General features: G+C 43.2%; 1 protein-coding gene and 2 non-coding genes across 3 annotated transcripts; 2 read left to right on the forward strand and 1 right to left on the reverse strand.

Annotated features, from left to right (window-relative positions):
* Positions 1–202,549: 202,549 nt before the first annotated feature.
* LOC126195494 (uncharacterized) lies at positions 202,550–479,230 on the forward strand. The gene is made up of 6 exons (XM_049934122.1): positions 202,550–202,828; positions 404,896–404,994; positions 453,094–453,196; positions 454,878–455,023; positions 478,688–479,060; positions 479,171–479,230. The coding sequence occupies exons 2-6, from the start codon at positions 404,906–404,908 to the stop codon at positions 479,228–479,230; spliced, it is 771 nt and encodes a 256-aa protein (XP_049790079.1). The 5' UTR covers positions 202,550–202,828; positions 404,896–404,905.
* On the reverse strand, positions 333,460–333,533 carry Trnas-cga (transfer RNA serine (anticodon CGA)). The gene has a single exon. It is a non-coding gene; the product is annotated as a tRNA-Ser (tRNA).
* Trnas-cga (transfer RNA serine (anticodon CGA)) lies at positions 333,850–333,923 on the forward strand. Its single transcript has one exon. It is a non-coding gene; the product is annotated as a tRNA-Ser (tRNA).
* Positions 479,231–575,884: the final 96,654 nt, after the last annotated feature.

Consider the following 575,884-nt stretch of genomic DNA (forward strand, 5'->3'; position numbering starts at 1 on the left):
GATCTTGACGTACTATGTTACTTGCTTTATTTAACATCTCTTGGATACTTTTTAGGAAAGCAACTTTCAAATATTTCCATAAATTTGCCATGGAATACACTGAATTTGGTATTAGCATTTCTTTCTACATATATATCATCCCATATCACCCCCCCACTGCTTTGAACACATAAATTGCTTCACCCTGAGTACTGTCTATAAAAATGTTATCAGTTGGTGTCCAACAATTTTGCTGCAGACGAGCTGGAAAATTGACCAGTGAAACTAGATTGAAACACCAAAATAATAATTTTAATTCATTTTTTCTGTCCGTGTGTTTTAAGAATTCTACATTGAAATTTCCACGAACAATTGTTTCTTCTCGTCTGTATTTGCTAAACTGCATGCAATGGAAATAGACTGAAAGGTACTGGCTCTGACACGTGAGTTGCGGATGTGATACTTGTCCAAATTATTAGTAATAACAGGAATAAAGGGTTCATCTCTATACACTGAATTGAGAGACAGGTTGCTAAGAGCATAATTTACTACAAAACATTCCTGAGTGGAAACAGCGCATGATTAACAAATGTAATAGTTAACTCCGTCATACTTGGAGATGAGTGGAAGCTGGAACATAAAATTTGTATTATAAATATAATCTACAAAAATTGAGCAGCCAAGTCTGTGGGGAACGAAAGAAAATAACCTGGTAATTTAAGTGAATGAAGTAGACAGTTTAGCACTGGTCATGATGACTGTCTCGATCTAGTTGGTTGTAGGAAGGTATATGCAGAAAACCCAATTAGCTGAGTCTTGAGTAAGTCATCACCTGTAAAAGTGTAAGTGAAAGCATTGGCCCCATTTAGTTTAAAATGAAAAAACTCATTTACTCTTGCGTCATCATGGAAGTCTCGCCCCCTGGTGCTGCCGGCTCTTGCCAACGATGAGTAGTGAGAAAATGGGCCGCAGAAGATGCCTGCAGTAGAAGTGATCTGCCTAAGGACCGGTGTGGAAGTAGTACCTTCTGCGCAGCTGTCCCTGACCAGAAGACGAGAGAAATTCTGTTCCATTCAAACTAAAACGTGAAACTCCTTGGCCTCCGTCTAGATGAAGAGTAATATTCTGTTATGCATCGGTCTCCACCCAGACGCAGACTAAAATTAAAAACGATGTCCCTCTGAATCTTCTGTGGAGAAACCGACAAAAACTGCTGGTTGTCTAATCCAGGGGAAAGTTAGAAGTACCGCCAATGAGAGATCTTGTAGGAAACATTTCCCCCTGTCACTCCCGAAAAATTTACTCTCTCTCTCCCGGAAAGTTTATTCCAACTCTAGCCAATCTCTTAATTTTTCTCTTCAAACAAATTTGCAACGATTTTGTTAAGATACCCTACACTGTAAAAAGTTAGTGACCCGGAACTTTGTGAGAGAACTCCTGCTCCTTCCCATTCAAAAGGAGACGCTTGTTCTCCCACTCTGGCTATGTTTAAGACACTGTCCAATCAAACGTGTGCCCTGTTTCCCGCACCAAACTTCGGCTTAAAAAATCCAAGTCTCGCCGACTGTGTGGCATGGAGGCTAAATCCCAAAGTGGGCCGAATTTGTGCACGACTGCGCTCCCACATCCTCTGGGCCTCCTCGCACAACAAGACAGGCTCAGTGAAGATATCTTTACGACAGCTTACAAGGGAACCTCACCACCGCACACCCCTCAGATTTAGTTATAAGTTGGCACAGTGGATAGGCCTCGAAAAACTGAACACAAATCAATCGAGAAAACAGGAAGAAGTTGTGTGGAACGATGAAAAAAATAAGCAAAATATACAGACTGAGTAGTCCATGCGCAAGATATGCAATATCAAGTAGACTACCCGCGCAGGAGCGCCGTGGTCCCGTGGTTAGCGTGAGCAGCTGTCGAACGAGAGTTCCTAGGTTCAATTCCTCCCCCGAGCGAAAAGTTTACTTTCTTCATTTTCGCAAAGTTATGATCTGTCCGTTCGGTGATTGACGTCTCTGTTCACTGTAATAAGTTTAGTGTCTGTGTTTTGGGACCGCACCGCAAAACCGTGCGATTTTTATTGAAGTCGCGAGCTATATTTGCTGTATTCATATTGCCCACGGAATACATCTCACGTATTTAATGCACTCTCGTCCAAAGCAGCGAACAGTCAGCTGCCAGCCAGGGAGCCTCGTTAGCAGGAATACTCTCTCTTCCGTGCGCTGTAGTCGACTGACGTCGTGCGTTTCGATGTTTGTTTAGGTGTAGCGTCCCCACACTATGACGCACTTACCTCGCATCTGACGGACAGATAATAATTGTCTGAAAATAAAAAATTAAACTTTTCACTCGAGGGACGACTTGAACCAAGGACCTCTCGTTCCGCAGCTACTCACGCTAATCACGGGACCACGGCGCTCCTGAGCTCACATTGCCCTTGATGTTGCATATCTTGCGCTTGGACTACTCAGTTTGTATATTTTGCTCATTTTTTCGTAGTTGCACACAACTTCTTCCTGTTTTATCGATTGAAAAAATGGTTCAAATGGCTCTGAGCACTATGGGACTCAACTGCTGAGGTCATTAGTCCCCTAGAACTTAGAACTAGTTAAACCTAACTAACCTAAGGACATCACAAACATCCATGCCCGAGGCAGGATTCGAACCTGCGACCGTAGCGGTCTTGCGGTTCCAGACTGCAGCGCCTTTAACCGCACGGCCACGTCGGCCGGCTTTTATCGATTGATCTGTGTTCAGTTTTTCAAGGCCTATCCTCTGTGTCAACTTATAACTAAATCTGAGGGGGGTGCGATGGGGAGGTTCCCTTGTTAGCAAACACACCAGCCAGATACCACATGCAAACGCAGTACACGAATTAATAGAAAATATTTTATTCTATTTGTTACCAGTGCAGTGATCAAGCACGTTTCATTTGAATATCAAATCCCACATTATACGAACACTAAAAAGCAAAAAGTCCCTCACTTGGCTGAGTAACTAGTACAGCTAACAAAAACTAAACCAATGGGCTGGCTCCAATCTGACACATTTCAACTGTTTGCGAAATGTCCTGCAAGCAGAGCCAGCAGGAAGGAAGCAATAAGACGCCTTGCCTGATGCTGAAATTTTGCTACATGAACATCGACAATGTAGTGAGCAATAAACTTTTTTTTCGTTTCGCCAGTTTGTTGGGGATGTCAGCAAAAAAAAAAAAAAAACGTTTCAAACAGCTTTGAAATTATGTGTAAATTTTGTAGGAAGCTATGTCTGCACTGGGGCCTTGGTAACAAATAACGAAAAAGGTCAGCATTAACTCGTTTCTACCTAACCAGCAGAGGACGAGTGTAAGCCGTTAAATTTGTATGTGACTCCCCTCAACGAGAGGGGTTCGGTCACACACTGTTGCACCAAGCTTAACAGAAGCGTCGATCGAACACGATACACATTAATTCAGTGTTGACATATCTCTGAAACAAACAAATTAATAAATGGATTGAGGACATCAAGGGACAATGATGTGGGCTACAATCAAATGATTAGTTGTGATCATTCCTTTATTCAAATCACACACAAAGTCAATCCGAATGGTGCCCTAATACAGGTTGCTACTGAACACAATATAGATATAAGAAATCCAAAATCAATAGTTTTGCAGTGCAAACAATGTGTTCGTATGCAGTGTCGAATGTAAACTAAAAGCACTGGGCCATGCATCAAGTCACTTAAACTGCAACAAAATGCTAAAGTTCAAATCAGTGTGTACAAGTTCACTGTGGCTGAAATGTTCAAACAGAGTTACCCTGTGAGTCTATGCCTGTTAGCATTCACACGAAGTATTACTAAGTCCTGAAGTGGTTCACATCGGAATTCCCGAATAAAATCCAAGGCCAAGCTGATCTCTGTGTGCACAAACTTTATCAGAACCAACCTTCAACCAAGAAACAAACACCAAAGAAGACCACCAATTCCGCTCTGTCAATCAGCTTAAAAACTTCGTCATCCAACCCACTACTTGACTCAGTGTAACAACCTACAACTTGTGATTCTTGAGTTTCTCCCGGCGTATTTGATAATCAAAATATCCACGGGTGTACTGCCGGTCTATAGTGTCCAACGGGCACAATATTTCGGCGATCTTATATGTCGCCATCATCAGGTGAACTGACGGACTGAGCTCCTGTGAACGTGCCGGCACGGAGATCCGTACACTTTCCAACTTTCATACACTTCAAACATGTACATGTGACACATGCTCTTGTATTGTCCAGTTTTAAACACAGTTAAATAAATGCCTTTATGCAAAACTTTATAGACCACAAGTTGAAATATTTATTCATTTTTTCACTGCACCTTATGGAATTCAAATGATAATATTACAAGCAATAAGTTACTAAAATTCTCATGAAATAAACGTAAGGATGATGAGATAACGGCACAAACCTCTGATGCTGCTTATGTTTTTGCTTCACACATCAAGTTTACAGTAAATTATTTATGACAATTTGTGAATTTGTTTAACAATAATAGAAATACGGTCATTCCCTCGCTAACATCAAGATATTCTCTACTATGTACCATAAACATATATAGTGTGTCTGTATAACTTGTTATTGATTTTTAAATAGTTTTTAGTATAAATGTTAATAAGTTTGTTAATAATGACTTTATACGGAATTATGGTAATAATTTTGTGAGGTGGTCTCATTATCGCTGTTCGACATGGTTAGGTTTTTCGCAGCTTATCTGGAAGCAGTTTTAGTGTTTTCAGTGAATGTTCGAAGTTTCAGTTTCAGCATAGTCAGTTCCTGGCTATTTCACTCACTTCCTTCAGCACGTAGTGGAATATTCTCCCCCACTCAGCCAAACGCTCCATTGTTTCAGTGCAACTGCTTAGTGGACTCTCCACCGTTCTTTATGTCACAAAGTCACCCAGTGCTGTCATTCTCAAATACTGCATGAATAAAGCATTGGTAACCTGTGCAACATGAGTTATTATGCATCAGTATATGTACACAGTTCTTAACTATATAATATTGCAGTTATTGTGTTAAAACTTTAATGTAAGATTACACCTCTTATGAGCAGAGTATGACAGAAATTTAATTTTTTTTAAATTCCGCATTAATTACCTGAAATACCGAAAGTAAAATTTTTGTTGCCCCTGCAATTGTTAGGTAGGCACTTGCAGGATTTCAAATTAATAAAAGAAATGATGTGGTGTGGTGGCCCTCAACTACGTACCCTCCGACTAAACGTTGAAATACAGTATTGAAAGTTTTGGCTGGTTTCGTTGTCTAGGGGCTGGGATACGTAGTTGCCGCATTACAGGCCATATACTGCTGAGTCTACTGTACACGGTAAGAATACACAAATGAATCGAATGGTTGAAGGTTTCTATCACTCAGCTATTTCGAATTATGAAAGTAACATATAAATTTATAAATGAAAGATTGAAATTAAATAAAATCTGCAGGTACTATCTTAACGACTTTAAATGATGAGTACTATAGTAGAAGTACTTTTGAGAATGCTGTATATTTCTGCAAAACACGTATTGGTGTCGATGGTCCAGCAATTAAATATATAAATTGAATAACAGGGAAACGATAGTTATTAGTAATTAGTTATGAACAACAACATAGCTCACAAGATATTCACTTCTGAACGCATACTACGTCTTGACTGCAGAAGCCACGGAAATCACACAAGAGCACGGGTTGGCACTCCGAAATATTTCTATCCTCCACGACCACGCGTAAACTGCTCCACAGTCAAGTCTTTCCGCTGACTCCGAGTCCGTCACACCGTCGCGTGCATCACTTCCAGTGTCCTGTGCCGTTCTTCCAGAACTGCTTCGTGTCCTCTCCAGAATCGATGCTCCTTCCCAGCCTCCACACTTCTTCTCTCTAAGTAACGAGTGCTGTGATTGGCTAGAGCGCTCCCTCCATGTCTCCAAGCCAATATGCACTCACGAACATATTGAAACACATACCAAATAGTAGATTTACATTTAAATAACTTGAAATTAAATAAATATTCCTACGGCTGGACCATAAACACGCTATAACACACATTATTAACTACCTATGCAAATTAAAGAAACATATATCAAAGGAAGAGCAACAAAACGTAGGCCAGTAGCCTAATGTCTCTGTGCTTTCTAAAACACAGTAAATATATAACCAATTTCTTCATGAACAGTATATATCGGATATAAACAAAGACGTAGATGAATAAATATACTTATAAGCATGCTGCTACCATTTTTTCGTGTAACTGTGGAGTACTTGTGGCCTGACGCAATCGATAGTAATTGGCCACTTTGACCTCCAATAACTCATGTACTATTCAACTTACATGCCTCTAATTTATACCAATTTAGGTTTACACTAATAGCTTTCTAAAGACACGTCGATCGACAAAATATGAAGAAGCGTTTACATTTTGGAAATTCGTTGCTGGGTGTTACTTGTATAATTTACCGTTAGATACTAAACTTTAAACTAATAAAGATACTAAAAATCTGATTACACCATCAGAATCGTCCTGCAAATAATATTAATGTACATGTTTCTTTTTGAGGTAACATGATTCATCTGGCTACTATTAATTTCTATACGAACTGTGACATGTCTGCCATTAAGGTTTCACAAAGTCCGCCATCTCTGGCCCTCCCAGCGCACAGCATCACCATGGAATTCAAAGCCACGTGCTCGATGGGCCACGTGGTCCGGCCATTGTGCATCATCACACGCTTGGTTGAAAGTCGCGAGCACTATCTTCTTATCTCGTCGTGTTTTCTACTGAAAATCTCGTGCTTGTACCCTTGTTAACTTTACTATTACAGAGATTGCCTAAACTTTACTTTTTTTATTCGTCCTGTGCACAACAGATAACTTACTTGGTCTTTCTGCTGCCACTACTTGATCTGCTGCATTCCATTATTTAACAAAACCATAAAAATACCTATTATTCATGCTGAGTGCAGTGCATGTTCTGTATGGCGGCTCCTGCTGTTGCTGCGGCTGCTGCTGCTTTCTACAACTACATATAATTCAAGAGAAAGGGGTTTGGTCAAGTCTAAACTCGATAAATGATAAGCCAAACAAGTAATTCCTTTCTTCAAAAACTATATTCTGAAAGCGATTCCTTCTCATTCAATTAACAAAGCGCTAGAAGCTCTTTGAACAATCACTTCCTATGTAAATCTGCTTCCAGTGGCATTAGAGCAATATTACAAATTAATCAAACTCTTGAGACAGACTGAAATACTTCTCAATTAAATACATAGTGAAACAATTCCCTGACAATTACAAAAGAAATCAGTGACAAAAATCAATACTTAATCTATTCGCCTAACAATGGTTTCTCTTAAGAATTCAACTCCTATCATTACCAAAATTACCGTCTGCTCCTACGCATATACACAAACCCTTTACTTTAAATTAATAAGAGCGCTGGAAATTATAAAAAATATCAACTTAATACCAAATCCTGTGTCGCTGCTGGCGGACACGGCAGTACGGCAGCTCGGCGACGACCCCTCGCCCAACACACGTGCGCACCACAGCAGGTGGGCTCCCACACTGGCTTCAAAACTGCCACTAATTAATCCGTGCGCTGCGAAGCGCGATAACAATATCTTAGATTCCAGAGCTTGTGTATGCTCGCTGTAACCAACCTTTAAATCCTAAGAGAGTATTGCCAACTCTCATGCTAAAGAGCTGCGCTTTGCTGACCAGCCCGAGCGGTGGCCGCCAACTCTGAACTTATATTTTCAGGGTGCCACGACTCGCCCGTTACCTCACACACCTCCACTTATTAACATTCTGGCTTCCCAGAATGTTCAGAAGTAGCACCCTTTAGTTCATACAAGTACATATAAAACAAATTTCAAAGAACAGAATTAAATGACTAAACGCCAGGCCAATAGTGTTTACAAGATCTTTGTAGTGGTGTGGGAGCAGCGCGAATTTCGAAATAACTTAAACTAATACAAATTATGAACGAAACGGCATATTAATTAAATGCCTGCATTACAGTTATGAAAAACAAATATCAATTTCGAAATAAACTAACACAAATTATGAACGAAATGGCATATTAAACAAATGCTTGCATTTAAGTTATGCATAATCTATTTTATGGACAAGAAATAAAATTTTTAAGTGCATTTACACTTATGTGCGATTTTGTAATCACTTCGTGTGCCACTCACTCAGAGCTAAAGTTCCTTCATGCACAGATTTTTTCCGTTTCACTACACTTGCTCAAATGGATTTTAGCACGAAGTATTGATCAACTCACATCAGTCTTTTGACCAGGTGCCTCGCAGAAATCATGTCTGCCTCTGAATTCAGAATTCCACCGTTTATTAACGATAGTGATCGGATTGCAGTAATCGCTCCTACATGGTTCGACTATGCCCCAATCCAACATTTGTTTTAATCGAACTCTAACGGCATCCCGTATTACATACGGTTTGCACTTTATTGGTTCGTGAGGTTTAATTTTTATACAGTACTCGAAATCGGTAACTTTACCAGGTCGATCCGAGAATACGTCCTCGTAGCGGTACAACAACCCACACAACTCTTTCTTTTCCCCCTTCTGATATACCTTTAAATGCATCAATCACTTCTTAATTCTGTTATGCATATCGATTTCCTCACTCCAACCCCCAGTAACTATGGCATGAGCAATCTGATTTTCACCTGTTAAAAGTCTTTTAAATTTTACTTATCTTTCTGAAATTCAGATTCTAGGCATTTCCCTATACAATTGAGCGAAGTACTGTATTTGCACAGGAAGTCAGTACCTAAAATTACCGCCGGCCGGAGTGGCCGAGCTGTTCTAGGCTCTTCAGTCTGGAACCGCGCGACCGCTACGGTCGCAGGTTCGAATCCTGCCTCGGGCATGGATGTGTGTGATATCCTTAGATTAATTAGGTTTAAGTAGTTCTAAGTTCTAGGGGACTGATGACCTCAGCTGTCAAGTCACATAGTGCTCTGAGCCAGCCAGCCTAAAATTACCACCTTCACTAGACCACTCACTGCAAAACATTCTATCTCGAATTTATTTCCTCGACATTTAAATTCTAAAAGTATTTGTTTTCTTATTGGCTTACTGATACCACAAACTGTTGTTTTAATCTGAACGCCAGTGACTGGGAAGATTACTAGTTTCCAATTTTTAATCATGTTCATAAAACTTTCTGACACCGCTGACACATTACTACCTGACCTAGAAGTGCATCTACCATTTATTTGACAACATTAATTTCAATAATTGGTTGTACATTTACCATTTCCTTTCATTCTAAATATTTCTCCCTTAATAAATCATTTTCTACTTCTCGTCCCTTCTCTTCCAATTCTAGCGTACACACATCTTTTTCTATCCATCCCTCAATCTCAGGTTCATCCCAAAATAATACATTAAATATTTCCTTCCCCCAAAATTCATTCCTTCCCCTTTCTAAACTTCCAGCAATTTTAAACTTCTCTCGTTTCCACATATGCGGCATTAACTACCGTAACGATCTACCGTACCTACGCCAATCAGTCACACTAAAATCACACTCCTTCTTCGTATACCAATTTATACGAACATCATTACACAAACTATCCCCATACCCGCTATTTACTTCAGACCTCTCTAAATTTTCTGTTAGTTCTTCCACACGTTTCGCCGATTCACTACCCACAGCATGCACAACTTTACTGTTTTTCCGCTCAAAAATATCGACATTTCCAACTTCAACAAAATTACACATCAATTCACTGTTAAACACCTTATCTCCCTGAAGTAATTCATCGATGCCTAAGCCAACATCACCATAAACATTCATCTCAGCAACCTTATCTGCTGATACACCATTTAAATCAATAAGTAAATTCACATCAGAAACCTTATTTTCCTCCATCGACAAATTACCTTTACGTGAATCGTACACTATCATCCGCCGCACCATTACACAAATTGCTGCTACCTTGTCGTACAATTCTGGGACATCTAGCCTTGCTACACTCCGCTGTGACCGGACAAAACTCAGCACACACTGCCATTTCCACGCACCTTTTATCCAGATTAACCCCCGATCCTATTTCACATACATTCTCACATTCACACTCTGACAAACGTTTTAGGTCCACACATTCATCAATAAGTTTCGTTTCGCCTTCATTCGTGACTAGAAACGCCTAAATTCCTTCCTCCGAAGTATCAATACCAGTAGGTTTTACATCATTACATAAATTACCATTACTCTGTTCCTTTAAACAGAAATCATCTACCTCCGCAGTTACATTTTTAGCTTCAACTGCTGATGAGACCAACGCATTGACACTTTCCGCCGGAACACAATCACCCTCACTTGCAGCTGGCGAGACGAAAGCTACGCCGCTTTCACTAACATGGACGCTTTTCGCCGACTCACAAATACTCGTTACTACAACAAATTCCTTACTGCAATTGCTACTATTTGCTAATACTTCTTCAGAACTCTCCACACGATTTGCTTCCACAAAATTCATCTCTTCTTTAACTTCTTTTTGAACCACTTAATCTTTCTATTTATCACCTTTCACTCACTCATTCATTGCACATTCATAACTTGCATCATTCCCCACAAGTTTATTCCCATTACTTTTACTTAAATCTCTCACAATCCTATGCTTCCGCCGTTCGCAGCTGCTTTTATTGAAAGAGCCACCTATATAGTCTTCGTCTTTAACGTACTCCATATTACATATTCGTTGCTTTTCTCCAAACCTATCAACATTTTTACCGTTACCATTATCTCCAGTCCTTTTCATCGACTGTTCAGATAGCCATCCCCGGACCTGAGATGTGGCGAACACCAGTTTCCCGACCATTTGTTACGTGACTGCACTTCGCGTGAACTTTTCCCATCAAATCTGCGTTCTTTACTCTGATCCCGTTCATCTACATCTACGTCTACATGACTACTCTGCAATTCACATTTAAGTGCTTGGCAGAGGCTTCGTCGAACCACAATCATACTATCTCTCTCTACCATTCCACTCCCGAACAGCGCGCGGGAAAAACGAACACCTAAACCTTTCTGTTCGAGCTCTGATTTCTCTTATTTTATTTTGATGATCATTCCTACCTATGTAGGTTGGGCTCAACAAAATATTTTCGCATTCGGAAGAGAAAGTTGGTGACTGAAATTTCGTAAATAGATCTCGCCGCGGCGAAAAACGTCTTTGCTGTAATGACTTCCATCCCAATTCGCGTATCATATCTGCCACACTCTCTCCCCTACTACGTGATAATAAAAAACGAGCTGCCCTTTTTCACTCCTGTTCGTTCTCCAACCATTCTGCTCATTCCACCTATCACCCTGAGAATTCCTTTGACTTCTCTCAGGATTATTATTTTGGTGGTGAGTATTTGGTATCCCAATTTTATCACTTCCAACCAGATTTGCTCTGAGGTTTGAACTTCAAAGCCCTCTCTAATTCTTCTACAAATTATAGAAATTCGTTGACGGAATCACGTGGACTATGGACAAGATCCCACTGCATATCTTCGGGTGATGGCCTTTTTAATGTGGTAATTTCTGTTAAAATCCTCAACGGATTTTTCACATACATAAGTTTGCCAAGTTCGCGCTTGCAAAAATCTCTCATCGTCTCATTACCGTACCTGTAACTCGGCACGTTTAAAAATTCACTTAGGGTCCGCGTCTGTTTTGCCTCGCTCCCAAAATTTATTCAAAAAACACTTTTCGAACTCTTCGTATGATTCGCACCAACTACATCTAACATTTGCCCAAGACTGTGAGTCTCCCTCTAAATGCCGTTTAACGTATTTTATTTTCGCTTCGTCCGACATTCAGTGAACAAAAGCATCCCTACACGCACCCAAGAAATTTACTGGGTGATATCTTCCTTCATCTGTGTAACATTTCACAGCTCTGGTATTTTCTCAATGGATATTTATAACCGCTGTGGCCTGTTGGGAGGCTAACGAATTTGAATCACGTTTTATCTATTGTATTTGTTTTTAAATTCATTGTCACTAGTGATACAAGACTCTGTCTTCTCTTTAATTTTGCCCACTCCTTTCTCCCCCTCAACTACATGATTGGCAATGTTACTAATTGGTAAATTTATATCGTATTATGAGCATCTTGCGCTGTTATATAGTCGCTTACTTTGCCCCCAAGTTCCGTCTGTATCTTATCCATTTTTCCCCAAAATCTTTTTCCACTGATTCGGTTTTAGTTTTTACTATTATAACTTCGTCTGTGATTTTCCCCATATCCACTCGTACACATTTTATCATAAATTGCTTTTTCAAGGTTACCCATAATTTTATCAGCTTCCTCTTTCACAGCGGAACCTATTCGGAACCTATTTCAGTTCGCATTGTACCCATATCAGTCCGAATTGTATCCATAACTGTTTGAATTGAACTGACATTATTTGCCACTGTGTTCATTTTATTTCCCAGTCCCTGGATCATTTGTATTAGCTGAGACATCGTATCTGCCCCACATTCATTCCCCTTGCCTGAATTTCTACTAGTTACACTTTCGCGCTCTGATTTCGGACTAACCGGCTCACTTCCGTTTTCAGAATTACGCATACTAGGTGACTGTTTTATATTCGTAAGATTTATAAGTGGAGCTTGAACTTCAGAGTTAAACACTATTTCACCATTTTTGTGCAGGCACTTATCTGATCTGAGAAGGTTCCCTCTGCCATGGTGATGCCATCGGTTGTAGTGGAAGACGACATTGAAGACTGCCCTGGAGTACTCGAAGATGCTGCCGTCGTACTGCTGTTGATCTCCATCTGCCACTGGAGAAATCACCTGATGTAGTTGTAGCTGTTGTCGGTTACCGCCTGATCCAACCGTATCTGATACAGCTGTCCGTTAAACACGTTAACCGCTACCATTCCCTGCACTCAACTTATTTAGACTCTGAGCCCCCACGCAAATTGCCTTTATCGTGATGTATTGGACCTCTATCGATATCATGTGTTAATTGTGAAAATTACTGCGTAATTTCACTATCTACAGAAACCTACTTGCGAAAAAGAAATCGATCTCACACTGTACTTTGTGAGAGGTTCACTCTACAGAAATCTTTACTGGTTTTGCAAAGGTTTTTACACTTCGCATAGTACTCTGAATAACAGAGAGCAAAGGAATTACTACTTTGCAGGACACAAATCCCAGAAGATCCCCCAATTGCGGGCTTCCAAATTAATAAATGAAATGATGTGGTGTGGTGGCCCTCAACTACGTACCCTCCGACGCAACGTTGAAGCACTAAAAGGGGACTGATGACCATAGATGTTAAGTCACATAGTGCTCAGAGCCATTTTGAAACACTAAAAGTTTTGGCTGGTTTCGTTGTCTAGGGGCTGGGATACGTAGTTGCCGCATTGCAGGCCAAATACTGATGAGTCTACAGTATACGGTAAGAATACACAAATGAATCGAATTGTCTAAGGTTATTTCGAATTTTGAAAGTAACATATAAATTTATAAATGAAAGATTCCAATTAAATAAAATCTGCAGGTACTATCTTAACGACTTTAAATGAAGAGACCGAGCGAGGTGGCGCAGTGGTTAGCACACTGGACTCGCATTCGGAAGGACGACGGTTCAATCCCGTCTCCAGCCATCCCGATTTAGGTTTTCCGTGATTTCCCTAAATCGTTTCAGGCAAATGCCGGGATGGTTCCTTTGAAAGGGCACGGCCGATTTCCTTCCCCATCCTTCCCTAACCCGAGCTTGCGCTCCGTCTCTAATGACCTCGTTGTCGACGGGACGTTAAACACTAACCTCCTTAAATGAAGAGCTTATTTCAATAGTGGTACAAGTCCATTTTTGTTCATATTCAGATACAGAGTCCTAAAGTTAAATGAGCGCTGAAAGATCTGCAGTTGAGATACCAGAAATATTGAAGCACGAACCTTTCTTTTCTATTTGTTTGGCTCATTACTTTCAGAAGCAGTATAGACAGAAAAGTGGAGGTAATGGACTTGTACCACTATTGAAATAAGCCCTTCAAATGATGTATACTATAGTAGAAGTACTTTTGAGAATGCAGTATATTTCTTCAAAACACTTACTGGTGTCGATGGTCCAGCAACTAAATAAAATATAAATTGAATAACAGGTAACAATAGATTCCTACTTCACGTAATTAGTTATGAACAATAACATAGCTCGCGAGATATTCACTTCTGAACGCATACTATGATTTCATTGCAGAAGCCACGGAAATCACCCAAGAGCACAGGTAGGCACTCTGAAATATTTCTATCCTCCGTGGCCACGCACAAACTGCTCCATTGTCAAAGTCTTTCTGCCGACTCCGCGTCCATCGCGCCGTCGCATCCAGCACTTCCCATGTCCTGTGCCATACTGTCCAGAACTGCCTCATGTCCTCTCCGGAAACGATGCTCCTCCCCAACCTCCATACGTCTCTCTTAGTAACGAGTGCTGTGATTGGCTAGAGCGCTCCCTCCATGTCTCCAAGCCAACGTGCACTCACAAACATATTGAAACACTTACCAAATATACTGGATTTACATTTAACCCATTGAGTATTGTAGACGTGATATGTTGCGGTCCTCCACCTTGACACAGGGCCTGCTGACGTTTTTTGCCGCTGAAGTGGGCTTTTCCGTGGGCGCTGCTGACGGCATTCGCCGCGCAGCCTGGCCGGTACTTGAGTCCTAATGACGGCTTACATCGCAGCCAGTTCCACTGCCTGTGGGCCTGCGGACGTCAATACCCGCTCAGGGCTGCATGCACACCCTGGGATGGATGTACCGTATTTATTGTTCTGTGCCGCTGTCCCTGCAATCTGGGAAAGACTCTGCTACCGATTTCGCAGTTGCTGTTCGATATTCGTGCTAGCTGGTTCATGTGATCTTCTGCATTCTTCTTCTGTGGTGTCGTTTAGCTATCTCACGTTTCATCAGGATTTTTAGTGTGCTGTCACTTTTGAGTTCCACAAACAAATGGCACATCGGCGTCGTTGCACTGACGAAAAGATACTGGAGATACTGACAAGGAGTGCTAGTGACAGTGAGTGTGGCATCTTCAATGAATGTAGTGACGATGAAGGTTCATCAGAAGAATCTCTTAGAAATACACCGCCACGTACTTCACCTAGTAGAGCTCGCCAGGATAGTTCTCCTTCACATTCTGAAAGTGAAGACGAATCGATCCATAAAAGGCCACGCCATACTGAGAATGCGAAATTTCATTGGCAAAAACGTGATTCCAGTCCAGCACTTCATACATTTGATGACTCATCTTCAGGACATAATTGCCAACTAGCGCCTGACTCAAGCGCTCTATCCTTTTTCATGCTATTTCTATCAGAAGATCTGTTGAAATTTATAGCACTTGAAACGAACCGATTTTTCACTTTCGGAATCAGTTCGTTCTCAAGTATCCACCTGGAAAGATACAGGTTTTGAGGAAATGTATAGCTTCATTGGTATTTGACTCCTCATGGCTCGAGTTAAAAAGTTGAGAATAAAGGAATATTGGTCCACAGATGTACTTCTGAGTATGTCCCGTGACCGTTTTATGTTACTTTTGAGAATGTTTCATTTTAGTGACAACTCGGCCAATCCTGGAGATGACAGTTTGTGTAAAATTACGAAAATAATTGATACAGCTCGTGTGGCGTTCCGCAGTGCATTTAATCCATACAGCAAACTCTGTTGATGAAAGCCTGTTATTGTTCAAAGGTCGCTTCTCTTTTAAACAATACATTCCTTCGAAATGAAGTAGATTTGGAATCAAAAGATTTCTGTTTTATAACTGGAAAACTGGATACGTCTTGGATTTCATTGTATACACAAGCACAACAACAGATATTGAAGTCCATAATTTTGGGAAATCTGGTGACATTATGGCAACACTAATGAAGCCATACCTTGAACGTGGACATACCTTGTATGTCGACAATTGGTATACAAGTCCAGGATTGTTGCTCTGGCTTCACAACCAGAGAACAGCAGCACGCGGTACTGTACGTAGGAACAGGCGGAACTTTCCGAAGCTACACAAGAAACTGAAACGAGAAGAAGCTGAGTTTGTTTCGACTGACGTAATGCTTGCCACCAAGTAGTGTGACAAGAGAGAAGTGTTCATGCTGACTACCTGCAACACCACAGAAATGCGTGACACAGGAAGAACAAAGAGGACGACTGGTGGAAAAAGTAATGAAGCCACAATGTGTTTTTGATTACAGTGCAAATATGGGAGCAGTAGACAACTCCGATATGCTATTAAGCTCTGTTGCATCTGTGCGTAAATCTGTTAAATGGTACAAAAAGTTTTTTTTTTTTTTCATCTTGTGGACCTTTGTGTTTTGAATGCTCACACTCTTCACAGATAGGTGACAGGGAGCAAACTATCATTAGCAGATTTTCATTTATGCCTGCTACGAGAACTTGTGGAAAAATTTGCTACAGAACGGAGAAGAGATAGGAAAGGAAGACGCTCTGATGACGAGAATCCTCTTCACTTTACTGGGAGGCACTTTCCAGTCCAAGAAACGCCGACTATGGCGTAGATGTGCAGTCTGCTCGAAACAGAATGTGCGTCGAGAAACGAAATATGACTGCAAAACAGGCAATGTACCTTTGTGCGCTGACCCATGTTTTGAAACATACTACACAAAGAAGAACTTTTAGCCAAGTTGTTACAGCTGGAAGATGAAATCAAGCCCTTACTTCTGAAAAAAATTCCTTAAAAATAAAATAAAAAAATTACAGAAATTAAAAAAAGTATTTTTAACTTCGCCATTGCCGGTCCAAAGCCCGGATGAGAAAGAAGTATGGGAAATATAACTGTGAAAAAACACTGAATTATATGAGCTTGAAGAGCCTCTCCAGATGAATTACTTTGCTGACAAACAACTTATGCACGAATATGTGAAACATCTAGTCTGTGCTGACAAACACAGACTGGATGTTTCAAATGTTCGTACAGAAGGTGCAGAAATAAAAGATTTATGGATTCTTCCATAACTTCTTGGTAGAAGTTAGACCTTAAACTTAGTGAAAATAGCATTTATTAAACAAATTGTAGCCTGGGCTGCGGTAAAAGATATTTTTTAAGCGGCGACTAGTTTTGGGCGAGGCCCATTTTCAAACCACCATGTAAAACAAAGACTGTGACAACGACATTATAGCTGTTAATAAAACCATAGAAGACGGATAGCTATCGATATTCTACGGTTTTATTAACAGCTATAATGTGGCTGTCACATTCCTTTTTGACATGGTTGTTTGAAAATGGGCTTCGCCTGAAACTAGTCGCCGCTTACATAAATATCTTTTACTGCAACCCAGGCTACAATTTTCTAATAATATTCAGTAATGGATTGCTGCCCTATTTTCCCAGGACACTGGATTTATGAAAAAAATTCTAGGCCTACACTTGGAAAGGGCTTCTCGGCACATGTTGGTCAGTTACACACACTCGCCCATTTCTAAAGCACAAAAGGTCATTAGGAATTAAAGGTGACGTTCAATTAGGTAGTTTAGAAACTTGAGTATTTCCTTATCTAATTCTTAAACAAAAGTTATAAATTTCTGTTTATTTCTACTGTACAATAACAATTACGTTCCATATAAATTAGCCGAGCGGTCTAAGGCGCTGGAGTCATGGACTGTGCGGCTGGACCCTGCGGAGGTTCGAGTCCAACCTCGGGCATGGGTGTGTGTGTTTGTCCTTAGGATAATTTAGGTTAAGTAGTGTGTAAGTTTAGGGACTGATGACCTCAGAAGTTAAGTGCCATAAGATTCCACACACATTTGAACATTTTTGTTCCATATAAAAACAATTCAGAAACGTTGAATTTTTGATTCTGAAGTTTCCTTGGGGATAATTTATTCGATTAATGCTCTCAAAATATAGTGATTAGCTTCAAAAGTGTGTCTCGACATCCACACACTTCCCTCGAAGGTTGTTTGCGGGCGAATTATTGCGCTAGTACAGAAGAACGTCAACATTCGGTCGTTACGGATTCTACAGCGTTTACATCGTAAGCTGCGTACAAAAATCTGATAATTAAATATCAGTATGCCAAATAAAACACAGATGTATACTGAGACCTTATGACGATTCTCAAGAACTAGTTGCAAATGAAAGAAAGCCTTTGATGAGGAGTTACATGTTAGCAACATAAGCAGTTTCAGTGTACATTGGGTCTGTCGAGCAATTCATCTCCAGATTCAAAGCTATGGAACAAGTATCCAGAAATACTGCGTTTTATTTGTAACATCGGCGAACACACTAACTGCGAGACCGTCACGACGGCCGTGGTTGCAGAAATACTCAGGCCAGGGCGAGGACGGCCGAGCGGAGAGTCCAGGCGCACAGGGTAGTCCGCAGAAGTGGCTGCCAGCACAGGTACACGGATTAAGGCCGCCCCAAAGGCAGGATTGATACGGCCAGCCGCACGCAGCGGTGCAGCGCTCAAAGGCTTAAATAACTTGAAATTAAATAAATATTCCTACGGCTGGACCGTAAACACGCTCTGTCACACATTATTAAATAGCTAAATAAATTAAATAAACATACACATACACTACTGTCCATTAAAATTGCTACACCACGAAGATGACGTGCTACAGACGCGAAATTTAACCGACAGGAAGAAGATGCACTGATATACAAATGATTAGCTTTTCAGAGCATTCACACAAGGCGACACCTACAACGTGCTGACATGAGGAAAGTTTCCAACCGATTTCTCATACACAAACAGCAGTTCACCGGCGTTGACTGGTGAAACGTTGTTGTGATGCCTCGTGTAAGGAGGAGAAATGCGTACCATCACGTTTCAGACTTTGATAAAGGTCGAATTGTAGCCTATCACGATTGCGGTTTATCGTATCGCGACATTGCTGCTCGCGTTGGTCGAGATCCAATGACTGTCAGCAGAATATGGAATCGGTGGGTGCAGGAGGGTAATACGGAACGCCGTGCAGGATCCCAACGGACTCGTATCATTAGCAGTCGAAATGACAGGCACCTTATCAGCTTGGCTGTAACGGATCGTGCAGCCACGTCTCGAACCCTGAGTCAACAGATGGGGACGTTTGCAAGACAACAACCATCTGCACGAACAGTTCGACGACGTTTGCAGCAGCACGGACTATCAGCTCGGAGACCATGGCTGTGGTTGCCCTTGACGCTGCATCACAGACAGGAGCGCCTGCGATGGTGTATTCGACGACGAACCTGGGTGTACGAATGGCAAAACGTCATTCTTTCGGATGAATCTAGGCTCTGTTTACAGCATCATCATGGTCGCATCCGTGTTTGGCGACATCGCGGTGAACACACATTGGAAGCGTGTATTGGTCATAGCCAAACTGGCGTATCACCCGGCGTGATGGTATGGGGTACCAACGGTTACACGTCTCGGTCACCTCTTGTTCGCATTGACGGCACTTTGAACAGTGGACGTTACATGTCAGATGTGTTACGACCCGTGGTTCTACCCTTCATTCGATCCCTGCGAAACCCTACATATCAGCAGGATAATGCACGACCGCATGTTGCAGGTCCTTTCTGGATACAGAAAATGTTCGACTGCTGCCCTGGCCAGCACATTCTCCAGATCTCTCACCAATTGAACTCGTCTGGTCAATGGTGGCTGAGCAACTGGCTCGTCACAATACGCCAGTCACTACTCTTGATGAACTGTGGTATCGTGTTGAAGGTGCATGGGCAGCTGTCCCCGTACACGTCTTTCAAGCTCTGTTTGACTCAATGCCCAGGTGTATCAAGGCCGTTATTACGGCCAGAGGTGGTTGTTCTGGGTACAGATTTCTCAGGATCTATGCACCCAATTTGTGTGAAATGTAATCACATGTCAGTTCTAGTATAATATATTTGTCCTATTAATACCCGTTTATCATCTGCATTTCTTCTTAGTGTAGCAATTTTAATGGCCAGTAGTGTATAACAAAGGAATAGCAAGAAAAGGTAGGCCAGTAGCCTATTGTCTCTGTGCTTCCTAAGACACAGTATTTATTTAACAGATTTTTCATGAATAGTATATATCGGATATAAACAAAGACATGGATGATTAAATATATTTATAAGCAAGCTGCTACCGTTTTTTCGTGTAACTGTGGAGTACTTGTGGCCTGACGCGATCGATAGTAATGGGCCACTTTGACCTCCAATAACTCATGTTCTAATCAAGTTACATGCCTGTAATTTATACCAATTTCATTTTACACTAATAGCTTTCTAAAGACACGTCGTTCGACGAAATCGAAACAATAGTTTGGATTTTGGAAATTCGTAGCTGGGTGCTATTTGTATAATTTACTGTCACATACTAAACTTTAAACTAATATAGATATTTAAAATCTGATCACACCATCAGAATCGTCGTGCAAATAATAGTAATGTACATGTTTATGAGGTATCATGTTTCATCTGGCTACTATTAATTTCTATACGAACTGTGAAATGTCTGTCATTAAGGTTTCACAAAGTCCGCCATCTTTGGCCCTCCTGGAGCACAGCGTCACCAAGGAATTTCCAGCCACGTTCTCGATGGGCCACGTGGTCCAGCCATTGTGCGGCATCACGCGCTTGCTAACGAGCCACGTCTTGCCGAGCGGCCCGAGCGGTGGCCGCCAACTCTGAACTCTGTATACCAGAAGACCACGTCACGGGTTTAGTGATATATGTAGGTGCTCCTGCAATGCCTCCAGCCAAAGCAATGCTTGCAGCAGCCAGACAAAATAAATGGTATCAAACTCAAAAAGCGATATGTAATCACACCTACGTAAATCGTTAATGAATATGTAGGAGCGATTTTCTGTACGATCAGCCATTTGACAGCACCTGCTGCACAAACGCCTCTCTTATACTTTAACATGCATCATGGTATTCAACTCTGGGCGTACAAGGTGCAAGCTCCTGCTCCATGTTATCTAATGCCATGCACTTGCTCCACTAGATCGTCGTCCCAGGCTCGTCTTTTTTGTTGAAATTTGGGAGAGAACCGGCTCTCAGGTCACTTGATTGGTGTGCTGCGCCTTTGACTTCATTGTCATTGCGATCACAACTATGTCTTCCACATCAGTCTGTTACATGATACATCTGTTTGTTTCCCTGTCTATTCCAGTAAGTCTCAAGTTGTGGTATTCAGTCCTGAGACTGGTTTGATGCAGCTCTCCGCATATCTCCATTTCCCGTCAGCAGCCTTCAAGTTTTTATGGTTTTTCGCTTAAACGTTGATGTCTAGCAACCTCGATTAAGAAATGGTTGAAGTGCTTTTCTTGTTGGTTTGGCGTTTTATGTACCTGCTGGCTCTCTGATGATGACGTCGTGTGTTTTCCCCAGCTGGCAAGTGTCCCCTTCCCACACCATACCTCTGAGAAATCACTCCCCTCCCCTCCCCTCTCCACCCTCGCAACACCCAACCGCAATACACCCAACACCACACCGCATCCAGAAAAAATGGCGGCAAATTAAAAACTGGTGGGAAATAAAAATTTTAATGGGAAATTCAAAAAATGGAGAGAGGTACAAAATTTCGTGGTAAATTCGAATTTTCGCGGTAAATTCGAATGCTAATTGCATTGTATAGCAGATAACACAACAATAATATATTCTTTAATTGTGGAAATTCAATTTGCATATAATCTTTGGAATATTGAAACAGTTTAATTATGATACCACAATCCAAGATGACCGACCTCGTACAATGGTGCAATCTAACTGCCCTCCTCCTATCGACAACAAATATCAATCAAATCGATTGCAGTGAATGGAATATTGTTCAAACAATTACTGGCATGAAACTTCCTGGCAGATTAAAACTGTGTGCCCGACCGAGACTCGAACTCGGGACCTTTGGCTTTCGCGGGCAAGTGCTCTACCAACTGAGCTACCCAAGCACGACTCACGCCCCCTCCTCACAGCTTTACTTCTGCCAGTATCTCGTCTCCTACCTTCCAAACTCAACAGAAGCTCTCCTGCGAACCTTGCAGAACTAGCACTCCTGAAAGAAAGGATATTCCGGAGACACGGCTTAACCACAGCCTGGGGGATGTTTCCAGAATGAGATTTTCACTCTGCAGCTGAGTGTGCGCTGATATGAAACTTCCTGGTAGATTAAAACTGGTATATTGCTTATCTATTTATTTATTTAAACCATTTGCAGAAGACAAGGAGGTGTGGAATATTGTTTATTTAAACAATTTGAATTGGGGAGGGGTAGCTGCCATTGTCCAAGAGCTAGACAGTAGCTTAATCCAGGCTCGGCAATAACTGGTGGATGCAGAGAGCACATTTTCGCTTTAGTCTAGCGCTAGAGAAATGCTCCAGACAATCTAGCTAATAGCCCTATGTGGGAAGCATGGGTAACAAAAATACGACAGAAAACTGTCACTGAAATGCACGGGAACAGTCTCCTGCCAATTTACAAGTGAATAGCTACTGAGGAGAACCTTAGGCTGGGCAAGAACATTGGACAACGACCCACTGTCCCAGTGGGGCTATGACTCCATGCCCCTATATATACACTCCTGGAAATTGAAATAAGAACACCGTGAATTCATTGTCCCAGGAAGGGGAAACTTTATTGACACATTCCTGGGGTCAGATACATCACATGATCACACTGACAGAACCACAGGCACATAGACACAGGCAACAGAGCATGCACAATGTCGGCACTAGTACAGCGTATATCCACCTTTCGCAGCAATGCAGGCTGCTATTCTCCCATGGAGACGATCGTAGAGATGCTGGATGTAGTCCTGTGGAACGACTTGCCATGCCATTTCCACCTGGCGCCTCAGTTGGACCAGCGTTCGTGCTGGACGTGCAGACCGCGTGAGACGACGCTTCATCCAGTCCCAAACATGCTCAATGGGGGACAGATCCGGAGATCTTGCTGGCCAGGGTAGTTGACTTACACCTTCTAGAGCACGTTGGGTGGCACGGGATACATGCGGACGTGCATTGTCCTGTTGGAACAGCAAGTTCCCTTGCCGGTCTAGGAATGGTAGAACGATGGGTTCGATGACGGTTTGGATGTACCGTGCACCAGTGTCCCCTCGACGATCACCAGTGGTGTACGGCCAGTGTAGGAGATCGCTCCCCACACCGTGATGCCGGGTGTTGGCCCTGTGTGCCTCGGTCGTATGCAGTGCTGATTGTGGTGCTCACCTGCACGGCGCCAAACACGCATACGACCATCATTGGCACCAAGGCAGAAGCGACTCTCATCGCTGAAGACGACACGTCTCCATTCGTCCCTCCATTCACGCCTGTCGCGACACCACTGGAGGCGGGCTGCACGATGTTGGGGCGTGAGCGGAAGACGGCCTAACGGTGTGCGGGACCGTAGCCCAGCTTCATGGAGACGGTTGCGAATGGTCCTCGCCGATACCCCAGGAGCAACAGTGTCCCTAATTTGCTGGGAAGTGGCGGTGCGGTCCCCTACGGCACTGCGTAGGATCCTACGGTCTTGGCGTGCATCCGTGCGTCGCTGCGGTCCGGTCCCAGGTCGACGGGCACGTGCACCTTCCGCCGACCACTGGCGACAACATCGATGTACTGTGGAGACCTCACGCCCCACGTGTTGAGCAATTCGGCGGTACGTCCACCCGGCCTCCCGCATGCCCACTATACGCCCTCGCTCAAAGTCCGTCAACTGCACATACGGTTCACGTCCACGCTGTCGCGGCATGCTACCAGTGTTAAAGACTGCGATGGAGCTCCGTAAGCCACGGCAAACTGGCTGACACTGACGGCGGCGGTGCACAAATGCTGCGCAGCTAGCGCCATTCGACGGCCAACACCGCGGTTCCTGGTGTGTCCGCTGTGCCGTGCGTGTGATCATTGCTTGTACAGCCCTCTCGCAGTGTCCGGAGCAAGTATGGTGAGTCTGACACACCGGTGTCAATGTGTTCTTTTTTTCCATTTCCAGGAGTGTAGAACTTCTGTAGCAATATCGTTGGGGAATGAAACATACTTATACCTATTTGAGTCTCAAATCGCATTCTATCCAGCAAAAACATGTGAAGTACATCGTACGATATTTTTTACAAGTGTATTGCTCTTTATCTTACTTGAATATGGCAACTCAAGACGAAAAAGTGATCATTCATCTCAGTCTAGTCCAGCGGCATCGACTGAGTGTATTGTATAGATGAAGAGCCGGCCAACTGGAAATTTTCTTTGTACCCACCACTCGTGACAGCTAGAGGCGACTTTCAGTTGTTGACCCCTCATAACTACTCCTGCCGCTGGTCATGAAAGAATACGAGACAGGCAAGTGAGACTTGCAATAACTGCAGTTCCGCCCCTGATACAGACTCGTCAGTTTAAAAAATCTACTTTACACAATCCGAAACAGGGATGTTGCTTCGTCAGAACACCTCGAATTTCTCACACGAAATGTAGATACCACCATTTTATGAGAGTTATTTTCGAAGACAGTAGAAATCAGGCCATGTAACAATTCCATCGATTAGAAGTAATTTTAGATTATGTAACTGTGTATCTGTAATTATAGAGTGTGCATTCTTTGTTATTTAAAGTCATTGATTTGTGACATGAAATTTAGAGTTTTGTAAAGTATATATGAAAAAATTAAAATGATTTGTTAAGAGAATGAAATTTCATAAAATGTATATGTTTATAAGAAAGGCAATGTTTATTGGAAGCTGGTTCATGGCTAGGGCACTCGTGTTTGTGAAACGTAAAAGACGTAGGGTAGTCCCTCCGCGACTGAAGTGTCACGGAATGATGTGAAAGATGGATTTGGCGATCGAACTGGGCGGCTCCTTGATGTGAACGGTAACCATTAGGTGGCTAGCTGTAGCACGGTACACTTCGACGGTGCCAAGTGAGGCAATTGAAAGCTGCTTTGCAGGGATTTTTGCCTCGGAAGTTCATCTGGCTATAGTTTGGTATCCTCGGCAAAAAGGAATGGCTCTAATATGTCGAAAATTCGACGCCAAGAAGAGATTTTATAGAGCATTCGAACCTCAAGAGCGGTGAGTACAGTTACCAACCATGTCGCCTGCCACCAAATCTTCGCCACTGCTTTACTAGCTTCAAATATCAAGACATGTACAAGGGCACAGCCCAGTTAATTTGTGTGAGTGATTTTAATAATAATCCAAATGCTATAAATCTGTGTTCGGTACCATGTCTTCTATCATCATCACGAACTCATGCAGCGTCGTCTCCTAAGTGCTACTAAAAGCAAGTATCCTGTTTTAAATGAACTATTATTGCTTTAAAGTGTTCTAAAGTGGTTTCTTTTTGTTTGTAAAATGTTAAAGGCGTAGCAAAAGTAAAGGAGTAGCCAAAGTAAAAGTTAAAACCACAAAAGTGAAGACAGATAGGATTTTGCTAAAGCACTCTTAGTTTATTGCAAAGTACAGTTTTACAGGAATACAGTATCAGATTATGTAAATGTTACTATCTGAAATACCTGCTTCCCAGGTGGTAAAAAAAGGAGACAAATAAGCTAAGTTCGTTTTTAAATTAGTGATGTCTTGCTTCCTATCATGAATGGTTCCCTTTTTTAAGTTATGGAGCTCAGTGTTGAATATTATGCCTTGCAAAGTAAGGCATAAACTACTGCAAGTGAAGGTAAGGATTAGTTATGTTTGAATTGGTAAGTAATTTTAATAACCAATGTTCAATTATCTTAAACATATATTTCCAAATTAATGTGCCTAATTGGGCTGGCAACCCTTCATATTGTCATTCACATATTAATTTTACCACTTTCATTAACTGCCAAGGCTTAACTCCGTTTAGTTTTTCTGTTAATTTCACTATATTCAATATTATAGTCCGATACCTTTGTCCATTAGATACATGTGTGGTCATAATTTGAAATCCTCTAAGAGGGTAACGTCAGCTTGTTTTGCAACATATGTTGCAATTTAGCGTTATATGTGGCTACCATGACAGGACATTTGTAAGTTTTACTCACTAAAATACAGTTTATAACGGAAATATTGGTCATAAAACAATTGTAAGACATGTACTAACTGTCCAGCGGTGTGAACGTGCAATAGATCAGGCAAAATAATTAACAGAAAATTCTACAGGTCTTTAAAATATAAAGTGTTAAAAAAACTCTCTCTGGGTGAGAGAGACAAAAAAAGTACCTAGTGTACCAGGTGGCAGTAGTTCACTAGACGAAAGCACAGATGACGCCACAGGACGGCAACAGGCTTATGTGGTGTACCATACACATGTGAACAATAAAATTTAGATGATGAGCAGGTCGCAGGAAAAACAAGGTTGGAAAGACGACATGACTGAAGACAGTGGTTATGTTATTGACTCGATGGATATCTTAAATTCATCGAAAGTCGAAAGTGAATCGAGCGAACCACAAGAAGTAGAATCTGAATATGAGGACACCTTAGAACAAGAAGGCAAAAAACCACTGAATATGACCGATTTGTTAAGAATGTTGTCTGCTAAAATTGCAGTACAAGGTGGTAATATTAACAAACAAGTTGCAGGACAATGTCATCAAACTGAAATGCAAGGTGTTAAAGTCAGTAAGCAAATAGAAAAAGTAGACTTAAAAGTACATGTTGTGAGTAATGGAATTAACGATTTAAAAACTGAGATAGATACTATCAAAAACAATGTCACCACAATGCAGGGACAGATTAATGACATCGATAGGTTCGATACCGAAATAATGAAAATTCAAGACACTGTACAACCTTTAGTTGTAACAAAAGTTGATGAAAAAGTTTTCGGCCTAGAAACCGAGTTAGTAAACAAATGTAAAACCGAAATTTCTCAATTGAGACAAACGGTGAATTATTGCGAAAAGGAACTGAGTAAACAAGTGGCAACATGTGAAAAGAAATGTTAACAGAACACTTCACAGATTCAAGGTAAAGTGAGTGACCTTGAACAGAAAATGAGAGAAAAACCAAATTATGCCACTGACAGATTAATTTGTAGAAAACTGCTGGAGGCAGAAGAACGATTTGATCTGGTAAACAGGCATAGTGGATGGCACCCATTAGATTTTTTGAAAAACTATAAAAGGAATTTTCCTGATTACGTATTGGACCAGGAAAAGATCAATGTGGTTATTAATGCCTTGCCAGGCGATGCGAAAAGATGGGGCCTAAATTTGGAAACAGAATAAATGTCATTTGGCAAAGTTAAACAAACATTTGTAGAGGAATACTGGTTGTAACAAAAAAAGGACTGCCTAGGGTGTGAGTTTATCATGGCTAGGTTGTATGACAACAGAGGCAGAAACGCAATGAAAGGGTATTGCAAAATCTGGTATCAAAAATTGATACATTTGAGAAATAGATGAACGGAATCTGAAATAGTGTGGGAACTATGGAAAAAGCTCCCAGAGGATTCAAATCTTTATGTGGGAAGCAAAGGCTTCTCGACGTTTTTGGAAAGAGTTGAAGACGAGTACCACTGGACAAGGAACTGTGTAAGTAGGCTGTTTAGGTTTTTTTATTAGTAACGCCACCTCTGTATGAAAATCACCGGCTGTGCCGTGTGCAGTCTGTGGCTGCTTTGCATTGTTGTAATACTCAACCATTGTAGTGTTAGGCAGCTGGCTGTGAACAGCGCGTAGCGCTGGGCAGTTGGAGGTGTGCCGCCAGCAGTGGTGGATGTGGGGAGAGAGATGGCGCAGTTTTGTAATTTGTCATGATATCAAGGTAAATACATTGTTTGTTCTCTATTAATATCTTTCATTTGCTAACTATCCCTATCAGTAGTTAGTGCCTTCCATAGTTTGAATCTTTTATTTAGCTGGGAGTAGTGGCGCTCGCTGTATTGCAGTAGCTTGAGCAGCGAAGATTTTTGGTGAGGTAAGTGATTTGTGAGACGTATAGTTTAATGTTAGTCAGGGCCATTCTCTTGTAGAGAATTTTGAAAGTCAGATTGCGTTGCGCTAACAAAGTATTGTGTGTTGAAAGTCAGATTGCGTTGCGCTATAAATATTTTGTGTCAGTTTAAGCACAGTTGTAAAATTGTTAAAAGGGGACGTTTCATATGTCGACCCTTAGCCGAGGATACCTCACTGGAATCTTCTGATTTTTTCTTGTAGTTTGTGAAATTAGTGTAGATTTTGTTTATTGCTAGCGCGTAATTGTAGAGAATTTCCATTGTAGTTGTAGTTTTTTCATTGTTGTACAGTAAAACAGTTGTGGCATGCATGTAGATTTGCACCAAGTATTTCGCAGCTGCAATTAACTAGATATTATTTTCAGTGTTATGTTAATGTGTTCTCTTATTTTTGCTCTTGAAATTGTGTTTTTCTGTGTTGTCGTGTGAAACACTGTGACAATAATGGCGTGTGAAAAACGTAACACTAGGCTCCAAAGTAAATTGAGAAATGACAGCGAAGACGAAAGCAGTATGTTAGCGCCGCAGAATAATGAATTAACTAATGTTAATAGTAGTAATTTGGTAATTGCGCATAGGGAAATGGAGCGGGTTTCAAACAATGGCGTGGACAGTGAAACAATTAGTGAAGAGGGAAGCATTATCGATCGATCGGTCGGCAATAGCTCGTCACAGGAAGCCGAAATGACACGACACGATTTCGCAAATACTATAGATTCAGGTTTCGGGTCATCACCATTTTCTCAAATAAGTCAAAACACATTTTCTGCTTGTCAAAATGTGAATGTTTCCGGTGCAAATGCACTGCCGAAAAGCGTAGAGAAACAGATCCCAGACACTAATACATTATTATTGCAATTAATGCAACAAATGGAACAAAATCAGAAACAATTTGAACAAAATCAGAGACAAACACTGCAAAAGCTTCAAAAATTAGACACAATGGAACAAAATGAGAGACAAATACAGCAACAGTTAGACAGAATGGTACAAAATCTTCAAAAGTTAGACACAATGGAAGAAAATCTTCAAAAGTTAGACTCAGTGGAACATAAGCTTGAACAAACACGTGAGGATTTAACTAATGAGTTACATCACATTGAATCGAAATGTCAAAAAGTCTGTAACGACGTAAAAACACAAATTTGTGAGCATTTCCAACCTATTTTTTCGCGTCATGAAAATGCACTACAGAATCACGAAGCAGCCATAAAAGAACTGCAAACCATTGTTCATGAAAATCATGAGACCTTGTCGGCTAAAATTGACTCAGTTGCATCTACCGATTCGATTACGCAACTTGCAAAATCTCAGGAAAACTTAAAGGACACAGTAGATACTCTGAAACTTGGTTCAGAAAAACACACTGAGGAAATAAGTACACTATCGGATAAAGTAGCCGAACTTTCAGATCAGTTCACTAACTTATCTACGAAGGTAGATGATGATCTGAATGACACTACACCTGTAGCCTTCACTGACACAGAAGAGTATGAACAAATTAGAAAATTCAAACAAAATCAAAATCAAATTAATACGCAACACAAAAGAGAAATCCGCGAAGTACAAGATCAGCTGACACAGGTAATACAAGAATTACGTATTTCAGAAGACACTCGCGCTCCAACACGGGAAGAGGGACTTAGAAATACAGAAAAGACGCAAAATAATAACACAGGGGATTTCGGAAGTTATGAAAGAAACTGGCAAGGTGCACCGAATTTTGAGATGAAACCGCCGACACGACCTAACAATGACCGATATGCTACTCGCCGACACAATGATTTTTACTATAAGCTGTTAAAAAGAAAAAAAAAAAAAAAGAAAAAAAGAAAGGGGGCAGAATAACTTCAGACGCAACAGTTCGGCGCGCAGTTACGATTCCGGGAGAAATTCTCCACCACATGACCGACAAACAAGAAACTACGGAACCTACCGACATGAAGACAGACGATGTGATCATAACGACAGACCTGAATTGCATCAGAACTGGCGGGATTCTAACAGAGCTGGGCCCTCTCGGCAAGGCGAATTTGTAGAAGTTCGGTCTCCTAATCCGAATAACGACGCGCGCCAGCAAAGAAACAGACAATGACTCGCACAGCAGGCAGACACCTGCGCCGGCTGGCTCCGAGAAAAATAACATTGACGCTAACCTTGAGAAAAATTCCAGTATTCTTTAACGACGTATACCGCATGTTAATTGCATTGTTCAAACTCTGAGTACTATGAAGAGCAAAGGTTTACACCACATTTCACACGTAAAACCGTTTATTGAAAGATAATCTGCTTTTTTTTAATGCAACATTTTGGTTTACTTGCAAATACATTATGGATTCAAGGTGGTTTCTGAGAGATACCAGATGATACAGGGGTTAGTTTATGTGACAGCTACACGATGTTATCACGACGCTACTAATGAGTGACAGTTTACAATGTTGCTTTTGAGGTGTTTCTGTTTTATATCTGCACAGTTTTTCTGACTTCTTCTGGAAAGTAAAACATGTTTTAGTAGTAACTTTTGTGGTATAGCAATAATGAGACTGCCTTTTCCGTAGCACAACAATACGTTACAGCACAGTACTTTCCTCATCACGGCAATAAGCGTAATAACTAAGATATCTATACGCAAAGCATTTCACTTTTGTGTATCATGAGGTAAGTACAGTGACTTTTGTGGAACTCAGCTTTCGGAGGATGATATCTATGACACTTACACAGAGATTATCTTACAACAAGACGCACAGTTTAGCGCTACAGGACACGTATTTGAGTGATTAATTTTGTACTTAAAACATTTATTTTTAAAGATTTTTGAATTACAAAGAAAGTTTTCCGAGATACATATCATTCCATTGCTGTAATTTGTAACACCTGAGGGTATAATTACATTTATCCTCAGGGGGGTACACGCTTACTTTGTGTATCATGTGTTTAGCACGCACAAGGAGCCCTAGCTAATATGGTATTTGCTTATACAACTTTACACATCGGTACCATATTTCTCTAACACAGAATTACACAGCTATCTGATTATTTACCTGAGAGAGACAAACATTTATTTTACAACATTAGTGACAGATGTTTACGTAATTACACCGTTGGATAACTTCACACTTACGAAATTGTATTTTGTCTGTACTTTGTCAACTGTTCATACTTTTTCAGAACCATTGTGATACTATGAGAGCGTTGAATGATGTATTTGGTATGAGATCATGATTTTTAAGGTACGTTTGAGGTAGATGACACTTTTGACATGAGCAGAGAATTTTTTTAGGTTTTGAAACTGTTGGAGGAAGCTACGACGATTTTGAGAGTTGACTGAGGTATTATGATGTTATTTTTACGACGACGATGTGTATTATGTTGTTGAGGTATGTTTATGATTAATAAGCTAATGTTATATGAAGAATTTGATTATGCTATGTATCTAATGATGAAGTATTGAAGAAGCGTCGACGAATTTATATATGTGTAATAAGGTAAGGAATAATGAATAGTGATTAGGGCACTCTGATTTGTGGAAAAGGTTGTTGGAAACCAAGATCGTACTTTAAGAGTTATGAAATGTGTGTAAATGCGTGAATGTATCACAATGCCGACGAAAATTTTTTTGGACACTGTTATATCAATAAGATTTTGTTTCTACAGATTGGTAACGCAAATTCTCACCCTGTGAATTTTTGTAATATAAGACTGCCATTGTAGTGAAAACTACTGTCGTAAATATTTCCGTACGAAAGTTAAGTGACCACCTGCACGTAATACGTCGTGGGCACACAGCTGTGTCAGACACCTGGGCGACAGCCGCCCGAACAAAAAAAAAAACCATTAGCCTTCCAGCGGCACAGGTAGAAGAAAAAAGAGGCCATTATAATCGCTATTGACGTTCCTTTGTAGAAAGCATCGCAACATTTCACGGCTATTGTCGTGCTAATTGAGAGAAATGCCATATGGCTAGTGAATGACGTTTCACGCCTTGCTTTGCCCATTTTGTTTAATATCTAGTTTCTAGCTGCACTGCAGCACTGGTTAAAATAAAATTTTATAGATGTACTAATATAAATATTTTCTGTCTGCAGATCTATTAAATAATAATTTTGTAATCCACATTCTTCGAAAAAGGAGCTCTTGGAATGGAAAGAACAATAAGAAGGGACTAATACCAGGAACTGCATACATAATTTTCTTTTCAACTACTGAGTAATTTTTTGTAGAATTAGTTTTTGTGGTGCACCACTTTAATTACTTAGACATTAAGATGTGATTATACATTTCCCTTATCTGCATTGTTATCTTTAGTGTACTATTTTTTCTGCTTGAGCTATGTCATATTTAGGTATAAGTTGCTGCTGTTTGCCAGGCATAGTGTTATTGAATTTGATTTTGTATTATTCTGTTAAGCCAGTTTTACTAATGATTTATTTTTATATTTTTATTGTTTGCTGCACATTGCCTTAGATTAGTTGTAATATTACAATTGCTTTGCTAATTTCTTAATACTGCTTGCTTCGCAAATCTGCGTTTTTTTTTCATTGCTGTTTATATTAATTGTTTTATGTGATGCTGCATTGCCTCGTCCCTTGGTATATATATCTGAGCTCAGTAGATTTAAGTTAGCTTAAGAGGGGGTAGACTATATAAGAAACTAACTGTTGTGTCGATTCCCTAAGGTCTCGACACAATGAGTGGCTAGGTGCACGCGAAACTAACGCAGACGGGCGTAAATTCTGAAACAGGAGACTGGATGAAAAACTATAAAGAAAAGGAGAGAGATTTTAATATACTTAACTTTAATGTAGTCTTGTTCTTGTTGAAATACATCTCTTGCATAGTAGTAAGCAATTAGCAATGATTCACATGGCGCCTTGCTAGGTAGTAGCGATGGACTAGCTGAAGGCTATTTAATCTGTCTCTCGGCAAAGGAGAGGAAGACGTGATACGTCTTGTCGCAAGCTATGTCGTCCGTACAACTCGGGCGAGGTCAAGTCCGTGTCTTGTGACCTGCCATGTGGTGGCGCTACGTTTGCGAATACACAGTGGCGACACGCGGGTCCGACATGTACTACAGGACCGCGGCCGATTTAAGTTACCACCTAGCAAGTGTGGTGTCTAGCGGTGACACCACATTCCTCCCCCGCAAATCGGCGAACGGTCGTGAGATAAGGCTTCCGCCCGCCGTGGGGAGGACCCCATGTTGACGTATGCGAGGAGGTGGGGAGCCTAACAACAGGCGAGGCTGTGCCACCCGCACCCGGCCATTCGGTCCGAGGGGAGCTAGGAAACGCCTGCAAACCTAGTCCAGGGTGCACGTCAACATGAGGTGTTTGCGCACGGAATGATATAAGAGGAGCCGCGGGGTCGACCTCCATGTGGTCGGAGCACCCGACGGGCGAAGACGACATCTGGTCCGGAGCGGGCAAGAGGTCCATGGCGGAGGACGGCTGGTCACGGGAAGCAAGCGGCGGCGCGTGACCCAGGGAGGCGCGAGGCGGCTGCAGCGAAGCGTCCGCTGCTGGCGGCGCCGGCGGCGGCTGCGGCGGCGCGACGCCATGAGGCAAAAGGGAAGGCATCGTCGGTAACACCTGGGGATGAGGCGAGCCAGTAGATGGGTCCCCAGGGCGCTGACCTGACGGCTCCGTCGCTGAAAGCAGACGGGGAGCGGCAGAACCCAGGCGACGACAGAGGCGCAGCTGATTGAGATGCCGACGCACCTCACCAGAGGCCCCCAAAACCAAATACATCGCGCGGCCGAGGCAGCGAAGAATGCGCCCTGCGAGCCAACGCTGTGAACCGCGATAGTTGCGATAATAGACAACGTCGCCAGGAGCAAAAGCAGGAGACTGCCGCAGCACAGGAACCTGATGTGGCGGATGCAGCAAAGACATCAAAGTTCGATGAGAACGACCATGAAGCAACTCAGCCGGCGAGCGACCATCGCGAGGCTGAGAGCGATATGAAGACAAAAAGAGCAACAAAGCGTCCTCCCGAGAATGCGACTCTTTCAACTTCAACATCTGTGACTTGAAAGTCCGGACCAATCGTTCAGCGGCACCGTTTGACTGAGGCGAAAACGGCGCGGATGTCAGATGTTGAATACCATTGGCCTGGCAGAATGACTGAAATTCTGCGGACATGAATTGTGGGCCATTGTCGGAAACAATAGTCTGCGGAAGACCTTCAATGCAAAAGATAGCAGACAAGGCTTGGATTGTGGCAGAAGACGTCGTGGAAGACATCCGGACAACAAAAGGAAAATTACTGAAAGCATCGACCACAACCAACCATCGAGCATTCCAGAATGGACCAGCAAAATCGATGTGCAAGCGTTGCCAAGGGGAAGTGGCTTTCGGCCATGCAAAGAATTTCCGCGGCGGTGCGGATTGTTGTTCGGCACACGCCACGCAAGAGGAGCACATATTCGTAATCGCAGCATCGATTCCGAACCAAGTACAGTGCTGTCGAGCAAGTTGTTTCGTTCGCACTATACCCCAATGTCCTTGGTGAAGAAGCCGTAAGACAGAGGACTGTAGCGAACGTGGGACCACGACTCGGGATTGATCATTATCGGAACGCAACAACAAAACACCACGTCGTACAAAAAGTCTCTCCTTGTGAGCAAAAAATCTGCGAACCAAAGGATCCTCGATCCGTGACTTTGACAAGGGCCATTGCGTAGCAACAAAACGCAAAACAGTAGCAAGGACAGGGTCAGCAGCTGTGGCTGTAGCTACACGACGAAAATCAATCGGAAACGATGCGACCACGTCATCGGCTTCCGAATCAATGAACATGCAAGCAAGTTCGGAAGAATCGAATGCTTTATCCTCAGCAACAGGCAAACGGGACAACGCATCAGCGTTGCCGTGCTTAGCAGTGGACCGATACAAGATATCGTAGCGGTACTGCGAGAGAAAAAGTGACCAGCGAATGAATTTCTGCGCTGTACGTGGAGGTACAGTCTTGTTCGGATGAAAAAGTGATGTCAAAGGCTTGTGGTCCGTGATGATGGTAAAGTGACGACCATACAAGAAATCGTGAAACTTTGTTACACCAAACACAAGAGCCAAAGCTTCCTTCTCTATTTGTGAATAATTTCTTTGCGCAGATGAGAGCAATTTGGACGCAAAGGCAATAGGGCGATCATGCGAGCCATCCTTGTGCGCAAGCACAGCACCGATCCCGAAATCCGATGCATCGACCATCAACAAAAGGGGTTTTCGGGGATCGAATGGCGTAAGGCAAGTATTTGATAGTAACGCCGATTTCAACTGGCGAAAGGCGCGTTCGCATTCCGTCGTCCAGACGAACGGAACACCTTTACGGCGTAAGCGATGAAGCGGAGCTGAAATGGAAGAAGCATTGCGCACAAATCGGTGATAATAATTTACCTTACCCAGCACACTCTGTAGCTGTTTTAAGTTCTGCGGTGACGGCAAGTCCTGAATGGCACGAAGGTGCTCTGGACTCGGATGTATACCTTGGGCATTTATGACATGCCCCAGGTACGGTAAGTCACGAGCAAAAAACACACATTTGTCCTGCCTCAAGCGAAGCCCATTCTGACGCAATACCTGAAATAATGTTCGGAGATGTTGCAAATGTTCGGCTTCTGTCTGTCCTGAGATCACAATATCGTCCAGATAGTTCGCAGCCGTAGGGACCGACGCACAAATAGTTTGTAAATATTGCTGAAATAAAGCAGGGGCGGATGCACACCCGAATGGCAGTCTTTTGAAGCGATACAAGCCAAGATGCGTGTTTACCACCAAGACGCGCTGGGAGTCTTCGTCCACAGGTATTTGCAAGTACGCATCTGCTAGGTCCAATTTTGAAAAATATTTTCCCGGGCACAGTTTGTCAAAAAGATCTTCCGGGCGGGGCAAAGGAAAAGTAGCAGTCACTAGTTGTGGATTCACAGTTGCCTTGAAGTCCACGCAAAGTCTCAGTTTTCCGGAAGGTTTTGGCAAAATGACTAAGGGTGAGGCCCAGAGAGAAGCCTGCACACGTTCAATTACACCTTGAGATTCTAATTCGGCTAATGTTTTTGCGACCTCATCACGCAATGCGTGGGGAACATTGCGCGCTCTGAAAAATTTTGGTTGCGCGTTGTCTTTCAGTTCCAAATGCGCTTCATAGTTCTTAGCGCAACCAAGGCCCGGTGCAAAAATGTCTGCAAATTCTTCACAAAGACTAGAAACACTGGCGGAAGGCACAGTTTGATTCACTGATAGGACCTGATTTACTATAGACAAATTAAACAATTGAAACAAATCTAAACCAAACAAGTTCACTGCACTAGAGGAACGAAGAACATAAAATGACACAAGTTTTGTCTGTCCCTTGTATGTTGCAATAAGGCTGCACTGTCCTAACACAGGTATACGCTGTCCTGAGTAACTAGTTAACGTAACATTTGCGGCACGCAATGGCGGGGCGCCCAGTTGTTTGTACGTGTCGTGATTGAGCAATGAAACTGCAGCTCCGGTATCGAGCTGGAATGGTATCACGTTTCCTGCAAAGTCTAAGTCCACAAAAAGTTTATTGTCTTGTTGACGACAAGAGCGACTGTCTCGTGCAATTTGAACTGATACAGGTCCAGAAGCACTTGCAACTTTACGGGATTTCCGGCGACGTCGACGCACACTTTGGGTGGGACGAACACAGTCACTGTTAGCTAAAGTGTCACTGGACGGGTGGGAATGTACTACATGGATGTCCATGGGTGAAGGTCCACGAGCCTGATTGTCCTGGGTTCGATTCCGGCGCGAAGCAAAAGGCCTGGAATTATTGCGAGTGTCTGATCTAAGCTTTTTCCGGCAAACACTTTGTACATGTCCTTTCTTTTGACAGTAAAAGCAAATAGCTAGGCGTGACGGGCAATTTTCACGCGAATGTCTAGTTGCACACCGCGGGCAAGATTTCACTGCATTTGCTTGCTTACGCGGCGCACGTGGTTGCAAGCTAGGCGGCCGCAGCGAAGTCGGGCGCGAGGGCCGCTTAGCGTCCCGTGCAGCGGGCCGGGCGGGCCGATTAATGTGACACACGGCTGGCGAAGTTTCAAATGATGCCTGAGCAAAGTCAAGTGTGTCTTGCCTGTCCAATATGTCTATCACTTGTTGCAGGGAGGGATTAACTAGCTTCAAAATCTGTTCCCTTATGCGAACATCAGAAACGTTCTGTGCAATTGCATCACGCACCATAGTATCTGAATATGGGAGGCCACATTCACAGGCAAACGCACAGTCTCTAGTAAGTCCTTGCAAAGTTGCTACCCACTCCCTATTAGTCTGACCGGCCGTACGTTTTGTACGAAAAAACGTATACCGTTTTGCAACTACATTTACTGTTTCTTTGAAATAGGCATCTAAAGCCGACAAAATTTCTTCGTAGGACAGAGTTGCTACGTCGCGTCGGGGAAACAATTTCACTATCACCCGGTAGGTAGACACACCGACACAAGAAAGCAAAAACGGCTGCCGCTCTTTACCTTGAATTCCATAAGCAGTGAGGTGGAAGTTGAACTGATCGGCCCACTCAGTCCAGCTTTCGGTTGTGGCCTCGAAGGGCCTAAATGGCGGTGCGACAGCGTTGTGTGGCTGCGGTAGCGAAGAAGCGGCTGCCGCCGCATCGGTTTGCAGCGCACGTTGACCCTGGACGAGCTGTCCAAGGGCTTCCAATAACGCCTGCGTCTGCTGATTCTGCAAGCGAAAAAATTCGGACAGTACATCTGGAGAATGCGGCGAAGCCATGACACAAGCAAATTAGAGCAAATAGAACACAAAGACTGCAACGTGGGCGCGGCACCACTCCTCGGCGCCAAAATATTGTTGTGTCGATTCCCTAAGGTCTCGACACAATGAGTGGCTAGGTGCACGCGAAACTAACGCAGACGGGCGTAAATTCTGAAACAGGAGACTGGATGAAAAACTATAAAGAAAAGGAGAGAGATTTTAATATACTTAACTTTAATGTAGTCTTGTTCTTGTTGAAATACATCTCTTGCATAGTAGTAAGCAATTAGCAATGATTCACATGGCGCCTTGCTAGGTAGTAGCGATGGACTAGCTGAAGGCTATTTAATCTGTCTCTCGGCAAAGGAGAGGAAGACGTGATACGTCTTGTCGCAAGCTATGTCGTCCGTACAACTCGGGCGAGGTCAAGTCCGTGTCTTGTGACCTGCCATGTGGTGGCGCTACGTTTGCGAATACACAGTGGCGACACGCGGGTCCGACATGTACTACAGGACCGCGGCCGATTTAAGTTACCACCTAGCAAGTGTGGTGTCTAGCGGTGACACCACACTAACTATGATTAATTGGAAGAAATACATTGAAAATCTATAAGAAAATGGTTTGGCCAAAACAGTATTTTGAAATAGGATATGAACAAAAAAAAGTAGGGTTTAGGGACAACAGGTTTAGGTAGGATTTTCTTGGAAATAAATGATGAAGTAAGATAATGGAAAATAAATAATGAGGTAAGAAATATGTGAACATATATATATACAGAAAGCATGCTTGAATAGGATTTTTTTGGTGGAAACAAATGTGGAAATAAGACGAAAGATCTATGGAATGAAGTTTTGGGTTGGACTGCAGTACCAAAAGTTACACTGAAAACGAACCCTGTCCTTTCCATTGTGTTATCCCACTATGTGTTTGTGTACCCTTGTGTATTTGTTTTCTTCCTGTCTTTGTGTAGTTTCATAGAATTTTTTCTTCTTCTAATACTAAGCTACATTCACTATGATGAGGAATACTGTGATCCTCAAATATAATTTGCATTGATAATATGTTATTTACTTTGTAAAGATGATTAGACATTTATCTGTTCTGTGTTAATGCTTAGGTGTGAAGTTGATGTTTCAAAAGTTATTCTGATCTTTTATGTATGAAATTATGTCATAATTCCTGTAACACTGATGTATATGTTTATTTCTATTCTTTTGTAAAGCCCCTATTACCGCAACTGTTATTTGTATTGTTATGTTCTTGAATGATGTGTTTTGTACCTTTGTTATTGTATTCTCATGCTATAAAATTGTAATTGACACCAGTTCATCAAATTAAGCAACTTGTAAGTTACATTTCACTGCACACGTTTCTATTGGTCATAGTATATGGACAATATGTGAGAAGTAGGGACTGTTAGTGTTTGCACGTGTGTTAATAATTCAGCAAGGGACTGGATAACAGCATTGCTGGTTCTGAGGACAATTCCAAAAACTTTGTGAGTGCACAAGTGGTGGTTATGGACTTGCTACATTATCCGCAAGACTCTTCGATGGTGATTGTGCACCTGCACAGTCGCAACAGATGGCTGCTGGCCGTCTCTACAAGGACTACAGTGGGTCTGCGTCTTTGCTGACTCACCAGTACCATTATCTCTACAAGGACTGCAGTGGGTCTGCACCTTTGATGACTCACCAATACCATTATTTCTACAAGGACTGCAGTGGGTCTGCACCTCTGGTGGCCCACCAATACCGTAATCTCTACCAGGACTACAGTGGGTCTGCTCTGTGATGACCTACCCACCAATACTCTTCAAAACTTCGACTGACTCTGTTGTGGGTTTGCTCTGTTGTGGCCCATTACCTGTCTGCATGTCAAGAGTCAACACTGTCTTTCTGTTGGAAGGACAACGATACTTCTTCAAGACTGCATGGAAATCCACTACTTCCGTGTGCATTTTCTTTTACTGCTCAGACTTTGAGAAAAACACTGCAATGTGATGAATGATCAGGACTGTCTTTATGGACTGTGAGAAAATTTTAGCTTTTGACCAACATTGTATCAATAAGTGTGTGCATTTGATTTCTTTGTTATTGTAATTGTGAAAAAAAATTTTAACAAATATGTATTGGCCAGTGCCCAACAAAATTTGTAAAATTTTTTGTGGGGAGCATGGGGGCTATGTAAGTAGGCTGTTTAGGTTTTTTTATTAGTAACGCCACCTCTGTATGAAAATCACCGGCTGTGCCGTGTGCAGTCTGTGGCTGCTTTGCATTGTTGTAATACTCAACCATTGTAGTGTTAGGCAGCTGGCTGTGAACAGCGCGTAGCGCTGGGCAGTTGGAGGTGTGCCGCCAGCAGTGGTGGATGTGGGGAGAGAGATGGCGCAGTTTTGTAATTTGTCATGATATCAAGGTAAATACATTGTTTGTTCTCTATTAATATCTTTCATTTGCTAACTATCCCTATCAGTAGTTAGTGCCTTCCATAGTTTGAATCTTTTATTTAGCTGGGAGCAGTGGCGCTCGCTGTATTGCAGTAGCTTGAGCAGCGAAGATTTTTGGTGAGGTAAGTGATTTGTGAGATGTATAGTTTAATGTTAGTCAGGGCCATTCTCTTGTAGAGAATTTTGAAAGTCAGATTGCGTTGCGCTAACAAAATATTGTGTGTTGAAAGTCAGATTGCGTTGCGCTATAAATATTTTGTGTCAGTTTAAGCACAGTTGTAAAATTGTTAAAAGGGGACGTTTCAACTGTGGTTATCATCAAAATAATAACATCTGGAGTAGGGATAATCACGACAATAATGAACAAAATGAGAACGTATGTTACTGTGTAAATCTGATGCAAAGAGGTAGACGCAGAGGTCACAGTAACATGTCATTTTGCGGTAGAAGGTTTGTACTGTGAAACTATCAAAACCGGAATGACACGGAAAACTAAGGCCCGCATGTTTTACAGGTCAGATTCGTGTGGTAAAATATTATGGGCCCAAATTAAAGGCACCATACTGGCTAAAGAAAAGTGAATTTAAGACACAACCAACTGGCAGAGCTGCGTCACAAGGCGGCGTGCACAGAACAACAGGTGTGGGCATGAATGAGTCAGGTGTGCAAGACTATGCTGCAGGCAACAGCATGCGACAAAAACCACAGCGTACATTGACCTTGAAGGAGCGCTCAGCAGTCTTTTGTGCAGCTGCAGTAATACCAGTAAGAAAAAGATGATGTCGCAAGGGAATTCAGTGGACCTGTTCCGGTGGGGAACATCACTGAAATGAAAAAGGAGCCTGACATGTTATTCAGTAAGAGCGGAAAGACAGACAATTTGTGTGGAAAGGAGTCTTCAGGGATTGCAGAGTGGTGTGATGATGTGATTTACGGTTTAAAGCAGTATGAGTTGGAAAACTTTGAAAAGAATTATATAGCCATAGAATTAATGAAAGGGGAAAACGAAAGTGTAAACGTCGAAAAGAGGGTGTTATCCGAAAATGAAAAGGAGATGAAAGTAGTTAGCATCGTGCAAGGTATGCACGCAATGATTTCAGATGAAGTGATTGGTAAGGGCGAGAAAGATGCTGCGCAAAGCATGTGAGCTGATGATTGGTGCTAGGAACAGAAAAATGTTCGGTATAAATAGGAATCTGGAGGAGGATGAAATCCTCGATAGTGTGGATGACGCAAACCTGAATGATGTAGAACTCGTTCAGTTAGATGTTGTTGATGGTCATGAAAATATATATTCAGACGAATATATGCAAAGCACTGAAATCCAAGACGATTATACTAAAATTGAAGTTAAAGTTGACGTCATCAAAAGTGATAATGAGGGAACGCCTGTGACTGAAAATGATACAGAAATCTTAAGAAAGGATCGGAATTTTGAAAATAAGAAACCTAATGAAAGGTGAAAAGAAGAGCTGGCTCGATGTCTAAGAGTAGCATTCATGCTTTAATCAGACAGTGAATGTGAAATAAGTGGTAGTTTAGACGAAGAAAACGTAGAAAAAGAGGAAAGTGAACCAGGCATAACGGAAAATGTACAGGGTGTCCGAAAAGTCTTTCCCTGATTACATAAATTGATAACTCAGGCTAGAAGTAGGATACAAATATGAAACTGGTGTCTAATTGTTTACAAACTATCAAAGTTTTTTTTCACACATCAGTAAACGTCCACATGAGCACCCTTGGTAACACGTAGCACATCTAGGGTATTTTCAATTTCCTTTCACACATTAGCCAACATCAATGGAGGGATCGATTCAACAACTGTGGTTATCCGTTGCCGCAGGGTTTCAAGATCTGGTACACGTGTTCGGTAGACCTCGTTCTTGACATAACCCCATAAAAAGAAGTCTAATGGGGTTATGTCAGGAGAGCGTGGAGGCCAAACCGTTGGCCAATCACGACCAATCCATCGCCCATGAAAGGTCATATCGAGATAGGCACGAACGTCCAAACCCCAATGAAGTGGTGCACTGTCTTGCTGAAACAAGACATCGGGGTGATACTGAAGCAGCTGAGGAACAGCATACCGTTGCAACATGTCCAGATACACTGCACATGTGACGGTAGCCTCAGCGAAGAAAAATGGCCCGATAATGCGATCGTGCAATAGCACGCACAAAACATTCACCTTTGGACTGCCTCTGGTGCACTCCATGACCTCGCAAGGGAGTTGTGAACCCCAGATGCGCACATTATGGCGATTCACTACTCCACTGACAAAAAAGGTCGCTTCGTCGGAAAAGGCAATTTGTCTGAGATAACCATCATCGTCCTCAATACGTGATAGCATTTCGACCGCAAAGTCATATCGACGTGTACTGTCATTGGGCAACAAGGCCTGAACCATTTGCACTTTGTATGCACGAAACAATAAACGTTTGTGTAAAATGTCATGGAGAAAGCTTTTTGGCATCTGTAATTCACGTGAGGCCCTGCGCACCGATTTCTTCGGACTTCGCAGAAAAGACTGCCTTACAGCTTCCACCCTGTCTGCTGAGGTTCTTGGTCGACCAGACCTCGGAAGGTCAGCAACCGATCCTGTGTTCGTGAACTTCTCATACCAGGCTTTAATGCTCTTGACATCAGGTGGATTCCTTCCAAATGTTGTCTGGAAGTGTCTCTGCACTGTGGTTGGTGATCGTGTCTCATGGTACCACAGGACACACTGTGCCTTCTCCTGATTGGTTAACATGGCTTTTTGGGCACTGCACCTCATCCACTACTTACGTGCTGCGAACCTAAAACAGAAAAAAAACTTTGATAGTTGTAAACAATTCCACACAAGTTTCATATTTGTATCTTACTTCTAGCCTGAGTTATCAATTTATGTAATCAGGGAAAGTCTTTTCGGACACCCTGTATATGAAAGGGAAAATGAAGTCTTTTCCAAACGAACTGAAAAAAAGAGCCATCTGACGATACAATACGGGGCCAACATTTGATTAGAGCTGTGAAAGAATTCGAAATAAAAAAAAAAAACGAAGAATCCCCCAGACATAGGTAATTGGTTAGTAAATGATGTATCTGGGAGCGCTATATGCGTAAACTATGTAGATTGTGTCACACCTACTGCCACCATAATCATAAGGCATGGGGCTGGTTTATTGCAGATTTTGAAATTGTAATGAATACCCTTCACCATGAAACTACAGTATTTACACCTGAGGAAATTCTACTTAATCATAAGAGCGAAAGTATGATTGAAGAAGTATTACAATTTCCACCCTACGAAAAACTTGAGCTGAGGCAGAAAAAAGACATAGTAAAAAGAAGAATAAAAGGAAAAGCTGAAGCCAGATCTAAAAGGCACGACAACGGCCTTAAAGTGACCAAATTAAAATTTGGGATATTGTTCTCGTAAAAACTTACGAAAAATCTAGTGAAATAAACCAAGAAATTTCTGTTCAAATATATTTGTAATAGTCCTTTTAAAGTGCAAGGAACTCCTCACACTAACGCCTATTACGTTGTTTATCCTAATTCAAAGAAGCCATTAGGTGTTCGCAACATTGTAGATTTAAAACCTTATGTTCACAGGAATTAGTAATAAAGGGCAAAAATGAAAAAGTGTATATGTCTTTAATCAAATAGTATTTTATTCTATATGGTGGTGTACATGATGTTGCATTGTCAATTATTGTTATGTTGAAAGAAAACGTTTTTGTTGTGAGACTACTGATTCGCATCTATAAGTTTCCGATTCGGTATAACATAATTGTATATACAAAAAGTACATGTGAAGGGCTTATTTCAATAGTGGTACAAGTCCATTTTTGTTCATTCTGAGTTACAGAGTCCTAAAATTAAATGAGCGCTGAAAAATCTGCAGCTGAGATACCAGAAATATTCAAGTATATGTTCAAGTGTATATAAGTTACAAGAAATGTTCAAGTATATATACTTGAATATTTCTGGTATCTGAACTGCAGATTTTTCAGCGCTCATTTAACTTTAGGACTCTGTATCTCAGAATGAGAAAAATTGGACTTGTACCACTATTGAAATAAGCCCTACATGTAAACTCCAGGCTATAACTTACATAAGGATTGGTTTGATTGAATATTGCAGCATGATCCGGAGGACTGCCAAATGTGTCAATGGGCAGACAAAGGATCAAAAGATTATATAGTGTATGGAGTAATGTGTTTTCTCAATGAACTGCATGTATATTTACAGCAGACAAAACTTAGTTTCGTATTGATCATACAGTGACAAATAGGTTTAGATTAATCATGTGTAATGAAAACTGGGTATGTAAGCAATATGTAAATCACTGTATATATTTTTTGTACAAGGACTCATGTATAGAATAGTATATATTCTCTGAATGCAACAGAATTTTTTTTTCGTTGTAATACTTGATGAAACTGTGTTTTATATGAGCAGTTACGTGAAGTGTTTCTGTGTAATGTATTTGCAGAAAAAATTCATTTGTATCTCCCAGCACTGTTTTGAAGTGTTACTGATGTTTCATTGATGTGTCCCTGTCAGGAAACCTCAATGAAACATGGTGCAAGTGTAACACTTACATCGATTTGATGTAGGTTTATGTTATGTAACTGTGTATCTGTAATATAGAGTGTGTATTCTTTGTTATTTAAAGTCATTGATTTGTGGCAGGAAATTTAGAGTTTTGTAAAGTATACGTGAAAAAACCAAAATGATTTGTTAAGATAATGAAATTTTATAATATGTATATGTTTACAAGAAAGACAATGTTTAGTGGAAGCTGGTTCATGTTTAGGGCACTTGTGTCTGTGAAATGTAAAAGACGTAGGATAGTTCCTTCGCGACGGAAGTGGAATGGCGCGATGTAAAAGGTGGTTTTGGCGATCGAAACGGGCGGCTCCTTGATGTGAACTGTAACCAGTAAGTGGTTAGCTGTAGCTCAGTCACAAACCTGATAACACAATACTCTTTACCTAACAAGGATGTAAAAGTTTATCGTAGTCACATGTCTACATCTACATCTACATCCATACTCCGCAAGCCACCTGACGGTGTGTGGCGGAGGGTACCTTGAGTACCTCTATCGGTTCTCCCTTCTATTCCAGTCTCGTATTGTTCGTGGAAAGAAGGATTGTCGGTATGCTTCTGTGTGGGCTCTAATCTCTCCGATTTTATCCTCATAGTCTATTCGCGAGATATACGTAGGAGGGAGCAATATACTGCTTGACTCTTCGGTGAAGGTATGTTCTCGAAACTTTAACAAAAGCCCGTACCGAGCTACTGAGCGTCTCTCCTGCAGGGTCTTCCACTGGAGTTTATCTATCATCTCCGTAACGCTTTCGCGATTACTAAGTGATCCTGTAACGAAGCGCGCTGCTCTCCGTTGGATCTTCTCTATCTCTTCTATCAACCCTATCTGGTACGGATCCCACACTGCTGAGCAGTATTCAAGCAGTGGGCGAACAAGTGTACTGTAACCTACTTCCTTTGTTTTCGTTCCCGGGTTCGATTCCCGGCGGGGTCAGGGATTTTCTCTGCCTCGTGATGACTGGGTGTTGTGTGCTGTCCTTAGGTTAGTTAGGTTTAAGTAGTTCTAAGTTCTAGGGGACTGATGACCATAGATGTTAAGTCCCATAGTGCTCAGAGCCATTTTTTTTTTTGTTTTCGGATTGCATTTCCATAGGATTCTTCAAATGAATCTCAGTCTGGCATCTGCTTTACCGACGATCAACTTTACATGATCATTCCATTTTAAATCACTCCTAATGCGTACTCCCAGATAATTTATGGAATTAACTGCTTCCAGTTGCTGACCTGCTATTTTGTACATAAATGATAAGGGATCTATCTTTCTATGTATTCGCAGCGCATTACACTTGTCTACAATGAGATTCAATTGCCATTCCCTGCACCATGCGTGAATTCGCTGCAGATCCTCCTGCATTTCAGTACAATTTTCCATTGTTATAACCTCTCAATATACCACAGCATCATCTGCAAAAAGCCTCAGTGAACTTCCGATGTCATCCACAAGGTCATTTATGTATATTGTAAATAGCAACGGTCCTATAACACTCCCCTGCGGCACACCTGAAATCACTCTTACTTCGGAAGACTTCTCTCCATTGAGAATGTCATGCTACGTTCTGTTATCTAGGAACTCTTCAATCCTATCACACAATTGGTCTGATAGTCCATGTGCTTTTACTTTGTTCATTAAACGACTGTGGGGAACTGTATCAAACGCCTTGCGGAAGTCAAGAAACACGGTATCTACCTGGGAACCCGTGTCTATGGCCCTCTGAGTCTCGTGGACGAATAGCGCGAGCTTGGTTTCGCACGACCGTCTTTTTCGAAACCCATGCTGATTCCTACAGAGTAGATTTCTAGTCTCCAGAAAAGTCATTATACTCGAACATAATACGTGTTCCAAAATTCTACAACTAATCGACGTTGGAGATATAGGTCTATAGTTCTGCACATCTGTTCGACGTCCCTTCTTGAAAACGGGGATGACCTGTGCCCTTTTACATTCCTTTGGAACGCTACGCTCTTCTAGAGACCTACGGAACACCGCTGCAAGAAGGGGGGCAAGTTCCTTCGCGTACTCTGCGTAAAATCGAACTGGTATCCCATCAGGTCCAGCGGCCTTTCCTCTTTTGAGCGATTTTAATTGTTTCTGTATCCCTCTGTCGTCTATTTCGATATCTACCATTTTGTCACCTGTGCGAAAATCTAGAGAACGAACTACAGTGCAGTCTTCCTCTGTGAAACAGCTTTGGATAAAGACATTTAGTATTTCGGCCTTTAGTCTGCCATCCTCTGTTTCAGTACCATTTTGGTCACAGAGTGTCTGGACATTTTGTTTTGATCCACCTACCGCTTTGACATAAGACCAAAATTTCTTAGGAGTTTCTGCCAAGTCAGTACATAGGACTTTACTTTCGAATTCATTGAACGCCTCTCGCATAGCCCCCCTCACACTACATTTCGCTTCGCGTAATTTTTGTTTGTCTGCAAGTCTTTGGCTATGTTTATGTTTGCTGTGAAGTTCCCTTTGCTTCCGCAGCAGTTTTATAATTCGGTTGTTGTACCACGGTGGCTCTTTTCCATCTCTTACGATCTTGCTTGGCACATACTCATCTAACGCATATTGTACGATGGTTTTGAACTTTGTCCACTGATCCTCAACACTATCTGTACTTGAGACAAAACTTTTGTGTTGAGCCGTCAGGTACTCTGTAATCTGCTTTTTGTCACTTTTGCTAAACAGAAAAATCTTCCTACCTTTTTTAATATTTCTATTTACGGCTGAAATCATCGATGCAGTAACCGCTTTATGATCGCTGATTCCCTGTTCTGCGTTAACTGTTTCAAATAGTTCGGGTCAGTTTGTCACCAGAAGGTCTAATATGTTATCGCCACGAGTCGCTTCTCTGTTTAACTTTTCAAGGTAGTTTTCAGATAAAGCACTTTAAAAAATTTCACTGGATTCTTTGTCCCTGCCACCCGTTATGAACGTTTGAGTCTCCCAGTCTATATTCGGCAAATTAAAATCTCCACCCAGAACTATAACATGGTGGGGAAATCTACTCGAAATACTTTCCAAATTATCCTTCAGGTGCTCAGCCACAACATCTGCTGAGCCAGGAGCCTATAGAGACATCCAATTACCATGTCTGAGCCTGCTTTAACCGTGACCTTCACCCAAATTATTTCACATTTCGGATCTCCGTCAATTTCCTTCGATACTATTGTACTTCTTATCGCTATAAACACGCCTCCCCCTTCACTGTCCAGCCTGTCTCTGCGGTATACATTCCAATCTGAGTTTAGGAGTTAATTACTGTTTACGTCTGGTTTCAGCCAACTTTGTGTTCCTAGTACTATATGGGCATTGTGACCGTTCATTAATGAGAGCAGTTCTGGGACCTTTCTATAGACGCTCCTGCAGTTTACAATTAGCACTTTAATATTGTTATTCCCTGTTGCATTTTGCCTACTCCTACCTTGCCGCGTCTCAGGTGGCGTCCTGTCGGGCCTAGGGAGGGAATTCTCTAACCTAAAAGACCCACATGTGCACTCCACGCGCACTCCGCTACTTTTGTAGCCGCTTCCGGCTTGTAGGCACTTTATAAAAATCTGTAAGGCGGGTAGTTAAAATTCTTTGTAATCGCACCTGGGTTTGTGATCTGACATACATAAATTTATTGCTCTACATTTCTAGGTCATCCACATTAAACAGTCCGTTCCATCCACCTTATTGTTGACCATCATCACGTTACTGTTTCCCTGGGTCCCAGAGTTTCCATTTGGATTTTTTCTTGTAATTCTCTTAATCCCAGACATTGATTCGTCACACTATCAACTGTAGTGCTTATTACAGTACACTGTCCCATGTCAACAGTGTCTTTTCCATCCCATCTGCTCACTGGTACTCTGTTGATTATCACAAAATGACTGACTGACACCAGTTGTTTGATATGGAGAGAATCTTGGTGGGAGCAACATCTTCCGGGGACGGCCAGCAACGAAACAGTGCTCATGTACGTGGCTGCAATATGAGAAATCAGTACTCTTGGTCTTCTCAAAATGAAACAGCAAGGCATCTGCTACCCCATAACTTCGAAAGTTAGATTAAATGTAGATCCCTTCACCTCTGGGCAGCTGTTTGGAAGTGCTCCACAATGCTGCGAAGTCTTCCAATTTCCGTATGATTCAATGTCTTCCACATTTTTATCAATAAGAAACACTGCCTATGTCTTTTACTCCAACCATCCTATATGTTGTGGCAGCAGCATACTTTACCCTATGCGATGTGCAGCTCTCTGTGGGAGTCAGTGGATTGAAATGAGTTAATGTCAGTGTAGCACCTGACACAGACCTCAAAGTCGTGGTAGAGAAACAAAATGTATGGCTGTGTACACAGCTGTTGTCATACACCGCTTCGATGTGTTACAGCAAATAAACAATGTATCGAACTGCTTATGAAACGGCTACACATGAACCCTCTACTCGTGACTGATAGTCGATACGGTCATCCTCCAGTACCAGCCCAAAACTTTACACTGGTACATGGAAGCAACATCGATTACAGGTCGCATGCTCCAGTGGGCCAATACATGTATATTCAATGGGATCACCACATGTGATCGGTGTCAACACTCAGACGGTATTTGTTTCCTGATATACCAGAAGAGAGAGATGCAGTAAAATCTTGCTGAGTTTTCTACTGGGTGACTTTAGCGAAGTTTTTATAGTTCGCAGTTTTACTCAGTTTGATGTTACAAAAATAACGAGGAGAAGGAGTGAGAGAGAGAGAGAGAAGTAGAGACCCTGTGTTGACAATGAAGAGTCAGACACCATTAAACTGTCGTATTTCAAGAGTGGTAATCATAGGAATACCATGTATAAGACTCGGTCATGCACAGGAGGAGATTTAAAGACAGTAATTCAATATCGATGAATTGTAGGTGTTATGCTTCTGAATCTCTTTTTGCATACCGTGTATATTCTGCAGGGTTGTGAATTTCCTACTGTACATTACAGTGCTATTTTTCTCGTTGCAATAGCTCTCTACCTAATCAGTAAAGAGTAGAGGACTAGACGGTCTTCTAACTAATGGAGCAGTGCCGTCGGAATGTGATGGGAATTCGAGATAATTAGCAGGTGTCTGTATTTTGTCGGGGGATATCTCTTAGAAATCGAAATCGTGTGGAATCAAATGCTCATATATTGAAGACCAGAGGGTTCGTGCGAGTGCGGCAGGTGAAAGATAGTCTAATGAAAGAGAAGTTGAGAGGTGATCTCTATACCATTTATTCTAAGTATTGTGGGTAAACACTTTAATACCTATCATATACGTCTCGCAAAGTGAATGCAATGAGAAAATTAGGAGCTAACACGAAGGTTTCCACAGTGAGACAATCAGCAGCGGAGTTCCCTAGCCGCGCGGGATTAGCCGAGCGGTCTCAGGCACTGCAGTCTTGGGCTGTGCGGCTGGTCCCGGCGGAGGTTCGAGTCCTCTCTCGGGCTTTGGTGTGTGTGTTTGTCCTTAGGATAATTTAGGTTAAGTAGTGTGTAAGCTTAGGGACTGATGACCATAGCTGTTAAGTCCCATAAGATTTCACACACATTTTAAAAAATCAGAAGTTCCTTCTTTTGTTTTCTCGATAAATAAGACACATTCTTCATTGAGTTTTGTGTACCTATAAATAAATGGAGTGACATCTAAATAGGTAGATTATATTCACATCTACATCTATATGCAGACCTTGCAAGTCATCGTAAGTGCGTGGCAGAGGGTGCCCTGTAGGACTACTAGTCACTACCTTCCCTGTTCCACTCTCAAATAGAGCGAGGGAGAAAAAGGCTGTCTGTATGTCTCTATATGAGAGCTAATGGTTCTGTCTTATCTTGTGGTCCACTCTTCAAATGTATGTTGATGACACTAGAATCCCTTTGCAGTCGGCTTTAAATGTCGGTTGTCAATAGTATTCCTTGAAATCCCGTTTGAGTTCTAGAAGCAACACCCCTCGAATTTGGCGGGAGCCAATAGGAGCGCTTCTATAAGGCTGTGTTGGGAGGTAAACGTAGGTATGCAGACCCTTACACGATTGGGATGTAGTGGTCAATAGGTAGGTATTTTGTTATTGCTCACTGCATCAGCCTTTCCAGGATATTTCGAAAACACATCTCAGAACGTCTTGGTTAGCAGCAGGGAGAAGCATATCGTTCAACATCCTGTCACTTACCCCAGTGACATTTAAGTACCCAGTCATTTTGAGAAAGATAGGATAACATTTGCAAGTCTGGAATCGTTAACAGCTCTCTGACATGGCGAGCAGTGGATTTTTGCCTTGGAGTGCTACAGCCCTGACTTGTGGGTGGGGGTTAATGACCCGGTGGAGGTGGTGACAGCTGCTCACATGCGACCCGGTGGCAGATGTGTTGAGTGGATGGAGAAGTGAGTGAAACGTCCTGCTGCACCCACAGACTGACAGGTCTCAGCAGGCTTAGGTGAGAGTACTTTAGATTTCTATGTGACTTAGTTCCACCAGCATGTTAAGCAAGCGAGAGGCAGAACGCAATTACCGTTGAAGTCTCCGGTCACTTGACGACGGTTTCAACCCATTTTCGTATCAGAGGAGGTGACCACCTAGCTTGTGGGAAACCTCCAGAGATGACACAGAAACGTTTGTAGCAGTTACCTGCCGAGTGTAACTTGACCGCCGGAAAAAGTTACTCACCTTGCAAAGTGGCTCTCATTATCAATTTAAATAATTAACCTATCAGTTTGATATCAATAACATGTCAGGTGGGTGGAAGCGAGGGCGAGAGTACCATAGATATGATTCAAGAACTGGAGTGGTAACTAGGCGTTTTTTCGCTGCGCCGAGAACTTTAACGAAATCCCAGTCCCCCATGAGATGACTATCGTAATAAAATCCGCTGTAATAACGAATTTATAAAGTGATACGTAGTACAAAACTGATATTTACAACTTCTCTGTGCTGTTATATTCAAAGACTTTGTATGTGGTGAGGAATTTGCTTACTCTAAGAGAGTTTGAAAGTGAGGAGGCATCCTGTCACAGAGGTAGACCATGCTCTTAGCACTCGTCATGAGCCAAATATGAGTTTAATACTCTAGTCCAGTGATACTGGGCATAGTAGATATTAAGCTGATAAGAAAAGATATTTCTTTACTTGATGAGAAAATACTTACAGGAAATATTTAGTAGGCCATAGTGTCGTACATTTTTTTCCCGAGAAGTAACGATACTTCAACGATGTGGAAACACCTTTGTGGTTCGATTTCTTATGTCTCCAAAAATTACTCGTATAAACTGGAGGAATCTACATTTCATGTGAGAAATTCCAGCTGTATTGACAGAACAACAGCCAAGTTTCGGATTGGGTAAAGGAGATTTTTTTATACTGTGGAGTCTGTCAGGGGTATAACTGCAGAGGCTCGAGGTGACTGGTCAGTTTTATCGTCCTGAGATGACATGCTCAAAAAAGATAAAAAGCATTGCAGTCATAAAAATACATCGTACAATGTATTTCCTATGCTTTTGTTGGCTAGGATGCGATTTGCGTCTCATATGTAGGTGTAAGTATGTTTCATTCCTTAATGATATTGCTACAGGAGTCCTGTGTATAGGGTCAGAGTTTTATAGCCACACTGGGACAGTTGGTAAATGTTCCTCCCAGCAGCTACTCACTTGTAGATAGGCAGGAGGCTGCTCTCCTGTATTTCAGTAACAGCTTGCTATCCTATCAAATTTACCCATCCTTTCCATATACGGCTACTGCCTAGACTGGCTGGAGTATCTCTCTAGCGCTAGACTCACAGCGAAAATATGTTCTCTGCATCCTGTAGTTATTGACGAAACTGGATGGAGTTACTATCTTGTGCTTGGTCAGTGGCAACTACCCATGCCCCACTCAAATTGCTACAATAGACAACATTCCACACTGCCTTGACTTCTGTTAATTGTTTAGCCGGCCGAAGTGGCCGCGCGGTTCTGGCGCTGCAGTCTGGAACCGCGAGACCGCTACGGTCGCAGGTTCGAATCCTGCCTCGGGCATGGATGTGTGTGGTGTCCTTAGGTTAGTTAGGTTTAACTAGTTCTAAGTTCTAGGGGACTAATAACCTCAGCAGTTGAGTCCCATAGTGCTCAGAGCCATTTGAACCATTTTTCTGTTAATTGTTTAAATTAGTAAACAAATAAACAATATCACACTGCAATCCATTTGATCAGGTATTTTCCGCCAATAGGAAGAGGGCAGTTAGACTGCACCAGTAACTTGATTCGGCCATCTTGAATTGTTATGTCATAATTAGACTGTGTTAGTATTCCAAAGATGATGTGCAAATTGAATCTCTATATATAAAGAATATATCATTATTATATGCTCTGCAATACAATGTAATAAGCATTTGAGTTTACCACAAAAATTCGAGTTCACCACAAAATTTTTAATGTCCTGCCAGTTTGTGAATTTCCCTCCAAAATTTGAATCTCCCAACATTTTTTAATTTCCCATCACTTTTTTAATTTCCCACCATTTTTTATAGAAGTGGAGTGGGGTACACATGGAGGGGAGGAGAGGGGAGTGATGGAGGAAGGGGTGAATTGAGTGCAGGGGAGGGAAGGAGAGGGGAGAGGACTGGATTTCCCATAGGGGTGGTGGGGGAAGGGATTATCCCAGAAGGCTGGTGAGGGAAGGGGACATGTGAAACTTGAGGAAAATTTATGGTGTCATAAGCAGATGGGGATGATTTACTGATCAATGACATAATTAAGTAATTAATTTGACATCAGAAGTATGCCTGTACCTTAGAGGGGAAGGGACAGGGGTGGGGGTTTCTCAGAAGGGCGGAATATCCCCAGGGGGTCATTATTCAACCCTCAGGGAGGCATAAACCACTTAGTAGAACAACAGAATAAGGTCATTAATCAATCAGGTATCACAATTTAATTAATTTGCATATCAATTTGATATCAAAAGTATACCACAATCGGGTTTGCCCTACTACTGTCATTATTAGATAATAGAGAATGTTGCACCTTTACTGACAGTCTGCAGAATTATTGTCCATGTAGACCAGTTATTCCTAAGGTATAGAATGTTTCACAGGTGTGCTAGTGTTATGTCGAATTTTCAGTATACGATTTGACATGCCTGTTTATATGAACAGTACTATAAGGGATGTGAATAATTTTCAGGTGGATTTACTAAAGGTCTTCTTTATTTTAGGTCATGAGAATTTTGGAGGCAGAACAGCCAACTTAATACACTCTGACAAGTATCAACTAGCATTTCAGAATCCTCAGAACTCGTCTTCTCCTGAAACTTTCTGGCAGATTAAAACTGTGTGCCGGAAGGTAGGAGACGAGATACTGGCACAAGTAAAGCTGTGAGGAGGGGACGTGAGTCGTGCTTGGGTAGCTCAGTTGGTAGAGCACTTGCCCGCGAAAGGCAAAGTTCCCGAGTTCGAGTCTCGGTCCGGCACACAGTCCTACTCTGCTAGGAAATTTCATATCAGCGCACACTCCGCTGCAGAGTGAAAATCTCGTTCTGGAAACATCCCCCAGGCTGTGGCTAAGCCATGTCTCCGCAATATCCTTTCTTTCAGGAGTGCTAGTTCTGCAAGGTTCGCAGGAGAGCTTCTGTTGAGTTTGGAAGGTAGGAGACGAGATACTGGCAGAAGTAAAGCTGTGAGGAGGGGGCGTGAGTCGTGCTTGGGTAGCTCAGTTGGTAGAAATGGTTCAAATGGCTCTGAGCACTATGGGACTCAACTGCTGTGGTCATAAGTCCCCTAGAACTTAGAACTACTTAAACCTAACTAACCTAAGGACAGCACACAACACCCAGCCATCACGAGGCAGAGAAAATCCCTGACCCCGCCGGGAATCGAACCCGGGAACCCGGGCGCGGGAAGCGAGAACGCTACCGCACGACCACGAGATGCGGGCTCAGTTGGTAGAGCACTTGCCCGCGAAAGCCAAAGGTCCCGAGTTCGAGTCTCGGTCCGGCAGACAGTTTTAATCTGCCAGGAAGTTTCATACCAGCGCACACTCTGCTGCAGAGTGAAAAATAACATTCACGTCTTGTTTTGTTCGCCACCCATGTAGTGTAATACTTAATTCAAGAATCATTGCTATTTCTGTTTCTTCTGTCTTATACAAAGCGTTTCTTTGTGCTGTCGACAGCATGGTTGTGAAAAAATTAACAAAAAAGTTTTTTGTTTAGTAGGTATGTATTGGATAAATTACTTTCATTCTATATAACTCTGTGCAGAAAAAATAGGGAAGCGTTGGTTGGTTGGCTTGGGGAAGGAGACCAGACTGCGTGGTCATCGGTCTCATCGGATTAGGGAAGGATGGGGAAGGAAGTCGGCCGTGCCCTTTCAGAGGAACCATCCCGGCATTTGCCTGGACTGATTTAGGGAAATCACGGAAAACCTAAATCAGGATGGCCGGACGCGGGATTGAACCGTCGTCCTCCCGAATGCGAGTCCAGTGTCTAACCACTGCGCCACCTCGCTCGGTCTAGGGAAGCGTGCCTAATTAATTAGCACCTTCTGGGGAAAAGAATTCAGTACTGATGCATTACAGGATTTGTTTGAAATGTACTTGTGTCGACATACAAAGAGACCGTTACTAACGTTTAACAAACCCCAAAGCTATGAAGATGGCGCTGAGACAATAAATTAATTTGAGACACATGGGACCGCAAGTGTCGGGAATACTTCAAATGTGGATGAAAAATGTTGAATATGTGGCATACATCCCAGCGTGTGTAGTGGTTGGGCTTGTTGACCCTTCTCCCACTGGGACGTGGTAGTTCTACACATCACTTTTCTATGCTACTCTATTTTCGTAAATGTAAATCGATTCATTGTAGTCTTGTATTACCATTACCATGAGCACTACCGTATCACATCGAAAAATACAATAATGAATACAATAATGAAAACAGAGTGCCAGCCATGGTGGCCAAGCGGTTAAAGGTGCTACGGTCTGGAACCGCGCGACCGCTACGGTCGCAGGTTCGAATCCTGCCTCGGGCATGGATGTGTGTGATGTCCTTAGGTTAGTTAGGTTTAAGTAGTTCTAAGTTCTAGGGGACTGATGACCTTAGAAGTTAAGTACCATAGTGCTCAGAGCCATTTGAACCATTTTGAAAACAGAGTGCCCTTGTGGAGCGACGTGCAGCCCCGCCCCCTAGCGGCGATGGTAGGTTCGACAAGCCTAACCGCTGCGCTTACTATGTGGTGGCGTCACGAGATCAACAATTTTCATCCTCATTTGGGGCATTTCTAGACACTTGCGGTCTCATGTGTCATATATCAATTTCCTTGTCTCAGCGTCATCTACAAGGCTCCGGAGGTTTTCAAACCTTGGTAAGAATCACCCTGTGTATTTGAGAAGCTGAAATAGTTCCTTTTGCTGTGAATATAAAAAAAGGTGCAGTGCTGAAATGAGAATACGTATGTTACGGGAAATTAATCTTTAGTCTGCAAACAGACTAAAGCTATAGTTGAACAACAGGCAACACACTGTATTCAGTGTTGCACAAGACTTCATCTCTCCTTTAACACTAATGCAAGAGCATTATTTGGGTAAATAAATAGAAACTGCAAGAATTTTTAGTCTGACGTAATGTGTGAGGAGAGGATCCAAGTTTAAGTAATTACTTTCAATGGGGCGGAGCGGAGGTGTCATTAGACTCTAACACTAGGTGTCAGTAAGTGCATATTTTTGTGAGCACTGTTTCACCGTATGTGGCTATTGCAGTTCTGAACATGACGGAACAGTGCGTTAACTTCAACTTCTGTTCAACGTCAGGAAATTTCTCAGTGGAAGCCGGAAAGCCGGCCAGTGTGGCCGAGCGGTTCTAGGCGCTACAGTCTGGAACCGCGCGACCGCTACGGTCGAAGGTTCGAATCCTGCCTCGGGCATGGATGTGTGTGATGTCTTTAGGTTGGTTAGGTTTAAGTAGTTCTAAGTTCTAGGGGACTGATGACCTTAGAAGTTAAGTGCCATAGTGCTCAGAGCCATTTGAACTTGAACCTTTTTTTTTTTTTTCATTGTATCCAATGCTTACTTCCATTACTATCTTGATGTGCTAAAACGATTGGGGTCCATAAATAAGTTGATGAACGTGGACGTGTTGCCAAGAGCATCTGCTAACACTAATGCGAAGTTGACACCACATATCCACCGCGTTGGGCAATATCCTGGGACGTGATTCAACAGTACGACATTATAAATCAGTATGCACCAAATAATAGCAGTAGGAAGAAAATTAAAATTCCAGCGCTCTCCACACCGCAGTGAAAGCACGCTTTTCAGTTACCGTCTGCTGTCTAAGAGGCGTTGCCGCGGTAAGTGTCCAGCGCATTAGCAAGGAAACTGAACTGCACCAGCGAAACCGCAACCCCAAGCCACAAACTTTCTCGCGCCGCAGACACGCGTTCGTTGCGACGTCATTCCTAATATGGCCACGTCGTTTTTTTGCAGCATGCAGATCACGTTTTTAGCAAATGGCCACGGAAGTGTGCACTGCCTGCTGGTGGCAACAAGGTAATAGCTGCCGTGTCTGTCGGTTTATCGTGTTCAGGCGCGTTCGCTAACAAGTGTAGTAGAGAGTGGCGATCGTTTTCATCAGAATAAAAAACAGTTTAATACGCAACAGATGTAAGCACATGTTTTATGGATAATAGTCCGTAGAGTGCCTGTTTTTGACAGTTTCAGGTTTTTATTTGTAATTGGTATTTCGTAGCTAAAACTCCGTCGTTGGATTCTAAAGACTTACCCGAGCATTTTCGTCAGAGCCTGGTGAAGCAATCGCAGGAAATTTGTGCTGTTATGTAAATGGAGAAACTTATGAGCGCAAGTAAACATCGAACTACAGTGCCATGAAATATCTGCGTACTACGAGAATCTATTTCAGCGGTGATTTATCGTGAATTACCTCGAACTTTTTCAGTTTTCATTGCACTTACATCGTCAATAAACTAATAAACTGAGCACAGAAAATAAAAATCACATATGACGAACGGCATTCGCTTGAAGTAATACCACACACAACCTCACAGATATTCTTCAGGGAACAAACTGCTGTCAAAGACTACAGTTCACTTATTACCACAAGTAACTATCCGAATAATAATTAAATGAGGAATACAGTGTTTTTACAACCATTTTAATCAGGATTTGATTTTTAAAGAAACAGAAAAGATGCAGTATGTTCGGAATATGGGTGGCGTACTTTAAGTCAAAGTTTCTTGAAAATATAAAGAACTCCGGTGTATTCACTGTCTCTCATGTAATTAAGTGTATAACGTAGTTGCTTAATTTCGTGCATGAAAGTACCTCAATGTTCTAAGCAGTCTTATTTTCGGTTTTCGTTTTGTATGTGTAGGATGTTTAGATAGTTGCCAGTATAGTCAGCAATTTTTCAGTTTCAATGAAATAGGCAGCTAGCACTGTGAACTTAGTTGTTGAAGGCGAAAACTTGAAGGACAGTTATTGATCCTAACTCTAGAATAGTTGCCACTTTGACCCGTGTAGAAATGTTTTTAGTTTTAACAGTGAATCTCACACCCTTTATAATGTACCCATTTATCTCCCTCGCTTGGTTTGTTTGTTATCTAGTGAGACAGTTTATTTTTTGTACAAAAACTAATATTTATATTAAATTGTTCGAAAATTTTATCTAGTTTATACAAATTATGTACTGAAAATAAAACACAAAAGAAGGGAAACAGGACTACGCACAGTCGACGAACTTTTGTTCTTAAGACATATATGCTTGACTGTTCCTGTGCGCTGAGCCATATGAAATCAGTAGGCAATTGTTAAAACAAAAAGAAGGGATACTATTATTCCCCCGCTTCCATCATTTCATTTTAGACACTCTCGATAACGCAGCACACTTTCTCCAGCTTCGCCGCCACAGCATCGCCGTGGTTTGGGTGCAGACATACAGTATTTCGTTCTACTTTCATTTCACCGTTGAGGAGCTCTTCTAGTAACTGTTTCTGCAAATGTGAATCAGGGAATTGGATAACGTAATTGGCGCCAGGGTTTGTAATTAGCCTATCTCACCTAGCCGCTGAATAATACATGCAATCAGGCAAGAGCGATGCATCCGTTCAAAAGCCGGTCGTTATCAGATAATCGCGCTGGAGTAATTGGTCTTTCCCTGTGCTCCGATACGTTTAAGGGAGGGAGGGAGGCAGGTCGTATTAAGCTGTGCTAAGTCCAGAACCTTGCAGTCCCCTTCTGATCCAGTTGTCTTGCTAGATGACAGTACGAACATAGTCGATAGCCGCCACTGCTCGGTGCAGCAGTGAGGATAAGACGTAAGGCGTCGAAGATGGAAGGCGCTTGCGACGGTGACGGAGGGTGCTATTATCATGGTCTACTGTTTTATCCACATAATTCTCGCAGCAGCGGCAATTACGTAGACGGGGGGGGGGGGGGGGGGTAATTTATAGTTGCCACTCAAAGTAGCATTTCCCACGCGGTGGCTCACCTCGTGTCCAACACACGTGATGTGATCACACTGCGTCCCGGTTGTTTAAAATGAGACATTCGGTCCTACACTTCTCCCCTAGATCTGACTCACAAAAATCAATGAATGCATGGAACGGAAGCGCTAAGAGACAGTCCCATTACAGGGAGAGGAATTTCATTTACTGCGATTTTCTCTTGATAAATCACTGACATCGGGTGGGTGATCTGTGGTGGAGAAGGATGTGGGAAAAAATAACGAGATAACTAATTTGTATTCCATTGCTTGGTCATTTATGTGTGCGAGAATTCGGTGCAATAGCCTCGTCATACACAGCGGATTTTGCTTTGGTTGGTGGTAGTAGAGCGGAGCTGCACACAACCAAAGGAACCGGCGCAGACAGAAACTAAGAAAACTAGCAATGCCAACATCTACTGCATCATATTTCAGTAAAGCCAAAAATAAACTATTCGATGCGGGGAAAATTACCATTCCTTAAACTGGCAACCCGGGGCTCAGTTTGACTACACTAACAACAGGCGTAATGGTAGCGACACGTTACCATGAGTTGGTCGATCCCCCATTAGCACACGTATGGGCTGATTCGGCACAATTTCCAAAACTAAATCGGAAAGTGTTCTTCGCAATGCTAAGTACAGTTGACAGTCTGACGGCAAGAAAAGCACAAGAGCCATCACAGAATTCATGATACGACCGCGTGGGTCTTTCGTAACTAACATAAGTGCCATGTGCTCGGTCTAAAACTTCACACGAAATGGTGAAGCTGCTATGTCGATAGTCAAATCGAATATAGTAGATCAGTAAATCACTCCTTACTCCTGGTGGGGCTGATGCCATCAGGTTTCAACGCAGCCTATACTAGTAAATTTCAACCCAAATTAACTCTTAGCTCCACAGTCTGGCAGAAATGTGTGTACTCCCTGGTAGCACGAACCTCAGTGTCTTTTCGCCAAAAGCTCACCAACCATATTACAATGCGGAGTTCAGAACAGCCGGCCGCGGTGGTCTCGCGGTTCTAGGCGCGCAGTCCGGAACCGTGCGACTGCTACGGTCGCAGGTTCGAATTCTGCCTCGGGCATGGATGTGTGTGATGTCCTTAGGTTAGTTAGGTTTAAGTAGTTCTAAGTTCTAGGGGACTGATGACCACAGCAGTTGAGTCCCATAGTGCTCAGAGCCATTTGAACCAGCCAGTTCAGAACAAAAATCTTATGGTGGGGCGGTCTTGGACTATCCCCCCATTACCACTATAAAACGTTATTCGATAACGTGCAGTCACTGTGATTAGAAAACCGTGGGTGGCCGACGCCCTCAGTACTTTTAGGCCTAAGGGGGAAGTTCTGATACATTCTCGTAACTTCCTCACTTGATTTCTCAAGCACCACTCAACAAAACTGGTTTTAAAAACGGCGGAAAAGTGAATTGTCACCTTTATCGGTGGTAAGTAGGTACGTTGAGCGCAGTAGGCATGTTTTTAATGCGCAGCCTTTTTTACCACTTGATTAAATCAATTATATTGTGTTTGATTATTTTATATTTATAAAGATTTGCATACCTAAAATCGTAATTTGTATAAAAGGTTGTGCATTAAAAACATGCCTTGTGCCCTCAACGTAACTATTTAGTACCATATATAAAAAACCAGCGCACTAGAATGGAATAAAATTTAGATGTAGATAGTGGCCATTTCAAGCACACTAGAATTAATTTAGAAAAATAGAGAAGTTTCTTCATTCATAATTAAAATCTGTATGTGTGATATAAAATTTTAGTTGAAAATTACGAGCATTTTGATTTCATTATAATTAGAAGAGGGTTGAAAGGTCAGCGAACCAGTTACAAAACAAAGGTTTAGTAGCCCTTCACCTAGGTTTCGATATTTCTAAAAATATCTTCTTCAGAAGGGGTCCGCCTTAAAAATGTACATAATGAGGTACAGAAATTATTTTTAACAAACATTACAAAATATTAATAGCAAGATATCTGTGAGGTAAGCGCACTCACTTGTTACATCACATGATGGTGTATTAGATTAGCTGAAGCCGGTGGCTCTTGTCATATGTAATATTGACAGAAACAGGAATTATAGCAAGCCATCGCTTTAGATAGGAGCCAGACTACATTTAGCGTACTTCAGAATGGATGCTCACTGGTAAATGCCCACTGGCAGAGGCTCTTGCCAACATAAAATTATAACAGGAGTCACAGGATAGATTATTTGCGTAAGGTATAAGATTGCATCATGCCAGAGACAAGCTCAAGCGACCAGGAAAAATTAGGTTGCAGAGGGCGCTGAATGCATGCGCATACGAGCTGTGTTAAATAACAGCAGTTTACATTAAAGTAAGTATGAAATTTGTTCTACAAGGTTTCTAAAATGTAATAGATGTAGTGGTGTAGATCACTTATATAATTACTAATACATTTGCTGACAGAGCAGAAGGTAGAGTTCTATTTAGAAAAGATCACTGTTACAATGCATGCGGAAAGAAGAGCAAATATAAATTAAAACAACGTCACTCGAACGTTACTTTAGTCGTGGCCTTTCTATAAGAAAGCGCTATCGTCGTTCGAGGTGATCTGTTTACACTGCAATACCACTACCCGCGCGAGTAAACAACGGCCCGCTTGAGGAGCGCCGCACAGGGCCCCGCGCGCGTTCGCTTCACAACACGGCTGAGAGCCGACAGACCGAGGGCACAGAGGACAGTGCGACTGCAGGATCCCTTGCACGCTTCCTGTAAGACCCACATTCCCGACTTAATGTCTACGCACTACATTCGTAGTGCCCCCGCCCATTACACTCATTACTCGCGGCAGACAATCTTACCGAGTCCCGTAAGAGTTCGGGCAATATGTGTGCATCCGCACAGAAGAAGGTCAGTGACCGGTTAGCCTTAACTATATATGAAGGTGGTATCTTTTCTATCGGACATGTCCGAAAGAACAGATACCATCTGCATGTACCACCAAGCATATTCACTGCATATAGCACTTCATTTTTCTTACTTTTTACCTATCCATTATTAAGAATATGTCCTTCTAAAGTTATTATATCATTAAGAGTTGAAGTCAAATACCGATACAACAAAACTGATGATGAAATAAAAGGATGCTTTATTCTAAACAAAACATTATTTGCTTTCTTTATGGTTATCAAGTCAAATAGCTTTGCACATAATTATCAATTAATTTTTTACTAGGTTTTCCATTCTAAGTTGGATACTCTGTACCATCGGTTCCAATAATATTTAAACAAGTCAACAACTGAGCTTGGTTACGATGAAGCCCTCCATCTCCTATATTTATGTTAATTTCTATGACCTTGTTAAGAATATTTAGATTATTTTTTGATTTCTCGTTCACAGAGAATAAGTAGAACTGATAGCCCTTTATTTTGTTGATTATTTACTGAAGGTAAAATTTATTAAATCATTTCTAAATAATTGAATTCAATCAAATTTTCAGATTCATCAGTTACAGTTATTTATAATTCCTGGATAGTATCAAAAATTGGAATATGTACAATATGATGTGTTTCATGAATTACTGGTCCTCCAAATTCAGCAATAGATTCGAATAAAGCAATAATATTAATTTCTTGAAGAAAATGATCAGTATGTTTTACAAACATTCCAGCAGCTAGATTAAAATTTATGTTGATTAACTGAAATGAAATAAATTTAGGAATGTCAGCAGCAACTGCTTTTTCATTAGCTTCCATAGTTTGACAACTAAATCGAAGCACACTTCCCATTCTACTTTTAATATCTGTGCATAATTTACCATCACTCTCAATAATAATCCTATTCAAAATTTCATCTGCCTTAATGTGTATAATAGGCTGTTTGAATAACTTTCCCCAAGCTTTTCAAACTGTGTAGAGCAACAGGAATTTCTATCATTTCTCCTTCACTATATTATTTATTATTTTCTGCAATATTTGCAATTAGAAAAGTATAAAAATCATCTAGTGCAACATTGCTATAACTTTCTCATAAATGTACAGTCAACCTCTTTATGAGAACAGATGACTTACCATTCAACTGATATAAGTGACTCATTTAATTTTAATAAAAACTTATTGAATTGAATGGAGACTGATAGGGAACAAAAAATAAAAATTTCAAGGAGAATTCAAAAAATAAATTTGGTAAGCTTTTAATAAATTCTATTCGATGTATGATAATACGACCAAGTGAATGTGGAAGAAGAACATTAATGATTGACAGTTATGTTCTGGCTCCAGGATGGTTAGATTGGAATAAGGTAAATCATAAGGTAAATCACTTGAATGTTTGTTCAAAAAGTTTACACCAACCAAAATATAAAGAATTTATGAGAAAATGTAAAACAGTTGAAGATAAAAATAATGAGGAGATTATTACATTTAATGAAAATAACGATGGAATTATATCACTAAATCAAGGCCAAGATTATTCACGTAGATTATTTGATGACTTCACATTTGAAATTAAAATGTAGATAGAAAATATTTTACTAGAGGAAGATATAAAGGAAGAGATTGTTTTTATTTAGCTGAGACATATTCAAAAACACCAAAACAATTAGTAATGAATAAACTAAATATTTTAAACATTTTTAGGCAAGATGACACAAATTTAAACAACATTTATTATGAGTTTGTTGGTGGTGATTTAAAATTTGATGATTTTATAGAAATGTGTTGTAAATGTTGGAATGATCAGTTTGACTTTTTTACAGTAGACATTACTTGAAAACTTAATTGCATGAAATATGGATATCATGTATAATATTTCCTTATGAACTGGGTTCTTTAAAATATGATCATATTTTACATGAACGTATAGATGAATTTAAAGAAGATGTTGACTGTACAATAGAATATCAAAAGTAAGACAAAACAGTTCAGCATTATCCTAATTGTTCATTGGTCACTAAAGAAGCTAAGTGTAGGTCAGATGCACGTAGTACAAAAGCAGAATGCTTTATTTACAGATGTCTTAATCGTTTCCAATGATGGCTACTGAATTTACTGCAATTTGTGTGTTAACCAAACCTAAACAACAAGTTACAAACAAATTAGTATAATCACATAACAACGGAAGTAATGTTATCCAGGTACTTTACCTAACTCTTTACTTGAAACTCTTGCCAACAGTTCAAACTTTTTACATCAACGTCTTTTTGACAAATACACTGTATGAAGATGACTACTATGCTTTTTCTGCACTATAGTTCTACTCACTCATACCTTTCTGAATGAAATGCTTACGATCAGTATACTAGTTTACTAATGGGTTGTAACCAGCTATTGGTACTAGTTTATTACTGCCACAGAGATGTACTTCATCATTTGTATTTTACACAGACATTTGTAAGTGTACTTTTGTAGCTTATCGATTTCTTTCCCTACATGTATTCATGCACCAAAATATAATCCTGTTGACTAACCAGTAGTGAATAAAGCTGTTTAATTAAGCAGCTGAAGGTGTTAGTCACAATATCATTCCTGTGGGATTTGTTTTTAATTACAAAGGAAAACATAATTTATTAAATGTCTTTTTAAATTAGTGAGACGACATCTGTGGCTATAATGGATCAGAGGGTATCACAGAATGAAACGTGTCATCCGAAACCACACTTCTCGAACCTCGTCTTGGCTAGAACTAACCGTGTTCAACTACTTGGACTGACAATTGCCCTATCCGTCCCCCCTAAATTTACCACGCCCGGAAATTGTTGATAGCTAGAACCAGGAGACCTCTACTTTTCTTCAATTTGGTTGAACATTACGTTCACACATGCAAGTAATCGCCCCAGCACTTTAGCAATACGAATGATCACCAATTAGCCCAAATCAAATAGATTACTGATAATCACGTAAATAATGACGAGGTACTGAACAGAATTGGGGGAAGGAGAATTTATGGCACAGCTTGACTAAAAGAAGGGATCGGTTGGTAGGACCTGTTTTGAGATATCAAGGAATCACCAAGGGAGTAGTGGAAGGCAGCGTGGAGGGTAAAAATCGTAGAGGGAGACCAAGAGATGAATACACTAAGCAGATTCAGAAGGATGTAGGGTGCAGTAGTTACTTGGAGACGAATAAGCTTGCACAGGATAGAGTAGCATGGAGAGGTGCATCAAACCAGTCACTGGACTGAAGATCACAACAATAACTACTACTACTACTACTAATACTGATAAAATATTCTCCTAAACAAACTGAACACCTCGTGACGATGGCGGATAATACATAGCACGTAAAATCCATCAGCAGATCACAGTAATTCGCATGAGATCAGATGCGAAACAATGAAACATGCACATGCAGATAAACACATACAAAACATATAAACTAAGAAGCTTTGGCAATTAAAAGCAAATGAAACGAAAAAAAACTGTTTAAGTAACTAAACAAACACTGTTTTTTGGCCTTGTTTCACAATTTTATTATTAATATTGTTGCACAACTTAAGTTTCGGGTTATAAGCCCATTTTCCAGTACATTACTTGAAAATGGGCTTATGGCCCGAAACCAAGGTTGTGTAGTAACATTAATAATAAAATTGTGAAACAAGGCCAAAGAACAGTGTTTGTTTAGTTAATTTACAATGTTTCACCAAGAACCCACAGTTGATTCAATTAAAAACTGTTTAAATTTTACGTCATTAGTATTCAAAAAATGTGTGTGAAATCTTATGCGACTTAACTGCTAAGGTCATCAGTCCCTAGGCTTACACACTACTTAACCTAAATTATCCTAAGGACAAACACCCATGCCCGAGGGAGGACTCGAACCTCTGCCGGGACCAGCCGCACAGTCCATAATTGCAGCGCCCAAGACCGCTCGGCTAAACCCGCGCGGCCCGTCGTTAGTACTGATAGCAGTTGTTTGCAGTAATATGTCGAAGTCAATGAGTCTGCAAAATTATTGTGATTACAGAAAGAAAAAAGTTAATTGACGAAACTACGTTTTAACTGTTATTCTGAAAATAATTACTGAAAAAAATCAAAACAGCATTGGAATATGACAATTTATGATTACATAATCATCATGAAAAGTTACTATTGTTTTGATATCGCCAATTAGAACAATATTTTACGCGGTGTCTCTTAGCCAATGTTACTTCAAAACAGTTTTCAGTTAGCTGATACTGTCGGCGAGTAATCGGCGCTCGCCTCGTCAGTCGGCGATCCTTGAGAGTGCAGTCCGCCGACGTCTTTGCTGTGCTCCCTGATCGGGGGCGCCTGTTACGGGTCCCACAGGAATGCCTCATATTTGCAGAATTAATTCCAGTCTGCGTATCTGCATGCAACAGTGAACATAAAACACTTTTGTTCATAATATTTGTTGCACACATCAGCCACAGTTTTCAGATTTATAGTTTACGATCAAGGTGCAGCACTTTCAACAGTATATCCGTCTACACAACGAAAGTAAATCGAGTCAACTCTAATGCAATTTGAAGATGGTATCCTTCGTATCCGAAGGAACAGGTACCAATGGTGATCTTGCAGCTCTCAAAGAATGACATTACAATGAAATCCAGCCCTTTAGTGTGTTGTTTAAACAGAACAATATGTACATTGAGCAATTGTCCACGCAGCCACTTTAATCATGCGGTAATCAGCACATCATACATTCGCAGTTCAAGTTCTTCGTATCTATATACAGGGTGAAAAGTATTTAAACCGACAAACTCTGTGCGGTTGTAGGGGACATCAAAACAAATATTTTTCCCTAATGTCTTTGTTTCCTATGAGGAGTATTTAAACCGGTGGAGGCCGTATTACGCTTTTCAGTTGTTAGAGGCCGTATTACGATCTTCAGTTGTTAGAGGGCGTATTACTCTCTTCAGTTGTAGGCAACTGCTGTCCACCAGTGTAGTAGTGCATTGCCTCTGTTTACTAATGGAGCGATACACCTGGAGTGAGTACACTGACATGCTTGGTGCGTACTACGTAGCGCACCACAACGGACGAGCTGCACAGCGGGTTTATCAACAACAATAGCCTAATACCGTATCCCGCATCATACGACCTTTGCTGCTATGTACCAACGTCTGCGTGAGACCGGGTCATTTAGCAGATTACCTGGACAAGGGTGCCATCGCGCGGTAAGAACGTTGCAATTTGAGGAAGCTGTCTGGCAACATGTGAAGCGGGATCCTTCAATCAGCACTCGTGCAATTGCACGTAACATGGGGACGTATCATATGAATGTAAGAACAGTCCTTGGAGAGAAATTGTTACGTCCATTTCATTTACAGCGTGTCCATAACCTGGAACCAGTTGATTATCCACCCAGAGCACAGTTTTCGCAGTGGTACCTGGAACGGTGTGAAATGCATCCTACATTTCCATCCTCTGTGGTCTTTACCGATGAAGCAACGTTCAGGCGTGACGGAGTCTTCAAGATGCACAATTCGTATGTTTGGAGTGAGGATAACCCACATGCCACAGTTACTAGCATTCATCAAGTGCGGTTCTTCGTTAATGTGTTGGTCGTGTTGTTGGGGACTGTTTAATTGGGCCGTATTTGCTATCTAGGCCATTAAATGGCAGCCAGTATTACAATTTTCTCGCCAGAGCATTGCCAGAATTGCTGGAAAATGTCCCGCTCCCTACAAGACAACGCATGTGTTTCCAACATGACGGGGTGCCGGCATATTTCAGTCGTCGCGTGCGTCGATTCCTGGACCGACGGTTCCCAGAAACGTGGATTGGCAGAGGTGGTGCTGTACCATGGCCTGCTCGATCTCCAGATATGTCCCCTCTGGACTTTTTTGTTGGTTTAATTAATTTGTCGCCAGAGAAATCTTCCTCTACCAGTTTAAATACTCATGACGTTAGGGAAAAATATTTGTTTTGATGTCCCCTACAACCTCCCAGAGTTTGTCGTTTTAAATACTTTTCACCCTGTATGATATGAAAATGTGTATCCACATTTTCTGTATCACTCCAGTTTGTGGTATGCACTAAAGACTTTGTACTGGCTACAATCGGAAGCAGTATCTTTACCGGTCTGCATATCAAAGTTTTAAGTTCAACGAGTCAAAGCACAGTTCCGGCAAATGAGCAACGCGACGCGGAAAGTCACCAGTTTTTTAATCACAGTACACGCCGAGATCTAAACTATAGCACTGTCCACACACTCATATTTTTCAAAGGTAACAAACACAATATGAAGCTGTACGTAAGCGACACGACAACCACCTCCACACTTTTCTCCTCGCTCCCAACTATTTGTTGATGCATTCTGTGTCGACCTATCGATATGATTCAACATCGCTCACAAAACTCGCTTCACATAACACTTTCGAAGATACTGATTACATCGATTTACAGCTTTTTTACAAAATTAAAATTTCACATTAATCTGTCCATAGAAAATGAATCCAAATAACTTGCTAGCAGATGAGAAAGTGTACAACATTGGAATAACTGAAAATGGCAATCTCCTTACGTAAACAGAAAGATAATTATACGAAGACTTAAATTTACAGAAACTCATTCCGAAATGACCTTCTCAATGTATGATGAAAATGAAGTGGGAAAGAAGTAAGATACAGTAAAAAGGAAAAAAAACTGTATATCAGCCTATAGTGTTATCAACACACATCCTATACATATAGACACTGAAGAGCCAAAGAAACTGGTACACCTGCTTAATATCGTGTAGTGCCCACGCGAGTACGCAGAAGTGCCGCAGCATGACGTGGCATGGACTCGACTGATGTCTGAAGTAGTGCTGGAGGGAAATGAAACCATGAATCGTGCATGGCTGTCCATAAATCCATAAGAGTACCGGGGACTGGAGGTCTCTTCTGAACAGCATGCTGCAAAGGCATCCCAGATGCGCTCAGTAATGTTCATGTCTGGTGAGTTTGGTGGTCAGCGGAAGTGTTTAAGCTCAGAAGATGTTACTGCAGCCACTCTATAGAAATTCTGGAGGTGAGTGGTGTCGCATTGTCCTGCTGGAATTGCCCAAGTCCGTCGGAATGCACAATGGACGTGAATGGACGCCGGTGATCAGACAGGATGCTTACGTACGTGTCACCTGTCAAAGGCAAATCTAGGAGTATCAGGGGTCCCACATCATTCCAACTGTACACGCCCCACACCATTACAGAGGCTCCACGAGCTTGAAGAGTCTCCTGCTGACATGCAGGGTCCATGGATTCATGAGGTTGTCTGCATACCCGTACACGTCCATCCGCTCGATACAATTTGAAACGAGACTCGTCCGACCAGGCAGTCGTCAACAGTCCAATGTCGGTGCTGACGGGCCCAGGCGAGGCGTAAAGCTTTCTATCGTACAGTCATCAAGGGTATACGAGTGGGCCTTCGGCTCCCAAAGCCCATATCGATGATGTTTCATTGAATGGCTCGCACGCTGACACTTGTTGATGACTCATGATTGAAATCGGCAGAAGTTTGCGGAACGGTTGCACTTCTGTCACCTTGAACGATTCTCTTCAATCGTCGTTGGTCCCGTTCTTACTGGATCTTTTTCCAGCCGCAACGATGTCGGAGATTTGATGTTTTACCACATTCCTAATATTCACGGTACACTTATGAAATGGTCTTGGGGGAAAAGCCCCACTTCATCGCTACCTCGGAGATGCTGTGTCCCATGGCACATCACGCTCAAACCCACTTAAATCTTGATAATCTGCCTATGTACCAGTAGTAGGCGATCTAACAACTACGCCAGACACTTGTTGTCTTACACAGGTGTTGCCCACCACAGCGCCGTATTCTGACTGTTTATATATCTCTGGATTTGAATACACATACCTACTTCCTTTGGAGATTCAAAATATGTATACACACAACAAAAAAGTTTGCATCATCTCGGTTCCCAGAACTCCTGAAGGGAGACGTTCACTGTGGATATTGCATCAGAGACACAGTCCCTTTGAGTGTTCAGAGATGTCACTAAACCCATCGAAAGATGTAAACAACCATGCATGAGCAGCACCTATTAGAAGGAGGGGGTCCGACAGCCGATCAGTTCCAGTCATTCCAGCAGGAAGGAGGTACAAGGCTCCTGTTGTCTGTAGTTCAACCACGCCTAGACGGTCAATACCGCGGTTCGATCGCGTCCGCACTGTTACTTTGTGCCAGGAAGGGCTCTCAACAAGGGAAGTGTCCAGGCGTCTCGGAGCGAACCGAAGCGCGGTTGTTCGGACATGGAGAGAGAGAGAGAGAGAGGAACTGTCGATGACATGCCTCGCTCAGGCAGCCGAATTGCTACTACTGCAGTGGATGACTCTACCTACTGATTATGGCTCGGAGGAACAGCAACGCCACCATGTTGAATAATGGTTTCCGTGCAACCACAGGACGTCATGTTACGACTCACTCTGTGTGCAAGAGGCTGCATGATGCGCAACTTCACTCGTAACGCCCATGGAGAGGTCCATCTTTGCAACCACGAAACCATGCAGAGTGGTACAGATATGCCCAACAACATTACGTTCTCTTCACCAATGAGTGTCGCATATGCCTTCAACCAGACAATTGTCAGAGACGTGGTTGGAGACACACCGGTCAGGCTGAATGCCTTAGACACATTGTCCAGCTAGTGCAGCAAGGTGGGGGTTCTCAGCTGTTTTGGGGTGGCATAATGTGGGGCCAATGTACGCCGCTGGTGGTCATGAAAGGAGCCGTAATGGCTGTAGGATAAGTGAATGGCAACCTCCGACCGATAGTTCAACTATATCGACTGCATATTGGCGAGGCATTCGTCTTCTTGGACGACAATTCACGCTCCCATCGTACACATCTTGTGAATGACTTCCTTCAGGATAATGACATCGCTCGACTAGAGTGGCCAGCATGTCTCCAAACATGAACCCTATGGAAAGTGCCAGGGATAGATTGAAAAGGTGTTTATGGACAATGTGGCCCACCAACCACTCTGAGGGATCCACGCCAAATCGCTGTTGAAGAGTTGGGCAGTCTCGACCAACAGTGCCTTGACGAACTTGTGGATAGTACGCCATGAGGAATGCAGGCATGCATCAATGCAAGAGGACGTGCTACGGATGCATCAATGCAAGAGGACGTGCTACTGGGTATTAGAGGTACCGGTGTGTACAGAAATCTGGACCACCACCTTCGAAGGTCTCGCTGTATGGTGGTACAACATGGCTCAAATGGCTCTGAGCACTATGGGACTTAACATCCAAGGTCATCAGTCCCCCAGACCTTAGAACTACTTAAACTTAACTAACCTAAGGACATCACACACATCCATGCCCGAAGCAGGATTCGAACCTGCGGCCGTAGCAGTCGCGCGGTTCCAGACTTAAGCGCCTAGAACCGCTCGGCCACTCCAGCCAGCGGTACAACATGGAATGTGTGGTTTTCATGAACAATGGAAAGGGCATGTATATATATGTATATATATAAACGTCAACCTATGCCCTTACAACCCATCGGCTACGCAACTGAGCACCTGTTGTTCTTGAAGTAGTATGCAGCTGGACAATCCTGAACTACTTGGTGTTTATCAGATACATGTCGACAAGTGACTAAAGTCGAGTGCAGTTAACACCGCCGCAGTTTTCGATAACAAGTGTTTCGTTATCACGTATTACGAGTATAAGTAAATGTGGGAAATCAGTGCAGAAGCCCGAGTTTTTTTAGCATACTGGTTGTGACGTGTTGCAACCGCAGTCTCTGTGCGTAAGGAGGGGCCAACGGCAGCGTCCGGGGAATGAGGCCAGGACAGAGCAAAGGCGGTCCGCCGCTGCCCTCCTCTCCTCTCCTCTCCTCTCCTCTCCTCTCCTCTCCCCTCCCCTCCCCACGAGCGGCGGCCGCCTCGTTATCGTCCAGCAGAGCGCGGGTGGCGCCTCCTCCGGTTTCCCGGAGATTTACGCAGACCCCGGCCGCAAGACGTGCTCGCCGACGCCGAGCCGTCGGCTTTCTCCGTCTGCAGTCGCCGCTGCTTTTTATTCCTTCCTTTCGCCTCCCTGCGGCTCACGTGACCGCAGCCTAGGCGTTTCACACAACTTACGCTGTCACCTGCTAAATCCTTCTCCTCAGAGCGAGACTGGCAAGGCCCCTGCCGGATGTTCTTCGTCCGTGATACGTGTCGTCCTGAAACACGAATACCGCCCGCGATGAACTGTGTGTCTTTGCGTTACAGAAAGACGCCTATGAGAGATGAAACTTGAGGTTTTGACGTGATAGGGTCTAAATAAAAATCTGCAGTGCTTTTGCGGTAGAAACAGTGACCAACGAATGACAATTTCTGTCCTAGTAATCTTCAATAAATTGGTGTCATTCGAGGGTGTGCTGAAAAATAAAGCCTCTGAATCTTTAATATCATCATCATCATCATCATCAGTGTTTTGCCAAAAGGCAGGTTTTCACATAGTATTTGTGCCGGCCGCTGTGACCGAGCGGTTCTTGGCGCTTCAGTCCGGAACCGCGCTGCTGCTATGGCCGCTCTTGCGAATCCTGCCTCGGGCATGGATGTGTGTGATGTCCTTAGGTTAGTTAGCTTTAAGGGGGGGGGGGGGGGGGGGGTAGGACGTCAAACGGGCCGTCTTGGAGCAGGAGAGACAGCACAGGACATTTTAATTTCCACTGTCTATACTTTTACGAATAAATTCATAAAACTTTGTCAGCGTGACCAGGAAGGATTCACGATTCACAATCATAGCAGTGGAAGTTAAAAAAAAAATAATAATAATTTTTTTTACATGTGAAAGTTCATCATTTTTTCACTTACCATTGGCTGCATTTGTTGCTAAAGGTACACGTTTCTTCATAAGTAAGAGAGATTCTTCGGTGAATTTTTCTCAGCATGCAAACCATACTTACATGTGTATGAAACTCTAGAAATTATTTAATTTATGAAAAAATGAATGTGCTGTTACGTTTTAGACTTTATATTTAGAAAAAACTCAAATATTATAGTTAATTATCTCAAGTTTTACCACAGTTTCTAATATATTTGGAAAATTCTAGAGTTTCATAGACCTGTAAGTACGGTTTCTATGCTGTGCAAAATTAATCGAAAAATCTCCCTTACTTATGAAGAAAAGTGTACCTATAGCAACGAATGCAGCCAATGGTAAGTGAAAATAAGGTGAAATACAAATGTAAAAAAATAAATTATTTTCTTATATTTTTGAACTTCCACCACTATAAATCCTGAATCCTTTCTGGTCATTCTGACAAAGTTTTATGAATTTATTTTTAAAAATATAGACAGTGGAAGTTAAAAATTCCTGTGGTGTCTCTCCCGCTCCAAGTCGTCTGTTTGACGTCCTACCCCCCTTAAGTAATTCTACGTCTGGGAGACTGATGACCTCAGATGTTAAGTCCCATAGTGCATAGAGCCATTTGAACCATTTTTTCACATGGTAGTTCTCAAGGCTGTCCGGTCTTCTGCCATCCTCTTCAGGTCTGCATAATTTCCTCTTCCCTTTATGTCGTCTATCATCCTATCATCTTGTATCTCCTTCTTCCTCTAAGTCTTCTCCCACATACCAATCCTTCCAAAGCATTAAATAGCAAGCACTCCCTTCTCGATGAATGTCCCAGCCAGTCCTTTTTCCTTTCTCTTACAACCTTCAGCAGACATCTTCTCCCACCAACCCTTTCCATTACTCTTTCATTACTCACTCTTTCCACCCTCCGTCAACAAAGTCAAACATTACACAGTGAAGGTGTCAACAAACTGGTCTTTCGTTCGGGGAGGAGCCAGACAAAGTGCCCCCCACAACGGCCTATCGCTCCCCCTTTCCTATCCCAAACTTGTCCTCACCATGTCCTTTTCCTATCACTTCCTGTTATATCTATAAGACCTCAACGGCAGTGACAGCAGAGAAAGAGTCTTTCGGAACGGTGAAGCTGGCGGAAGAGCCACCTTTTCTCTTTGGGTGCAAGTAGTGACTGTACCCCAGAGGGGCGGCTACAGACAGCGTCTGACTCATACTGAGCGGCTGATCTTAGGCTGGGCAACCTACTGCCTACGTGGAAGGTAACGGGAAACTACCAGACGTTAATATGAAAACTATTAAAGATTTTTGAGTAAAGCAGACTTTATAAATATTCTTTATCTTTATCCTTCATGTCTACGTATTTATTTCTCGACATAGTCATCCTGGAGATGAACACACCTCCCCGAACGAAAGGCCAGTTTCTTGACACCTTCACTGTGGAATGTTTAACTTTGTTGAAGGAGCCACAACCTCACCTCTGCTTCCACCGCTTCCTCAGTATCAAAGTGCAGTCCTCGAAGGTATTCTTTAAGTTTTGAAAATAGATGGCAGTCGGATGGAGACAAGTCGGCATTGTGTGTAGGATAATCGACGACAGTGATCCCATGGCGTCGGAATGTTGCAGTTGCTGGAGGGCTCCTGTGTGGCCTGTTGTTCTCGTGCTGTGGTCCAGGTGTGGACGAACGTTTCCTCCGATCAGACTATGGGTTACAGGACGCTGCTTCCCACGCAACGACACAGTTACACTACACGCCATCAAGTTATACGCTACAGTTTGGAACCCTCTAGCGACACAAGTTTGTAACTTGGGCCATCGAAGCGGAAAAGTATACTGAATAATATGCATGACACGTAATACCTTAACCGATATTGAGAACAGAATAAAAAATTCGGAGGCATTACTTTACAGCACAGCTTCCTATAATATTAATCACCGTTTTAAGAGAAATTCTGGGTGTGCCGTTCCGATATTAGTGGCTCCATGTAACAACTGTGTGAGGAACCACCATAAGTATCTCAGTCCACGATTTCAGATAGACTTGTATGAGCCTCCTATCCAAGTCACTAACAAACTAAAGTACACTATTGGCCATTAAAATTGCTACACCACGAAGATGACGTGCTACAGACGCGAAATTTAACCGACAGGAAGAAGATGCTGTGATATGTAAATGATTGGCTTTTCAGAGCATTCACACAAGGTTGGCGCCGGTGGCGACACCTACAACGTGCTGACATGAGAAAAGTTTCCAACAGATTTCTCATACACAAACAGCAATTGACCGGCGTTGACTGGTGAAACGTTGTTGTGATGCCTCGTGTAAGGTGGAAAAATGCGTACCATCACGTTTCCGACTATGATAAGAGTCGGATAGTAGCCTATCGCGATTGCGGTTTATCGTATCGCTAGATTGCTGCTCGCGTTGGTCGAGATCCAATGACTGTTAGCAGAATATGAAATCGGTGGGTTCAGGAGAGTAATATGGAACGCCGTGCTGGATCCCAACTGCCTCGTACCACTAGCAGGTAGATGACAGGCATCTTATCCGCATGGCTGTAACGGATCGTGCAGCCACGTCTCGATCCCTGAGTCAACAGATGGGGCTGTTTGCAAGCAACAACCATCTGCACGAACAGTTCGACGACGTTTGCAGCAGCATGGACTATCAGCTCGGAGACAATGGCTGCCGTTACCGGCTCAAAATGGCTCTGAGCGCTATGGGACTCAACTTCTGAGGTCATTAGTCCCCTAGAACTTAGAACTAGTTAAACCTAACTAACCTACGGACATCACAAACATCCATGCCCGAGGCAAGATTCGAACCTGCGACCGTAGCGGTCTTGCGGTTCCAGACTGCAGCGCCTTTAACCGCACGGCCACTTCGGCCGGCGGCTGCCGTTACCCTTGACGCTGCATCACAGACAGGATTGCCTGTGATGATGTACTCAACGACGAACCTGGGTGCACGAATGGCAAAACGCCATTTTTTTGGATGAATCCAGGTTCTGTTTACAGCAGCATGATGGTCGCATCCGTGTTTGGCGACATCGCGGTAAACGCACATTGGAAGAGTGTATTCGTCATCGCCATACTGGCGTATCACCTGGCGTGATGGTATGGGGTGCCATTGGTTACACGTCTCGGTCACCTCTTGTTCCCATTGACGGAACTTTGAACAGTGGACGTTACATTTCAGATGTGTTACGACCCGTTGCTCTACCCTTCATTCGATCCCTGCAAAACCCTACATTTCAGCTGGATAATGCACGCGCGCATGTTGCAGGTCCTGTACGCTCCTTTCTGGATACAGAAAATGTTCGACTGCTGCCCTGGCCAGCACATTCTCCAGATCTCTCACCAATTTAAAACGTTTCGTCAATGGTGGCCGAGCAACTGGCTCGTCACAATACGCCAGTCACTACTCTTGATGAACTGTGCTATCGTGTTGAAGCAGCATGGGCAGCTGTACCTGTACACGCCATCCAAGCTCTGTTTGACTCAAAGCCCAGGCGTATCAAGGCCGTTTTTAGGTCCAGATGTGGTTGTTCTGGGTACTGATTTCTCAGGATGTATGCACCCAAATGGCGTGAAAATGTAATCACATGTATCTTCTAGTATAATATATTTGTCCAATGAACACCCGTTTATCATCTGCATTTCTTCATGGTGTAGCAATTTTAATGGCCAGTAGTGCAGTAATAATATTCTGTATTTTATTTTTTCTTTCATATCCAATGATGACGTGACGCACATTGCAGGAGTGGTTTTATGCGTGAGGCTTGTTATCCTGCGCATTGCGTTTCAGTAACGTTGGTATTTTACGAGTTCACTGCCCTACTCCCTGGTTTCTACTGTATGACTCTCCCACCTGTTCCATAACTCCATATTTATTCACTGAAGAACTATGTTCTCGAAACGCACCTCTTTCGTTTTTATTGTATTTAAATATGTGGCGAAGCACATGAATTAAACAATGCTCCCAATTGTATAACGTAAGATCTTCGGCTGTATACGTAAGTGTAAATTGCTGTGGAACTTTGAAACTGGTGCCGGTGGAGACTGAGTAATCGAAATAACGTTTGCAACCACACAAGCTCGGGTTTTTTTCTTTCAGATTATTAGGTAGAGTAGGACACAGATGGTTAAATTATTTGCCTTGTATACAGTTTCCTTACAGAGACAGTCCGTAAACGCATCGCTTCTAAAGTGAGGACTCTAATTTTAGTTCTGTCTAGGTTAGCTCTGGTTAAACCTCCTTTCTTCCGTTATGTTTGACGAAAGTTGTCCCATTGTCAAATTGCGTTTGTTTACATGTGGGCCAGATTTAATACAATATAAAGATGCAATATCTTATTCTTCCTACATCCATAGTTGTAATGGAGGACAGTGGGACGTCAGCTGGTATAAATTTATATTAAAAATGAAAAAATTTCTCCAGCTTTATTTAAGGTGTCGATTTTATTTTGGCAACTTGTTTCAACGTTGTAACAACGTCATCTTCAGGCCCATATCCTTGTTGACGTCAACTGCGTGCGGCTGATACTGCAAGTCAGTGGTGAGATACGACGCCTTAAATACAGCTGGAGGAATTTCTTCATTTTTAATATCAAATTAATATTTTAGGATTTCAATCGGGGGCGCCGGCCTGAGTGACAGTGCGGTTCTGGGCGCTACAGTCTGGAACCGAAAGACCGCTACGGTCGCAGGTTCGAATCCTGCCTCGGGCATGGATGTGTGTGATGTCCTTAGGTTAGTAAGGTTTAATTAGTTGTAAGTTCTAGGCGACTGATGACCTCAGAAGTTAAGTCGCATAGTGCTCAGAGCCATTTGAACCATTTGAACCAATCGGGGGCGACATTTCATATCAGCTCCCAGGTTATAGTTAAATAAAGGACGGCAGACTTGAACGTCTTCCTTACTTCGCCCATCCTGTAAAATCATGCCTCCTACATAGAATAATTCTTTCACTTCATCCACTGCCGTGCCTTTCCCAATTTTTGTGTTAGCCAAGTCATTATTATTTCTCTAGCACTTTTCATCACCACCACCGTCGATCTTCGTTCTTCTGTGCTACGTTTGTTCTACAGTCTCGCTGGACTTCCTCATACCCAGCCACATTGGCCAGCTCGTCTGCCGGACTTGCAGTGGTGCACACGTGTCCCACTCACGCCTCTGTTCTCCTACATACGGTGTCTTTCAGTTCTGTCGTTACCTCTTCGACGTACGAGTTGAACGGCACTGATGGGAAGCTGCAGCCAACACCATTCTGATTTGTCTTTCTTGACCTTCTCTCACTTGCAGCTGTATAACATCTGCATAGCCCAGCTTATGGTCATTATCCTTGTTTCAGGAGGTCCGCACACGACGGACGCCCGCCCATCTCGGATTTAAGATTCTCATGTCTTTGTATCCAAATAACCTTCCCGTCACTAAATGGTCATTTCGTACCGAGGCTGTGTGTGAATTTTGTGTACAATGGGTGACTGAGAATCGCATAAACTAAGTTAAAGCACTCTACCAGGCGTGGTGGTGCGGTGATTAACCTACAGCATACGCATCGGAGCACCCAGATTTTTGCTTTCTGTAGGTTTTCTGAACAAAAAAGTGGTTCAAATGGCTACAAGCACTATGGAACTTAACATCTGAAGTCATCAGTCCCCTAGACTTAGAACTACTTAAACTTATCTAACCTAAGTACATCACACACGTCCATGCCCGTGGCAGGATTCGAACCTGCGACTGCAGCAGCAGCACGGTTCCGGATTGAAGCACCTAGAACCGCTCGACCACAGCGGCCGGCTTCTCTGATCACTTCAGGTGAATGTCGAGAGTGTTTCTTCGAAAAGGCTACCTCATGCGAGCGTTTCCTAGTTAGTTATGTGTTCCACGGATCATTCGAACGATTTTTTATTGAAATAATGTGGAACTAATCATTTTACAGGATATGTACACTCCTGGAAATGGAAAAAAGAACACATTGACACCGGTGTGTCAGACCCACCATACTTGCTCCGGACACTGCGAGAGGGCTGTACAAGCAATGATCACACGCACGGCACAGCGGACACACCAGGAACCGCGGTGTTGGCCGTCGAATGGCGCTAGCTGCGCAGCATTTGTGCACCGCCGCCGTCAGTGTCAGCCAGTTTGCCGTGGCATACGGAGCTCCATCGCAGTCTTTAACACTGGTAGCATGCCGCGACAGCGTGGACGTGAACCGTATGTGCAGTTGACGGACTTTGAGCGAGGGCGTATAGTGGGCATGCGGGAGGCCGGGTGGACGTACCGCCGAATTGCTCAACACGTGGGGCGTGAGGTCTCCACAGTACATCGATGTTGTCGCCAGTGGTCGGCGGAAGGTGCACGTGCCTTTCGACCTGGGACCGGACCGCAGCGACGCACGGATGCACGCCAAGACCGTAGGATCCTACGCACTGCCGTAGGGGACCGCACCGCCACTTCCCAGCAAATTAGGGACACTGTTGCTCCTGGGGTATCGGCGAGGACCATTCGCAACCGTCTCCATGAAGCTGGGCTACGGTCCCGCACACCGTTAGGCCGTCTTCCGCTCACGCCCCAACATCGTGCAGCCCGCCTCCAGTGGTGTCGCGACAGGCGTGAATGGAGGGACGAATGGAGACGTGTCGTCTTCAGCGATGAGAGTCGCTTCTGCCTTGGTGCCAATGATGGTCGTATGCGTGATTGGCGCCGTGCAAGTGAGCGCCACAATCAGGACTGCATACGACCGAGGCACACAGGGCCAACACCCGGCATCATGGTGTGGTGAGCGATCTCCTACACTGGCCGTACACCACTGGTGATCGTCGAGGGGACACTGAATAGTGCACGGTACATCCAAACCGTCATCGAACCCGTCGTTCTACCATTCCTAGACCGGCAAGGGAACTTGCTGTTCCAACAGGACAATGCACGTCCGCATGTATCCCGTGCCACCCAACGTGCTCTAGAAGGTGTAAGTCAACTACCCCGGCCAGCAAGATCTCCGGATCTGTCCCCCATTGAGCATGTTTGGGACTGGATGAAGCGTCGTCTCACGCGGTCTGCACGTCCAGCACGAACGCTGGTCCAACTGAGGCGCCAGGTGGAAATGGCATGGCAAGCCGTTCCACAGGACTACATCCAGCATCTCTACGATCGTCTCCATGGGAGAATAGCAGCCTGCATTGCTGCGAAAGGTGGATATACACTGTACTAGTGCCGACATTGTGCATGCTCTGTTGCCTGTGTCTATGTGCCTGTGGTTCTGTCAGTGTGATCATGTGATGTATCTGACCCCAGGAATGTGTCAATAAAGTTTCCCCTTCCTGGGACAATGAATTCACGGTGTTCTTATTTCAATTTCCAGGAGTGTATATACGATAAGTTTTAAAACTAAAGGAAACATTATTATTGACTCCTGTTCTTAAAAATACATTTCAGAACGAGATCTTTTTAAAAAAATTATGGGTTAGTAGTTCTTAAATAAAAATTCAGTTGTGGAATAGAAGGAGTTGTGCACAAGAATTAAGATTAGTTTTAACACTTGCTTTGATATCTGTCAGACATTTTATGTTACTAGGCTGCGGGCTTTCAAATAAATAATGAAATGATGTGGTGTGGTGGCCCTCAACTTCGTACCAACTGACTTAAATTTGAAATATTAAAGATTTTGGCTGGTTTCGTTGTCTAGGGGCTGGGATACGTAGTTGCCGCATTACAAGCCAAATACTGCTGAGTCTACAGTACATAATATGAATATACACATGAATCGAATGGTCGAAGGTTCCTATCACTCGGCAATTGCGAATTATGAGTGTTATATGGAAGTTTATAAATGAAAGATTGCAATCAAATTAACTCTGCAGGTACTATTTTAACTACTTTAAATGATGAGTACGATAACAGAAATACCTTTAAGAATGCCATTTATTACTGTAAAACACTTATTGTGTCGATGGTCCAGCAATTAAATAAAATATAAGTTGAATAACAGGGAAACAATAGATTTCTACTTCACGTAATTAGTTATGAACAACAACATAGCTCGTGAGACATTCACTTCCAAACGAGTACTACATCTTCACAGCAGAAGGCACGGAATTCTCACAAGTGCACAAGTCGGCACTACGAAATATTTCTATCTCCCGCAAAGTGCTCCACTCTCAAAGTCTTTCCCGCGACCATGCATCCGTCGCGCCGTACTATCCAGGACTCTCTCGTGTCCTCTCTCGTACTGTCCCTCGCACGGCACTGTTCAGAACTGCCCCCTCCCCCCACTTCCATACAGTCTCTCCACGTGTCCTTTTTGGAAACGATCGCTGTGATTGGCTAGAGTGCTCCCGCCCTGTCTCCAGGCTAACGTACACTCACAAACATAATGAAACACATTCTAAATACTGGATTTACATTTAAATAACTTAAATTAAATAAATATTCCAACAGCTGGACCATAAACACGCTCTAACACACATTATTAAATACATAAACAAATTAAATAAACATACATCAAAGGAATAGAACAGAAGTAAGCCAGTAGCCCAATGTCTCTTTGCTTTCTAAAACAGAGTAAATAATTGATCAGTTTCTTCATTAACAGTATATACAGGATATATATGAAGATGTAGATGGATAAATATATTTATAAGCATGCTTCTACCGTTCTTTCGTGTAACTGTGGAGTGCTTATGACCTGACGCCATCGATAGTAATCGGCCACTTTGACCTCCAATAACTCATCTACTATTCACGTTACATCCCTATAATTTATACCAATTTAGGTTTACACTAATAGCTTTCTAAAGACACGTTGATCGACAAAATCGGATGAACCATTTAGATTTTGGAAATTCGTTGCTGGGTTTCCTTGTAGAATTTATCATCAGATACTAAAGTTTAAACTAATAAAGATACTGAAAATCTGATTATACCATCAGAATCTTCATGCAAATAATGGTGATGTACATGTATCTTTTTGAGGTATCATGATTCATCTGGCTACTATTAATGTCTATACGAACTGTGAAATGTCTGCCATTAAGGTTTCACAAAGTCCGCCATCTTTGGCACTCCCGGCATATCTCCTTCATCGACACAGCATCACCAAGGAATTCCCAGCCGTGCGTCAGCTGGAACATGCGCTGGGGCTGCCCCTCATGCTCAGCTAACGTTCGGCAACAAAGTGGTTGCTGCCGGGCCCCGGCTTGCCAAACGGCCCATGCGGCCACGCCAACTCCAAACTTAGAATATTTTCAGGGCGCCACAACTCGCCCATTACCTCACAAGGCAAATCATGGAACATTTTTCTTGATCCACATTGAACTTCTTTCTGAGCCAATCACAGGTGTAATAATGTGTAACAAGTCATTTTGTCTTCAAAAATGTTCAAATGTTTGTGAAATCTTATGGGACTCAACTGCCAAGCTCATCTGTCCCTAAGCTTACACACCCCTTAACCTAAATTATCCTAAGTACAAACACACACACCCATGCCCGAGGGAGGACTTGAACCTCCGCCGGGACCAGCCGCATAGTCCATGACTGCAGTGCCTTAGACCGCTTTTTTCTTCTGGTACAGAACTGAATATTCTGTGATTCCTCAATATTACGTTAGAGACCACTTTGAGAGAACCACGTAATAATTCTTTGAAAAGCGTCACCAACGATTTTTCGTGTTGATTTTTCTGCAGTGTGAATCATTATAATACTAGCACAGTCTGCAGAAATTAGTAATTCTGATTGGTAGAGTTACACGTTTTGCTGAATGGGGGAAACCTGCAGGAAACGAAAGGTGGAAGGGTAACGGGGCAGAAAGGCAGCACACGGGAAATGCGTTACGAGAGGAAGGTACGCCCAGCTGCATGTGGAGGGGAGACGTCTGCCTCTGACAGTGACCCCTCTGGTAGCTCCAGACTGCCAGCCCACCAACATGGCGTAAGGCACAAGACCGGCCGGAATATTCTCCATGATAGAATGCACGTATGGGAACATTAGTACAGACAGAACTTTTCCACTTGCTTGGTGTGTTCTCATACGTCCATTCTATCATTGGAAACTACACCGTCAAAGAACTGTCTCCACCATGAGTGCCCCCCCCCCCCCTTTTGGAACACACTTCCGGCCACATCTTCACTTGAAGTTTTTTGCTCCTTTCCCTATCAGGGTTGTTTCCAACAGTTTATTCCCATGCAGCAAAATCAGTCTGTTTAAGGAATAGAAGAGTCTGTTTATGGAATAGAAGTGGACCAAAAAGTAATCCCTGTGGGACTGCCTTCGTGATTTCTTCCCAGTCATTAAACTTTTCGCAGACTCAGCCAATCTGAGCTTGTGCTTTGTCCCTAATGGACTCACAGTAGACGGAGAATATCCTGCGGTCTCCGTGCTTTGCTTGTTTCTCCGTGTTTCCACAGTTGGTGCATTTCATTCCTGAAGAACAACTGGAGAACTGTCGCTATATTTGCCCAGGTACCAGCTCCGCGTCCTGCTGTTACGTGGCCTTCTTTGTCAAAACTGCAGCATACCACACTTTCTGGAGCGGGCAGTTCTGCACCGACCGGTCGCCGTGTCATCCTCTCCGTCATTCGGCTGCAGTATGGAAGAGTGCGGGTCCGGCACACCGCTCTGCCGGTATCCCAGATTGTAGACCTGCTACTTCTCACTCAGGCAGCTGCACAGCGGGAACTTAATGGACACGAGACTCTCACGTAGCACCTCGACACTCTGGCCATACAGCTTCGGAGGTGGGCGTTTGCCCAGGTGGACTTCACGAAAAAGCTGAATGCCCCTCTCTGGCCGTCGTATCGTTGATCCGGCACGTTATCCTACGTAATCAGACAGGAGTCGCTGAACAGGATATCATAAAAAGAGAGTTCACTAACAAAATTCCAAGGAACATACGTAAAACCACTTGATTACTTTAATGAAGTTCACGTGCAGGCAATGACACTAGACTGTCATATTTGTCTCTCTTGTAGGCGAAAAATTAATACTCTCTGTCTCTTGCAATAATCATAATCAAAACTTCAATGTCGACTACTGTATAAAGTGCTGTAGTCATTCTTTAGTTTAGTAATACACGAATAGTCTGGACAATGTATTCCCTAATAGCTGCAACAAAATATTATTTGAAATATTTTGCGTGGGTTGAATATGTGCTTCGATGGAACATTCGCCAAGTTCACATTTTGACCGCTATATAGCACTACGCATTTAACTAACGAATGATAGTCTACGGTCGCAGTCAGTGTACAAAGTAACATCATGCAGATCTTGATGTCAGAGTGTTCCTTTACGGAAGGTTGATGGAGACGTATTTCTCTTTACGAAAAAACTGTAACCTCAACTTCGCGATCCAGTCTTTAGGAAAAATGTGTGCTGCGAATCACGTGGAATTTGCATGTTGGCCTACTTATGAAAGAAACGCGTAAGGTCTTTGGGAAACGCGAACACTAGGATTTTGTTGTCTGTACTGCATGATCTCTGTCAATAAACACCTGAAGTCTCAGAGAAACATGTTATACATTACTGGACAGAAACAGTGTTAATAGTGCTGGGGCCACCCCTCTTCCTTATTTATATAAATGATATGCCCTCTAGCATTACAGGTGATTCTAAAATATTTCTGTTTGCTGATGACATTAGCCTTGTAGTAAAGGATGTTGTTTGCAACATTGGCACAGTTTCAAATAGTGCAGTTCCTGGCTAGTACGTTCATGGCTTGTAGAAAATAAACTAACGCTACATCACAGTAAGACCCAATTTTTAGTTTCTAACACACAATATAACAAAACCAGACGTTTTAATTTCACAGAATGAGCATATGATTAGTGACACTGAACAGTTTAAATTTCTGGGTGTTTAGATAGATAGTAAACTGTCGTAGAAAACCCGCATTCAGGATCGTGTTCAAAGACTTAATGCTGTCATTTTTACTATTCGAACGGTATCTGAAGTAAGTGATAGTTTGACACGAAAAGTAGTCAACTTTACCTATTTTCATTCGCTTATGACCTATGGTATTATATTTTGGGATAATTATTTCCATTATCAAAGGATACTTTTCGCTCAGTAAAGGCCCGGTTTGGGCAATAAGTGGTGTAAGTTCGCGAACCTCTTGTCGACCTCTATTCTCTAGTCTGGCTATTCTGACATTGGCCTCTCAATACATGTATCCTTTACCATAGTTTCTTGTTAACAATATCAGCTTAATCCCAAGAATTAGCAGCTTTCACTCAGTTAATACTAGGCAGAAATACAATCTGCACTTGAACCGCACTGGTTCTAGGCGCTACCATCTGGAACCGCGCGACCGCTACGGTCGCAGCTTCGAATCCTGCCTCGGGCATGGATGTGTGTGATGTCCTTAGGTTAGTTAGGTTTAAGTAGTTCTAAGTTTTAGGGGATTGATGGCCTCAGAAGTTAAGTCCCATAGTGCTCAGAGCCATTTGAACCATTTTTTGAACCGCACTTCCTTGGCTCTTATGTAGAAAGGCGTGCGCTATACCGCTGCATCCATTTTCAATAAGCTATCACAAGAATTCAAAAATATTAGCAGTAATCCACTCGCTTTCCAATCTAAACTAAAGAGTTTCGTCATGGGTCACTCCTTTTATTCTGTCAAGGAATTCCGTCAAAGATTAAGCTGATTCCTGTGTTATACTGTTGATTGCGTTTACATAAACTTATGGTTTGCCTTTTTTTGGGTTCATAAACATTTTATGTTATCTGTTGTTAGTTTTATGTTCTAATTTGACGTAACGTTCCATGTCCTCGGAGATTTGCTCCTACGGAACTAGACGTGTAAAATAAAAATAAAAAAGTCCAGCCGCAAGGTGAGGCGTGTAATAGGACAAATGAGACGGAGCTGCTTGTGGCCGGGTGACGGGGCACGCACAGTCCAGCAGTTTGTCTCGTGTTTGTGGGGCGCGCCAAGAAGTCGCCCTGCGGAACGTGAGGACGTGAGGACGTGCGGGCGTTCCTGAAAGCTGGCGATCGCTATCGCAGCTGGCTCGAAATTTCAGAAGGCGGCTCGGAAATGTGACCTGCTACGCAACGCGTCGTGGTGCCATTAATATTGCAGGCGGTCATCTGCAGGGCGAAGACTGCCTGCCTAAGAGGCTGCAGTTTAGCGGCGTTGCGCCAGCAGGCAGGGTGCGGTGCATTTTAGATGTCGCTCCGGGGAACTGTGATTCGTATCTGACTCACGTTTCCTACAGCTGTCTCTTCTCCGTAACCCACGAGCGACTGCCAAAATTATCACACTCTATACAGTTCAGTATTAGGTCTTTTCAGAGGACAGATACGCTCTCACATAAGTACTGACGTGTTGACATCTTCATTTGTATGTTCTAAGCACAGCTTCCAAGTGTAGCAAAAAGTATTATGTAGTGTAGAAACCACGTTCGACCTCCTTCGTGATACGTTTACGGATAGCATTTGGGATCAACGATTTTCTGTTTCTTCCGCATTTAAGCTAGTGTCTGTATTTCATCGTTGTAGGACGTATGTGATGCTAATAAAACATTCGTTGGTCATTTTTAGGCAGCAGGTAACTGTTGTTGTTGTTGTGGTCTTCAGTCCTGAGACTGGTTTGATGCAGCTCTCCATGTTACTCTATCCTGTGCAAGCTTCTTCATCTCCCAGTACCTACTGCAACCTACATCCTTCTGAATCTGCTTAGTGTATTCATCTCTTGGTCTCCCTCTACGATTTTTACCCTCCACGCTGCCCTCCAATACTAAATTGGTGATCCCTCGATGTCTCAAAACATGTCCTACCAACCGATCCCTTCTTCTAGTCAAGTTGTGCCACGAACTTCTCTTCTCCCCAATCCTATTCAATACCTCCTCATTAGTTACGTGATCTACCCACCTTATCTTCAGCATTCTTCTGTAGCACCACATTTCGAAAGCTTCTATTCTATTCTTGTCCAAACTAGTTATCGTCCATGTTTCACTTCTATACATGGCTACACTCCATACAAATACTTTCAGAAACTACTTCCTGACACTTAAATCTATACTCGATGTTAACAAATTTCTCTTCTTCAGAAACGATTTCCTTGCCATTGCCAGTCTACATTTCATATCCTCTCTACTTCGACCATCATCAGTTATTTTATTCCCTAAATAGCAAAACTCCTTTACTACTTTAAGTGTCTCATTTCCTAATCTAATTCACTCAGCATCACCCGATTTAATTTGACTACATTCCATTATCCTCGTTTCGCTTTTGTTGATGTTCATCTTATATCCTCCTTCCAAGACACTGTCCATTCCGTTCAACTGCTCTTCCAAGTCCTTTGCTGTCTCTGACAGAATTACAATGTCATCGGCGAACCTCAAAGTTTTTATTTCTTCTCCAAGAATTTTAATACCTACTCCGAATTTTTCTTTTGTTTCCTTTACTGCTTGCTCAATATACAGATTGAATAACATCGGGGAGAGGCTACAACCCTGTCTCACTCCTTTCCCAACCACTGCTTCCCTTACATGCCCCTCGACTCTTATAACTGCCATCTGGTTTCTGTACAAATTGTAAATAGCCTTTCGCTCCCTGTATTTTACCCCTGCCACCTTCAGAATTTGAAAGAGAGTATTCCAGTTAACATTGTCAAAAGCTTTCTCTAAGTCTACAAATGCTAGAAACGTAGGTTTGCCTTTTCTTAATCTTTCTTCTAAGATAAGTCGTAAGGTTACTATTGCCTCACGTGTTCCAACATTTCTACGGAATCCAAACTGATCTTCCCCGAGGTCCGCTTCTACCAGTTTTTCCATTCGTCTGTAAAGAATTCGCGTTATTATTTTGCAGCTGTGACTTATTAAACTGATAGTTCGGTAATTTTCACATCTGTCAACACCTGCGTTCTTTGGGACTGGAATTATTATATTCTTCTTTAAGTCTGTGGGTATTTCGCCTGTCTAATACATCTTGCTCACCAGATGGTAGAGTTTTGTCATGACTGGCTCTCCCAAGGCCATCAGTAGTTCTAATGGAATGTTCTCTACTCCCGGGGCCTTTTTTCGACTCAGGTCTTTCAGTGCCCTGTCAAACTCTTCACGCAGTATCTTATCTCCCATTTCATATTCATCTACATCTTCTTCCATTTCCATAATATTGTCCTCAGGTACATCGATCTTGTATAAACCCTCTATATACTCCTTCCACCTTTCTGCCTTCCCTTCTTTGCTTAGAACTGGGTTGCCATCTGAGCTCTTGATATTCATACAAGTGGTTCTCTTCTCTCCAAAGGTCTCTTTAATTTTCCTGTAGGCAGTATCTATCTTATCCCTAGTGAGACAAGCCTCTGCATCCTTACATTTGTCCTCTAGCCATCCCTGCTTAGCCATTTTGCGCTTCCTGTCGATCTCATTTTTGTGACGTTTGTATTCCTTTTTGCCTGCTTCATTTACTGCATTTTTATATTTTCTCCTTTCATCAATTAAATTCAATATTTCTTCTGTTACCCAAGGATTTCTATTAGCCCTCGTCTTTTTACCTACTTGATCGTCTGCTGCCTTCACTACTTCATCCCTCAGAGCTACCCATTCTTCTTCTACTGTATTTCTTTCCCCCATTCCTGTCAATTGTTCCCTTACGCTCTCCCTGAAACTCTCTACAACCTCTGGTTCTTTCAGTTTATCCGGGTCCCATCTCATTAAATTCCCACCTTTGTTCAGTTTCTTCAGTTTCAATCTGCAGTTCATAACCAATAGATTGTGGTCAGAATCCACATCTGCCCCTGGAAATGTCTTACAATTTAAAACCTGGTTCCTAAATATCTGTCTTACCATTATATACTCTATCTGATACCTTTTAGTATCTCCAGGATTCTTCCAGGTATACAACCTTCTTTTATGATTCTTGAACCAAGTGTTAGCTATGATTAAGTTATGCTCTGTGAAAAATTCTACAAGGCGGCTTCCTCTTTCATTTCTTCCCCCCAATCCATATACACCTACTACGTTTCCTTCTCTCCCTTTTCCTACTGACGAATTCCAGTCACCCATGACTATTAAATTTTCGTCTCCCTTCACTACCTGAATAATTTCTTTTATCTCATCATACATTTCATCAATTTCTTCATCATCTCAGAGCTAGTTGGCATATATACTTGTACTACTGTAGTAGGCATGGGCTTTGTGTCTATCTTGGCCACAATAATGCGTTCACTATGCTGTTTGTAGTAGCTAACACGCACTCCTATTTTTTTATTCATTATTAAACCTACCCCTGCATAACCTCTATTTGATTTTGTATTTATAACCCTGTAATCACTTGACCAAAAGTCTTATTCCTCCTGCCACCGAACTTCACTAATTCCCACTATATCTAACTTTAACCTATCCATTTCCCTTTTTGAATTTTCTAACCTACCTGCCCGATTAAGGGATCTGACATTCCACGCTCCAATCCGTAGAACGCCAGTTTTCTTTCTCCTGATAACGACGTCCTCTAGAGTAGTCCCCGCCCGGAGATCCGAATGGGGGATTATTTTACCTCCGGAATATTTTACCCGAGAGGACGCCATCATCATTTAATCATACAGTAAAGCTGCATGTCCTCGGGAAAAATTACGGCTGTAGTTTCCCCTTGCTTTCAGCCGTTCGCAGTACCAGCACAGCAAGGCCGTTTTGGTTAATGTTACAAGGCCAGATCAGTCAATCATCCAGACTGTTGCCCCTGCAACTACTGAAAAGGCTGCTGCCCCTCTTCAGGAACCACATGTTTGTCTGGCCTCTCAACAGATACCCCTCCGTTGTGGTTGCACCTACGGTACGGCCATATGTATCGCTGAGGCACGCAAGCCTCCCCACCAACGGCAAGGTCCATGGTTCATGGGGGGTAACTAGCCTTTCAATATTGTGCAGTCTCTCCTTTCTCGCTCTGTCGAAAGAAGAGTATGGTCAAGTATTTAATCGCACGACAGTTTTACTAATCTTGTTTATAACACGAGGTAAGGGCTTCAGATAGACGGAAAATGGATAAGACGACAGCTTAATAAGTTAATTCTCTCTTACATTTATTAAGATTTTGACAGTTTTCCAGTGAATTCTACCCTGCTCCTTGCTTCCTCATCTACGAGATTTCACTTGTTCGTTGCACATTGTAACTATAACGGCGCTTTATCCGATATTTTGCGTTGCAAATGAGTCTGTGATCGATTTTGTGCTTAATCCTTTCTGCACACTTAGTTTCATTTGTTGGTACTGGAGGTCAGTTCCAAACATAAGCACCAACTGTTTGTTTTTATTGTGGCTTCCCACCAGTTCAGAAAGCATACTGGTTTCTTTTCAGATTTATCTCTTGAGGTATACATGCGGGTTCACAGAGACAGAGTTGAATTATATAATTTAATAATTAATTAATAAATAATAACAATGTTAATAATTTATGATTAAATTATATAATTGTCACGAAATTCAAAAGTTATAGTATCTATAAGACAGAAAAACTTCGATGTGCAATCAGGATATTTATTATTCACACCCAGTACTTTAAACAAGGAAACACAAGATCTAATATGTTACGCCCTAGCAGACGAAATTTTTGGAATCATGTTAGGGGCGTCTAAATCTGTTCTTTTATCCATTCCAGTTTAACTTTAGTACTTAGGTCTGACATTTTATTGCAAAGTCAGGTTGTCGTTGTTGTCTTCAGTCCTGAGACTGGTTTGATGCAGCTCTCCATACTACTCTATCCTGTGCAAGCTTCTTCATCTCCCAGTACTTACTGCTACCTACATCCTTCTGAATCTAAAGTCAGGTTACTTTCATTATTTGCCTCGTTCTGGAAATAAGTGTCATTTCTCTCGTGGGATCAAATTGGAATTATTTCAAATTAATATGTTATCTATCATGATGTAGATTTTTCCAGTGTCCAGAGGTTCACCAGCATATCTGCATCATTTGGTTTACACACCCACACTATTCCTGTTAAAACGTCCCCTTTGAACAATTATACAAGACTGTGCTTAAACTGACACACAATATTTTTTTTTTAGTGCAACGAATCTGACTTTCAGAAATCCCTACAAAAGAATGGCCCTGACTAACATTAACCTATACCTTTCACAAATCACTTACCTCACAAAAACCTTCGTTACTCAAGCTACTGCAATGCAGCGAGCGCCACTACTGCCAGCTAAATAAAAGATTCAAACTACTGAAGGCACTAACTACTGATAGGCATAGTTAGCAAATGAAAGACTTTAATAGAGAACAAACAAAAATATTTACCTTAATAGTGTTCAAAAGTCATTATATATATATATATATATATATATATATATATATATATATATATATATATATATATAATCAGTTCATGACATCCAGTCTTACAAATTTCAAAACTCCGCCATTTCTCTCCCCACATCCACCACTGCTGGCGGCTCACCTCCAACTGCGCAACAATACGCGCTGTTAACAGCCAACTGCCCAACGCTACAATGGCAGAAAACAATGCAAACTAGCCACAGACTGCACACAGCACAGCCATTGATATTCATACAGAGCGCTACGTGGCGTTACCAATAAAAAAACCTAAACAGCCTACTTACATAGCCCCAATGCTTCCCACAAAAAATTTTACAAATTGTTTTGGGCATTGGCCAATACGGATTTGAAAAAAATTTTTCATAATTACAATAACAAAGACATCAAATGCAGACACTTATTGATACAATGTTGGTCAAAGTCCATAAAGACAGTCCTGATCGTTCATCACAGTAAAATTGCAGTGTTTTTCTCAGCAGTAAAAGAAAATGCACATGGAAGTAGTAGACTTCTATGCAGGCTTGAAGAAGTAGCGGTGTCCTTCCAACGGAAAGACAGTGCTGACTCTCGAGATGCAGATAGGTAATAGGCCAAAACAGAGCAAACCCACAGCAGAGTCAGTCGAACTTTTGAAGAATATTGGTAGGTAGGTCATCACAGAGAAGACCACTGTAGTCTTGTTAGAGATTACGGTATTGGTGGGCCACCAGAGGTACAGACCCACTGCAGTCCTTGTAGAAATAATGGTGTTGGTGAGTCATCAAAGGTGTAGACCCACTGTAGTTCTTGTAGAGACGGCCAGCAACCATCTGTTGCGACTGTGCAGGTGCACAATCACCATCGAAGAGTCTTGCGGACAATATAGCAAGTCCATAAACTACCACTTGTGCACTCACAATAAATTTTTTTGAAATGTCTTTAGAACCAGCAATGCTGTTATCCAGTCCCTTGCTGAATTATCAACACACGTGCAAGCACTAACAGTCCCAACTTCTCACATACTGTGCATATACTATGACCAACAGAAACGTGTACAGTGAAATGATACTTAATTTGAAGAACTGGTAACAATTACAATTTGATAACATAAAAATACAATAACAAAGGTACAAAATACATCATTAAAGAACTTAACAATACAGATAACATTTGTAGTAACACAGGCTTTACAAAAGAATAGAAATAAACATATACATCAGTGTTACAAAAATAATGACATAAGTACATACATAAAGATCAGAATAACTTTTGAAACATCACCTTCACATATGAGCAACAAAACAGAATAAATAATGTCTAAACGTCTTTACAAAGTAAATAACATAGTATTAGAAAAATTCCACGACATAGCTCTCATGAACTAAATACATAAAGACAGGACAAACACACATACACAAGGGTACACAAACACATAGAGGGATGACACAAAAGGAAAGGACAGGGTTTGTTTTACTGCACTATTTTGCGTGGAGATCTCCCTTCGTTCATCATTATTCCCAAAAGTCCTATCTAAGCCTGCTTTCTGTATTCTGTTCACATCCTCTTTCAAAAATAGTTTTTCTCCACTGTACACTACTTTTTTTGGCCAAACCATTTTTTTACAGCTTCTCAATGCATTTCTTCCAATTCATCATAGTTTCTTATATAGTCTACCCCCTCTTAAGCTAACTTAAATCTACTGAGCTCAGATATATATGCCAAGGGACGAGGCAATGCAGCAGCACATAACAAATTAACACAAACAGCAATGACAAAAATTCAAATTGGCAAAGCAAGCAGCAGTAAAATAAATTTGCAGAGCAATTGCAATATTACAACTAATATAAGGCAATGTGCAGCAAACAATAAAAATAAATCAGTAGTAAAACTGGCTTAACAGAGTAATACAAAGTCAAATTCAGTAACACTATGCCTGGTAAGCAGCAGCAGCAAATGCAATAACTTATACCTAAACATGACAAAGCTCAAGCAGAAAAAATAGTACACTAAAGACAACAACACAGATAAGGGAAATGTCTGTTCACATCTTAATATCTATGTCATTAAAGTGGTGCACCACAAAAACTAATTCTACAAAAAATTACCAAGTACTTGAAAAGAAAATTATATATGCAGTTACTGTTATTAGTCCCTTCTTATTGTTCTTTCCATTCCAAGAGCTCCTTTTTCGAAGAATGTGGATCATAAAGTAATTATTTAATAGATCTGTTGACAGAAAGTGTTCACATTAACAAATGCATTTAATTTTATTTTATAAAACCAATGCTGCAACACAGCTGGAAATCAGATATTAAACAAAATGAGCAATCTCTCAACTAGAAAGACAATAGATGTAAAATGTTTCTTATCATTTCATTAGGCATTTTAGTAAATATCATAAATTAAGAGCTCCACAGTGTAATCATATGTTTTCAAGTTTGAGCATGTCGTATTTGCGATGCTTTCTACAAAGAAATGTCAATAGCGAGGATAATGGCCTCTCCTTTTTTTTCTCCACCTTTGCCTCTGAAAGGCACACACTAATGGCTTTTTTCCATGCGATTGTTGTGCAGCTGGGTGCCCACGACGCATTACGTGAAGGTGGTAACTTAACTCTCTTACTGAAATATTTACGACACCAGTATGCACTACAGTGACAGTCTCATATAAAAATTTCACAGGTCAAGAATTTGCGTTTCAAAACTGTAGAAACAAAATCCTGTAAATATAACAGTGTCCAAAAAATTTTCGCCAGCGTAGTGATACATTCACACATATACACATATTTCATAACTCTTAAAGTACGATTCTCGGTTTCCAACATCCTTTTTCACAAACCAGAGTCCCTAACTTCTATTCATTATTCATATACATATAAACACGTAATCACATTCCTCATATAGCATCAGCTTATTGATCATAAACATACCTCAACAGCATAATACACATTGTCATTGTAATAATAATATCATAAAAACTCCATTAAATCTTAAAATCCTTGTAGCTTTCTGCAATAATTTCAAACCATAAAAATATTCTCTGCTCATTTCAATAGTGTCATCTACCTTAAATGTACTTTAAAAATCATGATCTCATACCAAATACATCATTCAAAGCCCTCATAGTATCACAATGGTTCTGAAAAAATATGAAGAGTTCACAAAGTACAGACAAAATACAGTTTCATAAGTGTGAAGTTATCCAACTGTGTAATTGCGTAAACAAGTCACTGATGTAGTAAAAAAATGTTTGTTTCTCTGTTAAATAATCAGGTAGCTGTGTATTTTGTGTTGGAGAAATATGGTACCGATGTGTAAAGTTGTATAAGCAGATACCATATTAGCTAGGGCTCCTTGTACTTGCCACACACATGGTACACAAAGTAAGTGTGTACCCCCCCTGAGGATTAATGTAATTATACCCTCAGGTGTTACAGATTATTGCAATGGAATGAAATGTATCACGGAAAATCTTTGTATCATTGTACTTCAAATATCTATAAAAATAAATGTTTTAAGTACAAAATTAATCACTCAAATACGTGTACTGTAGCGCTAAACTGTGCGTCATGTTGTAAGATAATCTCTGTGGAAGTGTCGTAGTTATCGTCCTCCGAAAGCTAAGTTCTGCAGAAGTCAATGTAGTTACCTCATCATAAACGAAAGTGAAATTCTTTGCGTATAGATATCTTAGTTATTACGCCTATTGGTGTAATGAAGAAAGTACTGTACAGTAACGTATTGTTGTGCCATGAAAAAGGCTGTCTCATTGTTGCTATACCACAAAAGTTACTACTAAAACATGTTTTACTTTCCAGAATAATGCAGAAAAACTGTGCAGATATAAAACAGAAACACTGAAAAAGCAACATTGTAAATTGTCACTCATTAGTTGCGTCGTGATAAAATCGTGTAGCTGTCACATAAACTAACCACTGTGTCATCTGGTATCTCACAGAAAGTACTTTAAATCCGGAGTGTATTTTCAAGTAAACCAAAATGTTGCATTAAAATCTCATTAGCAGTACTGGTAAATGTTCTAAGTATGTGAGCCTTATAGTCGTTACGTAATCGTGCAACTAACAAGCAAGAATGTACACACACAATAACACTGTGTCGTCTGTTCACAATAACAATGCATTCGTAATTTCTGTTTAAATAAGTTCTCTTGGTTCTTGACTGGATATTTAACTTCAAACCTTGTTGCATATTAACAGATTCTAAGTCTGACAAAGCATACAAGTAATGTAAAGTGAAAAGTTATGTGGCAAAGACAAAGTTAAAAAGCAGATTAACTTTCAATAAACGGTTTTACATGCGAAATGTGGTGTAAACCTTTACTCTTCCTAGTACGCAGAGTTTCAACTTCAACGCAATTATCATGTGGTGTACGTCGGATTCTGTAAGGTCCATTGTAAACTAGAAAGAATTTGTGACTCAAGTGTTTCTTCTTATGTGACAATGAATGAGCTTTAATGGGAACTTTCTGACCGATACATAATTTCTTTGCATTTGCTTTACCGTGTAGTTTTCTCCTTTTGTCTGCTGCAGATTTTATATTTATAATAGCCAAATCAATTAAGTTTTTGTGTCGAAGTTTACGTGTATTCGGGAAAGGTACAAGCTCTCTGATTCTGTTCGGTGGTTCTTCATTCTTCAGTACAAGAGTAGGTGGTAAAGCAGTGGAGTCATGTGGCATTTCATTCAGCACGTTTTGAAATAAGTGTAAATATCTGTCCCAATGCTGATGCTTTCTGTGACAATAAAGTCTGCAAAGCTTATTGTTTTCTTTCATAATCCGTTCGGAGGGGTTACAATGTGGTGAGTACAATGAAATAAAAACAGGTTTGATTTATGATTCCGAAGCATGCGTGACCAAACAGCAGATCTGAATTGCGGTCCGTTATCTGAAATGACTTTACTAACGTGTCCAACTTCACGTAAAAATTTTTTAACAAAGGCGTTGGATACAGACCGTCCAGTGGCTTTACGTAACGGTGTGAAAGAAACAAATTTTGAAGTAAGTTCAATAGCGACTAGAACGTACGAAAATCCATTCGATGTTCTGACAAGGGGTCCCAAGAGATAATTTAGAAGGAATGATAGGAAACAGCGGAGCACGAAGGGAGATAGTAGATGGTTTCGCCTTTTGACAAAGTTTACAAATAGACAAGTCTCTTCGAATTTTCTTTTCCATATTGTTAAAATAACAACTCGTTCGAAGAATATGATAACATTTTCGTGGGCCAAAATGTGCATAGCTGAAATGAATGTACCAAATGAGCTTATTAACAAAATCGTCAGGAATGCAAAGTACCCATAGCTTGTCATCAACAGTGCAGCGTTTGAACAGTATGTTGTTTATAACCAGATAATAATGCCGAATCTGTGTGTGTGTCTTTTCATGCCATTTGCTTTTGATGTCTTTCCAAATCGGATCTTTATCTTGTTCATGAGCAATGTCCTTTAAAGATGTGGTGATGAAGTTTTCAAAGGCGACTTTCTGAATGTAAAGAATACTGAAATTTTTTTCGAGGTTGCCTTCTGTGTTACTTTTCTCAAGCCCAGCCGGTGCGCGTGACGGTTCGTCCACATCAATGTTCTCCTTGCCGGGAATGTAGACTATTGTGAAGTAGAATTCTTACAGAAACAATGCCCAACGTTTTAACCTGTCATGATTTAATTTTGAAGACATAAGAAATTGTAATGCACGATGATCACTGTATACTTTTACGTGCTTACCAGAAAGAAAGAAACGGAATTTGTTAAATACCCAAACGATAGCTAAAGCTTCTAATTCAGTAACGGAATAATTTTTTTCAGATTTTGTTAGCACTCGGCTAGCAAAATCAATGGTTTTCTGAACGGTAGTGTCATTTTCTATGGCTTCTTGAAATAAATGGGCACCAAGACCGACTTTAGAAGAATCCGTGCAAAGGCAGAAATCTTGTGACAGATCTGGATGAGCTAGTATTGGCGCGTTAAGTAGCGATTCTTTCAAAGAATTGAATTCCAACTGTGCTTGTTCGTCCCAGTTCCAAATAGTATTTTTTCCAGTGAGAGAACAAAGTTTTGGTGTAACAAGAATTTGCATATTCAGAAAACGACGGTACAAATTTACGAGACCTAGAAAACCGCGGACTTGTTTTTTTGTGGATGGAACTGGCTCTGATTGCTTCTAACTTTTCAGCATCCGGCTGAATGCCTTCAGAAGAAATAATATGTCCCAAAAACCTCACCTTTGACCTACCGAATTCAGACTTTTCCAAGTTAACTGTAATTCCAGATTCTGCAAAAATACGTAACAAACTGTTGAGGATGCGATTATGTTGTTCCCATGAAGCTTCTGCTATTAGAATATCGTCCACATATAAGGTGATGTGACGTTTTAAGAACTCAGGTAATATGGAATTTAGCCCGCGAATGAACGCTGCCGAAGAAATGTTCAAACCAAAAGGAAGTTTCCGAAATTGATAACAAACGCCGAAACAAAGAAAAGCTGTGTATTTTCTACATTCTGGATGAAGTTCGATCTGATAAAAGCTGGATCAGAGATCAATAGAAGACAACACTTTTACACCATTAAAATTTTGAAGAAGTTCTTCCAATGTTTGCGGCCTGTATGTTTCAGCAATAATGATAGTATTGATTTGTCTCGAATCTAAGACAAGCCTGATCGATCCATTTTTCTTCTCAACAACATGTAATGGATTGTTGTATGAGCTTACTGCAGGCTCAATAATGCCCTCGTCAAGCATAGATTGTATTTCTAACACGGTCCCTATAATGTGCTGGAATTACGTATGGTCTAACACAAAATTTAGTATGCTCACGAACACGAAATTGGTATTGAAATCCCTTGATTGTTCCTGTTTTGTGAGTAAAAACTGTGGAATGTGCTTGTAAAATCTCAAAAAGATCCTGCCTATAAGTGTCATTACAATTCTCAATTGTTTGAATTTTATTCTGAATTAACTCATTAGTATCAAATATGCCGTCGATATCATCCCTGTCAGTACTTGCAGAGTGATTGTTAGTGTCTAGTTCCGTAGAAAATTCCGAACTGTTGTCTAACAGAAGGTAAAGCCGATTAATTTCCTCGTCATGGTTTGAGAGGCAATCTTCAAATTTCAAAGCTCTCTAAACTTATTTCAGCATCGTGAAAGTTTAAGATTGCTTTGTATTCATTCAAAAAGTCTACTCCCAGTATAATTTCCGTCGACAATAATGGAACAATAAGAAAGTTCATAGAGAAGCTGTGGCTTTGACAAAAGAATTCTAAGTTGGTTTGTTGGCGTACATCTACACTTTTTCCAAAGATTGCACCTTGTAATTTAATCTTACGTAACGGAAGTGTGGGGCAATCGTTCGATTTGTTACATTTGCTAAAGGCTGTTTCACTAATTACTGAAATGGGACTGCCAGAGTCAAGTACTGCCGTAAATTTTACGTCATTTACTATAATGTGAATTACAGGATATGCAATGTTGTTATGTTTTACGTCGTGTTCCTGGAGTAAGATGTCCTTAATGTCTTCCATTTTTACGTAATTACTAGCTACGGCAGCTGCGTCGTCAGTTTCATACGTACGTTTTGTGGCTGCCACCGGTATGAGTCATTGCCTATTGTCTCTTTGTTGGCGCGCGTCGTTATTGGGGTATGGAGACCTAGCTTCTACAAATTCACCTTGTCGAGAGGGCCCTGCTCTGTTTGAATCCCGCCAGTTCTGATGAAATTCAGGTCTGCCGTTATGATTGTATCGTCTGTCGTCATGTCGGCAGATTCCATAGTTTCTTTCTTGTCGGTCACGTGGTGGAGAATTTCTCCCTGAATCGTAACTGCGTGGTGGACCGTTGCGTCTGAAGTTATTCTGTCTCCCTTGATAATAATTATTTTCGTTCCCATATTGTCTGTTTCTATGGTTATCTCTGTCATTTTCATTACTACGGAAATGCGATCTTTCTCTGTAACTATTACTCTGCCAGTGGTTGTCATATGGGTGGTGTCTGTTTTGGTCACGATTTGTGTTGTGAGAACAGCCTTGTCGTGTCCAGTTATTATTTCTTTCATCGCGGAATTGCGACGGATGTGACCTGTAATTGTTGTGTTCCCGTTTTCGCGTTCTGCGATTATCAGTGTCAATTTCTAATTCTTGTAAGAGTCCCTGAAAAGCTTCAATGTCGTCTTTGCAACGTCCTGCCAAAATAATATGTCGTAAATGTTCAGGTAATTTGATTAAGCAAATGTGGATGAGTTCTGAGGGGCTGTATGGGTTTGAAAGGTACTGATTCTTGTGCAACATGTCTTCAAAATATTTCACAAGACTGGAAAATTCAGATTGTTCGAAATGTTTCATCATTATGATGCTATGTTTTACTCGGTCTTGTGTAGCTTGAGACCAATATGCTGAGAGGAAGGCATGGTAAAATTCTCCTTCACTGTGACAATCGTGAATGAGCGATCGCATTCTTACAGCTGGTTCATTCTCTAAATAGCCACACATAAATTCTAATCTGTGCTCTAATGACCAGTTGGGAGGAAAACAATGAGAGAATTGATGGAGCCACGCTTGTAGATGAATGTCGTTGCCAGAATTCTTAAATGTTTTAAATTTACGTGTAGTAATGAACAGCTTATAGTCAAAATCATCGTGTCGGCGAGTCGCACATCGCTCATTGTTACTTCGTTTCGGCGGTTCCATCTCAAAATTCAATGCGCCTTGCCAATTTCTTTCATAATTTCCGAAGTGTCCTGTGTTATTATATTGTGGTTGCTCCGTATTTCTATGTCCCTCTTCCTGTACTGGAGCGCGAGTGTCCTCTCAAATATGTAATTCTTGTATTACTTGTGCCAACTGATCTTGTACTTCCCGGATTTCTCTTTTGTACTGTGTATTGATTTGATTTTGATTTTGTTTGAATTTTCTAATTTGTTCATACTCTTCAGTGTCCGTGAAGGCTACAGGTCTTGTGTCATTCAGATCATCATCGACCTTTGTAGATAAGTTAGTGAACTGATCTGAAAGTTCGGCTACTTTATCCGATAGTGAAATTATTTCCTTTGTGTATTTTTCTGAACCAAGTTTCAGAGTGTCCATTTGTGTTGAAATTGTATCTACTGTGTTCTTTAAGTTTTCCTGAGTTTTTGCAAGTTGCGTAACCGAATCGGTAGATGCAACTGAGTCAATTTTAGCTTGCAAGGTGTCATGATTTTCATGAACAATAGTTTGCAGTTCTTTTGTTGCTGCTTCGTGATTCTGTAATGCATTTTCATGACGCGAAAAAATAAGTTGGAAATGCTAACAAATTTGGGTTTTTACGTCATTACAGACTTTTTGACATTTCGATTCAATGTTATGTAACTCAGTAGTTAAATCTTCACGTGTTTGTTCAAGTGTGGTGTCTAACTTTTGATGCTTTTGCTGTGTTTGTCTCTGATTTTGTTCCATTGTGTCTAACTGTTGCTGTGATTGTCTCTGATTTTGTTCCACTGTGTCTAACTTTTGTGGTTGCTCCGTATTTCTATGTCCCTCTTCCTGTACTGGAGCGCGAGTGTCCTCTCAAATATGTAATTCTTGTATTACTTGTGCCAACTGATCTTGTACTTCCCGGATTTCTCTTTTGTACTGTGTATTGATTTGATTTTGATTTTGTTTGAATTTTCTAATTTGTTCATACTCTTCAGTGTCCGTGAAGGCTACAGGTCTTGTGTCATTCAGATTTCTGATTTTGTTCAAGCGTTGTGTCTAACTTTTGTAGCCTTTGTTCCATTTGTTGCATTAACTGTAATAACGATGTACTGGTGTCTGAAACATGTTCCTCAGTGCTTTTCGGCAGTGAATTTGCACCGGCGGCATTCACATTTTGACAAGCAGAAAATGTGTCTTGACTTATTTGAGAAAACGGTGAGGACCCAAACCTGAATCTGCAGTATTTGCAAGTTTGTGTCCTGTCATTCCCGATTCCTGAGGCGGGCTGTTGCCGACCGATCGATCGATAATGCTTCCCTGTTCACTAATTGTTTCATTGTCTACACCATTGTTTGCAGCCCGCACAATTACCCCTATGCACAATTACCAAATTACTACTTTTAAGATTAGTTAATTCATTACTCGGCGGCGCTAACACACTGCTTTCGTCTTCACTGTCATTTCTAAGTTTACTTTGAAGCCTAGTATTACGTTTTTCACACGCCATTATTGTCACAATATTTCACACGACAACACGGAAAAGCACAATTTGAAGAGCAAAATAACAAAAAACATTAACATAGCATTGAAAATAATATCTTGTTAATTGCAAGCGCAGCTGCGAAATACTTGGTGCAAATCTACGTGCATGCCACAACTGTGTACGACAATGAAAAACTACAACTACAAAGGAAATTCTCTCTATAATTACGCGCTAGCAATAAACAAAGGCTACACTAATTACACAAACTACAAGAAAAAGTCAGAAGATTCCAGTGAGGTATCCTCGGCTAAGGGTCGACATATGAAACGTCCCCTTTGAACAATTATACAAGACTGTGCTTAAACTGACACACAATATTTTTTTTTAGCGCAACGCATTCTGACTTTCAGAAATCCCTACAAAAGAATGGCCCTGACTAACATTAACCTATACCTTTCACAAATCACTTACCTCACAAAAACCTTCGTTACTCAAGCTACTGCAATACAGCGAGCGCCACTACTGCCAGCTAAATAAAAGATTCAAACTACTGAAGGCACTAACTACTGATAGGCATAGTTAGCAAATGAAAGATTTTGATGGAGAACAAACAATGTATTTACCTCAATAGTGATCAAAAGTCATAATATATATATCAGTTCATGACATCCAGTCTTACAAATTTCAAAGCTCCGCCATTTCTCTCCCCACATCCACCACTGCTGGCGGCTCACCTCCAACTGTGCAACGCTACACGCTGTTAACAGCCAACTGCCCAACGCTACAATGGCAGACAACAATGCAAACTAGCCACAGACTGCACACAGCACAGCCAGTGATTTTCATACAGAGCGCTACGTGGCGTTACCAATAAAAAAACCTAAACAGCCTACTTACACTGTGGCTTACTGGGCTTACTGATATTACCAGTCTCACAAAGTCAGGGTCTCCTTTTTTTCCCTTGGAATCCAGGGATGAACTCCCTTGATCCCTCTAACATTCACTCACCTAGGTACATGTGCTGTCAGTTACACTTCATTTTCATTATAGTCACAGAAACGTCCTAAGCTCCAAACTGTTCCCTAATTCATTTATTATCTGTCGTCCCTAGCAAATCCTAAGGCTCATTGTTTCATCGTTCATTGGGTAACCGACAATTTGGGAACAGTGTGTGCATTAAAGGCCATGTAGAATTGTCGCAAGCTAAGACTAGCGATGCACTCAGATCGTAAATTTTCCATTTCAGGCACATCAGAAGTCTACTTTTGAATATCCTTTTTAGTTTGCTAATGGTATTCAGGGTCAAATTTTTTAAAGTTTTTTTTCTTTTTGCTGCCCATACAGTTTTTGTTTTCCAGACTTCAAAAATTCAACAGCTTCTATGATCTCATACCTACTCTGTACTGTTTTTCTTGGTGTATATTATGCCTCATTTTAGGCTTGATTTTGAGACACACTACAAAACATGATTTATTGAGTTTTTCCGTCCACTATTGTAGTATATTTATGTTAGAACCAAACTGTATAATGTCTGTCTAAAGGTGTAAGTGTCTGAGATATGATCAGTTAACACGTATTGCACCTCTATTCGCCATACTTTGTTGACCTGAACATTTGCGCTAGAACTGCTGACACATTTGTCAGATGCCTATCATATATGATAGCTTTTCTAAACTGTTCATTGGGTTTGTGCTGGTGTATGCTGTCGGCAGCATATCCGTCGGCAAAGATGTAGCAAGAGGATCGACAGTAGACGCCGGATCAAGAGCGCCTATCGCGCCTGTCGCCAGCATATCGGTCGGCAAAGATATAGCAAGAGGATCGACAGTAGACGCCGGATCAAGAGCGCCTATCAGGAGAGAGGCCAAAGATAGACTCGCAAGCAATACGCCGCCAACGCCCTCTCTAACACAAGTGTTTAGATAGCTGACGTGGGTCGGAGGGCTCAGTCTCAGTCGGTCTGTCTCACTCAGTCTCAGTCACTAGCCCAGTCACTGGCGCACCAACTCGCATCCTAGTTTGGCGTCTGTCATTCATCTCTTAGTGGGACTTGTACTTCACCAGCAGTGAGGGTAACGTGGACTATTACGGAAGACCTTGTACCACAACATGGACTCTCTTAAGATAAAAAGCCTCTTGTTTAGGTGAATAAAGAACCCTGTTAATACATGTGAGCAGTTCTGTTGTAGAAGAGGATACTACAAGACTCAACAGGGGCGACGAGGACACTAGAGTGGTGGTGAGAGTACAAAAGGGTTTGTCGCTTTCTAAATATTTGTCATTTTAACCATCCTCTTGGAAATGAGTGTATCATGGTTGTCCTTAGGTCTGCATGTTCGTTAAATGATAATCTGGTTCCACATTCCCTTGGTTCAAATGGTTCAAATGGCTCTGAGCACTGTGGGACTTAACATCGAAGGTCATCAGTCCCGTAGAACTTAGAACTACTTAAACGTAACTAACCTAAGGACATCACACACATCCATGCCCGAGGCAGGATTCGAACCTGCGACCGTAGTGGTCGCGCGGTTCCAGACTGAATTGCCTAGAACCGCTCGGCCACACCGGCTGGCTCCACATTCCCTGTTTCCTTCCTGATCCAACTCACTGAAAATACGACCTGACAACAGACTACAAAGAGGAAGATTAATAAAAGGAACACGTGAAGATGCTGCTGCGTGTCTCGCTACTTGCGCTTTGACAACATCCGTCTGCTATAATTAAGAGTCAGTTAAGATCGGTTTCCATCAGTAATTGCAGTGTGAACAGAGCAGGAACAGTTGCACACACCCCCGTAATTAGCTCCTTTTAATAGAATGTAGAGAGACAATGTGATACTCAACGTAACAGGTCAAGGAGCAAGCAGGCCAGATGTTTTTGAAGTAACAGTTTTTCCTACACGAGGTAATGCTCAGATGGCTGAGTTTTCACTCACGACTCATATGCCTCCCAGGGCAGGGTAGGACAGGGCATGGCGACCCTCTCCGTGTGTCTCTGAGTACCACACAGCAGCGTAGCGTCACGTGACGCGCCAGCGGTAGTCGCTCTGCACACCCTGCCCGGCAGGGCTCGGTCTAGGACGCATGTCCACACGCCAAGGCGGACACTTCGCTCAGTAACGGCGGAGGCAGCCCACCCGGCTAGACGCTCGGTCTAACGCGCTACTTCCCGAGCGGGAAGGCGCCTGGGGGAGTAGCCTGTGAATGGTTTTTAAGGCGGTTTTGCATCTGACTCGGCGAAGCGGGCTTGTTCCCCTTATTTCGCCTCAGTAACAGTGTGGGGTGCGTACTGTAAGACCTTCGGTACACACACTGTAACTTCCCCACAAAAATATTGGAATGACAATACTTAATAGAAATGGAGCCAAATGTAACCTTCCCGCAAAAATATTAATGACAAAGACAATTAAATAAAATTTAGCTATCTGACCCAAGTATAAGCTCCCATAAAATAAAAGTCAATTCAGTGATAATAAAATTTCAGTGACAATGAAAATGGAAATAGACCGAAATGTCAGTCTTTGGCCCTGTGCAAAAATCAGAATTAATCTCTTACCTCAGTATGTCTGCATGAGAAATATCTGCTCTTATTCTGCGCCACAGCTTGGACGAAATGCATCGCAATAATTATTTTTTTTTTAAAGATATCTGAAAATTTTCTTTAAGGAAATGCAAGGGAATCAAATGATTTTTTTTGTTAAAAAATTGTTTTGAAATCAAAATTATTATTGGGGCGATTCTTTAAAGTCAATTACAATGAATATACACTAGATTATCTGATGAGCGCAAAGCTGCATGAATACTTATTCAATAAAAATATACCTCATCCTGAATCTCGACCATTGCGGTGCCGACGCCCGCCGACTGCTCTGGGCTACCACTACTGAACTCTCTCGCAACTAGACCGCAACTCTACTCGGCTACAACTGTCGACAGACTACTGCTCGCTACTACTGCAACAGCACTACTGCGCCTCGAGCGCAACAGCTCTGGTCAGAGATTCTGTGCCTCACCATCGCTGCCTATAAAACGTACGCGTTTCATAACCCTCCACTGGGGGGGCAAAAATTTGGCAGCGATGGTGAGTCATTTGGACTTGCCATCGTAACAAATTTTTCTTTTAATTAATTAACATTTACAAAATATTTGGATGTAATACATTAATTAAATGTTGTGCGCATGCACCGATTAGAAAACATTACAGACAAGACAAAATATAAGTACAATGAGTAAAGAGCGTATCAGAAAATCAGAAAAATGTATATACAAATTATTTGACAAATAACAAAGTGCACACGCACTGTAAGATTCTGTAGCATTTTCAGAACAAAATCATGTTGACAAAGGACATGAGTGCACATGCACTGCAGTGGAGAATATATCAGCAAAAGACGAAATGTATATACAATGAATAACAAATGACATAAAACATATCACGAAATCATAAAAGGTATACAGAATAAGCACAAATCATATTGAAAAATGAGAAAAGTGCACAGGCACTGAAATTCAGTAGAAAACACATAAGTGCACATGCACTGAAAACTTTGGAACATTTTTATAACAAATAAACGCAAGGGTAGAAAAATCATCAAATCACAAAAAGTATATACAATATAGATGACAAGAGTGCACACATACTGCACTTCAGAACAAATCGAAAAATGTCTTTAGTATTTTCACAACAAATAAACAATGGCAGAAAATCATGTCGACAAGTGACACAAGTGTACTCGCACTGGAGTTTAACAAATCGAAAAAAATGTAAAGGCCATGAACATAAATGATGTTAGCTAAAATGATTTTCACTATTAGGATAGGAAAGGAAAGGATTGCATCATGGTTGTAGCACTTTAGTTTGCACACAGCTGCACTGAAAGTCCATATCTTTCCACAGAATCACAACACTAAGTGATACAATCTGCAGTTCCGTTCCCAGAAGTATTTATCAGCGTATCAAGACACTGAAACGTCGTAGTAATATTCCATGCTATCATTTGGCAGTACATCAGGTACACCAAACAGTGGGACCATAATAACGTCTTCTTCGCTTACGGTGGTGGACAGCATGTCGTGTCAACACCACGCTCTTAAGAGGCACACCAACGTAGAATTAGTGCAAAACCAAATATAGTGCTCAATGATTAGGAGGATGTATAGGACAAATGGATATTACAGTAATTCAGGGTAGTTAGCTCAGAAGTTGAAGGACATTAACTAACAGACAAGCCTTAATAGGTGATTACATAAGTAGTATGCGGCATACATAGCTCAGTTATTGAACATTTCTGTACCATGAATGTAATATTACAGAAAAATGTTCATTAATTAATTTACAGACAAGAGTGGCAATCAATGGCCATCAAGTATTGAGTATTACAAAACATTTTTCCTCATTCAAATGACATATTTACAAATAATTATTGGCACTCAGTGGCTAGCAATTATTGATTAGTACAAAACATTTATCATCATTCAGTATTATTGTGAGAAGTCATCATTGAAAAATAGGAACTCATTAATGGCATAATTACTAACAAAACATTTAGTTACATTAATTATTGGCACTCAGTGGCCTAGCAACTTTTATCATCATTCAGTATTAATAGGAGAAGTCATCATTGAAAACAGTAGTTAATTAATGGCATAATTACTAACAAAACATTTAGTTACATTAATTATTGGCACTCAGTGGCCTATTATTAAAAACATGAAGTCAGAATTGAATACAGTAGCTAATTAATGACAATTAATACATAATTCATTAAGTGACACTAATTATTGGCACTCAGTGGCCATCAATTATCGAATTAACAAGTCATTATTAAAAATCAGTTAATTACAATCATAGCATTAAGAATCATGGGCATAATAAGTAGTCTCATTACAATAAGAAGTCATTATTCAAGTGACATACTATTCAGAGCTAATTAGTATTATGCAGAATTATCATAAACTAGTGACATTATATGGGACTGGTAATACATTTTGTTTTTTGTGCTAGCAATGCATTGCTTGCGTAATTATAAGGGAAAACAAAAAAAAAAGAGAAAAAATTGCTTCTAGGTTGTTCCTATAAATGAAAAATGTGTAACGTCATTCGTCATGAGTCAGCTGTAGCAAGGTTGTGACACAAGGTATTATATGTGATCACGTTTGTAAATTATATACAAATGGGTAAAAAAAATAAATTGCAAGTACTAGAACAGGTATAATAAGTAACAAGTTTAGTAAGTATCATGAAAAGCTTCTCCTGGAAAAAATACAAAATGGATTATTGAGCTGAAAGAAGAAACGCAGACTATGCTGAAAAGTAGTGAACTTCGAATTAACAGGTAGTGAAATGTGTATAAAAAATATGTGTTCCATAGCTGTCCTTTCCAAAACCTTCAGTCATCCTACTACGCAATATAACACCTGCTGTCAAAGTAAACTGCAACAAATACTTAAATAACTACATAGCATAAATACATAACTTCAACATTATCCTCATCTGTAAAGAAAAAACTTCATTATTCATATCATCATAACTTCATCATTATCATCACCTGTAAACAAAAACTTCATTATTCATAGTACCATATTCTTCATCATTATTCATTATCAGCATTCATTATCATCTGCAAAAATCATTTCATTATTCATCACACAACTATTCCTAATCCCTAGCATATTTCATCATTTAAAACTAAAATGTGTAGTTCTGTCTGACAGCTTGCATCAATCGCCTTGTATTCTGAAAGAAAAAATTAGTTAAGACTGCTATTCTGCGATGTGTATAATATATTCTGGTTAATGCTTGTTAATTCTGATCCATTTACTCGTCCTCATTAGCTTATTGCATCTTCTTTCGTTTATTCCGTAGGTGAAATTCCCACTTCTGTTTAATTCATTTCCTTTACGCATCATTTATTTCTGAAATTGATGAACAAAGATTAATGTCTTGCATTTAAATCATATACCCATTAAATAATGACTGGTTAATGGTGACACAATTAAGCATACAGCATAACATGACAGAAAAACGTAATATGTCAAAAGCATAGACAGTGTTCAAAGGCAAAAAATGTACAGAGAATATCACAATGCAGCAGCAAAAAAAAAAAAAAAAATGTAAAACAGTCACGATGTTGAGATATCATAGGGCAAAAAGTCAAAGTCAAATGGTGTGTGTTATACCTTAACTAGTTCACAGTGCATACAAACAAAACATGAAAACAATCGTACATACATAAGAAAGACAAAATATATTCGTTGTGCTCAGCTTGTTAATTAAAGACTTCAATGGAGAGAGAATTTGATAAAATTAATGCGTCATTACAGAGGATTACATAATTATTCATAAAATGCGTAAGTTCATCTGAAAAAATGCACGGTCTAGTGTGTAACGACAAGAAGAGCGACCTGCTAACCTTACCTTGCCGGGCACTTGCCAAGAAAAAATACGATAATCATCAATAATTGTTCACATAAATATCTGAAAATGTATTACAGTGTGATAAATCATAAAGTATGTTCATTCATTAAACGGTTTAACATTGGAGATATGGTGATTGCCTTTCGATTTTCTGGTTCTCAAAGTTTCGACGTGTACAACATTAGGGTGAGGAATGCTGCGAATCCGATATGGACCTGCGTATAGAAGTTCAAATTTACTGCACTTACCTTTTAATTTACTGGATAAATAGTGTGTACGTACTAGTATCTTCTGTCCAATGTGAAAGTCTCGACGTCTACAAACCTGTTTTTGCTGTCTTCTCCGGCGCTCTGCGGCACGTTTGATGTTGTTCAGCGCAATGTCAATTATTTCGTGGTGTCGTAATCGACGAGATGTAGGAAAATTTACTAACTCTTTGATTTTGTTTGGTGGTTCAACGTTTTTCAGTATAACAGACGGAGATAGCATAGTGGATTCATTTGGAATGGAATTAATTACATCTTGGAATGAGTGTATGTGTGTGTCCCAATTAACATGTCTTTTGTGGCAGTATATTCTACACAGTTTACCAATTTCTTTCATTAATCGTTCACAAGGGTTCGAAGAAGCGTGGTACTTGGATATATAAATCGGAGAAATGTTTCTAGCTCGTAACATGCGTGTCCATATAGCAGAACGAAATTGTGATCCATTGTCAGAAATTACTTTCATCACATGCCCTACATGAAATAGAAAATGCTTTACAAATGCTTTCGAAACAGTTTTAGCAGTAGCTTTGCGTAACGGAGTGAGGGTAACAAATTTTGAAGTGAGTTCAACAGCGACAAAGATGTAGCAAAAACCTCTATTAGTTCTCGGAATTGGACCAAAAATGTCTACTGCGGCCATATGTCTTAATTTAACAGGTATAATGGGATATAATGGAGGAATGTGTGAAGTGGTGTCTGATTTAGCTTTCTGGCAAATTTTACATGACGCTAAAACTCGTCGTATACGTTTTTCCATGTTTGAAAAATAACAGTTCTGTCTCAATATAAGAAAACATTTTCTTGCTCCGTAATGTGCGTAGCTTAAATGCGTGTACCATATTAATTTGTTACCAGTTCGTCAGGAATGCATAATAACCAATTGTTGCTGTCAGGATGAGAGCGGCGAAACAGAATGTCATTGCGTACAGTGTAGTGGTTCCTAATCGTAACATTATTCTTATCTTGCCAAAGGTGTTTAATTTCTTTCCACACATTGTCTTTACTTTGCTCTTTTGCTATATCCTGTAATGACGATGAAATAAAATTTTCAAATGCAACTTGCTGAATGTACATGACACTGAAATTTGCTTTGCAGAAGTTGGTTGCTATGTCTTGCTGATTGTTGCTGAGAGAACGGGATAATGCGTCTGCTATTACATTTTGTGTGCCGGGAATGTGAATTATTGTAAAATTAAATTCCTGTAAATAAAGCTTCCATCTGCTTAATCTGTCATGAGTAAATTTGGCCGAAAGTAAAAATTGTATCGCTCTGTGGTCTGTGTATACGGTGGTGTGTCTTCCATAAAGAAAATGCCGAAATCTCGTAAAAGCCCATACAACACATAATGTTTCTAGTTCAGTAACGGAATAATTTCGTTCAGCAGGTGACAAAATGCGGCTTGCAAATGCGATGTTTTTAATTACAGTAGAACCATCTTCTTCAATTTCCTGAAAAATATGTACGCCTAAAGCTGTGTTGGAACTGTCGGTGGCAATGGAAAAATTTCTGGTAAGATCTGGGTGCGATAAAAGTGGAGCATTCAACAAAGCATGTTTCAGGTTCACGAATTCAGAGTGTGCTTGCTTATCCCATGACCAAATAGTGTTTTTACCTGTTAATTGGCATAATCTAGGCGTGTCTAAAGCAGAGTGATGAATAAATTTACGAAAAAAGTTAATTAAGCCCAAAAAACTGCGTAATTGTTTCTTCGTCGTAGGAACAGTAATGTCACGTAGAGCTTGAAGTTTTTCCGGATCAGGCGCAATGCCTTCTGCTGAAATTACGTGTCCAAGAAATTTTATAGAAGTTTTACCAAAATGCGATTTACTGAGGTTAACTGTGAGTCCTTGTGCATGGAAAGTTTGCAATAGTCGTTCTAAAATCAGATTATGTTCAGACCAGTTAGCTTCTGCAATAAGAATGTCGTCTACGTACGTCGTAATTCTGTCTTTAAGTTCTGTCGGAAGTATTGTGTTCAAACCGCGAATAAAAGCTGCAGAGGAAATAGTTAAGCCGAACGGTAATTTGCAAAATTGATAACAGTCGCCAAAACAGAGAAAAGCTGTATATTTTCTGCAATTTGGATGAAGTTGAATTTGCCAAAATCCCGATTTTAAATCTAGTGTAGAATAAATAGCTGTACCGTGAAATTTCTGTAGAAGTTCCTCTAATGTCTGTGGTCGATCTGTTTCATTAATAATAATGTCATTAATGTGACGTGAATCAAGTACAAGGCGAAGTGAGCCATCTTTTTTCTTAACAATATGTAGCGGGTTTATGTACGGACTAACTGCCGGTTCTATAATTCCTTGGTCGAGCATATCCTGCAATTCTTTTTTAACTTGTTCTCTGTGGATATATGGAATGGGATAATGCTTTGCTTTAAATGTGTCGTGTTGTTTGACTTGAAATTCATACATAAAGCCGGACATAGTACCAGGAATGTTATCGAAAACTGGAGCTTGCTGTAAAAGAATTTTGTGTAATTGCGTTCGTTCGTCGTCTGTATTTGCACTGCTCTGTTTAACTTTGTCAGTAATCATCTGCATTACGTCGTAGTCAGTTTCGTCTGGAGTATTATAGTTGTGTACGTACGTATCCGTGAACAATGTGGGATTACAGTCTATGTTACGCAATACTGAAATGACCTCTGTACAATTAATTGTTTCCTCTTCTGATGATAATGAGTGCTGAAATTCTAAAGCCAATTGCACATTTTCGTCCTTCAACATTAAATAAGAATTTTGAAAGTCAACCACTGCGTCGTGTTGTACGAGAAAATTAGTACCTAAAATTACGTCTGTTGTCAACAAGGGAACAATCCAAAAATTTGAGTGAAAAGTATGACCTCCAATACAAAATGATAAATGCGTCTGTAATTTCACATCCACTCCTTTACTCGATACTGCTCCTTTCACTTTCGTTTTGCCTAAAGGAAATGTAGGATAAATGTTCTCTTTGTTACACTCGTTAAAAGTTTCTTCATTTATTACTGACATAGGTGATCCGGAATCGATTACTGCCGAAAATTTCGATGAACCAATTTTAATTTCGATGACAGGATGTGAAATGGTTTTCTGAATAACTGGTCTTTCCTGTAAAAGAGTGTCTCGGATGTCGTCGAAAGTAATAACATTTTCGTGAACAACATTCTGCGTGTCAAAAGTAGTGCTTGTATTGTTGGAAGATGCGTCCTGTACGGTATCTAGTCAAATTCTATCTGACGTGTTACTATTATCAGGAGGATTCCGTGGCATTTCTACTATTTGAACTGTTCTATTACTTCTTCCAGACGTACCACGCTCTGGATGATACCTACTGTCGGGTTCATTCACGAGAATATGTTGTTGCTGATCATTTTGCTGCTGGTAGGACCGACTGTTATTATATGTACGCTGATAATTGTGCTCATCGTTTTTACGTCTGTCGTGATAGTCGTTCCTATACGGTGCATTGCGATAGGAATTGAAATACTGTCTTCTCTGTACGTAGTTATTTCCTTGCTGCCGTGTGTTACTATTTGTTGGATCTGGGACTATACGTCCACGCGGCGAAGCATTAAAGCCTGGTTGACCTTGTGCATTCCATTGTTGGTTAGGTATGCTAACCGGCTGGTTTTGTCGCTGTTGTGAAAAACCTCTGTTGTTACTAAAATATGGCTCCTGTTGCTGAAAATTCTGACGATATTGATAATTAGAATCTTGTCTGTTATTAAAATTTTGATGGTTGTCGGTCCTAAAGCGCCTGTTACCTCTCCTATTGAAATTACGTGTCTGATCATAATTGCTGTACGTTTGTTGGCCTTGGTTGTTATACGAAAAGTTTTTGTTTACAAAAGAATAATCAGATTGCTGTACTTCCAAGAGTTGTAGCAAATCTCTGAATGCCGAAATATTTTCTTTTTGCTGACCTGTTAAAAGCGACACTCTTAATGATCGTGGTAATTTAGAGATACATAATTGAATGAGTGCGGATTCACTATAGGGTTCACTTAAATACTGGTTTTGTTGCACCATGTGCTCAAAGAATTGCGTCACACTGGGAAAATTTGTGTTCTCATAATTCGGTAAACTAATTAACTGATCTTTAATTCCGCGCTGTGTCGTCTTTGACCAATACGCAGATAGAAACGCATTCTGAAACTCTTCTACTGAATAACATTGTCTCGCGATCGGTCTCATACGAGTTGCCGGTTCGCCTTCCAAAAAGCTACAAATAAATTCCAGTTTGTGCGTTACAGGCCAAGTCGGTGGAAAAGCAAAGCTAAATTGTTGAATCCAATCTAGCGGGTGAATCTGTGTTCTGTCGTTTTTAAACGCTTTAAATTTTCTTACTGACAGAAAATGTTTGTAATCGAAATTATCATCTCTGTATGATGCAACAGGATCAGGATTGTAAGAGAATCTGTTGAACTGTGGTTGTTCGGAATCCAAGTCCCGTACTCTCTGTAGATTACCCAAATGATACGCGTTGCGCGAGTCTGACAAATGTTCGCAAGGTGGCGTCTGCTGTGATGTGTTATTAACTGAAATATTTTTCATCTCTGTTACCTCCTGCTGTAAACTTGACAATTTTCTACGCAACGTGTTATTAGATGAATCAATCTCATTAATTGTCTGTTGTAAATTTTGAAATTCAGGTGTTTGGTTAAATGAAACCGGTGAAGTATCGTCTGATTTGCTGTCACTATTACTTTCGATAGCATCAATACGACTGGCCAATTCATCATATTTTTCAGTCAGTATTTTTGCCTGATCATCGGTTTTAGTGTCAGTGGCATTAATCTGGTTTTGCAATTTACGTGTTGTTTCGTTCAGTTTTTTAACATCAGCTTTGACAACATCGGAATCCTGTGTTATTTCTAATTCTTCAAATCTGTCTGTCACTGTCTGAATATCTGCTGTATGTGTATCTGTTTTTGATTTAAGATCAGAAATTTCATCGCGTAATTCCGCGTTCAACTGTTCGATGGTATTAATTTTGTCGGACATTGTAGCAATATTGTTGTCTACGTATGTTTTTGCTTTCGCAAACATCTTACGTTTGTCTTCTTGTCTCTGTGCAGTGATTGTTTCCATGACTTGACGTTTTACTTTGTTTTGATCATCAATAAATTTGCGGAAACGCGTATCACTGTTTTCTATATGAAGACTAAGACGTTCGTTAATTTGAGTGTTCTGTTGTTCGAATTTCGCGTCAATCTTTTCATCCATTGTGCGCGAAAGTTCTGTTGTCATTGCTTTAAATTCGTCGCGTAATTGTGTAGCCTTTTCCGAGCATTGTTTAGCGACTGTACTGATTTCCGCTCTAAGTGTTTCTGTTGTGACTGTTTGCATTTCTCTTAATTCATGAGCAACAGACCTAATTTCTTCGCTACTTTTTCTTGAACAAGCCTCAATTTCCTCGCGTAACTGTTCCTTAGTGTCATGACACTGCGCGGCAACGGCTCTAATTTGTTCGCTTAACTGTCTGGAATTGTTGTCTAATTTTTCATTTAAGTGTTGTTTAAGGTTTTCGTTATCTTGTTTGTTCTGTTCTCTAAGTTGTTTGAGATTTACATCATTGTTGTCTAATTTTTCATTAAACTGTTTGGAAGTGTTGTCTTGTTTTTCAAGAACTTGTAGCAATAATGCCATCAATTGATCCGAGGTAACATTACCTACTTTATTCACTGTGCTGTTTAATGGTGGATCTAAAATTGTCTCGCTTTCTGTAACCATTTGGTAATTCTGAGATTCACAAAAGGGTTTGTCAGTCGGATGTACACTGTCAGACATTATTTCGGAACTAAATAAATCCGTCGTACCTTCAGTATCCTGTCCATTTTCATTAGACAAATTTGTCTGTGCGTTACTTGAACTTTCCAAACCGGGTGTGTTAAGCTGGGCAGCGCTCATTACAATAGGGCGTCCCGCGTCATCGATTGTCGTCAAATCAACAGAAGACGCAATCGAGTTCGTTTGTTCATCATTAAGGCCTACATCATTATTAATGGTTAGAACGCACTGATTAGCAGTGAACGCAGGATTCTCATCATTATACTGCGTGTCACAAGTACTATCGGTGAAGTTGTTGAAGTCCGTTGTTTCACTCATAATACCTCGCGATATACTATTCACAGTTTTTCGCGGCATTTTTACAATAGCCAAATTATTCACAAAACAAATAAGCACAATGCAAAAGCAACAAACAAAATACAACAGAGCAACGAATTGCCGATGATCTGAGGAAAGAAAGTCACAAGATTAGTAAAAGCGTTGCGCCAAATTATAATTATATTTAAGCAAATAAGAGCAGATATCTGACTGTTTTACAAAAGATTCTCACGAAATACGATCCTGGACCGGGTGTCGCCAAGTGTAACTTCCCCACAAAAATATTGGAATGACAATACTTAATAGAAATGGAGCCAAATGTAACCTTCCCGCAAAAATATTAATGACAAAGACAATTAAATAAAATTTAGCTATCTGACCCAAGTATAAGCTCCCATAAAATAAAAGTCAATTCAGTGATAATAAAATTTCAGTGACAATGAAAATGGAAATAGACCGAAATGTCAGTCTTTGGCCCTGTGCAAAAATCAGAATTAATCTCTTACCTCAGTATGTCTGCATGAGAAATATCTGCTCTTATTCTGCGCCACAGCTTGGACGAAATGCATCGCAATAATTATTTTTTTTTTAAAGATATCTGAAAATTTTCTTTAAGGAAATGCAAGGGAATCAAATGATTTTTTTTGTTAAAAAATTGTTTTGAAATCAAAATTATTATTGGGGCGATTCTTTAAAGTCAATTACAATGAATATACACTAGATTATCTGATGAGCGCAAAGCTGCATGAATACTTATTCAATAAAAATATACCTCATCCTGAATCTCGACCATTGCGGTGCCGACGCCCGCCGACTGCTCTGGGCTACCACTACTGAACTCTCTCGCAACTAGACCGCAACTCTACTCGGCTACAACTGTCGACAGACTACTGCTCGCTACTACTGCAACAGCACTACTGCGCCTCGAGCGCAACAGCTCTGGTCAGAGATTCTGTGCCTCACCATCGCTGCCTATAAAACGTACGCGTTTCAACACCATCAGATTATTTGACTTGTCGCTCTAACGAAGTAGGCGAGTGTCAGCAATATGTCTAATGGTCTTATCGTGGCGTGTTTATCTTCTGCCGTTAGGTCAGACGATAGAAATGCCACTTGCACGCTTAGAGCAGCAGATTGTCAGTGACCAACTTTAAACAGAACTTGATTAATTTTCACAGACATTTAATAAAAGCCCGCATCTCGTGGTCGTGCGGTAGCGTTCTCGCTTCCCACGCCCGGGTTCCCGGGTTCGATTCCCGGCGGGGTCAGGGATTTTCTCTGCCTCGTGATGGCTGGGTGTTGTGTGCTGTCCTTAGGTTAGTTAGGTTTAAGTAGTTCTAAGTTCTAGGGGACTTATGACCACAGCAGTTGAGTCCCATAGTGCTCAGAGCCATTTGAACCATTTAATAAAATAATAACAAGCACATAAACAACTTAACTTGGTTCTGGATGCTATTTACAATTGACAATGTGAAGTTCCCTTGGTCTTGGTACGTTACTCTTATTCTCACATATCTCTGATACTTGACAAAGTGTCTATACATTTCTCTTCATTGTTATGTACAGGAATATGGTAATCTTATTAGGCGCAGACTGAAACTTGACTACAGACAAATGCAGACTAATGCAAACTGACAAATCGAACGTCTGTACACTCGTTATAATAGCTCGAGCGTTCAGGTATCACTGCGCGAGTGTGATCCGCGAGGAGAAAAGGTTCTACGTTAGCAGCAATCTCATTGGCTGCGTTACATATTAATACGCGGATCGGCAGAAGCAGAATTTGGTCCGTCTCTAAGACAGCGCCATCTCGTAGTGCGGAGACGGACAAGCGCTGCGCCTGCGCTGTTATGCTTAGCAGGGCGCGCTCTAGTGGGAAAGTTGTGTACACGCTAACTACGCGGAACTATGTACACAGCAAACAGTATGTCGGCGATTGCTGCGCAAACACTGTCTCCATGTACGCGTACGCTATAATTACTCTACCATGCAAACATTGGGGTTACACTCGTCTGGTACGAGACGTTCCTGGGGGGTCCATTGGGAGCAGTGAGCTGGATGGACTGCTGTGGCCTGTTGTGGGTTTGTGGACCACTGAGAGCTACGGCGGGACGAAGCCTCTCCGTCGTTTCTATGTCTCTGGTTCAATATACAATACAATATACAGGGTGGTCCAATGATAGTGACAGAGCCAAATATCTCACGAAATAAGCATCAAACGAAAAAACTACAAAGAACGAAACTCGTCTAGTTTGAAGGAGGAAACCAGATGGCGCTATGGTTGGCACGCTAGATGGCGCTGCCATAGGTCAAATGGATATCAACTCCGTTTTAGTTGGATCACTTTTTTCAAAAAAATGGTTCAAATGGCTCTGAGCACTATGGGACTCAACATCTTAGGTCATAAGTCCCCTAGAACTTAGAACTACTTAAACCTAACTAACCTAAGGACATCACACACACCCATGCCCGAGGCAGGATTCGAACCTGCGACCGTAGCAGTCCCGCGGTTCCGGACTGCAGCGCCAGAACCGCTAGACCACCGCGGCCGGCTCACTTTTTTCGCTTTGTGATAGATGTCGCTGTAATAGTCACAAACGTATAAGTACGTGGTATCACGTAACATTCCGCCACTGCATATGGTATTTGCTTCGTGATACATTACCCGGTTAAAATGGACCGTTTACCAATTCCGGAAAAGGTCGATATCTTGTTGATGTATGGCTATTGTGATCAAAATGCCCAACGAGCGTGTGCTATGTATGCTGCTCGGTATCCTGGACGACATCATCCAAGTTTCCGGACCGTTCGCCGGATAGTTACGTTATTTAAGGAAACAGGAAGTGTTCAGCCACATGTGAAACGTCAGCCACGACCTGCAACAAATTATGATGCCCAAGCAGGTGTTTTAGCTGCTGTCACGGCTAATCCGCACATCAGTAGCAGACAAATTGCGCGAGAAGCGGGAATCTCAAAAACGTCGGTGTTGAGAATGCTACATCAACATCGATTGCACCCGTACCATATTTCTATGCATGAGGAATTGCATGGCGACGACTTTGAACGTCGTGTACAGTTCTGCTACTGGCTACAAGAGACAGACGATGACAGATTTCTTCCACGCGTTCTATTTAGAGACGAAGCGTCATTCACCAACAGCGGTAATGTAAACCGGCATGATATGCACTTATGGGGCAACGGAAAATCCACGGGCAATCTAAATGGCGCAATGTATGCTGATTTCCTACATAATGTTCTACCGATGTTACTACAAGATGTTTTAGTGCACGACAGAATGGCGATGTACTTCCAACATGATGGATGTCCGGCACATAGCTCGCATACGGTTGAATCAGTATTGAATAGCATATTTCATGACAGGTGGATTGGTCGTCGAAGCACCATACCATGGCCTGCACGTTCACCCGATCTAACGTCCCTGGATTTCTTTCTGTGGGGAAAGCTGAAGGATATTTGCTATCGTGATCCACCGACAACGCCTGACAACATGCGTCAGCGCATTGTCGATGCATGTGCGAACATTACGGAAGGCGAACTACTCGCTGTTGAGAGGAATGTCGTTACACGTATTGCCAAATGCATTGAGGTTGACGGATATCATTTTGAGTATTTATTGCATTAATGTGGTATTTACAGGTAATCACGCTGTAAAAGCATGCGTTCTCAGAAATGATAAGTTCACAAAGGTATATGTATCACATTGGAACAACCGAAATAAAATGTTCAAAAGTACCTACGTTCTGTATTTTAATTTAAAAAACCTACCTGTTACCAAGTGTTCGTCTAAAACTGTGAGCCATATGTTTGTGACTATTACAGCGCCATCTATCACACAGGGAAAAAAGTGGTCCAACTAAAACTCATATTTCCTTACGTACTACACGAATATGTAATAAAAAATGGGGGTTCCTATTTTAAAAATCGCAGTTGATATCCGTTTGACCTATGGCAGCGCCATCCAGCGGGCCAACCATAGTGCCGTCTGGTTTCCCCCGTCAATCATACAATGACGGCTTTCACGACCGGATGGTACTGTTGTTGATAATTCTTCCGGGTTATATGGCCGTGGTCCATGGAATTCTTCTATTCCTAACGTTTCGTCCAATACTACGTTGGACATCTTCAGAGGTATGGCTGGTCCTGCTGAGTCCTGCCGACTGACGAGTCGGGAGTCGGAGAGCGGCCTAAATACCGAGGAAAGTGGGCGTGGTCTAGCTTGCACATAGTAGCAGAGAGAAAACTAGTCAAAGATAAAATGTAACTATCGATAATAATTCGTCATAGATAAAAATCACTTATCGATTCTGTAACGCCACTGTCCATATCTCGCTTAATTTCAAGGCCTCTTCTTTTCTATTAAAATTATTCTGTTACTCCTACGAATGTACCAGTGGAAGAGATTATTGCGAATGTGGAAGCAGGGATTCGAACCCTCCCTAAGGCAACTGCTAATGCAATTCGTATTGAAATCACAAAGGTCTTATGCCATAATAAGCCATTGTAGAGTAACTTAACTAAGGGGGAGAGAAAGGCCCTCAGGGATTTAAATGCGGACGAAGGGATAGTTGTTCTTCCATCTGATAAAGGCAATGCCACTGTCGTGATGAACAAAGAGGACTACAGAAGTAAGATTATGGATCTATTACTGGCGGGACATTACAATAAACTTAGAAGAGACCCGACGGCTGTTATTTTGAGGAAAACTAATACGTTGATAAAGTCTTCTATTTCCATTCCACAGAAGGATAAAAAAGTTTTGCTAAGGAGTGAAGCTAAGTGTCCCAGACTTTATGGTTTACCTAAAGTTCACAAAATAAATCTCCCTCTGAGACCCATTGTTAGTGCGATTGATTCCCCTACTTATCAAATATCTAGGTATCTAGCTACTCTTCTACAACCATACATTGGTAAGACTGATTTTTATGTGAGGGATTCACGTCATTCTGGTCAGTTTTGATATTGTATCTCTGTTTTCTATGATTCCGGTCAATGAAGTTATGGTTTACATAACGGAAGTTTTCCCTGAAGATTTGACCGCTGTGTTTAGACACTGTCTCACATCTAGCCACTTTCAGTGGAATGAGAAGTTTTATGAGCAATTGGATGGTGTTGCCACGGGTAACCCGTTGAGCCCTGCGATTGCCAATTTTTACATGGAGAAATTTGAACAATTGGCGTTGAATAAAGCAAATAAGAAACCATGTTGTTGGTATCGTTATGTAGACGACACATTCTTGGTTTGGACACACGGTAAAAAAGCCTTAGACGAATTTTTTTATCTTAATAGCATAAACCCTAAAATTCAGTTTACCATTAAAGTGGAAAAAGACCAGGCTATTTCGTTTCTCGATGTGTTAGTCATGAGACAGACCGATGGCAGTCTAAAACATAAAGTGTTTCGGAAGAGCACACATACTGATATATACTTACATAAGAACTCCAATCATCACCCACAACAACAAAAAAAAGAGGTGTAATCAAAAGTTTAGTGGACAGGGCAAAACGGATTTGTTCGCCGGAACATCGGGATACGGAACTGAATCATCTGAAACAGGCCTTCGAAAAGGATGGGTACTCTAACAAAGAAATTAATAGAGTCTTAAGACCTAATTACAGCAGTCCAAAGGACAAGGATGGTACACAGCAATGGAAGAATACAGTGTCAAATGGTTCAAATGGCTCTGAGCACTATGGGACTTAACATCTATGGTCATCAGTCCCCTAGAACTTAGAACTACTTAAACCTAACTAACCTAAGGACATCACACAACGCCCAGTCATCACGAGGCAGAGAAAATCCCTGACCCCGCCGGGAATCAAACCCGGGAACCCGGGCGAGGGAAGCGAGAACGCTACCGCACGACCACGAGCTGCGGACAACACAGTGTCTTTACCTTTCATTAGTACGGTTACAGATAGAATCGGCAAAATTTTGCTGAAACATAAAGTGAAACTGGTATTCAAACCCACCAGAAAAATAGGACAAGTACTTCGTTATGTTAAAGATAGAAGGCCACCATTATCATCTAGCGGTGTGTATAAAATTCCGTGTACCTGAGGCAAGGTCTATATTGGTACTACGAAAGGAAGTGTGAATACGAGGGTAAAGGAGCATAAAAGTCTTTGCCGACTGGGAAAAATAGATAAATCGGCCGTTGCGGAACATGCACTTCAGTCCGGTGACCATGTAGTTAAGTTTTCTGAAACTACAGTTTTAACTGCTACCACGAACTATTATCCACGAATGTATAGGGAGGCTATTGAAATTTATGAACATGAAGATAATTTTAATAGAAAAGAAGAGGCCTTGAAATTAAGCGAGATATGGACAGTGGCATTACAGAATCAATTAGTGATTTTTATCTATGACGAACTATTATCGATAGTTACATTTTATCTTTGACTAATTTTCTCTCTGCTACTATGTGCAAGCTAGACCACGCCCACTTTCCTCGGTATTTAGGCCGCTCTCCGACGCCCGACTAGTCAGTCGGCAGGACTCAGCAGGACCAGCCATACCTCTGAAGATGTCCAACGTAGTATTGGACGAAACGTTAGGAATAGAAGAATTTCATGGACCACGGCCATATTCCCACGTCAAGTTAGACAAGTTTCGTTCTTAGTAGTTTTTTCGTTTGACGCTTATTTCGTGAGATATTTGGCCCGGTCACGATCAGTGGACCACCCTGTATATACACTCCTGGAAATTGAAATAAGAACACCGTGAATTCATTGTCCCAGGAAGGGGAAACTTTATTGACACATTCCTGGGGTCAGATACATCACATGATCACACTGACAGAACCACAGGCACATAGACACAGGCAACAGAGCATGCACAATGTCGGCACTAGTACAGTGTATATCCACCTTTCGCAGCAATGCAGGCTGCTATTCTCCCATGGAGACGATCGTAGAGATGCTGGATGTAGTCCTGTGGAACGGCTTGCCATGCCATTTCCACCTGGCGCCTCAGTTGGACCAGCGTTCGTGCTGGACGTGCAGACCGCATGAGACGACGCTTCATCCAGTCCCAAACATGCTCAATGGGGGACAGATCCGGAGATCTTGCTGGCCAGGGTAGTTGACTTACACCTTCTAGAGCACGTTGGGTGGCACGGGATACATGCGGACGTGCATTGTCCTGTTGGAACAGCAAGTTCCCTTGCCGGTCTAGGAATGGTAGAACGATGGGTTCGATGACGGTTTGGATGTACCGTGCACTATTCAGTGTCCCCTCGACGATCACCAGTGGTGTACGGCCAGTGTAGGAGATCGCTCCCCACACCATGATGCCGGGTGTTGGCCCTGTGTGCCTCGGTCGTATGCAGTCCTGATTGTGGCGCTCACCTGCACGGCGCCAAACACGCATACGACCATCATTGGCACCAAGGCAGAAGCGACTCTCATCGCTGAAGACGACACGTCTCCATTCGTCCCTCCATTCACGCCTGTCGCGACACCACTGGAGGCGGGCTGCACGATGTTGGGGCGTGAGCGGAAGACGGCCTAACGGTGTGCGGGACCGTAGCCCAGCTTCATGGAGACGGTTGCGAATGGTCCTCGCCGATACCCCAGGAGCAACAGTGTCCCTAATTTGCTGGGAAGTGGCGGTGCGGTCCCCTACGGCACTGCATAGGATCCTACGGCATAGGATCCTACGGTCTTGGCGTGCATCCGTGCGTCGCTGCGGTCCGGTCCCAGGTCGACGGGCACGTGCACCTTCCGCCGACCACTGGCGACAACATCGATGTACTGTGGAGACCTCACGCCCCACGTGTTGAGCAATTCGGCGGTACGTCCACCCGGCCTCCCGCATGCCCACTATACGCCCTCGCTCAAAGTCCGTCAACTGCACATACGGTTCACGTCCACGCTGTCGCGGCATGCTACCAGTGTTAAAGACTGCGATGGAGCTCCGTATGCCACGGCAAACTGGCTGACACTGACGGCGGCGGTGCACAAATGCTGCGCAGCTAGCGCCATTCGACGGCCAACACCGCGGTTCCTGGTGTGCCCGCTGTGCCGTGCGTGTGATCATTGCTTGTACAGCCCTCTCGCAGTGTCCGGAGCAAGTATGGTGGGTCTGACACACCGGTGTCAATGTGTTCTTTTTTCCATTTCCAGGAGTGAATACAACGGCGGAGGCACGCCTCTCGCAGACGCGGCGGCTTCAGACTGTTAGTAGGCTGTTTAGGTTTTTATGTTGGTAACGCCACGTAGCGCTCTATATGAAAATCACTGACTGTGCTGTGTGAAGTCTGTGGCTGGTTTTCATTGTTGGAATATTCGCTATTGTAGTGTTGGGCAGTTGGATGTGAACAGCGCGTAGCGTTGCGCAGTTGGAGGTGAGCCTCCAGCAGTGATGGATGCGGGGAGAGAGCTGGCGAAATTTTGAGAGCGGACGATCTGGACGTGTGTCCATCAGAAAGAGTAAATTTGTAATATTGGATATCATGAACTGATATATACATGATGACTTTTTAAAACATTATTAAGGTAAATACATTGTTTGTTCTCTATCAAAATCGTTCATTTGCTAACTATGCCTATCAGTAGTTAGTGCCTTCAGTAGTTACAATCTTTTATTTAGCTGGTAGTTTTGGCGCTCGCTGTATTGCAGTAGTTCGAGTAACGAAGATTTTTGAGAGGTATGTGCTTCATGAAAGGTATAGGTTATTGTTAGTCAGGGCCATTCTTTTGTAGGGATTATTGAAAGTCAGATTGCTTTGCGCTAAAAATATTGTGTGTCAGTTTAGTGTTGATCAGAATAAGTAATGAGAGAAATGTCTGAGTACGTTCAGTTCTGCTCAGTTGTTTGAAAATCAAATAACGTAAGAGGTTTATCAGCACAGTAATTCATAAATTTTTCTAAGGGGATGTTTCAAGACCAGAAACGACAGCTCGGAGACTAACGCCTGTTTACGCCTCGAAAAATGGTTCAAATGGCTCTGAGCACTATGGGACTTAACATCTGTGGTCATCAGTCCCCTAGAACTTAGAACTACTTAAACCTAACTAACCTAAGGACATCACAAACATCCATGCCCGAGGCAGGATTCGAACCTGCGACCGTAGCAGTCGCGCGGTTCCGGACTGAGCGCCTAGAACCGCTAGACCACCGCGGCCGGCTTTACGCCTCGAGGCGAGCATACTGGCGCCTGGGGAAGGTAGACAGCCGGCTGAGTAGATACTAAGTTACGACCTCGGTTCGGGAAGAGTTGAGACACTTCCGAAAAATAAGCAGGATGGTAGCGGGGGAGGAGGGAGGTCGAGGGGAACGAGCATTTGCATTTGCTCTCACTGGCCTCTTATATGTGGAGGGGTAAGACGAGAGGAGGGGACTCCCTTTTCCGATAGGTGAGGCAAATAAGCCCGAACCCTGATTGGATGACGTGGACTTTGGCAGAATTATTTTTATTGAGACGCTAGAGTTTGCGAAAAGAAAGAGTGCACAGAAATTTCGGTTTTCGGAGACTTTCGCAGAGAACATTCTGTTCGAGAGGGTGGTAGAGAGAAGGTTCTGATTCGGAGAGCGGCAGAGAACAGCATTTTCCTGTTTCTGAGACCTGTGGGGAGCGGTTGGCCTTTGTTCCATATCTGAGGTGGCAGCCAAATGGTGTTTTCGCTGAAATTGAGATTAGAATCGTGTCAAGTTTAGGGACCATGCGATCAAGTTAGAGTGGTTTCATAGCGGTAGTCATGTTTATATATTTTTCATTTCAATTCATTCTCGACTTGGCGTTTGTTGCAGTGAATCGTGAAGTACCACTGACTTGCTCGTTAATTCCCCTGGTGCACGTATCAATTCTGGTGTCTGCATCATCTCTTCATAACATAAAGGGTAACACAGTTTTGTCTGCCACATCATTCAAAGTCGAGTCGGTCGCGATCTCTGAAAGTAATGCCTCTTTTACATTATGTTTCTCAGTACCTTCCAGACCCACCTTACTTGTTACAGTATTTCTTGTTACTTTTGAACGAAGACATTCACCATGTTTTATTTTATCCATGTGGCTAATTCTTCTTAAAATAAATGAGCAGTGATCGAATTCCTCTAGATGTCATTTCGGTAATTGATTAACCCCCGCGTGAGTTGAATATACAGGGTGCGTCAAAAAAATGTATACACACTTTGAAGCGTCATAGAAAATTTGTTTCCCGTTCTACAATGTTAAATTTCTGGAAACAGAAAGCTTAAAGTCCAACTGGAAAAATAAATGTACTTTGCAAATGTGATTAATGTCCAAACTGGTGGCCTTCAGCATCAATACGTTTCTGAGTACGAGTCACCACTCGATTCCGTACGTCGTACCAAAGTGTCCAATGAGATTTTTGCGCACACCGCCTGAATCTCATTCCAAAGTGTGTCCAGGTTACGTGGTTTACGTTTGTACACCTCATCTTTCACTGTGCCTCATAACAAGAAATCCAGCGGCGTGAGGTCTGGAGAACGTGCAGAAAACTCGATTGGTTCCCTGGGTCCTATCCACTGGCTTGGCACATTGTGATCCATGCTCGTATGTCCCTATGATAGTGCGGCGGGGCGCCATCTTGTTGGAAATAAAACTCATCATTACCGTATAATGCACGAATGGCAGGGAATATGGAGTCAGCAAGCATTGTTAGGTACGTTTCTCCAGTAACAGTACCTTCAAAGCGGAAAGGCCCAATGAGTCCCCTTGCAGACAAACCACACCACACATTTACACCAGGCAAATTCACAGCCTTTTCAGCTGTAATGTGAGGATTATCTTCAGCCCAGTACACACAACTGTGACTATTGGCAGTTCCATTGAGCCTGAATTGGGCTTCATCCCACCAAATTATGCTACCCATAAATCCCGGTTCATGTCTCACCATCTCCTGAACCCATTCACAAAATTCTAACCTTCGATCTGGATCGTCGCCACTTAGCTGTTGCACCAGCCTTGGAATGTACACAAACAACTTGCCTTTCTTCAGAATGCGTAGCACACTACTAGCACTAACATTACTCTCACATGCCGCTTGCCTTGAAGATTTTTGAGGCGAACGCTGAAACAGTTCCAAGACCGCAGTTGTGGAATCATCACTTGTAGCTGTACAAAGTCGCCCTGATCGACCTTTATGCACATCACACACTGTTCCATTAATTTCGAATTTGTCTCATAGACGTGTAATTGTTAACCTTGAAGGTGGTTCTGTACCATACTCACTTCTTCATTGTCTTCGAACCGCAGCTACATTCTCAAACTTCCAGAACCACTTAATTATCTGCTTCCGCGCTTTAAAGCTCAAACGCACGTCCGCCAGGTTGCAGTTACTTCCTTGCCACTGCTGCCACCTGTTGAAGAAACAAAACATTACTTTCTCACAGATATTTAACCTTGTAGAACGGGAAATAAATTCTCTATGACAATTCAAATTGTGTATACATTTTTTTGACGCACCCTATAGATTAACCGAGGCCATCAGTCATACCAATAAGTGAGGGGCAGTGTTTCTCATGACAATTCCTTGGTGCAATCCTCTTTTATATCGCATAGCTTCCGAGCTGCCTAGAGTCCATAGTATACATTAGATTATTTTTTTGTATTTACCACATATGCTCAGGCACCTGGTGACCCTTGTATTAAATTATTAGTAGAATCAAAAGCAAGACCTTACTTCCATTTAGTTACTCCCCACAGAATAATAGGAATCCCTCATTTCTTTTGGTGGTATGGAGTCTCTTTGGTTGACTCTGCAAGACTACACTGCTCTTGCGGTTTGATTTGGAAGATTATAGGTGACTGCAATTTTACGGTCTGACAGTAATAACTTTAACCTGTAGGCCTTCCACTTGTCTATCAGGACACGCGTCTGCTAAATTGATTCTGCCCTGTGGCATTGCTTGTGATCGCTAGCCTGCATTGCAAGTTATAACTTTTATCAAAATCTTAAATAAAACTTGAATGCTGACGAAAATTAATGAAATGCTGGCCCTGTCATTATTGTAGTCAATTAGTGATGAGTGGTTAATATATCAACACGGGATTAATCTTTTATAGAAAAAAATGGCTCGAGTTTATTGACCATAAAAGGGGACAAATTACACAAGTTAAGTGAGATGACAAACAAATCATGAATTTACTGTTGGCAACACAAATAGAAGCAACAAATAATCAGTGTTCCACTGGGTGGCATTTGGTTGGCAAAGACTAAGGTTTACTTCTTTAATGTGTTTTCCTGGTTTAAAACATGGATAACGCATCAGCAGTTGTCTAACGCTGAATAGACTTATATGGATTTGTTCTACATAGAAGTTACACTGCATCGGTGCAGCTGAGAACAAGTGGCGAGGCTGTGACTCTGTTCGCCCTGACAAGCCGGAGCAGCGATTACGCACTACTTTCTCGATGCGTAGCGCTGCCTCAGGCGACGGTCGTCGTGCAAGCGTCTGCAGCGTAGCGATGCGCGGCGCCGTAATTCGTTATCGCGGGCACGAAGTATGCAGAGTCGCGGGCAGGCGATCTGTCAGACGGATCGCAATTACTCTCTGATGGAGCTGAGAAATCTAGGCAGATTTCAGTGTGTGACTCTCCCATTGGCCAGTCATATCATGGGCCATTTTGATCACTTAGACGGCAGTACGCACAACAAATTTCAGATGGTAGGACTGACACGAGTAAGAATGTCCTCGGCACAGCTAGTTGTCCGAGATGATTGAGGTCCACACGATCGGTACAGCTAAGACTTAACCGCAGGCTCACCAGTCAAGGCCACTGCCACTCAAGACGAATGGCACAACTGCAACCCACTCATTACAAAAGTCAAGACCAGAATCTCCTCTCTAGAATGGAGTCAGAATCAGATGCTCCATTTCTTCCCTCGTCCCTTTCCATCAAAACTCAGTCCAAAAGTGCACCAACAGAACCGATCCCACATGGATTTTGTGCCGATCACCAAACTCCACGAGCGGCATGTCTCCCATCTACACTCCTGGAAATTGAAATAAGAACACCGTGAATTCATTGTCCCAGGAAGGGGAAACTTTATTGACACATTCCTGGGGTCAGATACATCACGTGATCACACTGACAGAACCACAGGCACATAGACACAGGCAACAGAGCATGCACAATGTCGGCACTAGTACAGTGTATATCCACCTTTCGCAGCAATGCAGGCTGCTATTCTCCCATGGAGACGATCGTAGAGATGCTGGATGTAGTCCTGTGGAACGACTTGCCATGCCATTTCCACCTGGCGCCTCAGTTGGACCAGCGTTCGTGCTGGACGTGCAGACCGCGTGAGACGACGCTTCATCCAGTCCCAAACATGCTCAATGGGGGACAGATCCGGAGATCTTGCTGGCCAGGGTAGTTGACTTACACCTTCTAGAGCACGTTGGGTGGCACGGGATACATGCGGACGTGCATTGTCCTGTTGGAACAGCAAGTTCCCTTGCCGGCCTAGGAATGGTAGAACGATGGGTTCGATGACGGTTTGGATGTACCGTGCACTATTCAGTGTCCCCTCGACGATCACCAGTGGTGTACGGCCAGTGTAGGAGATCGCTCCCCACACCATGATGCCGGGTGTTGGCCCTGTGTGCCTCGGTCGTATGCAGTCCTGATTGTGGCGCTCACCTGCACGGCGCCAAACACGCATACGACCATCATTGGCACCAAGGCAGAAGCGACTCTCATCGCTGAAGACGACACGTCTCCATTCGTCCCTCCATTCACGCCTGTCGCGACACCACTGGAGGCGGGCTGCACGATGTTGGGGCGTGAGCGGAAGACGGCCTAACGGTGTGCGGGACCGTAGCCCAGCTTCATGGAGACGGTTGCGAATGGTCCTCGCCGATACCCCAGGAGCAACAGTGTCCCTAATTTGCTGGGAAGTGGCGGTGCGGTCCCCTACGGCACTGCGTAGGATCCTACGGTCTTGGCGTGCATCCGTACGTCGCTGCGGTCCGGTCCCAGGTCGACGGGCACGTGCACCTTCCGCCGACCACTGGCGACAACATCGATGTACTGTGGAGACCTCACGCCTCACGTGTTGAGCAATTCGGCGGTACGTCCACCCGGCCTCCCGCATGCCCACTATACTCCCTCGCTCAAAGTCCGTCAACTGCACATACGGTTCACGTCCACGCTGTCGCGGCATGCTACCAGTGTTAAAGACTGCGATGGAGCTCCGTATGCCACGGCAAACTGGCTGACACTGACGGCGGCGGTGCACAAATGCTGCGCAGCTAGCGCCATTCGACGGCCAACACCGCGGATCCTGGTGTGTCCGCTGTGAGGTGCGTGTGATCATTGCTTGTACAGCCCTCTCGCAGTGTCCGGAGCAAGTATGGTGGGTCTGACACACCGGTGTCAATGTGTTCTTTTTTCCATTTCCAGGAGTGTAGTTGATTTGCTCTACCTCTCCGGCCAATATCAACCAACGTTAATAATATTCTTTTCCACGCTGAAGAAAGAGCCAATCGCTGACTCGTAAATTTCCGAGCAGGGAGGAGAAGGTGTTATGCTCCCAAATTGTGTTTCCGACAGCCACTTTAGGCAGCTTGTTTTGAGAAATGAACAACACATTTATCCCAGAAATCATTATCTATACGGGCCGAACGTTACAACATGTTCAGTCAGAGGCCTCGGCTAAAGTAAGAGAACTGCTTTTGTGTTCCAACACTGACCATTTCAGAGCCGCCATAAAGGTTGGGTTTCATCCTTAAATTCTTCCAAAGGCCAGAGGCTTCCCGAGAAACCCAGCAGGCAGAGGAACGACACCACTTGATGGCTCCGTCTACGTCTGGTCCGAGGTGAATATGGAAACTAGCGGTTTTTTATGGGCGCCAACTCTGGACACAGTGGGCTTACGACACTGTCGAAATGCCATGCCCGGGCAACCTACTTTCTCTTCTGCATCCCTGTCCCTTCCATGGCCAGAAACGCTTAATAGATAGATCTAGGTAGGAGTTTTCCGCCTCTTTGGCCGAAAGCATTGTCTGCAGACCGGTGCGAGAAATTCTTGGGACCAGCATTCTGTCCCTGGTAAGTGCTTTGAGAAGTTCCTCTCTGTAACAACTGCACGTGGCTTCCAAGCTCCCAATGTCAACTGCAAGATTTACTGCTAAATAAGCAAATTGCATGCTTATTCTCAACTCCAGAAAATATTATTGGAAGGAGAGCTACCTTAAGGATCCCGCGTGCAGTAGCAGAGTACATGCTCCCATCAGCGCCTGCTCATGTTGGTAATTTCCTGTCGTTCACAGAAAATTGTGTCCGGGGTGTGTTAACAACATTAAAGAATAGCCCTGAATATGAAAAGAAGTGAGAGAATGACTTGTCCTCTCACAACTCTCTCTTTCATTTATTTTTTCTCAAAAAAATGGGTCAAATGCTCTTAGCACTATGGGACTTAACTTCTGAGGTCATCAGTCTCCTAGAACTTAGAACTACTTAAACCTAACTAACCTAAAGACGTCACACACATCCATGCCCGAGGCAGGATTCGAACCTACGACCGTAGCGGTCGCGCGGTTCTAGACTGTAGCGCCTAGAACCACTGGGCCTCACCGGCCGGCTCTTTTTTCTCAGTATGCTGATGTAGTGTAATGGATGTATAGCACTGACGTAGGAGTTCTTCAGTATACTAACATAGGTTGGATCAGGAGCCTCTTTCCCAAGGACTCACAGTACACAGTACCAAGGAAAATATTTCATACTTCAAAACCAACTTATTTCTATTTGATTTTCTTTTGTGTACCAATATTTTAAGGAAATGTTGTCAGAAGTAGAGATAGCGACATTGAAATGTAGAAACTGAAAGATACTTGCGTACATGTGAAGTTTACACTGTCTTTCCTTGTTGCCCACAACGTTTATTTTATCTACTACTTAATATAATAAAATACAAAGTGTACAGTTGCTTACTATATGAACAATTTAGAATTTTCGTATTCAGTACAGCGGTAATAGGCTTACTTCTCGCAGAAAACATGGTAAAACATAATTATTTTCGATACTCTTCTGACCCATTAGAGTTTTTAGTTTGTTGGCACTGGTAGGTTCATTTTAACTAGAAGGTTTCACGTCTGTGTATTTTGGCGTAGAACATACTCAGACAAAGCAAAATAACATGGTTCATAACGCTGTCAGCTTCTGTTCATATCGCCGTCATCTCCTAGACGGTCCCTCTCACTCAGAAACTGTAGAGATCTGCTTGGTAACATGCCTGTACCGACCTTCTTCGCGTAATTCATGTCGCATGTCATCTCACAACATTCTTCTCGTTGTTCCACGATTTTGTTGATATGTTAGGCTAAGCTGAAGCAAATGCCAATCACTTTTCCTGCTGTAGTATTCACCAATGCTGTTCCTGATACAGCAGAGAAACAAAATGCGGAAATCTGATCAGTATAAATTACTCCTAATCGTTGCCCAGTTGCCTGATACAGAATTACACTTAATTTCTATAGCACATATTGTGAGACGTTAGCCAAAAGGAAATTTCCATAGTTCATTACAGAGTGTGTCAGGCCGTTATAAAGGAGATAAAGTTCGACTTACCAACGTATGTGGCGTATAGCGAGTAAGTCATTAAGATCGGTGGCCCGTTTTTACCACTGAAGATGAGTGAACTTTGTGTTGTCATAGATTTTATTTTATTTTCACTCAGACTGCCATCACCAAAACGAACGCAATAGCTTTTATATGCACTCGTCATAGTCATCAACACTGGAGAATTATAACTTCACCACTTACTTCGCAAAGAATGGTCATCAGTGAAGTGTGACTAAAGAAAAACTTTCCGGTTTGGTGGCAGAAGGCTCGTTGGACTTCCACACACACAAGGAACCCCTAGACTGCGAGTACACAAGATCAATCTTTAGCGAGACTCATTTGAAACATGTGTGACAGAAAAAAATATTAGCTGTTAATGACCCGCCATGTGCATCAAAAGGGTGACGGGAAATGATCGCCCGGAAGACGCAAAGATAAACCTTCTATGAGATATATGTATTACACTTCACAAAATGGACATCATCGACATCCAAAAAACGTTCAAAACAAATTTGCGCCATAGACACCGAATAAAAAACTGCGCCCCACAGTGATCACAAAGTTTCACCATCAAGATAGAAGGCGAATTCCTTGGGGGTTACAAACCGTGCAGGACATTCTGCTACGTATCCAAAGACTGGATCATATGTATAATCATATTGGTGTAACGTCGTGATGAGATCTGATGGAATGTGACGGCATGCAGCAGAATGCGAAACACTCTGTCGTAGAGCTTATCGTGAAACTGGCTATCTTTTAAGGCGTAGCTGCAGATAGAGCTATAATATGTTTCATAGGCACGGAAAAAGACAAACATCCAGAGCTTGAATTAGTGCAATGGTTTCCGGGGGTATGAACTGCAATGTAACACACTTTTCAGGAAAGATAGTTTGCTCTAAACGAGTACGATTTTTGTACGTAGACCATGAATGAAGCAAGATCTAATTATTTTTACCGGCTACTGGCCAAAAGCAGTACTCATACCACAGTTGTGATCTCTTACGTCCATTTTCCCAGTCTGATGTAAATATTCTCTACTGCCCTTGCGAGATGACTCACACGATAAAGAATCGTAGGGAGCAGGGCACCTTCAACTTCTCGCAGCGCAGTAAATAATTTCCTAGCCAATTTACCACCCAGATTAGCAATCGTCATAAATGTATACGAATGCGTTAAGGCGTTAATGTTAATTGATCTTGATACAACTATCTTAGTACCTCTAATTTCCAGGGATCCTTTCTTATACATTCCCTCGTCAAATCTCGATTGGTCGGGTTGAAAACAGATTTGTTACTAAACTATGGGATAAGTTTGTTTATCTCACCTACAATTTTTCGGGCCTATTCCGCAGCTTGCTGTGCTTCGTCGAGTTGTCTGTTTGAAATTTCGTTGGCTTATGCCTTCCAATTCAGTAACATTGAAGTTATGCAACTATCCACTGCTTCCCTTGAAATCACTGTAATCTATGTCGTGAACAGTTTGATTTACATAATGTAGTACATCAATATGATGCGTATCCTGTAAGTCGTATCGAGCATTCTTGAACCCGGAAACACCAGTTTTATAACAAGTGGGCCTTGTCCTCCCTTGCATCTCCATAGCTTTTCTTATGCACTAGACGGTCAAATTGCTGCGGACTTAATCGAAATCTGTTCGTAACTGTTTTTTTACTATGCCGCGTACGATCTTCCATGCGCATAATTATGTTTAGTACCCGCTTCTTGGACAACGGTTGTCGTTTACTACGTTTTACTGGAGACGGAATTTGTGGATTCCTGTCCAACGAAAATGATGAACTACATGGCTCGGCTATAGCACCTTCACTTGTTAAGCAAGTACCGTCATCACTGTGCTCCTAATGTACATTGTCCGCAGGATCTAGCATATACGACACCACACATTCCACTGACTCATCCTACAAAAAATGGTTCAAATGGCTCTGAGCACTATGGGACTTAACATCTGAGGTCATCAGTCCCCTAGAACTTAGAACTACTTAAACCTAACTAAGCTAAGGACATCACACACATCCATGCCCGAGGGCCGGCCGGAGTGGCCGAGCGGTTCAAGGCGTTACAGTCTGGAACCGCGCGACCGCTACGGTCGCAGGTTCGAATCCTGCCTCGGGCACGGATGTGTGTGATGTCCTTAGGTTAGTTAGGTTTAAGTAGTTCTAAGTTCTAGGGGACTGATGACCTCAGAAGTTAAGTCCCATAGTGCTCAGAACCATTTGAACCATTTGAATCATGCCTGAGGCAGGATCCTAACCTACGTCCGTAGCGGTTGCGTGGTTCCAGACTGAAGCACCTAGAGCCACTCGGCCACTTTCGCCGGCCTCATCTTACAGAAACGCTAATATTTCACTTTCCACTTCTTTCCTTGGGTCCTTTCATCCACATCTACAGCTACGTGGCTACTCTGCGAATCGCGCTTAAGTGCCTGATGGTGGGTTCATTGAACCACCTTCACAATAACTCTCTGTTATTCCAATCTCGAACAGCGCAAGGAAGAAACAAACACCTATGCCTTTCCGGGCGAGCTCTGATTTCCCTCATTTTATTATGATGATCGTTTCTCCCTATGTAGGTCGACGTCAATAATTTCTGACGAAGTGTCAGTTTCGACAACTGTCGTTGATTATATTTGGCAACGTTTGCTTTGTTTATCACTGCCACTGCTCTGCTTTGTAGCAAGACCACTGTAGCACTTTTGTGAGTTACTCATCGACCAAGCAGCAGAACTACTGTCCGTAGCCCCGTGCTTTGCTCACCATTGGATACCCCTAGCCCCGCTCCCTATTGCCATTAGTAGCCAATATTGCAATTGCATGGCAGCCAGTATGTGGAGCGTCGAATATCGTAAACATCATTGGCCTTTTGCGACCTCGTGCTCGAGGGATTCCTTGTGAGTAATCACCAGTGACAGCCACAAATTCCGCCTCCACACACCAAGAAAGCTGCTAATACGTGTCAGCTTCTTCCAGACCTGCACGTTTTCGCGTTCATTTATATGAAAACAGCTGATTAATCTTCTTAACCATTGTAGATACACCATCCAGCTTTCTCGATAGAAAATAACGACTACACAAAATTTATTTATTCCATATTCTTTGCCGCAAGGAGGTAGTCTATTTGGAGATAAATTTCCTATTATGTCAGTTTACGTTATGAGAATGAATATAAGAAAATGATTGCAGGCATTCTTAACATCTACATCTACATCTACATCTACATTTATACACCGCAGCCACCCAACGGTGTGTGGCGGAGGGCTCTTTGTGTGCCACTGTCATTACCTCCCTTTCCTGTTCCAGTCGCGAATGGATCGCGGGAAGAACGACTGCCGGAAAGCCTCCGTGCGCGCTCGAATCTCTCTAATTTTACATTCGTGATCTCCGGGGGAGGTATAAGTAGAGGGAACCAATATATTCGATACCTCATCCAGAAACGCACCCTCTCGAAACCTGGACAGCAAGCTACACCGCGATGCAGAGCGTCTCTCTTGCAGTCTGCCACTTGAGTTTGCTAAACATGTCCGTAACGCTATCACGCTTACCAAATAACCCTGTGACGAAACGCGCCGCTCTTCTTTGGATCTTCCCTATCTCCTGTGTCAATCCGACCTGGTACGGATCCCACACTGATGAGCAATACTCAAGTATAGGTCGAACGAGTGTTTTGTAAGCCACCTCCTTTGTTGATGGACTGCATTTTGTAAGGACTCTCCCAATGAATCTCAACCTGGCATCCGCATTCCATTTCAAATCGTTCCGTAAGCATACTGCATGGGGGCTTAATTATAAATAAAAGAATGCAATTTTTTGATTTAGTAGCTGTCTGTCCGATTACGAAGTCTCGTAAACGGTTGGCCCTGACTAGTATTATTACGCAATCTGACTGCATAGAACAACAACAAAGAATGAAATGAAAATTTTCGTTAACACAATTAATTAATTAAGTCCCCAGCAACTATAAAACCTACGAGACCAAAGCACAAGTGTCACTGTTCTGTGTGTGGAAGTGTAACTCAACGTACGCATCTGGCACGGTTCTTCTTCAATAACACAAGAAATTTTAAATATCATTTATACTGAATTAATTAAAGAAAATGAAAATACCATAATTACTCAAGAGAACCAGAATTACACTCTAATCCAAGAACACAAGCCAGATGCTTTGTTGACTGAACCTGTAATGACGCATTATTTAAGACACTGAAATAATGAAAAAAAACACAGAATATTTTACCTTCATATATATTGACGAAAAGCACTCTGATCATTACAGTATTTCCATTTGAACCATCTGCTGTCTATCCCATCAAACAACTGCATAAAACATGGAACAAGCACTCCTTATTACAACATCTCGACAAGCACTGCCCTCTAGCACATCTCAACACACTCTGACTACTACGAGTCCTCGACAAGCACTGCCCACTACGACATCTCAATAATCACTGCCAGTGGAGGCGGCGGAACAATACTCTCTAGCGCGATCTCTGGCGCTGTGGCTCAGTGTAGCCACCTTTCATATGCCCTTCCTCCACGGGCTAGAATGTGATGGTATTTTTGCCAGCATTGGTGGTGAAAATACCACCAAATTCGTCAAAAAAATACAGACAAAAATAAAAGATAATATTAATGCGTAAATATCATATAACTAGATAAAATTTTGGCTTTGCACTGACCTTTCAATAACCTAATATATAGAATACAGTAAGCAATACAAATTCTTTCATACATGTGACTTTACATAATAGTTTACACAAGTATTATGTGGTTAAACAATTCAATCAATAGCGTCAGCAATGACGAATATGTGCAGGTAAGAGCCTCATAACTTTTCACAAACAGTAATACACAAAAAATCAGTTTATATAAATAATCACATAAACGCTTTCCATAGCTCAAGAATAAGCAGTTGACAGTTCCAGCAGTAGCACCCAGCAATGGTCAACAGGTGCAAATACCAACAAGTAACATTATTTCAATAGAAGCAGTCCGTCAGTGGCACCCAGTAATGTTGAATAGGTGCAGACACCAACAAGTAACACCATTTCAGTATAAGCAGTTCCATTAGTGGCACCAGCAATGTTGAGCAGGTGCACACAGCAACAGGTGACATCTTTTCAGTAGAAGCAGTCCATCAGTGGCGCCCAGCAATGTTGAGCAGGTGCCGACACCAACAAGTGACATCATTTCGGTAGAAGCAGTCCATCAGTGGCACCCAGCAATGTTGAATAGGTGCAGACACCAACAAGTAACACCATTTCAGTATAAGCAGTTCCATTAGTGGCACCAGCAATGTTGAACAGGTGCAGACACCCACAAGTAACATCTTTTCAGTAGAAGCAGTCCATCAGTGGCACCCAGCAATGTTGAGCAGGTGCCGACACCAACAAGTGACATCATTTCGGTAGAAGCAGTCCATCAGTGGCACCCAGCAATGTTGAGCAGGTGCAGACACCAACAAGTAACACCATTTCAGTATAAGCAGTTCCATTAGTGGCACCAGCAATGTTGAGCAGGTGCTGACCGCAGTCCATAATATTCACTTTCACTAATCACACTGCTCATCAGCAGAAATTAAACATGTTCTAGTGGCACCAATCATGTAGAAAAAGTGCAAATAACAGTCCATAATATTCACTATCACTAATTAGACAGTTCATCAGAGTTCATTAGCAGAAATTAAACATTTTCAAGTGGCACCAATCATGTAGAAAAAGTGCAAGTAACAGTCCATAATATTCACTATCACTAATTAGACAGTTCATCAGAGTTCATTAGCAGAAATTAAACATTTTCAAGTGGCACCAATCATGTAGAAAAAGTGCAAATAACAGTCCATAATATTCACTATCACTAATCACACAGTTCATCAGCAGAAATTAAACATGTCCAGGTGGCATCCACCATGTTGAATAAGTGCAGGTAACAGTCCATAATATTCACTATCACTAATTAGACAGTTCATCATACAAATAATAATAAACACACAAATGATATCAGATAATTGTCATATTAACTATTACAATACCCAAATAGCAGTAAACCTATAATATTTATGGGTGTCAGTGCAAGCCACAACAAACAAGTAAAATAATATTTAGGAGATAGGTTGGGATCACTTCTCTGGGATTATAAAAGGAAAACACACAAAACACACTCACTCATCTTTCATCCACATTAGTGCTACTGTGTAATTGAATAGTGTTAACTGTGTAAATGCAATTCTGTCAAAATTTTATGTTCATCATGTGTATCAAGTAGTAGTGGCAGCAATGTATAACAGTCAATAATAGTTAGTCAACGTCATAGTCATCATGTCAAGACCAATGTTTGCCAAGCCAGATCAAAATGTACGGTTGCTGAACAACTGTCAGTGAGCCAAGATATGCAATTACTTCCTCTCTTCAAAAAAAAGTTTATACTGCTTAGTGATTTAACAAAGTGTGTGTGTAGACAATCTTCCTTCTACTTGAGTGTTCTAGTCTGCCATCTTCATCCTCCTTGTTCCATATAGACCAACAAAAAAAAAAAAATGCTCCTCACTTACTTTACCTCTTATCCACCAAAACTCCAATAATCATCAGCATCACATAATCTCAATACTTCAATAATACCTCTTACGTCGATACATATAAACCTTATCACGAATATCATCAATAATACCTCTTCAATACTTCGATACATATAAACCTTATCATCAATATCATTTACCTTACCTCTTGTCCACGAAAACTCCAATAATCATCAACTTCACATAATCTCAATACCTCAATAATACCTCTTCAATACGTCGATACATATAAACCTCAGCACCAATATAATTTCACTTTCATAAGAACTCTTTCCTCTAGTCAGTCTCCTCGAACAAGTACAGACAAAATCCTAGTGCAAACCTCAATTCATCATCTCATGCAATCCGAAGACACAGTGTCCACACACAACCTCTGTGTAATCCATCTGATCCAAATATTCTACTCATTATGAATCATAAAATACATTTTGGTTTCCTTGTTCATCATTAAATAAAAGAATTGCATACATGACCTCTAACAGACTTTAGTTCGAATAACTCTCAGTAATTAAGTACGATTACGGAGTGTGAATGATCACAATATTTCACAGTGTGTACACCACTTCAAGAATCATGGCAGAAGCAAACATGTGGAGTATTTTTTGTGTCAAGTGTCACTTCCTATTTCAATTGCTCACGAAGAATGCAGTGTAATAACTGTTAATGGTCTAACCTAGTGTTGGTATGTCATGTCGTTAGCTTCCTTCCTATTAGCATAAATTTATACAGCTTCCATAAAACCTCCAGCTCATGTGACTTCTACGCAGTTTCTTGTACCAATGTCGTTCGTAGAATTATAGCAGTTCATTTTCTTATCTTAAAAATATAAGGCACTGAGCATAAGCAAAACAAGCAATAGCGAGTAAATATACCAGTAGAGAACAGAATGTCAACAAGTGGATGCAGCGCAATCCCTACAACGAGGCTCTGCCAAGCGAACAATCTATAATTAATACCTTAGTGTGACCTAAACTCTACGTTCGTACACAGTATGCAATCCATACGCACAGCAGCAAACATATATCTTACGTAATAAACAAGTCATTAGCATCATATCAGCATAAGCAAATAAATGTTCATATGTAATCTTAATAAGTAAACATGAAGGCGCATGCAGATAAATCACAAAGTATAACTTACATACATAACCACAGTCAGCACAATTAATCAGTTGACAATTACAATTTAAATAAATAAGCACAGCAGGCACATAATAAAAAAATATGACATCAGTGAAAAAGCATAGCAGCCAAGCGATGCATAATATACGCAAGTAATAACACTGTTCATTAATAAAACATTGTCAAAATCAGTAAATGTACACAAGCACGTCGCTTCACAAGTAAATTCATAGAACATAAAATTTAGCACAAAGTATAAATCACGTAATCGGGAGCAGCAAATTACATCTAAAATACGTACCTAAGTGGAATTATGTTACCTGAAAAATAAACTCAATTAACAGTTACCCTTTTTAATTTATTACCTTTTTTTTCGAAATTACATTCTTCCTGAAATTTTCTCCATAGCAAGTCGTCTTAACGTCGGACACGCACAGAATTTACCTGAAGGTCTTAAATATTTTACACAACCGTATCCTGAAAAATACTGAACGTTAATAACATAATTTATAAAGTCACCATAGCTTTATACAGAATTTAGTCGGAGAAATTAGACTGTGTATTTGTTTACGGCTGTCAGTGCATTCGCACTGAGCGCTCGATCAGCTGTAGGCGCGTGACGTGGGAAGTGATTGTTTGTGGTCAACGACTGCCTTGTGCGCCGCGCAGACTTGACTGTTGCTTTGAGTATGTGCCGCCGCCGGAACACGGCGCGGTATCCTTGTATTCTCCGCATGTTTACATGTAGCTGTTAGTTTCTCTAAAGTATGTCATTCCACAAAAATTTTTACGTTCGATATATGATGTATTCCCTTAGAGCGTCGAGATTTAAGAGTTTCTACTTCAACAGTGTTATCATGAATGATTTTGCGAACCCTATATGGACCGTTATAAAGCAGGAAAAATTTGCGACACAATCCCTTTCCTTTGTGAGACAAACGGTGGGACTTAATTAACACCTTTTGACCAACTGAAAAAGTTTTTAAACGACCAGGACGCTTAGCTGATTTCTCTCTTCTAGCAGCCGCAGATGCAATATTTCGTAGAGCCAGGTTGACAACTTCAGAATGCCGCAGTTTCCGTGAAGGCGGAAAAGGAACGATTTCAGAAATGCGATTTGACGGTGCTTTGTTTTTTAATATCAATAGAGGCGGTAAAGAAGTTGAATCATTAGGAAGTTCATTCAGAATGTTTTGAAAAATATGAAGATACTGATCCCAAGTTCTGTGATTCTGATGACAATAAAGACGGCACAATTTATTGATTTCCTTCATCCATCTCTCTGAAGCATTAGATTGAGGGTGAAAAAGTGAAATGAAAATTGGTTTAATCTTACGACGCCGTAGAGTACGAAGCCAAATTTTAGAGTGAAACTGTGATCCATTATCTGATATAACCTTATCAACATGACCAACTTCTTTAAGAAAATGTTTGATGAAAGCATTAGATACCGAACGAGCTGTTGCTTTGCGTAAAGGTGTAAAACACATATTTTGATGTCAATTCCACTGCTACGAAAATGTACGCAAAACCATTAGTAGAACGAACCACTGGACCGAACAAATCGACTGCAGCTATCTCCTTTAATTTCGCTGGAATGATAGGAAACAACGGTGCTCTGTGAGAAATCGTTGGAGGCTTAGCCTTTTGACATAATTTGCATTTGGCAAGAACAGATCGAATGCGTTTTTCCATATTACTGAAGTAACAATTTTCTCGTAATTTATGAAAGCATTTTCTGGGACCAAAGTGCGCATAACTGAAATGTGTAAACGAGGTGTGGCCAAATCATCCAATCTAACAAAGCGTCTAAGAAAATTACAGACACCAAGGAAACTACGAACATCACGTTTTGTGGTAGGAACAGCATAATTAAGAATAGCGTCTAATTTCTCTGGATCAGGAAGAATACCTTCTGTAGAAATAATGTGACCGAGAAATTTCACCTGAGATCGACCAAATTCAGATTTCTCCAAGTCCACAGTAATGCCAACTCTTGCAAAAATACGTAATAAGTAATCCAAAATTTTGTTGTGCTCACTCCAAGAACGTTTAGCAATACGAATATCGTCAACATATGAAGTAATATTGTCACGAAGATAATCAGGTAAAATTTCGTTTAAATTACGAATGAATGCTGCAGAAAATATAGTAAGTCCAAACGGTAATTTCCAAAGTCACTTTTGGGTAAAACAGTCAAATCCGGTTATTCTTTACCTACTGTCTAGATAGATGGATAGTAGAAGAGTTATTTTTATAGATGCAAAGAATAGTGAAAGAGTAGGCAGCGGTGCAGAAAAAATGGTTCAAATGGCTCTGAGCACTATGGGACTCAACATCTTAGGTCATAAGTCCCCTAGAACTTAGAACTACTTAAACCTAACTAACCTAAGGACATCACACACACCCATGCCCGAGGCAGGATTCGAACCTGCGACTGTAGCAGTCCCGCGGTTCCGGACTGCAGCGCCAGAACCGCTAGACCACCGCGGCCGGCGGTGCAGAAAACTAAAAGGGAAATAGCACCACTACAGCTCGGGGCCCTATGCTCGCTACGGCACATATTCACTTAGTGTAGTGAATCCCCTGAGGACTTTAATAGCTGCACATAAATTTCAGTTTGTGACTTAGTGGCAAATTTAGCGGAAGTGCGTACACAAATTGATCTAACCATGCACATGGATGTATGTCATTCTTAGAATTGCGGAAGATCTTAAATTTCCGAACAGTTAAGAAGTGTTTATAGTCAAAGTTTTCGCCTCGTGGCGACAAAGACCTACCGCGTCTGTCCCAGTCACAATGACGATTATTGTTAAATTCACGCGCCTGGCGCTCTCTTGTTGCATCCCGTAAATGAAACGAATTATTTTCTTCAAACCCCTCTGCTATCTGTGATTCCAAATTTCTTTTGCTGTCTTTTCCTGCAATTTCCCCTTCAATTTGTTTGACTTGCTTTCGTAATGCCTCAACTTCCCTTTTAACACGTTCATTAAATTTCCCCTGATTTTCAACATGCTTATTTATGTTCTGGTACTCTTCGGTTTCTGCAAATGGTAATGGAGCTGTATCATCCGACTCTCTGTCCCCATGTAAACTAAGATTTGTCAGTTTATCGGAAATCTCCTCAACTCTTTCCGATAAGTCACCTATTTTTTCTTTCTGTTTATTTACGTCTTCCGTAAGTGTCGCGACTCGGGTTTCAGTATTGATACATTTGGTAGTTAACTGTTCATATTGTTGTGTTAGATTATTTATTCTGTCATTTGGTACGGATTCCTCGATTCTCTCAATTATTTCTTCCTTATCGTGTGAACGTTGTAAATTTAATTCTGAAAATTTTTGTACTATCACGCGATCTTTTTCTTCCTGTTCTCTATCTTGTTCCCTTTGTCTAATCTCTACTGCAACAAATCTATTATTGTGAGCATTCAAAATCGGTTGTACTTCTTCTCTGATTTCTTTCTTTAATTCATCTTTCATATTTTTGAAACATGTCCCTATTCGTGAATCTAACCGTGTTTCCAAAGTTCCCATCTCTGTTTTTAATTCAGATCAAAACCGTGTTTCCATTGTTCCCATCCGTGTTTCCATTTGTGAGTCTAACCGTGTTGCCAAAGTTCCCATCTCTGTTTTAAATTCAGATCGTAACTGTGATCCCAAATTTAATATTGCACTCATCAATTGCTCCATATCAGCCGGTTCGAAATTCTTTTCGCCCCTAACATTTCCCACAAAACTAACTTCCTTCTGCATAGCCATAAAGCTATCTGTGTTCGATACTATTTCAGAATCTTCTATCGTTAATCTCGTATTCTGTGAATGTTCTGCTTGAGAAAAATTTTGAAATGGTTCCGGACTATTTTCCCGACTTATTACATTGTTTTCCACTTCATTATTCATCACACTGTTTTCCTCTGTTGGCGAGTTCGCCATGTTAACAATCTCGTCATTCTCACTATCCATCATTTTTGCCTTTTTCATTGATCGCGTGATCATTTACAAAATATACAAAACTCGTCACTATAAAAAATTACACACAATGACACTATATCTCCAACAATATCATTCACACGAAATGCTTCCCTCAATCACGATCATCGAACAATTGAAATAATTGCACTAAATTGTCAAACCCATAGACAAGACAACAGAAATGAAATTTTGCAAAAAAAATACCATTAGAAGAATGACAATTACCAAATCTACCCATGCAATATAGACTACAATTACTAAACTACAAATTACTACAACAATCCTACTGTCTACTATTTCTACAATCAGAAGAATTCCAAGGGACGATCCGAAGCAGCGGTCGCCACGTGCATGGGGGCTTAATTATAAATAAAAGAATGCAAATAATTTTAATTTTTTGATTTAGTAGCTGTCTGTCCGATTACGAAGTCTCGTAAACGGTTGGCCCTGACTAGTATTATTACGCAATCTGACTGCATAGAACAACAACAAAGAATGAAATGAAAATTTTCGTTAACACAATTAATTAATTAAGTCCCCGGCAACTATAAAACCTACGAGACCAAAGCACAAGTGTCACTGTTCTGTGTGTGGAAGTGTAACTCAACGTACGCATCTGGCACGGTTCTTCTTCAATAACACAAGAAATTTTAAATATCATTTATACTGAATTAATTAAAGAAAATGAAAATACCATAATTACTCAAGAGAACCAGAATTACACTCTAATCCAAGAACACAAGCCAGATGCTTTGTTGACTGAACCTGTAATGACGCATTATTTAAGACACTGAAATAATGAAAAAAAAACACAGAATATTTTACCTTCATATATATTGACGAAAAGCACTCTGATCATTACAGTATTTCCATTTGAACCATCTGCTGTCTATCCCATCAAACAACTGCATAAAACATGGAACAAGCACTCCTTATTACAACATCTCGACAAGCACTGCCCTCTAGCACATCTCAACACACTCTGACTACTACGAGTCCTCGACAAGCACTGCCCACTACGACATCTCAATAATCACTGCCAGTGGAGGCGGCAGAACAATACTCTCTAGCGCGATCTCTGGCGCTGTGGCTTAGTGTAGCCACCTTTCAATACTCCCAGATATTTTACAGAAGTAACTGCTACCAGTGTTTGTTCCGCTATCATATAATCATACAATAAAGGATCCTTCTTTCTATGTATTCGCAATACATTACATTTGTCTATATTAAGGGTCAGTTGCCACTCCCTCCACCAAGTGCCTATCCGTTGCAGATCGTCCTAGATTTCGCTGCAGTTTTCTAATGCTGCAACTTTTCTGTGTACTACAGCATCATCCGCGAAAAGCCGCATGGAACTTCCGACACTATCTACTAGCTCATTTATATATATTGTGAAAAGCAATGGTCCCATAACACTACCCTGTGGCACGCCAGAGGTTACTTTAACGTCTGTAGACGTCTCTCCATTGAGAACAACGTGCTTTGTTCTGTTTGCTAAAAACTCTTCAACCCAGCCACACAGCTGGTCTGATATTCCGTAGGCTCTTACTTGTTTATCAGGCGACAGTGCGGAACTGTATCGAACGCCTTCCGGAAGTCAAGGAAAATGGCATCTACCTGGGAGCTAGCATCTAATATTTTCTGGATCTCATGAACAAATAAAGCGAGTTGGATCTCACACGATCGCTGTTTCCGGAATCCGTGTTGATTCCTACAGAGTAGATTCTGGATATCCAGAAATGACATGATACGCGAGCCAAAAACATGTTCTAAAATACTACAACAGACACATCGCCCTCAGATCGCCAAGTTCTTTCTTTCTAACGCAGACGGAGCAGGCAACATGGAAGATCATTTTAAAGGAGTCTTCATTCATTACGGGTGGGACACGTGACTAGAAGCTGCGGGTCACGAAACGCTGAGGCGGGCTCGAGTTATAAAGACGGCGGTGTCTGCTCTTCTGCCGGGTCACATTCGGCTTGCTGCCGCTTGCGTGGAACGGTGAGAGTCCGCCGCATTAAGCGAAAGATGCCGACAGCGGCGTTTTGAGAGAGGACGGCTGCTGCGCCTTGCCTCAGTCGCTCCTGCTGGCCGCCGTGGCGGTGGAAAGGGATGAGAGAGACGCCTGAACGAGCGGTGGCGACCACCCTGATGCGGCGACGGTCGTTCACGCGTCACGCTGTAAAGGTGACTGTAGGAGGATACAAGATGACTTGGGCAGGATTTGTGATTGTGTAAAGAATAGCAGCTAACTCTAAATATAGATAAATGTAAATCAATGCAGATGAATAGGAAAATGAAACCCGCAATGTTTGAATACTCAATTAGTAGCGTAGCGCTTGACACAGTCACGTCGATTAAATATTTGGGCGTAACATTTCAGAGCGATATGAAGTGGGACAAGCATTTAATGGCAGTTGTGGGGAAGGCGGATAGTCGTCTTCGGTTCATTGGTAGAATTTTGGGAAGATGTGGTTCATCTGTAAAGGAGACCGCTTATAAAACACTAATACGACCTATTTTGAGTACTACTCGAGCGTTTGGGATCCCTATCAGGTCGGATTGAGGGAGGACATAGAAGCAATTCAGAGGCGGGCTGCTAGATTTGTTACTGGTAGGTTTGATCATCACGCGAGTGTTGCGGAAATGCTCCAGGAACTCGAGTGGGAGTCTCTGGAGGAAAGGAGGCGTTCTTTTCGTGAATCGCTACTGAGGAAATTTAGAGAACTAGCATTTGAGGTTGACTGCAGTACAGTTTTACTGCCGCCAACTTATATTTCTCGGAAAGACCACATAGATAAGATAAGAGAGATTAGGGCTCGTACAGAGGCATATAGGCAGTCATTTTTCCCTCGTTCTGTTTGGGAGTGGAACAGGGAGAGAAGATGCTAGTTGTGGTACGAGGTACCCTCCGCCACGCACCGTATGGTGGATTGCGGAGTATGTATGTATGTAGATGTAGGTTTAGACTGGAGGGAGCAACTGCGAATTCTCTTCACCTGCTATTGCCCCAGCGTCTCCAGCGCCTCCGGAAATGTACGCGCTCTTCACGAGGAGAAGGCCACTTCTCTGGTCTAGTTGTTGTGACAATGTTGTTCAACAACTTGGACAGATACCGATGCTTGAAAAAACATTTAAAGCTTTCATTACCAACTTCATAACGTACGTTTTGATGCTCAAAAACGTAAACAGTGAATCATCCTCACTTAAATTATTCAAAGATTGTAAATGTCGTCATAAAGGTGAAAAAAAAGTTAGCTGTTCGTAGTTTCCTTCATTCGTGCTTGTTGCAAATTTTAATTTTAAATTAACTGTCTCGTTATATTTTGTTTATGTACACTACTGGCCATTAAAATTCCTACACCACGAAGATGTGCTACAGACGCGAAATTTAACCGACAGGAAGAAGATGCTGTGATATGCAAATGATTAGCTTTTCAGAGCATTCACACAACGTTGGCGACGGTGGCGACACCTACAACGTGCTGACATGAGGAAAGTTTACAACCAATTTCTCATACACAAACTGCACATGACCGGCGTTGCCTGGTCAAACGTTGTTGTGATGCCTCGTGTAACGAAGAGAAATGCGTACCATCACGTTTCCGACTTTGATAAAGGTCGGATTGTAGCCTATCGTGATTGCTGTTTATCATATCGCGACATTGCTGCTCGCGTCGGTAGAGATCCAATAACTGTTAGCAGAATATGGAATCGGTGGGTTCAGGAGTGTAATACGGTACGCGGTGTTGGATCCCAACGGCCTCGTATCACTAACAGTCGGGATGACAGGCATCTTATCCGCATGGCTGTAACGGATCGTGCAGCCACGTCTCAATCCCTGAGTCAACAGATGGGGACGTTTGCAAGACAACAACCATCTGCACGAACAGTTCGACGACGTTTGCAGCAGCGTGGACTATCAGCTCGGAGACCATGGCTGCGGTTACCTTGACGCTGCATCACAGACAGGAGCGGTTGGTTGGTTTGTGGGATTAAAGGGACCAGACTACAAGAGCGCCTGCGATGGTGTACTCAACGACGAACATGGGTGCACGAATGGCAAAACGTTATTTTTTGGGATGAATCCAGGTTCTGTTTACAGCATCACGATAGTCGCATCCGTGTTTGGCGACATAGCGGTGAACACACATTAGAATCGTGTATTCATCATCGCCATACTGGCAAATCACCCGGCGTCATGGTATGGGGTGCATGTGGTTACATATCTCGGTCATTGATGGCACTTTGAATAGTGCACGTTACTTTTCAGATGTGTTATGACCCGTGGCTCTACCCTTCATTCGATCCCTTCGAAACACTACATTTCAGCAGGATAATGCACGACCGCATGTTGCAGGTCCTCTACGGGCCCTTCTGGATACAGAAAATGTTCGACTGCTGCCCTGGCCAGCAAATTCTCCAGATCTCTCACCAATTGAAAACGTTCGGTGAATGGTGGCCGAGCAACTGGCTCATCACAATACGCCAGTCACTACTCTTGATGAACTGTTGTATCGTGTTGAAGCTACAGGGGCAGCTGTACCTGTACACGCCATCCAAACTCTGTTTGACTCAATGAGCAGGCGTATCAAGGCCGTTATTACGGCCAGAGGTGGTTGTTCTGGGTACTGATTTCTCAGTATCTATGCACCCAAACTGCGTGAAATTGTAATCACATGTCAGTTCTAGTATAATATACTTGTCCAATGAATACCCGGTTAACATCTGCATTTCTTCTTCGTGTAGCAATTTTAATGGCCAGCAGTGTATAACTGCCTAGTTTGCTTTATTTGAGGCTTAAAAGAGTGACAGTGCATCAAAGACTTGTGAAATATGTAACCACTAGCTGACGACGCAGTGTATCCCGCTTTGTACTTATTCTGTTAGCCCATCTCCTCTTTTACCTTCCCTCTGTTCATCTCCTCCATCCTCCACCCTGTCCACCTGCTGGCAAGATGACCGCCGTGTCGGTAGTGGGTTACGTATTTGTTGTAGAAAACAGAATCCACTAACGTTTGCTTTCGGTAGCGAGTGCATGAAATGGCATCAGTTTCACTGTCAGTGATTCTAATCCGTCCAGAGGTTACTGTGACGATAACAGGCTTACGAATCCTCTTCGTCCGCGGCCCGGGCCGCGTCGCACTGCGAAGCGTCAGCGTTCAGGCCGAGTGCAGCACACGCGGCCCACACCGCCACCTACTGTCGCACCGGCGACGTCTGACGTCGGCGACTGCGGACACAGCAGAGGCGGCAGCAACAACGGCGTCTGTGCGTACACATGAGTGCCAGCACAGCAGGCCTAGGCTTTTCATCAGCACGTTATGGAACAAGGATTCTGCAAAGAGCTACACAGAGAGTGCTGCAGAGCCCTCCGCAAAAACTTTCGAGTACTCAGAAACCAGTAATGTACAGTCGGACGAACTTGAGTACACAATACAAGACACTGATGAGGAATTCCTCGTAACCACAAAGGTTACTGACGCAAAAGCTCTAGTGTCGAATTATAAACTCACTCACTGGGCAATATCACATGAAAAACTGAGTGGGCGTATGGAACAACTAGAAAAAGAAAATGCCGGGCTTACGGAAGTAAACAAAAACAAGATGGTCCGCTCGTTCGTAGTGTGGCAGCCATTGCTCTTCTCGCCCGCATGGTCGCCACAAAATCAAAGGTTGTGACCAACCGAGCCAAGCAAGTTAGCACACTGTTCATCCAGTCCAAGGACAAGAAAAATGCAAAGGAAATACAGACGCGTTTGACAGAGCTAACTGCTACGAAGAAAGAAAAGTTAAGAATCAAGAAAATGACGACAGGAAAGAACGTAGCCACAATTCAAACAGAAACGGTAGAGGAAATCATGAAGCTGGAACACAATTCGGAACTAAATAAAGAAATGATATGCTAGCCACCTAGGAAACGTAGGCCGAAAGTAGTGTGTGACGTCACAATTACCATATCAAAAAGTGAATTAACTGAGCCACTATACGAACAGAACTTGGAGGGAACGACAGATAGGAAGCAATTCTAAGAAGAAACAAAAGTCAGGTTTAAAACAAGCCAGCGGGAGAGGCTGGTAGTAAATTATCTACTAGAGGTAATGCGGAAGTCGCAGCACAATTGGTTGCACAGAAGAGAATAAACGATGGATTTCGATCAACGACTGCGAAGGACTACGTTGCAGTCACCAAATGCTATAACTGCTGCGACTATGGGCACATTGCAAAGTACTGTAAAGAAAACAAGCCGACATGCTCCCACTGTGGAGAGTGCGACCATTGAAAAGAGAACTGTAAAAATACCAAGCGAGCTCCAGTGTGCATTCCACGTGCAAAAATCAAGAAATCAAGCAGCCAACGAGGTAAAGACTCTGCGACGTACCAAATGTTCTTGGAGGGGGAAATTCAAAGAACCGAGTATGGATTCTGAAGCATTCTGTTATCTTTACAGTAAACCACAGAGTGAATACAAATGCAGCAAATATCAGGTGAACAGTCGAAGAAGACGATGAAACACTGTCCAGGAAGAAAACTGTTAAACTCGAGCCCACTGAACAAAAGGATTTTAAGATCTTTGTAACAAACGGAAACCTACATCAAAAAGAAAGCGAGATGCACAAAGAGCCTAAACACTCTGGTCATTGTGAAACACAAAACGAGAAGAGACATAGCGACACAAACCGAAAACGTGACTGTCCATAAAGACAAGGGTGATAACGCCATGTACAGTAAAAAGGCCTATAATAAGAGTAATGGAGAGAAGAAGCGGAGTTTCTGGAAGTGTCTATGAAGAAAGGAAAACAAGGAACGGCCAGCACGCCTATCTATAGACAAGTAACAATTAAAGGACATATTCTGAAATTCAGTAAAGTTGAAAGGGTAACAGCATGCAACACGTTGTAGTAGCAGAGTGTGATAGCATGCAACATCTAATAACGGAATATTTTGAATATCCACGGATCATAGAACCTACAGTTAGTAGCGAGAATGACCAAAAGAGTTCAACAGTGATAGACATGACATGAAAAATGGAAGAAATTTATAACCAGCCTCATGGCCTGTTTAGGAAGAGTGTGAAGAAGCAATGAGACTCGCTAGATTAGAGAATATGCACGTATCATCCATAACAATAAGACGCCCAGTTAGGCACAGTCATCCAAAAGGCTGTACGTAAATTTTCCTTCATGGGGGAAGTCGATCATATTCAGCTCAAAGGCTGTACCTAAATTTTCCTTCAATGGAACAGAGACAAATGATTAAAACTGGCCAGACAGATACGATGCGCAGTGCCATCGTGAATGAGTCGATTAACCACAAAACGCATTTAAAATCGCAGAAAAATATTCAGCTCAGTGTCAACAAGTAGCCTATAAATACGACGGAATTCCAGATTACTTGATGTCGTCCTTAAGAGGAGACAGAAGAAGCTTGATACTGAGCATCAGTATACGCAATTAGTGTGGCACATGACCGAATTGAATATGATTGTAGGTTATATTGGCCACATAGCTATATGCTCACTAGGGATTCCCATAGCATCCACTTACAATCAGATCGCACCCCAACATCAATGGAACAGAGACAAATGATTAAAATTGACCAGACAGATACGATGCGCAGTGCCATCGTGAATGTGTTGATTAACCACACAAATCATTTAAAATCGCAGAAAAATCTTCCATTTTAGTGAATTGGTACCTGTTAAACGGCCTCTCAGTTGTATGGAATTATAAGAGTACACTTAAGTATTACAAAAAGACTCCACGAAGTTTCGAAATGGTATTTAGCATGTTGATACAGTTTTTTGCAAACTCATCTGAAATAACGATATCGGTAACAGAAAGTTTTGTGTGCTGCGAAGTATTAAACACATACAAATTTTTTTCTTTCGTTTTGTTTGGTCGTAGCGGACGTCACATGACATCCTCTGAAGTTCATTGTTGATCCCTTCACTCAGTTTCCTTATTACAGAGAGCAAGCAGCTCTCTGACCGAACACGCTTTTATACAGTTTGTTCCTTATTGTTCGTTGTGTTTGGTCGTTTGAAGTTCGTTGTTGATCCCTTCATTCAGTTTTTTTTTTTTATTATTATTATTATTACAGAGACCAGCCTGCTCTCTGGCCGAACACGCTGAGCTACCGTGCCGGCTGCATGAAGGCTCCATAACGTATTTCGATCGCAACGGAACATGACGTTCGCCAGTTGAGAAATTTTATATAGTGTACATAATCGTCTTCGTGGAAAGCAACTAATCTAATATTTAGTTGTTTATCAGCTACACTGATAACAAATATCTCAATATAAATTGTTTGTAGGAACGCAGAATCAAGAGTGGAATAGTATTTCGTTATTTTGTGAGGTGGTCATGCCATTTTGGTTTTTGTTTAACGTATTTCGATCGCAACGGAACATGACGTTCGCCAGTTGAGAAATTTTATATAGTGTACATAATCGTCTTCGTGGAAAGCAACTAATCTAATATTTAGTTGTTTATCAGCTACACTGATAACAAATATCTCAATATAAATTGTTTGTAGGAACGCAGAATCAAGAGTGGAATAGTATTTCGTTATTTTGTGAGGTGGTCATGCCATTTTGGTTTTTGTATGTTACCGATGTGCACGTCGGAGAGAGAGCAACTCGTATTAACTGATCAAGCTGTTTGATTTGTGTAGAAATTCTCTGTTAAGATTGCGCTCTGTTTACATCGTTGTTCACTTTGTTAAACATAGTATTGTTCAGACTTGCTTTACGTGTGAAGATCACGCTAAGTTCCACTCTGTCTTTTTCAACACATACTTCATTCTGAAATCGTTGCCTTGGAATATCATTTCATAGGGACAGTTACTCTCCCCATCGTACTGTTTATCGCTACGCATTACCGCATGTGGTATCCAACAGTTGGAATTTTTATTTATAAATAGAAATCTGGCTTAGCCGCCACCTGTTTACTGTTGTGCTTTCGAAAAATCTGCAAAAATGTTGTCAAGACGCGAGGTAAGTGGAAATTTTGATTAGGGCCAGATAATTGATTTACTTCAGTTGCTTTTTTTTTTTTTCCTTTATTGTAATTTTTATCACCTTACATAAGGCGGGCTGGCAGCAGCTGAGTACGCCGCTCTTCAGCCTTGAGATTTACAATAAGTAAGAAATAGAGGGGACACAGAGAATACAATCAAAAATGGCGGGCAAAACAATGTAGACATCAAAAAACAAAAAACACGGAGCCGTTCACGCCTGATGAGAAAACATCACTGACACTAGTGGACACGGCGCACAAAGCAGGGACGATGGCGATGGTACACGTGAACAGTGGCGGCGTTCCGGCGAACAAACACTAAACACAAACGAAGACACACACACGAGACACTAATGGCGATGACCTCCGGCGCGCGAATGTTCACTATGCGTGTGCGAGTCCGGGGACCTGCCAAGAGAGGAGGAGGAGGAAGGGGAAGGGGAGTGGGAGAGCGAGAGGGGAGAGCAGAGATGCCACGGGCAGGGGAGAAAGGGGGGAGGGAGGAAGGGGGAGGGGAAGCCCGGGGGAAGAGCGGTGGAGGGAGGTGACGGGGAAAAAGGAAAGAGAAGGGAAGGGAAGGGAAGGGAAGGGAAGAGAAGAGAAGGGAGGGAGGGTGCCTAAAGGAAAGGACACCGGAAGTGGGGGGGGCAGGGTCAAAGTTGATAGGAGGGGTAGATGGAGGGGAGGAGGACATCATAAGGGAGGGGGAGCTGGCGGAAGCCACCTTGGGAGAGGGTAAGGAGGGTGGAGAGATGGAGACCAGGTGGGACGTGGGCATACAGGCGCGGCAGCGGGCGGGGGTGGGAGAGGATCGGGGAGACGAGCGGGTGAGGAGGGTCGAGTTTACGGGAGGTGTACAGGATCCGTATCCTTTCAAGGAAAAGCAGGAGGTGGGGGAAGGGGATGAGATCATACAGGATCCGCGTGGGGGAGGGGAGACGGATGCGATAGGCGAGGCGGAGAGCATGGCGTTCCAGGATTTGGAGGGATTTATAAAAGGGAGGGGGGGCGGAGATCCAAGCCAGATGGGCATAACAAAGGATAGGGCGGATGAGGGATTTATAGGTGTGGAGGATGGTGGAGGGGTCCAGACCCCACGTACGGCCAGAGAGGAGCTTTAGGAGATTGAGTCGGGAGCGTGCCTTGGCTTGGATTGTCCGGAGGTGGGGAGTCCAGGAGAGGCGACGGTCGAGGGTGACGCCAAGGTACTTAAGGGTGGGAGTGAGGGCGATAGGACGGCCATAGATGGTGATGTAGAAATCAAGGAGGCGGAAGGAAGGGGTGGTTTTGCCTACAATGATCGCCTGGGTTTTGGAGGGATTGACCTTGAGCAACCACTGGTTGCACCAAGCGGTGAACCGGTCAAGATGGGATTGGAGAAGGTGTTGGGAGCGCTGTAGGGTGGGGGCAAGGGCAAGGAAGGCGGTGTCATCGGCAAACTGGAGAAGGTGGACAGGGGCTGACGGCGGCGGCATATCCGCCGTGTACAAGAGGTACAGAAGGGGGGAGAGAACGGAGCCTTGGGGCACACCGGCAGAGGGGAAAAAGGTGTAGGAATCTGTGTTATGGACGGTGACATAGGAAGGACGGCGGGAGAGAAAGGATCCTATCAGACGGACGTAGTTAATGGGAAGGGCGAAGGTTTGGAGCTTGAAGAGGAGACCGGAATGCCATACGCGGTCATAGGCACGTTCGAGGTCCAGGGAGAGGAAGATTGCGGAGCGACGGGAATTAAGTTGTTCGGTAAGGAGATGAGTGAGGTGAAGGAGAAGGTCGTCGGAAGAGAAGGACGGCCGAAAGCCACACTGGGTAACGGGAAGGAGGCGGTGCTGGCGGAGATGCTGGTGCATGCGGCGGGTGAGGATAGATTCCAGGACCTTGCTGAAGACCGAGGTAAGGCAGATGGGGCGGTAGGAGGAGACGGCTGACGGCGGTTTGCCAGGTTTAAGGAACATGAGGATACGGGAGGTTTTCCACAGGTTACTTCAGTTGCGCATTTCATATAAGGACAAGCTGCATTCAGATCAGTTACAGTTCAGCTCAAATTAGGTTCTGTTTATTCCAAGGTTAGCACACGAGTTAAAGTCGGATAACAGTTTAAGGGTATATAGTTTTGGTAGTACGTAGACTTTTATAGAGCGAGAGCTAAAGCTGGTCTAATTTCATACAGAAAGAAACTACAGTGGGAAGGTTACAATATATTGCAGGAAATTATTAAGTGTACATGTTTGCTTCCGCCAATTTTTGGTAGATGGCAGTAGAGGCAAGTGGTTATGCAGGTAGTAAGTCATAAGTGCCATACAATAAGCTTGTTGTTGTTGTGCTCTTCAGTCCTGAGACTGGTTTCATGCAGCTCTCCATGCTACTCTATCCTCTGCAAGCTTCTTCATCTCCTAGTACCTACTGCAACCTACATCCTTCTGTATCTGTTTGGTGTATTCATCTCTTCGTCTCCCTCTACGATTTTTACCCTCCACGCTGCCCTCCAATACCAAGTTGGTGATCCCTTGATACCTCAGAACATGTCCTACCAACCGATCCCTTCTTCTAGTCACGTTGTGCCACAAACTACTCTTCTCCCCAATCCTATTCAGTACTTTCTCATTATTATGTGATCTACCCATCTAATCTTCAGCATTCTTCTGTAGCACCACATTTCAAAAGCTTCTATTCTCTTCTTGTCCAAACTATTTATCGTCCATGTTTCACTTCCATACATGGCTACACTCCGTACAAATATTTTCAGAAACGACTTCCTGACACTTAAATCTATACTCGATGTTAACAAATTTCTCTTCTTCAGAAATGCTTTCCTTGCCATTGCCAGTCTACATTTTATATCCTCTCTACTTCGACCATCATCAGTTATTTTGCTCCCCAAATTGCAAAACTCCTTTACTACTTTAAGTGTCTCATTTCCTAATCTAATTCCTTCAACATCACTCGACTTAATTCGACTACATTCGATTATCCTCGTTTTGCTTTTCTTGATTTTCATCTTATACCCTCCTTTCAAGACACTGTCCATTCCGTTCAGCTGCTCTTGCAAGTCCTTTGCTGTCTCTGACAAAATTACAATGTCATCGGCGAACCTCAAAGTTTTTATTTCTTCTCCATGGATTTTAGTACCTACTCCGAATTTTTCTTTTGATTCCTTCACTGCTTGCTAAATATAGAGATTGAATAACATCGTGGAGAGGCTACAACCCTGTCTCACTCCCTTCCCAACCGCTGCTTCCCTTTGATGTCCCTCGACTCTTATAACTGCCATCTGGTTTCTGTACAAATTGTAAATAGCTTTTCGCTCCCTGTATTTTACCCCTGCCACCTTCAGAATTTGAAAGAGAGTATTCCAGTCAACATTGTCAAAAGCTTTCTCTAAGTCTACAAATGCTAGAAACGTAGGTTTGCCTTTCCTTAATCTAGCTTCTAAGATAAGTCGTAGGGTCAGTATTGCCTCACGTGTTCCGATATTTCTACGGAATCGAAACTGATCTTCCCCGAGGTCGGCTTCTTCCAGTTTTTCCATTCGTCTGTAAAGAATTCGCGTTAGTATTTTGCAGCCGTGACTTATTAAACTGATAGTTCGGTAATTTTCACATCTCTCAACACCTGCTTTCTTTGGAATTGGAATTATTATATTCTTCTTGAAGTCTGAGGGTATTTCGCCTGTCTCATACATCTTGCTCACCAGATGGTAGATTTTTGTCAGGACTGGCTCTCCCAAGGCTGTCAGTAGTTCTAATGGAATGTTGTCTACTCCCGGGGCCTTGTTTAGACTTTTAGTGCTCTGTCAAACTCTTCACGCAGTATCATATGTCCCATTATATAAGCTTAAACGTTTCTAAACGTAACGTCATCAAAATATTAATCTATTTTGTATTGCATCATTAAATTATTCTCTGCTAAATATTCGATTTACGACCCCAGTTCTCGTCATTTGTGGTAAGTTTCAATTTCCTGCTTTAACATAAATAGATCTGCGGCTGAGACTCATAAAATGCTGACAAGGGAACCTCCCCATCGCACCCCCCTCAGATTTCGTTATAAGTTGGCACAGTGGACAGGCCTTGAAAAACTGAACACAGATCAATCGAGAAAACAGGAAGAAGTTGCGTGGAACTATGGAAAAAATAAGGAAAATATACATACTGTGTAGTCCATCTGCAAGATAAGCAACATCAAGCATATTGTCTGTTCAGGAGCGCCGTGGTCCCGTGGTTAGCGTGAACAACTGCGGAAAGAGAGATCCTTGGTTCAAGTCGACCCTCGGGTGAAAATTTTACTTTATTTATTTTCGCAAAGTTATGATCTGTCAGTTCGTTCATTGACGTCTGTGTTCACTGTAATAAGTTTAGTGTCTGTGTTTTGCGACCGCACCGCAAAACCGTGCGATTAGTAGACGAAAGTACGTTCCTCTCCAATGGGAACCGAAAACATTTGATCGCCAGGTCATAGGTCAACCGATGCCTCCACAGGAAAACACGTCTGATATATTCTGTACGACACTGGTGACGGCATGTGCGTCACATGACAGGAATATGTTGTCGACCCACCTAAATTGTACACTTGGCGAATGGGTAAAAAGATTCTTCTACCTTGCCCGATTTAGGTTTTCTTTTGGATGTGATAATAACTCCCAAAAAAGTGATGAAAACATAAGTGTTTGTCACATAAACTGCAACAAATGAATGCAACAGTTTCACAGTCACACAGATTTCCCTGTGCTCTGTCAAAACATATGTTTTTAACGTTTTCCAATTTCTTCCGTGTGTAGACCGTCAAATCCTGCATATGTCCAAGCAAATCTGAACATGTCCTGTAATTTTCGAGAGCGAAGTTGATTGTGTGAGTGCCTGAACTTTGATAATTGACACACGTCAATTGCTAGAAAATAAAAAAGTTAAATTTTTACTCGAGGGAAGACTTGAACCAAGGTCCTCTCGTCCCGCAGTTGATTACGCTAACCACGAGACCACGGCGCTCCTCAGATCATATCGTCCTTGATGTGGCTTATGTTACACATCGACTACTCAATTTGTATATTTTGCTTATTTTTTTCATAGTTCGACAAAACTTCTTCCTGTTTTCTCGATTGATCTGTGTTCAGTTTTTCAAGGCCTATCCACTGTGCCAACTTATAACTAAATCTGAGGGGGGTGCGATGGGGAGGTTCCCTTGTGAGTAAGACGCGTGGTGAGGCTACTGCTAGTGAAAGAACATGTAGAGAAACGTTTCAACCCTTTGACAATGATGATTTTGACACTGAAGACCGGAATGGCAGTGGAAGAGGATAGGTTTTCGAAGCAGCTGAAACCGACAAAAACAATCACAGGAGATCGCTATCGACAGCAGTTGATGCGTTTGAGAAAGACGAAGGGCTGCAGTAGAGCGGTAGACAGTCAGCACGATAGTGCTCGACTCGACGTCGCAAAACCCTTCCAGACATACTCGGAAACGTTGAAACTGGAAGTTCTTATCCACCCGCCGTAGTCTACAGACATTGCTCCCTTTGGCTACCACTTATCTGAATCAATGGCACACAGCCTGGCTGAGCAGCACTTCTGGTTCGAATGGCTCTGAGCACTATGGGACTTAACTTCTGAGGTCATCAGTCCCCTAGAACTTAGAACTACTTAAACCTAACTAATTTAAGGACATCACACACATCCACGCCCGAGGCAGGATTCGAACCTGCGCCCGTAGCGGTCGCGCGGTTCCAGACTGTAGCGCCTAGAACCGCTCGGCCACCCCGACCGGCTCCGGTCTCATGAACAAGTGCATAATTGAATGCATTCACGGATGTCCTCAAAAGATGCCCAGTTCATCCATCGCTCTATTCGTGCGCTGCCCGAAACATGGGCGAAAGTAGTGGCCAGCGATGGCCAGTAGTTTGAACTGAAATTTTTTTTTAGGTTTTTCACAATAAAGCCCCGAACGTCGAGAAAAACAGTGGAAATTGTAATCCTAATAATAACTGCGTCCACGAAAACTTTTGCATTACAGGAAATCATGAAGGACAGTAACCATATTACGTAATACTGTTAGTTATAAAAGCATACTTATGCCCTTTTACCACTAGTGGTAATGTTGTCTTCATTGTGGGTAGTATATAACAAATTGTAAGATATGTTCAAAACCTACATTTGTGACAAATTTATTAACTGTAGAGAATTGTCAGCTAATTCAAAGAGATTCACCAATGTTACACATTAATTTGTAAAAGAGTTTGATAACTTTTAACGACTTTCACACTGGATGCATTCTGTCAGGGAAACCGTCCGGTGCCGTTTCCACTGTCAGAAGTGTAACGTTTCTTTTGTGTTTGCGCTGGCGTCATAAGAGATCGTCTGTGGTCGTGTGAACGGAGCGGCGGGCACCGAGCCACTTCCTGCCGTTTCCTTTGTTTTTGTTCACCTTGCAGCCAGTTTTTAGTCGCGGCGACTCGTCTTGAGTCCGACCGAACCGCCGTCAGTTTTTATGGCTGGGAGTCCGACTGTTCAGAGCCGACGCATGACGTCACCACGGAAACACGTGCGTCTGCCTGTCATTTCACCGCCGCGCGCAGGCAGCCGGGACAATGTGGGGCACGAATGTCTGATGTCGTACGTGGGAATGCATTGAATGTGTGCACGCCTCGAGGAAAACTGAATCTTCGTTTATGAGACTGCCGCCCGAATCTATTCCTTATGCTAACGAACAATCACCTACACATGATGTTGCTTGCTTTCCTTTACTTGCTGCAGTGGCGTTTCGTAATGGCTCATCAAATCTATTTCACTGCTGCACCTATCTACAGTTAATCCATAAAGTATCATTTAGCTGTATCCTCCCCCTTCTTAATCTGCTGACTAGTTTTCAATACAATTGAACGCGATCATATGTGCCTAATGAAGTTTTACAGCGAGTAAGGCTATCGATACCGAAGGAAAATAATACCGGTTAGTAGGAGGAAAGTGTACAACAGACCCTTCTGAAGGGTAAATCTATTCTAAACCTAACCTAAATACTGATGATAATTTTGAAATTGGTGGAATTTAGTTCAGTCGTTCAGGAACTACATAGGAGGAATAAGGGTACCACTAAATATTTAATACAAAAAATACTCATAATTAAACGGTCACCCCGCACTAGGGCGATGAATATCCAGAATTCTAGGAAAGATAATGACAAGGAAAACCAAGTGAATAATCACTGGCGTGGCAACAGGAGGTTGTCACGCTTTTCCACAACAAAACAGCTCACGAGAAAATAAATGAATCAGAAAGCACCGACTTTGCAGTTACTTAATCTGAAATACTAAATTTTGAAGCGAAGGTAAGTGAAGCTGCTGATTTAATAAATGACTTTCTGTAATTGAAGCTTTGTTACATAAAAGGATGAGTTTTAGTAACCGCAGCGTAGCTTACGTCAAAATTTGGAGAAAGGCTAGCAGTTTACTTTCAATTATTGAAAGATTACTTTTAATTTACTCCAAGCAAATGTGCAAGTGATTTTACTTTCAACATAAGAACAATAAAATATGCACCACGTCAGCAGAGGTCACTCGCTAAGTTAAATACAGACTAAATGAAATGGTGCACACTAAATTTGTACTGTATTTTTAGTCATTAGTTTTCTCAGAGAAATTTTAAGTTACTTTAATTGAGCGAAATTAATACTCAAAATTGCCTCTTTTATGAAATTCAAGAATGAACAGTTAGTGAGGCAGCGAAATTTAGACTGAAACTGGTCATTAGCAAACAAAGAAAACTGGTGTAAAGTATGTATGTAGAGGTGTAAACGGATCCTAGCCAATGCTCGACATACGTTACGTACCAAGAATAATGGAGATGTAACCCTTGCGCGCAATTTCTGGTTAAGCCAGAGAGAGAGATATCGATACACTATGATAAATGCTATTTAGGGAGTAAAATAACTGATGATGGTCGAAGTAGAGAGGATGTAAAATGTAGACTGGCAATGGCAAGGAAATCGTTTCTGAAGAAGAGAAATTTGTTAACATCGAGTATAGATTTAAGTGTCAGGAAGTAGTTTCTGAAAGTATTTGTATGGAGTGTAGCCATGTATGGAAGTGAAACATGGACGATAACCAGTTTGGACAAGAAGAGAATAGAAGCTTTCGAAATGTGGTGCTACAGAAGAATGCTGTAGATAAGGTGGGTAGATCACGTAACTAATGAGGAGGTATTGAATAGGATTGGGGAGAAGAGAAGTTTGTGGCACAACTTGACTAGAAGAAGGGATCGGTTGGTAGGACGTGTTTTGAGGCATCAAGGGATCACAAATTTAGCATTGGAGGGCAGCGTGGAGGGTAAAAATCGTAGAGGGAGACCAAGAGATGAATACACCAAGCAGATTCAGAAGGATGTAGGTTGCAGTAGGTACTGGGAGATGAAGAAGCTTGCACAGGATAGAGTAGCATGGAGAGCTGCATCAAACCAGTCTCAGGACTGAAGACCACAACAACAATGATAAATAGGGCCTTTTCGAGATATCTATTGGCGAACATGAACGTTACGATACATCGATATATGTCCAGATATCGATCCATTTCGAATCTACTGAGATCGCGATGTTACCAGTATTCGAGATATCCTACATTTCGAGATGTCGTACTTTTGAAGACTCATACTTTTCCACGATACAACATATTTCCATACATCGATAACTTTCGGTTTGTCGAATAATATGGATACATAGACACCTTCCGAGATATCGATGTTTTATGAGAGCTGGTTATTTTGTGAGATATAGATATTTTCTGAGAGAGAGATAATTTTCCAAGAGAGAGATAATTGTTCGTGAGATAGCTATTTTTCGATATATCGATATTTTCGGGTGGCACATGTTTTATGAGGAAAACTCCTTATATCTATATCATATGGAGTGTCAATAAACATCGATATAACGATTCTCACTCTATATCGATAAATTTCGGCAACAAATATAAACATTATTCGAATATCTATACATTTCGATACATCGACATATTTCCGTGTAACGACACCTCTCAATATTTTTGAGATATCGATGTTTTAAGAGAAATCTGTCTTCGAGATATCGAAACAATTCGATGCATCGAAACTTGTCAAAGGACCTATAGCTATTTGAGGACGTTACTTTGCGGGAGTTTGATATTTTTCGAGATATCGATGCTTTCCAAGGTATCAACAGTTTACCATATGTCGTTACTTTCCGATACATCGATAACTCTCGAGAGAGATATATATTCCGAGATATCGATGTTTTATGAGAGATAGATAATTTACGAGAGATAGATAACTTTACGAGAGATAAATAATTTTACAAGAGATAGATAATTTTTCTAATGAGGTAGATCATTTCTCGAGAGTTAGAAATTTCTCGAGGGATAGATAATTTTTCGAGAATTAGATATCTGACAAACTGCCTATTGGCTTCTGTCTCGGGTTCTTCGGCCGACGTTCATCTAATGATTTTTCTGACGTTTCGCCAGCACGAGTGGCTGGCATTGTCAAAGCTTCACCCTCCATTGCCGGAGGTGAACTGGAGCCGCGCTCGCGGGCGTAGACTATACGTACCTGGCGCGCCAACGTCCGAGGGCTTCTCCGCCGTCAGTTCCGGTGCGGTTCTCCTCTTGCTACCTGCGACGGTCGTTCGCTGCAGTACGGGAAGCCAGGATCCGTTTACCTTAAGGCTTTCCTCTTTCTTGTTCAAACTGTTCGCGTGTTTTTTGTATTTCTACAGCTTCTCTGAACAAGCGCGTGTGATACTGCTTCTCTACAGCCAGAACTTCCGTGTCGGCGAATTTTATTACGTGGTCGGTCTCATTCAGTGCGTGCTCTGCCACGACCGATTTCTCCACCTGCCCCAATCTCCAATGTCGCTTATGCTCTTTGATCCTGGTGTTTATGGATCGCCTAGTCATTCCGACATAAACTTTTCCGCATGTGCATGGTATACGGTATATTCCCGACATTGCAAGTGGGTCTCTTTTCTCCTTCGCCGATCTAAGACACTCTTTGATCTTCCTTGTCGGTATGAAAATCGTCTTTACGCCATGTTTGCGCAATATACGGCCGATTCTCTCCGCCACTCTGGGAATGTATGGCAGAAAGGCAGTACCCGACGTTTCTTTTTCTGGTTCCTTACGCCGCCGAGTGTTTGGCTCTGTTACACTTCTAATATAATTTGTGGAGTACCCATTGCCCCTCAGGACAGTTTCCAGGTGTTGCATTTCTTGTTTGAGGTGTTGCGGCTCACATATTCGTCCTGTTCTCGTTACGAGCGTACTAATCATGCCTCTTTTCTGGCTCAGATGGTGGTTTGACAGTTTGTGCAGGTATCGGTTCGTGTGTGTCGGTTTTCGATACACGCTGTGTCCCAGGTTTTCGCCGTCCCTTGTGACCAGCACATCTAGAAATGGCAGTTTGTTGTCCTTTTCTACTTCCATGGTAAATGTCATGTTGGCATGGAGGCTGTTCAAGTGTCTTAGGAAGTCACCGAGCTGTTCTTCACCATGGCTCCACACAACGAAAGTATCATCGACGTACCTGTACCACACCTTAGGTTTGCAAGTCGCCGAGTCCAGTGCGTGTGCTTCGAATTGTTCCATGAAGAAGTTGGCCAACACCGGACTGAGAGGACTACCCATGGCGACGCCTTCCAGCTGTTCGTAGAACTCGCCATTCCACGTGAAGTAGCTCGTGGTGAGACATGCATGGAAGAGCTTTCTGATGTATTGCGGGAAAATGGAACCGATGTGCTCCAGAGCGTCACTTTTCGTGTTATCCATACTTTTCGAATTATCGACAGATTGAGACACCGATATTTTTAGTGAGACCGATGTTTTCCGAGGGATAGATATTTTCCGAGGGATAGATATTTTCCGAGGGACAGATATTTTACGAGAGATAGATATTTTCTGAGAGAGATATTTTTCGAGAGACAGGAAAGTTACGATAGTCGTTATTTTCGTTAAATCGATTTTTTTCGGGAGAATGTTAATTTTTGAGTGATAGATATTTTTCGAGATACATATATTTTCGATAGATAGATATTTTCGAGCGATAGATATTTTCGAGAGATAGATAATTTTCGAGAGAGATATTTTTCAAGAGACTGATTTTTTCGTATAATTCATGTTTCTCGATATATCGATATTTTTCGAGAGTTACGTTTCTTGGAGAGATTCATATTTCGCGAAAGATAGATAATTTTTGATAGAGATATTTTTCGAGAGATTGATATTTTTCGAGAGGGGTAGATAGTACCGAGAGATTTTTAGAGAGATACATATTATTCGAGAGATATATATTCTTCGAGATATAGATATTCTACAAGATACCGAAGTTGTTTGAATATCGATATTTTATTACGATATAAATATGTTTTTCTTGTTAGGGGTATTTCGAGATTCACTAACTTTTCGAAATATCGATATTTTCTAGGTATCGGTCTTATTCCAGATATGGATAGCAGTCTGGAAATCGAAATTTTTCATGAAATTGACATTTCTTGTTAGCAAAGTACTTTCCGCGAGATCGATACTTATTGAGAGAATTATTGTTATTGTGACGTCGATAATTACGAGAAATCTATCTTCTTTGAGAGATAGATGCTTTTCGAAAGATCGTTTCCCTTAGAAATAAACGTACATTTCGAAAAGCGGATATTTTAAAGGATATCGATACGCCGAGTGGATTAATACTTTTCGAGTTATCCATACTTTTCGAATTATCGACAGATTGAGACATCGATATTTTTCGAGAGACCGATGTTTTCCGAGGGATAGATCTTTTCCGAGAGATAGATATTTTATGACAGATACATATTTTTCGAGAGACAGGAAAGTATCGGTACTCGTGATTTTCGATAAATCGATATTTTTGGAGAGAATGTTAATTTTTGAGTGGTAGATATTTTTCGAGATATAAATATTATGAGAGATAGATATTTTCGAGAGATAGATATTTTTCGAGAGATAGATATTTTTCGAGAGATATATATTCTTTGAGAGGTACATATTCTTCGAGAGATTCTTGTTCTTCGTGACATCGATATTTTTCGGGATATCAAATTTTACGACGTATCAATACTTTATGAGACACCGATATTTTATGAGAGACAGATTTTTCGATAGATACTCGATATAATGATAACACTCTATATATCGGTACCTCTGCAGTAGTTGATATTTTGAGGAATCGATACCTTCAGAGGTATCGATAATTTTCAAGGTATCTTTATTTTCGAGATATCTATACAATTCGAAACATTGATGCTTTTATTAATATTGATAATATTTGAGATCAATGTACGTTTCGAAACATCGATACATTCTGATATATCTATATATTTCAAGATAATAATACTTTTCTGTGTATCGATACTTTTCAATACATAGATACCATCTGCGATATCGGTACTTTTCGGGGTATCGATGTTTTGCTGTTTTGCGATAGACTTTTTGTGATATAAATATAGTTTCCTATGAATCGATTATTACCTTAAACGGACTATTTCAGTAAATGTTTTATCGGTAATTCGATTTTTTGGGAACGTATCGATTATTTCGAAGAACACGATCTCGATATATATGTTGTTTGGATATATTGTTACTTTTAGGTGTATATTGCGATTTATCAGTGCTTTTCGTGATATCGATACTTTGTGTCAGTTAGATACTTTGTGAGAGATGTACTTTGCAATAGATCTATACTTTTCGTGTGGTTTGTACTATAAAGAATTCGTTACTTTCTGATATATACATACCTTATGACACATCGAGACTTTTAGATGGAACTATACTTTTCAAAAAATAGATACTTCTCGACAAATGTGTATTTCTTATTATATCGTATTCTTCGATATGTCCAATACACTCGGTATATCGGTAACTCTCGAGAGGTACATAATTTTCGATTGATGGACTGTATTTGAGAGTTATCGATATTTTACGAGAAAAAGAATGGTTCAATGGCTCTGAGCACTATGGGACTTAACTTCTAAGGTCATCAGTCCCCTAGAACTTAGAACTACTTAAACCTAACTAACCTAAGGGCAGGATTCGAACCTGCGTCTGTAGCAGTTGCGTGGTTCCGGACTGAAGCGCCTAGAGCCGACGATATTTTACGAGACATATATATTTTACAAGATAGCTTTTTAACGAGATACTTGATATATCGATTCTCTATACATCGGTTGCATTTGAGGGACGGTTTACTCGATCTTTCGATATTTCTCGAGATATCTATTTGTTCGTCCTATCGATAGATGCCTATGTATCAATGTATAGAGATGAACATACCTTAAGAGACATCAATACATTTCGAAATATACATATATCTCGATTCATCTACTTTTTTCGATGCTCGACTATTACTGTATATCAATTATACGATGTATCGGTTTTTCATGTATATCGAATAATCAGTTGCATCGACCACCTTAGATGTACTGCTACTTTTCGATGTATTGATACTTTTCGATATACTTTTGAGATGTCCACACCCTACCAGAAATCGATATGCTTTCGGAGATCGATACTTTGTGAGAGTTCAGAACTTTGTGAGATATTTGCACATTTCGAGACATCGAAACTTCTCGAGTGTTCGTAGCTTTCAGAGTTCGATACTATTCCATACATCTTACCTTTCGATATGTTGATCCTTTTCCATTCTCATAAGTGTACGTTATATCGATCTTTCTCGATAAATCGACAATTTCCATGTAACTCTATATTCGACATATCGATTAAATTGAAGGATATAATTTTGTAGGTATGATATTTTTCGAGATACATATATCATTCGAGCTATAGATTTTTTCGAGATGTCGATATTTTTGAGAGATAGATAATTTTCAAAGAGATAGATAATTTACGAAGAGAGATAATTTCCGAGTGTTTGATAAGTTTCCGATACATCTATATTTTCCGAGATATTTAGATTTTCCATTTATATATATTTTTAGATGTATCTATATTTGTTGTTGTGTTGATATTTTTCGATGTACAGTATCGATATTTTTCCATTAATTAGTACCTCTCTTTATCTATGTATTTTACGGTATATCGTTAATTTTCGATATATCGATGCCTTTGAAATATCGTTTAATCGATGTGCCTTCTTCGTCGTTATATAGATTCTTTGTGATATATCGCAACCTTGCCTTTTTTCGATACTTTTCGATTGATGAGAGTTGCTATACTTGAATGAATCTCATTAGAAAACGGCACCTATTTATACTTGGCTGTGCACCCCTGTTTTGCTATTGTGCTCCTCCAAGTCACGCACTCACCACACACCGTTTGGGCCACTGGGCCCCTTGTGCCTATAGCTTGCACCATGCAAACCACTGCGTTTACACTTTTCAGTGGTTTGACGGCCCTGTACCTGTATTTACTTCACAACTGCTGGTATGCGTAACTTACTGCAATCCGGCTTGCACCAGTTTGTAACTTGTGCTCAGAATATTGCACAAAACTAACTTTCTCTATCCCAAACAGTGGTGCCACTACAACATGTAGAGCATTGTCTGATATACTTTCATGATGTTTGTGCTCGAGAATTAACATTGAATGGACATACTGCTCAGTCATCTATCTACATTTGCAGTGATACTCGTAAAGTGCAGAAGGGGGCTTGAGCTATGATACTGAAACCAGGAAACATGATGTCACATCATTGGTTGGTGTTGAAATTAGTGTAAAATTGCTAAAATTGTTTGCACTATCAACTGTGATGTTTATTATTAGACTACATCAATGTTGTCTTTTCCATCCCATCCATCCACTGGTACGCTATTGGTTACCACATGATCAGTGACTGACATCGCTTGTCTGGGTTGGAGAGAGATTGGCGGCTGGGCTATATCTTCTGGGGTGGATAGCACCGAAACAGTGATTGCGTACATGACTGCAATATGGGTTATCAGTTGAAATGGAACGTAGAGTTATCAACTGTTCCATTAGTGTGAGAGATGAGTCTAAATGTAGAGTTTGTGAATCACCCTCAGACTGTAGATTGGAGACTCTACACAATGCAAGCGAAGTCTTCCAGTTTCCTTATGATGTAACTGTCTTTTATTTAAAATCAACCAATGTGTGGTATATTATGGTATCCGCCATAAGAACATGATTTACACTGTGCAATGTCTAGTTTCCTGCGAAAGGCCGTGGATCATAACTTCTTAATGTCAGTTTAGAACCTGGCACAGACCTCAAAGTCGTTGGAGAGAAACGAAATGTTTGACATTCTACAAAAGCGTGATAGAAAACAGTGTTTGAAACAACTAAACAGGAGTGTGAGATACTATCATGAGGCTGGAGTATAGGTGATCAAATTTTAAAGTGGCCTCTGCAGTGCTTGTATATTTAATAGGATTGTGCCATACAGGTAGCAGCAGTTTGAGGCGATTAATTCGGTGAGGGATAGGGTATACCGTTAGGAATGCTTGGAGGGCTGCACACTGCACTATTCTGGAAAGCATTGCGAAATATCCCTTGCTGCGCTGGATCTCCACCGCAGCTTTGTGTCATCACACGAGGAATGGTGTGTCGGTTAGTTCTATATCGGATGAAGTTAGTGGAGCTTCTATAGTTCTTAATTTTTCTCTGTTTGGGAGTAGAGAATAACGATGATAGCATGTTGGGCTGATCGATTTGAATGGACGTGGATCTATAGTACTTGTGTGTAGTTTGGGGACGCGCAGCAATGCGTGCATTACCACCGAATGGTCAAAACATGCTCCTGTCTCACTAACTGAAGTCGCTCTGTTTCTACACGGGTTGCAGAAAGTGGTGGATGTGGTTTTCTCCGACTTCTGCTCAGTTACGGCTTAAAATGGAACGATCACATACTCAAATCTCTAAAAACGGGAGCAGTTGCAAGATGCGCAGGGACTGACTAAAACCAGGTTGTAATTTTACTGTAGCAAACAGGTTCGATGAAGGTGACTCATTGCGAGACATGAGAGTGTCAGAAATATGATTCACTTATGGCTATGATCCAGCGCAGGTATGTGGTGGAATGGGAGTACTTGATTCCAAATCGCAGACTGCATTTCTAGTGGATAGTGTTACACTGGAGATCTGAAAAGCTAGTGTACATTTCTTACAACCTCAATAAGATGTGATTTACTAATGTTTGTGAACCTTCTTAGTCATTGCCTCTCACTCAGTGGATATATAGGAGAACGTCTGACATGGTATCGAGACAGAATGCGTTACACATACTGGATAAATATCTAGCGGTGTGAGGGCGTCGCAAATACCTGTTTCATATGACGTACCTTAGCTGAATAACTTTCAAAATTCAGCGATTTTATCATGAGGTGGCGTCGTGGGCTTCATGGAAGCGCCCCTCTGCTACACTACAGCGATCACTGTCTCAGTATTTGTCTGGATAGACAAACCACCTCATTCAGAGGTAATTTCGTACCTCAATTTATAAAACCAGTATAGCTTTTAACATGGATACATGTGTGCACCTGTAGAACCATCATCGAAGTATTATACTTAGTAGTAGGGGGTGCGTGATAGGTTCACGTTGAGCATCAGGCTTATAAAGTATGTGTCTGTGCAAAGGAAATGACTATGTCCAGTCGTATGGAAGGTATGGATTTGATGTGGAGTACTGTGATAGCATGGGAAGAGTATGTCAAGTCATAAGAGTGGTACTGATATTTCCATTTCCAGAGCCACAGTCGTGAACAGAGAGTATTTCCGATACTTCGCTCATTGTCGAATGTCATTCAACTGAGACTGCGATTGTAACACTTGGTTGTAAGTACAGGGGTAAAATATATTTGTGACCGATTTCATAGGATTAACATTCTACCTCTGCGTGTTTGGCCTGCAGGGCTGGTGACCTGTGTGGGGGTGATTCATGTTTCCCATTAACGGTAGGAGCTGTCAGACTGGAGATGCCTGTTGGAGTGTAAGATTATAGATGAATTAACAGTGTTGTCCTCTAGACAGCCGAATAGCGAACTAATACTTAGTACATGTTGGATAGATTTTGTGATTACGTGGAATTTGAGAAGATTGAATATGGAGGTGCTTTGTGCTGTATCATTATTCCCTCCCATGTAATTTGTTCATTTGACTGCTTCTGCACATTTCACGCCTTTATTTAGTTGAGAGAAGATCATTGTGTTGTGTGCATCTAGCATGTGGAAGACACGTTTGCCGGTTCTCTAGACAAGAGATCACTTTAGTTGACCTTGTAAATTATAGGGATGATTTGGAATCTACTACATGACCGAAATCGGCATACGAGAGTGGAAATATCAGTTTCTTTTATTTGTTTCGAGTTGCCGAGTAAATGCCCCACTTAGCTAAAGTTTTGGGTTTGTAGAGAAATAATTTCCAGTCTATATCTTGGGAATTACGTTACACTAACGATCGTTAGGATGTTGCCTAGTGCTTGATATCGAAAAGTACCGCGAAAATGGTATAATCTTATGGTGAACCATGCGAACATACGTGTGTTCTCGCTATCCCCGAGTCTGGAGATGTGTGTAGAAAAGCGAGAAAGTTAGGAATCAGGTTCGGACCAGAAACAGTAATGTGTTTGTGTCGAGAGGAAACGAGCCCGAATTTATAGAGCAGTTCAGAGAGCGACTTCTGTCCGCTGAGGGTGCTCTGGTCGCGGGGTGCGGGGTGGATGACTTGTGATCATCAGTTGCAGGAAAATATCGAGTGCTGTGAGGAGTATACAGGGTGGTCCGTTGATCATGACCGGCCCAAATATGGTTCAAATGGCTCTGAGCACTATGGGACTTAACATCTATGGTCATCACTCCCCTAGAACTTAGAACTACTTAAACCTAACCAACCTAAGAACATCACACTACACCCAGTCATAACGAGGCAGAGAAAATCCCTGACCCCGCCGGAAATCGAACCCGAGAACCCGCGCCGGCCCAAATATCTCACGAAATGAGCGTGAAACGAAAAAACTACAAAGAACGAAACTTGTCTAGCTTGAAGGGGGAAACCAGTTTGCGATTATTACAGCGCCATCTATCACAAAGCAAAGAAAGTGGTCCAACTAAAACATTCATATTTATTTACATACTATACTGATATGTAATAAATAATGGTGGGTTTCTATTTTAAACAACATAGTTGATATCCATTTGACCTATAGCAAGGCCATCTAGCGGGCCAACCATAGCGCAATCTGGTTTCCCTCTTCAAGCTAGCCGAGTTTCGTTCTTTGTAATTTCTTCGTTTGATGCTTATTTCGTGAGATATTTGACGTGGTCACTATCAGTGGACCACCCTGTATGCATGTATGAATGATGTGATAGGAATGATTTTGTTTGGTGCAGTATATGAATTGTATGTTTACTACATTGACATCGTACACAGTGATATATTGCTGGGTTGGAGATCGGTTTCACACACTAATATTCAAGCTCCTGTTCTCAGAGCTCATGTCCTCGGTGGGAGAGCAGTGTGAACAACTTAGTCTTTCGGTATTTGGCTATATGTATGGTAGTTTGTAAGATTAAATTGCCAGTGCAATACGTCGAGGTGAGTAAAATAACTGCTGAAAGTCTCGTCTGCAGAAGGAAAAAAGGCCGATGGTGCTTCGATACCGGTGGCATCAGTAATTCGGCGGGTAAATTTGATAAGAGCCAAGCATAATGCTCGATTCATTCACATCCTTTGTGCTGGGGTATAGGAGCCTCTATATAGTGGGGGGCACATTTGTGGTTGTTGAAAGCACGAAGGGTAACATGTGATGGATGGAGTAGCACTTAGGTCCGTGAGGAAGACTGCATTCGACGCTATTCTACGATATTTTCATAAAGTGGTTCTATAAGGGCAAGAACTTCTGTGCATACAACCTGCGACATCAAGAAAGCGGCTGTTAACTATTTCCGGGACACTATTCAACTCCCGTGAGGATGACTTGGTACTTTTTTTACATAGTCATGTGAAATCAGTGTAAAACTGAGAACATTGCTAGATGTGCTTGTGATGGTATGTAGCTACGCGTGGTGTACTGTTTGTCCTGGTTGCACTTGACTTTAAAAAAATGTAAACTAAATATTATGATAAATTTTATAAATAGTCGACAAGTACGCCAAAGAAGAGATAGAACTACGATGGACATGTTATTCCATGGACTCTTGCACTTCTATGCATGAACTATCTTTCCTTTGCCATTCACTTATCTTATCTGCTTGGATTCAGATCTAAGAGGACGTTCTTGGGTAAAGCTCATCTTGCTGTACCGGCTTATAATGTAAGTTGTACTTAAAATCCGAAAAATATAATGGTTATTTTGTCAAAACAATTTGTGTATATGGTCAATCGACTGTGAATCTGATATCTCTATTGCCTTAAGTAGATATGGGCCTTAACAAAGAATTTTCATTGTTAGACGCCATCTTAGAAAAATCTTTAACATGTTTCTTTTAACTCATCTACGAGACATGCCGTCGGTTAGGACAATTAACTGTACTTCAGATCCCACAAGGCCGGAGGCAGCTGAAACACCCCCATTTCAAATTCCTTTACTGGGTTTTGTGTAATTTATCGAAGCCGCCAAACAGTTAATTATTATGATTATATGACCATGTGCTTAATGGATGAAGGCTATCGGTTTTCCTGCTGTGGTTTCGGAGGTATTTCAACCGAGTACGGCTGTTCTGAGACTCAATAGTGGAATGGTTGGAAGTTTATCTATTATTAAGGACCACAAAGGTTGCGATGTACAAACTGTATATTTTCTACTAACACACAAATTCTGAGGCAGTTGCTACCTTCGCCTTACACATCTAATTACGGTTATATATCTTATTGGTTGCTGATTTTAGGTATTTCGTCACACGCAATGATGATGGTTAACATTCACAACAATCCTCACTGCATTCCATGGTTGTTGCTGGCCAACACGGTTGACGTGAAACACGAAAATCGGCACTTGTCACTTTTGGTGTCATATCACTCGCGAATCGGTATCGATAAGAGTCCACCCCACGACGATTAGAGGGATGCGCTCATCTATCACATTTCAGTGAATTTACTTGATCACCATTCTTGCCCGTCTCTCCAGTACCACTGCTCACTCGACACTCTCCAGTACTACCCAGCACTAGACACTCGTCTCACTGCCTCCTGCAGCACTCCTTAATCGACTCCTGTCTACTATCAACCTGGGCGTCGGATACTAGCATCTATGTTTGTGGGCTCATGGATCCCTTACATCCCCTCCCTAAACACCTTCTTTGTAGCCACAGGCGAAAAACAATAATAGGAAAAAGTTATCACATAGTATATAAATGAAAATGAGGAATAAAAGTTTTGGTTCACATACTGAAAAGTCACATAATATCACAAATAATACCCTATTGGCTCCAGTAGCAAATTGCCCCTACAGAAACGTTATACAACATCACTCTATCTTATTAAATATGGCATGGTAAATATTTTTACAAACTTATCTTACATCAATTACCAAAAATCTTCACTTTTAAAGGTTTGTATTGGCTGTTAAATACATATTTATTACTGGTTAATCTTTTATAAGTTGCTACAGCAAAGACAAGAAAACAAGCTAGTTGAATGCCAGATACCCCTTTGGTATGCCGCCTTTCAGCGGGGTTCCTGCCATCCATACTACTATTGCTCTAACTTATAACTCACTTGGCCAACACACATCAAACTTAAGGAAGAAATTCACAACTTATTCATTTGAGTCTTGAACACAAGCGAAATTGAATATCAAAACAAAATATAGCATTTACACCTTGACTTATGCAATTATTTTACAATCCCTCATACCTCTACAAATTGATTCAATATTATTAAATGCTCCATTATTACAGTAAGTATGTCTTACATGACTATTTGTATCACTATAACTAATGTGGTCACCAAATGAAAATTTTAAATTACTGATCATTTCATTTTGCCCAACATTTATACTGCCATATGAGTTGTTATTACTCGTGCTCAGATGGGAGGTACAATATTTCGTGTTATTTTGACACTAATTCAAACCTGTTGTATGGATGTTTATTATTCATACACAGTGCCAGAATTCTGCTTCTAAAGCTTGACCTAAGTATAGCCACAATTGACTCTGATAGCTAATTGGATACATGAATTACTCATTACTCATAAGTTACACCTTCTGTTTTATCAGCATACCTCAGATCAACATGTATACTACAAATAACTGGCGAACAGATGTTGCTCATGTGCTAAATGACATACTTTAATACTTCAAACATCTCATACTCAATACATTTCATTACCCATAACTCCCTCAACTTAATAGCAACTTCAACTGCAAATAAATATATATCTTCAACCTACATCAATCCTCCATATTCACTGCAATAACTACATAAAAATACTACTCTAGGCTCCTTGGGCTCTCCGTTCATCATATTTCACATCATTTATTCGAACAACTATCTTCTCATGTATTTGTTTCTTTGTATGTTCACCTACTTACAAACTGATACATTACTTCAATTCTCTTGCAATTGCTTGACCTTTTCTTGCCTCATAAAACAACTCTGTAAGATTACACAAACTCTTGTTTGTCCAATTAGCTTCCCATCACATTTTATAAATGTTAGCTTTCTGATCTGGTTCTCATTTTATTACTTCTGGCACTATTAATTTTGCAATGTAGTGATACTAAGCTGATTTTTAATTTATTGATTCTTTGACATCTCATACTCTACATCAGCAGTAACTACTTATCCTCATTTTAAGTCAACTATAAATCTGCTACATGGGTCCTGACTGAATTACTTGGATGACCACTACCAACCCTAACTACTACACACTAACTTTATTAACCTAAGGATAGAGAAAGATGGAAGAGGAGTGAAACTTGAAATAAGAAATAAAGTCATAAGAAATAAAGTCTCACCCAGCTGGGAGTGTACCAGTTGCCACTTGGTATACCAGCAAAAGAGTTGCTGGCTCCCTACACCTAACTTTCTTCAATTCGTACCTCATGATCCCTTTGTATAAATTCTCCCCTCTCATAATTCCTGTCATTATCATCTCTCCTATGATTGTAATAAAACTGTCGACCACTGCCACGGTTCCTATATCCATTACCCCCACCTCTACCACTGTAATTTGGTGGGCCATTAAACTGACTTTGATGGTAATTATTTCCATCTTGGTTCTGATCACGCATCTGATTGTTTCCCTGTGCACGAATAGTCTCTAATCGCTCCAATACTTCTATTAAAGTATCTTCATCTTTAATCAGGCTTCCAGATAAGTTTTCTTGCATCCTGCGACTTAACCTCCTTTTAATTGCTGATATCATTATGTCGTTATTCAATGGCTGCTCCAGTGTTTCATTCAACTCCCATAGATGCTCAGCAAATTCTCTCAAGGTACCTCTCCAGGTATTAAGGGTTTTGCAATGCAGGAAATCTTTAAGTGTTGCACACTGGTGACTTTTGGACCAGTATTTCTTTAAAAACTCTTCCTCAAATCGACTGTAGCTGATAACTTCTTCTTTCTTCCTAACTCCCAGGTGAAAGCTTCACCTTCCATTCTGTCTGTTGCGATCTGAATTTTATCTGCATCTCGCAAGTGTGCTGGGAACACTCCTCGTAACCACTTAGTTAATATCATTGAATGCAATGCCCCTTTGGGTTTATATTTTTGCCCCATGTGGGCCTGGGTATACCTATTATCAGCGTTCACTACTGTAACGACATTGCCCTCCCTTACTGTTAAGGTGGCACTATTTATCTTCCTATCAATCTCTTCGGTTTTAGTTTCTAACTGTTGGACTCCCTCCTGCAGCTGTTTGATCTCATTTGTGACTATATGTTCCACAGCCTCCTCCAATTTCACTTGCCTATTTCCAGATTTACCTATATTGACTTGGCACTGCTGCTGTATTTGTACCACGTCTATAATCTGCAGGTGTTGTTGTGTTTCAATTTTCTGCATTTTCTCTTCCAATTCAGTTTTGAGGTCCATGACATCTCCCTCAGCTTTTCCGATTATCTCTACTTTCATATCGATCATCTCTTCCTGGAGTCGATCTACCTTCACCTGTAGCTTGTCATCTCTCTCCTGAAGAGTTATTCTCATCTGTTCCTGTAATGCCTGCAGTCCTTTCCTTAAGTTTTCTTGGTTTTCTTGGGACATCTCTGCTATACTTTTCTTGATTTCTTTGTTTTCTTTCTTGATTTCGTCATTTCCCCTTTCTATTCGCTTGTTGATTTCTTGGAACATCTGAAGAATTACTGACTGCGATTCTACATCCTCAAGACTCAGTTCCTTTCTAATTGGTTTTACCGGTGTCTCAGGATAACCGGTTGAATGACCCAATGGGCTGTCCATTGACATATTCTCTTTCAATTCAGGATCCAGTCTAACTATTCACTATGCACAGACAAAAAAAAAAAAAAAAAGAAATAAAATAAAATAACCTCCTAGTAACCCAAACACTCACTAATTAGCTAATAACGAAATAATCCTTCACTGTATTCGGTTAACCCAGACTGGCAAAATAGACCTCTCCATTGAACACCATAAATAACAGAAGCCTATCCACATCAAACATCAATGACTGCATTTATACATAAAATCTCAAATTAACATAAACACAACTTAACAGACCTATAAACATGTAGTTTACAATAAATAATGCAAATGAGACACTATTCTGTGCTGCACAGCATGAAAATAACCGCATATTAGCGTACCGTGCTTCAGAGCAAATTCGCAAAGAAATGTTACAAAATATTGTTTTTATAATTTCTGGAATTGTCAAATTTAATTTGAAGTTCCTTCCACGCTTTGAAAATAGTGCAATATTAATTAGTCTCGCGCCAGCAAATCGCCCTCACTCACCCCTCGACGCTCGTCGAAAACGCAATGTTTTGACGTTTGAAGTCACGCTACTAGTCGTGTTGGCGCTGGCTCCTCCTGCCCGGCAGCTGTCAGGTGAAGTGTCGTTGTAGCTGGTGTGGTGCCGTGTGCAGTGTTTACGTCCACGACAAATTGCGCTGACGAAGTCTCGTAGTTTGGTAGTTGGCGACGGGATGGAGCTGCTGTCACGTATTTCGTTGATCGGCGGGTAGGTGGCGCAGACGTCGTATACTTCGGGGCTACGCCACTAGATGTCGAACTCCGCGTCGTCGTTGTTTCTACTTCAACCACTTGGCTCCGCTGTAGTCACCGGTCGGTGTGGTACATCTCCACTATCCAATTCCTTGCTGTCGCGGCGTGTGGAACTACTTCACTGCTTCAGATGCTTTAGTCAGGCGCTCACGGAGTCTGGGTGACGTCACCAACAATTACGCCAGTCAACTCAACACTCGCACATGCGGTAACAGTTTATGGGTCCACATCAAATTGAGCGATTTACACCGTTCAGAAGACAATTTTGGATACAAAGTCACTTGAAAACATGTTCCTGATACTTTCGTAACGGAATTTTGGCAAGTTCACTCGCGATTATGCACAAACGCGCCTTTTCTTAGAATATGAATTTTACAGCAATTGACGCAGGTTCTCGTGTCCATACCTCAATATATTGTTTATTAATACTGGTTTTGTCACTTTAACTTATAAAAACAAATTGTTTACTGTTTCTCAGTCACTTTTACACTGTATTGTCTAAATAATGTGCTTCGTTCCCGCGACTTCTAATTTCACCATAAATCCGTTACATTACAATGTTTCTAGTTGAAATACTCTGATTTTAGTCATGGTAACGACAATACCAAATTATTTTTGCACTAAAATCGTCCGATAAATGTCAATGTCTTTCCACTGAAACCAAAAATAGTGCTTAATAAATCATTGTTCGGATCCGAAGATTGCACTGTCCTTTTCACGGGAATCAAGATGAAACACCCCCGTTTAAAATTCCTTTACTGGGTTTTGTGTAATTTATCGAAGCCGCCAAACAGTTAATTATTATGATTATATGACCGTGTGCGTAATGGATGAAGGCTATCGGTTTTCCTGCTGTGGTTAAGGGGGTATTTCAACCGAGTGCGGCTGTTCTGAGAATCAATAGTGGAATGATTGAAAGTTTGTCTATTATTAAGGACCACAAAGGTTGCTATGTACAAACTGTATATTTTCTACTAACACACAAATTCTGAGGCAGTTGCTACCTTCGCCTTACACATCTAATTACGGTTATATCGCTTATTGGTTGCTGATTTTAGGTATTTCGTCACACGCAATGATGATGGTTAACATCCACAACAATCCTCACTGCATTCCATGGTTGTTGCTGGCCAACGCGGTTGACGCGAAACACGAAATTCGGCCACTGCTCACTCGACACTCTCCAGTACTACCCCGCACTCGACACTCGTCTCACTGCCTCCTGCAGCACTCCACAATCGACTCCTTTCTACTATCGATCTGACGTGCGTCTCGCAGGCCCCGAGGAATCGCTTCATGACGTCATCAACAAGGCTGAAAGCTTGACAGCGCTGCCTGGTGACTAGACCTGTAAACAACTCTGTTGACGTAAGTGACGTCACACGTTGGCTACAGTATTTATACAGACTTGCCTTCAGCTGTTGTTTTGGAATGTCAGATCAATCCAGATTGTTTGAATGAAGCTTCCGTTAACAGAATAAAATGTAGAAAGAAGGTTTAAATGCGAATAATCTGTATTATGGTGACATGATAAATCCGCAGCGTAGTCAAAGTTACATATTAGAGCCATACGTGATTGATTGAAACCAACTCATTACAAATTATTGGTTGAAAGGCAGAGTGATTTATAGCATAACACATATTACGCATTGCAGACAATGTGTCTAAATGTTTTTAACGCATTAACTGCTGCTTACTAATGTAGGCTAACTACCACTGAGATGTTTGCAGCACGAATTTGTCCTTGAACCCATACCAGCAGTAGCAAATGCGGAAAAACGAATAAAATATGGTAAAGGATGCGTAGTGGAACGCCCAATGCATTTTTCCAGTTTGTGTACGATATCTGTACGTAATATGCATCAAAACACGTCGGATGCTTGTTCATTTTCTAATATATGTTTTTTGGGGATGACCTAGTAGTTTTATTTTTTTTTATTATGAGAAATGCGTTAAATGTGGGAAAGTGCATTTAAATATGCCACAAACAAATATTAGGCAAAGATACACGTCCGTCTGTTACCACAACCTTTATTTCTCATTCGCTGTGTTCCACAACTGTCAACGAAATTATCGCTTTTCAACCTAATGTAGACCTCAGACTATGCTACAAATAAAGTTATTACTCCAGTCAAGGTTTCTAGGGAATGGGGGCCAAATCCAGTATAGTGCCCTTGCCCAGATATGTGCTCTTGCCCTGTGTGCGTTACCGATATGCTTAAATTTTGATCGTTGTTTTTCTGTAAACAAACAGCTATATGCCAATCACATCTTCCTGTATGTAGTCTCTCAAAAATCCAGTTTATGTGATCTTAAAATAAAAAGAGCTCAATGAGGGAATATTAATAGATCGGAGCAATACTGACATCTCCAAATTGTAAGACTGCTATAGATGGAAGTCACTGATTGTCGGAGTGTGTCAATGGGACAAAACATTTGAAGTAAATCACGAAGCTTTAGGTTAGTTCAACTATTACTTCTTAATGTAGTAGGCAGTCACAATTTTCTTCCGTATTTTTATGTATATACATACTACACAAGCAACCAAATGGTACCGTTCCACTCGCAAATAGAGAGAGGGAAGAAAGGCTGTCTATCATCCGAGCCCTGATTTCTGATGCCTTCTAAATTTTGTCAATAGTGTTATACAAAATAATACTCGCACATAGTTTGAAACTACTGGTAACCTATCTAGCATCCAGCCTCTGAGTTGCTTCAATGTGTTGCTTAAATCTGACATGGATCTCAAACTTTGGAGCAGTATTCATGAATATGTCACATAAGTGTTCGATACGGGTGGTCTAAGTGATCTTCCCCTCATTTCCAGTCACAAAACATATTCATCTTCCCAGAGGAAGGAAGTAATGACCCTGAAAGCTAGAAATGGTTTTTTTATTCAAGTGCTGTTTCTCTCATACTTTGTACAAAGCATTTCAGAATTTTACAATGAGTACTGGCAGCCCTACATATAATGGTAACATTAAAACCCTGTTAATTTGAACCTTAGTGTTAACTATCATATGCATCCTTGAGTAAGAACATTACATTTAATTATAATTATAGAAGGAGAGGCTAATAAAATAATTTTTTTACTTTGTATTTTATTAATATCTTAAGATTTTCAGTTTTCTGCCTGATGTCTTGCAGCAACCTCTTAAAGACTTTCAATCAGAATGTGAAATTCCATTTCCTTCCAGTATTTTGCAAGTTCATTTCACTGAACAGAGTAAAATTACCCCTATTATGGACAACAAATACTATTAGGGAGTAAATATGTTGACATGTAAGTGAAAGACTCCGAAGGCCCTGAAGAGACTTGCACTATCGATTTTACACGATAATTTTACTCACATGGATCAAAAGTTCTGTTAACTTGCCATATCAGATTTGAATAATATCGCAAGCTTTTCATAACAGCCTCCATCACCGTCACCGGTAATGGTACTGGTATGTAATGGTATGGTGTACTGTAGCAGCACATTAAAAGTGTTTCAATTGAATTGATTCTGCATTATCTCTCTTCCCCATGTCCTTGACATTAATGCTACCAAGTTATGTTCTTGTACGGTAATTAGTTTCCATGTTATTTTATTTATTAATGTGTCAGAAGCAAATTAAAAAAAAATATTAGATACATTACTACATACATACATACATTATGGTTTATAAATTAAACTAGTCAAGAATGAAATAAATGATTAGACACAGATTGTGTTGTCAAACATAAGGTAATTTTAATCTATACAGTGGATGCCCAAAAATTTGCAACGTTCAGTGCACTTTGTGTAGCGTTTACGAGGTCCTCCATGGTGCACACAGTTGGAGGTAATGTGCATTGTAGTAGATGTGTTGATGTCTGCATCGCAGCTCCGCAGTCACACTGGAAGCCCCACCCCTCCAGATTACTCTTGGATCTTGTGACAGAAGAACACAGGCTGTTGAGTGATTTCCAAGTGGACCATTTCTCTGTGTGGCCTGGGGGAAATACTTCTTGCGGGATCAGCCACTCCTCCAGATGCTGGAATCTGACCTGCCATCTCTTCTCCCGGTGTTGATGTGGAGTGTCAGCGAGTGGTTCTGTACTGTGAAGGAAGCTCTTTCTAGACACAAGTCTTTGCTGTGCCAGTTGATGGCCATGTAGTGGGTGGGCTCGGATGTTAATGCCTTCTTCATTTCACTCCATGCTGCTGTATCTCTTCGGATGTCCGTGGGGGCTATGCCGGATAAGCAGTACAGTTTTTCCACAGGTGTGGCTCTTAGACAACCCGTAGTGATACGACATGTCTCATTCAGAGCAACATCAACTTTCTTCGTATGTGTAGATCTGCACCATACTGGGCAAGCGTACTCAGCTGCAGAGTAGCAGAGGGCTAATGCGGATGTGCGCACTGTGTCTGGCTGTGCTCCCTATGTTGTTCCAGTCAGCTTCCTAACCACATTGTTCCTGGCAGCCACTTTTTGCTTTGTTTTTAAGCAGTATTCCTTATATGTAAGAGCACGGTCCAGAGTGACTCCGAGGTATTTTGGAGTCTTGCAGTGTTCTAAAGAGGTTCCTTCCCAATCTATCTGCAAGGTTCTACTAGCCTGTCTGTTTCGGAGGTGGAAAGCACAGGTCTGGGTCTTAGAAGGATTTGGTTTCAATTGATTGTCCCTGTAATAGGCAGTTAATTCTTTCAGAGCATCAGTTAGCTTCCGCTCCACCCTCTCAAAGCTGTGATCTTGTGCTGTGATTGCTCGGTCATCTGCATATATGAAGCTTTGTGTTCCTTCTGGTAACGGCTGGTCATTAGTGTATATATTGAAGAGGGTGGGTGCCAGTACACTGCCCTGTGGCAACCCATGTTTCTGCTGCCTCCATCTGCTTCTTTGTCCTTGATATTCCACAAAATATCTTCGGTTCTGCAGAAGATTTCTAATTAGACAGGTTAGTTTATAGTCCTTGGTGAGGTTGTACAGCTTCAACAACAAGAGTCTGTGGTTGACAGTGTCGTAGGCGGCTGAAAGATCTATAAACACCGCTCCTGTTATCTGCCACCTTTGGAAGCCGTCCTCTATCTGCTGTGTCAAATTCAACACCTGTGCTGTACAGCTCTTCCCTTGTTTGAATCCTGCCTGTTGAGGGATCAGTAATGGTTCTATCATATCTGTAATTCTTTGGAGGGTCAACCTTTCCAATACCTTATACAGGTGGCATAGGAGGGAGATTGACCTATAGCTTTTGGGGTCATCCCGGTCTTTTCCTGGTTTATGTATAGCTATAATTTTTACTTTCCGCCAATATTTTGGTATCTTGCCGCTCTTGACACAATTATTCATTAGCTCGAGTAGCCAGCACTTTGCGCTTGGACCAAAGTTATTGATATGTTCACTTCTTATGTCATCTACCCCTGCTGCTTTTCCGACTTTGCACTTATTTAGAGCTGAGTCGACCTCATTCAAACTGAATGGTCGAGACAGAGTGTTTCCCTCTTGTTCGGGCTCCCTTTCCAGGGTTCGTCTCCCGATTTTACTGGTATGATCAGGTTTACCATTTTTCAAAAGCTGGTATGCGATCTGGTCTGCCTTCACATTTGTATGCGTATTGGGTTGGGAGGGATCATTGTTAAGGTGTCGTAACAATCTCCAGGCCTTTTGACTACTTCTACTCGTCTCACATTCTGTCATCAGTTTAATCCACTGTTCTCTCTTCACCTCAGAGATTGAGGAGAGAGTATTTTGCGCAGCCAGATAAGTCTCCTCGCTATAAGGGTTTTCTTCATATAGTCGATAGTATCCGTACAGCAGAGAAGCTGTTTCAGGTGTCACACACTGCAGATACGTTGTCCTACACCCTCTTGGAATTGATGCCCGGGAGCAATGTTTGACAGTTTGAACAAAGCTGTCATACTCTTCAGGAATAGGTCGCACAGACTTAATCTCCTTGTCCAGCATCTTAGCAAATTTTTTCCAATCAGCTCTCTTGAAATTGTATCTCCGTTTGAAATTCACCTCCTGTGGCCTTATTGCTGGAAGAACTTGACACAGTAGTGGCCTGTGTTGCGTCTTTGGTATGGGCGAGCACACTGATTTGGAGCAAAGCTGTGTGATGTCTTCACTCACAAAGAGGAGGTCAGGGTTAAATCCACGTTGCCACCTGCCACTGTTGAAGGAAGGGGGTAGCTTGCTGTCATGTATAAGAGACAACTGGCAGGATTCAGCCCAGGAGAGGACTGCCTCCCCATTTTCGTCATCTTCAGAGTATCCCCACAAATGACTATGGCTGTTAAAGTCACCGATTACTACAGACGTCTTGCTGTTATGGAAGTTCCTGGGTGGTGTGAAGGAAAATGCAGCCGAAGGGGGCTTATACATAGAGGTAGCCACGCAGTTACTCAGCTCCACTGAAATGACTTCGATGTTATTTTCTACGGTGCAGTGAGCACTGATTATCTGAAGCCCTGGTCTTAACAAATATAGCACTTCCATACTGAGAGTGCGGTGTTTCTGCAGCTAGTTTCATGCCCGGTATTTTTGGTCGTCTCTGTCGCTCATCTCTATGCGTCTCTTGTATACACAGGACGTTGCACTTTTTGTCACGGCATAGGTTGGATAACAGATGTTCTTTGGCTGATGATATGCCTTCAATATTTATAGATATGATAGTTAAAGTTGGCTCTGATAAGGACAGTTTATTTCCATGTTATAACATGTTAAATATAGAAAGTTTAACTGTAACCAAGCAGTAGTTTTCTTTGGTGACAATATCAGTTCCAGTGCACAACTGAATTTAAAAATCTGTCTTGTGGGGTGAAAATCCGTTACTGCTGCTATCTTGTGCTGACAATGAGATGACTTTCATAGAAATACTGAGTTATTTCATTTGTAATACAGTTTCATAGTTTTTGTAGTTGCTCACGATCTTTACACTTGCATGCAATGGGTGTAGCATCAGCATACAGAACTATCCTTTAATTTGAGGAGCAGTATTTTGTCATTTACACAAATAAACAAAAGAAAGTATCCAGTACAAAGTCCTGGGTACCCTGTATTACCTATCAGTAATGTTAGATCTGTGTGTGCCACTCGCCATCCTTATGAATGAAAACTGATTTGTGTTAGATAAGGTTTTATTAAACTGTGAACAATTATCAGCATAATTACCAGCCGTTTTCCCTTAGTATTTACTATCTCTCTCTACAAGCAACTGATAGAGATTAGCTAAAACAAATCTGTAATTTCAGATGGAGGTCTGTCTATATCTAAAATTATGTTTCCTTTCCCATCTATAGCTTATGGCAGAAAGTTGAGTAACACCTTCAACACGTAGTAATTACATCTTTGAGCACCAATTATTGCCACTTTTTGCAACATCACCATAAGGTTTGATATTCCTACTGAAAGATGAGCAGAAATTATTTGTTAATGGGTGCATAATAAGATTCTTTTTTGGTATACCAATGCTCAGTAATAACTGAAACATCTGGTTTATTAAAACATGCTACTATGTCCAAATCATTGTGCTTATTTCCTAGGCTCGTAAAGTTTTGGAGGATGATCTTGGTTTGCGGGTTGCATTGTATCCACATATTTATTTATTTATTTTTTGTAACCATAAATATCCCCATTAAGCAAATCAGATGTGCTTGTCAAACTGGGAAGCGGAAAAAGACCACACATGTACAAAATAATAATAAAAGGAAAGATTCCAAAAGAGTTCCTGACAGCAAAATGTAAAACTTAATTGTTTTTGGATATATTACTTCTTATATCCTTCATTCAAAAACTTAAGAAGACTGTTAGTTTAGCGTCTTCAAGGCATAATGCTGTTTCATTGAGCATCGCAACAATCAAGTCTGAGATAGTAGTGTACTATGATACTACCTATGAAGAAATTGATGCACTGGATGTGAAGTGCACAGTTTAGTCTACCCAGCAGAAGATGGCCCTGCACTGTTCTATACCATCATGAACGTACCTATACATTAGTGATATATTCATCACTGACAGAAAATTGAATAATCACATTTTTGCTTCAAGTTTCTGAAATGGCAGTTGATGAGATCATATCTGAAGAGACAGCTATCAACCCACACTTTCAGCATGAGGTAGGGCTAGCAATTACCAGAATTCTGAAATGTGGATCTTGTAAACCTAGAGTTGCTCTAGGAAAACAAGCAAGATGTGACACGTGTTCCAGATCAAAGATGAGAAAATAAAAGGTTGCTGTATTAGTTATAGCACACAAATATGCAGTGAATAAGAAGTGTGAAATGACTGTGTTCGCCGGCCGCGGTGGCCGAGCGGTTCTAGGCGCTACAGTCTGGAACCGCGCGACCACTACGGTCGCAGGTTCGAATCCCGCCTTGGGCATGGATGTGTGTGATGTCCTTAAGTTAGTTAGGTTTACGTAGTTCTAAGTTCTAGGGCACTGATGACCTCAGAAGTTAAATCCCATAGTGCTCAGAGCCATTTGAACCAACCATTTTTTGGCTGTGTTCAAAGCTATGTAGACTTGTTTAATTCCTGGTTTAAGTAATTCACATTATTTCATTGCTGTTTCCTGCTGTCATCCATTAATATCTCAATGTCAACAACTACTTTGTTACTTTAAAACCTTCAACATGTTCACTGTGGCTGACAAGGTCAATAAGAGCTACTAACACCGTGCTTTTAAGTGTCATCCACAGTGAATGTGCAAAACAAGAACATTTTTGCAATTTAATTGAAAGTCCTAATTCAGCTTCCTTTTTCAGGCATGTTTATTTTTAAATATTAAAACTGATGAGAGTTTCATTACTAGACCACTAATTTTGAAATCTGGATGAGATCATCCCAGCACTGTAACAAAATGTGCACCATACACAACAGGTTAAATGCAATCTCTCCTCTCCACAAATTTGCACCTCAGATGTGTTGTATGTCATATAATACTACAGTTAATTTTCCATATATCTGAGCCAAACCAGTTCTTGCGTGTCCAACTTTATCTCATCTAGGCATTGCACCTTTCCCTTAACTTTAGTGTGCTTTACAATAAAATTTGTATGAAAAGTTTTCTGTGTAAACTACCTATTCTACACCTACAGCTAATGCTTGTATAACCCAGTGTGCCATTCAGGTGGTTTACTTGTGTGTCAATATAATTGTCAGGTTTGGTATGAAAGGGTTTCTTGAAATATATTCACACATAAATTTTTTAGTATCTATTCTCAGTTGCAAAATATATTACGCACTGTCAGTGCCATTTCAATGCAAAAATTTTAAATCATGCTGGGGAATATACCAATAACACAGTTCCAGCACACCTCAGAAATTTGATTTTAGCTGCTTCAACCAATGAGAATTACGGACCAAGTCTTGCACTGCCCTGTTTTGTGTATTAACCCGTTGGCTGGCATGAATGTGCCGGTGGTCACACCAGACTGCTCTGCTGGGGCCAGCAGTGATATGGTAACAACCAGGTATCAGCAATTTTACACTTTTATCTTACTGAGGAAAAATATTACTTATATTTGATATTCTTTGCCATTTCCAGACTATTTTTGGGTGTGCAGTATTTTTATTTAAATGTCTTACAAAACCAAACGATTAAATGACTACAAAGTTATTCATGAATTCATTTTTAGATACATATTTAACTGTGTAAAGGATAATTCCTGAAACAGTAATTAGCATTCTAGCTGTTCTTTTTAGCCACAACTGTACAGATGCATATACTTCACATTCAAAGTTCCTAAATGCCTGCTTAACACATTGACTACCATGCTGCTCACAACAGAGCAGGACACTTAATGCTGTATGCCTAACCTGGTGGTGAAACACCCATTACCAGTCATGTCAGGGTCAATAAATGCAGAAGATAATCTCTCAGGGAGTACTATAATCTAAAAACGTAAAATTATAACTAAAAATGTCATTTCCAATTATGTCTACCAAGCAAATTATGCTTTCAGTCAGTGATTTCTTTTGCCATAAATGACTAGTGAACGCACGTGCCAGAGAATGGTAAATATTCATACTTTGCCTCTGACAAGCAGCAAAACCATTAGAAACAGCTATGCACATAGTCCAATTTATGTTGAAATTATCACCTGGGTATTTTAATTAAATTTGGTCTACTATAAGCAACATGATAAAGGAATCAAAAGAAACACACACACACTGAATTAATTTCTTTATTAACAACGCTCGGATTTCCACATCACCATAGAGGTACCAAGCTTGATGCTTTACTCGTTTTTTTACATGGCGAGTTTCCCCAGTAGGCCTATAAACCATGAAACAGACAAAAAGCTACTTCTCGCTGTCTTCTCTTCTTTGGATTTTCATTTCAGAAACTGAAACATCCATTACAAAAACAGATTACATCACTCACAAATCTGGATTCAGTCATTGCAATTCATACCTATTTTACTGTAAAAAAATACTGACTATGATGAATGACGTAATTTTGAACATTCGAAAGTTTTCAAATGTGCAGGTTACTGACGTTAGAATACAGTTACTACCCACTTTTTGATCAGGAAAAAGTTACGATGATTGCAACTTAAATACCGAAGCCATTTTTTATGAAAATACGCCATTGCCACAAATAATCCACATTGATGCGTTGAAAGAAACTTTACTGGGTAACATAATGCATCAGAATACTATAGGCACAAAGAATGAAATTTCTGTAGATTTACCATACACTTTACTTTTCTTGAGCATTATAAGATTACTAACGGAAGTTACTTACCGTCCATTATCTGGAATATAAACTATCCTTTCTCCTCTGCAAACATCTGCTTTTGCAGCAAGTATTATCAATTTTTTTCCGTGATTGAAAAGCTTTAACGCACACACATCACAAAACCCGCCATTATAGACACACACCCACAATGCATTAGCATGTCATGTTCAAAGAATATCCGCGTTTCTAAAACTACCAGCGATATTGGCTAGCGTGAGAGACGACGTCATGTCATGATGTGACGTCATGATTCCTCGGGGCCCGCGAGACGCTTCTATCGACCTGGGCGTCGGATACTAGCATCTATGTTCGTGGGCTCATGGATCCCTTACACAGCTACTAATAATTTAACAATTTTATTTACAGATTTTCTTTATATAATGAGATAACATCCCAGGCAGAAAAGGTCTGGTCACAAGATTCCAGTTCCGTTATAGGATTTCATTTGTAGATGCTACTCTTGTTATCTTATGTTGGGGAATCAAGACGAAACCACGATAAGTTATGTATTACAGCAGTGTTCATCAAACAGACTTGGCAAGTATTCTCTGATGCAATTAGCACACGACTGCTCACGAACCTGGAATAATATCCATAGTGTTGGGAAATAAGAAAAGGACAATTAATTAACGACAGTTACGTAACTACTCTGAGAACTGAGCTAGTTACTGAGTGCTTATAAACGTCGGGCTAAATTAAACAACATTTTACACTGTTAATAATATTCCTACATAAGTTATTTTTCTTTTATGCTGAGCCATTGCATTAATGTGTGTTTCTTTTTTATATAAGTCACGGCTTATATTTTATTACATTACACTAATACTCACAAAATAATAAAAATTTTTATTTTATTACATTACAGTGGCATTGAGTAAGTCTCGCTGGGCAGTTAAGTACAGTTAGATGCGTCTCTCATGTCGCGCTAGGAACAATGCACCCTGTGATACTATGTCATCAGTGGTAAAGACACGTGCAGCCCGGAGGTGTCTCGTGTATGGGAGCTGCATGAGCGCACCTTGGAGTTATGTGATGTCAGTATAACACAGACTATAGACCCGAAAATACAGGCAACTTTCACCTGCGTCCAGCGACGGCTCGCAGCTATGACAGCGTGCGCGCCCCTGGAGCGTCTGCACTCCCCTCTGGTCAGATCAGCAACTGTGTCTAGGTGAACACGTATTTCGAGAGGAATTTCTCGGTTGTCAAGTATGAAAGGGATGGCGCTGCCTCATGTGTGCGGGCACCTGTGCGTCGTTTGACAGCTGACGACCGCGTCACTTTGTGGGGACTGCCGCTAACCTCCTGTGAGGTCCAGTGGACAGGGGGTGGCAGACGGTGCTTGAGCGCGCTGATTGCGTGTCTGTATTTTGTGAGCGGGCCTGCAGGCTGTCCAATGCGCTATTTGAACAGTTTACGAGTTGATTTCGTGTCTGCGCATCAGTGCACTGCATCATTTACTAGCAGTTTGTATGTCTGTACTGAAATTACGAGGCCTGTTCAGAAAGTAAGCTCCGATTGATTGCCAAATTGAAACCACAGTGAACATCAGAAATGTTTTACTTGTAACAATTAGCTACACCTTTCAGCTACTTCTCTACGTAGTCGCCGTTCTGACTTAGACTTTTGTCATAGCGTTGTAGCAACTTTTCAATAGCCCCATCATAGAAGGCAGCCGCCAGTGCTTTCCGCCAATTCTCCACGCTGGCCTACACCTCGTTGTCTGTGTCAAAATGTTGTCTTCAAAGACAGCGGTTCATGTGACCAGAGATGAAACTCAGGGGGAGACAATTGCGGACTGTATTGTGGGTAATCTGCCTCTCTGAACACCGTGTGACCACTGGTATAGGAACTAGCCCTAAGCACAATGAGAAACTCAGACAGGAGAGTACTGCAAATGTTAGAATAAGGAAAGGTTCTCATAAAAGTATAATTAAAAATAATGTAAGTATATTTCATCAAAATATTGGGAGTTTAAAGAATAAAGTAGATGAGCTTCTGGTTTGTTTAGAAGATTTAGAAGCTGAGAATGAAATAGATATACTATGCCTGTCTGAGCATCACATTGTTACTGATATGGATAAGGTAAATGTAAGTGGATATAAGCTCTCTGCACATGTAAAGAGAGAAAATATGGAGAAAGGAGGAGTTGCCATATATGTCAAAAGTTATCATTGTGCAAAAAGTATAGAAACAAAAAAGTTTTGTGTAGAGAAACATATAGAAGCATGTGCCTGTGAGCTTAAATTAAATAAAGGCACGTTTATAATTGTAACTGTATATAGGTCCCCATCAGGAAATTTTCATCTATTTCTGAAAAATTTGGACTCCTTGTTGTGCTATCTGTCAGACAGGGGGAAGCAAATTATTATTTGTGGGGACTTCAATGTAGATTCTCTGAAAGAGGGTAATAGGAAAAATGACCTTGAAGTATTACTCGGTTCTTTCAATTTGACACCCGTTATTGATTTTCCTACTCGGGTGGTAAAGGATAGCAGCTCACTGATAGATAACTTCTTTATAGACCAAGATAAGTTTAACCAGATAAATGCTCAGCCTGTTGAGAATGGTCTTTCTGATCATGGTGCACAGCTAGTTACAATATATGACATAGCTCCATTCAGCAATACTAAACAGTCCTCCAAAGTAGTACGTCCAGTCAACGATTTAACAATTGCAAATTTCAGGGAAAGCCTACAGCAGTTAGACTGGGATGAGGTGTACCGTGAACCTGATGCCAATTTAAAATATAATTTATTTCATGACATTTTTGTAAATGCATTTGAAAACTGCTTCCCCAAGAAAATAGTTAAATATACTCGTAAGAAACCTTGTAACAAACCATGGCTTACTAAGGGTATAAAAATATCTTGTAACCGGAAAAGGGAAATGTATCTGACAGCAAGAAAGAGTAGTGACCCAGAAACTATCAAAAATTATAAAAACTACTGTGTTATATTAAGAAAAGTTATTAAAAAATCCAGGAGTATGTGTATCATGTCTGAAATCAGCAACTCTGATAATAAAATTAAAGCAATTTGGAATATTATTAAAAGAGAAACAGGTCAACCAAGAGCAGAGGAAGACAGTATTACCATCAAATTGAATGAAAACTTTACGAACAAAAAGTCAGAAGTTGAAAATATTTTTAATAATCATTTTCTAAATGTTGTGGGTATAGTAGGATCCAGGTGTTCATTAGAAGATGCTAGGCTGTTAATGGAAGAGGCCATACCTATGCAATTTGATACAATTGAAATCTCACCCACTTCTCCCTCTGAAATTAGGAAAATAATAAACTTGCTTAAAAGCAAAAACTCACATGGAATTGATGGCATTTCCAGCAAAATACTAAAAGCTTGTTCTCAACAGATAAGTAAGATTCTCAGCCACCTGTGTAATAGCTCCCTGGAACAGGGCATTTTCCCTGATAGACTGAAATATGCTATTGTTATACCTTTGCATAAAAAGGGGGATAGATCTGATGTCAACAATTACCGTCCAATCTCCCTTCTAACAGCTTTATCCAAAATTTTTGAGAAAGTAATGTATTCAAGAGTAGCTTCACATATCTGTAAAAATGAAGTACTAACAAAATGTCAGTTTGGTTTCCAGAAAGGTTTTTCAACAGAAAATGCCATATATGCTTTCACCAGTCAAATTTTGAATGATCTGAATAACCGAACACCACCCATTGGGATTTTTTGTGATCTCTCAAAGGCTTTTGATTGTGTAAATCATGAAATTCTGCTAGACAAGCTCAAGTATTGTGGCATGAGTGGGACAGTGCACAAATGGTTTAATTCGTACCTAACTGGAAGAGTGCAGAAAGTTGAAATAAGTAGTTCTCATACCATGCAAAGATCAGCACATTCCTCAAACTGGGGAACTATCAAGAATGGGGTTCCACAAGGGTCAGTCTTGGGTCCTTTGTTGTTCTTATTATATATTAATGACTTGCCATTCTATATTCATGAAGAGGCAAAGTTAGTTCTCTTTGCTGATGATACAAGTATAGTAATCACACCTGACAAACAAGAATTAACTGATGAAATTGTCAATACTGTCTTTCAGAAAATTACTAAGTGGTTCCTTGTAAACGGACTCTCACTGAATTTTGATAAGACACAGTACATACAGTTCCGTACCGTGAATGGTATGACGCCATTAATAAATATAGACCTTAATCAGAAGCATATAGCTAAGGTAGAATATTGCAAATTTTTAGGTGTGTCCATTGATGAGAGATTAAATTGGAAGAAACACATTGATGATCTGCTGAAACGTTTGAGTTCAGCTACTTATGCAATAAGGGTCATTGCAAATTTTGGTGATAAACATCTTAGTAAATTAGCTTACTACGCCTATTTTCACTCATTGCTTTCATATGGCATCATATTTTGGGGTAATTCATCACTGAGGAATAAAGTATTTATTGCACAAAAGCGTGTAATCAGAATAATAGCTGGAGTCCACCCAAGATCATCCTGCAGACATTTATTTAAGGATCTAGGGATATTCACAGTAGCTTCTCAGTATATATACTCTCTTATGAAATTTGTTATTAACAACCAAACCCAATTCAAAAGTAATAGCAGTGTGCATAACTACAATACTAGGAGAAAGGATGATCTTCACTATTCAAGATTAAATCTAACTTTGGCACAGAAAGGGGTGAATTATACTGGCACTAAAGTCTTTGGTCACTTACCAAATAGTATCAAAAGTCTGACAGATAACCAACAAGTATTTAAGAAGAAATTAAAAGAATTTCTGAATGACAACTCCTTCTACTCCATAGAGAAATTTTTAGATATAAATTAAGAAAAAAAACAAAAAAAATATTAAAAAAAATTTTTAAAAAAAATAAAAAAATAAAAATAAATAAAAAATAAAGAAAAACAAAAAAACACAATAAAATAAAGATGTTATATTAACTTAAGTATGTTGTTAAATTAACCTAATTATGTCATGTACTGGAAAATTCGACTCGTTCCACATCATTACGAAATATCGTATTCATGATCCATGGAACTAGTATTAATCTAATCTAATCTAATCTAATCTTTCCATTTGAAAACGATGCAGGAGCATCTTCATTGCCCCTGCAGAATGCGGCTGAGAATTGTCTTGAAGAAGAAACAGCACGACAGTTATGTAATGTTAGCTGCATAGCTTCAGGCGAAATTTCTCACCAGGCCCTCGTACTTGGCGGCAGACACTATTTTCTAGACATCGTTACGCACTCACTGCGAGCTCAGAAATGAGAAGAGCGACGTGATGCTAACTGCGGTTATACTAGAGACACTACCCAACACATCTGTGCAAAGCTTTATCGGATTTTCATAGTCGTTTCCATTTCGCGACCGATCGGAGCTTACTTTCTGAACGCCCCTCGTATTTCGGCAATTTAGGAGGAGTTTGCATGTCTGCAGACCGATATTTAGGAGTAGTTTAAAGGTCTGTGAGATGTGTGGCGTGACCCCAAGTATGTGTTTTGTATCACTGTGATAAAGATACTCCACCCCGGCCGGCCGATGTGGCCGAGCGGTTCTAGGCGCTTCAGTCTCGAACCGAGCCACCGCTACGGTCACAGGTTCGAATCCCGCCTCGGGCATATATATGTGTGATGTCCTTAGGTTAGTTAGGTTTAAGTAGTTCTAAGTTCTAGGGGACTGATGACCTCAGCTGTTAAGTCCCATAGTGCTCAGACCCAGATAACCCTAGACCAATTCCTGGGCAGCTGCAGGCACGCAACCCTTTCGACATCTCAGGTGCCAGATGTCTACATTTACATCTACATCCATACTCCGCAATCCACCATACGGTGCGTGGCGGAGGGTACCTCGTACCACAACTAGCATCTTCTCTCTCTGTTCCACTCCTAAACAGAACGAAGGAAAAATGACTGCCTATATGCCTCTGTACGATCCCTAATCTCTCTTGTCTTATCTTTGTGGTCTTTCCGTGAAATATAAGTTGGCGGCAGTAAAATTGTACTATAGTCAGCCTCAAATGCTGGTTCTCTAAATTTCCTCAGTAGCGATTCACGAAAAGAACGCCTACTTTCCTCGAGAGACTGCCACCCGAGTTCCTGAAGCATTTCCGTAACATTCGCGTGATGATCAAACCTACCAGTAACAAATCTAACAGCCCGCCTCTGAATTGCTTCTATGTCCTCCCTCAATCCGACCTGATAGGGAGTACTCAAGAATAGGTCGTATTAGTGTTTTATAAGCGGTCTCCTTTACAGATGAACCACATCTTCCCAAAATTCTACCAATGGACCGAAGACGACTATCCGCCTTCCCCACAACTGTCATTACATGCTTGTCCCACTTCATATCGCTCTGCAATGTTACGCCCAAATATTTAATCGACGTGACTGGTCAAGCGCTGCACTACTAATGGAGTATTCAAACATTACGCGATTCTTTTTCCTATTCATCTGCATTAATTTACATTTATCTATATTTAGAGTTAGCTGCCATTCTTTACATCAATCACAAATCCTGTCCAAGTCATCTTGTATCCTCCTACAGTCACTCAATGACGACACCTTCCCGTACACCACAGCATCATCAGCAAACAGCCGCACATTGCTATCCACCCAATCAAAAAGATCATTTACATGTACATCTACAACTACATGACTACTCTGCAATTCACATTTAAGTGCTTGGCAGAGGGTTCATCGAACCACAATCGTACTATCTCTGTACCATTCCACTCCCGAACAGCGCGCGGGAAAAACGAACACCTAAACCTTTCTGTTCGAGCTCTGATTTCTCTTATTTTATTTTGATGATCATTCCTACCTATGTAGGTTGGACTCAACAAAATATTTTCGCATTCGGAAGAGAAAGTTGCTGACTGAAATTTCGTAAATATATCTCGCCGCGACGAAAAACGTCTTTGCTTTAATGACTTCCATCCCAACTCGCGTGTCATATCGGCCACACTCTCTCCCCTATTACGTGATAATACAAAACGAGCTGCCCTTTTTTGCACCCTTTCGATGTCCTCCGTCAATCCCACCTGGTAAGGATCCCACACCGCGCAGAAATATTCTAACAGAGGACGAACGAGTGTAGTGTAAGCTGTCTCTTTAGTGGACTTGTTGCATCTTCTAAGTGTCCTGTCAATGAAACGCAACCTTTGGCTCGCCTTCCCCACAATATTATTTATGTGGTCTTTCCAACTGAAAAAAATGGTTCAAATGGCTCTGAGCACTATGGGACTCAACTGCTGTGGTCATAAGTCCCCTAGAACTTAGAACTACTTAAACCTAACTAACCTAAGGACAGCACACAACACCCAGCCATCACGAGGCAGAGAAAATCCCTGACCCCGCCGGGAATCGAACCCGGAAACCCGGGCGTGGGAAGCGAGAACGCTACCGCACGACCACGAGATGCGGGCTTTCCAACTGAAAGATTTATGTAGATAGAAAACAACAGCGGACCTACCACACTTTCTCTGGGGCACTCCAGATGATACCCTCACCTCCGATGAACGTTCACCATCGAGAAAAACGTACTGGGTCCTATCAGATGCCAACAAAAGAGGCTGTAGAGCAGCAGTGTAGCGCCACATAGCTGTAGGCTGGCCAACATAGTCACTGGAAGAGCCTGTAGAAGTTAGGTGTCAACTTATCGACGAGGCACTGCCGGTGTTGTCCACCCAGGGTGGAAAACATTTACTACAGCCTACCATATGTCCCTGTCCTAGTCTGTACCAGCTTCCCTCTCACTATCAGCCTCGGTTCCTTTTTCTCACTTTGACAGTGTTATAGTGCCAAGTCACACGAAAGAACATTATTGCGCTTCATTTCGAAAGTTGGCATGTGTGCATAGGGGCACGCGATTTGTTCGTTATCTACAGGAACGTAGAACAGGGAAGATGAAACAACCACGGATCTGTGAATCTGATACGAACAGAGGTAAAGGACACAGAAAATAGTGTATGCAAAGATCAAAATGTGAAAAAGTACAGTCTCAATTCTACCATCTTAGTAGGAGATTTTCAGTAGTGAATCGTAAATTTAATCCACGTTGTTTCTTAAGACGTAACTTTTTTAAGCTTTATCATGTGTGGTTCATGGGCAGCAATTTGCAAAGTGCTTTATTTTTTTTTATTTTTATTTTTTTATACAACGGCTTGTATATGTTACTTTTCACGTTCCGTAACTTTGGTCGTAGATATATCGCATCTACGAAATTACTGGTGCTCAGACTATTTTTCCTCCATAAAATATTAACATAAACATTTGATTGTCATTTCAGTTACATTATTGAATTCCTCGAGTCTTTGCAGCAAAGCGATGCAGAACCCTGTACCGAGAGGCATATCGGTGAGAAATGGAGTATACCGGGTGATCAAAAAGTCAGTATAAATTTTAAAACTTAATAAACCACGAAATAATGTAGATAGAGAGGTAAAAATTGACACACATGCTTGGAATGACATGGGGTTTTATTAGAACTAAAAAAAAAAAAAAAACAAAGTTCACAAAATGTCCGACAGATGGCGCTGGGCAGCAAAACGTCAGTGACTGCGCATGACAATCGTGTATTAAAAGGAGCTGTAATGAGAGAGAGAATCCCCCCTCCGACATAAACACTCCCATCACAGCACAAGACATTAAACGTATCCTCCAGTCCAAACGCAACACGGTCCCTGGTCACGACTATGTCACCTACCATCACCTTCGAGAAAGCCCCTATTCCTTCCTGACTGTCCTCGCCCATCTCTATAATGTCATCCTCTCTACTGGCTTCTACCCTGACCTGTGGAAGACCTCTTGCATCCTCTTATTCCTCAAACCCAACAAACCCCCTTCTTCCACCTCTTCCTATCGTCCCATCTGCCTCACCTCCGTCTTCAGTAAGGTCTTTGAATCCATCCTCTCCCACCGTATCCATCAGCACCTTGCTCAACGCCACCTCCTCCCCCTTACCCAGTGTGGCTTCCGACCCTCCTTCTCTGCTGAAGACCAACTCCTCAACCTCGTTCACCTTCTGTCCCTCCAGCTCAACTCCCGTCACTCTGCCATTTTTGTTTCCCTTGACCTCCAAAATGCCTACGACCGTGTATGGCATCCCGGTCTCCTCTTTAAACCCCAAACCTACGCCCTGCCTATCAATTTTGTCCGTCTGGTCGCTTCCTTCCTCTCGCACCGTCCTTCCTATGTCATCCTCCACAACACCAACTCCCATATCTTTTATCCCACGGCTGGCGTCCCCCAGGGTTCTGTCTTCTCCCCTCTCCTTTATCTCTTCTATATGGCTGATATGCCCAAGCCACCCCCACCAGTCCACCTTCTCCAGTATGCTGATGACACTGCCTTCCTGTCTCTCTATCCTACCCTTCAACGGTCCCAACGTACCCTCCAATCCCACATTAACCAGTTCACCACTTGGTGCAACCAGTGGTTCCTCCATCTCAACCCCTCCAAAACCCAGGCAATCATCATAGGCCGCACCACTCGCTCCTTTCGCCTCCATGATTTCTACCTCACCCTTTATGATCGTCCCATCCAGCTCACCCCCACCCTGAAATACCTTGGCCTCACCCTTGACCGACATCTCACCTGGACCCCTCATCTCCAGACCGTCCAGCAGAAAGCCCATTCCCGCCTCCGCCTTCTGAAACTCCTGTCTGGCCGGACATGGGGATTGCATCCTTCTACCATCCTCCACACCTACAAATCCCTCATCCGTCCCATCCTCTGTTATGCCAGCGTTGCCTGGATCTCCGCCCCCACCCACTTTTACAAGGCCCTCCAAATCCTTGAACACCATGCGCTCCACCTTGCCTTCCATATCTGCCTTCCTTCCCCCATACGGCTCCTGTATGAACTGATCCCCTTCCCCACCTCCTCCTGTTCCTCCAACATCTCCACATCCTTTACATTGTCCACAGGCTTGATCCCCCCCACCCTCTGGTTTCCTTCTTCCTCTCCACCCCCCGCCCATTGCTGCGCCTCTATCGCTGTATCCCTCCCTCTCTCCACCTCCACACCCTCCATCTCCTTCATCAGGGCAATTTCCAACGCCTCCTCCTCCTGGATGACGAACTTCGCCATGACATCCTCCCTTCCTTCCAACTATAACCTGGCCTTGTTCCCCCCCTCCCCAGGGCCCCCTTTTTCCTCTCCCCTCCTTCTCCCAGAGCGGATTTTCCTCCTCCCCCCCCCCCTGAGACCCTGCATCCCATACTTGCCTCTTTCTTCCCACATCCCTCCCTACCTGGCCCTCTTCAGTGCGCCCCCCGCTCATCTCCCCCCTCTCTTTCCCTCCCTCCCTCCCACCCTTCTTCCGGTCTCCCTTGTCTCCTTGCGCCTGGCAGATCCTCTGGTTTGATCATCGTCAGTGCGCCACATCAGTATTGTGTTTAGTGCTGTTTCTCCTGTGCATCAAGAGGTGTGATTTTAATTGTGTACTGCCTTGAGGTTCGCCGTCAGTGTTTGTTATGTGCTACGCCATCCGTCGATACCTTTTATGCTGCAGTCATACTGTGTCTTGTGTACATTTAATTGTCGCAGTGTGTGACTTTTTGTGTGTGCTACTTTTAAACAGTTTTTTATCTCCATTTTACAGTCACCTCGTTTTTTTTTTTTTGTCTATTGCCTTCCATGATCTTCCCCCTTTTTTATATCTATGTTCACAATATTCTCTCCTTTGTTATTTTTAAATGTCTTCTATTGTTTGTTCTATGTCTTTCGGCTGAAGAGCAGCGCATATGCTGCTGCCAGCCCGCCCCGATGGGGAATTGAAATACAATAAAGAAACAAAGAGAGAGAGAGAGAGAGAGAATCAGATGCGCCAGCAGTCGCAGCATGTTGACGTTACCTGAAAAGGCGCTTTTAGTGAAGCTGTATTATCAGAATGGGGAATGTGCTAGTTCAGCGTTACGATCCTATCGCCGTAGGAAGGGGATTCGAACAGGTAAAGGTCCCTTGACAAATGCAGCTGTGGCGAGAATGATTTCAAAGTTCGAAGCCACGGGTTGTTTAGACGATAGACCCCGTAGTGGCAGTTCAGGAATAAATGGAGACTGTAGCGCGTTTGTCTATGCACGTGCAGTCCCACGTCGCACCGGCATTCCATACACTACTGTTTGGTTAGCACTTAGGCGTACCCTCCTATGCTATCCGTACAAAATCCATCGGCATCATGAACTGTTACCTGGCGATTTAGTGAAGCGGAGGGCATTTGCGGTGTAGGCGTTCCAAAAGATGGCGGAAGATGACGATTGTTTGAGTAACGTGTTGTGGACCGACGAAGCTCATTTCACGCTCCGAGGATCTGTCAACGCCGACAACTGCAGAATTTGGGCTACCGAAAATCGTAGAACTGTCGTGGAAACTCCAATGCACTACGAGAAAGTCACAGTATGGGTTGGATTTACCACATCTACCGTTATCGTGCCTTTTTTCTTCTTTGGGGTTACCTGAAGTCGCAAGTGTATCGTGATCGACCGACATCTCTAGGGATGCTGAAAGACAACATCCGACGCCAGTGCCTCACCATAACTCCGGACATGCTTTACAGTGCTGTTCACAACATTATTCCTCTACTACAGCTATTGTTGAGGAAGGATGGTGAACATATTGAGCATTTCCTGTAAAGAATATCGTCTTTGCTTTGTTTTACTTTGTTATGCTAATTATTGCTATTCTGAACAGATGAAGCGCCATCTGTCGGACATTTTTTGAGCTTTTGTATTTTTTGGTCTAATAAAACGTCATGTCATTCCAAGCTTGTGTGTCAATTTGCACCTCTCTATCTACATTATTCCGTGATTTATTCAGTTTTCAAATTTATACTGACTTTTGATTACCCGTTACATTAAAGTTCTGAATGAATAACCAGTAGCCCAAAAGTGATGGATGATGACCAATCTGGATGTAATTGGTACACAGAATCTCAGAATGGTACTGGTCTTACCTACTGTCGGACGAATGATTTTTTAAACCATGTATTCGAAATTGTGTTTCGGCGTTCTGCTTAAAGTATGTATTCGGTATGAATTCACTACTTACAATTTCAAAATCAGTTGGATAACTTAGAAAAGGTCTCATCCACAAAGTTCAGTTTCTCTTTTTCTTGCTAACATTTTGCCTTGTGGAATGGAACGCAAAGGGGCCACACTCACTTGCAGTATTTCGCTCAGTGATCGCAGGGTGGCCCGGAAATGTATTGTCACAAATATTGGCTCCCCACAGGGGCGGCAAGGTCGCCGTACATGTGGTAGTGGCTGCAATGTTGCCGGGTATTGTTGTCGTTCTATAGACCGTCGCAGTTCTTAAGGCCCGTGTAGACAACATAGTGAACGCATTATTGTGGCCAAGATAGACACAAAGCCCATGCCTACTACAGTAGTACAAGTTTATATGACAATTATTTCTGCAGATGATGAAGAAAATGATGAAATGTATGAGGAGATAAAAGAAATTATTCAGGTAGTGAAGGGAGACGAAAATTTAATAGTCATGGCTGACTGGAATTCCAGAGTAGGAGAAGGGAGAGAAGGAAACATAGTAGGTGAATATGGATTGGGGGTGACAAATGAAAGAGGAAGCCGTCTGGTAATTTAACCATAGCTAACACTTGGTTCAAGAATCATAAAAGAAGGTTGTATACATGGAAGAATCCTGGAGATACTAGAAGGTATCAGATAGATTATAAAATGGTAAGACAGAGATTTAGGAACCAGGTTTTAAATTGTAAGACATTTCCAGGGGCATATGTGGACTCTGACCACAATCTATGGTTATGAACTGTAGATTAAAACTGAAGAAACTGCAAAAAGGTGGTAATTTAAGGAGATGGGACCTGGATAAACTGAAAGAACCAGAGGTTGTACAGAGTTTCAGGGAGAGCCTAAGGGAACAATTGTCAGGAATGGGGGAAAGAAATACAGTAGAAGAAGAATGCGTAGCTCTGAGGGATGAAGTAGTGAAGGCAGCAGAGGATCAAGTAGGTAAAAAGACGAGGGCTAGTAGAACTCCTTGGGTAACAGAAGAAATATTGAATTTAATTGATGAAAGGAGAAAATATAAAACTGCAATAAATAAAGCAGGCAAAAAGGAATACAAACGTCTCAAAAATGAGATCGACAGGAAGTGCAAGATGGCTAAGTAGGGATGGCTAGGGGACAAATGTAAGGATGTAGAGGCTTATCTCACTAGGGGTTAGATACTGCCTACATGACAATTAAAGAGACCTTTGGAGAAAAGAGGGCCACTTGTATGAATATCAAAAGCTCAGATGGAAACCCAGTTCTAAGAAAAGAAGCGAAAGCAGAAAGTTGGAAGGAGTATATAGAGGGTCTATACAAGGGCGATGTACTTGAGGACAATATCATGGAAATGGAAGAGGATGTAGATGAAGATGAAATGAGAGATATGATACTGCGTGAAGAGTTTGACAGAGCACTGAAAGACCTGAGTCGAATCAAGGCCCCGGGAGTAGACAACATTCCATTAGAACTACTAACGGCCTTGGGAGAGCCAATCCTGACAAAACTCTACAAACTGGTGAAAAAGATGTATGAGACAGGTGAAATACCCTCAGACTTCAAGAAGAATATAATAATTCCAATTCCAAACAAAGCAGGTGTTGAGAGATGTGAAAATTACCGAACTACCAATTTAATGAGCCACGGCTGCAAAATAATAACGCGAATTCTTTACAGACGAATGGAAAAACTGAAAGAGGCCGACCTCGGGGAAGATCAGTTTGGATTCCGTAGAAATGCTGGAACACATGATGCAATACTGACCTTACGACTTATTTTCGAAGAAAGATTAAGGAAAGGCTAACCTACGTTTGTAGCATTTGTAGACTTAGAGAAAGCTTTTGACAATGTTGACTGGAATACTCTCTTTCAAATTCTAAAGGTGGCAGGGGTAAAATACAGAGAGCGAAAGGCTATTTACAATTTGTACAGACACCAGATGGCAGTTATAAGAGTCGAGGGGCCTGAAAGGGAAGTAGTGGTCGGGAAGCGGGTGAGAAAGGGTTTTAGCCTCTCCCCGATGTTATTCAATCTGTGTATTGAGCAAGCAGTGAAGGAAACAGAAGAAAAATTCGGAGTAGGTATTAAAATCCATGTCTAAGAAAGAAAAACTTTGAGTTTCGCCGATGACACTGTAATTCTGTCAGAGACAGCAAAGGACTTCGAAGAGCAGTTGAACGGAATGGACAGTGCCTTGATAGGAGGATAAAAGATGAACATCAAGAAAAGCAAAACGAGGATAATGGAATATAGTAGAATTAAGTCGGGTGATGCTGAGGGAATTAGATTAGGAAATGACATACTTTAAGTAGTAAATGAGTTTTGCTATTTGAGGAGCAAAATAACTGATGTTGGTCGAAGTAGAGAGGATATAAAATGTAGACTGGCAATGGCAAGGAAAGCGTTTCTGAAGAAGAGAAATTTGTTAACATCGAGTATAGATTTAAGTGTCAGAAGTCGTTTCTGAAAGTTTTTGTATGGAGTGTATCCATGTATGGAAGTGAAACATGGACGATAAATAGCGTCGACAAGAAGAGAATAGAAGCTTTCGAAATGTGGTGCTACAGAAGAATGCTGAAGATTAGATGGGCAGATCACGTAACTAATGATGAGTTATTGAATAGAATTGGGGAGAAGAGGAATTTGTGGCACAACTTGACAAGAAGAAGGGACCGGTTGGTAGGACATGTTCTGAGGCATCAAGGGGTCACAAATTTAGCATTGGGGGGCAGCTTGGAGGATAAAAATCGTAGAGGGAGACCAAGAGATGAATACACTAAGCAGATTCAGAAGGATGTAGGTTGCAGTAGGTACTGGGAGACGAAGAAGCTTGCACAGGACAGAGTAGCATGGAGAGCTGCATCAAACCAGTCTCAGGACTGAAGACCACAACAAAAAGCAGCTTGCACAGGATAGAGTAGCATGAAGAGCTGCATCAAACCAATCTCAGGACTGAAGACAACAACAACAAAGTCCCGTGTAGACGTGCTTCAGCGTCGCAACGTCTTCTCGGTACAGACGTGTTTTTGGAAGGTTCGCCGACAGGTCGCCGCCGCGGCGCCTCGACGCCTGCCCCCACCCCGGCGGCTGCACGTCATGCCGTGTGCCCGACCTGCCCCAAGCAGGCGGGCGCCGGCTTGCAGTGCTGCGCGCGCCGCCCCAGCAGCCGCACGCCACACGGAGGCGGCAGCGGCTTGGCTCCCTCTCTGCGGCAGGAGCTGCCGAGCCGCAACCTGCGCGTGCGCTGCCGAGTACAGTGTCTGCGCGTCGCTACCCCACGGACATCTCTGCGTTCTCTGTCAAGTGACTGAAGTGATCTGTGAGGCAACCAGCGAGTAGCACTACCTGTTGCAAAAGGCACACGTCAGCAGAAGAGACCTTCGTGTAATTACGACTGACTCGGTAGTGAAAGAGGCGGCGCAGCTGACAGTTCCAAAGGCGGGTCAGCAGTGATTACGTCGATCGGTGTACGCTGAAGGTCGTCACAACAGGTCGCTCGAGTTCGCACTGCGATCAGAATGTGCTCGCGACAGTCAGCGTGAGGAGCGGACGGCGAGCTTTCTCCTCGCACACGCGACTTCTAACGCGTGCAGTCGAGTGCGTGACGCAGCTGCTGGGCCACCACGTCCCCGTAAGTACCGCACTCTATGCGAGTGCCTTTATCCAGAAGTATCCCCTACGTGAGCAGCTCCATCGTACTTGCCCCCCTTCTAAAAGCCGTGTACCGCAAGTCTCTAGAGGAACGGAAGGTTCCAAATGATTGGAAAAGAGCACAGGTAGTCCCAGTCTTCAAGAAGGGTCGACGAGCAGGTGCACAAAACTATAGACCTATATCTCTGACATCGATCTGTTGTAGACATCTGTGTTGTAGAATTTTAGAACATGTTTATTGCTCGCGTATCATGTCATTTCTGGAAACCCAGAATCTACTGTGTAGGAATCAACACGGATTCCGGAAACAGCGATCGTGTGAGACCCAACTCGCTTTATTTGTTCATGAGACCCAGAAAACATTAGATACAGGCTCCCAGGTAGATGCCATTTTCCTTGGCTTCCGGAAGGCGTTCGATACAGTTCCGCACTGTCGCCTGATAAACAAAGTAAGAGCCTACGGAATATCAGACCAGCTGTGTGGCTGGATTGAAGAGTTTTTAGCAAACAGAACACAGCATGTTGTTATCAATGGAGAGACGTCTACAGACGTTAAAGTAACCTCTGGCTTACCACAGGGGAGTGTTATGGGACCATTGCTTTTCACAATATACATAAATGACCTAGTAGATAATGTCGGAGATTTCATGCGGCTTTTCGCGGATGATGCTGTAGTATACAGAGAAGTTGCAGCATTAGAAAATTACAGCGAAATGCAAGAAGATCTGCAGCGGATAGGCACTTGGTGCAGGAAGTGGCAACTGACCCTCAACATAGACAAATGTAATGTATTGCGAATACATAGAAAGAAGGATCCTTCATTGTATGATTACGTGACAGCGGAACAAACACTGGTAGCAGTTACTTCTGTAAAATATCTGGGAGTATGCGTACGGAACGATTTGAAGTGGAATGATAATATAAAATTAATTGTTGGTAAGGCGGGAGCCAGGTTGAGATTCATTGGGAGAGTCCTTAGAAAATGTAGTCCATCAACAAAGGAGGTGGCTTACAACACACTCGTTCGACCTATACTTGAGTATTGCTCATCAGTGTGGGATCTGTACCAGGTCGGGTTGACAGAGGAGATAGAGAAGATCCAAAGAAGAGCGGCGCGTTTCGTCACAGGGTTATTTTGTAAGCGTGATAGCGTTACGGAGATGTTTAGCAAACTCAAGTGGCAGACTCTGCAGGAGAGGCACTCTGCATCGCGGCGTAGCTTGCTGTTCAGGTTTCGAGAGGGTGCGTTTCTGGATGAGGTATCGAATATATTGCTTCCCCCTACTTATACCTCCCGAGGAGATCACGAATGTAAAATTAGAGAGATTCGAGCGCGCACGGAGGCTTTCCGGCAGTCGTTCTTTCCGCGAACCATACGCGACTGGAACAGGAAAGGGAGGTAATAACAGTGGCACGTAGAGTGCCCTCCGCCACTCACCGTTGGGTGGCTTGCGGAGTATAAATGTAGATGGAGATCTGAATACTCCGCACGGACCGCCGGAGTTTCAGCTTGTCGCTACTCGCTGCCAGTAACATATCGTCTCGTTCAGGTAGTCTTTCAAACATCACTATATCCTTTCACATTTCCAAGTTCTGTGGCTTTATACTCACGATCATTATGAAATCTGTGTTTTAGAGCGTCATTCTGAAGTCACCAGTATTGTAAGGCATTCCTTGTCGTCTTAAGGCTAGTCCTGTCACCCTGCCATTTCTTCTAGTTAGTCTTTCCCCATGTTTCTTCGCTCACAGATTCTCTAGACAACCACCATCTTTCTCATCAATCCACTTAATTTCCCCCGTCATTCTATACAGATGTCAACTGACTTTCAAATCGTTCACGATTCACTTCCCTACAGTGCTTCGCTCCGCACACCAATTACCAGGAATTTTCCTTACTCTAAGGCTTACGTTTAATACTATAGGACTGTTTTTTGGCGATGAACGTCCCCATTACCTCTTCTCTTCTGCTTTTTATATTCTCAGTGCTTCCTCAATGAAGCGTTATTTTGCTTTCAATGTAGCAGACGTCCTTCAGTTGGCCCCGCTGTCCATACTAAATTTACCGCTACTTTCATTTCTGCCACGCACTTTCCACTTTCTTTTTGGTCTTCTCTCAGTCTGTATTCTGCGTTTCTCTGTTAATTCCTTTCAGCAGATCTGTAATTCTTCCTCATTTTCACTCACTATAACAACGTCGTCTACGAATGTAATCACTGACTTTCTTCCACCCCGAGTTTCACGCGCACTTCTCAACCCTTCTTTCATTTTCTTCATTGTTCCTTCCATAAGTAGATCGAAAAGCAGAGTAGAAACAAGGCAACCTTTTCTGATCCGAGCACTTTGTCTTCTATTCCTATTATGTACAGGCTGTAAACAATAACGTTTCCAATGTACCACAGTGGTGTTGATGAAGTCGGGACGAACATATCGATAATCGAGACTTGTGGTGTGGCAAGCTGGGAAAGAACTTCAGACTCAGACTGGACTATTATACCACCAAACTGCAGCACATGAACACTGCGCGAGCTTCGGTTGAAACTGAATATTAAAAACCCCTTATTCTTGCACTTACAAAACTTAAAATTCAATTTTTGTGTAAATTCGTCATCAAAATGTGAATTTTAACAGAATAACATTACCAATTAAATCGTTTTATTTGTCTGGCCTTCTTACTACGAAACTACTGTGCTTGAAACGCTTAATTTTAGATATAGCTGTAAACGTAATTAATTTCTGTATAACGTTTACAAATTTTTTTGTCATTACACCACGGAAAAATTAATTAAGTAATGTTAAGGAAACAGAATATCAAGCGTAAGAAAGCGAGCCGATACTGAAAATACCGAACAGCACGCGCCGCCTGCAGCTCAGGCGTCTTCTGACGACTGCGAGGTCGACTGCTGCCCTGCCTGAGTTATGGACCACGAGGCAGGCACGTGCCCCACGTATCAAACCATCCGCCCCGACTCCCCCTGCACCACTGTTGTACGCTTTAAACATTTATCGCTTAGCACCTTGTATAACCTTACTGCATATTACGCGTCTTTCAGTATGTTGTTGGTGTTGTTGTTATTGTTGTGGTCTTCAGTCCAGAGAATGGTTTGATGCAGCACTCCATGCTACTCTATCCTGTGCAAGCTTTTTCATCTCCCGGTACCTACTGCAACCTACATCCTTCTGAATCTGTTTAGTGTATTCCTCTCTTGGTCTCCCTCTACGATTTTTACCCTCCACGCTGCCCTCCAATACTAAATTGGTGATCCCCTTGATGCCTCAGAATATGTCCTACCAACCGATCCCTTCTTCTAGTCACGTTGTGCCACAAATTTCTCTTCTCTCCAATTCTATTCAGCACCTCCTCAATAGTTACGTGAGATACCCACCTCATCTTCAGCGTTCTTCTGTAGCACCACATTTTGAAAGCTTTCTTGTCTAAACTAATTATCGTCCAAGTTTTACTCCCATGCATGGCTACACTCCATACAAATACTTTCAGAAACTACTTCCTGACACTTAAATCTATATTCGATGTTAACAAATTTCTCTTCTTAAGAAACACTTTCCTTGCCAGCGCCAGTCTACATTTTATATCCTCTCTACTTCGACCATCATCAGTTATTTTGCTCCCCAAATAGCAAAACTCATTTACTACTTCAAGCGTCTCATTTCCGAATCTCATTCCCGCAGCATCACCCGATTTAATTCGACTACATTCCATTATCTTCGTTTTGCTTTTGTTTATGTTCATCTTATATCCTCCTTTCAAGACACTGTCTATTCCGTTCAGCTGCTCTTCCAGGTCCTTTGCTGTCTCTGACAGAATTACAATGTCATCATCAAACCTCTAAGTTTTTATTTCTTCTCCATGTATTTTAATTCCTATTCCGAATTTTTCTTTTCTTTCCTTTACTGCTTGCTCAATATATACAGATTCAATGACATCGGGGATAGGTTACAACCCTGTCTCACTCCCTTCCCAACCACTACTTCCCTTTCATGCCCCTCGACTCTCATAACTGCCATCTGGTTTCTGTATTAATTTTAAATAGCCTTTCGCTCCCTGTTTTTTACCCCTCCCACCTTCCGAATTTGAAAGAGAGTATTCCAGTCAACATTGTCAAAATCTTTCTCTAAGTCTACAAATGCTAGAAACGTAGGTTTATCTTTCCTTAATCTATTTTCTAAGATAAGTCGTAGGGTCAGTATTGCCTCACGTGTTCCAACATTTCTACGGAATCCAGCCTGATCTTCCCCGAGGTCGGCTTCTTCCAGTTTTTCCATTCGTCTGTAAAGAATTCGTGTTATTATTTTAGAGCCGTGGCTTATTAGACTGATAATTCGGTAATTTTCACATCTGTCAACACCTGCTTTCTTTGGGATTGGAATTATTATATTCTTCTTGAAGTCTGAGGGCATTTCGCCTGTCTCATACATCTTGCTCACCAGATGGTAGAGTTTTGTCAGGACTGGCTCTCCCAAGGCCGTCAGTAGTTCCAATGGAATGTTGTCTACTCCTGGGCCTTGTTTCGACTCAGGTCTTTCAGTGCTCTGTCAATTTCTTCACGCAGAATCGTATTTCCCATTTCATCTTCATCTATATCCTCTTCCATTTCCATAATATTGTCCTCAAGTACATCGCCCTTGTATAGACCCTCTATATACTCCTTCCACCTTTCTGCTTTCACTTCTTTGCTTAGAACTGGGTTTCCATCTGAGCTCTTGATGTTCATACAAGGTGCTCTCTTTTCTCCAAAGGTCTCTTTAATTTTCCTGTAGGCAGTATCTGTCTTACCACTCGTGAGATAAGCCTCTACACCCTTACATTTGTTCTCTAGCCATCCCTGCTTAGCCATTTTGCACTTCCTGTCTATCTCATTTTTGAGACGTTTGTATTCCTTTTTGCCTGCTTCATGTACTGCATTTTTTACTGTTTTTACTGCATTTGTCTCCTTTCATCAATTAAATTCAGTATCTCAATATCAATAATCAATATTTCAATATCAATATCTCAATATCAATAAAACAATATCTCTTCTGGTACCCAAGGATTTCTATAATTCTCTTCTTGTAACTACTTGTTCCTCTGCTACCGTCACTATTTCATCTCTCATAGATACCCATTCTTCTTCTACTGTATTTCTTTCCCCCATTCTTGTCAATCGGTCCCTAATGCTCTCCCTTAAAATCTCTACAAACTCTGGTTCTTTCAGTTTATCCAGGTCCCATCTCCTTAAATTCCCACCTTTTTGCAGTTCCTTCAGTTTTAATATACAGTTCATAACCAATAGATAGATTGTGGTCAAAGTCCACACCTGCCCCTGGAAGTATCTTACAATTTAAAACTTGGTTTCTGAATCTGTGTCTTACCACTATATAATCTGAGACCTTCCAGTATCTCCAGGCATCTTCCAAATATACAACCTTCTTTCATGATTCTTGAACCCCGTGTTAGCTATGATTAAGTTATGTTCTGTGCAAAATTCTACCAGGCGGCTTCCTCTTTCATTCCTTACTCCGATTCCATATTCACCTACTACGTTTCGTTCTCTTCCTTTTCCTACTATCGAGTTCCAATCAGCCATGACGATTAAATTTTCGTCTCCCTTCACTATAATAATAAAGTTCTTTTATCTCATCATACATTTAATCAATCTCTTCGTTATCTGCGGAGCTAGTTGGCATATAAACTTGTACTACTATGGTAGTTACGGGCTTCGTATGTGTCTTGGCCACAATAATACGTTCACTGTGCTGTTTGTAGTAGCTTACCCGCTTTCCTATTTTCCTATTCATTATTAAACCTACTCCTGCATTACCCCTATTTGATTTTGTATTTATGACCCTGTATTCACCTGACCAGAAGCCTGTTCCTCCTGCCAACGAACTTCACTAATTCCCACTATATCTAACATTTCCCTTTTTAAATTTTCTAACCTACCTGCCCGATTAAGGGATCTGACATTCCACGCTCCGATCCGTAGAACGCCAGTTTTCTTTCTCCTGATAACGACGTCCTCTTGAGTAGTCCCCGCTTGGAGATCCGAATGGGGGACTATTTTACCTCCGGAATATTTTACCCAATAGGACGCCATCATCATTTAACCATACAGTAAAGCTGCATGCCCTCGGGAAAAATTACGGCTTTCTGGGAATTACTAACATTTTAAAAAATTTTACGTTGTGGAACACTGTAGGTTGACATATTCTTTGAAGGTCTCTATATTTCTCTTAAGTCTCGCATTTAGTATCAGACGCAACGTCAGAACAACTCCTCTGCTGCCTTAACCTCTCCTAAAGTGATGCTCCGTTTCCATTTTTTATACTTGTTTACACTGTTCTTGTCAGTAACTTGGATGCATGTGCTGCCAAGCTGACCGTGCGATACTTTATCACATATGTCTGCCTTTGATATCTCTGGGAGTTTATGGGCGATGTTCTTCCGAATGTCAGATGCTGTGTCTTCAGAATTATAGGCTCTACACACCGATCCGACTAATCGTTAGATAGCATTTCCTTCAAAGATTTTAAAAGTTTTGAAATACGGGATGTCCCATTTATGTTGATCAACTCACATTAATTTGTTTCTAGAAACAAATTAAAAAATATGCCACTCCAGAGTTGTTTGGCTAGTAAGGGAACATTAAACAACAAGCTTTCCTTTCTTTTAAATTCGCCCCTTAGAAAGTTACGAGCAGCAGGACGTCTTTTTTAAATAGCACCCTCTGCTTTTCCTTCGGTAGTGCACTTGCTCTCCTTGAAAGCTGCCCAAACACCTGTCACATTGTAGTCTACCATTCACGTAAACACGACGTCTTGAAAAACGTGGCACAAAACTGACTCTCCCGTACTGTGCAGACACACATTGGGCAGCTGCCCAGTGTCACGTAACTCGTGCACTCTCTGGAGCTGGTAGTACACAAATGAGAACACGAGGAAAATGCACACCAGCTATTCAGTCAAGCGTCTTTATGCTCGCACAGACCTTCAGCTGAAGTTGGTCATAGAGAATCAATGTCAGTTTTATGATACGTTTTTAATAACGTCATGTGTACTGTGAACAAGGTTTCAGGCATGGAATTAGATTACAGAGAAAAAAATTGAGGGTGGTATTTAATAAAGGCCTACTGCTGTCGATATATTCATAATGAACCAAATTACAAGAAAGACAGTCCGCCCCCGGTAGCTGAGTGGTCAGCGCGACAGTATGTCAATCCTAAGGACCCGGATTCGATTCCCGGCTGGGTCGTAAATATTTTCCGTTCATGGACTGGGTGTTGTGTTGTCATAATCACCATCATTTCATCCCCATGGACGCGCAAGTCGCCGAAGTGGTGTCAAATCGAAAGACTTGCACCCGGCGAACGGTCTACCCGACGGGAGGCCGTAGTCACACGACAAGAAAGGCAGTCATGCTGGTTAACATTCTCCTGGTAGGTAAACTACATATCCTTGATGCCTTTTGTTTTATTTTGCTTCTGGGCAAAAAGTTAGTTAAAGTGGTCCAGAGAAATGGTGCGCCCTGTACATCTATTTCGGTGGTTTCTTGCTTGTCTCTAAGAGCTCTGTCTAACATTGGCTCTAATAATAGATCATCTATTGCTTCCAAACCGACACCCATATACATAGTCAACACCAGCGCGTATCCCATGCTTTCCTATTAGATTTGTGCAAGCTAAGCGGGGAAAAATGATTGCGAAACCTCTCAGAGTGAGACCGCACCGTGATAAAACGCAAAGTCTATCTCGGAGGAATTTAGTTATGTTTGCAACCAACTGTCAAACTTCGCTGATTATCTGCTTCTGCATTCCGTGACAGGTATCTAACGATTTCACCTCCCGGTACCGAATTGCGTCGTTTGTGTTCAGCGTCATAGGGTTACTTTGTATCCGCTAGATCGCTCGCGTATGTAATTAACAACGCTTCTGCTACCCTCGTTTATACTGGCATTGGTTTCCTTAATTGGTCTGGGGGAAACATCTGAATGGTCCATTAAGGAGGACCCATTACCACGTCAGCTTTGTGCTGCTCATTAATCTGACTCCAGATTTCTAATTGGACGATAGATAAGCCTCGAATTCTCTTTTGTCCTCGAACATCTTCCTTATTCTATGGTGTAGAGTGAGAGACGAGCCATCCATCACTAATTAGAAAGTGTTTTCGCAGCCAGTGGCGCTACCACGTTGGTAACATCGGTTCCCGCCTGAGCACGAAATTAAGCAACGTCGGTCCCGGTTAGTACTTGGATGGGCGATCACCGTCCTAGGAGTACCGGATGCAGCTAGTTGAGGCACACGCAAGCCGCTTAAGTGGCGTCCAGCTTAAAGAGCCGCACCAGGCAATGTTATTATTTTACGTGTTTTCGCAGACGTTCGTTTTGTTTTACACTGTTAGACCGACCAGAAAGTCTTCAGCAAAACGCGTCTGTAACACCTGTTTTCTCACGGTGTACGAGAAAGAGCTGTGATTCTACTCCTTTTATACTATATGCGGCAGTTTAGAATTACACTAGTGGACATTAAAATTGCTACACCACGAAGATGACGTGCTACAGACGCGAAATTTAACCGACAGGAAGAAGATGCTGTGACATGCAAATGATTAGTTTATGAAAGCATTCAAAAAAGGTTGGCGCCGGTGGCGACACCTACAACGTGCTAACATAAGGAAAGTTTCCAACCGATTTCTGATACACAAACAGCAGTTGACCGGCGTTGCCTGGTGAAACGTTGTTGTGACGCCTCGTGTAAGGAGGAATGCGTACCATCACGTTTCCGACTTTGATAAAGGTCGGATTGTAGCCTATCGCGATTGCGGTTTATCGTATCGCGACATTGCTGCTCGCGTTGGTCGAGATCGAATGACTGTTAGCAGAATATGGAATCGGTGGGTTCAGGAGAGTAATACAGATCGCTGTGCTGGATCCCAACGGCCTCGTATCACTAGCAGTCGAGATGTCAGGCATCTTATCCGCCTGGCTGCAACGGATCGTGCAGCCACGTCTCGATCCCTGAGTCAACAGATGGCGACGTTTGCAAGACAACAACCATCTACACGAACAGTTCGACGACGTTTGCAGCAGCATGGACTATCAGCTCGGAGACCATGGCTGCGGTTACCCTTGACGCTGCATCACAGACAGGAGAGCTTGCCATGGTGTACTCAACGACAAACCTGGGTGCACGAATGCGAAACGTCATTTTTTCGGATGAATCCAGGTTCTGTTTACAGCATCATGATGGTCGCATCCGTGTTTGGCGACATCGCGGCGAACGCACATTGGAAGCGTGTATTCGTCATCGCCATATTGGAGTATCACCCGGCGTGATGGTATGGGGTGCCATTGGTTACACGTCTCGGTCACCTCTTGTTCCCATTGACGGCACTTTGAACAGTGGACGTTACATTTGAGATGTGTTACGACCCGTGGCTCTACCCTTCGTTGGATCCCTGCGAAACCCTACATTTCAACAGGATAATGCACGACCGCATGTTGCACGTCCTGTACGGGCCTTCTGGATACAGAAAATGTTCGACTGCTGCCCTAGCCAGCACATTCTCCAGATCTCTCACCAATTGAACACGTTTGCTGAATGGTGGTCGAGCAACTGGCTTGTCACAATACGTGAGTCACTATTCTTGATGAACCGTGGTATAGTTTGAAACTGCATGGGCAGGTGTACCTCTACACACCATCCGAGCTCTGTTTGACTCAATGCCCAGGCGTATCAAGGCCTTTATTACGGCCTGAGGTGGTTGTTCTGGGAACTTATTTCTCAGGATTTATGCACCCAAACTGCGTGAAAATGTACTAACACGTCAGTTCTAGTATAATACATTTATCCAATGAACACCCGTTTATCATCTGCATTTCTTCTTGGTGTAGCAATTTTAATGGGCAGTAGTGTAAAATGTAGTTTTGTCACTCTGTTTTGATGCAAAATACTTCGATTTACTTAAATAAAGCCAAAAAAGATTCGGAAAATTGTAGCCAGAGTCAGATATTCCTAATTTCTGAAAACATGAAAAAAGCAGAAATAAGGAAGATAGAGTTTTACTGTCCTCGTCGCTGTCATTGATGTTAGTGTTGTGAGATTACCTTGACAAAAAAAGAATGTTTCCGGAAATCAACTGATTCAGGCATGTGATTTTAGCGAAACGATCAAAAACGTAAATTTCGATACGTGGGCGAAGATTTAAAGCCCACTTCTCGTGAATGGGAGTCTGGTGCTTCAGCCGCTTAGTTTGTTGGTTCAAATGGCTCTGAGCACTATGGGACTTAACAGATGTGGTCATTAGTCCCCTAGAACTTAGAACTACTTAAACCTAACTAACCTAAGGACATCACACACTTCCACGCCCGAGGCAGGATTCGATCCTGCGACCGTAGCAGTCGCGCGGTTCCGGACTGAGCGCATACAACCGCGAGACCACCGCGGCCGGCCTTGGTTTGTTGGAGCACGCAGAAGACAAGTCTGTTTCACAACGTTTTTCGTTGTTATTTTCTAAAATATGTTCGTATCTTTTGTTTTTTCACATACAACACGTTTGGTTTTTAGCAAACTGCCACACGATCTTCCGATAGCAAGACATGCCATGAGATATACGAAAGCGTATTGTGTACATGTATTTAGCTGGACCCAAACACAGGGTAAGTACAAGTGAAAACTAAATAAAATAACATGTCAGGTATTTTGCTTGTCGTTTGGAGACCAGTCTGCATAGCCACGAAATGCAAGAAACCTAATTCCCGTGATAACTGTTGGCGTTTGCTTACAGTGCGAATACGGACTGTTCTTTTCATGTGTATTATAACTGAACTACCCCCTCTCCCTTGTTCCCCGTTCTGCTTCGTCTACTGGAAGAGCACCATAAACAATTCAGAAGGTACAGCACATGGGACAGGAACAGCACTGCTAGCTAGTTTCCGAACTTTCATATCTTACTTGTTTTACTGCTAGTAGTTCACAACTATTTTTCAGCGCATGAAAAGAACAAGAAATACGTACTTTAACAACAGAAAGTTATATTTGTACATATAGTTGTAATCATTTAGATGACAACTGTCGACTAATAAAGGAAACACCTTATTTAACACACAATATTTGATATATGGGTGTCACTGAGTAATCGCTACTGGATATTGCGTTGTAGACTGTGTCATTATGTTTATAAGTGAATCACTCTGGATTAGTGGAAAGTTTAAAATGCGAAAACAAATGAAGAAACCAGCACACTGCTGCAGTCTACGAAAGATGCTTGATAGTGGAGTGGACAGAACGCTGCTTTCAAAAATCAGTTAGTCAGATTCAGCTTCTAATAGCCCTAACCCAACTCCCCAGCAGCCGGTAGTCAAATCTAACTACCCAACTTCAGTATTAATCGTGTCAATCAAAGCGAGGAGTGACAGACCTTCTCTCTCCCTCTACCTTAACTGCCGTTCAGAACTATTTCTAACAACCTCACGCGCTTCGTCGTTTTCAGCATGACACTGAACGTATTTTTGTTTAAATCTGTCACTTGATTACAACATTGTACTTGATTAAAATAATTAAACACTCCTCAATTTAGATAAACAGTCGCCTTTACAAAGTAGTTTTGAATAAACCACTTTGTTTAATGAAAGTAAAGTAATACAATTAATTACTTGGGGTAAGAAAAGAATAAATCCTACAGAGCTGTTTTTTGTACTCAGTAGCTATCCAGATAACTTCTGAAATGGTTACGGTGTGCCTAGACCGTGCCTAGCTAACAAACAGGCAATCAGTATCCTAAGGCATAGCGTCAGACTGCGCATTGGCTGTTAATAAACTCTATCACTTCCTACCTGCTTCCCCTCCTCCTTCTTTAGAACAGTATGTGGCACTGAAGTGCACGCAGCCAGTACTTACCAACAAACCATCCACCTGAACGTTTAATGATGGTAAAAAAATACTGTGGAAGCCCTTAACTCGAAAAAATGTGACTGTGCCAAAGTCTGATTGTAGTAGTTAATATTAATTTTAAGAAGTAGCAGGAACTTTGTTTAAATAAGCGTAGGGTCTGACTGCCTTGCAAGGCTGTTATGGTGCCTTAAAATTAAATCTAGTACTGTGTAAATTAAAATACTGCGTAAGTTTTAAAGTTATATTTCTGCATCAATTTAACCAACTAGTAACGCAATGTATTTACTTGCAAAGCTAAGAATGTGTGACTACAAAACCGTTTCTACTTCGTAGAATAACATAGAATTACTACTACTTGTCTTGTATAAGCAAAAGCAACAGCAGTACAGTAATTTTAAGATATTTATGTTCACTAACGATATTACGATGCCAAACGATATTGTGTACACTTTCAGACATTAAAACCAACAGTATTTGTATTCTTAGTTCGCTAATAATGTGTGGCCCTGTTATTACTTTCATGAGCTTCAGTAAGCACTGAAATAACTTTTTCTGTTACCGTAGTGAAGAAATGCAATAGAAAAGTTTCTTTCACATAATCTCAACAAAGTATAAATTACTGCACTTCCTGGGTCAGTATGTATTAATTATAAGAAAACAGTTACTTCTCGCTGTAATTACTGCAAACGAAGGCACTCTCATACTGCCTGGGTATTTGAACCAGTATGTTCAAAACATGCGAAAGTAATCACTTTGAAAATGCACACTCTCTCCATTTATATTGATCACTTTGTTAGTTAGGCATATACTTTGTAGTTCTTTCTGAAATTAGGAAGATAATAAACTCTCTCAAGAATAAAAGCTCACATGGAATTGATGGCATTTCCAGCAGGATAATAAAAGCTTGCTCCCAAGAAATAAGTGGATTTCTGAGCCACATATGTAATAGCTCTCTGAAGCAGGGTATTTTCCCTGCTAGACTGAAGTGTGCCATTGTTAAACCACTGCATACAAAAGGGGATACGTCTGATGTCAACAACTACCGCCCAATCTCTCTTCTGACTGCCTTATCCAAAATTCTTGAAAAAGTAATGTATTGTAGAGTATCTTCACACCTTTGTAAAAATAAAGTTTTAACAAAATGTCAGTTTGGTTTCCAGAAGGGTTTTTCAACGGAAAATGCTATATATACTTTCACTAATGAAATATTAAATGCTCTGAGTAACCGGAAGTCACCCGTTGGGATTTTTTGTGATCTATCAAAGGCTTTTGACTGTGTAAATCATGGAATACTTCTAGATAAGCTCAAGTACTATGGTATGAATGGGACAGTGCTCAAATGGTTTAAATCATACCTAACTGGAAGAGTGCAGAATGTTGAAATAAACAGTTCACATAATATGCAAAAAACTGGTGATTTCTCAAACTGGGGAACAATCAAGAATGGGGTGCCGCAAGGTTCGGTCTTGGGTCCTCTGCTGTTCTTAATATATATTAATGACTTGCCATTCTATATTCACGAAGATGCAAAGCTGGTACTTTTTGCCGATGATATAAGCATAGCTATCACACCTGACAAACAAGAATTAACTGGTGAAATTGTAAACGATGTTTCTCAGAAAATCATTAAGTGGTTCTATGCAAATGGGCTCTCATTAAACTTTGACAAAACACAGTATATACAGTTCCGCACAGTAAATGGAATGACCCCAGTAACAAATATAGACTTCGATCAGAAATCAGTAGCTAAGGTAGAATATTCAAAATTTCTAGGTGTATGCATTGATGAGGGGTTGAATTGGAAAAAACACACTGAGGATCTGCTGAAACGTTTGAGTTCAGCTACTTATGCTATTAGGGTCATTGCAAATTTTGGCGATATACATCTGAGTAAATTAGCTTACCACGCCTATTTTCATTCTCTGCTTTCGTATCTCATCATATTCTGGGGTAACTCATCATTGAGTAAAAGAGTGTTCATTGAACAAAAGCGTGTAATCAGAATAATTGCTGGAGCTCATCCAAGATCATCCTGCAGACACTTATTTAAAGAACTAGAAATCTTCACTGTAGCCTCACAATATATATATATATATTCACTTATGAAATTTGTTATTAACAATCCGAACTAATTCAAAAGTAATAGCAGTGTACGTGGCTACAACACTAGGAGAAAGGATGATCTTCACTACTCAAGGTTAAATCTAACTTTGGCTCAGAAGCGGGTAAATTATGCTGCCACAAAAGTCTTTGGTCACTTACCTAATAGCATCAAAAGTCTGACAGATAGCCGTATAGCATATCAAAGGAAATTAAAAGAATTTCTTAATGGCAACTCCTTCTACTCATTAGATGAATTTTTGGATATAGTAAGTGGGTAATTTCCCAACCCCCACACAAAAAAAAAAAATTAAAATATTGAGTGTCATGTAATATTTTGTGTAATGTAATATCTTGTATAGACACCCTTTATTAACCTGACACGTTCCACATCATTACGAAGTGTCGTATTCATGATCATGGAACAAGTACTAATATAAACTAATCTCTAATCTTTCTAGGCACGCACAAAGTTAAATAAGACGAAACGACTGACAGGGTAATTTTTAGTCATTAACGAACACTTTCTTTATGATTTACATTGTCCAAAAGTAGCAAAAATCATTAAGCTGCACCCGCCTATAAAAATATATACAGCTTTTCAGTCTTGCCTTTTAGCGGTCGTGGGCGATTAATTATGTGCTCAGTTTGTAGCCGCTCAAAGATATGGCTCCATATAATACATATCACATACGTGTATGCGTGTTATCTATCCTCTTGAAGCGCCTTTAAGTTTATTTAGACTTCACTTGCTGAGCGTGAAGTAGATAATTTATTAGAGGCCAGTACTTAGAGCAAAAAACCTCCGCAAGACATCCGCTCTAATTCTCTCCTTGCGTGACGCTGTATGCTAGCCACACTCTTTACCAGAGCACGTGCACATCCAACTGTCATTTATGACGTGCTGATTTACACACAAAATAGCTGTCACGTAGCATCGCTCGGTCTTGTACTCAGTAAATCTGTGCCAGATTTGCTGCAGTCAGATTGCTACACTCAAGGCTCTAACTCTGCTCAGCGAGCACGCTCACAAGGTCTGATTCCGCTGACTGCCTTCTTCAGTCTGCATCTTTGTCTGCCCGAAAGTTCTGGAAGGCGCACAAACTTTCCACGCCCTCCACGTCACCTGTACTGTCCCAATTAGATATACGTATCATTCTCTTTGACTTATTTCTGCACAATTCTATGGCTACAAATACGGTACAATAGTATAAAATTGCAAGCCTGTACATAACTTGAATATTACATGAAGCACTGTAATAAAAAAAAATTTACACACCAAAGAAAAGTTTGAATATACAGGGTGGCGCACGAAATGTTAGCAATTGTTTCCTTCACAATTTACGACGCACATTAAATATCCCGCTGGGATCTCTACAGCAGTACCAGCGGAGCTTGGAAAAACAAATGAGTTACGAAATGACGTGTAATTCACGATACTGCCGCTAGAAGACTAGTAAGCAGCAATGGCTGAGAATGGAAGACTGACGACACAGCAACGATCGGCAATTGTGTTACATTTTCATGAAACGAAAAGCCTTGTTGTGACTCAGAGGCGTTTTCGACAACAGTTTAACACACGATGGGTCCCTTGCAAGAAGACCATCCACAGGTTGTACGATAAATTTGTACAGGAAGGAACAGAATTGGAAGCGAAGCGACCTCGGCCTAAGCCGGTTTGTTCTCCGGAGAATATTGAAGCGATACGAGTTGCTGTACAGAGAAGTCCCGGGAAATTGTGTAGAAAGGCAGCAGTGCAACTGGGAATATCCAGACGCTCCGTTCAACGCATTCTTAAAAGTGACTTCCATATGTACCCATACAAGATGACCTGTGCACAGAAGCTCACTGAAGAACACAAGCAGCAGAGACTACTGTTTGCTCAGTGGGCAGAGGATAGGGAAGGAACTCTCAACAACGTTTGGTTTTCAGACGAAGCGCATTTTCATTTAGACTGTGTGGTTAACAAACATAATGTACGCTTTTGGGCCACTGAAAACCCACAAGTGCTTCATGAACGACAACATTATGCTCCGAGGATTACAGCGTGGGCAGCAATTTCCAGTCACGTACTTATTGGACCCTTTTTCTTTGAAGAAACTGTGAACAGCGAGCGTTATTTGAGCATGCTTCGCAATAGCTTCATTCCACAGCTTCTTGCTACTGCCTTGCCCTTCAACACGCAGTGGTTCATGGAAGATGGAGCAAGGCCACATACTGCAAACACTGTGTTGGAGTTTTTACACGAGCATTTCGACATGTGGATCATTTCACTCAGGTTTCCAGGTCGCTTCAATGACGGACAAAATTGGCCCCCGAATAGTCCAGACCTCAATACATGTGACTTTTTTCTTTGGGGGTACCTAAAGGAAAAAATTTTCCCGTAACATCCACTTGATTTATGGAGCTCATAAGACTTATTCTTCAAGCTTTCAGTGAAATTACGGAAGACATGTGCTGTAGAGTAATCACTAACTTGAATGTTCGTTTGAAGGAAGTTAGGAAACGAAATGGTGGACAAATTGAGCATGTGCTGAGTTAGAACAAATCTCCATGGACGGCTCTACATTGTAGTATATGTTTCTTTCAGATTGTATTGACAATAAAGTTTATATACAAAAACAAAATGGTAACACATTTCGTGTTCCTTCCTGCATTTTGTTATTGTGTTAATGGCTGATTACTGTAGATTCGCTACAAATCCCTATGTCACACACAGCGACCCAAAAGTTTTGGGAACTGCACGTTAGACAGCAGCTTTCTCCCGTTGACAGCGTCAAGGTACACGTGGCAGTCTTCGTTCATTCACGAACAACATCTTCAGAAACTCTATCCAGATTCCTTCAATTTTATTTCTATGTACGCCCGAGTAGTGGTACGCTGTATTCGATTTAATTCTATGTACGTGTGATAGGAGTTAATTTCCTCTGAGGCATTCAGCCCTGAAGCCTGTGAGGATATTGGGGAAGTCTTTCTTGGGATTCACACGACAGACCTGGAGGTAGGAACGAGCATCATCCTGTACCAGTGCCATATTGTCACAACTGCTGTTACATTAACTTGCACCGGATGAATCGTACCCTAAAATTATCGTGGATGGGAGCCATTTTATTTGTGAACAGCAATAGAATGTCTGATGAAATATCACAACACTGAAATGTTCATATAAAACACATTACAACTGAAATTTTAGTTTTAAATTGATCTCAACAAGAAGATCATTCGTCCACTCTTAAATTCCGCTACATTATCAACTGAAAATTAAATATACTCTGGTAGACGGTTCAATTCCAGTCTGTACGTCATTACTACATTCGGAGCTCTTAAAGTCTCCTGTCGGAATCACTGCGAAAGAAATACATCGGCATTCCGTACCTATCTGCAAAGGTAATGTAACGAAAGTGCTGTCAGTCAGTTTAAATGACCTGCGACCTTTTTTATTAGTGTACCAACACCATAAAGAAATGGAACTGTGGGAGTACAAAAACCCACTGGCAACAGTCATAATTTGACCATATATAGTTTCTCTTATTTTTTTCTGGGATGAACACCGTGATTTGTTCACAAGGGCCGGCCAGGGTGGCCGAGCGGTTCTAGACGCTACAGTCTGGAACCGCGCGACCGCTACGGTCGCAGGTTCGAATTCTGCCTCTGGCATGGATGTGTGTGATGTCCTTAGGTTAGTTAGGTTTAAGTAGTTCTAAGTTCTAGGGGACTGATGACCTCAGAAGTTAAGTCCCATAGTGCTCAGAGCCACTTTTTGTTGACAAGGAGCGTGCTAAATGGGATAATCGGTTTACCTGAAAGGGATTCTGTACCGTACCACAGAGTCAACAGATAATCAGACATGGTTGGATGAAGTATCCTCACAGAGATCCAGTGAGCTGGAAGCATTTTGCAATACTTTATAAATGACTTCTACCAGACAGCAGAAGTAACATCGTGTGTTCCCCGATAAAGTGTAGGACCTAATAAACACATAAATAAATGATTTTGGTATACAGGGACAGCAGCACTATTGTTGTCAGATGGCGATGTTGTGAACTACGGAAAACATCATCGCTAGATGATAACAAGGCGGTTTAGCCTTTGTAACTGGTATACCAAATAAAAGCTGTCTGTAAATACGGAGAAACGCAAGATAATGCCCATAACAAAGAACACGATACTATCTGAGCAGTAACACGCGCATGCCATTCACTCTGCCCACGATTATCTAAAGAATCGAGATGTCGTGTATGAAACAGCTTCAAATGTTTGATTATTTTACATATACTCGTAGTTTAATGAGTTAAATATCAGACTTAAGCACGTAAAACGTACACGACTGAAGACACGAAACCTCAGTTGTGTTTTATTAGATTAGGATTATTTAACCATAGGCTACATGCTGTAATTGACTGGATGAGTATGGTCTACGTAATTTTGGCAACGTTTTAAGAAAAGCTAGTTTTTCAAGCATAATCTCCAGAATTATGAGTCATAAAATATAAATTTCGAGGTTGATTCAGAAGTATGTGTGAATACTGCCTGCACATTGTGTTGCGGATAGACCTAGTGGTAAAGAAGCAACACATTAAAACGACATGCATGATGCTGATGTTCTACTGCATGGCCAGTGATAATTTAGTATGTGATCATTTTTATTCGCTGTATTGTTTTGTGTTTTTGTATGCGGTTGTGTGTGTGTGTGTGTGTGTGTGTGTGTGTGTGTGTGTGTGTTGGGGGGAGGGGCAGCAATAAACAGTTTCGAAAAGTTTTAAAGTTATGTTTAAAATTTGTTGGAAGTCGCCAAATGCTCTCATTCCCAAATACTGGATGAATACACTCTGGGTAATGGGCGTGCCTTGTGGTACGCTGTGTCAAGACGTCTTGTTTTACTGCCTGAGTTACTGTGTTAAGCCTTTAACGTAAGATTATACTTCTGAAAGAGTCGATTATTTCAGCATTTTACATCGTTAAATTTGGTCAGTACTTGTATAAAATACTGAGCTTTTATCCTGGAAGACGTGAGACAGGGAGCTTGCAATTGGGATTATGTGTGATCGTCTTAATGATACAAACTACAAGACTAGCGGCGCACGCCTCGACCTAGTCACATTGCTCAATTTTTTGTGGGTTATGTTATAAAGTGAGAAGCACGTCAGGCTGGTGTGGCTTTCAGGAGTTGTTCAGAGATTGCAGAAACATGCAATGACGTCGACTTCTTGCCGAGATATATCGACTGACAACCGTCCGACCATCTTCAGGTGAGTGTTTTGCTTCCAAATTGCTAGTTCACATCGGTAACTAAAGTGAAAAATTTGGAGCAGTAGTATGCGCAAAGGAAGCCACCACAAGGGCGACCTCTGCCGAGTTTCGAGCCTTCTTCGAACGTTGCTCCATCTGTGGCGCGCAGGCAATGTGAACTTGCAGTCTGCAGCGCAAAGCACTCACTTGAAGACGGCTGAACGGTTGTCAGCCGAAACATCGTGGCAAGAAGTCGTCGTCATCCGGTCGTAATCCCGGAACTTCGTGGAACACATTGGGTATGGTTAGAAACAGTATACAATGCAGACAGCAATATACAGGGTGGCGCACGAAATGTGTTACCAATTGTTTCTTTCACAATTTACGACGCACATTAAATATCCCGCTGGGATCTCTACAGCAGTACCAGCAGAGCTTGGAAACAGAAATGAGTTACGAAATGACGTGTAATACACGATACTGCCGCTAAAAGACTAGTAAGCAGCAATGGCTGAGAATGGAAGACTGACGACACAGCAACGATCGGCAATTGTGTTACTTTTTCATGAAACGAAAAGCCTTGTTGTGACTCAGAGGCGTTTTCGACAACAGTTTAACACACGATGGGTCCCTTGAAAGAAGACCATCCACAGATTGTACGATAAATTTGCACAGGAAGCAACAGTATTGGAAGCGTAGCGACCTCGGCCTAAGCCTGTTTGTTCGCCGGAGAATATTGATGCGGTAGGAGTTGCAGTACAGATAAGTCGCAGGAAATTGTGTAGAAAGGCAGCAGTGCAACTGGGAATATCCAGACGCTCCGTTCAACGCATTCCTAAAAGTGACTTCCATATGTACCCATACAAGATGACCTGTGCACAGAAGCTCACTGAAGAACACAAGCAGCAGAGACTACTGTTTGCTCAGTGGGCGGAGGATAGGGAAGAAACTCTTAACAACGTTTGGTTTTCAGACGAGGCGCATTTTCATTTAGACTGTGTGGTTAACAAACAAAATGTACGCTTTTCGGCTACTGAAAACCCACAAGTGCTTCATGAACGACAACAGTATGCTCTGAGGATTACAGCGTGGGCAGCAATTTCCAGTCACGGACATATTGGACCCTTATACTTTGAAGAAACTGTGAACAACGAGCGTTATTTGAGCATGCTTCGCAATAGCTTCATTCCACAGCTTCTTGCTACTGCATGGCCCTTCAACACGCAGTGTTTCATGCAAGATGAAGCAAGGCCACATACTGCAAACACTGTGTTGGAGTTTTTACACGAGCATTTCGACATGTGGATCATTTCACTCAGGTTTCCAGGTCGCTTCAATGACGTACAAAATTGGCCCCCCAATAGTCCAGCCCTCAATCCATGTGACTTTTCTTTGGGGATATCTAAAGGAAAAAATTTTCCCGAACCGTCCACGTGATTTAATGGAGCTCATAAGACTTATTCTTCAAGTTTGCAGTGAAATTACGGAAGACATGTGCCGTAGGGTAATCACTAACTTCAGTGTTCGTTTGAAGGAAGTTAGGAAACGAAATGGTGGACATATTGAGCATGTGGCGAGTTAGAACAAATCTCCATGGACGGCCCTTCATAGTAGTATATGTTCCTTTCAGATTGTATTGACAATAAAGCCACGCTGTATCTATGCTTTCCATCGTTTTGGAAGCATGAAGTAAGATCGGAACGTTTTCTAAAGCATACAGACTATCATTTTACCCTCGCTGCCTACACAAGTGGATCTGGCCAGATGGTCACAAACATTTATACGGATCATCAGGTGCTCAGCACTGTAAATTCAGTTGCTGATTATACATATTTAGATGTAGATTCATTAAGAATGGTGATGAACCTCCATACTGAAAAAGGTAGAATCAATATTATTCTTATAGTCACCTACCTGTAAGGTTACTAACAAGGGAACCTCCCCATCGCACCCCCCTCAGATTTAGTTATAAGTTGGCACAGTGGATAGGCCTTGATAAACTGAACACAGATCAATTGAGAAAACAGGAAGAAGTTGCGTGGAACTGTGAAAAAATAAGCAAAATATACAAACTGAGTAGTCCATGGGCCACATAGGCAACATCATGGACAATGTGAGCTCAGGAGCGCCGTGGTCTCGTGGTAGCGTGAGCAGCTGCAGAACGAAAGGTCCTTGGTTCAAGTCTTCCCTCCAGTGAGAATTTTACTTTCTTTATTTTTACATCGTTATTATCTGTCCGTTCGTTCATTGACGTCTCTGTTCACTGTAATTAGTGTCTGTGTCTTGCGACCGCATCGCAAAACCGTGCGATTAGTAGACGAAAGGACGTGCCTCTCCAATGGGAACCGAAAACATTTGATCGCAAGGTCATAGGTCAACCGATTCCTCCACAGGAAAACACATCTGATATATTCTATACGACACTGGTAACGGCATGTGCGTCACATGACAGGAATATGTTGTCGACCCACCTAACTTGTACACTTGGCGAATGGGCAAAAAGATTCTTCTACCATGCCCGATTTAGGTTTTCTTGTGGATGTGATAATCACTCCCAAAAAAGTGATGAAAACACAATAGTTTGTCACACACTGAAAATAAAAAAATTAAACTTTTCACTCGATGGAGGATTTGAACCAATGACCTCTCGTTCCGCAGCTGCTCACGTTACCACGAGACCACGGCGCTCCTGTGTTCTTAGAGTCCCTGATGTCGCCTATCTTCCCATGAACTACTCAGTTTGTATATTTTGCTTATTTTTTCACAGTTCCACACAACTTCTTCCTGTTTTCTCAATTGATCTGTGTTCAGTTTTTCACGGCCTATCCACTGTGCCAACTTATAACTAAATCTGAGGGGGGTGCGATGGGGAGGTTCCCTTGTGAGAACCGCCGCAAAATCCTCACAGCTTTCCTCGTGGACCTGAAGGTTTGCTCGACGAATCCGTCTGGAAAAACTTCGAGAGAGGAGGATGTCCGTGACATGTTCGCCAAGAACTCTCTCCCTCAGTAGAAAGGATCACAATTTCCTCACATTTCTCCTATTAACGGATTTTCGTTGTATACTTTTGCCTTATTTGCATATAAATTCCATTTCGTCCTGCTCCGTCCCGATAACCGGCTGTCATCAGGTAGATTGCTGGCTCCATATTTAGCGTTGTTGGAATTTCTTCATGGCTATTGATTACGCGTTGTCCATAAGAGAAAATTTGCTCGTTTCCCATTAACATGTCAGGTTTTATTAACGCAACCTCAGCGGACAACACAGTCACATCGCGCGTTACTACTAAAATACCATGGTAAATTGTTACGCAGATATGCTTTTGGCGATTCGTGGCGCATTTTTGTGTGTCCTCTATATTGCCCAACACGGTGTGGCAACCATTGTCAGAGTAAGTTTCACTGACTAAAATCTGTGCTGAAAGAGAAACCAGGGGACCGGAAGATCAGCATCACACCCGCAGTGATCACAGGTTATTTCTATGTCCACACTCCTCGAATTGCCGGCTGGTGTGGCCAAGCGGTTCTAGGCGCTTAAGTCTGGAGCCGCGCGATCGCTATGGTCGTAGGTTCGAATCCTGCCTCGGGCATGAATGTGTGTGATGTCCTTAGGTTAGTTAGGTTTAAGTAGTTCTAAGTACTAGCAGACTGATGACGTCAGATGTTAAGTCCCATAGTGCTCAGAGCCATTTGAACCATTTTGAACTCCTCGAATCGTTATGAAATTCTTAGCTGCGTCAAATTTCTTCGTGTTCTATTCAGGAATGGAACTTTGGGAAAGTCGCTCTACGTACAAACTAAACTGTATTGCAGTGTTATCCATCTTGTAGTAAGTGTAGTATAAAACAACATTTACAATTCTGTAATGACAGTCAAGGTGGTTCATATTGTTTTCATCAGTACCCCGATGGTTCAGTGGATTCATAAGTTTTACTTTGATTTGCTGAAAAGAGTTTCGGGGAAAGGTCGTTTCCTGTTGTACTCACTCCCCACCCCCGTCTCCTATCCGAGGAAGAAAGTTAGTTATTAGTATTTTATTAATGATCTCATTCATAAGCAGCCATATCACAGTCATCACAGTCGCTCAAGAAAGTTATAATTAAGCTTTACTTGTTTAATCAGAATCGGACGATGACTCTCCTTGTCCGCAGTCTCGATGATTCGAAGCGATCTGCAATCTTGTGTAAATAAAATGTCTTGGTTTTCTTGCGTTGCGTAGTCAGTCGGGAAACCTCAGATAAAGCGCAAAGTTTGCTTTGATAGTTTAACTATCCGATGAAATAATAGAGCTCTTAGATCTAATAATTGCAGGTTCGTTTCCAATTCATCGGTAGTTCCCTTCTGATTACCAACGAAACGACACCTCCGTGCAAATTTCCAATTAGAGAATACATATATAACGAAATTCCTTACACACCTATGATGTAAATGCTCAGTATATATTTTATTGAGTAGCATACAATATATTTTCAATCCCTTTCCTCCAGTAATCTCGATAGAAAAATTACAATTATTCAATGCGGCTATCTGGCACGGAGAAGATCCTAGAAGTTCCCTCAACACACCAGAGAGAATATTACAAAGAGTAATTATGCGCTCATAGAATAGTAATAGTACTGTACTACTTTGCGCATCGATTATGTGCAAGTAGGAAACGTAATTCACTCATAGAATTGTGTAGGGATAATTAGTAGAACATAAAGAGATATTACATTCAGTCTGCAATGACCTTGGATTGCTGAATCCTAGCTTTGTTGTCCCGGCCAGAAGAAATGTCGGAAAACACGAAAAAGCGAGTCACGAGGGGAATGCGATCCCCGTGGCTGCGGTTCTGGGTCGTGTATGACGGGACATCATCCTGGACCAGCTGCTGGCAGTCCTCCACTGTGCGCCGTGACGCTGTAGCTGCTCCGGCTTACAGCACGTGGAGATGAGTCTGACTGTCCTTACTGCTCGATAATAGACCTCACAACCGTCTGAGTTCGCAATCGCGATAGAACTCTACCTGTTATAACGCTTTCATCTGTGGAGCCAAATCTCGGCAAGCTGAGAGTGCTACAGGAATGGCTCACCGTTTGGATTATTGCAATTATAACTGAGGCGCTGCGTCATTTTCAGGTGATACATTTGCTTTTCTACGTAGTACATGGAAGTATGAAGTGTGTGGGTTTCCTTTTATCCATTCGTCATTGTGACGAGTAAATTCGATGACTTCCTTGGCATGCACTGAAGTCTAGCAGCCTGCCAGCAGCTTTCGAAGTTTTTCTCGTACCAATGAAGACAGGGCAGGCTGTTGCAGAACTTACTTCTATACAGTTAAATGCCAGCAAAATGAAAGCGGAGTAAAAGTGTTAATGTCGGAAGCGATTTCCAGCTTCAAAAGTCGCCTGATAATCAAGCGATTGCGCCTAATTTAATTTGTTATAAAATGATGTCTCCCAGTCAAAAAATTAAGTGTGTGTGTGTGTGTGTGTGTGTGTGTGTGTGTGTGTGTGTGTGTGTGTGTGTGTGTGTGTGTGTATGTAGGTGAGTGAGTGGCTGGAGAGGAGGTGTGTGCTGCAGTATGAGGTGAGGGGCAGGGGGATGCACAAGGTCGTACGAAGGAGTTGAGCACATGATACTGATTTTGTGGACGGGAATAGGTGGAAAAAGTGAAGCACAATTTCTTATAAACGAAACTTTAATCATCGAACATAGCAATACTGTCACCTTATAACTGGTTCGTATTACCCACCTTGTACTTAAGTCAGAGTGTATATGTGAGATGTTTGAAATCCTGAGGGAAATATTGTTGTGGCTCTGCCCTCCTGTGATGTTTTGTACTTACCGGCTGGATGAGGGTAAGGTGGTATGACAGGTGGGTGGTCGGTTTCCTTTCACTACAACACGAAATGCATGAGTGGTTAAAATACACTTTATTGCAGGAACCGACTGAGTACTTAATTTCAAAGATGTCAAATCTGAAGTTCTGCGGTTAACAGCAATCAATAACAAGTATTAATTCTTAAATCTTGTTCGTGTCCATATGACAGCTGTATACAATGACTAACGTTCCCTCACAGGTAGCTAAGGTACGAGGTGATGACTATCATCGTGGAATACTGGAGCACAAGTATTGAGGTGCAATGCGAACTGCGTCCCGATGCGACGTACTGAGGTAATGAGATGGGAGATTGAGGCAGCTAGGTCGGCGGTGGCGGTGGCCTATACGCACGCTGACCAAGGGGTGTTACCGGCGCGTGGCCCGAGGGCGGGTCTTGGTCTCCTCTTGTCATATATGCGCCTAGTTCAGCGCCTGCTATACGACGGTTCCTACTGCCGACCGGTGTGATGGCGGAGGCTTACGCCAACACAAATGTGTATACAGTATAGCGGGAAATAGGCAAAAACAATGTGTACTAGACGCAGTTCGAATAGGCAAAAAGCACAAGACCCAGAGAAAATCCTTGGCTAATGCGCCAGACACTAAACACACGAAGATGGAAAATATAAAAGTGCAGCAAATGAAGGAGGGAAAAGAAAATGCAGACGTCTAAAAAAGTCGTACTTACAAACTGTTGCACAGTTCCAGTCTGCAAGAAGGGTCGTCGAGCAGATGCGCAAAACTATAGGCCTATATCTCTGTCATCGATATGTTGTAGATTTTTAGAATATGTTTTATGCTCGCATATCACGTCATTTCTGGAAACCCAGAATCTACTCGGTAGGAATCAACATGGATTCCGGAAACAGCGATCTTGTGAGACCCAGAAAATATTAGATACAGGCTCCCAGGTAGACACAATTTTCCTCGATTTCCGGAAGGCGTTCGATACAGTTCCGCACTGTCGCCTAATAAAGTAAGAGCCTACGGAGTATAAGACCAGCTGTGTGGCTGGATTGAAGAGTTTTTAGCAAACGGAACACACCACGATGTTCTCAATGGAGAGACGTCTACAGACGTTAACGTAACCTCTGGCGTGCCACAGGGGAGTGTTATGGGACCATTGCTTTTCGCAATATATGGGCATTGAGTCAAACAGAGCTTGGATGGCGTGTACAGGTACAGCTGCCCATGCAGCTTCAACACGATACCAGAGTTCATCAGGAGCAGTGACTGGCGTATTGTGACGAGCCAGTTGCTCGGCCACCATTGACCAGACGTATTCAATCGGTGAGAGATCTGGAGAATGTGCTGGCCAGGGCAGCAGTCGAACATTTTCTGTATCCAGAAAGGCCCGTACAGGACCTGCAACATGCGGTCGTGCATTATCCTGCTGAAATGTAAAGTTTCGCAGGGACAGAATGAAGGGTAGAGCCACGGGTCGTAACACATCTGAAATGTAACGTCCACTGTTCAACGTCCCGTCAATGTGAACAAGAGGTGACCGAGACGTGTAACCAATGGCACCCCATACCATCACGTCGGCTGATACGCCAGTATGGCGATGACGAATACACGCTTCCAATGTGCGTTAACCGTGATGTCGCCAAACACGGATGCGAGCATCATGATGCCGTAAACAGAACCTGGATTCATCCGAAAAAATTACGTTTTACCATTCGTGCACCCAGGTTCGTCGTTGAGTACACCATCGCAGGCGCTCCTGTCTATGATGCAGCGTGAAGGGTAACTGCAGCCATGGGTCCATGCTGCTGCAAACGTCGTCGAACTGTTCGTGCAGATGGTTGTTCTCTTGTAAACGTCCCCATCTGTTGACTCAGGGATCGAGATGTGGCTGCACGATCCGTTACATCCATGCGGATAAGATGAGTGTCATCTCGACTGCTAGTGATACGAGGTCGTTGGGATCCAGCACGGCGTTCCGTATTACCCTCCTGAACCCACCGATTCCATATTCTGCTAATAGTCATTGGATCTCGACCAACGGGAGCAGCAATGTCGCGATACGATAAACCGCAATCGCGATAGGCTACAATCCGACCTTTATCAAAGTCGGAAACGTGATGGTACGCATTTCTCCTCCTTACACGAGGCATCACAACAACGTTTCACCAGGCAACGCCGGTCAACTGCTGTTTGTGTATGAGCAATCGGTTGGAAACTTTCCTCATGTCAGCACGTTGTAGGAGTCGCCACCGGTGCCAACCTCGTGTGGATGCTCTGAAAAGCTGATCATTTGCATATCACAGCAACTTCTTCCTGTCGGTTAAATTTCGCAGCTGTAGCATGTCATCTTCGTGGTGTAGCAACTTTAATGGCCAGTAGTGTACGTACTGTGAGGTACCACACCAAAATTTTTTAGCTAAGGTAAGAGCATATTTTACAGGATATATAAACGTTTTTTTTAAATGCTTACTTAATGGCCACTTTTCCCTACCTAACGCGGTAAAGCGACCAGACCTCTTCTACCGTTCCCAAACAGTTTTTATTTTGCCGTTGATTATTATTAGCAGAACAGTAATACAAATGAGAAAGAACGTGTTGCAGTACATTGTTGTTAATTCAACAATTCCTAATGATATAAATAGAGAAATAAACGATTAATTATGGCCTACTATTTCAGTCTAATTCATTCACAATTTATCCACTCGAAACAATATTAAGTCATTTACAAAATTCGCACTTGAAATTGTCATCGTCCTCATCACATCCAGCGCACAGTTCATGAGCCCACCGTTAATAGCTCCGACATCTTATCCACCCACTCTTTGCCTGCCATTTAAGACTCTTTGTTCAAACGATGTGGTACTTTGTTATGCTCTGCCAACTGAAATGCCGATCGCCACAGGTGATTCACAGTAATGCCGTAAAACTTTTTTTTCTATTTCGAAAATGTAATTGAGGATTTTTTGCTCTTGTTCTGCACTGAACACTGCCCATTACATTTTAACTTCCAAATGCACCTCTATTTTTCCTAGAACTCTTCGTTTTAGTGTATTATCTGAAATATTGAATTGTTTTACTGTCGCTGAAAAAGATACGTTATCATTCTTTACAGCTTCAATTACCTTTTGCATCGTAACAGATTCCCACGTTTGTTTCTTTGTTTCCCGGGTGTATTTTCTTGGCATCTTGAAGCTCTCGTAAACCGTTGCTGAAGAGCAGTATAACGGATATTAGTTTTGTGTTTAAACGATTTTTAATGTTTTAATTTCAGCTTTTGTACTATGCCTAAAATATGGAATTAGATTATTCTCATTGGGAGAAACACGTTGAAAATTGTCGGGAATAGTGACCACCTTGACCATTTTTCCCTATGCGTAGCGAAGCCAGGTTTCCTGATCGAACGCCATGTCTGTATCATTGGCTCAAACGCGAAACAGTACAACCGAAGAAAACGACAGTGACTTACGTTTGTAAGCCAAAAGGCGTTGCGTGAATCATGATACACCTAAAACCTTTTGCTCTGCATAAAAGTGAAGCAACTAAAGTAGTGTGAGTGAGTTACCTTACATCAAACGATCGAAAAAATCTGTAGGTTCGACAGAAAAGTAAGGGAGAAGGCTTCATTTGTCAGTGTCACTGACAACACAAATGGTGTCGATTACAGCTAGTTTGGCCACTTCTCGGTAGGAAGCAGCACTATTAAAGACATGAAATAAGCAGTGGCCACTTTTCCCAACCTGACCGCTTTAGCCTTCTTGCCGGCCGCGGTGGTCTCGCGGTTCTAGGCGCGCAGTCCGGAATCGTGCTGCTGCTACGGTCGCAGGTTCGAATCCTGCCTCGGGCATGGATGTGTGTGATGTCCTTAGGTTAGTTAGGTTTAAGTAGTTCTAAGTTCTATGGGACTGATGACCTCAGCAGTTAAGTCCCATAGTGCTCAGAGCCATTTCAACCATTTGAAGATCCCTTGTCGACAATTTTGAGTCACATAGATGGTCACGACATTACTGACGAAGTCTTCCTGTTGAAGACGTTCACAAGCAGTCACAGTTGCCTCTCTCATGTCATCCAGAGTATTTGGCTTTGTAGCGGAGACGGTGTACTTTAAAGTTCCCCAGAGAAGGAAATCTAACAGCGCAAGATGGAGAGATCTGGGTGGAAGTTCGACACTTCCTCGTTCGTCTATCACCCTCTCAACGTTTCTTTCATCCAGGAATTGCCACGCCTACTGTGACGGTCCACCGTCTTGTTGACAAAAAAAAATCTTCATTTCGGTACAGCTGGTGAACGGCCGGTACAATTCGTTCCTGCGACATGGTAAGATACTTTACACCTGCCACCGTTCCTCCAAAAGGGAATGGCCCTACAAGTCCTCTGACGGACGTACCACACCACACTGATACCCCAGGAAGATTAATACCTCGTTCTTCCTTCACACGGGAATTGTCTCTTGCCCAGTACAAGAGGCTATGGCAATTGGTGGCTCCACTCAGTTTAAACTATGGCTCGTTAGACCACACAACGACGTCAGTCATCCGTCCATTGTCGCAAATCCATTCATAAAATACGAATCGCCTACCGAGACCGCTCTCATTCGTCGCGTGAAGCAACCTGGGAGTGTAAAGTTTCTACTTCGCTCGCGTTGAAATGCGGTGAACACGTGATTTGCTTATACCTAACTCACGCACAACTTACCCTATGGACTTCTTTGGGGATCTCGTAAAAACCCGTACCGCCGCGTCCGTCCGTCTTTCGTCTGCTACCGATTTCTTCAGACCACGCACACTTGCTTCCCCCTCAAAAAATTGTCGAGTAATTTCACTGTTATTACTCGTGACGGTGGTGCAGCATCAAACTCTGTCCGCCGCTTCTTTCACGCTTTCATATTTCAAGTAACACTTTAAAATCCACTTTCCATACTCGAAGTCAAATTTCCAACCATATTGTTACTCACGTGTAGCTACCGGCAACTGAAAATCTACTAAAGAAAACCAAATTAATGGCTACACACTAGTAATGAGAAAGTCATACAATCACAATGCGGTCAGGTTATCGCTTCAACACCTCCTCAGTTATTAAAGTTTGTAAGATGGCAAGAACTATGCCCCTTACATGAAGTCATTAAAGATCACCTAACTCACGTTGAGCGAACAGTAGGGCTGAACAAGGCACAATGTATCTTGTAGAGGGTATAGTATGGACATATTAGAATAATTAATGTCCGGTGATGGTTTTAAAGTAATTCACATGACATGAAAACTTTGTGGAAACACGTCAAGTTTACTGGAGGCTAGTTTATCCCAGGGAAGTATTCGAGTTGACCACTGTGGCCTGCGGGGGAGCGGCGAAGGGAAGCGGCAATAGGCAGCTCTGAGAAAGCGGTAACGGGGCGCGGCCTCCAGCTGCCTTAAGATGAGTGACAGTGAGTGGGTGGTTGACCCCATGCTGGTGTACCGGGAAGCATACGGAGAACTTATACGCCTGATGATAAATGTCCGTCGTCCCGTTTTCAGTGAAACATGCGAGAAAGCCACGCAAAGCTACGGTGGAGTGGTCAACAGAGGCCAAAATATGCGTGTTTGTGACTATGGCAACTTCATGCTGAATTCACGGTCCGCAGAGTCTGAAGCAAATCAGGTGAAGAGCAACAGAATGAAATACACCAGCCTCCAATAGGAACATAGGACCAAGGAATTTGAAGTGCTCTCCTGGGAGTCAGAATTCCGGAAAAATTGGTGTTTGTGCAGACGCTAACCTTGATGGGTGGCCTGGGAGGAGCTAAATAGCATAAGTTGAGAGGAAGGGAAATTTTGTGGGAATTTGTTCACTTCCCAGAGCAGGCATTGGCCGGCGCTGGGAAGCGACACATAATTTATGCGACTTGCGCTGCAATTGGCGTAAGTGATTTTGCTGGAGGGGAAACTGAGGCGAAGAGCAGACTGGGAGAAGTCTCTGTAGAAGTCTTCCATTCCCAACTTGCCTAGAGTGCGGACGTGGCGTTCTTTACTCAGCTTGCCTGAGGAAGAGTGAGCATCTCTGCAGTTTATGACTTAGCAAATGTAACGATTGAGCTTGGAGATGGGAAGTTTTGGTTCAGCTATGTACTGAGCAAGATAGCTAGGAGTGAACAGACGAGCGCAGCCTTTCAGCACCACGAGGTCGTCCGACGTCCACACGATGACGCTCCACCACGCTGTATTCTGTGATATTGCGCCCGCTCCGGCCACTGATTAATTTGTTGGATCACGTCGGCAAAGTTTTCACGAGGGTTTTATGGGCCTTGTATTGTAGAATTCTTCTCGCACTTCGCATTACGGTTGGGTCAGTCAATAGGAATTACTTTTGATTTATCGTGCTTTACGCCACGCAAACGCAATTTATTACCACTGCCTGATAGGAGAGTCTTGTAATGTGCTAATCCACTGCATCTGTTTTCAATCAAGTAGATGAAATCCGAAGTCACTTTCTTAATTAATTTTATGTTCAACATTTGCATCTGGTGTTCAATAGCTAAATATCACATCAATGTGCACCTCTTTTTAATTAAAAATGATCAATTGTGAATCAATCAATGTCAACACTGCCACCACAGTTCAATCAGGAGTGACAGGGCCTTATTACTTTTTTTGCGTTATCCGAAATTGCGGCAGTTTTGCACTCTCTGTTGATCTGTTAGTCAATAGCTGGGGTGAAAACACGCCAAAACCAGATAAGTGACGGGTGGGGTGTTACAAGTTCAAACAGTGTGAACCCCTTTGTAGGATATCCGGTATTATTTTGGGGGAAGTTGTCGAAAATGGCAAACGTTTAGCTTGTTAGTTTTATGTAACATACTAGAAGTATGTGAGCAATAAATGCAAATACTAATGGATGTGTCACGTTTTGTAAATAAGTCATCTGATAAGTAACGTTGTCAATCTCGACGTTCCCGCTCGCGTAATGTACGTCAATTAGCTCTGATCGAGTAAATACTGGCGTAATTTGTGCCGTGTACACGCTATCTGCTTGACTTTTAATGTATGTAAAGTGGTGGAGCGGGACACGGGCGTAAATAGCTACGATTTAGAGCGGCCAAACGCACTCAGATAAGCTGCCCAGCGGCCGTGTCCGGGGGAAACCCATGCTGCCTGCCGCCGCCTACTCGCTCACACAGCGTCTCCGCTCACCTACTTCACTGCCGCGGGACTGAAATCGAGCTTCACGCCCTTCAAGCATTTGCTACTGCTCATCACTTGAACAATTAAACTGATAAATATGTTGGAGCTATTCAAAAATTTTCGCTGAGGCTATACAGTGTGGTCCTTTGATAGTGACCGGGCCAAAAATCTCACGAAATAAGCATCAAACTGGAAGAGTGCAGAAAGTTGAAATAAGCAGTTCTCATAGTATGCAAAGATCAGCACATTCCTCAAACTGGGGAACTATCAAGAATGGGGTTCCACAAGGGTCGGTCTTGGGTCCTTTGTCGTTCTTAATATATATTAATGATTTGCCGTTCTATATTCATGAAGAGGCAAAGTTAGTTCTCTTTGCTTATGATACAAGTATAGTAATCACACCTGATGAACAAGAATTAACTGATGAAATTGTCAATAATGTCTTTCAGAAAATTACTAAGTGGTTCCTTGTAAACGGACCCTCAATGAATTTTGATAAGACACAGTACATACAGTTCTGTACAGTGAATGGTATGACGCCATTAATAAATGTAGATCTTAATCAGAAGCATATAGCTAAGGTAGAATATTCAAAATGTTTTGATGAGAGAGTAAATTGGAAGAAACACATTGATGATCTGCTGAAACGTTTGAGTTCTGCTACTTATGCAATAAGGGTCATTGCAAATTTTGGCGATAAACATCTTAGTAAATTAGCTTACTACTCCTATTTTCACTCATTGCTTGCATATGGCATCATATTTTGGGGTAATTCATCACTGAGGAATAAAGTATTTATTGCACAAAAGCGTGTAATCAGAATAATAGCTGGAGTCCACCCAAGATCACCCTGCAGACATTTATTTAAGGATCTAGGGACATTCACAGTAGCTTCTCAGTATATATACTCTCTTATGAAATTTGTTATTAACAACCAAACCCAATTCAAAAGTAATAGCAGTGTGCATAACTACAATACTAGGAGAAAGGATGATCTTCACTATTCAAGATTAAATCTAACTTTGGCACAGAAAGGGGTGAATTATACTGCCACTAAATTCTTTGGTCACTTACCAAATAGTATCAAAAGTCTGACAGATAACCAACAAGTATTTAAGAAGAAATTAAAAGAATTTCTCAATGACAACTCCTACTCCATAGAGGAATTTTTAGATATAAATTAAGACAAAAAGAAAAAAACAAACAAAAAAATTATTAAAAAAATAAAAAAGTTGTTATATTAACTTAATTATGTTGTTAAATTAACTTAATTATGTCATGTATTGGAAAATTTGACTCGTTCCACATCATTACGAAATATCGTATTCATGATCCATGGAACTAGTATTAATCTAATCTGATCTAATCTAAAGAACGAAACTCATCTAGATTGAAGGGGGAAACAAGATGGCGCTATGGTTGGCCCGCTAGATGGCGCTGCCATTGGTCAAATGGATATCAACTGTTCTTTTTTTTTAAATAGGAACCCCCATTTTTATTACATATTCGTGTAGTACGTAAAGAAATATGAATGTTTTAGTTGCACCACTTTTTTCGCTTTGTGGTAGATAACGCTGTAATAGTCACAAACGTATAAGTACGTGGTATCACGTAACATTCCGCCAGTGCGGATGGTATTTGCTTCGTGATACATTAACCGTGTTAAGATGGACCGTTTGCCAAAAACGTCGTTATCGTGTTGATGTATGGCTATTGTGACCAGGATGCCCAACGTGCACGCGTTCTAATTAACGACGAAGTGTCATTCACCAACAGCGGTAACGTAAAGCGGCATAATATGCACTATTGGACAACGGAAATTCCACGATGGCTGCGACGAATGGAACATCAGCGACCTTGGCTGATTAATGTATGGTGCGGCATTATGGGAGGAAGGATAATTGCCCCAATTTTATCGATGTCAATCTAAATGGTGCAATGTATGCTGATTTCCTACGTAATGTTCTACCGAAGGTACTACCAGGTGTTTCACTGCGTGATAGAATGGCGATGTACTTCCAACATGATGGATGTCCGGCACATAGCTCGCGTGCGGTTGAAGCGGTATTGATTAGCATATTTCATGACAGGTGGATTGGTCGTCGAAGCACCATACCACGTTCACCGGATCTGACGTCCCCGGCTTTCTTTCTGAGGAGAAAGTTAAAGGATATTTGCTATCGTGATCCACCGACAACACCTGACAACATGCTTCAGCGCATTGTCAATGCATGTGCGAACATTACGGAAGGCGAACTACTCGCTGTTGAGAGGAATGTCGTTACACGTATTGCCAAATGCATTGAGGTTGACGGACATCATTTTGAGCATTTGTTGCATTAATGTGGTATTTACAGGTAATCGAGCAGTAACAGCATGCGTTCTCAGAAATGATAAGTTCACAAACGTACATTTATCACATTGGAACAACCGAAATAAAATGTTCAAACGTACTCATGTTCTGTATTTTAATTTTAAATACCTACCTGTTACCAACTGTTCGTCTAAAATTGTGAGCCATATGTTTGTGAGTATTACAGCACCATCTATCACAAAACGAAAAAATTGGTCCAACTAAAACATTCATATTTCATTAAGTACTACATGAATATGTAATAGAAAATGGGGGTTCCTATTTTAAAAAACGCTGTTGATATCCGTTTGACCTATTGCAGCGCCATCTAGCGGGCCAACCATAGCGCCATCTGGTTTCCCCTTTCAAGCTAGACAAGTTTTTTTCTTTGTAGTTTTTTCGTTTGACGCTTATTTCGTGAGATATTTGTCCCTGACACGATCAATGGACCACCCTGTATACGCTGTTGCCGACACAAACAAAATAGCAAGCGATACAGTCAGTTTCAAACGACATTTGCATTTGTTTGCACCGAGCAACCAGCGATCACAATAAACCTGTACTTCTCGCTCCTCTGCATAACAGTACTCGGTGGTTGGGAAGCGGCACTACTAAGACCCGCACGTTAACCAGCTACAAAGCTAATAACATAGTTTAGATATTGTGTCCATGTTCCGTGGTTCATATTTGCGTAAAAAGTAAGTACTGCTCGTTGGCAAGTGCATCGTTTGAGAACTGCTGGATAGATCTGGCTAATTTAAAAAAAATGTTCGTAATAGTACAAATAAGTTTTTTATGGAAATAAAAACTGTACAAGTTGTCCGCAAAATTGGAAAAATCGGGAAACTCTGAAAGTACTTTTTGTGTCAATTCAAGACCATGACTCAGGATTCGAACTGTGAATATACGTAACTTTTTTTCTTTGTTGGTTATGATACAGAAAAAGTTTCCAGGATAAAAAATTCGTGATTGTTACAAAGTAAAGTCGAAAAATTCGGACAAACTGCAAAAACAATATTTTTTTGTATGCATTCTCGATCATTACTGACAATTCTTTCTTTCTTTCACATGCGCCTTTGTCCCGCAATGTGGCACGGTCGGCATGGTTACAACTGATTTGGCAAGGTCAATTTAGAGGGGTGGCCTTCCTGCCGCCACCCCATATCCCCCAGGATGGAATCAGTGTACCCCAGCTGTCTGCATCTAGTGTAAACCATGAAATAGTGCGGAAGTGTTATAAATGTCTGTATGTCGTGTAACTGAGGCGAGATGTGTGGACCAGCCCGATATTCACCTAGTGGGATGTGGAAAACCGCCTAAAACCCACATCCAGGCTGGATGACACACCGGCCCACGTCGTTAATCCGCCGGGCAGGTTCGATCCGGGACCGGCGCGCCTACCGGAGTCCAGGAAGCAGCGCATTAGCGCTCTCGGCTAACCTGGCGGTTCTCGATCATAACTGACAACAGCAACGACATATTTGGTTGATTCTTTTTTATTTACTTCGTTATGGTTCCGGGATGGAAATTATTGAGTTAAATGTTTTCAACTGAAAATTTTTGTGTTGTTTTGCTATCTATTCAACAAATGCTTTTGTTGTATTTCTATTCTCTTTCCAATTTATTTCGCTACTACGTTTACAAATGTCACTTGACAGCTGATTTTCAAATTGTGAATCAAGCCAGTCGGTTACGTAGTGGCGTAAAATTGATTCAGTTTTTTATTTTTAGTTGAAATGTGATTGCATTATTTAGCGCATAGTTCTAACTACGAAAGTTATTCAAACCCAACAAACTTCCGAGCAATCTCATATGCGCCGGAACTTGGATTCAGACCGTCACAGGACATTTAAGAGCTGGACAGACGGTAGGACAGTCACAGGCCCGTCGCATCTCAGACGCTCAGCGACGCGAGTCTCTTGTAGCTCCTGAGACTCAAAAATACAGCGACGACGTTATTTAAATACTGTGCGACAAACAGCGAGACGTAGTTGGCTTGTTTTGAGGGAGGAGTCCAGACAGCGAGGTCGTCGGTCTCATCAAATTAGGGAAGGACGGGGAAGGAAGTCAGCCGTGCCCTTAAAAAAGAAACCATCCCGGCATCTGCCTGGAGCGATTTAGGGAAATCACGGAAAACCTACATCAGGATAGCCGGACGCGGGATTGAACCGTCGTCCTCCCGAATGCGAGTCCAGTGCGCTAACCACTGCGCCACCTCGCTCGGTGGAGACACCTGTAGAACTGGGGCTGCGTTTCACTATAATACATCGATTGATTATGCTATTTGTTGATTAGTCATCTTAGGGAGAATTCATTAGGTACCAATAGAAGCACTATATACATTTATACATATACTCATACATATCTACACCACTTTACAAATATTTATGAATTACTTAGCTTGTTTGTTCATCATAACTCATCATAACACAGCTACTGGTTTACGAGCGAAAATCTGTGTAGCGCAAACACATGCAGATATTATCTATAGAGTTTTCTTTTAAAGTCTCATCCGCCAGTACCTTTCATTCGCAATTCAAATATTTCTATGGCCACCCACTTTGTTCCTTTCTGTGGTATGGTAACGTTAAGTTATATGTAGTGGAGTCTTTGTTCCCAGTAGTATATTTATAATGCTTTTGTTACTGTCAAAAAGTTTCTTCACAACAAACTTAATACGAGCATAATTGTATTACGCAGCTGTCGCTTGTATGTCCAGTTTTTTAAATAATTGCGTCCAAATACTATCCTTACAGAACGTTTCGTTCAATGGTTTCTTTACGTTACTGTGGAATTGGCCCAGAAATTTACTCTATATGACATTAACCAATGGAAGTCCGCAAAGTCGGCCAACTTTCTGATGCCTTGATCTCCTGAATCAGTAAATAGACGTAGAGACTGATAAAATCAAGCGTTTCACAAGATCAGTGATACGTGATTTCCAACTCATGTTCTGTACAATAAGCACACCCAGGAATTTGTAGACAATCACATTTATGCATTTCGTCCCTTGTGCTCCACAGTTTTACAGAAATGAGGGAACTGTGGTTTTCTAAATTAATTGACCTGGTAACTACTAAAAACCAACCAATATTCTGAATATTTCATATAGAGCTCTTTCTGTCGTTGCACTTACGTGTACATGATAATGCTTACATCATTATCATGCCTTTATTCCTCAAGATGTGCCTCTTCACATCATCATTTCTAACGTGGGCACCTGAGTCTTGTTGCAACCCTTGTTCACAATATGAGCAGCCCTTAGCGGCTCGCCATCTCACTTACAACTAGTCATGACGTCGCCTTTCCGGCTTAGATCTGTTTTAATATGTGACTTGTAAATACTGCATCTTTTTCCAGTCAGAACAAACTTTAATTTTATTAATGTATTATATACCTAATATGTTTTAGAACAGTTAGTCTAATTCTGAAGACGACGCTCATAGTAGCGTCGAAACCTGGTCAATTTTGACTTAATATTTGTGACCGAGGGCATATTTGTTCTAATATCATCCTTATTTGCTCAATAAACATTTTTTTCTCGTCGATGCCCTTCGGTAGCACTTCACCAATCATCTGACCTGCCCAACTAATCTTCAGCATTAGTGTTTAGCATCACATTTCAAACAATTATCTACTTATTTTGTCTGTGCCGCTTATCATCCTAGTTTCATTTCCCAATAAGTTCACACTCCAGACAAATACTCTCAGAAAGGCTTTGCAGCACTAAAGTTTATATTCGATGTCAACACATCTGTTAATATATAATTGATAAAGAGGTCACATGAGGTCGTTCTAGCCGAGCGATACCTTTTCAATTAATTAATTAATTTATTTTTTGATGACGTTGTGAGGAAACGGAAACAACGTATTGTGAAATTTAATATAGAGGACAGCTTCAAAGGAAGAAATATTGTCGAAACTTGAACGTTTAGTAACGATCAGACTAATTGTAAATAACGTAGATAACTTTACAGAGATCACTATATGAACTGGCAAAGTAACATAATTTAAGCATAGCGACAGATAAAACCGAGTCCGTGCCATTCCAAGGCACATAATAGTTTTGTCTTCTAATATGAGTTTACCTCTTAAGGAGCTCATATTAGAAGACAAAACTATTGAACAAGTTAACAACTTCAGTTACTTCGGTTGTGTCGTATCATATCTTGGGGAAGCGTATGTTGAAAAAAGACTGAGCGATTCAAATCCTCAAGATTGGCGAAGTTTCACACAAGCTAAAAATTTAGCGCTACCTTCAATGCGAGATGCTTTTAATAGTTTCCACAACGAAACTATGTCTCGAAATCTTGCCAAGACCCTCAAGAGGTTCCGGTCGTATGCAAAGTATCACAGCGGCAAGAGGCAATCAATACCTACATTGTCTAATGACATACAGTGATGTGACTGATGACGGAGTTACTAAACACGGTTTCCCGAAACCCCTTCGGCAAAGAAGACGAAGTAAATATTCCACAGTTCGTATCTAGAACAAGTGCCAAAATGAGTAACTTAGGAGTAGATACATTTTTAGGAAGCATTGTTGCCTGGGGCACAGCGGTCGATTAAAATGTTAAAAATCAATTACACAGTCTCGATCGCATTTTCAGACTTTTTTGTTTGTTGAAAACCGGTTTCGGCCCTTTCCTCGGACCATCTTCAGGCCTACACCGCTGTAATACAGTAATAATACGTATTCAGTATAGGTGTATGAAAATAAGGATAACAACGTCTAAAACATAAGCTACGAAGTAAGATGTTATACCCATTATGGCTGTTGGTGGTGGCAGACGGAGCGAGATCCGTAGAGAAGTAGATATTCTCAGTGTAGCGAAGCAGCCTAAATCACTAATTAAGGGCAAGGCCTGCGGTCCAGGTTGTATACCAGTCAGGTTCCTCTCATAGTAGGCTGATACAATCAATAGCTCCATACTCAGCAATCATGTACACCCGCTCGCTCTTCGAAAGATCCATACCTAATGATTGGAAAGCTGCAAGACCCACACCAACACCCAACAAAAGAACCAGGAGTAATCCGCTGAATTACAGCTCCATATCAGTAACGTAAATTTACTGTAGAATTCTGGAACATATACTGTATTCAAACATTACGAATTACCTCTAAGAAAACGATTTATTGTCAAATAGTCAGGTAGGATACAGAAAATATGGTTCTTGTGAAACACAAAGAGCTCTTTATTCTCACGAAGTAATGAGTGGTGTCGACAGGGGATGTGAAATTGTTTCCATGTTGTTAGATTTTCAGAAGGTTTTCGATAGAAATCACCTCAGTTTTGAGACTGGACTCGTGATTTCGTGTCAGAAAGGTCACAGTTCGTAGTAATTGACGGAAAGTCGTCGAATGAAGCGGCAGTAATATCTGCAGTCACATAGAAAGTGTTTTGGGTCCTCTGCTGTTCGTGGTGTACGTAAACGAGATAGAAGACAATCTGAGCAGCTCTCTTAGATTGTTTGCAGATGATGGTGTCATTAACCGTCTTGTAAAGTCATCAAATGATCAAAGCGAACTGCGAATGGATTTAGTAAGATGTGTATGATGTGAAAGACAGCAGCTGACTCTAAATAATGAAAAGTGTGAAGTCATCCACGCGAGTACTAAAAGAAAGGCGCTAAGTTTTGGTTACACGAAGTTAACGTCCACATGCAACCATGTCTTCTCGGTGTTTCACTTCTTTTGCCAAGCAGTGTGTTATTAGCTGTAATTTCAATAAAAAGGGAATCTTAAGAACTGCACATATCAGCACATGTACGCTTCTTGTGAAATTCAGCTGATTTTTAGAGGTAAATTATGAAGCGGTAGACTACCAGTGTGTAATGTAGTGACTGAAAGCGATTACTGTGTGTTTGCACACTTTAAAGTACTCTGTTGGGGTGCATCCTCAGAAACGTTCCTGTACCACGTGCCACCTTTGCGCCCCTGGGTGCTCAGCGCACGTCGCTGTCATAAAGACGGCCTGAGTCCGACCAACAGCATTTCCAGGGATTTTTACCTTTGAAGGGTGAACTGGAGCACGGTGAACTCGGTCGGAGACAAGAGCTCAGAGAAAAAGAAACTGCGAAGCTGACAACTGCTGGGGAAGTGCCATTTTCACCTCATACTCCACCACACCTTATCCGAATGATGGCATATGGAAGAGGATGGCATGCTAGCTTGACAGCAGTGATGGCTCGTCAGGTGTGGAACACGGATGTGCCATTTCTGGGTGGGTTTCTAAAAATCAGTTTGAGCGAATCTGCAGAAGTCTGTCTGTTAAGAGTACCGTGTTGTCGGTAATAGAGGAAAACCGTGTAATAGTGGGAAATACGAGAAAACTTTATTTTCAAAGAAAAAACTGCTATCAAGTCTGCTTTCATTACGCAAGAAACTTTCATGCCGGTACGTTCATACCGTAACTCCTGCAAATTGTTTTTCGCTGATCGGCAAGAGAATAAAGTGTAAAATCTGTGTAGTGTTACGTGAAATTAAACAATTTTTTTTGTGAACGAGAGAAAAATCGCAATCGCGCTACATACCTACTACCTTTGACGTCAAATGTCTGACCGTCGGTGTGGATTGAGAACTGTGTCATCTGGCTGATGCCACTCAGTTGACAATATCTCTCCTCCTCAGGCAGCCCAGCTGACCAAAAGTCACTAGATGTCACGAGAGACGAAATTGTCTGTATAAAAGCAGGTGGGGAGTACCCTGTCGTCAGAAGAGAAGCAACGACAAAAGGGCGGATCTGTCAAGAGATCTCTGAGACTTCGAACTTGGACTAGTCGCTGGATGTTACCTGAGTAACAAATCCACCAGGGACATTTGAACTCTTCTAAAAGTGACCGGGTGGACTATTGGTGGTGCGATTACCAAGTGAACACGTGAAGGAAGAATCGCAGCTAAATCAAGACCAGGCAGAGCCAACGCCAGCTAATCGACAAGGCCTTACAACTCATCTATGACGTCATGCAATCCCGGCGAGGCACTCAGCGTGAACCCTGCCTTTCGCCAAATCGTTGCTCTAACACCGTTTTAGAAACGGATCAATATAAGAACGTAAAAGACGTTAAGATGATAGAGTTTGAATAAAAATGAAATTACTGCAAGTTGATTTGTTATCTCGGGGAAAAAAGCGGAAGCGTTTTCAGCTGTGTCAGATATAGAATCATAAAAAATTTTTTGTGCTTAGCACAACTTTGGATGCTAAAAAATTCCAGGCACTAAAAGCTGTCGAGCAGTAAGAAATGGCCGGCTGTTGTGGCTGAGCGGTTCTAGGTGTAGTGGACTGTTAAGGCAGCCAGTCCACAGTGAAGTAGCCGAAAGGGCACGCGTACACACACGCCGTCTGGCGTTAAGTCTGGAACAGGATTCGTAATGAATGTGATAAAGAAAAGAACGTAGCTACGAGAACACTTAACTTTTATATTGTCCTTTGGTATACAGCATTCTGGATGATACAAGTGAGACTATCTTGAGGTACATGCAACGTTACAAATGGTTAATGGCGCCTTGCTAGGTCGTAGCCATGGACTTAGCTGAAGGCTATTCTAACTGTCTCTCGGCAAATGAGAGAAAGGCTTCGTCAGTGTAGTCGCTAGCAACGTCGTCGTACAACTGGGGCGAGTGCTAGTACGTCTCTCGAGACCTGCCTTGTGGTGGCGCTCGGTCTGCGATCCTGACAGTGGCGACACGCGGGTCCGATATGTACTAATGGACCGCGGCCGATTTAAGCTACCACCTACCAAGTGTGGTGTCTGGCGGTGACACCACACTAGGCGCTTCAGTCCGGAACCGCGCTGCTGCTACGGTCGCAGCTTCGAACCCTGGCATGGATGTGTGTGATGTCCTTAGGTTGGTTAGGTTTAAGTAGTTTCTAAGTCTAGGGGACTGATGACCTAAGGTGTTAAGTCCCATAGTGCTTAGAACCATTTGAACCATTTGATTTGTAAGAAATGACATTACTGAGACTTAAAGCACTTAATTTTTTCTAAAGGTCTGTCAGGTGTAAAATAACATACCACACTGAAGCAGACGGCGGAAGAAAGTGCTAATTAACAACAGCATATTTTGAGTTATTCTATGTTACATGTTTCGTTAATTTAAAGACAACGTCATAAACAGAGTAGGCAGTGCATTCTGACGGTACACACGAAACTACTACCTCCAAAAACATGTATTGGAAAACAACAAAGTTATCAGTTTCATCCTTAATTGGTGGCTAGCACTTTCTTCCAGCGACCCCTTCAATTGTACCAAAGTTTTTATTTACGCTGACACAGTTTTGCTCTCATAACATTGACACAAACAAAATTGTAGAATATACAGCTTACACATCTAAATGATGTTCAACAAACTATAATATGCATCCATAACATATTTCAAATATATGGTTTGAAGTACATCGTAAACAATAAAAGTGGAAAAAAGATTACTTGTAGTGGACTGTTAAGGCAGCCAGTCCACAGTGAAGTAGCCGAAAGGGCACGCGTCAACTCACACGCCGACTGGCGCGAAGTCTGGAACAGGATACGTGCTGAATGTGATAAAGAAAAGAACGTAGCTACTAGAACACTTAACTTTTATATCGTCCTTTGGTATACAGCATTCTTGATGATACAAGTGAGACTATCTTGAGATACATGCAATGGTACAAATGGCGCCTTGCTAGGTCGTAGCCATGGACTTAGCTGAAGGCTATTCTAACTGTCTCTCGGCAAATGAGAGAAAGGCTTCGATCAGTGTAGTCGCTAGCAACGTCGTCGTAAAACTGGGGCGAGTGCTAGTCCGTCTCTCGAGACCTGCCGTGTCGTGGCGCTCGGTCTGCGATCCTGACAGTGGCGACACGCGGGTCCGACATGTACTAATGGACCGCGGCCGATTTAAGCTACCACCTAGCAAGTGTGGTGTCTGGCGGTGACACCACATTACTGATAACTCTCACTAAATCTGTGAGCACAACCAAAGCATACAGATGTATCTATCAATTGCATGAAACAGCCCAGCATTACTCTAACAATGAAAGCATTCATTCTACAGTACGCTTATGGAATCATTGCAGTCCTCATGAATGTAACCTTGTTTTCATTTGCTATGTTCACTTCACAGACATAATGACTGATGCCACAGTCTCTTAATAGTTCATGTAAGGACAGATGGTAAATTACTCAAACTGTATCACATTTGCATTTCTAGATAGCAAAGTTTCCTCTACAAAACATCTTAAATATTAATAGTTTGGTTCTCAATTATTGTGCTAATGTTCACAGCACACTATGTAGGGAAAATAACGGATTTAAGTTTTCAAATGGGAGAGCACATCCCACTAACAGATTTCTACACAAAAATAACTTTCACACAAAAAGAGGAAGAAAAACAAGACAATCCAAATTCATGACACGTAAAGGAAATACAAATGTGACATTACTGTCCAACCAAAATCAACTTTCAAAGCAGGATAAATATAGCACATGGTCAAAGACATGCAAATACTACTCACCAACCTCTACAAAATGGCAGCGTGGCAAAGAATGCTGTGCAGATAATAAGCAACATGAATGAGAGCCATCTTAAAGACAGTAAAGTTACTAACATAGCATCTTGAATGTGGAACAAGAGTGTGCTGCTCTCAGTGGAAAACTAAAAACAGATTGTTGGAGGGATGAAACAGCTGTACTTTTTAATTAGTAAGGTATGCTATATGAGACACCCTGCTAAACCCACAGTACAGGACAGGTAGCTTAAATTGCGGAAAGGGGCCAAAATAAGCAGCTGTTAGTTACACTCGAACATACAATCTTATTTATTTGACCAAACATTACAAGAGCTAAGAAAATTTTTGAAGAAACACAGAATTAATTTACTGGCTGAGTGCCTTAAGGGCAAGACCACTTTAATTTAAAATCGGCTGAAAGCCAATAACTTAAGGCTCAGACCACAATCAGAAATTTAAAAGGCAGAAGGCCTTATTTTAAATCAGTTCTTTCAATTAGGCTGAAGGCCGAAATAATCTCACACCTTAAGAGCAAAACAACCGTAATTTTAAAAAATTGGCTGAAGGACCATCTCTTAAGACTCAAACCAAAATTAAATTTTTACAAAGCAAAAGGCCATATCTTAAAACAGTTCTTCAATTAGGCTGAAGGCCCAAACAATCTGGCACCTTAAGAGCAAAAAAAGTTTAATTTAAAAGTCGGCTAAAGGCCCACCATTTAAGACTCAAACCACAATAATTTTTTTATTACCTTAAAACAGTTCTTTAAATTAGGCTGAAGGCCCAAACAATCTTACGCCTTAAGGGCAAAACAGCCTTAATTTAAAAATCGACTAGAAGCCATACAAATACAAAACAACAAGAACAAATAAGAAAAGGCAGTACTCCCAAGGCGCTCAGAAGTTTCCGAGGGTCGGCCGTTCAAACACTAACGCTCCCTTAGGTGAGACAGGCAGTCGGCCCAATCATTCTCGATCCGATGTCAACCCAACCGACAGACAGTCAACAGACCCACCGACAAAATAACTTCCGCTCCACACGACCAGCACACAACAGGGAGTTCAATGGAACAACGTAGAAGGTTTGGCGCCCACAACCAATTATACATTGAGCTGTCAAACTACATACCGTGCTGGACAGCGGCAACACGATCAGGAAAATACACTGCCTTAATTTACGTCAACGGCCAGGGCAGGTAACCAGAACATTAACGGCCACAAGGCAGAAGATTCCACTGGTGCACTTCAATTCAAAATAACCAAGTACAGTTAAACTCCACCGGAGGGTGGCTAAAATTTGCCAACTTTAAAACATGCGTTGTTGCTCACGGGAATGTCCCAACAGCCGACAACGAAATCCAAACGACACAATGTGAACAGTCGTGACTTGCTGGTAGATTAAGTCAAAATTCAACTTTCGTGTCCAGGATCGGTGAGCCACGGACCTCGTAGCACCACACACTCCGACCGCGCGTGGACGCCGCCAGCGGCCTCGGCCAAACTACGCGCCGCGGAGGTTTCCGCGCTGCTCCACGCCAACCGACCAACTGATCGCACACCGCACAGCCGGAACTATAAGCGCCAGGCCAAAGATAGTACAAGGTGAAAATATCGATACACCGCTGCTGCCACTCGCGGAGAGAGAAGATAACAGCATAACCGCAGTAACCGCGAGAGACTAAACACAGAATAGCAACCAAGGTTTAACGCAACGCATAACATGGGCCAGCCACGGCTCACTATATAGCAGAAAAAGACCTATCTAAATATTAGGGTGAGTACACACAGTACGTAACATATTCGGAAAACACAAAATGCAACGCAAAAAAGGCACCAGAACTAAGAAAAAGTACATGTTAAAACATTAGGAATCAACGAATTTACTAGTTCAAATATCAAAATGAAAAGTAGTACACATGACGAGCACAATATTTCACAGAAAAGTAGACATCATCTCAGGTTACAAGTGTGGAACACCTCATTTCACATTTGCGTGGTAAAATACACCTAAAAATCTTAAGCATGTAGCCATATGTACAAATTAATTTGCAATTTGAATTTAAAATGTCTCATTCCAAATCATTATGGTTTACCATGCAAAATGATCCATGGAACATGAAACTAACTAACTAAAACTGTAACACTTCACATCAGGGACAAGAGTCGAAGGTATGGTAATAACAAGTGTCAGCAAAAGCTCACACCTCATCCATCCAGAACGCAAAACTCAAATAAAAATAACAGAAAATAGACATCTCGTAAATAACCTGGTGGATATCAGAAATCAAATATCCCACAGTCACAACAATAGGAGGAGCAAGACAAGCAGTTATGACTAGATGTACTTATCTGCCATTCCCCTTACCACCTAACTCACTCACACCATCCCACACCCACACTATCTGTCATTTGCATATTATCTGGAACCACATCACCTCACATCATGGAGAAGAATCAAAGGAATTGGATAAAAAGTGTCAGCAATAGCACACACCGCATTCTTAAGGAAAGCAGCACTCAAAAAACAATAAATTTAGAAAACTCTTAAATGAAACTAAATATTTTAAAGCAAGGAACTAGGGAAGCAATTATGACTAACGACAGTTATCTGCCCCTTCTCTTACCACCTAACTGCTCCCTCACGCAATCCTGCACCCACACTAAGTATGACATTTGCATGGTATCTAAAATCATATGATTCACAGGTATGGGAATAACATGTGCCAGCAATATTTTTAAAACACATTGAGAATAAGTAATAGGTAGAACATGACTGTTATGACTTATACACTTAAGTCCTTCCTTTCAACACCTAACTGCTTACTCACCATCCTACACTCCACTAAGTAATACCCATTACATTAACATAGTAGACACAAAGTATATTCTCTCTATATTGAAAATGGTGGAAGTTTTGTAACATCAGAGCTGAAGATATATATATGTGTAGAAAGAGCTTACATGTACTGTAGTTAGTACCAAAAACATTCTTAGTGAAGTTAACAAATGTGGACAACTACTAATAAAAATTTTGTACGTTTCTGAGACCCGAGTTTCTCCTGGCGTATACAATTTTCAAACAACTAATGGGTATTCAGCCAGTTAATGTTTTCAGCGACCGCCGATATTTCGGCGAGAGTAAACACTGCCATTTTCAAGGCAAACTGCAACGGACAGGCGATGCACAGGCAGATTTAAAACCTCGGTTCGTAGGCTGATAACACACTCTGAACACTAGTGCCACCAAAGACGACCAAAGTCAGAGATCGAAAGTGAGACTACGAACTAGCAGGTGAGGTAACATTGACTCTGTCCCTCTGTTTTTTGTGCAGGGAGAGAGCAGGATTCCAAAAACAGTTCATCCCTGTTTACAAGGTTACTCGCTAATTTAATCCCAACTGCCTCATTAATAACACTGTCCCAATAGTTGGACGTGCATGCCAATATCTCGGTTTTGTTATATACCTTCAACGTAAGACGAAAGCGGTCGTAATAAACATGTTACTGCGATCTCGATTGTTGGTTTTAACCTAAGTTTCCGTCTGAGGGCATTGCTGCAGCCTACATGCAAAGTAGCGTGACTCCGATGCGGGTATACAGGGTGGTCCATTGATCGTGACCGGGCCAAATATCTCACGAAATAAGCATCAAGCGAAAAAACTGCAAAGAACTAAACATGTCTAGCTTGTAAGGGGTAACCAGATGGCGCTATGGTTGGCCCTCTAGATGGGCGTAACGACATTTCTCTCAACAGCGAGTAGTTCGCCTTCCGTAATGTTCGCACATGCATTGACAATGCGCTGACGCATGTTGTCAGGCGTTGTCGGTGGATCACGACGGCAAATATCCTTCAAACTTCCCCACAGAAAGAAATCCGGGGACGTCAGATCCGGTGAACGTGCGAGCCATGGTATGGTGCTTCGACGACCAATCTATGTCATGGAATATGCTATTCAATACCGCTTCAACCGCACGCGAGCTATGTGCCGGACATCCATCATGTTGGAAGTACATCGCCATTCTGTCATGCAGTGAAACATCTTGTAATAACATGGGTAGAACATTACGTAGGAAATCAGCATACATTGCACCATTTAGATTGCCATCGATAAAATGGGAGCCAGTTATCCTTCCTCCCGTAATGCCGCACCATACATTAAACCGCCAAGATCGCTGATGTTCCACTTGTCGCAGCCATCGTTGATTTTCCGTTGCCCAATAGTGCATATTATGCCAGTTTACGTTACCGCTGTTGGTGAATGACGCTTCGTCGCTAAACAGAACGCGTGCAAAAAATCTGTCATCGTCCCGTAATTTCTCTTGTGCCCAGTGGCAGAACTGTACACGATGTTCAGAGTCGTCGCCATGCAATTCCTGGTGCATAGAAATATGGTACGGGTGCAATCGATGTTGATGTAGCATTCTCAACACCGACGTTTTTGAGATTCCCGATTCTCGCGCAATTTGTCTGCTATTGATGTGCGGATTAGCCGCGACAGCAGCTAAAACACCTACTCGGGCATCATCATTTTTGCAGGTCGTGGTTGACGTTTCACATATGACTGAACACTTCATGTTTCCTTGAATAACGTAACTATCCGGCGAACGGTCCGGACACTTGGATGATGTCGTCCAGGATACCGAGCAGCATACATAGCACACGCTCGTTGGGCATTTTGATCACAATAGCCATACATCAACAAGATGTCGACCTTTTCCGCAATTGGTAAACGGTCCATTTTAACACGGGTAATGTAGCACGAAGCAAATACCGTCCGCACTAGCGGAATGTTACGTGATACCACGTACTTATACGTTTGTGTCTATTACAACGGCATCTACCACAAGGCGAAAAAAGTGGTCCAACTAAAACATTCATATTTCTTTGCAAACTACAAGAATATGTAATAAAAAATGGGGGTTGATATTTAAAAAAACGCAGTTGATATCCGTTTGACTTTTGGCAGCGCGATCTAGCGGGCCAACCATAGCGCCATCTGGTTTCCCCCTTCAACTTAGACAAGATTCGTTCATTGTAGTTTTTTTTCGTTTGACGCTTATTTAGTGAGATTTTTGGCCCGGTCCCGATCAATGGACCACCCTGTGTAGCAATACGTGGTACATTTAGTTCCATCATCCACATGATCTGTAACAGTACTCAAAGAAAAATAACCAATAAATCCGCAAGGTGTCAAAAGGTAGGGTGTCCACGCGCACCTGTGCTCTTACATAGCAGCCGTCACTGTATGCTGGATATATAAGTAGAAATCGTGACTGCCAGTAGCTGAACTTTGACCGCTAAAAAGGAAGCTGTTGTTTGTACAGCCGTGAACCTTTAATAGCCAAGTATGTGCACGAGATAATCGTTTTTACATGACAGCGCTGGGAGAGTTGTGGCAGTGTGCGGCTGCCTCCACCTGCCCACCGACGGACGCGCTTAATCACCACCGACTCAAAGAAAGGCCTCGGCGCTTGTTGTGGACGTCACGTCAGCTAGGCACGGCGAACGCCAGGTCTATTGCAGGCAGAAACGCCTGGGGGTGCTTATCACTATAAATCTCTTATTTTTGGACAAAATGTTTGGTATTGTTTTGGATTCTGCAGTTTTATTTAGATGAAAGATTTTCTTACTGTCGTAAAGCTACAAATAAAGATCATAGTTCTGTATTACTGAATCCTGTCGAAACAAACGTAGATCAATATGAGAAGATGCTTTGCCCCATTGCAAGCTTCGGAAATTTTACATTCAAGTAACTATATTTACTTGTTCCATTTTGCTATCGAAACTTACCCCAACCCCCTTACAATGAACTCGCTTCTTTTATTTATTTATTTATTTATTTTCGTTTGACATCGTCGCTGGAAATGTGAACTAATTTACATGTGTAAATGTCCAACTGTTGCCAGTCATTAGATTACAGTCGTTTTCAACAAAAGGAAGCTATTTTAGCTTCATACATCGAAAATACTGCTGAGCTTAAACTTTTTTAAACATGCACATTAGAAAAGATAAATATTCCCCTCGTGCTATTGAAAGGAGAAACTTTATAAGATAAAAAAAATTTCTTTGATAAAACACGTATGTCTCTTCTTCTGTCCCCCACCCCCTCCCCCAACGGAGCGAGGTGGCGCAGTGGTAGCACACTGGACTCGCATTCGGGAGGACGACGGTTCAATCCCGTCTCCAGCCATCCTGATTTAGGTTTTCCGTGATTTCCCTAACTCGTTTCAGGCAAATGCCGGGATGGTTCCTTTGAAAGGGCACGGCCGATTTCCTTCTCAATCCTTCCCTAACCCGAGCTTGCGCTCCGTCTCTAATGACCTCGTAGTCGACGGGACGTTAAACACTAACCACCACCACCACCACCTCCCCCAACGTGTACAATCGCAAGACATTTCATTAACATTCAGTGCTCCTCACCCCATAGTCAACCAAGATACCTAAAGAAGAGCACCAATATGTTCACAGTTTCTTGTAAAAGCAACCCAGTGCAAACGTAAATTCCTCAGATTTACAAATAAGGTAAAGAAGCACGAATTCTGTTGCTGGTGGACCATGAAGTTGTTTTTGTACGTCAGTTCTTAAACAGGTGGAAATTTAAGTTCAGGAGTACACTATTTGTTAACAAGTGTAATGAATTGCACAATTAATTGATTGCAGAAATCTCTCAGAAGAATGTCTGTTGGTCAACAACCGCCAATAGTTTCACATTTTCCTGTGTCAGAGAGCGAGACACCACCATTATGAGTATGCCTGAAACAGACCTGGCGTTCGCCGTGCCTAGCTGACGTGACGTCACGACAAGCGCCGAGGCCTTCCTTTGAGTCGGTGTTGGCTCAGTGCGGCAGGCAAACCACCGCAGCCAAGACCTGCCCGGCCAGCTCATTCGTCAACTCGACCGGCCCCGCCACGCTACCGCCTCCGGCCTCGGCCCGCTGCGAAGTGGCTGCCCGCCAAGAAGCCAGAGCCGCGTGTCTTCTGGGGCACTGGGAACACTGTGGTGGGTACATCAAGGCAGGTGCAAACGGAAACTCTCTTCCTTACACAAGAATAACAAAAAAAAAGAACAAAGCAGTAGCACTGGCCCCTCCAAAGTGATCGATACTTCAGTTCCATATACACTACTGGGACACCGTCGTTCTGGAATTCTCCGCCTATATACACTACTGGTCATTAAAATTGCTACATCAAGAAGAAATGCAGATGAGAAACGGGTATTCATTGGACAAATATATTACACTAGAACTGACATGTGATTACATTTTCACGCAATTTGGGTGCATAGATCCTGAGAAATCACTATCCAGAACAACCACCTCTGGCCGTAATAAAGGCCTTGATACGCCTGGGCATTGAGTCAAACAGAGCTTGGATGGCGTGTACAGGTACAGCTGCCCATGCAGTTTCCACACGATGCCACAGTTCATCGAGAGTAGTGACTGGCGTATTGTGACTAGCCAGCTGCTCGGCCACCATTGACCAGACGTTTACAATTGGTAGAGATCTGGAGAATGTGCTGACCAGGGCAGCAGTCGAACTTTTTCTGTATCCAGGAAGGCCCGTAACATGCGTTCGTGCATTATCCTGCCGAAATGTAGGGTTTCGCAGGGATCGAATGAAGGGTAGGGCCACGGATCGTAACACATCTGAAATGTAACGGCCACTGTTCAAAGCGCCGTCAATGGGAACAAGAAGTGACCGAGACGTGTAACCAGTGGCACCCCATACCATCACGCCAGGTGATACGCCAGTATGGCGATGACGAATACACTCTTCCAATGTGCGTTTACCGCGATGTCGCCAAACACGGATGCGACCATCATGCTACTGTAAACAGAACCTGGATTCATCCGAGAAAATGGCGTTTTGCCATTCGTGCACCCAGGTTCGTCGTTGAGTACATCATCACAGGCAATCCTGTCTGTGATGCAGCGTCAAGGGTAACGGCAGCCATTGTCTCCGAGCTGACAGTTCATGCTGCTGCAAAACGTCGTCGAACTGTTCGTGCAGATGGTTGTTGTCTTGCAAACGTCCCGATCTGTTGACTCAGGGACCGAGACGTGGCTGCACGATCCGTTACAGCAATGCGGTTAAGATGCCTGTCATCTCGACTGCTAGTGATACGAGGCTGTTAGGATCCAGCGTTCCGTATTACCCTCCTGAACCCACCGATTCCATATTCTGCTAACAGTCATTGGATCTCGACCAACGCGGCCAGCAATGTCGTGATACAACAAACCGCAATCGCGATAGGCTACAATTCGACCTTTATCAAAGTCGGAAACGTGATGGTACGCATTTCTCCTCCTTACACGAGGCATCACAACAACGTTTTACCAGGCAACGCCGGTCAACTGCTGTTTGTGTATGAGAAATCGGTTGGAAACTTTCCTCATGTCAGCACTTTGTAGGTGTCGCCACCGGCGCCAACCTTGTTTGAATGCTCTGAAAAGCTAATCATTTGCATATCGCAGCATCTTCTTCCTGCCGGTTAAATTTCGCGTCAGTAGCAAGTCATCTTCGTGGTGTAGAAATTTTAATGGCAAGCCAGTATTTTTTTTTTTTGTCGCTGCAGGATTACGTATCCTACCAAAAAACACTAACATCAACCGTGGCTACAAAGCACAGAGCGTGAGAGATTCCAGTAACATTTTAGAACGTTCTATGTTAAGTTTGTAGGGCCAAGATAATTGTACTGGAGGAGAAACTATATACGTGACTGACTTTAGACGTCGCATCGTAGCGACAGTGAATATTACACCACATGGTTTTACGGATACCGTTTTAGTGAGAATGCTAGTAGGAATATTATGCCTACCTTGATTTAAGGTAATTTATTATTCGAGTTAGGGCAGAGGCATCGTTTCTGTAGACCGTAATCCATTCAGAGCTGACTCTTCGTTGTACACCCAGGTTCCCAGAACTCCTGAAGATAGACGTCGACTGTGGTTACTGTATCACAGACGCAGTCCCTTTGACTCTTGAGAGATGACGCTAAACCCTCCCAAAGATGTGAACAACCATACATGAGCAGCGCCTATTAGACAGAGGTGATCCGGCAGCCGATCAGTTCCACTCATTCCACCAGGAAGGAGGTACACGGCTCGAGTTGTCTTAAGTTCACCCATGCCTCGACGGCCAATACCGCTGCTCGATAGCGTGCGGTAGCGTTCTCGCTTCCCGCGCCCGGCTTCCCGGGTTCGAGATGACTGGGTGTTGTGTGATGTTCTTTAGGTTAGTTAGGTTTAAGTAGTTCTAAGTTCAAGGGGGCTGATGACCATAGATGTTAAGTCCCATAGTGCTCAGAGCCATTTGAACCAATTTGTTACTTAGTACCAGAAGGGGCTGTCAACAAGGGAAGTGTCCAGGCGTATCTGAGTGAACTAAAGCGATATTCAGACATGGAGGAGATACAAAGAGAAAATGTCGATGACATGCCTCGCTCAGGCTGCCCAAGGGCTACTACTGCAGTGGATGACGGCTACCTATGGATTATGACTCGGAGGAACCCTGGCAGCAACGCCACCATGTTGAATAATGCTTTTTGTGCAGCCACAGGACGTCGTGTAACGAGTCAGAGTGTGCGCAATAGGCTGCACGAAGTGCAACTTCACTCCCTACGTCCATGGCGAGGTCCTTTGCAACCACGACACCATGCAGTGCGATACAGATGGGCTCAACAACATGCCGAATGGACCGCTCAGGATTGGCATCACCTTCTTTTCCCCAATGAGTGTCGCGTATGCCTTCTACCAGACAATCGTCGGAGACGTGTTTGGAGGCAGCCTGTTCAGGCTGAACACCTTAGACGCACTGTCTAGCGAGTGCAGCAAGGTAGAGGTTCCCTGATGCTTTGGGATGGCATTATGTGGGGCCGACGTCCGTCGCTGGTGGTCATGGAAAGCGCCTTAACGGCTGTACGGTACGTGAATGCCATCCTCCGACCGATAGTACAACCATATTGGCAGCATATTGGCGAGGCATTCGTCTTCATGGACGACAATTCGCTCCTCTATCGTGTACATCTTGTGAATGGCTTCCTTCAGGATAACGACATCGCTCGACTAGAGTGGCCAGCATGTTCTCCAGACATGAACCCTATCGAACATGCCTGGGATAGATTAAAAAGGGCTGTTTACGGACGACGTGACCCAGCAACCACTCTGAGAGATCTATGCCTAATCGCCGTTGAGAAGTGGGACAATCTGGACCAACAGTGCGTTGATGAACTTGTGGATAGTATGCCACGACAAATTCAGGCATGCATTAATGCAAGAGGACGTGCTACTCGGTATTAGAGATATCGGTGTGTACAGCAGTCTGGACCACCACCTCTGAAGGTCTCGTTGTATCGTGGTACAACATGCAAAGTGTGGTTTTCTTGAGCAATAAAAAGGGCGGAAATAATGTTTATGTTGATCTCTATTCCAATTTTCTGTACAGATTCCGGAACTCTCGGAACCAAGGTGATGCAAAACTTTTTTTGATGTGTGTACTTAACAAATATTGTCTTTGTTCACTTTGTTGAAAATAGGTATGATCTCGATGATGAATCACCACACTGGACAAAAACCTATTTGCCACACGAGACATGTTGCTAATAATGTGTAGCACAGTCTGTAGTCTTGATTCTGTGCGAAGAGGGACCACAAGTTTCTTCCAATACGGCGCATCCAGTTGAAATCGCTGATTCATGACTAGATCCAGCAGAGCGTCCAGAATGTGTGCTGGTTGTCTGATACATCTCACTCGCTCTTCCTAACGGTCCAGACTCTGTATGGTATTCAAAACATGTTATTAAGCAGGCGAGTCTGGTGCATACCTGAGTGTTCCTCAAACTAGGAAAGAGTTCGTGCAGCGCCGTAGATACTTCTGATGGCGTCGGGAACCGCGCTGCTACTACGGTCGTAGGTTCGAATCCTGCCTCGGGCATGGATGTGTGTGATGTCCTTAGGTTAGTTAGGTTTAAATAGTTCTAATTCTAGGGGACTGAGGACCTCAGGTGTTAAGTGCCACAGTGCTTAGAGCCACTACCGTTGGCATCTTAGAAGCCGAAAGTGTCCACAGATTACCCATGAAGATGAAGAAAGAGAAAAACACGTACATACCGAATATCGAATAAACATCCTGTTCTCGATAACTTGAATAAGTGGACTCAAGTTGTGGTTCGAAAAACACCATAGATCTGAACGACACATCGTTATCTGTGGAACCACACTAAATTCCTTCAGCTAATGTCCGATTTGATTTATTTGGCCGATTAAACAGATGCAGCTTTTTGCGTGAGCTGTGAAGAATAGGCTTTTCCGAGGAAGCAGACTTCAGGCGTTCCCTGCAAACTGTCCGCTTTGACAGTCTGCAGGTTGAGCTGGACCTGCATTCACTGCCAGCAGTCGCGTCTGAAACCGACTGTCGCTAACGAAGCGTGCCGCTCGTCTGAACAGGAGATGGTGCGTAGCAACTCTAAATTTTTCAAGTAAAACGACTGTTTTTCACTGCTTTCACACGAGTTACATTTTCTATCAGCGGCGTTAAAGCAGGCACACATAGTTAAATCTTGCCTGGAAGTCTATACACAAGGGCTTCTGACAGATTTCTGTTTGACAGAACAGCTGCCTTAACAGAAATCTTGGACTCTACGTCTCTGGAAACCACAATACTTTCAAAAGTCGATATAGAGTTCAGCAACCACGACTTCAACGAATTAAGTATTAAGGGACACTAAATATGAGTTGTCAATACTCTTTTCTCCCATCTTCATTCTCCCGTCTCTCTTCTTCTCTTGCCGGCCGGTGTAGCCGAGCGGTTCTAGGCGCTTCAGTCTGGAACCGCGCGACCGCTACGGTCACATGTTAAAATCCTGCCTCGGGCATGGATGTGTGTGATGTCCTTAGGTTAGTTAGGTTTAATTAGTTCTAAGTTCTAGAGGACTGATGACCTCAGATGTTAAGTCCCATAGTGCTCAGAGCTATTTGAACCATCTTCTTCCCTTGCCCCACCTCTCCCTCTCCCTCTCTACCTCCTCCCCCACCCACTCAATTCCGCATTTTCTTTAGAGCGACCATATCAACTGGCCTCCAAAGTCTGATGTGGAAAACCGGGAATCTACATTATCTTGTTCACCTATGACCACTGATTGTGGTCTTAGAGCCGGACTACCTTCGTTTACAGAACGATCAATTTATATGACCGTAACTGCCGTTTCTTAGAGAACATAAAAAGAAATTAATAACTTCAGTTGCCTCTGCGTCTTTCTATTTTAGTTTGATCTTTGTTGCGATACACTGAATATGTGTGAAAAAAAATATTTAAAAGAACGAATGCAGTTTGCCACGTCTTATCACCAGACCAGCATTTGAATTCAGGATTAACGACGCAGTTATAGGTGCAATCGGCGCAATGGTAGTGAGACAGATAGGTTGGGGCGTATATGCTGATACAACAAAAGGTTGACGACTGATGTTGCTTCTTTACTGAAATCAAGAATTTCGAGGATATCATTACGGCAAATATCGCGTCTTCGCAACAAAATTTTCCGCTAGTATACATCCAACGTTTGGTCCAGAGTCTTAAGGACAGGCCAGATACTGCGACTTATGTATTTGACGAGCTTGACTCTATCTGCCGGCCGGAGTGGCCGTGCGGTTCTGGGCGCTACAGTCTGGAACCGAGTGACCGCTACGGTCGCAGGTTCGAATCCTGCCTCGGGCATGGATGTGTGTGATGTCCTTAGGTTAGTTAGGTTTAATTAGTTCTAAGTTCTAGGCGACTGATGACCTCAGAAGTTAAGTCGCATAGTGCTCAGAGCCATTTGAACCATTTTTTTTTTACTCTATCTGTGAGGCATCTATAGCTCCCGTGAAAAGTACGTCGCAAAATCCGCTTCAGGTCTGGTTGAATCCTCAGAACATTCGAAAATAATGATAATGTCTCTGGAGGAATAACAGCTCACTCTTTGTCAAGAGCCGAAAATGGAGGAGGTAGTGACGTTGGGCTGTGGTGTCTGGAGTGAAGTCGACGGTATGACCCCAGAGTTGTTCCATTGGATTCGTGTCGCAGCTTTGGTTACGGCAGTCCATTTCAGGAGTGTTGCTGTCGAATAAGCATTGCCTCACTGACTCTGGCTTCTGACAGGTGCACTGTCACGCTGATAGAAATACAATAATCATCTCCAAACCGTTCCTTTACTGTAAGCAGTAAACAACGTTGTAAAATGTTATGTCCTGCCACATTTAGCAGTTCCTTAAGCGCCATAAGAGGACCACGCCCTAATCACAGAGAAGACGGCCTCTACCACAGCACCAGCCTCTGCATACTTCACTGCTGGCACTATCATGTAACATTCTCCAGGCATTCGCCAAGCCCTAACCCTTCCACCGGTTGCCACACGGTACAGCGTGGATCATCGTCCTAAGTCGCTCATCTCCAGTCGCTCTTTTCACCACCTCAAGCGCCGCCTAGCGCTGACTACGGAAGCGTGTGGCTCATGAAGAGCTACTCGACCCCATCACACCTCTCCTCTTTCATTCGCCAGGCACAGTAAGTGCGCCATCTGGACCGCCAGCAGCACACATGACGATATCTGTGCACGGGCTCTGCCAACACCACCTAAATCACAAGGCCTTACAACTCTCTGCCAACAGGCGAGTGACGTCATCAACCTCACGCATACAGCCAGTGCCACCTACCGGTAGCAGTGCGACCTAGATGTCTTTGGGAATGCTATGTGGAGCCATGTAAACAGCGTTTCGGAGCTGTAGTGTGTGAAATCTTATGGGACTTAACTGCTAAGGTCATCAGTCCCGAAGCTTACACACTACTTAACCTAAATTATCCTAAGGACAAACACACACACCCATGCCCGAGGGAGGACTCGAACCTCCGCCGGGTCGGAGCTGTAGTGTTAGTGAGTTGAATTCCCTTGTGAAATAGTTTGCTTTTCTGCTCTTTGAAGTGTATACTGCCTGTAGCAGTTCGGAAGTGATCATCGCCATGGTGAATAAGTGTTGTGTTCCTGGTTGTGACGCTAATTACACCTTTTCGCCTTACGTAGGAAGCACTTTCAACAAGATCAGTCGTATTTTCACCAAGATCAGTCGTATTTTCCGACCTCTATCTAAAATTAAAGTGCTTTTGGGTTCTGTTAAGGATGATCTTGGTTTGAGTAAGACGGGTGTATATCGCATTCCTAGTATCTGTGGCATGGCATATATTGGTCAAACTATCAGGACTGGGAGGACCAATGTACTGAGCATAAACGGCACACACCATTACAGCAGCCAAGTAGATCTGCTATTGCCGGACATTTCTTGGATACTGGTCACCTCATGCTATATAACAAAACCAGACATAGGGGGCCAAAAATTGTGAAGATGCCTTCAACATAAGACGAAACCGGTCGTAATAAACAAATGTTACTGCGATCTCGACTGTTGATTGTAACCTAAATACACTCCTGGATATGGAAAAAAGAACACATTGACACCGGTGTGTCAGACCCACCATACTTGCTCCGAACACTGCGAGAGGGCAGTACAAGCAATGATCACACGCACGGCACAGCGGACACACCAGGAACCGCGGTGTTGGCCGTCGAATGGCGCTAGCTGCGCAGCATTTGTGCACCGCCGCCGTCAGTGTCAGCCAGTTTGCCGTGGCATACGGAGCTCCATCTCAGTGTTTAACACTGGTAGCATGCCGCGACAGCGTGGACGTGAACCGTATGTGCAGTTGACGGACTTTGAGCGAGGGCGTATAGTGGGCATGCGGGAGGCCGGGTGGACGTACCGCCGAATTGCTCAACACGTGGGGCGTGAAGTCTCCACAGTACATCGATGTTGTCGCCAGTGGTCGGCGGAAGGTGCACGTGCCCGTCGACCTGGGACCGGACCGCAGCGACGCACGGATGCACGCCAAGACCGTAGGATCCTACGCAGTGCCGTAGGGGACCGCACCGCCACTTCCCAGCAAATTAGGGACACTGTTGCTCCTGGGGTATCGGCGAGGACCATTCGCAACCGTCTCCATGAAGCTGGGCTACGGTCCCGCACACCGTTAGGCCGTCTTCCGCTCACGCCCCAACATCGTGCAGCCCGCCTCCAGTGGTGTCGCGACAGGCGTGAATGGAGGGACGAATGGAGACGTGTCGTCTTCAGCGATGAGAGTCGCTTCTGCCTTGGTGCCAATGATGGTCGTATGCGTGTTTGACGCCGTGCAGGTGAGCGCCACAATCAGGACTGCATACGACCGAGGCACACAGGGCCAACACCCGGCATCATGGTGTGGGGAGCGATCTCCTACACTGGCCGTACACCACTGGTGATCGTCGAGGGGACACTGAATAGTGCACGGTACATCCAAACCGTCATCGAACCCATCGTTCTACCATTCCTAGACCGGCAAGGGAACTTGCTGTTCCAACAGGACAATGCACGTCCGCATGTATCCCGTGCCACCCAACGTGCTCTAGAAGGTGTAAGTCAACTACCCTGGCCAGCAAGATCTCCGGATCTGTCCCCCATTGAGCATGTTTGGGACTGGATGAAGCGTCGTCTCACGCGGTCTGCACGTCCAGCACGAACGCTGGTCCAACTGAGGCGCCAGGTGGAAATGGCATGGCAAGCCGTTCCACAGGACTACATCCAGCATCTCTACGATCGTCTCCATGGGAGAATAGCAGCCTGCATTGCTGCGAAAGGTGGATATACACTGTACTAGTGCCGACATTGTGCATGCTCTGTTGCCTGTGTCTATGTGCCTGTGGTTCTGTCAGTGTGATCATGTGATGTATCTGACCCCAGGAATGTGTCAATAAAGTTTCCCCTTCCTGGGACAATGAATTCACGGTGTTCTTATTTCAATTTCCAGGAGTGTATATCATTAGGTCGCTGTACTCCGTAGACAGTGCTGTCTAAATATATGCTCAAACGGGAACTTTTTGATCGCCCCTTACATAGGGTGAACAATAATGAAACCGACAAACAGCAGCAACCGATTCATGACCGGAAATTGAGGAGGAAAGGTCCTATGAACATGTGTCCGGAATGTTGTGGTGTCTGTGCGCGCCCAAGCAGATGGAAATGGTCGAGAGGCAGCACGGCTATACCAAAACAAGTACCCTCACAGACACCAACCACATCACAGAACGTTCGTCAGTCTCAAAGTATTCATAATCACACAATCTCCCAAAAACACCTTGAAATGTTGTGTGATGTGGTTGGTGTGGCTGTGAGGGTACTTGTTTTGGTACAGCCATGCTGCCTCTCGACCGTTTCCATCCGCTTGGTCGTACACAAACACCATCTCGGCAACAAGCCGAGAGAAATACCGGACCGTTCTGCTGCTTATAGTGAGCGGCGTCAATCACACATCCTGTACACACCAGAAACACACGGCACATGGTCAGAGCCGTCCACCGTGCAAACGATTTATTTCTGGACACGTGTTCATAGGGCCTTCCTTTATTTTCAGTCAGGAATTCATCCCTGCAGTTTATCGGTTTTATTGATGTTCACCTTGTATTTAAGTAGCATCCCATACCTTAGCACTGTATTATACACTACTGGCCATTAAAATTGCTACACCAAGAAGAATAGCAGATGATAAACGGGTATTTATTGGACAAATATATTATACTAGAACTGACATATGATTACATTTTCACGCAATTTGGGTGCGTAGATCCTGAGAAATCAGTACCAAGAACAACCACCTCTGGCAGTAATAACGTCCTTGATACGCCTGGGCATTGAGTCAAGCAGAGCTTGGATGGCGTGTACAGGTACAGCTGCCCATGCAGCTTTAGCACGATACCACAGTTCATCAAGAGTAGTGACTGGCGTATTGTGACGAGCCAGTTGCTCGCCCTCCATTGACCAGAGGTTTTCAGTTGGTGAGAGATCTGGAGAATGTGCTGGCCAGGGCAGCAGTCGAACATTTTCTGTATCCAGAAAGTCCAGTACAGGACCTGCAACATGCGGTCGTGCATTATCCTGCTGAAATGTAGAGTTTCGCAGGGATCGAATGAAGGGTAGAGCCACGGGTCGTAACATCTGAAACGTAACGTCCACTGCTCAAAGTGCCGTCAGCCCGAGACGTGTAACCAATGGCACCCCATACCATCACGCCGGGTGATGCACCAGTATGGCGATGACGAATACACGTTTCCAACGTGCGTTCACCGCGATGTAGCCAAACACGGATGCGACCATCATGATGCTGTAAACAGAACCTGGATTCATCCGAAAAAATGACGCTTTGCCATTCGTGCACCCAGGTTCGTCGTTGAGTACACTATCGCAGGCACTGCTGTCTATGATGCAGCGTCAAGGGTAACCGCAGCCATGATCTCAGAGCTGATAGTCGCTGCTGCTGTTCGTGCAGATGGTTGTTGTCTTGGAAACGTCCCCATCTGTTGACTCAGGGATCGAGACGAGGCTGCACGATCCGTTATAGCCATGCGGATAAGACGCCTGTCTTTTCTACTGCTAGTGATACGAGGCCGTTGGGATCCAGCACGGCGTTCCGTATTACCCTCCTGAACCCACCGATTCCATATTCTGCTAAAAGTCATTGGATCTCGACCAACGCGAGCAGCAATGTCGCGATACGATAAACCGCAATCGCGATAGGCTACAATTCGACCTTTATCAAAGTCGGAAACGTGATGGTACGCATTTCTCCTTCTTACACGAGGCATCACAACAACATTTCACCCGGCAACGCCGGTCAACTACTGTTTGTGTATGATAAATCGGTTGGAAACTTTCCTCATGTCAGCACGTTGTAGGTGTCCTCACCGGCGCCAACCTTGTGTGAATGCTCTGAAAAGCTAATCATTTGCATATCACAGCATCTTCTTCCTGTCGGTTAAATTTCGCGTCTGTAGCACGTCATCTTCGTGGTGTAGCAATTTTAATGGCCAGTAGTTTAAATTATTATAAACATTTTCAAAATATATAAGATGAAAAGAGGTTAAGGGTATCAGTTTTGTATGTTATAGAGCTAGTGAATATGTTAATCCTGAAAAGTAAGCGAGTCGCTTTTGGAAATTTTAGTTTATTCCCACAAAGTTAGACACTGGACTCGCATTAGGGAGGACGCCGGTTCAATCCCGCGTCCGGCCATCCTGATTTAGGTTTTCCGTGATTTCCCTAAATCGTTCCAAGCAAATGCCGGGATGGTTCCTTTGAAAGGGCACGGCCGACTTCCTTTCCTATCCTTCCCTAATCCGATGAGACCGATGACCTCGCTGTCTGGTCTCCTTCCCCAAATAACCCAACTCAATTCCCACAAATTAGTTTTCGAGCCTTCTCATCTTTATTTCCTTACATCTTTTCTTCTTTATCGTGATGCTGGTTACTGGATCTGCTACAAGAAGACAAACAAGAGAAACTTTAATGTGATATCATGAGCGATAGTTATATGGCGAGGTGTGTCCAGAAACAAATTCATTTACTTGGTATGGCAGCCGGCCGCGGTGGCCGTGTAGTTCTAGACGCTTCAGTCCGGAACCCCACGGTTGCTACGGTCGCAGGTTCGAATCCTGCCTCGGGAATGGGTGTGTGTGAGGTCCTTAGTTTAGTTAGGTTTAAGTAGTTCTAAGTTCTAGGGGACTGATGACCTCAGATGTTAAGTCCCACAGTGCTCAGAGCCATTTGAACCATTTTGAACTGGGTATGACAGCATTGGCGACGTTTCAGTTAGTGTCCACCTGCAGCTTCCGTTTTAATTGCCTACTAACCAATCACAGATTGAGGGGGTATGTTATGTAATTTCAATGATTACAAAATCGAGACGCATGGCTCTGCTGTATGAGTCCAGTTCTCAGAGTGGCGTTGCGCCCCCTCTGGTATGCAGTGATGATGTTGTGGAGGGTATCACAAAGCCGTTGTGTTCTCTCCTGAGGCAAACTGGCTCACAGCTGTTTTGACTAGTTCCTGATATCTCGGATACCCCCACTGATACTGACGTAACTTGCGAGTTACTCCCATGCGTGTTCTATCGGATACATACACCGGGATCTCGCTGGCCACTGGAGTAGTCAACATCACGCAGACAGATGTTAGAGAAACGTGCATCGTGTGCAGACCACCATTGTTGTTTCCAGAATGAGATTTTCACTCTGCAGCGGAGTGTGCGCTGATATGAATCTTCCTGGCAGATTAAAACTGTGTGACCGACCGAGACTCGAACTCGGGACCTTTGCCTTTCGCGGGCAAGCGCTCTACCATCTGAGCTACCGAAGCACGACTCACGCCCGGTCTCACAGCTTTACTTCTGCCAGTATCTCGTCTCCTACCTTCCAAACTTTACAGAAGCTCTCCTGCGAACCTTGCAGGACTAGCACTCCTGAAAGAAAGGATATTGCGGAGATATGGCTTAGCCACAGCCCGGGGGATGTTTCCAGACTGAGATTTTCACTCTGCAGCGGAGTGTGCGCTGATATGAATCTTCCTGGCAGATTAAAACTGTGTGCCCGACCAAGACTCGAACTCGTGACCTTTGCCTTTCGCGGGCAAGCGCTCTGCCATCTGAGCTACCGAAGCACGACTCACGCCCGGTCCCACAACTTTACTTCTGCTAGTATCTCGTCTCCTACCTTGCCTCGGTCGGGCACACAGTTTTAATCTGCCAGGAAGTTTCATATCAGCGCACACTCCGCTGCAGAGTGAAAATCTCATTCTGGAAACATCCCACAGGCTGTGGCTAAGCCATGTCTCCGCAATATCCTTTCTTTCAGGAGTGCTAGTCCTGCAAGGTTCGCAGTAGGGCTTCTGTAAAGTTTGGAAGGTAGGAGACGAGATACTGGCAGAAGTAAAGCTGTGAGACCGGGCGTGAGTCGTGCTTCGGTAGCTCAGATGGTAGAGCGCTTGCCCGCGAAAGGCAAAGGTCCCGAGTTCGAGTCTGGGTCGGGCACACAGTTTTAATCTACCAGGAAGTTTCAACCGTTGTTGTGTTGGGAAATGGCCAGCACGATACTGTCGCGTCAGAGGCGACATCCGTGACGTACTGCTGCTCCGTTACAGTTCCCCCCCCCCCCCCCCCCCAGTCAGTACCAGCGTTGACCTCAGGTCGCACCCGACGGCTCCGCACACCACGACGCAGCCGCGTCTCTCCAAAAAACATTGCTGGACTGGGCCCTCACCCCAGACTGCCACCATTCTCACCGCCGATGCTCATCCGAGGTCGTGCGGAACCGAGATTCGTCCCGGAACACGATGCGACGCCTTCTGTCAGTTGTCCGTGTTTCCTGGTGACGGCATCAGTCCAAACGTTGCCGTTAGTGCTGTGCTGTTGAAACACGTATGTTGTGTGGCGGCGATGGCGAGGCATTGCAGAGTCTCTGACCAGAGAGCTATTTGTCGTTCCTAGTCTGCGCTTGACCGCGCGAGAGTTCAGTTGGAGAGCTGTAGCGCGAGAGAGCAGTCGCGGACGAGTTGCGCGAGAGTGCAGTTGCGATCAAGTTGTAAGAGAGTTCAGTTGCATGCAGGGAGTCGGCAGTTGTGTGTGAGGAGTAGGCGGGCGTCGACATGGCACTCTGGTGAAGATTCACGACAAGGTATATTTTTTAATAAGGTAATGAAGCAGCACTGTGCACATCTGATAATCTAATGTAAATTAACTGTAACTAATTTGTTCAAGAATCGCCCCAATAATAATTTTTGTTTTCAAACCAAGCACTTTAACAAAACAAACATTTTATTGAAAGAATATTTGCCTTCCATTTCCTTTAAAGAAAAATTTACTTAAGTTCAAACAATGTTTGCGATGCATTTCCTCCAAGCTATGGCGAAAAATAAGAGCAGATGCAGTTTTACTGAGGTAAGAATTTGAGTTTAATTATTGAACAGGGCCTAAGATCGACATTTCGGTCTATTTGCGTTTTCATTATCATTGAATTGACTTTCATTTTTGTGAGGAACTTATACTTGGGTCATATTGCTAATTTTCATTTAATTGTCATTGTTCTTCAATTTAATTGCTGGGAGGCTACACTTAGCTCTATGTCTATTCTCATTTAAAATATTATCTTAAATTTTTGTGGGGAGGTTACACTTCTGTCTTTTTAAATTTCTGTGGGGAGGTTACACTGTTAACATCAGCAGATGCGTGGAACGATAATGCCCCACAGTGCGGCTGCTGCTAGACTGCGACGAATGGTGCAGGATGACGACACAAAGTTGTGGGCAGTCCGTTGCTCGTTCGTGGAAGGCGGGCGCAGTTGTGGAGGGGTTGCGAAGCGTCTGGTGCACCACACGGCGGTCCTCCCTTGTGGCCATCAGACGTGATCGACCGCAGTCTTCACGGCGAGTCTGCCCGCCCTCATGTTCCCTTGCAGTCCCACAAATCTCGATACTCCGTGATTCGACCAAATGGCGATCAGCAGTGAGGCCCCCATCAGACTGTGCCATGTGCTGATAACTCTGTCTCACTCGAATACACGGCGTGTCCGTGTTCTTTAGAGTGCTCACTCGACATTCGTGTGGCAAACACAACTAAAATGGAAGCTGCCAGGTGGACGTTAGCCAGATTTCCTTCCGTACTGTGTAACCTCCCCCTCACTTATCGACCTTAATGACAGTGAAAAATTAAACCGCGTGTACCTAATGGAAATTTGGGAAAAGCAATGGTCACCGAGGTTAATCTGTCGGTAAAGAGGGAGGAAAGGGTTACATCTAAATGAAAGGAAAAATGCCAATGAAACTGGTGGAAATTAATTTTGAAAAGGGGTAAAGTTAATAAAGAAAGTAAATGTGCGGCCGTTACGTTAACAATTAACTAGCGGTAATTAGATATTTGAGATTTGGGGGAAATTACGGTCGCCAGTCCTAAGGACAATTACTATAGTAACTGAAAAAGAAAGGTTATTACACATATAATTAGCACTAGAAGCGTGGCAGCTGAAGGTTGACACGTTTAGTGTGAAAACTGAAAGTTTGTCAGAAGTAATAAATTTGGCTACACACTGACTTAATTTAGCAAAAGAATTAATAAAACCGGAAAATCGAAAGTTAATTTAGTGACTGAAGTTAATAGTGAGCTTTCTTTCTGAAGCACATCGAAATTCAGTAAAATACGGTTAGTCTTGGACTACCTCAACAATCATTTCAAAAGATACTTGAATCTACGCAATTTAGAAATAAGAGATTTAACTTTGAACTTGAATTAAATGACTCTGAACAATTAACAATAGTAAAATTTAGTACGTACCAAGCTGAGCTGCAGTCACAGGTAAGCTAAAATATGCAAACAAAACTCGCACTCTTAATTTGTGCTTGTATAATCTAAATATTGTAGCCAGCTATGAATACCTTAACTGAACTTTGAAATTAAAGCAGTGAAATCGAATGATGCTGGCGTTTGAATTTCAACGACACTCGGGTTCATTCCGGAAAAGGAAGGGACCCTGCTTGGTAATGCAATTGGGACAATGAGCAACAAAGGTTCATGCTATGTTGCTGTAATTTTGTGATTTGAACAGTTTGAAAAGCTGAGGTCTGCCATACAGTTCTAAAACTTTACGTGCTTCCAGTCTTCCTTGTTAGTTGATTGAAGGTTTGAAGCAGTCGATCGAGGAGGTGGCGACAGTCACTCATTGTCGGCCGTCGCTGTTGCAGAAGCTGGATGTTGGCGCGCCTCCTTCTCGACACGGTGACCAGGCGAAATGGACTCTTGATGTGCGCCAGCTAATGCTTACCGTCCGCGACACCGTGTTAGAAACTATCATAGCAAGTCGAGCGCAATTAAATGCTGCCCAACCCCGAAAGCGCGGCAACTCGCGGAAGCGTCACACAACACACCTGCTCCATTGCACTACTCCAGCCAGACTCTCTCCGCTCAGCCCGCGCTCCACGCGGCAGAGTTAACACTACCAAAGATCCTAAACACTTTCGTTCTCCACATGACCTATCGATGTATTCGTTCGATAGTATAGTTTTCCCTAGGCCAGACCCAGCGTATAAATACAAATAATATTCACAAAACAAACCAATTATACATCGACATAAACGCATATATATATACAAATAGTAAAACAATTACAATATTCAAAGACACAGAAATGTTATATTTTCAGGTAACAAATAAGGAAAAAAATTTGCAGTGCAATAGATGGAAGTAGGAGGGTATGCATTTCCGGCGTTACAACTGTCGCAGTAAGAAAATGAATTCGCTTTTCGATCAAATTCGCCATGTAAATACACCTCATGGCGCTACATTTAAGTTTTATCTGTCTTCCTCTCACATAACGCCACGGAAATAAGGATGCAAGGAAATAAAAATGAAGAGAATGAAAAGTAAGTTCATGAGAATAAACAAATACTTCAGACTTTTTGGGAGGTGATTACCAACAGCCGTCAAGTAATCCATAAAATGCATGTTTGACCATCAGATGGTTTAATTTTCAAACCAAATAGCAACCGGTTTCAGTCATGGACCATCTTCACGGATAAGGGAAAAATAGTTTAAGCCACCACATTACATTTGCCATCACTTAAATAATGTGTAGAGCATGTCATGAATATTTATTTCATAAAATTGCAGCCAAATAGCCATATACAGTTACTTTGCTTAACATTTTACATTTACATTTTACATTCTTGCATATTCATTTATCGATTTCACTTTTTTACTGCACAGTTCTATGTGATATCGTTCACAGGCTTCGTTACACAGTTCACATACACATGTTGTCGTTGGGTCGTGATAAGTTTTGTTTTTGCAGATTAGATGATGAAAGCTGTGAATAGAAAGTCTAGTTACGACATGTCGCTGTTCGCAGTTTGGTGCTGTCCATGAGCGGTTCGTCATTGCTTCGGTGCCATAAAACTCCGGTCATATTTTTTCTCGTTTGTCCTCCATGATCTTCAGTTGCTTTCTGGGAGCCCTGGCGTGTGGCATCATATATCGAAGTCTCATGTCTTCAATTAGGAATGTCTCTCTCGCTAGCAGGTACACTAGATTTTGTTGTCTTTGAGAGACCTGGTGCTCTTTTTAGATAGGTCGATATTACCTTTTCTAGTGTTTCTAGATTTTTTCTGGCAGGTCGTCCCATATAACCTCCATCCCATAGGCCAGGATTGGCAAGATTTTTGTGTTGAATAATTTCAGGGCTGTTTCTAGACTGAGTAGGCGGATGTTTTTGATGTCGTGTATTGCTATTATTGTTTGGGCTGCACGTTCTGTTGTATGTTTTGTGAAGCATTTGGCTGTTGGTTGCAATGTCACTCCTAGGTATTTAAAGTCTGATGAGATTTTATTTTTTGTCCTCTGATGCTGATTTCCGCATTCTTGGGTGTTTTGCCTCCTTTTCTGAATACACGACACAGAACTTTTAGCAGCAAACATACTGATACCAAGTGTACACGGAGCACTACTGAAGAGAAGAGTTCTGATCTTCTCTTCAATACTGCTCTTTGTGCACTTAGTATTAACACGCTTGGTTCTAAAAGTCTTGTGTCGTATATTAATATTCATGACATTCTCTACACATCATATAGGTAATGACAAATGTAAGGTGGTGGCTTAAACCAAATTAACCCTTATCCGTGAAGATGGTCCATGACTGAAACCGGTCGATGTTTGCGTTTATAATACAACCACCTGACGGTCAGACAAACATTTTATAAATATTTCAAAAAGTGATAACAGATTCTATATTTATTCGAAAATGCTTTCTCTGCATCTAACAAATTGCAGCAGCAACTAATCCATTTTCAGCTGCTAGAATGTATTAAATAACATTTCAGGAATGTACCACGTTCTGTTTGAAACAGAACGACACTTCCACACACGCTGTTCGCCCTAACAATACTTGGCTGCTTCGCCTTTGGAAGTCACACATTTTTTTCCCAGTACGTTGTTTATAATCCTGCTGCTCCAACAGTATTACTCACGCCGTGTTATTCCAAACGTGCCTTTTGCTGGCAATTCGACGGAATGCTAGGCTGCTGCGGTCATAACTCTGTGTCTAAGTGTCTAACTGAGGAACGCCGATGCAGCCGGGACCGAAACGTCCGCTGTGTCCAGTGACGTGGCACCGTACAGAGAAAACTTGGGTGTTAAGTCGACAGATGATTATCTGATAATCTTCCCCCACCAGATCCAACACCATACTGAAGGTTTACAGAGCGCACAAACTTGGTCAACTCTGTTGCCTGAAAGATCTAAGCTCGTACTCTTCTCGCAAACTTCCATTTAGGATGACACTTGTTTCGAATCATTTTATGTGAATTTCTTCCGTTTTCCGAGTACTAAATCCGGCTACGCCATACATTACGTACATGTACGCAACTGCCAGTAACGTGTAGTGCTCACTTTTTGGTTAGGTTAGGTTAGTGTTGTTTAACGTCCCGTCGACAACGAGGTCATTAGAGACGGAGCGCAAGCTCGGGTTAGGGAAGGATGGGGAAGGAAATCGGCCGTGCCCTTTCAAAGGAACCATCCCGGCATTCGCCTGAAACGATTTAGGGAAATCACGGAAAACCTAAATCAGGATGGCTGGAGACGGGACTCACTTTTTGACGTCCGTCCATGAACAGTAGTAAATTCTACCGTAGTTCAGCACACACAGTTGCGTATAGTTTTTCGTAATATTGCCACCAACGCCGATGCGGAAGGCAGTCGCTTATTATGAAATTTCAGCGATTCAGCACACACATTTGCCTATAGTTTTTCGTAATATCGCCACCAACGCCGATTCGGAAGGCAGTCGCTTATTATGAAACTTCAGCGATTCACCAAAATATGTCTCACATACGTAGTGCATTGAAAACCACATACCAAATGAAATTTTTGTTTTCAACAATTAATTTCGTATCTCAAATTACGATTGTCTAATATCTGTATCCAGTACTAAGCAAAGCAGGGAAATCTGAAAGGTAGAAGAAGCATGTAAGAGCTATACAAAGAGCATATAAGACTGGGCAAACCCTCCAATCACACCTAACCCAACCAACTACCAAGAGGGATAAATTCAAGGGATGTGTCAAAGTTGTGATGCAGTATACATACAGACATGCAGGAATTTTAAAATTCGGTAATAAGAACATACCAGGTGTTTGAAGTACGAAACAAACCATTCCACATTTTCAGAACATTTAAAACACCAAAACCACCATCCTACAAACATGGAACAAGAAATGAAAATAATGAGAGTAAATTACTATTACAGATACCTTATCGAAAGCCAAGAAAACCTCCACATTCAGAAAGCCATCGCTGAAAACAACAATGTGATAAATGTGCAAACACACATCAGTACAGGCTCCCTACTAGACGTAACAAGTAGAAAATCCTCCCGAAACCGGTAAGCAGAATTTAAAATATTACTACATCATAGCAAAAAACCAACCAGCAAAACAGTTTATAACCTACAGGTACATTGCGCCAAAATGTAAACTAAATAGTAAAATATATACATATTCCAGGCCACTGAAGATGCCTTCCACAGAATAAAAACGAAACGCTTATGGGAAGAAAATTGTTTCATTCAGCTGTAATCAGACGGTCCCAAACGTAAAAATTATCAATATGCCGCAACAGAAAGAAATGAACTTCAAAGTAACATTGTAGAAAGGAAAGAGGAAGTAGGTAAAAATAAGATGTGAAATTTGGTATGTGAGAAGAATTTGACAGATCAGTAAAAGACCTAACTCAAAAGAAGGCCCCTTGACTAGATGACATTTATTCAGAACTAATGACATGCTTGGGCGAGGCGGACGCAAGAAAACTATTCCACCTCTACGCAAGACGTTGAGATAGGCGAAATACCCTCCTCCTTTAAGAAGAATGTAACAATTCCAGCACCAGAGAAGGCAGGTGCTGACCGTTGTGTATATTAACGAAATTTAACAATTCGTTAGCGAAAAATAGTGACTCGAATTATTTTCAGCAGAATGGGAAAACAGATTGAAGCTGACCTCAGGGAAGGTCCGTTTGGACTCCGGAAAATATATTGGAACAAATTAAAAGATAGGTTAAAGTAAGATAAACCTGCATTTATGGCATTTGTGACTTTGGGAAAGCTTTTTACAATGCTGACTGGAATGCACTTTTTGAAATTCTGAAGGTATCGTGACTAAAATACAGGGAGCGATAGCTAATTTACAGTTTCTACAGAAACCAGACAGTATTTATAAGAGTGTAAGAGAATTAAATGGCAGCAGAGGTGAAGAAGGGAATGAAGGCTGATATGTACCCTATTCTCAATGTTATTCAGCTTGTATATAGAGAAAGGAATAAAGGAAACTAAAGATAAATTTGGAGAAGGAATTCCAGTTCAGGGAGAATAAATAAAAACTTCCAGGTTTGCCTATGGCATTGTAACACTCTCAGAGACAGGACTTGAAAGAGCAGTTGAACGGAATTAGCGGTGTGTTGAAAGGACGTTATTAGGTTAACATCAACAAAAGCAACACAAGGTTAATGGAATGCAGTCGAATTAAAGCAGACGATGTCGAGGAAAATTGGAAATGAGACGTTGTAGATGATAGTTTTGTTATTTGGGCTGTAAAATAACTGATGATGGCCGAAATAGGGAGGGATACAATGTGTCAATGGTCAAAAAAGCGTTTCCAAAGAGCAGGATTTGCTAAAACCGAATATAAATTGAAGAAGTGTTGTCTGGATGTGTTTGTCTGGAGTGTAGCTTCACATGGAGGTGAAATGTGGTTGATGAGGAGTTCAGAAAAGACGAGAATAGAAGCTTTTGAAATGTGGTTCTACAGAAGGACGCTGTAATGAGAGGAGGAGCTAATGAGGAGGTACTAAACAGAATTGGGAGGAAAGAGAATTGAGGCACAACTTGACTAGAAGAAGCAGTCGGTTGACAGGATACAACCTGAGACATTATTGAATCACGAAGTTAATACTGGAGGAGAGTGACAGATGTAGGCAGCAGTATTTATTTGGAGACTAAGCACATTGCACAGTGCAGAGTAGCTGGGAGAGTGGCACATCGCCGGCCATTGGACTGGAAACCACAATTGTGGGACAAGCTAAGTTGTGGCGCATTTTGTTACTTCAGGTTGCCTATATCAGGAGCAGGTATGCTCTCAGGGGCAAATCTATTGTACTCCTTTTATTGACAGGTCATTAAGCTATTGTTCTCCTTTGATTGATACATCCTTAACCTATTGTTCTGCTAAAACGATCCTTCCTTTTGATTGACAGGTCCTAAACCTGTTTCCCCCCTCTCTGGAACCCCCAACCCCACCTCAACCCCTTCACCCTCGCTGCTACAGGTACACTTTCAGGTGTGAGTTATTCGAATATCTCTCTCTTCTCAATTTGATTAACTACTTAATTAAAGTCATCTACTAATTAATTAACCCCAACGCCCCAAGTAACCCCCCTCCTGGAAATTGGCAGGAGAAAGACTCAGTTGATCGATTATTTGGAGGGAATTAGATTGTAGAAAATGGAATTTTGTTTAAACATTTTAGACAGTGTAGAGAATATTGATTAATTATTTATATCAGTTTATGGAATATAATTTATTTATTTAGCTAAATAATTTGTCCAGAAATCGATTGCAGTGTTTGGAATATTGCTTAAACAATTTAGAAAATGAGTGGAATATTTTTACTTAAACAATTTATGGAGTTCGAGGCAGTATATGGAATATATGAAAATTGGTGGCTGTTTGGTGGAGAGGAAGGATCTCATCAAACGAAATTCAAGGGTATATTGTTTATTTATAAAAAATTTAGTATGTGGGGGTTGGATATCTCTTGCTCAACATTCTATGCTGTTTGGAAAGATGTAGGTCTTGTAAGAAGTAATTACATGGGGCAAACATGTTGCTTAACCTAAGGTTCAGCACTGTGTTCTGGGTGTCTTAATCTAATGTTTGATGCTGTGTCAGCACTTAACCTATTGTTCTTTTAAGTGGTTTTCCATGTCACCCCCATTTCCTTAAACTATTGTACCGCCTTTGATACCAAATTAAGTAATTAGTTAAGTCCTCCCACCATTTTCTGGTACACTTTTAGAATTTCACTTGCTTTTTAATGCCATTTCTGGTGCACTCCTCTTTGTCACACACACCCACCCCTCTTAAACTATTGTACTGCGTTTTACATAAAAATTATGCAAATTAATCTAGTGTTCTACACTTAACCTGCTTTTCTGTTCCAAGTCACCCACACTCCCACAACCTCCCTCAACTATTGTACCACTAATACCACACTGATATAAAAATGTATGCAAATTAAAAAAATCAATATCCTTCACATGTATGGGGTATTTTTTTCAATTCACAGCATGACATTGGTCAGTGAAATCGATGAAATATAGTTTAAACAAAAGATCACTAATAAAAAACACATTCTGACGCCGGACGCCCGACTCCCGACGCCGGCGCCACTGACTTCGCACACGCCCCCAAGAGTCAGGATGCACCGGCAGTCACTGTGAAATGAGGACAAGTTCATCAGCTGCTGAACCATGCGTAGATGTCAGTTAGGGATCGGCAAGGATGAGGTGGCGGCATCTCTTGCATACATGTCACATGTGAAATACCTGTTGAAACAAATGTTCACCTAGGCACAATTTCTGGCACATGAAATTTGACATTTTCTGTTTTCTACTCCATAATGTACTTTGGACTTTCCTGGAGATTTTTGTATACAATACTTTAAAATCAGACAATTGTGAGACTTTCAAATAATATTTTGAATGTAACGTGTGACAGTCAAATTTTGCAGCTACACATATACTGCCACAGTTTAGAAGTCATATCTAGGAAACTACACAGTCTAGGAGGCTGTGAATGGCTTTGTTTTGTGCCTACTGCTACGACTCAGAAGTTGGCATTACGAATAAACAAATCAGTCCTTTGTTTCTGATACTAGTTTTCGCTGAAATTAGTGTGATTTATCGGCTATTTTTATAATAAGCTAACTTCTATTGATTTTTATACATATGGGAAGGCCAACAGAGATAGCTGTGACAATTTAAGAAGATGAAAAGTGCTGTGTGGTGCACTTTATTTAATCGAATATCAACCGATGAAAAGCATGTCATGCCATGTGTCCACCTCCACCAAACACTTGGTGTAAATATAGGCAAGCTGAATTTCCTGGCACCCTAAATGAATTTACACATAAACATTCTCTTCCTTTGGCATTAATGGAGGCAATCAAACCTATTTACACAGATTTGGCAAATCCGAAGCTACTAAAGAAGTGTTTACATGGGAAGAACCAGAATGTGAATGAGTCCTTCAATTATTTTGTGTTGTACCACGTGCCTAAAAATGCATTTGTTGGCTTTATGACTCTGAAGTTAAAAATGTCTGATGCTGTAATAACCTTTAATGGTGGGAACTATGGAAGACTTAAGGTTCTGGAGAAGTTAGGGGTAAGATTTGGACAGAGCACAGCTAAAGGACTACGGGAACTGGATGAGCTTCATGTACATGAAGCAGAGTTAGCTGCTCAGCAAATGCCAAAACAAGCAAGAAAGAAAAGGAGGAGGCAAGCACTGGGCTCTTGTGACTCTGAAAAAGACACAGACTAAGGGCCAGAGCAATTCTAGTACTTGAAAATGCAGAAATGTAAGTCTGTACAAGAATTTTTAATAAAAAGTTTTAAACCACAATATCCCGGAACTACAATTTTGGAAACAAATACCCCATTTTCTAAAAAAGTACTAATGGCAGAGATATGAAATTTTCACAGCGTGCCAAGTGTGAGATTCAACACTTATGGAACTAGAATAATTAAAATCTCCTGAGTTGTTTTGTTTTTATGTTCATTCATTTACAAAATTCTGTCAAAATAGAGTGTTTGAAAAAAAAAGATAATCTGCCCCACAATACAATTTTAGTTATAATTATAGTTCAGTGTATCTAGATAGGTCCATTCAATAATTACGGAAAATTGTAAGATAGTGTCCTAAAAAGTTTCCAAGACAATGGGTCACAAAAATCGATAACTTAACATTGGCGGCATAGGACATACAATGTCCACGCAAGTTCTGCTTTCAGCAAACATATCTGAAACGCAAATGTTCTCACCGCTATGTAGAGGTTCCTATATCCTGGCACAAAGGATGTCTTATGAATGAATGGAGCAATATGATTGGCTCTTACTGAATTTACACGCCAAATTACTGATGCTGCCGGTGGCGCGGAAGCACTGTCCAACTTTCTTTTTTCTTTCTGCAGACGAGACTTTCAGCGGCAAAACCATTTTGTACAGATCGCCATATTGCACTGCCTGTTAAACCCTGCAAAGAAACCGATCTCCAACACAGCAATATGTATCACTGCGTACTGCATTGATCGTACATTTACCGTGAAAGACAGCACATGCACATTGCACCCTAGATGTACTCCCCGCAGCACTAGATATTTCCCGCGAGGTCGGGCGGCCATCCACCGCAGCTAATGGTCACAAGTCATCTGCTCCCGATGTACGACTAGAGCGCCCTCAGTGGACCAAAGTCACTCTCCAAATTGTTGTACAAAGTCAGGCTCATCTCCTCTCTGCTCAAAGGCATTACTGTCTCTGGCCCCGACCTGTTTGCTTGCTTTCTAAACCATCTCCAGACCCTGGGATTACAAAAACACATGTATTTTCACATGGTTTGCTAGAATAGTATACCATGTACGTGATACTTCTCGATATCAAGCAAACAGCAATATTGCTTGCATAGCAGTATTGCTCACACAGTATAGTTCTGAAATAACAGACTCGAAATTATGTCTCTAGAACTCGAAACTTTAGGGAGGTGGAGCATGCTGTAAACCACTGAGTAACTAGAAGCTTATCCCGTCTGTGAGGACCTTTACGTCAAAATAGAGGGAACAGATATTTCCACTCGCGAATATTGATGTCTGTGATGTAACACATTCTAAATCATTCTTATAATTTAAAAAGTCAACTAAGATGTTTCTGTATTTTAAACATAGCTGCACAACAGCAACGGTTCCACGTAATAAAATTATAAACAGCCGACCAGTTGCAATGGATAAAGAATTCTTTACCTAGGTTTCAACAAATTTAAATTTGTCTTCTTCAGAAGGTGGCCTAAGGACAATGAACATCATAGCTTACATTAGAAAGGTATGAAACTTAAGTCAAGAATAGATTTTAACACAAATTAGAGAGCTCTTGCATTACAAAAATATGAGAACGACGACTGGTACTTACAATTTTACATTAGTATGGACTGATGTATCATCACCGTTTTTACAAATGTCGGCATAAATCCATTTGTCAAAATTAAAATATAGCCCTAGAAGGGCGTAGACTAGATCTGTGGGAAGAGTTACAAATTTTTAAACATCTAGAGCTCAAAGACGGTAATATACTGAACGACCAGTTGAACCTTGCTTGTAGACAATTTTTCGAAGGCTTTAAACCTGTACTGTTTATGGTATAACATTAATGCTGGTAACCTCAGTGGTCTATTTTCTCAGGAAGCTATGACGCGCTTTCAAATCTTTAAGCTCACTACCCTTTATGTAATGTGGTTTTCTCACGATGTATGGCTGCCACCCCATCGGCCCTTATGTGATTTTGTCTGGCTCTAAAACGTTGGTTCCCTGGGAATGTGTATTAACTGGATTGTGGACCAGGGTTCGTAATTCTGTCTTAAGAGCCATTATTGTCAATTTTAAAGTTCTGACATATATACCGTGTGTGGGCTTCACTAATATAGTAATGTAATTTTTATATTCTGGCTGTATATGCCACTGTGCGTAACTCTCTCGGCGTAAGCGCCACCTGCCTTTTTGATGTATAACTACATTAATTGTACCAAGGCTCCCATACTGTTATAACGGGAGTGTTAAACGCTTTCCTTCTTTTTATTGTTACTTTATCTAAGGACGTTATTAATACGGATAATTTACACGTTGCTTTTGTACGCCAATCGGCACATGGTTCGCGCCATGAGCGCCACCTGCCCTGGCCGCAGAGTAACTACGCTGGCCGATTACACTCAGTCGGTTGTGAGCTCTGCTACATCCATGTACTAATTTATATTTACGTGACAAACCCTATTTCTAGGGCTATATTTTAATTTTGACAAATGGATTTATGCCGACATTTGTAAAAACGGCGATGATACATCAGTCCATACTAATGTAAAATTGTAAGTACCAGTCGTCGTTCTCATATTTTTGTAATGCAAGAGCTCTCTAATTTGTGTTAAAATCTATTCTTGACTTAAGTTTCATACCTTTCTAATGTAAACTATGATGTTCATTGTCCTTAGGCCACCTTCTGAAGAAGACAAATTTAAATTTGTTGAAATCTAGGTAAAGAATTCTTTATCCATTGCAACTGGTCGGCTGTTTATAATTTTATTAAGATGTTTCTCATGTCTAGGGAACCAGCAAAAGTGTCTTCCACCTGTCTTTAACCTGCTAGATGCACACACCACAATCGATGCTCCCTCAACTAAATGAAGGCGCGAAATATGTAGAAGCAGTCAACCGGACAATTTACATGGGAGGGAATAATGGTCCATCACAAACACAAATCCATACTGAATCCTCTCAAAATTCCAAGCGGTCACGAAAGCTATTCAACAAATACTAAGTATTAGTTTGCTATTCGGCCGTCTAGCGACGACACGGCTATGTCAGCTACATTCCTACATCTCAACAGGACTCTCCATTCCGACAACTCCTACCATTAGCCAGAAACGTGCATTATTCCCGCCGCAGGCCATCGACACAGACAGAAGCATCCCAGGAAACCGGCCACATACATATCTGATTGCTATACTTACAATTAAAAGTTACGGTTGCGGTCTCAATTAGACGACATTCGACAATGAGTGCAGTATCAGAAACACACCATGTGGCTCTGGAAATAGAAATATCTGTATCATTCTTATGACTTGACATACTCTTCCCTTTGCTGTCACAGTATTCCACGTCATATCCTGGACATAGTCATTTCCTTTGCACATGTCGGAATACACATACTTTATAGGTCTGATGCACAAGGCGAACCTATCATGCATCAACTACTACTAAGTATAATACTCTGACAATAATTGATTGCCAAGCGGGTTTAGCCGAGCGGTCTCAGGTGCTGCAGTCATGGACTGTGCGGCTGGTTCCAGCGGAGGTTCGAGTCCTCCCTCGGGCATGGGTGTGTGTGTTTGTCCTTAGGATAATTTAGGTTAAGTAGTGTGTGAGCTTGTGGACTGACGACCGTAGCAGTTAAGTCCCATAAGATTTAACACACATTTGAACATTTTTTGAATAACTGATTGCTGGCGATACGAAACAATACTGACCGAAAATCAACGACGGGTGGACATGTCTCATGAGTTTTTCTTGCGAAACAGAGACGTAAGCATCTTACAAATCGCCACATGTTAGAAAGCACGATCGTACCAACTACTGTATGTTACTCTCACAAGCGGTCCTGGTTCTGCAGGTGCATACAGGTATCCGTATTAAAAGCTATACTGGCTATAGAAATCGAGGTATGGCATTACCTTCCAATGAAGTGTTCTTTTTTTTTTTCGAGACAAATACCATTACACTGAATACAGACGGTGTATATTATCAGACCAACAGTGGGGTTACACGTCGCCAATGGTGCATCATCGTAATAAAATTACTTAATTTAGAAAATAATTCGTCTAAGGAATGAGGTATGAAACTGGTATTTGCAACTGACTCAAGCCGCTGCTAGATTTTTGTGCTAGATTTTTTTTGTAACGCATTCTGTCTCAGTGCCATGTTAGAGGTTCGCTGATATATCCACTGGGTTATAGGTGATCGTTGACTGAGAAGAATTAAACAGTAGATGGTGTGCTGATTGAGGTCATAAGAAATGTGCACTAGCTTTTCAGATCTCAATTACTACACTTTCCGGTAGAAATGAAGTCTGGGATTTGAAATCAAGTCTTGTCATTCAACAACATACCAGCGCTGTATCCGATGTAGAAGTCCTTTAAAGCTTACAGCCACTAATGAATTATATTTATGGCACTCTCATATCTCGAAATGAGTCATTGTTTTCGAACCTAAATGCTGCAGTAAAATTTTAGATAGCCCCTATGGCTCTTGCAACTGCAGCCATTTCTGCACCTTTGTGGATGTGATCGTTCCAATTTAAGTTGGAACTGAGTAGAGGCGGAGAAAGCTATACTTAACACCTTCTCCAACCCGTGTAGGGACAAGCTAAGCTGAGTTAGTGTGACAGGACCGTGATTTGACCAATTGATGGAAATGGGAACATGTTGTCATAGCCCCATCAACTATGCACGATGTGTAAGGTCAGTGCCAAACGATTCCCGCTTCTGCAATACAAGGTAGTGTGAAAGACAGTATGGGAACTGGGAGAATGACGAGGAGCTTGCTATTGTGTTGTGGTGCTTCTCCAAACTACATACAGATACTGCAGTCCGAAGTAGATTCGTGTCCCTCAGGGCCTATTCACGTCTATCACCCCAACATTCTGTCATCATTATTCTGTACCATCCAACAGAGAAAATTACGAATTATGAAAGTTCCACTAACATCATCCAATAGAAAACTCGATAAAATTCTTACTTCTACTCCCTCCTCCCATATATCGAAAACAAATACCATATGAGTGCTGGCACTGTCCACATGTGGCGATTCTATGAAATATACAGGTATTGATCCACAGCACAGACCAGTTTAAAGTTTCATCACCTGTACTGTACGATGATGACCATATCCCACAGACTGTACTGTAGGTCACAAGAGATACTCCCTGTGACCCTGTGTCGTTGTTTGAATCATTGCTTTTTTTTCTACTGTAACACGCTTTGGACACTACCACTCATTTTGTTTTCTACCATGACTTCAAGGTCTGTGTCAGGTTCACTGTTTCGGTACTAGCCATCTCCAGAAGGTGTTGCCCCTCCACTAAAACTCTTTCTCCATTTCAAACATACGATGTCAGTCAATCATTACTGAGCGACGTGGCGCAGTGGCCAGCACACTGAACTCGCATTCGGGAGGATGACGGTTCAATCCCGCGTCCAGCCATCTTGATTTAGGTTTTCCGTGATTTCCCTACATCACTCCTTGCAAATGCTGGGATGGTTCCTTTGTAACGGTACGTCCGACTTCCTTTCCTAATCCGATGAGACCGATGACCTCACTGTCTGGTTTCCTTCCCCAAACAACCCAAACCCCTCAGTCAATCATTATGTGGTAACCAACAGCATCCCAGTGGAAGGAGGGGATACGAAAGACACTGTCGATGTACTGTAATAATAACCATCACAGCTGATGTTGTTGTTGTGGTCTTCAGTCCTGAGACTGGTTTGATGCAGCTCTCCATGCTACTCTATCCTGTGCAAGCTTCTTCATCTCCCAGTACCTACTGCAACCTACATCCTTCTGAATCTGCTTAGTGTATTCATCTCTTGGTCTCCCCCTACGATTTTTACCCTCCACGCTGCCCTCCAATGCTAAATTGGTGATCCCTTGATGCCTCAGAACATGTCCTACCAACCGATCCCTTCTTCTGGTCAAGTTGTGCCACAAACTCCTCTTCTCCCCAATCCTATTCAGTACCTCCTCATTAGTTATGTGCTCTACCCATCTAATCTTGAGCATTCTTCTGTAGCACCACATTTCGAAAGCTTCTATTCTCTTCTTGTCCAAACTATTTACCGTCGATGTTTCACTTCCATACATGGCTACACTCCATACAAATACTTTCAGAAATGACTTCCTGACACTTAAATCTATACTCGATGTTAACAAATTTCTCTTCTTCAGAAACGCTTTCCTTGCCATTGCCAGTCTACATTTTATATCCTCTCTACTTCGACCATCATCAGTTATTTTGCTCCCCAAATAGCAAAACTCCTTTACTACTTTAAGTGTCTCATTTCCTAATCTAATACCCTCAACATCACCCGACTTAATTCGACTACATTCCATTATCCTCGTTTTGCTTTTGTTGATGTTCATCTTATATCCTCCCTTCAAGACACCATCCATTCCGTTCAACTGCTCTTCCAAGTCCTTTGCTGTCTCTGACAGAATTACAATGTCATCGGCGAACCTCAAAGTTTTTATTTCTTCTCCATGGTATTTAATACCTACTCCAAATTTTTCTTTTGTTTCCTTTACTGCTTGCTCAATATACAGATTGAATAACATCGGGGAGAGGCTACAACCCTGTCTTACTCCCTTCCCAACCGCTGCTTCCCTTTCATGTCCCTCAACTCTTATAACTGCCATCTGGTTTCTGTACAAATTGTAAATAGCGTTTCGCTCCCTGTATTTTACCCCTGCCACCTTTAGAATTTGAAAGAGAGTATTCCAGTCAACATTGTCAAAAGCTTTCTCTAAGTCTACAAATGCTAGAAACGTAGGTTTGCCTTTCCTTAATCTTTCTTCTAAGATAAGTCGTAAGGTCAGTATTGCCTCACGTGTTCCAGTATTTCTACGGAATCCAAACTGATCTTCCCCGAGGCCGGCTTCTACTAGTTTTTCCATTCGTCTGTAAATAATTCGTGTTAGTATTTTGCAGCTGTGGCTTATTAAACTGATTGTCCGGTAATTTTCACATCTGTCAACACCTGCTTTCTTTGGGATTGGAATTATTATATTCTTCTTGAAGTCTGAGGGTATTTCACCTGTTTCATACATCTTGCTCACCAGATGGTAGAGTTTTGTCAGGACTGGCTCTCCCAAGGCCGTCAGTAGTTCCAATGGAATGTTGTCTACTCCGGGGGCCTTGTTTCGACTCAGGTCTTTCAGTGCTCTGTCGAACTCTTCACGCAGTATCGTATCTCCCATTTCATCTTCATCTACATCCTCTTCCATTTCCATAATATTGTCCTCAAGTACATCGCCCTTGTATAGACCCTCTATATACTCCTTCCACCTTTCTGCCTTCCCTTCTTTGCTTAGAACTGGGTTGCCATCTGAGCTCTTGATATTCATACAAGTGGTTCTCTTCTCTCCAAAGGTCTCTTTAATTTTCCTGTAGGCAGTATCTATCTTACCCCTAGTGAGACAAGCCTCTACATCCTTACATTTGTCCTCTAGCCATCCCTGCTTAGCCATTTTGCACTTCCTGTCGATCTCATTTTTGAGACGTTTGTATTCCTTTTTGCCTGCTTCATTTACTGCATTTTTATATTTTCTCCTTTCATCAATTAAATTCAATATTTCTTCTGTTACCCAAGGATTTCTACTAGCCCTCGTCTTTTTACCTATTTGATCCTCTGCTGCTTTCACTACTTCATCCCTCAAAGCTACCCATTCCTCTTCTACTGTATATCTTTCCCCCATTCCTGTCAATTGTTCCCTTATGCTCTCCCTGAAACTCTCTACAACCTCTGGTTCTTTCAGTTTATCCAGGTCCCATCTCCTTAAATTCCCACCTTTTTGCAGTTTCTTCAGTTTTAATCTACAGGTCATAACCAATAGATTGTGGTCAGAGTCCACATCTGCCCCTGGAAATGTCTTACAATTTAAAACCTGGTTCCTAAATCTCTGTCTTACCATTATATAATCTATCTGATACCTTTTAGTATCTCCAGGGTTCTTCCATGTATACAACCTTCTATCATGATTCTTAAACCAAGTGTTAGCTATGGTTAAGTTGTGCTCTGTGCAAAATTCTACCAGGCGGCTTCCTCTTTCATTTCTTAGCCCCAATCCATATTCACCTACTACGTTTCCTTCTCTCCCTTTTCCTACACTCGAATTCCAGTCACCCATGACTATTAAATTTTCGTCTCCCTTCACTATCTGAATAATTTCTTTTATTTCATCATACATTTCTTCAATTTCTTCGTCATCTGCAGAGCTAGTTGGCATATAAACTTGTACTACTGTAGTAGGTGTGGGCTTCGTATCTATCTTGGCCACAATAATGCGTTCACTATGCTGTTTGTAGTAGCTTACCCGCATTCCTATTTTCCTATTCATTATTAAACCTACTCCTGCATTACCCCTATTTGACTTTGTGTTGATAACCCTGTAGTCACCTGACCAGAAGTCTTGTTCCTCCTGCCACCGAACTTCACTAATTCCCACTATATCTAACTTTAACCTATCCATTTCCCTTTTTAAATTTTCTAACCTACCTGCCCGATTAAGGGATCTGACATTCCACGCTCCGATCCGTAGAACGCCAGTTTTCTTTCTCCTGATAACGACATCCTCTTGAGTAGTCCCCGCCCGGAGATCCGAATGGGGGACTATTTTACCTCCGGAATATTTTACCCAAGAGGACGCCATCATCATTTAATCATACAGTAAAGCTGCATGCCCTCGGGAAAAATTACGGCCGTAGTTTCCCCTTGCTTTCAGCCGTTCGCAGTACCAGCACAGCAAGGCCGTTTTGGTTATTGTTACAAGGCCAGATCAGTCAATCATCCAGACTGTTGCCCTTGCAACTACTGAAAAGGCTGCTGCCCCTCTTCAGGAACCACACGTTTGTCTGGCCTCTCAACAGATACCCCTCCGTTGTGGTTGTACCTACGGTACGGCTATCTGTATCGCTGAGGCACGCAAGCCTCCCCACCAACGGCAAGGTCCATGGTTCATGGGGGGAGCACAGCTGATAGTGCGAGCAATTTTAGCAATTTTACAATAATTTCAACACCGATCAATAATGCGACAGCATGTTTTCCAATTTCAGTATCGTCGCTAAACCGCCCATTCTCAACCTTGCAAGTATCATTGCAAATGTAGATAGATGACTGTGTAGTAAGTCCAGTCATTGTTAGTTCTCGAACATATACAGTGCACTACATATTTCTAGCACCTCGAGCATAGTGCATAATTTATGATCTATTTCTAAGCAGATGGGAGTCGCAGAGCATTCTCACAGTCTTAGGATAAAATTAGAGACTGAAAGACCCTTCGCATTGTCTCTGACCAACCCGCCCTGCAGCACAGTTACCGATTTTATCTACAGTTGACCAGAAGTAGACTGCTACATTCTGAATCTCGTGAATGGAAAGACCTTGCGAGGCCTCACCCATCCAAATGCACAAGATTTCTCCAGATGCGGCCATGTCGAGGAGGTTAGCACGACATATCGGTGTATAGTATCAGATATGAAAGTGTTGCAATAGCAGACGATTAAGAAGAACAAGAAAGGGTGGTTTTTATGCATGGTGGAGCTACAGACGGATGGAGTTCGAAGCATTTTACGTAAATCAACTACGCTATTAATTTTAAAGTATTGTTCTAGTGTCTGGGTCCCGTATCTGGAGGGTACTGGCAAGAGAGAACATAAACACACGCACTCCTAAGGCAACAACGTTCCACACTTAACAGGCTATAAAGTTAGATCGCTTCAGTTTCCGACCTATCAGTTGTGTGGAATGCAGCGCTGTTAATATCCCACTGTAAAAGTATATTTCCAGCGCATGACATACATCCTTCTTGCTGATTTCTCTATTATAAACTATGGTAACAAACTGTAAAATAAAAAAGCTACTTCCTTAAAGCAGCGGCCTTGTGTGATTCATGCGCAATGTAAGTTTCCAGGGATGTATAGCGTCCACTGTTCACATCCGATCACAGCTCAGAAATTATACTATGCCCACATCAGTCTTATATGAAATCATCGTCATCAACGGAGAGTACCTCTTACAAGCTAACAGATAACGCATAGGAGCGGTGTCCGACATGTGAAACTACACTCATGCCGCCACTAACTCTGTAAACAGTACACCTGTCAAGCAAATGTATACAATGGGATTGCAGTGTCTTACAAACACCTATCGCTAACTTAGAATCATCTTAGTAATGAAACAGAAGTCTCGATTTTGCAGGGTAGATCGGTCAAAGACAGTGCGAGGGGGTCTTTCAGTGTCTAATTTTATCCTAAGACTGCGTGACTGCTCTGCGACTCCCATCCGCATAGAGGTAGATTGTAAATTATGCACTACGCTTGAGGTGCTATAAATATGTAGAGCGCTGGGGGGGGGGGGGGGGGGAGGAGATTAGTGTTTAACGTCCCGTCGACAACGAGGTCATTAGAGACGGAGCGCAGGCTCGGGTGAGGGAAGGATGGGGAAGGAAATCGGCCGTGCCCTTTCAAAGGAACCATCCCGGCATTTGCCTGAAGCGATTTAGGGAAATCACGGAAAGCCTAAATCAGGATGGCCGGAGACGGGATTGAACCGTCGTCCTCCCGAATGCGAGTCCAGTGTGCTAACCACTGCGCCACCTCGCTCGGTGTGTAGAGCGCTGTGTGGTATATATATATATATATATATATATATATATATATATATATATATATATATATATATATATATATATATATATATATATATTCGAGAATTAACAGTGAATTGACTTACTGCACAGTCATCTATCTACATTCGCAATGATACACGCAAAGCAGAGGATGGTCAGTTTAGCGATTATACTAAAATTGAGAAACATGCTATTGCATCAATGATCAGTGTTGAAATTACTGTAAAATTGCTAAAATTGTTCACACTGTCAACTGTGATGCTTATTATTACAGTACATCGACAGTGTCTTTTTCCATCCCATCCATCCACTGGTATGCTGTTGGTTACCAGATAATGACTGACTGACATCGCCTGTTTGAGATGGAGAAAGAGTTTTGGTGGAGAGGCAGCACGTTCTGCGGATGGCTAGAACCGAAACACTGATCGCGTACATGACTGCAATATGTGGAATCAGTCGAAATGGAATGCAGAGCCATCAGCTATTCTTTCACCGTGACAGATGAGTTTAAATCACCTTTGGACTGCAGTTTGGAAACGCTCCACAACGCCGCCAAACTCTTCCAGTTTCCTTATGTCGTAACTGCCCTTTCTTTAAAATCATCCAGTATGTATGGTATGTTATGGTAGCAGCAGTAACAATAGGATTTACAAGATGCGACGTTTAGTTTCTTGTGCGAGACAATGGATCAGAACGCGTTAATGTCAGTTTAGAACTTGAGACAGACCTCGAAGTCGTGACAGAAAAACAAAATGAATGGAAGTGTACAAACTGTGTCACAATAGAAAAGAAAGCAATGTTTCAAACAACGACACAGGGTCACAGGGAGTATCTCCTGTGACCTACAGTACAGTCTGTGGGATATGGTCATCATCCTACAGTACAGGTGATGACACTTTAAACTGGTCTGCGCTGTGGATCAATACCTGTACATTTTATAGAATCGCCACATGTGGACAGTGCCAGCACTCATATGGTATTTGTTTTCGATATATGGGAAGAGAGAGTTGCAGTAAGAATCTTATCGAGTTCTCTATTGGATGAAGTTAGTAGAGCTTTCATAGTTCGTAATTTTCTCTGTTGGATGGTACTGAATAACGATGATAGAATAATGGGGTGATAGACATGAAAAGGCCCTGAGGGATGTGAATCTGCTTTGGACTGCAGTATCTGTATGTAGTTTGGAGAAGCACCACAACACAATAGCAAGCTCCTCGTCATTCTCCCAGTTCCCATACTGTCTTTTACACTACCTCGTATTGCAGAAGCGGGCTTCGTTTGGCACTGACCTTACACATCGTGCATAGTTGGCGGAGCTATGACAACATGTTCTCGTTTCCATCGAATGATCAAAACACACTCCTGTCACCCTAACTCAACTTAACTTGTCCCTACACGGGCTGGAGAAGGTGGTAAGTATAGTTTTCTTCGACTTCTACTCAGTTCCAACTAAAATTGGAACGATCACATCCACAAAGGTGCAGAAATGGCTGCAGTTGCAAGAGCCATAGGGACTATCTAAAATTTTACTGTAGCTTTTAGGATCGAAAACATGACTCATTTCGAGATATGAGAGTGCCAGAAATATAATTCACTAGTGGCTGTAAACCTTAAAGGACTTCTACATTGTATACAACGCTGGTATGTTGTTGAATCAAAAGACTTGATTCCAAATCCAAACCTTCATTTCTACCGGAAAGTGTAGCACTAGAGATATCAAAAGCTAGTGCACATTTCTTATGACCTCAATCAGCACACCATTTACTGTTTAATCCATCTCAGTCAACGATCACCTATAACCCAGTCGATATATCACCGAACCTCTGATATGGCACTGAGACAGAATGCATTACAAAAAGTCTAGCACAAAAATCTAGTAGTGGTATGAGTGAGTTGCAAATACCAGTTTCATACCTCATTCCTTAGACGAATTATACTCTAAATTCAGTAATTTTATTACGAGGATGCACCATCGGCGACGTGTAACCCCACTGTTGGTCTGATAATATAAACCATCTGTATTCAGTGTAATGGTATTTGTCTCAAAAAAACACTTCATTGGAAGGTAATGCCACAGCTTTTAACATGGATACTTGTATGCACCTGTAGAACCAGGACCGCTTGTGAGAGTAACATACAGTAGTTGTTGCGATCGTGCTTTCTAACATGTGGTGGTTTGTAAGATAGTTACGTCTCTGTTTCACAAGAAAAACTTATGAGACATGTCCACCCGTCGTTGATTTTCGGTCAGTATTGTTTCGTATCGCCAGCAATCAGTTATTGTCAGACCATTATACTTAGTAGTAGGGGATGCATGATAGGTTCGTCTTGAACATCAGGCTTATAAAGTATGTGTGTGTGATCCGACATGTGCAAAGGAAATGACCATGTCCAGTAATAAGGAAGGTATGGAGTTGACATGGAATACTGTGATAGTAAAGGGAAGAGTATGTCACAAGAATGGTACAGATATTTCTATTTCCAGATCCACAGCCATCAGCAGGGTGTATTTCTGATACTTCGCTCATTGTTGAATGTTTTTCCAATTGAGACAGCAATCGTAATATTTAATTGTTGGTACAGCTATCAAATGTGTATGTGGCCAGTTTCCTAGGAAGATTCTGTCTGTGACGGGAATGACTCACATTTCCAGCTAACGTTAGGAGCTGTCCAAATAGAGAGTTCCTACGGAATGCAGGAATGTTGCTGACAATAACCATGTAGTCCTCTAGATGGCCTAAGACCGAACTAATACTTAGTATTTGTTGCACAGCTTTGATGATCGCTTGGAAATTGGAGAAGATTCAATATGGACGTGTGTTTGCACTGGATCATTATTCCCTCCCAAGTAAATTGTCTGGTTGACTGCTTCTACACATTTCGCACCTTTATTTAGTTGAAGGGACATCGATTGTGGTGTGTGCATCTAGCAGGCGAAAGACAGGTGGAAGATACATTTGCTGGTTCTCTAGGCATGAGAAACACCTTAGCTGACTTTGCAAATTATAAGAATGATTTAGAATGTGCTACATCACTGACATCAATATTCGCGAGTGGAAATATCTGTTTCCTCTATTTTTTTCGAGTTTTGACGTAAAGGTCCTCACAGACGGGATAAGCTTCTAGTTACTCAGTGGTTTACAGCATACTCCACCTCGCTAAAGTTTCGAGTTCTAGAGAAATAACTTCGAGTCTATTATTTCAGAATTATACTGTGCGAGCAATACTGCTATGCAAGCAATATTTCTGTGTGCTTGATATCGAGAAGTATCGTATACATGGTATGCTATTCTGGGAAATCATGTGAAAATACATGTGTTTTTGTAATGCCAAAGTCTGGAGATGGTTTAGAAAGCAAGCAAGCAAGCAGGTCGGGGCCAGAGGCAGTAATGCCTTTGAGCCGAGAGGAGGTGAGCCTGACTTTGTACAACAATTTGGAGAGTGACTTTGGTCCACTGAGGGCGCTCTAGTCCAGGGCTTCACAACATAAGTGCTCGCGGAGCAAGCTGTGAGCAGCACAGAGCAGCGCGAGCACGCTACCCCCACTACCGGACCAGAGCGGAGAGTGGGGAAAGTCACGTGGGGTACACAACAGCTGCTGCCAGTCAATGTAAATCCGCGGCCACCTGCAGGGATATCACTCACGAATTACTACTGTGACAAATGAAACAAATAAAGGAGAATGTACACGTGCCACATAATTTTATTAGCTTAGTGTATGCCTCCACATTCGCATTAATTTGTGAACTGTTACACAATAAAAGGTGTCACTGAAGTATGGGATTCTCGGTTATCTTGTACTTTTCGCCCTTTACAATTGCGTCTATGTTCGGAGTAATTGTTCTTGTGCATTTTAGGCGCAGCGTGCAGTTTAAATTTCGATCAGACAATGCGTTTCTCAGGCGTGTCTTGTTACATTTCATTGCAGAGAACAGTTATTCACAAACATACGTGAAACCGAACATTGATATTATTGTAGCCGCCAGTTTGTGCAAACGAGGAAATCTATCCTGAGGGAAGTGTCTGTAGAATTCCAAAATGTTTCTCTTGTTCTGAAATTTGTCTCTGTATTCTTTGTCACACTGCAGGTCAATAATATCTTGCTGCAGCTCAGGATGAATCTCTTAAATATTCACTGAATATGGAGAGAACAGACCAAAATCACTGTCTAGTGCTGTCAGATCTTGAAAGTGCTGATCAACTAAACTATGTGAATAACGTTCACAGTCTTTGTGAACATCTTGCACGGATGATAATTTAGGAAAATGAGCTAGGTTTCCTGTTTCCAGCTGACTCACCCAAAGTGTCAATTTCATTTTAAAAGCTCGTATTCGATCTATGAAATGAGTAATTAGCAGATCTTTATCTTGTAGTAAAATGTTCAAAGCATTCAGATGGCTAGTTAAATCTGCTAAGAACGCGAGATCACATTCAAACATGCGCGCGCATTTCCCCTCCCTCCCCTCCCTCCCTACTCCGCGACCTTGCACCTGCTCGCGAGCACGTGCCTGAGCAGACGCGAGTACTCGCGCTCAAAACCAGCCAGTTGTTAAGCCCTGCTCTAGTCGTACATCGGGAGCAGATGACTTGTGACCATTAGCTGCGGTGGGTGACCGCCCGACCTCGCGGGAAATATCTAGTGCTGCGGGGAGTACATCTAGGGTGCAATGTGCATGTGCTGTCTGTCTTTTCAGTAAATGTAAGAGTGTCTGGCGGTCAATATCAATATGCATGATGTGAAATGGGCGATTTTGTATGGCACAGGATACGAATTGTATGTTTACCACATCGATGCAGTACGCAGTGATATATATTGCTGTGTTGGAAATTGGTTTCTTTGCAGGGTTTAACAGTCAGTGCGATATGGTATTTTGTACAAAATATTTTTGCGTGAAAGTCTCGTCTGCAGAAAGAAAAAAAAAGGTGGACAGTGCTTCCATGCCGCCGGCAGCATCAGTAATTTGGCGTGTAAATTCAGTAAGATCCAATCATAATGCTCCATTCATTCGTAAGACATCCTTTGTCCTGGGTTGTAGGATGCTCTACATAGCAGTGACAACGTTTGCGTTTTGGAGATGTTTGTTGAAAGCAAGACTGAACGATTTCCAGTAAGGGTAACACGTGATGGACGGGGTGCCACGTCAGGACCATCAAGAGTAATGCATTCGGTGTTATTCTGGGATATTTTCTTAAACAGGTACTGTTAGGACAAAAATTTTCGTGCAGACAAGCTGAGACGTCACGAAAGCTCCTACAAAAGCGACCATTAACTATTCCTGCGATACTTTACGATTTCTGAGCGGTAGACTTGGCTCTTATTTACATAGTCATGTTACTTAAGAATAACATTGAAACCTTATAGATGCACCTGCAGTGGTGAGTCACTACACAAACATTTCACAGTGATGCGTCTGGCACGCTGGACAAGTAAATGCGTGCACAGCTACACAAAGCTCGCATGTCCCCTTAGAATTTCTAGGAACAATGCGCCCCCAGCTATTCTGAGGGGCATTGGAGCAGATTTCTGTAGCGTGACCTGTGATGTCAGTATAACATTGAGAACCTTTAGGCTGCATCTGAGCGGGTGAGCCGGTATGCAAACATCTCTCTCAGTGCTGGACCCACACTGCAGCTATGTGTCATTGCGCCTGGACTGGTGCCTATGTGAACATGTGTTTCGACAGGTATTTCTCAGATTTTGTGTATTAAAGAGATACCATCGCCTCATCCTTGTGGGACCTGAACTGACACCTATGTGTGGTTCAGCAGATGATTGTCACATCGACAATTTTGTGGGGCTGCTGGTGCATCCCAAGTCTTGTAGGTATGTGCGTAGGCTGTGGCATCGGAATGAGGTATCGGGATGTGGAATGAGTTTTTTACTAGCAATCTTTTGTTTAAACTATATTCCATCACCTACCAATAGGATGCTGGGAATTAAAAAAAATACTCCATACATGCTGTAGGATATAGATAATTTTCATAATTAACTTGAATAAATTTTTTATACTAACGTGGTGTTAGCGATACAATAGTTAAGGAGGGTGCTGTGGGTGTGTTTGTGACATGGAGTATAACAGCAGGTTAAGTGCAGAACACTAGGTTAATTTGCATAATATTTGTGTAAAACGCAGTGCAATAGCTTAAGGGGGCGAGGGTGGATGACAAAGAAGGGTGTGCCAGAAATGGCATTCAAATGCAAATGAAATTCGAAAAGTGTACCAGAAAATGGTGGGAGTACATAAGTAATTACTTAATTTGGTATCAAAGAAGGTACAATAGTTTAAGAAAATGGGGGTGACATGGAAAACCACTTAACAGAATAATAGGTTAAGTGCCGACAAAGGGCAGAACATTAGGTTAAGACACCCAGAGTATAGTGGCAAACGTTAGGTTGGGCGACACTTTAGCCCCATGTAATTACTTCTTACAAGACCTACATCCTTCGAAACACCATAGAGTGATGAACAGGAAAAATCGAACTCCCCACAAACTGACCTTTTTTTATAAATAAACAATATACCCTTGAATTTCCTGTTCTGAGATCCTTACTCTCCACCAAATGACCACCAATTTTCATATATTCCATACACTGCCTTGAACCCCATAAATTGCTTAAATACAATATTCCATGCATTTTCTAAATTGTTTAAATAGTATTCCATAGACTGCAACGATTTCTGGACAAATTCTTTAACTAAATACGAGACTGCGTATATTCCATACACTGCTATAAATAATTAAACAATATTCTATACACTGTCGAAATTGTTTAAACAATATTCCATATGCTGCCATCGAATTCCCTCCAAATGACTAGTCCACTGAGTCTATTTTCCGCCAATTTTCGGGAGGGGAGGGGTTAATTAATTGATGACTTTAATTAAATAGTTAATCAAATTGATAAGAGGGGGCTATTCGAATAACTCAGACCTGAAAGTGTACCTATAGCAGAGACGTCGAGGTGGTGTGTTTGGGGTTGCCTGACGGGAGTGGGAGAACAATAGGTTAAGGACCTGTCGATCAAAAGAAATGATTGTTTTAGCAGAACAATAGGTTAAGAACCTCTCAATCAAAGGAGAACAATACGTTAATGACCTGTCTATCAAAGGAGAACAATAGGTTTCTCTCTGAGTGCATACCTGCCCCTGATGTCGGCAATCTTCATTACCAAAATGCGCCACTACATAGCTTGTCCCACTACTCACCACAACAACCAACATCTCTGTATACTTGTCGTTTTGAACTTGTATATCATCGGCCAAACAGTTTCTGAAGAAGTAAACTGCACGATAATAATTTAAATGACTTCTCGTGTTCGTTACTGATTATGACAGACATCCTACAACATTTTCTTGGTAGGAGATTACTCATTATCGTCTGTCGTTACCTTTCTTTGACCTTTGGATGAATATTGCATATCGAAAAGACGTTGTTCAGCGTTTGCGGAAATTAAGTCAGAACGTCAGACGTAGCTGCAGAGTCGATGATTAGAGACTCTACAGTGTGTCGTCTAGCTCCCATTTGCTGGTTACACGATCGTGGGGAAAATTTGTTCCGCCACTGGGCTATATCCTGGTCGAGGGACCTCGGTAACGGATTATTGCGTGTCGTGTGGGATCACTCTCACAGCCGTCCCCATACTGCAGGCAATGATTCCTTTTATGGCATCCTTCTTGTGATACAGACAAGAAAGCAGGGAAATCATCGAATGAACCAGAAATACAGAAAGCTAGCAGCTAAGGTGTCGACAGAGCGGCGGAAGGACAGTAACGAGATCAAACGAGAGTTGGAAGCTGCCGCCGCCTCTGTACTCACGAGGTCGCATACTTTCGTAATGTACACGTGTTCACTGGTACGATGTAAAGGCGGCCTCCAAAGAGGCGGCGCTCTTTTACGGCCGGGAAAAGAGCGGCCGGCTTTTGTCTCGCACACGCAACACTCGGCCGGCATGACACACAACTCTGACGTCATCAGCGCCACCTGTAAGGCCGGCGTGCCCCGGCGACTATTCGGTCCAAGCGGCTCACGACAACACGCGCTCTCTTCCCCCGATTCCGGTGTGTCCTGAAAAATTTGGTGATCATTTGTATAAGCGACGACTAGAGTGTATGCAGCGTGTAGGAAATGTGTGCGGCCAAACTTTCAGGAAACTTTCCTCAGCCGTAAAGGGAGAAAAAAAAATGTTGTATGGATATGGCTCCGGAAATGGTTTATTTCCGCGTTAGGGCTCATTTCATTTTCTACTTATCTTTATAATCACATTAATCGTGGGAAACACAGAGAAACAGAACGTAACAGCATTACAGGAAACTTGTTCTTACATGAAAGGCACAGTGCCCTCTTGCTTGCTTTTGCTTAGCATGTGCAGCGAGTTGTAGTTCCTTAAGTTCACAGCCAATTGTTGTCGTTGCTATTAAATGACGCTATTGTTGACATGTGACTCACTTCATTGTTTGTGTTCACGCTTGACTCACTGTATTACTTGTGTCGACATACGACTAACTTAACTGCTCTACCAGCAACGAGCATGTAGCATCAACTGTTAAGCGTTATTCACGTACCTCGTTTTCTGTACGTGCAATGAACGTGTACTCAAATGTTGAGTTGGTACATGCCCATTTGCTGCTTGGATCAAGAGATGGCGGTTGCCATGGCGCTGGAAATTTACACTACTGGCCATTCAAATTGCTACACCACGAAGATGACGTGCTACAGACGCGAAATTTAACCGACAGGAAGAAGATGCTGTGATATGCAAATGATCAGCTTCTCAGCGCATTCACACACGGTTGCCGCCGGTGGCGACACCTACAACGTGCTGACATGAGGAAAGTTTCCAACCGATTTCTCATACACAGCAGCTTACCGGCGTTGCCTGGTGAAACGTTGTTGTGATGCCTCGTGTAAGGAGGAGAAATGCGTACCATCACGTTTCCGACTTTGATAAAGGTCGGATTGTAGCCTATCGCGATTGCGGTTTATCGTATCGCGACATTGCTACTCGCGTTGGTCGAGATCCAATGACTGTTAGCATAATATGGAATCGGTAGGTTCAGGAGGCTAATAGGGAACGCCGTGCTGGATCCCAACGGCCTCGTATCACTAGCAGTCGAGATGACAGGCTTCTTACCCACATGACTGTAACGGATCGTGCAGCCACGTCTCAATCCCTGAGTCAACAGATGGGGACGTCTGCAAGACAACAACCATCTGCAACGAACAGTTCGACGACGCTTGCAGCAGCACGGACTATCAGCTCGGAGACCATGGCTGCGGTTACCCTTGACGCTGCATCACAGACAGGAGCGCCTGCGACGGTATACTCAACGACGAACCTGAGTGCACCAATGGTAAAACGTCATTTTTTCGGATGAATCCAGGTTCTATTTACAGCATCATGATGGTCGCATCAGTGTTTGGCGTCATCGCGGTGAACGCACATTGGAAGTGTGTATTCGTCATCGCCTTACTGGCGTATCACCCGGCGTGATGGTATGGGGTGCCATTGGTTACACGTCGTAGTCACCTCTTGCTCGCACTGATGGCTCTTTGAGCAGTGGACGTTACATTTCAATTGTGTTACGACCCGTGGCTCTACTCTTCATTCGATCCCTGCGAAACCCTACATTTCAGCAGGATAATGCACGACCGCATGTTGCAGGTCCTGTACGGGCCTTTCTGAATACAGAAAATGTTCGACTGCTGCCCTGCCCCGCACATTCTCCAGATCTCTCACCAGTATAAAACGTCTGGTCAATGGTGGCCGAGCAACTGGCTCGTCACAATACGCCAGTCACTACTCTTGATGAACTGTGGTATCGTGCTGAAGCTGTATTGGCAGCTGTACCTGTACACGCCATCCAAGCTCTGTTTGACTCAATGCCCAGGCGTATCAAGGACGTTATTACTGCCAGCGGTGGTTGTTCTTGGTACTGATTTCTCAGGATCTACGCACCCAAATTGCGTGAAAATGTAATCACATGTCAGTTCTAGTATAATATATTTGTCCAATGAAAACCCGTTTATCATCTGCATTTCTTCTTGGTGTAGTAATTTTAATGGCCAGTAGTGTATATCGGCGGAGAATTCCAGAACGATGGTGTCCCGGTAGGAGGACGCCTGAAGCAACTGATCGTCGCCTTAGGGAGCATGGGAAGTTTACACCTGATACTTGTGACTGGGGAAGGCCTAGAAGGACGAGGACACCTCAGCTGGACGAGGAATTTTTTCGTGCAGTTGGCGACAGCCGCGCTAAGAAAATTAGCTACACCTCGTAGTGTTGTCACACGATTGTGCGGAGAGCGCTACGTGAGGACCTGCTGTCTCCATAGCGTGCTCAGGCACTTATCAGCAGCTGATTTTCCTGCATGGGTACAGTTCTGTTTCATTCAACGGTATGTCAACCCTCACTTTAGTGCAAGTGTGGTGCTCACGGATCGGACTTGGTTTCAACGGAGATTGCAAATTTTCGCAATCAGCACGTATGAGCTGTTGAGGATCTTCACGAGATTGTTCAGTCACTTCATCAACAAAGATTTTGTGTCAACTGTTGAGTTGGCATTGTTCATGACTTTGTGCTACGGCTCCATGTTCTTCCAACTAAGCTCAACTGGGAAACTTACCGTGCTTTCTTAGGGAATACTCGTTTTCCTAGAAAGAGTGATTTTACGAGTGTGACAAAACATGTCCTCCCAGCACGATGCAGCTCTCCCTGATTCGCTTGTTAATGTTGCTACATTTCTAAATAACAAATTCCGTGACAGATGGACTGCTAGAGGTCGAATAATTTGTACACCTCCACGCTCTCCGGACCTAATCCCACCAGACTTTTATTTGTGGCAGCACTTGAAACGTCTTACATACGGAACTGCGCCACAAGAGGCATAGTGTCTTCGTGCATGCGTTCTTGTAGCCGCGGACACTTAGGGAAATCAAACAGTGGAAAATCCAGGATGGAATGTAACAATATTATGAAAAAGATAGTTGCTACTCACCATATAGCGGAGATGCTGAGTCTCAGATAGGCGCAAGAAACAGACTGTGACAGCTGCTAGAGATAGACATGTTTGTCACCTGCGTGTGTGTGTGTCTGTGTGTGTGTGTGTGTGTGTGTGTGTGTGTTTCTGTCTCTGTCCTCTATTTCTGACAAAGCCCTTGTTGGCCGAAAGCTTATTTTGCAACAGTCATTTTATTGTGCCTATCTGCGACTAGCATCTCCGCTATATGCTGAGTAGCAACTACCCTTTTCATTATATTGCGACTTAGGGAAGTGTTTCATACTGTTCTCACACGTTCTTTTCCTGTGCGTTTCCCATGATTAATATGGTGAAGTAGAAATGGATATGTAACATGAAAATAAAGCGCTTCTGTACTCTACATCTACATCTAAACAAAAAGTCTGGCAGAGGTTTCATCGAACCACCTTAAGCGTCTCTGCCTTTCCACTCTCTAATAGCTCACGGGAAAAACGAACACCTAAATGATTCCGCGCGAGCTCTGATTTCTGTTATTTTATTTGATGATCATTTCTCCCTATGTAGATCGGCGCCAACGAAATGTTTCGCACTCTTAGGAGAAAGTTGGTGATTGAAATTGCATGAGAAAGTCCTGCAGCAGCGAAAAACAAATGCAAAACGAGCTGCCCTTCTTTAAATTTTTTCAGTGTCCCCTGCCAATCCTATGTCATTTGGATCCCACACCGCACAACAGTATTAAAATACTCCATAAAATTATCAGTATTATCTAACTCAATTTGTGTATGGAGCACATTCTCAGCTCAAAGGTAGTCACGTACCTCGAATAAAATGGCCACCTCCATACCAAACAACGCGTATTTCAAAAGCGTCGACCATGTGATATAACCATTCATCGATTTCTTCTGCCACGCATTTCTCACTAGCTGGCGGAGCATAAATGGAGATGTGTACTGATTTATTTGTTGACAAATCGTGACCTGGTTTAGCGTCGCGAAAGACCATCATGAAGTGTCCTGTTCCTGGATAACAAGCTAAAATCGACTGTGAACTTCAAAGGGAATTCAGAGGGGGGGGGGGGGGGGAGTAGGACGCTGGGAGAGAGAGGGCTCGAGGAGGTGGACTAAGGGAAGACTGGAGAAAATAGGTATGCAGCCTTTTTTTTATAAATAACTACTTAAGTGTGGGTGTAGTTATAAATAGAAAAATTACCGGAGACGACACACGGGTTTAGAAGTAGAACGCCCCACGGCACACTCAGGTAGGCAACGTTACTTTGTTTTCAATCGGCATTTCTCTTCTCTCTGTGGCAGGAAGCGCATCTCCTAGCTTGAAAGCACTCTGCCTGTGGTACAGGGAGACCCACGACCGTGAGTTCCGTGCGACCTGCGGTCTGCTGCAACCAGCGTCGGCTACGCGAGTCATACCAGCCACCGGGAGCTTTCACAACCTCGCACACCTGACACTAGCGTTAAGTCACAGCCCCCTTATAACGTCTCCTTGTTCGCCGGGGCATTTTGTTCTTGTCAAATGCAATTAGAAGCTTGTTTCGTAGTGTGTTCGACAGCAGCAGAATTGTAGAAATCGTGATATTTTATGTGGCGACTGGACCCTGTACAGCGTTCTGAAATTCTACTGACTGCTCAGTATAACTGCTACTAGATTCACAAGCACTTTCATAAATTCCAAGAACACCCAGACAAAGACTGTCTTTCATTGGCGCAACATCTCTCTCATTTTCTTGGGTTATGGAAAAATGGATTCCGCCTATTTGTTGTAGCTCCGAAGGAAATTTAAAAAATGCTGCCTCCGGTGCTGCCTCCATCTCAATGTTGCCGCAGTTTATGAAATTCCATGTGAATGCGGTAGCAGCTACATTCGTCAGTCTGTACGAACGATTTCGGAACGTTAAGCACAGCGCCGATGCCACATTAAATCTCATAATTTCGAGCAATCTGCTGTAGGCGAACTCAGCCCGATGAACAAAAATACATTACGTGTAAAGCAGCACGAATATTATCCCGCGCACCTAGCTACTGGGATACAGACATCAAAGACGCGGTTGTTATTAGAATGTGCGGCAACAACATTTATTGGGACAGCGGTTGTAACCTTTATCGTGCTTGGAAACGTGCGCTTCATGTTGAAAGCTAAAGCTACGGAAAAGTTAGCGGAGTCACCCATCATGTAACGAAATCATCATCGCAGCAAACGGTCTTCCATCGCAGACATCGACATAATCTCTGGTAGTATATGGAAGTACCAAGACGTCTATGCTGCATAATTTGATCTGCTACATAAAGTAGCACACGTTCTACAGATAACTTCTGACGATTATGACGAAGAAAGTCGTCGAAAGGTTGACATAATGTACAAGTGTGACGAGGCAAGAGCTCCACGCAGCATTTATTCAAGTTTAAATATTCTCGAGATAAAGTCATTCGAACGAGTTTTGATCAATGATTATCAGAAGCATCACCATCGAGTGAAAAGGTTTCTCTTGACCAAAATCTCGATTAAAATGCGTGAGTAACAATTTTTAGCATCGCTCTTCTGACTGGCCAGATGCGACCAATCCAGAAACCACAGTTATAACCCTCTGCAAGTTCAAGTGGCCGAGCGGTTCTAGGTGGGGAATCCTGCCTCGGGCATGGATGTGTGTGATGTCTTTAGGTTAGTTAGGTTTAAGTAGTTGTAAGTTCTAGGGGACTGATGACCTCAGATGTTAAGTCTCATAGTGCTCAGAGCCATTTGAACCATTTTTTTCATGTTCAAATGGTTGAAATGGCTCTGAGGACGATGGGACTTGACTTCTTAGGTCATCAGTCCCCTAGAACTTAGCACTACTTAAACCTAACTAACCTAAAGGCATCACACACGTCCATGCTCGAGGCAGGATTCGAACCTGCGACCGTAGCAGTCGCGCGGTTCCCGACTGAAGCGCCTAGAACAGCTCGGTCACCGCGGCCGGCTCCCTTCTGAAAGTCGCATGGAAGTTATTTCGTGATGTCTTAACACACGTCCTATCGTCCTCCTGTCAAAAGTTTCAGTACATTCCTTTCCTCTCTGATTCTGCGGAGAACCTCCTCATTCCTTACTTCATATGTCCACCTAGTTTTCAACATCCCCCGTGTGAAACGCTTCGATTCTCTTTTTCTTCGGTTTTCCTACTGTTCATGATGCACTTTCATACAATGCTGTGCTACAAACGTACATTCTCAGAAATTTATTCACCAAATTAAGACATAAGTTTGACGTTAGTAGACTTCTTTTGATCAGGAGATCTGTATTTTCCTGTGATAGTCTTTTTATCTCCTCCATAGTTTGTCCGTCATGTCTTATTCTGCTTCCAACGTAGCAATCTCCATTGACTGCACCTGCCCAACTATGATGTTAATTGCTAACCTCATTTCTGTAACTCCCCATTACTTTCTTCTATCACCTGTTTACTCTCAATCAATAATTTGTGCTTATTAGTCTGAATATTCCATTCAATAAGTCCAGCAATTCACTGAGGATAGCAGTGTCATCAGCGGGTCTTATTGTTGACATCATCAATTGCCCATCGTCGAGTAACGCATTACGAACTGTAACCATTATCTAATTGACTATACAGGTTTCTCGGCGTCCAGACACTTCAGCATCTGTAATGTAAGCACGGCTGCGTCTAAATCAGGAGCTCAGACCTTAAAACGAAAAAATTAAGAAGTATACGTTAATTTCGAATCGCTTTATCATATTTGCTACAGTTTAACGTTCTAACAAGGGAACCTCCCCATCGCACCCCCCTCAGATTTAGTTATAAGTTGGCACAGTGGATAGGCCTTGAAAAACTGAACACAGATCAATCGAGAAAACAGGAAGAAGTTGTGTAGAACTATGAAAAAAAAAGCAAAATATAAAAACTGAGTTGTCCATGTGCGAGATAGGCAACATAACAAGGTGCTGTAAGCTCACGAGCGCCGTGGTCCCGTGGTTAGCGTGAGCAACTGCAGTACGAGAGGTCCTTGGTTCAAAACTTCCCTCGCTTGAAAATTTTTTATTTTCAGACAATTATCAAAGTTCAGGCACTCACACATAATCAACTTCGCTCTCCAAAATTCCAGGACATGTTCAGATTTGCTTGGACAAATGCAGGATTTGACGGTGTACGCACGGAAAAATTTGAAAACGTTAAAAACACATGTTTTGACAGAACACAGGGAAAACTGTGCGACTGTGAAACTGTTGCATTCATTTGTTGCAGTTTATGTGACAAACTCTTATGTTTTCATCACTTTTTTGGGAGTGATTATCACATCCACAAGAAAACCTAAATCGGGCATGGTAGAAGAATCTTTTCACCCATACGCCATGTGTACAAGTTAGGTGGATCGACAACATATCCCTGTCATGTGACGCACATGCCGTCACCAGTGTCGTATAGAATATATCAGACGTGTTTTCCCGTGGAGGAATCGGTTGACCTATGACCTTGCGATCAAATGTTTTCGGTTCCCATTGGAGAGGCACGTCCTTTTGTCTACTAATCGCACGGTTTTGCGATGCGGTCGCAAAACACAGACACTAAACTTATTACAGTGAACAGAGACGTCAATGAACGAACGGACAGATCATAACTTTGCGAAAATAAAGAAAGAAAAATTATTCATTCGAGGGTAGACTTGAACCAAAGCCTTTTCATTCCGCAGTTGCTCACGCTATCCACGGGACCACCGTGCTTCTGAGCTCTCAAACTCCTGTGATGTTGCCTATGTTGCGCATGGACTACTCAGTTTGTATATTTTACTTATTTTTTGCATAGTTCCACACAACTTCTTCCTGTTTTGTCGATTGATCTGTGTTCAGTTTTTCAAGGCCTATCCACTGTGCCAACTTACAACTAAATCTGAGGGGGGTGCGATGGGGAGGTTCCCTTGTAAGATCTATGGGTAATTACCCTGTGAGGTGTGGTGGTGGTGGTGGTTAGTGTTTAACGTCCCGTCGACAACGAGGTCATTAGAGACGGAGCGCAAGCTCGGTTTAGGGAAGGATTGGGAAGGAAATCGGCCGTGCCCTTTCACAGGAACCATCCAGGCATTTGCCTGAAACGATTTAGGGAAATCACGGAAAACCTAAATCAGGATGGCCGGAGACGGGATTGAACCGTCGTCCTCCCGAATGCAAGTCCAGTGTGCTAACCACTGCGCCACCTCTCTCGGTCCTGTGAGGTGTAAAATACACTTTACTGTCGGGTAAAAACAAATGGGCGCACTAAATTACTTTTACATGATGGTTGGTAGGGAAACAGCCTTGCCGCAGTGGATACATAGGTTCCCGTGAGATCACCGAAGTTAAGCGCTGTCGGGAGTGGTCGGCACTTGGATGCGTGACCATCCAGGCCGCCATGCGCTGTTGCCATTTTTCGGGGTGCACTCAGCCTCGTGATGCCAATTGAGGAGCTACTCGACCGAATAGTAGCGGCTTCGGTCAAGAATACCATCATAACGACCGGGAGAGTGGTGTGCTGACCCCACGCCCCTCCTATCCGCATCCTCCACTGAGGGTGACACGGCGGTCGGATGGTCCCGGTAGGCCACTCGTGGCCTGAAGACGGAGTGCTTATGATGGTTACTATTGTCAGTGTATGGCAAGTTTGTAAGACTGCCTGACAAATTGAGGCCATCAGGCTAACGCCGAGCTCCCGCCAGGCCGGCAATCCACGCTGCACTCTACACGTCAACATCTCACACTGTATATTGTATAGTGGAGTAGTGGGCATTAATTTGTAATTCTTGGTTGAGACGATGCCAGTGTACCGGAAATCGGGTGCAGTGTCTTGTTCAACGTTCTGGAATTCAGTTTTTTGCAACTTTGCAAGCCACATTGTACCAACAGAATGGAGCCACGCGTCAACCCAGGCTGAAGCCACCGGCAGGGAGTCAGCGTGACAAGTGACTTACCAGTCGCCATGTTTCAAATGCAGGCATTAAGGTGAGGCAGTACGTGGTAGAGACTGTAGCTTCCTCACATAGCCCACTAAACATGTATTTTGTACTTTCCACCATGCATTTATGACAAAAAAAATCGAGACGTGTACACGACATGCTTAAATATTCATGAACGTGTCTTCTCCTTGCTGTAGGTAATTCCTGTAATACACCAGAAAATCCTTTATTATTAAGTTTCCTGCAATAAAATAATGAACTAATTGACAGCACAACACAATAGTAGTTACTTAATGGCTACTATACCGTTGTGAGACATACCCTGCATCATTTTTTTTTTTTTTTATTTGCTAACTGACCAGTTAGGATCACGCTACAATTTCATTTCTCCTTTGTCTGAAGTTTCCTCTTTGTCCAGTACTCCTTCATATGGATGCTGTGCTGTTGCTTCTGTTCATCCGTCCAGACTAAAAAGTTCTTTCGACCTGAAATCCTTCCACATTTTGAATCGTTGTCCGAAATTTATCCCTATCTAACATCTGAACTTCCTGAATGTTGAACCTTTCCAGATCGTTACGAGCTTCCTTAATCCGTGTCGTTGTCTTCTTTTTCCACAGGCAGTCGAATATCATTTTGTTTAGTTTGCTTTTGTTCATTCTGTACGGGTGTCCTAGAAATGATAACCTCCTCATTTTTATTGTCTCCGGGATTTTCTCCGCCTTTTTGTAGATTTCATTGCTGCTCCGCAATTTTCAGCCAGTTTCAATATGTGTTGGACCCATGATTTTCCGTAATCTTCTTCTTTCTAGAATCTCCAACTTTTCCAACTTGTGATTCACTGAGATGCATTTGCTGGCATAAAGGCACTCAGTTTTTACCACAGCGTTGTAGTGCATTACTTTGGCATTCCAAGAGATGCACTTTTTGTTGTAAATGTTTTTAGTTAATCCGTAACCTCTCTCCATTTTTGAGATCCGGCCCTCTGCATTATTATTATTATTGTTATTAGTGGTAGTAGCCACACAGAAAGTACTGGCAGCCTTAAGTCTTTCCTGCCACTTCAGAAGTAACGAGTGCAGCAATCAAATGACTTGCAAACATTAGGGCTAAGTATACAGCACACAATTTACTTTCGTTGATTTAAAATGGCGGATGCAGGGTGTGGGTGAAAAAAGCGCCGCTGGGGAGAACAGTGGGGCAGAGGAAGCATGCGTCTCTCCCCAATGTGGATGGTCAGCTTCCTTTTCTGAGAAGGATTTGAAGTGAGCATTGCCGGTGCACTGATAATTCCTTCATCATTATACAAAAAAGGCACTGCAAATAAGCAGCACTAGTTGTCTCACTAACTCATTAGTTCGTGTTTTAATGAAACACCTACAAACAGTAAATATCTTTATCATCTGTCATTTTAAAAATAAATGTTTAATAAAAGAAAACATTGCCAGTTCCAAGCTGTATTGTTTTATTAAAATCGTCCTATTACCTAATTTCGGCCGTGAGCCATTATGAAGCACCTGAAGTAAACCAACGTGGAACAGCGTCACAGGCAGACATATGACTCTCTTCCACGTAGATTTATTTCAGGTGCTTGACAATGGCTCATGCCCGAAATTAGCCAGTAGGACGATTTTAATAAAGGACAGTACAGCCTACAACGGGCAATATCTTCTTTTCATGAACACTTAGAGGTTGTGGATTCCTACAGAAGCAAAATCTTAAAAATAACTGTTCAAAGAAAATTCTTTTTCCTTCAAAAGTTTAGTCAGGCGTGCGCTAAGGTGTAAATAGGCTGTTTAGGTTTTTATGTCGGTAACGCCACGTAGTGCTCTGAATGAAAATCGCTGACTGCGCTGTGTGCAGTTTGTGGCTGGTTGGACTCATTGTTGGAATATTCACTTGTGTAGTGTTGGGCAGTTGGATGTGAACAGCGTGTAGCGTTGAGCATTTGGAGGTGTGCCGCCATCAGTAGTGGATGTGGGGAGAGAGATGCCAGAGTTTTGAGCGGACGATCTAGACGTGTGTCCGTCAGAAAAAGCAAATTTGTTTCATTGGATGTCACAAAATTATATTATAATGACTTTTGAACGCTATTAAGGTAAATACATTATTTCTTCTCTATCAAAATCTTTCATTTCCTATGAAGTGTTGGCAGAAGAGCCAACACCGTGTTGCTAGAGGAGGCCGAAATGCACGCGTTTAATTACACGCTGACTGGCGTGAGGTCTGGAACAATTAAAGGAGTTGAGTCTAATAAGAAAAGAACGTAGTTCTTGGAATACCTAACTTTAATCCATAATTGTAGAACATCGCTCTTGATGATACATGCTTCACAATATGAATTGAATACGGCGCCTTGCTAGGTCGTAGCAATTGACTTAGCTGAAGGCTATGCTAACTATCGTCTCGGCAAATGAGAGCGTAATTTGTCAGTGAACCACTGTTATGAACGTCGTCTGTACAACTGGGGCGAGTGCTAGTAAGTCTCTCTAGACCTGCCGTGTGGCGGCGCTCGGTCTGCGATCACTGACAGTGGCGACACGCGGGTCCGACGTATACTAATGGACCGCGGCCGATTTAAAGGCTACCACCTAGCAAGTGTGGTGTCTGGCGGTGACACCACATTCCTCCCCCGCAAATCGGCGTACGGTTGTGTTATAAGGCTTCCGCCCGCCGTGGGGAGGACCCCATGTTGACGTATGCGACGAGGTGGGGAGCCTAACAACAGGCGAGGCCGTGCCACCCGCACCCTGCCAGTCGGTCCGAGGGGAGCTAGGAAACGCCTGAAAACCTAGTCCAGGGTGCACGCCAACATGCGGTGTATGCGCCCGTAGAGAGATAGGAAGGGCCGAAGAGTCGACCTCCATCGGGGCGGCGCACCCGACGGGCGAAGACGACATCTGGTCCGGAGCGGGCAAGAGTTCCATATCGGAGGACAGCTGGTCACGGGAAGCGATCGGCGGCGCGTGACCCAGGGAGGCGCCCGGCGGTTGCAGCGACGCGTCCACTGCGGGCGTCGCCGGCGGGAGAACAGGCGGCGGCGGCGGCGCGTCGCCATGGGGCAAAATGGAAGGCAGCGTCGGTAACACCTGGGGATGAGGCGAGCCAGTAGATGGGTCCCCAGGGCGCTGACCTGACGGCACCGTCGCTGAAAGCAGACGGGGAGCGGCAGAACCCGTGCGACGACAGAGGCGCAGCTGATTGAGATGCCGACGCACCTCACCAGAGGCCCCCAAAACCAGATACATAGCGCGGCCGAGGCAGCGAAGAATGCGCCCTGCGAGCGAACGCCGTGAACCTCGATAGTTGCGATAGTAGACAACGTCGCCTGGGGCAAAAGCAGGTGGCTGCCGCTGCACAGGAACCTGATGCGGCGGATGCAGCAAAGACATCAAGGTTTGATGAGGACGACCATGGAGCAACTCAGCCAGTGAGCGACCAACTCGGGGCTGAGAGCGACATGAGGACAAGAAGAGCAATAACGCGTCCTCCCGAGAATGCGACTCTTTCAACTTCAACATCTGTGATTTGAAAGTCCGGACCAGTCGTTCAGCGGCACCGTTTGAGTGAGGCGAAAACGGCGCGGATGTCAGATGTTGAATACCATTGGCCTTGCAGAATGACTGAAATTCTGCGGACATGAATTGTGGGCCATTGTCGGAAACAATAGTCTGCGGAAGACCTTCAATGCAAAAGATAGCGGATAACACTTGGATGGTGGCAGACGAAGTCGTGCAAGAAGAGCACGTATTCGTAATCGCAGCATCGATTCCGAACCAAGTACAGTGCTGACGAGCAAGTTGTTTCGTGCGCACTATACCCCAATGTCCTTGGTGGAGAAGCCGTAAGACAGAGGACTGTAACGAAGGTGGGACCACGACCCTGGACTGATCATTATCAGAACGCAACAGCAAAACACCACGTCGTACAAAAAGTCTCTCCTTGTGAGCAAAAAATCGGCGAACCAACGGATCCTCGATCCGTGACGTTGACAAGGGCCATTGCGTAGCAACAAAACGCAAAACGGTAGCAAGGACAGGGTCAGCAGCTGTGGCTGTAGCTACACGACGAAAATCAGTCGGAAACGATTCGACCACGTCATCGGTTTCCGAATCAATGAACATGCAAGCAAGTTCGGAAGAATCGAATGCTCTATCCTCAGCAACAGGCAAACGGGACAACGCATCAGCGTTTCCGTGCTTAGCAGTGGACCGATACAAAATATCGTAGCGGTACTGCGAGAGGAAAATAGACCAGCGAATGAATTTCTGCGCTGTACGTGGAGGTACAGGCTTGTTCGGATGAAAAAGCGATGTCAAAGGTTTGTGGTCTGTGATGATGGTAAAGTGACGACCATACAAGAAATCATGAAACTTAGTAACACCAAAGACGAGAGCCAAAGCTTCTTTCTCTATCTGTGAATAATTTCTTTGCGCAGACGAGAGCAATTTGGACGCAAAGGCAATAGGGCGATCATGCGATCCATCTTTGTGCACAAGCACAGCACCGATCCCGAAATCCGATGCATCTACCATCAACAAAAGGGGTTTCTGGGGATCGAATGGCGTAAGGCAAGTATTGGAAAGCAACGCCGATTTCAACTGGCGAAAGGCGCGTTCGCATTCCGTCGTCCAGACGAACGGAATACCTTTACGGCGTAAGCGATGAAGCGGAGCTGAACTGGAAGAGGCGTTGCGCACATATTTCTTATAGTAATTCATTTTTCCCAGCACGCTCTGTAGCTGCTTCAAATTCTGCGGCGAAGGCAAGTCTTGTATGGCACGGAGGTGTTCTGGACTGGGATGTACGCCGTGGGCATTGATTACACGTCCCAGATTGGGTAAGTCACGAGCAAAAAACACACATTTGTCCTTCCGCAAGCGAAGACCATTTTGTCGCAAGACCTGAAATAATGTTCTGAGATTGGCTAAATGTTCTTCTTTCCGGAGATCACAATATCTTCCAGATAGTTTGCTGCACTAGGGACTGATGCACAAACAGTTTGTAGATATCGCTGAAACAAGGCAGGGGCGGATGCACACCCGAATGGCAGTCTTTTGAATCTATACAAACCAAGATGCGTGTTAACCACCAAAACGCGCTGGGATTCTTCGTCCACCGGTATTTGCAAGTACGCATCTGCGAGGTCCAACTTCGAAAAATATTTACCCAGGCACAGTTTGTCAAGAAGATCTTCCGGGCGGGGTAAAGGATAAGTTGCAATCACTAGTTGTGGATTCACCATTGCCTTGAAATCCACACAAAGTCTCAATTTTCCGGAAGGTTTTGGCAAAATTACTAAGGGTGATGCCCAGAGAGAAGCCTGCACACGTTCAATTACACCTTGTGATTCCAAATCGTTTAATGTTCTTGCGACCTCATCACGCAATGCGTGGGGAACATTGCGCGCATTGAAAAATTTCGGTTGCGCGTTTACTTTCAGTTCCAAATGTGCTTCATAGTTCTTAGCGCAACCAAGGCCCGGTGCAAAAATGTCTGCAAATTCTTCACATAGACAAGAAACACTGGCTGAAGGCACAGTCTGGTTCACTGATAGGACCTGATTGACTATAGACAAGTTAAACAACTGAAATAAATCTAAACCAAACAAGTTCACTGCAGAAGAAGAACGAAGGACGTAAAATGACACAAGTTTTGTTTGTCCCTTGTATGTTGCAAGAAGGCTGCACTGTCCTAACACAGGGATAGCTTGTCCTGAATATGTAGTTAGCTTAACATTTGCGTCACGCAACGGAGGTTTGCCCAGCTGTTTGTACGTGTCGTTATTGATCAATGAAACTGCAGCTCCGGTATCGAGCTGGAATGGTATTACGTGGCCATGAATGTCCAAGTCTACAAAAAGTTTATTGTCCTGCCGACGACAAGAGCGACTGTCTCGTGCAACGTGAACAGACACTGGTACAGAATCACTTGCTAATTGACGTGATTTCCGGCGACGTCGACGCACACTTTTCGTGGGACGAACACAGTCACTGTTAGAGAGAGTGGCACTGGGCGGAGTGGAATTAACTACATGAATTTCCATGGGCGAAGGTTCACGAGCCTGAGTATTCTTGGTTCGATTCTGGCGCGAAGTAAAGGGCCTGGAATGGTTGGTAGCGTCCGATCTTAGCTTTTTCTGGCAAACACTTTGAACATGTCCTTTTTTATTACAGAAAAAGCAAATAGCTTGGCGTGACGGGCAATTCTCACGCGAATGTCTAGTAGCACACCGCGGGCATGATTTTAGCACTGCATCTGCGTGCTTGCGCAGCAAACGTAGCGGAGAGCTTGGCGGCAGCTGCGCGGACGAGCGCGAGGGCTGTTTACTGTTCCGTGCAGCTCGCCCGGCGGGCCGGTTAATGTGACACACAGCTGGCGAAGTTTCAAATGATTCCTGAGCAAAGTCAAGTGTGTCTTGCCTATCCAATACGTCTATCACTTGTTGAAGGGAGGGATTGACTAGTTTCAAAATCTGTTCCCTTATACGAACATCAGAAACGTTCTGTGCAATTGCATCACGCACCATAGTATCTGAATAAGGGAGTCCAAATTCACACTCAAAAGCACAATCCCTAGTAAGGCCTTGCAAAGTTGCAACCCACTCCTGATTAGTTTGACCGGCCGTACGTTTTGTACGAAAGAATGTATACCTTCTTGCAACTACATTGACAGATTCTTTGAAATATGCATCTAATGCCGACAAAATTTCGTCGTAGGACAGAGTTGCTACATCGCGTCGGGGAAACAATTTCACTATCACACGGTACGTCTGGACGCCTACACAGGACAATAAGAAAGGCTGCCGCTCGTTACCTTGAATTCTGTAGGCGGCGAGATGGAATCCAAATTGGCGTGACCACTCCGTCCAGCTTTCCAGTGCCGCATCAAAAGGACGAAAAGGTGGTGCAACCGCATGTTGTGGCTGCGGTAGCGGTGGAGCGGCGGCGGCCGCATCGTTTTGCATTGCACGTTGACCCTGGACGAGCTGTCCAAGGGCATCCAATAACGCCTGCGTCTGCTGATTCTGCAAGCGATAAAATTCGGACAGTACATCTGGAGATTGTGGCGAAGCCATGACACAAGTAAATTAAGGCAAGATCAATTGGTACAAACGCGATTTAGCTCGTCGCCAACTGTAGTGGCGTAGCAAGACAGCCACGCCACTCGGAGGTAGCCGAAAGGCACGCGTTAAGCTCACGCAGATTGCCGTGAGGTCTGGAACAATTAAAGGAGTTGAGTCTAATAAGAAAAGAACGTAGTTCTTGGAATACCTAACTTTAATTCATAGTTGTAGAACATCGCTCTTGATGATACATGCTTCACAATATAAATTGAATACGGCGCCTTGCTAGGTCGTAGCAATTGACGTAGCTGAAGGCTATGCTAACTATCGTCTCGGAAAATGAGAGCGTAATTTGTCAGTGAACCACTGCTATGAACGTCGGCTGTACAACTGGGGCGAGTGCTAGTAAGTCTCTCTAGACCTGCCGTGTGGCGGCGCTCGGTCTGCGATCACTGACAGTGGCGACACGCGGGTCCGACGTATACTAATGGACCGCGGCCGATTTAAAGGCTACCACCTAGCAAGTGTGGTGTCTGGCGGTGACACCACATGCTAACTATGCCTATCAGTAGTTAGTGCCTTCAGATGTTAGAATCTTTTATGTAGCTGCGAGTATTGGCGCTCGCTGTATTGCAGTAGTTCGAGTAACGAAGATTTTTGTGAGGTAAGTGTTTCATGAAAGGTATAGGTTATTGTTAGTCAGGGCCATTCTTTTGTGGGGATTATTTAAGGTCAGACTTCATTGCGCTAAAAATATTGTGTGTCAGTTTAGTGATGATCAGAATAAGTAAAGAGAAAACTATCTGAGTTTTACCCAGCTGTTTCTGTATCAAATAACGTAAGAGTTTTTCCAGCACTGACATTCAGAATTTTTCAACGGGGACGTTACAATGGTTCCTAATGGTTCGGGTGTGTGTCTGTGGGGGGTGGGGGGGGGGGGGGTAATTAACATCTGACTGCACTCAGGCGTAGTGGTCTCAGAAAGGTTGTGAAGCACTGTTCGGAAACGATGTAGTATGCCACATCTCCTAATTCCCTTTTATGTGTCTTTCACTATTGTCTTAACCCCTGATTGCTAACAGGAGTGGAACAAACAGGCAAATTAATCCATCTTGAATTTTACAGCCTTCCGTCTGCAAAGTCGTGATTTCCGAACTTCGTAGATATCAGGCTACATTCGTGCTACTTCTTTGTTGGTGCGATAACCTTAAGAACGACATTTATACACGCCTCCTAATTACACACACACACAGGAAAAAGATAGCATTCCCACAGTCATTCACAGCAGGCAATGTCTTTATACAGAGGAAAAGTATGGGGTGCGCTTGCTCTCAGCTCCCGAGGTTCCGACTGCTTCTCACGTGAGGTGGGATGAGTGGGCAGGATCAGTTATCTACTTTCAGGTATCTCTCAACACTCCAGCTGGTTTCGCAACGACTTACCTCGCCCTTAATGAGACCGCACAGACGAGGCGGCATGTGGAGGCCGAAAGAGCAGGCGCGCTTCTGAGGATGGATCCCTGCCTTCTCCCAGGTGGAAGGCACACGGCGGGACGTCGCGCATTTGCTGAGTCCCCTGGACCACTTGTCCTCAGGACACGGTTGTGACACACACCAGGACCCAGTACTTGGCAGCTTAATGGAATCTTCATTAAAAGGGCGAATGCTGGACAGAAAAAAGTATAAGGACTCCTTCACATCGAGATCGTTATGAACATAGTAACACTCTAGCTGGATAAGCATGGGAATGGAAGCGACGACAGACAGGTGACAGGAAATATCACGAACTGCAGAAACAGGGAGACACACAAACCATCAGTGAAAGTGTCAACAAATGGGAGGGGAAGCAACCTCCGGCGCCACTACCAGCGGCGACGACTGCTGATCCGCTTCCGGCCGACGAAGTCGACGCCACGTCGCTCGTCGTCCGCGCGACGGCCTTCCTCCTGGGGGCGTCGTACGATCTCGGAACGAGACGACTCACTTCCCTCTGAGGCTGCAGAGGCCATCCGGTCCGGCGATGCCTCGGAACCCGCACGACGACAAGAATGAAGACAACGCGATGCCGGGTCCGGCTGCGCCAGTACCCACTCCGCCGGCTCTCCCAGGTGCACCTGAACAGATGGACTCCACCGTTACGACTGCCACCGAGACGTCCTCCACTGCTACGGACGAGGTGGGACATATGAACGTCATAACGACAGCGCCTTAAATGGCGTGTAGTAACCACGTTGACCATCACTCTAACCACTCGCTGGAATGGAGTTATCCCAGACGGAGGCCTGCTTACGCCGACGCCGACGCCGACGCCTTCAGGTGGCGCACTGCGCGGCTTGCCGCTGCCCCACCCCTCTCCACCCTCCACTGATGGAGTTCCCTTCCGTAGCAGGGCTCGACTCCCAAATGACCAAATAGCAACGATCAACACTAACAACAGTGAAATGATAATTAATTCGAGACCCTAAGCTGACGACAGGCGTTGATATACATTTGAAAATGTGTGCCCCTGCCCATTACACTCATTACTCGCGGCAGACAATCTTACCGAGCCCTGTAAGAGTTCGGGCAATGCGTGTGCATCCAGCACAGAAGAAGAAGGTCATTGCCCGGTCTTGATTTAATTATCATTTCATTCTAAGAGAGTTGCATTGTCACCGATGGTATCTGTTCTTTCGGACATGTCCGAAAGAACAGATACCATCTTCATATAGTTAAAACTAACCGGCAATTGACCTTCTTCTTCTGCACTGGATGCACAAGCATTGCCTGAACTCTTATGGGACTTGGCAAGATTGTCTGCCGCGAGTAATGAGTGTAATAGGCAGGGGCACTACGAATGTAGTGTGTGGACATTAAGTTGGGAATGTGCGTCTCACGGGGAGCGTGCAAGGGATAAATCCCTGCAGTCGCACTATCCTCTGTGCCCTCGGTGGCTCAGATGGATAGAGCGTCTGCCATGTAAGCAGGAGATCCCGGGTTTGAGTCCCGGTCGGGGCACACATTTTAAACTGTCCCCTTTGATATACAGGGTGTTACAAAAAGGTACGGCCAAACTATCGGGAAACATTCCTCACACACACAGAAAGAAAATATGTTATGTGGACATGTGTCCGGAAACGCTTACTTTCCATGTTAGACCTCATTTTATTACTTCTCTTCAAATCACATTAATCATGGAATGGAAACACACAGCAACAGAACGTACCAGCGTGACTTCAAACACTTTGTTACAGGAATTGTTCAAAATGTCCTCCGTTAGCGAGGATACGTGCATCCACCCTCCGTCGCATGGAATCCCTGGTGCGCTGATGCAGCCCTGGAGAATGGCGTATTGTATCACAACCGTCCACAATACGAGCACGAAGAGTCTCTACATTTGATACCGCGGTTGCGTAGACAAGAGCTTTCAAATGCCCCCATAAATGAAAGTCAAGAGGGTTGAGGTCAGGAGAGCGTGGAGGCCATGGAATTGGTCCGCCTCTACCAATCCATCGGTCACCGAATCTGTTGTTGAGAAACGTACGAACACTTCGACTGAAATGTGCAGGAGCTCCATCGTGCATGAACCACATGTTGTGTCGTACTTGTAAAGGCACATGTTCTAGCAGAACAGGTAGAGTATCCCGTATGAAATCATGATAACGTGCTCCATTGAGCGTAGGTGGAAGAACATAGGGCCCAATCAAGACATGACCAACAATGCCTGCCCAAACGTTCACAGAAAATCTGTGTTAATGACGTGATTGCACAATTGCGTGCGGATTTTCGTCAGCCCACATATGTTCATTGTGAAAATTTACAATTTGATCACGTTGGAATGAAGCCTCATCCGTAAAGAGAACATTTGCACTGAAATGAGGATTGACACATTGTTGGATGAACCATTCGCAGAAGTGTACCCGTGGAGGCCAATCAGCTGCTGATAGTGCCTGCACACGCTGTACATGGTACGGAAACAACTGGTTCTCCCGTAGCACTCTCCATACAGTGACGTGGTCAACGTTACCTTGTACAGCAGCAACTTCTCTTACGCTAACATTAGGGTTATCGTCAACTGCACGAAGAATTGCCTCGTCCATTGCAGGTGTCCTCGTGTCCCCAGTCGCGAGTCATAGGCTGGAATGTTCCGTGCTCCCTAAGACGCCGATCAGTTGCTTCGAACGTCTTCCTGTCGGGACACCTTCGTTCTGGAAATCAGTCTCGATACAAATGTACCACGCCACGGCTATTGCCCCATGCTAGTCCATACATCAAATGGTCATCTGCCAACTCCGCATTTGTAAACATTGCACTGACTGCAAAACCACGTTCGTGATGAACACTAACCTGTTGATGTTACCTAGTGATGTGCTTGATGCTAGTACTGTAGAGCAATGAGTCGCATGTCAACATAAGCACCGAAGTCAACATTACCTTCCTTCAATTGGGCCAACTGGCGGTGAATCGAGGATGTACAGTACATACTGACGAAACTAAAATGAGCTCTAACATGGAAATTAAGTGTTTCCGGACATATGTCCACATAACATCTTTTCTTTATTTGTGTGTGAGGAATGTTTCCTGAAAGTTTGGCCGCACCTTTTTGTAACACCCTGTATATCAAAGCCTGTCGACAGCTTAGGGTCTTGACTAAATTACCATTTCATTCTAAGAGAGCTGCATGGTCACCGATGTCCGAAAGAACAGATACCATCTTCATATACTAACAACAGTAGCTGCCGAGTGAAAATTCAACTGCTGTGAGAGATAAGGGCATTGGACGTCTACATCACACAGTGCACTTGGCCACACATTCGGACCTCGCGGGCTGTAAGAATTATCCCTGCCCTGGTGACCATGTGGGACGGGATGCCCTCGCGAGCACGTCCGCCAGAGGCATGGCGATCACCGTCATAAGTGCGTATTGTCAAATTGTAAGCTCTGTCAGACTCCATCCGATGACACAACAGAGCGCGTTTCTACTCAGAAGAAATCGCCCCTTTATTTCTTGGGCGCTGTGACCATTACTTGCTTCTGAGTGATTTTGTGTCCTGCACCCTAAGGATCAAATGCCTCCCTGCAGCACCTGCCAAGAACTTCGCCTTGTCGTCCGTGCTATGCTGCTGCGCGGCACTTTGGAAGTTGGCGAGGCACCTGTCCGTACTTGGGTCACTCTGCGAGCTGTCTTGATAGGAGTTAGTCTCCCGGGAACTGACCCCTGCACTCCAACGTGCAGAACTTTGCCCCTTGGCCTTTTCAGACCACTGTGCCTACATCTGTACTATTCTCTTCCTCCAACAAGTGGTCTGGCGCAGTCGTGAACCGTGGAAGTTAAACACCTCCACGATCCTAAATGTGCTCAACGCATTACCGAGACATGGGCCACCTGTGAACGTCGCTTGACTCGGTAGCTGAAATGTGCCAGCCCTGCTGTTCCATGTACCTTGATTCAGTACGGCAAGGAAGTAGGTGCGTGCCGCTGGCACAGTACCCAATATTTCTACGCTGTTCCTCGCGACCTCCAAGCCCAGCCGCCCAGTCCTGCAACCGAGAGGGAACAGAGCAGGATTAAGGCACAGATCATGACGTTGACACGCCGTAACCTGCATGGGGCGGTGGTGGGGACTAGACCCCACCCCACCACGCTTCGTATCGCCTCCGATGGGAGACAACGGGGACGACGACTCGTCACCTAGATCTACACCCGTCGCGCCCAGCACGGAACTTATCAGACCGAAGTAGTCAGTGCCTTTGTAGACTGGTACCGCACGCTGTACCACCATACCAACGCCCGTGTTGAGGATGCTGTGTTAACACAAGTCTCACGCGAGGCGGAGCTGGTTACGTGCGACGAGGCCCATGATGCAGTTAACAAACGTGCTTTGAATGTGTGAGTCGCCTGGCGTCGACGGATTGCCGACAGAATTTCATCTCGCCTTTCTTGGACTAATGGCGTCGCCGTGGGCGACAGTATAGCACGAACTGTTGATGACGGAAAACGCCATACCGCTAGCATTGTTGTACTTATTGACAAAGTGACATCGGAGCGATGCCAGCATATTAGCGCCCCCTAACTCTGCTTGACGGAGATTACAAAATTTTTGCGAGACTCCTAGAGAGGCGTTGCCGCAAGATACTCCCTTTCACTCTACCCCCGGAAGAGTCAACTCTATATGATTCACTTAATATACAAACGGGCACGATTTACCTCTTCACCATGTTTACTTATTTATTCTTACGAATACGTGACATAACCTATTTTTCCTCATACAAGTACATGAACTATGTAAGAGAAAGCAGTAGGACTACCACACTGACAGATCATCATAGTGCAAATAAATACAGAGGAACAACGTTCAGGACTATTTACTAATTTCCAGGGTTCTGGATGACATGACGGCAGGAACTGTGTGGTATATCAGATTATGCAACAAAATGAAGACAACCGTCTAAGTTGCAGTATTAATTCTCGTTATTACTTGATGACTAGTTTCGAGCCTATGTTCACTATCAAATGATCTACTAAGCTAGGTGAATGACGTTTTACAAGAAGTGGAATGAATATTCATGTGGCCAACGTAATGGATGTTACTGCATAACTTGAGTGGATGATTTGATAATTAGCTTAGGCTCGAAAGTAGTCGTCAAGTAATAAAGAAAATTAATATTGCGACTTCGGTGGTTCTCTGCAATTTATTGAATATGGTAAACGTTTACGACGCGAAACGTTAGTGGATTGTCAGATGTACGAGTAACGAATTCTCTTTTACAAAAAACGATACATATTGTAGTAACGCATATTCCTTCCATCATGGACAAATAGGATTTCTTGGCGAATTTTATTGATGAGATTTACTCGTGTTATCAGGCGAGTCGTGGCGTTCTGCTCGTCATCTTATGGTAAAGCGTCGACTTGGCGTCCAGTTCGTTCCTTTATACCCGATGGGGCGCTCTCTCCCTTTGCCGGAGCCAAACTTGTGAGCCACTCGCGTGTCTCCCGAAGAGACGTAGCGGCCGGTGGTGGCATGGGAAGACTGGGGGCCGAGTGGGGTGTGACCGAGAGGGAGTCCGGCCAAGTCTCGGTGGCGCCCGTCTAACGCAGCCGGCCGGGGTGGCCGAGCGGTTGTAGGCGCTACAGTCTGGAACCGCGCGACCGCTACGGTCTCAGGTTCGAATCCTGCCTCGGGCATGGATGTGTGTGATGTCCTTAGGTTAGTTAGGTTTAAGTAGCTCTAAGTTCTAGGGGACTGATTACCTTAGAAGTCAAGTCCCATAGTGCTCCGAGCCATTTGTTTTACCCGCTACTTGCGCCGCGCCGCTTTGACATCAGAGCATTCCTGATGTATGTTTGCTGAAGCCACGTCCCAGGCAGAAACCGCTGTCCTGGTTGACAACATCGTCGTGTACTAGCGTTCTCACTGCCACTTTGATGACAGAATCACAGAACCGCCCAGCGCAACGTAAATTCTGCTCGCCACCGTGGCACATTTAGCGCGACCGATATTCGGCAGGGAAAGTTTATTTGCCGAGTTACAACATCTGTGCGAAAACATCCCGCAAGAACGGCTACTCGGACACACGGATAAGATGCGCTCTCTAACCGAGTACAAAGAAGAAGGAAAACAATCCAAAAGAAAGAAAACGCCTGACGCTCCTAACGTGCGCAGGACATCTCACGGCCGAGACTGCCAGAATAACGGAGAATCACAGAATAAAGGCCATCTTCTGGTCGACAGTGAAAACTGCGCCTGTGCCTGGTGGGTTAGCCGGTGGCCAGTCGGGGCTGCGTCAGCTGCCAGTGCGGCCTCTATTCAGTGACTACAGCGTAGCGGTCAGGCGCGGCGGCGCGTCTCGGAGCGCTGTCCAGAGAACGCAGGTGGCGGTTCGGTTCGCCTCGCCTCGACCGAACCGACGACTCTGCCTTGGCAGAACGCTGCGGCGACAGACAGACGCGTTTCTTGTCGAACCGGTGGAGGTGCCGTGCCGCACCAACGATGTCTGGGATTGCATCATCAAGAGTATTCATTTCTGTGAGACTGTCATAATATTTGACTTGCTAGTAACCTTTTTGGCGCGAATGCGCACAGGGCAGTCAAAAAATGGTTCAAATGGCTCTGAGCACTATGGGACTTAACTTCTAAGGTCATCAGTCCCCTAGAACTTAGAACAACTTAAACCTAACTAACCTAAGGACATCACACACATCCATGCCCGTGGCAGGATTCGAACCTGCGACCGTAGCGGCCGCGCGGTTCCAGACTGTAGCGCCTTTAACCGCTTGGCCACCACGGCCGGCAGGGCAGTCTTTGTTTCACTTTGCAGAAGTTGTTATTTCGCTTTGTAAAAGAACAGTCAAGTCTTGTGTTTGGTTAAAGTGTAAATTAAATATATGAAGATTGATACAAAACTGTTTTGTTGATGATGTGACAATTAAGAAGAAGTATATGTGAATTTATAAGAAGTTTAATAAAAATGTGGATCGTGAACACCAAATCAAAAATACCATAGTTCTGATCTGGGATTGTTCAATCATCAAGAATTTCCTGAAAAACTCATTTGTTAGGTCTTCAAATATTGCTAAAATACAGATCTGGACCTTCTAGCAGTCAAAGTGGAATCACCCTCGAATCAACAAGATGAGTCATAACAACTTCGACGAAATCTACGTGGGAATCCATTCAAGATAAGTGCCAAAATTAATGACTTTTTTACAGTGACTTCATTATTTCATTTCTGACGATACCATCCACAGTCAATAATTTTGTTGTTGCCCAATAAAGCGAACATATGCTGCGTGAGCAACATTATTAATCTGATTTCTAACCTACTTTGCAAGTGGTGGTATTGTTAGAGCAGGCAGCACCGGGACTCGACGTACGGACCCCTCACCCCCTCCTCACTCGTCTACCTCCGGCGCGACGTCTCTTCCGGAAGCACCTTCTGGCCTGCAGTCCAGAGGCTTTAAAGAAACTAACTCGATATGGACGTAGCATAGCCTGGAGATGACGAGTAAGAACCCCTTCGAAACGTAGTGACAACACGTTGCGCCTCGGCTGATAACTCTAGAAGATTTTATTTTATCAGTATATTGTATACCTGTTTGTGCGTGGCGTAATAGGGGCGTCCACACACGCGTTCGCAATGTATCACGACCCAATCAGTGTTTTAGTTGTAACAAGGAATAGTGAAGATCCAATTCTAGACTGGTTATTTTGTGCGTATTTTCTTCGTGTTTTGAGTAATTCTGATCGTACGTTATTACAAGTATGTCAGGTATTTATAAATACAGCCTGAATCCGAACTGCACATGGAACACGGCAGGAGTCGTGGGAGTCGTTCAGGGATCTCGGTATAAGGGATCCATTGTCTGCAGTGGCTCGGGGCAGAGTGATTACATTTCAATTTCCTCCGCCTATTTATCTCTCTCTCTAGTGCACTGAAAATGTCTGCACAATAGTGCGAATGTCGTCGGTATGCACTGGGGGTCTTGTTTGGAAACAATGTTTTCCCACTGCTCGTATTTACTGTTGACAACAGGAACGGCTGCTATACCGTACTCGTGGCAGTGGAGCTAGGTGCTGCATGTTGGCAGTAGTACGGACTGACATAATGAGCGAAGAATCGCCCGATGTGCACGTACTGTACACGTGTGTAGATTCACTGAACGACGCAGTGCTGACTGTTCAAATGGCTCTGAGCACTATGGGACTCAACATCTGAGGTCATCAGTCCCCTAGAACTTAGAACTACTTAAACCTAACTAACCGAAGGACATCACACACATCCATGCCTGAGGCAGGATTCGAACCTGCGACCGTAGCAGTCACGCGGTTCCGGACTGAAGTGCCTAGAACCGCACGGCCACCGCGGCCGGCCACGCAGTGCTGAGCTGTTCTGCAGTGACGGTAAACAACATCATCTGTACTTTGCTTTTGCGTTGTACAGGACGTACGCGGACGAAGAACCGCGTCCTTCCGTGTTGTGCTAACTGTATACTATAGGCCTCCTCGCTCTTCAGAAGATATTTTTAACAGGAATACAGGTAAATTGTATTACAAACAGGACAAATCATATTAAATCTAAAATATCTAACGAGTCATTGAAGAACAGTAGTCTGTGGTACCAAAACACTCAGACGCGTCCCTGAACAACCTCTGAAATTTTGTCATTGCTGTTCTAGTTTACCCTGTACAAATAACTGACACTGGATCTTTGACTGGCTGCAGTCGCATAACCAAAAGGCGAGCAACAAAAAATAAAAAAAGATGTGAAAACTGTTGGTGATGACTTTTAATGTGTGTTACCAGAATGAAAAATGGTCATATCGTTTAGCACAAAAAAGGCGAATATGTCCCGGGAAGAGTAAGAGAAGGGTATTACGTTTTCGACTTACCTGGCAGCTTCATAGACACTTAAATCAAAACATCATGACATGTTCATGCTTTTAGTTGTTAGTACTATCCATGTCATATGATATAATGCATGGCCTCAAGTAGAGTAACATGATACAAGATGTCATGTTGTGTGACATGTCACATGCCATCAGGTCTTCCAGCGGGGCAGTTTTCATATCGTGCATTGTGACACGGCGTGTCGCAAAGCTTAGGCTGCATCCATCCCCACTCTGGGATACTTCCTGTTACACATGCACCCTCCACCCCTCGACTCGCCCGTACTTCCTATTGTAGACGCATCCCACTCAGCATAAGCACATAAATTTGTGTCCATTTGTTCTTACACTCCTCACCATACATATAACAGGGGGTGCGTCTAGAAGAGCTCACTGCGCTGGAGAAGTAGGGTTAACTCGTAAAAAAGGGCTAATATGCCAAAGCGTTTTGATTTAAGTGTCCTTCAAGCTGCCAGATAAGTGGAAAAGTGAGTTCCCTTCGTTTACATCCCAGAGTATGCCAACGACATATTCGCCTTTTTTGTACTAAGATATTTTCATTCTAATGTAGGTTAATTCTTACAAAGAAGAAGACAGCAACCACCCACTATTAACACTGCTATTTATTTAGGTAAATAGCGCCGTTACCGGCTTAGAACTGGCAAGTTCATCATCAGACGGCTGTTCACATGATTTTCAAGACACACTTTACATTATCGTCCGTTTCTGATTTTTATTATTCCACTGTGGCGAAGTATTTTTGGTGTGTTGTTGCCGTCGAAAATTCCGCGCGATTTTGTTGCGAAGTTGCAGGATTGTATTTTTCGCATATTCCTAAATATATCTAGCAGTTACGTAACTTGTATATCACCATATTGTGCAAAGCACCACACACACACACACACACACACACACACACCATATTGTGTGTGTGTGGTATATCACATGTGATATGTGATATACAAGTTACGTAAGAGCTGGATATATTTAGGAATATGCGAAAAATACAATCCTGCAACTTCGCAACAAAATCGCGCGGAATTTTCGACGGCAACAACACACCAAAAATACTTCACCGCAGTGGAATAATAAAAATCGGAAACGGACGATAATGTAAAGTGTTGTCTTGAAAATCAGGTGAACAGCCGTCTGATGATGAACTTGCCAGTTCGAAACCGGTAACGGCGCTATTTACCTAAATAAATAGCAGTATTAATAGTGGCTGGTTGCTGGTTTCTTCTTTGTAAGAATTAACCTACATTAATTGACACAGCCACGGTCTCACCATGTCAGTTTTAGACAAAATAGTATTTTCATTCTGGTTCCCAACTTTTACTCTACCATAATTTTGACATTAGACCGCTATAGCGCGACAAACGATGTAAATTTTTGTTGACTTGGACGACGACTGATCCCGTACAGGTTTATTTATTGTTTCGAAACTTTTTGCTTATGTAGTAGCAACTGATAAAGCTTTCACAGAACAACAGAGCGACCATTAATTACATGTATTTGTCTACCTTCGTACAAAATTTGAATCGATTCGCACAAGTCTGAAACATAGGAGCGGCTCGCGTAAAAATCTCACAAAAAGCGTGTTTTGCACGTATAATCCTTATGAAGCTAGACATTTGAAAAAGAGTTTTGAATTTTATCGTAAGAACACATTTTTTATTTATTTGATTCACTTTAAATAGTTTCCGTCCACTCAGTTCACGTAAGAATGAATTCTACGCAGCACATTTAGCTCGAGTTTGAATCATCGTACCTCGACAACGTATAACGTTTCGTTTTGACTTTATACATTTGTCTGTCTTGGTGCAAACTTTGAACTGGTTCGTACAAGTTGAAGTACATCTACATCTAAATCAAATTCCGCACAATGGTGTGTGACGGAGGGTACTTTTGTATCAGTAACTGAGTCCTCCAACGCTGCTCCATTCATGAATAGCGCGTGGGAAGAATGACTGTCGGTAAGCCTCTGTATTGGTTCTAGTTTCTTTAATGTTCTCCTCTTGATCATTACGCAAGACCTATGTGGGGGGAAGTAATATGTTGTCCGACTCTGCCCGAAAAGTACTCTCCCGGAATTTCGATAAATCTCTGCTTCATTTACGACGCCTCTCTTGTAACGTCTGCCAATAGAATTTGTTTAGCATCTCCGTAACGCCCGCATCTCGTGGTCGTGCGGTAGCGTTCTCGCTTCCCACGCCCGGGTTCCCGGGTTCGATTCCCGGCGGGGTCAGGGATTTTCTCTGCCTCGTGATGGCTGGGTGTTGTGTGCTGTCCTTAGGTTAGTTAGGTTTAAGTAATTCTAAGTTCTAGGGGACTTATGACCACAGCAGTTGAGTCCCATAGTGCTCAGAGCCATCTCCGTAACGCTCTCGCGTTAGCTACACGATCCTGTGACGAAACGTGCCGCTCTTCGTTGCATCTTCTCTACATCCTACATCAGTCCCACCCGGTAGGGATCCCGAACAGATCAACAATATTCAAGAATCGTCCGAACAAGCGCCATATAAGCCACTTCCTTCGTGGGTGAATTACATTTTCTTAAGACTATTCCCATGAATCTGAGTCTTGAATCTGATTTTCCCACTATCTGTTTTGTGTGTCATTTCACTTAACGTCACTCTGGGTAGTTACTCTTAGATATCTTACTGTAGATACTGATTCCAGCGGTTTGTCATTCATAGTTTAGCTGTACACTAGTGTATAGACGTGGCGCGCTTCAAAAACCTCCCAGAAAAAACGTGACATTTGCATTTAAAGTCAAAACGAAGCAAAATTTTTCAAACGCCTAAAACTTATCGTAGACCAAGGTTCGATACACGGGGGGACTACATTTGAATTATCAGTCTCGCCAGAGTCCAAAATTATTTAAGGGTGACAGATTTTGCTCATAAAACCCAAACGAGCGGGACTGTTTTTGCGCACAAAATCGGAATGGCGCACATGCAAATGGTGCTTTCATCTAAGCTCTAATTTCAATCCAACTAAAAGCTTTCGAAAAAGAAATTAGCTGATTTGCAGAATTTGCATGGGCGCCAGCTCAGGTTCGTCGTTCAGACTTTGCTCAACATACCGTAACAGAGCTACAGTAAGACAGACGCTCGAGTGACTGTACAAATGACAGCTGGTCCAGGCTAAACCAAAAACTTGCCACCCCACGTTCCCTGCTAAAATGGGAACCGAGTACCGGGGCCACCCCAAACTGCGATTCTACGCACGGCTTTTTGGAAGAAATTTGCTACAGCACTTACGCACTGTAGCGACAACGGCTTGTGTGCCGTTGTTGGCATTGGTATCTTGTTAGAGATGAATCTGAGTAATGAGGATATTCTTAGAAGCCACAAGAACTGGTTTTGTAAGCGAATATTTGCCGTTTATTTATATACACTACTGGCCATTAAAATTGCTACACCACGAAGATGACGTGCTACAGACGCGAAATTTAACCGACTAGAAGAAGATGCTGTGATATGCAAATGATTAGCTTTTAAGACCATTCACATAAGGTTGGCGGCGGTGGTAACATCTACAACGTGCTGACATGAGGAAAGTTTCCAACCGATTCCTCATACACAAACAGCAGTTGACCGGCATTGCCTAGTGAAACGTTGTCGTGATGCCTCGTGTAAGGAGGAGAAATGCGTACCCTCACGTTTCCGACTTTGATAAAGGTCGGATTGTAGCCTATCGCGATTGCGGTTTATCGTATCGCGACATTGCTGCTCGCATTGGTCGAGATCCAATGACTGTTACCACAATATGGAATCGATGGGTTCAGGAGGGTAATACGGAACGCCGCGCTGCATCCCAACGGCGTCATATCACTAGCAGTCGAGATGACAGGCCTTATCCGCATGGCTGTAACGAATCGTGCAGCCACGTCTCAATCCCTGAGTCAACAGATGGGGATGTTTGCAGGACAACAAACATCTGCACGAACAATTCGACGACGTCTGCAGCAGCATGGACATACTGCTCGGAGACCACGGCTGAGGTTATCCTTGACGCTGCATCACAGACAGGAGCGCCAGAGATGGTGTACTCAACGACGAACCTGGGTGCACGAATGGCAAAACGTCATTTTTTAGGATGAATCCAGGTTCTGTTTACAGCAGCATGATGGTCGCATCCGTGTTTGGCGACATCGCGGTGAACGCACATTGGGATCGTGTATTCGTCATCGCCATACTGGCATATCACCTGGCGTGATGGTATGGGGTGCCATTGGTTACACGCCTCGGTCACCTCTTGTTCGCATTGACGGGACGTTGAACAGTGGACGTTACATTTCAGATGTGTTACGACCCGTGGCTCTACCCTTCATTCGATCCCTGCAAAACCCTACATTTCAGCAGGATAATGCGCGACCACATGTTGCAGATCCTGTAAGGGCCTTTCTGGATACAGAAAATGTTCGACTGCTGCCCTGGCCAGCACATTCTCCAGATCTCTCACCAATTGAAAACGTCTGGTCAATGGTGGCCGAACAACTGGCTCGTCACAATATGCACTTCTCTTGATGAACTGTGGTATCGTGTTGAAGCTGCATGGGCATCTGTACCTGTACACGCCATCCGAGCTCTGTTTGACTCAATGCCCAGGCGTATCAAGGCCGTTATTACGGCCAGAGGTGGTTGTTCTGGGTACTGATTTCTCAGGATCTAAATACCCAAATTGCGTGAAAATGTAGTCACATGTCAGTTCTAGTATAATATGTTTGTCCAACGAATACCCGTTTATCATCTGCATTTCTTCTTGGTGTAGCAATTTTAATTGCCAGTAGTGTACATGGAGAGAGCTTCGGTTATACCCCAGCTGCAGTGAGGGCGCGGAGTCTGCTCGGTAGGGACTCTGGAGGTCGGCTTTGGAGGTGAGTGGTCGGGAAGGTGAGGCGGCCGGCCTGTGGCGGCGCCCGTGCAGAGCCAGGGGGCGGCCCACCCGCTGCCTCCCGCCCACTCACCTGGCGACCGCGGCGCCGCCGCCTCCGCAGCCCCCAATTACCGACCGCAGCTGCCAGAGGAGGGCAGCAGCTGGAGCCGCCCCTGCTAATTACTGCGTTCAAAACAGCTAGCTTCGCACCGCTCTTCTGAGCTAGTTGTGTCTTCAGGTTAGCGTCCGCATACCTGGCCACTTGTCTTTTGAGAAATTTTCAACCAGGGATTGCGATACTCCTCCAGACCAGGCTCGGAATGTTATTTCATTTTCTTCTCCTTATCGTTTCATTTCTAACCTCAAGTCGGGACCTGCCTGGGATTACTTTTTTGAGTCGCCTACACTTCGAAGACACTTTCTCTACAATATAAAAGAACGTGTCGAGGAGAAAGAACTTTAGACTGCATTTGAAAACACTTCTTCTCTTGGTGTATTGTCTGCAGTGGTAGATTGTTAAACTGTACTTTGCTCGTGTCTTTGGTTAAACTTTATCACGTGCCCTCCTCGCGCTCTCTTTATAGATCAGATGTTGCTATGGCTTCCCTGTGTCAAGCTGAAACCAGCCAATGAGGTGACAGTATATGGTACCCAACCTACAGCTGTTAATCAGATACGTCTTCTTTTAGTATTATTGCTGTAAATATCTCTATAGTTCTCAAACTCAAATGTATTGATGACCACAAATATAATTATCGAATAAATCAATACTCTGGTTAATATTCCCTATAGGCTAAGCAGGGTCTAAATTATTGTTGCTTATTTCCAATAACGAATCTGGTCTTTCGATGGATAGCGAGCGCAACTGGTAGACCAGCGATAATCCGCGAACGGTGCACACTTTCTTAGCAGAACACCAAGGTAATAATAAAGAATCAATCACATCAATCCTAGTTGGTGTATGCGTACACATGCACTGCTCAGATAAACATAGGAGGTACTTCCCGGTCTGAAGTTGTTGATTATGTTACAAAACGTGGCATCGATGTCGTTGAGCAACAGGATTAGAGGGTGGGTAGAAACGGAAACTGCCATTGCGCGTGATAGTGTTGAAAATAAATAGTGAAAACACTCATCTTGAGGTTGAAGCTCTTCTGTCCGTGTTTGCTTTACCAACAGACTTGTTTCTAGAGAGGGTCTGCCTCGAGTAAAACACAATTTTGTCTTTTATTTTACATACATGATTCGCTGAAGTTACAGCGTCATCAATGTGCGTCCGTTTTCTTACTATAAAAATGCTTGCACATCTATCATTTTGAGTTCATATTACAGTATTTACAAATTTTAATACGAAGTTTTGTATATATACGAGGGCTATTCCGAAAGTAAGGTCCGATAGGTCGCGAAATGGAAACCACGGTAAAAATCAAAAATGTTTTATTTGCAACAGTTAGATACACCTTGCAGCTACTTATCTCCATAGTCGCCGACCCGACTTAGACGTGTATCGTAGCGTTGTACCAACTTTCCCATACCCTCGCTATAGAAGGCAGCCGCCAGTGCTCTCCGCCAATTCTCTACGCTGGCCTACGGCTCGTTGTCTTGTGCCGAAATGTTGTCTTCATAACCAGCGGTTCATGTGACCAGAGCTGAAACTCAGAGGGAGACAATTACGGGCTGTATTGTGGGTACTCTCACATTTCCATTTTAAAACGATGCAGGAGCATCTTCATTGCCCCTGCAGAATGCGGCTGAGAATTGTCTTGAAGACGAAACAGCACGACAGTTATGTAATGTTAGCTGCATAGCTTCAGGGGAAATTTCTCACCAGGCCCCCGTACTTGGCGGCAGACACTATTTTCTAGACATCTTTACGCACTCACTGCGAGCTCAGAAATGAGAAGAGCGACGTGATGCTAACTGGGGTTATACTAGAGACACTACCCAACACATCTGTGCAAAGCTTTATCGGATTTTCATAGTCGTTTCCATTTCGTGACCGATCGGACCTTACTTTCGGAATAGCCCTCGTATCTTCTTATCAGATGCTGTGCTTTTCCTGGGCTTTTATTTCTTAATAGCGCTCGTTTTCTTTCAGAGTCTGTCATCCGCAATAGAAACTAATTTCGAAAAGTAATTTATTTCGAAATTTTACGAGTGGGAATCTTATGGTTAGGCCTGACATTAATTAATTCTCTGTGGTAGATTTTGTGTATGTGTGTTTACAATATGTTTCACTTATGCTTTCTGGTCGCTTCATTTTCTTCACTGTGGAGACCTGCACAACTGAACTTCCGCTATCACTGTTTCACTGTTTACACACTGCGGAAACAAGATGGCGAACATTTTAATACCTTATGGGTGGGACTTTTGAATCTTTGTGAGTCACGCGCACAGTGTGTGTGTGTGTGTGTGTGTGTGTGTGTGTGTGTGTGACACACATGAGCGCAGAGAGAGAGAGAGGCAAATGGCTCTGAGCACTATGGGACTTAACATCTGAGGCCATCAGTCCCTTAACTAACCTAAGGACATCACACACATCCATGCCCGAAGCAGGATTCGAACCTGCGACCGTAGCGGTCTCGCGGTTCCAGACCGTAGCGCCTAGAACTGCCGGGTTGTTGTTATCTGATAGTTCTTTGAGGGCAGGGACCAGAGATCGGTTGCAGAGAACTGTATTCATTTATCGTTTCTTTTCATTCAACTATAGCTTTTTGTATTTGATAGTTTTCTTCAGTTATTAGTTTTTGTGGTGGGCTGTTTCTGCATTTTAGAATTTTGAAGTCAGTAGTGATGTCTGTTGGAATGTGTTTCATGTCCATAAGGTGTTCAGAAAATGCAGAATGCGGCTGTTACTTTTTAATGGTCTTATGTGTTCTGTGTATCTGGTATTAAAGTTTCTGATTGTCCTACATAAACTGATTTGCAGTCTTGGCATGTCAGTTGGTAAATAGCAGATGTGTCGTGTTTGTCTGTGCTTGTATTGTTTGCCCTTATTTTTCTCTGTATTGAGTTGTCCGTCCTGCAGGCTATTTTTATTGTTATTTCAATATGTGGCCGATTCTGTGGGCTGCTTTGTTGTTGTAGGTGTCTGTGTACCATTTGCTTGTTTGTATGGCTGTTTCTTTTCTTGCGTGTTTGTGTTCTGCGTATCTGTGTTTGTAAGCTGGTGACAGGCTGTTTGCTTTTGTGTGCTAGGTGTCCCTTTAGTTTTGTTTTAATTTTGTGATTCAGTCTCTCTATAACGTTTGTATCATATCTGTTCTCTGTAGCTATTTGTTTGATTATCTGCTAATTCATTTCTGTATTTGTCTTCAGTGACTGGAGTTTTGTTCAGTCCGTGCAGCATACGTGTATTGGAAACCAGCTTGTCTGCGCGCAATCGGATGATCGGAGTATTTGTGTATGGCTGTGTCAGTCAGACAACTTGTTCAAAACATGTTTATCACTATATGCCAGGTGTAGGCCATGTGCATGACCTATCTTGACACTGGCACAGACTATTTTATTTTTTTGTTGAGATTGATCTAGATAACGAGATGTTTTGGGCTCCGCTGTATTGACTTCGTATAGAATAGTTTAAATTACTCCAAATTTCGGCACTCAAGAACTAAAAAATAAAAAATAAAAAGCTAATAGGAATTCTTAAGAGAAAGTCACAGTTGTGAATACGGTGTGAGTGTCTCTACAAAGATTACAACTTTATTAAGAATGTCTAAACATAATCAGATAACTACTCACTAGACATGCTTATCAGTAGTCACGTCTCGAAAAGATTATCTAGCACAAACAGACAGACAGCAACTTACACTGTAGGAAATACTGCAACCAGCCACAAGCTGGATGCAGTATTTCCTATGTGTAATGTGCGAAATCAGCTACGATGTTCTCCGACCAAAATAGATAAAATAAAAACAGCAACTTAGTTGACTAATGACTAAATCAGTATTGGAACCTGTGTCTAATCCTCCAGAGTTCGATTTTCATTAAGCTCGTAGAGCCATGTGCTGCTCGCGTTGGTGCCGTTGGTATGTTGGCATCGTGTAATAGGGATAGTGGCATCTCGTTTTCTTCTTCTGTTCAGAAGCGCTACTAAATTTGCTAGCGTTGTCTGTCCGCGAGTGGCAGCAGCAGCGTTTAACGATATCTAAGACCCGTACTATCTTTGGAAGGACGTTAAGTGTTTTCCGGGTCGGGTGTGTCGGTAGTTTGGTTGGGACGGAGCAGCAGAGAGGTCCGTCAGCACGAGGACATGCCTGGACCGCTGGCAGCACACAGGCACTGCCAGATCGAGGGGCTGTAGTTGTGAGAGCCACAACCTCGTTGTCCACAGGACCCAGCACGTTGAGTTGAGTGAACATTAATCCAGTAGTGAAACCTCCACTATTTGGTGACACACCCTTTGTTCATGTGTTGCTGCTCGAGGGTTGCCATGAGACGAACAGCAGAAATTGGAGCGTGTCGAATTGGCGGAATCTATTAGCCACCTTCTACTGCGTGTTATTAGTTATTGAATTTTGTGTTATTATTTGGTGAAGTGCGACCAGCGGTATTTTACTGCCTAGTGGCCACCAACGCCCCAGTTACCTTCCCTGGAGGTTAGCGTATTTTTGCGGCAGTGTACTTTTCCTCGTCTTGCCGATGCTCTCCGGCATGACGTGTAGTTCGACAGCCTCCTTGATTGCGGTGTGGATTGTGGTTTCTTTTGTCTATCTTAGTTGTAGTGATTCCTTCTGCCTTTCGATATTTTAAACATTGGGTTCTGAAGACGCAGTGCTGTCTGTCACTTCGCCCTCGCTCCAATTATTCCATCGTGTTAGGTGGAGATGGTAAGAGGATTGATCGGCGTTTAAACTGTCCCTAGTTTGAGTTGCTATCCTATTAGGTGAGCATAACTCTTGGCTGCTTGTCTCACCGCTTACGCAGCTGTAGGGACTGTTTCTCAGGTCGATCCTTGGAGCACTGTCTGTGGATCATTCCCTTTTTTTATTTGGTCTGATTGTGTCAATTGTTTAAAAATAATATTTCTTTAAATTATTCCTATCGCTTGTGGCCTTCGGCCAACAAATAATTTGAATTTCTCTTAATAAGGCCTTCAGCTGTCAGTGTTACCAGTCAATTTTTTTAAAATGATTGTTTTAAAAATTATTTTGCTATTGTTAACACGTAATTGTCTTCCTCATGTAAAATTCAGGCCTTCAGCCGTTAATTGTTCTGAAGTATTGCTCATGGCCTTCAGCCGACAAATAATTTGAATTCTTTCATAATAAGGCCTTCAGCCGTCAGTGTAGCTTGTTACAGTCAATTTTTTATGATTGTTTTAAAAATTATTAGGGTATTTTTAACGTGTAATTGTCTTCTTCATTTGTAATTCAGGCCTTCAGCTGTTAATTGTTCTGAAGTATTGCACGTGGACTTCTGCCGAAAACTAATTTGAATTCTTTCTTACTAAGGCCTTCAGCCGTCAGTGTAGCTTGTGTTACAGTCATTTTTTTAATGATAGTTTTTAAAAAAATTATTTCCTTGAATAAAGTGTATTTGCTTACTGCGCAACCAACAGTAACTGCTTAGGCCCCGTCCACACCTTTTCCTGCTTTCCCTAAGTCCCACGTTTCACTCGCTCCTTGTTTGAATCCAAGACAAAAATTTGAATTAATAAGTTACGTTTTTTTCCTACTTCGTATTCTAAAATAACCTTGAAATAAGGTACACACATAAAAAATCTTTTGCATCACCTCGGTTCCGAGAGTTTCGGAACCTGTACAGAAAACTGTAGTAGAGATCAACGTAAACATCATTTCCACCCTTTTAATTGCTCATGAAAACCACACATTGCATGAAACTTCCTGGCAGATTAAAACTGTGTGCGCCGACTGAGACTCGAACTCGGGACCTTTGCCTTTCGCGGGCAAGTGCTCTACCAACTGAGCTACCGAAGCACGACTCACACCCAGCCCTCACAGCTTTACTTCTGCCAGTATCTCGTCTCCTACCTTCCAAACTTTACAGAAGCTCTCCTGCGAACCATGCAGAACTAGCACTCCTGAAAGAAAGGATATTGCGGAGACATGGCTTAGCCACAGCCTGGGGGATGTTTCCAGAATGAGATTTTCACTCTGCAGCGGAGTGTGCGCTGATATGAAACTTCCTGGCAGATTAAAACTGTGTGCGCCGACCGAGACTCGAACTCGGGACCTTTGCCTTTCGCGGGCAAGTGCTCTACCAACTGAGCTACCGAAGCACGACTCACGCCCGGTCCTCACAGCTTTACTTCTGCCAGTATCTCGTCTCCTACCTTCCAAACTTTACAGAAGCTCTCCTGCAAACCACACAGTTTTAATCTGCCAGGAAGTTTCATATCAGCGCACACTCCGCTGCAGAGTGAAAATCTCATTCTGGAAACATCCCCCAGGCTGTGGCTAAGCTATGTCTCCGCAATATCCTTTCTTTCAGGAGTGCTAGTTCTGCATGGTTCGCAGGAGAGCTTCTGTAAAGTTTGGAAGGTAGGAGACGAGATACTGGCAGAAGTAAAGCTGTGAGGGCTGGGCGTGAGTCGTGCTTCGGTAGCTCAGTTGGTAGAGCACTTGCCCGCGAAAGGCAAAGGTCCCGAGTTCGAGTCTCGGTCGGCGCACACAGTTTTAATCTGCCAGGAAGTTTCATATCAGCGCACACTCCGCTGCAGAGTGAAGAATCTCATTCTCACACATTGCATGTTGTACCACCATACAGCGAGACCTACACAGGTGGTGGTCCAGAGTGCTGTACACACCGGTACCTCTAATACCCAGTAGCACGTCGTCGTGCATTGATGCATGCCGGTATACGTAGTGGCACACTATCCACAAGTTCATGAAGGCACTGTTGGTCCAGATTGTCCCACTCCTCAACGGCGATTCGGCGCAGATCCGTCAGAGTGTTTACCGAGCGAGGTGGCGCAGTGGTTAGCACACTGGACTCGCATTTCGGGAGGACGACGGTTCAATCCCGTTTCCGGTCATCCTGATTTAGGTTTTCCGTGATTTCCCTAAATCGCTTCAGGCAAATGCCGGGATGGTTCCTTTGCAAGGGCACGGCCGATTTCCTTCCCCATCCTTCCCTCACCGAGCTTGCGCTCCGTCTCTAATGACCTCGTTGTCGACGGGACGTTAAACACTAATCTCCTCCTCTTCCTCCTCAGAGTGTTTCGTGGGTCATGTCTTCCATAAACAGTCCTTTTCGATCTATCCCAGGCATGTTCGATATGGTTCAAGTCTGGAGAAGATCCTGGCCACTCTATTCGAGCGATGTCGTTATCCTGAAGGAACTAATTCACAAGATGTGCACTTTGGGGAGGGGGGGGGGGGCGAATTGTCGTCCATGAAGACGAGTGCCTCACCAATATGCTGCGGGTATGGTTGCACTATCGGTCAGAGGATGGCATCCACGTATCGTATAGCCGTTACGGCGCCTTCCATGACCATTAGCGGTCTACGTCGGCCCCACACAATGTCACCCCAAAACAGCAGGGAACCTCCATCTTGATGCACGTCGGCCGTTGTGGCCGAGAGGTTCTAGGGGCTTCCGTCCTGAACCGCGCAGCTGCTACGGTCGCAGTTTCGAATCCTGCCTCGGGCATGGATGTGTGTGAAGTCCTTGGGTTAGTTAAGTTTAAGTAGTTCTAAGTTCTAGGGAACTGATGACCTCAGATGTTAAGTCCCATCGTGCTAAGAGCCATTTGAAGCATTTGAACCTTGCTGCACTCGCTGGACAGTGTGTCTAAGGCGTTCAGCCTGACCGGGTTGCCTCCAAACACGTCTCCGATTATTGTCTGGTTGAAGGCATATGCGGCACTCATCCGTGAAGAGAACGTGATGGCAATCCTGAGGAGTCCATACGGCATGTTGTTGGGCCTATCAGTACCGCGCTGCATTGTGTCGTGGTTGCAAAGATGGACCTTGCCATAGACGTCGGGATTGAAGTTGCGCATCATGCAGTCTATTGCGCACAGTTCGAGTCTTTACACGACGTCCTGTGGCTGCACGGAAAGCATTATTCAACATGGTGGCTTTGTTAGGGTTCCTCCGAGCCATAATCCGTAGGTAGCGGTCATCCACTGCAGTAGTAGCGCTTCGGCTGCCTGAGCGAGGCATGTCTTCGACAGTTTCTGCCACTCTGTATCTCCTCCATGTCCGAACGGCATCGCTTTGGTTCACTCCGAGACGCCTGGACGCTTCCCTTGTTGAGAGCCCTTCCTGGCCCAAAGTAACAATGCGTGCGCGATTGAAACGCTGTATTCGAACGTGTAGGCATGGCTGAACTATAGACAACACGAACCGTGTACCGCCTCCCAGGTGGAATGAGTGGAACTGATGGGCTGTCGGACCCCCTTCCTCTAATAGGAGCTGCTCATGTATGGTTGTTTACATCTGTATCTGTGATAGAATATCCGCAGTCAACGTCTATCTTCAGGAGTTCTGGGAACCGGGCTGATGCAAATGATTTTTGATGTGTGTATAACACACTTTATTTCCGAGACTTTCGGCCATGTAAATCCAGTTACGTGCAATGGCTTACAGCTGAATCGGAACGTCTCTGATGAGCTATAAGCTCACTGTTGAAGTAACTAGAGTCTATTCACGTAATAGCGTTAAGATAGAAAGTCACTATTTTCTTTCATGTAAGTTTCAAGTTTACCTTTGTGCGTTTCTGAAGAGTGAATCGCGTTGGTACATCAAGTGACTGCCTTTTGTTATAGAGAGCTTCTGACAACACTAGAGAAAACTATATGGCAACAGCTGTTTCACAGATATATCTAAATTTTGCTTATCTATCATCGCAGTCTGTCACTGCGTACTGAGGTGGCATAATTGCATTAATACTAACAAGGTATAGTCTCTCTTTTAAAAATCAAGTTATTAAGCAAACTATGAATTATCAGTGTAGTGTAATACTTTAAATGTTAGGACTTTATAATCTTTAAGTAGCTCTTCTCTTTCTTTTAGAACTTATAAAGGAATGGTATAACTCGACATTCAATTCTCGTTCGCCTGAAAGCAATATCAATATGATTGAGATAGCTTAGTTCTGTATCAACTCGATGACAGAACTTGACTCTTTGCTAACTGAATTCTGAATCGATCTTTCTTGAAATTCTGCTTTTAGGACTATAATTAGCACTACTAACACAATCTTTTATTAGGACCCTATTCAGCATGAAATCGGAAATTCACTTTTAATATAGAAATAAATGATAATCAGAACTTAGATTTTTTTTGGCTTCCTCTTTTCCCTCCTTTTCCTCTTTTTCTCTTTTTGGATTTTTATTGATTTTGTTTCTTTAGTTGCAGCTTACAGAAACAGTAACTTTAAGAGGGCATCGGAACTCGAATTATTCCCAAACATAGTCATCAACCTCGCCTATTCAAAAATAAAAATCTGGCGCAACCGCCATTTTTCCCCTAAGGTCAGTTACAACTGCAAAAACTATTTTGCCCCTTTAGGAGTTCGCTACAAGCCTTTCTAAAATCTTGTTACTGTACCTACTGAAAAAAGGACACTCCTCATAAAGTTGAATAAAGGTCCATAAAATGAAGCTTTGCTTCCATTCCCATCGTAATACCTGACGTCACATGACTCGTAGAAAACGGCTTAAAACTCACCAGAACCACTACTCAAAATTCCGTAAAACACGGAAAGGGTACTGCACGGAATGTCACCACCGCTACTGAGACCTCAGCTCGTAATCAGTGGGCCTGTTCACAGGATCAGTCAGCCAGTCCGTATAACAGGCGTACCTCGTATAATTTGGACTTTGTCAACAGTTTGCCTCAGCCTGAATATCCAAGTCCCGTGTAGTAGGAATGCGTTTAATATGACAGTTGAAACGTCCCCTTAGAAAAATGTATGAATCTTACATTATCTGCTTTTCAAACAGCTGAGCAAAACTGAACGTACTCAGACATTACTCTCTTTACTTATTCTGATCAACACTAAACTGACACACAATATTTTTAGCGCAACGCAATCTGACTTTCAAAAATCCCTACAAAAGAATGGCCCTGACTAACAATAACCTATACCTTTCACAAATCACTTACCTCACAAAAATCTTCCTTACTCGAACTACTGCAATACAGTGAGCGCCACTACTGCCAGCTAAATAAAAGATTCAAATTACTGAAGGCACTAACTACTGATAGGCATAGTTAGCAAATGAAAGATTTTGATAGAGAACAAACTATGTATTTATCTTAATAGTGTTCAAAGGTCATTATATATATATATATATATATATATATATATATATATATATATATATATATGAAATTAGTTCATTATCAGAGAGAGTAGTCGAACTTTTGGATCAGCTAAATAATTTATCTACGAAGGCAGATGATAATCTGAGTGACACAAGAGCGGTAGTCTTTAATGATACAGAAGAGTACGAACAATTTAGGAAATTCAAACAAAATCAGAATCAAATTAATACGCAACACCAAAGAGAAATTCGGGAAGTACAAGATCAGTTGACACAGGTAATACAAAAATTACATATTTCAGAGGACACTCGCGCTCCAATACGGGGAGAGGGACATAGAAATACGGAACAGCCACAAAATAATAACACAGGGCACTTCGGAAATTATGAAAGAAATTGGCAAGGTACACCGAATTTTGAGATGGAACCGCCGAAACGCAATAACAATGACCGATATGCGACTCGCCGACATGATGGTTTTGACTATAAGCTGTTTATTACCACACGTAAATTCGAAACATTTAAGAATTCCGGCAACGACATTCATCCACAAGCGTGGCTTCATCAATTCTCTTATTGTTTTCCTCCCAACTGGTCATTAGAGCACAGATTAGAATTTATGTATGGCTGTTTAGAGAATGAACCAGCTTTAAGAATGCGATCGGTCATTCACGATTGTCACAGTGAAGGAGAATTTTATCATGTTTATCATGCCTTCCTCTCAGCATATTGGTCTCAAGCTACACAAGACCGAGTAAAACATAGCATCAAACATTTCGAACAATCTGAATTTTCCAGTCTTGTGAAATATTTTGAAGACATGTTGCACAAGAATCAGTACCTGTCAAACCCATACAGCCCCTCAGAACTCATCCGCATTTGCTTAATCAAATTGCCTTAACATTGACGACATACTATTTTGGCAGGACGTTGCAAAGACAATTTGTAAATTTTTTTGTGGGGAGCATGGGGGCTATGTAAGTAGGCTGTTTAGGTTTTTTTTATTGGTAACGCCACGTAGCGCTCTGTATGAAAATCACTGGCTGACCTGTAACTGCGCTGGGACACACTACTCAGAGTGCAGGGGACACACCAGTAGTACTTCTAGAATTTGGCGACGTTTCGTGATGCGGCAGTATCCAGCTGCGACGCCCAGACGAAGCGCAGTCTCGGTACGGAGGAGACACGGTGGCGACGTCCTTACGGGTCGGGTTTCTTATAAATTACCGTTGCTAGCGCGACCTCTGCTCTCGAGTGTCCGGGGCCCGGCGTGTGGTCGCCCGTCGCTAATTAACGTGGCGGCAGCCGGTCCAGTCGAGCGCCCATTACTCGGCCGACGCCGGCGCCCGCCCCACGCGGCCCCCGCTGTCGCTCGCGGCTCCTGGCCACTCGTTTTTAATTACGTCGCTCAGGACGGGTCTTTAGTCGGCGCCAGTGTGTGCCGGTATTAATTTGGCCGGGATGAGGGTCGGTTAGCCGGGGGCGGAGGCGGCGTCCCGCGGCCGAGGCGCAGCGGCGGGTCCGGCGAATCCGCGGCGCCGGTACAGCAGCAGCTGGGGAAACCGACGCCTCACTGTCCGACGCCGACTCGGCAGAGCGCAGCGTCTAGACTTCCACCGCAACGACGATATTCGAGAAATAGAAATTTAGCGTACACCAAAAACGTTCGCCACTTGGCAAGGGTAAGATGTGCGTGATGTACCGCTGTGCCGTCGCTGTTCCCTCAGTCACCGACCGTGACCTGGGAAGTACCCGACGGCTCCCCACGCCTCGGCACCAAGAGCAGCAGCTCCGCTGTACCTCCCCAGCACTTGGGAACGAGGGGGTCTCTCCTCAGATCCCCTCCGCACTCGCCAAAGACGGATATTGGAGACAGTACAGGACTGCGATTCGTTGGTGAACACGACGCGGTGAGATTCATCATTACTCCGTGCTTCCCGGTCACGCCATCACTTCAGACGCAGCCACCTGTGCTATGCCGTGGTTCAAAATGGTTCAAATGGCTCTGAGCACTATGGGACTTAACATCTGAGGTCATCAGTCCCCTAGACTTAGAACTACTTAAACCTAACTAACCTAAGGACATCACACACATCTATGCCCGAGGCAGGATTCGAACCTGCGACCGTAGCAGCAGCGCGGTTCCGGACTGTAGCGGCTAGAACCGCTCGGCCACAACGGCCAGCTCTAACCTTCAGCATTCTTCTGTAACACCACATTTCGAAAGCTTCTATTCTCTTCTTGTCTAGACTATTTATCGTCCATGTTTCACTTCCATACATGGCTACACTCCATAGAAATACTTTCAGAAAAGACTTCCTGACACTTAAATCTATACTCGATGTTAACAAACTTCTCATCTTCAGAAACGCTTTTCTTGCCATTGGCATTCTACATTCTATATTCTCTCTACTTCGACCATCATCGGTTATTTTGCTTTCCAAATAGCAAAACTCTTCTACTACTTTAAGTGTCCCATTTCCTAATACAATTCCCTCAGCTTCACCTGATTTAATTCGATTACATTCCATTACCCTCGTTTAGCTTTTGTTGATATTCATTTTACATCCTCCTTTCAAGACTCTGCCCATTTCGTTCAACTGCTCTTCCAGGTCCTTCGCTGTCTCTGACACAATTACAATGTCGTCGGCAAACCTCAAAGCTTTTATTTCTGCTCCGTGGATTTTAAGTCCTACTCCAAATTTTTCTTTTGTTTCCTTTACTGCTTGCTCAATATAAAGATTGAATAACATCGCGAATAGACTACAACCCTGTCTCACTCCCTTCCCAACCACTGCTTCCCTTTCATGCCCCTCGACTCTTACAACCGCCATCTGCTTTCTGTACAAATTGTAAACAGCCTTTCGCTCCCTGTGTTTGACCTCTGACACTATAAGACGTAAAAAAGTCGAAGCACACGGAGGAATTATCGGAATGGGACGAGAATTGACAGATATGATGTACATGTGCAGATAAACAAAAGATTACACTTTCAGAAAAATTGGATGGTTTATTAAAGGGAAAAAGCTTTAAAAATCAGCAAGTCAATAACAGGTATGCTATGCAAGCAGTTATTCGGTTTGTCATTGATTGGCAGAGTTGTTGGATGACGCGTCTCGAGACGCTCCAGGCAGCAGTGGATGCCAACCTGACGGCCGTCCTCCTCAGGGCCCGACAACGGTCTGTGAAGGTCTGGGGTGCCATTTCTTTTCATAGTAGCATCCCTTTCGCTCTCATCCGCGGCACCCTTAACAGCACAGCTGTACTTCGATGCCCTGTTGTGTTGCCCTTCGTGTCAAGCCATACTGGGCTTACATTTCAGCAACATAACACTCGCCCGCACATGGCGACAGTTTCAACTGCTTGTCTTCGTGCTTGGCAAATTCTACCTTCCGTCTAGAGCATTATCGTGAGACCACTCCAACCAGTTCGCGGTTTTAACGATCTGACGCACCAATTGGACATCCGGCAGCTCTGTCAATCAAATGCTAAGCCGAATAACTGCTTGCAAAAGAGCCAGGCAGGATCAACGCGTTATTTAATTCGTCAATTTGTCCAGCTCTTTCTCCAATTTTTTGTGAAATTGTAAACATTTTTTGTCTATAAATGTACATCATATCTACTGATTTGCGTCCCATTCGGATAATTCCTTCACGGTGCGCACGTTTTTTTTTTTTGTGTTAGTGTGTATATTAAAGCTGTTTGAAGGCCATTATTAATTCTTCAATTACAGAATATTTTGTGCACCACCTTGTAGCTTGAAATGTAAGGTCTTCTTCCAAGGAAAACTCAGTATCCTTAATGCCTTAACAATTTTCCTTCTTTCTAAATTGGAAATTTGTGTTACATACCAATAGCTTCTGTTTCAAAATGTTTTTAACTTGTCTCCAGTTATTGGTAATTCTTCTTCTTAATTTTATTTTTCTCACAGATTATTGGTATGTATAGGACTGACAAGTTTTTCTCGATTGCAACACTTTTAAATTGAAATGTAATGTTTGTTCCTAGGTGCTTGACCATGTTGTACGCTGGAACAGTTTTCCAAATTTCAGAAAACTTTAGTTTTCCCAAACAGCTTCTGCAATTTAAAGAAAAAAAACTACAGCACACATCAAGTGAATGCTATCATTTCGAAATAGAATAAGAAAATAAATTACAGCGCTGGCTACAACCAAATCTCTTTAACGGTCCGAAGTGCAACACTCTCCCTACTACAGTGCACAAAGGGGAAAAAATAAACACAGTTCATATTCTGTCTTCAGTAGAACAGTAGAGATACTTTACTAGAAATTATCTCTACTGCCTTGTTTCTTGACTGCCGGAGAGGACTAGTTTTTAAATGCAGCTGATGAGTAGAACTAAAAAATAATGTCTTCATTAATAAATACGCAGCCCGTATGCTCATAACTGCTGGATATATATATATATATATATATATATATATATATATATATATATATATATATATATATACAGGGTGTTTCAAAAATGACCGGTATATTTGAAACAGCAATAAAAACTAAACGAGCAGCGATAGAAATACACCGTTTGTTGCAATATGCTTGGGACAACAGTACATTTTCAGGCAGACAAACTTTCGAAATTACAGTAGTTACAATTTTCAACAACAGATGGCGCTGCAAGTGATGTGAAAGATATAGAAGACAACGCAGTCTGTGGGTGCGCCATTCTGTACGTCGTCTTTCTGCTGTAAGCGTGTGCTGTTCACAACGTGCAAGTGTGCTGTAGACAACATGGTTTATTCCTTAGAACAGAGGATTTTTCTGGTGTTGGAATTCCACCGCCTAGAACACAGTGTTGTTGCAACAAGACGAAGTTTTCAACGGAGGTTTAATGTAACCAAAGGACCGAAAAGCGATACAATAAAGGATCTGTTTGAAAAATTTCAACGGACTGGGAACGTGACGGATGAACGTGCTGGAAAGGTAGGGCGACCGCGTACGGCAACCACAGAGGGCAACGTGCAGCTAGTGCAGCAGGTGATCCAACAGCGGCCTCGGGTTTCCGTTCGCCGTGTTGCAGCTGCGGTCCAAATGACGCCAACGTCCACGTATCGTCTCATGCGCCAGAGTTTACACCTCCATCCATACAAAATTCAAACGCGGCAACCCCTCAGCGCCGCTACCATTGCTGCACGAGAGACATTCGCTAACGATATAGTGCACAGGATTGACGACGGCGATATGCGTGTGGGCAGCATTTGTTTTACTGACGAAGCTTATTTTTACCTGGACGGCTTCGTCAATAAACAGAACTGGCGCGTATGGGGAACCGAAAAGCCCCATTTTGCAGTCCCATCGTCCCTGCATCCTCAAAAAGTACTGGTCTGGGCCGCCATTTCTTCCAAAGGAATCATTGGCCCATTTTTCAGATCCGAAACGATTACTGCATCACGCTATCTGGACATTCTTCGTGAATTTGTGGCGGTGCACACTGCCTTAGACGACACTGCGAACACCTCGTGGTTTATGCAAGATGGTGCCCGGCCACATCGCACGGCCGACGTCTTTAATTTCCTGAATGAATATTTCGATGATCGTGTGATTGCTTTGGGCTATCCGAAACATAAAGGAGGCGGCGTGGATTGGCCTCTCTATTCGCCAGACATGAACCCCTGTGACTTCTTTCTGTGGGGACACTTGAAAGACCAGGTGTACCGCCAGAATCCAGAAACAATTGAACAGCTGAAGCAGTACATCTCATCTGCATGTGAAGCCATTCCGCCAGACACGTTGTCAAAGGTTTCGGGTAATTTCATTCAGAGACTACGCCATATTATTGTTACGCATGGTGGATATGTGGAAAATATCGTACTATAGAGTTTCCCAGACCGCAGCGCCATCTGTTGTTGAAAATTGTAACTACTGTAATTTCGAAAGTTTGTCTGCCTGAAAATGTACTGTTGTCCCAAGCATATTGCAACAAACGGTGTATTTCTATCGCTGCTCGTTTAGTTTTTATTGCCGTTTCAAATATACCGGTCATTTTTGAAACACCCTATATATATATATATATATATATATATATATATATATATATATATATATATATGTGTGTGTGTGTGTGTGTGTGTGTGTGTGCGCAGCAGTTATGAGCATACGGACTGTGTGACTGGCTTGTGGAGTTTCCAGCGAACAGAACATTCCGTGTCATTCTTGAAGGAGACAAATATTCAGACGTGAAAGTAACATTCGGCGTACTGCAAGGAAGTTTTATTGGAGCAACGCTTTTCACAATATGTATAGATGGCGTACAGGATAACGTCGGAAGTTCCGTCAGGCGTTTCCCAGATGACGCCGTTGTATACAGAAAAGCCGTAACGTTAGAAAACTGCAGACAGATGCGGCAATATCAGCAGAGAGACAACGCTCATTGCGGGGAGTGGCTGGAAGCCGGCTCTCGGCGTAAACAAAAGTGACGTAGTGCGCATAAACAGGCAGCAAGGCCGTTACTGTGTAATTACGTGCTCGCATAACAGTGACAGGAAGCAGTCACATCCATTAAATATCTAGATGTAAGCGTACTTAGCGACTTATACTGGAACGACCACATAAAAGTAATCGCAGGTAAGGCAAATGTCAGACTGACATTCGTTGGAAGACTCCTTAGGAAACGCAGTCCATCCATAAAGCAGGTAGCTTACAAAACCGTCGTTCGAACAGTACTTGAATGTTGCTGGTCAGTATGGGGTCCGTACCAGACGGGACTGATAGAGGAAACAGAGAAGGTCCAAAGAAGAGCGACACGTTTCGTTACAGGTTCATTTAATAAGCGCGATAACATTACGAGGATGCTAAGCCAAATCCAGTGGCAGACGCTGCAAGAGAGGCTTCATCGCGTTATGGTCTACTGATCAAGTTCCGCGAGCGTACGTTCCTAAAGAAGTCAACTAATGTAATGCTTCCTTCTACCTATATCTCGCGAAAAGATCATAGAAATACGTTACGAAACTTGTTACGGACACAGAGGCAAGAGGAAGTCTTCGTGCACTTAGCGATAGGATTTTCGGTCCATCTTAGGAGCTCATCTAGAGTAACACCCTAATCGTTCCCTGTTATTTTGATGAAAAATTTAGAATAACGCCAAGAAAAATTGAAAGTATCTGTTTGTGGAATTCAGAAGTCGCTACTCTCGGATGGGCTACTAAAATTACTAGGGACTTTTTCCCATTTAGTCTAAGTCCCAGGTTTTGCGCCCATCTTACCACTAAAGAGAGACGATCGCAGTATTTATGTCTTCAGGTCAGGTTGGTGTTCGTCGGCGTAGAAATGACATTTGCTGAACAGAACAACTGACATTTCATTGACATACAAGGAAAACAACAGTGAGCCCAGAACAGACACCTGGAACACTTCTGAAAGAATATGCTTCCAAGATGACTTTTCATTCGCAGAGAGAATACGTTTCGCTATGTTTCGCCGGTAGCTTTCGAGCCACCTGCACCTACAATCTGATAATTTCAGCTGCTGCATTTTGCTGACAATTTTGTCGTAGTTTACCGTACCAGATGCTTTGCGGAAATCTTGTACTCTCAGTATTGTGGTCTCAGTGTCGCCCATCGCATTTGTAAGGCCATCAGAAACCTTAATAAATTATGCAAAAGCCTTGCATTCCTTGCTGCAACCCCGCAAAACAATCTTTATAAGACAAATCGCGAGGCCAAAACTAAGAGCTCCCCTCTCGCCGTGCGGTTAAATCAAGTCACCCTTCTTCGAAGGGACCTCGGCTGCAGGCTCTCGGAGAGCTGGAAGCAGACTGCCGACCTCACACTAATACTTCTCCCACATGACCCCGTGGCCAGGAAAACCAAGAGATGAGGCTTCCGCCACCAACCCAACACCGGTAAATTTCACACTAAGGGAACAAACCTCTTTGCCTACCTGAAAACTACAAGGGTTGGTCATTCTGTAAGACTACCGCTGATTCTCTGCAGCAGGCTAAACCATCGTACCGCAAAATGAAACACACATTCATTCACTCATGCATGCCAGAGAGTTATGGAATAGGAGAACAAGGTATAAACATATTATGGAATCAGAGTCGTGAGTTGGGTCACATACAAAAACATGGAAGACTTATAATGGCGTTATAGACACATTTGCAAGTCTGAAAAGAACCAACATAACAGCCATATGATGCTTGTAAATCGTAGAAAGAAATAGGCTACAGCGAGACTGAATCATAGCTCAGTCTTCTATGGTACGAAATTTAGCAACTAAAACACCGGAATTGTTCTGTTGTAAGGTGGCTGTAATTTCGCACCTTACAATCACTCATCTACATACTTTGCCGTTATTCACAACCGCAATTAGGTATCATTTGATAGCTTGGATATCGTATATATGAATATTTAAAGAAGACTGACATTGTCACGTACCCCCTGTAAATAGTTGTTAAAGCTTATTGCATGAAAGGTGATGGAGTATCTTTATTATCAAAACGACGTAATGAATGATTGCCTATACTAGTAGATGTTGGAACGCCAGTGGAAATGAAATGGTAGGCGAAACTCAAGCCCTAGGTGGAAAAGTACGCACAGGTGTGTTGGTCGTGCTTCACACAGGAAGTCCCAAGACAGAAGATCTGGGCACCCGATCGCGGAAGCACAATACAGCGGCGGCCGGCCGGTTTGTAGCGGGGCCGGAAGGATAACCGGATAATACACTCCTGGAAATGGAAAAAAGAACACATTGACACCGGTGTGTCAGACCCACCATACTTGCTCCGGACACTGCGAGAGGGCTGTACAAGCAATGATCACACGCACGGCACAGCGGACACACCAGGAACCGCGGTGTTGGCCGTCGAATGGCGCTAGCTGCGCAGCATTTGTACACCGCCGCCGTCAGTGTCAGCCAGTTTGCCGTGGCATACGGAGCTCCATCGCAGTCTTTAACACTGGTAGCATGCCGCGACAGCGTGGACGTGAACCGTATGTGCAGTTGACGGACTTTGAGCGAGGGCGTATAGTGGGCATGCGGGAGGCCGGGTGGACGTACCGCCGAATTGCTCAACACGTGGGGCGTGAGGTCTCCACAGTACATCGATGTTGTCGCCAGTGGTCGGCGGAAGGTGCACGTGCCCGTCGACCTGGGACCGGACCGCAGCGACGCACGGATGCACGCCAAGACCGTAGGATCCTACGCAGTGCCGTAGGGGACCGCACCGCCACTTCCCAGCAAATTAGGGACACTGTTGCTCCTGGGGTATCGGCGAGGACCATTCGCAACCGTCTCCATGAAGCTGGGCTACGGTCCCGCACACCGTTAGGCCGTCTTCCGCTCACGCCCCAACATCGTGCAGCCCGCCTCCAGTGGTGTCGCGACAGGCGTGAATGGAGGGACGAATGGAGACGTGTCGTCTTCAGCGATAAGAGTCGCTTCTGCCTTGGTGCCAATGATGGTCGTATGCGTGTTTGGCGCCGTGCAGGTGAGCGCCACAATCAGGACTGCATACGACCGAGGCACACAGGGCCAACACCCGGCATCATGGTGTGGGGAGCGATCTCCTACACTGGCCGTACACCACTGGTGATCGTCGAGGGGACACTGAATAGTGCACGGTACATCCAAACCGTCATCGAACCCATCGTTCTACCATTCCTAGACCGGCAAGGGAACTTGCTGTTCCAACAGGACAATGCACGTCCGCATGTATCCCGTGCCACCCAACGTGCTCTAGAAGGTGTAAGTCAACTACCCTGGCCAGCAAGATCTCCGGATCTGTCCCCCATTGAGCATGTTTGGGAGTGGATGAAGCGTCGTCTCACGCGGTCTGCACGTCCAGCACGAACGCTGGTCCAACTGAGGCGCCAGGTGGAAATGGCATGGCAAGCCGTTCCACAGGACTACATCCGGCATCTCTACGATCGTCTCCATGGGAGAATAGCAGCCTGCATTGCTGCGAAAGGTGGATATACACTGTACTAGTGCCGACATTGTGCATGCTCTGTTGCCTGTGTCTATGTGCCTGTGGTTCTGTCAGTGTGATCATGTGATGTATCTGACCCCAGGAATGTGTCAATAAAGTTTCCCCTTCCTGGGACAATGAATTCACGGTGTTCTTATTTCAATTTCCAGGAGTGTACTTAGGAAACTCTGAAAATCTTGGACGCAGCAGAGAGGAAAGAGGAAGCGGTACCTCGTAAATCGCAGGCTGGTTATTTCCGAAGATTTTTTACTCATAGAAGCGTACCATTTGTATGAGTATAGGTGTTTCCTCGCAAACTTTTCGCACTCGGCAACAAAAGACTAAAAGATGGTTGGTCGGCGTTCGGAATAATCTATAGACAGGGAGAATATTCTGTGGTTTCGAGAATGTGATTCGCCTTCTGCAGTTACGAGGGAGGGGAACCGAGCGTTGCTGGGAAGCCAGTACTGGAGAAAAGAGGTCTCCCGTTTTGAGCGCCCATGTTGGAATGTTGCTCAGTATCAGCTTTTGTTGTTATATACGGACTTGCTGTCTTTGATCTCAGGAGATTTTATAGTTAGAACAGTTACGCACTGCACTGTTGCGAACTTGTACGATTCTGGATTTCACCTCCGGGTTGGGGGTCGTCGTTGAGCAAGCAGAGTTCAGTGATTAAGAACACTTCTGCTTATACTCACGTTGAGACGTCATCTGAACTCCGTCCTTGTGCCTTGGAGTTCGCGTTTCTCGTCTGTAGAACACAGAGAGGAGAAGACAGTATTAGATTATACTAGTCAGAGGAATGTCTAGTGCCGTCTTAGTGTCTGAATGAGCTTTTTTTTATATATTTTGTGGCTGGAGTTCTTCTGTCATCGCAGACGTGTACGAGAACCATCACTCCGACGCTGCAGGTTCAGTACTTACGGTGATATTGCTAATTGCTTCGGCTTATTACACCTATAAAGCTAAACAGCTGTTATCACGTTAATTTTATTTCCACTGAGGTTGCACACCACTGTAGATAATCTTTGAAAGTAGTGTGTTCTAGTGTTTGGTACGTAGATGATACCAGTCGTCTCACGTTATTATATTAGATCGCGTGGCTATGAAAGGGGCAGATTTCGGCAACTGATCAATCGCATTAGTTAGGAAATTCATTTGCATCCCTTTATGTCCATTGGACATAGATATATAAACATTTGTAATATAAAGCGGTTTAATCTACAATAAATGTATAAGCGGAAACGGCATTTATCATTTGGTAGTTACTAGTTCCCTTAATCATTCATTTATGTTTATGTAGTAATTTATATGTTAAAGCGCAAGAAGGAGGAGAATTTCACCATTAAGAGATCCTAAGATCTGATTCAGGGGTAGTCAAATAGGGCCAAATCTTCATTTTGGCGTTCAGTATTACCGTTGCGCACATTCATTTTGCCGGCTGCAGTGGCCATGCGGTTCCAGGCGTTACAATCTGGAACCGCACGACCGCTACGGTCTCAGGTTCAAATCCTGCCTCGGGCATGGATGTGTGTGATGTCCTTAGGTTAGTTAGGTTTAAGTAGTATTAAGTTCTAGGGGACTGATGACCTAAGATGTTCAGTCCCATAGTGCTCAGAGCCATTTTTGGGCCCATCAACGCCGGCATTGGACTGTTAATGACTGGAAACATGTTGCCTGATTGGACGAGTCCCGTTTCAAATTGTATCGAGAGGATGAACGTGTATGGGTATGGAGATAAACTCATAAGTCTATGGACCCTGAATGTCAGCAGGGGAGTGTTCAAGCTGGTGGAGGCTCTGTAATGGTGTGGGGCGTGTGCAGTTGGAGTGTTGTGGGATCCATGATACAAAAATGGTTCAAATGGTTCTGAGAACTATAGGACTTAACATCTATGGTCATCGGTCCCCTAGATCTTAGAACTACTTAAACCTAACTAACCTAAGGACATCACACAACACGCAGTCATCACGAGGCAGAGAAAATCCCTGACCCCGCCGGGAATCGAACCCGGGCGTGGGAAGCTAGAACGCTACCGCACGACCACGAGCTGCGGACAATCGATGATACATGTAGATACGACTCCGACAGGTGATATGTGCGTAAACATGTTGTCTGATTACCTGCATCCATTCGTGTCCATTGTGCATTCCTAAGGACTTGGGCAATTCCAGCAGGACAATGCGGCATCCCACACCTCCAGAATTGCTACAGAGTGGCTCCAGGAACACCCTTATGAGTTTGAACACTTCCGCTGGCCTCCAAACTCCCCAGACATGAACGTTGTTGAGCATATCTGGGATGCCTTACAACGTGCTGTTCAGAAGAGATCTCCACCCGTCGTACTCTTACGGATTTATGGACAGCCCTGCAGGATTGATGGTGTCTGTACTCTCCAGCACCACTTCAGACTAGTCGAGTCCAAGCCACTTCGTGTTGCGGCACTTCTGCATCCTAGCGGGAGTTCAACACGATATTAAGCAGGTGTACCAGTTTCTTTGGTCCTTCAGTGTAAGACATTGGAACTCTCTAGTGATTCCATCCATTAGTTTCATGCAGCCACGCTGTGGTTGTTTCTTAGTATTTCCACTTAACAATCGTATCACTAACAGTCGACCTGAGGGATGAAATGTCCCTGACGGATTTGTTACTCGGGTGACACCAAGTGACTGGCCCAAACTTGAAGTCAGTGAGCTGTGCTGACCGTCCCATTCTGCCACTACTGCTCCTCTCGTGTGCTCCTCGCCTTCTCCTAGACCGGCGTGGTCGCCTATCGTCGCGTCTAGTGATCAGTTCCGCGGTACTCAGGGGCGTCCGGACACTTTTCATCAGACAGAGTATGCAGACGCAGTGCCCTCGTTAACTGTTAGTGCTCGGTGTTTCGAGGCCGCTGAGTGCCTTACATTACAGCTGGCGGCGCTTGTGGGGCGTGTCTGCACGGGCTGGGCCTCGCACGGGCGTGAATGGGGCTGGTGAGGTGCGTGCGCCCGCGGCCACCATTGTGTGCTAATGGTCGGCCCCCGCACTGCCGGAAGCCGTGCTGCGGCACGTGCACGCGCCGTACACGTCGCTATTTGCCGACGCCTCCTGACGCAGTTAAGGTACCGCTCTTAGAGTCGCAGTTTAACGGCGCTTTAGAAGACTTGCAATCAAGTAAAACAGAAGGGACACACAGCATAGCTCCGGAATTTCTAAAATCACTGGAGTAACTGCCAGTCGAACGACTGTTCACACTTCATCTACATCTACATACATACTCCGCAATCCACCATACGGTGCGTGGCGGAGGGTACCTCTTACCACAACTAGCATCTTCCATCCCTGTTCCACTCCCAAACAGAACGAGGGAAAAATGACTGCCTATATGCCTCTATACGAGCCCTAATCTCTCTTGTCTTATCTTTGTGATCTTTCCGCGAAATGTAAGTTGGTGGCAGTAAAATTGTACTGCAGTCAGCCTCAAATGCTGGTTCTCTAAATATCCTCAGTAGTGATTCACGAAAAGAACGCCTCCTTTCCTCTAGAGACCCCCACCCGAGTTCCTGAAGCATTTCTGCAACACTCGTGTGATGATCAAACCTACCAGTAACAAATCTAGCAGCCCGACTCTGAATTGCTTCTACGTCCTCCCTCAATCCGACCTGATAGGGATCCCAAACGCTCGAGCAGTACTCAAGAATAGGTCGTATTAGTGTTTTATAAGCGGTCTCCTTTACAGATGAACCACATCTTCCCAAATTTCTACTAATGAACCGAAGACGACTATCCGCCTTCCCCACAACTGCCATTACATGCTTGTCCCACTTCATATCGCTCTGCAATGTTACGCCCAAATATTTAATCGACGTGACTGTGTCAAGCGCTACACTACTAATTGAGTATTCAAACATTGCGGGATTCTTTTTCCTATTCATCTGCATTAATTTACATTTATCTATATTTAGAGTTAGCTGCCATTCTTTACACCAATCACAAATCCTGTCCAAGTCATCTTGTATCCTCCTACAGTCACTCAACAACGACATCTTCCAGTACACCACAGCATCATCAGCATACAGCCGCACATTGCTACCCACCCTATCCAAAAGATCATTTATGTAGATAGAAAACAACAGCGGACCTACCACACTTCCCTGGGGCACTCCAGATGATACCTTCACCTCCGGTGAACACTCTCTATCGAGGACATCGTACTGGGTTCTATTACTTAAGAAATCTTCGAGCCACTCACATACTTGGGAGCCAATCCCATATGCTCGTACCTTAGTTAGGAGTCTGCAGTGGGGCACCAATACCTTCACCTCCGATGAACACTCACCATCGAGGACATCGTACTGGGTTCTATTACTTAAGAAATCTTCGAGCCACTCACATACTTGGGAACCAATCCCATATGCTTGTACCTTAGTTAGGAGTCTGCAGTGGGGCACCGAGTCAAACGCTTTCCGGAAGTCAAGGAATATGGCATCCGTCTGATACCCTTATCATACACTTGTGTGTAGAATCTGTTAGACTTGAGATATACCATCAGACTTTCCGAAACGTACCAACCACACTATCCCAAAGATAACAAGGGGAGATGCTACAGTCAGCGTATCAACTCACGCCTTCAGGTTGCTGGCTATAATAATACACAGAAGAATCGCAAAGGTAATTGAGGATGTGTTAGATAACGGTCAGTTTGGCTTTAGGAGAGGTAAAGGCACTGTGGAGACATTTCCCACATGTGTAACGATAATAGAAACAAGACTTAACAAAAAAAATGACGTACATCGTATGATTCATCGACCTGGAAAAAACGTTCGACATTATAAAAAGGTACACAGATTTTCGAAATTCTGACAGAGTAACGAGTATGCTGTAGATAAAGACTACCAATATAGAATAATAGTCTGAAGAAACAACAAAGAACGGTAACAGCGAGAGACCAGGAACTTAGCACTCGGATTCAAATTCAAATGTGTGTGAAATCTTATCGACTTAACTGCCAAAGTCATCAGTCCCTAAGCTTACACACTACTTAACCTAAATTATCCTAAGGACAAACACACACACACACACACACACACACACACACACATGCCCCTAGGGAGGACTCGAACCTCCGCCGGGACCAGCCGCACAGTCCATGACTGCAGCGCCTTAGAAGTGCCCGGATTAAAAAGGATTTAAAACCTGCGTTGTACTCTTTCGCCCCTACTGTTCAAACTATACATCGAAGGACAAATGACGGAAATAACAGAAATGTTCAAGAGTGGCGTTAAAATTCAGGGTGAAGGATATCAATGATAAGATTTGCCGATGACATTGTCATTGGCCGGCCGGAGTGGCCGAGCGATTCTAGGCACTACAATCCGGAACCGCGCGACCGCTATGGTCGCAGGTTCGAATCCTGCCTCGGGCATGGATGTGTGTGATGTCCTTAGGTTAGTTAGGTTTAAGTAGTTCTAAGTTCTAGGGGACTGATGACCTCAGATGTTAAGTCCCATAGTGCTCAGAGCCATTTTGACATTGTCATCCTCAGCGAATGCGAAGAATTAGAGGATCTGTTGATGGAAAGTAAACCGAAGAAAGATGTAAGTAATGAGTTAAGGAATTCTACTGTCTTGGAAGCAATATAATACACGATAGACGAACAAACTAGTAAAAGAGGGCATACCTGGCTTAAAAATACTATTGTCTATAATCGGCCTGAATTTGACAAAGAATTTTCTCTCAATGTGTGTTGCACTATGGGAAAACGGAAAGTGAACCGAAGCGTTTGGAAACGTTCTGATGTAGAACGACGTTGAAAATTTGGTGCACTGGTAAGATAGGAAATGAGTGAGTTCTCCACAGGATCGGTGAAGTGCGGAACACGTGGAAAGTACTGACAGGCAGAAGGGGTAGGATGTACGACATGTTTTGAGACACCAGGAAATAATTTCCACAGTACTAGAGGAACAGTGAAGGGTAGATACTGGAGGAAGGACAGGGCGCACAGTTTGTAATAGATCCACTAAATAATTGAGGAAGTACGGCACTGAGATGAAGAGCTTGGCGCGACGGACGAATTCGTAGCAGTCAAACGTGTGGTTCCTGAAGAGGGGCAGCAGCCTTTTCAGTAGTTGCAGAGACAACAGTCTGGGTAATTGACTGATCTGGTCTTGTAAGTTCAACAAAACCGACCTTACGGTACTGATACTGCGAACGGCTGTAGGCAAGGGGAAAATAGAGCCGTAATTTTTCCCGAACGCATGCAGCTCTTCTGTGTGGTTAAATGATGATGCCGTCCTCTTGGATAAAATATCGCCGAAGTAAAATAATCCTTCATTCGGATCTCCAGGCGGGGACTACTCGGCAGAATGTCGTCATCAGAAGAAACAAACTGGCGTTCTGCGGATCGGAGGGTGAAATGCTAGACCCCTTAATCCGTCAGGTAGGTTAGAAAATTTAATAAAGGAAATGGATCGGTTGAAGTTAGATACAGTGGGAATCAGTGAAGTTCGGTGGCAAGAGGATTAGGACTTCCGGTCACGTTAATATAGGTTATAAATACAAAGTCAAATAGTGGTAATGCAGGAGTGGCTTTAATAATGAATAAGAAAATAAGAAGTACAAACAACGTAGTGAACGCATTATTGTAGCCAAGGTAAACACAAATCTCACATATACCACAGTGGTACAAGTTCATATGCCAAACAGCCTCGCAGACGTTGAAGATTCGATAGTACTAAAAGGCTGAGAAAGAAAAATAGTAGGTGAATATGGACTGGGGGTAAGGAATGAGAAGTCGCCTTGTAGAATTTTGCACAGAGCGTAATTTCGTTTAAGAATCGTGAAAGAAGATTGCATACTTGGAAGAGACCTGGAGACACGGAAAGATTTCAGATTGATTATATAATGACAAGACAGAGATTTAGGAACCAGGTTTTAAATTGCAAAACATTTCCAGGGGCATATGTGGACTCTGACCACAATTTTTTGGTTATGAACTGTGGATTAAAACTGGAGAAATTGCGAAAAGATAGAAAATTAAGGAGATGGGACCTGGATAAGTTGAAAGAACCACTGGTTGCTGAGAGTTTCAGAGGGAGCAATAGGAAATGGTTGACTAGAACATAGGAAAGGAATACAGTAGAAGACAAATGGGTAGCTTTAAGAGATGAAACACTGCAGGCAGCAACGTATCAAACGGGTAAAAGAACAAGTCCTAGTAGAAATACTTGGATAACACAAGAGGTACTGTATTTAATTTATGAAAGGATAAAATATAAAAATGCAGGAAATAAAGGAGGTGAAAGGGAATATAAACATTTAAAAAATCAGGCTAACAGGAAGTGAAAAATGGCTAAGTAGTAATGGCTATAGAACAAATGTAGGGATTTGAAAGCATATTTCGCTAGGGAAAGCAGGGCCAGCCGTTTTGACCGAGCGGTTCTAGGCGCCTCAGTCTGGAACCGCGTGACCGTGACGGTCGCAGGTTCGAATCCTGCCTCGGGCATGGATGTGTGTGGTGTTCTTAGGTTAGTTAGGTTTAAGTAGTTCTAAGTTCTAGGGAACTGATGACCTCAGATGTTAAGTCCCATAGTGCTCAGAGCCATTTGAACAATTTTTTGAAAGAAGAATACCGATTACAGGAAAATTAAAGATGCCTTTGAGGAAAAGAGAAGCACTTGTATGAATATCAAGAACTCAGACGTATAACTAGTCGTAAGCAAATAAGGGAAAACTCAAAGATGGAAGAAGCGTATAGACGGTCTATACAAGGGAGATGATCTTGATGGCAATAGGCCTATTATAGAAAGGGAAGTGGACATAGATGAAGATGAGATGGGAGACATGATATTGTGAGAAGAATTTGACAGAGTTCTGAAAGAGCTAAGTCGAAACAAGGCCGCGGAAGTACATGATATTCCGTCAGAACTACTGATAGCCTTGGGAGAGCCATCCATGACAAAAGTCCTCCATCTTCTATGCAAGATGTATGAGACAAGCGAAATTCCCTCAGACTTCAAGAAGAATGTAATAATCCCAATTGCAAAGAAAACACCTGCTAACAGTGTGAAACTTACTGAACTATCATTTTAAGAAGTCATGGTTACTAAATACTAACACGAACTCCTTACAGAAAAACGCAAAAACTGGTAGGAGCCGCCCTCGGAGAAGATAAGTTTGGATACCGGAGAAATGTAGGAACAAATGAGGCAACACTGACCCTACTAGATATCTTAGAAGATAGGTTAAGGAAAGGAAAATCTATGTTTATAGCATTTGTTGACTTAAAAAAAGCTTTTGACGATGTTGAGTGGAATACTCTGTTTGAAATATTTAAGATAGCAGCAGTAAAATACAGAGAGCGAAAGGCTATTTGCAACTTGTACAGGATCCAGACGGCAGTAATAAGAGTCGAGGTACATGAAAGGGAAGCAGTGGCCATGAATGGAGTGAGACAGGATTGTAGCACATCCCCGACGTTATTCAATCTGTACACCAAACAAGCAGTAAAGGAAACTAAAGAAAAATTTGGAGTATAAATTAAAGTTCAGGGAGAAGAAACAAAAACTTTGAGGCTAGCCGATAACATTGTAATTCTGTCACAGAGAGTATAGGACTTGGAAGAGCAGTTGAATGGAACGGACAGGGTCTTGAAAGGAGATAATAAGATGAAAATGAACAAAAGCAAAACATGGATAATGGAATGTAGTCAAATTAAATCAGGTGATGCTAAAGGAATTTGATTAGGAAATGAGACATGTAAATCAGTTGACGCGTTTTGCTATTTTGTGCAGCAAAATAACTGAGGATGGCCGAAGTAGAGAGGATGTAAAACGTAGACTGACAGTGGCAAGAAAGGCATTTTTGAAGAACAGAAATTTATTAACATCGAATACAGATTTAAGTGTTAGGAAGTCTTTTCTGAAATTATTTGTCTGGAATGTAGTCATGTATGGAAGTGAAACGTAGACGATAAACGGCTTAGACAAAAAGAGAATAGAACCTTTCGAACGTGGTGCTACAGAAGAATGTTGAAGATTAGATGGGTCGATCACATAACTAATGAGGAGGTACTGAATAGAATTGGAGAGAAGAGGAATTTGTGGCACAACTTGACTAGAAGAAGGGATCGGATTGTAAGACATGTTCTGAGGCATCAAGGGATCACCAGTTTATTATTGGCCGGAAGTGTGTGTGTGTGGGGGGGGGGGGGGAGTCGAGAAGAGGGGGTAAAAGTGGTAGAGGGAGACAAAGAGGAGAATACAGTAAACAGATTCAGAAAGATGTAGGTTGCAGAATTTATTCGGATATGATGATGCTCGGACAGGATTGAGTAGCATGGAGAGCTGCATCAGACCAGCCTTCGAACTGAAGGGCACAACAACAATTGTATAAAATCCGTCAGAAGACTGCTGACTCAAAAAAGAAACAAAGAGAAATCTAGAAATCGTGTCATACGAATCGGCTGGGACAGTTGCGTGATCCCCCCTAAGCCTCGTGCTGCTGCCTTCTGCCTCAGCCTGGGACAGCAAGCGCACACCGTCGTCAGCAGCGTCATTTCGTCCAGGTATCCCCATAGAGGAACGACTTCTACAGAACAGACATCTACCGCTTTCGTGGAGAGTGTGGGAACAACGCACATTGGTTGAAGGAGCTGCCGCCTACAAAAACAAACACTGGAGTTCTTGCTGCTGCTTCGATACTGATCTGTAGGATCTCGAAGGTCGGTGAGCGGGTTGTGAACGAAAAAATTTTGAGATCTGACCGAAGACTTCCGCTTTTAGACGATTTCCTGCCAATTCAGGACTGGAGCGAGACTGTTTTAGCTACAGCTGTTCCAAGTACACTGCTGGCCGCCGTAAATGCAACACCCTGAAGGAAGCATCCGAATCAAGTGAAATTTACACCATGGGTTTGCAGCGATGAGATATGCAACTGATTAGAATTTCAGCGCAGACACACATCACGCGCGCCTGTGGCGCCACCTCATAGCGCCATTTAAGGCTTGGCGATTTCGACGAGCGTACGTTCGGCACGTGTGTTTACCTTGTGGTTGTTTCACAAGACGATCAGTTATGCCTCGTAGACAACAGCGAACATTGTTTGATCAAGTATCCGAGTTCGACAGAGGAAGGATAGTGGCTTACCGAGATTGTGGATTATCATACAGAGAAATCGCTAGTCGTGTTGGACGAAACCAAACAACTGTAATGCGGATATGTGACCGTTGGATGCAGGAGGGTACGACGGACCGACGTGGTCGATCGCATTCACCTCGGTGCACCACTGCACGTGCTGATAGGCAAATTGTGCGCATGGCAGTGACGGATCGCTCAGTGACATCCCGAACCATAGCACAGCACATTGCCTCTGTAACGCATCATCCAGTGTCTGCGCGTACCATTCGACGCCGTTTACAGCAGAGTGGTCTGTCCGCAAGACGTCCATTGCTTCGTCTACCATTGACGCAGAACCACAGGCGTCTCCGTCGCCAATGGTGTGATGACAGACGGATGTGGACGGCAGAATGGAATGACATTGTCTTTACTGACGAGGCACGCTTCTGTCTGCAGCACCACGATGGTCGTATTCGAGTGTGGAGACGCCGTGGAGAGAGGATGCTGGACAGCTGCATTATGCACCGCCACACTTGTCTTGCACCGGGTATTATGGTATGGGGCGGTATTGGATATTACTCTCGCACGCCTCTAGTACGCATTGCCGGTACTTTAAATAGCCGGCGCTACATATCCGAGGTGCTGGAGCCAGTTGTCCTTCCTTACCTTCAGGGCTCGGCCACAGCCATATTTCAACAGGATAATGCGCGACCACACGTGGCACGCATTGTCCAAAGGTTCTTCGTCAATAACCAGATTGAATTGCTTCCCTGGCCGGCTCGCTCTCCGGATCTTTCGCCGTTAGAAAACATGTGGTCCATGGTTGCTCAACGAGTGACCCAGATTACATCCCCAGCTGCCACACCAGATGATCTTTGGCAACGTGTGGAAGCTGCTTGGGCTGCTGTACCCCAGGAACACATCCAACGTCTCTTTGACTCAATGCCGAGACGTGTGGCAGCGGTGATCTCCAACAATGGCGGCTACTCTGGCTACTGATTCTGGCAGGAACCACATGTCACAGACGTCTGTAAACGTAATCATTTGATACTTGGTCAACATGTTATCTACAAAATAAATTTTGTTGTGCTACCTCTTGTCTTTCTTGGTGTTGCATTTACGGTGGCCAGCAGTGTAGTTTCCTTCAAGTTCCAGGTGAAAGTGGTGATGGAGGCCATGAATGCAGTTACAGATTTGGATATTTTGGAGTTCTTTTCAAAGTACTGGTTAAGAGATGGTTACCCGAACAGATTTGAGGGTATTTATGATAATGCCAATGACAACAGAAACTTGAGAACGCAATTTCAGTATATTAAACACTTTAAAGAGCTAGTGATGGTTGAGTATGGGTGAAACATGACTTTGAAATTTAACTATGTTGTCGAGAGAACATGACGCAACTACTAAATTTCATTCCAATGAGTTTACGTCACTTTACTCGGAGGATGGATATGAAAAGTAAAATTGTGACAAAAACACGATTCTTGAAAAAGGATATCTTCTCAGCTCTTAAACATTGCCATCTTTTGTTTCATTTGTAATTAATAATTTATGCGCTATTAATAATTAGCGACTCACCTCATCTTCGTGCGCATAGCACTAAGCATCTACAACGTGCCTGGCAAAGCTGTAATAACTCACATACACAAACCTTGCTCGTGAATCTGTCAGTGAAAAGGTACAGTAGTTCCTGAGATTAGCCTTCACATACAGAGATAAATGCGGTGGGGAGCCTGAATTTACAATACGTATAGCAAATGGAACCTGTTCTTTATTATATATTGTATTAAAAACTATGTACAGTACGTACAATAAGCACTAAGATACAGGTTTTGTTTTACTTCAGTTTTTTTAAAAAGTTTATACCATTTGAAATGTATTTACCGTGAGGATAAATTTAATTTGTTGTGTGCAGTTATTTTTTCACCGACATACATCATTTAAACAATATTTTTCAATAAATCTTCCTTTTTATAAACCTAATTAGAAATTGAAAAAAATTTCCTAAACCTGCGTAGAAAACTGTTTTACGGTGGGGGGGGGGGGGGGGGGGGGAATTGCAGGTGTGTGAGCGAGGCTGGGTGCAGCTTTAGCAGTGCAGCCAGGGCGTAGTGCACGATCACGGTCTGGCAAGCAGTGCTCCACTGATCTTTACTGATCCCGAAATGATCTCATAGAACATCCAAAAGCTGTTACATTAATAACTCCTTATTTTAGACTGCCTTCGATTTTAAATCATTATGAAGTCCACTAAGATCAGTAAAACTGGGCCGGACGATTCGTTGACATCAGAAGTACAGGCATAATGCTGGAGTCAGCTGTATCGAGCACCAAGAATTTACCGAGTAGTTCAGTTTGTTCACTTCAGATGAGCTGTAAATCCATGATGTGTGACGCATTCCATTGCTGTGTTGTACCTGTACTTTCAGTGTCAAGGTGGCATCTTCCCATGTTATGTTGGCAATAGTTGTCCCTCTGATGATGACTTAAAATCAAAATTAATTGAAAATAAGAAATTATTAAAGCAGTTACTTTTTGAGGTTAAGAAACCTTTTCTGAACGATGTATTAATTTAATCCCCGTTAGGCACACATTCTGCCCGAAACTGTTTAACTCGAGATACGATTGAGCCATCTAGGTTTCTGTGTACAATCGTGTGGGTATTCAAGTCAGCAGAGCTCTACAGATATAAAATTGGCAGATCATGAAAGAAGATGAGGCCCCCAACACGACTGTCTATCTGGCGTAGACTGGAAATGTTTCCGCTGAAGTAGGCAGAGTACAGCGATCTTCCATCCTTTGCCAAATATCTCTGCTCTTCTAGGGTCAAAGAAGATTTATAACTGCGCTCAACACTATCATATAATAACGTGTGAGTGCGGCAGGTCACATACACATCAAATAAAAAAAAATTCCATTACCCTGGTTCTCATAACTCCTGAAGATAGACGTTAACTGTGGATATTCTGTCACAGACACAATCCATTTTACTGTTCAGAGATGTCACTAAACCCGCCCAATGATGTAAACAACCACGTATGTTCAAAAAAATGTTCGAATGTGTGTGAAATCTTATGGGACTTAACTGCTAAGGTCATCAGTCCCTAAGCTTACACACTACTTAACCTAAATTATCCTAAGGACAAACACACACCCATGCCCGAGGGAGGACTCGAACCTCCGCCAGGAACAGCCGCACAGTCAGTCCATGACTGCAGCGCCCCAGACCGCTCGGCTAATCCCGCGCGGCCAACCACGTATGAGCAGCGCCTATTAGACGTAAGGGGTCCGACAGCCGATCAGTTCCAGTCATTCCATCAGGAAGGAGGTACACGGCTCGCATTGTCTGTAGTTCAACCATGCCTAGACAGTCAATAGCGCGGTTCGATCGCGTCTTCATTGTTACTTTGTGCCAGGAAGGGCTCTCAACAAGGGAAGTGTCCATGCGTTTCGGAGTGAACCAAAGCGATGTTTTTCCGACATGGAGGAGATACAGAGAGACAGGAACTGTCGATGACATGCCTCGCTCAGGCCACCCAAGGGCTACTACTGCAGTGGATGACCGCTATCTACGAATTATGGCTCAGAGGAACCTTGACGGCAACGCCACCATGTTGAATAATGCTTTTTCTGCAGACACAGGACGTCGTGTTACGACTCAAACTGTGCGCAATAGGCTACATGATGCGCAACTTCACTCCCGACGTCCATGGCAAGGTCCATCTTTGCAAACTACGACACAATGCAGCGCGGCGCAGATGGGACCAACAACATGCCGAATGGACCGCTTAGTACTGGTATCATGTTCTCTTCACCGATGAATGTCACATGCCTTCAACCACACAATCATCGGAGACGTGTTTGGAGGCAACCCGGTCAGGATGAACGCCTTAGACACACTGTCCAGCGATTGCAGCAAGGTGGAGGTTCCCTGCTGTTTTTGGGATGCCATTATATGGTTGATCAGAAAGCTTGTGTTGCAGGGTAGGTTCAGCTGAGAAATAATCAGACCGTTGTGCGTGCCAATTTAGGTGCTCCGCTAAAGACCGTGTCGCCAAACACGTGCTTCGTTCGGACTCCTAAAGCTCAATAAAAAAGCCAGACAAAAATTGTACAGAAATCGTACAGGAGACGGCAGTAAGCATCGGACCCGAACCAAAAGCTGAATAGTCTAGGTGCTCTCATCTACGCTATGAGAACGACTCACACTGGTTGTGTACGGCGGGCTGCTTGAATCTGCGTGCGCTCCAGCCTGACTGACTAACTGTAAGAGTAATTTTCCCAGTAAAGGCCTCAGCACAACCTACTTTGCAACACACTTTCAAGCTTTTCAGACTGTTTCTGACTCCGTATATACAGAGCAAACAACGAGCGCTGTTACTCGACCGGATAGGCCGGAGAGCGTCGTGGGATTATGGCGAAACTGGTGCACATTTGATATCAAACTGACATCCAAATTAATTAAATTGTGACAGCTGATTAATTTATGACCTGAAGCTATAGTCCTGGTAAGTGGTTTATGACTGACTGAGGGTTGACTTACGACCCCCTGGGGATAATTTATCCTTCTGAGAACCCCCCCCCCCCCCCAACCTGTGCTCTTTCTCCTCCTCCACCCTTCTGGGAAATCCCCAACACTTCTCCCCCCCCTTGATGAACAAACACACTTTTCATATCAAATTAATTGACTTATTAATTAAATCAATAAATTAACTCCTCCCCCTCTGGGAAATCCCTCAGACCCTTCCCCCTCCCCCACCCCCCCCTCCCCGCCCTTACCAGGAAAAAAACTCAGTCCGTAATGGAGAGGAAGGATCTCAGGAAATTCAAATCGATGTCAATTACATAGCAAAGGACATACTGTTTATTTATAAAATTCAATTTACAGGGATTGGCTCTCTCTTTTATTTGGCGCACGCAACCTTTCAGGAACCGTCGCAGCTGTTGGGCTGCGCTAAACCTCCGCAAACAAAGCATCAGGTGGCGAAGTACCTTTGAAATTTGATACCAGACTCACTTCCTGCCCCCCCCCCCCCTCTCTCTCTCTCCCCCTCCTCCTCCATACCTCTCTCTCTCTCTCTCTCTCTCTCTCTCTCTCTCTCTTTCGAAATAGAGGGCAGAGTGCTAGATCTCTCCGGCTTTATCCTACAAATATGAGACTGTTTGGGAAATGGCAAATCGTAATAAAATCTTACCGAATTTATAAGGATTTGCAGCTAAAGAACGTAGTTTTTCACTTCCTCTCTGTTGATGGCTGTTTCGTACACTAAGAAACAACAGTATTTGCATCATGTGATGTTGTCAGTGTAACAGGTTTCACAATAGTCCACATATTTATGATCGTCACTATGTAATGGAGTGGATGGTTTAGTAATGATACGAAAACTGAGAACTGTGCTGTATTTTCAACGGCTGATAGCATTACGAGTTCGACATGATAAAACGTTTTGTTCACGTGACAGCTTGGCGAGAGTGGTGGTTTGGACCTCGATATTTGAGTAAAATGCATTCAAATCACGGAAAATCAGATAAAACTACGCAAATTGATGGAAAATACGTAAAACTGATCAAAATACGACGAAAATATGGAAAGATGAGAGTATTTACATGCTCACCCAGGTTTATGAAAATCATTCCATTCTTCCACTGGTGGGATTTACAACTGATGCTGCATAGTATCCCTGCTCTATCGGTTTAAATCTTGGGAATACCTCCTTGTTACACATGTCGTTATGCATTGTAAGTCATAAAAATTAAAGACGCAGTGTCCAAAGATCTGGTGGTTAGCTGGACTACCACCTAAGACACCGAAACAGCGACCATATACCTGAGTGCAATATGCACCACTAATATGACGAATGAATACTTTGGGTCTCATCGAAAAACAGAACATCGAGACATCTACTATCCTGTCATAGTGGAAGATGAGACTAAATGTAGACGTAATCACATTTCGATAGCTGCCTGGATATGCTCCAAAACATCGCAAACTCTTCCAGTTAACATACGAGGGCAGTTCAATAAGTAATGCAACACATTTTTTTTCTCGGCCAATTTTGGTTGAAAAAACCGGAAATTTCTTGTGGAATATTTTCAAACATTCCCGCTTCGTCTCGTATAGTTTCATTGACTTCCGACAGGTGGCAGCGCTGTACGGAGCTGTTAAAATGGCGTCTGTAACGGATGTGCGTTGCAAACAACGGGCAGTGATCGAGTTTCTTTTGGCGGAAAACCAGGTCATCTCAGATATTCATAGGCGCTTGCAGAATGTCTACGGTGATCTGGCAGTGGACAAAAGCACGGTGAGTCGTTGGGCAAAGCGTGTGTCATCATCGCCGCAAGGTCAAGCAAGACTGTCTGATCTCCCGCGTGCGGGCCGGCCGTGCACAGCTGTGACTCCTGCAATGGCGGAGCGTGCGAACACACTCGTTCGAGATGATCGACGGATCACCATCAAACAACTCAGTGCTCAACTTGACATCTCTGTTGGTAGTGCTGTCACAATTGTTCACCAGTTGGGATATTCAAAGGTTTGTTCCCGCTGGGTCCCTCGTTGTCTAACCGAACACCATAAAGAGCAAAGGAGAACCATCTGTGCGGAATTGCTTGCTCGTCATGTGGCTGAGGGTGACAATTTCTTGTCAAAGATTGTTACAGGCGATGAAACATGGGTTCATCACTTCGAACCTGAAACAAAACGGCAATCAATGGAGTGGCGCCACACACACTCCCCTACCAAGAAAAAGTTTAAAGCCATACACTCAGCCGGTAAAGTCATGGTTACAGTCTTCTGGGACGCTGAAGGGGTTATTCTGTTCGATGTCCTTCCCCATGGTCAAACGATCAACTCTGAAGTGTATTGTGCTACTCTTCAGAAATTGAAGAAACGACTTCAGCGTGTTCGTAGGCACAAAAATCAGAGCGAACTTCTCCTTCTTCATGACAATGCAAGACCTCACACAAGTCTTCGCACCCGAGAGGAGCTCACAAAACTTCAGTGGACTGTTCTTCGTCATGCACCCTACAGCCCCGATCTCGCACCGTCGGATTTCCATATGTTTGGCCCAATGAAGGACGCAATCCGTGGGACGCACTACGCGGATGATGAAGAAGTTATTGATGCAGTACGACGTTGGCTCCGACATCGACCAGTGGAATGGTACCGTGCAGGCATACAGGCCCTCATTTCAAGGTGGCGTAAGGCCGTAGCATTGAATGGAGATTACGTTGAAAAATAGTGTTGTGTAGCTAAAAGATTGGGGAATAACCTGGTGTATTTCAATGCTGAATAAAACAACCCCTGTTTCAGAAAAAAAATGTGTTGCATTACTTATTGAACTGCCCTCGTATTTTGCGATGTCTTCCACATTTTTTATCAATGCGAAACACCGCCTCTGTCTTTTATTTCAAGCATCCAGTGTGTTGTGGGAGCAGCACACCACGCGATGTCCAGCTTTCCGTTGGGTTGTTGTGAGGGAGGAGACCAGACAGCGAGGTCATCGGTCTCATCGGATTAGGGAAGGAGGGGGAAGGAAGTCGGCTGTGCCCTTTCAAAGAAACCATCCCGGCATTTACCTGGAGCGATTTAGGCAAATCACGGAAAACCTAAATCAGAATGGCCGTACGCGGGATTGAACCGTCGTACTCCCGAATGCGAGTCCAGTGTCTAACCACTGCACCACCTCTCTCGGTCAGCTTTCTGTGAGAGACAATAGATCGAAATGTGTTGATGTCGGTTCAGCACCTGACACAGACCTCGAAGCCATAGTAGGAAAATAAAATGTATGGCTGTGTACTCTGCTGTATCATACACTGCTTTGATGTATTACAGCAGAAAACAATATGTCGAAGTGGTTATGAACAACAACATAGGAACCTTCTCCTTGTGGTTGATAGTCTGTGGAGTATGGTCTTCCTGCAGTACAGGCGACAAAACTTTACACAGATCTGTGGGAGCGACTTTGATATCTGGCCATCTGCTCCAGTGCACCAATATGTATATATTTAATGAAGACTCTGACCCATTATACTGTCGTATTTCTGGTGGAATACGATAAAGGAGATTAGGTCTTGTACAGGAGATATTTATAGACTGTCATTCGGTATCGATGAATTGCAGGTGTTAAGCTTCTGAATTTCTGTGTGCAGCCCATGTATAATCTGCATGGTTGTGAATTTCCTGCTGTAAGTTAGTGTGCTACTGTTCTTGTTGTGATAGTTCTCTACCTATCAGCATTGTAACCAATGGAACAGTGCTGTCAGAACGTGACTGGATTCTGAGAGAATTAGGAGGGGTCTGTGACATGAGATGGGGTATCAGTTCTTCCTGCTCCAGCGAATAGCAGCTGTCGTCCATGAATGTACGTAACATAAATGAAAGACGTGAAGGCTTTTTAATTGTAAGTACGCTCTTCATTCCTCAACGAATGTAGGATAACAACGATGTAGCGGGAGGGTTCTGCTGCTGGGAAGCTAGGGCAGACCTTGCGAAACGACACCCAGTTGGAGTGAGTGTGGACATACCACAATTTTTTCGGTTCCTTTACGCTTACAGTGTTACTGGACAGGGGAACGACCGAGCACCCAAATCTACCAGAGAAGCATGATGACGTCATGCAAGCCGAGAGATACCGTCATACTTGTGACAAAGCAGAGTTTCGTAAGGAAGGCTAGGTACAACGCAGCTTTAAGTATTCAGGTGTCGAGCCAGCAGAAGTGAGCCTTTGTAAGGTGAAGTTGTGAAAGCCTGAAGTCTCTAGAAGAGCTGACAAGACGCTACTTCGCCAGCCCGGCTGTGACATGACACTTTGGAATCAACTCCTGTATTGCTGCCTAATGAAAATGTTATTGTCAGTGATGCTTTCTTGGCCCTCTCGAGTGTAACTGGGATCTGCTCGCTGCACTCCACCCGGCGCTCTCCTGACGACCGTAGGAGTCTGGGACTGGACCCTGTAGCACGCGCGAGGCTGGACTAGCGTCATTCGCTGAGTAGCCTCTTGCCGCTGTACAGCAAGCGGATCATCTACGCAAAGCGGGGTTATTTTACACCAATAAACGTAAGGAAACAGCGTGTTTTCATTGTGGTGGCTAATGGATGTTTCTAATTCATGTAAATGGCACTAACTTTGCGCATAATATCTGTCGAACGAGGAATGCAAATGATGTGTTAGATATTATACTTGACGGAGACATTCTGAATGAGGCAGTGTCATCTGAATAATATATGGGTGGGGTACTCATCTATGTAAAATTTGCTTCCAGGACGAGTTGAGTCCAACGTTCCATCTTTGTGGACACATTACTTCCTGTGTTTAATGTGCACTCTCCTTCTTTTTTTTTTTTCTTGCCTTTGCAACAAATTTCACAGATTAATATGTATGTGTTGTAGAGCACAATTCATATCGAGTATCTGAATAACTTACAGCAATTTGCAGACAATTAAGTACTAACATTATTGGGGAATTCCCATTAGCAAACAGTATTTACATTACCACTGGTTCATGCTCATTTGTAGTAGGTTCCACTCACTGTCTTGAGCACCTAATCCAGTAATATGTCTCCTACACTTGTATGCTGTGACTCCATCAGTTCTGTTAGCATAAGCCCTTCTGCTGTTTGTCTACTGCAGCTGGTAGACCACAGACTACATTCTGTCCGCATACAACTATAATATGCTACTCTGACTCCGACGGAAGTTCTACATTAAAACAGAAGAAGTGTTGTTCTTCACAATAATGCCATTGGTTGTCTGTGCGTCGCGATTTGGTACTCTGTCATACAAATCGCGGAATTTACCATTAAATTATCCCATTACGTTATTATTATCCGCCATTTTTGTATAATGTACTATGACGGCATTAATTTATACACAGCGCATATATTCTGCCTCAAAAAACTACACCATAAATGTACATTATTGGAACGAACCTGCGTCAGTAATTCTATGAAGTTCTTCGCAGGTGGAGTGTGATGTTCGGTTGAGACGATATCTTGCACATACAGCGACACATAAGGTTGTAATATACGATAAGACGAAGTTGACTGTTTAACCTGGGTGACCTATTGTAGAGTAAAACCTATACAGTATATTTATGTGTCAAATCACAAGCCCAGAAGTGAGCAACATTATTCCTAACCACCTTATAGTTTTTATGAAGTGACCAACAACATGATTAAACATGATATTACCCGTCTGGAGTCCACCGCAAAGACTGTTTAGACAAGTACGTAATGACTTGTATCTTTACTTTCAACAACTCTGTTATGGAATATAAATACATCACTTTGGAAATCATTGTTAATGGCTCACCGCTATTGCTGCTGTAACCACATTATTTCGTCTCCGTTTTCTGTGTATTACGTCGTCGATAACTTCGTCCCTGCAAACCGACCAGTCGTGCTGTCACTCTACAAAATTGAGGCACCATATCTCGTAATATTTTACAGCCATTTTGTTCAAGCTTCGCTTATTCAAGTTCCAAACATGAACGATGTGGCTTAGGACTTGATATTAAAACTATATTTCAGGTAAGACGGCATCATGGCTGGTACAATCTCTAACAGCATTTTCGGTTGAGATCAGTTAATTTTTTAGATCATGATGACTTCCACATCTACGTCTGCATGTCTGTACTTTATATAGAATAACATCACATTAATATGTGCTGTGGCGTTTGTTTCACATTTGTAGCAATGCAGGGTGGTGATACAATGTCTTGCGTTAGGCATTTGGCGTATTACGATGGCTCTTTGTGCCGGCAAGGCATTTTATGTACATTACGATAACACGTATTTTAATGAGTTAAACAGGCATTTAGATACGGGCATATTTAATTTGTGGTTACAAACCAAGAGACTCTTGCAGTATATCACGAGTCGTTTTCTCTGAGATATCAACTCTGACATTTTCGTTGAAAATGTCGCATCTCTCACTGTTACCGTCTTTGGTCGTGTGGTTACAAGCTATACATGTTCTTGCATTGTCGAAGTAACATTTTCGTAACAAAAAACACCTCGTTTTTAGTCCTTTCCTAATAAGACAATTCTGTTATGTGTGTGGTTGTGGTCGTGTAGCTGGTTGGTGACTTTTATTTTCACGAGCCATAGCTTCCAGAAAAGCAACTGCACAGATTGAAAGCACACTCTATGTATTTAAATATTTGAACATTTCTCTTTTCTCGCTGCTGACGTATTTTTTAAAAATACTGCGAGAAAAAACAATGGACAAAAACTGTCTACAAAGCTTTTTGGGAGCCTTTCGATCGCAAACTGATGTTACTGTACTTAGCCTTCAGTATGCCTGTGTCATTTGTAATAATAGCAATACCTGTCAATGAATAGCTTCGTTTGTATTGTTTTTCGTGAATAACACGATGTATTATCTTCGTCGCTGCCAAAATGTTCCTTGAGTACTTCTTTAAACGTTGGAACATATGCTTTGAGGGTGAGTTGTGACTTACATCAACAGAAGATACCATGTGTTACATTCAGTCTGTGTATTTGCCCACTTAGCTTACACGTATTTTTCTGCAATTATAAACCTGGTAATTGTAGTTTTACAACATCAAATAACGAGGCCTAACTTCTAAAATGTCAATTGTTACTAGGCATTGAAATCTACCATTGAGGTACATACTTCACAATTCTTTTGGCGGGGGACACTAACTTGACGAAATTGTCTATATGTAGAAATTAATTCACACGTTTTTCTTTTACACTGAAGAACCAAAGAAACTGTTACACCTGCCTAATATCGTATAGGGCCACAGCGAGCACGCAGAAGTTCCGTAACACGACGTGGCATGGACTCGACTTATGTCTGAAGTAGTGCTGGAGGGAACTGACACCATGAATCCTGCAGGGCTGTAAATAAATCCGTAAGAGTACGAGGGGATGGAGATCTCTTCCGAACAGCAAGTTGCAAAGCATCCCGGATATGCTCAATAATGTTCATGTCTGTGAAGTTGGTGGCAGGGGAAGTAGTTAAACGAAGAAGAGTGTCCCAGGAGCCAGTCTCTAATAATTCTGGACGTGTGGGATGTCGCATTATCGTGCAGGAATTCCCAAGTCCGTCAGAATGCACAATGGCCATGACTCGATCCAGGTGGTCAGACAGTATGCTTACGTACGAGTCACTCGTTAGAGCCATATCTAGAGATATCAGGGGTCCCCTATCACTCCAAGCTGGTGGAGGATCTGTAATGATGTGGGGCGTGCGCAGTCCCCTGCTGACATGCAGGTTCCATGGATTCTCGTACACGTCCATCCGCTCGATACAATTTGAAATGAGACTCGTCCGACCAGGCATCGTGTTTCCAGTCATCAACAGTCCAATTTCGCTTTTGACGGGCCCAGGTGAGGCGCAAAGCTTTGTGTCGTGCAGTCAAAACGGTTCACGAGTGGGCTTTCGGCTCTAAAAGCTTATACCAATGATGTTCTGTTGAATGGTTCGCACTCTGCCACTTGTTGATGGCCCAGCACTGAAATCTGCAGCAATTTGCGGAAGGGTTGCACTTCTGTCACGTTGAACGATTCTCTTCAGTCATCGATGGTCCCCTTCTTGCAGGGTCTCTTTCCGGCCGCAGCGATGTCGGAGATTTGATGTTTTACCGGATTTGTGATATTCACTGTATACTCGTGAAATGGTCGTACGGGGAAATTTCCACTTCACCTCGAAGATGCTGTTTCCCGTCGTTCTTGCGCCGACTGTAGCACCACATTCGAACTCTCTCAATTGTAGCAGCAGTAACCAATCTAACAACTGCGCTAGACGTTTGTTGTCTTATATAGGCGTTACGGACCGCAGCACCGTACTCTGCATGTTTACATATCTCTGTATATGAATGATACGCATGCCTATACAAGTTTCTTTGGCGCTTCAGTGTACGTTACAGGTTATGTTATGTGACTACAATTTATTTGAGCCTTACCTCATTTCTTCATGTGTTAACCCCAAAAAGCAATGTAAATATCGTACTTTTCTTGCTGCCTACTGTAATCATCACCACCCTCTTATAACCCAAAGTCGATTCATTACATTTAAAGTAAGTTTAAATTTCTGCATCTGGATACAATGTCACAGCACTTGGCACACTGAGATGGTGACAAACTGCAGAGAGAGGTAGAAACGGTAGAATTTAAATAAACAGTTTTCACAGTACTCGTCTCTGTTATTGTTCTTCACTGTTATCGAAAGTTGTAAGCTCGTAATCCTTGTCCATGTTAGATTCTGAAATGGCAGCGTCATCTACTGGTCTAGGGGATGCTCGGCTTCATTTTCTTTAATGATATAAATACTGGTTGAGCTTCTGTTGACGAACAGATTAGTTGTTTCAGTTCACAGTACAGCTCAAGACATACGTAACTCGTGCTCCATACTCACGCCGAACAAGGACAATGGTTTACCTGTATCAACATGTAGCAAAGAAAATACCGTTGTACATTGTATATCGTTCTATTAATGAAAAATCATCTTTGGAATATACATTACAAAAGCAAAGTACTAACAATCGTTATTATTGCCTGTGTTTGTAAGAAGTCAGTAATAATCATAGTAATTCCATAAAGTGTTTATATATGTTGACGTTTACACGTTTTGATGTATCTATTTGGTAGTGGATTTCTGGGTTTTGAGTCTTTAACTTGGGAATCATTAATTTCATATTATTCAAGATCGGTTAGTGCATTTTACCTCTTCATAACCAGCTTTTTTTACAAACACCCGCCAGAAACTTAGAAAGCATGAAATGCGAGAGAAATTTTCATACAAAACAATGAAACTGATTATGTCAACAAGATTTGGAGTATAAAAATCAAACAGTATTTCATTGCGTGATATGCAACACTTCGACTACCTTAGCATTATTACTTCATTCAAATTTTCTCACAGACTTTCAAAATAATTACAAAGTCTGACCTTTTGCCTATTCTGTAGCTCTCAAGTTATTACTAAATGTAATATAACATATATAGGATACGCCAAAGATGGTACCCACTACAAATACTTCTGCTTGTAACTCTATTCTTTGACATAGAACTACATTCATTGCTTTTATCACAGTACAATATGTACTTCATGAAAATGTCTTTAAAAATTTTGAGAAACTGATCAACAAATATCTGGCAGTAATCACTACACAATCACATTATCTTTATTCTGCTTTATGTACCAACATTTATTCATCTGACTTCAGTTAACGAAATATTACTGAGTGGTAATGCACTATGACCAGAAGTTAACATCTTAGTCCATATTACAATGTCTTGAAAATTTTTCGCTATTATCTTCATGTGCTTCAAAATACCATTTTGGCAACTAGTGTTCATCAGATTTTTTTTGTTCATCAGTCTACTGACTGGTTTGATGCGGCCCGCCTCGAATTCCTTTCCTGTGCTAACCTCTTCATCTCAGAGTAGCACTTGCAACCTACGTCCTCAATTATTTGCTTGACGTATTCCAATCTCTGTCTTCCTCTACAGTTTTTTGCCCTCTACAGCTCCCTCTAGTACCGTGGAAGTCATTCCCTCACGTCTTAGCAGATGTCCTATCATCCTGTCCCTTCTCCTTATCAGTGTTTTCCACATATTCCTTTTCTCTCCGATTCTGCGTAGAACCTCCTCATTCCTTACCTTATCAGTCCACCTAATTTTCAACATTCATCTATAGCACCACATCTCAAATGCTTCGATTCTCTTCTGTTCCGGTTTTCCCACAGTCCATGTTTCACTACCATACAATGCTGTGCTCCAGACGTACATCCTCAGAAATTTTTTCCTCAAATTAAGGCCGGTATTTGATATTAGTAGACTTCTCTTGGCCAGAAATGCCTTTTTTTGCCATAGCGAGTCTGCTTTTGATGTCCTCCTTGCTCCGTCCGTCATTGGTTATTTTACTGCCTAGGTAGCAGAATTCCTTAACTTCATCGACTTCGTGACCATCAATCCTGATGTTAAGTTTCTCGCTGTTCTCATTTCTACTACTTCTCATTACCTTCGTCTTTCTCCGATTTACTCTCAAACCATACTGTGTACTCATTAGACTGTTCATTCCGTTCAGCAGATCATTTAATTCTTCTTCACTTTCACTCAGGATAGCAATGTCATCAGCGAATCGTATCGTTGATATCCTTTCACCTGGTATTTTAATTCCACTTCTGGACCTTTCTTTTATTTTCATCATTGCTTCCTCGATGTACAGATTGAAGAGTAGGGGCGAAAGGCTACAGCCTTGTCTTACACCCTTCTTAATACGAGCACTTCGTTCTTGATCGTCCACTCTTATTATTCCCTCTTGGTTGTTGTACTTATTGTATATGACCCGTCTCTCCCTATAGCTTACCCCTACTTTTTTCAGAATCTCTAACAGCTTGCACCATTTTATATTGTCGAACGCTTTTTCCAGGTCGACAAATCCTATGAAAGTGTCTTGATTTTTCTTTAGCCTTGCTTCCATTATTAGCCGTAACGTCAGAATTGCCTCTCTCGTCCCTTTACTTTTCCTAAAGCCAAACTGATCGTCACCTAGCGCATTCTCAGTTTTCTTTTCCATTCTTCTGTATATTATTCTTGTAAGCAGCTTCGATGCATGAGCTGTTAAGCTGATTGTGCGATGATTCTCGCACTTGTCAGCTCTTGCCGTCTTCGGAATTGTGTGGATGATGCTTTTCCGAAAGTCAGATGGTATGTCGCCAGTCTCATATATTCTACACACCAACGTGAATAGTCGTTTTGTTGCCACTTCCCCCAATGATTTTAGAAATTCTGATGGAAAGTTATCTATCCCTTCTGCTTTATTTGACCGTAAGTCCTCCAAAGCTCTTTTAAATTCCGATTCTAATACTGGATCCCCTATCTCTTCTAAATCGACTCCTGTTTCTTCTTCTATCACATCAGACAAATCTTCACCCTCATGGAGGCTTTCAATGTATTCTTTCCACCTATCTGCTCTCTCCTCTGCATTTAACAGTGGAATTCCCATTGCACTCTTAATGTTACCACCGTTCCTTTTAATTTCACCAAAGGTTGTTTTGACTTTCCTGTATGCTGAGTCTGTCCTTCCGACAATCATATCTTTTTCGATGTCTTCACATTTTTCGTGCAGCCATTTCGTCTTAGCTTCCCTGCACTTCCTATTTATTTAATTCCTCAGCGACTTGTATTTCTGTATCCCTGATTTTCCCGGAACATGTTTGTACTTCCTCCTTTCATCGATCAACTGAAGTATTTCTTCTGTTACCCATGGTTTCTTCGCAGCTACCGTCTTTGTACCTCTGTTTTCCTTCCCAACTTCTGTGATGGCCCTTTTTAGAGATGTCCATTCCTCTTCAACTGTACTGTCTACTGCGCTATTCCTTATTGCTGTATCTATAGTGTTAGAGAACTTCAAACGTATCTCGTCATTCTTTAGTACTTCTGTATCCCACATCTTTGCGTATTGATTCTTCCTGACTAATGTCTTGAACTTCAGCCTACTCTTCATCACTATTATATTGTGATCTGAGTCTAAATCTGCTCCTGGGTACGCCTTACAATCCAGTATCTGATTTCGGAATCTCTGTCTGACCATGATTTAATCTACTTGAAATCTTCCCGTATCTCCCGGCCTTTTCGAAGTATACCTCCTCCTCTTGTGATTCTTGAACAGGGTATTCGCTATTACTAGCTGAAACTTGTTACGGAACTCAATTAGTCTTTCTCCTCCTCTTTCGTTCCTTGTCCCAAGCCCATATTCTCCTGTAACCTTTTCTTCTACTCCTTCCCCTACAACTGCGTTCCAGTCGCCCATGACTATTAGATTTTCGTCCCCCTTTACATGCTGCATTACCCTTTCAATATCCTCATACACTTTCTCTACCTGTTCATCTTCAGCTTGCGACGTCGGCATGTATACCTGAACTATCGTTGTCGGTGTTGGTCTGCTGTCGATTCTGATTAGAACAACCCGGTCACTGGACTGTTCACAGTAACACACCCTCTGCCCTACCTTCCTATTCATAACGAATCCTACACCTGTTATACCATTTTCTGCTGCTGTTGATATTACCCGATACTCATCTGACCAGAAATCCTTGTCTTCCTTCCACTTCACTTCACTGACCCCTACTATATCTAGATTGAGCCTTTGCATTTCCCTTTTCAGATTTTCCAGCTTCCCTACCACGTTCAAGCTTCTGACATTCCACGCCCCGACTCGTAGAACGATATCCTTTCGTTGATTATTCAATCTTTTTCTCATGGTAACCTCCCCCTTGGCAGTCCCCTCCCGGAGATCCGAATGGGGGACTATTCCGGAATCTTTTGCCAATGGAGAGATCATCGTGACACTTCTTCAATTACAGGCCACATGTCCTGTGGATACACGTTACGTGTCTTTAATGCAGTGGTTTCCATTGCCTTCTGCATCCTCATGTTATTGATCATTGCTGATTCTTCCGCCTTTAGTGGCAATTTCCCACCCCTAGGACAAGAGAGTGCCCTGAACCTCTATCCGCTCCTCCGCCCTCTTTTACAATTCCGTTGGCAGAATGAGGCTGACTTCTTACGCCGGAAGTCTTCGGCCGCCAATGCTGATTATTTATCAAAATTTAGGCAGTGGCGGGGATCGAACCCGGGACCGAAGACGTTTTGATTATGAGTCAAAGACGCTACCCCTAGACCACGGGTCAGATTTTAGGCCCATTTATTCCATGTGCTAGCCCCTCATTTTTATCACTCATATTGCCCTTTGGTCTGATTGCTACCAATATTTTTCACTCATTACTTTTATGTCGCATAATGGGTAATACAATAAAATACGAAAAATTGCTTTTCAAGCCTTTCAAATCTTGTTAGAGGATGAGACAATTCTGTCTCAAAATTGAACTTCCTATTCCTACTTATTCATGCACAAAAAGCGTTTAATGCTATTAGAAATGTATATGTCAATTACATACAGATAAATACAAAATTTAGAACATAACAGACAAAACACTACACTTTAGCCTTATCACATCTTGCCATATCAGTTATTATGTACTCATTTTAACCTTTTCAAAGCTGTCAACTTCTTTCAAACTTACCATATTTTGTATGTCAATTGCATGAAAAGAATATTTTTAATTGTAAGGCCCATATAGTGAGTTCAAGTAAACTGAATAATTTGTGGACTGCTTGGTAATTAATACAAAAGTAAAAATGTCTTAATAAATTCTGATATTTTTCTTGCAGCTCATTCTTACATGTTTTCTGAAAACCGAATTGTTTGGTAACTTATGTAGAAAAACTGGGCCTAAGTTTGGTAAAAATGCCAACATTATTGTAATTTATCTTTAAAGCCCTCTTCATTAACAGTTACTCACTGTCATATTGAAATTCTTCTGTTACATCTATATAAAGCACACTGATTCAGTGGAGTAACATGAAAATTCAATACATATACAAAAATAATATTAAACGTGAGAAACAATATCTGTCATAGTAAATACAGGTAAATCGTACACAGCACAAGAAACTGCACTTATTTTGTGAGAATATGTGTGGTGCTTTCCGCACAAATTTCCAAAACTAGATTCAAGAAATATCGTAAAGTTTCACTGGATATCAACTAATTGGGGACAGCAAAAAATAAATGTTGTAAGGGTCATTTTTCAGAATCCAGAGTCATTTTACACAAATATCATAACTCGTAGAGAATATGAAATTGTCACAAGTACTAACCCATTATTTACTGCATAGAAAATTATATTAAGAACTGCATAAATGCTCAGGAATTGACTGAGACAGTCAAATCTTTAGCTTTTCAAATGATCAGTTAGTTAAAACAACACTCTAAACATTGACAAATAACCCTGAAGAACACTAACTACATTTCATGAAATGACATAATAAAAGACAAATAATGACTTACTTACAACCTGTAGAAAAGTGATACAGCAAAATCAAACATAACAAATTACCACATTCAAAATTGTTTGCACAAAAAATTTATGGACAGCTATAACTACATAGTTCATCACATATGGTAGAAAACATTTCGTTTTTGCAACATTCTGGTGAGAATGCTTTTCATTAATTATCTTTACGTTTTTATTTGTATAGGTTCAATGAGGTAACATATCCTAGCCCAAGAAGCTTTTTAGACTTAGGATAAATCAACCAGTGAGCACTGGAATGTGGGTTCTCTATGGCGTTAAATGGACTGATACAGATGTCAAAGAACTTTTTTTATTCAGATGTTAAGATTTTAGATTTATCCGGTGATTTAACAATATCATAGTCTCCAATTTTCACCTTAGTATCGTCTCTTCTGTCTTATCACTCCTGCTTTTCCTCTCACAACTGCTTCACATTCTTGAGCAGACATGACAGTACACGGTAGAAAATCTACTAATTCAGAGGTGATATTTGTTGGTTTATTACGAAACATGACTTCAGAAAGTTAAAATCCTGTGAAATTGTTTTGCAGGCTATTCATTACATATTCTAAATTACTGTTGTTGCTACCACTTCCACTGCTTTGGCACACTTTCATTAACTTAACATCATTATCAGTGTCACTGAGAGTTTCATCAGTCCATGTACACTTACCTGTTTCACATAGGTTAGCATTATGGCACTTTTAAGTTGTCGTACAATAACATATTTAATTTTATGCCACTGGTCTGGATATAAAGTTGAACACAGATTTTTAATCATCTTTCTAAAGCTTTCATCTTTCTCTATAGCATCACTATTTAATCACATATTGTATATATAGGATTCATTTTCATTCATAGTATTAAACAACCTACTGTCATTGTCATAACTGGTAACTGAATTAGTACAATCAACTATACACACCTCCTTACAAGTAATTATATCAAGAGTTTCATTTGCTGTGATACTGTCATTAACATCCCTTAATCCTTTAACAGTGTCCTTGGGTAACTCTGCAACATCACTGCCACTGCTACACATTTCCTCACTAATACCTAATGCCTCCAATTCGTCTTTAAAATAAACAAAATACTTTTCTTCTTCATTAGGATACTCATCATCACTTACCCTCAATTCAAGATATTCATTGCTATCAATATTACCATAAGCATCATCAAAATCTCTGCACATATTACCAATAACATCGTTGCCTACTTCAGTACTGTTTAAATACCCAGTTTTACTTAAGTTGCTGTAATACAGTATTCACTTTTTTCTTACTTGGTTCTTCCATTAGTTTGTGATTTTTAGAACCTTCACTTCATCATCTGACAAATTACAAGTCCCTACCCAGTCATAGAATCCTTGTAATTGCTCCTGTCTCCTCTTTTCCAGTTTCTGTGTGCTCACGTAACCTTATTTGCATAATTTTCCTTATATGGTGAACATTCTTCTTTCTCAACAGATATAACGTTAACAGGATAGTACACATCTTTAAGGTAGCTACTGATCACTTCACTAGAGTGTTTTTCTTGTATGTAAGTATTAGTGTAATTTCTGGTCCATTTGTTATTTGTTTCATAAGCCCCAACTATTACCATATATTTATCCAGAATGACAACTACTATCATTTGCTCTATTGTGTCCCTTCTGATGATAATTTTTACTATTGTGGCCACTATGTTCCCTCATATTGTGATTATTACTATGCCAATTTTGATTTCTGCACCTTTCAAAATTTTTGTGCCTATTATGGTTGTATTTCCCTGTTTTTTCCAAAACTCTAATTTATCTACATGTTTCAAATACTAGTTTGCATATCATCTACCCAACAGACTTGGTCCCACTGTACCTCAGCTGGTAACCTCCTTTATAAGGCATTTATTTGGGTGACTTCATAAAAAGGTTTGTTCAAATGGGATAAATTTAATCTGATATTTTATTACTGTTTCATACTAATAGGCCCTTCCCCATAATTTGATCCATTGAGAAATTCACTTTTTATTCTAGATTGTTCATTTTCTTACCAAAACCAATCGAACAATCCTTTCTCAAAATCTGCATAGGTTCTGACATCATTAATATACTGATTAGCCCAATTGTTGAGAAATTCCGTTTTTATTCTAGCTTGTTCAGTCTGACCAAAACTTATCTAAAAATCCTTTCTAAAAATTTGCATAGGTTATGTCATTATTAGTATGCTGATTAGCCCAACTTAATGCTTCATCTTCTAGAAATTTCTTAAAAAACTTAATTTTCAGAATGTCAGTCAGACACAAATTATCTCTGCAATGCTGCAGAAAATCTATGGAATGTAAGCTACCTTCACCTGAAATGTTTTTCACTGGAATGTTGCAAAACATGGTACCAACATCGTTAGCAAGATTTCTGTTAACTACATCACTAGACAATTATGCAACTTGTTTTGCATGGAATAGAAACGCTACTTTGCTAGGGTGCTGGTATAGTTGATACTTAATATTACATTTTCTGTGAATTTATTGTCTACTGCCTCCACCTGCTCTACAACAGTGATTTCAACAAGTGTCAGTTTAATATCAATATTAGTTTCCAAAGTCTAAAATCTAATATTTACATTTTTGTCAACAGTTCTTATTAATGTATGCACTTTTCTGAAAGCAATTTTGCTTTGTCCCCCTATCTTTAGTGAGTTTATCTTCTGTGTTTTTGACTTCAGCATTAAATTTAAGTTCAATTTCTTTCATCTTGGACTCAAAAGCCTCCACTTGACCAACTGATCTATAATTTTTTTGATTGATGTTTAGTTGAGCTGTATTTTTATCAATGCAGTTAAACAATGCTCCTGTTTAATGATCGAATTCTGTGAACCGAACCTTACTCTCTTGTTTAAATTTTTTGAACTATTCATTATGATTTTCAAGTTTCTCATTAATTGTTGTGAACTTATCCTAATTGTCTTTAAGTTGATGATTAATTTTTATAACTGGTCTTATTATCTTTATTCATTTTTATTAACAATACCAACATGGTACTTATATCATCATTATAATTATCTCATTGTTTTAATAATTTACATGATTCATCAGTGTCTTTCTCTTGTTCTACTGATTCATCAATAAAGCTTTCCTGTTCTTGTTCCATGACACTAATTAAGTCTCCCAAGTCTTTATTACCCCCACCATTGTTTCAGATTCCTGTTTAATGACTATCATTGCTAATGATTATGCAATGAAACACTTCACCACTAAAAGAAAGGAAAAAATAAAGACAAAAATTGCAGTACTTTGTTGATGGATACTGATATTGTTATATGTTCACTTCACTTTTTTAATTTTTAATCCTTTTTTCTTCTTGATTGCAAAGTCCTTTTGCTGCTGTTATTGCTGTTCTGTAGCTGTGGTTCATATTTTGCTGATAGGTCATATAAAATATGTACATAAAATTTTCGGGGTATATACACTTTTATTCTGCAACAAAAAATAGTCCAACACAGCATTCACATTTTACTTTCAGAAGATTGCAGATGTGCCCAGACATTCCGTCACCACCCTAAGTTGAGTCATTAATCCTCAAGTAAGTTTAAATTTGGGCAGCTGATCACAATTTCACAGCACTTGGCATGGTGAGATAATGACACTATAGAGAGAGGTAGCAATGGTAGAACTGAAATGAGTTTTCATAGCATTCATCTCTTACTGTCGAAAACTGTAGGCTCGTATTCCATGTCCATGCTAGATTCTAAAATGCAATTTCTTGTACTGGTCTAGGGAATGCTCGGCTTCATTTTCTTAGATAATGTGAACAGTGGTCGAGTTTCTGAGGTCGAACAGAAGTATGTTCGGTTATTTCATTCACAGTGCAATTAAGTTCAACATACATGCTAAGACAACACATACTTAACTCATGCTCCATGCTCATACTGAACAACAACAAAGACTTACCTACATCAAGATGTTACAAAGGAATTACTATTGTACATCAATCTATTCATGAAAAATCATCTTTGGAACATATATGAAGTACTAATAATTGTTTATCATTGCCTGTGTTTTAAGAAGTCCATAACCATAGAAATTACACAAAATATTTATATATGTTGTCATTCATAGATTTTTTTATAGCTGTTTGGTAGTGGATTTCTGGGTTTTGAGTCTTTAAGATTGGAAATAATTCATTTCATATTATTCAAGATAAAAAAAGTAGTGCATTCTGTCTAACCATCACCAGTTTTATTACATTACATACATACTTATCAGAATTTTTTCAACATCTTAGATGTATGAAATAGTTAATTTATGATTCTATTATGTTTTACCAGAATATATCTGACTGGAAACTGCTGTTATTGCATTTAGCCCTCAATAGGCCTGTGTCATTCGTAATAAGAGCAATAACTGTGCAATCAGTAACAGTGTATTGTTTCCAGTGAATAACACGATGCTTTATATTTGTCCTTTCAAAAAATGGTGCTTGAGAAGTATTTAAAAATGGGGAAATATTTATATTTGAGGGTCTATTGTGAGTAGATCTAATTAGTTAAATTTAGTTTGCCTATTTGCCTGCTTAGTAACACTTATTTTTCTACAGCTATAGAACTGGTCAGGGTAGTTTTAAGACATTGAACTTCTAGCCCTACATTCTTAGATGTCAACTGTAGTTACATATTGAAATCTATGACTGGGATACATACTTTGGAATTTTGGGCACTAACTTGGAGAATATGTGTGTATGTGGAGATTAAATCCGACTTTCTTTTATACTGCAGACCTTTTTTTGTATTAGTGTGACTTCACATTAATTTATTTCAGTCCTACAGTGTTTTTCATTTATTAACCTCAACTATCAATGTAAACATCGTACTTTTTCGGGCTTCTGGCATGTTTTGCAGCTGCTTCAGAATTTCTTACACATTTTATATGTGGAATATAATTAATTTACGACTATTATATTTTTTAACTGTGAAACAACCTCTCGGTGGCAGTACAAAATCTTAACACAAAGAACGAACTTTCTTGTTCTACAATAAAGGCATCTGGTGGTGGCGCTAAGCACTCGTTCTCTACACTGCAGCAATCTGCTGGTGATAGGAGCAAGCAGAATGTGAAAGTGGACTTTCTTTCATTGCCCTGTAAGCCTATCGTTACACAAGACGCTTGAGGGACCTATGCTGTTCAATATAAAATGTCAAATCAAAACACCTTCAGCTATCTGAATTTCCAATTTCGTTTTATTTGTGCAACCAGCTTCAGTGCTACATTACGCCATCTTCAGGCCCCGTGACACACGTGCAGGGAGAATGTTACATCCGGTCTAGTCAAAAGGAATTCCTGTGCGTGTGTGTGTGTGTGTGTGTGTGTGTGTGTGGGTTTGGGGGGGGGGACTTCATGCTAACGTGCCTGTCCCTCCCCCTCCCCTCCCCCCTCCCCTCCCCTCCATGGCCTTGGCACGTGGCTAGATGTGCTGTTACTGATTTCATGATCGCTGGAATGGCCTTAGAGACAGGGAAGAGCTAATGCTGTCGTCTGCGAAATATAACAAGCGCAACTGCATGCCCACCCCCTCCCCTCCTCTACCTTCCTTTACCTTGGCGCATGCAATTTCCGATATGGGTTTGCAAATAAGGGCTGATGCTGACATCAGCGAAATATGACAAGTACAGTTGTCTCAAATGTAATACGACATCACAGACAAGAAAGCGCTGCTGATGATGTCAGTTTCTTTCGCCCATATGCCCACCGCCACACTACTCCCAACTCACGTGTCATATGTGTGAACATTCCTCCCCTGTTTCACAATAATGCAAAACGAACTGCCCTTCTTTGAACTTCTTCGATGCCCTTCATCTGTCCTATCCCTTAAGGATACCACACTTCACAACAATACCGTATCAGAGGGAACACAAGCGTAGTGTAGCCAGCCTCTTTAGTAGACTTGTTGTATCTTCTAAGTATTCGGCCAGCAAAATGTAGTCTTTGGTTCGCTTTCCAAACAGAATTATAATGTGATCGTTCCAAGTAATTAGTAATTGTAATCCCCAAGTACTTAGCTGAATTGAAAGTCTTTAGATTTCTGTGATTTATCGCGTAACCAAAATGTAGCGGATTCCTTTTGCTACTCATGTGAATGACTTTACACTTTTCATCATTTAGGTTCAATTCTCAGTATTCGGAGCATACAGATATGTTGTCTAAGTCCTTTTGTAACTGGTTCTGATCATCAGATGGCACCATCATCTGCAGTCGATGTAGGAAGGCTGCTCAGATTGTCTCCTAAATCGTTTATGTAGATTAGGAACAGCAGAGGGCATATAACACTTCCTTGGAGAACGCCAGATATCACTTCCGTTTTACTCTATGACTCCATCACTTACTAGATCGCTGACCTTTTTGACAGGAAATCTCGAATCCAGTCGCACAGACATAATACACAGGAACACAGTTTGTTTAGAAGTCGCTTGTGCGGAACGGTATCGAAAGCCTTAAGGAGGTCTAGGAATTGTATTTTGAGAACCCCTGTTGATAGCACTCATTACTTTGTGTGTCCGCAGCTCGTCGTCTTGCGGTAGCGTTCTCGCTTCCGCCGCAGGGGATCCAGGGTACGATTCCCGGCTGGGTCAGAGATTTTCTCTACCTCGTGATGACTGGGTGTTGTGTGTTCTTCATCATCATTGACGCGCAAAGTCGCCGAAGTGGCGTCAACTAAAAAGAACTTGCAATACGGCGGCCCAACTTTCCCACATGGGGCCTCCCGGCCAACAATGCCATATGGTCATTATCATCACTTTGTGTGAATAAAGAATTACTTATGTTTCGTAAGAAAGACATTTTCTGAGTCCATGCTGACTGTTTTTCATTATATCGTTTCGTTCGAAGTAATTCATAATGTTCGAACACATTATTTATTTCAAAAGTCTAAAGTAAATCGACGTCAACTATAAGGTCCGGTAATTCACCGGGTTACTCTTATTTCCTTTCTTGGGTATTGTTGTGACCTGCTCAACTTTGCAGTCTTTAGGTACAGATCTTTCAGCGAGCGAGCTGTTACCTACGACTTCGGTATGCAGCTATTGTACCAGCATACTCTGATTTAATTTTCAAGATAGTTCTTAAGTCATTAATTAAAGGATGTATTGCTATAAGAGACAGTCAAATAAGAACGCGTCAGGTGAAAAAAGTGGGTAAACTGTTAGCTATTTCAAAAGTAATCTCCGTAACAATTAATACGAGGTTTGGAACTCAAACGGTGGCAACTGTTTATTTACAACCAATACAAAAGGGTTACATGTTTGCACCTTTTACTGTCCTTCAGTCACCAGCGTTGTGTAGAACCCGTTGCCAGCGTTGTGGAAGGCGTAGTATACCATTAGCAGAGCGTGTTCTGTTGATGGTGCGAATGGAGCAGTCTACTGCCTGTAGAATCTCTGGAAAAGGTCTGAAGCGAATGTCACAAAGTGATTCCTTCGTCATCGGAATCAAATCAAAGTCACCATCACCTGCGACCAGCTTTGCGAAAGAAGCGGCGACACTGCGTAACCCACCCATCATTTTGCATGACAATGGGCGGGCGCATACGGTGCAAGCTGTGGCTGCTCTGTTCGGTCGATGAGACTGGGAAGTACTGTACAATCCACCATACTACCCGCACAAAAGTCCTTGTGAATTTGATTTGATTCCGAAGATGAAGGAACCACTTCGTGGCATTCGCTTCAGAACTGTTCCAGAGATTCGACAGGCAGTAGACCGCTCCATTCGCACCATCAACAGAACAGGCTCTGCTAACGGTATACTACGCCCTCCACATCGCTGGCAAAGGGTTCTACACAACGCTGTTGACTACTTTGAAGGACAGTGACACGTGCAAACTCTTTTGTATCGGTTGTGAATAAATAGTTGCCACTATTTAAGTTCCAACCATCGTACGTTTTCCCAGTGTGAGACAAGACGATCAGTGCCTTCATGGCTAAATGTTCGAGGTTGACTAAGAAACCATGGTTGGGTTCTTCAAGGCTCCAAAAATGTTTATATTCCACGGGGAGAGAGCGAAATGGTATAGAGGCTACTAAACTTCTGCGGCGTAGTCCAAACAACCTTGGCAACGTGTGGGCAGACATTACCCTGCAACAGATATCAGAAAGGCGTGGGGTGGTCAAAGAAGAACTGGTCCATAAAATAGAATTATTTCATGTACCTTAACCCTAGAACACTAAAAGGGGGAAAAATGTTACATTGTTACTAAAATCGTCGTAAATTTTACTACTCCATATTTTATTCAAAGGATGTCATAATCTATACTTTATGCCCTAGTTAATTACAACTACACTCCTGGAAACTGAAATAAGAACACCGTGAATCCATTGTCCCAGGAAGGGGAAACTTTATTGACACATTCCTGGGGTCAGATACATCACATGATCACACTGACAGAACCACAGGCACATAGACACAAGCAACAGAGCATGCACAATGTCGGCACTAGTACAGTATATATCCACCTTTCGCAGCAATGCAGGCTGCTATTCTCCCATGGAGACGATCGTAGAGATGCTGGATGTAGTCCTGTGGAACGGCTTGCCATGCCATTTCCACCTGGCGCCTCAGTTGGACCAGCGTTCGTGCTGGACGTGCAGACCGCGTGAGACGACGCTTCATCCAGTCCCAAACATGCTCAATGGGGGACAGATCCGAAGATCTTGCTGGCCAGGGTAGTTGACTTACACCTTCTAGAGCACGTTGGGTGGCACGGGATACATGCGGACGTGCATTGTCCTGTTGGAACAGCAAGTTCCCTTGCCGGTCTAGGAATGGTAGAACGATGGGTTCGATGACGGTTTGGATGTACCGTGCACTATTCAGTGTCCCCTCGACGATCACCAGTGGTGTACGGCCAGTGTAGGAGATCGCTCCCCACACCATGATGCCGGGTGTTGGCCCTGTGTGCCTCGGTCGTATGCAGTCCTGATTGTGGCGCTCACCTGCACGGCGCCAAACACGCATACGACCATCATTGGCACCAAGGCAGAAGCGACTCTCATCGCTGAAGACGACACGTCTCCATTCGTCCCTCCATTCACGCCTGTCGCGACACCACTGGAGGCGGGCTGCACGATGTTGGGGCGTGAGCGGAAGACGACCTAACGGTGTGCGGGACCGTACCCCAGCTTCATGGAGACGGTTGCGAATGGTCCTCGCCGATACCCCAGGAGCAACAGTGTCCCTAATTTGCTGGGAAGTGGCGGTGCGGTCCCCTACGGCACTGCGTAGGATCCCACGGTCTTGGCGTGCATCCGTGCGTCGCTGCGGTCCGGTCCCAGGTCGACGGGCACGTGCACCTTCCGCCGACCACTGGCGACAACATCGATGTACTGTGGAGACCTCACGCCCCACGTGTTGAGCAATTCGGCGGTACGTCCACCCGGCCTCCCGCATGCCCACTATACGCCCTCGCTCAAAGTCCGTCAACTGCACATACGGTTCACGTCCACGCTGTCGCGGCATGCTACCAGTGTTAAAGACTGCGATGGAGCTCCGTATGCCACGGCAAACTGGCCGACACTGACGGCGGCGGTGCACAAATGCTGCGCAGCTAGCGCCATTCGACGGCCAACACCGCGGTTCCTGGTGTGTCCGCTGTGCCGTGCGTGTGATCATTGCTTGTACAGACCTCTCGCAGTGTCCGGAGCAAGTATGGTGGGTCTGACACACCGGTGTCAATGTGTTCTTTTTTCCATTTCCAGGAGTGTATATAGTCTCCAATCGTCTGGCACATACAAAATAAGTACAAACTGTCCTGTTTTACATCCTATACTGACAATACGACATTGACAGGAACTGCCATTCGGTACCAACTGCGATCGTAAATTGTACGAGGGCTTAATAATTAAGGGTTTCAGAAGGATGTGGAAGGAATTCGGCCGTGACATTTCGAAGGAATTATCCCAGCATTTGCCTAGGGACATTTAAGGAACTCACGGAGTCGGGATGACCGGACGTGGATCTCAACCGCCATTCTCCCGAGTATGGGCCGAGTCTGCTGACTGACCACTGCCCTAGCGCAACCGCGATGTCTGATACGCGTTTTCATTTATTTAGATGGCCACAGGAGTCTAGTCGGGGCAGTCAGAATTTCGAGGAACGGTACTCGTTCAATATTAATGAATACTAAATGTGGGACTGATGTAAACAATCAGCAAAGCAAGGGAAAAGTGATGAGAGGGAGTATCGTAACACGCAATACAGAGAATAAAAAACGAATAAGGAGTAATTAAATTATTCTGAATTAAATTAAATCGATTGGTAACAGTCAACTATTACATGTGAATGATAGTAAAGAGTGACTGCCTTTAAAATGTTTCGCAAAAATTTCTTATGGTTTTAATGGGGAACGATGCACACTGAACGTACTGAGAATGCTGTTGTACCAAGGATGACAAGTGACAGAGTGAACTGGAACTGTTAGTGGTTAAATACTTGTCGAAAGACCAGTGCCTATTTTACGTTCTGAATTACTGTATGTAAGCCATGTGAGACCTTTGGAGAAAAGTGAGCCACTTGTATGAATATCAAGAGCTCAGATGGAAACCTATTTCTAAGCAAAGAAGTGAAAGCAGAAAGGTGGAAGGAGCATATAGCGGGTCTATACAAGGGCGATGCACTTGAGGACAATATTATGGAAATGGAAGAGGATGTAGATGAAGATGAAATGGGAGATACGATACTGCGTGAAGAGTTTGACAGAGCACTGAAAGACCTGAGTCGAAACAAGGCCCCGGGAGTAGACAACATTCCATTAGAACTACTGACGGCCTTGGGAGAGCCAGTCATGGCAAAACTCTACCATCTGGTGAGCAAGATGCATGAGACAGGCGAGGCGAAATACCCTCAGACTTGAAGAAGAATATAATAATTCCAATCCCAAGGAAAGCAGGTGTTGACAGATGTGAAAATTACCGAACTATCAGTTTAATAAGTCACAGCTGCAAAATACTAACGCGAATTCTCTACAAAAGAATGGAAAAACTGGTAGAAGCCGACCTCGGGGAAGATCAGTTTGGATTCCGTAGAAATGTTGGAACACGTGAAGCAATACTGACCCTACGCCTTATCTTAGAAGAAAGATTAAGAAAAGGCAAACCTACGTTTCTAGCATTTGTGGACTTATAGGAAGCTTTTGACAATGTTGACTGGAATACTCTCTTTCAAATTCTAAAGGTGGCAGGGTAAAATACAGGGAGCGAAAGGCTCTTTACAATTTGTACAGAAACCAGATGGCAGTTATAAGAGTCAAGGGGCATGAAATGGAGGCAGTGGCTGTGAAGGGTGTGAGACTGGGTTGTAGCCTCTCCCCGATGGTATTCAATCTGTATATTGAGCAAGCAATAAAGGAAACAGAAGAAAAATTTGGGGTAGGTATTAAAATCCGTGGAGAAGAAGTAAAAACTTTGAAGTTCGCCGATGACATTGTAATTCTGTCAGAGACAGCAAAGGACGAGGAAGAGCAGTTGAACGGAATGGACAGTATCTTGAAAGGAGGGTATAAGATGAACATCAACAAAAGCAAAACGAGGATAATGGAATGTGATGCTGAGGGAGTTAGATTAGGAAATGAGACACTTAAAGTGGTAAAGGAGTTTTGCTATTTGGGGAGCAAAATGGTTCAAATGGCTCTGAGCACTATGGGACTTAACATCTATGGTCATCAGTCCCCTAGAACTTAGAACTACTTAAACCTAACTAACCTAAGGACAGCACACAACACCCAGCCATCACGAGGCAGAGAAAATCCCTGACCCCGCCGGGAATCGAACCCGGGGAGCAAAATAACTGATGATGGTCGAAGTAGAGAGGATATAAAATGTAGACCGGCAATAGCAAGGAAAGCGTTACTGAAGAAGAGGAATTTGTTAACATCGAGTATAGATTTAAGTGTCAGGAAGTCGTTTCTGAAAGTATTTGTATGGAGTGTAGCCATGTATGGAAGTGAAACATGGACGATAACCAGTTTGGACAAGAAGAGAATAGAAGCTTTCGAAATGTGGTGCTACAGAAGAATGCTGAAGATAAGGTGGGTAGATCACGTAACTAATGAGGAGGTATTGAATAGGATTGGGGAGAAGAGAAGTTTGTGGCACAACTTGACTAGAAGAAGGGATCGGTTGGTAGGACATGTTTTGAGGCATCAAGGGATCACAAATTTAGCATTGGAGGGCAGCGTGGAGGGTAAAAATCGTAGAGGGAGACCAAGAGATGAATACACTAAGCAGATTCAGAAGGATGTAGGTTGCAGTAAGTACTGGGAAATGAAGAAGCTTGCTCAGGTTAGAGTAGCATGGAGAGCTGCATCAAACCAGTCTCAGGACTGAAGACCACAACAACAACAACAAGCCATGTGTTTACTATTATATCACTGAAATGAAAGGATGGACAGTCACGTTGTGTCTCAGTCGAACATAGACACGGGCTTTGTTCCAGGCACATGGTGACAGTTCTTAACTTTTCGAGTTTACAAGGATGTGAATTCCACTCGCCATATAAACAGATTGCAAATGCCTTTATTAAATTTGCGGCAGGTAACGTCTATTGAAATGTAGGAAGGAATGGCGGTGGTAGCCTGTGGGCAAAATAAAACTTGCCCAGACAATATTTCATTCACCTTAGAAAAGGTCAACCAACTTACGTCATCCACATCTGGGTCGGACTTCACCTTGGATTACCAAACCCACGTAAAATTACGACTGCAGTTGGTACCGATATTCACAGTTCCTACCAATATGTTATTGTCAATGCATGATGTAAAACAGGACATTTTGCACTCATTTTGCATGTGAACCGGAGACTTTATAATTGTAATTAATTAGTACATAAACTATGAATTATGACTTCCTTTGGATAAAATATGGAGTATGAAATTTACGATGGAAGCAGTTAATTCCATAAATACCATAAATTATCTGGAAGTACGCATGAAGAGTGAATTAAAATGGAATGATCATACAAAGTTGATAGTCGGTAAAGCAGATGCCAGACAGATTCATTGAAGAATCCTAAGGAAATGCAATCCGAAAACAAAGGAAGAAGGTACACTTGTTCACCCACTGCTTGAATACTGCTCAGCAGCGTGGGATCCGTACCAGATAGGGTCGATAGAAGAGATAGAGAAGATCCAACAGCGTGCTTCGTTACAGGATCATTTAGTAATCGCGAAAGCGTAACGGAGACGATAGATAAACTCCACTGGAAGACTCTGCAGGAGAGACGCTCAGTAGCTCGGCACGGGCTTTTGTTGAAGTTTCGAGAACATACCTTCAGGACTGGAATTAAATTAGAAGGTGAAAGGATATCAATGATACGATTCGCTGATGACATTGCTATCCTGAGTGAAAGTGAAGAAGAATTAAATGATCTGCTGATCGGAATGAACAGCCTAATGAGTACACAGTATAGTTTGAGAGTAAATCGGAGAAAGGCGAAGGTAATGAGAAGTAGTAGAAATGAGAACAGCGAGAAACTTAACATGAGGATTGATGGTCACGAAGTCAATGAAGTTAACGAATTCTGCTACCTAGGCAGTAAAATAACCAATGACGGACGGAGCAAGGAGGACATCAAAAGCAGACTCGCTATGGCAAAAAAGGCATTTCTGGCCAAGAGAAGTCTACTAATATCAAATACCGGCCTTAATTTGAGGAAAAAATTTCTGAGGATGTACGTCTGGAGCACAGCATTGTATGGTAGTGAAACATGGACTGTGGGAAAACCGGAACAGAAGAGAATCGAAGCATTTGAGATGTGGTGCTATAGACGAATGTTGAAAATTAGGTGGACTGATAAGGTAAGGAATGAGGAGGTTCTACGCAGAATCGGAGAGGAAAGGAATATGTGGAAAACACTGATAAGGAGAAGGGACAGGATGATAGGACATCTGCTAAGACATGAGGGAATGACTTCCACGGTACTAGAGGGAGCTGTAGAGGGCAAAACTGTAGAGGACGACAGAGATTGGAATACGTCAAGCAAATAATTGAGGAGGTAGGTTGCAAGTGATACTCTGAGATGAAGAGGTTAGCACAGGAAAGGAATTCGTGGCGGGCCGCATCAAACCAGTCAGTAGACTGATGACCAAAAAAAAAAAAAAAAAATCTGATGAACACTAGTTGCCAAAATGGTATTTTGAAGCACATGAAGAAAATAGCGAAAAATTTTCAAGACATTGTAATATGGACTAAGATGTTTACTTCTGGTCATAGTGCATTACCACTCAGTAATATTTCGTTAACTGAAGTCAGATGAATAAATGTTAGTACATAAAGCAGAATAAAGATAATGTGATTGTATAGTGATTACTGCCAGATATTTGTTGATCACAGTTTCTCAAAATTTTTAAAGACATTTTCATGAAGTACATATTGTACTGTGATAAAAGCAATGAATGTAGTTGTATGTCAAAGAATAGAATTACAAGCAGAAGTATTTGTAGTGGGTACCATCTTTTGCCTATCCTATATATGTTATATTACATTTAGTAATAACTTGAGAGCTACAGAATAGGCAAAAGGTCAGACTTTGTAATTATTTTGAAAGTCTGTGAGAAAAGTCGTCGCTAAGGTGAAATTTTCCTCAAACCAGTCAGCAGTATATTGCTCCCTCCTATGTATATCTCGCGAAGAGACCATGAGGATAAAATCAGAGAGATTAGAGCCCACACAGAGGCATACCGACAATCTTTCTTTCCACGAAGAATACTAGACTGGAATAGAAGGGAGAACCGATAGAGGTACTCAAAGTACTCTCCGCCACACACCATCAGGTGGCTTGCGGAGTATGGATGTAGATGTAGTAGCAATGTAACATTTTCCCGCCCTCAGTGTTCTCAGGTTAATCCGAGTCTGTGCTCCGTCTCTAATTACCACTTTTTTCACGGGACGTTAATCAATAATCTTCATTGCTTCCTTTCGTACCAAAAACTTCTTGTAGTCAGTAGTACCTAAAGACTGTCGGAATACTTTACGCCTGTAGATATCGCATACTCACATACCTGTGCACAGAGTGTGAAATGAAGTCGACTTCGTAATTTTAGCTACTGACGTCTCGAACGAAACTTGTGAACAGCAAGGACTGCGTCGCGTATTCTTGAGGCAGCACCTGCTCACGTTACTGTGGCGTTATGTATTCGGAACACGGGGGCGGCCGGAATGATCCCGTGCCGTGGAAGTCCTGGAACGGAAGGCCGTATTTGGAAGGTGGTCGTTGTCTGACGTCACCAGCGGCAGTTAGCAGCGGTGAGAACAGACGGGCTGCCAGGTCCGGAAACAGCGACGAGACGGCGACCGCAGGACTCCCAGGGAGGCGGCAGCCACCTAAGCGCCACTGCTAGATGGCGCTGTCCCGAGGGTAAAGTGCAGGTACTCAGCATAATTTGTTCCGCGTGTGGCGTTGCTCTTTCGCAAATTACATTGACATCACTTGTGCAGTGTCTAGTATGATAAAAAAAAATTAGGTTAAATATATTTGACTTTTTTTTTCAATTTTAATCTGATAATTATATTGTGTTTCATACTAGAATGTCGTGTTCCCAGTTTGGCACAGCTTTGCCACAGGAAACACGAAAGCGGTCGAAGACGTCCGTCTTCTGGTCGGCTCTTGATCGCTGTCAGAAGGAGGCTAGTTTTTGATTACGCAAAGGCTTCTATTATTTGGAAAAGAACAACCCGGATTTCTTTACGTAATCAGTATGAAATTTATAATCACCTAAGGGACCTTTAACCATGAACAATAAAAGAAATTACATTTGCAAACGTAATCATTAATAAATGGGGCAGCTATGAGTTGTATAGAAGACAAGGAGGGGCCTTCTGTCTACGACCGGGATGCCGCAGTATTCTCTGCTGTAGTAAAGGCTGTTTGATATTTACAAAAATAATATGACATGGAGGTAAAAAAAATAAAGGAAAAGAACAGAATAAGAAATCTGGTAAACACTAAATATATTCAAACGATTCTCACTAGCAAATTAGGGCTTATTTATAAACAGTATAACATACATAAGTACTTTTCTAACTGTATGGTGCGATCAGATTTCAGCCTGCTCTGTGCTGTCTCCTTGGTTCACGTTTTTGTCAAAAATTACAGTCATTACTTTTCTCCTTCGTTAAAGACAATTCTTGCACTGTTCAACACCTTCATAACAATAACTTGTAGATTTACAGTTTCGAATATAAATTACTTGAATTTTATTACTTAATAATGTTGTCTGCACGCTGGCAAGACCGCTCACTTTTATAGCTTAAAGTCGACCTTCTTTAGGTTTTCACATTACAAGCAGAAGTACATTAAAATCTGAAGATCTACAAAAGTTTTTTTACTGTCATCTTTTATTTAGATCGAAGCGGAACGTCAGTTCAGCTTCTGTTAAAATGTTTCTTTGACTGCGCAATCGATGTATTAGCGTCCGCGCTAGATGCGCATCTTTACAGTTACGTAAATTATATAAAACAAATGTCTTTCAAAGAATAGGTCTCATCTCATAAGTTGATCATTTAATATACAGATAGGTGAAAGCCTTTCCAAGGGTACTCGCAGCTTTCATACTACGGAAATTCCAATAATATCACAAGTGAAAGATTCTCGTGGTAGTGGTACGCAGGGTTTTGTTCCATTGCACGGCATCGGTAATCGTCTTGTAAAAGGTTACTACACATTGTTGATGCCCAATGGAACGCAATTTACGCGGGGGAGTATGATTAGTGTTATTCTACGTAAATAATTCCTTGTTTGGAGAAAATTGTAGCCAGAATTTCTACTGTTGAGATACATGTGTGAAGCCAAGTCACGAAACGATTCGAACGAGTGTAGACGCTACAGTCAACCACGATGAGTGAAGCCAGGACGAGGTGACAGGTGTTTCATGTGCGTGAAAGATGTGGGCCGTGGAACGTCACCTCGCGTGGCGACACCAGGTTGCAGAGCTGTAACGAGTGTCCCATTGTCTGCCAACCCAGTGCACTGATGGGCTGTGCACCGCTAGCTCGGTAAACATGTTTGGAGCAGGTTGGGCATGACATGAGATCCGGCCGGAGCAGATACGATCAATACCGCTTATGGAATACGTACAGGAAACAAACATCTTTTCTGATGAGTCTTGCTGCAGTCTGCCGGCCGCGGTGGTCTAGCGGTTCTATGCGATGCCGGCACGGTAACTCAGCGTGTTCGGTCAGAGGTTTAGTTGCCCTCTGTAATAAAAAAAACTGAGATAATGGATCAACTACGAACTGAAACGGGTGTCTTGCGACGTCCGCACCGAGCAGATACAACGAACGAAAACGAACAAAATGAGACTTAAAAAAAAAAAAAAAAAAAAAGGCGCTCAGTCCGGAACTGCGCGACTGCTACTTTCGCAGGTTCGAATCCTGCCTCGGGCATGGATGTGTGTGATGTCCTTAGGTTAGTTAGGTTTCAGTAGTTCTAAGTTCTAGGGGACTGATGACCACAGATGTTAAGTTCCATAGTGCTCAGAGCCATTTGAACCATTTTTTTTCTTGCTGCAGTCTGGACATCAACATTGACCGACTGCACATTTTATGGTATCTAGATGTACTCCATCTGTCAGACAGTATTATTAAGATTCATGAAGCGGACGTTTGAGCTTGATATTCTGAGTGACATAGGGTGCCGTATTGCTGCATGGCGTTGTCATTAAATACACTGTAACTTTACTGTTTGATGAAAGAAACTGAAATAACATTACTTTGGTATCACTTACATGTCAGAACTCATTAAAATACCTCTGCAAGCATTAAAAGTTTGTAAAACTTATTTGGTGTCGTATACATCATTGATTTGTTCACTCACAACGTATTCCAATTGAAATTAAATATTTCAACGAAATATGTTTCGGAAGTCGTAGGGTTAATCAAGACGTGTCTCTGAAGTGAACAGACTATGATTTGTAAATTGTAAATTTGTAGTAAGGTCTTATGGGACCAAACTGCTTAGGTCATCGTTCCCTAAGCTTATACACTACTTAATCTAACTTAAACTAACTTACGCTATGGACAACACACCCACACCCACACAGCCGAGGAAGGATTCGAACCTCCGACGGGGGAAGCCGGGTGGACCGTGACCTATTATGATTTAAGAGTAATTATCCTGTTGTGATTGGTATTTATCAGAGGCACAAATAAATATCATTAAGCATGGAAGCATTACGAAGACTGGTGTGCAACAATACCCTTTGGTGTTAGTATTCAGAAGTCGAGTTGCAGACAAGCCATCTTATCTGCTGTGAGAAACAGTAATACCAGTTGCGTTTGTGATCGATATCACACAGTCAGTGAAATTTACCGCAACCATAGATATTTTACGGGAGAGCTGCGAATAATAATCAGTAACAGTACCACCACTTATATGTGCATTTATCGACTTTTAGCATAAAATTGTGTGATTGTTTTTTTTTTTTCATTTTTCGGCAAAAATCTGACATAAACATTGACAGAAAGTTACGAAGGTAGATTCTGGTCTCTTCTCATTCGGGTATAGAACCTGCAAGTGAATCAGACTCACTTAGAAGAATTAAATAACATTATAATAACCTGCAGGAGGGAGATATAACAGAATCGGTATCGTCTATGCGGTGGTACTGTGTAGTGACGCACGATCAACCAACTAACTGAAGGAGACAGCACAAACCTTTATCCTGCAGATGTGAACATCTCAAGAATTCAGTTTCGTCGCACGTCACCGCAATACGTATTTCATGCTCTCCAAAACACCCAACAGGAAAAGAAAAGATAGGTACAGGTTTTTAACCATTTTATACTGTAAATTTATTGTGTTTTACAATTCAGATTAACGAATCAGTACTTACTTTCCACTCGAATCTGCTCCCACGTCTCTGGAGTAACGATATTGGTAGAGTTGACTATGGAGACGCTGAGGTCATGTACTTCAGTGGTCGTAAAATGATCCCTGGTTTAAACTCACAAGAATAAAAGGATCAATATGGTGTACTGTAAACGTGGTGGTATCAGCAGCGGTCCACGTCATCCTCTGAATCACTGGGGAACAGTTTAATCAACAGCGTGACACACTTCCAGCTGCTTATGCTTTAAAGCCGTGCAGTGGCGTATTCGGCATGTCTAAGAACGTGAGGCTGTGACCGTCCGTTTCACCGCGAAGAACACTTGTAGACGGCATAAATCATCAGTCCGAACCAGACGCCAGCTTAGCAGCTAATTTTGCCTCGTCGATACTCTGAACCGCATGCTCGTGTGTTATACTAATGAACTAGTTCCGAAATGTGAAAAGCGGGCTCGTGGCAATACCTATCACAAAATGACTCTGTCTCAATAGTTCAATGAAATACATACAGCTTCAGCTGTTTTCTGGGGACAAATTGCACAGTTTTTTGAGTATCCTTTTCGAACTATTTTGTGCTCAACTAGAAATTTTTGCTATACGTATATCCATACTGCATTTTCGTTAGAACCATGTCGTTCTCCTCCTTGCGTTGTTCTTAGATTTTGCGTGTCCAGCAACCGTCTCCACTAAGCTTTTACAGTTTTAGCGTGGTAATTGTTTTGTGTTACTCGACGAAGCGCTCTTTGCATCACATTGCTGGACGAAACCTGGACATGCTGCAACACTATTTGTGTGGTCGAACAAGTCCCAGCTTACCTAATTTCTCAGGCTTCAAACAAACTAAATGGAAAATAAAATACTCTTGTGAAATGTGTGTTAGGTGTTACACGCCTCCTTCTTTATTAATTTTAAATTTACAACGTAACGAAATTTGGGGGTTACGAGCGAGACGCTGTTGTGTAGTATACTTTCTTCAGGGTCTTCCTGGAACTGCGTTCGAACACAACAGTGTTGGTCCACATGTTGCAAGGAGCGTTCAAGACTTCCAGCCATGAAGGCTGGCAGGTAAAGTGTCTCGATAGTTCGTCAGTCCTGTCGTCCATAGGAAATGTCGCTCATTGCTGTCATCCAGAAGTCATCATAGGTGAATCTTTGAAATGAGTGAAATTTTATTTCCCAAGAACAAAAATTTTATTTCCCAAGAACAAATTTGGCTTCAATCACTAACGATACGTCTTAGTATCTTGAGAATTTCATAATGTCTTCATTACATTAGAGAAGGTCTTTTGTAAACTCAGTTTCATTCATTTCTGAAGGTTCTTGCGTGACACTGTCTCTTATGAGAGAGGTTTTTTACTATGGGGCTTTGAAGATTTATAAAGAGTACGCAAAGAGACTCTCTACGAGAAACGTGTTGCAGAGGAAACGCAAGACTGCGTTGATTAATGAACTAATAATACTCACAAATATAATGAACTACGTTAACAAACACGACAGGTGACCGAAAGGAAACACTGAGAAATTTGAGGCATATACACAGACAAATAAGAGTTCATGGGACGGGAGAAAAAAAATGGCTCTGAGCACTATGGGACTTAACTTCTAAGGTCATCAGTCCCCTAGAACTTAGAACTACTTAAACCTAACCAACCTAAGGACATCACACACATCCATGCCCGAGGCAGCATTAGAACCTGCGACCGTAGCGGTCGCGCGGTTCCAGACTGTAGCGCTTAGAACCGCTCGGTCACATCGGCCGGCAGGGGGGGCGGGAGAGAATGTATAAACTGTAGAGCCTCCTTTTCTTTTCTCCCAGTAACTCACCGAAATATCTTAACACAAGCTTTAATAAAAAAAAAATAATTCTAGCATTACTGAGGATGAGGAATAGGGGAGTTGAATCACCCACAAGCTTCACTTTAAGTTTCGATTTACTGCAACACAACTAGTTAAAACACCAACGATTACGCATTGCAATTGATTAGGTAGGTCACATTAAACTCCTCCCTAAGGCTAAGGCTGAGGCAGTTAAAGAAAGGGTAAGATTGACCTCCACGAGTTGCCAAACTCATTAATTGAAGCGATTGGCTGAAGAACAAACAAGTCACGATAGAAATCGTAACAGCCACCAGGAGCCGGGCAACGTAACGGCATACAGGAAGAGCCCGGCAATAAATCTTTGCAGATTACGGGCATTCACACTTCCAGAATAAGGGTAGAAGATAGAAGACCTTGTAGTCACTCAAGAAATGAGAGGACTGGGATATACCGAATACAATTACTATTAATTAAAGTAAGTAATAAATTATATATACCCCATATGACTGTTGGGAGTGCTGAGGCACTTAACAGACTATTATGATGACATAATGTGGACTTGACCAGAACCCAAAAAAAAGAGAACTTCGCATGTCAAAACCCCATTTCACAGGCAGATCAAGTTTACATAAATTGAAGTATGAAATAGTTATTTAACTAATTAACTAAAATCTCATAGAAAATTGGGTAAACAAGTTACACAAATGCAAATTTAAGTCACATTTATCTTCGTTGCTTGATGTGCGTTGTGAGTGGTATGGGACGTCCTGGCTATCGATTCAAACAAACCCAGGGCTCAACCACAAGACAACAAGCATTCATTTCTAATACAATGGACTGAATATCAACACTGAAATGAACCCAACAGCACACAGCAGAAGAAACGGAAGAGAATACTAAAGCGTCTGATAGGAACAGTCAAAAGTACTCACGACGAATGGCCGGGTACTGAATCACCGTTTTAGCGGAATGTGAATGTCAACCACCGCTAAACAAAGGTGTACGATAGGTCTTACTTTGATTGATGCACACTCCGACGAATAGCTACCGGTACCATGACACAGTCTCGGTTCCACACCGGCAACATAGAGGAAACAAAACTGATAGAATTTCCATAACGTCTTGAATCAGACACCACTATTACGTCCCGACGCCAGTAAGCTTTCGAGACCATGTGCACACTAGGCATAGAGCGTCGACAACGGCCGCACTACTTGCGACCACTGCCGACTGCCGGCCTACCCGTCACCTCTTGCTGCGCGTGCAACGAGGAACCGCTCCGTGCAGAGCACACAGCGCCCCCTTGGAATCGCTAGTAAACAAGAGATGGCACGTGGCGGGAATTGAAATTTAGCGACATTAAGAGGGAGAGGAAACGAACTGTGAGGAACACACAGTTTATAAACGACAGGCATAAACTACCAACTCTACTGGCCCATGCTGTAGATACTACTGTATACTGTTTGAGATTGCGGAGTTCCATGCGAGTCTGAAGGCAATGGAGCAGATGAGGCGCCTTCAGAGTAAACAGTTTCTCATATGCTCCTTACAAGGGAACCTCCCCATCGCACCCCCCTCAGATTTAGTTATAAGTTGGCACAGGGATAGGCCATGAAAAACTGAACACAGATCAATCGAGAAAACAGGAAGAAGTTGTATGGAACTATGAAAAAAATAAGCAAAATATACAAACTGAGTAGTCCGTGTCCAAGATAAGCCACATCAAGGTACGTGTACACTGATGAGCACCGTGGTCACGTGGTTACCGCGAGCAGCTACGGATCGGAAGGTCCCTTGTTCAATCCTCCCTCGAGTGAAAAGTTTTAATTTTTTATTTTCAGACAATTATCAAAGTTCATGCACTCAGACATGATCAACTTCGCTCTCCAAAATTCCAGGACATGTTCAGATTTGCTTGGACACATGCAGGATTTGACGGTCTACACACGGAAAAACTTGAAAACGTTAAAAACGTATGTTTTGACAGAGCACAGGGAAAACTGTGCGACTGTGAAACTTGCATTCATTTGTTGCCGTTTATGTGACAAACTCTTATGTTTTCATCACTTTTTTGGGAGTGATTATCACATCCACAAGAAAACCTAAATCGGGCAAGGTAGAAGAAACGTTTTACCCATTCGCCAAGTCTGCAAGTCAGGTGGGTCGACAACATATTCCTGTAATGTGAAGCACATGCCGTCAACAGTGTCGTATAGAATATTTCAGACGTGTTTTCCTGAGGAGGAATCGGTTGACCTATGAATTTGCGATCAAATGTTTTCGGTTCCTATTGGAGAGGCACGTCCTTTCGTCTACTAATCGCACGGTTTTGCGGTGCGGTCGCAAAACACAGACACTAAACTTATTACAGTGAACAGAGACGTCAATGAATGAACGGTCAGATCGTAACTTTGCGAAAATAAAGTAAGTAAAATTTTTACTCGAGGGAGTACTAGAACCAAGGACCTCTCGTTCCGCAGTTACTCACTCTAACCACGGGACCACGGCGCTCCTCAGCTTATACAGTCCTTGATGTTGCATATCTTACACTTGGACTACTCAGTTTGTATAATTTGCTTATTTTTTCATAGTTCCACACAACTTCTTCCTGTTTTCTCGATTGATCTGTGTTCAGTTTTTCAAGGCCTATCCACTGTGTCAATTTATAACTAAATCTGAGGGGGGTGCGATGGGGAGGTTCCCTTGTTAGTGCTCTACAATCGTTGCAGCACATGTACACCACAGAGGAACTGGTCCAGCTCGTACACGACCAATTGTACTTCCTACAGCGGTGGGGGCAGAAGGTGCAATCTGCAGGGCACCAGGGCATGTGGGGACTTGGGGGAATGAAGATGCCGACAAAGCAGCGGAGGAGGTGGGCGGGGAACACGGTGTTACGGAGAGCGCCCTTCCCCTGCAGGCCGTCGCTTGGCTGGTGGCTCGTAGATCCAGACAGGAGCGGGAGGAGCAGTGGCCGGCCGCTGTGGGTGGTGCCAAAGAGAGATGAGCTGAGCTGAGCTGAGCTGGGCTGGGGTGGTCCTGACCCGCCTCTCCACCTCTGCACTGGGCGCTGTCCCCTCCCCCAGACGTGGCTTCTTACTCCGGCGGGTGGACCCCCCTGTCTGTGAGGCCTGTGGCCTGCGGATCAGCGTATGTCGCGGTGTAACTCGTACAAAGTGTGTTAAAAAAATTCCATTTCGTTTCTTGGAAAGAGTCATTTACTGGTCTACATCACTGTTAACCTCTTCAAAGTTGTCTCCATTATAAAGTACCATTTATACCAACGGTTTTCTTCATCCTCCAGACACTTCTAGATCTCGGTCTTTGAGATGGCTGTTAAGCTCTTTCAGCGATGCGTTTTCAGTCTTGTAAACTGACGGTCCTTTAACATTTTCTTTGCTTTTTAGGACGAAAAAAGTCGCACGGGGCCTCGTCTGGCGAAATTATGGCTGCGGTATCCTTATAATATCGTTTTCGCATAGAAATTCACCAAGAAGTAACGAAGTATGAGCTCGTGACTAATCGTGTTGCCAGACACATAGTTCAGTCACAAATCCGGGAGCTGCTTCACGCAAGCAGCGTTTAACTTGTAACTAGTATGCACTCCATTTCTGCCAGACCTCGGGGTGCACCACGCCGCTACAATGAAAGAACACTGTGAGCACAGCCTTCTCATTTGACGCCATTTGTCGACTTTTTCCTGTCCTGGCGATCCGGAACACTTCCAGTGCGGCCAGTGAATCTCTTTCGACGTCATGTCCTTAAACCCACGTTTCATAACCTGTTATAGCATGTTTCAGCAGCTTCGTTCTATGTTGACTTCATCTAGCGATTCCAGGGAAACTTCCATTCACCGGTGTTTTTGTTCGAGATTCAAGAATTTTGAATCAAATTATAGTGTCACATGTTTCATATCCAGAAAAATCCAAAAACATTCCATGCCTTGAGCCAAGCGATACGCCAGTATCACCAGCGACTTCTCTGGTTGTAATCCGGCGCTCATTGATAACCGTTTCTTTCACTTTTTCCACGATTTCATCGGCTGATCATGTACTGGGGCCGCGCGGAGTGGCCGCGCGGTTTGAGGCGCAATGTCACTGATTGCGCTGCCGCTGGAGGTTCGAGTCCTCTCTCGAGCATGGGTGTGTGTGTGTTGTTCTTAGCATAAGTTAGTTCACGTAGTATAGGGACCTCTGCAGTTTGGTCCCATAGGAATACACACACACACACACACACACACACACACACACACACACACACGCACATACACCATGTACTGGGGCATCCACGCGCTCACCTTCTTCAACGTCTTTGCGGCTCGCTTCGGAACGCTTACAACACTTAAAAACGCTTGATTTACTCATGGCAGACAAACCAAAAGCCATGCTTAACATCTTCAAAACTCCGATGTAGGGTTCATATCGTTCTTATAGCAAATTTAATATTTGTTCGCTGATCCATTTTTATACAAAATAAATTCTCTGAAGCGCCGAAGAAACTGGTATAGGCACGTGTATTCACATACAGACATATGTAAACAAACAGAATATGGCAACGCTTGTATAAGACAAGTGTCTGCCGCAGTTGTTAGATCGGTTACTGCTGCTACTATGCGCTGGTTATCAAGATTTAAGTGAGTTTGAACGTGGTGTTATAGGCGGCGCACGAGCGATGGGACACAGCGTCTCCGAGGTAGCAATGAAGCGTGGCTTTCTCCGTACAACCATTTCAGGAATGTACCGCGAATATCAGGAATCCGGTAAAACATCATATCTCCGGGATCACTGTGGCCGGAAAAGATCCTGCAAGAAAGGGACCAACAACGGCCGAATGACAGAAGAGCCCTTACGCAAATTGCTGCAGATTTCAGTGCTGGGCCATCAACAAGTGTCAGCGTGCGAACCATTCAACAAAACATAATCGATATGGGCTTTCGAAGCCGAAGGCCCACTCTTGTACCCTTGATGACTGCACGGCACAAAGCTTTACGCCTCGCCTGCGCCCGTCAACACAGACATTGGACTGCTAATGACTGGAAATATGTTGCCTGGTTGGACGAGACTCGTTTCGAATTGTATCGACCGGATGGGCGTGTACGGGTATGGAAATAACCTCATGAATCTGTGGACCCTGCATGTCAGCAGGGGACTGTTCAAGCTGGTGGAGGCTCTGAAATGGTGTGGGGCGTGTACAGTTGGAGTGATAAGAGACACCTGATAGTCTAGATGTGACTCCGACAGGCGACACGTACGTAAGCGTCCTGTCTGATCACCTGCATCCGTTCATGTTCATTGCGGATTCCGACGGACTTGGGCAATTCTATCAGGACAATGCGACACACCACACATCCAGAATTGGTACAGAGTGGCTCCAGGAACACACTTCTAAATTTAAGCTCTTCCGCTGGCCATCAATTCCCCAAACATGAGCATTATTGAGCGTATCTGGGATGCCTTGCAACGTGCTGTTCAGAAGAGATCTCCACCCGCTCGTACTCTTACGGATTTACGGACAGCTCTGCAGGATTCATGGTGTCAGTTCCTCCAACACTACTTCAGACATTAGTGGAGTCCATGCCACGTCGTGTTGCGGCACTTCTGCATGCTCGCGAGGACCCTTCACGATATTAGGCAGGTGTACCCGTTTCTTTGGCTCTTCAGTGTAATCGTTGATAATATGACCCCAAGACACGTGACCTTCTTGACAGCTGACAACAGACTAATATATATAATGGCTAACACTGTACAAATACTTTTCAGGCATGTTTACCAGCACAATAACTAAAAAAAGGCGTGAATCGCACTAACGCAACACGCGAAATCACAAAACTCGCGTTACTTTTTTAATCCATCCCGTACACATAACGAGTCCCATATCCTTTGATTAACGTAGGAACTTCAGAAGTTAAGTCACACACGTCGTCGCACGCTAACGCCATTGCGCTACAAGAGCAGTACGTTGTCGGAGGGATCTACACGTTCTGGTGGGGGAGGTTCCCCGCCGCAGTGCTGATAATCGCTGGGTCACAGTGTGTGAGTGAAGTGGGGCGCCAACTGGAGACGCAGACTACCCCTGAATTGAGTTACGCGGGACGGTATAGTTCTTGTGAGCGAAACGTCTAAATTTCAGACAGACTTATGTGAAATACAGGCGGTGTCTGGACGAAATGCAATGGCGCATCAAGCCGTGGTGAAAGTGTGTCGACAACTTGCCCAAATTGTGTCGACAACTTGTCCAGGGAAGTGGAGACGTGGCTGATGCTGATCGGGGAGAAAGTTTCAACGTCGACCACAGACGACAATGTAGAAGCTGGAGTACATCTGGGACAGAGACGTTTTCCGATGATGAGAACGTTCACACAGGGGTTCTCGAATGGCTCAGTGACCGAGGGGCGGGTTTCTATCTTGGAGGGATCGAAGGACTGGTAGACAGCTCCCACTGCTGTCTACAGACACCCGGTGACTGTATTGAGAAATAGTGCCACGTATCTGTGTCACTTCGAAGTGTTGTGCAGCAAGTTACTTGGCCTGCCATTATAATGTGTAACTTACTTTTTCAAGTCCCCTCGTAGCTTTATCCTTTTTTATACGTAATAATATAGGTCTTTGTAGTGTTTTTTTGGAGAAGTTAGGACGGAAGGCGTCCCAAAATCAACTGGACAAATTGTTCACGAGTTTGAGAGCAAATATGAAAACATGTCGTTGACTTTTCCATAAGACCTTGTTACTTAAAAAGGCTGCAAATGTTTCCTTTCTACAAAAAAAATGTTCAAATGTGTGTGAAATCTTACGGGACTTAACTTTTAAGGTCATCAGTCCCGAAGCGTACACACTACTTAACCTAAATCATCCTAAGGACAAACACACACACCCATGCCCGAGGGAGGACTCCAAACTCCGCCGGGATCAGCCGCACAGTCCATGACTGCAGCGCCTCAGACCGCTCGGCTAATCCCGCGCGGCTCCTTTTTACATCGCAGTTAGTAAGAAATTTGTTTTCCCTTCTCTAACTTTATGTCCACTGATGCTATAATATTCACTGTTCTTAAATGAACGCACCGCCAATGGACTGTAATGTTGTCTATAATTATGACCTAGGTTTCGGCCTTTTATGCCATTTTCAAGTGATTGATTTTATGTCGGACATAAGGCTCAAAACTGGCCATAAATTAAGAAAATTATTGGGTCTCCGCGAAATGCCATATGTAAAATCATCGTCTTGTACCAAGTAAACTTGTTTCTAATAAAAATGGCGTGCTCCCACTGTTATTAACTGGTCTTTTTACAAGATGATGATTTTGCACCTGGCATTTCGTGGGGAGGCAATATTTTTCTTAATTTATGGCTAATTTTGAGCTTTATATCCTGCAGTGTATGTTAATGACATAAACTGAGTCATTTGAAAATGGGATGAAAGGTCGAAACCTAGGTGGTAGTTAAATAAACAGCGATGCAGTCATATGACGGTGTGTTCATTTATAAATTATTGTATGACTGTTGCTTAGTAACATCAAAAACTATTTAATAATAACGGTGATTATGAATAAAATTTAACGTCGCTGCTTGACTTTTGCGGCAGTCGCTTACATATAATTAATCAGTTTTGAAACGAGGAAGAAGCCTTTCGTTCAGTAAACTGTATTCATGTCGGGTTCTGGCGCCCACCAAGTTTCTTTCATCGTTATCAGGAGTTAACTTATCGAAATACAATACAGTCAGGGTACTTGCTGGAAGGCACTGTTCTTGTGGTCTCACAGCAGTCATGCCTCGGCTAATCTTCGCGGTGCTTCTGTTACAGGTGTGACACAATGGAGACTGCGGACTGGTGGCGAGATGCTTCACTAGCGGACAACAACAAGAACAACAACAACAACAATGACCAAAACATCAACCACAGGTTAGCTTTCCTGTCCTTCACCTTAAGTACAGCAGTTTGAACTTTTACCTTTTCGTCCTAAAATAATCAGATACTGTGTTTTTTATGTTTGTATCACTTCGAAAAGGTATGTTACTCTGACGTTTATGGATGAGAAACGCTGTCACAAGGAAATTTAATGGGCTGCTGTGTCACACTTCTGTGAGATTTGTTTATCATGAGTCGTAGACTGAAAGGCAGTGTCATATAACTACAGTATCTCCAACTTGTACCAACCTCATAGAAGTAATATTAGTTTCACGTTATTATCTTGCGTTTTTTGTCCGGCCATAGTTCTTCCTCCTCTTGTCAGTGTTACTCCTTGTCTGACAGTAATGTGAATCGTATTTCTTCTGTTTACTTCCGTTTAAATCACAAATATTTGCTAAGTTTCTAGTATCATTTACCTTCAGCTCTTATATTTTTATTGGATGCATGAGCTCAGTACTCAGCTTCTCTCACTGAACACTGTCTGGTTGTCCTCCCACGCCTCACCACAAAACGTGCAGATCAGAGGGTTGCCAACCCCTGCAAAGCAAGGCAGGCGGCGATCTGTGTCAGTTCTGAGGCGCAGCACAATGCCGGCGTAGCCACAGGTGTTTCGGCGCATGCTGCTCGTCGCCCATTGCCGCACGCAGAATTTGGCGGCACGCCTACAGACTGCACTCAGAGAAATGGCGTGTTAGAGTAAACGTCGACAAGTGCGAAGCCGTTCTGTTCACTAGAAGACCGAAGCAACTGCGCAAACACCGCTACTGCAGACCAATAACCCTACGTGCACGTCCAATACGTTTCCGCGAGAAAGTCAAATACCTCGGCGTCTGGCTGGACCGGAAATTACTCTGGGGGGACCACATGCAACACATGACCAACCGAGCTAGCGCGAGGCTCAAACAGCTCTATCCTATGCTCAACAGGCGTAGCACACTGAACAGAAGGGTGTCGAGGTCCATGTACATGACACTTATCCGACCCCTGATGACGTACGCAGCTCCTATCTGGGGATACGCTGCGCCTACACGCCTGCGCCGTCTGCAGCTCATACAAAACAAAGTACTCAAAATCATAAGCAATGCTCCACGATACACACGCATCGCGGACCTTCACCGGGAATACCGACTTGAGACTCTCACGGAGGTAATCCACAAACTCACCACAAGACTATACAGAAACTCCAGACATTCGCAGAACCCGTTTATTCTGAATCTGGGGAACTACGACCACAACCATAGATGGAAACATAAAAGACCAAAAGACGTACTTGTAAGGGCATAACATCTATGGCCAAGCATACGCAAACATAACGGCACAGGCGAGCCCCTGTTAATCAGACGCCATTACTGGATATCCAGCTGAAATATACTGCCGAATAACTGGCACCACACAGGGAAGCCGTACCGTACACTGCATGCAAACAAGCTCCACACAACCCCCACACAGTGAGACGATCTATGGCCGATCTCCCACTACTGTATAACGATCTTGATTGTTCCAGGAATGTAGAGCTGCAGCCACTGGGACACATCGCCATCGCTTGTCACGGTAATGATGCATGATACCCATACTAACAAATCCAACCTTGCATGAGCTATCGCAGCTAGTAAGCCACTACTGCTCTTACTACCCATCCCACTGTCGCAGAGGTTTTTTTCCCACGGCACGAGCCATGGCACTTTTTTCCCTCTGCTCTTCAAATCGCTACCCTCATTCGCGTTTCGTCCACTATCTATCACCTGATGGGCCGTGTTAATGCGTAGTCTTACCCAGACGCACGGACAACATCACAGCCCAGCATCCTGTGATCCACTTACTAGATAACTAACATGTTTTACGGAGGTGACAGTAGAACTTTTGGTTTGGTCACCACGTTGGTGCGGGCGTGGAGGGGCCCCATCGCTTATATGGCGGCAGATGACCCTTCTACGTTCTCATGCTGACCCAACGACATTGTCAGCTACGAATACAGGGGGAACGGGATGATCGACATTAGACCGCGGGCCAACGAAAACTTGTCGCCTGTGCGGATGAATCATGTTGTCGTTACACCAGGTCAATGGCAGTGTCCGGAGACGTCGTCATCCACGCTGTCGGCTGCTCGAAAGGTGCACCTCACCGATGCAAGTTGCTGAGAGCAGTATTAACCTATGACAGACAATCGCCTGAACATCCACAGGACCTCTGGTGGTAATCGAAGGCCCCATAGCAGCTGTAAACAACGAGAACCTGCTTTCCTTCATGCTTCGCGTCTCACTCGACAGTGATGACATCTTCCAGCAGGATAATTCTCCGCGTTGCAAAACCAGAATAGAGCGACTATGATTTGAGGAGCACGGTAGTAAATTCACGTTGATGTGTTCGCCAGCTCACTCGCCTGAGCTTAACCCAATGGGACACATCTGTGATCCTGTTGGCCAAAAAACAACCAGCCCGTAATTTGCGTTGAATAGTCGGCTAGCAGTCTCTCGTCTATGACTAGTTTTTATTTTAACCATCCAATTTGTGTTTTAAGATATAACTAGCTGCCGGCCGGGGTGGCCGAGCGGTTATAGGCGCTACAGTCTGGAACCGCGCGACCGCTACGGTCGCAGGTTCGAATCCTGCCTCAGGCATGGATGTGTGTGATGTCCTTAGGTTAGTTTGGTTTAAGTAGTTCTAAGTTCTATGGGACTGAAGACCTTAGAAGTTAAGTCCCATAGTGCTCAGAGCCATTTGAACCATTTTATAACTAGCTCTATGTATGGATTTCACATTTTTAAAAAGATGTTCCTGTTTACAGATAGAAGTTACACGTTTTGTTAGCCTTTCTCCATTGCTGTTAGTTATGTTCACGTAAAGATATCAGCTTGCCTTACGATATATGTTAATGGCCATGTCTTGCATTAAAGTCTAATGGACTGCCAAGTAAATATCAGACTTCCAGTACCTATGACTGGATATAACCGTCAGTAAGAAAGCAAAGAGGCATGTGTGCATAGACAAATGTTGCCATTCGTGACCAGAAAAATTCCAAGGATTAACTTTAGAACCCCCCCCCCCCCTCCCCCCAACATGCTGGAACGCTGGTGTGCAGCGTTACCAGTGCGCTGTTATACGGCGCAGGCGGAGTGGGGCTCATCACTGTGTGTAAATGGACTGACAGTAGTGTGGCAAAGTATGTTTTGGGACGTTTTGTTAGTATGGGTATCATATATTAAGGATCAAGGATGCATTCAGGGCCAAACTGGATCGATTTAGTACCTCTTCCCCTTCACCTGTTGTTCTGTGGAACGATTTATCATCCCCTGGGGTTGATTTATGAACTCCTTGGGTTAACCTGTCCTTCTGAGAAAACTCCCCCCCCCTCCCCCCTACTCTCATCTTCCCCCACCTCTGTGGGAAATCCCCAATCCTCTCACTCCCTCACGCCAATACAAGCAAACCTTTGGTATCAAATGATTGGACAAATTAATTAAGTCCCTAATTAATTACCCCTTCCCCTCTCATCCCATCCCCCACTCCCCACCCAGAAAAAACTGGCAGGAAAAAGACTCAGTCTGTGCTGGAGCGGAAGGATATAACAATATTAAACTGAAGTCAATGTCAATTACATAGTAGAGGAATTGCTGTATATTTAAACAATTCAGTTTCAAGCGGTTCGATCTCTTTATTTGGCAGGAAAAGCTCACATCCAGCAACTACATGTCCTAATCTGCTGCAGATTGAAGTTGTTGCCTTGTTGAAAAATTTTCATGTGTGTTCTCGCGTTGACATGCAGGGGTCGACTGAGCAAGGCACAAGCCACCACCAGAGGTCGTCCCATGCCCCACCATCACTCTCTCCCTCCCCACAAAAAAGACTCAGTCTGTGCTGGAGAGCAAGGATCTCATGATACGAAATTCAAATCAATGTCAATAATATAGTGATGCATATTCTTTATTTAATCAGTTTGCAGGAGACATGTCTCCTACACTTGGGTAGAGCTCACACCTCCATCCTTACGCTCCTCGCTTCCCATGATATAATAACCATAAGCACCAACAAATGGAATGAAGTGTGGTACAATAGCAGCAGTTTGGGGTCTGCCACATGTATATCGTCCGGTTCCGCCATGGAGGTCAAAAACCGACCAACGTCCTAATTACAGAACACGATACTAAATGCTACCGACCATGTACCAGATGTCGACCTCCTTTGATCCCACAGCCCTAAGGAAAGCATCAAGTGGCAGCATTCTGTTGATTGAGAAATTCCAGGCTCACTTCCTGTGTATGTCTACTTCCTGTTTGTGTGTGGGAACCAACGTATCCAAACATGCAGACGCGAGGTCTTATCTCTGGTGAAAATATTTGTGTTACTATTGGCTAATTATGTGGACAAAGGGAGAGCAGCCGCTATTTTGATATCGAAAGTAGAGGCAAATAGTCAATTAGTACTACCCTGTCAGAATAATTGTCTAAGAATTTACAGGAGCCAAATAGATCCCTTGAAACACTCACCACCAGCATACGATGATGCTTCTTGACAATGAAAACATATTTTCAGGAGATCAGGACATGTAGAGGGTGATATTTACAGACAGTCATTCGATTTAAATGACTTACAGGTCTTACGCTTCTGAATTTCTTTGTGAAGTCCGCATATACTATCAACTACCGTGAATTCCCTCCTGTACTATGGTCTGCTGTTTTTCCCATTGATATATCTCTACCTAGTCAGTGACGGGTGGGGGACTAAACAGCCTTCTCACTATTGGAACAGTGGTGTCAGAATGTGACGGGATTTCGAAAGAATTAGTAGGGGTCTCTGACTTGGCGGGGGTTTTCCCCTACTCGTATAAATGAAGTGGGTTCAGATGCTATATATTGAAGACTGGAAGATTCGTGAGAATACGGCAAGCAAGCAATACTCTGACGAAATGGGAGTCTTGAGGTGAGCACTATACCGTTTCCTCTAAGTGTTGTGAGCAAACACACTACAACCTCTCACATACTTCTCACGAAGTGACTGCAGTGAGAAAATCAGCGGCTAATACGAAGATTTTTACCGAGACGTAATCAGCAGCAGAAGTCCCATCTTTTGTTTTCTCGATAAGTAAGAGACAACTTTCTTCCGTGTGTTTTGCTTGCCTATAAATGCATGGAGTGACATTTTAACAGGTAGCGATACATCTGTGTGCTTACTTCACAAGGCACTGTGCGGTGTGTGGCAGAGGGTACCCTTTACCACTACTAGTGGTTTCCTTTCTTATTCTACTCGCAAACAGAGCGAGCGAAAAACACTGCCTATATGCCTCCTTACGAGCGCTAACTTCTGTTATCTTGTCTTCGTGGTCCTTATCCGAAATGTATGTTGGGGGCGTCAGTATCCTTGTGCAGTAGCTTCAAATGTCGATTATCCTCGAAAAGAACATCGCCGGCCGGTGTGGCCGAGCGGTTGTAGGCGGTTCAGTCTGCAACCACGCGCCCGTGTGGTCGCAGGTTCGAATCCTGCCTCGGTCATGGGTGTGTGTCATGTCCTTTGGTTATTTAGATTTAGGTAGTTCTAAGGGACTGATGGCCTCAGATGTTAAGTCCCATAGTGCTCAGAGCCATTTGAACCATTTGAAAAGAACATCGTCTTCCCTGCAGGGATTACCATTTGAGCTACCTGGCGAGTGTAATCTGACAGGTGGAAAAAAAATTACTCTCATGAAAAGTGACTCTCACGATTAGTTTAATTAATTAGCCTATTATTTTTGCAGCCGGGTTCAAAATGGTTCAAATGGCTCTGAGCACTATGGGACTCAACTGCTGTGGTCATTAGTCCCCTAGAACTTAGAACTACTTAAACCTAACTAACCTAAGGACATCACACACATCCATGCCCGAGGCAGGATTCGAACCTGCGACCGTAGCAGTCGCACGGTTCCGGACTGCGCGCCTAGCACCGCGAGTCCACCGCGGCCGGCTTGCAGCCGGGTTGGTGGAAGCGAGAGCTGGGGTAAAACAGATATGATTCGGGAGTCAGAGTGGTAATCAGGCGGTTCTTTTATGTGGCAACATCTTCTAACCAAATTTCAATCTCCCACATACACAGAGATGACCATCGCAGTAAGATCAGCCATATTATCGAACTTTTAAACTGATACGTAGTATAAACCTGATATTTATTACTTCTCTGTGCTATTACCGTAAGAGACTTTGTATATGTGTATGTGGCGGTGCACTTGGTCACTTTAAGAGGGTTCTAAAGTGAGGAAGCATTCTGTGATAGAGGCACGTCTTACACTCCATCCTGGTCCAATAACGAGTTTAATATGTCTGTCTTGGGGTGGAATTGCAATTAGAACTGTATGTCCAAGCCGTGTGTGCTTGTCTTCAATGCACGGTGGCTCACAGGGATAATAGGCATGAGGCTGCGGCCGACTGGAAACTCACGGATTAGTTACAAAGATTGCGCCAATGTGTTCGGTCATGCCCGCAGCTGCAGGGACAAGCCCCTACGGTGATCCTCGCAGCGCCCTCTGGATGAATTACTAGCGATGTGAAAAGAATACCGGGTGAGTGGGACATAAACAGACACGTGTGCAGCGTGAGAAGACTCAATATGATTAATGTTTGCGCTATGAAATTATTCTCCCTCATGTAAATTGATAGGTCGAGTGCTTGGTGATACTCTCTTTGGCCACTGAGTGTCTGATATGGTAAGTGTGCAACTACCAGGAGACTGGTGCTTAGCTGTCGATGCGGTCGATGAGCGGATTAGTTACAAAGAATGTGCTGACCCATCGGGTCTTGGCCACAGCTCTGGGGACAAGTCCCCGCGGCAGCCCTTGCATTGCCCTCTGGGTGACTGACCGAGATGCTAGACGAGCGGTGACAGAAGTTGAACTTGTGTCTTGCGTGAGAAGACTCAATATGGCTAGTGTTTGAACTGGACAGCTATTCCCCCTTTCCCCCTCTTGTAAATGGATCAGTTGGTTGCTTGGTGATACTCTCTGCGACACCTGAGCGCAGGGTATAGTAGGCGGTCGCATTCTGGGAGACTGGTGCTTAACTGTCGATGTGGTTTTCGTGTGCCGTTTCTCCGTGGTGCGCTGCAGTACCTTGCCCGGTGGTGGACGGCGCGCTCTTCACGATCGCGAGTGTGTGTGATTGGTTTCATCAGATGTGTTTAAGGGAAACGTTGCGGTGAATGAGATTGTTCTCAAACGTCGATGCATACAAGACCTCTGATATATTTAGCACTACTATCTTTTGTGGCGGAAATTTAATTACTTGATTTGCAAAATGTTTGTGTGTGATTCTCAGACGCTGAAAATACACTCCTGGAAATTGAAATAAGAACACCGTGAATTCATTGTCCCAGGAAGGGGAAACTTTATTGACACATTCCTGGGGTCAGATACATCACATGATCACACTGACAGAACCACAGGCACATAGACACAGGCAACAGAGCATGCACAATGTCGGCACTAGTACAGTGTATATCCACCTTTCGCAGCAATGCAGGCTGCTATTCTCCCATGGAGACGATCGTAGAGATGCTGGATGTAGTCCTGTGGAACGGCTTGCCATGCCATTTCCACCTGGCGCCTCAGTTGGACCAGCGTTCGTGCTGGACGTGCAGACCACGTGAGACGACGCTTCATCCAGTCCCAAACATGCTCAATGGGGGACAGATCCGGAGATCTTGCTGGCCAGGCTAGTTGACTTACACCTTCTAGAGCACGTTGGGTGGCACGGGATACATGCGGACGTGCATTGTCCTGTTGGAACAGCAAGATCCCTTGCCGGTCTAGGAATGGTAGAACGATGGGTTCGATGACGGTTTGAATGTACCGTGCACTATTCAGTGTCCCCTCGACGATCACCAGTGGTGTACGGCCAGTGTAGGAGATCGCTCCCCACACCATGATGCCGGGTGTTGGCCCTGTGTGCCTCGGTCGTATGCAGTCCTGATTGTGGCGCTCACCTGCACGGCGCCAAACACGCATACGACCATCATTGGCATCAAGGCAGAAGCGACTCTCATCGCTGAAGACGACACGTCTCCATTCGTCCCTCCATTCACGCCTGTCGCGACACCACTGGAGGCGGGCTGCACGATGTTGGGGCGTGAGCGGAAGACGGCCTAACGGTGTGCGGGACGGTAGCCCAGCTTCATGGAGACGGTTGCGAAAGGTCCTCGCCGATACCCCAGGAGCAACAGTGTCCCTAATTTGCTGCGAAGTGGCGGTGCGGTCCCCTACGGCACTGCGTAGGATCCTACGGTCTTGGCGTGCATCCGTGCGTCGCTGCGGTCCGGTCCCAGGTCGACGGGCACGTGCACCTTCCGCCGACCACTGGCGACAACATCGTTGTACTGTGGAGACCTCACGCCCCACGTGTTGAGCAATTCGGCGGTACGTCCACCCGGCCTCCCGCATGCCCACTATACGCCCTCGCTCAAAGTCCGTCAACTGCACATACGGTTCACGTCCACGCTGTCGCGGCATGCTACCAGTGTTAAAGACTGCGATGGAGCTCCGTATGCCACGGCAAACTGGCTGACACTGGCGGCGGTGGTGCACAAATGCTGCGCAGCTAGCGCCATTCGACGGCCAACACCGCGGTTCCTGGTGTGTCCGCTGTGCCGTGCGTGTGATCATTGCTTGTACAGCCCTCTCGCAGTGTCCGGAGCAAGTATGGTGGGTCTGACACACCGGTGTCAATGTGTTCTTTTTTCCATTTCCAGGAGTGTATGTTTTTATTGTGAAGACGTATCATAGTAAGCCGGTAGTGAGTGTTTTAAGGGATCTATTTGGCTCTTGTAAATTGTTAAACAATTACTCTGTTTCAACTATGCAACTCACTCCAACTGACATCCAGCGGCAGCTTCCACACTGGGCGGGTCAGACGGTCCAGTGTAGTCTGCTCCCTATCGGGAGACCTTGCAACCTACGTGCAGAAGTTGATCTGTCTGGTCGTCTGTGCACGCAGGTAGGATTAGCGCCGTTTTAATGTCCGACCAGGTAGCTTCGAGACCCCGTAGCGGACGGGCCTGTACGTCTCTCAGCTAAGCCAGGAGCCGCAGCTAGCGCGTTGCCTGTGCACATTGTAAGGGTTATTAGAATAAACTTATATACCAGATATCTTGTTCCGGCTAATTATTGTGAGTGGAAATAAAGGGAGGACAGTGAGTCCTCTCGCACTATATGCTCAAACTCATGGGAGGAAGAGCCTGGAGTTTCCCAATCAACAGAATGCTGATCAAAATGGTTCAAATGGCTCTGAGCACTATGGGACTTAACATCTGAGGTCATCAGTCCTGTAGAACTACTGATACCTAACTAACATAAGGACATCACACACACCATGCCCGAGGCAGGATTCGATCCTGCGAACGTAGCGGTCTCGCGGTTCCAGACTGAAGCACCTAGAACCACTCGGCCACACCGGCAGGCTCAGAATGCTGCCACTTGATGCTTTTCAAGGGGCTGTGAGATCAAAGGAGGTCGACCTCTGGTACATGGTCGGTAGTATTTAGTATCCTGATATGTAATTAGGAAATCGGTCTTTTTTTGACCTCCATTGACCTCCATGACGGAACCAGATGATACACAAGTGGCAGACCCCAAACTACTGCTATTGTACCGCACTTCATTCCATTCGTTGATGCTTACAGTTATTATGTCGTGGAAAGCGAGGGTGGGTGGGGGTGCAGGTGTGAGCTCTACCCAAGTGGAGGAGACCTGTCTCCTGCAGACTGATTAAATAAAGAAAATATATCGATATATTATTGACATTGATTTGAATTTCGTTGCGTGAGATTGTTGCTCTCCAGCACAGACCGGGTCTTTTTCCTACCAATATTTTTTGGGAGGGAGGGGGTGAGCGGTGGGGCGTGGGACGACCTCAGGTGGTGGGATTGTGCACTAGCTCAGTCGACCGCTGCAGGTCAAGGTGATCACACACACGAAAGTCTTCCAACAAGGCGACACATTCAATCTGCAGCAGTGTAATTATGTAATAGGGACATGTATTTGATGGATGTGAGCTTTACAGCCAAATAAAGAGATCGATCTGCTGGAAATTGAATTCCTTAAATAAACAGTATATCCTCTGCTACGTAATGGACACTGACTTCAGTTTCATATTACTATATTCTTCCTCTTAAGCACAGTCCGAGTTTTTTCCTGCCTGAGGTCATCAGTCCCCTAGAACTTAGAACTACTTAAACCTAACTAACCTGAGGACATCACACACATCCATGCCCAAAGCAGGATTCGAACCTGCGACCGTAGCGGTCGCGCGGTTCCAGACTGACACGCCGAAAACCGCTCGGCCATACCGACCGGCAATTAATTAGGGATTTAATTAATTAGTCCAATAATTTGATACCAAAGTTGTGCTTGTATTGGCGTAAGGGAGTGAGAGGATTGGGGATTTCCCGGAGATGTGGGGGACGGTGAGAGGGAGGGGGAGGGGTGGGAGTTTTTCGGAAGGGCAGATTATCCTGATGGTGTCGTGAATCAACCCCCGGGGGTGATAAATCGTTAAACAGAACACTAGGTTAATGGGAGGGGAGGGAGAGTAGTGAAGCAACAAGGACATCAGTACATGTTGTTAGTGCAGCTTGCCTACATCAGGGGCAGGTACACACTCAGGGTCAACCCTATTGTTCTCCTTTGATTGACAGGGCCTTAACCTATTGTTCTGCTAGAAGGATCCCTCCTTTTGATTGACAGGCACTTAAGCTATTGTTCCCCCACCCCTCCTCCTCCCCCCACCCCTCAGGAATCCTTCCCTCCTCGCTGGTACAGGTAGGCTTTCAGGTCTGAGTTATTGGAATAGCCCCTCTCACTCTTACCAGTTTGATTGACTACTTAATTAAATTCATCAATTAATTAACCTCTCCCCCTCTTGTAAACCCTCTCCACTCCAACCCTCCATCCCAGAAGTTGGCAGGAAAAAGGCTGAGTTGATAGGTCATTTGGAGGTAATCTGATTGCAGTGTATGGAATATTGTTTATGATGTGTCGGCAGCTGGGCCAACACCTTGTAGATAGAGGTGGCTTAAAGGGCACGCTAGACTAACGCAGACGGGCGTGAAGTACTGGAACAGGATACGTAATTAATGCTATGAAGAAAAGTACGCAGCTGGTATAATACTTATCTTTAATCAATCATTGTGGTACATCGCACAAAGGAGACTTTAATTACAATCACTGTAAGGCTAATGGCGCCTTGTTAGTTCGTAGCCATTAACTTAGCTGAAGGCTATTCTGTCTCTCGGCTAATGAGAGAGAAAAGCTTCGTACGTCTAGTCGCTAGCTCTGTCGTCCGTACAACTGGGCTGAGTTCGAGTCAGTCTCTCGAGACCTGCCTTGTGGTGGCGCTAGGTTTGCGATCACACAGTGGCGACACGCGGGTCCGACATGTACTACAGGACCGATTTAAGCTACCACCTAGCACGTGTGGTGTCTGGCTGTGACACCACAGTTTAAACAATTTAGACAATGTATAGAATATTGTGTAGGTATGTATGGTAGTGTACAGAATATAGTTTGTTTAGTTAAAGGATTTGTCAGGAAATCGATTGATGTGTATGGAATATTGTATAATCAATTTAGACAATGTGTGGAATATTGTTTATTTAAATAATTTAGGGGATTCAATACAATGTATGAAATATAGTTTATTTCTTTATTTAAGGAATTTTTCAGGAAATCGATCACTACCCCCATCACCCCATCCCCGCCCCCTTCACTCATTTCCCCTTTCCCCCTCACCTCCTCTACCAGGAAACTGGCAGATCTGTGGTGGAGAAGAAGGCTCTCAGGAAGGGAAATTCAAAGGTATTTAGTTTTTTTATGAAAATGATCAGTTTGCGGGGCTTTGATTTCTCTTGCTCATCATCCTCTGCTGTTTGGAAAGATGCAGGTCTTGTGAGAAGTATTTACATCGATTGCATTTCTTTTTTTCTTCTGACTGCAAGGAATACTGTTACGAAACACATATCACACGTAAATGCGCTTTTAAAAATCTTGCGATCGCGAAGCATGCACGGCCCACCACCACCCTGTCCACTGGATCACACAGAATGGCACCGCACATGGCCCGAAGAATCGAGGTGCACCGGCGGCTCCTGCAAAGTGAGAACGTGGCCATCAGCTGCTGACCCACGCACAAGTGTCAGTTCAGGTAGCGCAAGTATGAGGTGGCGGCATCCCTTTCATACATGACACCTGAGAAATTCCTGTCGAAATATGTGTTCACCTAGGTACTGCTGCTGGCGCGATGACACATGTTCTTTGTACCTGCGATCCAGTGAGATGTTCACATAGTGGATCACCCTCAGCGAACTGTTCCAGCGCGCGCACACGCTGACACCATGAGCCACCGCCAAGCAGACAAATACAGGGCGCGAGCTTTTGCACTCAGGCTACTGCTGATGGCAGCCAGCAGGTGAAAGTCGCATTTCTTTTTGGGTATATAGTTAGAGTTCTTAGAGTGCTATACTTACGTCACATGTCTATGTAAATAAGAGCCAATTCACCCTCTGGGCCGCATGTGTATGTTTACCATTGCTAGTATGATGCCTCTCTACCTGAGGATACTGACATCACAGGTTGCACTATAGAAATCTGTTAATGCTTCCCAGAACAGCTCAGGGTGCATTGTTCCTAGCGATCCTAAGGGGACAATCGAGCTGCGTCTAGATGTGCACACGTGTTTACCCGCTCAGCATGGCTGATGCATTGCCGTGAAATGTTCGGGTTGCGACTCACCATCTAAAAGGTTCTCAATGTTATACGGACGTCACATTGCTATGTAAATAAGAGCCAAGTCGACCTCTCGGAAATTGGAAAGTGTCGCGGAAATAATTAACGATCACTTTTGTAGGAGCTTTCGTGATGTCTACGTTTGTCTGCATGGACATTTTTGTCCTAACAGGACCTGTTTACGAAAATAGCTCTTTTGGGACATCTGCCTCTTGACATGACGAAACTACCTGAGCCGTTTTGCTGAAATTGTCTCTATATCAGTTTCAATTCCTATTGTCTCTCGTTACTTCTTGATTTATTATCCGATCTTTTCTTGTTACATCAAGGCCGCTGCTGTATTCTATGTCCACTGTATATATTTTCTTTTTCTTTCTGTATGGAATGACTAATATATCTGTCCCATCTAAACTTACATTTTCAACTTTTGTTTTATTCTCTGTTCAGCAAGTTATGAGGAGTCTTGTAGCTGCCTTACATTGACCAAGCCTGTTCACAGTTTATGTTTCACTGTCTCCTTTCCTTATTACTGACACTTTATTACTTGATCACTGCACGTCATCTCGATTTTGTCTGTGTATTATGTAGCATTCTGTCTTGTTTGCACGTATTGCCAGTCCCTAATTATCAAAACCTTCTTTGAATGTGCATAGCACATAATATTCAACTGCTGCTATGCTCACCTAATCGTCAGTAAACTGCTGGCTGTTGGGAGTACTTTATACAACTTATGTTCCCATCGCATGGACTTACATCCCCATGTGGACAAGGCATACTGTACACAGATGTTCAGGCAAATTAAGGACACAGAGCACCCTTACCCTTACCTTAATCCCTTAGTGGTGAGAACAGTTTCCCCAATTTAATATTTACAGGGACGCTTCAGTGCATGTTTGGTGAAGCTGTCACGATCTGCTGGCTTATGCCACTCCACTGCGTTGCTTGCAAGAGCCTGCCAATAGGGATAGGCTCTCATAGAGTTTGGAGATGTACTCAAAAGAGATGGGCTTTCCTGCCTGTGGTCAGGTACTTTCCATTCAGATATAAATAGGCGTAATGTTCCAGCCCGAAACCCACTCTGTTTTTCAGATTTTTTGAAATTGCTCACCCGCTTCGTTGTTAAGCAATTTTCCTTTACAAATTAATAAATTAATGTCACACCAAAGAATATCTGAGTCATTGAACTGTTTGTTATTGGAATAATATCTGGTTCTCATATTCAGACTCCTCTCAGACATTTAGACTTGTCTTTCAAGTTTCTACTGTTATCTAATTAAATTTGCTGTACTTTACACTAAATTAACACATGTCCTTTGTGCTTTACAATAAGTGTAATTACACTGCAACGAATTTTTTTCTTCAACTGACTGTAGATGTAACTGACTGACATAAGAGTTAACTTTCAAACTGTACATTACATGTCTGTCCATGACAACTCCTACCCTATGCATTTCTATTTTTCACTGCAGATGCTTTTAGCTTCTGTGCTACTCGTGATTAACTGACACACTACTTGAGTAACTTTTTTACATCGATGTGGCCTCTGGATGGTCGGCGCTGGAGACTACCAAGCGACTGGGCGTTGTTAGTCTCATGATCTTTGCACAATATAACCGAGCCGCAAGAATTCGAAGTTGCGTCAAACAAGAAGGTGGCCCAACAACCCCAGATGGAATCTCCTGGTCAATAACGTCATCCCATTATTTCGTTTCTTTACTTCGATGGGACCACACTTAGACCCTGTAAAAGTCGTAAAACTTCAGGATGACAGCGTTTTATGTCCTGACACAGCTAGCCCTACGATCTAACAACGCTGTGTGCAGTTCAGTTGCTACCACCATGTACTGAAATGTATAAATACGCAATTCCTGGTTTTTCACTGTCACTGCCTGTAACTCGTCTGTGAAGAGATATTACAAAACGCAGTGAAGTATGCCGTCGCTTCCACTTTCGTAGATGATCGGTGTGAAGCAGAGAGCGCATGTGTGGTGACAGCACTGTATGAGGCAGGCGAAGCACGGCAGCCACTCCTTCTCCCAGTCACCACAAACGTGTCATGGCTCCCCTCCCTGCCACAGTGTCAATGGCGACAGCCTGCCTGCATCACACTGTGTCAGCGGTAAATAGTTGGTGAACAAATAGAACTTTCAGTAGTCGAACTATAATATTGTTTAATATACTATGTAGTCTTCAGTATACAAGCAGTATAGATGCGTTAGAAAAAATTGCTTCAATTTTTTGTAAACTGATTTGTTCCACAGCATTAAAATACGTCTCCTGAATAATAACAATAAAATAACGTAAATTTCGTGTGGCTAAAGGGCTGGCTGCCAGTCTCCCCGCGCTTCCACGCCCCTAAATAACGTGTCCCAGCCCCGGTAATCCGACCGATAAAGGCCTACGGTTTGACGTGGACTCCGAACCGTGTGTCGTTCCTATTGTATTGGAAACGTCAATGAAGCATAGAGACTAGGATGAGGCACACTGAAATATTCCATTTGACCGTCAGGCCCGGTCGATCTTGAGAATGATCAACACAAAACAAATGCCAGGATCGTTCCTTTTAAAGGGCGCTGCCGATTTCCTTTTCTGTCCTTTTCTAGTCCAAGCTTGTACTCCATCTGTAATGACCTCGTTGTCGACATAAGGGTTGGTCACTATTTTCATCCTCCTCCTTAAACATTTCAGTTAATCATAATTTAAACACGAATTTTGTAGTATTTAACATATTACAGTGGAATACACATACATGCACCTACATGCAGAACTAAATCAATGGAAGTTCAGTACTACTCATCGTATACGGATTTTTTTCATTGGGAAATGGGAAATGATCCGGTATTGGCAGTGTTACTGCTCCGCAGAAGTTGGTTCCTATGAAATAAAACAAATTAGTACGTTAGAATACAGATGATGAGGTCTTCAAAAGGATTCTGGCAACGTGATGTATGTTATAGAGCATAAGCAAGATGATGCAGTGTGAGCTTCTAAGAACTACGAGCAGGGATTGACAAGTGAGAGATACTGTGGAGGCTTTTGGATGAAAGAGAATGAGGGACGCTGTGCATTACCTACAATAACGAGAGGCTTGTTATGTAATATATAAAAATTACTTTAGCAGTTGAGAAAATATCTTTGATGAATACTTTGCTTGTTTCACTTCCACTCTTTAAGACGTTATTTTGGTTTGATTATCTATTATATCTCGTTATTTCTAAAGGAATTTCCAGAGACTTCTTGTAATATGAGTTCGCAATCTTTATGAATTTTATAAAGGACGTCATTTTCCATTTGGGTTCCAACATCGATACTGTAATGTTGGCTAGTTAGTACATGAGGTTCATACGTCCCTCATCATTAATTTTATCCACTGCTGACGGTTACAATGTCTGTGTTTAAACAGTGTCTGCATCTTCACATTACAATGCCCTTGCTTGCGTGTCTGAAGGACATTGTAATGTGAAGATACAGACAGTATATAAACATAGACATTGTAAGCATCAATGATACATCCATAGCTCAATTATCTAAAATTACGATTGTCTCTCCCCCTGAAGAAATCACAAAATGAACGATCATAAGTGTTGTTGACTCCGTGACATATGGATGTTTGGATTTATTTTGTAAGTGTGCTCACATAGTTGGAGTGGCCAGTTTGGCTCGAGGAGTTGTGAGGTTCAGGCGTACTGCTTACGTCTCTGCCTTGAAACGTATGCTTGGTATTTGTCTACTTGTTTCGGTAGTTTGGAACGTCCCAGTGTTTTCGTCGATTAGGATGGCCAATTATTACAGAAAATTGACCCAGAAATACGATTTCAGCAGTGAATTTACTCGACTGAAAGGTCAAAAATTAGAACGTCTTCTCTGGGAAGAAATAAAGATCCTCAGTGGTGAACTTGTTGAAATACAGGATGATTTTTGTCCACTGTGTTCCAACTCTAGCGACTGATCGACGAGTGAATATGGAACAAAATTGTTCTAATTAAATTATGTCCAGAAATGTATGGTTTCCATGCTAGAGACCATTTATTCAATCATACTTTGTTACTGAGGCTGCGCTCTAATACATGCTGTACCATCCAGCCAAAGTTGCAGTATGCATGGTTTCTTCCTACGGGGTGGTACTGTTCCTCATATGTTATGCCCTAGCGCTCTTTCCTGCCATAGTAATACGTAAAGTTTTGTCCGATTCACTTCTCTTGCTGACTCACCTTGTAGAGGATGTGGTACAGTGTTGTACACCGTGGTTTGAATAGAGGGCTTACCAACATAGTGTTTACTTACGGAAAAGCAAATGGCAATGGGCGGCAGGCAGCTAGGTTGCATCAGGAGACATATCCCCACCAACAACTACTACAACATTCAATGTTTGCAACAATGTTTCGCCGTTTGTCTGAGACAAGGTCGTTTCAGGAGGCAGGAATTCATGAAGGACATACTTGAAATGTTCGGACACCAGACTTGGAGGAAAATGTGATTTCCACTGTGGAAGGCGACTACTGAGTCAGTACCAGGCAGTTGGCTCGTCAGAGCAGGTAAGCCAGACGACCCTATGGAATATTCTCCATCACAAGTGCTACTACCCTTATCACTTGCAGCGTGTGGAGGGCTTAATAGCGACAGACTTTCCACATCAGGAGCAGTTTTGTCACTGGTTTCTTCACCAGGCAACCACGATTCTGGGATCTGTGTCATCCATCCTATTCACAGATGCGGCCATCTTTATGCAGAATGGCATCTTCAACTTTCATATGTCATCTGTGTGATAGTACGCAGAACCCCCATGGTATAGTGACAGTGAATCATCAGCATTGGTGCAGCCTAACAGGCCGAAACTATTGGCGTTTCTTGCAATTGACTTTGCCGCTCCTGCTGGAAGAAGTGCTTTTGAAGATTCGAAGGGTTACGAAGGGTTATGTGGCTACTGCATGATGGTGCTCCAGCCCACTTCGCCATTAACGTCTGGACGCATCTCAATCGTGTCTTCCCTGGTCGATGGATCAGACGATGTGGTCCAATTGCATTGACTGCTCATTCACCGGATCTCAACTCGTGCGATGTCTGGTTATGGGGCCATCTCAAAAAGATCGTGTGTGCAGAGCCAATTCCAGATGTGGACATAGTGGAGCAGTGTATTTATGCTGACTTTGACACTGTTGGAATGCAGCCTGGCCGATGTGAACAAGGGAAACAGAACACGCTACAGCACTTACATGCATGTGTTGAAGCACATGGAAACCATTTTCACCACATACTGTAACTGTTCCTGCATGCTACAGTGTGTCTTAGACTGCAGTCTCTGTTTTAATGTATGATTGAATAAATGGTCTCTAGCATGGAAACCACATATTTCCAGACATAAGTTCATTGGACCTTTCTTGTTCTGTATCTTCTCATCAATCAATCCCTAGAGTTTGTACACGGTAGAAAAATCACTCTCTACATCTTTCCAGTGTCAGCAGTCTGGTGCTTTTCAAGCTTCTCAACGATATAATGTACGACAGGATCCTTTGAGAGAATAAAAGCTGGTCCAAATTGCCGCTCAGGTGGTAATGTGGGTGATATGGAGAGTGACCAAGATGGGCTGGGATTGAAGAAGATTGTCATTTTGGAAATCCTTTTCGAACTGCCTACAGACGAAGTGGTGTCTGTGCTTTGCCTTATGGGATGATGTTGTGGAAAAGTGAACTCACTTTATCACATACCCTCTCCTTCGTGCCAAGTATCAGGTTCACATTACTTTAAATAAACACATCCCATTCTATTTATACATTGGGATGCATAGAAATCATCATTTACTATGAGCAGCTGAAGACATGCTCATTTTGCAGCAAAGAAGGCCATGAGTGGTCCGAATCTCTGCAGAAGAGCATAGCACAACTGCCACCTATGGATCAGACCCGTACCTGTTGCCGACACCTCTAGCTGTGACATTTGTGCAGTGCTGAAGAATGATGTGGGCATGTTACCGCCTCTGACAGACCCTAACAACGCTCTGCAGCTGACAGAGGCATTACAGTGGAATGACATCACTCCGACACCCATTACAGCCCCAACTCCTGCAGTGTCACCTATATCGACGGACGATGAAAATGGCAATGGAGACATAAATGTGGACGTTGTTATAGAGCCCAAGGCAGCATTCATGCCAGACCATCAGTACTTTTTGCCAGGTTCTGACAAAGAAGCCCACTTATGTAAATATCGATCGCCAGAGAAGCACTGTATGACACAGTTAGAGGCAGATGATGCTTCACTTCACCCAGACGATACATGCTGATAGAAGCTATGGAAACACAAAACCCATGCCCACACACTGGCTTGGACACTGTTAAAAGTAGTACAGCCTGATGATGATCGCCAGGATGAGCAAGCTCCCCTGTCATTGCAGCGCCAATATCGACATTGAGCTTCCTGGGGTGCTAATGGCTGATGTAACACCCAGCCATATATGTGAGTGAATTATAACAAAGAAGATTCTGCAACTAAGGTTGTGCCTGCACCCGAGGCCTCAGTGACACATGATTAATACATTTTTGTTGAAGTTGAGAAAGACATGGACTTGGACACTGAAGAAGAAGTCGAACCATCACACCAACCTCTTGCAGTGAGTGTCACTGCACCTGCAAGTCTCCAGCAGGCTACCATATTGCTTCCATATACATCAACACCAACAGTTCAAACGTGAAGCTTCAGTTGCTGTGTGATATTATACAAACGTCAGTTTTGGACATTGCACTCATGCAAAAAGTGTGTAGATACCTTTCCAGACCTCTGTTGTTATGCTTCATTCGTTAACCCGCTGACAATGACCGTAGCAGTATACCAATACTGGTATGAGACAGCATAGGGGCTAACAAGGCGATGTACTTGCTTTCCACAAGAGAGTTGGCAGTGACCACCAAGGTATTTGGATTATAAGCATCTATTCCCCCTCTGACATGTACAAGAGACATAATCCGTCTCTTCAGAGGAGATAATGCCTGTCTTCCTGCAATGCTATGACAACTGCATCCTTGGTGGGGACTTCAACAGCGTGCTTCATTCGAAAGATCAGTATCTCAATCACACCACATGTCCTGCACTTCATCTGTTGTTGCAAGACACTTGCAAAAGGATGGATGACGACCGCCCCAGATACACAAACATCACCAATCACTCCGTGAGTAACCTCGACCACATTTCTATCTCCCCTGATCTAGCAGCAATGACGACAGATGCAGAAATATGGCCATTAGTCTTTACCAGGCAGGGTGCATACATCTGCACCGTCTGCCCCCATCATTAGAAGGTATGCGGGAGACATGGATGCTGGAAAATGAATGTAGCGCAGCTTCAGGAGCCAGAATGCCGCCGACTCAAGATAGACATGTCAACTGACTGCTGAGATGTCCTTCCACGCTGAAATGGTGGCTCAAATGAGCCAAACCAGCATTCCAGCACGTTATGAGGCAATATTATAGAGAACTGTCCCTTTGGTATTGCCACACACACAACATTACTTTATGTTATTCTGAGAACTCATGGGAAGCCCACTAGTACGCTATGATCCAGTATTATAGAGAAATGTCCCTTTTGGTATTGCCACACACACAACATTACTTTATGTTACTCTGAGAAGTCATGGGAAACCCACTATCCCATGAGTGACAAGTGGAACTTCGTCACATCAAGGTGGAAATCATCTCACGTCTTCATCATCATCAGCAGGACAAAGCTGTTTCTGGGACACTTTCTGTATCAAATTAATTATGCAAATTAATTAATGAATCAATTAATTAACCCAGCCCCTGATTGCATCATGGGTTTTACCCACCTGGCATATGGGTCATTTCTCCCTCCCCTCTACCCTCCTCCCAATCCCCACCCCTACTGTCCCCCACCCCTACCCCAAGAGATTTCAACATATTGGTTCAGGGACCAGCTGACTTAATTCACAACACCCTCACCACCACCAGAGTGCGTTGTTAGCCTTCCCCACTCCCCTCTCCCCACTTTTGAGAGAGTTTCAGTTTGTGCTGCTAGATAGGATGGACGTAAGTCTCTATTTTGTTTGCAGTGTGGAATATCGTGTATTTGGTTACCATTGCTTGAGCACCAGAGAATAGCTCCATCCAATTATGTCAGTAACTACTGGATGTGGAGAGGATATTTTCGCTATTAGTCCAGGACTAGAGAGTTTTTCAACCAGTCTAGCCAACAGCCCTATATGGTATGGATCGATAATAATAATACGACAGCAAGCTAACACTGAAGTACATGGGAGTAGCCTCCTGGCAGTCTACATGTCAATAGCTGCTGGGAGGAACATAAGGATGGGTAATAGCATTACAACAGCGATGCACTGTCCCAATGTAACTATAAATCCCTGCCCCTACATCTGGGACTCATGTTGCAACATCATTTGGAAATGAAACACACTTATATCTATTTACGAGTCACAAGCCCCATCCTAGCGAATATAAATATGGGAAATATACCATACAATATTTTTTATGGGTGTAGTGCTCCTTATCTTACTTGAACATGGTGCCTCAAGACAAAAAACAACCTCTCCAGCCATATCCAGTATATTTCAGCACTATGTACTGAGTCTATTGTGTACCGGACGAGCTGACCATTCAGGAAGCTGCTGCTCATGATGGACTTACTGTGCGACTTCTGGTCACTGACCCACTTGTGACCACTCCTGCCACTGGCCTTCACCAACATCCCCACCCCTACCACCCACTCGCATGTGAACAGCTGCCACCCCTACCTCTGGGTTGCGAACTTCTGCCAGCTGTTAATGATTCTAGACTCACAAAAGTTGTCCAATACTTTTCAAAAGAACTGGCCATTTAAATATTGCTGAGGTAAATATCGGGATATTGAAAAATATTCATCCTCTCATCCCCCTGCAAACCGAAAGGTTCTGAGATGATTTTTCAGAGTATCCCGGAAACTGATCCAATGAGCAATAGCAGTGTCTACTGACCACCACATCCCAAACGTGTACGAGTCTGCAAACCTAGGTTTTCCTCAGAATAAAGCCCTACAGAAGCGTTCGCATTGGTTCCAACCAAATTAGTGGAGGAGATACATCGAGAATTCAAATGGGATGTTCTTCTCAACGAACTCATTTGAGGACCAACATCTGAATTAGACTGCTGCCGCCAACATGTACTATTTTGCGTACATACCACGAAGATAAGATACGATAAATTAACGCTCATGCAGAGGCATGAGCAAAGGACTTGGAAGAGCAGTTGAACGGAATGGATAGTGTCTTGAAAGGAGGATATAAGATGAACATCAACAAAAGCAAAACGAGAATAATGAAATGTAGTCGAGTTAAGTCGGGTGATGCTGAGGGAATTAGATTAGGAAATGAGACACTTAAAGTAGTAAAGGAGTTTTGCTATTTGGGGAGCAAAATATCTGACGATGGTCGAAGTAGAGAGGATATAAAATGTAGACTGGCAATGGCAAGGAAAGCATTTGTGAAGAAGAGAAATTTGTTAACATCGAGTATAGATTTAAGTGTCAGGAAGTCGTTTCTGAAAGTATTTGTATGGAGTGTAGCCATGTATGGAAGTGAAACATGGACGATAAATAGTTTGGACAAGAAGAGAATAGAAGCTTTTGAAATGTGGTGCTACAGAAAAATGCTGAAGATTAGATGGGTGGATCACATAACTAATGAGAAGGAATTGAATAGAATTGGGGAGAAGAGGAGTTTGTGGCACAACTTGACTAGAAGAAGGTATCGGTTGGTAGGACATGTTCTGAGGCATCAAGTGATCACAAATTTAGTATTGGAGGGCAGCGCGGAGGGTAAAAATCGTAGAGGGAGACCAAGAGATGAATACACTAAGCAGATTCAGATGGATGTAGGTTGCAGTAGTTACTGGGAGATGAAGAAGTTTGCACAGGATAGAGTAGCATGGAGAGCTGCATCAAACCAGTCTCAGGACTGAAGACCACAACAACAACAACAGCAGAGGCATATAGTCTTTTTCTCTGTAGCTCTCTCTGTGAGTGAAATAGGAAAGGAAACGACTAGTGGCGGTACAGGATACCCTCCGCCACGCACCGTAAGATACCATGCTGGATGTGCACATAGATACAGACGTAAATTTATTCTACGCAGTCACTTCACAAGATGTATTTCAGAAGTTGTAATATGTTTGCCCAAAATAGTTAGAAGAAATGGTGCAGAGCTCACCTCTCAACTCCCATTTCGTCAGAGTGTCACTTTCCTGCTGTTTTTCACGAATCCTCCAGTCTTCGATATATAACAGCTGAATCCACCTCATTTCGACAAGTAGAAGATTTCCCCCATCAAGTTAAAAACCCCTACTGATTATCTCGAAATCCCGTCACATCCCGATAGCACTGTTCCGTTAGTTAGAACGCCATCTAGTCTTCCACCCATCATTGACTAGGTTGAGAGCTATCACAGAGAGTAAAATAGCACACTAACGAACAGGAAGAAATTCACAACCATGCAGAGTATACATGGACTGCAGAAAGAAATTCAGAAGCATAACACCTACAATTCATCGATATTGAATGACTGTCTGTAAATATCCTTCTGTACACGACTTAATTTGCTTTATTGTATTCCTGTGATTAGTATATTAGAAGTATAACAATGTAATGGTGTCTGTATTTGTAACATCCAATGGAGAAAAGCTACAAACTATAAAAAATTTACTGACATCACCTGGTAGAAAACTCAATATTATTTTACCACATCTCTGTCCTCTGATATATCAGAAACAAATACTGTCTGCGTGCTGACATCGGCAATATATAGTGATCCCATTAAATATACATGTATTGGCCCACTAGAGCAAGTCGCCAATGATCAAAGTTGCATCCACAGACATGTGATAAGTTTTGTCACCTGTAATGGACGAAGACCATATCTGTCAGACTATCTATCACAAGGAGAGGGTTCTTGTATTGTTTCATAAACAGTTCAAAACATTGGCTTTTGCTCTAACACATCAAAGCAGTGTATTATTACAGCAGGGGACACAGCCATAATTTTGTTTTTTTACCATGACTTCGAGGTCTGTGTCAGGTGCTGAACTGACATCAACATGTTTCAGTCCATTGGCTCTCAAGGAAGATGAAACATCACATGATGTAAACGATGCTGCTCCCACAACACAAAGGATGGTTGAAGTAAAAGACAGAGATGGTTTTTCTTATTGAAAAACATATGAAAGATGTTGCAACATATGGAAACTGAAAGCATTTGCAGCATTGTGGAGCATTTCGTAGCAGCTGTCTGAAGGTGACGAAATTTTAATCTCATCTGCGACTGTAACAGAGCAACAGATGTCTCGGTGGTCTGTTTTCGAAGAGACCCATAGCGTTGATTCTTCATACTGGTAGTGCATATTTCACCCATGTATATGATCGCAGTTTCGGTGTCGTAAGTGATAGACATCCTGACCTCCAGATTCTGACAGTGCGCCTTTCTTTTTTGTCTTATAATGCATGACCACGTATGGAACAAGGAGTATTCTGCAAGACTTAAACCCACAAATCACAGATAGTATGTACCATCAGTTATCAATCCCATTGGTGGAGGAATGGAATGACTTACATAAACCCATACGATGTATGTGCCCTCAGGCCTCCACATTTTTGTCATATTTTCATCAGTTTTACACATTCTCTGTCAGTTTGGCAATTTAACTGGTTTTTCTGTGACATCGACACATTTTACCGAATAACTAAAGGTGCAAACTAACACTCTCGACGAGTTGCCCTGTCAGCATTATATCGGTCTCCTAATGTTATCAGCCCATGTCATTGCAGCATGGTAATTTCTGTATCATTACCAAACCACCCCCTATTACTTTGCGAGGATCATATACGTGTAGACATTTTGTGAACACTGTTACACTGCCTACATCATGTGACACAGATGCTGTTTCTTAGTGTTTGAAATCCCCATCATCAAAGACCAGGTGCAGAAACTACATTGCTTAGCCGAAACACTTCATAAATTCGGTAAGATTTTATTGCGATTTGCCATCCCCCCCCCCCCCCAGGTGGATGGGCTTCACAAAATACTCTCGCATTCATAGATCAAAGTCAGAGATAGATAGATCTCCCCACATTGTCTTTGACCAGCTCTCCCTCCAACACTGCGGCCAATTTAATTTGCAACTGACCAGACGCAGGAGGCACTATCCCACTACATTCTCACATGTCATGGAGGAACAGAGTCAGCTGAGTACATAACTGCTGTTCAGTGAAGAATGTTCTGCATCAATCTTACTCATGGCATCCATCCAAGTGCACAAGATCCCTCCAGATGCGTGCATGTCGAGGACGTTAGCACCCCTTATCAGTGTGTAGTGTACATGAGAGTGCTGTGATGGTACACCAGATGGTTATGAAGAAATGTGTGATTTATGTATGAAAGAGCACCATATGGGTGGAGATTGAAACTTTTATGTAAATCAGCTGTACTATCAATTCTGGAGTAGTGTTCTAGTGTCTGGAGTCCGTATCAGGAAGGTATCGTCAACAGAAAAATCATTGTATAACATGAACACATGCACCCCTAAGGCTCAACAGTTAGGCACTTAAACACACTATAACGTTAAGGTCATCTGTTTTTCGAAGTATTAGTCTTGGAGAATGCAACATTCTAAAAGCTCTAATGCAGGACGTATACATCCAGCATGTGACAAACATCCACCCTGCAAGTTTTCTGTCCCACTCTCTATGGTGACAGACTTAAAGATGATAACAAAAGAAACATAATTTTTGGTGATGAATACACAGCATATCATTCCAGAGGTGTATAGTGCCCTTCGTTCAAACCAGATTACAATTCAGAAATTATGCTATGCTCACATCAGTCCTCTAAAATGTCATCAGCAAAGGAAAATGCGTCTTATGAGGAAATAGACAAATACATAGCAGTGGTATTTGACATGTGAAAGTACACACCATGACGCACTAACTCCATGAACATGACAGCTGTCGAGAAAATGCACACAAAGGGTTTGCAGTACCTCGCAAACCTATGTCACTGACTTAGAATCAAAGTAGTTATAAAACTGACCATTCGAATCATGTTAGAAATGTGACTGGGAACTCTTCCTTCATCTAAAGGAGGGGGCCAAAATATGTTTACCATCAGTATGGTGTACATGCTGCACTAAATGCATCAACAGAACACCCTGTCTTACACACACACACACACACACACAGCTGTATATACAGCGTGGTCCATTGATACCGACCAGGCCAAATACCTCACGAAATAAGCATAAAACGAAAAAAACTACAAAGTACGAAACTCGTCTAACTTGAAGGGGGAAACCAGATGGCGCTATGGTTGGCCCGCTAGATGGCGCTGCCATAGGTCAAACGGATATCATCAGCGTTTTTTTTAATAGGAACCCCCATTTTTTATTACATATCCGTGTAGTACGTAAAGAAATATGATTGTTTTAGTTGGACCATTTTTTTCGCTTTGTGATAGATGGCCCTGTAATAGTCACAAACGTATAAGTACGTGGTATCACGTAACATTCCGCCAGTGCGGATGGTATTTTCTTCGTCATATATTACCCGTTTTAAAATGGACCGTTTACCAATTGCGGGGAAGGTCGGTATCGTGTTGATGTATGGCTATTGTGATCAAAATGCCCAACGGCCGTGTGCTACGTATGCTGCTCGGTATCCTGGACGACATCATCCAAGTGTCTGGACCTTTCGCCGGATACTTAACGTTATTTAAGGAAACAGGAAGTGGGTTCAGCCACATGTGAAACGTCAACCACGACCTGCAACAAATGATGATGCCCAAGTAGGTGTTTTAGCTGCTGTCGCGGCTAATACGCACATCAGTAGCAGAGAAATTGAGCGAGGATCGGGAATCTCAAAAACGTCGGTGTTGAGAATGCTACATCAACATCGATTGCATTCGTGCCATATTTCTATGCACCAGGAATTGCAATGTATGCTGATTTCCTACGTAACGTTCTACCGATGTCACTATAAGATGTTTCACTGCATGACAGAATGGCGATGTACTTCCAACATGATGGATGTCCGGCACATAGCTCGCGTGCGGTTGAAGTGGTATTGAATAGCATATTTCATGACAGGTGGATTGGTCGTCGAAGCACCATACGAACGCCCGCACGTTCACCGGATCTGACGTCCCCGGATTTCCTTCTGTGGGGAAAGTTGAAGGATATTTGCTATCGTGATCCACCGACAACGCCTGACAACATGCGTCAGCGCATTGTCAATGCATGTGCGAACATTGCGGAAGGCGAACTGCTCGCTGTTGAGAGGAATGTCGTTACACGTATTGCCAAATGCATTGAGGTTGACGAACATCATTTTGAATATTTATTGCATTAATGTGGTATTTACAGGTAACCACGCTGTAACAGCATGCGTTATCAGAAATGATAAGTTCATAAAGGTACATGTATCACATTGGAACAACCGATATAAATTGTTCAAAAGAACCTACGTTCTGTATTTTAATTTAAAAAACGTACCTGTTACCAACTGTTGGTCTAAAATTGTGAGCCATATGTTTGTGACTATTACAGCGCTATCTATCACAAAGCGAAAAAAGTGGTCCAACTAAAACATTCATATTTCTTTACGTACTACACGAATATGTAATAAAAATGGGGGTTACTCTTAAAAAAAACGCAGTTGATATCCGTTTGTCCTATGGCAGTGCCATCTAGCGGGACAACCATAGCGCCATCTGGTTTCCCCCTTCAAGCAAGTCAAGTTTCGGTCTCTGTAGTTTTTTCGTTTTATGCTTATTTTGTGAGATATTTGGCCCAGTCACGATCAATGGATCACCCTATATATCAAAAAAACCTGTCAGCCAAATGTATGCACAGAGTCTCCAGTACCTCACAAACACCTGTCAGTGAGTTAGAATCAAAGTAGCTGTGAAATCAGTGACTCGATTCATGTCCAAAATGTGTCCAGGAAATTGTGTGCCTCGCATGCATCTTTGTTTGTCTAAAGGAGGGTGTCGAATTAGGTTTTCCATCAGTTTGGCGGACATGTTTCATGTTGGAAGTCCTTTGTTGGCTGTGGTATCGACAAGTTTGCTGTTAAATATTGCAGGTAGATAGCACTCTAATTCACCCCCTTAACAACTTTCTAGGAAATCATCCGAGACAGCAGTCAAATCCTTCCATCTGGAGCTCAGTCATGCATAAGCCACACATTTCTTCTTAACCATCTGTTACACCACTGCAACACTCTCATATCTACCATACACTAGTAAGGGGTTGTAACCTCCTTGACATGTACACATCTCGAGAGATCTTGTGCACTTGGATGGGGACCCTGAGTAAGAACAAGAAATGGTGCAGAAGAGTTTTCACCAAAGATCAGTTACAGACTCAGCTCGCTCTGCTCCTTCACGACACGTGGAATGTAGTGGGTATAGTACCCTCAAACTTCTGGTCAGTTGCAAATTAAATCAGGATGTCTATCATCTAGGACATCAAAATAATGCTCCCATACCTGAATGCAAAAACGGAACATCGAGACATTGGCTGCTCCATCGCTATGGAAGCTGAGATTAAATGTAGAAGTCCTCACCGTCAGACAGCTGATTGGAAACGCTCCACAATGCCGTGAACTCTTTTAGTTTCCATATATTCCAATATATTCCTCATTCTTGTCAATAAGAAAAACTATATCTGTCTTTCATTTGAAACATTCTTTGTGTTGTGGGAGCAGCACCGTTTACATCATGTGATGTTTCATTTTCTTTGAGAGCCAATCGATTGAAACATGTTGATGTCAGTTCAGCACCTGACACATACCTCGAAGTCATGGTAGAAAAACAAAATGTATAGCTGTGTACACAGCTGTAATAATACGCTCCTTCGATGCGTTACAGCAAATATCAATGTATCAAACTGCTTATCCTTGTGACTGATAGTCTGCAGGATATGGTCTTCCTCCAGTACAGGCGACATAACTTTACACAGGTCCACCGAAGCAACTTCAATCACTGGCTGCCAGATCCAGTGGGCCAATACATGTGTATTTAATGGAAGCCCCACATATTGCCGATCTCAACATGCAGACAATATTTGTTTCCAATGTATCAGAAGACAGAGACTTGGTAAAAACCAGGTGACATGATTAAAGTTTTCGTAGTTTGTAGTTTTCTTCCACTGGGTGTTACAAAAATAACGATGAGAGAGAGAGAGAGAGAGAGAGAGAGAGAGAGAGAGAGAGAGAGAGAGATACTGTGCTGTCAACGAAGACTCAAACACCATTACACTGTCGTATTTCTAACATGGTAATCATAGGAATACGATAAAGGAGATTAGGTCGTGTACAGGATATTTATAGACAGTCATTCGATATCGATGAATTGTAGGTGTTATGCTTCTAGCCGGCCGCGGTGGTCTCGCGGTTCTAGGCGCGCAGTCCGGAACCGTGCGACTGCTACGGTTGCAGGTTCGAATCCTGCCTCGGGCATGGATGTGTGTGATGTCCTTAGGTTAGTTAGGTTTAAGTAGTTCTAAGTTCTAGGGGACTAATGACCATAGCAGTTGAGTCCATAGTGCTCAGAGCCATTTGAACCATTTTTTTGTTATGCTTCTGAATTTCTTAGTGCAGTCCATGTATACTCTGCATGGTTGTGTATTTCCTCCTGTCGTTAGTGTGCTATTTTTCTCGTTGTGATACCTCTCTACCTTGTCAGTGATGGGTGGACGTCCAGACAGCCTTCTAAGTACTGGAATAGTACTATCTGAATGTATGGGATTTCGAGATAATAAGTAGGTATCTGTAACTTCGCAGGGGACATCTCTTACTTGTCGAAATGAGGTGGATTCAATTGCTGGACATCGAAGACTGGAGAATTTGTGAGACTACAGCCGGTTAAGTGATACTCTGACGAAATGGGAGTTGAGCTCTATACCGTTTCTTCTAATAATTTTGGGCAAACATATTACAACCTCTCAAATACGTCTCACGAAGTGACTGCAGTGAGAAAATCAGGGGCTAATATGAAGGTTTCTACAGAGGGGCAGCCAGCAGCAGAAGTTTCGTGCTTTTTTTTCTCGATAAATAACGGACAACATTCTTCCATGACATTTGTGTGCCTGTAAATGCATGGACTGACATCTTGATAGGTAGACTAAACTTGCGTCTATGTGTTAGGGTGCTTGGCGGAGGATATCCTGTACCACTACAAGATATTTCCTTTCCTATTCCACTCACAGAGAGAGCTAAGGAGAAAAAGATGCCTCTGCTTGAGCGCTAAATTCTCATATCTTATCTTCACTGTCTGTATATGAAATGCATGTTGGCGGCCGCAGAATCCTGCAGTCAGCTTAAAATGTCCGTTCTCAATTGTGTTCCTTGAAAAGAACATCCCATTCCCTCCAGGGATTCCCATTTGAGTTCTCGAAGCATCTACCACCTAATTTTGCTGGGGCCAATAGGAACGCTTCTATAGGGCAGTATTCTGAGGAAAACCTAGGTCTGCAGCCTCGTAAACATTTGGGATGTGTTGGTCAGTAGACACATTTTGGTTAGCCTTTCTGGGATGTTTCGAAAAAATATTTCAGAAAGTTTCGGTTTGCAGGAGGGATGAGACAAAGCATATTGTTCAATATCCCGGTACTTACCCCCGCCCGTTCAAGCACCCAGTTCTTCTGGGAAGTGTAGGACAATTTTTGTTAGTCTGGAATCATTAACAGCTGACGGGCATGGAAAGTAGTGGGGTGTCAGCTAGTAGTGGCACAGACTTGACGTATGGGTGCAGGTTCACAACTCGGTGGCAGGGGTGGTAGCTGTTTACTTGCGATGGCGGAGGCAGGGACTGTGGTGGAGTAATCTTGGGGTGGAGATGCGAGTGAAACATCCTATTACCCCATAGACCGATGGGTCTCAACAGGATTAATTCGGAAGTAGTATACCAGAATTCTAAGTGATTACTTCCATCAGCATGACAATGCAACTGACACAATGCAATTAGCATTGGATGTCTTCAGCTATTTAATGACGGTTACACCCATTTTGGTATCAGAGGAGGTGACTACCTAGCCGTCTGTAATGGTTACTTGGCGAGTGAGATCCATCTTCAGGAAAAAAACAGTTTCTCAGCATACAGAGGGACTCTCATAAACAATATTCCTCACTGTGTACAAAATAAAGACTTATTTGCATCCTATCTGACAGCTCAGCACAGAATGAAGCTCTCTGACAAGTGCAGGAGGAGAGATAGGGAAGGGGTATAGAGGAGTGGGAAGGGCTAACAGCACACGGTGGTGGTGGTAGTGTTCTTGTGAACTAGGTCAGTTGGTCTCTGAACTTCAAGGTGAACACAGAATATTTGATATTCCCACCAGTAAATTCGAATTTCCCGCCATTTACAGGGGTGGTGGGGTGAGGTGGAGGGCTTGGGGGATAGGAGGGAGGAGGGGAGGGGGGAGGGACGCACATGCCTAGGTGGTTTGTGTAATTAATAAATTAATTATTTTGCATAATTAATTTGATTTCATTTTGATATCAAAAGTATCCCAGAAACGACTGTGTCCTACTGCTAGGTTTATCTGAAAGGTGTCGTTGTGCGAGCAACGTTTCAAGATCAGGTTGGCAGTGAACCTCCATCTATGCACCATACTGTCTGCGAGCTGCAACAGTGATGATGAAAAATGATACATGTTCTTGACATGCGAGATGGTCGCCATATGACTGCACACGCACATTTTGTGAATACATTTGTCGACCACTACCGACAGTTTTACTGTGAGGACCATTATGATGGTGCAGCTTTTGCTGAAGTGTCACAGTCGCTATCTTGTACCCTCAATGTCCTGGCAGCAGAAACTCTTACGGTGCATTTACCTCCACAAATGTCAAGGAAGCCATAGCAAGGGGTGTACACAACAAGTCCACTGGTTCTACCAGACTCTCGATTTATCATAAATTGATGACACCCACTGTCCCACTACCTCCGTGCTTTGTTGAGGGCCTGGTAATGCCAATTCCCAAGCCAACAGTGAAATGAGAGGTTGAGCGTTACTGCCCACTCACCTCGCTCAACAGCGACTTTACGATCTTCGTAGGTTTCTGGCAGTGCGCATTAAGAGCATCTTGCCCCAACTACTATATAAAGAACAAAGTCCTTTCGTGGAGCTAATAATATGCAGACGGTCATGATGACTATTGGGATGTGATAGCCCTCGCAGCCGCTTGTTCCATTCAAGTTGTTCTGATCAGGGTCGACTTTGACGGGTTGGGGCACGATTTCCTTGCGGTGATGATGTCCAGCTTGGCTTTCCCCCAGCCTTTATCACTTTCATCCTCCGACTTCTTCTGTGTGCACCATCCAGAGTGGCAGTTGATGGATGTGTGGTGGGCGCCTGTCAGTTTTGGGTCTCGTCCATCAGGGCTTCCTGCTCTCAATGACCTTTCATGCAGTTGCTCTTGAAACACTTATCTGCAGACTGAAACACACACTGTCACCAATAACACTGTGAGGGTGCACACTTCATCGCAGGGCATAAGCAGATGATCTGGTCGGTCTAGTCCGATTGGGCTACGAGGTGAAGTCAGCACTGTAATGAGGTATGTGGTATGGGAGGGGGCATTGTAGCACCCCTGCAATTGATGGTTACGCTTAAATGTCTGGTGAACCTCTTACCTGCAATGTCTAGTGCTCAGCACTGATTGATTATAGAAGCATTCTACTGGCAGTCTGAACATGAGTCAGGAGGCGCTTGTTAAAAGCTTTGGATACACTCCAACGAGTCTCCTTCATGGCATGCACATGGCTCATATTTTCCTGACAACAGCCATGATGGCACGACTACGGCAACACTCGGTTGTTTCATCAGTGCTGGACGTATCCTCCAGATTGTAATGACTTTCTCTCTCTCTCTCTCTCTCTCTCTCTCTCTCTCTCTCCACACGCGATGATGGCTTGGCATTTGACAAGTTGTGCATGGGCAGCAGCACCGTATGTCAGCACAGTGGTTAAGCTAAGGACTCACCGCCGCAATGACGTCACTGGTCTCCTGATTGAAGCACTGAAGCCTGCGTTCCGCCTTCCGCCCATTGCCGTTGCAGAAATCTCGCCATCTCCCGCACATATCATCTTTGAATATAGCTGCATCTATACTGACTTCCCCAGCAGTAGAGCATGAACGGCGAGAGAAATGTATCACGTAATGATGAGGAACCATGCCCAGCCTGTGATGTGGCGCGCCATCCAACGTGGCTCTCGGTTCGGCAGTGCATGCCTCCTGGCACCATCTCGTTTTCCAGATAAACGAGGCACAGATTCCACTGCACAATATCGGCACGATTGACTCCCCACTCTGCACTCACAAGGGAACCTCCCCATCGCAACCCCCTCAGATTTAGTTATAAGTTGGCACAGTGGATAGGCCTTGAAAAACTGAACACACATCAATCGAGAAAACAGGAAGAAGTTGTGTGGAACTATGAAAAAAATAAGCAAAATATACAAACTGAGTAGTCCATGCGCAAGATAGGCAACATCAAGGATAGTGTGAGCTCAGGAGCGCCGTGGCGCCCAGTGTGCTAGCCTCAGAAGATGTGTGTCTGCTGGTACGGAGGATGCTTGCCTTTTACCTTCGAACAGCGGCACACATGATCGAGCTACGGATGTTACTATATGCGGGGGACACGTATTATCCACCCATGAAGGAGCCGGCCGAAGTGGCCGCGCGGTTCTGGCGCTGCAGTCTGGAACCGCGAGACCGCTACGGTCGCAGGTTCGAATCCTGCCTCGGGCATGGATGTGTGTGATGTCCTTAGGTTAGTTAGGTTTAACTAGTTCTGAGTTCTAGGGGACTAATGACCTCAGCAGTTGAGTCCCATAGTGCTCAGAGCCATTTGAACCATTTGAACCACCCATGAAGGCCAACGCTCTGAATCAACGTTCAACTTCAACGGATGTCTTGTGACGTCCGCTCAGATCAAACGCAACGAACAATGCCGAACAAAATGAGAAAAAAAAGTGGTTAGCGTGAGCAGCTGCGGAACGAGAGGTCCTTGGTTCAAGTTTTCCCTCGAGTGAAAAATTTATTTTCAGACAATTATTATCTGTCCGTCCGTCCGTCAGATGCGAGGTAACTGCGACATAGTATGGGGACGCTACACCTAAACAAACATCCAAACACACTTTTTTGGGAGTGATTATCACATCCACAAGAAAACCTAAATCGGGAAAGGTAGAAGAATCTTTCTACCCATTCGCCAAGTGTACAAGTTAGGTGGGTCGGCAACATATTCCTGTCATGTGACGCACATGTCGTCACCATTGTCGTATAGAATATATCAGACGTGTTTTCCTGTGGAGGAATCGGTTGACCTATGACCTCGCGATCAAATGTTTTCGGTTCCCATTGGAGAGGCACGTCCTTTCGTCTACTAATCGCACGGTTTTGCGGTGCGGTCGCAAAACACAGACACTAAACTTATTACAGCGAACAGAGATGTCAATGAACGAACGGACAGATCATAACTTTGCGAAAATAAAAAAAGTAAACTTTTCACTCGAGGTAAGACTTGAACCAAGGACCTCCCGTTCTGCAGCTGCTCACGCTAACCACGGGACCACGGCACTCCCGAGCTCACACTATCCTTGATGTTGCCTATCTTGCGCATGGACTACTCAGTTTGTATATTTTGCTTATTTTTTTCATAGTTCCACACAACTTCTTCCTGTTTTCTCGATTGATCTGTATTCAGTTTTTCAAGGCCTATCCACTGTGCCAACTTATAACTAAATCTGAGGGGGTGCGATGGGGAGGTTCCCTTGTCAGTGTCGCCTCATGAACACAGACGAACATCGCCCAGTGTGCTAGCCTCAGAAGATGTGTGTCTGCTGGTACGGAGGATGCTTGCCTTTTACCTTCGAACAGCGGCACACATGATCGAGCTACGGATGTTACTATATGCGGGGGACACGTATTATCCACCCATGAAGGCCAACGCTCTGACTTAGATCAAAGGACTACAAGGACTATCAGTTTACCATCTTTTCAGAAAGGGTACAAAGGACTATTGAGAATTCTTACAGGAATGACATGACTCTTTGATTTCACTTTCACGATACAGTCACCTTTTTGCCAATGATTTGGGTAGTCTTTTTACGGATCCGTTGCCCCCCGACAGGCGAAGATGGCATGATGCTGCTCTTGCTATGGACCCTGACATGCAACACGGAAGTGCGAATGTAGTGGTCGAGAAGACGTGCCCAGTTCGTCACGCGCCAGCCATGCGCCTGGGATCTACTGCTCGTTTATTCTCTTCATTATGATGTTTTTCTTTTGTATGAGGGTCTCTTATGCTCTTTGTTTGTACCGATCCAAAAAAAATAAAAAAAAAACACTGTTAATGGTACAACATCTCAATGACCTTATTATTTAACTTTGATTTTCTTCTACTTACTTACGGCCTGCCTAATGTATAGATGATTATTATAGAAGAGCATTTATACATATATTTTCTTAGTGGTTTCGATGCACGATGAGAGCGACTGTTACACAAGCTATGTTATAAAAGTCTTCCAATGAAAATAAAGAAATTAAAAAAGGAGGTTAGGGCGACCAAGAAAGTTTTAACAGTGATAAGGCTACTGCTCGCGGTAAGTGAGAGAAAAAGAGAGAAAACATTGAAAAAATAAAACATAAAATGGATTTAAAAAAATAAAATGATATGGTTGGGTCGACCGCTGGCGATAAGCGGGAAATCCTGGCTGGAGTTGCGGTCCGGCACAACTCTTCGCCTGCCACAAACAGCTGACGTCAATCAGGATTCATAAAATGTGAATGTTTCGTAAAATTTTACCCACGTTGAGTACACAAACGCAGTTTTATTGAAACCTGCGTATGTATCGCACAAGTTTAGGCATTACGTTACTTGCGTCGCTGACCACGGCCGTCGTGTCCATTGTCATTCGTCTCCCCACCATGTCCTCCTTTTTGTTGTGTGCAGCTGCAATCCGTAACGTTGAACGTAACATATGAACCTATAAAGTGGGACATAAGAACCCTACATCTACATCTATCTAAATCTATCCACACTCCGCAAGCCACCTGACAGTGTGTGGCGGAGGGTACTTTGAGTACCTCTATCGGTTCGCCCTTCTATTCCAGTCTCGTTCGTGGAAAGAAAGATTGTCGGTATGCCTCTGTGTGGGCTCTAATCTCTCTGATTTTATCCTCATGGTCTCTTCACCGGATATACGTAGGAGGGAGCAACATACTGCTTGACTCCTTGGTGAAGGTATGTTCTCGAAACTTCAACAAAAGCCCGTACCGAGCTACTGAGCGTCTCTCTTGCAGAGTCTTCCACTGGAGTTTATTTATCATCTCCGTAACGCTTTCGCGATTACTAAATGATCCTGTAACGAAGGGCGCTGTTCTCCGTTGGATCTTCTCTATCTATTCTATCAACACTACCTGGTGCGGATCTCAATGGTATAAGTTACATCTGTGGCGTGAAACGGCATCAGATATTTGTAAGTACGTGTATGTTAACGGATTCTGATGTTTGTTGTTCACATTAATGTTGTCCCTACCCACCCCCTTACATTTTCATGAGGCATTGTGGTGTTAACAGTGGCAGGGGATTAAAGCCGAACTCAGAGTAGCAAAACAAATCTTCTATCACCATAAGTGGAAATGGACGTACTTTATAGGTTTCCTACTTTGAGGTACTTTGGAACAGTCAGACCACTTTCTTATACAACAACGCTGATTATTCTGTTGTCCTAAGTTATGGTCTCCCGCCAGTAACTTCTAATAGGGAAGAGAGAAAAGGTTGTAGTTTAGCAGCTTATCTACATGTTCAAGCGAGTTAGGATTTTTATTTTGTCACATAAAATTTTTCCACAAGAGGATACACATTTATTCCATTCATGTCAAAAATTTATTTATTGAATATTGTGAAAACTGTATGTAGTGAAACAGTAGTCAAAATGATATAGAGAAAGAAAACTGGACCCGTGACCCGCCTGGATTCGCGGGAGCTTGGGATCTATTATTTCGGGGAATTTTATTTGATTCGAACAACTGATGTATGTCCAAGAAATCTCTATTGTGAGGTACTTGATCAGAAAAGACATTGAACTTGGACTTAATTTCAGGTCTTTTTAACACTGTTCACTTATGACTTTACTAATATGTTCTACAGAAGCAATCAATGCAAAGAAACGTAAATACACTGCTACATGCAAAATAGAAGTACATTAAGAAGAGTTAACGAGGGCACAGGCAGACATTAAGAAAAAACAAGATTGAGTCGGGCTGAGGTCCAAGTCGTACTTCCCAGGGATGGGGAAGTTACCGTCCCCTCACAATGTCTTATTCATATTCGCGTCGCTGGGAGATTTTAATCGGTGGAGTGAAAGTAGCGACCCCTGAATTCCCTACGCCGAGGACCCATTGGTAGTGGAAGAGAGGAGGGGGAGATGTGGAAGGAGAAAAGCGAGTTGTCGCGGGACATTGTTCGCGGCGCTTTGTCCGCCGTCTGTGACGTCAGCGCTATTCTGCCGGCGGCCGGGGCAGATGTCACCGCCAGAGATGGTCTGCGCCGTCGTTTGCCTCTCCGCGGAATGGCGTAGCGGCCGCTCAAGGATGATTCAATTAAGGCTGGCGTCTGGCTGCTCTGCCCTCTGGACCAGCTGGACCGTGTCTTGCAGAATCCTCCTGACAGCTCCTGATGACTTCCGACAGGGAAATCCACTACCGTGCGTCGTGTCATATACAGGGAGCAGACCACCTAATGAAAACACTGCGATGCTGTAATCACACTGATACTCCCCAGTCACAATGACGGAAACTGAAACTGTATCACAGTGAAACACTACTCCGGTATTTATAAAACTTTGTGGAGATGTTAATCACAGACTACAATTTAATGATTATACTCTCATCCCCCCCCTCCCCCCATGAACCAAGGACCTTGCCGTAGGTGGGGAGGCTTGCGTGTATCAGGGATACAGATGGCCGTACTGTAGATGCAACCGCAACGGAGGGGTATCTGTTGAGAGGACAGACAAACGTGTGGTTCCTGAACAGGGGCAGCAGCCTTTTCAGTAGTTGCAGGGGCAACAGTCTGGATGATTGACTGATCTGGCCTTGTAACATAAACCAAAACGGCCTTGCTATGCTGGTGTTGCAAACGGCTGAAAGCAAGGGGAAACTACAGCCGTAATTTTTCCCGAGGGCATGCAGCTTTACTGTTTGGTTAAATGATGATGGCGTCCTCTTAAAATATTCCGGAGGTAAAATAGTCCCCAATTCGGATCTCCGGGCGGGGACTACTCAAGAGGAAGTCGTTATCAGGAGAAAGAAACCTGGCGTTCTACGGATCGGAGCGTGGAATGTCAGATCCCTTAATCGGGCAAGTAGGTTAGAAATTTAAAAATGGAAATGAATATGTTAGAGTTAGAAGTAGTGGGAATTAGTGAAGTTCGGTGGCAGGACGAACAAGACTTCTGGTCAGGTGACTACAGGTTTATAAACAGAAAATCAAATAGGGGTAATGCAGGAGTACGTTTAATAATGAATAGGAATGCGGGTAAGCTACTACAAACAGCATAGTGAACGCATTATTGTGGCCAAGATAGATACGAAGCCCTCGCCTACCACAGTAGTAAAAGTTTGTATGCCAACTAGCTCTTCAGATGACGAAGAAATTGAAGAAATGTATGATGAAATAAAAGAAATTATTCAGATAGTGAAGGGAGACGAAGATTTAATAGTCATGGGTGACAGGAATTCGGCAGTAGGAAAAGGGAGAGAAGGAAACGTAGTAGGTGAATATGGATTGGGGGTAAGAAATGAAAGAGGAAGCCGCCTGGTAGAATTTTGCAGACAACAACTTAATCATAGGTAGAATTTTGCGTAGAGCATAAATTAATCATAGCTAACACTTGGTTCAAGAATCATATAAGAAGGTTGTATACATGGAAGAAGCTTGGAGATACTGACAGGTTTAAGAAAGATTATATAATGGTAAGACAGAGATTTAGGAACCAGGTTTTAAATTGTAAGACATTTCCAGGGGCAGATGTGGACTCTGACCACAATCTATTGGTTATGAACTGTAGATTAAAACCGAAGAAACTACAAAAAGGTGGGATTTTAACGAGATGGGACCTGGATAAACTGACTAAACCAGAGGTTGTACAGAGTTTCAGGGAGAGCATAAGGGAACAATTGACAGGAGTGGGGGAAAGAAATGCAGTAGAAGAAGAATGGGTAGCACTGAGGGATGAAGTAGTGAAGGCAGCAGAGGATCAAGTAGGTAAAAAGACGAAGGCTAGTATAAATCCCTGGGTAACAGAAGAAATATTGAATGTAATTTATGAAAGGAGAAAATATAAAAATGCAGTAAATGAATCAGCCAAAAAGGAATACAAACGTCTAAAAAATGAGTTCGACAGAAAGTTCAAAATGGCTAATCAGGGATGGCTAGAGAACAAATGGAAGGATGTAGAGGCTTATCTCACTAGGGGTAAGATAGATACTGCCTACAGGAAAATTAAAGAGACCTTTGGAGAAAAGAGAACCACTTGTATGAATATCAAGAGCTCAGATGGAAACCCAGTTCTAAGCAAAGAAGGGAATGCAGAAAGGTGGAAGGAGAATATAGAGGGTCTGTACAAGGGCGATGTACTTGAGGACAATGTTATGGAAATGGAAGAAGATGAAATGAGAGATATGATACTGCGTAAAGAGATTGATAGATCACTGAAAGACCTGAATCGAAACATGGCCCCAGCAGTAGACAACATTCCATTAGAACTACTGTCAGCCTTGGGAGAACCAGTCCTGACAAAGCTCTACCATCTGGTGAGTAAGATGTATGAGACCGGCGAAATACCATCAGACTTCATGAAGAATATAAGAACTATCAGTTTAATAAGTCACGGCTGCAAAATACTAACGCGAATTCTTTGGGACGAATGGAAAAACTAATAGAAGCCGACCTCGGGGAAGATCAGTTTGGATTCCGTAGAAATATCTGAACACGTGAGGCAATACTGACCCTACGACTAATCTTAGAAGCTAGATTAAGGAAAGGCAAACCTACGTTTCTCGTATTTGTAGACTTAGAGAAAGCTTTTGACAATGTTGACTGAAATACTTTCTTTCAAATTCTGAAGATGGCAGGGGTAAAATACAGGGAGCGAAAGGCTATTTACAATTTGTACAGAAACCAGATGGCAATTATAAGAGTCGAGGGACACGAAAGGGAAGCAGTTGTTGGGAAGGGAGTGAGACAGGCTTGTAGCCTCTCCCCGAAGTTATTCAATATGTATATTGAATAAGCAGTGAAAGAAACAAAAGACAAATTCGGAGTAGGTATTAAAATCCATGGAGAAGAAACAAAAACTTCTAGGTTCCCCGATGACATTGTAATTCTGTCAGAGACAGCAAAGGACTTCGAAGAGCAGTTGAACGGAATGGACAGTGTCTTGAAAGGAGGATATAAGATGAACATCAACAAAAGCAAAACGAGGATAATGGAATGTAGTCAACTGAACTCGTGTGATGCTGAGGGAATTAGATTAGGAAATGAGACACTTAAAGTAGTAAAGGAGTTTTGTTATTTGGGGAGCAAAATAACTGATGATGGTCGAAGTAGGGAGGATATAAAATGTAGACTGGCAATGGCAAGGAAAGCGTTTCTTAAGAAGAGAAATTTGTTAACATCGAGTACAGATTCAAGTGTCAGGAAGTCGTTTCTGAAAGTATTTGTATGGAGTGTAGCCGTGTATGGAAGCGAAACATGGAAGATAAATAGTTTGGTCAAGAAGAGAACAGAAGCTTTTGAAATGTGGTACTACAGAAGAATGCTGAAGATTAGATGGGTAGAACACATAACTAATGAGGAGGTATGGGACAGAATTGGGGAGGAGTTTGCGGCACAACTTGACTAGAAGAAGGGATCGGTTGGTAGGACATGTTCTGAGGCATCAAGGAATCACCAACTTAGTATTGAAGGGCAGCGTGGAGGGTAAAAATCGTAGAGGGAGACGAAGAGATGTATACACTAAGCAGATTCAGAAGGATGTAGGGTGCAGTACGTACTGGGAGATGAAGCAGCATGCACAGGATAGAGTAGCATGGAGAGCTGCATCAAACCAGTCTCAGGACTGAAGACCACAACAACAACAACTCTCATTCCACTAAGAACTGACGACCGTAATTTAAATGTGATCCCCACAGACACGAACACACATTGTATTCGTTGTGGAATGGAAGCAGACGACTTCGTAATGCCATCTTGTGGAATTCTTAGCCATGCAAGAAACGCATGTTGTGTCAACTTATGAAGGTTGCTGGCTAGAATCTGTGCTCGACATATATGTCTTTCCATCACATCCTCGACGTGCTCTGTGGATGGCAAATGAGGGGAGCTGGCAGGTCAGACAAGGATCCGTACATTCTTCGAGGTGTTCGTGGTGTTCGTGGTGTTAACAGTGGTGTGGGGGTCTTGCGTTATCGGGTTGGAAATTGTCATTTGGTATGCTGGTCGTAAAGGATATCAGTGCAGTTCTTGCCACAACTGGCGAGCGTTCAGCTCCCCTTTAACAGTTAGCAAATGAGTCCTGTTACCGTATCCAACAGCTTCCCACACCATGGTTCCCGGATCTGGAGAGGTAAGAGTCTAGGGACGTGCTGCTTTCTGTGATCCTTTACCATGTGGTCCACGGCTACACTGGCGTCCATCTATCCCCAACAAACAGAAGTGACGCGTCATCGCCAAATACCATGGAATGCCAGTCATTGTCCCAGTTAATCTTCACACCGTGCAAGCCTCTGTTTTCCGTGCTGCGGCGACAGCGTTACACGACATATGACAACTCCAGATCTGAAACAATCAACCGGTGAAATGTTTGAACGGTTCATCGTAACGTTCTGACTACAAAATCCACCTGCAATTCTGTCATCTTTCTATTGGTCAAAGATAGAAGCACAATCCTGTAGCCGGCCGATGTGGCCGAGCGGTTCTAGGCGCTACCGTCTGGAACCGCGCGACCGCTACGGTCGCAGGTTCGAATCCCGCCTCGGGCATGGATGTGTGTGATGTCCTTAGGTTAGTTATGTTTCAGTAGTTCTAAGTTCTAGGGGACTTATGACCTCAGCAGTTAAGTCCCATAGTGCTCAGAGCCATTTGAACCATTTTGAACAATCCTGAAATCTTCTCGTGGTATAGACCTTCTGCTTGGAACGGCGCATACTTGCCCCATTGGTTTCCTGACTTCACCTCCCCACCATTCGTTCTGCAGTGAATGACTCGTGCCAATGATTCGACCTGTCTCTGTTTCCCAAAGATGGTGATAAGCAGAATATGCACGTCCTCCAGTTACACTGTGCCATGAACTCCACTAGAAGAGATCCAGTAATGCTAGTCAGTCATCATAAGCTTACACCATTCTTCGTTTGTAGCAATGACTGTTTTCTTTACTGAAAACATTCTCAGATGAGGAAGAGATTTTAATAAGCATACCGCACAGACATTGAAATTTCTCAAGAAAAGTAATTTCCTTGCGTAGCCTGTTCTTCTGTTTGGAAACAAACAATTTATTTCATTATTTAGCAATTAACTAATTTCACCACCTTGTCCTTTACTTCACAAAATAATTACTTTGCTCACAGTATACTATATACCATAAATCAGGGAGGAGGAAAGCAATATCGGATGGCACGCCATATAAGAGTTTCTCACAAATGTAATAGCTTCTGCAACAACTATCCCAGATGCGAAGTCCATAAGGAAAATGGGAAAAAAATACAGCTCTTGTGTAGGACTGGTCACTTTGACAGTGTACTTAGCACATTAATATACGCTAGCACAACAACAGAAATGAAAAGGCACACTGCATGAAAATACTGCCGTATCAGTTAGGTAGCGCTCGGTTACGATGTTCTTCGTAAAACACCTTTCATTTCCATCAGTGTAATTTTGAGTTGATATTGAGCAATATTCGATAAGTACTTCATAAAATTTTGGCCCTATCAGAGACAGTCGCTGTTAGTGCGTGTGAAATTGTACTTGCTAAATGCTTGCAAAGAGGTATATGTAAGATAAAAAAGGAAGCTGTGCTGTATCAGAGATGCTCTTAGAGGAGGGAGGTGTTACTGTAATTATTTTTAAGTCGGCAAAAAGAGAGAAGTCTTGATGAGAACATGACGCGAACATTTTTATCGCTCTTCCTATTGTAATAGATTTGTTAACAGTATTGGATTTTGGGTTGATATAAATAACGTGAAGTGAATTACAATGCCTGTCTATTTGACAAATAGTTCATCTCACCGTATCAAAATATGAGTTTCTTTCATTAGACAACACGGACAACCATTAGTGCCTTCTACGGCGGCTTTATTCGACACGATCACCGCGGCAGAAACAAGAGGTAAAGCTTCCCACTGAAAAGAAAATACAACTAAGAACATTCACTACTAAATTTTCTAGAAAGTTAATTTCAGACATGTTTGATGATGCCTGTTCGACAGCCAGCTGTAAAACCACTTCATTAACTTCCATTTATGACTTCACACTTAAAAGTCAGAAAACATTTCTAGTTGAAAAATTGTAGTTCATTATCCAGCCAGTAGTAAAAAATAGAATGTAATGTGTTATGGCGACGACGAACGACTCGTCGCCAGTGTGAATGACTGGTGGCCAGTGCTATACAAATCTCTTCTTTGCATATAGAGCTGGGTTGCCACTGAAGTCGATAAGGAGCTGGCTGCATGGTCAGCGTCATCTACAACGACTAAAATAATTAGAAGTCGTTCGTATATATATATATATATATATATATATATATATATATATATATATATATATATATATATTGTACTTAACTGGTGGTACAGGAGTCTTCACAGTCAGGACGAATATAATTACAGACAGAGAGCTATATAGGCATCACATAGGCCATACTTAAACTAAGCGCCTTGTTACAGGTTGCTTCATATCAGCTAAAGGCTAGACTACCTTCATACTTCAAGTCCCGTGCAAGAGGGGCCGAGCACACGCTAGAGACTTGTTGCAGCAAGCCACGGAGTGGCCCTAGTCTCGACTCGCAGATCCAGCGATACTAGTACGGACCACGGTCGATAACTGCAACCCCTAACAAGTGTGGTATCGAACATTGATACCACATAAAGCACGTGTTTAATCAGAACACAACAGCAAAGCGCAGACACGCATATACTCGTATTATCCCAGTCAACGAAGACCAAAAAAGGGTGAATAGGAGAAAATTTAGTGTAATAGCAAATTTTGCACAGTTGCAGGAGGGATTGTAATGAACAATACTAAAAATCCGAACTTGTGTGTGTGTGTGTTGGTGGCGGGGGGGGGGGGGGGGGGGGGGTGCAGGCGGCGTTTAAAGGTCACTTTTCAATGTTTTTCTTGAATATCTCGAAAACCGCGGCTTCTAGCGAAAATGTATCCAAGAGCAAAATTAAACTGCGTTAAATTATCTACAAAAAAAGTCTAATTCATTTTTCTCTAGGAGTAATAGTTTTCGTGTTGCTAGGCATGGAAAAACAGTAGGTTATTGAAAATAATGCTTCAGTGGTAAAAAATTAATGTTTTTTGCTAAGTGAAATGGTTTGAGAAATAATTTTAAATGTGCTTACTACGTATAAGTGCAGTAGGGTAGAAAGGGCGGAGCTGGAGGGTAGAAGCGCGAGGTGTGGCAGGTCGCCGGGTTGTTCACGCACTCCCCTCCTCCACAGGTGTGCAGACTGAAGGGCGAGCAGGTGACTCCTCACTGCGTCACAACAAGCAACTAGAGGGTGATTCACAAAGTTATACCGACCCTCCACAGCACACCTTTCGCATCCTGGCAATGCAGTGCGCAGACATGCCCAGGACGTGTTTACTTTCCACAAAATGCACTGACACAACAGGAAATACACGGATGGTTTACTAATAATAAAAACGCAAGAAACGCATCCCTACCAAGACCGCTGGTCACTTTTCATTTAGCAGATGACTATACCTTCCCAGCACTTCCTGTCCAGTTCTCTTACGTGAGTAGACAATATAACAATACTGATCTCGTGTTTACGTAAAGAAGTAATTTTCAATTTATTAAATGTAATTGATTACTGAGCTTTTACAGAAAATACGCTCCTGCAATCAAAGGCTGTATAATTTGTAAGTGCGACGTTATCAGTGACCTTTGTAGTGTTGGTGGGAGAGGGACTGGATTGGTAAATGTAGAATCTCGCTGCCGTGAAATTGCGCTGCAGTCACTTTTTGGTGAGTTAATGAATGTCCAGAAAGCTACTGCAACTCTCTCAGCATTAATTATGTTACTGATATACTGACAAAACCACTTCTATTGAGGGATTTCTGACAGTCGAAGAGTGGGCTACACTGGCAAGGGAATGGTCCGATCCGACACGTCCAAACTTATCTTGAAATTTTTCACGCACATAGAATACAGGCACTGGCAGAATTTTAGCTGCTAAGGCGCACTGCAAGTATTTACAAGAAATGTTTAGGTTACTCTCTGTTGCTGCACGAAGAACCGCTTATAACAGCGGTTTATACAGCCCTAATCGGTGAATAAGCAGGCGCAGACGTGACAAGAGGACGTAGCGCCAAGTTCAAAGTGCACGCACATGAATTTTAAGCACTTACACCACATCAAAAATGCCTCACATCATTAATTTTTTGAAGTAGTTGCAGGTGTAACTGTTGCAGATGTAGTTGTTACACAAGTGACTAGCAGAGGAAAGAAAGTCGAGGCAGTGTATGAGGTTACATCACAGACGACTTCCATCAGGATGGACTTTGATTTGTTGACATTACATATTTTATAAAAAATTCCTGTAGCACAGATCTTATGATGATATTTGGATAACGTATATTTTGCTAACAAAGGAACAGTTCCTTGCTTATTCCCTGTAGTTGTCACATAGAACGCAGAGTGTCTATTGGATGTCGAAAACAAACATTTTCTTTACATCAAGCACACCTGAAGACGAACAAGTAATGCATTCAGGCACTTCACAGTAATTACTAATTTTATTTAGACAGAACTGGAGTGGAGTAGGAAATTGTCGAAATTGTCGTGACCGTTGTTTTGCATATTGTGTTGCGTAGCAGGCATAAATGGTTCAAATGGCTCTGAGCACTATGGGACTTAACATCTGAAGTCATCAGTCCCCTACACTTAGAACTACTTAAACTTAACTAACCTAAGGACATCAAACACATCCATGCCCGAGGCAGGATTCGAGCCTGCGACCGTAGCAGTCGCACGGTTCCGGACTGAAGAGCCTAGAACCGCTCGGCCAGCAGCGGCCGGCCTAGCATGCATACTTGATCAGATTCTTAAAATGTGGTGAAGCAAACTGATAACGTAGAAACTACTGAAGAGCAACAATACTTATCGCCTGCTAAACATGAAATGACAAAGAACTGACGAAAATTTTATTGCTTGACAACTTTCTGAAAAATATTTTAGATTGCTGAAACTTTTTTTTAATCGAGAGGCTGAAACACACATTTAGTTCCGGATGGAAACCGAATTATACTAACGATCTTTTCCTCATAGTCCTAACGACAGCCGGCCGCGGTGGCCGAGCGGTTCTAGGCCGCTGCTACGGTCGCAGGTTCGAATCCTGCCTCGGGCATGGATGTGTTTGATGTCCTTAGGTTAGTTAGGTTTAAGTAGTTCTAAGTTTAGGGGACTGATGACCTCAGCTGTTAAGTCCCATGGTGCTTAGAGCCATTTGAACCATTTTTTTTCCTAACGACAGAGGTTCAATATGTTCAGGGTCACCGACCAAGAAAAGAAATAAATTGTTGTCTGTAAATGGTAAGAAGACATTTCGAATATTACACTGAATATTATCCTCTCCCTTTTTTACAAGGCGTTTGCCAGTAAACAGCCCTTCTCTTATACTTTTTGTGCTGGAGACGTTAAGCCCTATGGGCCCCTCTGTGTTCTTCGAAAGTGTGGGCTGTGTGCCGGCACCAGGGTCCACTCCACTCTCTCCCTTCTTCTGGAACACGACACGTTACACGACTTTACACTACACTACACTCACAATTACAGTCATTACACTTAACAGACACAGAGGCAGCTCTCACACTTCGCGGAGGAAAGGTTCCAACAGGCATGGAGGGTAGCGAAAACCTTTCCAATCAGGCAGCAGAATCTGCCCTTCAGGGTCTCCCAGGTTTTAGTCACTCTCTTGTTATTTTAATATTCAAGTAACATGCTGTTAACCTGATGTTAATAACAATTTATTTCCTCATGAATTCCGACTTAAGATAGCAAGGGTTGCATGACTTACGGTCTTGCTGTTCTAATGGATACCCACGGACTCTGCTCCTGGTGGCCCTGGGTTCAATCCCAGATTTTGGGGGGGGGGGGAGGGGGGGGGACTGTTACTCGTCACAGTCCCACTGGTACGGCCACATATCCGCTGATCTTGCTGCCAAGTACGTAGTGACGGTCTTCAGCTGGGGCGCTGAGCCCACCACCTCCCCCTCCTAGCGGCGCAGAAGACAGAGGCTGTGGCTGCAGTCTGCACGCAGTCTGACCAGCAGCCGGGCAACAGACTTAGGGCACAGACTACCTTTTTATTTGTGTCATTGTCTTCTCTAATTCTATTTTCATAGCTGTTAATGTGAAAACTAAGTTCCATACAGACGAAGACAGGTCAGCGTTACAGGTGGTAAACTAAAAACAAATTTTATCTCAATAATTTCTGTCACGTGCCATTGGCATTTGCATCTTGGAATGCTCCTCCCATACCCACTGTATCTGCCCTGTTTCTAGACTATATTGTCACAATATTTTAGCCCCACTGTATAATGAATGGGGAGCGTATCGTAAGCATAGCTGTGAGCACAATCGTTTGACACATTTGTAACACAGCAAATTCTAAAAACTAAAAATAAGGCCTGTCTACTACAATGATATAGCACAGCTCAGTACACTCAGAGTCCACTTTCTACCTCACTTAAGAGGACCAATTCAACCAGACCATTGTCGGATGCAATGTTACTCGCTGTATGGCATCTCCAGTTGTAGTATGGCTCACTGATCACTCGGTTGCGTGGTCGTGCGGTAGCGTTCTCGCTTCCCGCGCCCTGGTTCCCAGGTTCGATTCCCGGCGGGGTCAGGCATTTTCTCTGCTTCGTGATGACTGGGTGTTGTATACTGTCCTTAGGTTAGTTAGGTTAGAGTAGTTCTAAGTTCTAGGGGACTGATGACCATAGATGTTAAGTCTCATAGTGCTCAGAGCCATTTGAACCATTTTTGATCACTCGGTTGTCAACTTCCGCAGGTTCTCGCAAAGCAGCCTCCACGGAGAGGAGAGAGTGGCAGACTGCGACAACGCTCAGCCGCGCCAACAGCCGCAGCAGCCCAGCAACACCACTGGGGGCCAGGTAGGAGTAGGCAGCGGCCGGTCACTGCCGGGCCTCGCAAACGTTCTCTGTAAAAAAACAGCTGTGAGAAGTGGTATGTGTGTGTTTGACAAATACACAAGGACAAGCTGTTCGTTAGTGTTACTGTTGTGCTCTTCAATTCGAAGACTGGTTTGGTGGAGCTCTGCATGCTAGCCAATCCTGGACATGGTTCTTTGCTCTTGCATAGCTATAGCAGTATGCTCACTGTAGTCATGCCATATTCTCCCCCAACAATTTGAACTCTGAACATTTCTTTTCCTTACCAAACTGACCAATCTTTGATACATCACAGACCGTTAAATAAACCACTCCTTTAATTTAGTCAAGTTGCGCCACAGATTTCTTTTCTTCCAATTCTCTTCAGTAGCTCTTCATCAGCAATTCAGTAATTAACCGTTCAGGATTCTTCTTAGACACCACTTTTCAAAATCTTCTTTTCTCTTCTTGTCTGAACTGTTCATCATCCACGTTTTACCTCTGCACAATGCTACACTCCAGTCGCAACACTGAAATTTGTTGTTTGCCAGTATTCACTCATGTATCCCCTGTTTCATACCTTAGCCTCCCTGCTAGACAAATACCTTCCATTTTCCCTCCTTCATTTAGTTCTGTGATAATTTATTATTTTAATAGTGGCATGTCGGTGACAGGGTCAATTCATCTATTGATCTATCAAAAATATAACGAATGTAGCATCCGTATTTGCCTTACGATGATAGAGGTTTGATTTGATGATTCTGAAGCAAAGTCAGATTTCAAGCACTTGAATAAACTTTTCCACCGATTTGCAGTTCATTTGCTTCACATTGCTCGCTACTGTGTCGCTACAAACATTTTTGCAAATAAATCCATCTAGATAGCGTAATATATTTACATTTATTAGAATTTTTCGGTTACTGTCAACACCAATTTAAAAATTAGAACTAGCAAAAAATGTACAGATTGAGTTGCAATAAAGCCTTTGCCTAGCCAGGACGTCGTAATAACTGAAACTGCATTAAGCGATCCACATGGCTGTATCGGCTGAAAGCTACAATGATTGCAGACTCAGTTGTCGATTTTTTTCGTTTGTTGATAACCAACAAAGATTGCCACACTACTGACATTTACTTGTATAACTGTACACATCGTTGATACACTTGCCCAAGCATGTCCATGCTGGTACACTTGCTGAAGCATGCGTTATTCAGAGTCGTGGTGGTGATTAGTGTTTAACGTCCCGTCGACAACGAGGTCATTAGAGACGGAGCGCAAGCTCGGGTGAGGGAAGGATGAAGAAGGAAATCGGCCGTTCCCTTTCAAAGGAACCATCCTGGCATTTGCCTGAAGCTATTTAGGGAAATCACGGAAAACCTAAATCAGGATGGCCAGAAACGGGATTGAACCGTCGTCCTCCCGAATGCGAGTCCAGTGTGCTACCCACTGCGCCACCTCGCTCGGTCGTTCAGAGTCAGTCAAACCTCAAGTAGTTCAGACAATCCGAATGTCTGAGGAAAATTAGCCTGGAGACGATCAAGTACACTCTCACAAAATGCTGTATCAAGCATACTTGTCAAGCTTGTAGTTGGTACGTCGACACCTAAGCAGCTAGTGTCAGGCAGGAGTATGTTGTACGCAGAGAGCTGCACAGAAAGACAACCTCATTCATCCTGTGTCACAGCTGTCGCCATCAGACGGAGTGCCCTCCAGGCATGTCCCCCGCCACTGCCGCTACACGCAGCAGCAGGTGATGCAGCTGATGGCCAACCAGAACCTGACTCAAGTCCATCGCACCACGCCATCTGCAGCTGCTGCCTTCTTCCACAGGTAAGCAGTCCCACTGTGCTACTTCCCAGGCTTCCCCAGTAACAGCACTATGGAGTTTATAATCTCCTAGCTCCAATAAAGGTGGAGTTACAGCCAAAGAGGTGTTTTTCCAGCCCCTGTTGTATAGGCTGCACTGCATGATAGGTGTGTTGTGTGGGAATAGTATTGGCCTACCTACACTATAGACCTGCTTTGCAGGGCAGCCTACATTCCAGTGTCAAAATCTGGTTTCCAACCCTCTGATGTGTAGGTCGCCTGGCATGACAGGTTTGTTGTGGCAGCAGTATCTGCCTACCTTATCGATCTGCCTAGCAGGGGCTACATATGCGTATGGGCACAGCTGGGGGAAGATTTAGATGATAGAGCAGGGGATGGACAGAGAGAGGGCAGCAATGGTGATGGAGACAGAGTGAGTGAGGAGGAGATGGAAAATGGCAGGAGAATATGGAAAAAGGACAGTGGGAGAAGAGATAGGCAAAGATAGACACAGAAGGGAAAGAAGAGGAAGTGGGCTAGGAGATGAAGGAGGAAATGGACAGAGACCAGCAGGAGGAGACGATCAGAGAGGGAGGAAGAGGAGGAGGTGGAGCAGAGAGGGGGAAGAGGGGATGGAGGAGAAGGGGACAAGGAGGAGATGGGCAGAGAAGTGGTAGAGGAGTAGTAGGGAAGAGAGGTGATGAGGAGGAGATGGATAGAGAGGAGGAGGAGGAGGAGGTAGAGGTGGACCAAGATAGGGCCTTTGGAGAAGTGTGCAATATATGTGTCGTACACATATACAGGTGAAGCCACAGGCAAAAAGCTAGTTCATACAGAAAAATTTATTGTGTGTGTGTGTGTGTGTGTGTGTTCTACATCTCCTCCTAAACCACTGGATCGATTTCAACCAAATTTGTTGCCCATACTACTTATTGTCAGGGAAGAAGTATTGTCATGTAAGAACCACTTAGCTGCCATAGGGCTGGGATGGGAATGAGAAGATTTGGTAACACTTGACATCTAGGGTACCCTATAAGATGGATGTGTCGTGCATGAAGTTTCTGATTGTGTTCAAGGGATTATACATGCAGATAGGCATGACTGAGCAGAGGCAGGGGAAGAAGGGGATGTATAGTGAGAGGTATACGAGGTGGATAGAGAAAGGGAGAAGGAAAGATACAGAAGGGAGAGAAGGAGATCGACAGTCAGAGGAGAGAGGAAGAGATGGACAAAGAGCGGGGTAGGGAGAGATTGACAGAGAGAGGAGGAAGAGAAGATGAACAGAGTTACGTGAGAGGAGGAGGACATAGTCATACTCTGTGGGGGAGTAGGAGATGGACACAGAGGGGAACAGGAGATGAACAGAGAGATGGGGAAACGAGATGAAAAGACAAGAGTGGGAGTAGGAGATGGACAGTGAAAAGGTGGGTAACAAATGTCTAAAATGGCCACCGCATCCCAGATAAAACTGACTTTCTAACGGCTCCCAGGGGCAACATACATTAGAGATTTCAGTGTTCCATATAATTTTCAACCTAATTGAAAAATTTAAAATGCTGTTATAATCTGCTCATTAAGAGGTATAATCTACGTTAAAGGTTTAATAAAATAAATATCAAAGCTACAAACTGTGTACGATATGTCTCAAGATAACACACGTAATAGCGTGAAAATAAGGCAATAATTTTCACCAGTATTTGAGAATGAGAGACTTCCAACTAACTTTATACATCATTTAAAACATTTTAGAAGCTGTTTCTCATTGACACCTCACTCGCTCTCCCAAAAAAATTATGTAAATTAAAAACGTTTGTCGCTCACTGCATGAAGTCACATTAAGATGGGTGAAGAATTAACTAGATTTTCGTAAAGCAGAACGCAAATTACTTAGACTACACTCATCCACACATCAGGCGTTTGAAACTGTTTTACTCGTGGGAGTCCGATTATTTAAAGAACTGGAGTTGAAAACATATTGCATAAAACATTTATGAGTGGTTGCGGTAATGTTTTACACTTATAATGAAATCCTCTTTTTGACCACAGAAGGCTAATTTCCTTGAATATGTGGCTCGCCTGATGCAGGTAAATGTAAGGCTCTTTGTATTGTGAAATAGGTGTCCGCTTCTTTTATTTGTGAAGCATCTTCAATGGCCTGACATATTTGTTTTTGTATATATAAATTGGGTTGTATAATACTTACAGTTTTTTATTATTCTCTAGCTGTTAGGTGGGAAACAACCTTATGTAGCATAAGTTTTGTGAGGTTGAATTACTGTTTGTTTCTACTTACGATTTCTTATCTTATTATTGCTTACATGCCATCCTGGAGTTATACATAGTTGGTCTGCGTACACACAGGGTGTCTCATTTTCGGTGACTTACTTACAACATAACACCTCACTTCCACCATTCACTGTAATTTGGTTTGTTGTCTTTATTGTATGGAGTGTTTCCAACTGTCACGCTGTGTTTTCGTTCGTCTCTTCTTTCTCCATTCCTTCCCGTTCCAAAACACAGTGAACAGCGGGAATGAGATGGTAAGTCAAAATGTGTTCGTAAAACAACGAAAATCAGTCACCCTTGAAATCTCAGTGGACGCCCCAGGATACAAAAACTTAACAGGCGGGAGGAAGGTGCAGGCTTATTTTACAGAAGGTCATTTGTTGCTTCACGATAGTTGGTAATCCTTTATTTAATAAGATATACTTAAAACTTCAATAACATGTAAGTCAATATTAAGTGTCAAATAGATTTCAGGACGGCGAACCAAAATGTCCAAACTTACAATAGTTTTTTGTTTTTGTTTTTCAGAACAAGTAAGACCTCTTTAAAATAACAAGTTTAACGTTCGTAAAAGTACAGCTCAAAAGTCGTTTGGGCATCCATAAGATTTCAACCAGGCAAATCTGACTTCACTACATTTATAGAAAGAGTATTAGGATAATAATTTGAAAAACACTCAGGTAGTAAGCGTCAAACAAGAGAGGTGGTCCTTATTTAGAAAAAATTGTACAAGTTCAGCGTTACCATTAAAATACTTGAGGGTGCTAGCAATTTAGCAACTGGCTCTGCCCTAGCGATCCCATCCCAGATATCCAATATAACCTCTAATCCCTAATGAAATCCTTTGGTCCACCCGTGAACCTCTCCCCCATCTTCCTCCTCTCCCCAATGACATGCCACCCACATACATTCTACATGCTTCCAAAAATCCAGAAACCAAACATTACTGGATGCCTCAATGTAGCTGACTATTGTGCTTCCTCTGAATGTATTTCCACTTTTGTTGACCTATATCTCCAAAAACTGACCAAAACCTAGTATGCCATATCAAAGATACTAACCACTTCCTTCACTGACTCTCAACCATCCCCACCGCTTTATCTCCTGGATCCCTGCTCGCCACTGTTGATGCCACTTCCATGTAGACTAACATCCCTAAAGCTCATGGTTACGCCCCTACCGAACACTACCTCTCCCAATGTCCGTCAGTCTTCAAACCAACTATCTCATTCCTTATAACCTCATGAATATGTCCTGGCTGACAACTGTTTTTCCTTTGAAGGAAAGGTATGCAAACAATTCAATGACACACCCAGGGCACATGCCAATGCAAATATATTTATGAGCCACCTGGAGGAAACCTTTCTAGCCTCACAAAACTCCCAACACCTAGTGTGGCTCAGGTTCACTGATGATATCTCCTTGAGTCAGGGTCGAGACTCTCTATCCATATTCCTTCACAACCTGTTCTCTCCCGTCACTCAAATTGGTCCTCCTCAACTTAATGTGTCACCTTCCTGGTTGCTGATCTCTATCTCTCTGATGGCTTCATCCACGGCTCAGTCAGCATTAAACCCACTAGCCATCAACAATATCTGCATTTCGACAACTGCCTTTCCTTCCACACCGAAAAATCCCTCATACCCATGTATGATGTTCCTGAAGAGCCAAGAACTCCATTGCCCAGTATGCTGAAGGTCTGATGAAGGTCTTAACAGCCGGCCGCGGTGGTCTCGCGGTTCTAGGCGCGCAGTCCGGAACCGCGCGACTGCTACGGTCGCAGGTTCGAATCCTGCCTCGGGCATGGATGTGTGTGATGTCCTTAGGTTAGTTAGGTTTAACTAGTTCTAAGTTCTAGGGGACTGATGACCACAGCTGTTAAGTCCCATAGTGCTCAGAGCCATTTGAACCATTTTGAAGGTCTTAAGACAGACAGGCACTGTTCCCCCAGACCTACTCCACAAACAGATTTCCCACGCCAATTTTTACACATACCCAATACTCACACCGCCTGGAAGAACCAGCTACAAAGGAGTGCCGCTTCATCACTAAATACCACCCTGGACTGGAACAACTGACCCATGTCCTTCGTCAGGGGTTTTATTATTTCTCATCATGCCCGGAAATTAGGGATATCCTACACAAGATCCTTTCCACCCTACACAACATCCTACTCCATCCATATGCCAAGCGCAATCCCAATCCCTTGGCGCAGGGGTCATACCCTTGTGGTGGACCAATATGCAAGCCCTGCCCAGTCCACGCACCCAGCACTTCCTATTCGAGTCTTACACCATCAAACGGTGGGCCACCTATGAAAGCAGCTGTGTCATATACCAACGCTGCTGAACATACTGCACTGATGTTTATGTTGGTATGACTATCAATCCGCTGCCGACCAGGATAAATGGCCGTTGGAAAACTGTTTCCAAGAACAATGTTTAGCATTGAATGGCACAACATGCAGCTGAACATAACGTGCCTAATTTCAATGATTGCTTCACGTCTGGGTCCTGCCCTCCACCATCAGCTTCTCTGAATACACACAAGGGACCTACCCTTGGAACACATTCTCCCCTTCCATAGCCACCCTGGCCCCCGTCTTGTATGACACACTGCCCCACGCGCTCCATCCATCCGTTTCCCCTTCCTCTGTTCTGTCACCCTCCCACCCCCCCTCCCTGTTCACGTCACCATGTAACCTACTGGCTGCACTGCTTCCCACTGGCTCCGATAACCGTGCATCACACCCCTGACTCCCGCTGTACTGGAACTTACTTTGGTTTACCTACATCAGTATATGTTTTATTAGTTGTGTCTATTTTTATCCACTCATTCGCCTAAGTAGTTTACTGCAAAGATTAAAATGCGGTAAGCCTGCAGCAATCAAGCCTGTGGAGGTAGGAAGAAAAGATGAAGAAGTAATTTTCTTATATTTGTAAAAACTGTCTTTTCCAAAAAAAAAAAAAAAATGGTCCAAATGGCTTTGATCACTATGGGACTCAACATCTGAGGTCATCGGTCCCCTAGAACGTAGAACTACTTAAACCTAACTAACCTAAGGACATCACACACATCCATGCCCGAGGCAGGATACGAACCTGCGACCGTAGCGGTCGCGCGTTTCCAGAGTGAAGCGCCTAGAACCGCTCGGTCACACTGGCCGGCTCTGTATTTTCCCATCCATTATAGAAAGAGGACGTAGATTTCTGTTTAGTTCACTAATAATGTGAAATACTTTAGTTCTTATTGCGCAAAGTGAACTTCACTTACTAGCTTCTTATTTCACCTGCTCTATCTGTCTGCAATACTTCGGAGAAGTAAGATATTGAAGCTAGGCAAGCTGGCCGCCGAAACATTGTCTTCAAAGAAGAAGAGGAGGCAAATAACTTCAAGGCTCGAAGAACTACCATCTAATAATCCAGTAGTATATGTTAGTTTTTTTCGTTTATACGATAAATCATAAGCCGAACTGTATGGAGTGCACGTCGCTGTGCGTAAATTAGCTGAGCTAAGTGCTGCCGAGCGAACTCGCTATTGTTGTGCCTCTTGTGCTGTGCCAGAAAATTTCCATTTTAACTATTATTCGTAAAATTATTAATTAAATCAGTACACCACAGTACTAGATTTGAGACCAGCTGCCCACCTTTGAGCCACTAGCGATCCACCCGCAAACCTGCTCCCTGCCGCCTATTTCGCTCCTCCTCTATCTACCCCCCCCCCCCCAAACACAATCCCCCCCACACACTGCCAAAATGCAACAGTAGCACTGGTCGTCCAGTTGGCACTTGTGGGGGCATAGGCGCGTGTGTGCGCTCGAGAAGGAACAAGTGATTGCTTCTGCTTTTCAGTGGAGTAGTCTCTGTTGATTCAAAAGTATTTACATTCTACCAGAACGTTTGCACAACGCAAGTATCGATTTGTTCTTCATTCTGACCACTGGATACTGCTACACTGTTGTGTACACTGAATGCTGTCTTGTAATCGAGTTGTACTCCGTCTCTGGCAGCCGGTCACCAACTGCAGACGGTACAAATTCCGGCCGTAGACACATCCCGCTGCAGGATGCTCGTTTATATTGCAAGCACTGTTCTCTGCAACGACAGTCTTAAGAACTAAGGGAAGGCAGGAGGCTGGATCTGAATTAAGTCATTCTCGCGTAAAGTGTGTTTAACCACATGAGAACGGCAACTGAACGTAAGTGCTCAAATGACAGAAGCGCGGCGTAAACGTTGCCTCACGAAACACTCAACGAGGCAAATGAAATTCGATCTGACACTGTAGTCTGCTGGCGGATGAACTGTCTTACAAGGAGGGGGGGGGGGGGGGGGGCACGACGTTTGGAACGTGGATTTACTGCAAACTTCGTACACTCGTAGTACTCCACGAGGACAACAAAATGTGTAAGCAGTAGGGCGTACTTCTCAAGCGTTACTGAGAAAATCGCAAGATAATTTCGGTCGTCGAATATATATCTGTGCGTGGCCATTTTAACCATGAAGCGGCTGCAGCTGAGTGGTGACGGCACGGTAGCTCAGCGTGTTCGGTCAGCGCGTTAGCTTCCCTTTCTAATAAAAAAAACTGAACGAACAAACTGATTGGGTGTCATCGGACTCCGCCCTGAACAAATGTAGCGAACAATATAGAACAAAATGTATTTTTTTTAAGTGTTTAGCGTTCAAGCCGCTGGATCGCTGGATCGAGTTCCGTTCGTCAGTTTTTTTTATTTTCAACACACTCATTTTCTTTACTATTTATATTACAATTGATACAATGGGAAAAATAGTCTAACTTTTATTAAATTTACAATGTTATTTGACAGTCTACTAGTTTTTATTATCACAAATAATATAATATTCATAACTATTGCCTAGTAAACGACCAAACGCATAAAGTGATACTGAAAATGTATGCTTGTCCGTGTCTTCAAAACTGTTCGTATTTAATCGAAAGAGAACGAGAAATTGCTTCTAGGAAGACCCTATTAAAATACACTCGATACTGCATAACCAATTATCAGCGCCGATTTTTAAGGAAATACTGCGTTATGTATGGTTTGCTTCCAAACTATCGTCTGAAAGAGAGGTTTTTGAAAATGTTAACAAGGTTTGTTTTTCCACAGAAAACGTCAAAATACCTTGCGTATGCGGTGCCGTTTAACTTTATGTTTTCCATGTTTTTACGAAAAATACCATCCTGCAACTTGTACTCGTAATGTCGAAAGCGAATGTCGAAAGCCGTCTGTGCCGGTCAAAACTTGGAGGTAACAAGTCCTTTCGGGCTCTTTCCAGGTATAAGGAATTTCTCAAATCACGGACAAGCATTATTTTCAGTATGAGTTTATGCATTTGGTCGTTTACTAGTCGATAGTTATGATTATTACATTATTTGTGATAATAAAAATTAGTAGACTGCCAAATAACATTATAACTATAATAAAATTTCATCCGATTACACGTATTTTCCCCATTATATGAATTGTAATATAAGTAATAAAGAAAATGACTGTGTTGAAAATAAAAATAAAAACTGACGAACGGAACTCGATCCAACGATCCAGCGGCTTGAACGCTAAACACCTTTTTTTAAAAAAAAAAAAAAAATTGCTCTATATTGTTCATTGAATATCTTCAGGGCGGACGTCCGATGACACCCATTCAGTTTGTTCGATGATCCGTTCGCTCAGTTCTTTTTATTATAAAGGTAACTAACGTTCTGACCGATCACGCTGAACTACCGTGCCGGCACCACGTGACTACAGCCGCTTCATAGTTAAAATGGCCACGCACAGCAATATATTCGACGACCGAAATTATCTTGCAATTTTCTCAATAACGCTTGAGAAGTACGCGCTACTGCTTACACATTTTGTTGTCCTTATGGAGCACTACGAGCGTACGAAGTTTGCAGTAAATCCGCGTACCAAACGTCGTGGCCTCCCCTTGTTAGTCTGTTTGTGTAACACGTGTCGTTACACGGTACTGCCCCGAGCGTAAGTTTATTATGAGCTCGTGTGTATCTCTTTACCAGACACGATAATAAAGTCAGCGTATTTTGTAGGTGATGATGTGATGTTTCCTTATTCCACGATCCAGTTAACGAAACGTACATTACAACCTACCATTTTGCTTAGAAACTGGCGAGTAAGCGTCTGTGTAACTATGTGTTAAGAGAGAAGTTGGAGGATGAGAGCGTTCGCCACTGCAGGCGGCATCGTGAATAGCGCCTCCCGTTACTCTCGGTGGCTCGGCGAGTTATCGCGGGCTGGCAGGGCTGGCGTGACGTAACGTCACGTCGCCACCTGCTAAAGAGGCGGACACGGGCGGGCCCGAGCTAAACCAGCCGCTGTCGCTCAAAGCCGGCCGGGGTGGCCGAGCGGTTCTAGGCGCTACAGTCCGGAACCGCTCGACCACTGCGGTCGCAGGTTCGAATCCTGCCTCGGGCATGGATGTGTGTGGTGTCCTTAGGTTAGTTAGGTTTAAGTAGTTCTAAGCTCTAGGCGACTGATGACCTCAGAAGTTAAGTCACATAGTGCTCAGAGCCTTATGAACCATATATATGTCGCTCAAACGCAGCCTTCCTGCGCCAGAGCAGGCGTGTAACGCTGCCACCAGTCGCCCTCAGCTTCCTTTACAATATACCGTTGTTAATGAACGTTGATCATGTTTCTTCAGAGCTGCGAAGAAGTGAAGGTTAAAGCAGCACAGTGAACGTCCGAGGGCACGGACAAAGGCCGATCGCAGTGAGGGAACGTACGTGTTTCCCCGGAGAGCTACGTCGGACGAGCCCTCCCAGCGCCACTGTGGTGTAAATACTTGCCCGTAAATACTTCCAGCTCGCAGACACTTGAAGAAAGTTTAACAATCGCCAGGAGCTGTTGACGAAATTAATTTTTACACACAACCAGTTTCGATCAACAATCATCATCAGGTAACATAAAAAACTCAAAATGGTTCAAATAACTCTGAGCACTATGGGACTTAACATCTGTGGTCATCAGTCCCCTAGAACTTAGAACTACTTAAACCTAACTAACCTAAGGACATCACACACATCCATGCCCGAGGCAGGATTCGAACCTGCGACCGTAGCAGTCGCGCGGTTCCGGACTGAGCGCCGAGAACCGCTAGACCACCGCGGCCGGCATAAAAAACTCACAAGATCTATTACAAGCTAAGTTAAATAATTATATGCTCTATGGTGTTGATTGGTTGTTCGAAATTGGTAGTGAATAATGGTTTATTTCATCAGCACCTCTTGACAGTTTTTTTAGGCTCTAATGACAGTTTATTTTGTAAGTTAAGACAATAACAGTGCAACTGTGACACCAGCAGAACGACTAAACAGACACGCAGATATGAGGAAACCGAACATTGGTCAAGAATCTTTTTAGACGAACATTTTTGACAGTTGTACACTTATGATAGTACTGAAAAAAGGTCATCACGCAACAGTGAAGAAACTTGCTAACAAATATTTTATCGGCAATATGACAAATTCCAGCTGACCAGTTCGACTACATAAAAATGTGCGTCAGGTTCTATGAAATTTGTTGGAAGGTGGTCCAAGATTGGTTGTGCGTGCAAGTGATGACTGCCCGTGGATTTGCAGCGCTGTTTAGTCCGGCAGCTGCCTCAGCTACTATCCACCACAAACTGTCTCACTAGTGCCGCCTGTCCGCGCTACCAGCAAACTGCCTAAGCATACCCACATACTGAAATGCACTAAGCCACGCTGTTAAATTTCCTGACAATTTTCTGTTTCTCCCAAACTGATATGTAACTCCCAGGAAAGCAATCTGGAGACAATTATTGACACAATGTGAATACTACCGTGTTCTTTCTGATATTAAGCCTATTTTACACGAGCGGCTTTCTGGTCAAAATCGACTACTCGAAGCACGTGCCCCTTTCGTGCTTGCGTATAAATCAGCAACCAACCACGACGCGAGAGTATCTATGACATTAGTGATCTATAGACTGTGCCGAGTGTGGAGTTCTAAATTTCTGAGTATGCTGCACGCTGCGCATGCGCAGAGTCAAGAAACTATTGTTCCGTTTGCTAACATCGAAAGTTGTAACATATTCTGGCCGAACTCATTCCTATTACAGAAACGAATTTCTGCTTTAGTATCTTATTAATGTTTTTGTGCTGTTCGCTTCGTTTTCGTGGCACATTGAAAATTTACACAAGGTCGTGGTATTATTTTCCTACTAGTATTCTCCTACAACAGAGACGAAATATCTGAAAGCAAAAAGTATTTTCGTTTTACAGAAGAGAACGTAAACAGATAAACGTGTTTCAATCAAAATTGTTTCGACAGTGAAAAAGTCAGAATTATTGGACGGGAAAAATAATTTTCGTTGTTATTTGGCAGTTAAAAGAAAACAAGGTACGAAGAACAAAACCGAATGGCGCTATTTATTGAGTTGTACTTATTGTCCAGTGTGTTTGAAAGTGTATATTTTCTCTAGCAAATAAATTTACATGTTCTGAAATGTTTTGATGATAGTTCTCTTATTCTTTCAGTTCTCATGATCGCGAACAATTTATCACGCGACTTTTGACAAGAACTTCCACTTTGAATTCTGCTTCGGTCATAAGTAAACTCTATTGTCTTTGCTTATTCGTAAATTTTCTTACTATATTTAAATTTTTTCGTAAAGAGAATAATCGCTCATAACCTCACTGTCAACATTCGGATGCCAAACTGCCCAGCAGACACCTTTCACAGCACTACCACTTTTGGCACTGACGTGTAAACGAAAATGACCACTGAAAACAGAAGAGAATCAGTAGGGGGTTAAACGTAAGAGGCGCTGTAGTAGACAGATTTGTCTCGAGTAGTCAATTTGGACAAGAAAGTCAATCGTGTAAAAGAGTTTCAGTTTGTCTTGAAAAGATGCTGTTTCAGAACAAATTTTATGCGCAATAGCTGCAGTTAATGTAACTATCGCTAAAACCAGAATATTTTGTGTAAAAAAAGCAACTGAACTCTGTTCAAAACTGAAATACACAATATTTCACAAAAATATTTATTTTATGGTTCGTTGTGATCTGGCTTTCGGTTTTATAAGCCCTCCCCAGACAACTTAAGATAACACAGATAGGTCACATAAAATCAGCGAGAATTTGTAGCTGTACAAAGGTTGTTTTTCCATAGATATGTGACTATTCACGACTATATATCGATACAAAAACCACAACCATAATTAAATATACAAGGAAACTATGATCAATTGAACCTTATGTTACTATACACTCGAAGATTAAAAGTACAAAAATGTACAGGCCAAAAGGGTACACAAGTGGGTACTGGCATAGCCTACTACGACTGGCGTTCCGTAAGTAATGCAACACATTTTTCTTTCTGAAAGCACGTTGGTTTTATACTATTCCCTACTCTTTTGTCTACAAAATCCTAATTTTCAACTCAATCTCCGTTCAATGCGACGGTCTCATGCCATATTAGTGGGAGGGCCTGTATACTCTCATGGTACCACTCTACTGGTCGACGTCGGACCCAACGTCTTTCCGCATCGATAACCTCCCCATCATCCACGTACTCTTTCCCGCGAAGTGCATCCTTCTTTGAGCCACACAGATGGAAGTCGGATGGTGAGAGATCCAGGCTGTAGGGTAGATGAGGAAGATCAGTCCAGTGAAGTTTTACGAACTCCTCTCGAGTGCGCAGACTTGTGTGAGGCCTTGCCTTGCCATGGAGAAGGTGAAGTTCTCGTTTGCTTTTTTTGCCGAAGAACACGCCGAAGTCGTTTCTTCAGTTTCAAGAGGATAGCACAATACGCTTCAGTGCTGATCGTTGTGCCCTGAGTGAGGACATCAAACATAATAATAGAAGAGGTAAAATGGCGGCACTCAATGGATTGCTGTTTTCTTTCAGGTTCGAAGTGATCAGCCCATGTTTTATCACCTGTGACGATATTCGACAAAATATTGTCGCGCTCAGCCGCTTAACAGGCAAGCAACTCCTCACACATGGTCCTTCATTGCTCTTCATGGTCTTCTGTTAGGCGACGAGGAACTCCGTGGACACATACCTTTGAGTACCCCAACCGGTGGACGAGTGTGTCAGCACAACAAACAAGAGACACCCAGTTGTGCAACGAGGCGTTAAACTGAGCTCCGCCGATCACCTCGAAAGAGTGTGTCTGCATATTCCAACATAGCAGGAGTCACAGTTATGTGTGACCGGCCCTCGCGCAGAAGAGTTCACCGTGCTTTTGTTCACTGACAGGTCTTCTCAGACATTCTATGAATATCTGTGGTGCTCTGGTTTTCCGAAAAAAGATAGCCAATGCTGCTCGGAATGCACCTCCGTTACAAACGCCGTTTTGAAGGCTTTGTATAGCACCATCAGTTACCGGAACTTCATGAAACTGTAAATTCTAAAGCGGGAATGTTCCACTATCTCCCACAACAGATTTCGCTGTTTTTGAAGTGAAATTGGCCGAGAAAAAAATGAACGCCCCTGGTATTACTACTGTATCATCACTTGGCTTTGAAAACTAGTTTTCTCTTCTCTTTCTTTCGTCAGAGTCTAGGCCATAGGACTGTTCCGTCTTCTACGTAACCAGCCATCTTTTTCTTGATGTTACTACGGATCTTATGCCTGAAGGTCTGAAATTTAAGGCTTGTTTCGGTAGTCTCGAATCCGGCATTCTTTGTAGATGTTGTAGCTAGATTTTTCGATTAGATTTGATTTTCTTCTTTATAACGCATATCCAGACGTCTGCTTTTATGTCTTCATTTCTTGGTCTATCTGGGGTGGTGCTGACCATCACTCATCTTAGAAATTTCATTCTGCCGCCTGGAGTCTGCTTTCTTGCTTTTCAGTAATTCTCCAAGTTTCACTTCCAAATAGCAATGTGAGACGACCATTACCTTAGAAAGCTTGTCTTTTGTGTATTTCCTAACTTTGTTCCTCGTTGTTTGATATTTTTGCAATTTGTTCTGTATGTCGAGTTCATTCTGATAGCTTATAATATATCCCATGTCACTGAAGCGACTAACTTGTTCAGTTGTTTTGTTTCCTATTATGATCTTAGTCCTCAGCGATTTTGTCCCTTGAAAGTCATCACTTTTGTTTCTGGAATGGATATTTTCAGATTATATTCTTTAGAAATGTGGTCAAGTGTATAAATGAATCTTCGTAGCGAAGTGCCGGCCGGTGTAGCCGAGCGGTTCTAGACGCTTCAGTCTGGAACCGCACGCCCGCTACGGTCGCAGGTTCGAATCCTGCCTAGGGCATGGATGTGTTTGATGTCCTTAGGTTAGCTACGTTTAAGTAATTCTAAGTTCTATGGGACTGGTGACCTCAGATGTTAAGTCCCACAGTGCTCAGAGCCATTTGAACCATTTGAATTTGTAGCGAAGTTTCGCGACCCAAAGGTGGTCTGCAAAAAGCATCGTATTAAAAATGTGATATGTCATGTGAACCAGTGTGGATCGGCTGGTTGTTTCCATATCTTAGTCATGTCGTCAAAGTATATATTAAAAATGTGGGTAATAAGCTACGCCATTTTCGGACCCCTTGTTTTATTTATATGTCTTCTGGTGTAACATGGTTGGACCTTATTCTCATATTTGTAAGCGCCAGTATGTTCTTTTATTCATCTTCTGGAGCGAACACCGCAATTACTGTTAGATTCCCACGATCTATTCTGAAACACGTTGTTATGATTCTGTCATTTATGTAATTTTAATCTTCGATTTCAGATTTCCATCTATTATCTATAAGTGTAGCAACTCCACTGTTAGCTCTTTTGTCACTTACTACACCACTGTAAATCATTAAGTATCCATTTAAATCTGCGTTTCCTCACAGATTTTTGTTTGTTTTTGTAATTGTTGCAATACTAATTAGTTGTTGTTTCAGTTCTTTAGAAAGATCTTCTCTTTTAAGTGTAGGCTTCTCATGGCACAGTATTGAGCTTTTCCACTTTTCCAAATCGTTTATGCTTTTCTTGCTTGGTTCGTCTTCTATTTAATCGATCCATTTGGTTTCTTCGACGCCTATGAGTAAATTAAAGTCTACCGCACGTGAAGCCGCCCCGTAACCAGACTAGGCATGTGCTGGGGCTACCATCCTTCGGCCTCATGACATGCCAGTAATTTTCGATCGAGGTTTACTTCCTCTAGCCTTTGGTAGGCTAGTCACCTACAGGCAAGGCAGCAGTTGCTTAGTTTTTCTTCGGGGTACTTCCCCTGTGAATCTGGAGTTCAGAACGTCAAAGAACGCTTCCCACACGATCTCTAAGTCCTGCGGAAGGCCGTCTAATCTACAATCTGCGGCCTTCAGGGACCTCGCTGTGGACTGCTCTGCGTGTGGCTTGTAATCCCTGCCTCCCCCCCCCCCCCCCCACATTCCTAATTCCATCTATTCTAAACATTAGTTTTTTATGAAGATCTGAGAGGGGCAAAGATTACAATAAAGTTTCTAGCTTATTTGGCTTGTCATCTAGAGTTGGCCCCAGTTCTTCTTGTCTAGGGGTCTGATTCTTTAAGCTGAAAATGTCTCATTTTAGGTGCTGACGGATGGTTTGATCTAAATAAATTTGAAGCTGAAATTACATAGTTTGCACAAAATATAAAAATACGTCTGATCACATCAGAGGCATGCTTACGACTCCCACACTGTGCGGAAATAATCATATTTCAAGCGATTTACAATTTTTCTTAACAAATGAATTTCTACTAGTTTCTGTTACATTATTACTTTCGATTATTATTTCATCAATGAATCCAGAAATAAACACCGTAACCAGTACAGTATTGCGTAATTAATAATAGAAACTTTAAGTGTGCCAATAGTTCGTAATTTCAAATGTTTCTAAAAAAATAATTTTAACTGTACATTCAGAACTAATACTTATGGATTATAATATCGAGACAAAAACATTTTATAAAGTAATTCATTTTCATAAATTTTAGCTTGAAATATAACATACTGTGTATGAAATTATATGAAATTTTTCAGAAAAGCAACTGAGATAATACTGACTTGTCCAAAATTCGAAAAATAATACTGGTATCGACAACTACTATTAAGGAAAAGTAATGCTGGAGGAGGATGTCCCGTAACTGGCTCTAGCCCTCCAAACTGTGTGGCTCGGGTGACCCTGGCAGAAGTTTAAGCTCCCGGCAGCGTAGCTGTCCGGATATAACGGGACATGCCGACCTCCTAACTGGAGTGACGTGGCAGTCCTCCAGGACTTCTAACATTAACTTGTGACCAGCCGCTGGTCAGTGTGAGTTCCTCGCCTTCCGCCGGCTCTCAGTGAACTCCTCCTGCTTCACCAGTGCGTCCAGATCACACAAATTACCATACAGGTCCCTCACGTGCAAGTTTTACAGCATGTATTCGCTTATAACAAAACTTTAGGACGAGAGTAACTTTCTCATGATGTGTCGCTGTCAAGTAACACAGTTCGATGAAACTTGGACCATAGATTAAAAGAACCGCTCCAGTATAGTACAGAAAGTAACTGAAAGAAATACGAAATGAGATGGACAGAAACGGCACTTTTAATGAAGACAATAATTACACTCAAGTCACCGAGATCTACAATGGACCCCTGGACATTGCAAAAGGCTGGACATGGTCAGTGTATCGTCACCCCGGATGACAGTGCATACTCTGCAACGTGCGGAGTTCTTGTCGGAGGGCGCTCCATTCCTCCATCAGGACGGCTTAACACTGCTGGCTGGTCGTTGGTGCATGTGGATATTCTTCAGTAAGACTCCCCAACGCATCCTACACGCTCGATGGGATTTAAGTTCGGAGGAACCGGCAGGCCTCTTCATTTGCAGTGTACGGGATGTCCCTTCGCTGCAATAACTCCTTCACCTGTGCTGTTCGGTGCGGTCGCGCTCTGTCATCCATAAAAATGAAGTCGGGGCCGAATGCACCTCTCAAAACACGCGCATGGGAAAGGTGTACAGTGTCACAGTCACGCTCACCTGTAAGTGTACTGTGTTCAAAAATTTGGAGGTGAGTACGCCAATGCAGCATTATGCTTGCTCACACCATAACACCTGGACCACCAAAGCGATCATGTTCGACAGTATTCCTCGGTGCATTACGCGTTCACATCTTTCGCCATATAAGGGTACTAATATACCCAGGGAAAGTGGCGAACATGATTGAGTTGGCGGTCCCGGTGTTAGCATAATGTTGCACTGACGTACTGACATCCAAATCTTTGAACACGATACACTCAAATGTTAGCGCATTCTAAGACTCTACTTGTTGTGTCCGTCTGAGCTAAAACGACACAAGTTGGAGCGCAAGTGGCTGTAGAGTGGAAGGGGGAACCCAAAGATACACACGGGCAGCAGCATTCGTAGTTACATACTCCTAAGTACAGAACTAGATTAAAAATTACGCAGTTTAACTGCTTGTAATAATTGCAATAAATAACAAATTTCATATAGCATCAATGAGAATTTCAACAGCAGATATCACCCCGCAAGGATAGTAGACACGGGTACTCAGTCAGCCCCTCTATGGTAAAATTACTGTAACATTGCGTCTCACATACAATGTTAAATTCAAATGGCATATAAAATTTACAGGCAAACCATAGTCATATTGAGACTACAGAGGCTGAAATAATGAATTTTCTAGCCGGCCGTTGTGGTCGAACGGTTCTAGGCGCTTCAGTCCGGAACCGTGCTGCTGCTACGGTCGCAGGCTCGAATCCTGTCTCGGGCATTGATGTGTGTGATGTCCTTAGGTTAGTTAGGTTTAAGTAGTTCTAAGCCTAGGAGACTGATGACCTCAGATGTTAAGTCCCATAGTGCTTCGAGGCATTTGATTTGAAATGAATTTTCTCCCTATACGATTAATTAAAGTTCCTAAAAACCCTCTAAAATTTAACAACAGATCTATGACAGAATAATAAAACAACTAATACACCTAAATAATGGGGCCAAATAGTTGCTGATTTCTGACCAAGTTATATAGGATTAATTTAAAAACTGTTTTTCCACTGCAAGGCCATTAAAGGTAATTTCCCCAAAATTTATGAGAACAATGATTTACAAACGTTAACGATAAAAGCAGCCAGTCTGAAAGGCAAAATACTATCGTGATGAAATAAATCTGAAGACTAGCTTATCTAAAACATACGACTTCAGTTCTTATGATTTTGCAGGCTGGGGCAATGTATAACCAAATTATTCAAACATTCAGTGTCAGGGTTAATTAGCCACCCAGAATGGGATTAAGACATATTAATTTGCCCTTTCAGGTTTCAATTACTACTACTGAATTTTAAAATAATTTGCAGCAAAATGTCATTAGATGTATAAATGTAGGCCGCGGCCCGACCAGCAAGCTAGCGCAATCACTCTCGTCTCGTATACAGACAAGACACTGAGATGGCGCCAAACGTAAAACATTACTGGTGGCAGAAATCCAAGAAAGACTGGCCATTAGCAAGCGGCAACCGAATGGATCAAATTCAGTTACAGACATCCATAACAAGAGAACTGATTTATCAACTTTGGGTAGCTAAGAAAGTTCAGGGTGGGAGCGGAGACAGAAGGTAGCGAGGGCAGGCTAGCGGCAACCCATCCCAGGCAGTGATGCCACGAGCGCACAGACGCTTCACAATAGATTAGCAGTGCGAATAAATAATCCGGGCTCGCCGGTACAGCAAACACAGGAAAGAGCTGGCAGCCACCTGTAAGCCAACGCATGTATCCAACCCGACGCCCGAATTCGAAAATTTGCGGCAAATATTAGATGAAAACTCTCACATTCATTCTTGCCTTTTAAAAAACACTATAAAGTAAAAGAACTAGAGATTTGGTAAGACTTCATCACGCAGGTTTAAATCAGCATGAACAGCAACTAACCATTTCTTAGTTTATCTAACAATCTTTCAAATGGTTCAAATGGCTCTGAGCACTATGGGACTTAACATCTGAGGACATCAGTCCCATAGACTTAGAACTACTTAACCTAACTAACCTAAGGACATGACACACATCCATGCCCGAGGCAGGATTCTAACCTGCGACCGTAGCAGCAATGCGGTTCTGGACTGAAGCGCCTAGAACCAATCGGCCACAGCGGCCGGCAAAACAATCTTTAATTTCAAAACATGCTTTCACTCATGTTGTCTACACTGAGCCTGACTGATAGGAACTTTAATTCATTAATAGGATAGCCACGCAGTAATGAGGCCATCTGGAGTGGCCTTAATTCAACAAATTAACACAGTGACGACAGGCAGCTCAGCACTGTGGTTTAGCACATCAAGTTCAGTTTAAATTAGGAACAAGACAGCCAGGTGTAGCACATGGTCACATTAGGGATCCCAAACATAAGGGCTTACAAGGTGAGACAGTTAACAGAAATGCGTTGCACATGGAATATTAGGCTCTCTCACCACGGTCACTTGCGAAAAGAATCGACCAACAGCAACTGCCGAGGTAGGAAAACAGCTTCCGACGGAACGCACTGGCCACTTTGCAGGAAAGATGCGGGAAGCTACCGCTACATGTGCACAGCTTAGCCGTAGCAATAAGGCCCCGCGAGGACACCACTCTGGCACTCATTGTACATGCTTTTATGGCTGCCCGGGTGTGGCAACCATAATTTGGATATGGAGTATGACGTGACCAGGTTGTGACTAAAATCTGGTGGCACGAAAACGATTAGTGACAAATAAGCGCCAGCTGGTATGAAACAGATACTTAGCTTTATTGACAGCGAAGAGTATACCGTAGATACAATTCCAATTAGTGTCCAAAGAATATTCCTGATTCGTGGCATAAGTCATTATACGAGGGCAGTTCAAGAAGTAATGCAACATATTTTTTTTCTCGGCCAATTTTGGTTGAAAAACCGGAAATTTCTTGTGGAATATTTTCAAACATTCCCGCTTCGTCTCGTATAGTTTCATTGACTTCCGACAGGTGGCAGCGCTGTACGGAGCTGTTAAAATGGCGTCTGTAACGGATGTGCGTTGCAAACAATGGGCAGTGATCGAGTTTCTTTTGTCGGAAAACCAGGGCATCTCAGATATTCATAGGCGCTTGCAGAATGTCTACGGTGATCTGGCAGTGGACAAAAGCACGGTGAGTCGTTGGGCAAAGCGTGTGTCATCATCGCCGCAAGGTCAAGCAAGACTGTCTGATCTCCCGCGTGCGGGCCGGCCGTGCACAGCTGTGACTCCTGCAATGGCGGAGCGTGCGAACACACTCGTTCGAGATGATCGACGGATCACCATCAAACAACTCAGTGCTCAACTTGACATCTCTGTTGGTAGTGCTGTCACAATTGTTCACCAGTTGGGATATTCAAAGGTTTGTTCCCGCTGGGTCCCTCGTTGTCTAACCGAACACCATAAAGAGCAAAGGAGAACCATCTGTGCGGAATTGCTTGCTCGTCATGTGGCTGAGGGTGACAATTTCTTGTCAAAGATTGTTACAGGCGATGAAACATGGGTTCATCACTTCGAACCTGAAACAAAACGGCAATCAATGGAGTGGCGCCACACCCACTCCCCTACCAAGAAAAAGTTTAAAGCCATACCCTCAGCCGGTAAAGTCACGGTTACAGTCTCCTGGGACGCTGAAGGGGTTATTCTGTTCGATGTCCTTCCCCATGGTCAAACGATCAACTCTGAAGTGTATTGTGCTACTCTTCAGAAATTGAAGAAACGACTTCAGCGTGTTCGTAGGCACAAAAATCAGAACGAACTTCTTCTTCATGACAACGCAAGACCTCACACAAGTCTTCGCACCCGAGAGGAGCTCACAAAACTTCAGTGGACTGTTCTTCCTCATGCACCCTACAGCCCCGATCTCGCACCGTCGGATTTCCATATGTTTGGCCCAATGAAGGACGCAATCCGTGGGAGGCACTACGCGGATGATGAAGAAGTTATTGATGCAGTACGACGTTGGCTCCGACATCGACCACTGGAATGGTACCGTGCAGGCATACAGGCCCTCATTTCAAGGTGGCGTAAGGCCGTAGCATTGAATGGAGATTACGTTGAAAAATAGTGTTGTGTAGCTAAAAGATTGGGGAATAACCTGGTGTATTTCAATGCTGAATAAAACAACCCCTGTTTCAGAAAAAAAATGTGTTGCATTACTTATTGAACTGCCCTCGTACAATACTGAATCACACAGCGAGCTCGCTAACCAGACAACGAACGACGGCACTGACGACTGCAACGAGCTGTCTTCAAGACCCCCTGACTCGGAGCCAGCGCTCCTGTTATATCGTGTAGCCAGAGGGCGCTGTAGGCCGCAACTCAGCAATGGCGCGACGTCTTCGGTCGGCGGCAACGCCATGCGCCGCCGGCGGTCGTGACGGGAGACTGTGGCAAGCGATGCGACGGCAGGGCGCGCGCGCTATTCGGTTGGGTCCGCGGATACAACAAATGCTGCCAGCCTATGCTGAATCCCGTCGAGACGCCGTAGAGACAGAAGACGTCCGCTGTTGACCGGTGTGTGTTCCTAACTGCGTGCGGCTCAGAGCCACACCTTCCAGCTGCGAGAAAACTGCCTGCAGGTGGCGCTGCCGTCCAGACCTGACGCGCAGCGGAAGACAGCACATGAATCGATGTATTACCAGCTCAGCACTCCTTCCCCCTATGCGTGTTTTCAGGGATGCATTCGGCCGTGATATTATTTTTATGGAGGACAATGTGCGACTGCATCGAACAGCGCAGATCGAGTAGCTGTTGGAACGAAGGATAGTCGGTGAATCTACAGGCCAGCCCGCTTTCCCGACTTCAGTCCCATCGAGCATGTGTGGTATGTGTTGGGAAGACATATCTGAGCAAGTCCACAGACACCAAAGACTACCCAGCAGTTGTTAAGCGCGCTGGTCAGAGAATGTAATGCTGCACCACATGAAGTCGTTGCTATCCCTGTGACCAGCACAGGAGCACATTGGTCATCACCCTACTGAGAGCCATGTCCCGCCTTTTTTATTTTTCCACGGTGACTTAAGTGTAGTTATTGCCTTTGAATAAAAGTGCCATTTCTATTCTCATTCATTATTTCTTCCTATTACCGTCTGCACTGTACTATACTGCAAAAAAATGGTTCAAATGGCTCTGAGCACTATGGGACTTAACTGCTGAGGTCATCAGTCCCCTAGAACTTAGAACTAATTAAACCTAACTAACCTAAGGACATCACACACATCAATGCCCGAGGCAGGATTCGAACCTGCGACCGTTGCGGCCGCTCGGTTCCAGACTGTAGCGCCTAGGACCGCTCGGCCACGCCGGTCGGCTACTGTACTGCACTGTACTATACTATAGTCGTTCTTCCTATGTACAGTCCGAGCTTCATCAAGCTCTGTTACTCAATAGTAGCACACCTTGCAAGAGTTACTCTTGTCCTTAAGTTTTGCTGCAGTGCATTTATTTTACGTACACTAATATGTTATGTAACGCTATTTATAATTATATTACGTATAGCTACTAGTGTCTTATTTTAAAATGCTGCTCGTAGTCTTTTATACTCAGTTATGACCACTCGAAAATGAACTGAAAGCCGAAGCTGTCCATGGACAAGTTTTGGTGCAACTATTATTGTGATTCAATACAAACTTTCACAACATAACCTGACTTTCCGACATGGGGCTGATACACTAAAAATTGACCAGTAGCGAATTTAACGCTACGTCGATGTCGTCGCCATCTCTGATTGGACAAGACTAAGGAAGGAACTCAATCTTGGGTTTTTTAATTTTTTTATGTTGTAGAACTATATCGACTTTTACCTCGAGCAGTTTAGAGGAACTACGCAAAATATACCTGGATGACCAATCAAGAAATGTACTCGACTCATAAAATTAGTAACTATTTTGTAGGGTTTTCTTATGTTTTACATCCTTACCACGTTTTTCGCAATCTATAGCGAAAGTAGAAATTATTCCCTGGAAACAAACTTTCTACCATGTGATTAACGGTTCGTAAGAAATCTCTTATCTGATCATTATTAATGTGGACATTCATTAAATGGGAACACATAAACATCACATGTAATTATGAATCGTGCATTCGCTTCAGAGATAGTACACCTGCCTTAAATTATGTTGGTAATCCTTAATGTTGAAGCAATAAATTTACGCTCGTAACGAGCCCCTTCTCAGTTCCTGTTACCATCTTTTTTACCCTCAAGAGTCGCGCCAACGGCTTTATACTTATTTGCGTACTCCTTCAGCACTCAGCTCTCAGAGCGCAGGAGACGGCTTACTAACCACTGCGTCTACGAAAACCTGAATACTAAAATAGGTAAACAGCAGAAAACGTCACGAATATCAGAGCAACATAATCAGCCACTCGAGACTAAATACTTTTTGATTTTCCCATCCACTTCCGGCTTCAGCCGTAATCATATGTGTCACTGGTGCACTAACCACTGCACTAGAGTGTCATTTGTTTTTGCAATTGTTGGCCACTTTCCAAGTTTCTGCTTTCGCTTGTTTTTTTGTGTGACTGTATACCTGTTTGTGTATGTCTGTCTGTGTGTGTGTGTGTGTGTGGTGTGTGTGTGTTTGTACTTAGCAGAAGAACAGCATTTGTGATCATCCACTGGCATTTTTTGTAATATAGCATCAGTTAGTGTAAACAATGAATGGACAGTCATATTCACTTGCCCATTTAGTAATTTCTTTACTCTCTTTGTTTTGTACGTGAGATAATTTTCTTGTAATGATAGCAGGCGTATTTCGTTATTTATTCTATTTTCATGTCTTTCTTTCTTGTTTTTGTCCCGTGTTCCGTTTCTCCTAAATGTTCCGCAGAAGTTGCGTGGTTTGTAAAACATTTCCATGCTCTGATATCTTCTTTGTGTCGGGTGTCCAATTTTCTGCTTTTTTTTATATACCTTCCATGACATGTATTACATTGTAGCTGGTACGATCTTGCCTTCGCGTAGATGTCCGTGTGTTTTGTTCACAGTTTACACTATTTGACTATACTCGTACAATAGAGAAACATGAGGGAAAGTTGCATGGTTTTGTATCAATTAATTGCACGCGAGACCATAATTATCTTTTCGTTTATGTATAAAAAAACTTCTTTGAACTGTCTTAAATCTATAACCACTGTGTGAAAACGAAAAAAAAAAAAAATAATTCATGCAGTATTCGAGGACTCCAATTGAAGGTGCGTCCTTAGAAAGGCAAAACGCGTCTGGATGCATAGATAAAATAATAAATTAATGTCCACCATGCGAAACGCAGTTTTATGGTAAACTGCTGCAGTTTATATACAGTTCCTACAAAAAGGCTACCACAAGAAACTTGTTATCAAACCTTTCATATCCTGCCCCTGAATTTTAATTCCCTTTTCAAGTTTCACCTTAGAAAGCCGCTGAGTAAAGCGCGCGTGTGTGCAGAGCGAGCGAGCGGCTGTACTACGCGCGACTGGCGCCGGGGCCCGCGGCTGCTGGCAGGGAGAGCGCTGGAAACTCCAGCTCTGCCTTCAGCTTCAGTGAGGCGGTGCGCCGCGCCCCGGCGGCGCTGCCGCCACAGCTGCTGAGGAGACTCGCCCGCGGAGAGCCCAGCCACACGGGCAAGGTGAGCCGCCGCCACTGCGCCTGCATGCAGCGCCGCCGCCACCCGCTATACAGAAAAGTAAGGTGGGTCACAGATGTAGGCGCCCCCGGCGGCAGCGGGCAACCTGTCAACCGGCCACACGAGCAAGGTGAGGCGCGCCGCAGCCGCCGCCACTGCGCCTGCACGCGACACCGCTACCCGTTACACAGCAGAGTAAGATGGGTAACTGCCGTAGGAGCGTCAGGCGGCAGCGGGCGCTGGAGGGCATCTCGTTGGTGGTCTAGTGTTGTAGTTCTCCACCTCAGCAGTACCACTCTCTGCAGGGCGTTAACGCTTCCTGTGGATGTGGTGGAACAAAGAGGATTGCTGAGAGGCTACAGTAATGGGTTTCTACATTTGCATCTACATCTACATAGATACTCCTCAAGTCACGAACGGGGCATGGCGGAAGGTAACCCGTGCCGTGGTACTCGTTACTTCGTTTCCTATTCCACTCGCAAACGGAGAGAAGGAAAAACAACTGTCTATATGCCTCCCTAATTTCTCGTATGTTACCTTCATGCTCCTTACGCGCAGTGTATGTTTGCGGCTGTAGAATCGTTCGGCAGTTAGCTTCAAACGCCGATTCTCTAAAGTTTCTCAATACTGTTTCTCGAAAGAAAAGCCGCCTAGCCTCCAGGGATGCCCATTTGAGTACCCAGAGCATCTCCATAACACGTGTTGTTCAAACTTGCAATAAATCTAGCAGCCCACCTCTGAATTCCTTCCATGTCTTCCTTCAATCCGATCCGATACGGATCCCAAACAGTCGAATAGGGCGCATCAGCGTCCTATATGCGGCCTCTTTTACAGATGAACCGCACTTTCCTAAAATTCTCCCAAAAAGCCGAAGTCGACCACTCGCTTAGCCTACCAGTCCTCAAATACTCGTTCAGTTTCATATCGCGCTTCAGCGTTACGTCCAGACATTTAAAAGACGTGACTGTGTCAAGCAGCTGTATCCGAACACTATGGTTTTGTTTTTCCTATTCATCCGCATTAATTTACATTTCTCCTCATTTATAGCTAGCTGCCATTCACCACATGAACTACAAATATTGTCTAACTCATCTTGTATCGTCCGAAAATCACTCGACTTCGACACCTTACCTTACATCACAGCATCATCAGGAAACAGCAGCAGATTGATGTGACTTTTGAAAATTTCCCAGCGTATTTCTTCTTCCAGTAATCCCGTCAACATTCTGCCACGATATTTAGGCCCAGAGACGTCCGGCCATCCTCAGGTGATTAGACGAAGTACTGAAGAAACGTGATGCAGTCATGGTACTTAAAGCGAATTCCGCGCATGCGAATCGTACTGGCGGTTTACAGGGCATGCGTTAGGAGGTGACATGCGCGAACCAGCCAAGCTGTGTGTGCTGCCCTTATTGGTGAAGTAAGAACAATACAATCGCTGAGTTCGCCGGTTGGGGTGGCCGGTCGCAGGTTCGAATCCTGCCTCGGGCATGAATATGTGTGATGTCTTTAGGTTAGTTAGGTTTAAGTATTTCTATGTTCTAGGGGACTGATGACCTCATATGTTAAGTCCCATAGTGCTCAGAGCCATTTGAACCATTTTTAGGGGTGGCCGAACGGTTCTAGGCGCTTCAGTCTGGAACCGCGCGACCACTACGGTCGCAGGTTCGAATCCTGCCTCGGGCCTGGATGTGTGTGATGTCCTTAGGTTAGTTATGTTTAAGTAGTTCTAAGTTCTAGGGGACTGATGACCTCAGCTGTTAAGTCCCATAGTGATCAGAGCCATTTGAGCCAATCGCTGAGTTCGACTGAGCATGTCGATTCCGTTGTGAGCGCATAATTTTAATAATTGGATTCCAATTTTTATTCAGCTGAAAGCCGTTATCACGATTCATTAAATTATCAGCAAGACGTTTTTCCATGGATTCTTTAGTTACAGAGTCTCAGAAGCTGGAAACCGGTGCTAAAATCTTGGTATTATTGTATTCCATTGAATGTCCCATGGAAATGCAATGTTCTGCTACTGCTGATTTTAATGGCTGTCGCAGACGGGTGTGTCTTTCCTGTTGTACACAGCGTTCCTGGACCGTTCGTCTCGCCTGACCTATATATGTAGAGGCATACTCACAAGGAATTTTATAAACACCCGCCTCCAATGGCTCTGAGCACTATGGGACTTACCTTATGAGGTCATCAGTCCCCTAGAACTTAGAACTACTTAAACCTAACTAACGTAAGGACACCACACACACCCATGCCCGAGGCAGGATTCGAACCTGCGACCGTAGCGGTCGCGCGGTTCCAGACTGTAGCGCCTAGAACCGCTCGGCCACTCCTGCCGGCCAAACACCCGCCTTCCTCAACTGTAAGTCGTCTTTAACGGATCCGACTAAGGCCCTGTTCTTTGCTGGTGGGCGGAAGATGACATTAATATTATTCTTCCTGAGCAATTTACCTATTTTAGAAGACATGTTCCCGTCATATGGAAGGAACGCAGTTGATTTATAATCGTCATCAGTCTCCTCAGAGGGTTGCTTCAAATTATAATTGTGCATGGCCTTCCGTATTTAATGCAAAGTAAGGCCGTTCTCTTTAAAAACCTTCTGCAGATGCACTAATTCTTCGTGAAGGCGATCAGCATCAGATATTTCATGCGTCCGATGAATTAAAGTACTAATAACACCTGCTGTTTGTGCGGGGTAATGGCAGCTGGACGCCTGAAGATATAGATCTGTATGTGTGGTTTTCTGTACACCGAATGTCCCAAAGGCCGATCATTCTTACGGCGCACTAACACGTCTAGAAATGGTAAAGTCTCATCTTCCTCAATCTCCATAGTAAACTTTATGATCTCATGTACAGAGTTTAAATGACAAAGGATTTTTTGCAGTTCTTGTCTGCCATGAGACCATACAAAGAAAGTATCATCTAAGCACCGCCAGAAAACCGTAGGCAGTAAGACTTTCTCCTCAGAGACCCCCATAAAAAAATTGGCCACCACAGCGGACAAGGGACTGCCCATCGCGACACCGTCAGTTTGTTCAAAAATTCGTTATTAAGTAAAAAATAAGTTGAGGAGAGAGTATGTTCAAACAAAGCTGTCAAATCATCACTGAACAAGTTACCAATAAGATGTAGTCAGTCAAATAAAGGCACTTTGGCAAAAAGTGAGATCACATCGAAGCTAACTAGTAAATCCGAGCTGCTCGGCTTAACAGTCTTCAAACGATTGACAAAATCCTTGGAATTACGTATATGGTGGCAGCAGTTACTCACATATGGCTTGAGTAAGGAGGCCAGATGTTTTTCAGTCCAATAAGTAGAAGCACCGATATTACTCACTATCTGTCGTACTGGAACGCCATCCTTGTGAATCCTGGGCAGCCCACGCAGTCTTGGTGGAACAGCATTGTGTGGTCTCAGCCTATTGATAACTTGTTCCTGCCACGGCCACACCCCAAGGCAGCAGCCTGAAGGAGGCTGTCCATAGCCAAAGGTGCGTTCAGCTGTTCGCGAACTACGACCAGGTGCTCCTGCGTCCGCACGCAGCTTGCACATATCCTAGTCATCCTAGCAAGTTTAATTGAAGAACTACACTGAAAAAGCAGACAGAAACCTAGATGTGAAACTTGCTATCCTCCTGATGTGTTACCAATGGACACTGATACATTAATGACGATAGTGCCTAGAACCGCTCTGCCACACCGGCTGGCCAAGACCGTGGGTCGTTGATCCACAAGTCTTTGAAGGCATCCCTGAACACTCTGTGAGTTTGTTGGTGGAGTCCTGGTTCACCATATTTGAACACAAGTCGGTCGTCAGGACTGTTTGAAAATGACAAAAAGTCAGCTTACCGAAATAGTCGTATCATGTGCTACTACACTTATTTTATTACATTAAGCTGTACGAGATGCACAATAAAAAAAGGGCGCCTCCTCATTTTCTCTGTGTCCTCGAGATGAGAAATATAGAGGGGGAGAAATAGAGAGGGGGAGGGGGAGAGAGGCAGGTAGTACTTGACAATACTTCTTTTGTACACGAATAACTTTGGGCCAGTAAATTTCACGGCAGCGCCTTTTAAAATATACGTAGTTATTGGTGGTGAACAAGATGGGAGTGACCATTAGAGAAGCTCCTTGGTTTGAAGAAGGCCACCTGGGCCGCAAGGTTACATTTCTGGGAGGCAGTTGGCAGTCAGGACCAGCCGTGTAGTGGCAGGCTAACGGATCTGGAGAGTTCCCTCAGAGCTCGCTGATTGCGCAGACGCAGCGTTTTCATCAAATGGCCGTTTAGGTTGGCAACAGAAAACAGTGCCTGACAAAAATGGTTTAAATGGCTCTAAGCACTATGGGACTTCACATCTGACCTCATCAGTCCCCTGGACTTAGAACTCTTTAAACCTAACTAACCTAATGACATCACACACATCCATGCCCGAGGCATGATTCGAACCTGCGACCGTAGCGGTCGCTCGGCTCCAAACTGTAACGCCTAGAACCGCACGGCCACTCCGGCCGGCAAACTTTGAGGTATTCCCCCATTTGGCACTGCTATTTTCTGGCCAAACTCACACTTTCTTGACACAAATTGTGACACAGTATGCACTGCTTGACAAGAAAGTGAAGCACTCTGAAGACATGATCGGATGTTGATGTAACTTGGCACACATACATACCGTCTGTCGGTGCGTGAACCACTGTAGTTGCATTCCTCTCTAACGGTCAGAGCGGCCACCAGATTGCATTAGCGTTGTTCGCGTTCAGTCCTGTTACCAGGCGTGGGAGAGAAAAATGAGAGCCGTGAACAGCGTCAGGTGTTGAGTGATCGCTGTGAAGGCCACGGAGATGTAGCGTACTCATGTGAGACAACTCACAGATAACGATGGAAGCTGACAAATAAATCAAAATTTGTACCACGGTCGGGATATGGATCCTGGACTTTTTACTTACTAGGCAGGAAAGCTAGCCATTACACCACCGCAGAACTATAGCGAAGATTGACTACAGTCATAACACTTACTTGGCTAATGGTAGATTGTCCTTTTTTTAATATTGGACAGTCCCGCCTCTGGTAGCTGAGTGGTCAGCGCCACGGAATGTCATTCCTAACAGCCCGGGTTCGATTCCCGGCTGAGTCGGCGATTTTCTCCGCTCAGGGACTGGGTGTTGTGTTGTCCTTATCATCATCATTTCATCCCCATCGACACCCAAGTCGCCGAAGTGGCACCAACTCGAAAGACTTGCACCAGGCGAACGGTTTGCCTGACGAAAGTCCCTAGCCACATGGCATTTCCATTTCCATTGGCCAGTCTGCGTCTTGTACTGATGACGATACTCTTTGTTTTTACTGTGTTTATTTGCATCCCATTTTCCACACAAGCTTCATTCGGATCGTTCAGCTTGTTATTCTCTGTCCGCTCAATTTCTGCCACTAATACCATGTCATCAGCAAATCTTATACATTCTATTCTCTTTCCACCAATACATATTCCTCTTTTCCCATCTAAGCCTTTCGCAATAATCTCTTCGAGGTATGCGTTAAACAACAGTGCGGAAAGGCAACAACCTTGTCTAACACCTCGTCCAATGGTGCTTCCTTTTGACATTTAATTTCCAGTCCTTATCCTTACCTTCTGGTGTAAATATAGATTCTGTATCAGTCGCCTCTCTTTCCAATCCACTCCTTTCCTCTTCAAAATATCCATCAGCTTGTTCCACTGAACTCAGTCAAAAGCCTTTTCTAAATCTATAAAAACAGCAAAGACTTCTCTACCTTTTTCCATATATCTTTGCCCTATAGTTCTTCACAGGCCAATAGCATCTCTTGCTCCTTTTCCTCTTCTAAATCCGAACTGCTCTTCTGCAATCCCTCTATCCAGCTTGCCTTCTGTTCAACACTCTCAGCAAGACTTTAGCTGCATGAGAAATATCTTGGAAGCACAATAACTGAAGACTTGAGATGTCACCAGGAGGTGAAAACTCTAATTACCATAGCGAAGGAGGCAGGCAACAGAAAGAGGAGATTCTTATGTGACAAATTAGACAAAGGTCTAAGGAAAAGGCTTGGCAAATGTTTTGTCTGGAGTGTGCACTATATGGGGCAGAAACATGGACGCTGAGACGAGAGGATGAAAAAAGGTTAGAAGCATTTGAGATGTGGATGTGGAGGAGAATGGAGAGAATAAGCTGGATGGAAAGCGTGAGTAACGAAAGAGTGTTGGAAAGGGATGGTGAGAGAAGATGGCCATGGACTGTGCGGCTGGTCCCGGCGGAGGTTCGAGTCCTCCCTCGGGCATGGGTATGTGTGTTTGTCCTTAGGATAATTTAGGTTAAGTAGTGTGTAAGCTTAGGGACTGATGACCTTAGCAGTTAAGTCCCATAAGATTTCACACACATTTGAACATTTTTTTGAGAGAAGATGTCTACTGAAAGTTGTAAGAGAAAGGAAAAAGAACTGGTTGGGACATTCATTGAGAAGGGAGTGCTTGCTAGCAGATGCTTTGGAAGGATTGGTTTGTGGGAGAAGTCTGAGAGGAAGAAGGAGATACAAAATGATAGACGACATAAAGGGAAGGCTGGCTCTGAGCACTATGCGACTCAACGTCTGAGGTCATTAGTCGCCTAGAACTTAGAACTAATTAAACCTAACTAACCTAAGGACATCACACACATCCATGCCCGAGGCAGGATTCGAACCTGCGACCGTAGCGGTCGCTCGGTTCCAGACTGTATAGTCTGTCTGTAAACTCAAGAGCGAGCAGCGCTTTTGGTGGGGGAAGTGGCCTTTCCCGGAAGAACGCTGCCACCGGCCTACAGGGGCACCCAAAATCTGTTGCCCGTTACCTGTCTAGCGGTGTAGATCGGCGTGCAGTGATATACGTCGTTTCTGTTGGTGGGACCTTAGTTGCCAGTGTCAGTCAGTTAACTTTGTATACTTGCTGATATACTTCGATATCCGCAAGTGATGGATAATCGTCTAGCATTGCAAGAAAATGTGCAGAATACGAGGAAGAGGAGGTATTTGCGGAGTAAACGAGCTTTCGATCGTCTCTAATGTTATTACAGCGTGTATTAAGGAGGCGACACAAAAAGGGCTGCTGGCTAATATTACCAGCCCCAATCAAAGGGCTGAAATTTATGCAAAAGTCAGCCTTGTCCAATAGGACGCATAAGGAACGAATGCGAAAATAAATCGCATGGCTTAATGGAATCCGGAACCGCGGGACTGCTACGGTCGCAGGTTCGAATCCTGCCTCGGGCATGGGTGTGTGTGATGTCCTTAGGTTAGTTAGGTTTAAGTAGTTCTAAGTTCTAGGGGACTTATGACCTAAGATGTTGAGTCCCATAGTGCTCAGAGCCATTTGAACCATTTTTTGCTTAATGGAATCGCCACAAACGAAAACTAATAATCTTGGGAGGAAACCGATCGTTATAGACAGTTTCAAAATCACGCGAAACCATTGATACTTATGGAACACTAAATCTCTATCTCGGTCATTATTCACCTGATTGTGAGACATATTACTAGAAATATGTGCGCAATAGATATTCTAAACACTGCTGAAATTTTCTTCGAAACATGTACATCGATTCTGGACTTATAAGCAAATAGCTTGACATACGAGGTGCGTTCAAAAATTAATTTTTATTTTTTGGTAAGAACTTTATTTGTTAATCTATAGCAACGTTATCCTCTTCAAAATATTCCCCGTTGCATACTATACACTTGTGTCAGTGCTTTTTCCTATTCCCTGATTCTTTAGGAACTGTTTCTTCGGGATAGTTTATAGATCTCTTAACTGTGCATTTTTAATCTCATCCATGCTTTGAAATGTTTATACCACTTCTATGCCCTTGGTTCACCCATATCAGGCTCACCAAAAGCAATATTTAACATTTCTAAAAATTTCATACACTTTATTTCATTCCTATAACAAAATTTAATACACATTCTCTAATCTGTTTTTATACAAAACAAATAATCCTTGATGCTACCAAAACACATGTAACCTTTCTGACAACTGACAACAGAGTAAATACCCAATATGTGTAACATTGTACACATACTTTCGAGACATGTTCACGAAGACAGTGACAAAAGAGTAGTGCAAATCGGACACACAAAATTATAAATTTCTGCTTACTTTTCAAACATTCTTCGTGTTGCAAGTCTTTCAAAGAAAACTTCCACCTTTTAGTAGAAACACGAAGTTAGAACAAGCCTTAAATTCTACAGATTGAGTACATTATATGACGTTCGTTTTACGAATAGCAATAGAGGATCATACAATACATTCACATGAACAGGCATTCGGTTCTATGTCTGTAGTGTAATCCTGACTTCCATTCTTATCTTAATATTATTTACTCTATAATGTTGTGTTTCGGAAGAAGCTATCGTTTTTTCTATCCCTTCTGGTCTTAATGCGTTTATCTAAAAATGAACGCAGCCGAGACCTATCTGTACATAGATTTAAACCGCGCGCCGCGGCAGGGCCAGTACTACGTTGTGAAACAGCCTGTAGAAACGCCTTGTGACGTAGCTGGGTTGGCAGAGTGGGGACTTGCTCGCTCGCTCTTCAGTTTACCGACAGACTATAGCGCCTAGAACCGCACGGCCACTCCGGCCGGCCATAAAGGGAAGAGGAAATTATGCAGACCTGAAGAGGATGGCAGAAGACCGGACAGCCTGGAGAACTACCATGTGAAAACCTGCCTTTTGGCGGAACACAGATAATGATGATGATGACTACAGTCATAACAATGGGAAAATCCGATATTCGACTCTGTAATTGAGATGTATTCTGCATTAATGATTTACAGGGCAGCATAAAACTGACACACAGTGGTTACGGTTCCTACAAGCCACACCACACCACAAGTTGGAAAACGGGGCCAAATTTCTAGTAGTTTACTGTCGAGTTGAGATTTTCACACACAAATGTTTTATTCATATCTTACAGAAACTAGCAGTACGGCAATAAACAGCCTTTTAAACTCGCCGCTAACGGCAATCAAGTAATTTATAGCAAGACAACTATTTAAAAAAAATTCTTTAAAAAAAAGTAGAAGTAACAGTACGGCAATCAACAATCTTTCAAAACACGCCGCTAACGGCAATCAAGTAATTTACTGCAATGCAACAGTTTAAAAATTTCTTTTAAAAACGGCAATCTAGTAATTTATAGCAATGCAACAGTTTAAAAATTTCTTAAAAAAAACGCATAGAACCTAGCAGTACGGCAATAACAGCCTTTCAAAACACGCCGCTAACGGCAATCAATTAATTTATAGTAATACAACAGTTTAAAAAATTTAAAGAACATTAGTAAACAGGCTACTAAAGTAAATACAGAACTTTGTTAATAAAGTACGGTGAGGTAGTGAAGCTGCCAACACCACCATTAAAAAAAATCAAAGGTCTCAGCAAACACACGATTAATGGCAATAAGGAATGGAGGAATTTAAAAAAGTTTTTAAACAAAAATGTCCTGGAATATCATTAGAACATAACAGATATGACGGACCCGTGTAAGGCGGCCACGAATCACCCACTCAGGTATGCTCAGGCTAGGCAGAATACTGACCAATTTAAATACGCCCGTCAACACAATTGCCACTCTCAGACTGGTCACTGCACCGACTTTTAACCAGCGAAAACTTGTAATAAGATGGGTTAACTTGCTGACAGAATTAGAGCTAACCTCGAGCAAGGAAACATTACACTACACAGTCCTGAATGAGCGATCACATGATCAACCAACAAGAAGCATGAATTTACTCATACCACACGACAGAACAGCGAAACAATTAAACTGCCAAAACTACACCTCCCATCGGGCAGTAACGACAGGAAGAGGAAAGATCACTGTCTTCAATTACACCGGTGCCGGGGACAGGAAACCCGATCGCCGGAGGCCACAAGGCAGAAGAGACACTGGTTACGCAAACTTATTACTTAATGATTAAACCTTCCACTAACTTAACTTGTAATTATGCTCGAACAGGCAGTACACGACCTCCGATGGCAAGGATCCACACATCCGACAGCGCACGCGCCGCCAGCGTATCCATCACGCCACGGTCACGCGACAACACGCTCTGTCACCGGAGTTCACGTCTTCTCTGCAACGTTGACGGGTATTGACCGCTCCTTCATGTTAGGTGTCTCCTTTTTAAACTCCAGTGTTGAAACGGAGGACTTAAAGAAGCTTGTTAACGTCCCACCAAGGTGAAATGAACAGCAACTAGTCGTGGGGCGATTCTGTAAACAACCAACCCTCGGAGAGCTCTTCCGTCAACTCCACCCGCTCGTTACACACAACCGACAGACATCACGTGGCGATTCGGTACAAGCGACCACGCCTGGTCCGCGCTGGCGAGCCACATTGCCCTCCCGTGTCCACCAGGCTCTCTCAGCGCACCCCCTACTTCCGCGCCACCACACGAAGTTACCACCGGTCAAAGATCTCACTTCCTCCATAGCAGTTTTCCGGAAGCAAAAACCAATATACACATTTAAATCGACGAGAAAGAGCGTTCGATATATGGAAGTTTTCAGTATTAGCTGAAATGAAAGTTACAAAAATGCAATCAATGGAGGTCCAGTAAGGCTAAGACGGGTGGGAGAGAGGGACGCTAGCAGTGACACTGAAGAATGTCAGTGGGGCGCGTCGGCCAGCCTGCAGACCGCGGCGGCCCACGTGCTGCCCTGGGGGCGGCGGACGCGGGTGCTGCGTGCTGGCTGCTGCAGGGCAGCGCAGGCGCGAAGGTGAGGCTCTCCGACCCTGCTGGCTTGCTGGCTACAGCTGAAGAACTCGGCCCCAGCAAGAAGGAGCAGCGTACTATCAGGGTAGGCACTGTTTTCTGTTGCCAATCTAAACGGCCATGTGATAAAAAAAACTGCATCCGCGCAATCAACGAGCTCTGAGGGAAATCTCCACATCAGTTAAGGCTGCCGCTTCCCGGCTGGTCCTGACCGCAAACTGCCTCCCAGGAATCTAACCTTGCGGCCCAGGCGGCCTTCTTTACACCAAGGAGCTTCTCTAATGGTCACTGCTATCTCGCTCACCACCAATAACTATTGATCGGTTTGTAACCATTCTTTCTCATATAATTAAAATAAATATAATGATTCCTACAATAGAAATTGTGGACCCAATTCTTGATACTACATTAATGTTGTGGTCTTCAGTCCTGAGACTGGTTTGATGCAGCTCTCCATGCTACTCTATCCTGTGCCAGCTTCTTCATCTCCCAGTACCTACTGCAACCTACATCCTTCTGAATCTGCTTAGTGTATTCATCTCTTGGTCTCCCTCTTCGATTTTTATCCTCCTTGCTGTCCTCCAATACTAAATTGGTGATCCCTTGATGGCTCAGAACATGTCTTACCAACCGATCCCTTCTTCTAGACAAGTTGTGCCACAAACTCCTCTTCTCCCCAACTCTATTCAATACCTCCTCATTAGTTATGTGATCTACCCATCTAATCTTCAGCATTTTTCTGTAGTACCACATTTCGAAAGCTTCTATTCTATTCTTGTCCAAACTATTTATCGTCCACGTTTCACTTCCATACATGACTACACTCCATACAAATACTTTCAGAAACGACTTCCTGACACGTAAATCTATACTCGATGTTAACAAATTTCTCTTCTTCAGAAACGTTTTCCTAGCCATTGCCAGTCTACATTTTATATCCTCTCTACTTCCACCATAATCAGTTATTTTGCTCCCCAAATAGCAAAATTCCTTTACTACTTTAAGTGTCTCATATCCTAATTTAATTCCCTCACAATCACCCGACTTAATTCGACTACATTCCATTATCCTCGTTTTGCTTTTGTTGATGTTCATTTTATATCCTCCTTTCAAGACACTGTCCATTCCGTTCAACTGCTCTTCCAAGTCCTTTGCTGTCTCTGACAGAATTACAATGTCATCGGCGAACCTCAGAGTTTTTATTTCTTCTCCATGGGTTTTAATACCTACTCCGAATTTTTCTTTTGTTTCCTTTACTGCTTGCTCAATATACAGATTGAATAACATCGGGGAGAGGCTACAACCCTGTCTCACTCCCTTCTCAACCACTGCTCGCCTTTCATGCCCCTCGACTCTTATAACTGCCATCTGGTTTCTGTACAAATTGTAAATAGCCTTTCACTCCCTGCAGTTTACCTCTGCCACCTTCAGAATTTCAAAGAGAGTATTCCAGTCAACACAGTCAAAAGCCTTCTCTAGATCTACAAACGCTGGAAACGGAGGTTTGCCTTTCCGTAATCTTTCTTCTAAGATACGTCATAAGGTCAATATTGCCTCACGTGTTCCAGTATTTCTACGGAATCCAAACTGATCTTCCCCGAGGTCGGCTTCTACCAGTTTTTCCATTCGTCTGTAAAGAATTCGCGTTAGTATTTTTCAGCTGTGACTCATTAAACTGATAGTTCGGTAATTTTCTCATCTGTCAACACCTGCTTTCTTTGGGACTGGAATTACTACATTCTTCTTGGAGTCTGAGGGTATTTCGCCTGTGTTATATATCTTGCTCACCAGATGGTAGGCCGGCCGAAGTGGCCGTGCGGTTCTAGGCGCTGCAGTCTGGAACCGCGAGACCGCTACGGTCGCAGGTTCGAATCCTGCCTCGGGCATGGATGTGTGTGATGTCCTTAGGTTAGTTAGGTTTAACTAGTTCTAAGTTCTAGGGGACTAATGACCTCAGAAGTTGACTCCCATAGTGCTCAGAGCCATTTGAACCATTTGAACCAGATGGTAGAGATTTGTCAGTTCTGGCTCTCCCAAGGCTGTCAGTAGTTCTAATGGAATGTTGTCTACTCCCGGAGCCTTAAAATTAACTGACCCAAAATTATTCGTGTACAAAAGCACTAATGTTAAATACTGCCGCTCTCTCTCTCTCTCTCTCTCTCTCTCTCTGTCTCTCTCCCCTCTCTCTCTATCTCTCGTCTCTAGGACACGGAGAAAATCAGGAGGCGCCTTTTCTTTTACTGTATATCTCGTACAGATTAATGACGTGATAAAATAAATTTAGTACCATATGATATGACTATTTCGGCCATCTGACTTTTTGTCATTTTCAAGCGGTGCTGACGACTGATTTGTGTTCATATAGGGTGAAACAGGTTTTCACCAACAAACTTCATAGGTTGTTTAGGGATGCCTTCAAAGACTTGTTGTATCAACGACCCACGATCTTCAGCGGCTCATCTCACTCTAATAATGTGATAATGATTCATTCGGTTTGTTACGTAGTTAGTTACCTTTGTTTCTGCGAAAATACCTTCACGAAGCTGAAAAAAACGTGTAATATGCAATTACCAATCTGTACAATATGAAACAAAGAATAATACAACAACCCTAGTGCACAAAATTTCCGTGACGTGGTTGCCGTCCCTGCGGGAACAGCTGAGCAAAGAGTCACCGTGTCGCTGGTCCACTGCATCCAGTGATCGCATACACGTGGTGCATACCGCCCAACACGAGACGGACGCCTACCAGCCCTCTCTCACGAAACTTACACGTACCGCTGTGTCAACGTTCAGCCAAAATTGCAGGAGAAACAAAAGCGAGACGGAACCGCGCAGTACCGAAAGCCTGCTCGAGACTGCGGCGCCTATGTCACGGCACGTCACGCTACAGGTCTTGCGAGTGCCAGCAGCCGTCTCCGGCGGGGAGCACTCGAAATCCAGACGAGTTTAATAATTCCTAACTGCGCTTTCGAATGCACGCGAGCTCTCGATGGCACAGGAAAAAGTGAAGGCGTTTAGTCAGTACCTTTTCATCCACACATTAATTTCCAATGGGGCCTGCACGGAGACGAGCGTTCGCGAAGTATGGCGGACGTCACAAGTTCGTTGCACGGTTCGTATTTCTGGTGCACCCCATGTGGCCACGGTTGTTGTCAATAGCAAGAGCCGTGAGTCGACGGGAGTATTACGCCTGTGCACAGCCGCCCACAACTCACCGCACCAGCTAAGATCCGTAAAATTATCTGGAAGACTCGGAATAACGCACCAGGCAACGACTTCATAAACAAAACCGATTTGAAACAGTTGGCCCGGAAGCCATCTGTGCTCCTTACCCGAATCTTCAACAGTTGTCTACTGCAGGGATATTTTCCTACGGCATGGAAGACGGCTCGAATAGTTACAATCCCAAAGCTAGTTAAAGACCTAGCAGAACCCAGCAGTTACCGGCCAATTAGCCTCTTGCCCACCGTTGGCAAGGTGCTCGAGACGGTGTTGTTGAAGAGGCTTCATGACATACTTACAGAGCATGACGTTATACGACCCGAACAATTCGGTTTCAAGGGCAAGTTACCTGCCGAACTTCAGCTTCTACGGATCACCGAACGGGTACGAGAAGGATACAACAAGAAGCACTTCACATTTGGTGTATTTCTTGACATCGAAAAAGCATACGATGATGTGTGGCGGCCCAACCTTATCGTCAAACTACGTCGCACTTCCCCTATTGCGGACTGTTAGATTGGACTCATAGACAACTTTCTGCAGGACAGGAAACTGTATGTCCGCGTCGACGATAAAAACTCCGAAATGAAACTGATCTCCGCGGGAATTCCGTAGGGCTCTGTCCTTTCGCCTCTGCTTTGCAACTTATATATAAATGACATCCCAACAGTCCCCGTTGTTACGGCGAGTTTTTATGAGGACGATACGGCCTTTCTGACGACTGGACGACACTTGGACCAGCTAATCGACAGGATGAAACGGCAACTTGATGTAATGGAACGCTGGGCGCTGCAAAATAAGATAACTATCAACCCGACGAAGACGGCAGCCGTTATGTTTACACGGAGGGAACCAGTTCTGAACGACAGACTCCAAATAGCTGATCAGTTTATCACATGCTCGCCGGGAGTGAAGTACCTCGGTGTTTACCTTGACAAAAAATTGTTCTTTACGCAGCATATTGACGACAAGAAGACGGCAACCCAGAAGATGGCCAGGTCCTGATTCCGTTCCTGAAAAGTAAAGATCTCAACCCTAAGACTGAACTCCAATTGTATAAGGCAACGGTGGAACCCACAGTGTTAAATGGTTCCACCTCGTGGGGAACTACGTGCGTCTCCAACTACAACAAACTCCGAGCGCTGCAAAACATGTGTTGCCGATGGATCACAGGAGCTCCGTGGTGCACAAGAAACGTCAACATCCGCACCGCACTCCACGAGACCACTACAAAAGAGAAAGTCCATGACAAGGCTCTACGAGTTTTTGACAAAATCGATGCCCTTAGGGACGAAGTTCGACAGTTAGAAGATGGCACAAGTATCGAGTACGGAAGTCAATTACGTTTCAGCCCCCATAGGTGATCTGTCATAACACGAGGAGGCAGTCACACATAACAGCTTAGACACATCTCACCCTCCACAGGAGATAGACATCACCAAAGACAGCAGGCTAAAGCACCCATTGAGTGCCCAAGCCTAACTCAATGTGTAATAAATAAAGTGTTTTCCTTATATCCTTACATCCCATCCTAGAAGAATAAGTCATCTCTTCAGTACACACAACACACGCAGAAAAAAAAATCAACGGGAGAACTTTGTTTCCAAACAAGACACATAAGGCACGCTCTCGACATTTGCACTGCTGTTTACTCTTCTCAGTGTAGTACATACGCATTAGAAGCTACCGTGGGTCACTGAAACTAAAATACTCAGAAGGTATCCCTGAACAACCTCTATAAGATTGTGCTGTTCAGGCTGACCCTGTACCCCCCCCTCCCCCTCCTTACCGCTATCGATCTCGGTCAGCGGCTCCGCTGCCGAGGTGGAGGGGGGAGTGTGCTACCGCGGTCCTCAGTTTCTGTTGACGGGACGCCGCTGATGTGGAGGAAGCGACGTCCTCTCGGTGTGACCTCAGCCCTTCTGTTGCTGTGGCGTCTGTGGATCTCCCCACAGAGCGTCGTTGCGGTTTGTATGCGCCCAACGCTGGGTCCGCAGGGTTTACTTACCTGCAAGCACCCAACAAAGACCGCTGTGGCGGCGCGATGTCGCTGCGAGGGACATTGCAGGAATTATACAACACCAGTCAGTTAAAACAGGCCAAAGGATTCTGGGATGGTATGTTAAAAGAACCACAGAGCCGCGTTGAGTGGCCGCAGGGTTTGGGGCGCCATGTCACGGATTGGGCGGCCCCTTCTGCCGGAGTTTCGAGTTCTCCCTCGAGCATGGGTGTATGTGTTGTTCCTAGCGTAAGTTAGTTTACGTTAGTGTAAGTAGAATGTAAGTCTAGCGACCGATGACCTCAACAGTTCGGTCCCTTAGGAATTCAAACTGTTTTCTTTTTTATATATACACTCCTGGAAATTTAAATAAGAACACCGTGAATTCATTGTCCCAGGAAGGGGAAACTTTATTGACACATTCCTGGGGTCAGATACATCACATGATCACACTGACACAACCACAGGCACATAGACGCAGGCAACAGAGCATGCACAATGTCGGCACTAGTACAGTGTATATCCACCTTTCGCAGCAATGCAGGCTGCTATTCTCCCATGGAGACGATCGTAGAGATGCTGGATGTAGTCCTGTGGAACGGCTTGCCATGCCATTTCCACCTGGCGCCTCAGTTGGACCAGCGTTCGTGCTGCACGTGCAGACCGCGTGAGACGACGCTTCATCCAGTCCCAAACATGCTCAATGGGGGACAGATCCGGAGATCTTGCTGGCCAGGGTAGTTGACGTACACCTTCTAGAGCACGTTGGGTGGCACGGGATACATGCGGACGTGCATTGTCCTGTTGGAACAGCAAGTTCCCTTGCCGGTCTAGGAACGGTAGAACGATGGGTTCGATGACGGTTTGGATGTACTGTGCACTATTCAGTGTCCCCTCGACGATCACCAGTGGTGTACGGCCAGTGTAGGAGATCGCTCCCCACACCATGATGCCGGGTGTTGGCCCTGTGTGCCTCGGTCGTATGCAGTCCTGATTGTGGCGCTCACCTGCACGGCGCCAAACACGCATACGACCATCATTGGCACCAAGGCAGAAGCGACTCTCATCGCTGAAGACGACACGTCTCCATTCGTCCCTCCATTCACGCCTGTCGCGACACCACTGGAGGCGGGCTGCACGATGTTGGGGCGTGAGCGGAAGACGGCCTAACGGTGTGCGGGACCGTAGCCCAGCTTCATGGAGACGGTTGCGAATGGTCCTCGCCGATACCCCAGGAGCAACAGTGTCCCTAATTTGCTGGGAAGTGGCGGTGCGGTCCCCTACGGCACTGCGTAGGATCCTACGGTCTTGGCGTGCATCCGTGCGTCGCTGCGGTCCGGTCCCAGGTCGACGGGCACGTGCACCTTCCGCCGACCACTGGCGACAACATCGATGTACTGTGGAGACCTCACGCCCCACGTGTTGAGCAATTCGGCGGTACGTCCACCCGGCCTCCCGCATGCCCACTATACGCCCTCGCTCAAAGTCCGTCAACTGCACATACGGTTCACGTCCACGCTGTCGCGGCATGCTACCAGTGTTAAAGACTAGAGATGGGGGATCCGCTCTTGAACTAATTCATAGAGTTGAATCTTTCAAAGGGGTGAACAATCAGTGATTCAGAAAAAAAGAACGGTAGCTCCAAACGTTTCCCACGGCAGAGAGAGAGAGAGAGAGAGAGAGAGAGACGGAGCATATCAGCAGCGCCTCTGCTGGTCAGAGCACAGTGCACGCCACACAACACAGCCAGCGCCGGCCTCTGCCCTGCTTCTACCTTGCCTGCCTGCATTGTGCAGTGCCCCATTGGATTTTGTGTTTCACATATGCCGTGCCGTCTCTGTGCGTCGTCTGCCGTGTGCAGTGTCTGGCGCAGCTTAACTTCGCATCGCACTCTGTCGGCGATCGTTTCAGTCGCACGTCCTGCCCTCTGGGCAGTTGATGCGAGCAACAGGACAGAGAGCCACCTAGCGGATAACATAGGAACTACTTGCAAAAACCTGCTCGCAAGGGAGCGGACGATTTGTCTCGGAGCGGGTGAGTTCACCGCTTCCCCCACCCTCGGAACTCGCCCGCTCAACGCTCACCCCACCGTCTCGACTCTAGCCAGAGCGTTGAGCAAAGCGACTCAGGTGTCACTCTGGTCTCTGCGTCTCAGCTCATGCAGTAATACAGCTCGCGGCTCGACTTGCTCGACTCAGCGCCTCTGCATCGGAGTTCGTCTCCACTGGATATTGTTCTTCGTAGTAATACCGCTATGTATATTACATTATTATGTTATGTATACATCAATCGTTTTTATTTTATTTTTATTTGTTTAAACTGATTAGATTAGGTTCCTGATGACTCCTCTTACCATAGGATTTTTATTATGGACACTCGAATTTACGCTTTAATTACGAGCGAACCGATAAACGTATCGCAAAATGTGACACACCAATATTTTCCTTGTTTTATTCTGCGTAAGGCTATATGCAGCACTTTCGTTTTACAGTCAAATTTATATATTTTTTTCTTATTCTGGTACGGATTTTGCGATTTTAGGCGTCTTCAGAAGGAAACGTTCACTTTAAAAATATATGGCTTGCGATGTATTTGTATGAGGTTAATGAAATTTTAATACATTATAGCCAAATATATTGTTAATGTAAATCTCAAGTTACAACATTTTCCGATCACCCAAAAAACCACGATAGTGCAAAATAAATCAATAATCAAAAACTTTGTCATATCATGGAAATTTCAATAAACAATACAAAATTCTTACTCATTATCCGTGTTACTTCAAAATAGGATCAAATAAGATCAAAATACAGGTATAGTACTGGAATAAACCAAGTTTAAAGGGCAATGTGCCTTCCATTTATTTTCTATTGTAAATGAGTGGTGAGTCATGAAAAAGAGCTAATTCATTTCAGGGAGTGAACAGTTCTGATCCAATCTCTGAAAAGAACAGTTTTGCCCATCTCTATTAAAGACTGCGATGGAGCTCCGTATGCCACGGCAAACTGGCTGACACTGACGGCGGCGGTGCACAAATGCTGCGCAGCTAGCGCCATTCGACGGCCAACACCGCGGTTCCTGGTGTGTCCGCTGTGCCGTGCGTGTGATCATTGCTTGTACAGCCCTCTCGCAGTGTCCGGAGCAAGTATGGTGGGTCTGACACACCGGTGTCAATGTGTTCCTTTTTCCATTTCCAGGAGTGTATATATATATAAAAAGGAAAGAACCACAGAAATCCAGCTATGTCACGAGCTGATAGAGACAGCAGCTTCGAGCTTAGTTAGGGCTGTGACCCAGCCTCGAGCATCAGCAAAGCACAACAGTTGGTGTGGAGTGGACTTCCCTGCATCAGCACAGCTTGGCTGAAGCAGCTCACCTACATCTCTCAGTGTTTTGTAATTTTACATAGTAAGGTTACATTTAACCAAATCTTTCACAATTACTTTTAAAACTAATATATTATTTTGATAACGGAGCGGCTGCTGTATTATTTCGTGACAGTTGATAACATTTCATTTACTGTTGCATGGAATCAATTTTCTGGTTTGCATGCAGTTTACTTTCATCAAAACATCACTGATATCCACAATAAAATTCCATCACATTCACAATAAGGATTATCTCAAACGTGTGTTCGGTGAAGATAAGTAAAGAATGATCCATGATTAAATCTGATGAGAACTATGGAACTTATATACTTTTTATTTGCCAAATTGTGTGAAAAGAGGGCTTCGAGTTTTGGCTGTATTTGTCCACACTACCTCCCTTTGATATGCACCGGTGATTGATATTCGTCTTCTCACTGGCGCCTTGCTCTTCTGTATAATGTAGTCTTCAAGTCTGATGGCGGAAATAAGACGTTCCTCAAAGTACCGTTTGAGAAGAGACTTTCACTACGCCATCTACCATATCATTATATCTAATGCCAGCGTTTCCTTTGATCCACGTAAATTTTACCTTCTTTCGGAGATTTTCGTTTCCCTTGGTAACTTTCGTGATGGCCATTACCAGTGGATTAGTTTTCTTGAGAAAGTCTGAATCTGCATATCTTGAAGCAAGCTTCTACAATCCGTTAAATTCAAAACGTTTCTTGCTGTGAAGTTGTGCAAGTAATTTAGAGCTGTGAGTCTAACTAAGGCTTCTGCAGAGAAACTAGAACTTTCACTGGTAAGCGAAATCAGTTCCTTGTAACCTGAGCTTGGACACAGGAACGCGCACCCAACTTTGCCATTATGTTCGGCTTTGGAGCCGTCAGTATAAATCTCTAAACATTCCAGAGAATTATCAGCAACGCAGGTTTTTGCTATTCGCTCTGCTCCGGTGTTTGTTTTTGTTGGTAAGTGGATGACGCCAGCTGTCGAAGTAATTTCGTTACACTGGTAACCTGAATTAGGTTATTTTTATGTTCTTAGGAGATTCGGTGAAACGTCCGTTAAATCTACGAAGCTTGTACATAATTCTGATGTTCGAATGTGTGTGAATTCCCAAGGGACCAAACTGCTGAGGTCATCGGTCCCTAACCTTACACACTACTTAAACTAACTTAACGCTAAGGACAACACTGACACCCATGAGCGAGGGAGGACTCAAACCTCCGGCGGGAAGGGCCGCACGATTAGTGACATGGCGCCTCTAACCGCGCGCCCACTCCGCGCTGCTCATAATTCTGATTTTTGGATAGTGTTTACTCTATGTCCAGTCATTTCTTATTGAAACAATCTGCCGAGCTTCTGTAGCAAAACGCGGTCAACTGTAGAAAATACAGGGTGATTCAAAAAGAATAACACAACTTTAGGAATTTAAAACTCTGCAACGACAAAAGGCAGAGCTAACCACTATCTGTCGGCGAATTAAGGGAGCTATAAAGTTTCATTTGTTCACTTGAGGCGCTGTTGACTAGGCGTCAGCGTCAGTTGATGCTAAGATGGCGACCACTCAACAGAAAGCTTTTTGTGTTATTGAGTACGGCAGAAGTGAATCGACGACAGTTGTTCAGCGTGCATTTCGAACGAAGTATGGTGTTAAACCTCCTGATAGGTGGTGTATTAAACGTTGGTATAAACAGTTTACAGAGAATGGGTGTTTATGCAAAGGGAAAAGTTCTGGACGGCCGAGAACGAGTGATGAAAATGTAGCACGCATCCAGCAAGCAGTAACTGGACTACAGTATCTGGAGATGTTAGAGAATTGGCTGTTCCCTCAGCTCGAACAAGAAGCACAACAATTCATATTTCAGCAGGATGGAGCGCCACCACATTGGCACTTATCTGTCCGTAACTACCTGAACGTCAACTACCCGAGGCGATGGATCGGCCGCTAGGCAGCCCGTGACAGAGCACTTCATCACTGGCCTCCAAGAAGCCCTGATCTTACCCCCTGCGATTTTTTCTTATGGGGGTATGTTATGGATATGGTGTTTCGGCCACCTCTCCCAGCCACCATTGATGATTTGAAACGAGAAATAACAGCAGCTATCCAAACTGTTACGCCTGATATGCTACAGAGAGTGTGGAACGAGTTGGAGTATCGGGTTGATATTGCTCGAGTGTCTGGAGGGGGCCATATTGAACATCTCTGAACTTGTTTTTGAGTGAAAAAAAACCTTTTTAAATACTCTTTGTAATGATGTATAACAGAAGGTTATATTATGTTTCTTTCATTAAATACACATTTTTAAATTTGTGGTATTCTTTTTGCATCACCCTGTATTTTAATCAGGAATATATCCGTCATTAATTTCCATCGCAAGGCCGTGGGCGTTTCTGCTGCTTTCGTTAACAATGAATTTTTTGACGAAGGCATCGCTCCTAGACAAGTCATTATGAAGCCAAACTCGAGTTATTCTATTTTCGAATTTGATTCCTTGTTGTCCCTCCAGAACAACGTGTATTTCCATAATCGATTTTAGATCGTGCTACAGCACTGTTTATTAATAGTAGGACACTATGATCCGGTTCCCACCGTATACTTGTGACCGAGCACAAAGCATTGAGACGGTGCTACATATCTTGCATAAGTTATGCAATATATGCCGTCCTACTGCCGGTAGAATTTATCTGTAAATGTCGTATTGCCCTCTTGACTGGAATATCCCACGGGGTAAGCTGTAGGAAATGCTGTCCTTGTTCCACTCACATTGGCCCCTTTCCTCGTGCAGTTGGCTCGTATACGTATTTATGAAGCGTAGTTGAACGTAGTGGATGCGTGTAGAGTGTAGTGATACGTACTGTGGTGTAATGATGACGAGGTGAGGGGAAGGGTGACACGTGGTGCCGGCACGCAGCAACCCCCCCCCCCCTCTCTCTTACAGCAGAAAGGGGACGGCCGAGCTTAACCTCACCATCCGACGGACAGGTCACCATCAACATCGCTTCACGAGACACAGCCGAGGAGTTTAGAATTTAACACAGGAGACTGGCGTACGAACTGGTCATCAGTAACTTTTACTGCCCCACCGTCCCCTTGCTGCCTAGATACTGGGGATGAAAACTTGATCCACCACCAGCATTCGAACTGACTTATTACCTGCGAGTCGAGCACCAACGCAAATGCCCTGGCTACGAACGCGGGTCTCGGACACGTGTTTCTGCCCAAACTTACTGGGAGAGGTGGGACGGTTACACGTGAGAAACAGTAGAATTTAAAGTTAATTCAGCTATATTTTCCAATATGAATGAATGCTGAGGTAGTCCTTCCATTTTGGTAGTCACTAATCCACAATATCGGATTATGATTCGAAATAGCCTTGTCACACAATGGTAAATATTAGTACAGAAAAAGTATTATAAAGATGGAGAAGATCCTTTACTCCAGCCCGTAGCACAGCACAACGAGATGGGAGCAGGCCAATTAACTATGATGCGTCGTAAGAAGCACAGAAAATCGTTCGAATTTCAAATGCACTTGGAGGAAAACTACACTGAGGGAGGCTAAGACTCGTTGACCAACCACGAGAACTCAAACTGCAGCAAGTGACGGCACTCACCAGCTTGTCGACTGCACGTAGCTGGCCGCCAAGTCGTTCCCAGGTGCCATACTGACAGTAAGCCTGGACTGTTCAAGCCCGACTCCAAGGTAATGAACGTCAGAGCACGATGTCACATAGCGCGGCGGCGGTGTATGCGTTGACGAGAAACGACGCCGGCGAATGAAATCAAACGGACGAGCGAACTGCGCGAGTGAGTGGAATGATAGAGCTCGGTGTCTGCAGTAGTTTTGTGACCTTTCTGGCGTGTTCCCCCGGCCAGTTTTACGGGGTAGCTGCACCCACCTAGGCGTGTTACGCCTTCACGGCGGAGGCTGGGAGTTGTTCAGCTCTAGACTAGCTCTCCCCACATGGACAGAACACGTGATTAACATTTTCTTCCGTAACCGCATGGACCGCGCATAAAATTTGGAAATAAACAGCTTTACCTAACAGCCACCGCCTTATTGGGATTTTTTTAATAAAACTGATTTATGGTAATCATTTAAAGGTGCTGAATCAGTGTCTGATAGTCCACCTCTTCTGCAACGCATTGCTAGTTTCAGGAGTTCGCACGTAACAGATTCACGGGTAGAGACTTTAATAGTATATTTGTGTACATCCTTCATATGCATGTAATTGACCAGTGATCGTAGCCATTCGATTTGGAGCTTCATCACCTGTCAGAATCTGTCACGTAAATTTAATCTTCTTTTATAAACGCTCTTTCGTTTTACAGGTTGGAAAGAATGGTTGCGTTGGCATTGCGAGCTTGAGCTTTTATTGCCCTGGGGAAATGTATGGCCTGCAACATTCCGCCAACGCTTCACTACTTCATGAGCGATTTTAGGCTTCACTGGGGTACGCTGCTCTTGAAAGGACAGAGAAAGGAGCTGAGTGGCGATGTTCTGATGGTCTGATGTTTCGGAAGGCCGACTTACTGCCTCCTTCTGCCGGTCCTGGTGACTGACACGCCTAGAATATTTTTCTTTACTTTTATGTTTTGCACGTTTCATTTCCTCTCAATGGGAAGTAGTAGGGCTGCTCTAGAGCTTATCTGAGTTTCTCTTTGCAGACATTGGGTTTGATTTGTTTTCCTGTTTTGTACGTTGGGTGAACTGCGAGGTTTTTGTGTTGGGTACTGTTTCTACGAATTGGGAAATTATTGTGAGGTAATTACTGGAGACAGACCAGGTATTAATTGACAGTCACGGAAAAACTCTGGAAAATCTTGCTAGAGGTACTGGTGTTAACATCTTCTCTTGTCTTCTCACCATCGGCAGCTTCGTCATTCGTGAGCCATTTACAGTGGAACATATCTAAACCTCTGAATTAGGCGTTCTTAACATCCCGTGCATCTCGAAGTTGACAGATTTGTCTCGATGCGATTCCTCGCCGTTGCAGTTCGGTATATGTCGTAGGACCGTTGCTATTCACAATATACATAAATGACCTTGTGGATGACATCGGAAGTTCACTGAGGCTTTTTGCGGATGATGCTGTGGTATATCGAGAGTTTGTAACGATGGAAAATTGTACTGAAATGCAGGAGGATCTGCAGCGAATAGACGCATGGTGCAGGGAATGGCAATTGAATCTCAATGTAGACAAGTGTAATGTGCTGCGAATACATAGAAAGAAAGATCCCTTACCATTTAGCTACAATATAGCAGGTCAGCAACTGGAAGCAGTTAATTCCATAAATTATCTGGGAGTACGCATTAGGAGTGATTTAATATGGAATGATCATATAAAGTTGATCGTCGGTAAAGCAGATGCCAGATTCATTGGAAGAATCCTAATGAAATGCAATCCGAAAACAAAGGAAGAGGGTTACAGTACGCTTGTTCGCCCACTGCTTGAATACTGCTCAGCAGTGTGGGATCCGTACCAGATAGGGTTGATAGAAGAGATAGAGAAGATCCAACGGAGAGCAGCGCGCTTCGTTACAGGATCATTTAGTAATCGCGAAAGCGTTACGGAGATGATAAACTCCAGTGGAAGATTCTGCAGGAGAGACGCTCAGTAGCTCGGTACGGGCTTTTGTTGAAGTTTCGAGAACATACCTTCACCGAGGAGTCAAGCAGTATATTGCTCCTTCCTACGTATATCTCGCGAAGAGACCATGAGGATAAAATCAGAGAGATTAGAGCCCACACAGAGGCATACCGGCAATCCTTCTCTCCACGAACAATACGAGACTGGAATAGAAGGGAGAACCGATAGAGGTACTAAAGGTACCTTCCGCCACACACCGTCAGGTGGCTTACGGAGTATGGATGTGGATGTAGATGTAGATGTCTGCATCGTTTTGGCCGTCTTTGCAGCTGAGGATCTGTTTGTATTCTCTTCTGTTTCCTTCTTCTATAAATGTCTACTCCACCTTCCTCGGACGAGCTCCTGTTTACGTTGTAAGCGACGTCTTGTTCTCGCGGTTGCATGCTGCGGGCCAAACGTCCCTCATTTTCAAACGGAATGAAATAAATAAATAAAGAATTGTTAAGCTGCAGCGGTCATAGTGACAGGAGAGATTCTCTGGAGGTGGGACATTGCTTACCTGTGAAACGGTTGGGGACACACAGGGTTACAGCCGACGTGTGCCGTGTGCAGGTGAAGGTGCTGTTGCGGGTGCGCGCCCCCTGCGGCGGCGTCGGTGGCGGCGGCGGCGGCGGCGGCGGCGGCGGCGGCGGCGGCGGCGGCGTCGTGCTGGCGGTGGACGCGCGGCGCCGGCTCGCCTCGCTGACCTGCCCCCAGCAGCAGGAGGCGGGCTGCCGCCCCCACGAGCTGCCCGGCGACGGCGCGCCCGCCACCAGGATGTTCGCCTTCGACGGCGTCTTCAGCGACGGTCACGGCGACGGCGCATCACAGGTCTCTGCCACCCTCCCCCTCCAACCCCTGCCTCATCCATCAGCCTGTCCCGTCCGCTCACCTGTCATTTCCACGCAACGTCGTCTCGTTTCCGATGACGCTGGGTTTGCGAGACAACTGTAATGACCGAAGCGGACCTGTACACGCCAAATAATGACTCCCAGCTAGTACAGAACGACAAACACTTTATTCAAACCTACGACGACGTGCTGAAAATTAATGCCTCCTAACTCTTTATGGGTAAACTCTCGAAGCTTTTCAAATAAAACAAACGTTAATAACACCCTACATCCTTATTTTTCATCTCTACGTATTTGCAGCACTCTGCCGCGAGAGGGTTCCGAATTGTAGTTTGTAACACGGCTGTGTGTAACGTAATAGAGTCGGTGCATGAGAAACAGCGTGGTTTAATCGAGTTTCGAATTCGAAGACTTCGTCCACACCTGGAGCACGCTCTCCTTAAGCACGGCAATGCCAGAGCACTCACGAGCGCTGCGACAACCGCAACAATCCAAAGCTTTGTGTTCACGGTAATCGATCATCCCCCCATACTGGCTCCCACAGGATATTTATCTGTTTCCAAAACTAAGAGAACACTTTCGAGTATTTCACTCTGATAGTGATGAATTGAAGCAAGTAGAGGTGAAGTTGTGGCTCCATCATCAAAGCCAAATGTTTTACAGTGAAATAATCGACAAACTCGTATGTCGTTGGGAGTAATGTGTTCATCGTCAGAGTTGCTATATTGAGAAATAAATATGCAGACACATAAACAATCAAGGTGTAGAATATTAATAAAGTTTGTTTTATTGTAAAATCTGAAAGAATTTTCACATGAAAAATTCGATGGCATTACTTTTGACTACGCCCTTGTGCATTCTGCACCACATTAACACAGAATACTGAAACATAAGCAGCGGCACGTAATTTAACATTCGTTTCCAGTTCGTAATTATTCGTCAAATAAGGGATACCTTAACACACCTTAAAATGAAAGGTGAAGCAAACATTGATTGTATCGAACATGGAATCATTCTTGCATTCGAGATATTGAAGCTACAAAATTGATGGAACAAGGATAATTTAATCCACTCAAATCCACACAGTGAGAGAACGGGCAAAGTTTATTTCTACAGTGTACCTCCTTTATGGCAAGCAATGATTGAACGTAGGGGGAGTGAGCAGTATTGTATCAGAGACATTGGGTTGCAAAAGTTTTGTTAAAAATGGAAAAATAGTTACCAAAAGAAAATTCGCTGCCCTCGTCGGTAATCACTGGGTGAACAATTTCACGCCCTACAGCATACATAGCGATCCTAACTGGAAACTGTGATCAACAACACACTGGGGCCAAAGAGACCAAACCAGTAACACTGGTTGGGAAGGGCGATTAGTTAATATAACAACAAATTTGTTACGTTTTTCCGCACATGGTTCATGAGATAATTCGTAATCAAGTTAACAAAAGGAGAGCTGGCAATGCTTTGTGCTTCAGAAAAACGTCACCTGTGGTGTTACTTCCAAATTAACAAAGCACACACCATCAAGTCACTCTAAACATATAAAATTAAGTACAGGAATAGAAAAAGAGCACGAAACGTTTCCCTGACATAATGAATCTGAAATAAAGGGATTAAGCACTTCTAGAAGCCACAGTAACACATTCAAATACCTGGAACCTCAAACGGACAGGACTGCTCAGAAGAGCACGCCCGTCCACTGACCAAAACGCTGCAAGCTGTGCGAAAGAGGCGCTTCGCGAAATGGTTCCTCTATTGAACAGATGGGCAAGGGAGGGGGGGGGGGGGGGGCAGTCCCGGAACGTGTGACCAACGACACCACAGTCACTCCGGACATAGCGTTTATCTTTGGTATCGCCCACTGCTTTCCGTTTCCTGCTGTACCTTCCCATCGGGTTAAGTTGGCAACACCTACAAGCTACTTGTGCTGACTGTGGTTGCCGTCGGTAACATTTGAAACGTACTTATACTCACAGCCACTCATTCATAATCATGTTATAGGATAAATGAGTAGCAGAGAGGGCTTCTACAAGTGAAATAAATGAAAAAATTGGCTCGTCCTTCCTCCAGACGTGGGTTATAAGATTTATAGAATAATGTGTCGTGTACCCAGCACTGTAAGCACGCATAGACGTATTCCATCTGTATGTACGAAACTAATCTGATCGACCCGTTTCACTGGGAGACATGCTCCGTGAGTGATATATGTCTATTTTTTTATACGTATTCTGGTTTTCGTGGGGTCGTCTTCTGAAACTATGGGAGTACTTGTACGAGTTTTGTGTTAAAATGTACAAGAAGTGGAACATCTGGCTTTGCTGGGCTTCTACGACAAGGTGAATGGTTACGACAATGGCGATGCGCACTCGGGGGACGTAGCCAGTAAGATGAGGTGAGCAGGACTGCAGGACTGATCGCTCTCCCTACTGACAGACAAAAGTGTCGACACAGTACGCTACTGGCAGCACTGCAGGACGGAAAGTGTGGCGGTAATTCTTCAGGCTTTCTCGACGAGAATGGTGCGTAGCATGTTTCTCGGTTTGCAACCGAGTTGTCATCTCTTCTTTACGCGATACTGGACACTTTCCCTCAGTGCCATCGTTAGGAGTTGAGCAGAGATTTCGTCGCTTGCTGTTGGGACTCCGACCCATCTGTTGAACGGTACTCACTGTGAAGCACCCTATCGATTAACAATAAAACAGTGAACAGTAATTAGAAACGAACATAAAGCCTATACCAGACATATAAATAAGGAAAATACCGTAAGACAAAGCTCCTCACTAACAAAAGGCATCTCAATAGGCATTTGTCAGAGAGAGAAGAGAGAGAGGATTGAGAAATTTTTGATGCGTTCTAAGCTAAATGAGTGCGTTATTCTACCTTTTACTTAAGCTAAAGCGACTTTCCCTGTTAAATTATCTACGACGGTAATCTAGATTGCTCCCTTTCATACAGTTTCTCAGAGAATTGTCGCTTCCACCACAATACTGATATATTCGTGCGTTGGGTTGTTTTGGGGGAAGAGACCAGACAGCGAGGTCATCGGTCTCATCGGATTAGGGAAGGACGGGGAAGGAAGTCGGCAGTGCCCTTTCAAAGGAATCATTCCGGCATTTGCCTGGAGCGATTTAGGGAAATCACGGAAAACCTAAATCAGGATGGCCGGACGCGGGATTGAACCGTCGTCCTCCCGAATGCGAATCCAGTGTGCTAACCACTGCGCCACCTCTCTCGATAAGCATATTCGTATTTCATTCCACGCTGGCAGGTGACGCTGGGTTCGGTGACAGTTGATGTAGTTGGATGTTTGAGTCAGATGAGTCTCTTGTGTTCTTTGCGCCTTTGTTCGACAGTTCTTATACTTGAACAGTATTGTAACGAGCTGTGGGGCAGTGTGGAAAAGAAATGCAGGTGCTAAGGTAGTAAAGGAACTGATTTTGCGAATGTCAATACATAACCAACCTTACAAATTCACCTAAACACACATCTGAAAAACATAGTTTCTTTCTCTCAGAATTCCTGATAGTGCCAGCGTGTGGAAGGGATGCTCGTTTCTGTTTCATTAAAAGGCTTTTCTGATAAATTGGATTGTCTTACGGAATTCACCATATCTAAAACTTTTCTGCTTTGACATAACTTTTCTGATGGTATTGACTTTGTGTTGACTGTTTTATTATTCAGTGGCGTCAGAAAAAATAAATCACTAGTTCTGTGCATCGCGTCTGCCATTGGTAGGAGTCCAAGAAGCAAGCAACGAAATCTGCTCTTCAAACTTGTGAAAGTATAATGTAAAAACGAAATGATAGTTCCCCTTCGATTAGGAAACACCACATCACACATACTGTTATTGCTGAATTGTAAAGCTGTGATTGCTACAATCAGAGGTTTCCAGGTCGGATCTTGTCGCTGCCAGTCAGTGTACCAATGAAGAAAGCTATAAACGTTAAGATTTGACACTGTTAACAGTGAGTTCGTCAGATATAATCAACACAGTTTGGAGAAGTCGACCAAATCCCTTTCTAAGGAAACACCCGACATTTGCCCAATGGATTTATGAAAAGATGGAAGATCAAATGGGTATCTGAACAGCCATTTTCACGAATACGAATCGAGTGTTTCACCACAGCACCACTTTGCTCAGTGTAGATTATGCGGTCGGGCATTACTAGCTGCCTATCTATTCTACCACAGTGGTGTATGAAAAGTTGTGAACTGTCAACTTGCTGAATCGCCTCCTTGGCAACAGTGCCTACAACCTTCCTCTGGGATGTTGTAAAAGCGCGGCCCCTGCGATGCCTCAGCAACCCCTTTCGACACCCTGAGGTCACTGGTGCTATTCTACTGCTCTGGCACTTCTTTTCAGGCGTGGAGACTCTGAAGCATGTCGAAGGGGTTGCCTTTCCACAGGCGCTTGGGACTCGGTCAGGGGTTGTCTCTGCACAAGTAAATTTTTAAAATGCTCAAGAAGGCGTTCAGGTGGCACCGATGCTGTTGCCAAACTGCAGGATCTTAGAGGGACAATGTGCCGTTTTATTCACGCACATGTCAATATATCACCCCCTTTGACAGCGCCATAGGAGGACGTGAAACAATGGAGCTGAAAAAGTGTAAACCCCCTTTGTATATTCAGAGCATATTCAAATTTCGTAGAATAGTTTTCAATGGTCTCCAGTGTTTCCACCCTCTATACCAGGACGCACAACACTCCAAAGCGATCATATCACGTTCAGTGTGGTAGCAGCCCCACGATGTCCTTACTGAAAGGTTGAATCGTCCAGGAATGTCAGCAGCGTCAAAGGTTGTCAAGAATGTTTTGTTGCGCATCGCACTGCAAACTGTCGTTTTCCAAGCGAAATATGTGTGAATGATCACCTCAGAGAAACAGGTGGCTTCTTTCACGCCTTTATGCCGCCATCTGTGGCCTTTTCCTGAGCGGTGGTGTGAATGAAATGTTGTCCTCTGCCACACATTAGAAAACCGCGTGATTTCAGTACCTGGTCTCGCGGTTGTGACCCCTGTGGCAGGTGCTTCAAGAGAAGGGATGAGACGCGGTTAAAGTGGGGTGTGACGATCTTCCCACCTAGTGATATGTCCATTGTGGCGTTGGTCAGAAAACTGGCGCCAGTGTGACATCATTAACCCACCTTACACCTCAGATGGACTTCCGAGCTCTGGCCTTCTTTTCCCAAGTGTCGACACCTTAGACCGAGGGTGACGTTTTGCACCATTACAGAGGAAGGCTGCAGACACCTTTGAGTAAAAGTTTACATTTCTGTGTCTTAATGGGAGAAAATGAGAGGGTTACAAACGATGACCCATTAATTCTTTAGTGCAATGTATGTTAGGATGGCGTAACTGAATTGATAATTTTCTGTGCTTACAACATTTAATCGATTAGCTATTTCGGCGACATGTTGAATGTAAAAATATTTAGCTGAAAAGTTCTGTATATTGATACAAGAAATTTGTTCGATTAGTGTTAGGCTCTATACACCAAATCTTCCAGCCACACTGTGGAGCTGCTCTAGATACCTGTTGCGAGCAGCGCAACTTATTTAGACTCTGAAATACTCACAAACAGTTCCTGTCATTCACAATAGATCTCACATTTTATGGGTACTGCAGTTGAGTTCTGTTTTCTTGTACAAGGGTTATTCAAAAAGTAAGACACGATCGGTCGCCAAACGGAAACCACAGTGAAAATTCGATGAAGCGCTGCACAGATGCGTTGGTCAGTGTCTCTAGTATGCCCCTAGATAGTGTCACGTAGCTCTCCTCAGTTCTGAGCGCACAGTGAGCACTAAAAGATGCCTCGAACAGTGGTGTCTCCCTCCAAGTATGACATCCTGTGAGAAATTTCGCCTCTTTTCAAGCAAACCCCCATATTGTAACTGTCATGCAGTTCCTCCTGCATGACAATTCTCAGCCGCACACTACAGAGGCATTGAGGACGCTCCTGCAGCGTGTCCGATGGGAATTGTTTGATCACCCACCACACAGCCCTGACTTGGCGCCCTCTGATTTTCAACCCTCCTCAAATGAGCCACTGGCCATGAAGACAACGTTTTTGCACAGACAACGAACTACAGTCCAGCGTAGAAAATTGTCGAAATGCACAGCAGGCTGCCTTCTATGTCGAGGGATTCGAAAGTTGGTACAAAGTTAGAACTGATGTATAAGTCGGAGCGGCGACTGTGTAGAGAAGTTGTTGGAAGATGTAGCTAACTGTTACAAAACAAACAGTTTTTATTTTCACTGTGGTTTCCATTCCGCGACAGGGATCGCGTCCGCGAGGTACGCATATACACAGACATACAGAAAAGAGAGCAAACGCTCTCCAAATGTGGAGGTGACTGGACACAGTCGAGTACAGTGCTATATTACACCTCCCGATCAGTGCATTTGGGCTAGGTGTTGGCAGCTGTGCTACATTTGCAAACAATTTTAGAACACAGAACGAGAGGTTACGTCGTGGTCGCATGGATAGATCTGACATAAAATCGATAGAACTGCGAAAAACGACGAGGGAATAGATATAAATTGACTGAATATACATCGAAATGCGGGGAAATTGAGGAAGTACTTGCGTATCTTCTGGTTCACGTATAACAATTTGTACATGGGAACAAGTATGCGGCAGCCGGCCGCGGTGGTCTCGCGGTTCTAGGCGCGCAGTCCGGAACCGTGCGACTGCTACGGTCGCAAGTTCGAATCCTGCCTCGGGCATGGATGTGTGTGATGTCCTTAGGTTAGTTAGGTTTAAGTAGTTCTAAGTTCTAGGGGACTGATGACCGCAGCAGTTGAGTCCCATAGTGCTCAGAGCCATTTGAACCATTTTGAACAAGTATGCGGCAACAAGAGGAATCCGAGAAAACGTCGACATCGAAACGAAGGGTATCAGGGAGGCAGTCAATTTTTCTCCGTCAAGGCAGCATAATACTGTATGTCTATTGAGGCACCAGTGATATATGCGAGTTGACTACTGTACTTGATACTTTTCAGGAAGACAGAGAACCTTCCGCCTCTAAACTTACTTGCATCTGCGTTAAAGGATAACAGAGAGTGGAAGGGGTTATCGACTGAGATGGAGCTGTATCGAGGTACGATTTAATGGTTGACTGATACGTTCTAGAGAAGGAGAAGTTGCTGGAGGTCAATTTTTCCACTGTTCTGTCAGGGTGCATCAGTCGCGTGACATGGCCTACGTTCTACTCGTATACAGCCACGTGTTCTGTATGTGGTTTAAAGCACTGTCTTCTTGCGATCGTTAACGGTAAACCTGTCGGTCATCAGAGGACTTCCATCTCATGTGTGATGAAACGTGGCACATTCCTCTAAACAAACTTTCAAACTTTGATTTATGCAACCCCCCTCCACCCCCCCCCCCCCACCACCACCACCCACACCCTACCGCATCTTGGGTGTAAAATCGAGACTTCAGTTTCATAACTAAGTTAGCGATAGGTGTTTGTGAGACACTTCAAGCACCGTGTATACAGGGTAATTACAAATGATTGAAGCGATTTCACAGCTCTACAATAACTTTATTATTTGAGATATTTTCACAATGCTTTGCACACACATACAAAAACTCACAAAGTTTTTTTAGGCATTCACAAATGTTCGATATGTGCCCCTTTAGTGATTCGGCAGACATCAAGCCGATAATCAAGTTCCTCCCACACTCGGCGCAGCATGTCCCCATCAATGAGTTCGAAAGCAACGTTGATGCGAGCTCGCAGTTCTGGCACGTTTCTTGGTAGAGGAGGTTTAAACACTGAATCTTTCACATAACCCCACAGAAAGAAATCGCATGGGGTTAAGTCGGGAGAGCGTGGAGGCCATGACATGAATTGCTGATCATGATCTCCACCACGACCGACCCATCGGTTTTCCAATCTCCTGTTTAAGAAATGCCGAACATGATGATGGAAGTGCGGTGGAGCACCATCCTGTTGAAAGATGAAGTCGGCGCTGTCGGTCTCCAGTTGTGGCATGAGCCAATTTTCCAGCATGTCCGCGGGCTACGCGTGAAACTTGCACGCACGCGTTCAACCGTTTCTTCGCTCACTGCAGGCCTACCCATTGATTTCCCCTTACAGAGGCATCCAGAAGCTTTAAACTGCGCATACCATCGCCGAATGGAGTTAGCAGTTGGTGGATCTTTGTTGAACTTCGTCCTGAAGTGTCGTTGCACTGTTATGACTGACTGATGTGAGTGCATTTCAAGCACGACATACGCTTTCTCGGCTCGTGTCGCCATTTTGTCTCACTGCGCTCTGGCGGCAGAAACCTGAAGTGCGGCTTCAGCCGTACAAAACTTTATGAGTTTTTCTACGTATCTGTAGTGTGTCGTGACCATATGTCAATGAATGGAGCTACAGTGAATTTATGAAATCGCTTCAATCATTTGTAATAGCCCTGTACATCTGCTTCACAGATGTGCTGTTTGCAGACTTCGTGGTGGCATTACTTGTAATTTCAAATGTCGAACGCCGCTGCTATGCGTTTATCTGTATCCTTGTAAGAGGTATTCGCCGTTATTAACGATCATTTTATATAGGGCTCATGCAGGTGTAGTATAATTTCCGAACCGTGATCGGATGTGAACGGTGGGCGCTGTACATCTCCGGAAAGCTGTATTGTACTCGTTATCACACAGAGCCAATGTTTTAAGGAAGTAGATTTTTTTCGTTTTACGGTTCGATAACATAGTTTATCGTAGAGAAACCGGGAAGAAGGATGTATTCCCTGCGCTTCAAATATATTTCTCACATTGGAATATTAACAGCACTACATTCCATACGACTGATAGATTGGAAACACAAGCGATCTAACATTATAGCCCGTTTTAAGTGCAGAACGTTGTAGCCTTAGCAGTGCGTGTGTTTATGTTCCCTCTTACCAATATGCTCCAGGTACCGATCATAGACTCTAGAACAATACTTTAGAGTTGATAGCTTGGTTGATTTACGTAAAAATGCGTCGAACTCCATCAGTCTGGAGATTCATCCTGCATAAAAATCATTCGTTTCTTGTTCTTCTTAACCATCTGCTATTACATCACGACACTTTTAAACCTGTTACCATGCATCGATAAGTGCTAAGGTCCTAGACATGGGAGCATGTCGAGAAATCTCGTGCACTTGGATGGGTGAGGACTCGGAAAGCTCTATTCATTCACGAGACGTGGAGTCTAGCGGTCTTCTTCTGGTCGGTTGTAGATTAATTCGGTAACGGTGCTGCAGGGCGGGTTGGTCAATGACAGTGTGAGGAGAGTCTTTCCCTCTCTAATTTTCCACCACAGTGGAATATGGGGAAAGATCAACGGTAGTCTTTGGAAGAACACATCTAAATATCTGCCACAAGTGACTGATGGAAGATGGAAAACTTGTTCTGATCTTAACCTGAACCATGCTGCTGTCTAATATGAGTACCTCACTGTGTTACACAGAAAGAAAAATCGTCCGAAATCCTGAGTGTGATTGCTCATGCATTTAACTTGAACGGCACCCTCTATACCTTTCGTTTGGTTTCATGGACTGTCGTTGTACGAGGGCTTTCTTAAAACTGATGCCTCCAAATTTTTTATTCTGTTCTCAATATAGGTTGAGGTGTTACATGTCATGCGTGCTAAGCGGTCGACTTTCCCAGTTCGATGACGCAAGTTGCAACCGTCTGCCGCTAGAGGGCTCCGAAATATAGCATGTGACGTGGCGGTGTGTAATGTAAATGTGTCGGCGTCTTCTTCAGGATGACAATACCAGACCAGACACGAGTGCTGCGACACCTACAACAATCTGACGCCTTGTGTTCACTGTCAATGGTCGTCCAGCATGTAGCCCCGAATTGACCCCATCCGATGCTCACCTAATTCCAAAACTTAAAGAACATTTTCGAGGACTTCAGTTTGATAGTGACGAAGCGGTGCAAGCAGAGGTGTGGTTGTGGCCCCGTCAACGAAGTCAAATATTCTACATCGGCAAACTGGTCTCTCGTTGGGAGAAGTGTGTTCGTCGCTAGGATGACTACGTTGAGAAATGGATATGAAGACATGAAGGATAACGATGTAGAATGATTAGAAATTAGTTTTATCTTATGAGTTTTAAGAGTTTCAACATAAAAAATTACGGGGCATTTTTTTTCAACACTCCCTCATAAATTCCTGTAATTTGCTCAACTGTAAGACTGCTTTCTCAAGAAGCTTATGTAAGAATTAGAGAGATACAAAAAACACTAGTCATAACTCAAGACTTTCCAGGTATACAGTTTACATTTTTTTCATAGCTCTCTTTTAATCTTACAGGCAGAGCTGAACGCGGCGACCCTCTGTGACGTCATCCATGCTGTGATCAACGGGTACGACGGCTGTGTTTTCTGCTTCGGGCATCCGAGGCTGGGTGAGTTGTCAGCTGAGGCTGTGATATTTTCCCTCTGTAGCTGCTGTTGAGCTAAAAAGAGAAATAAGTAGCTCACTCGACGAAGGTTAAGATGAAACAATGAATGAGATTTTCTATTGTACTTTCAATAACAAGAATCCGGAATTATTATGTAGAAACTCTTTAGCAAGGATGGAAGAAGAGCTAATACTCGTTCGTATCTTAAACAGTCACCAGAGGGATTTTACTGAAAAGTAAGCTCTACCCTTGTTCAAGAAACCATCAATGTAGTGATCTAGAAAAAGTTACTCATGGTGGCCGACCTAAACGCGGAGCCAAAGTCTACCTAATACAAGACCAACCGCTTCGTCTTCTACCTTGGTCACATATTTTGAATGACGCATTTTATAGCCGGAGCTGATCCTCACAAGTCGTCAACTGAATGTCAATAGTGAAAGGACAAGTACGACCTGCTCGTTAGTATTACATTTGATCACATGGTTTTAGTTTTGGACTGAGCAATTATCCGTGTGGTAGGCCAGTGCAGAAGGCCTTGGAGGAGACTGGTTCAATCTTGTGACATTAATTTCAGTTTCTTGGATTGAAAGATTATTTCTTAGACGACAGTCGTTGTATTCGATAAGAAATTACATCATTTGTGAACATTAAATATTCTTCTTCTCCTCCTTGTTCATTAGCCTTACACCGTGTCAGGGTCAACATATTAATTTTCGGGTCCGGCGATGTTAGTGACAGGGGGTGGCTGGATGCCCTTCCTGTGACTACCACGCCCCCTTCAACCCTCCTCCCTCTCCCTCTCCTCTCCCCACTCCACACACACACACACCCAGTCCTCTTCAGCCAGGACTTCGGCATCAAGCCAGTATTCACCTAGTGCGATGTGGAAAACAGCTTAAAATCCCCTTCCAGGCTGCTCGGCACACCACACCGGTCCTCGTCGTTAACCAGCCAAGCGGATTCGTTGTAGGACCAACCCACCTCCCCGGATCCCCGAAGCAGGGTGCCATCGCGCATGGCTCTCCAGGCAGATCTAACGTTAAATGTCTTTATAGCAGCTTAACCAATTTAATTTGATGATGTTAAGAGCGGTCATGACTGGAAACGAATTCTTAACCAAAAATGCAGTCCCTGCAGGCTTTCGAGGATTTTCAGTTTGTCGTTTGTTCAAGTTAATCGCAAATCCAGTGGCGGTTAATTGTTAAGTCACCGTCGTTTATGGTTACCTGCAGACTGTAATAAACCTCCATTTTTATAAATAAATAAGGGTCTGCATTCAATGTAACATGCCAGTTCAGCCTTTAATACTTGAGCAGTGTGTGTACTTCAATACTTCTGCGTAAACCTGTTGTACTGGAATAACTATGGCGTTATTCAGTCTTGAACTTTGAGTCAGACAAACAAAAATCCAAACCAGGAAACTTTTACAACTATAGTAACTCTACGGAACGCCACTGCAGCACTTTCCATACGACAATTTCGCAATAACTCCCTTAGTGCTAACTGGCACGTTTTATTCGTGAAGTAGGACTAAGGTAAAGACAGAAAGATCAGGACACGACCCACGATCCTCCCACACAGCCTGCGCCAGTACCCCTGTGTACCTTTCAAATTTCACACAAGTTTCCCGGTATAGCTCGTGGTATTGTGATGCAATGCAGAAAGGACGTTGTAGCCGCAGTCTGGGGTATTGTTCCCAGAACGAATCTTTCACCCTGCAGCAGAATCTGAGCTGTTCTGGAACTTCCTGGCAGGTGAAAACAGTGTGCCAGACTGGCACTAGAAACTGGAGCCTTTGTCTTTGACAGACCATGCTCTTACCTGTTAATGCAGCGTTAGGGACTCGTAACGAATGAAGTCAAACTGCGAGAGTGGGTCGTAGGTCCCTTGATAACACTCACCTTCGCTGGAGTGAGGGTCGATGCAGTTTTAATATTCTGGTGAACTACTGGCAACGGATAATTATATATTTTTAGGGATGGCACAATATTTTTTATTGTAACGTTCTGTATTGTGTTCTTGGAATATATTGTCTGAATACCTGAAATGGGAATGCATACAAAACTGGAGTCATCGTGTAGCATATTGTAACTGCAGATGGTGTGCAAATCTTTATAATAAATGACTGGGCAATGCAACTCCCAATATCAATAAAGAAATCTAGTCGCTACAAAATACATTCAGCCCCTTCCCTTAGGTACTGAATCCTCTGGCCCTGTTCAAAAATGATAATTTTAGTCCCCCTTCACATAACAAATAAATAAAATTGTGTTACCTCTAAAGCAGCAACGGTGGATCGCGATATATTCTGGTCTCTCATTAACAAGAATAAAATACACTAGCTATAGGCTCAGCGGCGTGCAATGCTGGCCGTAATACTTTGAAATGTACTAGAAATTCTTCTGGCTGATAAATGAAAACATTTAAGTAAAATTCAATGTCTCTGAAAACATATGACCCGGACAGGGAGGCGGTAGTGATTTGGGTCAATTACCAACACTGGCTTTTTCAATAGTGAAATTGTATTCGTAGACAAATCATCAAATTAGGTATATCTGTATTAACAAATCTTAGAAACATTACAAAAGGGAAATATGTAACTACCCTATACATCAAATCTGTTTACGTACATTCTGGGGTTACACAGCATAGAACTCACTGTTGTCAATTATCAGCCAACTCATTTACACTAATGCGCTGGCAAAACGAAAGTCATAAAAATTTAACTTCTTTACCTTACACCAGCTGCGACATAGTCGCATATATGAACAGTGATCCAATACTGTCAAATGTTTTTTATTCCAGTCTTTGATCACAATATCAATTCTTTTGACGATGAACGGTTTCCGTCAGTAATGACCATCCTTAGATCTTTTTACGCCATGTAGACTGTGTGGACGATGTGGCCTATTCTACACCTTATTTTAGATCTGTGTGACGATGCTGTGCTGAGTATATCTGTATGTTTTGACTGTGCCATTACAGCTTTATCACTTTATGACATGGTGTAGAAAAGATCTGAGGATGGTTATTACTGACTGGAACCGGTCATCGTCAAAAGAATTGATATTGTGATCAAAGACTGGAATAAAAAAATTCTTTACCTTACTTGCGAGAAGACTTCTGCTTCCACATTTTTATTTCCAATAATACAACTTCAAGTAATACCTACATTATAATCTAACACCTTGTGGCTTTACAGAACACACCGCAAAACTGCCTACTGCATCCTCTTTCGCTGACAGACAGCTACCCACTGCTGTGCGTCAAGCGCTCTCTTACTCCAACACTACAGTCTCAGACCAGAAGAAGTGTTTCTTAGGCTCTGCTGTCGCGCACAGTCAGTGATCCGCCTTATAGAGCCCATCAGAAACGTACATCGTTTATAATATAATAGTTTCATTTTAGTTTACATTAGAATCATTACAATATTCGGATGCCACATGTAAGTGTACCCCAGTAGACTCCTTTCATTATTAATGGCCTTGTGAACCAGACTTTATCACATGCGCTAAAAAAATAATGAAACACAGTCAAAACAGAATAAAACAGACACTCACACTATGTGTTGTACGTCTTCTCCCTGCAAATCTGCTCTCAGACAAATGTCGTCCCTTCGTTTCTGGCCATTCTGGCGTCTGTGTTCTCGAATGCTAGCTAATTAGAGATCAGAAAACACAACGATTTCATACAAGAGCTCTGGACAGCCAATCGGAGACAAGAAAAAGCATTTGTCAGTCGTTTCATGAGACCAGCCGCGCACCAATCACGTGACCACAGCACGTCCTATAGTGCGCAACGTTGCAGTTCGCATGTATTCCATTATTTGGCTGCAATGAGTGTCTCCCAATACACTAACAACATGGCTGAGATTTGAAAGATCTACGTGTGGATACAATTATCCGTAAATATTACAGTGTGTGGCGTCTTCTAAACTCAAGTCAATTAAAATTTAAATTCTAATCACCCATTCAATTGAGAACACAAATCCAAATTTGGATTTCATGAATAAAGTGATGAAATAAACCGACTGCATTTCATTGCGGGAGTTTGGTACCAGAATTCACTAGTGCGAACTAAATACACTGTACATTCAAATTAAAGGATCACTTTTTTCCAACAACGCGATTCTCTTCCATTGCACAAAGGTGCTTGCAACCTTCCTCTGTAACAGTGCAAAAGCGTGGTGCCCTGTGACGCCAGCCTCAGCCTCGACGACGGTTCAGACAGCAAGGTGTCGACACATGTGAAAAAAAAGGCCACAGCTCGGAAGTCCGTGGGAGCTGTAAGGTGGGATAGTGATGTCGCATTGGCACCAAATTTGATCACAATTCTTCCCGACTCCACAGTGGGCGTTGTAATGGTCCACCTGGTCGTCGTTGATATCGCTAATTGCTGTAAACGCACTATTTCACTCCAATTTACGGAGCTTGTTAGCACTTGATGTTAGGTTGGCGCCATTACAATGTATTGTATTGTAGTAATCGCTGCTGCTTGCTGGATCGCTGCTGTGTCTCGATGCTGATGCTGGCTCTAAATCTGGTTGTCTAGGGTTAAAAAACATGAGGTCCCGTGTTTTTCATGTGCTTTTGATGATAAAGAACGAGCGAAACCAACACGTATGTAAACATCAAATATTTATTACTTTAGTGGCCATATTAATTCCACTGTCCACCAAAGACCATAACACAACACAAAGTAGTACTTCCTTTACATGTTCTTTGCCTTGTTTTGCCAAACAATAACACAGAAACACACTTCACCAAAGTGACATTCCGACTGCCCCGACTGCCTCCGACTGGTTTTTCGACCCTTCTTGCTGCTTGTATTTATAACATTGTCAAAGAACTACTAAAAAGAGATATAGTTTATAAGTCACATGTACATCTGTTGTTATAATTTGTGCAGAAAAGTTATTAATTTGCATCGAGTGACATAATTTAACATGTTATTAAAATGACAGACAGATTTGTTGACTTGACAGAATAATTCTTTGTTACAAAAAGGTCGTTTTTTAGAAGTTTGTCAATTGACTTCTCTAATTTGCATAAATAAGTAAGTAACGTGAATTATGAGGAATTACATTGGTTTTCGTCTAAAATAGGATTGATTACGTGAATACTGAGTGAAAACGCTCCTAGTGAACAAATAGGTTTCACTGGGTGATTATTATTTAAGGAGATCCAAAATACCTAAGTTGGCCACTATTTTTCGTACTTCATATTAATTATTTAAGATAAACTTAGTGTTTTTCATGATGACATTTGCTGTATCAGTGATCAAGTGATATAAACTTTTGTGTGGGTCAGTTATTCAGTATAATTTAATGGGTTGACTGTTTATGGAGACATGTTGTGCAATCATTGTTAACATACACAATAACTTTTCTATAATCATAAATACTCGTTAAACTGGTTGAATTTGGAAGGGATCGCATACTTCATTAAAGTAAAGCCTTTAATATGTTCCGTTACAATACCCCCCTCGGGTAATATCATTTACAGAATGTTAATGATATTAGCCGACTAGGACAAATGTGTCAATTACTATGCATAATGTGTATGTATACAACAACCGTTACACCGTTTCAAAATGACTTTTTCCTGAAAATATTTTAGTTGTGTTGTTTCAAATGCACTTTGTGTTAAGGCTCTCAGTATGACAGCATCATAAAAATATTTAGTAATATATGAAAGTAAAAAAAAAAATTGTTAATCTTTGCTCCCAGTGCGCCACATGGAAAATGATCAAAAACAGACACAAATATATCACATGCGATCTTAAGGTATCAAAAAAAATATATGTAAATTATTTCAAAGTCAGTTCTCATTGAGTCACAGATTAATCAAGATAATAGAAGGAACATAAATATATTACATAGATGGACAGGTCAGATGTCCATAGCAAAATTTTGCAACTGTCTGCTCGTTTTGAGCCACATAAAGGAAATGAAAACAAAGAACATAATTATAAGTATGGACATGATATATAAACACAAACACTAGAGAAGTCACATGTATGAATATAATATGCATTTAAAAAAAGAAAATATTTAAAAAACTTGTCTCCCATTGAGACACATAGTCAAGATAGTACAAGAACATATTAATACCAAAATTGCACACTTAATTTGGTCACAACATAACACAAACATCAAACTTGGTGAACATCTGATTAGCTGTAGAAAATTGTACACAAATCTTATGCCTCAAAAAGAGTAGTAACAAAATTATGGGTCTTGCACAACAATTTTTTCATTGTCTTTTATATTTGGTGCAAGTATGTCCCATATTCAACAATACAAAAAGAAAGTAATAAATGTTTGTCACCTTCTTGCCCATTGCAAGTAAAGAAGATATCACAATATTTAATATTCAATAGTGACAATGAAAATATAAAAACATTGTCTCAGATATCTGGAACTTCTCCAGGGTCTGTAGTGGTAGTTGCTATTTGACACACCCAGTAAAAATCTTTGCTGGTAAAACACTTTACGGAAAATGGGTAAGTAACTGTATTCAAACAGGGAAATGTGCTTAATCATGTTTATATGGTTTCAATTCAGTGATGTTTCTTAATCCAAATAACCTTCTTGATCTGGGGAAGATAAGTCTATACGCATTAGGATGTGGGCTTTCTTTTATTTCAAATGGACAAATGTCAATGTTTACTTTAACATATAATACATCATTTTCAATTTCTTTAGTTCCTAAGTATAATGTCTCTTTCCTACACTTAGAAACATCCCTCTCTGTTTGCAAAGCATTGACATTTAAACATAAACCTTTGTTTTCATCTGTTCCTTTTAACACTGTGTTGTCACTTAACAACCTACTGTTTTCACCCCCTTTTTTATAAAGTCCACTACGGTTTTTTATCCACCATATAGGATACAAGGTTGCACTTACCTTTGCTAATTCTTTCCATAAGGCATCTTTCTTTATACAGTTTCCATAGTTGTTCCACAAAACTTCTAAAAACTTTTAGCCCTTTTTCTTGAAAACACACATTTACATTCCATCCGTTTATATTTTCTTTAATATTATTATTATTACCATTCTCATAGATTAGCGTTTCATAGTTCACAATAGGCAATAGCTTGTCCTCAGATACACATTCCCTAGTCTGCATTTCACTTAAATTAACCTCATTATTACCCATGTTTGTCACATCACTTACCTTTACCACATCACTTTTCAATTCTACAAATACTTTTATTTCTTCCTCCACACTCTCATCAATAACATCACTTGATTTAGGATCATTATTTAAATGTCCCTCTATTACTTCTTCCTCCTCCTCAACAACAACCCCATCTGCAGTTTCCCCCCTATGTATCTGAATCTCAGCAATTGAGTCTTTGGCTCCATTAAACACTTCGTCATCCCCCTTCTTATCAAATAAACCCCCCAAAATAGATTCTACTTGTGGTGTGTCTGACTTGTTATTCACACCAGTATCCTTTTCAGCCCAACTATGGAACTCTGCAATACCTTCAACTTCTGCACTTTCACTAACTACCTGTGCTTGAACACAGTTTTTATTAACTGTATCACTTTTACTCATAGTATCCCAAAACCTTTTATTAAATTCTAATTTATTCATTCTAACAACTTCAGTATTTTCATGGTAATTACTCTTTACATTGTATCCTCTCCTTTTCCAGTTTCGGTTATGTGTTGTCCTGTCATAATATTGTCTAGCCCCAAAACTACGGACATCTAGTGGGACTGTCCACCGTTTCCTGGCTGGTTTCCTCGGTCTGTCCGTTTGTAGCTGTCGTTTTGTTCACTAGTTTCAACAAACCCCCTTCTATCTTGTTCTCTTCCCCAATACCTATTTCTATCATTCCTGTTATCTCTCCTCCATCCTCCCTCCTGCGTATTGTTTCTGAAATCATTTTCATATCTCCTATCTCCCCTATTTGGAGCATTATTTCCAGAATTTTCAAAGTCTCTCCTCCAATAATAATCTCTATTTACATTCCTGTTCCACCCCCTATACTGGTTGTTGCCAGAGCCAAAACTTTGGTTACTTTCTCTTTCCAAGGCCCTATCTAATCTATCTACAAATTTAAGGAACTCTTCCATTGAATCGTCTGGTCCATGGACCAATTCCCACTGCAGTCTCTCTGGTAATCTTCTTTTTAAAACATCAATTTGTGTCATAATATCAAAAGAGTTATTCAAGTGAGCAAGTTTTTTCAGTTGATCTCTGCAAAATTTTTGCATTCCCCCTACTTTCCCTCTATACACTGGTCCATTTAGAAATTCTGACTTTAATCTGGCTTGTATGGATTGTGACCAAAATTTGCAAATAAATTTAGCTTCAAACTCTTCAAAAGTATTCCAAGAATCATTATTCTCATTTGCCCAGGATAGGGCCTCCCCTTCTAGAAACCGTTTTACTAACTTAATTTTTAGGTTATCTGACATTCCTACAACAAACATATCCTTACATTGGTGAATGAAGTCAATAGGGTGCAGATTTTCACCAGGAAAGCATTTCACTTGGATGTGCCCATACATTGTATTTTGATTGTAAATCGTTTGTTTGGACATCAATGCATCTTCCAATTGTGAATATTTAGTGTGCATATTTTCTACTTTTGTATCTACATTAGTGGTGTACAGGTTGTATTCTTGTTTAAGGTCTTCTGATGTTTTGTCTATTCTTTGATCTAATCTTTTAGCTTCAGCATCTACTCTGTTGTAGATGACAGCAATGCTGTCTGTGTTAGCTTGTATGTTTTCATTTAAACTTTCAACTTTAACTTGAAATTCTTTTCTGAAGTGTATCAACTGTTCTCTAGTGTCCTTACTGAGGGTAGTTTTAATTTCCTCACACTTCTCATTGAGATGAGTATTTAATAGATCAAAATTCAAACTTAACTTATCCAGTCTATCTGTGTTTTCCTTAAGTTTCAAACTTACTTGTTCACTCGATTGTTTAAGTTGCGAGCTTATTTGAGTTGCAAACTCTGCTAGCCACTCTGTTAAGTTTAATTGTTCACCATCCCCTGGTTCAATTTTTACATTTCCTACGATCTCATCCCTCTCAGGTAGAGACATGTTAACAATTAATTATTTTAAATGACAACAACAACAAAATACCTTGCTTTATGTCTATGCTATGATGTCGTGGTCGGTGTTCTTGTTGGCTTTCTTCACTTATATTCGGTTTTATTGAAGCTGAAGTCTTGATTGATGAAATCCATTGACATAATCCAGACGTTAATCTTCCGAGCGGTGTGATGATAGTTTTTCGTAGTCGCACAAACACAATTTATTTATTTATTTTTGACATATTTTCACTGTTGACACACTGCACAAATAAACTTTTTTTTTTTTTGAATGCTAAGCACTTACTAAATTTATCGCTGCACTACTATCATCGATGCACTTAAACATCCCGGACAAGCCCCCACTTTTGTAAATGTCCGCCTAAGTCGTTGATATCTTGCTAATTGCTGTAAACGCACTATTTCACTCCAATTTACGGAGCTTGTTAACACTTGATGTTAGGTTGGCGCCATTACAATGTATTGTATTGTAGTAATCGCTGCTGCTTGCTGGATCGCTGCTGTGTCTCGATGCTGATGCTGGCTCTAAATCTGGTTGTCTAGGGTTAAAAAACATGAGGTCCCGTGTTTTTCATGTGCTTTTGATGATAAAGAACGAGCGAAACCAACACGTATGTAAACATCAAATATTTATTACTTTAGTGGCCATATTAATTCCACTGTCCACCAAAGACCATAACACAACACAAAGTAGTACTTCCTTTACATGTTCTTTGCCTTGTTTTGCCAAACAATAACACAGAAACACACTTCACCAAAGTGACATTCCGACTGCCCCGACTGCCTCCGACTGGTTTTTCGACCCTTCTTGCTGCTTGTATTTATAACATTGTCAAAGAACTACTAAAAAGAGATATAGTTTATAAGTCACATGTACATCTGTTGTTATAATTTGTGCAGAAAAGTTATTAATTTGCATCGAGTGACATAATTTAACATGTTATTAAAATGACAGACAGATTTGTTGACTTGACAGAATAATTCTTTGTTACAAAAAGGTCGTTTTTTAGAAGTTTGTCAATTGACTTCTCTAATTTGCATAAATAAGTAAGTAACGTGAATTATGAGGAATTACATTGGTTTTCGTCTAAAATAGGATTGATTACGTGAATACTGAGTGAAAACGCTCCTAGTGAACGAATAGGTTTCACTGGGTGATTATTATTTAAGGAGATCCAAAATACCTAAGTTGGCCACTATTTTTCGTACTTCATATTAATTATTTAAGATAAACTTAGTGTTTTTCATGATGACATTTGCTGTATCAGTGATCAAGTGATATAAACTTTTGTGTGGGTCAGTTATTCAGTATAATTTAATGGGTTGACTGTTTATGGAGACATGTTGTGCAATCATTGTTAACATACACAATAACTTTTCTATAATCATAAATACTCGTTAAACTGGTTGAATTTGGAAGGGATCGCATACTTCATTAAAGTAAAGCCTTTAATATGTTCCGTTACAGCGTGTGACATGATGAGACAGCCGTTCTTACCAACAGTTCATCCTTCTTTTGACGTTTGTGTGATGGAGGTCACAATCGCGACACTCGTAGTTGAAATCAGACGGTTTTCTTATAGGTGGCGTAGGAAAACATTTCAGATACATCGCCGTTCCGAATTGACAAGAAAAGGTCTCAGGGGGCGGCGTATAGGGTATCAATTGAACCACCTCTTTCCATGAGACGTAGATTCCCACACATTTCGCGGTCGAAAAAGACAGTTCGTAGTACGACGTTCTTGGTAACCTATCACACTGCTGTCACCCACGAACGTTTCAACCCTTCCCTGAGGACATTGTGTGCCTGCATCCCCACCCAACATGATCGCACTCCTTTTGAGTGCAGCGCGTCCGCAATTCCAGCTCATGTGTACAGGTTGGAACCACTAGGGATCATTGAAAACCATTCGACAAACTTTCAACGTGATTTGAAGCATCAGAGGATACTTACGCTCTTTCGGCTCTCCTGTTTTCCGCTCTCCTGTGGCGTGATCACGAGGGAGTGCAACATTAACGTGTGCGTGAATAAAACGGCAAGAGGTTTCCCCTAAGACCTCTGCCAGTTCGGCAACACGCTCGTCACCACCCACCCAACTTCATTGAGCACATTGAATATGCGCCTGTCAGATACTTCGACACCGATTCAGCCTGGTGGCTGATCTGGGGCCTGAAGGTAGGCAAACCGCAACAGAGGGGTGCCAAAGGGGTTGCATGATCATTTTATGATGTTTAATTGTTCTAGATCCTCAATTAACGGTAGGAAAGTATGGGGTAGTGAATGTAACTTTTTCAACATTCAAAATATAGAGTTCTTACAGGAATCCTAAAATACAGTTTCAGAAGGATTGTATGGTTTCTATGGAATCAGTTAGGAGTCATCGATGTTTTGCTGTTGTTATGCACATATCTTATTCAAAAATATAGAATATATGTAATATCAATATATGTTAGGTTCAAAGAGTCTGACGCTCTGTATGCTGATCAGTTCTGCTTCAGTAATCGATAATCGATTATTAAAATATATCACTAGTGTCTTAACCATTGTATCACCTCGCTCGGTGGTAGTAGGAGTGGATAAGACAGTAGAGGGTCCCTCCGAGAACCCCCTCCCCCGCACCATTCGCAACCCTGTCAGAGCCAGCTTTGTTGGACTCTTTAAAAATTTGCGTGTACAGTGACACGCATCAACCAGTTCCCAGGCACCGACGGGGTAGGCAACCCTTTCAACACCCACCATATTTTCCGTGTGGCAAGCGGATGATAGTTGTGAAAGGGCTGCCTATCGCACCTGTGCCCAGGAATTGCTGAATGGGTGTCTCTGTACAGTGACATTTATAAATCTCTCAACGAAGATGCACAAGTGGGTCCGAGCGTGTTGCCGACCTGGGGTGTCTCAGAGAGACCTGTTACCATTTTATTCACGTGCGTGTCTTTGTCGCACACCTCTGTGCACATGCTACAGGAGGACGCAAAGAAGGAGGATTGAAAAAGCATAAAAGCTTTGGCTGCTTCCCATCACGTAGTGGTTCCAGCCTGTATGCCAGCGCAAAAACTGCAATCACGCTGCTCTCCAAAGAGGTAAGATCATGTCGAATGCCGCTGCAGTCCTTTGTGAACGGCTGAATCACGTAGGGGATGTCATCAGAATCAAAGGCTGTCACGAAAGACATTCTGTTGCACATCTCACTACAAACTGTCGGTTTCAACTGCAAAATGTATGAAAATGAACGCCCCAGGGGAAGGATTGGTTTTACTCACGCCCTTTATGATACCTTCAGAGGCCTATTCGTGTCGATTTTGAACAGTGATGTGTCCGATGTGTTATCCTCGGCCACCCATAAGGAAACGGCGCGATTTCAACCTTGGGCGTCACAGTCCTGATCTCCGTCGCAAAGGCGTTAAGAGAAGGAATCAGATGTGGGTAAGTGGAGGTTTGAAGGCGTTCCCGTCTCGTGACGTGTCCACGTCGCTCTTAAAGGAACAAAATCGACAGATGTAAAGGTAATATCCGGAGACCAGAGGGAAGTGTGAGAGGACCGTTGGTGTTTACAATATACAGGGAGAGTCATTAACTACTGCCACCAAGATTAACTTCAAAAGTATGATAGGAGCTGAAAAGTTTGTGGGACAAAAGTTTCAAAGGACAACGGGGGCCATAATATGACGTTGGTTTTTTGTTTCTAGGTGGGGTCACTTCAGAGATATGAAGGTCAACTTTTTTTTAATGGTATGCAATAGTTTGTTACTTATTTTCTGATAGCGGTTATCGTGACGAATCCAACGATGTGTAACAGTAAGGTCTTTGAAGGTCAACGAAGGTCACAAAAGTGGCATGAACGTCCATTTACAGAAGTGTTCGAAGTGATGACCATTGGTATCAATGCAGTGTTGCAATCTTCTTATCGTGAATTGAGTGGTATTCTTTATCACAACGGCACTTATTGAAGCACATGCTCTGACAATTCTCTCTCGCATATCTTCAGGTGTAGTTGGAACGTCTTTATAAACAGTGTCTTTCACGAATCCCCACAAGAAAAAATCCAAAAGTGTCAAGTCCAGCGAACGAGCCGGCCAAGACACATCACCTCCGCGTCCAATCCAACGATTTGCGGATTGTCTCTGCAACTCATTTCTAGCCATCAGCGAAAAATTTGCCGAAACCCATCGTGTTCATACCACATTCTGTTTCTTGTTTCTAAAAGTATTTCTTCCAATAACAGACCGACCTAATGTTTCTTGCAGGAATGTGGTGTATTTATTGTATTTATTTAATTACACGTCACGTTCCGTAGGACCAAATTGAGGAGCAAATCTCCAAGGTCATGAAACGTGTCAGTACATGAAATTACAACATAAAAGTAATAACAGATAAAAATAAATGTTCATGAACCTGAAAAAAGTCAGTCCATAAGTTTAAGTAAAAGCTATCAGCAATACAGTAAGGATCAGCTTAATTTTTCAAGGAACTCCTCGACAGAATAAAAGGAGTGACCTATGAGGAAACTCTTCATTTTCGATTTGAAAGCGCGTGGGTTACTGCTAAGATTTTTGAATTCGAGTGACAGCTTATTGAAAATGGATGCAGCAGTATACTGGCTCTGAGCACTATGGGACTTAACAGCTGAGGTCATCAGTCCCCTAGAACTTAGAACTACTTAAACCTAACTAACCTAAGGACGTCACACACATCCATGCCCGAGGCAGGATTCGAACCTGCGACCGTAGCGGTCGCGCGGATCCAGACTGTAGCGCCTAGAACCGCTCGCCCACTTCGGCCGGCGCAGCAGTATACTACACACCTTTTTGCACAAGAGTTAAGGAAGTCCGGTCCATATGCAGGTTTGATTTCTGCCGAGTATTAACCGAGTGAAAGCTGCTTATTCTTGGGAATAAACTAATATTGGTAACAAGAAACGACTGTAAGGAATATACATACTGAGAGGCCAATGTCAAAATACCCAGACTCATGAACAGCGGTCGACAAGAGGTTCGTGAACTCACACGACCTATTGCCCGAACCGTCCGTTTCTGAGCCAAAAATATCCTTGTAGAATGGGAAGAGTTACCCCAAAATATAATACCATACGACATAAGCGAATGAAAATAAGTAAGGTAGACTAATTTTCGTGTCGAAGTACCACTTACTTTTGATACCGTTCGAATAGTAAAAAAGGCAGTATTGATTTCTGCCGAGTATTAACCGAGTGAAAGCTGCTTATTCTTGGGAATAAACTAATATTGGTAACAAGAAACGACTGTAAGGAATATACATACTGAGAGGCCAATGTCAAAATACCCAGACTCATGAACAGCGGTCGACAAGAGGTTCGTGAACTCACACGACCTATTGCCCGAACCGTCCGTTTCTGAGCCAAAAATATCCTTGTAGAATGGGAAGAGTTACCCCAAAATATAATACCATACGACATAAGCGAATGAAAATAAGTAAGGTAGACTAATTTTCGTGTCGAAGTACCACTTACTTTTGATACCGTTCGAATAGTAAAAAAGGCAGTATTAAGTCTTTGAGCAAGATCCTGAACGTGGGCTTTCCACGACAGCTTACTATCTATCTGAACACCTAGAAATTTGAACTGTTCAGTTTCACTAATCATATGCCCGTTCTGTGAAATTAAAACGTCAGGTTTTGTTGAATTGTGCGTTAGAAACTGTAAAAAATGAGTCTTACTGTGATTTAACGTTAGTTTATTTTCTACAAGCCATGAACTGAGGTCATGTACTGCAGTGCACTATTTGAAACCGAGTCAATGTTGCACAAAACATCCTTTACTACCAAGCTAGTGTCATCAGCAAAATGAAATATTTTAGAGTTACCCGTAATACTAGAGGGTATATCATTTATAAAAAAAGGAACAGGAGCGGCCCAACACTGATCCCTGGGGCACCCCCCACTTGACAGTACCCCACTCAGATCCCACATTACAGCCGTTATCAACATTGTTTATAATGACCTTTTGCTGCCTGTTGTTAAAGTAAGAGGTGAACCAGTTGTGAGCAACTAATCGTATTCCGTAATGGGCCAACTTCTGGACCAATATTTTGTAATCAACACAATCAAATGCCTTAGTTAAATCAAAAAATACGCCAAGCGTTGGAAACTTTTTGTTTAGCCCATCCAGTACCTCACAGATAAAAGAGAATATAGCATTTTCAGTTGTTAAACGATTTGTAAAGCCGAACTGTACATTTGATAGCAAATCGTGTGATATAAAATGGTCAATTATCCTTACATACATAGCCTTTTCAATAACTTTTGTAAACACTGATGGCATAGAAATAGGTCTAAAATTATCTACATTATCCCTTTCTCCCTTTTTATAAAGTGGCTTTACTACCGAGTACTTTAATCGCTCAGGAAACTGACCATTCCTCAAGGAAAAATTACAAATATGGCTAAATACAGGGCTAACATGTGCATCACAGTACTTTAATATTCTGCTATACACTCCATCATAACCATGATCTTCAGTGATTTAATTATTGACCCAATCTCCCTCTTGTCTGTATCAGAGAGGAGTATTTCAGACATCAATCTCGGAAGGGCATTTGCCTAGAAAGTTATATGATTTCCTGTAGAAACTAAATTTTTATTTAATTCACCAGCAATGCTCAGGAAATGATTCTTAAATACTGTACATATAACTGGTTTATCAGTAACAGAAATATTTTTACTGCGAACTGACTTTATATCGTTAACCTTGTGCTGCTGACCAGACACTTCCTTCACAACTGACCATATTGTTTCAATTTTATCCTGTGAATTAGCTATTCTATTTGCATACCACATACTCTTTGCCTTCCTAATAACATTTTTAAGGACCTTACAATACTGTTTGTAATGGGCTACTGTAGCTTGATTGTGACTACTAACATTTTGATATAATTCCCGCTTCTTTCTAATGATATCCTTATCCCACTAGTCAGCCACCCGAGTAGTCCATTACTGCTAGTACCCCATTTAGAATGTTCTAACGGAAAGTAACTCTCAAAGTGCATGAGAAATGTGTTATGGAAAGCATTGTATTTATCAGCTATATTATCGACACTATAAACATCCTGCCACTCTTGTTCCTTGACAAGTTTTACGAAACTGTCTATTGCTGTTGGATTAACTTTCCTACATAGTTTGCAATTAAACGTAACATTGGTTTGAGTACAAAAGCCATTTAGTGTTAAAATTTGTGCATCATGGTCTGAAAGGCCATTCACGCTTTTACTAACAGAATGCCCATCTAGTAATGAAGAATGAATTAGAATATTGTCTATGACTGTGCTACTGTTCCCCTGCACCCTAGTTGTAAAAAACACAATTTGCATCAGATCACATGAATTTAGGAGATCTACCAACATCCTCTTTTTTGCACAATCATATGCAAAATTAATATTGAAGTCACCACATATAACTACTTTCTGGTACTTCCTACAGAGTGAATCAAGAACCCTCTCTACCTTGAGCAAAAATGCTATGAAGTCGGAGTTAGGGGACCTATAAACAACAAAAATTATAAGTTTAGTTTCACTAAATTCAACTAACGCTCCACAACTTTCAAATATCTGTTCAGTGCAGTGTCGTGATACGTCTATGGACTCAAATGGAATACTGTTTTTTACATACAGAGCCCCTCCCCCACCCTGCAAGGAACTCCTTGAAAAACAGCCAGCTAATCTGTAACCTGGTAAAGGAAGCCTCTGAATCATCAAATTATTTAAGTGGTGCTCTGATATACCAATAATTTCACAGGCAACATCTATTAGCAGTTCACTAACTATATCTCTAATACCTCTTATATTTTGATTAACTATGCTAATTCCTTCTCTACTTGGAAACATTACATCCTCTGAAGGTGAGCCCTTAGTTAGAGGGACTTCCTTTAAGCAGGTATACCTATCAGCTGACTTCAATCTAAAAAAGGTGCAGCTCTAACACCAACTACTACAAGAATTTTTCCATGAGTGACACCACCACCACCACCACCACTACCCACTACGCAGTCACCTATAAGCTTAGCCAGCCTCCCCTTCCCATACCTATTGAGGTTCAGGCCATGCCTAGTGAAACCCGATCTACTGATAGACCCAACTGGCACCACTGAGATGTGATCCATGCCCTCTGCCATCAGTGCCCTCCCCAGCCCCACATAAACACGCATAACAGCCGCATTAAGGTGAGGCCGATCATGATGCTGAAACAGTTGCACGAAATGCACATTAGTGCCACCAGTTTGAGTAGCTATTTTAACCAAGTCACCACCGACGTCATATTCCCCGTCCCTATCGGCACTGTTCCCTGCTCCACCCATTATCACTACCTGATCCTCCTTCGTAAAATTCTTACATAACTCCCCTATGCTTTCAGTCACCTGAGCCAATCCTGCACTAGGCTTCACAATGCTGGTGATCTGGTACTCACTCCCCAACACTTCCTGCAACTGCTGGCCCACACCTCTACCGTGGGAACTACCTAGCAGCAGAACCTTCTTTCTGCTAGACTTTGCAACTAACCTAGGCCTCCTAATTGCTGAGGACTGCTGCAAGTTCCCTACATCTACAGCTACACGAGCCTCCTCTCCACTCAACTCTGACGGTTGGTCATATCTGTTGCATGTATGCAAAGTCAAACTGTCTGAATACCTCCTCTTCCTGGCTGCCTTCTTGCCAACTGCCAGTTCCCATTCCCCACCACCCTTCACCCTCCCCAACCTATCTAGTTCCACCTTTGAACATTGTAACAGCTCCTGCTCCTCTATCAACTTGTTTCTACTACAGATTCTACATTCCCAGGAGAGGATCTCACTAAAATGACCACTGGCGTCCCCACTACGTTCCCCCCAATGAAAATACTTCGAACAAATCCCACACCGTAATCCACTACTCACAAACCTACGACAGAGCCCACACTTCTCACTCATGGTAAAATTTTATAGTTACTGAAAAAACTATACGTCTACGTTACCAAAGTTCATTTACACCAGAGAACTATTTAAGGACTAACAATAATGATCTTGAAATGCTCTGTCTACTAAAAAAGCAACTACTTGTATTAATATTACTACGACACAGCCAATACCAATACCAACAAAACTTCACAAAATTATTAGCTAAAACCAAAAAATTCAAACGGCCACTGTAACACTAAGCAAACTTCCTACCATTAAGATTTCCTTCGATGAAATAGGGGCCTATAATTCTGTCCTCCAGAATCCAACACCACACATTCACCGACCACGGTTTTTGGTGTGCAACTTGTCGCAGCCAACATGGATTTTCAGTTGCCCAATAATGCATGTTATGCAAATTAAGATTTCCATGGTTCGTGAATGCAGCCTCATCAATAAATAAAATCAAATTAATAAATGTGTCGTCCCTCTGAATCTGAAGTTGAGCCCATCGGCAGAATTCAATGCGACGCATACAATCCGTATCAGTTAATTCTTGGTGGAGACTGATATGGTAAGAATGATATTTATGGCGATGCAGGACACGAACAACACTACTCTGGCTCATGTCAGATTCCCTTGCGATTTGGCGCGAACTAACACAAGGATCTCGAACCACACTGGCAAGAATACCAATTTCCGTTTCCTCGTTAGTAACTTTCCTTTGCCAGGTATGTTTCCGATGCGTTAGAGGTCCAGTTGTTGTCAGTTTATCATACACATATTTAGGGTGAGTACGTTGAGGATATCTTTCAGCGTATAAGTCTCTAGCTCTCACTGAATTTTTTTGGCATTCTCCATAAATGAGAAGCATATCGACTTGTTCTTCGAAGGAATACATCATTCACATGCGGTTGATTCAACGACATTAGTCTTGCCGCTCCTATTAGTGAAATGATAATTAAATAGACACCCTAGCTGCAAACAGGCGTTGATATACTTCACTGGGGACATGTTGAAAATGTGTGCCGCGACCGGGATTCGAACCCGGGATCGGGGCACACATTTTCAACATGTCCCCAGTGAAGTATATCAACGCCTGTTTGCAGCTAGGGTGTCTATTTAATTATCATTTCATTTCTAGCAAAGCTGCATGGTCATCCACGGTATGTGTTCTTTCGAGAACAGATACTACCGTCATATATAGCTCCTATTAGTGTTTTATTGCGAAACCGGCGAATGGTGTTTACATGTCAATGGCACGTTGGATGAATATACCGTATTCGGCGAATTTTTACTATTTGCACGTTATACGAGAGAGAAATGTCAGAGCATGTGCTTCGATAAGTGCCGAAGTGATAAGGAATACCACTCAACCCATGAGAAGAGGACTGCAGCACTGCGCTGATAACAATGGTTATACCTTCGAAAACCTTCTGTAAATGGACGTTCATGCCACCTTTCTGAACTTTGTTGATCTTCAAAGACCTTACTGTTACACGTCATTGGATACGTCTCGATAGCAGCTATCTGAAAATAAGTACCAACCCATAGCATCCCATTAAAAAAAATTTACCTTCATGTCTCTGACACGACCCCACCTAGCAAAAAAAAAAACAAAATCATATTATGGCCTCCGTTGTCCCATGCTACATTTGTTCCACAAACTTTTCAGCTATCACACTTTCGGAGTTATTGTAGGTGCAATAGTTAGTAACTTACCCTGTATATAAATGATCTAGTAGAAAGCTATGGATGTTTTTTAAAGCTATTTGCAGATGATGCAGTTGTCTGTACCAAAGTAGCAACGGCAGAAAATACACTCCTGGAAATGGAAAAATGAACACATTGACACCGGTGTGTCAGACCCACCATACTTGCTCCGGACACTGCGAGAGGGCTGTACAAGCAATGATCACACGCACGGCACAGCGGACACACCAGGAACCGCGGTGTTGGCCGTCGAATGGCGCTAGCTGCGCAGCATTTGTGCACCGCCGCCGTCAGTGTCAGCCAGTTTGCCGTGGCATACGGAGCTCCATCGCAGTCTTTAACACTGGTAGCATGCCGCGACAGCGTGGACGTGAACCGTATGTGCAGTTGACGGACTTTGAGCGAGGGCGTATAGTGGGCATGCGGGAGGCCGGGTGGACGTACCGCCGAATTGCTCAACACGTGGGGCGTGAGGTCTCCACAGTACATCGATGTTGTCGCCAGTGGTCGGCGGAAGGTGCACGTGCCCGTCGACCTGGGACCGGACCGCAGCGACGCACGGATGCACGCCAAGACCGTAGGATCCTACGCAGTGCCGTAGGGGACCGCACCGCCACTTCCCAGCAAATTAGGGACACTGTTGCTCCTGGGGTATCGGCGAGGACCATTCGCAACCGTCTCCATGAAGCTGGGCTACGGTCCCGCACACCGTTAGGCCGTCTTCCGCTCACGCCCCAACATCGTGCAGCCCGCCTCCAGTGGTGTCGCGACAGGCGTGAATGGAGGGACGAATGGAGACGTGTCGTCTTCAGCGATGAGAGTCGCTTCTGCCTTGGTGCCAATGATGGTCGTATGCGTGTTTGGCGCCGTGCAGGTGAGCGCCACAATCAGGACTGCATACGACCGAGGCACACAGGGCCAACACCCGGCATCATGGTGTGGGGAGCGATCTCCTACACTGGCCGTACACCACTGGTGATCGTCGAGGGGACACTGAATAGTGCACGGTACATCCAAACCGTCATCGAACCCATCGTTTTACCATTCCTAGACCGGCAAGGGAACTTGCTGTTCCAACAGGACAATGCACGTCCGCATGTATCCCGTGCCACCCAACGTGCTCTAGAAGGTGTAAGTCAACTACCCTGGCCAGAAAGATCTCCGGATCTGTCCCCCATTGAGCATGTTTGGGACTGGATGAAGCGTCGTCTCACGCGGTCTGCACGTCCAGCACGAACGCTGGTCCAACTGAGGCGCCAGGTGGAAATGGCATGGCAAGCCGTTCCACAGGACTACATCCAGCATCTCTACGATCGTCTCCATGGGAGAATAGCAGCCTGCATTGCTGCGAAAGGTGGATATACACTGTACTAGTGCCGACATTGTGCATGCTCTGTTGCCTGTGTCTATGTGCCTGTGGTTCTGTCAGTGTGATCATGTGATGTATCTGACCCCAGGAATGTGTCAATAAAGTTTCCCCTTCCTGGGACAATGAATTCACGATGTTCTTATTTCAATTTCCAGGAGTGTAGTAAGACTTTGCAGAACGACCTGCAGAGAATTGACGATTATTGCAGGCCCTGGCAGCTGACTCTTAACGTAATTAAATGTAACATATTGCGCGTACATAGGAAAAAAAATCCACTACTTACAGCTACACTATTGATGACAAACAGCTGGAGACAGCGTCTGCCGTAAAATATCCATGCGTAACTATCCAGAGCGACCTTAAGTGGAATGACCACATAAAACAGGTAGTGGGAAAAGCAGACACCAGACTCAGATTCAGCGGAAGAATCTTAAGGAAACGTAACTCATCCACGAAAGAAGTGGCTGGCGAGAGAGCGTTACGGAGATGCTAAACAAACTCCACTGGCAGAAGTCACGAGAGAGGCGTTGTGGATCACGGAGAGAGTTACTAATGAAATTTCGGGACAGCACTTTTCAGGAGTCAGGCAACATATTACTTCCCTCCACATACATCTCGCGTATTGACCACGAGAAGAAAATTCGAGAAATTAGAGCCAATACAGAGGTCTACCAACAATCATTCTTCCGACGCATTGTTTTCGCGAGTGGAACAGGATTGGAGTGCTCAGATAGTGGTACCGAAAGTACCCTCCACCACACACCATTAGGTGGCTTGCGCAGTATGATGTAGATGTTGATGTAGATTTTTCCAGCTGAGGGCTGAGTCTTGAATTTCTTTTTCTGTTGCGAGTCTTTGTATCGATGTCCCATAGACTGACGTTTTGTCTCAGGGTCGTAATGGTGTACCCACGTTTCGTCTCCTGTCACAATTGAATGGAGAAAGATGTCACCTTCATTCTCGTAACGGAAGAGGGGTTCCTAAAAAATTTCAAGTCTGTGCGCTTTCGTTTCAGGAATTAGCATCCGGGGAACCCATCGTGCACAGATTTTCCGATAGTCAAGCAAAGCAATAATGCGACCCACGCGTTCTTATGAAATGCCGAGTGTGCTCTCAGTTTCTCTCTGAGTGATACGACGATCGTCCTGAATCAATCTGTCAACATTTTGCTTGTGAAACTCGGTGGTTGCTGTCACATTACGTCCAACTCTTTGTTTGTCACGCAGGTCAGATGTTCCCACCTCATAATCTTTAAACTTACTCGCCCAACGACGCACAGTACTCACAGCAACACAATCACCATGAACTGTTATCATTCCCTGATGTGTTTCCTAGGGGGCGACACTTTCTGGCTGTCAAGCATTCAATGACTGCACTTTGCTTAAATCGCATTGACCAACCGTCTGCACATGATTCCATACCTTACACTGTAACAACACAACCGTTCAGTGCTAAGGCTCCCTGCCAACTGGAGCTGTAGAGGAGAGACTACGGAACAAGCCAGTATCTGCCGCATACCAATGCTGCCAACTGTTGAAGATTTACGAAGGTGGAGGCATTACTTTTCAGTCAATTCTCGTAATTCAAGAAAATGGATTACGAACCTCTGCCGTAGATATACATATAGCAGAAAGCGCCAGATGCTCTTTAAAGCTGTTCGTAGATGATGTGGTTGTCTATAACAAAGTAGCAACGCCAGAAGATAGTAACGATTTGCAGATGACCTGCAGAGAATTGATGAATGGCTCTGGCAGTTGACCCCGAACGTACATAAATGTAACTTACTGGGCATACATAGGAAAATAAATCCACTACTTTACATCTACAGTATTGATGACAATTCGATGGAAACAGTAACTACCGTAAAAGATGTAGGAATAACTATCCAGAGCGACCTCAAGTGGAATGACCACATAAAACAAATAGTGGGAAAACCAGATGCCAGACTCAGATTCACAGGGAGAATCTTAAGGAAATGTAACTGATCCACGAACGAAGTAGCTTATAAGGCGATTGTTCGACAGATTTTTGACTATTGTTCATCTGTCTGGGATCCCTCTCAGGTAGGACTGATAGAAGACATCGTCACGGGATCTTTTAGTCAGCGCAGAAGGGTTACTGAGATGAACAGCAAACTTCGTTGGCAGGCGTTACAATTGAGGCGTTGTCCATCACGGAGAGATTTGCTATTGAAATTTCGAGAGAGCACTTTCCGGGAAGAGTCGGACGACGTATTACTTCGCCCCACACAGATCTCGCGTATTGAACACGAGGAGAAAATTCGAGAAATTAGAACCAATACAGAGTCTTACCGTCATTCATTTTTCCCACGCACTTTTCGCAAGTGAAACAGGGTTGGAGGGATCAGATATTAATAACGTAAGTACCCTCCCCCACACACCATTAGGAGGTTTGCGGAGTAAGGTGTAGATGTAGATGTAGCATCGAGCAGTGCTGTGGAGAAATACAGTGGCAGTACGACATCATTAACCCAAATGTGAATGTATGCTTTCCCGGCGTATACAGCTGGCGAAGAGTTCTCGGGCTTCCAGCCGGGTGGCGGTGTCTTCAAACTGCGACGTTTCGACGTTTCTGGCGAAGATGATGAGTATGTCACTCGTCGAAACGTCGCAGTTTGAAGACACCGCCACCCGGCTGGAAGCCCGAGAACTCTTCGCCATCATTAACCCACTTTATACTTCACATGAACTTCTGAGCTCTAGGTCCTTTTCGGCATTGCAGAGGGAGGTTGTGGGCACTTTCGAACCAAATTTCGCAGCTTTGCGTCGTAAAGGAAGAAAATTTCAGGTTTTCTGAAACGTGAAACCTTAACTTCGTACTTTCTGTAACATCTCATAGGTCCTCCACAGGCACGCTGACGTCATTCCGACCGCCACAAACAGAAGCGAGACCCTCTGTCTCTGCTCCGTGCAGGTCTGTGTCGGCTGTGTGGGGCGGTGTCAGAGCTGAGCGACGCGGGGCAGCTCCGGCACTCCATTCCCGACGGTTCCTGCTCACACTCTGCGTGAAACCTCTCTCTGGATTTCAGCCGTCGTCGTCCATCTGTTCATCTGGACGAGTCGAACAGTCGCGCAGAGCGATGCTTCTGGAAGGTCGCTCGCCTGCACTCGGTGCCACGATATCGCCCTCTGTCCTCCTTCACATCGCCACCACTCCTTCTGGTAGCGATGCACGGCAGCCAGCTGAACAGTACCTGCCGTCTCCCTCAGTGTGAGGCTCCCACGTCCCTCACGCCAAGGACACGACGTCTCTTAAAGTCCGAAAGATGGCGATAAGCTGATAGTCCAAGTCATCTCTGTTGCTGTCTACTCCCAAACAGTTCCTTTGACGTTAGACACACACAATAGTCGTCACGCAGTCATGCCATTCCTCAGCTTCAGGAATGGCATATTTCGTGTACTGAAAATAAGCTCGGAAAAAATGAAATTTTCATCAATACGTTCGACACCCATGGAAATATTGGAGTACCAGTTTGGTAGGGTTCGGTCAAGTTATTAAAGTTGTAACTTTCCAATTCCGAAATATATAAAGTTATTTTGCATGTTACCCACTCAGTTCTCGTAATTCAGCATGCTTAGACAGAGTATTTCTGACACACTTTCTCCTTCTCTTTCTTTCTGCAATTAGTAGGCATTTACCTGTTATGCCGTCTAAGTTGGCACCATAAATCTTTGAGTTGTATCCGCTACCTTGCCTGCTTAAGAAGGGGGATGGAAGATAGGGAATGTAACGAATATAATCGTAATCACCTACCACATGCCGCCAGAAAGTCAGCTCAGTTATGTTAACTGAAATTAACGGAGCAGTGCTTGTTAATTCGTGCTCAAAATTTCTGTCACTTCAGACTGCTTTAAGAGAGAAACGCAAAGCTACAGCCGTGGTCCAACGTAACTATCGGAAGTCAAGTGAATAACGCGATCGGTCAGTCACGTTATGCTGTGTGGTTAATTGAGTGTCGGACTTCGCCTCTGAAAGACTGCAGGGTCGTTGGTGCACAATATGATCCGATAATTTTCTAATCAGTATTTGGATAACGCCAGTGGCGGATGGGCTTCACGTCAGCGCTTTTGGATTTCTTTCACGAATAGCTCGAAACAAAGGTGGTAATCACAACAAATTAATATAAAAGGACATGTGTGGTTTGTTAAGTAAATAAGTCTGAAAAGTATTAATTTAAGTATACTTAAATGTATTCATGGTTCTTAACCGCTAACAAAATAGATGCTTACGTGACGAAAGCTGAAGGATAAAAGACAATGCTAGCGTCCATACGTCACGGTTGGTACTGACAACGTTTTCAAGAACTTGAGAAGAGCTTCCTTTCTGACTAGCTCTGAGGGTTCTATAAGTATTTTCCGTTAATGTGCATAGGTTAGACAAAAATATAGAAACATAGCGAGAGATACAAGCTTGAACATAAATGCAGATACTAGCCTAGCCTGCAACTTGGGGTGCTGTTTTGCCCACGAACGACACCTGTGCGACGTCATCAATACGTTCCAAGAGTGAGTAGTCGTGAGAACAGTGTTCAATGCAGGCGTGAGTGCATTATGTCGGAGATACGTGAATTCGTACGTGAGCAAACTGTTGATGCTCGAATGGTAGCCTAAGTGTCTGGTGTTTCAGGATGCACTGTATCGAAGAGTGATGCGGCATACCGGGAAAGCGGGAAAAAAATCACCAACTAAGTCACAACGCAGACAACGGTGTGTGTTGAGTGATCGTGACAGACGGCCATTAAAGAGGACTGTGACGAAAACTAACAGGACAACTGCTGCAAATACCACTGCTGGAGTGAACGTCGCATCGCGAACCACGTCAGCACGAAAACACGGGCGGAGGAACTGAGGAGCGAGTTAGAGCCGCAAAACCAAACTTCAGTGATGCAAATGGCGTTAACAGAGAAACGTGAAGCCGAGGCCGTAAAACTTGGACTATCCAGAAATCGGAGAAAGTAATTTTATCGGATGTCTCCTGTTCCCAACTTATCTCTGTGTTTAGCTCCCAAGAGCGAAACACTGTGGGGGTTCGGTAACTGTTTGGGCAGCCATATCGTGGTAAACTGTGGGCCCTATGGTTACTCCACGAGTGTGCATGACTGGCAAGGATTATGTCACCATTTTGGTCGATCAGGTCCATCCCGTGGTATAGTCTTTGTTTCCCAATCGTGATGTTGTGATCCAACATTATTCACAAAGACCGCGCACCTTACAGGACTGGTTTTGTGAACATGAAGATCATTTGTTGCACGTCCTCGCCCATTACAGTCGCAACATCTCGACACTATTAAACCTCTGTTGTCTTTGGAGAGAAGAATACGTGATCACATGCCACCTCCATTATCGTCACCTGAAGTTGCCACTATTGACATAAGGTTCCTTTTAAAACGATACTGGACCTATATTTGTGGTGTCACAGCCAGACACCACACTTGCTAGGTGGTAGCTTAAATCGGCCGCGGTCCATTAGTACATGTCGGACCCGCGTGTCGCCACTGTCAGGATCGCAGACCTAGCGCCACCACACGGCAAGTCTCGAGAGACGGCAGGTCTCGAGAGACGTACGAGAACTCGCCCCAGTTGTACGACGACGTTGCTAGCGACTATACGGACGAAGCCTTTGCTCTCATTTGCCGAGAGACAGTAGAATAGCCTTCAGCTAAGTTCATGTCTACGACCTAGCAAGGCGCCATTAGCCTTAGATAGCTTGTATCAAAAGAGTCGCACTTGTATCGCCACAATCTCCAGATGTCTCATCAAGCACGATGTATACAAAGGAAGGATTAAAAGTTAAGTAGTCCAGAATCTACGTACTTTTCTTTATAGCATTCATTAAGTCTCCTGTTTCAGACCTCACTCCATCCTTCGTGAGTTAGCGCGTGCATTTTGGCCGCCTCTTTCAATTAGTGTACGTAGTGTTGGCAAGTCTGCCGACACTACAATATTTATGCCTTCGGAGACGATTGGAAGCAATTTTGAACGCCAATTGGCTTCTTACACCATTTTAGACATAATAACGTGTTGTGTTTTGGGTGTTTTCATGTTTTTGTTCACACCATGGATATTAGAATAGTGTAAATTATAATCTACATCTACATCTACATCTACATCTACGTGATTACTCTGCTATTCACAATAAAGTGCCTGGCAGAGGGTTCAATGAACCACGTTCATGCTGTCTCTCTACCGTTCCAGTCTCGAACGGCACGCGGGAAAAACGGGCACTCAAATTTTCCTGTGCGAGCCCTTATTTCTCTTACTTTATCGTGATGATCATTTCTCCATATGTAGGTGGGTGCTAACAGAATGTTTTCGCAATCGGAGGAGAAAACTGGTGATTGAAATTTCATGAGAAGATCCCGTCGCAACGAAAACCGCCTTTGTTTTAATGATTGCCAGACCAATTCACGTATCATGTCTGTGACACTATCTCCCCTATTTCTCGACAATACAAAACGAGCTGCCCTTCTTTGTACTTTTTCGGTGTCATCCGTCAGTTCCACCTGATGCGGATCCCACACCACTCCGCAATACTCCAGAATAGGTCGGACAAGCGTAGTGCAAGCAGTCACTTTGGTAGACCTGCTGCGCCCTCTAAGTGTTCTTCCAATGAATGACAGTCTTTGGTTTGCTCTACCCACAATACTATCTATGTGATGGTTCCAATTTAGGTTATTTGTAATTGTAATCCCTAAGTATGTAGTTGAATTTACAGCCCTCAGATTTGTGTGACTTATGGCGTAATCGAAATTTAGCTGATTTCTTTCAGTACTCACGTGAATAACTTCACACTTTTCCTTATTCAAGGCCAATTGCCACATTTCGCACCATAAAGATATCTTATATAAATCATTTTGCAAGTCGTTTTGACCATCTGGTGACTTTATAAGACGTTAAATGACAACATCATCTGCAAACAATATAAGACGGCTACTCAGATTGTCTCCTATGTCGTTAATACAGATCAGGAACAATAGAGGGCCTATAACACTTCCTTGGGGAATGCCGGATATTACTTCTGTTTTACTCGATGACTTTGTGTCTATTACTACGAACTGTGACCTTTCTGACAGGAAATCACGAATCCAGTCGCACAACTGAGGCGATACTCCGTAGGCACGAAATTTGGTTAGAAGACGCATGTGAGGAACGGTGTCGAAAGCCTTCTGGAAATCTAAAAATACGGAATCAATTTGACATCCCCTGTCGATAGCACTTATTACTTCATGAATATAAAGAGCTAGTTGTGTTTTACAAGAAAAACGAAATATGTTCTACAAACGAAACTACATCGATCGAATGTGAAAGTGGATTGTAGTGTTAAAATGTCAGTAATTCTGCTGACCCTCTCGAACAGTGTGTTAAGTTACGGCCTGCCAGCAGGTGCCATTGCCTCCCTGCCGCCTGTGTTGCAGAGTGCGGCGCGTCGGTGCGCGGCGCCGTGGGCAGCGCGCTGTGCTGGCTGTTCGCCGCCATCCGCGAGCAACGCGCCCGCACCGGCGCCAGGTTCTCGGTGCGCGTGTCCGCACTCAGCGCCGGCCGCGCCGCCGTCGCCGACCTGCTGGCCGACCACACCAGCGGTAGGCCTGTCTCTCTGCTCTAAAGGTGCACACAGCAAGGAAGCAGGTTACCTGCGTAGGAGGGCACAGTGCGAGGCAGTTTCACTCAGAGCGGAAAATATTCCACTGTTGTCTAATAAAGCGGCGCACAACGGCAGATAGATGGTAGCGCCGACTGCCACGGCTCCCAACTACAGATGGGTAGTTCGCGAACTAACAGGTCCAAAGAAACGGTTCACCAAGATGAACGGAACGAGCGAGGAAAGAATTCTAAGGAACGGTCTTTCATAGTTCACTTCGGTCGCGGCTTTCTACTTATAGTTCCCGCGAACGGGAAACGGTCGGTCTCGTTCCCGAATGGTACGTCGGCCGGTCTCGTTCCAGCCTCGGTCCCGTTCCTGTCTGTCTCGGTCTCGGCTTTCTATTCATAGTTCCCAGGAACGGGAAATGGTCGGTCTCGTTCCCGAACGGCACGTCGGCCAGTCTCGTTCAAGCCTCGGTCCTGTTCCAGTCTGTCTCGGTCTCGGTTTTCTACTTATAGTTCCCGGGAACAGGAAACGGTCGGTCTCGTTCCCGAACGGCACGTCGGCCGGTCTTGTTCCAGCCTCAGTCCCATTCCTGTCTGTCTCGGTCTCGGTTATCTACTTACAGTTCCCGGGAACGGAAACAGTCGGTGTCGTTCCCGAACGGCACGTCAGCCGGTCTCGATCAAGCCTCGGTCCCATTCCTGTCTGTCTCAGTCTCGATCGCCGATTTCTACTTATAGTTCCCGCGAACGGGAAATGGTCGGTCTCGTTCTCGAACGGCACATCGGCTGGTCTCGTTCCAGCCTCGGTCCCATTCCCGTCTGTCTCGGTTTCGATCGCAGCTTTCTACATATAGTTCCCGGGAACGGAAACAGTCGGTGTCATTCACGCAACGGCACGTCAGCTGGTCTCGTTCCAGCCTCGGTCTCTTTCCCGTCTGTCTTGGTCTCGATCGCAGCTTTCTACTTATAGTTCCCGGGAACGGGAAACGGTCGGTCTCGTTCTCGAAAGGCACGCCGGCTAGTCTCGTTCCAGCCTCGGTCCCGTTCCCGTCTGTCTCGGTCTCGGTCGCGGCTTTCTACTCATAGTTCCTGGGAATGGGAAACGGTTGGTCTCGTTCCCAAACAGCACATCATCCGGTCTCATTCCAGCCTCAGTCCTGTTCCCGTCAGTTTCGGTCTCGCTCGACCAGACTCGTCCTTCTTCGTGTGGCCACTTGTCGCAGTTCCACTGCGAGTTCAGTATCGGGTTGTTGTTGTTCGTTTAGTTCGCTTCGCGCGCCCATTCTAGATCTGTCCCAGACAATTTTAGAACTCTGAACTACTGGTTCTTTTCATATCCTATTCAGCGTCCACGACCGGTAATTAAAATGTATTTTATAATTACGTAAATTACATAAAAATTATGTGGTATGTAATACATACATCTTTTCAGGTAACAAAATGGCGTATCAGCTTACTTCACTATTTCGATAAACAGCAGAAGAAATACTTGTAAAAAGGCAACTTTTTTTGTTATTACACAAGCAAAGGACGTCAGCACGACACACACGAGTGACCATTTTCCGTCTTTTTTTGATCCAAGGTAAAAGAGCATGTTCATTGTTATGGAAGGTAGACCGACTTACAACCGAATTAAGCCTGCGCTTCGTAATCGAGTGTATGGTGTCAGATTTCGTAAAGAGAATATGATAACTCCTACAATATTATTTCAGTGGTACAGGGTGGCGCACGACAAATCTGTTGTTTCGAAGTTGTTTGCATTAGCTTATTTGTTATTTCTTCACTGCCTAATTATTACATGTTTATCTATTCTGCTCGTAGCGGTCAACAAATTGCGCGTAATTGGAGAGCAGTCTGTACTCGGGACCGGTTTTTCGTTCGCCACCTTATATTATTTCACTGCGATCAGCCACATAACACTGCAGTTGGCTAAACGAGATGTTTTTCAGAATCACGAAAATTACAAGTGTGTCATAATTCTGTTATGAATAAAAACTCTGTACTCCAGGGGGGAGGCAAGTGCCCCCTCTTGTCACCTTCCATCTTCGGTCATCTATGCTACTAATTTTCAATTTTTCATAAGAACCATATATCAAGCACAATGGACGGTGAACAAGTAAAAATGAACGGTTCCCAAAAAAGAGCGATTACCAGTGAACTAGTTCCCAAGGATGAACGACTTTGCCCATCTCTACTCCGCACCTGGCGCTGAGCCGCAATGTACAGGACATGGTCTGCCGTCTGTCCGCGCCCCGATTGGTGGTGTGCTGCGCTAACAGAATAGAGCCCCATCACCTGTAATACTTGTCATACTGTTTTACAAGAACTATTTAGGAAAAAATATTGATTTTTACGTTACTTGCAGCTTTGCACGTCAGTTTCCTGATGAAGTGCCCTCATCTCACTAATGTGATATTCGCATTTAAGTACTACACTGCTTGAAATTTGAAAAGTTTGCAACGATAAATAGCAATCAGTATGATTCTGTGTCTGGTGCACCCCATATGTTGCTGTGTATGAAAACTAGATAACATTTTGAACTTTTATTTCAACATGGGAGCAGGTCTCCATCTACACTCATGCTCGTAAATTAAGGATAATGCTGATAAATGGTGAAACAATTCTCTCGTGGGCGGTTTGCGGGTTTAAATCCCCTCCGGGTATGACTATGTGGTGCATTTGACCTGCGGTCGTCGCACGGAGGCGCTGGCAGCAGTCCACATACGCAGAGGTGTGTTGGTGCATGTCAGAGTACGGTGCAGCTAGTAAGCGTGCATGCAGACGTTTTCAGACGTGCTAATGTGACTGTGTGTTGAAAAAGGCTCATAAAAAACATATTTGTGACGTTATGAGGGATAGAATACTGGAGGCTGGTCAGACACAGCAGGTCGTAGCACGGGCTCTCCGTGTGCCACAAAGTGTGATCTCAAGATTATGGCAACGATTCCAGCAGACAGGAAGCGTGCCAGGCGCTACAGTACAGGACGTCAACAGTGAACAACACCACAACAAGACCGATATCTCACCATCAGTGCCCGCAGACGGCCACGGAGTGCTGCAGGTAGCCTTGCTCGGGACCTTACCGCAGCCACTGGAACAGTTGTCTCCAGACACACAGTCTACAGACGACTGAACAGACATGGTTTATTCACCCGGAGACCTGCAACGTGCGTTCCACTGACCACTGGTCACAGAGGAGCCCGTAAAGCCTGGTGCCAAGAACACAGTAAATGGTCATTGGAACAGTGGTCCCAGGTTATGTTTATGGACAAGTCTATGTATAGTCTGAACAGTGATTCTCGCCAGGTTTCCATCTGGCGTGAACCAGGAAACAGATACCAACCCCTTAATGTCCTTGAAAGGGACCTGTATGGAGGTCGTGGTTTGATGGTGTGGGGTGGGATTGTGATTGGTGCACGTACACCCCTGCATATCTTTGACAGACGAACTGTGACAGGTCATGTGTATCGGGATGCCATTTTGCACCAGTATGTCCACCTTTTCAGGGGTGCAGTGGGTCCTACCTCCTCCTGATGGATGATAACGCACGGCCCTACCGAGTTGCCATCGGAGGAGTACCTTCAAACAGAAGATATCAGACGAATGGAGTGGCCTCCCTGTTCTCCAGACGTAAACCCCATCGAGCACGTCTGGGATGCTCTCGGTCGACGTTTAACTGCATGTCTTCAAACCTCTACGACACTTCAGGAGCTCCGACAGGCACTGGTGGAAGAATGGGAGGCTATACTCCAGCAGCTGCTCGACCACCTGATCCAGAGTATCCCGACCTGTTGTGCGGTCTGTGTACGTGTGCATGGTGATCATATCCCATATTGATATTGGGGTACATATGCAGGAAACAGTAGTGTTTTGTAGCACATGTGTTTCGGGACGGTTTTCTCAACTTATCACCAATACCGTGGGCTTACAGATGTGTGTCGTGTGTGTTCCCTATGTGCCTATGCTATTAGCACCAGTTTTGTGTAGTGCCACGTTGTGTGGGACCACATTCTGCAATTATCCTTAATTACGAGCATGAGTGTATTTCCAGTCTCGAGAAAATCGATTTTTGTAGGACCCTAAGTTACGTTGTGCATGATATTGATAAAGCGTGAAACAGGCTGCAGAGTAACAGCGGGTGGGTCGCGGTGTCGCAGAGGCGGAGGAGGAGCGGTCTCCGGGAGAGCTGCTGCGGGGGCCGGGGGCGGCCGGCCGCTGCCCCACAGAGCTGCGCGCCGCCTCCGCGGAGCACGCCGCCTCCCACCTGGACCACGCCAGCGCCGCCGCCGCCGCCCCCACCGCATCAGCCACGGCGGCGACCAGCTCCCCACTGCGGCTGCTGCTCTACAGCCTTCTCGTCTACCAGCACAGGGTCACCCAGGACGGACAAGGTGATTGTAACTCTCCGCCCAAATTCCTCCCCTTCCAGAAACCACACTATCCGATCAAAAGTCTTTGGCCACCCTCATGTAATGCACAACTGACCGCTAGACGCCGCGACATGTGGACCCGCCAGAATAAAATGAGGCGGGCAGTACTGTGTCGTCAGTGGGGGCGCAGTAACAGCAGAACGTGTCGGTCAGGAGAGCTCAGCTATTCATTGGGTGGCATTCGATTAACAAATCCGTCGGCGACATTTCAAGTCAACGTTGCTGCGATTGTTGATACGTGTTACAAACCGGACACAATAGGAAGGACCAGGCCCCTTTGCTTTTTTCTTTTATCACTCGTTTATTACATCAGAGAAATACACATTTTAAGACAAAATTTAACTACATGAAATATTGATCCCAGTAAAGGTTAACATAAGCAGTGACAAAACTTAGTTCTCTTAAGGGTTTCTGCTGGCAACAAATTTTGAGGAGGCAATGTAACGTTTATATCAATTTAGCTCAAACACGTAGCTAGTGATTGAATCACGACACAGACACTTTAACAATTTCGGCAACAAATAAATAGCGTGAATTTGTACTCACAGTAACAAACTAATCAACAGCCTTGCCATTGAATAAGTAGTATGCCATTTGGAACGAATTAGCAACACCCAGCAACTAGGAGAGTTAATACCAACAGTCTTTAAATGTCTTGCTCCCCATTAAATAAACAAACTTACACTAATTAAATGAATAACAAATCAAACACACTACGCTCCACTAAAACTCTTCAGTGGAAGCCAAGCCAAAATGAAGATTCCAGTAACCGACTAGCACTGTGGTGATGGTGGTGGTGGTTAGTGTTTAACGTCCCATCGACAACGAGGTCATTAGAGACGGAGCGCAAGCTCGGGTTAGGGAAGGATTGGGAAGGAAATCGGCCGTGCCCTTTCAAAGGAACCATCCCGGCATTTGCCTGAAACGATTTAGGGAGATCACGGAAAACCTAAATCAGGATGGCCGGAGACGGGATTGAACCGTCGTCCTCCCGAATGCGAGTCCAGTGTGCTAACCACTGCGCCACCTCGCTCGGTGACTAGCACTGAAGTCACACTACAGTTCATCTCTGTGTTCCCAGACACACATGGGGCAAACTTATACAAGACAAGATTTTGAAGGGAGCACATCAGTAAAACCGATAGTGGAACTAACTCGTGCCACTGAAAATTAAGCTACTAGACCGGGGAACAAGGTGTTGCTTTAGTCCTATACTGCGCTCCAAAATATTAATTCAAATGGCCAATTCAAAATTAAGTACACATAAACCTCCATTAATTAACGAGGAGGGACACCAGGTCACTCGAAGGGATGACAACACTTAATTGAAAAGACGAATGCCGGAGGCAGCAGTAACATCAAACACCTTCTCCGAGTTTTCACCAGGAGTCACTTCCCGCTATACAAGTAAACATTTAACTAAGCACAAGGAAGGAACCGCAAAGAGAAAATTCAAATAAAACCCCCAAAATATTATAAAGGACGGAACCCCAACTATGTAAATTTTAAAAAATTAGCTCTCCCCAAAGGCAGTGTAAACGCTAAGGCCACACTTAAGAGGCCACCAGAATTGATTACCAAAAGTCTTATACATTTGCTCCTTTTCTTTAAAAGAAAGACAAAGCTGCTTAACTTCTGCTGGACGTCCGGTATGGCTCGTGTAGGTTACACCAGGCAACAACCCAAACTAGGCGATCGCAAAGCACGGCGAGCAAAATCAGGAGAGCAGACATGCAGGCAGCAAACACATATCCTCCATCCTGAACCGGCAGACCGCGTACAACCAACTCCACATATACGTGGTTGCTTCCCACCTCGTACCTCGCGGCGTCTCAGCAGGTTGCCCGAGAAAACGTCAACTGCCACTCGCCCCGCGAATGCGGAAAACAACAAGGCAAGCAAAGATAAGAAACATCGAAGGATCGATAATGGACATCCAAGAGACTGGCGCGCCAGTGACGAGCGCCACGGCTCAGCTGTGAAGTACGAACACTAAGGCACGGGCACAGCTAAACCGAGAGCCGACACGCGGTGGTCTCGCGGTTCTAGGCGCTCAGTCTGCTACGGTCCCAGGTTCGAATCCTGCCTCGGACATGGATGTGTCCTTAGGTTAGTTAGGTTTAAGTAGTTCTAAGTTCTAGGGGACTGATGACCACAGATGTTAAGTCCCATAGTGCTCAGAGCCATTTGAATCATTTGAACCGAGAGCCGACAGACCTCATGTACTGAAAGGCTGGCGCCGTCGAGCATTGCGAGGGGAATATAGTAGAAAACCACACGAAATCAGAGAGAGGAATCACTCGTGCGTTCCAGAGTACTACAAGCAATTCAGATGTCACAATGACTGTACTTAAAGAGTTAAAGAGAGTGGAGTACAAGGGTCTTGTAGCTCCTCACAGGCCAGACACTTCCATGGTCAGTGCTAAGCGACGCCAGTGGAGAATGACGACTGCAAACAAGTGATGTGGCGGATGCATCATCCTGCACTCTGTGGCAAACTGACAGGGTTTGGGTTTCGCGAATTCTTGGAGAACATTCCCCACCAACAGTGAAGTACGAAGGGGGTGATGTTAAGGCATGAGGGTCTTTTTCCTGGTAAGAAAACGTTAGATACGAAAGGGAATGAACGAGTCTTAAATTGTTGTATATTGCATACAGTACAGGAACAGTTTGCAAGCGACGATTATATCGGCGTGACAGCACATCCACAGATAAATCAGCGTCGCTGGGCGATGGTTTGTGAATAACAGCCTTCGTGAAATGGACTGGCCCGCTCAGAGTCTGTACCTGAACTCAGTGGAAGGCGTTTGGGATGAACCAGAACGCCGACACTGGTCCAGAGGCCAGCATCGAGAGCCGCCACCTCCTCTGCCTTCGGTTCCTCAGGAAGAATGGGCTGTCATTCCTGCATAGACGTTCAGAAACTTCACTGAAAGCGTCTCCAGCAAAGTTCAAACTTTCATATCCCTGGTGACATGCGGGGCCCGTTTACGGAGCTGCTGTATGTACCAGCGGGTACCGCTGAACTGCAGCTGGGCCTGGTACCGTGTGGTACCTACAACAGCTCCGCGAACGGGCTCCGCACCTCATCAGGCAGTTACTGATCTGACGATGGTCTTGTTTCACCGAAATGGGTTACCAAAACCACTAAATGTTAGTTGCGAGCTAGTCTGATTTCGTTATTCTGCTTAAGACGATCTCTAAGTTCCAATATGACTTCAAAAGTTATTTCTTTTCTAACTGGTTGGATGCGCTGCGTTTAATCATATGGGGAAAATTTCATATTTTAGGTATGAAACAATTGCGCTTTCAACAAATATTAACTTGGAATTATCAATCGTTTGAGATAAAATTCGTTTAGTATATTTCTTGACAAATTTAATTCTTTGGGCACGATACGATTTCTAATCCACCGAATCAGTTGTCTAAAAACAGGCAACTTTTGACTCTTGCCCCCTCTTGGAAAAATTTCTGCCGACGCTCATGTCTCGTACCTCTCGTGTTCCTAGCTCCAGCCTACAAGAGCAAGGTTTTCCACCGACTGTATAAAAGCACCACCGTGGTCAAAGTGTCATTTCTACACTGACATTTCGTTCATGTTCCGTCATATAAAAACTACTACGACAGTTAAAACAGTTTATGTAACGACAGTGGGTCTCGTTCACACAGGTTCGTTACGCTAATTGCGTCTCGAAGGTCGGTAGCGTCTATTGTCGCAAATTTGCTGTTTAAGCAAAGGCGTCCGATTTTTGACGCTTTCCGCCGACAGAGGGCGAAAGAGATGGTAGAAGAACCGAGCAAAAAATGGTGGACGGGACATGTAATTAATTTGACCATCCAGGCGGTATTTCTGCTTCTCCCAAGTTTAGATTGGTACACACTGCTTTGTAAATAAGAGATTTCAAGAGTGGGCATTCTGTGGGTCATTAGTGATATTAATGGATTTTTCTCGTTGTTCCTACGTAGTATTCGCCAGAGCTGTACCCTCAAGGAAGGAAACGTAGCCTGTGCCGTTAGTCATCGGCTTTACTGCTGAAGCATACGGTGCCGCAAGACCACTGTACGTAGACGGCCTTACTTACGTATTATGTGCACTACTGGCCATTAAAATTGCTACACCAAGAAGAAATGCAGATGATAAACGGGTATTCATTGGACAAATATATTATAGCTGACATGTGATTCAATTTTCACTCAATTTGGGTGCATTGATCCTGAGAAATTGGTAACCAGAACAACAACCTCTGGCCGTAATAACGGCCTTGATACGCCTGAGCATTGAGTCAAATAGAGCTTGGATGGCGTGTACAGGTACAGCTGCCCATGCAGTTTCAGCACGACACCACACTTCATCAAGAGTAGTGACTGGCGTAGTGTGACGAGCCAATTGCTCGGCCACCTTTGACCAGACTTTTTCAATGGGTGAGAGATCTGGAGAATGTGCTGGCGAGGGCAGCAGTCGAACATTTTCTGTATCCAGAAAGGCCCGTACAGGACCTGCAACATGCGGTCGTGCATTATCCTGCTGAAATGTAGGGATTCGCACGGATCGAGTGAAGGGTAGAGCCACGGGTCGTAACACATCTGAAATGTAACGTCCACTGTTCAAAGTGCCGTCAATGCGAACAAGAGGTGACCGACACATGTAACCAATGGCACCCCATACCATCACGCCGGGTGATACGCCAGTATGGCGATGACGAATACACGCTTCCAGTGTGCGTTCACCGCGATGTCGCCAAACACGGATGCGACCATCATGATACTGTAAACAGAACCTAGATTCATCCGAAAAAATGTCGTTTTGCCATTCGTGCACCCAAGTTCGTCGTCGAGTACACCATCGCAGGCGCTCCTGTCTGTGATGCAGCGTCAAGGGTAACCGTACGCATGGTCTCCGAGCTGATAGTCCGTGCTGCTGCAAACGTCGTCGAACTGGTCGTGCAGGTGGTTGTTGTCTTGCAGACGTCCCCATCTGTTGACTCAGGGATCGACACGTGGCTGCACGATCCGTTACAGCCATGCGGATAAGATACCTGTCATCTCGACTGCTAGTGATACGAGGCCGTTGGGATCCAGCACGGCGTTCCGTATTACCCTTCTGAACCCACCGATTCCATATTCTGCTAACAGTCATTGGATCTCGACCAACGCGAGGAGCACTGTCGCGATACGATAAACCGCAATCGCAATAGGCTACAATCCGACCTTTATCAAAGTGGGAAACGTGATGGGCATTTCTCCTCCTTACACGAGGCATGACAACAACGTTTCACCAGGAAGCGCCGGTCAACTGCTGTTTGTGTATGAGAAATCGGTTGGAAACTTTCCTCAAGTCAGCTCGTTGAAGGTGTCGCCACCGGCGCCAACCTTGTGTGAATGCTCTGAAAAGCTAATCATTTGCATATCGTAGCATCTTCTTCCTGTCGGTTAAATTTCGCGTCTGTAGCACGTCATCTTCGTGGTGTAGCAATTGTAATGGCCAGTAGCGTATTTCGTTGTTATTCTGGCACGAATAGAACTCTGACACGTGCTAAGTCATTGAAAGTTTCTTTGCTTATCACTGTGCTAAATGGTTATCGCATGCAGTTCTTGTACCAGATCTCAATGCTATGCTTCATTTTCGTTAAACGTGTTTACAAAATTATAAAATTTGCTAATGCTGCGTCGAAAAAGTTGGTGAAACATTGTTTTACGGTAGGGAGGAGGAGGGACGGGACTTGGGGGAGAGGGGGGGGCGGAGGGGGGGGGCAGTTCTCGCGGTTCAGACAGGGATGCACGTTGCCAGCTAACTTGCCGACCAGCTGCTGCGACCTCCCCGGCGTGGTGGCATAGGCATGCGGCGCCATATGGCCGCGTCGCCGCCTAAACGAGAGCATTTACCTGCGTCCACCACGGCGAGGCGTCGAAATCTCATTGGCTGCCAGATTAGATTAGATTAGTTTAGTACTTGTTCCATAGATCATGAATACGACACTTCGTAATGATGTGGAACGTGTCAGGTTAATAAAAGATGTCTATACAATATATTACATTAGACAAAATATTACATGACACTTATTTTTTTTTTTTTTTTTTTTTTTTTTTTTTTTGTGGAGGTTGAGAAATTACCCACTTACTATATCCAAAAATTCATCTAATGAGTAGAAGGAGTTGCCATTAAGAAATCCTTTTAATTGCCTTTTAAATGCTACATGGCTGTCTGTCAGACTTTTGATGTTATTAGGTAAGTGACCAAAGACTCTTGTGGCAGCATCATTTACCCTCTTCTGAGCCAAAGTTAGATTTAACCTTGAGTAGTGAAGATCATCCTTTCTCCTAGTGTTTTAGCCATGTACACTGCTATTACTTTTGAATTCGTTCGGATTGTTAATAACAAATTTCAGAAGTGAATATATATATTGTGAGGCTACAGTAAAGATTTCTAGCTCTTTAAATAAGTGTCTGCAGGATGATCTTGGATGAGCTCCAGCAATTATTCTGATTACACGCTTTTATGAAATGAACACTCTTTTACTCAATGATGAGTTACCCCAGAATATGATGCCATACGAAAGCAGAGAATGAAAATAGGCGTGGTAAGCTAATTTACTCAGACGTATATCGGCAAAATTTGCAGTGACCCTAATAGCATAAGGCCGTGCGGTTAAAGGCGCTGCAGTCTGGAACCGCAAGACCGCTACGGTCGCAGGTTCGAATCCTGCCTCGGGCATGGATGTTTGTGATGTCCTTAGGTTAGTTAGGTTTAACTAGTTCTAAGTTCTAGGGGACTAATGACCTCAGCAGTTGAGTCCCATAGTGCTCAGAGCCATTTTGAACCTAATAGCATAAGTTGCTGAACTCAAACGTTTCAGCAGATCCTCAGTGTGTTTTTTTCCATTTCAACCCCTCATCAATGCATACACCTAGAAAGTTTGAATATTCTACCGTAGCTACCGATTTCTGATCTAAGTCTATATTTATTAATGGGGTCATTCCATTTACTGTGTGGAACTGTATATACTGTGTTTTGTCAAAGTTTAATGAGAGCCCATTTGCAGAGAACCAGTTAATGATTTTCTGAAAAACTCCGTTTACAATTTCACCAGTCAATTCTTGTCTGTTGGGTGTGATAGCTATACTTGTATCATCGGCAAGAAGTACCAGCTTTGCATCTTCGTGAATATAGAATGGCAAGTCATAAATATATATTAAGAACAGCTCAGGACCCAAGACCGAACCTTGCGGCACCCCATTCTTGGTTGTTCTCCAGTTTGAGAAATCACCAGTTTTTTGCATATTATGTGAACTGTTTATTTCAACTTTCTGCACTCTTCCAGTTAGGTATGATTTAAACCATTTGAGCACTGTCCCATTCATACCACAGTACTTGAGCTTATCTAGAAGTATTCCATGATTTACACAATCAAAACCCTTTGATAGATCACAAAAAATCCCAACGGGTGACTTCCGGTTACTCAGAGCATTTAATATTTCATTATTGAAAGTATATACAGCATTTTCCGTTGAAAAAACCTTCTGGAAACCAAACTGACATTTTGTTAAAACTTTATTTTTAAAAAGGTGTGAAGCTACTCTACAATACATTACTTTTTCAAGAATTTTGGATAAGGCAGTCAGAAGAGAGCTTGGGCGGTAGTTGTTGACATCAGACGTATCCCCTTTTTTATGCAGTGGTATAACAATGGCATACTTCAGTCTATCTGGGAAAATACCCTACTTCAGAGAGCTATTACATATTTCTTGCGAACAAGCTTTTATTATCCTGCTGGAAATGTCATCAATCCCATGTGAGCTTTTATTCTTGAGAGAGTTTATTATCTTCCTAATTTCAGATGGAGAGGTGGGTGGAATTTCAGTTGTATCAAATGGTGTGGGTAAGGCCTCTTCCATTAACTGCCTTGCTTCTTCTGATGAACATTTAGATCCTATTTTCTCTACAACATTTAAAAAATGATTATTCAAAATGTTTTCGACTTTCGGCTTGTTGTTTATCAAGTTTCCATTCGCTTTGATGGTGATGCCGTCATGCTGTACTCTTGGTTGTCCTGTCTCCCTTGTAATAATATTCCAAATTGTTTTGATTTTGTTATCAGAGGTATTAATCTCAGACATGATGCACATGCTTCTGCACATTTTAATAACCTTTCTTAATGTAGCACAGTAGTTTTTATAATGTTTGGCTGTTTCTGGGTCATTACTCTTTCTTGTTGTTAGATACAGTTCCCTTTTGTGGTTACAAGATATTTTTATTCCTTTAGTAAGCCAAGGTTTTTTGCATAGTTTCTTATAATTATATTTAACTACTTTCTTGGGGAAACAGTTTTCAAATTCTCTTACAAGTGTATCATGAAATAAGTTATATTTTAAATTAGCATCGGGTTCCTTGTACACCTCATCCCAGTCTAACTGCTGAAGATTTTCTCTTAAATTTCTAATTGTTGAGTCATTAATTGAACGCACAACTTTGGAGGGTAGTTTTGAATTACTGAATGGAGCTATGTCATATATTGTAACTAGCTGAGCATCATGATCAGAAAGCCCATTCTCAACACGACAAGAATTTATGTTTTTAAACCTATCTTGGTCTATAAAAGTGTTATGTATCAATGTGCTGCTGTCCTTACTACCCGAGTAGGAAAATTAATGACAGATTTCAAATTGAAAGAACCAAGCGTTAGTACAGAGAGGAGAGGAGGGGGGGGGGGGGCGCACTACGGCTTCCGAGGCGATGGTACCAGATAGCTTCAAGTATATAAAATCCTGTCTTAAAACAGAAAAAATACAGACAAGTTGAAAATGAATGCAGCGATTACAAACGGCTACAGTCATTTATTTTTAACGGTCCCATATTGTGCGTAGGCGGCAAAGTAGTTGAATGGGATAGATAGTTGAATAGGATAGATAGTGTCTCTGAAAGAGATTATCAGATGATCAACGAAAACGAGGTTAGTGGAATAAATCAGGCAATGCTGAGGGGATTGGATCAGGAAATGAAGCACTAAAAGTAAAGATGAGCTTTGTTATTTAGGCATCAAGATATCTGATGATGGCTGAGTTGAGGGGATATAAAATGCACAGTCGCAAAATGTATAAGCAGTTTCGACATTAGGAAATGGACGGTTTTAAAATTTGGCTATACAGAAGAAGATGAATATTGGGTGGACAGATCGAACAATTGCTGAGGGGTACTGAACCGAATTGTAAAAAAAGAAATTCTTTACCCAGCTGGCTAAACAAAAGAAAAAATGATCGGTCGATAGTAGACACGCTAGGGCACCTAGGAATGGTCCGTTTGGTAGTGGAGGGAGGTGTGGGCGGGTGTTCTACATCTTCATCTACATCCATACTCCGCAAGCCACCTGACGGTGTGTGGCGGAGGGTACTTTGAGTACCTCTATCGGTTCTCCCTTCTATTCCAGTCTCGTATTGTTCGTGGAAAGAAGTATTGTCGGTATGACTCTGCGTGGGCTCTAATCTCTCTGATTTTATCCTCATGGTCTCTTCGCGAGATATACGTAGGAGGGAGCAATATACTGCTTGACTCCTCGGTGAAGGTATGTTCTCGAAACTTCAACAAAAGCCCGTACCGAGATACTGAGCGTCTCTCCTGCAGAGTCTTCCACTGAAGTTTATCTATCATCTCCGTAACGCTTTCGCATTTTACTAAATGATCCTGTAACGAAGCGCGCTGCTCTCCGTTGGATCTTCTCTATCTCTTCTATCAACCCTATCTGGTACGGATCCCACACTGCTGAGCAGTATTCAAGCAGTGGGCGAACAAGCGTACTGTAACCTACTTCCTTTGTTTTCGGATTGCATTTCCTTAGGATTCTTCCAATGAATCTCAGTCTGGCATCTGCTTTACCGACGATCAACTTCATATGATCATTCCATTTTAAATCACTCCTACTGCGTACTCCCAGATAATTTATGGAATTAACTGCTTCCAGTTGCTGACCTGCTATATTGTAGTTATATGATAAGGGATCTTTCTTTCTATGTTTTCGCAGCACATTACACTTGTCTACATTGAGATTCAATTGCCATTCCCTGCAAAAAAATGGTTCAAATGGCTCTGAGCACTATGGGACTCAACTGCTGAGGTCATTAGTCCCCTAGAACTTAGAACTAGTTAAACCTAACTAACCTAAGGACATCACAAACATCCATGCCCGAGGCAGGCTTCGAACCTGCGACCGTAGCGGTCTTGCGGTTCCAGACTGCAGCGCCTTTAACCGCACGGCCACTTCGGCCGGCCATTCCCTGCACCATGCGTCAATTCGCTGCAGATCCTCCTGCATTTCAGTACAATTTTCCATTGTTACAACCTCTCGATATACCACAGCATCATCCGCAAAAAGCCTCAGTGAACTTCCGATGTCATCCACAAGGTCATTTATGTATATTGTAAATAGCAACGGTCCTACGACACTCCCCTGCGGCACACCTGAAATCACTCTTACTTCGGAAGACTTCTCTTCATTGAGAATGACATGCTGCGTTCTGTTATCTAGGAACTCTTCAATCCAATCACACAATTCGTCTAATAGTGCATATGCTCTTACTTTGCTCATTAAACGACTGTGGGGAACTGTATCGAACGCCTTGCGGTAGTCAAGAAACACGGCATCTACCTGAGAACCCGTGTCTATGGCCCTCTGAGTCTCGTGGACGAATAGCGCGAGCTGGGTTTCACACGATCGTCTCTTTCGAAACCCATGCTGATTCCTACAGAGTAGAGTAGAGACAGAGGTTTAACTACAGCAGTCAGTTTGACGGGGATGTAGCTTGCAGTACTTACGCACAGATGAAGACGCTTGCCCAGGATTGAGTGGCGAGGTGCGTCAATCCAGATGGGACTGAAGACCACAGCAGCAACAACAACAGCAACAGTGACATCGCCGCGCGGTGTGTCTGGTTGTAGTGCTGGGCGGGCGCAGCCGACTGCACCTGCTGGAGGTGACAACGGGGAGCGGCAGCGGCGGCAGTGTCGGCGGCGGGGGCGGTGGTGGGGGCGGCGGCGGCGGCGACAGGGCGGAGCGCGAGCTGCCCCTCTCCGGCCTCGGCAACCTGCTGCTCTCCGTATTCAACGGCTCCAGGAACATTCCCTACAGGTGGGCCCAATCTTCTCAACCATGATACAGCCTGTGTCGGTTTATTGAGTAGTCGTCTAATGTTTAGCTCCACCAAGGTAACAAGACACTAGAACGGCAGCAAACTTACACGATCTGCTACCGACCCCTTTCAAACTGTATTATAAATTAATGTGTTGTACTGTAATTTCGAGCATGTTGATGCAAGTTCCGCAACTGAATTATTCATTTTGAATAAAAAGCCAGCACAAATTGCACCTTCCTTTTATTTTAAAAACCGCAAGCTGTTTTGGCTCCCGTGATGTACAGCGATTGGACAAAATTACGGAAACCCTGCGAAAAATGGATGCTTCCCTGTAAATTCAGATACTAGCCGATATTTCAGGTTGCACTGTTGTATTTGGTCATGAACGGCACCTTTACAGCCGCGCGGAGTGGCCGCGCGGTTAGAGGCGCCATGTCACTGATTGTGCGGCCCCTCCTGTCGGAGGTTCGAGTCCTCCCTCGAGCATTGGTGTGTGTGTTGTTCTTAGCATAAGTTAGTTTAAGTCGTGTGTAAGTCTAGGGACCGATGACCTCAGCAGTTTGGTCCCATAGGAATTCACACACATTTGAACATTTTTGCACCTTTAAAATGGCCTCAATACACCGCAAGAGTCAGTCGCAACGAGAACACTGTTCTGTGCAGCTGTGAGTGCATTATGCCGGAGCTCAGTGAACTCGAACGTGGGAAAATTGCTGGTGCTCCTGGTATGTTGGGTCCTACCGTAACCACGGTAGCCTACATACCTGATGTTCCGAAAGGCTTAGTATCGAAAATTTATACTACACACAGGAAAAGTGGCGAAACATCATCTGCTGACTCACAACGTGGACGAAAGGGTGTGTCGAGTGATCGTGACAGACGCTCATTGAGGAGGACTGTGAGGTAGGTGGGTCATTTGGGGGAGGGGGCCAACCAGTTAAGTCATCGGTCCCTTCGGATTAGGGAAGGATGGGGAAGGAAGTTGGCAGTCCCCTTCCAAAGGGAAATCACGGAAAAACTAAATCGGGATGGCCCGACAGGGGTTTCAACCGTCGTCCTCCAGAACGCGCGTCCTGTGCTAACCACTGCGCCACCTCTCTCGGTAACATGATTCTGGCGAAAAATAAAAGGACGACATCTGAAAGACACATTGCAGAACAGAGTCTCACACTTGCGAACTCAGCTATCACCAAAACAATATGAACAGAGCTCCACAATCAGGGAACTGCAAGGCGAGCTGGAATTGCAAACCACGCATCAGTGATGTAAATACCCATATTAGGAAAACGTGGTGTTGAACCCTTTTTGTTGGATGAGTCTTCTTTCGTACCATTCCCGATTTCTGGCCGAGTTTACGTCCCAATAATGAAACATGGCGGGCTTTAGTTGATAATTTGTGCAGCCGTATCGTGGTATTGCATTCGACACATGGTTATTCTGCAAGGACGCGTTGCTGTCACCATTTTGGCTGGTCAAGTCCATCTTGTGGTGTTATATTTGTTCTCCATTGGTGATGCTGTGTTCCAAGAAGACAGGACCCCTGTTCACACAGCTCGTATCTTCCAGAAAAAGTGCTGTGAATCCAGGGATTAAGTGTTGCATCTCATCTGTCAACCAGAATGACTATTATTGGGTCATTGTGGACTACTTTGGGGACAATGGTGTGTGCTCACTATCGATCTCCACCATCATTACCTGAACTTCCCAAGAACAGTATAAGCTACCCTTGAAAACCATAAAGAAGCTGTATTTATGCATTTCAAGAAGACTGAAAGCTGTTTTCAGTACCAATGGGTTTACTACACAGTGTTAGGCACGGTATTGTGTTCTGTTTCTGGTGGTTCCAAATTTATGTTCACTCCCTGCACATCAGTTATCCTGAGAGAACACAGAACGAGCGCCTCACCACACTCCTATCCCCTGAACTTTTGTAAATTTTGCAGGGTGCATCCCTGGCCCCATGCCCCATACCCCACACCTGTACCTGTATCTCATACCCTGCACCCCACATCCATGCTCTGTACCCCCCACCCCTGACACCATGGCTACAACCCACAGCCTGTGCCCATGCCCTCATCCACACCCTGCACCCCATGCTCTGCACGCAACACCCCACACCCCATGCTCTCATACACACTCCACACCCCATGCCCCACATCGGTGCCCCACAACCCATGCTGCATATTCTGTACGCTACATCCTGCATCCACACACACCCCACATCCCAAATCTGTGACCCACATCCATGACGCACAGCCCATGTCCACATCCTGCACCCCATGTTCATGCCCCATGTCCCACTCCCCATATCCACACACTATGCCCTGCAATCCACAGCTTGCACCCCATGTCCATGCCCTGCGCCCTATGTCCATCACCCACACCCTGCTCCTTGTGCTTGATGCCATTAACACAATGAGCCTGTGGTCTGTGTGACTCGCGCCTCCACCCTCCAACTATGTTTGTGTTACTGACTTCCATAAATTCGTTTAAGGTCTCACATTACCGAGTTTCATTTGAAGCTGTATATCATTCAGCATGGAATAGAACGAATAGATAGCATATTCCTCCACTAAACGACTGAAGACCAACATTTGGTTATAAATTATAGGTAACGACATAGGAATTCATATTTGTTGAAAATGAGTTTTTTTTTTTTTCCCGCATCTCGTGGTCGTGCGATAGCGTTCTCGCTTCCCACGCCCGGGTTCCCGGGTTCGATTCCCGGCGGGGTCAGGGATTTTCTCTGCCTCGTGATGGCTGGGTGTTGTGTGCTGTCCTTAGGTTAGTTAGGTTTAAGTAGTTCTAAGTTCTAGGGGACTGATGACCACAGATGTTAAGTCCTATAGTACTCAGAGCCATTTGAACCATTTGAAAATGAGTTTTTACTTTAAATACTATCCCACAATGTCTGGAAACATAAATAAAGCGAGGCCCACTTCCACATCCTGCTGTCCAGAGTTGTCCGTTGTCCATTGGCAACAAAGTAACTGATGATGGCCGAATAAGGGAAGGATACAACATGTAGACTGGCAATGATCAAATAAAGCGTTTCTGATGGGGAGAAGTTTCTTAACGTCGACTATAGATTTAAGTGTTAAGTAGCCTTTTGTGAAACTATTTGTATGTAGCCATGCATGGATGTTAAATATGGACGATAAACTGTTTTGACAAGAGGAATGTAGAAGCTTTTGAAATGTGATGCTACAGAAGAATGCTGAAGATTAGGTGCATACATCAAATAACTAATGAGGAGGTAGAGAATAGAATTGGGGACAAAAATAAATTTGTGGCATAAACTGAAAGGTTGAATGGACACGTTCTGTTACATCAAGGGTTCATCAGTTTAGTGTTTAAGGGAAGTAGGGTTTAAAAATCTTAAGGGAAAGCCAAGAGATAAATACAGCAAATAGATTCAGAAGGATGTAGGTTGCTGTAGGTTTTCGGAGATGAAGAGGCTTGCACAAGATGGAGTAGCACAGGAAGCTGCTTCGGACCACTCTTCGGACTGAAGACCACAACAACAACAACAGTTAATGATACATACATTGGCGACACCGGTCATTACACACACGCGAGCTAAATCGAATGTGGAAACTATCTCAGTATTCAGATGTGCAGTTACCATTATACTAGACAATTTAGAATCATTTAAAATCAAAACTGACTGACATAAGGCCTCGTGTGATGTGCTAGTGATTAAGAAGCGTTACATTACAATGATGTTCACTGCCACAGTTAAACTTCACTTAAAAGTTATTACCAGAAAGCGTAACACTTAAGTACAAACGACGTAACAGTTAGCGACAATTTAAGAGGATACCTCCGTAAATACGAAAGCCAAGATCGATATATAAAATCGCTAAACACACAAACTTGAGTAATGTACCTGAATTAGAAAATAAAATTTTCTTTAGTTTGCCACTATTAATGAATTTGTCATTCAGTGCACCTCTTTGGAAAAAAAGACGTTTAATAAATCTGCAATACAAGGCTGAGGCATTAATTTCAGTTAATTAATGAAATTGACTTTTTTAGTGGAAAAGGAAAAATTAAGCACATTTAATAGTTTCGAATTCAAGTATTTTTCACTCTCACATGCGATAATCGCAATTTAGGATGATATGAAGTGGAGCCTGGTTATGATAGGAGGATTAAGATTAAAGTTCCAAACTCGAACTAGTTTATTTTCTTCGCCAAATGACTACACGTAATTGATCACTGCACAGCTGAATGTCGCACTCTTGAACACTGTCAGCAACATAACAACGGAGCTCAATAAGCAGGCAATTGTAGAGCGAGAAGGGATTCTAAAAGCACTCATCGGTGATGCAAATGTCCGCAGCTCGTGGTGTTGCGGTGACGTTCTCGCTTGCCGCGCACGGGGTCCCGGGTTCGATTCCCGGCTGGGTCGGGGATTTTCTCTGCCTCGTGATGTCTGGGTGTTGTGTGTCTTTCATCATCATTTCATCTTCATTGACTCGCAAGTCGCCGAAGTGGCGTCAACTAAAAAGGACTTGCAGTACGGCGGCCGAACTTCCCCTCATGGGGCCTCCTAGGCCAACAATGCCATACAATCATTTCATTTCATTTCAGTGATGCAAATGCCCTCAACAGGAAAACGTGGTGCGGAAGCCATAAATCCTCGACTATGGAGTAATGAAAAACAGTCATTTGTTTGTATGAGTCTCCTGTCACACTGTTTCCAACTTCTGTCCTAATTTACGTCCCAAAAGTGGAACACGGGGTTCAGTGGTGATTTCGGCAGCAATGTCGTGATATGTCGTGGGCCTCATGGTTACTCTGCAAAGCTGCAATACTGCCAAGGATTATGTGATCATTTTGTTTGATGAGGACCACCCCATGGTAAAATGTTTGTTCCCCAATGGGGATGCTATGTTCCATGACGATAGGGCCCCTGTTCACGCAGCTCGCATCGACCAGTACCGGTTTTATGAGCATGAAGATGAAGTGCTGTATGTACTCCAACACCGACTCAAAGAAAGGCCTCGGCGCTTGCTGGTGACGTCACGTCAGCTAGGCACGGCGAACGCCAGGTCTGTTGCAGGCAGAAACGCCTGGGCGTACTTATCACCATAAATCTCTTATTTTTGGACAAACTGTTTGGTATTGTTTCGGATTCTGCAGTTTTATTTAGATGAAAGATTTTCTTACTGTCGTAAAGCTACAAATGAAGATCATAGTTCTGTATTACTGAATCCTGCCGAAACAAACGTAGATAAATATGAGAAGATGCTTTGCCTCATTGCAAGCTTCGGAAATTTTACATTCAAGAAACTATATTTACTTGATCCATTTTGTTACCGAAACTTACCCCAACCCCCTTACAATGAACTCGTTTCTTTTATTTATTTATTTATTTATTTTCGTTTGATCGCCACTGGAAATGTGAATTAATTTACATGTGTAAATGTCCAACTGTTGCCAGTCATTAGATTACAGTCGTTTTCAACGAAAGGAATTCTAAACAGGAAACAAAACAGCTTCATACATGGAAAATACTGCTGAGCTTAAACTTTTTTAAACATGCACATTAGAAAAGATAAATATTCTCCTCTTGCAACTGAAAGGAGAAACTTTATAAGATAAAAACATTTTATTTGATAAAACCAGTATCTCTCTTTTGCCTCTTCTTCTGTCCCCCACCCCCTCCCCCAACGTGTACAATCGCAAGATATTTCATTAACATTCAGTGCTCCTCGCCCCATAGTTAACCAAGGTACCTAATGAAGCGCACCAATATGTTCACAGTTTCTTGTAAAAGCAACCCAGTACAAACGTAACTTCCTCAGATTTACAAATAAGGTAAAGAAGCGCGAATTCTGTTGCTGGTGGATTATGAAGTTATTTTTGTATGCCAGTCCTTAAAACAGGTAGAAATTTAAGTTCAGGAGTACACTGTTTGTTAAGAAGTGTAATGAATTGCACAATTAATTGATTGCAGAACTCTGTCAGAACAATGTGTGTTGGTCAGCTACCGTCAATAGTTTCACATTTTCCTGTGTCAGAGAGGGAGACAACACCATTATGAGTGTGCCTGCAACAGACCTGGCGTTCGCCGTGCCTAGCTGACGTGACGTCACGAGCAAGCGCCGAGGCCTTCCTTTGAGTCGATGTTGATGTACTCTGACAATCATGGTCACCAGATCTCAATATTATTAAGCGTTTGTGATGTACTATGGAGAGAAGTTTGCCTGATCACTGTCCACCTCAACGATCATTACCTGAGCTTCCAGCTGCTTTGCAGGAATAATGGTGTAAGACCCCCTGAAAACGGTACAGGAACTGTATTTATCCACTGTGAGACTGCTCAGAGCTGTCTTGAACACCAGTGGGTTTCCTACACCGTATTAAGCACGGCACTGTGTTATGGTTCTGTCGTTTCTATACTTTTGTCCAACCCCTGTACTAGGGTGGGTGGCACGAGAATCGCGGTCTACATTGACATCTACATTTATACTCCGCAAGCCACCCAACGGTGTGTGGCGGAGGGCACTTTACGTGCCACCGTCATTACCTCCCTTTTCTGTTGCAGTCGTGCAGTGACCGGCAGTCCTGCTTTATTTAACCCCCCGTGCCCACAGGAACCAGCGGGCGGCGCAGGTGCTGCGCGAGTGCCTGTCGCCGGTGACGAGCCACGCGGCGATGGTGGTGCACGCGTGCCCGTGCGCCGCGCACTACCGGGACACGCTCACCACGCTGCAGCTCGCCGCCAGGGTCCACCGCCTGCGGCACCGCTCCGCCAGCGCGAGGGTGCGTCAAGCCGGGGCTCCTGTCACAGCTGTTGTGGGGGAAAGAACCTGCGGGCTGGGGCTCGAGCACCGCCTCGGCCCCTGCACGTGTGGGGACAGTCTTCAAGCGAAATGCCTGGACGCCTGCCACACTTCGAGGATTTTCTCACCTGCACCCTCTACAACACATGGCGTGGTATTTCCCAAGGAACAACGTGCAGGCCAGGCCACGTTTTTTTTTTTGCGTCATACACTCCCCTACACAGGAGTAAGCAGTCCTCTAGAAAAATGTCTACAGGCTGAGCCTCGAAAGTTTTCTCAACTAGACCCCCCCTCCCCCCCCCCCCCCGCCTATTTATTGACAGGTAATGCTTGTGGAAAATGCCATCAGGCCAAGCCTCAAGAATTCCCTTAACCAGATCTTACCCTTAACTGGATAGTGGGGTCAGTCTTCAAGGGAAATGCCCGGACACCTGCCACACTTCGAGGATTTTCTCAACTGCACCCTCTACGACACATGGCGTGGTATTTCTCAAGGAACAACGTGCAGGCCAGGCCTCGTTTTTTTGCGTCATACACTCCCCTACACAGGAGTAATCAGTCCTCTAGGAAAATGTCTACAGGCTGAGCCTCGAAAGTTTTCTAAACCAGACCCCCCCTCCCCCCCCCCCCCCGCCTATTTATTGACAGGTAATGCTTGTGGAAAATGCCATCAGGCCAAGCCTCAAGAATTCCCTTAACCAGATCTTACCCTTAACTGGATAGTGGGGTCAGTCTTCAAGGGAAATGCCCGGACGCCTGCCACACCTTCGAGGATTTTCTCAACTGCACCCTCTACAACACATGGCGTGGTATTTCTCAAGGAACAGCGTGCAGGCCAGGCCTCGTTTTTTTTTGCGTCATACACTCCTCTACACAGGAGTAAGCAGTCCTCTAGGAAAATGTCTACAGGCTGAGCCTCGAAAGTTTTCTCAACCAGACCCCTCTCCCCCCCCCCCCCCCCGCCTATTTATTGACAGGTAATGCTTGTGGAAAATGCCATCAGGCGAAGCCTCAAGAATTCCCTTAACCAGATCTTACCCTTAACTGGATAGTGGGGTCAGTCTTCAAGGGAAATGCCCGGACGCCTGCTACACTTCGAGGATTTTCTCAACTGCACCCTCTACAACACATGGCGTGGTATTTCTCAAGGAACAGCGTGCAGGCCAGGCCTCGTTTTTTTTGCGTCATACACTCCTCTACACAGGAGTAAGCAGTCCTCTAGGAAAATGTCTACAGGCTGAGCCTCGAAAGTTATCTCAACCAGACCCCCCCTCCCCCCCCCCCGCCTATTTATTGACAGGTAATGCTTGTGGAAAATGCCATCAGGCCAAGCCTCAAGAATTCCCTTAACCAGATCTTACCCTTAACTGGATAGTGGGGTCAGTCTTCAAGGGAAATGCCTGGACTCCTGCCACACTTCGAGGATTTTCTCAACTGCACCCTCTACAACACATGGCGTGGTATTTCTCAAGGAACAACGTGCAGGCCAGGCCTCGTTTTTTCGCGTCATACACTCCCCTACACAGGAGTAATCAGTCCTCTAGGAAAATGTCTACAGGCTGAGCCTCGAAAGTTTTCTCAACCAGACCCCCCCTTCTCCCCTCCCCGCCTATTTATTGACAGGTAATGCTTGTGGAAAATGCCATCAGGCCAAGCCTCAAGAATTTCCTTAACCATATCTTACCCTTAACTGGATAGTGGGGTCAGTCTTCAAGGGAAATGCCCGGACGCCTGCCACACATCGAGACTTTTCTCAACTGCACCCTCTACAACACATGGCGTGGTATTTCTCAAGGAACAACATGCAGGTCAGGCCTCGTTTTTTTGCGTCATACACTCCCCTACACAGGAGTAAGCAGTCCTCTAGGAAAATGTCTACAGGCTGAGCCTCGATAGTTTTCTCAACCAGACCCCCCCTCCCCCCCCCCCCCTGCCTATTTATTGACAGGTAATGCTTGTGGAAAATGCCATCAGGCCAAGCCTCAAGAATTCCCTTAACCAGATCTTACCCTTAACTGGATAGTGGGGTCAGTCTTCAAGGGAAATGCCCGGACGCATGCCACACTTCAAGGATTTTCTCAACTGCACCCTCTACAACACATGGCGTGGTATTTCTCAAGGAACAACGTGCAGGCCAGGCCTCGTTTTTTTGCGTCATACACTCCCCTACACAGGAGTAAGCAGTCCTCTAGGAAAATGTCTTCAGGCTGAGCCTCGAAAGTTTTCTCAACCAGACCCCCCTCCCCCCCCCCCCCCGCCTATTTATTGACAGGTAATGCTTGTGGAAAATGCCATCAGGCCAAGCCTCAAGAATTCCCTTAACCATATCTTACCCTTAACTGGATAGTGGGGTCAGTCTTCAAGGGAAAGGCCCGGACACCTGCCACACTTCGAGGATTTTCTCATCTGCACCCTCTACAACACATGGCGTGGTATTTCTCAAGGAACAACGTGCAGGCCGGGCCTCGTTTTTTTTGCGTCATACACTCCTCTACACAGGAGTAAGCAGTCCTCTAGGAAAATGTCTACAGGCTGAGCCTCGAAAGTTTTCTCAACCAGACCCCCCCCTCCCCCTCCCCCGCCTATTTATTGACAGGTAATGCTTGTGGAAAATGCCATCAGGCCAAGCCTCAAGAATTCCCTTAACCAGATCTTACCCTTAACTGGATAGTGGGGTCAGTCTTCAAGGGAAATGCCTGGACGCCTGCCACACTTCGAGGATTTTCTCAACTGCACCCTCTACAACACATGGCGTGGTATTTCTCAAGGAACAACGTGCAGGCCAGGCCTCGTTTTTTTTTTTTTTTTTTTTTGCGTCATACACTCCCCTACACAAGAGTAAGCAGTCCTCTAGGAAAATGTCTACAGGCTGGGCCTCGAAAGTTTTCTCAACCAGACCCCCCTCCCCCCCCTTCCCCCCTCCCCTTCCCCCCGTCTATTTATTGACAGGTAATGCTTGTGGAAAATGCCATCAGGCCAAGCCTCAAGAATTCCCTTAACCAGATCTTACCCTTAACTGGATAGTGGGGTCAGTCTTCAAGGGAAATGCCCGGACGCCTGCCACACTTCAAGGATTTTCTCAACTGCACCCTCTACAACACATGGCGTGGTATTTCTCAAGGAACAACGTGCAGGCCAGACCTCGTTTTTTTTTGCGTCATACACTCCCCTACACAGGAGTAAGCAGTCCTCTAGGAAAATGTCTACAGGCTGAGCCTCGAAAGTTTTCTCAACCAGACCCCCCCCCTCCCCCCCCCCCGCCTATTTATTGACAGGTAATGCTTGTGGAAAATGCCATCAGGCCAAGCCTCAAGAATTCCCTTAACCAGATCTTACCCTTAACTGGATAGTGGGGTCAGTCTTCAAGGGAAATGCCTGGACGCCCGCCACACTTCGAGGATTTTCTCAACTGCACCCTCTACAACATATGGCGTGGTATTTCTCAAGGAACAATCTCTACGTTAACCAGGCTCTTCTTCTTCTTCTTCTTCCTCTTCTTTGTAGCGGCATCCTATGGTCATAGTGTTCGCCTGTTCGATGCAATGTACCATCCAGACGTATTTTGTGATATGCTTATCTTCATTGACAGTGTCTGTCCATTATGTCCTTGCTCTTCTTTCTTACTTTGTTTTTTTCATATTGAGCTAGTATGTAGGCTTAATGACAGGGCGCTAAACCCCTCCTTGCGTCTGCCCTCACAATCACACACATCGCGTATTTTGTCGGTCACTGGCTTCGTGTTGACTTGCTACCTTACGGTGTTGTTTCTTAATGCAGTCAAAGTCACTCCTGTTACCAGGTGCAGCTCCCGCACTCTTGCAGCGTGGATGTTTTCGCCTGGCGATCTCTGGCACTGGCCAAGACGCTGTGCGTACCTATGGTCGGCAATATCATTGCCCCATGCTCTTCGGTTGTGCGTTGGAGTGACGAATTACTCACTGCAACGTTATTTTAATGTTCTGAAGGTGATTGCATGAGCAGTCGAAACCTCTCATCATTTTGGAAATGTGTGATGGAGACAAACAAGTTTTATACTACAGACGGATAGAGCAACAGCGTGCGTCCTAATACGCATGCAAGTGAAATTTTGCCATGAACTGAAGATCTAGTGACAATTAAACTCTTATCACCGTTTTCTTATCGTAATACTTCTCACTCACGGTGACTTTACCATTTGTGCCCAGTATAATTTGAATCTGCGTCTCGTCAAAACAAACGTCTGATCACTTAAAATCTTTTGATATAAGACAAGGCACAGAACAAAGTTAAAATTTCCTACAGCATCCCAAGCACAACTGATTACCCCGACCCGTGAGAATTTAAAACACATCACACTGGATTGCACAAGCAGATACAAATCAGAGAAAATTCCACTTGTTTGGCAATGTCAAATAATGACACGCCAGTACGGTACTTGAAATGGCAACAGTGAAGCCCAGAAATACAGTCCGCCAGGGTGTGGCTTAGGAAGTCAATGTTGGATCAGTACACGGAAGATATTGCTTACAAGAGCACCATGCGGCAATGGTACCGTACATGAAGTTCGGAATTCACGTATACCTCTCCCAAAGCAGTTCGATGCAACTCTCTAAAACAGGCTAGGAAACTGACTTCGAAGTTTTCAATGTGCTAAAGTAGGGGTTGTTCTCCGGCCGAGCAGCGTGGCTGTGCAAATGGTACAAATGGCTCTGAGCACTATGGGACTTAACATCCATGGTCATCAGTCGCCTAGAACTTAGAACTACTTAAACCTAACTAATCTAAGGACAGCACACAACACCCAGTCATCACGAGGCAGAGAAAATCCCTGACCCCGCCGGGAATCGAACCCGGGAGCGTGGCTGTGTGGTAGGGTGCTCGACTGACGTGTCGCGACCAGGCTCCAATTTTTGGCGGCATGAAATATTTAAACCAAGATGAAGTGTACAATGCAAGTCGACAGAAAAAACTTTAATTTGTAATTTTTAAATTATTCAGTATTCATTATCAATCTTTTATGAAAGATCGGTAATCAACAATTTTTATTTGCAATGAAAACTGAATCTTTGCGTGCAACGTATAATTAGAAAAGAAGAGGTGGATTTTCATAAAAGTACAGATGTGTTAATTAGTAAATATTTGATGAGCCTTATGTTTCAATGGCTTAGGTATACGTACTGAACGAAAAATAGACGAAAACTAGACTCGTCCTAGCAATTACCAGGATTTTGTGTTTCACGTATGCTACGCTTCACGCAAATGGTCATAGAACATACGCCTCTGTTTGAAATTTTGATTCCCCCTGGAACCGAACCCAGGCCCTTTCTAAAACTTTAAAGTCGATTTTCTTGAGAATTTTTGACAGTTGCATCGAATTTCTTTGGGTGAGGTACTTTTGAATTCTCAACTTCACGAAAGGTACCATAAATACAAGAGGTTACAAAAATTCGACTGCCGTGTAGCCCTCTTGTTAGACGTGATGCACAAAACAACAACGCCGGCACCGAATTGTTTTTTCTTCATTGTTACATCATCTTCCTGGCCCCACACGAATTGTGGGTGGGTTGTCAGCGGCAACCTTGTATCCACTCTTCAGCCAGAAAGGTTTCTAAAATGTGTTCAGGAGGGTACTAAAAACGTTAAAAAGTTGTTAAACTGCATATCGTTTGCAAGTTAAAATATCAAAGACTGACTACGTTTTATAAAAAGAGATAAATGGATCATTATGTTCAGGTACTTATCTTTATAATCTCGACAATTAGCTATAAAACGTAACCAATTCCAGAAACTTTTATGTAAGGTTTTCTAGTTCAGCCTGAGCCTTACTGTATCAAGATGGCGGAGAACTTAAAAAACTAACCATGTTTTAATTACCAATTATATATTAATTACCAGTACACATTGTGGTGCCAAACTACACGCTCAAATTATAGTACAGCACATTCTTTGCCATTTTCAGGCAATCATAACCCAAAGGGAATCTCATTCAATGAATAGTTAGAGATTTTCACGTACTCACTTGTGCAAAAATTAATAAGTGAAATTTGTGTAATTCTAAATATACGAAATCAATTAAGGTGACTTACGGCACAGTTTCTTTAAGAAAGGACGCAGATATTTCCCATCCCAACAACTGTCCCATCCGATCTTGTAATTTATGTCTAATGACATCGTCATCATCAGGACATTACACCCTACCCTTCCTTTTTCAGTTCCAACAAGAGTGGCGCTTCTTTCAACTTAGATGGTAACATGTGGTTCCCTTAACCAGTTAAAACGTTTGATTGTGTTCTTTTCGGGGTGGTCTGCTGTGATGTCCGCTCCTCTTTGAATCTCTCCATCTCATCCCCTCCTCTGTCAATCTCTCCATCTCAGAGTAGCACCTACACCCAGTCAGTTATCGGTTGAAATCAGGGTGTTGGGAAAAAGTGTACTTTATTCTTACAGAACACAGTACTGGACGAAACTATAAAAATATCTGATGAGTATGTATCCAGAAAGAAATACTTGTCGAGAAATGAGTCATTCTGCCCTTTGATGGCCACCTGTCTGTTGACTTTGCAAGGGATGCTGAATGATATCACTCATTCTCACACATCCTTCAGCTCTACTGAAGCAGTCAAGAACACATGCAAACACACCTGGCTGCCCTCGGATTTTGTCACATGAATTGGAAACATTTGCCATATGTTTATGGGAGTTTCTTATAGTTATGACAAGAACAGTTTTTTCAAACACTCGGTATTTATTCCAACGTCTTTCCCCTGTATTTTTCCCCTTTGCGGCTCCCTGATGTCTTTACCCATGTCCTGTCAACCTATCTCACTTTCACGTTGTTGCGCTGCAGAAAGATATACAGAGCGAATGTAAAGAAGTTGTTAAGTTTTTCCAAGCCAGTACTGAACCAAGTCAAGACAATAATTAAAACTTCCGGGCTAAGAGGCCGTGGTCCAATAGTAGAAATACTTCTCCCTGACGTTTCGTTGCCAGCTGCGGGCAACATCATCTGAGGTGAGTCTACGACTGGCTCCTAGGCCGTGGAGGTCCTGTTTATATAGAGCGCGTAGAGGGCGCCATCACTCGTCACGTGTTGTCAACAGTAAAACGTCAGGGAGAAGTATTTCTACTATTGGACCACGGCCTCTTAGCCCGGAAGTTTTAATTACTGAAGACGCCGGCCGTGAAAGCCTACACGCTATGACAAGTCAAGACAAGTTTAAGTGCATTGTGTACCCAGAATCTCAAACAGGCAGGAGAGCCGATACTGCAAAATCATGGCATGCAACCGAGACCATTGCAACATATCATTTGGGCGAGATGTCTGAATCACCAGTTCAGTGGTATGACTTCACTGTAAAGGAACATAACGTAATTCTAACAGTACTGAAAGGTGTCATAAGAACATGAAAAGCTCACACAAGAACACCTTTCACTCCACTGACAGTGCAGAAAATGCCTAGCTGAAGAGCTGAAAGCCACAGCTGAGACACGAAGACTTGGTGAAGAGCACTGATGAGGCCAGAAAACCATTCCACATTCCGTCATCCTCCGTTCACCAGATGACTACTACCTTCAAGACTACAACCAACATAGTCTGCTGGACTTGGACACCGTGAGCTGCAGACCTCTGCTTCACAGAAGTGGAGACTTAGTCTTCTACCACTGGCTCGCTGGAGACCAAACTGACAGTGCTTGGCACACTGTCAAAATGTCGCTGTACTGGGGAGGTGAACTAAGTATTGCTACCTCCCACCACCCACCACCCGCGACTTGCTTCCGTGACCAGTTCCGAGTTAGAAAACTGCTGCGGAAGCAAAGGGAACTTCACAGCAAACATAGCTAAAGCCTTGCAGACAAACAAAAATTACGCGAAGCGAAATGTAGTGTGAGGCGGGCTATGCGAGAGGCGTTCAATGAATTCGAAAGTAAAGTTCTATGTACTGACTTGGCAGAAAATCCTAAGAAATTTTGGTCTTATATCAAAGCGGTAGGTGGATCAAAACAAAATGTCCAGACACTCTGTGACCAAAACAGTACTGAAACAGAGGATGACAGGCTAAAGGCCGAAATACTAAATGTCTTTTTCCAAAGCTGTTTCACAGAGGAAGACTGCACTGTAGTTCGTTCTCTAGATTGTCGCACAGATGACAAAATGATAGATATCGAAATAGACGACAGAGGGATAGAGAAATAATTAAAATCGCTCAAAAGAGGAAAGGCCGCTGGACCTGATGGGATACCAGTTCGATTTTACACAGAGTACGCGAAGGAACTTGCCCCCCCCCCCCCCCCCTCTTGCAGAGGTGTACCGTAGGCCTCTAGAAGAGCGTAGCGTTCCAAAGGATTGTAAAAGGGCACAGGTCACCCCCGTTTTCAAGAAGGGACGTCGAACAGATGTGCAGAACTATAGACCTATATCTCTAACGTCTACCGGTTGTAGAATTTTGGAGCACGTATTATGTTCGAGTATAATGACTTTTCTGGAGACTAGAAATCTACTCTGTAGGAATCAGCATGGGTTTCGAAAAAGACGATCGTGTGAAACCCAGCTCGCGCTATTCGTCCACGAGACTCAGACACGGGTTCCCAGGTAGATGAAGTGTTTCTTGACTTCCGCAAGGCGTTCGATACAGTTCCCCACAGTTGTTTAATGAACAAAGTAAGAGCATATGGACTATCAGACCAATTGTGTGATTGGATCGAAGAGTTCCTAGGTAACAGAACGCAGCATGTCATTCTCAATGGAGAGAAGTCTTCCGAAGTAATCGTGATTTCAGGTGTGCCGCAGCGGAGTGTCGTAGAACCGTTGCTATTCACAATATACATCAATGACCTTGTGGATGACATAGGAAGTTCACTGAGGCTTTTTGCGGATGATGCTGTGGTATATCGAGAGGTTGTAACAATGGAAAATTGTACTGAAATGCAGGAGGTTCTGCAGTGAATTGACACATGGTGCAGGGAATGGCAATTGAATCTCAATGTAGACAAGTGTAATGTGCTGCGAATACATAGAAAGAAAGATCGCTTATCATATAGCTACAATATAGCAGGTCAGCAACTGGAAGCAGTTAATTCCATAAATTATCTGGGAGTACGCATTAGGAGTGATTTAAAATGGAATGATCATATGAAGCTGATCGTCGGTAAAGCGGATGCCAGACTGAGATTCATTGGAAGAATCCTAAGGAAATGCAATCCGAAAACAAAGGAAGTAGGCTACAGTACGCTTGTTCGCCCACTGCTTGAATACTGCTCAGCAGTGTGGGATCCGTACCAGATAGGGTTGATAGAAGAGATAGAGAAGATCCAACGGGGAGCAGCGCGCTTCGTTTCAGGATCGTTTAGTGATCTCGAAAGCGTTACGGAGATGGTAGATAAACTCCAGTGGAAGACTCTGCAGGAGAGACGCTCAGTAGCTCGGTACGGGCTTTTGTTGAAGTTTCGAGAACACACCTTCACCGAGGAGTCAAGCAGTATATTGCTCCCTCCTACGTATATCTCGCGAAGAGACCATGAGGATAAAATCAGAGAGATTAGAGCCCACACAGAGGCAAACCGACAATCCTTCTTTCCACGAACAATACGAGACTGGAATAGAAGGGAGAACCGATAGAGGCACTCAAGGTACCCTCCTCCACACACCGTCAGGAGGCTTACGGAGTATGGATGTAGATGTAGATCAGACACTGGTATACATGGTCTTCCTCGGATGGAGAGGCCGTGAGGTAAATCTGCACCACCAGCATCATTCCATGCAGAGCTGCTGGAAGCTTCCTGGGGCAC

The sequence above is a fragment of the Schistocerca nitens genome, chromosome 7 (genome assembly GCF_023898315.1).
Source record: "Schistocerca nitens isolate TAMUIC-IGC-003100 chromosome 7, iqSchNite1.1, whole genome shotgun sequence".
Taxonomy (NCBI): domain Eukaryota; kingdom Metazoa; phylum Arthropoda; class Insecta; order Orthoptera; family Acrididae; genus Schistocerca; species Schistocerca nitens.

Excerpts from the sequence above, each read along its gene's own strand:
- LOC126195494 (XM_049934122.1), top strand. The coding sequence starts at position 404,906 with ATGGAGACTGCGGACTGGTGGCGAGATGCTTCACTAGCGGACAACAAC. Across the intron at positions 404,995-453,093 it reads GACCAAAACATCAACCACAG|GTTCTCGCAAAGCAGCCTCC; the intron begins GTTAGCTTTCCT and ends CAACTTCCGCAG. Across the intron at positions 453,197-454,877 it reads GCAACACCACTGGGGGCCAG|CTGTCGCCATCAGACGGAGT; the intron begins GTAGGAGTAGGC and ends CCTGTGTCACAG.